This window comes from Serinus canaria, chromosome 1A (assembly GCF_022539315.1).
Source record: "Serinus canaria isolate serCan28SL12 chromosome 1A, serCan2020, whole genome shotgun sequence".
Classification (NCBI taxonomy): Eukaryota; Metazoa; Chordata; class Aves; order Passeriformes; family Fringillidae; genus Serinus; species Serinus canaria.
The window spans coordinates 21,233,683-21,731,056 of record NC_066314.1 but is presented as its reverse complement, the minus strand read 5'-3'; the positions used below and the strand labels follow the sequence as shown (position 1 = coordinate 21,731,056).

Genomic DNA, 497,374 nt, shown 5'->3' with positions numbered 1-497,374 from the left:
GATAACATAGTCCATCTGTTATGGAGTATGTTATCCATAACAGATGGATAACATCTATGTCGTCTCCTATGTTGCATGTTCTGCTTTGGCCACGAGCCAGCTCCTTAGAGCACTCTGCTCGAAAGTTGAGGGCTGTTTTCGAAGTCGCAGTGTAATTTGAAACGCTGGCTTGAAAACGTGTGGAAAGCATAAGCGCGAGCAAACTCGGGTTTCCAGAGCGAGCCTCCTTCAGCTTTTTACATTGGAAGTTACTTTCTGTATATGACTCCTTGTAAGTGAAGGGTCTCATTTCTGAGCCACCCCTGAATGTCCTAACTGCTGTGATGGTGGTTAAATTTTTTTTTAAGTTCCTGCTGTCTTTTGTGAGGCTAGGGACATGGTCTAGATACCAATGGGATCGACTCCTGTACATGAGTAGGAGAGGTTGATTCCTAATTATAGAGGATGCGTGGATATATGTTGGGCTGTTGCTCTGGTCAGCTCTGCAAAACTGTATTTTACAGAACAGTAGCTAAAAACTTTTTTTTGCCGCCAAACCATTTCACTTTCAATATATTTCTGTTTGCAAGAACGTTTAGAGATTCCTTCATGTGTATATAAAAGAGACTTCACTTTTGGCTAAAACTCTATATACACTACTTTGCTCAAAGTATATGCTGTGTCTTTTGAAATTATTGAGATTTGTACATTTTATTTTACTGATGCTTTTAGAATGTTCTTCTAGGGAAATGAAGTTCCAGGCTGGGCCAAAATAGTCAGCAAATCAAAGATCATCCTTCTTTAGTCACAGAGATATACTTGGTGACTCTGGCTTTATGCAGCAGCAAAAACCTGTGTGCAAGCAGGAAGAGCAGAACAAATAAGGATGTGACTGAGATACTGCCGAAATGCCATTTGGGGAGGTGATTTCTGCCACAGATTTGCCATCCCTCTGAATGGAGATTGAGAATTTTATCAGCACCCTGTGAACCCCTTCCTGCATCCAAAACAGACCAGGAGAATTGTCTTATATTTGAAGCATAATGCTTCAAAGAGAAAAAGGCAGCCTAAGCAGCCAGCACGGAGTCATGCTGTGACAATGTAAAGCCAGGTAAGGTGAATCCCACCTGCACTGTACTGTGTTCCAGATATGGAAGACTGAATGGCTTAAAAGGGGAAAAAAAAATAAATATCTGGAATTCTGACTTTACAAAACATGCTAATTGGAATTAGAGCTGTTTTCTGTAATAAATAACTTCTGGTCTGTGTGGATTGTGATTCCATTTGTCTGAAAAACCCTAATTATAAGTTCCAATTCTTACTCAGCTGGAATGCTTTTTACTCAGCACTGTGGGGGAAGTGCTGACTTCCATTATGGTAACAATAAACTCCCAGAACACATAGAGAGAGGTGGACTTCATAGATTTTGTTCTTAGACTGTCACATATAAATCTTGAATCTGTTGAAGTCAATGAAAACCTCACACCAGCTTCTGCTGGAATAGGGCTTCTCCCTAGGTCTCAAGTGAAAAAAGGATTTGGTGTTCTGAAAACATTATTGCAGTCTGTGTATCTACCTCTCAAACTCTTGTTTCTTCTTTAATTCTGGTTTTATACTGCAGAGATCAAGAAGTTCCAAGAAGCTTTCAGGCTTTCAGTCAGAATGAGGCTATTGAAAAACATGACCTTTTATTCAAAAGCCACTACCTGCAGTGGCTGTTGACTGCCACTGTGAATACTGACCTCCCAGCAGAGTGCTAGACATCACTGAACAGCACAGTGTTGTGTTCTCTACAATCACGTAGAGAGTGTATTTACATTCCTATTGCCCAGTGGGGAAAATTGCCTTCTCAGCATCCCCAAAGACCTTCTAATTTTAGTAACACCTTAGATGTAGAATATATGTGTTCTCAATCATAAACACTAGAACTCACAACAGCATCATTTATGTTCCTGTTCACTGTAAAACTTTGTTTTTTGCATTCACAGTGCATACTCAGACTGTTGCATCAAATTGAGATGCTTTTTTAAGCCATTCTCATAATCCGTAAGATGTCATGTAAGTATTTTTAAATGGCTCTGTAAATAAACCTAAACACAGAAGAAAATTACAGCCTGTGATGTCAGGTTAGTCAGAAAATTAGTGAATTGGCTGATTAGAAGACAAGTACCAGGTTCACTGCAAGAAACCACAGCAGGTCAGCTAAAATACCCTGACATACTTATATAAAAATCTTCATTTAATCTATTAATTAGAGTTACTGGTGCTCACACCAGTAGGGCATTCAAGTCAATAACAATCTACCATTAATTATGGATCCATGGAATGAATAAAATCAAAAGTGGGGCCTTGTTTTGAGAGAATCTGGGGTTACTGCTTGAAGAGTCTGTTAAAGCAATTATGCCATAGCTGCACTAAAAGTGCCAACCTGCTTCTTAGGCTCCTTCAGCAAACAATGGCTATCACTGCCCTAGCTCCTGCAAGTGAGGTTTGTCAGAAAGAGCTGAGCTTCTTCTGAAAAAAGACCACAACAAAACTCAACCTTTTTTTTCTATTTTTGATTAGAGTCCATATCAATTTGGTTGTAGGACCATTTGTATTGTTCACATTTTAAAGCTGATAAAAATGGCACAAAATTATAGTCCAGCCTATAATTCATATTCAAACCAGTGCCAGACCAGATGCTCAGGACTTCTTCAGTGACTTTTTTTGCAAGAGTTCTTGCTTCTTTATGGACTTTTAAAATCAGAGATATAAAAATTATTTTAACATAACCATGAAAATAGTAGGAAATCTATAAAATGTTTAGTGACAGGTTCTAGACCAGCAAAACTGTTTCTAAGGCATGAAATAGAACTGAGCTGTCTTAAAAAATTATCTATTTCTTTAATAATACTTCTCATTCTTTAGTACAAATCAGCAGACTTAACAGGAAGGTGTGTGCAGGCACAAAAACAAAGTTGTATAGGGATAGGAAGAATAAAAGGAGATATCTCCTTAAGCCACAACTCCTGATTTAAAAAAAAGCATGTCAGACTGCTGTCTCAGTATGGTCAGTTTTGATATCCATTGGGAAATACATGTTGGAGCAGGTCCTGAAACACAGGATGTAAGAAAAAAATTTACCAAGAACAACAACCAGATGTCCCAAAATAGATCCTCAATGTACTCCTTCATGCAATCAGAGCAACAGTATGTCCAAGGGCCAGCTGGCTTTCAAATCACTTCTAGGTAACTTTCTGGGTGTTCTGGAAGTGTTCTGACACCATTGATAACTCCAAACCAATATAAATTAGGGTGAGATAATCCTAATACTCATGTAAGTGTGACAAGGCTTGCATTGCCTTCCCATCAATGTATCTATACAGACTCCTTTCACTCCACCATCTGGAAGAGTGCAGTGGAGACAAAAAACAGCTTTCCACAGAGGGAATGTGAACTAGAACTAGACTAAAAACTGTAATGCCATGAAGATTTTCCTATCTTGTTAATCCACCTGCTTTACTATGTGAATTTTATCGCCCAGTTCCTTTTCCCTTGCAGTCAATTCCATCTGCCCAGGACCCTGAGGCAAAAACTGCTTCTTTTGTGTTACCCTTTAAAAATTACTTTTGTATGACAAAAATACATCATAAAACACACCATTAACTGAGGTACATTGTCTTCCTGTGTAATGTTCAATATTTAGATCTTTAATCTGTTGTGGTAGAAAACACTACAGAGAAAAGGATAGACCCACCACATGACTACATGTGAGCACATTTATATGCAGATATAACCACATTCATGTATACATACACAAGCTCAGTGTCTTCCTCTTCTTTGGGAAAACATTTAAACTACATCCAGTGGACACATTTGGACAATAAAAAATGTACTGAAAGCTGCCATGTCACTGAAGTTGTTTAATAAGAATGAAAGGATTAAAAACTTTATATTGTGTTTATGAAATCAAATCTTTGTGTCTTGGCCTTTTACATCCCTTATCATAAGATAACAAATGGACCATAGCAATTAAAGTCTACCATTAAACCATTACCTGCATTTCAATTCCTGAAATAGAATTCAATTCCTGAATAGAAAGAACAAAACAAAATAAAAAACAAAAGCAACAACAACAATGAAATTTTTTAAAAAGCACGAAAACCCCAAACCCAAACAAATACCATCCCACCAGCCCTTGAGGTCATAGCATGACTAAAATAGGTTGTTTCTGAGTAGCCCTTTAATGAGAATATGTAAATGCTTATCATTTTATCATTTAAAAGAAGGACATGAGAGTGAATCAAGGCTGCCTTTGAGTTCACAAATTAAATATTTTTTGTCTTTGAGTGATGTCAGCAATTTTTAGTGATTGGGGTACTGTTATAGCATAGATATAGAATTCAAATTACTAATGTGTATGGCTTTATTTGGTAAAATAGAAGAAAACACTCACTTATTAGGGAGATGAACATGGAGAACCACAGCAGGAATGACACTGACTGACTTGTAAGGAAATCTTTTTGCCACTAAAAGAGACTCTACTAAACAATCAAAATCAAGGTGCAGAATCCAACTCCACTTGTTAACGGGCAATAACAAAGTAAAAAATTCTCAGGAACCATTTTCTCTCTTTCTTTCAAATATTACAAACCAAACCACATTTCCAAAGAATTAAACAACAAACTTCACAATCCTTTTTAACAAGAGTGCATTGTTCTTCTGATGTAAGGACTTACAGCTTACATATTTGTTACTGTATGCATAAAAAATCTCCACACGCTTTCCTTACAGCAATACCCCTGGAGTCTTCAATCTGTAAGACACTGAAGGTGAGGATATATAAAAAATACACAGTTAAACATACTTCATATGAGCTCTTTGAAGCATTTAACCATGTCCCATCTGCTCCTTTTCCTGAAATACCTACAGATATATTATAGTTAGTCTCTCCTCCACAAACAACACTCAAAAATGCTTCAGTAAATTAGTGTATCAAGTAGAGTCATACTGTTCCCTTGAGATCCAAGGGACCCAATTCTCAATTATATCTGCATCCTTTTAACCACTTTGGAATGCAGTGGGCTTCTAAAACCCTTCAAATGTATAGAAACAGCCCCTCTGAAAATAACCTTTGTTTAAGGAGATTCTTTTCCTGATACACTGCTGCAATAGAGCTCCAGAGCAGCCCTCTCCCAGAGCCCTGTGCAAGGAGACAGAGCAGCAGGTGGGAAGGGGTGCAGGAGCACGACAGGGTCTTACATGGCATCTGGTGATCTAGAACTCTGCTCTGGTCTCCAGGCCTCATGCAGAGTGCTTTGTACATTTACAGAATGATCATGGAGAATTTGCTCATTTCTCCATAATGATCATGGAGGGGAATAAAAAAGAAAAAGCAGGAGCCAAACCTAATGGTGAGAAAGCATCAGTAACACCTGATGACAAGTATCAGTGTGTGACAAGCATCAGTGGGACCCTATCACTATGTACCAGAAGGGATGAAAAAATGGCATGACACGCTAGAGTTTGTTTTGTTTTCCAAAACAGTGTATAATATAATAAATAAAATAAAATAAATATAATTTTAAAATAAATAAATAAATAAAATTAAATTAAAAATAAAGATAATATAATATAATATAATATAATATAATATAATATAATATAATATAATCATAATATCATATAATATAATATAATATAATATAATATAATATAATATAATATAATATCATAGATATAATATACTATAATATAATATAATATACTATAATATAATATAATATAATATAATATAATATAATATAATATAATATAATATAATGTAATTTTGGTCTACATCTGAATATTGTAATGCTTTAGGAGAGTACTTTGCCAGACTTGAGAAACTGTGGAGAGTGGTTGTATTTGTAAACAGTGTGTGCACAGAGAGTGCATCTTCTGAATTTTATTAAAGTAACACAATCCACCAATTTTGCTTTCCTGAAGGAAATCATGGTAATTAAAAACAGAATCAAAGAATCATTTAGGTTGGAAAAGGTTCATGAGAATATATTATACTTTATGTGTGACAACTGACAAGAGTGGTCTTCCTGAATATAACAGAAAAAACATATTTTGCTGTGATAACTGTTCAGAAATAGAAGGGAAAAAAAAAAATTACCAAAGTGAAGGATTTTCCATTTTTTTTCCAATGTTTCTCAACAGAATAGTTCAAAGATTTTGATAATTCAATTTGAAATAATCTTTCTTCAGAAAAAATTAAACTTTATTTTGAATTATTATTACCGTTCCAAAATAAAATTACTTCATTTTATAATCAAAGGCGTCTATAGTAATAAATATCTAAATTTTTGGGTTTTAAAAAAATCTGGGATAGCCTTGGGAAAACTCAGTAAAAATAACACCAAATCTGAGTTATTCAGGTTAATCCAGATGTCTTAATATTGAAAAAGTAGTCTCCAGAGGGCAGGAAATGTATCGTTTAAGTGACAGGTCTCGGAAACCTCTGACTATGTTGAACTGAAGTTTATTCCATGCAATTCCTCCCTAACATAAAGCCAAGGAATTTAATTGACTTTCAGTGAACAAGCAGCTGAGGCAGTGTCAAGCATTACCAAGGGAAGGTATGCTCTGCCAATTCCAGTGTGAAAGCAGGGTACTCCAAGAAAAGTGGTAAAAGACAAAGGACCACTGCAAAAGAACTTGTCAGAGTGAGTTTCAATTCTATCAGGTTGTCCTGCCTTTAAGAAAAAAAAATTACTTGAGAAATTTAGAAATACAAAGGAATGTGACTTTTAATCCCTGCACATTGGAACAAATTCAATACATAGCATTGGCTGCTGCCTGGCTCTGGTGAAGAGCTCCCTCAAGGAGACCACTGTGCTCTGGAATGAGGATTTGGCAATAGGCAAAATTCTTGCCAGCAGCACACTGCTACATTCCTAGCTAGGTAATTACAGATAGTCTTTAGTGGCAGCCATAAATAGGATTTGTCAAAAACCAAGAAATGCTTTCCATGTGTAAGAGAGAAGGATGCTGGTTCTCAAAAGATGTTGACAGATGGGATTTCTTGTCAGTTTTCAACCAGGATATAATATGTTTGTTGGGGAAAACACTTCCATTGCAATAGTTGAAGGTGCTGGTATGTATAGCTAATAAAATCCGTGTGCTGCCACTTTGCCAGCTCTTCTCAGCAATACAGAATATTTCCACTTGATGGCACCAAATTTTTTTTAACCTTAGCTCAAAATAATTCTCTAATGAGATTTTGAATTCGGAGAAGATAATCTGGAAAAAGTATTTATTTTATGCTTTGTTCTGAGCACTTTTCTTTTCTAAAAATCTGGGCTTGTTTATAAAAATTGTAATAATTTCTGAGAGTGGCTTTGACTCTTCTATTTGACAATGACAGTCATTCAAACTACCTATTTTTTTTTTTTCCCCAGTGCTTAGAGAGTATCTTCTTTCAGTGAAGAAAATGTTATGTCATCATATTGTTATGAGCCAGCTTCTGAATGTGGATGAATAACATATTTTAAGATAAATTTTTTTTCTGGTCCAGTCCTGGAAGGTCCATAAGCATTTGTTTGTTTTAAGAAAGAAAGGCACCCATTCAGATCATAGCAAAATAACAGGCAATTCTTTAAGGGCTAAATGCCAACTTCAATTCTTACCCTAAATTGCCTCTTGCTTATTATTTTTAATTGCTGACTAGTGATTCTCCAATAGCCTTAAATACTTAAAAACTACTTTTAAACTCTGCTTAGTTGTTCTGTTTAGGCACTAGGAGTGGCAACAAACCAAAATGTCGTTTCAATAATTGTCCAGTTCTTGGGGATTTCACAAGCTTCAGGCAATGGTCAGAATCATGTACAATGTACCAGCTAACAATAGACAGTATCCTGGATAACCTTGGAATACAGCAAACATCCATTTCTTGTTTCTCATCTCCTCTTGCATCAGTAAGGTGGGTGAGGCAGGGCTGAGTCCTGTGTCTGTGCAACACCTTCAGGGGGAAGGGAGGATGATGTGGTTCATGACTAAAACTCCCAGGTGCTACAGTGGCATGAATGATGTACAGAACCACCCATTCAGGTTCTACAACTGCAAAGAAGCATTTTAGCCACATATAATTATATCTGTAATATTTCTGTCTATAAACCAGAGAATGTGGTACAGCATTGGGGTTTGGAAGGATGAAGGGCACAGTTCTCCCCAGGGAGAGAATTGGGAAGCAGGGGCAGAAAAGCTTTGTGAACAGCTTTTTTTTTTGTCCTCATCCAAAATTAGGGTACTAGGTAAAGGTCATTCCAGAGGCTGCATTTTTAGGCCTTGTAGGAGGAGACTCTGCAAGGCAGGTGTGCTCTGCACAGACATTGTGTATATGTGCAGCAGAAGAGCCCTTAGGATGTGCTGTATTTATTGCTCAGGTGCAAATTGACTGCTTACTGTGTAAAGCAGGGCTGACACTTCCCAGATACATCCCATTTACCAAGTGCCTGTGACAAAGCTTCTCTGTGCATACACAAGTATTGCTGTCACTTGGATGTTCAGATACACAGCATGATTGAAGCTCCTGTCACTGCCATAAACAGGCTGCCAGCTTTCCAAAGGTCTCGCTTAATTTGTAAGAGTACTTCTATGTAAAAGCCTAGGTAGAGGCTGCTTTCATCTACAAATCTCCCTTCCCTTCTGCTGCCTGCTCTCTTTTCCTGCTTTCAAGGTCCAGACTTCTCTGAGTTGACCTCTGAATTGCTCTTCTGAGCTATAAAATTTAAAAGATTATCTAATAAAACTTGATCATCTACTGCCAGTTCACAAATCTATAATGAGACATCTCCTATCTTCTTCAGAAGTATCTTTCACTTTTAATTCCCACATGATTTCTTTCTCTGCTGTGAGAAAGTAAGCCACTTGCCCAGTCCTGGATAAGATTTCCACACAATCTTACTTCCATTTGAGACCTGCTTTTGAAGTAAAAGTCCTCTCTTTGAGAATATGAATATTTCATCTAACTGGGTTCTTGGATCAGGAACTGAACCCAGTCACTAAAACAAATATCTGCCATGGTCTGATTTTCTTCCTTTTCATTCTAGGAAAATAGCATGGAAGAAAGCTCAGCCCTACAAGCATGTAAAGACAGCATTATTCATTAACATTCAGTTATTATTTTAAGCAAGTGGTCTTTTATAATTTCTGTCTAATAACAGAAATCAGTCATTTCAACGATAAAGAAACTCAAGCCTTTCACTTTTTCTTTTTACTTTATGCTCTTCTGTGTTTTCTTCCCTGCACATTACTGTTTTTCAATTACTACATGACTTTTCTGGTGTTTCATTTTCTGTTAGAACCTGAAAAAAATCATGAGGAAATCTAAGAGCCTGTGAAAAGAGCATGAGCCTTTTTTCTGTCTCTGGGAAATACTAATATCAACCATTATTAGCTAGACCTTTATTAGAGATGAAAAATAGCAGCTGTGAGCAATAGTTCTCTTTTCCTCACACAGAGGAAGAAAACTCCTGGCACCACAGCATCTTTCCAAGCCACTCCAGCTCTCTAGCATCCAGCTCAAAGCAGCTTCTCTGGGAGCAGAGATCCTGGCAGGGCACATCAGCCCCAGCACACACTCCAGTGCTGCCATTCTGATGAACTGTGTGTGTTTAACTGACTGATGTACTACCCCTAGGACAGAGGTCTGACAGCCAAACTCATTTTCCATCAGCTAATTAATCTCACTTACACCCTTCATTTCCCCTGGGTTTTAGGGACCAACCTTTGTTGGCCATGTTAGTCTTAATCCACAATTAAACCAGAAGTTATTAAGATCACATTAAAAAAAAGCAAACTTAAAATTACTTTTTTGCCTCCTATATTCAAACAACTACATTTGCCTGAGTAGTGTCCTGACAACATACTCATGATTTAGCTCTCATGTCTTAGCAATCATTTACTTCTACTCCATACAAATTCTGCATCACGTCATTTTTATTACTAAAAATCATTTTAAATTAGAAATGGAGTCATGGAGCAAAGAAAAAATTTGTATGCTGATGAAAAATAATGTTGCAAGTATCCTATGCATAGCCTCTCTTTTTGTCACACGTACTTTGTGTTTAATTGTTGTTGTGAAGTTACTAGGAAATTCTGTTTCTGCTTAGATTCTGTATTATTCTGGCATAAGACACTGCTTTGCTCACTTTTTATTAACAGCTATTTCTGATATTGTTTTAGTAACCACACTCAAATCTAGGTGCCAAATGCCAGTCTAAGTTTAGAGACATGGTCTGGGCCATTTTGCATCCATACTAACTATAGTGGAAAACTCAGTAATGACCAGGATACCCCTCATGTTTTACCTTTCTCAGATGGGAAGCTAGCTGACCCTGTCCAAGGCAAGTGTAGAAGATGCCCAACATGTGGACAGCAGGGTTAAGCTGAGACTTTGGGCTCCAGGAGGAGTTTAAGCTCTGAATTATGAACCCAGGTCTAAGAAAATGTGGTTTTAACTTTTGGACTCAGTGATCATACAGGTCTTTCCAACCTTATATGATATTCAAGTTTCTGATCATTCACAGGCCTTTCAGAGTATGTGTCTACAACTCCCCATTGCTCTAAGTGATCTCATCCAGATGTCATAGCATCATTAAAAAAAAACTAACTGACCATGAGTCTTGTGCAGACTGGTGCCAGCAATGTGTTCTTCAAGGACTTAAGAAAACAGAAGCTGCAGAGACATGAAGTGGAAAGAATTAATGATGTTAATCTGTGCAGGATCTGAAGCAGCTAAGTGGTCTGCAATCCAGGAAGCTGCTCATTTCTGAGGAGTGTTGGACAAAAAGACAGGGATATTGGCAGAGCAAAGAGCTCAAGTGGCAAGCTCACTGAAGCAGAGAGGGAAAAATCAGATAGGTTGTTTATGCCATTTGAGTTTTATTGTTTTGTCAAGAAAAGGGCCTTTCATACAAAGAAATGTGTTGTGTGAGAGAAACAGGAACCCACAGAGGCAGCTAGTGAGTGAGTAACCCAGTTATACCTACTAAAACCAAATATCTATTTCACTGATAAATGTGACAAGGTGATGATACAGATCACAGGAGAATGACACTCAAAAGAAATACAAAAGAAATCACTGTCATAAGGCAACTTCATATTAGAAAAAATAATTGTTGGAAAGCCATAAAAAGATATTCAGAAGAGCAGAGAGAAGAACTAGCACCAGTTGAATACATTGTATAAACAGAAAGGTCATACCTGCAAATAATTATGCAGACACAAAATGCAGCAGTGTGGCTCCAGACATTTTAATGTAGAAACAGAACCAAGTAGGAAGGGCAAAGACATTGCAGATTTTTTATCAGATGTGGGTTACATCATGCAGGAAAGAAACATACCATTAGGGAAGCTATGTACAAAGTGACACAAAGCAAAACATTTTACATTTGCACCCCTCACAGACAAACAGAAAAAAAGGGTCAAAAGCACTAGGAAGTGCTTTGTGGTAAAGCATATGCAAATATCTAAACAGATCTAGGGGGGGGAAAAAAGACATTTAAAATAGATGTTGAAATGAAAATAAGATGCATCTGTTGAGAAATAAGGTATATAAAGTTTAGGTCATGCCATGAGATTGTTATATTTTGTAAAGTTAGATTAAGAGGGTATACAACACAGAAGGCACAGAAAAAAAATTCTACTGAAGGAAATGTCTGGTTTTCCATACAGGAGGACATGCTTGCAAACAGATCACATAAAGGTTGATGTGTTTGCTAAAACACCTACTGGTAAAGGACATCTCACAGCTGGAAGAAAAAAAATTTAAAAGAGATGGTATTGCTGTTATTAGCAGGAATAATTAGTCATAGCATTCCTGAGTGTCATCTATTTTCTGAAGAATGCATAGCATGTGGGTGGAATTAGGTAACTGGTGCATGTCACCATCTTCCTACCACAAAGGCACAGGAAGGTGTTACTCAGCCAGGCTAGCACTGGGTTCTTTCAACTACATGCACATAACCCAAGTGATTATCACTGCTCCTTCTGTACACAATTACCAAAATAAAATAAAAAAAAAAGGCATGTCTAAAGCAAAGTTCATTAAATCAGTTTTAGAGGAGATGGATCATGCTCTGGAAATGTTTATTTCTCTTCAGTGACTTTAAAAGGAGTCTGGTCAATTAAACTGTGAACAGTATCTGTTAGGAAAGATTAATGTCAGACAAAGCACTGGAAGAAATGCTTTGAAATTATTTTCTGTATCTGTTAGACAAAATAGCACAAAAAACTAATGTATTTTGAAGTCTTGCTTGCAACACTTGTTTAGTTTGAATGTTTCTAAGTTATTTTCCCTTGATGCAAGTACTTTTACCCAAGACAGTATGCTAAGTCATGCCCATCACTTTTTATAGAATTAACTAAATGTGACACTTAAGTACTGAGAAGTGAAGAAGCTGAAAAATAAATATAACAACCTTCTAGAAGCTGCTTCAGGCCTGGATTATCACACCAGATAGCATCAAGAACATGGTCCTGTGTCTAACTGGACCATGTTGTTGATGTCCAAGCTACTTGCTGCTTCTTTAAATTTCCACCCAGTCTTCCCTTCAGCGCTCCTTGTTAAAATAGGGAGTGGACTGCAGCCTTGGGCATGCTCTATACACCCAGCACAGGATTTTTCCCTGCAGTTGTGCAATACATCCAACCCTTCCATAGAAACACCACCTAAATTGCATAAGCACACCTGTGCACACTGGCTGCCTCTATATTAGTGAATAAAACATGCACTGAACTCCTTTGCAAGCACTTCACCTAACTGGCAAGAAAACAACAAAAAACAACCTGTATTTAAATTATTACATTTTCTTGCTCTCCAAAAATAGAGTAGCTGCATCCAACCTGCCCAGTGGAAATGGTGTCTGATAAATATTAATCCTTAACTGTGTTTGGGAATTGTTTGTCTGGCCCTTATGCTAGTGACTGGACTAACAACTGAGTTTCAGAGCCCCAGAGGGTTCCCCCAGATCTGTGCAGCTATTTTGGTGCTAGCCATATTCACAGTTCTGTACACAAGCTGTACAGAGTTTGCTTTTTGCTAAAGAAGGGTCTTTGGCTGCATGACAGTGTTGTTTATGAACAGTTTCTGTTCTGATGCTGCATTGAGAAGGAGGGCTTCATGCAAACTGAGGGCTCATGTGTAGGAGTACCTGACAGAACCAGGGACTGGGGCTGGGTAGTGAGGGAGACAGGTCTCTACAGGAATGCACAAAGCTCCACACCAAGCATCCAGAAATGACTGTATGGCTACAGACTTGCATGAGTGTACACAAAGTACTTTTCTCCTCTACATGTTTGTGTGAGGGAGAAAGGGGGTGGTGAGTAAAAATTACCTCCTTATGTAAAGGGAAATTATGAGAAAAACAAGTTTTTAATCTTGGGTTTTTCCAAAAACCTCCTGCTAAATTTCCACTGTTTGCTTTCAATTACCAGCCACGGAAAACAATTGCTTAAATCTCTGCCCTTCACATCTAAATCAACAAGCAAAGGTTTAGTTCAATTGGATTTCACAGAGATGACAGGATCTGTCAGTAACTTTAACAATGAAGATTTTCTCCTCGGTCTAGTCTTACATGCCAAGTTTCTTTCTGCTTAGCTACAGTCTTAGCACGATCTGTGTAATTCCAGTGCAAAAGCCTAACACAGACTGTTCCTCCAAAGCAGGGAGGGGTCTGTTTTGTATTACAGTTTTATAGCTAGAACAGGTGTTCTAGTCCCCCAGCTCATCATCATGAGGAGCATGCTCCTCTTAATTAAGACAGTCTAGCATTCAGGGATATCTTGTTATGACCCACTTTTGTCTTTAATATGAACAAATAGAAAATGATAGCATTAGGGGTCAGAGTGGGATTTAAAAACAACACACAGTTTTGGATTCCATCTGTCTTCCTTGACAACAGGTTCCTTCACTGGTGTGATAAAGGTTCAGGTCAGAAGAAACCAATAACAAAATAGCTTCTCAACTCATAGATACTGAATTCTTGTATATTTTTGTATGTCAAAGACCAGGAAAATCTCCTGGCTTGGGAAAGCAAAGAAACAAAGCAAAAGGAAATTATACTCACCCCAAGGATCACATGCACACCAAAAAACTTGAATACTGAGGAATCTTTCAGCAGAAAGCTCAAAGATTACCTGAGTGAGATTCCTAAGGATCAACTCACATTTCAAACACTCCCTTTTACTGGATAATAGCACGTACAATGTGCCCCAAGAAAATTAGCAATTCCTTTACAGTGTAATTAGTGTTAATAGCTAATGAACTATAAAAGCAAGAGACAGTTGTGGAATTGGGATATTTTTTGCAATTTATTCACTCAATCTTAATTTGTTTCTGTTTCACTAAGAAGCTGCTACCCTATTCTGAGCTACAACTGTAGCAATTAGCAGCAGTATCCCACTGTGAGTATGAGGCTGATTGCATGGTACATCTGCAGTGGAATGACACTGCCCAGATATCTGTTGAAGAGATCAGACTGCTAACCCCAAAAATGAAGGATTAGACATAAATATTTATTTGGCAGCACATTCTGAAGTAGACTATATCATGTTAACATTTTATGGGTGGGAAACACTGTGTCCCTTACTTATTATACCCAGAGTTGTTGATGCCCATTTTAGCTCAGTTGGACACAGCACGGTGCTAATAGTGCCAAGGTTGTGGGTTCGATCAAAAGGACAATTCATTTAAGAGCCAGACCTGGTGCTCCTTGTCCAGCTCAAGTTATTCTGTGATTTTTACCAATATAAATAGAATATTCAGATTTTTGAAACACACTTTAATCTTTCTCTTTTTCTATCATTAGAGTGCTTATATTTGGATATTAACATAAAATCTTCCCAAAACTATTACATACCAAAGTGGATAATATTTCAGCATATCCATATTGTCATCTTTCCAATACCCATGTCTCACGCTGATTCAACAGAAGTTGGTGGCAAAATGTAAATTCCATGAAGCTTCTCTCTGAAGTTTTAAGTTATTTTATTTTAAAAATGCCCAGCAGTTTTCATTATCATATACAATTGTATACACAGGTATATACAATTTAAGAAGTGGATTTAAAAAAAACTGTATCTAAATTGTGAAGGTTTTCTGCTGCTCATTCTGAATAATTCATTTTGCAATAGCACAGAATACTGCAGTGTGTCACCAGATTTTTAGAAAGAGTAATAGTATAAAAGCTATAAGATACTTGGGAACATCCAGGTCAATTTGGATATGGTGTTCCTTACAACTTGGAAAGCCCTTTGGAAATGGAAAATTATTAGTCACAAACTGTGGTACCACAAACCATTTTTTACTTTTTTAGATTCCTGCTAACACAGGATAATTGTCTTCCAAAATTTTTTTTATCCAGCTAGTTGGGCTCAAAGGAGAGAAGGGTTGGGATTTTTTTTTTCATTCCATTTAATAGGATTTAAATTCCAATCTCAGGGGAAAAAAAAAATAAAAAACAAAACAAAAAAGAACTTCAACACAAAAAAAAGCCCTTTCCCAAGCCCCAGAAACCCTCAGTGGGATCAGCACAATCTAATTTTACGTTGCCTTTTCAGTAGCACAGCCTGGCAGAAGCCTCAGTGCTTGAGATGAAGGGTCTCCAAATACAGCTCTTCATTGCCAGGGCAGCACGCAGCCTACAAGTGCAGCTGCCACATTGAGGAGGTGTCAGATGACTTACAGGGAGTTTGCCCTGGCACATGGGCTGCCAGTTAATTCAGGTTCCTCAGTGCAGGGAAGAGACAAGAAAGCAGGAGTGTGTCTGCAGTCATCATCACCATCTCATCTGGCTCTCAGCTTCACATCTGATCAGCCCCAGCAGTCTTGAGATCACTGTGAGACTCCTCTTGTCTTCCCAGGGCTGGGTATAAGGAATATGGTGGCTCTCAAATTGATAGGTATCCAAGTGTGAAGAAGGTTCTCTGCACTTGTTGCAAATATTTCACACATAAAGAAAGAAGCATTCCCTTTTATGCAAATTCATAAAATCCAAAGTATCATATGTTGAGTGGGAAATATGGGGAAGTTTATAAAATTATATTTTCTTATGCTAGCCTTCACTGGGTAAGTACCTTCACTAGTAACAGTACTTATACTCTGGTACTGTTACTTTCAAATACTAATTTTTCATTAAAAGGTACAGGTATCCAAAAGAAATTCATCTCCCAGGAAAATACTTTTTTGAAAGCAAACCAAGAACAGGTTTCCTGATATCCCAAACAGCTGTAAAGTTTTAACAATTCAATAAAATCAAATTAATTTTGAGATGTATATTAAAGAGGTGAGAGAAGACTCCTATGCACTTAATTTTTCTGCACTGAAGAATCCAGAACTTTTCTCTTCCCTCCTGTTCTATCTATTAGAAATAACAACTGTTTTGACATTACCTGCAGCAGGTACAGCCCATCTGCCTGGGCTCGTTACTAGGCTGGAAACTCTTCACAGTAGAATACAGACACAACCATGGGCTCCAGAAAAAGTCATTCCAGCCTTCATTGATGGGAACTCAAGTTTTCTTAAAATCTACCTGGTGCAAGCAAAAATGGCATTTGGCAATGAAATCTAACAATTGTAAGAATTCAGCTCATCCAGCAGGAACACAGGATAGACTATACACAGATCCAAGGGAAAAGCTGAAAACAAGAAAGCCACACAATATTTTACATGACAGTATTTTTCCTCTCTCTAAAATGAGATACTGTGCAGCCAGGAATGCAAGACAAAGCTGCCAATGATTACACCACATACTCACTAGGCAGCAGGACTGGGATTTCACCCCTGCTTCCAAAGCTGCTTGAAAACTGTATGTGTGCTCCACAGCACTCAGCTAGAGCAGCAGCTCTGTTCCCTCTGATTGCCTGACCCAGGAGGGCAGGGGAAGGAGTCCTTTTTGCTCACTGTTCTGCCAGCCACATCAGTGTTCTCATGTCAGCTACAGAGCAAAGCTGGGAGGCTTGGAGAGTGCCTTCACTCCACATACTCCATGGCCAAAGGGCCAGGATGGTCTCCTACAATGCAGGTGTTGGTGCTGTGAGTCAGGAGTGCAAAGCCTCTGGCTGTGTGGGTAAGTAACCTTACCACCAAATTACTGTGCAAAAAGTGGTTGCTATCACCATGTGCTGGAATTTCATCTTGTTCACCCAGAAGACATCACAGAGAACGATGCTGCAGCAGCTGGATTGTTCCAGGAGGCTGCTAGAACTGCAGACTGTCTGCACTAAAGGTAGAATCTGATACAGCGGGGACTGAGTCTCTTTTTCGTGCTGCTAGAGGCACCTATGTATCTCCATTGATGGTATAGAAAACACATTTATGTTCATTTGCTTCCTGTTAAGATGCCCAAAGTCATAAGCATTGCCCAAAGTAGACAGGCTGGTTCAACTCAAACCTTGAACAAGATTTTTCTGAATTGAACTTTGCTAACAAGAAAAAAATCTGGAAAACAAAATTATTAATAACCTAATTACTCCATGTAGCATGAGGCAACCACTTGATTATAAAAAGTGGTGAGGGGTAAACTGTATCTAAACCTTGGATAAGACCATTTTCTGCATGCTCTTTAGGAAATGAAAACAAAAAAGGCAGAGAGATCTGCAAAAGAAGCAGATGGCTTGAACAAAGAACATGACCAAAAAAACTAGCTGGGAGAGCAGGAATGCTGGTTAGCAAATAATCTCATAATTCCAGAAATTGCCTTCATTTGTGCACTAGGGCAAAACCAAGCTCTTTCAAAAGTATTGCAGCCCCACTCTGAGTAAGCAACAGTTCTTTTCTGACACTTAAATCCCAGAATCAGGAATATCAAAAACCTGGGGACTGGGGAAGGCTCCTGAGATGTTTGACACCTGCATTAAATTAAATTATTCAAACCTGCCTATGAGTTCCTTAAGCATAGTAAGATAATTTTTAATTAATCCACTTCTAAAAAGGCATTTCTCTTACAATCTAGATACTCAACACCCGTCACAGAACCAATCACTTGCTCCAGATTTGGGACCCCCACCCACTGTCCAACTCCCTCCCTGATCTTACAAATTTTTGACATTCATGCAAAGAGAAGCAGTCCAAGGAAAGCAGGGATAGATACTCTGATTTAATAATAGGGGACAGGTGCTCCTGAAGTGCTCAAAAGAGAACCAGAAGGGGAGTTTGAATGTGAGCACTACCCCCACAGGCAAAAACCCAACCCAACAGTCTCTTCCTTGCCCTTAATCAGGTTATCTCTGGTTTGAAGAAAATCCCTCCCAACAGAGCAAGTTTTTGCATTTATGTTTTGTCATAATCTACTTGCAAACTTCTACAGCAATATATAAATGCTGATTTGTCAAAGAAATTTCTCCAAAAAATTATTTTTAAAAATCTTATAAAGTAACACCCTCTGTAATTAGTATAGAGAGAGATGTAAGTTAAATTTAGTAAATGCAAATTATCTGTGTTGTACTCCTTTGCTTGCAAGAAATAAAGTTCTTTACACACTATAGCTTTCACAAGTCAGTCTGCAGTGCAACAGCATTCAGCATCAGGTAGGATTTAGAACAATTGCTGACTGCTTTTTAAAGAAACATGAGTTTTGCATTGATGAGGACTTAGCTGCCTGTCTCGTGGCAGTTTTGTTTTGGGGTAACTCCGTTTCTGTTCTAGTTATGATCCTTATGTATTTCTACAAAGAAAATGTAACTGTACGCTGCATTTCTGAAGGTATGTGGGAATCAGCACACTCCACAGAACAGAAGAAACACTGTTGGTAGGAAAGGATGTCCCTGCTTCTTAGAACTCACAGATCAAAACAGTCCACAACTTAATTATAGGAAATCATAATAATTACATGTTGCCCACAAAAGTAATTAAGAATTTGTTTTGGTCTTTAGCTAAAGGTTCTAGCCAGTGCTACTGCATCTTTTCAAACTGGATAAATTTCAAATATATGCCATGAATTTGAAAACATCATCTAAATTAAATTCACTGTCTCTCTTGCACTGCTTCATGCCATGCAGTAGCATTACTGGACAGAAACAACCATTGGCCCTCAGCTTTTAGTATTCAGTTAAAGCAGCCAAAAGTGGTTTTAAAAAACCACATATTTTTGTTTATGATATGCAGATTAATGTATTTGCTGTCAAAAAAAAAAAAAAACAAATGCTTATGCGATTCCTGAATTCCTTATTTTAAGAGAAAATATATTGTTCTTTTTAAAATATACTGGGTTAAAAACTAAGATTTCCATTTCTTTCTTATTTTCTGGTGAACACAGGAAAAAAGCACAATTTATTGAGGTGTTTCTTATATAAAGGTAAATATTTTTCTAAATAAATTTTGGTTCAGATTTTGTTAACTTCTTCAGCAGACATTGCTTTACAAATTCTTGCTTGCTCAGAAAAAAAATCACTTGAAGTTATTTATCATTCAAGACTTTTTCATTATTTTTGTTTAGAAAGTTTTTGTTTAAGGTTATTTTTATAAAATCTGAGTTATAAAAGGTATTTTAAGTGAAGGTATACACTCTTCAGATATTTCATGGTAATATCAAGAGGTTAACAGGGAGTTTAGGAATATTTTGAAAAGGTTTCTTTTTGTGCCATCTGTTGTATTTAATCCCTATAAACTAAAGTACTGTGAATCAAAGTTTCTCTTTCATGTTGTGTCAGTCTGCAAATAAATCTCATAGTCTCCCATCCCTGAAAATAAAAACTTACCTGTATTGTGGCAGATAAGTTGCTCAGGCTTACATTTGCAAGGTATCACTCTTCCATTTGCTTCACAAAATAAAACATACTATGTGTAAATTTGTCATGTAATTATTCCAAAAAATCAGAAAAGCAACTACTCTATGTATTTTAATTCATTGGTAACTGAAGATGATTTTTTAGAATTCACATAATAATGGTGGTGAAATACTAACCATCTCAAACACAAAAAGGGAGGAGTTTTTTGTATTTCCATGGGCATGGTTATTGGATTTAATACCATGCCTAATCAAATAGGCAAGGATTTGACTACAACAGTGACTGAACAGTGAAGCCATTAAACAACTTCCATGGAAGTTTCAAAGGAGGACAAAAGACAGAGGCAGCTTGTGCTTCATAGTACGACGAGAAGTTGTAAAAAGAGAACTTTTGTGTTGTTTCAGGAGTTGCAGATTACTGAAGCAAGAGGACTTTCTGCAAACACACAGGACTGAGGGTGAGTACAGCCATGTGTTGCAGAGGGTCACAGTGTGCTGTGCAGCCCCTAAGTGGTCATCCAAAAGTCACCCTTGGGCCAGGAAGAGTAGGGGGACTCAGCATGGAGTGGAGCTGGAGCTACCACTGCTTTCATGGAAGATATGGGAATCACCATTAAGTAGTTACTACCACAGGTCCCACTACTGTAGTACTACACAATTCTCCCTCCATAAGGATGGTACCTAAGCAAACAGAGCGTGGATGGAAAGATTTACATAATTTACATAATTAAAGAGCTATAACTATCTGGTACTAACATGTCAAAACCCCAGGAGCAAATTAGGTCCCTTTTTCCTGTACCAAGCTCCAAAGAACAAAATGGTGACTGTCCCATTCTAAGTATGACAGAAGGGGTACAGAGCTAGGAGAGTTTTCTAATTGCCACTTCTCAAGCACCATCCAAATAAATTGTTCTGGTACTAAGCAGTGATACACATGCCTTCCTTTGAGATGGCTCTGGATGAATTTGTTAAATTTTGTTTAATCTCTCCGTCTTCACAACTGTATTTGTAAAGACTGGGAGCAAAAAGTGATTAAAAATAATAAAAATTATTTTTAAAATACTTCCTTGACTAAATACTGTGCAGTATTCATTTTGGGTACTTTGAGATATGCTGGATTTTTACATAATTTCCCATGAAGCAGAGAATGATTTTGGAAGCTATTAAAAAGCTGTGGATTTAGTTTACATTTTGGCATGCATGGATTTTTTGTAAAAACAAAAACATACAGTCACAGTCCTCTAACCCAAACCCCAACAAAAAAAACCCTACGCATTTTTACTAATATCTTTGTCCTTTTTTCTTTTTTTTGGGGGTGGGGGTGGGGGAGAATTTTTTTCTGCTGTTGAGAAATGTCTGATCATGAATAAAGCACTAGCAAAACAAAGTGTTTTTTGCTTCAATACCATCTCAGCTTCAGAAGGAACTTTGATGCTGTGAGAAGATCCTGCTGTGCTGTATTTTATTTCTACAACAATATACAACAGTTTTGGTAATTCTGGTAGCTTTTTCAGATACATAACACTTTCAGTATTGGCACATGTTAACAAAACTGCAGTATCTGACAAGCACAGAAGAAATTCAGTCCCATCTGAGAAATCCTGGGTGGGGATGAAGGCAGAGGGCAACAGCTCCTCCTCCACAAGGGCTTTCTGCTCCAGGCTCCCACCAGACTTGCCTGCCTTTCATTCAGCCCTGCAGTGAAGCTGCTGTGATTGGTGGGAGGTGTGCTACACTGGTGTCAGGATGCTAATGCTCAGCTCTGCAGCTCTGGGTTTGAGCAGATCCAGACACACCAAGGCTCTTCTCTCAGCATCCATGAGGGACTGGTAGAATGAGGCTGAGCAGTTGTCTCACAGAATACAGATCATATGGCAATGATGCTGATTGGCACTCAGAAATGGGAACATATAACGTTTCCTTTAGGTACAGATGGCTCCATTTCTCCTGTCAAAATTATTCACATTTTAAAAAAAAAATAAGTCTTGATTGTAGTAAGAAGAGCTGTTAATAGTTCTACACTTTGGATATACATAAAATTATAGCTTTTGCCTCTCAGGATGATTTCACCAGCTTTGAATTGCCTCTGACCATTAACTAGAAATTCACTTGACCTGAGATTAATCTTGAAGGAGAGGAAATGAAAGGTAATTTTGTACAGGCCTTCCAAGACATGAATTAATACCAGTCTTTGACACAAACATGGTTTTGTACGGTGAAATGACAAATGAGCTATACTCATCTCCCTGTGAAGTCCCACATCTGTAGTGTTTACTCTGAGATATCTAGGAAGAGAAATGCTTATCTGTGCTCATCAATGGCTTTCTGTGCTTCACCTTGGAATAAAGCTAGAGTGCCTCATTTCCACTCCATATCAAAACATGATCACCCCTGCATGTGTGTTCCTTAGCAAAATATTGTTCTTCACCAGAAGACATAGAAGAATCCAGATCATGCAGTGACTGCAGATCTTTTACAGCAGAAAAGTCAAAAAACCCAATTTTTTTATAAACATGCAAATGGTCTGTGGTCAAGCAACCCTGGAAATTCTTTCTCCTCTACAGATAAAAAAAGGGAGAAATTACAGCTTCTGCATGGGGAGGACTGAGCCCTCATTTCTCCTGGCATTTGGGAAATAATCTGAAGAAACAAAATTGAGCACAGACACCTGGGTAACCAGTGCTCATAATCTCCAGTAGTATCTTCAGGCTTCATGTATATGTTTTATGTGAAGCTGATGTTATGATCTCATCCCAAGGTAGACAGATTATACACTCCTTTTGTTTCACTATATATTTACATTCATATCCCTTTGTCATGATATAAAATACTTTTAGGAGTGATCCAATATTTCTACGATGCTTAAATAGTTTTGAACTGGTTTAAATATTTATAAAATTACGATATTTAGCAAGGCCAAGTATAGCTTCAGCACCTTGGACTATCACACTTGCTCAGCAATAAGAAAAGCAAGTTGGACTTCTGCGTAAATAAGAAAGCAAGCTGGGCTTTTTCTTTGAAACATTTCCTTCAAGCAGAGCTTCAGAGGAATGGCACACCCACACCAAATCAGTAGGATGTTTTGGACTCCTTGCCTTTCATTACATGTCACAAAAGTTTTCCTTTTAACTAGCAACATACTGCAGCCACATGATCTGGGAGAACTGTATCCGTGTGGTAGCCAGAATGATGCTCTTGTAGCCCCAGGATCCGAGCAGAGCTGAAGAGACCTGTCCATAGGACCCTTGCTCTATCGCCGCAGTGCTGCAGGAGCCCCTCCTCCTCGCCCTGCTTCGTCCCGGCTTCTAGTTTACCCGGGGTCACTTGAAGGCTGTCTCAATTCCCCTTCTTCCTGCCCCTGCTGCCGCAGTCCCCTGGGGAAATTGGGGAGCGGCTCTCGGTTTCCCCAAGGTCTCCGAAGGGGAGACGAGCAGGGGAAGGCCCACGCCGCTGCAGTCAGCGCTTGTCAGCGGCTGTACCGAGGACCCTCCATCCAAATCATGGGTCACTTCTTCCCTGGAGGGGGGGGAAAAGCGACGCCCCGTGGGCTGAGTCCTGCCGGGGTGTCGCAGGGTCTGCTTGCGCTGTGGATCTGACCTGTTGCTTTGCTTTTTACACGCAGTGCCTCCTGCTCAGGAGATTACCGCGGTAATCTGACACGTGTGAAAGGAGAGGGATGCGCTTCCCCTCTCAGCCGCTTCCAAAGGCGCACGGAGCCGCCTGCCCCAGCCTGAGGACCACACCTGCTGGTTGCGGGCACCCCCGGCGGGGCGTGCAAGGCGGTATCCCTCTCTTGGGTGTAACGCGTTAGCTACGATTGTCACCACGACGTCTCGCCCCTCGCCTAAAGCAGAAACCCTGGGAGAACTCTAGGCGTACAAGAGCTGGGCGACACCTGGGGTGTCACATCACCCGTTCCTGCAGGGCTCACTCTGGGCAGACCCGCCGGCGCTCCTGACAGGTCCCCGGAGGGGGGCAAATCCCCAGCGGCCGTGAGACACCCTCCGCTTCTCCCCGGACCGCCCCGCCTGGCCGCCCTCGGGCCCTACCCCTGAGTGAAGCACGGCCCGCTCCCCTGTCCGAAAATAACCCCCGAGCCTGAGGGGGGCTATGGGCACAGCCCTGAGAGGGCAGAGGGAGTTGATCGGGCCTGCCTGCCCTTCTCGGGGGGTAGCTCCCATCTTCCGTGCCTGGTTCGGTTACCCGGGAGCGGTATAACCCCAGAAACCCCCTCCCGCCGCTCCTCAGGCGGCCATCGACGGGCGGGCTTCGCTTTCAAGGCTCGGCTTGGCAGAGTCTGCTGAGCAGCTAATAACATAACAACCCTGCTTTGATCAATTCGAACTAATTACCCCTCTTAATTAAAGTCTTTAGCGGTTGCTTCAGTGTTTTGGCAAGGGCGAGGAGAGCTTTGCCATGCGGCAGCGCCAACGCCGTGCTCCCGCCCGCCCGTCCGCGCCGCAGCCCCCGCCGCCGCAGTCACTCCTTGGCAAAGGTTTATTTCCATCAGGTCAACGAATTCTTTTTTTTTTTTTTTTCTCTCCACGTGCAAGAATCAATGCGAAATTCAAATCCGTACATAGAGAACAGTTGTGTCCATATAGATACGATATTCAGGGGGAGAGGGAGAGGAGGGAACCAAGAAGGGTAGGATAACCAGCAGACAGCGGAGGCAGGGCAGGATCAGCACAAGGGGAATATATATACATCGAAATAATTAAAGTGGTGCAGCATTCCCGGCTCGAGTAATACAGTTTCCAAAATAAATACAGCAGAAATCGCCTTGGCGCTTTTTGTTTTTTGTTTTGTTTGTTTGGTTTTTTTAACCATCTCTCCACCTGAGATGCAACGACAACAACAAAAAAAAAGTAGTCTGTAAAGATCAAAGGAAAAAGTAAAAAAAAAAAAAAAATAGGAAACAACCAGTCCCATTAACGTTAGTGGCGATATAGAGCATAATACACAAAACCGCTTAACAGGTGCATGCAAAGAGGCTGTGGGGCTCGCAGCGGCGGGGCCGGCGGCCGCCCCTCACGGCTGCAGCGGCGGCGGGCCCTGCAGCAGCGCCCCGGGCGGGGGCGGCGGGTCCGGCCCCCCCAGCTCAGCGGGGGGCCGGGGCAGTCCCAGGGCGCTGTCATGCAGCTTACGGACGTGCTTCTTGAGGTCAAAGTTCCTGCAGAAGCCTTTGCCGCAGGTGGGGCAGGTGAAGGGCTTCTTGTCGTTGTGGGTGTGCATGTGGAAGGTCAGATTGTACACCTGGTGAAAAGCCTTGTTGCAGATATTGCACTTGAACTGCTTCTCCCCGCTGTGAGTCAGCTTGTGGTTTTTGTAATTGCCTGGGAATGAGAAAAGAAAGGCAAATGGACCTGGATTTGAAAGGCGGATAATGAAAAGACGAAAAAAATATTTAAAAAACCACCCAAACTCTGTCCCATCACCAGAGTTCGGCTTTAGGATGAAATGACCGCAAACCTCCCGCCTTCTCTCCATCTCCCCGCGGCTGTTACACTTAACAGACGACAAAGAAAGGATCGAATAAACCAAAATCACGACAATTGTGGAAATAAAACACCAGGGTTTAGACTTCACAGCAACCCGGAAAGAAAAAGTAGCTAAATTCTTGTACTTGGAGGGGGAAATAAGAGGAGAATTCGTTTGCCGAACCGCGCTGGAAGCTGCATGTTGCGGCGAAGGGAGAGCAGACACTTCCAGCGAAACGACTGCCCCGCCGTTCCCCCGGACAGAGACCTCTGCCCCGCTTCGAGGGGCTGGACATGTGTCGGTGCTAGCCAAACTTAAAATTAGCCTAAATATCTAATAATAAAACTTGAACACAAAATTAACTCCCCACCACCCTCCCTGACGCAAATTGTCCCGACACTTGACCTGGCTTGGGGAGGGGGAAGTGGGAGAAGAGAGAGGGTGATGGAGACTGGTACCTTTCTGGTGAAATCCTTTGCCACAAAATTCACAGACAAATGGTTTATAGCCGGCGTGTATTCGCGTGTGCGTGTTCAGGGTCGAGCTCCGGTTAAAAGCTTTGCCGCACTGGTTGCACTTGTGTGGCTTTTCCTGGAGGGAAACAAACACCAAGTCACGGCTTGTTGGCTGTCTTGAGGGGTCTGTGTTCTGTTTAGCGGGATTTTATGAGCTGATTAGTGGAGTTCTGTGTGTTCGACTGACGGCTCGCAGGTGCCGGTGCGGGGAACCCCGCCGTACCTTCCGCGCTTGGGGCAAACGAAATCTCCCCGCGGCTGCGGATTGACCGCCCCCCACGCCGCTGTTTCGGAGCGGCCGGACAAACGCCGAGCTCCCCGAAAAACGTGAGTGGAGACTCTTGGGCAGGGAGGAAGGGACAGGGCGGGCTCACCTGGGTGTGGATGATCTTGTGCCGGCAGAGCGTGCTCGCCTGTCTGAAGCCCTTCCCGCAAACTTTGCAAACAAAGGGTCTGGCTCCCGTGTGCACCGGCATATGGCGCGTTAAGTTATAATGTGCATTAAATACCTTGAAAGAGAAAGGAAACAATAAAATAAAATAAAATAAAATTATGATTAGAAGACGAGAGAGCCAAGTGGGGGCCGTCGTTTAAAAATCAAGCAAGCAAGCGACAGACAGCCGACGGGAAGACGGACAGGGACAGGAGGCTGGGGACAAGAGGTTGGGGAAGGGAGGCTGGGGAAGGGAGGCTGGCTACGGTGCTACTTGCCTTTCCACAAACTTCACACGTGAAAACTTTGGGCTTGCTGCTCGGGGAGCCGCGGCTGAACTCCGACGTTTTATAGGCGATTTTTTCCGAGAGGATCTGAGCACTTTCTTTCATGTAGTGCTGCAGCTGAGCCTGCGATAAGTCCTTGAAGGCCACCCCCGCCGGGTACTTGTCCACGGTCGGTAGCACCAGCTTGTTCCGCTCCGCCAGGTAAGCCTTGGGCTGCGGGTGCAAGGGAGAGCTGAGGAAATAAGAAGCCACCGGGTGGATGTTGACACTGGAGGACGGGTGACAGGGGCTGTCGCCTCGGTTGAAATAGCACAGGGCTCCCATGGCGTGGAAGGAGGAGTGATTGACCACTCGGGGTCTTACCAGTTTGTACTGCTGCAAGGGCAGGGCATCGCGGGGGAAATCTCCTTTCAAGCTCAGGGCACAGTTCAAGAGATCGCCGCAGCTAAAGGAGGGCGAGGAAGAGGAATCTAAGTGAGCCTTCCTGGGTTCCGTTCCAGCCACCGCTGCTTTGGGCAGGCTATCGTACGCCACGGGGACAAAGGGGATCATGCAGGGGATGGAGGAGTTGAGGTGCAGCGGATGCTTGGGGTCGCCTTTGGCCACGGAGCCATGGAGGAGCTGCGGGACGGGGATGGAGCGGGGCTCTGGAGTCCGCGCCATGATGCGCTCAATGGAGAAGGCGAGTGGCTTGGGCGTGCTGATCATGTTGCTCCTGGCAGACAGGCTTTCTCTGGACGGAGGAGTCGCTAGGATTTTGGTCGCCGTGTCGTTGCCACTATTGTCCATGGATGAACTGCATTTGTTCTCCCGGTTTGAGCCGCTCTGGTAGACGCCTCTTTTTTTTTTCTTTTTTTTTTCTTTTTTTTTTCTTTTTTTCTCCTCTCTCCCCTCTCTCTCTCTTTCACTTTCTCTGCCCCTTTTCTTGTTACTGATCTGCGAGGAGGGAGACCAGCATTGCCGCCGCCACCATCACCACAGCCTCCGCCGGCGGAACCAGCTTTCTCAGTCCAGTGGACTCATGCCAGCCCATCACAGTTTACTTTGGCGCACCAATGACTCGGGACAATCGCTACTTATTTCTATCAATAGAAAGTGTTGTGTCAATAACGCAGCCAAGATCTCGCCAATCGTTAACTTCCAAGAGGAGAAGGTAAACTAGATAATTGCTCAATTCGCTTCCAACAGTCAACAGGAAAAGTTTTTCCCCCCCAGCAAGCGGCTACTTTTCATTGGCGCCCGCGCCTCCCCCGCCCAGGGAAGGAGGTGGCCCTCCCTCCTTCTCGCCTCTCTCCCCTCTGCCTCCCTCCCTCTCTCTTTTTATTATTATTATTTGCAATCTGCTTAACCAGGCTTTAGAGGCCAAGCAAATCCGAGATCAATTTTCTTGTTTGGCTTTAAATGACATCATCTAAAATCATTGTCCAAGTGCTAAATAGGGATGTGAAACCCAATTCAAGGGCAAGCGCCAGGGTGTTTGTCAAACAAGGTGCTGCAGAAGAAGCGGCTGGAGGAGAAGCTGTTTGTTTCCTTGCCACTTTCCAGCCCGAGCTCTCTTTGTGCGTGCGTACGTGTGTGTGTGTCTGAGGGAGGGAGGGAAATGGCTGCTCTGCTCCTGGGACTGCTCACTGCTTTAAAGAACAAGGTCAGGTGGCGGTGAGCTTTTGGAAAACACGGTAGACAAATAAGCGGGGGACTTGAAACAAGCAGACGGCGAGACCAGCGCGTGGGGATGCAGGAAACTCCCGGGCCAAATGGAAAGAGTGCTTGGGAGCAAAAGGATGATTCAAAACCTGGGGCAGGGGAAGAGAAGAAAAAGGAGGTAGGAAGAAGGAGTGTCTTTTAAATCCGAAGCATTATTAATATTCTATATTTTGTGCTATATATTATATTTGTATATATATATATATATATATATATATATATACACAGATGTAGCCTGCACTAAATATAGCTTCTGTATCCTTACAGAATACACTCACAACACAAATACCGAAAACTCAGGGCTGGCACAGATACACGAAGAAATATACAGCTCACAAACTGTTTATAGATACATATGCACCTAAACAGATGCAATCCCCGTGTATTTAACAGAAGCTTGACGGCCCTGCTCTGGGCGGGCAGCGCCAGCGGGTGTTCGTCCTGTCAGCGAAGCGGGGTGGCTGGGGAGATGAGAGGGGCAGCAGTGGGTACGGGACTCTCCGTGTTCCCGCCCACCCCACCACCCGACAGTTCGGGCTCAGGACAAGTTCCTCCTCGGGCTCGTTCCTCCCGCCGGCCTGGGGTTTACTCGACTGGTGACTGAGAGACCGCTACCGAAATACTTCCCAGGAGGCACCAAGGGTCCCTCGGTCCCTGCCGCCCCGGCAGCGAGCGGCCAGGCCGCGTCCCTCAGCGGAGTGACCATGCAGCAATTTCTATATCAGAGGTCCAGCACTGTCCTTCTCAGGGACAGGGGAAGGGAGGCAGGAGGTTTCGGGTTTGCTAATGGAGAGAAGCCTCCAGCGAGGCAGGAAGGCCGACTCCACTGCTCGGATACCAGCCCAGGAGCAGGCAAATGGCAGTGTCTCCCCCCGCAGCTGCCGGCCCGGGACAACCGTCTTGCCAGGAAGTGAGAGCAGGGAGGAAGGGCTGGGGCCCAGAGAGAAAGAGGAGAGAGAGAGATGGGGAGACAGAAGGAGGGATGGAGGGAGGAATCCTTGCCCCCGGAGCTGTGACCTGGCGGTTGCGGCCTCAAGCCACCGCAGCTCCTTTTGAGGAGAGCAAGGCAGCGGCTGTTTTACGACGGTACCTCCGCAGCCGGGAGCTCCATGCGGGGCACGGAGGGAAAGAATGTCCTGCTGTCCCCAGGTCAGACATCGAACGACAGGCAGTGGCCCGGCCACCACTCCCTGCACACCCTGCGACCTCCGTGTCCGCCCCGTCCCTCCCGTGTCCCGGAGCTCAGGCGGGCGACAGGAGCCGGGGCTGGCCTGGGACGTGCCGGGATGGACACAGCCGTGCGGGCAAGCGTGAGGCGGAGGAAGGATGGGATCCGCGCCGGCCGCGATGCCTCGCTCCGGCCCTGCTCCCTGCTTTCCCCTGGCCTGGGGGCCGCTGACCGGGGCTGCACCGCTCACGTGCTTCTCCCCCGAAATTCCCCACGGCAGATGGGTCTGGGCGTTAAGACCGTAATTGCTGTCCCGGATCGGGTTGCTGCAGCAGCCCTCCTTTTGCCTGGAGGAAGGATCGTGAACTCGCGGGGGGACGCAGCCGGGCCCCCCCAGAGCCGTGAGGGGCAGCTGTCTCGGGCTGCCCGCTTCTCCGCAATGTCGGTGTTTCTCTCACACACTTTGTGTCTGCCAGACGAGAATTTCCTCCTTCAGAGCAATTTACATTTAATTCAATCTAGGCAAATTTCCTCTTGATTGGTGCTGAAGAAGGGAATTATTGTTGAGTGGGTTTTAGAGGCTTCAAATCTCATATACTTAATACGTTAACAGCTTGTTCTTAACTGGTCTTTTTGGGATTGACTTTTTGACAAGTGTTTGAAAGTAAAATATGTAGTGTCATTTGAGCAGGGTAAATATCCCAAAGCAGCAATTACAGCCCTGCCATCGCAATTATACTGGTCTACTCAATATTGAGATACACTTTTGAAGAAGCCATAGCTTTATTATTCAGTACTTTCTTACAAATATAACTCCCTTTCTTTCGGTACCTCTCACGATAATTCATGTAAATGCTTAATTTTCCGTAGCGATCTAAAAGCAAAATTTTTCGGGGGAAGAGGGGCGGGGGGAGGTCATCCTCTTCTGTCTCAGAAATGGAGGCTTGCTAAGTGTTGGTGTTGCCGGTAATATAGATAAAGTCACTAAAATCAGCCTCGACGTATCCTTTTAGTCCTGTCCTGACATTTGCCTTGCTCTCGGACCGCATCTCTTTTTTTAAGTTTTACATATCTGCCGAGTCGCAAATATCCTGTACTCGTGCTGGTGCAGCGTTGTTTTCCCCGAGGCTGAGATTTACAGCCTCTGGAAGAGGCAATAAGGAACCTCTCGGCCGGTTTCTATTGGGGGAGCACGGCGGGCCCGGGCTCCCTCCAGGCTGGCAGCACGCACCGAGTCCCAGTAGAAGGGGCCAGCGGGGGAAGGAGCCTGCCCGCCGGACTCCCGCAGTTACAAACCGCCGCAGAAATTAAGGGCAAAAGTTTTGCCTCGAGTTGATTTCGTGCTCTGCCCGGGAAAGCTGCTGTTCTCTTTTTCCCCGTAATCGGCTTTGTGTTTCATTCGTTCCTAAGGTATGTTCTTGATATTGCTCACTTGCATTATTATCATAACGTATCTCTACATGCACTCAAAATCCGAGTCACCGGCGAATTCATCTCGTCGTCAGGATTACTTCAATCCGATCCCAGAGGCGATTAGAGGGAGGTAAAATACCGCCTTAGAGCCTAATCTTTAATTTCTTCCTCCTTAATAAAATGAATAATTCCATTGCGTTTTTAAGTAAAAAATGAATTGAAAAGGATAATAACTCCGCTAACCTTCTGTTGCTTGTATTAATATTTTCCTGGGAGTGTTTTATCGCAACCCTCCTGCCCGAGGGGGCTGCTCCCTCCGTGCGCCCGGAGCCGGCTCCCCACGACCGGGTACGGGCGGGGACGGCAACATCCCTCCTGGTTCCGGGGCGCCTCTGGGCAACCCGATCGTGGAGGGAACTAGGGAGGTTACAAAACATCCTTCTGACCACGACATCTGCGGACTCGACGGCGTCTGGACAGACCCTGATAACTGTTATTACTGTTGTAATAGTGGTCATTAATAGTGACACTGTCGGGATCCGCTGCTAAAGCTTGGGATTTTTCTCGCTACGCATCAGTCCAAGACGTTCCCTCCCGAGCCGCCGGATTTTTGAAGAGGTGATTTACCCCGACACGAGGGACGCCGTGCTCCCCCAGCCGCAGCGCCGCCCGCCCGCCCGCAGACCCCGGAACGCGTTAACCCTGGCTTGTTACAATTCGGATCTAGCCCCTGGCTGCTGCGGTGCTGGAGGGCTCCTTGTTCATTCCTACTCAGAACTTGTCGTTTACTGTATTTTGAAGGGAAATAAAAATATGAACGGGAGAGTTACAGCCTAGGGAAGCCGACCAGCCGCCGTCACAGTTATCACCCGGTGCGGAGGGGGATCCCGACCGCCACCCTTTTCGGTGGGAATCTGCTGCTACCGCCACCCGCTCGACTGCTGGGGTGGTGGACGCGGATCCCTAGCCCACCCGGCCCCGGCCCCGGCTCCCGTTCTGCTCGGCTGAGGTCGGCTACAGAGCCCGAGAACACCTCTCAGCAGCCACGGGTCTGAGGTTTCTGGAACGTGGGCAAAGGCGCTTGGCCTTTCCCAGCTTTTAAGCTGTAACACTTCGGCGTTTTCTCCTCTGATGATTTCTTCAGTGGAAGAAAGTAATATAAATATGTTTGTGCGTGTGTGTATATACCTTCCGAGACTATGTGTAATCTTCCCATACAGTGAGGGCGTTTTGGCGTCCTTCTGTAGCAGTTCCACCGCAAGCAAAATAATAAAGTATTGCTATTTGTAACAGAATCCATCACAAAAGAAAAGCATTTAACGCTGACCCGCAATATACAAGTGCTCCCGGAGGTAAAACAAAGTTTGGCAGTACAGTGCATTTCGTACAGACCCCCCTAAATGGAAAACCAAACTGGTGCAAATTAAGCCTTTTCATGTATAAAGCCTTTAATCACATATAAACGAAATTACAAGTGACCCTCTAAAGCAGCGCTTCCGGCCCTCCCGTAATTCATGCGAGCGATTTGACTAAGTGTGCCAGCTCCGAACGTGGACTGCAGCTATCACGTCTAATCTAATCAGTCCGCCTGTGAGGGGACCCGGCGGTGTCATCAACTCCAAAGGGCCCTTGGTGGAAGTGGCTGGGAGAGGCCAGCGGCAGCTGGAGCCATGAATGACACTTTCTCATTTGTTCCTTTCCCAGTTCAACAAATGTTTAGTCCCGTTACTGCTAAATGAACACCTTGCTCTCTTTGGCTGGGGGAAGCTATTTATTTTTAAGATTCCTGAATAGGATCAGGAGCAATTAACTTATTTTTTGTTTCCATTTTCTGTCGGTGTGTTGGGAGGTAACCTGGAGCAAAGCGAAGAGCCGGTCGCCGTGTGGGCGCGTGTGTGTATTCCCGGCACCGGCATACGCTGGGCTTGCCATGGAGACAGGAAGGTGTCCGCCGGACACGGAGCGGGACAAAACCCCGCTCGTTTATGGCGGGACCCATTTCGATGTGCGCTGCTGAGAGAGGGGAGAAGCCAAGTGAGAAACGTGAAAATAAGAACGAAAGTAGGAGTCGTGCTCTGTCGCAGCGGACGGAGCTCGGCGCCCCTACCCGGGAACACACAGAGGACAACTGAGCCACCCTCGGAACGGAGGGGGCAGGAGGAGGAGGTGGGCGCGACACGACAGTGCACCTGCTAAGGCCGAAAACAAACTTTTTGTGTGTGCGCGATTGATTTTTCTGTTTAGCTGCATTTTTTCCCCAGTCGCTGTTAAAGTCCTGCCGGAGGGAGGCCGGCCGTGGTGTCTCTGCGGGTCTCAGAGGCGTCCCGGGTTCCGTCCCTTTCGCACATCGCTCCCCCCCTTGCTCCCCGACTGCCCCGCCGCTGCCGTGCGGCTCCGAGCTCCTGTGCTGACAGTCAAACATCTGACTCAACCCCCTTCGGAAGGTGCCTAAGGGGCAATCTCTGTGCAGGAACCCGCCTCACAGCCTTACACACTCGCTCCCCGGCCCCCCGCGCTCATCGCTATTATCCCTCGTGGAGCCGCACTTGCTGCCCACTCCGAAGTTGGCACTGGTGCCCCGCCCGCCCTCTGCGTCGGGGGTCTGGCGGGTCTCAGGAGGAGTTTCCCAAAACCTGGGAACATCCGGCAGCTGACCCAAGATTCCCCTGGAGCCCAGAAAGCGCTTTTGTGGGTGCCATGTCCACAGGGCCAAGGAGGGGGGGAGGCTGCTCCGCTGGGCGCCTTCGATGAGCACCGGTGCCCCGGGAGTCACTCTCCCTCTCACTCTGGCTCTTCCTCCAAAGTTGCGTCGGTTCCTGCGCCGGGGGCTGCCCTTCGCTCCGGGTCGTGTTTAAAGGGAGGGGCCACTCTATAAGCACCAGTCTCAGCGGCCGGACCCGCCGGTGCGGGCTCAAAGGGCTCGGCCTGAGCCGGCGGCTTTGCTTATCCGGAGCTGGGAGGCTCAGTGCCCCAACGTCGCCCTGCCGCCGCGGTGCTCCCCCAGCCGCTGCCTTGCCTTGCCTATGGCCTCCTTGTCTGGGGTAAGCGACAGCCGAGGGCAGCGAGCTCTTGGCTCCAGGCACCCTTTGCCCGGCGGCGGGAGAGCTGCGAGCATCGCTTTCCGGTCCCGGCCCCGAGCATCGCTCGCAGCGGCGGTGCGCACCTGGTCGTGGCTTCTGATTCGACTGCTAAAGCCCCGTTTATGCCACTGAGACTCAAGGGGAATGAATTAAACGAGACCCCTCCTGCCCCTTTCCTAAGGGCTCCCTGCACTCCGCGCCCGCTTAGGAAGAGTGGAGGTCCCCGCGGAGCCCCCAGAGAGCGCGGCGGGCGCGCCGCTGGCTGCCTCGCTCGAAAGCTCTCAGCGAGCGGTGATGCCGTCCGCTCGGGACGGGCACACAGCCTCGCTTAAACGCCTAAGTTAAGATTTAGAGGCGGTCCCTGCGTCCTCTCTCACCGGGCACTGCCCTGGCTGCTGGAGGGGACGGTGCCTAACGCTGGAGCTGTCACGCCGGTACTCACTGGCCTTCTCAAGCATCATGTTGGTTCACGGTTTCACAAATCTAGGTACAAAAAAAAAAAATTATTTGCATTTGGAAGAAATTAAAGGACATCTGAAGCACTGTCCTTTCTGTACCTGTCATCCGTTGATGTCTGCTGTGCTGTGTCTTTAACAATCCTGTACTTTGTGACTGAGTTAGTTTCTCTTTCCCAAACATCTTGAAATTTCTTCATACATATTCTGTGGGTTGTTTTTTTTTTTTAATTCTCATCATATTTGCTTTGGGTTTCTTGTTTGTTTGTTTAGCATTTCCTTACTCATCTCTATCTTGAAAGTACTGCAAGCAGAAAAAATTGCATAGCAAAGTGCATGACATATGGGGTGTCCATGTATAATGCTTTGTGTAACTCGGGCCCACTTCAAGCCACAAAAAGTCATAGTCATGTCTTGTTCAGGTGGATTTTTCCTCATTTTTAAGTTATGTCAGGATGTAGACAGGATTAACTGCTCCCTAGGGATAGGGAGCTGGGGGGGACTCTCCTGGCTGCCTGGACAAGGCCCCACCAGTCAGGGCCAGTCCCATCACACCCAGCCAGGGAGCAGGACAGGTGAAGAGGTAGTGGCAACTCAGAGACCAAATCATTAACATGTTTGTGATAGTCAGAAAGCTCTGAAGTCAATCTGTGGATCAGGTTCTAGACTAACAGGGCCCATAAACAAGCAGATGTGGGGCTGTAGCTGAGGTGAGAATCCAGCACTCCTCTTCCATCACTGGGGCAGAGGCTAGCAGCCCTGAACAGAGCTGAGATTGAGTCCCTGGACAGAGGCTGTGGCTGGGGATCACCAGTGAGGCCCATCAGGACCATAATGGCCTACAGTATCTGGAGGACCTGACAGGTGAAATTAATATAACCTACTCTGTAATTGTCCATATTGATAGGGAGAGTTGTTTGCCTCATCAGGAAATCCTTCTTGGCATGGGGGCAGCTTGGGATAGAGGAAAAGCCCCAAGGGGAGGTAAGTGCAAATCACTGTTTCCCCAGGGCCTTTGGATAGCAGGGCTGGGCAGAGGAGCTAGTGCTAGGTCACTCTGTGTTGAAGGAGACAGACCCATCACTTACTTCCTGGGTTGTGCTGGTGACAGGCACTTCTGTCCTGGTGTTTCTAGGTCCCACTCCAGCTCTATACTCTGTTAGTGGCTTGCTAAGGATAGTGTTCAGTTTGGGTATTGCTTCCTGCTCTTGTGTTACCTTGAAACTTTAAAAATCTAGTGCCTTCTGGTGAAAGGCTTGCACAGACCTGGCACAACTCTGCAGTGGGAGGCCTTGGCAAGCACTGCAGGGCCACTGAAGTGACACCTGCCTTTATGTCTTTACACCTGCCTTCTCCCCAGGTACCTCTGCAGGGTCTAAGGAATGTCAGCATGGGGAGAGGGGAAGCAGGGAGACTTTTGCAGAGATAAAACTCTCTCTGTGCCTGACTGGCACTGAACTCTCTGCTTCACTGGGTTTAGGAGATGGGTGTTACACTGGACAGCCTGGCTTCCTCTGCACCCTGCTGTCTGCCATGGACAGACTGGGGCTGAGGCTGCAGCTCCTGCCCAGGCAGGTTATCCCTCACCAAGGCTGGGTCTCAGCCAGAGCCCCACGTGGCCCTTCAAGCATCATCAGCTTCCACACACCCGCGCAACTAGGACAAATGGCAGGAAAGGAAAGGAATAGGCAATTATTTTAGTGCTATCAAAACCTGAATCAGCCATCTAGCAGCCTGGTAATAGGCAAAAATAATGCTTGGGCTCCCTGTGCCTCCTTCAGCCCAGCAGAGATGGTGATGAAAAGCTGAGCAGAATGGTCTACCTTACCAGCTCCCAGTTCTTCCTTGTAGCTGAATTCACCTCAGCTCATGGGATGATTAGGCTGGTTTGCACAGAAAATGTTGCCACTTAGGATTTCTCTGTAGACACCTAGGAGAAGTGTAACTTGCCCTCCCTGCTTGGCTGAGCTTCCAAATGTGCCGAAAGCCACTTTTCCCTGCAGCTCTCATTCTCAGTTCCTGCAGCCCTGCATGCTTGCAATAGACCCCTGAGATCCTACAGACTGTTCTTGCACAGAAAGCTCACATCAACCTTGAAAACCCACAACAGTTCCTCAGTAAAGTCCCTTAGGTATAATGCTATGGCTCAACAAGGACCTTGGCAATGTATCATTACTTCTCTGGGTGTCATCTGTGTTCTTTCTGATTCTGTGTACATAAACTCAGGAATTAGTCATGCTCTCACAAAACAAACATCAAAAAAAGGCTGCTGTGATTTTTGTAAGCTGTGTGAATTTTGACTGATGAAAATTTGAATTCTTTCTGAGGGCATCAAAAAGCAGGCAGTTGGCCCTGTCTGTTCATCTGCCACTGAGAGATTTTTGTTTGCTTTTTTCCTTTATCAATGCATTGTGTCCTTGGGTACTTGTTTGCTATATATATCTACTCTGTAAAAAAACCCCATATTTGCTATAAATTACTATGTGAATGAAATAATTCAAAAATCTCATTCTCACGAGGAATCATACAATGGTTCAAATTGTTTGAAATACTGAAAACATCTTTTAATTGTAGAATTCTATACAAACTTGGGTAGATACATAAATGGCCACAACAAAATGTGTTCTTATTGCCTGAAAATTTTCACAAAAATACAAACATAGATGGCAAGCTTACTGACATCCAACAGGATGAGATATCTTTAAACTTGCAAAATGAATAGACACGACACTCCTAAGCAGTTTGTATGTGTTTGACTGTCCTTGAAGTTCTTCTGCTTATATATCAACCTCAATATACAAAGAACCAAGATTCAAGTTTTTAATGCACATCACATAATAATGTAAAATTAAGCACAAAAAAAGGGGAACAAATTGTAATCCTGAAAATACACTATTTTTTTTTTACCTAGGGCATTGACTCATTCCAAGGATGATTTCCTGTATAGTTATGTTTTAAGTAAGACACACATCTTGTTTCTGCACAGGACATCAATATCAGATGGAGATACAAGAATGAACAGTAGCAAACATAAGGAAAAGAAATGTAATCACAAGTGGAACTCAAACTCCATGCCCAGTGTTCTTGCAGCCCTAAGCAAAGCTATACATAAAAATATGCTACAACCATTATTCTCAAAAAGTCCTTGGCACTTTTCCTCTGATAATCTTGCTTTCTTTTTTTGATGGAGCAAATTACATTTCTGCACCGATATCATAAGGCAAAACTATAAAAGCAATTACAAGGACAAGTTGCCAAAAAACCCCAAGGCAAAGATAAACCCCACCCTCAGACCATCACCCCCCAGCTCTGAATGCTTTGTGAAATAAAATCATCCCTCCTCCTCATCACTGTCTTTCATTGTAATGCCCTGAAGTCCTCCTGCATCCGTGACTGAGACTGTGGCTTCCTCTACAGTCAGCCGGCTGTGCACGGTGTCGTAGGTTTTGCTGTTCAGCGTCCCCTCCATCACGCCTTGCAACCTGAAGTCTCGGTAGGTTTTCTGTGGCAAAAGTAAAACATCCTGAATAGGACTCCAGCAAGTCTCAGTACTCTTTCACTAAACCCTGGCCATTTCTAGCATGCCAGTGGCACAGGTTTATTCCTCCTGCAGGTTAAGCACCTATCACCTTGATAACGATTTGGCGGTCTTAGTTTTTGGGCTGTGTGAGATTTCTACAAACTCTAGAGATTCTAATTTGATGGTCATTCCTTTAAGAGATTGTATTTTGTGCTGCAGCATACTCCGACTGCTGATTTCTCAGTAACTTCCATTTCGTTCATTTATTCAATCAGACACCAGCTGAGAATTTTTCTAAATACCTATTGAAATGTGAATCTAGCTACAAGTAGTTCAGTTCTGTCATTTCACAGAAAATGTAAATGCCTGCCTTTTCCCCCATAGTGTAATTTTATTTATATTTCTCTATACATTTATACACCAAATGTGGAAAAATAATGATTATATATTACATTATACTGTATACTCTAATAATGAATACAGATAATAATCTATACTACACAGTGTCAGAATTTCTGAGGTGACTACCTAGTTAATTTACATTCTAAGTCTCTACATCTTGATTTGCATCTACTTTTTTTTTCATTTCAGAAGATTTTGTTTCCCTGGTATTCATCCTTTCTTTCTTCTTTGTTTTCCCATCATGTAAGAATTCTGAGTGGAATTGTTTTATATTCATCAATGTTCAAGTAAGCACATGGAAAAATCACCTATGTACTTTATTTTTAAGTTGTAACACATTTGAAATAATCTTTACCGATGTTACCCTTAAAGGCTTAAAAAGGACAAGTTGATCTAGGCAGTTTCTTATTTTGTGTATGGTTTCACTACAAATTCTCAAAGTTCTGGAGGAGAATATGGGGAAAAGAAAATGGAAGATAATTAAGGGCTATCAGGCCCATTCCTTTGCCTGAGGAGGAGACCACATACAACCCTTGGAGAAAGAAAAGATTTCACTCGAAACTTCAGGGAACTGCAAAAGACCACTCTTAAAATGGGTAACATTCAGTTGGGAGATTTTTTTTCTGCCACTATGATGATTATTTAAACCTTGTTTGAATCACTGTGACGGAGATTTATTTGACTTTCACAGGTCAATGTCAGAGTCAATGGATGCAGCTTATGTTTTGCTCACACACTCCTGCGAGTACCCCGTCTGGTCTTTTTCAAGTGTCACCATTGCATTCCCTTTTTATAACACTGTGCATTCAATTTGCTTTGATGCTGTTAACAGGTTCTACAGCAATTTCCTTCACTTTTACATTGTATTCTTCCCATTCTCAGACCAGCACTCTGGGGTTCAGACATTGCTCTTCTCTTGACATAGTTTTGCAGGATAATAATGTTCACTTCCAAGCTTAATTTTTCATTTCTCCCCAACTTTCTTGGTCCTTGACCCTTCTTTAGTCACATCCCTCTGCACGTGTCTCAGACATCTAATGAAACCCTTATGCCATCATAAGCCTTTAAAGAGAATAAAGGGAACAATGTTTCTTCTTCTAGGCTTTCTTTATAAGGCCACTACTCTTGTTGCATCCAAATCCAAAAGAATTATATTTCTCTTATCCCGTGTCCTTCAAAAATGACCTCCTACTTATTTGGGGTTTTATTGGTTTTTTTTTTAATATTTTTGAAAGGTGACAGGAGCAATATAGCTTTTTTTTGCTTTGTTTTGTTTATTATTTTCCTAAAGCAAACACAAAAATGCCTTCATTCACTCTATTTTGGAGGAACTGTGCTTCCCCACATCTCTCTGCAGCTGGGCTGCAGCAGGAAAAGTTTCTTATGATACTCTTCTTGGACCACTGTTTTGTATTTCCCAGCAGACTCCTGTCTGCTAAGGTCCTGTTTTACCAGTTCTATCTTTACCCACCAAAATTTTCTGTTTTCCAGAACCAATATGATTGACATCATCTTCTTCAGTCTTTAATGTCCACAGAAGGTGCCATGGAATAACATGGTTGGAATTTACATGAGAGCAAACCAGAAAGGCCACTGCCAGAAGCAGTGTTCCCACCTCCAGCAGGAGCCTCCCCCTTTTGAACAAGGCTAACCAGTGTGCCAGGTGGCAGAGGGAAGGTAGGTTGGCAGTGCTGCTCATTCACCTGAAATTCAGTTTTGTAAGAGTTTCCTTTAATCTCCCTGGTGACATTTCTCTTGCACAATTTATCCTGCCCATTCTTAGATCTCATGGGGCACAGGTTGTAGATCCTCTAACACCTGTCTTCTTCCTCAGAAGTAGATGATAGCTACCTTTTTACAGGGGACTTTTTACAAGGGCATGGAGTGACAGAACAAGAGGGAATGGATTCAAACTGAGAGTAGGTTTAGATTAGATATTTGTAAAAGTCTTCTCTGTGAAGGTGGTGAGGCACTGGAACGGGCTGCCCAGAGAAGTTGTGGATGCCCCATCCCTGGAAATCTTCAAGGCCAGGCTGGGTAGAGCTTCGAGCAGCCTGGTCTAGTGAAAGGTGTCCCTGTCCATGGCAGAGGGGCTGGAACTAGATAATATTTAGGCACCCTTCCAACACAAACCATTTTATGATTCTGTGATTCATTTGTGAATATCTTTAAACTTTTCACAAGAGCCATTCATTTTAACAAGGAACAGCAAACTGCTTTTGCCATTTGGGCACACAATCAAGTGAAGAGCCAAATCCTGCTCCCAGAGAAATCAATTAAGGTCAAAACCAACAAAGCTATCATGGAGCTATCATTATTATGACTCTTTTCTTGCATTTCTCTCTGTTCCATTCCTTTTTGCTAGTGAATCCTGAAAGCTGCAATTGCAATTCTGGTGACCATGAATTAAAAGGCTTCTGACTTTATAGTCTTGCATGAACTTTATGAGAAAATTTTTTTTAAGAAATCAAGGTCACCACTGACAACAGGTGTTTCTTATTCCACATTTGTACAGATAACAAGAACGTCCGAAGTTAGACAAGACAGAATTAAAAGGAAAAAAAATCTGAAATGGTTTTCTGTCTCGTGCCTAAGGGTATCAACTCAGATCTGAAAGGGAGTTAGGAGCAAACTTTCTTTTATGGTAGGTTAATCCATAATTGCCTATTGCAAGGCATGTTGCACTCTGCTTGGAAGCTTTTGACATTGGCCACTGTAAATGACTGAGGACTGAAGAGAAGGGATTGGTATTTCTATTGATACTTAACCCTAAGTATGAAAGATTAGAAAATGTTATTTAACATATCGAATACTGTTTTCAGTTAAGCACAGTAATTACATGTGCACAAAAAAGAAACCAGTTCCTATTTTTAGGAGAAGGGGGAAAATGAAGAAGGAACACTATTGAAATTATTCAGGTAAAACAAATATCGGGAACAAGACAAATAATAATTTAGTGAGAATAATCACACAGCAATGCTGTACAGCTAGCTGCAAAATTCCTTGGAACTATCTTAATTGTCCCCAATATATAACAAATGCAAGTGCACTTATAATTAACATTAAGGGGTTCAATAAGTTATTTTACTCCTGGAATTTGCCATAACTGTGGGGGAAAAAAATCCCAACCTAAACCCACACATTTTTAAAGTTTTGGGTTGATCATCCATGTTATTACTTTATTAATTTTCTCTCCCTACTATGCAGTCTAATGCAAACATATTTTATTTACCTTCACTATCTTGATGAGAGTCTTCAGTTGGTAGATGTGAAGCTGAACATCTAATCTGTCAGCCAACCACATGCATATGACTTTCATGGAGTTGCTATACCATTGCTGAAAAGAAGGATAAAAAAAACCAACAACAAACACCACCAAATAACCCCTCAGCATTCATTTAACAGATTTGGTAATGAGAGGTAATGAAACACTTTGAAATGATCACAGATCAGCACTTGAAGTCAACAATGATATAATTTCCTGTTATGAGAATTGCATGGGTCAGTATGAAATCAAATAACTTGACCTAAACCATTCTTTACATGAATTAGCACCTGCCATTTTACCTTTTAGTTACAACATATTCAAGCAAAATAGTGTTATGCACTGTGTTATCTGTCAGTGAGAATGGATATTAAAGATACAATTACAGGAGAGAATTGACAGCTAAAACAGCCAGGATAGAATCAGGTAGCCTATCTTGAGAGAGAATTTACAATAACTAGATTTTTCAATCCAGGCAGGAAAACTGTACCAGAGAATACGAAACTTGTCTTATTTTCTTTCCTTTTTTTTTTTTTTTTTCTTTTTCTATCACTTCATCAGTAAGTAAAAAATATCAAAAATCCCTGGAAACTGTTTTTAAAGATGATCAAAACACCACTCCACCCTTCTCAAACTAACAATTATAAGGTTTGGTTTACATTAATTACTAATTATAATTACAGCCTACCTTACTTATTTCCTTTTTATGTCTTAGGCATGGGTATGTTTTCAGTCAACACTTCACAAAAGGATGAGTTAAAAATAAGCCCTCTGCTGTTGGAGTCAATGTTACTGTAAAAAAATGCTCAGTTCCAAATAGCTACTGTAATAGTTCTTTCACATTAACTGGATTAGAAGAGATTTTACTAAATATAGTTATGGCATTTTTTCCCCCTCCTGTAAAATCACAACCAGATGTCATTTAGTCAAACTGTAAAAAAGGAAGGGATTTTTTATTCATTTTAACAGCAAGAGATTAAAAGAGTTTGTGTCACTAGCTGTGTTTCTAGTCTCTTTTCCCACAGGAAAGAGGCTTAAATTCTTTTCTAATATAATTTCCAGTGTCTTTGCGAAATACAGAGACATGCAAGGAGAGGAAACCATGCATATTTAAAAATGCAGCATGTTAGGCAAGGTATATTTTGTGAGAGTAATTCAAAGGAAGTGTCTAACATGTCTCATTATCCACCTTCACATGAACAAATGAAATAAAATATATACTGAAAATATGAAGAAAAATTACTTGCTACTGAATGTAACAAAAGAAAGAAATTCTTCCATCAAAATGTAGCTCTCTGTTAAAAGCTTGAAATACATACAGTAAATAACTACAAATACCTTTTCCTTACAGGGAACAGTCTCATCACATTATAACTATCAGTTTTAGGAGAAGTTTGAAATAAGATAATAATATAATAATTATTCTGTTTATTTTTTTGTATGTCTTAAATTATATTTTAATTATAAATCACTGAAAAGAAATTACACTTACTTTTTAGAGTTTCTCCTAATAATGTACTATTTACAGACAGGAAAAAATGCACCACAAAAAAGGCAGGCAGCTACATATTTCATAAAAGTAGTCTGATTCACTAAATTGTGGGACTGATTAGATGTCCATAAAATATTGTTTTTAGATCATTGAATGACATTCTTATCCTATTTACATTATTTCATCCCTAACATGAATGCTGGTCTTGATTTCCTTTGTAAGTACCTGCAAAATATTTTTAATGTGACAGATTTGCTACTAAGTGGTAAATTATATGACAGGTGTTGTATGTATACAGATGTCTAGAAAATTAAATGCAATTGTGCTTATTAATTGGGGAACTCTACTGATCTAAATAAACATAAAAATTCCTACATGAAACATTCTACCCAAATTCAATAAGATAAGCCAAGAAATTATATTATCACTCAGACCCTACTGTTTTTGATTGTAAACACAATCCTGGTAAAGAGAAGTATTTTAGTAGGGGAGCTTTTTGAAAACTGATATTCTCCAGTAATGTATCCGTTATATATTTTATTTGTATCAAGTAGAATGCAGAATGGGCTCAAACTTGCTCAGACAAGCAATCTACAGACAGGATTGAAAATTCTGAGACTGGTTTTCCCATGCAACAATACTGAATGGTGACAGATTACTGACTATGGACTGTTCCAGTTTTCTGGCAAAATATTTTAAAGCCTAACCAGGAAACTGAAATTTAAGATGGATGCGATAAAACTTTGACTCTACATACCTGTGATATTCTTACATGCGCTGAAAACAAAGCTAAGATAAGAGAAAATTAATTCTCTACTCAACTTTATGAATGAAAGCAATATAATATGTTGTCCTGACCAGCTTCAAGGCATTAAACTTTCAGTACAAATGTTAAATTTGGTGATTGTGAAATAATGCTACAATACTTGCTCTTTACCTTGTTCAGAAAAAATATGACTGCTGATAAAAAAAAGTATTTTTATTTTTTAAACAGTATTTTTAATAAAAATCACATCCATTATATTTTTAGAATTCTCCCAGAAGTACTTGTGAGTAGGATTCTTGTTAATGACTGGTCTTGTATCCACTGGTTTTAAGGACTTAGTATAGGCTGAAGCCACATAAACTTAAATCTGCTGGACTCCATAACAAGAAAATAAAGATTTCCCTGTACCTTCATTTTGAGTCTGTGAAAAAGCACAGCACTGCAAATTCCTCTCAGAGAATCCAAGGCCACACATTTTGACAACCATAAGCATGTTAGAGAGGCAGGGAAGAATCTGTTGTGACTGATGGGAACCTATTGCATACCCCAAAACGTCAGTGATTGGATAATTGTCCTGAGATTACCCAGTTAAAACAAAAGCGACAACAACAACAACAACAATTGCTTTTCACCAGATGTAAGAAAAAGAAACTTTCCCATTAGTAACAATAGCAGTGAAAGGACAACGCATCTCTTGCAGATGTTCATTATTTGGTACTACTTCCACATTCTTTGCTGTTTTCTATGCAAGAGTAAAGCAGTAAGTGTTTATTATACATTTTTTCCAAATCAGCAGATAACAGCAGCCAACCACTTTAACAAAAATGTGTTCCTCGCTATTTCCTCCTCTCTCCTTATTCACAGCCCATCCAGCTCCTGTAAGGGCATGCATTACTCACTTCATTTTCCTGAGATACCTCTTTCAAACTAAAAAATAAGAGAAAAGGAAAGGCTAGGGTTGACTCTGTGAGACCCTTGTATTTATTCACACTTATTGTGCATGACTGTACACTGGTAAATCATATTAGCAGCCCGTCTCCCCATCAAGCTGCTACTTGCTTTCCAGCCCTGGGAAGGTTCAACAAATCAACAGGAGCACGGAAAACAGAACATCAGTCTAATCTAGTGTTTAAGGTGAAGTTTTCAAACCCAATCTAAGAAGATCTTTAGAGCAAGCAACAAGCTGAAGGGCTCAGAAGGTGGTATTGACAATGAAAGAGTGTTGAAATATTGAGAAGCGCAGCACTTGTGCATTTTTAATAACAAGAGGGTCAACAAGGACACAGCTCCCTCAGTGCCAATAGTTGCCACACCAGGGCTATAAACGCTCTCAGTTCATCAGATTTCTTAAACAGTTCATCAGCTTTCTTAAACACCCTAAACCCCCTCAGCAGACCTTTAGTCTTAAATTAACAAACTAAAGCAATGAAAGAGGGTGCAGCTTGAATGGCCAGCATTGATCCCCAACGGGGCTCGGCGCAGCTACAGGCACTGAAAAACTCGTTCCATTGTCAGGAGGAATTGACAAACCTCCTCGCCTAAATAGTCCAGCTCAGACGGGCTGGAGGCACGCAGCTGTAAAGGGCTCCCCTCGCCCCGCTCCCAGCGCTCACAATGCGCCAGGCATGAGCTCTTTGTCAGGCCCAGACTCTGCAATTTTCTAACAAGGATTAAAGTTGTTTCTCGGCAGGGCTAGTGAAAAGCGATTTAGCAACATACCGTGCTTTCTTCAGGCAAGTTAAAGAGAAGTAGTTAAGGAATTTCATTATTCTGCTGACCGGTGGAAATACAAAACAAATATAATAAATATTCACCACCATTCTGGGTGCCTGAGCTATAACATTCGCAGAATGGTTCAATTAAATATAACACTTATTGGCTGAAAGCAAGCACTTCAAATTTATTTTTGAAGATTTATAAAAAGGTGCAGCTGTTTGCCACCTGGAAGGAGGCTCAATACATAGCATTACACAATGGCTTAGTCCTTCTAGGGCTGGTATCCCTAACGCCTAAGCCACAAGACCCCGTTGAGTTTCTATACCTTGACTGCTCTTGATAAATGGGCATTGTCACAATGCTTTCTCCACTGAGTATGGCAGGGGAACAGCTTTTCTAGGAACTGCATTTTATGTTCCTGCGGAAGCCTTTATCGCACTATCGATCAGGAATTTAGTCGCTCACACAACAGGATGTTTCTACTTCCTTCAGCTTTACTTGCCCTACCAGAAACAGTAACAAAAAGTACACTTCTCACTAAAGACACTGTACACTAAATGCAGCATAAGTTAAAATGAGAAAATAATAATGAGCTAATATAGGACAAAACATGAACATGGTAAAATTGAAGTGCTAAAATGCCTAGGTTTTATTAAAGGTCAATGCCATTATATTGCTTCAAATTTATGACAGCAATACAAGTATACCATGAAACTTTTAGGACATTTAAAAAAATAAATTAATTATTTCTTAAAAACGCAAACAGCAAAAGCTGAAAAAAGTCTCACGCTGAGAAAAGCAGATTTAAGTCTCATAATTTATTTCCCTTTTTGCAAAATATGAGTAGTCATATTGGTTGCCTTTGTTGAATGTTAAAGGTAATGAGGGACACAAATGTCATTCATAGTGTTTTCAAGTTAGGTATAGATATCACCCACTTAAATGAGGATTTTTATCTCAGCAATGATGAGTTCATACACTCTTCTGAAAGCTAGGAAGTCATGGTAACTCTGAAAGCACCCCCCAAGTCAAGGAGGGATCTCCTGATGCCACCACATTTATTCCTCTTGCATCTTTTTTCGTCCTAGGAACTTCTATTTAAGATAAACTGAAAGAAATTAAACTAAGTATGAGTGAACAATCCATGGAGTTGGCCTAGTTGGAACCACAGGATTAGCAGGAAGGTAAATAAATGAAGCTTTTTCCTTATACAAAAAAAAAAAATCAGGTATTTAAAAGTTCTCTCTCTGGAAAATGCAAATTGATAAATCAATATTGTGTCAAATGCAATACCTCTATCTCTATTCCCTGGAGTCCCTTCCTACATTTTCATCCAAGGACTTGTCCAGAAGTCTTCCCATTGCTGTGTCACTTATTTCTGCTGAAATGCTCCTGTGTTTCCTCACGAGTTCCTCTTCTGCTCTGACACATTCCTCTTTCCCCTCACCAGTGTCTTACCCTCCTAATGCTTGGCACCATTTATCCAGGAACCTTCCTGGAAACATCTCAGGCTCACATCCAGCTTCCATGTTTTGCTTCCTCCTCTGGGCCTGGATCTAACTCATGTTTTGGCCTTTGTCTCAGGAATGTGCAAAAATGTTGACAGCCTAAATTACAGGTACATGCATCAGGAAAGGAGAGGTGAGAAAGGAATCAGACACCACTGTCTGCTTCAACACTCATACTTCTGATACAAGATTTAGTAAGTTTAGTGATTTGAAATTACAAACTCTGTTTGAGTACTCGCGCCCCCTTCCCCTTTTAATTTTTTCCCACCTTTCCCACCCTCCAATCCCCGCTTTTTGGTTTTGTTATTTTTTCTTTTTAGTCTGATTCTAGTAGATGTAAGAACTTGCTTCTTGCACACTACTTGTCCAAGGAAGAAAGTTTTTCTTTCTTCCTGTGGGATGTTTCCTTTGGCTTTCTTTTGCCTTTCTTTCTTTTTTTTTTTTTTTTTTTGTGTTATTACTCCAGCCTCCCAGGAAGCTCAGAAAGCATTTTGTTTTTCTTAATAACAAATACTTTAGTCTCTAGCCAGTCTCTTTTCTGCCTATTTGAATGAAGGATTCCCACTGCCACTCCCAAAGCAATCAAGGGAAAGGGAAAGGAGCTCAGCAGAAAAAGGGACCCAAACCTTGATGGAAAGACCTTTCAGAAATACTTTTGACAACAAACAGTGAAGAGTTCTTGGATGGGATATTTTGATGATAAAAGGAAACAAAATTAATTTTCAGAAATCAATAATGGGAAGAAAAGAAAAATCATGGCTCATTTAAAAGCATATTAAGCATCTTTGATATTCTTGATATATTGTGTATATATATATATATATATATATATATATATATATATATACACACTATACTATATACTATACTTGATATATATATATAGTATATAGGATATATGGTTCTGAAAAACCAAAGAACATTTAACATATGAAAAGCTCATCTTTTAGAAGGAAAGTAATTTTTTTATGTTTTTGGCTTCTAATTAGAAGATGGATAGCTGCTATAGAACTGCTGCCAGTTCACAAATAAATATCAACTTTTAATGCAAAATATGCAGTACTCATATTTGCCTGTATTTCATATTGGTGGTTTAACAGCAATTTACAATTTTTATGCTACTTTATAATGTTTGTGACCTTCATTTTTTTTTCCTGGCTTCTCTACATATGGCAGATAAGCTGAAAAACTGGAAGTTTGCAAAATTAGCCACACGTAACTTCCTTCCATATCTGGACATATGTAATGTTACTGTTCTGATTTTAAACAGTAGGTACTAGCATGATGCTCCTGACTGTGAGAGACTAACAGTATAAACAGTTTCTCTGCTCCACTCTGCATATGCACTGCATCTGTGAACAAAACTTCCATAGGTTATTCTGGTGCTAAACTCTGTGGAGCAAACACTGTCAGTCTTGCTGCACTCTGTTGTGTTGCAATTTGGGTATATCCACAAACATCCTCCAAGGCACAGAACAGAGAACATCACTTGAGTGACCCTGAAATGAAAGCCAGCTTGGATCCTCAAAATAAACAAATTAACATAATGCAAAATGACCAAGTTGTTACTCATTGTAACACTTGCCTCTTGCTATCAGGCTCTAGCTTCAAAAGCCCTACAAATGTATTCAGCTGTACCAATGCTAAGTAGTCTTCCTAAGTGAATGCCTAACATTATAGAATCATAGAATGGTTTGAGCTGGAAGGGACATGAAAGATAATTCAGTTCCAATCCTCCTGCCATGGGCAGGGATCCCACCTACCAGACCAAGTTGCTCAAGGTCCTATCCAACCTTATCTTCAACATGTTCAGGGATGGGGCATCTCCAACTCTCTGGGCAACTTGTTCCCATGCCTCACTACCCTCTGAGTAAGTACTTTCTTTCTAATGTCTAATCTAAACCTACAGTCTTCCAGTTTAAAACCACTGTCCCTTGTTGTGCCACTGCAAACCCCTATAAAAAGTCTCTCTCCCTCCTTTTCATAAGCCTCCTTATTGTACTGGAAGGCTGCTCTAAGGTCTCCCTGAAGCCTTCTCTTCTCCAGGCTGAACAACCCCAGCTGTCCCAGCCTGCCTTCACAGGAGAAGTGCTCCAGCCTTTGTATCATCTCTGTGGCCCTCAGTAAGGCTAAAGATCTGGGTTCACTCTGCCTGCAAGGTGTGCAATCAAGACACCCACCTCTCCTTTAGCCCACTCAGCCACAACTCCCTGGGGACTTTTCACTCCCTGGAGTGAGATATCATCAAAAGGACCACAGGAGACCTCCTGTTAGCTGCATTCCTCCTATAAAGTAAGAATATTCTTCATCTCAGTACCAAAAATGAAACAGGCTGAAACTGAGCCAGAATCTGTGCTGTAGCTCTTACACTCACTTTAGTACTTTTTGTCCTAGAATCTTCTACAATCTTCTACTTAGACTCCCTGCTCCCTGTGGAGTGAGGTCAAGTACATATTTTTATTACAGTATTTAAACCATCCTGAGCTCTTCTGAGTGATTATTTACAGGCAGCTCATTAATCTTGACTCACCCATTTAGTCTTTGTGTCATTGCAGGGCCGTGTGACAGAGCTGGATGTAGCTGTGGGGCTGACAGGGAGATGCTGCAGCTACTCCTCTCTTACACCACAGCAAATAGGCACTACAGTGGGCTGCTCTAATGTGGAGCAGAGGTCCAGCCTCCTGCCTCCTTCTTGCTTCTCTTTGAAATGTCCTTGGAGTGGGCAGGTGCCTGGTTTGCTCCTTTTCATCCTGGACCCTGTTGCCCATGAACACTCTTTCAGCTATGGAAATTTTACAGCTGTGTTGGGGTAGTTTTTTCAGCTGATTTTTCTCTGCATTATTTTTACTTTTTTTTCCTTGCTCTTTAAGTGCAGTATAATGCAAAAGAAAGTCACTGGAATGTAAATTTAGAAAATATACCTTGAAACACCTGAAAATTATTTAAAGAAAATCATCTCTGTACAGTTCAACACTTCTGCACATCTAAATCAGCACTAAAGCTTCGGTTTCCCATGACTGAAGAAGCTCTTTCCACTGACAAATCTGTGTCAGAGCACTCTGCAGCATCCTTATCTATTCTGATGTGTAACATAGCAACCTCTTCCTGTTATGCCTGACTTGTTATAGTAAAACCAGATTATTCTTACGGTTTCTGGCACTATTTTCCTTGTAATGTGATCAACAATGTGGTTGTCTGCCTATTTGTGAACACTTATGAAGAGTTTTGTTTTACTTTCCTTTTTCAACTAAGCTTGACCCAAGTATAAACATCAAACCTGCAAGTAAGGTTTGAGAAGCCACAAGGTTCTCCTGCTGTTTATACGTGTGTGAATTACAGTACATCAAGAAATCAATATTCCCTAGATGGTGCTTGTGCCTGGCACTTCATGGTGAACAAACATTAGGTAAGACAATACAAATGGTACAATCCTTATTGATTTCTCTTGACTGTGTAGAATGTGAAAGCTGCAGCCACAGTTAACACTTACTGACAGCCTCATCTAAAGTTTCAGTGCTATTTTATATTTTTGTAGTTGTCCATGCTCAATTGATTCTATTAAATTGCTAGACACATTTCAAGCCATCTAGGTAAGAAAAAGTGCAGTGCCTGGAATGAGATGCTGCTAGTTTATGCCTAAGCAGGATAAAAAGGTTAAAGGACTAAATAGGGCCTGGATGTTGGAAGGAGCTCTCTTTTATTAGATAGAATTGTTATTGTTTTTAGTGAATGGATATTGTGAGTGATGGATAGATCCATATAACTAAGTTAATAAAGGAATGAACAGTATATACCAGAAATGCATATGAGGAAACTGTATTGGAAGCTCCCAGTATTATAAACCCTCCCCAAACAAACAAGCAAAAACCCCTTGTGGTTCTATTTGATTGAAAAATTTCCCTCCGGGCAAAAAAAAATCAGATGGATTTTAAAATATTAGGTTTAGGATTTTCTTTTTTTTTCTCTCCTCCATTTTTCCTGTTGTGACTTGTAACACCCATTTAAAACTGCTTTTTAAGAGCAGTTTTTACATTGCTCTCTATTTTCTTTCTAAAAAAGTTAGCTTCTCACACAAGTCAGGGAACTTAGGGGGTAAGGCAGTATAAGGAATTCTGAATATCAGGCTATGAATTTTAGTGCCCTAAAAATAATCTTCTTTTTTCCTTTTATACCCAGAGAGCACTTTTAGCAAGATATCAGAATATCTATTTCATAGTTTCTTACTTCCCAGCTGGAAAAATTTAATATGATTGAATTGGTGTGAAAAAGGTGTCAGACATACATTCCATGAATACTAAATGAAGATTGGACTATGGGATATTTCATGTCTTGGGAAAATAATTTTTGTATCTTTTTGGGTTGTGTGGTACACAATAAAATGGAAATTCAGGAATTAAGAATGGCATAAAGAATGAAGACATGTGAAAGTGTATCATACCAAAGCCATATAAATACAGTCATATTATGTCATAGTGTTTCTCTAGAGAAAACACTATCAGCTGCAGTATAAAACAGCTTACAAAGTGCTGAATAGTCTGATCCTGAAGCAGGAAACTCTGAAGCACATGCTTTACTTTAAGTGTGTTGTGGTCTTGCTGATTTCAACAGTACTGAATTTTGCTGCAGTCACAGCAGCATAATCAACACCCTCTTCTTCTCAGCATAATCCAGAAAAAAAAAAATCAAAGAAAACTACACTATGAAACACTAAATGAACTTCTACACTAAATGAAAACATAGGGAGGTTACACATTTCAGACTTCAAATGAACTTTTTTTCTTTTACAGAGATTGCTACCTTGAAAAATGAGGCGAGTCTATTTGAAAACATCAGGAATAATTTAGTGAACTTTAAAAAGACTTTGAACAGTAAGTTTGCAAGATGTTGCTTCCATCTTGCAGAAGAGTTTCCTACATTTGAACATGTCTTATAACTTACTTTTTCAGTGACACTGCCTACAGTTGTCTTTAAAATTCTTTTACCAAAAAAGAAACAACTGTTTCAAAACGACAAAAAATTCTGTTAGATCATGAGACAACTATAGAGTGGTTTTCATATCACGAGCTTTCTATTTCCCCTATAAAGTAAGAGACGTAATTAAAGATGAGTTAAGACTTTGGTGAAAATCTAAAGAGCATCGGCAAATCTGAGCACTGCTCAGCTTTTCAATTGCTTTTCTACTTCTCGGTTCTTTTAAATGGTTTTCTATGGCAGGAACATTTTTCTTAATTAGTCACAGCTAATTACTGTTCTGGCATAGACAAGTAATCAGAAATGTCAGAGCTGCAAGGCTACATCTCCCTAATCCTTTGATAATAATTTAGCCTCCTGGGAGGGCCTCAAGCTGCGGTAAGTAGTGGCTGACAATAAGGCAAAATTAGGTGGGCAGCAGACCATTAGGATAGAAAAATAAAAAGCACTACCAAATCCTGCTGAGCACCATCAGGCAACTAACTACACTGCCAGATGAGGTGCCTGTTTAAGCCTGTGTTGTTAATTAGCTGATTCTACCAGACCTGCCACATATGTCCAGGTGCATCATGCAAAGATGCGTATTTCTGGGTTTGCGCCAAAGGACAATTTTGCACTGTGATCAAATTTCAAGAATCTGAGAAAGAAGCCCGCATATTTCTTGAAGATTACTCTGAGTTATCAAAGAAATAAGAAGATCAACAAGCTACAATCCATTTTTGTTGAGTATTTTTTTAAGTAATTAGGCACGGTCCTCTCATGTTTCTCAGAGGTTAATACAAACACAGCTTTTGATTCAAATGTGGCCTTTAACCAAGTAGACCTTTTGTCAAATCACACACTTGCAAATAATTACATAACAACTAAAGTGAAGATTACTTATTAAAATTAGCGTGACAGGAAGTAATTTGAGAATAAGGGAAAAAAAAATCCACAATTGAAATTTTCTAGAAAAACATTGCTGACTACTAAATACTACAAAAATATGCTTTTGAAGTAGACATGAGCAGCACAAGGAGTTGGTACTACTGAAAACTCAATTTAAATTAAGTGTTCCTCTTAGCTGTGTAACACCATAATTTGCACATTTTTAAACACATTTTGTAATAGGTCAGAAAATCTATAGAAATTGCTCAATTGAATAAAGCATTCGGCAAACAGAATGAATGGCAAACAGAAATTAGTCTGATGAGTACTTCATATCTTCATTTAGTCATTGAGCAGAGCACAAATCATAAAAACCTCAGAAGAATAATTAAGACCTCAAATAATCTCAAGTACATCATTGAACTTGAATTGTTCCACCCCTGCTACTAATGGAAAATGAAAATAATGGTTGGAATATGGGAACACCAAACATTCCAGGCAAAATACAAGCAGTTTTCTCAACAGAAAAAGAATATCCCATTACATATGAACCTTGAAATACAAAAGCCAAAACCAGCTATGTAAATCTGGAGTGCTTAAGCTTTTAAACTGGTTATGAAGACTCTCAGTCTTTCTGCACTCCAAAGACAGTTGTATAAGTTCCCTGCCATACACAACTCTTGCACAGCTTGTTGAATTGCTACCGTGCACAAGACCACAGCCTCCAGGAAGTCCTCCCCCATGGACAGTCCCTGCAAAGTCAGCAGGAATACTGCATCACACCACACCAGTCTAGCACCCAGAGGAGATGGGCAACATCTGCTCACAGGTGCCGTCTGGTACCAGATAACTATGGGCACCACTTTGCCAGTGCTCACCTTTCCAGGATGTGCACTCCAACTATTGTTTATGTGTTTATGGTACACTTGGGAAGAGGTTTCCCAGAAATTATAGCCTATACAAACTGGAAATCCTTTCAGTTGTATCAATGGCTGAACATTGATGCATTGAAGCTGTTCTCTGAAATCATTCTTTATTTCTCAGAGCAGCAATCACTTATTGCATAAAGATTTCATTGCACATACAGACTTCTTAAAACTGTAATCATACATCTGTTTACACCATCAGTTTTCCACAACAGACACAAATACAACCTGTTAGATAATGCTCTCAATGGCAAATACACCTAGAAGGAATCTGAAGCAAAAATGCTGGAATGACTCTTTTTGAATGTCCATACTTCACATGCAATTCACAGGTACAGGAAAGTGAGAATCTACCCAGGTGGCACTTAGGAACTAGACCTTACTACAGAAAGTAAGTATTGCATTGATCTTTTAACAGATCTGTATGCAAAATTTAAAAAATCCTTTTCCAAGGTGTTTGTCAAAAAAATCCTATTTTGTTTAAAGGAAATAGTTTTTAATTTACAAGTCTGATGTATGTTAAAATGCTCAGGAGTTCAAGATTTATTAGTTCCATCTTAAAAATTCTAGTAGAAATACGTATCTAAGTCTAGCCAATGGAATTAACCTGGCATGTTTATGGAGACAGCACTGCATTTATTAAAGTTAATGGCAAAAGGCCTATTGATTTTGAGAAGGTAGAACCAGATCCCATGGGAATTTTTAAAATCTGATATTTTTGTGATCGGACATACAGCACTGTTTTTTGATAGGCTGCCCAGATGCTCTTACCTTATCTATGAAATTGATTATCTTTATAAATAAGAGTGGTGTTAATAATATTTAGTAATATTTTCTTTTATTCTAGTTTTGTGCAATTATATTCTAAATCACCAACTTGATTTACTGTCTTTTCTGAAAACAAGTGCTTTTAACAGTATTTACAAAAAAATAAAACTAAAGTGATATACTGTTTCTAAAACATTAACCCAGAGCTACTGCAGAGCTCAATCATATGCAATAGATTATAAACATTTCAAGTGCTCTTTAAGAAATGTGATATTAAAAACAAATAAAAATTACTCTTCATCCCCCTTGTGCCCTCAACTATAGGTTGTTACTGCATGAGAGTAGTAGATAAATGTCCTGAATCCCTGTGACAGAAGGCATTTGACAAGCAAAATTCTCAGCTGATTTTAGGAAGAAGAGCATGTCCCATACTGCAAAGGAAGGCAAAAAATCCCATGTCTTTGATAAACTGACCAAGTGAAAAATCTTTGTGACTTCAAACCTGGTGACCAGTTTTGAGAACAGGAGGGCAGCACACTGACCTGGGAGAGACCAATGCTACCAGGAGCACCTGGACATATTACTCTGCCTGCTGTCTGTAGCCCTTCTGGAGGAGGTAATAATGAAATTTATCTAGAAGCTGAGTTTTTCAGTGGAAATGAAGGAAAAAATATTCCACCTTGGTTCTGCTGCATGATAAGCAGATTGTACTGAAGCAGATTGTACTGAAGCACAAGATTTAAATGGTTCTAAAATGGTGCAGAAAAAACTATCAGCCCAGTCTTTTTTCAAAGTCACTGGATATTTAAGGGTTTGTATCACAAGCTGAAGTTCAATTCTCCATATTTTCATATTTTTGTATAGCAGGGCACTGCTTTTATAGGCTTACCAAACACTGCCATGAAACACGACATATTTTTTTGCCTTCTCTCCAGTTTGAAACCACTCAGGTAGATTAAAAATGTTACAACTCCTAGCCTTAACATATTGTGACTCACTGTCCGGCATTTGTACTTGTATCAATATTATTTTAAAATTTAAATTATTTTTGTTATGCACACAACTTGTGTGATAGACATGCTGTTCACTTGGTCACCATAACAGCTGTTAGCACATAGCAGCCCTGGATCAAGTCAGTCATATCTGGACATAAATAGTTTCCAATTACACATTTTTGTGGGGTTAAAATAGTGTCTCAGGCCCGAAATTCTCTGTATTTATAACTAAGACCTCTAGCACACAGAAAAGTCAGGTTTTTTGTTATTCTAGATGAGGTATTTCCCTGGCTGAAGCACAAGAAAGTACTTTTCCTCTTTCACTATGCTGATGATTACTTAGCTGATATTAATTCAATGTATTTTAAGAGGAAAGCAACTGTGATCTACAGCTCTAGCCAGTCCAAAGGCTTCAAGTACATTTACATAAAAAAGTGAATATATTTTATTCTTTCTATTGAAATATAACTTGTTAGATTTGAATTTATAAAAAGAGTACCTAGGTTTTCTTAAATAATAATAATTACAACAAGAATTTAAAAAAACCTTTCAAAAATAATTTGTAAAATCTTGCTCAGTCATAATGTTCTAAATCTGAATTAATGTCAGGAAAGGCCAATTACCAGAGTAAGACTTTGTTTTACATTTCTGCATGCTATGAGCTTCTCTATTTGTTAATGCTTTTTAAATGCTGCATCTGTCCAGTCAATAATATCTCCCAGTGTGATGTTGCATAGAAATGTGATACCAGCATGTAGAAAGAAAAATAAAGACACAAATAGATATCTGATACAAAAAAACCCCCACATGGTATATATATATATTTTCTTTTCTTACAGATACAAGCATTGGTCACAGCAGCCTACAATGCATACTACTGAGTATAAGGGGATAGAAAATGATTTGCAAACTCAAGGGGAAGTGCTGTATCAGAACTTGTGTCCATACAGGAGATGTTTTCTTGTGCTGAAAAGCTTAATTGCTAAAATGAAATTCAGAAGAAATCCTGAACCCATATTAACCCAGCCCTACTGAAGCCCTGTGCTAGTGCTAAGCCAAAATCATGCCAGGAATTGTGCTGGTGACTTAACAGCGTGGAGGATCCCTTGACAGTTCTCAGATCTGTGCCCAGGCCTTGGCCAGTGCCCCACATCAACACAGTCTGAAAATCAGTCCCATCCCACTGCATCAAAAAAGTCACTGTGGTCTCTCCAGTGAGAGTTAGACTTGGCCTTAGGCAGATAATTTTATTAACATTCAGGAAATGACAACATCAGCAAAAATAACCCCAAAGAAAAACAAAAAAACAGAAACTTGAAAATGAAACATATGCTTGCAGATTCATTGCAAAAGCAAACTGAAGCAGAAGTTGCTAATATGGTTTTAGTACTTTGTGAAGGTGCCAGCTGGATGGATGATAATTTTTCTACCCCTGCAGGGCATCAAAGCTTTTATAAAATCATTCTTTTCACACATATTAGCACTTAGCTTATTAAAACAGATGATACTTTTTTTGTTGTTGTTGTTTTGTAAAGATGCCTGGGAGTGTCTGGAAATATAAAATCTGAGAGTTAAGTCTTATTTTGACCACCCAGCCTAACAAACAACAAACACTGACATGACATACCATGGCTGAGAGTCTGTTATGGGACCTTCTGTGACTGCCACAACTGCAGTGTCACAGTAAAGGCTGTGAATTGCTGTTATGAAAACATTTGCTGTACCTTGCATAATTAAATTAAACTGCCAGCAAAGCTTCCTAAAATACTTACGAGATGAAACAAATAAATACATTTTGAAGTCTATATTATGTTCCAGAATTAGTTTTGTAGTAAATTCCATTTCACAGTTCTAGAGATGACTTCTTTTCCTGTTCAAATTCCTATGTAATTGTGACTGAGATAATTGTCACATAAACTGATCCCAGGTTATAGTTAAATAGCTTTTATATTACATATATTTTACATGTGTAGGGCTTTAAATTTATACAGAAGGTACTATTTCAGCTGCCTACAGCTTCCCCTTCAGCCAATTAAGAAAAGGACATACTAGACATAAATTAGTAGTCAGAACTTGAATGAACTGAAATGTGATCATTTCTAACAAAAATAAGAGGAATCAGGGAAAAGGAATGAATGGAAGAAGGCTGCAGAAGTTATTATCAAAGCTGAAGAAAATTACTGCGTGCACCTTGAGGATGAAGATTACTCTGAACTTGCAGAAGTCAGATTAGAAATTTGAAAATGCGTTTGAAAATTCAATAAATGTTTATAAAATGTCAACTTTAAGACATTAGAAGTCTTAAACTGGAAATCCATAAAACAAAATTCTGAAAGTCATTCTGCAGAAGTACCAGATGTACCTGGCATCTGTGTACTCCTTCTGCACACAAGCAGCTAGGGACATGTAAACGTCCTTAATTTAGCAAAATTTGGTCTGCAATGGAATCCACAAACCACACCAATCCAATCTTCTCCATTAACAAACTGAAATTAAAAGATGGCATATAATTGGACTACTCACAGGGGGAAAATTACTGTTTCAAATAAAAATACTTTACTGATTTTATTTGTCTTCTAGCACTTAAAAGTTTCACACAGAAAATATTTAAAGAAAGGCCACCCTTGACAGCTGAAGCTTGTAAAGAATGAGCAAAAGAAAAAATTATCAACAGAGGAGAATATCTAAACAGCCTGCTGAACACCATCAAAGTCCAGCTTCTCCCTTCTGATGTAGTAGTGATCCCAGCACACTTTGCAGGGCTAGTTACTTACATCAAACAGCTTCTCTATGTACATTTCCTCATTGACCTTCTCTCGAAGGATATCCTGGTTTTGCCGAACAAACATAATGTAGGTGTCTGCTAGATCCATTCCTGGTTTCTGGAAGAAAAAAGTGAGGGGAGAAAGTAACGGGAGCAGAAAGACAAACCTCTCAACAACTGAGACTTAAAAGAAGTTAAGCACAATGAAAACAAATGTTACAGTGTTCATACGTGTACAAACTGTATTAACAATACCTGCTGGGAATTCTGGGTTAGTTAACATGTTCATGAGGTTTCACTATCAATGTAGCTTTACATGTATGAATTTATGGAAGCTCTGAGTCATAAATACACACTGCCATATGCAGTTGAATCAAGTCTTGGCTCTGGCAACATCAGTGCCAAACTCAGACATCTTCCCCTGTTTTTGATATGAGGCTTTTAGAGATAGCCACTCCAGCCTGAGTGTGGAGATCCAAATCCTGCTGTCACATTCAGGAAATGCTTAACAAAGCATTCAGTTATTTTTTCACTGCCTAAGATTTCTTCTCATTTACTTCCAGTGTAAAGCAGAATTTTGTGTTTGACGTTAGCTTCAACTAATTGCAATTCAAACTAAGCTCAAGCACATCCCTGACAGCAATGGCATAAAAAGGCAGTTTTGAGTGTAGTCCTGTATGTCTGTATTTTGTAAACTATTGCACTGCTGCAGTCAGCCAGAGGATGGCTAGGGGAGGAGCAAGGACCAAAATTTTTCCCTTCCTGTACCAATACATGTTCTGTATGAATAGCAGAGCAGGAATAATTTTTATACCACACCTCCTAGGACATGTGTCTATGTGGTACTACAGCTATACAGGCACAGTGGTGGCTGAAACTGCTCTCTCTGAATTGCTCCAGAATCCAGCTGTGATTTCTGGATCTCTGTAGTCATGGAAAGTTGTTCCACAATAACACTCCTAACAGCCTGCAACTTGCACTTTACTGGCAGTATATGCAGAGTAGCTAAGGAATTCACTTTTTTCTAACAGAACCAAGAACACATGCAGGCACTTTGGGAAGTCTTCTGCAAATGCCCTCTATATGAACAAGCTTGTTAAGCTTGTAAGCTATTCCTTACTCCCAAACAATAGTTTATAATGTTCCTGGCATGCAAAAGAATGCTAAGTTTTATGATACTTTATAGTATTAGTTTTATAGTATATAGTATAGTATTACAGTTTTAACACAGGCCTTAATAATTCTAAAGGATCCAGAATAAATAATAAGAATATAGAACACATAATAGTTCTAAGGAAGGAGGACAAAACCAGTTATACCCAGTCCCTGAATTCCCAAGCATATGACATGTCTGTTTCTCAGAAACTGTTATTGTCTGAAAATAGGATATGAACAACACAGTAAAATATTTAGCATATTTTAAAAGCTTGTATGCATGAACATACTCATATAGGTAAAATATTTACATTTCATTTTATATTAAGGCTTCCATTCTAGTCTGCCAGTGAGTATTCAACTTTAATTTTTTTATTTCTTATTACCTTGTATGTAATATTTTGTAATTTATATGAACAGGTCTGAGCATAAGAGGGAAGTAGAGGTGCAACTAAAACTTGTCCAGAAACTACTGTCACCCTATTACAGTAACAGGATGAGAGCACTCTTTCCTCAAAGCTGCAGTGAGTGAACCTCCTGGCTTATGAGGTTCAGCTCTTTTTACTCTGAATCTACCCCTGACATATAGAGGAATATGTTCCAGAGTATTGGAATATATATATATGTTCCAAAATAAAAGTATTTTATTTTTCATTTACACATGTGCATATATGGCATTTTCATTTTTGAAAAGTAACCATTAAATGTGGAATGATGGCCGGCTTTCATGCTTGTAGCACCTCCAAAACTCAGAGTGAAAAACTGAAATATCTCCTACATTTGGACTGGTCATTCCAGAGGCAATGAAAGCTCATTGCAAAAACTTATCCCATCTATTTATGCTTAGATGAAACTCTAAAGAACAAAGCAGGACCATTGATATTTATATCTGCATCACACACCTAAATCCTAAGCATAGATTAAAAAACCTAAGACTTCAATATGCAAAACATTTTCTGTTGGAGAACCTGATTGACAGAAATTAATAGATCTCCTTGATAAAAAAGTACCTTCACTAAAGTGTGTTAGAAATGTTTGAGACATGTCACAAAGGGAAGGAGATTTAAAACAGAAAACTCCATATTTTATCTTAGCGCACTCATTTGTTATGGCACAAGAGAATACAATCAGTGTTGAAACCTTAAGAACTTTCTAAAACCTGATACAGAATCTATAGGAATAAGACTAGAGTTAATTTGGAGGAACAATGGAAAAATATTCTGAAATATTTTAAAAATATTTGAATATTTTGAAATATATAGAGATGGGTGAAGGAGATAATCTAGGAAATGAAATGCTCTCTACAGCTCTTGAAGACATACATTCAAGTATATTAATGAATCTTCCACTGAATTCTAAAACCTAGTGGTTCTGCAATTAATACAAAATTTTCTTTTACTAACTTCAATAAAAAATGTTCATCTTGCAGACAGCCAAAGCAAGAAAAGTAACATTTCTCATCAGCATTACCTCCCTTATCTTTGAGATGTTTACCTAGTCTTGAAGCTGTGACATATGGGAATTTCACACCTAGTGAATATATTTTCATGTAGCTTGTGGCACAGGAGTATAATCATTAAAAGAATATACACAAGTAAGAGTAACTGCAACAGCTGGTGACATTTACCAATTAGAATTACAGTTCTTTTAAACACTTCATCCTTCTTAATGTGTGCAGGATAATTATCTTTGAAATTGCTGTGGAAAAAAAATTAATTTTCCTTTTAAACGGTGTCTGACTTCACTAGAAGTAAGTCTGGGAAAGGCAGATTATCAATACTCTGAAGAATGTCTGTTTTAAACCTCACCAAAACCACTGAAGGTTAATCATCTTTGCTCATGGTGAGCAAAGTACATTTTAAATAGTGAATGAACCCACAGTACATCAAATTCTTCAGTATCTCTTCATATTGCATGAATTGCAAGGATTTGTTTGTTTTCTCCAAATATGGGGAAAAGAAAATAAAACTATTAAAAGAATTAAAATAGCTTTAATGTTGTATATTTAATGTTTTAACTTCTTTTAATAGGGATTATGTAATATTTGGAAACCTTTGATAAACCTATTCTCTATTGATCTGTTTTAAATTATTAAGCATCAGAAAAAACCCAAGTTAATACAGAATTAAACAAACAAACAAGAAGAAGTTTCACATACCTTAGAAAACAAACAAATAGAAACTGAGATATATTTTAAATAACTGTCACAGGGGGCATTTAATAAAAAAGACTAAAGCATTCCAGTCTCCACATCCATACTCAATTAAAAAAAAAATCTCTGAATCTCTGGGAGCACATCTGCTGAAGTTAATGAGAGTTGTTCGCACATCTTTGGGAGAAAAATTTAACCTGGTACGTTATCCAGGTAAGTATAAAAAAAAATATTGTCTGAAAGTTTCCCCATGAAAAAGGTGGTTTTTTTATGATAGATAGAAATTTATTGTAAGTTTGTTTTATTCAGAACAGCAGACAAGCTGTTTTGCCTATCTGAAAATAATAGAGAACCAGACAAAGAGATGAATAGAGAAACTGGAAACACAAAGACATCAAATAAAATACCAGGAAATTAAGAGTTGTAAATAGGGTTACTTTGTGGCTGGTTACACAAGTAACTGAATACACTGGCGAGTGAATGAGTTTAAACAAGGGTGTAGGCTTCAGCACATTCTTTTTTAGGGTTAATCACTAGTTAACCTGGCAAGATGAACATGCTGTTTGGAGGGAAAAAAAATTTAAAATCCTTGTTAATTATATACTGCAAGTGCTCTTACTTCCTGCTGCTGCACCTAATCCCACAGGTGCAGGTTGTCTCTTACTATTCACTGGTAGGTGGGTCCTGACCGCCAGGCACTTTTTCATAGAAATAAATTCAGATAAAGAAGAAACAGCATTATTTTCCCCATTTGAACACGAAAACACTATCATGGTGTCTATTTAACAGGGAGGCAAATGTTAAAAGACATTATTTGTCTCCAAGATGTTGCAGAAGCTGTTTTATGATTGACGTGCATGGCTCCCACTGGCAATATTTGCCTGAAGCTCCTAGTGTAAAGTAATGCTGCATTGCCTTAATTTCCAGGCATTTAAATATTTTGCTGATGAAAGACTGCAGTGGGTTTAATGCTGCCACTAATATTAGGCATTTTCCTACAGGCAAGGTACACCTAAGTTTCTGAACAGCATTTTGCAATGCAACAGTTTGGCATAAACCTCAGTGAAAATCATGTACATCTGTAATATTTGAGCTATGTTTATTCTCACTTTGGAATTTGTCACAGAACATTTCTTAGCATCAGAGAGTTTTAAATGAACTTATATTACCAAAAAGCAAGAAACCAGCCTCAACCTACTACACTAGTTTTACTGAGTTGCTCTCCTGCCATGGCATTAGTGTTTCAAAGATGAGAACAGATGCTAGAGACTAACTATACAATAAAAAAATCCATCCAGTTTTGTGTTTGCTCTCCTCTCCACTTCTTTCCCTTCCCTTGCATCCCGGAGGGAGTCATTTTAACTACAGCATGCTTGTAACAATGCAATGAAAAGGAGAGATGAGCTGGAGGGGGCTATTGTGAGGAACACAGGAGCTCCTTATTCAGTGTCCACCACAAAAATGAAAGAGCAAGTTGGAAAATTTCACTGCCTGAAAGTTCTTCTCTAAATACTGCAAGGCTCATTCACTGGACTATGGAATTACAAAATTAAAATATCATTAAAATACTTCTGGAATAAAAACTACTTGTATCCATGGCTAGATCATCATCCCCATATTTTCTTAGAAAATTAAATACATAAGCCAGGGAGGAAGGTGCACCATTTGCATAATCAGTCTATTATAAAGGTAACATTTTAATTTCACATGGTTATAAAGAAATTGTTTTGTTTAAATGAAAAAAATGCAATGCATTTTCTCTCCCTTGAAAACCTCTTCTTTAAAAGAAACATCAACTTTGGCAAAGAGGAAATGTGTGTATTTTGAGAAGTCCCATGGAAAATTTGAACTGATTCTGCAAGCATTAAAACAAACACTTTTTCATGTACATACAGTTTCATTGCATTCATAGGGAAACACAGGCATGCAAATGTCTGCACCAGGATTTTGATTCTTAGTGCAAAAGATCTTCAAACCACTAAAGCCTCTATGACAAAATTTGGTATTAAAATATGGGTTTTTTTTCTCCATAAAGTTATATTTTACTATGCTGTATTAGCTTTCCTACTGATTAGTAGTCATCCTTTTGATTGCCATTTAAGAGGTATCTCAAAACCACTGCTTAAAACAGATGCTGTAGGGCTTTCCCTCCAATTCCACAATAGCTTGTTTTCACAGATTGGAAAACAGAAGGGCCAGTTCTCAGGTCTGGCTATACAGAGGAGGAGGAAGCCAGGAGAAGCCCTAAGTGTCAGGATAATACCCCTTCTTTTTAAAAAACAGTGTTCTAAAAGAAAATCCAGCTTAAAAATGACTAGCATCATATGGCCACACCTCAATAAACACTTATTTCTCTCAAAAAGATTTTTGCTTCTTAACATCAGCTAAATGAGGCCATGCAGTACAAGTGTGCTATCTGAAAATGAAGGTATCTGGAAGGTCCCCATGTGTGTCTGCCTGGTAGGAGGCAGAGTTCCTTCTCTGGCCTCTACAAGACCCCATAAGTCAAATGCTGGCACATGTGTGAGGCCCCTTTTCATACCTTTGATCCCCAGATAAAGGCAAGAGTGGAGAGAGAGGGCTGGCATTGTGTGAGCTGTGCACTGCTGTCAGCCCTGCCTCCTTCAAACGGCCCCTCTGCACTTGCTATGACAGGTGGCCCATAGGAAGAGAGGGAGGATTAGGTTCCTTCTGTGCCCTCTAAGTAACTGGCACAGATTACTGGCTCCTACAAAGGGATTTAAATGTACCTTTCTGAACAAAAAGCAGTATGTACATGAGCATGTAACTGGATGCTCAATTTGTATGAGTAATTGCTCTGGTTGTATTTGTCAATGCAGCAAACGGGTGTAGAAATGACCAGCCAAAGACACAATAATTTGTATGCAAAACTGACTTATATGATGAGAAATTGGACACAATGAAATGATCTACATGATTAAGGAACAATAATCGTTTGAGATTAACAACACACTTTTTTTTTAACCTCAATTTTACTGCACTCTTTCCCTTTTCTCATTAATTAACTGCGTTTGTGAACAGAATAATAAAAAAAGGAAATATATTAGGTTGTACTTCTACATCTCCTGTGGATTGCTTGGACTTTAGGAGAAACTAACAAAGGATTATAGTGGATTTAGATGAGTTGTGTATTCAAATCAGCTTCTGCATTCCCAGTTATCAAAACACAGCATGAAAAAGAGAACCTATGTCATCCTTCATGCACTACTAGTAACATTTGTGTTATTTTCCTCCAAACATTTGTTTTCTTCCACCTGCACAGCAGCAACATTTTTTTTCCAGTGCAGAGCTTTGTATGCTGCGACAATTACCAGTAAGGTGAGCTCAACAGCAACTAGATTTTTTCATTATTATTTTTAGGAAATCACAGGACATCATTGTTATTCTTCCTGGTCTGGGTAATTTTGCACTGTGGCTTTTATTTCTGCCGGGGTTTCAATCACCAAAACATAAGTAGTGTCCATACAGCCCCTATGCAGGGCTGGGGAAAGCAATGAGAGCTCCTTGGCACTGCCTATGTCCCACTTCCTGAAGGGCATTCTGAAAAATCGAGGCTTATGTTGCCTGTTTGTTTAAACAGTTAAAAAAACCCACAAAACCACTTTTTTTTTTGTCTTCACTTGGTTGTAACTAAACATAATTCTCCAGCAAGAATAATGAATAGAGGGGTAGACAGCAAGGGTAGGTAGCATCTTCACTAACCTATCTGCCAAATGAACCACAAATCTGTCTCTGTGTTTCCCACCCCAGTCCTGAGAAATTGACAGATGCTGTGTAGGGAGTGTGCATCTTTGTGTCCAACTATTTACTCTCTAAACCCTCTCTCAATATTAACAGAATTAACCTTTCCCTCAAAATGCCTAAAGATCATCTGGGAATGTCTTCATTTTGAATAATTTACTATTTTAATTTACTTTTATTTAACTTTTAAACTTGCCTCTTATCCTCCCTCTAAAACATTTTGCTCAGTACTACCTTAATTTTCTTCTAACCTCTTTTTTGCCTAGCTAGCTTCTTTTTATGTCAGTACAATCCAGCATATTTTTCACTGTTTGCCAAACCCTGGTAGTCAAAGATGAGAAACTCTGTCAAATCCACACACTCAAACAACCCCCCCAAACCCCTTGTCCCCCCAGCCCCCCTGCCTTCTCCCCTGGGTGCACCAAGTGATGTCCATCAGATGTCCCTGGGGCACAGGGGCAGGATGCCATTGTCTAACACATGCAAGCCTGCACATATTTGCAGCTGCATCAAAAGAAAGGGCTGGCTGTGGCCAATTGAAGTAACTTTCACCCATGCAGCTCCATGGTAGGGAAGGACAAGTAGAAATTTTACAATGTATTAGGTCAAAATAAAACCATTAGGCATTTAATTAGCTTCAGTGCAGGCTTGCTAGGTCACTGTCACACTACCAAGAGCTCAATGTACATTCCTCCCTGTGTGCTGCCCCTCCCTCCACTTGTCACTTCAGCTGTGAGCCCAGGTGACGACCTTGTGATGTGAGGACTTTCAGCCTCCTCCTACAGCTGGAATTTTTTGATTTGGCATCTGGAGATTTCAGGCCCTATTCAGACTGGACAGCTGCTGTCAGCTGTGACAGTAAGGGCTCTTGGCCTCAACTGCATCTTCTCAACAAAAGAGTATGAAGAAGCAAAACTAAACCCCAGCCTATGAAAACCTTTCAATCCAGGTAAATAGACCTCCAGAATTTGAAAATCTTTGCCTGGTCAGATCCACAGCTTCCCTGAAGCATGGTTTACATTTGTAGTTCACAGCTGTGGAACCACAGTCCAGTTGAAATGCTTGGCTGTGGGAAAGGTGTGTGAGAAAGCTGGGCAGTGAAGACATTGCAATAACACAAGGATCTTGAAAGCCTCTCAATAACCTGGTCCTTTCTTCAAGCCAAGCACCACCATTCAGTGAATGTGAGAAGGGCAGTGGGGCTCCAGCAACCATCTCCCTGCTCACCTCCCTCTTCCTCTGGAAGTGGGTGCATCCCTGGGGGACTGATTTGTAATATTCCCCACAGCTTGTGAAAAAGGTGTTTTTCAGTCTCATTTTTATTGTGAACTTCAACATCAGTGTATCCAGGCCACTGGCAAAAGACTTTGATGTCTCCTCCTCATAGATTTGTAATTTAGAGAGTTTTCCATATTACCTGAAAGAAACCAATGAATTTCTAGTTTGTCCACTAATTTTTTCTTTAGGCCTTTGGCTCTTAGGTGCCTCAACAAGGACCTTTTGTGGCAGCTACACAGCACAATGTATTAACAAAAGGTAAACTAAATTAACTGGATTTGATATGAGGTCACTCCTTTGAATGAAAGGCAGCCTACTTTTTTCTTGTTTATAAAACAAAAGAGCATTTACAAAGGTAAAAAACCCAGGCAAAAAATTTCAAAAAAGTCTGAAAACATCATCTGAAAATGACAGAAATGTTACAATTTATCTCATGAATAAAGCAAATATAAAGATGGCAAAATACCAACTTCTAGAAACAGAGATTTTTCCTTTTATTTAACACTCATGGACTGAAAAATAATTCAGTCAGAAAAAAAATATTATTTAAGCTTGCATTTTTCAGGAGAGGACTGCTGAGGGTTTTGCTGGCCACGCCTCAGTTTAGCACACCTGGCATTTATCTATATTTTAATTTAATATTTTTTATTTACATAATAATTGTCACTTACGTAGTAATTGTAACCTTTTTTTTGCTGTGCTTGGAAAACAAGATATTTTTTAGAACTGCATTAAAAAGGGATGAGAATGCAGACTTATAAGAGAACAAGTGATATTGACAGTGAAATGACAATATTGCTAACTTTCCTTATTTAAGGATATAATATTCTACTCTCATACTCTAATAAAAATAGATTAACAGCTGAATTTTGCCTTTATGTATAAAGGAGCTCCATTTCCCCCTTTTTTTTTTACTTATAGCACATAAACATTGCACAACCAGTGGTAAATCAAAGAGGCATTGGGCAAGCAAGGGGATAAACAGGCAGACGTGAGTCCTGAAGTAAAAAAATCAAGAAATAATGGATATTCAAGTATGATGCTTTTACTTGTTGCCTATACTACATATTTGAACAATTTATCCCCACAAAAGAGTATCCAAGTTACAATCCTCACTCTTCCACAACTGAAAAAGTGCATTGAGAATAACCTTTCCACAGTTTGCTTTGGGAGTTACTTATTGCACAAGGGAAATGAAACGTCCTCTTAGGGCTGGAGTGGCTGTTTAAATACTCCATGTAAAGCTGTAATGAATCTCTGTAGGAAAGCAAAATGTCAACAATAAAAAATGTGAGCTAAAGCCCCCTAATTTCTGAATTATTATGAGCAATAGAATAAATAAATACATCTCAAAGGGTTATACTTACCGGAACATCAACATATTTGGCAGCTGCTTTTACCTTTAGAAAATAAGGCACAAAACACACAGTAAGTACTTATTACTACAAATTGCACACAATTTCAGAATTATGCACAGAAAGAAGAACAGAACCTTTGAGGATCCAAACACTTACAGTGAATGAAACTAATGATGAGAAGAAAGTACCTTCATCATATCTTGACAATTTAGACAGCACACCTTCTAGCACTGAAACAACCTGGAGGAAAAGCACAGAGAAAAATCTAAATGAACAGTGTGAAAATTAAAAACTTGGAATGAGAATGTGACTGTTTCTTCCTCATATTTGTCTTGATCAGTGAGGCAACATGAAGTGTATATCTGATCCCTTTCTACACCTCACAAAGTGCTGAAATCAAGGATAACCTTCTTTCTGCAGCTTCACTTATTGATCAAACAGATGGAAACTGCTAAGCCACTGCAGAAATAGAAACCCAACCCAGAGTTTCTCCTGAGGTGGGCCTGCTTCCAACACAACACTGCTGCCTCTAGAATGTGGTTGAAGATAGGAGTGTGTGTACCCAGCATGTATTTTGGGTAGAAATCACATGTTATTTTCTAGGAGCACAGCTTCAAAGATGACAATGGAGCACAATTGCTAAAGGTGGTGATTGTGATACCAAGTTTCTTTTATTTTTGCTATTAAACAGAAAACCAGCTCTGATTTCAGCTGAAAGTGTAATGGCACTGGTTTTCTGTCAGCAGCATGAGCTGTTGAGCTGCTACTCCATGGACAAGAAGGTGGCAAGAAAATGTATGCCCAAAGTCTCTGGTATGATGTGATTTCTCTCCCCTGGATTTTCACCTGCTATTGTCCAAGTAGTGTGACTCCTCAGTAACAGGTATGAATAGGTGTTTTTGACAAAATTTTGTCCTGACCAAAAAAAAAAAAAAATCATAATAATTGCATTAATGACAGCTTTAATGTTTAAACTCTCCAAAATTTGCCTTAAAGCAAACAAATTCCCTTTTCACGTCCCTCTGTGATGTTATGTTGCTCAAATAATTCACAGTATATAACATATCTGTCAGCCATTGTATTCATGCACGTTTATTTTACACATATAAATTGCTTTCCAGTTTATATAAAGATTCTTCTAAAATTCATATTTTCTCCCAAAACAGTCATTCCCACAACCAAGAGTATCATTTTATGAGTGTGAGGACAGAACAAAATTCCATCTGGCATGCTGTTAATGGGCCCTGTAACAGTGTCACAACAGTGTCACCTCCAGAGGAACTGAGATCATCACTTTACAATAAGACCTGCTCTTAACAGTTCAAGGAGCAGGAGCAAGTGCAAACCTACATTTGTCATTTATCAATCTAACCTGTCATATTTACAGTGATTAATTAAGACACTGGTACATAGGTGCCAATCAAAGAATAAATCCACATCACAAGAGAGACTGGCAGTTGTTTCCTCACCCGCTTTATTAGACCAAATACCAGCTTTCTGCTTTGCAGTTGCATGCCTGTGAGAAGCTGCTGTTCATACTTTAACTCATTTTATCTGACTGACAAGGATTCTTTCTGCAGAAAAGTGTTCAACTTTATTGTGCAAAGATGGCTAAGGAAAAGGCTGATTTCATAAACAACGTGGTGTCCACAGTGCCAGCACACAAATCCAATACAAGTGGGACACAAAATAACAGAGAGCAAAACATTTCAGCATCTAGGATGTCTGTTTAAACAAAAGGCTTAGTTATGCAGCTGGAAAGGTTTTCTGAGATGTCAGTGTACAGACCTGTGAAACTGTAAAAGCATCTCTGCACATACCTCACTTTCTACCAACTGGTTACCCTGAGACACACTGTGATTTGCTTCACTGTTTTGTGCTATTCCTGTGAATTCTTGAATGCTTTAGACTGATGTGTCTTGTGTAGAAACTGCCCAGTACAGTTCTTAACAGGTAAACCCTCACTGAAGGAAAAGTATTACTTTCAGTTTCATAAGTGACTTGTGGCTTAAAACAGTGATTGAAACACCTATTCCACTGAGACACAAAGGAGGTAATAAAGAGGTAAAGGCTGGGAAATAGTGAAAACATAGTAGATGCAAAAGATGAATGCATATGGGTCATCATGCACACTGATTTTTTCTGGCCAAAACCAAGAGCTAAACCTCAGCCATCCTTTGTACCCTCAGAAGCTTTCTGCCTTGAACCAGAAGCAATCAGCATGTCACTGGTATTTCACATCTCAAGTGAGGAGACACTGGTTAAGCTTCCAGTGATCAGCCAATGACATGGAATATTTGCTTCCTGTTTTGAGATTTCAGCCTCTAGCATTACTGTGGTAACTAATAATGCAAATCCCGCTGTATTGACAGCAGTTCTCTAGAATTTCTTGTGCATATATCCAGAAGGAAAATGGCTATATTCCTCCTTTTTTATAATCTCAGATATAAGGAAAAAAAATCAACAAGTTTAACCCTTAATAGCATGATTTTTTCTGATCAAATTTCCCTTTCTTCCTCTTCCTTTTAAATAACACTAAAACCATAAACTGGAAGATTACTTGGGAACTATGATAGGCAACATGTAAAACTTGAAACTGTTAAATTGAACTGCTTATAATTATGTTTACAACAAAATTTCACTTTAGACCAAAAATCTGTGGCTTCTACACAGTGATCAAGAAGGGGACACATTTATTTTAAACTTCCATAATGATTCTAAAAAGCCTTCCTCTTCAAGTAGGTGTCAATCCAAAAAGCAGATTCCCATCCCCCATCCCCCTTCAGCAAGCTGTGACAAGCAAAAATAAAAGCATGGTGAAAATGTCACCAGAGTCTCACTTTTTGTCACTAACTCACAAATTGTGAATATATGGCTTATTTATCCTACTTTGAAAATCAGACATTTCTGGGTAGTTTGAAATGTATAGATAACAAAAACCTTTATAAAATCTTTCTTTTCTGTCATTATTTGCTGTTTTCTTTAAACTATTTGGGATGGAACCTTTTTTTTATATCAATCAATTAAAACTTTTACTGGAATAGAGGTGCTACAGAAAGACAAGACATTGTTTAAGTTTTCTTCACTTATTCTCCACTCCTTATATTGGGTCAAAACACATTTTATTTTTAAATATAAAATCCTAAAGACTCAATTTCAAAAACAAGAACTTATAAAATATTTTTAATTAAATGCTTTGTGGACCAAAATCTCATTAAAAAGTTAAATTGAAACTCTGGATATTGTCCACCTCCAAACACAAAATTTTAATACTAAAAGATAGGATGAAAGTTCTCATGTAAGAAATTCAACAAAAAAATAACACATGGCATTATGTAAGACAATATTGACAAAATTTAGCCCTAAAAGTTCTACCAGCTTCTAGCAATTCCTATTTACAGCAGAAACACAGAAAAAAAACTTATTTCAATAGCAGGCTGCACAGAAATTGTTCACTCAATTGTTATAAAATTTAATTTTGTAAATTCAGTATTAGTTGCACAGATAGTGTTTAAAAATCATGTTGTCCCCTAAAATTTTCCTGTGTAGAGAAAAACTGTGATATTTGAATACATCTCCAAATTCAACCATTTTCTGCTGTATTGTAAATGAAAATGGAAATAGTTTTACCTTTGAAACAAGAAGTGAAATAATTTCTTTAACAGTTTCTTCAACCAAGTCATCTATTTTTGAATGGTATTGTTGCTGTAATTCAAAAGATAAAAAAAGCATTAGCATGTATAGGAACACACACTTTTGTCATAAGTCATAAATGGTGCAAAGCTGATAACCCTGCCAGATCAGATTTACTTAAAATTATCATTTTGAACCTCAGAAGAACAAACCCTTGAAAATGATCCACCCAATCAACAGTGTCTTACATTCTGTGTTGAAAATTTTCCCATGTACACTGTTGAGTTAAGCAGCTAATGGGGTTATTATTTAGATGAATTGAGTTCTTATACTTATTCAGGCAAAGGAATGTGAAGGATAGTTTTTGTCTTCTCCTATATAATTAAGGTGGCCATGTATTTTTTTCTAAAGAGTTGGTTTAGCTGGAGAAGCGAAAAGACTAGAATAAGATTTAATTAATACAGCATTTCATGTCTGACAACTCTCATTCATAAGTTATTTTAAATGTCCTCTAGAAATAAAATGAGCTCCAATTGTTCATCCTGAAAGAGCCTTTCTGTTACCACAGGGAGCTTCAGTTTATACAAATCTTACAATATGCTCAAGCAAGGGCAAAATTAAAATTTCATCAACAAAGCAGAATAGATGGTAACAAATTAATAGGCCATAGAAGGCAAAATAAAACAGACTTCATTCTCCATAGACTTTTTCTTTTGATTTTTCATAAAGAAGGTGCCTTTAAGTAAATGCTTTTAAAATAAATCCGAAAGACTTTTTAGATAATCCTACCGAGCTCCCTTCTGAAATTAACGAGAACCAGGGATCCCATTCTGTCAAGGAGGCACATCAATTTAAACAGTAATTCTTCCTTTAGAAACATTTATCTGGCAGCAAAGATTGTCCCCAATAGCCACTTCACAGAAAATGTGACTTGTAAAGACTAACCCTATCTTCCTAGTTCAAGGCTACTTGGAACAGCTAGCAGCATAATGCTTGGAGTAAAAGAACTGAGGTCAGTGTAAACATCAGCCTAACTTAGCAGCTGCCAGCTGAATAGTTTTCAGAATTCTAAGTTTTAATGGCATTTTTCATCTGTTTCGGAGTCGCCATACAGATCAAAACATGAATTCTGATCTGCTGAGTATTTTTAGGAATGGTTTTCTAAAAAGCACAGATATTGAAGTTGTGTTAAATTAAGAGAGAATAAAACTGTGAGATGTGTTAGCCCACATACATGTGTCTGCTACAGGTACTAACACCAAACATCAATTTTTGCTTCTAATTTCATGTTTAAGAACACTTGAAAAATGTAAATACACAACTCAGACAAACAGCTGAGGCCGCACTGGAACAGTAAAAGAGCATATTAGAAATACATCAAAGAACTTTCTACATTTTCATATATTTATTACATTCCAACCATATTGATGTCTTGACCAATAAAATATTGTCTTGATCTGCTAAGGGGTCTAATCACCCCAAACAGTGTGTAATGTCTGTTGCTTACAAGCCTTCAGAAAGCAATGCTTTCTTACTCTCTGGAAACCATAAAGAATTACTCTCCCACTGATGAATGTCAAAACTATATATACTCCATAAAAAATCAGTTGTCCCTCCCAGAAAGTGTTGGCAACTTTATCTCCACAGTACATTAAATTAATGGATTTATGTATGTAAGATCAGTTCCTATTTTTTTTTTTTGTTGAGTTTTTTTCCCTTGTATTTTTTCTTCTTTCTTTTCTTTTTTCTTATTCTTTTTTCTCACCAGAAAGCAAATATAATTTTGTAGAAATGGCATATAAACACTAACTTCACTTCTCAACAAGGCAAAAAGAAGAACTGAATTAAGAGTTTAAAAAACCACAAGGTTCCAAAACCATGATATTTCTTTAGAAATAATTTTTAAATTACATTAATCTGATTTTTCTCATTATTTATTTTGAAAACCATGAGATCATAAATACTCTAACCCACTCCTCTTAAGTGCAGATTCCCACTAAAACAGTCACCCTCAGCAAAACAAAACTTCAGATCCTTGGGGAAGATGATTTGACTCTGGGATTTATGAAGATGGCTGAATTTTGGCTCCTAGTGACTGACAGTGCAGGAGGCAGAGCCCAGAGCAGGCAAGAGGAATGGCACACCCTGGAGAAGGGGCTATGCCACTGTCTGCAGGGCATTCCAGAGGTACTGGCACTGCCTGTCCCCAGGGCAGCCCGTGCTCGTGGCTGTCTGCAGGTTACTGCTCACACAGGAAGGCTGAAATGGCAGCATCAGCTCGGAGCAAGAGCTGACAGCTGTGGGTTACTCCAGATAAGCCTCACTGAGAGATGAAAGAACCCAAAACTGAGTCTGAAAAGCAGAAAAGTGAAGACTTCATCTGGAATCCCCTGAAGGATGAACAAGGAAAGAACTGAAAAGCTGATGATCAGTCTGTTGCACAGTCAGACTATGAAGGAATTCTAAAGGCCAAGTTAACAAATTAACATGAAAAGCAACATTACCATTTAAAATAAAAAGTGTCTGTTAATATTCAATGAAAAAAATGCAAATTAAAACCAATGAAAAGACACTTACCCATTGACTAGCAAACTGGTTCGTGTCACGGAGAACCAAAAGGAAAAATAAAGATGACAGGGTGGAACAGGAAAATGATGAATGTCTCATTGAATTAGGAAAAAAAAAGACAATTACATTGAATATGCTCACTTGAAAAGATCAGTCAATGAAATGAAGAACACAGTATAGAAATGCAAAAATCAACTGAAAAACATAAGTGCAAACAGTGTAATTGTGAAGGTGCCTAAAGCAGACATACATTTTTTGTTGCCAAATTCTGAAAAATGTTTTTACTGTCTCCTCAAAATCAAATCAAACAAATTACAAGCCAAATTACATGCTAATGCATTAGCACCAAAAGACCACTTTTAATTTTTGCTGGTGGTCTCACCAATCTACATAACATACTCTTTTCATTTCACAGATTAATCCTGCTGAGAGTGACAACGTGGGAGTGACGGAAGCCAGAGAAGTTTACATTTCCTTCAAAAGCACATCAGTGCTCCACTGTGGAGTACCTACAGTCCTGGCAGCAGACTACTGCCAAAACGGTCCCTGTCCCTGGAGACCAAATTAAAAAACCCCATTAAGTTGCCTGATTATTTCTTTCCTCTATTTTCAGCATATTTCTAGCAATGAATGCTGGGTCTATAATCCATTTAAATCCAAACCTTACTAAACTAAAACCTGTCTGCAAAGGACAATATTTTGGCTCTATTTTACAATTACAAAGGAGTCCTGAAGTGGGCTCTTTTTCTGTTGCAGCCCGAGGGAAATTCCTGGAGGGGCTGTGAGTCAAGAAATCTTCTGAATGTTCAAAAGACTCACAGGTCAAAGCAAACAAATTACAGAAGCACTCTGTGTGCTCTCTGGTGGAAGATGAGGGGTTGTGTCTTTGCATGATGCTGCTAGGATCAGCTGATGCACACTTCTGCACCAACTGAGCTATGCAATGCATCTCAGTTAGTCTGAAATTAATCCAAGGACAGTCTGCAGTGTGAGATGTTTCAGATCAACCAAACATAGGAATTAAACACACAAAGTTCCACTTACCTCTTGCCCCCCATCCAGTATGCAGAGTTTAGCTGTCTGTTTCTTGGCATCAACTAAGACATTAAACATTGTGCACAGGTAAGAAGGTATACGCAGGTCTGTTGATTTGTTTGTCTTTTGCAGCTTCAGCTCAAATGCAATTCTCGTTCTGTTTATTAAAACACAATTTGTAATATGAGTATCTCTGATAATTCTGAACGACCACAGTAAACAGGCAAAAAACCTACTGAACATGTTGGCTTAAAAATAGACACATGCATGAGAACATTTTAGAATTAAAATTCTGTGAACTTGGAATATCAAATTTTCCATAAAAAATTGCACTGATGGTAATCTCAAGGTTCTGTATTTCTTCAGTGAATTCAGTTGAACAATAAAAGTATTATCTTCTTGCTTTCTAGATAACAATATGTTTTCTTGTGTTTAATATAAAGCAATGAAAATACACCTTATTTTCAAGATTTTCTATGCTAAAATGCAGTTTATTGTATAAAAGGCTTGCTTCTAAGAAATATAATGAAAAATTCCTCTTCTAGCTTTCATAGAAAGAGTATTTTAATAAAGAAAATGAGTTCAATATTGAGAAAATACTAATATTTATATTGAAAATTACAACATTTCAGGAGATGCATAATATAAAATCCCTATTTTCTTCTCAAAACAATGTAAATAAGAAGCAATGTCACTGAAATGAACTGTAATTCAACATACCTAAAGATAAAATGTTTTATAGTCACCCTTATTTTTAAACGTGCGTACCAGAAATTCACACAATATTTTCAGAAGATGGGGACAGAGGAATCCTATTCCCATTTAAAATTTTTTTAAGATCATATTAATATCACAAGAAGAGTTATAATAGAAGAATTCCATCATTTTTTTCTGTGTTGCTACTGTAATCTTTATTACCTGAAATACAGTGTCTTTGACCACACAAAAACATAATTAGTGTATTAAGACTGGTATGTTATGAATTAAGTCTAAAATATTAATATATTTAATAGTCCTGTTGATAAGTCAGTAAAGGTTTTTTATTCTTTTTCCAGCTCAAAATCAAAATAATCCATGTATTAGTAGCACTGAATCTTTTTGCTACTCTATGTTTTTTTAGACTATGATTATATTAATAGTGTTGCAGTCCTTTAAGATTTCACAATTTTTTCAAGATTTTTTAGATAACTATAATTGACTGGGCTTCTGTGCCAAATTCTTTAGAACAGATGGATTGCTTTAATTCTCATGTTTCCTACCTTTCTTTGCTAGAGCTTTAACTTTTATTCCATTCCCTTTCATAATAAGATAGAAAAGTTCTTTTAAATGTTTCTGGTTTTTTAATCATGATTTCATCACTCCAGCTCTAGAACAGGTTCATATCCTTAGCCTGAGGTTCTACTTTTTCCTACTGTGTTTAGAGAAAATAATGCAATACTGTTTCATCTGTAAAGATTCTCTGCTTGGTTAGCCTTTCTTGTCAATATTGTACATTTCATTATTAATACAAATTATCTACAAAATTTATTTTCCCCATTCTATTATTTTTTAAAGAAACCTGTATTATTCTATGTCCAGATTAGGCTTTCTGTAGCACCTAATTGCAGATCTCTGGAAATTTTCTAGATATACACATATCTCTTCTAAACTCAGTGATATCTACTGAAAGCTATGGCAGAGGTCTTTTCAGATGACCTATAATCAATTTAAAAGTATATGCCAATAATGCAAAGATACAGCTCAAGGAAAAACAGCACTACATTTTCTGTAATTTTCAGACATTTAGCACTATAAAACTTAGTTGCAGGTAGATGACTACCAGCCAGCCTTCTTTTGTTTGTTGTATAAATGCAGAAATATTGCGCACTGCATGTTTGCAATATATTTCTTAGAGACAGTACCCTAAAATTGATTAATTAAATGGTACTATTAACTGAACATGAAGAATAATGTAGTAAAGGGAGAGGGAAATTTTGAGTTCTGTTAATATTTGCCACTAATATGGAATAGAAAAAAAAATCAGACTTGATTTATTCACTTCCAAGGGTCTATTCCCAACAGATAGAGAAATTCTCCTTGGTATTTCCTGGATGTTGCCAAATTGCTGATTGCCAGATACTGGAAATAAACAGAAGTCACGTTCTCTTTCGAACTGCCCTGATTCTGGTACAGATATACCTCTGCAAACCAGCATGAGCCCTCCTGTGATAATTTTCAAATCTCTCCCAATTTTTAGGTGATCATTTCAACTGTACCTTTTAACACAGGCTTCTATCATGTCAGTGGCCATGAGTTTGAGTCTCTGCTCTAAGTGGTGGGCAAATTCTGGTTCTGGCCAGTGAAGATCAAAAACAAACATCTGCAGAGCATCCAGTTTCCAGAAAAGGTCTTCTGATGTAGCTGATCCATTGCTATAAGAAACAAAACAAAACAAAACCCCCAAGAAACAGAAGATAAATGTATGGATGACTATCCCAGTTGCACATAATTAAGGTAATAAGATTTCCTTATCACACCACCTTCCTCCTTCATTTCTCTGTATCTTTTATCACAATAGCTTTTTATTTTAAAAATGTGAAAATGGTAGTGGGAAACTTAAAATATATCCCCTTAAGGTGAAAAAAGGGAATGATTTCTCATTTGTTAGCTAAGAAATATGGCTGGATAGGGAGGTAGATGGGATGTCGGGGAGCACGGAAAATGAAACAGCTCAAGTTTCAGATCAAGACAGGAAAAATATAAGGTACAGGAATAGTATGGATATTTTCAATATAGTGAAGATTTTGTGCATTTATGTTCTTGCCTTCATAACTCTGGTTGATAAGTCTACCAAAGAAATGATGATGATAGTAGTAATATTGTAAAAGACATAACCAGAAAAATAGCCCCTTGATAAATGCTCATGAATTCTAACTGAGGGAATAGAATCACATCGGGGTGGGGAAAAAAACAGAGAAGCTATTTAACAAAATTTGTGTACAAGGAAAACCAGCAGATTAATATTGCTCTGTGCCATCTCAGATTGCCTATAATGTTTTAAAGTTCTTCCACCCTGATTTGATGGCTAAATTTAAACACAATTGCTTGTGATAAAATGCAACAACTTAAACAAAGCAGTGAGTTCATTTACACTTCCACTGTCAATACAGATTAATTACATTTTCATGATGTGCTGTATTGCCTGCGTTACTATTTAAGATTAGAGGATACTATGCAACATTGAATTCCAGGATGTGAGTGACACAAGCAACCAAAACTCAGCCTGACAGTCCCAATTCAGATCCCAACAGTTTAAATACATCTCTACTACCATTTTGTTTCTTCTGCCTTATGACTAAGGAAGAGAATTATCGAAGCGTTAAGTGACCCCAGCTCTCGTAGAGAGAATCAGCGAGCACTGATGGTGCTCAGGACAGAGCAGGGTCAGACTCAGAATGAAACAAGAGGAAGGACCTCTAACATCTGCCCACCCAAGGCCCCCTCAGCCAGTGGCACCACCACTGGGTCGCACAGGGGCAGCGGGCAGGGAGGTGAATCACAGCCCAGCTCACCTTCAGGGCCCTGAAGGGCAGCAGGGATGCAGCAGGAGCACTGCTTCAGTCTCACACCTGTATCCATCACCTTCCAGTCACACCCACGTGCCCCTTGCTGCTCTGCTACCACAGCCAGCCCTGTCACCTGCAATGCTGCCTCAGTGCCCAGCGCAGCTCCGGGCCAGCCAGGCAGTGACACGCTGGCAGTGACAAGCAGGGGCTCCTGCCTAGGGGAAACGCTGCCTCTGAGCAACCAGCTCTGGTTTTAATGGTGCAGGTTTTGATTCCAGGATATTCCACAGTCCCAACACACTTTTTAGTTTAGGCTTTTTCGATGGTATGCATATTTTCCCCACTTGTGTCACACAGTAACTGTTAATTTTGCATTGTGTTGTGGTCCTGAAAGAAAACAGCAGAAACTGCAGAAAGGCCCATGGGACTTGCTAAGGTTACAACTTGCACAGGGCTTCTCCCTGCTGAGGGACCGCTTTGATACATCACTAAGTTTAATTAAGGGACAGAAAGAAAAACAACCAAAGCTTCTGGAAAATTTATAATCCCATTAGACTGTTTTTAAGTTATATGACAAGCAAATATTGAAGATACCATTGCATCTGCTGTGTACACTGGCAGTGAGCGAAGCTGTAGATGCTTTGTTTAGAGCTTACCTGATGCAAAAGTGACTAAATCAAGTTTTGAGATGATTGAGGTAAAAGAATAAGACAAATCATATGGGGACAGGAATGGATAACCTCAGTATTTATATAACTCCTGATAAAAGCACGTATTTTCTAGAAAATAAACCAAACTTTCTCTAGAAACAAAACTAATCATTTCCATCATCAGATCATAAAATTAACCATTTTTCATTCTCCCACAGTTGTTTCTTTTTCACCTGATGGAATTCCAAAGGAAATTCTTTAGGATTCAGGAGGACTAATGAATTCATAATAATATTAATGTATTCCTATGCACATTTACTACTTTGTTTACAACTACATTGTAGTAGCCACTTAATTTTGTTTAATTAGGCTACCAAATAAAATTTCACAACTATAATAAATGTAAAACCAGGCACAGGTTCATGGAAGAATTAATTCTTTGAGAAACACTAATTTTGAGTTTTCATCCTTCAATTTTTTATTCAGTATTGTCCAATGACATTTGAATTTGAATTACATCCTGTACTCATAAGATGAAGAGAGAAAACAAAGTGCCACAACAGAAATTGTTTGTTCCTGGTTCACACATCCTAACACAAATGTCTAATTTGTTTGCTAAATGCTGCAAAAAAGAGCTAAACTCAGACTTTACATCTTCCTGGCACAGGAGTAATTCTAGCATTCAAATCAAGACTGAATCTGTATCCATAATTTGAGAACCTTTTTTTTTTTGTGAATGGACAGGACACATTCTTGACTATTGAAAAGTTTTTATTTGAATGTGCATGGTAAAGCTACTTCAGTCTAAAGAAAGGAATAATATTGCTCTACCAGAAAACTGAACTGACATTTTTCTTTAAATATTATAATAGTTATCCATAGTTTTAAAGATAAGCACAAATTCTACTGCTTTGCTGGCCAAAACTGAACCTTTCAGGCACTGTCTAGTTGTCCATTCTTGTTAATCAGCTCATGGCAGAAAGAGAAGATTACCAGGGATTAAAAGAGGCAAACATTATGCACATCCTGTCATATTCAAATTTATATCAATGGGAATTTAACTTTGCAATTGGTCACACTTTGACTGGGAGAGCAAACCAGGTATCTCCAGAGGTCCCTTTTAAATTATTTTATGGCTTTGTGCCTTGCATCATACTGAACACAGCACAAAAATAAGATCCAAGACATAATGTTTCTCCAAAAACCTGCAGCATATCAAATCTAGGAGTTTCATGCAGCCTTAATTCACTTATCCACTGACAGCTGAAAGAGGCAGCTTCCCACTGGGCTTGCCAGGTACCTAAGCAGTAGCAATTAGTCAAACAGTACACTAATAAAGTACACTGGTTGCAAGATACTCCCACACATGACTCCAGAGTAGATGTAGAATGAATAATTTCTTGCTACATATGAAACTCCATAGGGTGGCATGGGATATGAAAATGTAAGTATTAAATATCTAAGAATATTATCAATCAACCCAAAGATTCAAAAGCAGCTGGTTTCATTTCTTCTATAATCTACCAAAGACAAGGATGGTCATTTTACCAATTATTGCAATTTTTTTTTAAGGTTACTGCTGAGATACTACCCACTAGGGTTTTGTGAGGACCATTTAGAAAACATGGCACAAGCACTACATCCATTGTGAGCCCCCAGCCTGTGAACTCCAGCTTCTCATTCTTTATGCTGCCTCAAAATACATGTTCAGGGCTCAAAAGTCAATTGAGAATTTCTTCAACAGAACAGGATTTTCAATAATTTCAGTGTCAGTTGCACTCAGCCCCATCTCCCTACTTTTCACCAGCAGATGAGGCAGAAGGATGGAACAGAACCTTTGCAAGCATCAGTTACTGCAAAGTCCCTCGAAGACATTGGGGACAGAGCTACCCCATGACTTCTCTTAGCTCAAGACTGAGGCAACCTAAGGATCAAGCAACCAAAACAAGTTTCTTGAGTCTTCTTTCTTACTGCATATTAATATTTTTGAAAGGAAAGAAATTTGCCCCGCAATATAAATTTGTCTTCCAGAGCGCTCGATAGGACCTAGCTATTCAAAACTCCTTATTGCACAGAGAGCAGATCAGCCAGATTTCCCCATGCCATCAGTCCAAGGGCTGTAGTTTTAAATCACCATCCTTAGCAATGCAGGCCATGGCCTCCTACCACTTTACTGGAGGTAAGCTCTATGACAGGAACGTGTGTGGCACTGCAGACACAGCCCCTCAGAACAGAGATGGCTCCTGACTCCCTCAGCACTCACAAGCACAGGAGCTCAGACATATTCTGACCAACTCCCTCTACATCACTGCTGGAGCACTGTGACTGCCCAGCCTTGTCTCTCTTACCACTCATTATAGCTGAGGATTAGCAGGAAGAATACAGATGACACATTTCCTTTGATGTTGCTTCTTCCGGATGGAAGACAGGACTATTCTCCTATAAGCACTTATCTTATTCCAGGTTTCCCCAGCCCTGAATTTTCCTGAAGCTGATGTTTTAGACTGGCAACAGATAGCAACAGACAACCTCAGGTGTGTATCTACAATATTTCTGGTTAGTGACACTGTGTTATGTCTGAACTGAAAAGAATAATCTATAAATTAAACCATAAACAATTAAAATCGCCCACATATCTAACTTAAAACTCAGGTCCAGTAGAGGCAAAAAAAAAAATTAAAATATGCAGAGCCATTTAAAATAGTATATTTGAATGAATTAATAAGTAAGGAAACTCCTCACTGTGGCTGATTAAAAGCTTTTACAGAACATTCAAACATTTTTGCTCTTTAAGATTATCTTCAGCCAAATGGAATAGGAATTCACAGAGCTCTGCATGTCTAGCCAATGTGTCCTCTGAGTTATCTTCCCCAGAGACCAATCAAGAAAAACAGACTTCAACTCATAACAATTTCCCCTTTTCATATTTTCATATCTCACTTTCCAATGCCCAAAAAGAGGCGGAAAAAAGGTAATGGTCTTTCTAAATGCGGTTATAAGTGGCATATATTTATTGCTCAAAAAAAATGATCAAGGACAAAAAAGGAAACAATTAATTAAAAAATATAAACAATCTTTGCTAGTAATGTTCAAGAGAATTGTAGCAACTTTGAAGTGAAAATAGGGAAAATCTATTTTCATCAATAAAGTACACAAATGGATGTCCAACTGTGAATATATTTTCACTTCTTTCTCTTCAGCAAAATTCTTAGGTAGGCACATAATAGCTCTATTGAATATGAATATACTTAAACATGAGCTTGAGAGCATGGACACAAACATTAGTAAAGTTTGGAGAATAATAAATCTTTCTATTACATCTAAAAGAGACACAGGACTTCAGCAAACCTTTGACACAGTTGGCTCACAGACTACTCATTCTCATTCTTTTTGGCTCTAGATTCTCCACTGTGTAATTCAAATTGATAATGATTAATTGGCCAAAATCATCACTTTCAAAGAGAAAGAGGAAATTCCTGCAGAACACTGTGATATACATAGTCATCTTCTTGCCAAACCATCAGTTTTGTGGGCAGGAGGAGGGAGCATAGTGAACTAGGAAAGAAAGACTTGGGGGAGGCAGTGGAGAGGAGTCCACTTGCATTCCTGAATTAGATGACTCTGCTGATTGTCTGTATAATTCAGTGTACCCCTCTAGTCCATCTAAGCTGGGGTGTTCATTGCACTGAAAAGGAAAACTGTCAGGAAGCTTTGGGTTGTGCTTAGCAGGTATTGGAGCCAAGTATTGGGTTACTCCTTGTTGAAGAGCTTAACTAGTAAGTGTATTTGTTCTTCCTGGAAAAGATGGGATGGGAGAAGAGGGAGCAAACAAAATCCTGCTTCTTTCTATTACATAATAGGGAAACTGACCCACTTCCTCTGCCAGAAATTGAGCCACCATTACCAGGAGGAAAAAGGAAACTCCTTAGTGTGGGAGGAGGGACAAGTGACTTGCAGTGCTTTTGCTTTTTTTTTTTTTTTTTTTTTTACCCAAATACACAACCATTCTGAGAATTTACTTGGCTCTTCAGTAGAATTAAGACAGGCTGATTCTTAAAATAATGCCTGGATACCAAAGTATTACAAAGGTAACTTAATGCTGCCTGCAATCGAGACTGTCAATTCATGCACATTTTATAAATATCAAATATCAAATATCTATGTTTTGGGGAAGCATATGAAGAGGTGCCTCCATCAGAGCCAGCACCATGGCAGATCTCTTCTAGAATGCTGTGTGGGGTGGCTGAAAGGAGATGATGGCCTTACAAAGGTCACAACCCCAGTAAGAGACACTGCTCACCCCACTTCTCTCGAAAAGCAGCAGAATGACAGCTACTTCTGACAAGTGTTTACAGCATGTCAACCTCACTGCTCACCAAAGGCTACAAAAACCTCACTGGTTGGTTTAGGATTTTATTCATGTGTCATATATACCATGAAACTAAATACAAGAACATATGCAAGGGGGATGAGCCCATGGCTGTATTTTACTATGCTTGCATGTGTTTTGACAACAGAGTCTAGACATATTGCTGCACAAACCCCCTCATTAAGGAAAGATCTACCACTATAATCTTCCAACCAGAATCTGTATTCATTATAAATTCAGTATTGAAAATATATGAAATTTCATCTACCCAATTTATTTTTACTGGATGGGGCTGCTAGAAAGCAGACTACAAGAGCACATCCAAGATTAGCAACTCTTAACTCTGAAAGCTATTCCTTAAAAAAAAGTGACCTTTGAAAACCTGGGGATAACAGAAAGGAATTTGAGTTCCAGAAGGCCAATTAGTTTGTATTCAAAGCTGAAATGACTTGCATAAGCACATCAGGAGAAACCTAGCATTACTATAGTAAACACAAAAGGTACCAAAGCCAAGGATTAAGAGGAATTCTGTCACTTTTTAGGGGAATTAACAGCAGAACAACAATGATAATACTCCCTTTTTTACACGGAGTCACATGAAAAAGACAAGGGATAATGGGTTCAAGTTACTTCTGGGGAGTTTCTGATTAGAAAGTAGAGGAAATTTTTCACAATGAAGACAATCAGCCATTGGAATAATCCCCCAAGAGGAAATGGTGGATTCCCCCACATTGTACATTTAAAAATTCATCTGGAAATGGCACTAGGCCATTCTAGACCATGGTTTGCCAAGAAAAGTTGATGAGATGATCTTTTTAACATGGTATTCTGTGATTGCATTAACTCTTACAGAAATAGATCTAATGCTCTTTAGGAGATTGTGATGAAATTGAAAAGACAACACTTGTCTTGAAATTATATTATCAACATATGTGTTTTGAATGTGTGTTTTTTGAAGTCTTTCACATCCATGCTTTCCTAATATAACTTTCGCTAAAATAAGGTTCATGAGCCTTTCTCTGACATATATTGCTGTGTCCTCAGACAGAAATCAGACCTATAACTATGGGAATATTTCCACAGAGCACCGAAATGTTGGGGAAAAATCAAAAATAAATATTTTTTTTTCAAGAAGACAAAGAAAGGGATGTACTTCTCCCCTTGGTACTTATTAACATTTTACTATTTTCCTGTAACACGGATATTTAATCTGATGAAAATATTTAAAATCATTGACTTTCTGAGCCCATATAAAATGAGTTAATCAAACCCATGCAAAAAATATAATGGGCTGCCTCATTTTACAAAACCACAATCTAAAATCAATCATCCAAAAGGTTCCCCACTGCTTATTAATTCAAAAGAGTCATTAGGTCGTTTAGAGCATGAAACATCATTCCTGCTAGGACAGGCCTTTGCAAAGTTGATTTTCTAAGTTACCAGGTTGAAGACTGCTACATTTTAATGCACTAGAAAGCGCAACTCGCTAACAGTCCATGCTGGGCTCACTCCCAAGAAACAACAATTTCCAACTAGGAGAGGATAAACACCATGCAATCCAAATACAGCTGCACAGAACACTAGCAAGGCCATGCAGAGCTGACATACAGTCAGAAAGTTAGTGAAGAATACACACGTGGAGTCATACAAAGAAGTCATCCAGGTTGGTGTAGTAAAGCTAGGTATTTGTGGAAGATTAACAGGCAAACTTGGAACTTTTGGAAGAGCTACATTAGGAAGACTGTTGGTGATGCTCCTGTGAAGAAATAATGTAGGAATACAATAAAAAATAGAATATTTAGAGGACAACAGGGGAGAACCCCTTATTAGACAGAAAGGTATAATCAGGTGCTTTGTTCAGGTTTTGTAAAATGCACTTACTTGACAGGTTGCCATGACTCTTGTTCAAGACCTCTGTGAATGGACTGAGCAATTGATGATTCCATGAGATCAATGTAGCGGACGACCATGGGGACAAAAATTTCTTGCAAGTGCTTGTGAAACTTTCCATTGCACAAAAGTGCTTTAAAAAACAAACAAGAGACAAAAATGTCAGACCTTTTGTTACAGGAAGAAGTGTATCTTAAAATGTTTTAGTACACAAAGGCATTGTAAGAATAAGATCTACCTTTGTAGGAAACACAGTTCAGAAAAGATAAATTAAGTGTTCCGTAAGGACACTGTAGTACATTTCAAACTGTCAGTGTAATGAAAAGTAGGTACATACTGAAATTCTTTACTGAACCAGAACCTTTTGCATCTCCTTAAAACTAATAATATGCTTTGCTGAGTCTAAACATTAGCAATTTGGTTCATGATTTCTATACCAAGACAGGACAAAAATATCTGAACAAAGAAAAAACCAAGTATTTGAATGCCATTTATAAGCAGCAGAATATTACCTACTTCACAGATGGGACTTACCACATGAAAAACTGCATACACATGCAAACTGAACATGCTCAAAATCTGAAAATTAGTTTGTCATCACCCCTGCTGGTTCCTGTATTTGCTGAAGTGCTCTCTCAGCAAATGCTAACGCTTAGCACACTAATGTCCTGTCCCACCAAGAGAATATATGTTTCATGTTTTGAATGTGTCTGTGTTCACCCTTTAATCCAGCCCTGTTATAAGAACCTATGAGAGTACTACCATGTGCATATGGAAAACATAGAAGCTCAGACACAGAGAAAAATTTTCATGACCTTGGCAACCTTTGTTTTCTCTTGTCCATGTTCTGTTGTTTTAAATTCTTTTGTGGGTTTCTCCTCCCACCTATTCCAGCATGCAGGTGTCTTGTATAATTGGATGGGCACCAAAACCACATTTTGAGGAGGCTTCCTCCTCTTCCTAAGAAGAAAAGCCTGGATCACAGGGCTCACCGTGGACACCATCATTTAAAATTACAATCCCTTTTGTTCTACTATCAATGCCACTCCATGTGTAACATGTCAAAATAATTTCTAAACTTCCAGAAACTACTTTGCCTTCCATTCCTGAAAGATGTCCAGCCCAAACTGAACATGGGAGAGATGCAGACTATGGGGAAAACATGCTGTCGAGTTTCTGTCCCCTATTGCTACTGCAAGGAAGTGCCCTTGTTGCTGAATTTCTGGACACCATTTTACTTTTTTACTTGAATAAAATGATCTGAAAACAAAAAATTATTTTCTTGAAAACATCCTTGTAGAGTAATAGGAAATGTTGTATCAATCACCATTACCTGAAAAAGCAATATTATGTGATCAGCTCTCTGGTTTTGTGTAATTGCCCATCTTGCTAAGAATTTTGAAACTTTCAGTGAATTTCCAACCACTTTAGACACAGGGGTGGAGATATCAGATACAGGAAGTTTTATAAAAACAGGCAGCTAGGCAGCAGGCAGAGATTATTAGGGTTTCCACTGAGAAAAAGGCAGAGGTGTAGGATCATCTCTTTATTAAACACCTGAGAATCCACCCTTGAGAGTACCTGTGAGTCCATTACAAACATGATCCATTATTCACACTGCTCTTTAAAATAATTGCTAACTAGTTAGTTCTGGCTTATTACTTATGTATCAGGAATTCAAAACAGTGTTATTTTCTCTATTTATAGTTGTCTTATATAGCTTAAAACTACAGCACCTTTCACCAGCAACAAAAATGACTGAGGAGGATTTGGATATTACAAAGGTTGCACAGCAAACAGCTGATGAGCACTGCCTTGAAGAAACAAAAGGTTACTGGTACCCATTTGCATATTAGACTGAGTTTTCAAGGCAACTCTGAGCTGAAAAATAACAGCAAGAATACAACTGTGCCAATTAAATCAATCTTGCTGGTTTATAGTGAACCAGTGAAGATCTGTAATTAATCAGGCAACCACAGTTACTTGAAGGGATAAACTCGTAGCTGAGTGGTTTCTGAGCACACCACAGAAATGCTCGGCTACAAGCACTGCTCTGGGAATTACAGTAATGAAGCCTCATGGGCAGGAAGGTGACTTGTTATTTTGAAGCCAGCATGAAATTTAAAGAAGTCACAGGCAATGAAGGTGTCCAACTTCAAAAGCTGAATCATTTTCCTAATATCATGACACCAGTCTTTACAGGGAAGTGAAATTTTCCAAAATTATGCCAAGACTTCACTTCCACAGAATTCCCTCTGTATGTGGGTACACACCCACAAGAGAACTGTCTTGGATCATCAGCTCCATGAGCATTCTGTTTTCCCAGGGTTCAGGACTTGGCAGCTCTGATTTACCCATCTGGAGATCTCCATCCAGGATTAATGCAGGGCAGGGAAAGAACTCAGAGCACAGAGATAAGTGATATAGCTGAGTATCATCCTCAGACTCATGGCACTCTACCCTATGATTAAAATTGATCTTGCCAAAAGGCACCACCTGTGCATCAAAGCAGATGGGAAACAAGAGGAAATGCCACGCTTCAGATCCTTCAACTACCACTTGTCTTCAAAGCTATGTAGATTAATTCTCCATTGTCTTTTAAATACAGACACCCCACACCCTCTTCATATGAGCCATCATATGAGCCTTGCATATTCACACAAGCAACAATGAAATGAAAGCCTGTGCCAGACCAAGGTAATGCACAGGCAATATTAAAGGAAAAACATATTATGGGAATAGAAACAGAGCCCCGAACTAGAAGTTCTTGAAAAATTGAAGTTGAAGAAGAAAATTATGGCAATGGCTTTCAAAAGGCTAGCACTCAACATGCTGCTTTTTCTAAATCAGCTTCATCAGACTCTGCCCTTTAGAGCAGACTGAGGCAGAGCTAGAGCAGGTGCACAGACCTTCCACTGAGTAGTACTTGAAGGAGAATGAAGATTATGAGTCACCTTTATAATACTCCTGGTTTTGACTGGTTCAGGCCAAGGTAGCAATGCAATAATGCTGAGCAATGGCACAGGACAAAGTGTCAGTGAGTGACACTTGCAGAGAAAACTTGGTAAGGAAATGATCACAATACTGAATGTAGAGTTGGAAAACCTCTATAACAAGCAAAATTTGTAGACACTTCATTTAACTAGGCATATGCCACTAAAAGATATCTCTCACACCACGTTAAATAAAGAGGAATTAATATGTCTGTCTTTTGGACACTGAAAACCAGATTAATCTGAATAATTAAGCAACTACAGAATGTAAAGTGCCCTCTACAGCAGGCCCCTTCAAACATTATTTATAGGCTCTGTGGAAAAAAAGTAACATGGTCATTACAGAAAACAAGGAACAATCCTGGAACAACTATGTTCTTCTTCCCTTTATGAATATCTAATTTTGGGAAAAATAATTTTGCTGTCCTAGAGAGATGTTGAGTACTGCTATTGCTGTACAGTCTGCACAGTTCTACAGAGTCAGGCATAATTGTGTGTGCACAATAGCAACTCTGGAGATCATTAAAATGTACACTATAAAAGCAGCTATGATTTTTTTTCAAATATTTACAATTTGAAAAAAACACAAGAAATTTATCTTCCATCTATTATTCATCTCCATAGTGAATATAATTTTTAATTCACTTTTTATAGTTAGCAGAGAGAAGTTAGATGTTGGCAGTTAGATGTTCTCATGAGAGCTGTTATCTCAAGAGAGCAGATGAAATATTTTACATGATGGGAAGATCATCCTCCTCCCTCCCTCCATTTTTTAAGTTTTTCAGTTAGACTAAATGGGAATGCAATCACTGATTTACTCTTCCTTGTGGAATAAGATCAGAAAACATGGAGAGTCTATAGGTGACACAAAATGGAGTCTTTCATGAAAGAAATGAGAAGCTTCAGCCAGGACTTCCCCATCCTCCCCTCTCTTCATAAAAAATAATACACCATATTGGAAAATGCATTTTTTTTCATTGCTAATTGAATGCTGACTTTGAAGTATTTGCCTTGAATCTTGTACAATGTTTTTTACACTGTGTAAAATAGCACCTTCACTATTACTTGAATATGAATTTTCATTATCTCAGAGTTTTTTTTATTACACTTTAGCTATGTAGTTATAAAAATAGTTTTACATGCAAGTTTTCTTTAATGCTGTAAATGTAAGATTGTTTCTTTATTGTTAGGAGTTCTCTCATGTCAGGTTTATGTGAAAACTGATTCATGCACCAAAGATTTAGAGCTCATTTAATGCTTTCAAGATAGAATAACATGCAGGTGTCAGTCCTCCAAATTTCAGTGAAGATTAACCTAATATGCAATATGGTGACCTAACTGTTCTTCATTTGAAAGAAGTCTGAAAAGTAATCTCTGATATAGCCAGAGAGTGAGAATAACCCAGTGGGATTTCCACCTCTTCATTTCCTAATGAGTTTTTTGATAATGAGAGGTGACTTTGCCAGTCACTGTGGGCTCTATTATGGCTAATTTACTCCACTTCACTCTCCTTGTTAATTATTAATACTAGCCTTTTTATCCTCATGAGACCACATTCCAGTTTTTCCCTTTTTAGATTTTTTTTTTCTAAATATATCTCTATGAAGGTGATAGTTTTCAGGAAAAGATTTTCACTTAGGGTAAAGTCACAATTATTTATTTTACCTTGGAAGGCTGTAAAATTTATTATATAAGCATGGGAAGCTCTTGCTAATGCTTTATAAGGTGAAAAGGCTGTTAATTAAAGAATAAGCACTGAGGTATGTTCCACTTGGGAATCACCTCTTGGTAGAATGGTCACTTGCCACTTGCTAACATGTCCACTGATTAACAGGTGACTAATTTCCATTTCTTTCCAGTAGTTTTGGAAAAAGAAAAAGTGTGTAATTTTCCAGATGGTTTTCACCTGCCAGAAACTGTAATTTAATATATCTGTTACCATTGGGGAATTACTGAAATTGGTATAGAGGTGTGATATTTCATACAACAGTTGTTTCATGTCCTTCAGTTAAAGTTTTACAATATTTGTAATAGTTGCTTTAACATGGATGTTTTCATAAAATGTCTTTCTTAAGCCTATTCCAGTAATTTAGCATTATTACCCATTTAATCTTTTAAGGAAAGAAAAATCAGCAGCCTATTGGCAATCTCTTGCATGTGAGGACAACCCTTGTTTGCTTCTAATGCTTCTCTCAGGCTGGAACCAAAGCTCAAAGGAACACAAATGACACAACAACAAAGTTAAAACTGGTGTCACAAATCCTTCTTATAAGAGTATCTTAAAACACCTACACAGTTTTCAGAAAGCAAAGAATTGTTTTGGAAACCAAAGAATTCTTACCAAAGAATTGTAACACCACAACTAGAGATGTGCTTCCTAAACTGAAAATGTATGATGGTAGGAAAACAGGCTGAACATCCCATCTGAACAGAGGCTTCAGATTTTTAATCTGGATTTTAGATGATTGGACACCACTTAAAGTAGTGCACAATCCACCTTTTGGGAGCCCAGCTCTTCTGAGATTGGCAGCAAGACTGAAAAATCCCTGCACCCTTTCCAGCAACCTTCTCAATTGCCATCTTGGTGATTTTAATAAGTTTCTGAAGTTGCAGTCTGCCCAACAAAGGATCCAAACAGAACATTTGTTGTGTGTATTTTATTCCATTCATGCTAACACTACTATACCTTCATAGACATAACTAGGGTGAAAGTATTTTAGAAGGCTTAGAAGGAAATAGAAACGACAACTTTATTTAAGCAATATAGATTAAATGCAAGCTATCAACACCTCTTACACTGCTTGTACACAATTGATTCAAAACTGAGTAATTTGTGAAGACCAAGTGGTTAATGCACTGCCAGAGTAAGGACTGAAATGGTGCAAGGATAGAGGGAAACTGCTCAGCTTGCAGCAAGAGGAACACCAGGACAGGTATCATAAAAACAGGCCCTGTCACTTTTATTTTGAGCATTATCCTGTTTAGAAACACATTTCTAAGGTGTGGATACATTGAAAAATCTTATGCTAATTGTATGCAAAAAAAAAAAATTAAGATCTTACTGTCATTTCTGAGGGCATTATTCAGCAGCTGGAAAAGTGGGAAGCTGTCCCAGGAGTCTTGTGGCTGTGCCTCAAGCGCTGAATCCATGTCAACAGAATATAGAGACAAAAACTTCTCTGCATGCTCAGCCAACAGTTCTGGCCACCAAGCAAATGCCTGCAAACATAACAAAATAGAATTAGTAAACATGAGCCAAAGCCAAGAGATGTGCTCTATCTGGGGCAGAGCACATCTGAGTATGTCATGTCAATTCCTGTCTCACTTGGGGAGGAAGAACGAGCCAAGTGAAAAATGTGAAAATGTTTTATAAAACTTTGCATCAAAAAAAAAAAAAAAGAAATAAAACAGATTATTGTGGGAAAGGTGATATGATCAGAATAAAAATATAACACCAAAAAGATAAAAAAAAGGAAAAAAAAAAGAAAAAAAAAAGAAAGAGAGTATAAATGCCTTTTTTCCAGAGAGCAAAGAAAAGCATGAAGGCCTTACCCTTGAAAAAATGACTGTATATGCTTCTTTTGATTTCATTAAATTCTAGAGCAGATGAACTTATTTTTAAAATAAATCTTTATTAATACATTTTGCATTCATTTGTAATCAAAAAGGATGGTTTATTGTGAAATTTTATTCCTTGAAGTCTGAGGGGTTTTTTTTAACAGCTAGAGAGTGATTTTAATTCCTATTTTTGCCTTAAAGATATCAACTTCTCCTGAGGAAGACACCCAGTTTTCCTTGTGCAAATGCTATAAATCTTTAGAAGTTCACTAATGTCTGTATTCATTTCCAGTAACTCAACTTCTTGGAACAGTTTTCTTTGTCAAAAATTTGTATTAGGCAATCCTTAAAGAACAGAACTGTGACAAATATCACCAGCAACTAAGCCCAGTTCCTCATTAAAGACATATAACTTTGTACCTTTTTACCAGCACATAAACCTAGGTTTTTAAACATCAGCATTGGAGCTGAGCACTGGATCAGGGGGAGCTCTGTGATCCTGGAGTTAGAGATGAAGGTGGAGGGAGTTTATGAATCAGGATGAACATTGAATCCTGCTGAGTGTTTTGCTCGGGGTGTATAAGAACATATCACAGTGAGAAATGCCTACACATGCAACACAGGACGATGGCATTGCTTTCAAACTTATGCCACTCATTTCAAATATATAATTTTGAATATTTTTGAGTTGCCAGCATGGAACATATGTAGCTTGATCTACACAAGAGCTGAGTTCCCCCAGCTTCAGATAAATTCATAGAAATCTTCACTTGCAGTTATGAAATGCAGGCCCTGGGTGGTGTAGCCTTATGTAGTTAGGTCTGAAAGGCATCAAATAAAAGACAACTTCTGTGAAGTGGTCTACAAATGTGTTTTTGCATCTTGGGCTTTCTGATGACTACCTGTAGTTCTTTCTGACATGGGGCAAATGGAGAAATGATGAATTGGCAAAAGTTTTAAAGAAATGCTGAGCATCTCCTGCTATTACTGAAAAGTACTTTTTGTCTTCCAGTGGCAGGACTGAAGGATGACAACTGGCACCATAGCGAGGAGGAGAGATGAGGCTTCAAAAACTTTGGCAAGAGATTGAAATGGAGTCTTTCAGTTTCATCAAACTGGAAGAAATTTCTTATTAATGAACCTGTTTAAGTAGGAGTCAATTAAAAGAAGAGACTCCTTGCCCTAGAAAATAACTACATGAAAATGAAAAATGTATATAGGCACCAGCAGGGGACCCTTCTAAGCAAGCAAAACTCTTTTCAGAAAATATTGCCTAAATTTCAAAACAAAGCAAAACCAAATCTAGAAAATGAGCACATTTTCTCTCCATTTTCTTCCTTGTTGTAAATGATACTTTGAACCCAGACAGAAATTCTCCTGAGTCTCTCTCAAGAGCTATGCATCATTACTTGGGCAGCAAGAGAGAAGACTAGAAAAGTTAAAGCTAAATGTAACAGCACGGTTGCTATGGATAATAACAGGCTAAAAGCAATTAGCAATTGATGGCACACATTCCAGGAGAACAGAAACACTGACTGGATTAAAGGAAGAATGGAGTTCTTAGATTTTGGAAGGCACATAAATGTGGCTATGGAACACCAGAAATCATCACAACAGTTTATGCTACATGTTCAATGCACAGTTCCATGCCATGAGCAGAGCAAACCAATGCTTAGGTCATCAGGAATCACATACCTCTCTTCCCTTTGGGAATCCCCGAAAATTGTAAATGTTATGAATTAAAAAAAGAAAGAAAAAAATCTAGTGTTAAAAATGTGATCTATTATTTTACAGATTACTGATCCTTTCTGTTAACTGTAGCACCAAACACTGAACATTTGCATAACACTATGATGTGAAGTCACCATACTGAATAATCTCTTTTGAGTAGGGAATGTATAATTTGGCAATCTTTTTCTCAGATATACTTTAATAGTGAAATTCTGTATGGCCTATAAATTTCAGTGAAATTGAACATGTATTACATGAGTGAAGGAAGGGGAAAATAACCTTAGCATTATCTTTTTTCTTTTCAAGGTACCTCAGATTAGATTGCAAACTTTTGCTGAATAAATTTTTCTGAAGGCACCTGCATTATACTTATCCTTCTGAAAAACACCACATCTCCGACTGCAAATAAGTAGTACAGAATGCAATCTTTGAACAGAGATGCCTAATCATTTTTGTATGATTTGATCTGAGTTTTGTTTCTGTGTTCTTTGCCACAGAAGTCCAATTTTCTTACAGTCATGCAGGTCCTCAGAAGGCAGAGACTACAAAAGATACATTTTATTAAGCAATCATTACACTGTAACACAGTGGCAACAGTAGTGTAGAACAGGACCTCCAGGGAATTAATTTCAAACCATCAAAACAGCTGTTTCTTCAGTATATGATAAAACATCTATAACAAGTTCACACATGACAGATGTAAGCTAAAAACCAGATTCCATGGTGTGATATAAAACCAGATGTTTTGAATGATCATATTTTATAATTATATATACTAGATAATGTTTATCCATTTGCATATTTTCCAAAAAAATATTTATTGAGTTTTTTGAGAACACTTTAAAAACAATGTTCTGGTATTTAATAATTAAATTTCAATAATATATACAGGTGTATCTGGGCATGTTAAGTTTTGTAACTGCTTGACATAAGAGGTGCTAGAATTCTAGCTATTATGGTTTCTGCATCATGAAGCAAAAGATGTGAAAGTAAGAAACATAAAATTGTTTTGTTTCATTTCTTCTACCTTATAATGCCATTTTTAAAAGTACAATTTTAAGAGCATACTTTTCCAATCAACACAAGAGCAATGGCAATGAGATTATTATACCTATCATTCTTTTTATATCCAGAATCTAGATCTACACAGCATGATGAAAACCTGCATTCAGTTATATTTTCTTTCTATTTTGAAAATCAGGTGAAAAGTTGGCTGGAAAAACTGTATGAGGCTATGAATGTTTTCCATACCATTTCAGCACCTCCAGCACAAAGATGCTTTCTCTTTTTTATGCTCTTTAGTTTTCGTTTCTAAACCTACAGTTCATTCAAGTGAATTGAAGTAGAGTTTTATCTCACTTCACTTTGCATAAGCTTCAAGTCTCTTATTCCTCTGTAAATGTGAACTGCCTTAAACATATGTCAGAAAGGAAAACTAAAATATTTCTTGACAGACTTGCTACGCATCAGAGGAGTGAAAATCCAGGAACAAACCATTCTCTACAGCAAATGCCATTTCAGCCTCACCTCTGAGTGATGCTCTTCATTTTGCTGCAATACTTCAATACAGAGCTCTGCAAGGTGAAGAACCTCTTCCAGCTTTCGTGCAGGTGTTGCTTGATTCATAGTTTCTATATGAATACAAAATGTAAACCCAAATTGTTTAGTTACAAATAGGATTTACAGTAAGAGACAATTATGTCAGAAACTAATGGGAATGCGGCAAACTGACAAATTTCTAAAGTGAAAGAAATTTCAAGTGTTAAGGATAATGATTTAATATACATAAACAGAGCCGAATGTCCAGAGTACTAAAAGGAGAATATAATTCACAAGAGCATCAGTGGTCACTGTAAACATTACCTGATTTAATATGTGAGAAATAACAGGTGCATCAGTGTATTAGATGCTCAACTTTTTCAATAAGCAAGTTCTGTTTCTCTTCAAGGTCATATATAAAAAGACAGCAGATAGTAGAGAACTTTTTTGTTCTTTTTAGTACAACGTCTTCTCACCAGTTGGCTCATTACTGTCATCAGCCAAATTCCTACCTTTTGCAGCAGTCAAAAACTCCAAATGCATAATCAAAAGAAGACATTCCATTTTAGGCATATTTAAAAATAAGAAAAATGCAAACCAAAATAATTCATACAACTAATTTTCTAGTAACTAATTATTCAAGTAACTAATTTTCCACCTGCTGTTCACCAGTAAAGGTGAATCTGAATTCTTTTCAATACCATAGTGAAAAGCAGCATTATGAAATAAGGATCTTGTAACACAAGCCTACTAAAAATTCCAACTAACAGAAGTACAAATGCAAAAGTTACAAATTACACAAGGCTCACTTATTCTACTCAAAAGACTTCAAAAAGCAAGGAAACAACAAAGGGAAACCAAATGTAACTAAAATACAGGGAAATGAAACAACAATTAGCTTGCAATTAAAAAAATCGTAGCACTAGATTTCAGGAAGAATCACAGGAAATAAGGGTAGAGTCCAACAGAATTTTTTACAAACATTTTAATCAGTAAAAGTAACTTGTCCAACTAAATAATCTGCATTGTTAGGAATAACTTCAGCATTCGCTATTAGAGCCTGTTTACTTAAAAAAGCTCTTGCTGCTAAGCATGAATGTATGGTCACATTAACCAGGTTTGCAGAGAACTTATAAAGCTGATAACAAGGTTAGTGAGGGTTTCAGGAATTCTATTCTCTCCCTTTTTGTTCAAATTCATGGATGACATGGATAGCAAATCATGGGAATACACATCATATGCAGAAAATTCTCTGACATTTCCTTCCCACTTTGCATTCATCACTACACAGACCATTAGCAGATTAATGAAACAATTCACACAATCTCCTTGGTCTTAGTAAGAATATCAACCTGCATGCAATAAATATTTTCAACACTTGACATTTCTAGCAAGTCAAAGCAACATTCCAGACATTTTAAAGGCAGGAGACCTTGTCCAGTTCTCCAGCACTAACACATTAGTGCATATTACAGCAATGAAATACAGAGCTTTGATGCAATTTTTGAAGAAACACTGGATTAGAATCTCCAGCAAACATCTACTCCAAAGTGACTAATACCCCACATTGTTTTCATGCAAAAACCAAGCAGAAAAACTAGTTGAAGCAACTAAAAAGAATTTTTTCAAATCTTATTAGAAGAGCCCACATAACCAGATATGTTGAAATACTTTTTTTTTCTAAAACCAGAATTTAGTTCAAGAAAGAGTTAGTGTAGGAAGATGGGTAAAGCACAAAGCACACACAAGGCACAAAAGCACATTCAGAATAACAAGATCACTGTTTTTAATGCTGTACTGTATTGCCTTTACAATTATACTGGGCAATGATTGTATGAATGTAACAACAAACATATTGAATCATGAGAGATTAGCAAGGATCAGCCAAGTGCCTCTTATTTAGGTTTTACATTATAAAGACTGCTATTGGATTCAGACTAAACCAGTAGTTTCTACACTTGTCCTGGACTGAAACTGCTCTTTTTCCTCCTGGTCAGTGTCCTCCCCTCCCTGAACACACAGCAAGTACAATTCATACAGATAATATACATCACTAGCAGTGTCACTGATGTTAATGAGTTTTAGGAATAAACCAGGGATATTAATAGAGAGCATGACTGGAACATCTGATTTCAGCATAAACAACTCATTTTATTGCAAACTCAGCCTGATCTTCATTACCTCACCACTAACCAAGTAAACAAAATAATTGCATGCATAATTGCATACATTCCTAATTAAGCTAAATAAGCTGTAAAGTATTCAGAAATTATATCCTATAAGGGCTCCTTTACATTATTAAGAAAGTAATTCTAATAATTATGTTGGATCTCATGTTGCATTTTTGCTCTGGAATAAATTCACTTATTCCACACTTGCAATTAGCTCTCCAAAGATGGCCTAAAAATGGCTGTTGAACAGATATCATTATCATTAGGGAGAGCAGGAGAAAAAAGATTCACCACATAACTGTGAGGTTATCTTGCTCCACCACTGTGATAAGATCACAGTGAAGAGAAATATGGTCTCAGGCAAATACCAATTACACTGAACAAGGCAATACAGTTCTGGTCCTCTGTGCTGAAGTGAAGGATTTTGATCAGAAAAGGAAAGGAGTTTATTTTTTGTTTTGTTTTGTTTGTCTGAAAGGCATCATAAGCCTAATAAAATGAAGGATGAAAGTGAGAATCAGAAATGTTCACAAACATGCAATGTAGGAATACAGTGTTCCCAAAGCAGAAACACTTGGGACGGAGAGGACCTACCTTTAATCAGGGATGATGCTGGCAGAAGAACAGACAAATGATTTAAACTAGACATTTTAAAGTTTTTAATCACTGTGGGACTAATGCTAAGGAACAGTTTTTCTCAATAGGATTAGCATTTTTAGGAGGAAAAAGAGTATGAAAACTGTAAATACACTTTTAAGTTGAGTATGGCAGGTTTCCAATTGATATTTCATGGCAAGGATGACTAAAAATGTGTGCTATACTAGACTGAATCAATTCCAATTTCACGTTTCCATAAAAATCACCATGCTATTTACTAGTTTACTCTGAAACTATTTATTACTAGCTAAATATATGTAAATTACCCTTAATGTTTCTAGCTTTTCACAAACTTTTAAAAATCATTATTTTCTTAGAAGATTTGTTTATAAGAAAAGATGGCAGGGAATTGTACTCAGTCTGTATCTTTGGAAAAATCTAATTTATTTTTGTTTACTTATTCACAGAATAAATGCTACTTCTTTTGCACAACATAGACTTCCCTACATTTCACTTAAGCTTCATGTAGAGCCTCCTTTTCTATATGTAAGTTACCACACCACCCAGCCATTTTTCTCTGTAACTAAACATCTTTCAGATTCCAGGGAATATGTCTTATGGATATCCAACAGTTAGATGTGTATACACATGAGGGGCTATGAAGCAATTTGAGAAATAACGATTTTTATTTTTTTTTAAGCCAAACAAGTAGTGTATATGAAATATGAGTAGCAATAGATTCTTATTTGGAAGTTTTAGAAGTCCAAAACACCTGAGCCAAATACTGTGCTTGTCTTTGTAAGCATAAAGGAATTAAAGGGATGGAAATCAGTGCTGTCAGTTTTCATTACATTTGTGATGTCTTTCTTCCCACAATTACTAAGGGTTGTTAAAATGTGTTTACACTGTTCAAACTAACAAGTTGCAGCAGGAGTCAAGTCAGTAAATATGCTGCTTGACATCTTTTAGAAAATAAACAGAAAAAGCCATCAATCATCTGTTTAGAGCTTCACATCCTGCCAAAATGAAAAAGCAAACCAGGCTTTGTAAATAATGGATGCTTTCTCAAGTATGCATTACCAGTGAGTCACATAGGTACCGAGCCATATTGGTAAATGAGCTGAGTTAACTGAGTGAAGCACTGCTGAAATGAAAAAGTGACTGCTTCATGAACCAACGGAGCCTCGGGCCACAAGGGACTGCCAGATCATCCAGTCTCACCTCCTGCATCACACAGGTCAGGGAACTTCTCCCCAGCCTCCTTTTCGAGACAATCAGGATGCCTAAAACCCAGTGTGTCTAAAACCCACCTCAAGCTTTCTTTCCACAAGAGAGTTGAAGGCATCCTTGAAGACAAATGCACAATTCACCTCTCTCATTTTCTCCCCAGCATGTAAGCTGTTAAACATGTGTGATTAATTTCTCATTGACATTTGTTGCACTCAGGAATCTGCTCATTAGAGAGGCATTTTTTTCTTGGTTGTGAATACAATGCAACAAGGAGACTCCTGACTCTGGCCTGCCAGTCTCCCCCTCAGTGACACAGCAAATATCCCTTACTGGCTTTCCCTGCCTCTTATTTCATCCTTCCCCCTTTTCTTCCAGCAAGCATGTCCAGAACCAGTGTCTCAGGAGAGCCAACCCATGTCCAGGCAGAGGTACTGGGAAAAAGGCAAGCATGCTGAGAAGCTCCCAGGTTCACAGCCCCAGTGGGCTTACAGTAGAGAGGACACAATGTGCTTGATAATACAGCCACAGTAGAATTTGAGCTTTATGGAGCCAACCCTGCTCCAGCAGGGCCCATTCCTTTGGTCCTTTTAACATGTGAAACCTGCAAGATTGCTTAAAGCTAGCATGTCACTAAACCTAAACTGACTCTGAAGAGTTAACCCAAAACTGGTATAATCTACCCACAGATCATTTAGATTTCACTGTGCTAAAATTTTGTGAAATTTCTCAAAGAATTTATTCTGAATGAAAAAGTAAGGAGGTAGATCTGGAAGGACATTCTATATTTTTCACATTAAAAAAAATAAAAATCCAGCCTTATACAAATAGTGGAATTTAGCTTTAATTATGAAGCTGAAACCAGTCTTTCTGTAATTGCTTTCTACAATTTCTATAGCATTTCAAATTCTAGGGGAAAAACATTAGAATTAATTACCATTATTAGCTAAATCAGAAGGATTGTGAGATTTGTGAAAACTTGGAGTTCACATCTCCTACTCCATGACCTATCATTTTATTAAGTATGTCATGCCACAATATTTTCTGGTTTTAAAAATTTATCATAGTATTCAATGGTATTGCCTTCATGAGGCAATCACATGTTTTTGTTTTGTTTTGTTTTGTTCTCTAAAGGGAATCTTGGCTCATCAAAAAGCATAAAAATAACAAAATCAAACAGGTAAAAGCAGAAGAAAAATCTCATTTTTTGCCAGCTGATCATCAAAGCATTTAATATAGGATGTTTTTGTTTTCTGATTTTGGCAACACAGATACAAGCAGTTGGTATTTTCCTTCTTTTTCTCACTTCTAATTTCACCTCAAAGGGGGTAAGAACTAATATTCTGAGCACTTCCTGATACTCTACAATAAAACTCAGAGATAACAAACATGCCAAACTGCAAGGCTTCATGAATAAAGAGAACTCAATAGATTAATAACTCACCTATCAGATGGAGAGAAAACTGGCACTTGAAAATGCAGACTTAGTAAAAAGTATTTTTAAAAAACCAGAATATTTTAAGATTTTAAATGCTGGAGCCTAACTGAAAAATGAAAACAAGAAATCTAAAGCTGGCAGGCAAGGAGAAGGGAAAAGAGATGTTGAAAATGATTAACTGAAACAAAATTTGAAGAATTACAAATTGAGGACATAAAATGAACAGAAAATAAAATAAAATATAACACAGATTTGCAAAGGTAGGCTGAACCAGACTTCTGCATTTCTAGGTAGGATATTTTTGTACAAAAGAAATTCAGTAGACCTTCTCTATTCTGACTTTAATGAAGCATTTGATACTGTGCCTCATGGGAAAACTACCAGTTAAGCTGAAGAAAATGAGGATTAAAAAAGAAACTGTGTGGGGTATAAAAAAGATGTCTCAAGTGAAAGGCAATAAGCAGTGCTGAGAAAGTGCAAAAAGAGGATTCTTGAGAGATTCCTTGAAGATTCATCTTAGCTTCCTTAATATTTTCACCAGGCACTTTAGAATAAATATTAGAAGCACAATGACAATGTGTAAAACATGGGAAACAGAAAGATGCAGTAACAAGAATTTGATAATTCCAAAGAATGGGAGAGAGAAACGTATCAAAATACCTTCAAGAGTTAAAGAAGGGACAATGCATTTTGACACATGAACAGCAATAAAAATTTCCTATAAACTGGGAATAGTTCAGCTCAAAATGATCAAAACTCTAAGACTGGGTAGAATTAACTTTTCACAGAAGGGTTGTGTGACACAAGCATGATACAGACATCAGAACCTTCCTATCCCAGACAAAATGTTTCTGCTATAACAGCACTGCTAATACTGTGCAAGGCATCTAATGGGGATGTCACCAATCTTCAAGAAGATGGAATTCAAACTTTACCAGAGAAAGACTCCTGAAATGATAGAAATGAAGAACAGGCAGCTACTGTGAGACAAGGTGATGAAAACCCAGATGGCATAAGTACTAAACCCTTGTCTAAAGATGCATCATAGGGCATGGAGGAACTGGAGATGACGAAATGCTAATGAGGGATGGAAGTATCCCCCTCATTTGGGATACAGGACGAGGTTGGCATGCCTAAGTTTGGGAACTAAATTAACTGTAAGGTGATGATACACCTGTACAGCACACAGGACCTGAAATGACCTGCCTGTGGGTGAAGCAGGGGACTGAAACAGGGAAGCACAGTGACAAAGACTGACTCAGCCCTACTGTTAAAGGAGGATGTAGGTATGTTTACAAAGGAGTATCAGGATGCAGTCTGGGGATTATTTTACAGGTCCAAAACTGAAATCAGGGATGTTTGCCCATATCCTCATTTCCATTTAGTTGCACAACAGAGACCAATACAGTGCTATGCTGCTGTGCAACCCACTTCTGTTTGTTCAGTGAAATGAACATGCATGGAGAGCTTTAATCAAGTCCTCTCCACGTACAATGACTCTCTCCACTTGCCTTCTCAGCTTCAATAATGTTTGTAGTGTTCTTCTTTTTTAAGCCAGACAGATCCTTCTGAGCCTTGAGGGCATTTACATACTACCCTTCCTGCAGAAACTTGTGAGTAATGAGTACGTTAATGACCGATGTCTTAAACCCCAGCAAACTTCTGAGTTTCTCCTGACCTTCTCTTGTATGGAGTTAACATTTATTCAGCCTTTGGCAGTCTTTCTGATAGAAACAAATTTTGGCATGACAACTGATTTGTCTTTGAACAATTCTAGACTCCAGAGTAACTATTTGCTCCAATTTGAATGGAATTTATTCTCATTTCTTTTATTCAAACTGTTTGGCAGAAGGAGCCCAGTATACTGAGTTACTATAGAATTTTAAAAACAGTGAGTTAAAAGACAACTGAACTTATAATTCAAATGTTTACATCTATTGCTTCAGAAATTAATATTCATGGTCAATGATAAATACTGCCCTGTTTGCTTTACAGAGATTTACCACTTTAATCCCTTTTATATCTGCACAGCAAAGTAATGCCCCTGTGCTGAAAAATGTATTTATGTGTAAGTTTCTGTCTTTTCTCAGGCAATAACAAAAGCAATAGCAGAATTAAGTAGTCCTCAGCCATTCAGATTTCTAATAAATTTTAGAGGGGAAACCATTAATTTATGAGAAGGAATAAATAATGCATTTTATTACTCTGTGTGTATGGATGTGTATAGAATATAAGTAAGAAGTAAGAAGTCTGTGAAAGGAAGTCCATCTTTTTTGAGGGAGAGAAAACAGGGGATGAAGCCATGCAAATTTCTATAGGCTCTTCACAGGAAGGATGCAAAATGCATCTGAAGAATGCTGTTTGTCTCTGGCCTCAGAATCTGGCAGGTCCATTTATGTTCATTATTATCTATAGGAAGAGTTAATGTAAATGAAATACTGAATAAGATAGGAATACATGCCATACACAAAATTATTTAAAAAGTACTTTCAGGTAGTGAAATCTCAAAGACAGCATATACTGAAAATGAAAATGGGTCATACTTAAACAGAGATTTTCATGTATTGATTCATATCCTTGACAAATTATAAACCCTTGCTGCAAACTACCAGGACATTATTTGAGAGTTCTTAGATATAGTTCAAAATTATAATAGTAGGTTTCCTGCTATTCTCTTCATAATGGTAATTACACTGACTGAGCAGATTGGCTACTGCCTGAGAAATTCAGCTGTACATGTAATAAGGAATGACATGCTGAACCCTGTATAATTGCCATGGCAAATGTAAGTTTTGTTAAAAAAATCTATTCTATATTCATAACAGTACAACGATGAGGGATGGTCAATAAAATGTCATCCTGCCTGTAAACAAATATTTTTGGTAGAAGTGCTGCTTATGCCACCATGTTTGCTATGAAGAAAGTAACCACTGTCTTTGGGAAAACATTCAGAGATTTGTGCAGCTGAGACTGTGAAAATGAGAGCACTTGGGGAATAGACCTGGGAACCTGGCAACCACACTGCCAAGAAAGGGTTCTCACAACAAGAAGAATTTGCATATTCACCTCTGCATTACCCAACAAGGACACTCCTGAAATTCAAGCTTCATTATCAGTATATAGTGCACAAGTTAAAGGGTAAATAACAGTTATCTGGACATAGTTTTTCTCATTTTCCACAAAAGTACAATATATGGTATCAGGACTAAGCATATTGTACATCAAGTTCATTATGAAATCTGTGGGAGTCCAGCTAGAGACAACAACAGGAGCAGGATTTGGCCCTAAAATGTCATCATGTTGGGATTCATCTCAGTGGCTTTGTCTTTTGGATCAGAGAAATGCTTCACAAAATTCCAGTGGATACAGCCTATCTACTCCTTTTGATAAAATGTTTTTTTTTCCTGAGTTTTTGAATAATTTTCAGTTGCATTTTTATTCAGAACTGGTATTTAATTAAGCAACTAAATTATAAATGCAGCCTATAAACCTCTAGCTTCAGCTAACTCAGTGAACTTACCCACTATATGTGATAGGCTTTCCTCTCATCCATTCTCTAATCTAGTTATTTGCCAGGTCACTTCAGGGACAGCTTTGCTATCCTGCGTTAAGAAGGGCGATGCTTTCTTTCAAAGCACGGAGAAACCGAATGTAAAATGATTAAAATCAGGTACAGCTATTTATTTATTTATTTGTTTGTTTGTTTATGTGTCTGCAACTATGTCATCTATGCTTAATGGTTTTGGGTTTCCCACAGAAAGAGCCTGAGAAAAACTAAGATTAGCAAATGTGTGGCACAAGGAAGATTTGCAGTGCATACATTGTATAAAAGTGCACAGGGGAGGTTTTGAAGTGCAAAGGTGAAAGGAAAAAAAATCTCTAAAATTTCCCGATTAATTTTCAATTAATTTCAATTCTTTGTTTCTGAATTTCAAATTTCAAGAGATATTTTCTTTAATACCTAGAGGCGTAAAAATATTAAACTGAATATTTGTGCTATCTAGCTTTAGGTATTTAACATAGAAGGGAAACTGGTTTCAGGGTGTTTTGCATTTGATGCTGTGAGATTGTCCTTGCACAGAGAAGTTGTTGAAGGACTTTCAGAGCACTTGGAGTCCCTGGCTTAAGGAACTTCTCCTGTTGATGGGAGGGGTCAGCAGACCATCTGAGCAATGTGGGCTCCCACCAACTCACCCTACCTGACTGTGGCATGAATTTCCATTCCATCAGTGCACTGCCTGCTCTCTTTAAAAATTCCAAAAGATCTCTTATTTACAAGACATTTAAAGCTTTTAAACAGAAAACAGCGGAAGTCTTGGAAATCAGTGGAATTTTTTTACTTCAGTTATGGACACAGTTGTTAAAAAAAGTAATCTTAATCATTTGCTAGTAATTTTCAAGCCCCTCATTGGCAAGGAGCTCCCCTTGGAACGACCTTCATGCAGCTTTGTTATCATCACACCAGTCTGTCTTTCCAGATGGAAAATTAGTTCATCACGAGAGTCCTACCAGCTGAATGCTCCTTCCCATACCTGTGTTTGACAGCGTTTGTGAAACCCCAGAAAGCAGCACAGTCAATCTTGCTTTGGGTGTGTATGTCAGGTAAGACAAAGCAGTGCACTGCTCTATTTCACAGACCAGATATGCAAAATCCCTCATATTTCTATGCAGCCAGTTTTACTCAGCTGCAAATACTCCTTCAGCTGTGCTCTTTGTATGATGATTTTTAAATATTGGGATATAAGAACTCAAAATCCTCTCCCTGTATGACTGGAGAATATCCACCATATCATCATGAAATTAGGGACACAAAGTATTACCTTCCATGTAACCCTCAGCAATACCTAGAAAAAGAAATGTATCACTAAACAAAGCCATATCAGAGAAATGCAAAACCAGTTGTACAAAATTAGTTTTCATAGCAATATCTTCATTAATAAATTGAGCGATTCTGTTACAAAACATACAATTTTTGCAGAGGACTATGAAATTACATTTCTCAAAATAGACAAACTGTTTTTGAATTTAACAAAATAAAAATTTTCTGCATCATTTAGTTAATACCCCTTTCACAGAAAATACAACTTCATCATATTCCAAAATAGAAAGCTAAACTGCTAATAAATAGGTACATCATAATTAAGTATCAGCGTTAACACATGGACTAAACTACACCAAAATTAATTTTAATATTCACAAATGTTCTGGTCAGTGTCTTGGTATTGTTCAAATCAAGAAAGATAATAACAACAGACACAACACACCACATCTGTAATACATGCAGACATGCACACAGATAGTAATCACCTGGGTCCTTTTCTGCTGTTGCTAAATAAGAAAAAACAGGGAAAGAAAAACATCATTACAGAAATAAAACTCATATAATTAGAGAAGAATAAATACCACATAAGGAGTTAATAGTTTCTTAACATCTTGAGTACATCACACAAGTGATGGGATTTTTCATGTGAGGGAGAAATGGTGCATATTTCTGAGTAATATATTAATACTAGATTATTAATTAATATTAATTAATTATTACTACTATTATTAATACTAGATCTATATAGTCTTTATTTCAAGCTCAGGCACTGACCTTGCATCATATTGTACATGGGAATTCAGAAACATATTTGAGAATACTATTTGTATTAGACCCTTCATTGTATTTCTACTTTTTAGGTATTTGCTATTGGTCTATAGCTGATATTGTCTTGTAATATTTACATTTTGACTGACTAATATGATGTTGTTCATTAAAGAAATAGTCAAAGAACAAAAATCTCCAAAAGATGTGTCAGCCACATTTGAGGACATCAGTAATATTATGAGGATAAGGACTTTGTGCTTTCTGTATGCAATTTGAGGAGTAAGCATTTAATGCAAACACCAACATAAATTACTTTCAAGAGAAGAATGTAACTTCAGTGCACAGATACAACAATGCTCCTATAAACCTAAAGGAGCAGAATGAAACCTATCGCAGAAAAATATTACATTTATATTGGTACAAAAGTAGGATGTTTGTAATGACCAGAGTATCAAAAGATATCAATACAGGTCTGATTGCCATTGAAATACAGTGCAGTGAATTTTCTGATGTTACTATGCTGGAGTCCTTCACTTTAACAGTACTTTATTCTCAGAAAAGTACTTCACCTGTCTCTCTTTATATATGCAATGATGTGTTGTGCTTTGAGTTTACAACTATGTGAGTGTAAAACTACTGAAAGAAATCTAGTTGTGTTCCAACCAAAAGGCAATACATCCAAAAAAGAAAACTGCAAGTTGAAATATGGGAGTCAGTTTCATGTGCTGTTCCAGCTTACCCAGTGTTAATTAACAGTGTGAATATCCTAAAGTGCAAACTTGCTACTCCAGGGGAAGTCCCACAATTCTCTAGGATACAGTAAAAAATCTTGGGAAAAGATTTATTTATATCATGACAAAAAACTTTCCAATCCATTTTATTTTCAGTGTTTTCAGGTATCTTTTGCAAGCTTTTTTCAAATTATAAAAATGTTTCTATTTTTATACTCGTTTCAACAGGTCTGGTACATGACTTAAATACTGAACATTAACATCATTTCCCTTTATGAATACAGAAATATAAAAAAAACTAAGGAAAACATTCTGTTTTTCCTTTTCATTTTCCAGAATAGATTTAATATTCATCCTTTTTTTTCTTTAACACAACATGATATCATAATTAATTATGATAAACTGGTTACTAGGATGGTTTCATGTTGTTACTTCCATGATATAATACTGGTTGCTATAGTGATGAGAGGGATCTTTTGTTAATCACTTGTGAGATCGGTTAACTCATGTTTTTCAGAGAATTTGAGCAGAGATAAAAAATGGGACAAAAAGTTGGCTTTATAATGCTGCTAAATATTTGAGGCTTCTTCAATTTGCTCCTAAGCTAGCTCTGTTTCTTCTGATGTATTGCTAGAAATACATGCTATTAAAAAAATTAATATGCATAATATTTGTATTTTTAAAAAAACAGAATTAATCCTACCATATTTTCCTGAGATTAACTCTAGCTCCAAAAATCCGGTGCATACAGCTTTCTGTTCTTGAATATATTTGGAAAGGAGTATCTCTAGCTTTTTGTACTTTATGGAGAATAAAAGTCTGTCTTAACAAGGCATTTGACTATTATGACTTCCTTTTTGCTCTACATGAGGTTTACAAATAGTAAAATGACATGTGCATCCTGGCCATTTTTTAAAGCAAAATTTTAGTTAGTTTCATGATATGCTTTATAGAACATACCAAACTTTCAGAAAAACTCCTGATTACCTTCAAACTTAGTATTTTGTCCCAATAATTCATTAAATCAGGATGTCATTAAGGTTTTAATAATCTGATAACAGAGCAGCAAAAATAAATAGCATTTATCTATTTGTCTGCCTTTTAAATACTTCAGAAAAGAATATATACACAGTTTTCAAATTTCAAGGCAATGACACTGCTGTTAAGGAAAGAATTTCCTGTCAGTAGTTTAATCACTAGAAATAGCTAGAGAAATAAAAAAATAGCCCATAAACAACCTCTTAAATTTATGAAGAACTCAAAAGTAAGAACAAAGGGCAACTTAAATTAGGAAGTCCTAGTCTTTTATTCAAACAGGGTCCCAGGAGGCATATTAAAGCAATGAATAGGAAAAAGCTCCACAGTTCACCAGCTGAGATTTTAATGAGACATTTCCCCTTGCTGTGGAAGGGGTTTGTTCTGGAAAGGGAAAAGGCTGCTCACGGAAAATGCAGTTAATGGGCATTGTTGGCTTTTACAGCCACCTCGGCAGTTGATTGCTGTACTAACCTTCTATTTTGGCATATTCTGTAAGTCGCGTGTAATTGATCAAGGCAGCCTTCTCCAGACATTTTCTAACCACTTTCTTCACCTCTTCTGCTGGTATAGGAGTGGCAATATCTTTCATTAAAACCTGTGTCAGAGACAATTATACCACTTCATTACAATTACCCAAACCCCACAGGAAAAGGTTAAAAGTGTCCTTAAGTTACTACAGATCTGATAACGATTAAAGGCAGAAGTCAAAAAGCAACTATTTCAGCTGGTGGATCTTTGTCTTTGAAGGTTTCTGTTCAGCCCTGATTTGACTGCCTGTGCAGTATTTATCCCTCCTGTTTGCCATCCTGCAGCATGCCAGTCAGTCTTTGGGTGACATCGAGACCAGAGGAACAGGAGCATTCCGTGGATGGGCTGGATCAGGGTTACCACTAAAGATGTGATTGTGGAAATTGGCTTGGTTCTCAGCTGTGGAAAAGCTTCCACCATTGCAGAGCCATGGACTCTTCAACAGGGTAAAGTTATTCAAATTCAACATATCCTTGCTGTGAAAAAAAATGTCATCTATATCGTGGGCAGGGAAAACTTTGAACCTCCAGCAGAATATTTTATTATGGCCAAATAGAAGAGAGTCCGATTAAATGTTTTCAAAACATGTGAGTTGTTACCTCACCTATTGCAAGTGAGGCAAATCAAGAATCCACACCTCTTTATATGAATGCAGCATAATATACTCTGGATTACTATGTTAAAAAAATATTGATAATTCACTTGCATTTTTAATTTAATTCTGCACTTCATTAACTTTCAGCAGGTAAGTGTAAACAAAACATGGTTTTATCACATTTTCATGTAAACAATAAAATTTCTGATAATTCCCAACCTTAAAAAAATGCTTCTCAAGCGGATCCCTAGACAAGCTATACCTTTGTATATCTAAAAGTTACTGTTGAAAGAAGGGAGCAAGGGATGCAGTCTAGGGAAGGATGTGGTGGAAAAGAAACAGGTTCAGCAACAGAGAAACCATTAGGAAGACTGCTGCAAAGCAGACTTCCAGAATACCTGCACACAAATCTGACTTCTCTATCTGTGTTTACTTGCTTTTTCAATTAATAACTTCTGAGTTATCAACAAGTGAATTTACAGCATTCAAAACCTTTTGTTCTTAGTCTGATTTTTTTTTCAAATTTTTCAAAAACGAGTAAAATAAGATGGTTCTAAGCTATTCTGCATTCACAAATATAGGAAAGCACATTTATTCCCAGTCAAGACTGACAGTGGTGCTGCTTGAGCACCAGTTAGAGCACCTTTACCATTCACAACAGCAGGAAAGGGGAGAGGAAATGGATGTTTCAAAAAGCACAAAGGAACCTACACAGCACTACAATCACTGAGATGGTGAGTGAAATGAAACATATACACCTAGACTCCCTAAGTGTTTTCTGAACATGGCAGAGGTTTTCTAAGAGAGATTCTCTCTCCATGAAGTGTTCTGCACTGCAGAATAACTAATAATTTTCAAGGACCAAACCTTTCAAATTTTGGCAAAGCAACACAGCCTGGGACCTAAGTTTTTTTTGAATTCATAACTTCATCAGACTCCTGCTGATATAATTCCTTTGGAATCTCTGCTGGAATTTAAAGTCCTTTTTACACAGAGATGACTGAGATGCTTTTATCATTATGAGATATTCTCCTTTCCAGTCAATACAAGAGGATTTGCTGGGCAGGACTTTACAATTATAGCTGCCCATGTCAGATTTGCTGTGTATAGCTTTTGCTTCTTAAATTGACTCAGATGATGCATTTATTGAATATTATTTTAATTACAGACAAGGTTTTTAATATTACATATGAGTACAGACAATATCAGCAGCATAGAAGGCATAAATAGCAGGAAATGGGGGCTGCAGAGTGGACTTGTACCACTTTAGGGGTAATGCTGGATAGGTGTTAAATAAAAAAGGATCAGAGTCACTGACTACAATTCAGTGGCTTGAAGTGAAAGTCCAGTAAATAAGTTTTGCAGAAAACAGCTATTGGCCTCTGGAAGACAATGAGAGAAAACCAAAAACAACCATCATTCCAGCAAGCAGTTAAAATCAGCAGTAAAATAATGAGTCTGCTTTCAGCAACCTGAATGCAAAAGAAAAATGCAGGCTCAGCAGAACTTAACGTATGTTCTCAAACTTACCCTTTCAAGTAATGAAAGTGTGGCTTTTAAAGCTCCTTCAGGACGTCCAAAAGGGAAACAGTATCTTAAAAAAAAAAAAGAGGAACATAAAATGATCAGAATTATAAAAGCTGCTTTATGAATTTACTTTAGGATGTATCTGCATACAACTTGCTTTATGTTAGCAGAAGACTCCCACACCTGAAGTACAAATAAAAGCAGAAAGCCTCTTCAGTAGTCTACCATGGAGTACACACATATAACAGCAGTATCAGCCTACCAGCATTTCATTTTAGGTCTACGTGCAGAAAAAACCCTAAAAGGCAGAAAGCATCACTTCTAAATTATCAGCTGTGAAGGATATTTAAAGGTCTCTGATGAGTTTAATTGTCATCTTCCTGGAAAGTGGTACTATTTCTCATGTAGCCATTACTGCTACTGGACCTGTTGGGCAGCATTCTGTATATTGTATTTTATTTTAAAATTGGATTAAGACAAGGATAAAATGTCAGATATTTTAATTTCTAGAGATATCAATGCTGGCAGATATTCTGTGTTTTTTTCTATTATATTAAAAATACCTTGTAAAAGCACTTATCTTAAATTTTATCAGCTACAACTTAAACCATGCCCACTCCTAAAATTATGTAAATTAAAAAGTGATTGCATTCATAGGTTTATTTTTTATTTTTGTCTGCTGAATGATGGAATATAGCATGTCAATGAGAATACAATGCTCAGGCAACTGTAACCTCTCTTAATCCTGTCTATAAAATCTTGCTGGGATATCCCCAATTGGAAAAAGGATTTTTTGCTTTGCTGAGATTATTTTTTTCTTATTATTACTCACTGAGAACAGTAGCCTCCTATTCTAATGTTTTCCACTAGTCAAATCTTTTCTAATGATAAAAGGATTCAGACCAGTGACTTTTAGATCTACATTTTGGTCAGCCAAAATAAAGACCTATAAAATGAGGTCAAACCAGGATTTCCTGCAGAGAGAATTCCAGTATTTACTTTTCTCTCTGTCAAGACTCCAGAGATAAAATTCACAGAGCCAGGCAAGAGGTTAAAGTTCAAGACCTTCATGATAGCTTTCTCAGAAATATTGTCTCCTCCACATTTGATGCCTGAGAGGCTGGCAGAGATCAGAAGTCCCAGTGGGTAGAGAAGGTGACAGAGAGGAAAGGTGCAAGTACCTTAAGAACTACTTTAGATGGCAGCCACTAGCACAGCATGGGCTGACTGCATGTTAATCATAATGGAACCAGGCTGATGGCAGTGAAAATGAAAATTAAAAAGGCCATAGGGAGGTTTTAAAACTGGAAGGTGCAGGTCAGTTGGCAGGCAAGGGAGAGCATCTTTTTCAGATGGGTGTGACCTACTCACTTAAGTGGGCACTGCAAATGTTCAGAGCTGCTCTGAAAAGGCAGGAAGAGACATGCACTCTTCAATTAAACTGTCCATGACAGCTGACCAGTGCACACAACACTAAGCAATGGAGAGAGGGCAAAGCTTAGAATAAGTATCAACATATTCCAGAGGGAAATAAAAAACCCCAGGCTGATGATCCTTGAAAGTCTGTACCACTCATCCCCTAGTTATAATGATCAGTGTGATTACAAAATGTTAAGTGGGATTAAGTGAATGAAATCTTGCAAATTCCAGATTTCAACTCTAGGCATATACACCTGACTGATATCTCATTAGGACAAAATATAATGACAATATTTTGGGACACAGGTTTGAATTGCTTCCTTGAACAGCTAATTTAAGACCCACAAAAAAGCATCTTATTCTGGATTCAGTCTCAAATGTGAAGAGGACATAGTCTGAGAGGTGCAGAGCAGAAGAGATGCTCTGTAGTAATAATCACAAGACAATACAATTTAATAATGTAGCAAAAGAGAACAGGCCAAAAAATTCAGTACATGTCCATTTAGTAAATGTATATACAATTTCAAGAATGGGATCTAGGAAGAAAATGAAGAACTTGAAAAACAAAAGGAAAAGATACAATCAAAAAAAGCAAGAAACCTACAGACAGCCTGAGGTAAAATTCAAAAAAGGAGGAGCCAAATGCATGCCACAATTAAAAAACCAAAGTGGTAGCACACAATCTGACACCCTCTCTGTGATTCCATGAGGAAGATAAAGAGGTTAGCATAGAGAATCTGGTGTTTAAAAATAATAAAACTTATCTGAGCATGGAAGGCATGAAAGCCTCTGAAATGTTCTAGGAAATGTAACAAATGAACAGCATGGATGGCCAAACTGACAGTAGAAAGGACAGTGGAAACAAGAAACCAGCCTGGGAGGTTCCTGATGGAATACAGGGCATTCAAGGACAGCAGGGCCAAAGAGAGAAATTCAGCCTACACTCTACATAAATCCTCACTGTTGAATGCATTTTTCCAAATATTCAGCATTTCACAGTTCTCATAACAAGTTTGAAGGACTGAAATATGGAGCTGTTTTAATAGCACGTTTTCCTGAGAAAGCAATCTGACAGCCAGGTTAATCTTTGTTAATCAACAGCGGTGATCATTATACATGTCTTGAGTCAAGGTTTTATTTAAAATATTACTTCCAAGGCTTTCTCAGGATGCCCTACATTGTGACTTTATGTGTTTTATAAATTCAGATTCTAAGGCACTATTTTTTTTCTTTCTTTCTTTCAGTATTATGCCAGTATCATTTAAATCCAGACATTTCACCTATTATTTTATTTCTAATATCTGTTCACAGTAAGAAATAGTAATTACTCCTCACCTGGCAGAGCACAGTTTGTCTGTATTGATTAAAATGTATTTTAAGGCAAACCTTAGAGTCCTCTGAAGGATGAAGTCATTCATATTTGAATAGCACATTTAATTGCTCTCAAGGAGGAATTTGTAATGCTCTTTAAATTTGGTCAAAATCCACCAAGACTGAAGCAGAAAGGTTCTATGGTCACTGCTGCAGCCCAAGCACATCAACATAACTCTAATGTGTAGGTTAGCAGACATGATGGGGATTTTTTTTTTTCCAACTCAAAAGATCATTTAGACTATTATAGATTTTTCTAATTAGTCTCAGGCGTGTGAAGGCCTGAAGGTGGGGAGCACTCTGTATCACTTCTCTTGCAAGAGCTCTTTGTTCCTGTAGATGGGAGGAAAGAGGAAAGGAAAGATTGCTGTTTTTCCCTGAAAGGAATACTCTCCAAGGAGAGCTCTAGCTCTCTTTAGTTTAATATGGATATGAAGTCCCAAGTGAAGGCTGCCATGTCCTCTATGCTCAAAAAAATCTCCAATGACCTATGATACCACTGAATACCAGATATTTACCTCATCAAACCAGAGAGGCATTCAACAGACTCACAGTCAACCCTGCCAAACAAAAGAACTATTTCAACTGTGGAACTGGTTGTTATGATGTGAGACAGAGACAAGAAAAATCTATACATATAGTCTGAAAGGATTAGAATGACAAAACAGTGGCTGATAGGTTGGCTTAGTGGGACAAAGTAACAGGTTTGGTGGTCTATCTGCAATTTTTGGACTAAGTTTCATACACCATCAATTGCTGCAAAACAGCAGGAAATCCCATGTTTCCTCTGTTTCTCATACTCCTTCTCTAAACGCCTTCTGCTGGAACTGACAGTCCTTCATGTGACAAACTCCTTATTGAGCATGGTGATCCTTAACTTAAGAAAGATTAGTATATCATGAAACCAAGAAAATTACATTAGACATCAAGAAAAGTTTTAGCTGCCATCTATTAAAGATGTTCTCTACTCAAATGATTTTCTTGATCCATAGTAATTGAAAAATAGTTATGGCACAGTCACTTTCATTCAGACCATTTTCTTGGTTAGAGTTACACAAAACTTGAGCTTTGAAAAAATCAACAAAATCAAGGCCTGTATTCTTGCACAATCTTTTCTATCATATCTATCAATTCACATATTACACAAATAAATTTCAAGTACAACCTTGTGTAAATAAATTATTCTATATTTAAGGTATTCCTTTGCAAGAAGACCATTTTATTTTCACTCCACTTGTTCAAGACCAAAATTAAACACCATGAGAAAACTCTTCCAGAAAAAATGTAGTATTAATTGAATGAATTACACACTCACCTGAAATGGCTTATTTGGTTTTCCAAAAGGGAGGAAAGTCTGTCCTTAATTTCCTCAAACCTTTCTTTCTCTTCCACAGATACCGTTCCAATTCCATCTGGCCTGTAATATTAAATGTTTAATAACCATTGATATCTCTTCATGCTGGTTTGCCTTTGGACAATGCTCTTTATTTCTAAAGTTTTCATTTAACATGAGTGTTTACTCCCCTTTCCTCTCTCTCATTGCCTCCAAGGATAAACAGTTACTTGTGAATATAGCTAAAGAACAGGCTAGAAAAAGAATTTCTCTTTTGAGTTGAACTTTTGAATTCAAGCCCTAAATTTCTAAATTTCTACATCACCTCAATATGAACATAAGTTAGCATATAATTCTCCCAAATCCTTTCAAATGACAGTATCTTTTCTCAAGAAAATTAGTACTATGGTCAGACTAGAGAGGTCTACTGAAATCTTGTTAAATTTCATCTCCTTGAATCTTCTGTTTATTTTCCTAGAGGCACAATACAGCTAGAAGTTGTTTTAAAGTTAAGGTGGGAGGGAAACTACAGTGAGAAAAGCCACAGCAGGCAGCACCGAGGAATCCTGCATAGTGAGGACAGAGTTTGATTCCCCATCCTGTACTGACAAATAGCATCATGTGATCAAGACTTCCACATAGGTGCAGCATTAAAGATGCAACTAAAAGCACTGGCATTTTTTAAACATCAAATTTAAGTCACAATAATTAAAAATAAGCCTATATTTAGTATGTTAAACATATACTTCAACTAAAGTCTTAGCCTAAAAGTTTTACTAATGTATTTTTATTTAAATTATGACAAAAATTAAATATATAGTTCCCAAATATTACTTTTGCCATGCAGTCACAACTTCTCCACATACAGCATACTTTAAAAAGAAGTATCTGAAATGTTCCTGTTACTTTCTTAACTTCCAGCTCCAAGGTATCAAATCAGCTGCTGCTTTTCACCATAGTTTCTGAACATAACATTATGTGTGGCTCTGTCCTGTACCTTCTCCAGAGCCTAAAAAACTATCTCAGTGTTTCTAGAACTGAGAAAATTATAGTAACATGACATAAAGAAAGATAACTTTTTTTTGGAACATTCTGAATGTTCCAAGAATCATTCTAGGATTCTATGAGCATCTTTTCCCTAAACTGTTACTTTAACTTTCTGCACTATACTTAAACCTAGAAGGGATAAGCTGCTACCTGGTCACGACATAAACAATTCTCACCTCTCACCATTTAAATCACTTATATTTGTGACCTGTCAAGTCAAGGTGGAAAGAATGCCTGATTTCCTTAAATTATTGTGAAGACAACAATAAAAAATCAGATATGGTGGGGATGGGAGTAGTGAGGCACATCAATGCACCATTGTATAAATTTGATGTGAAAGAGCAAAAAACTTATATCTTCTCTCTGTTGATGGATGCCAGGATACTTCACCTCAGCCTTCTGACAAATGGAATGAGCTCAAATTTAAGTAAATTGCACTGTCTGATTTCATTGTCAGGAGAGATTGTGCTCTGGACTGATAAAGTAAATAGTTCTGTCATATTAAGCCTCGCTGAGGCATGTCATATATATGTCAGGAAAGACCTAGGGGTCCAAAAAACAGTAAGTGAAAAAGGTGAGCCAGTAGGATGTCATATCTGTCACCCTGCACTAAGGCTGGGATCACCATGTACCAGGGACCTGTCACTTCACTGAGTTTGTTGTCAGAAGGAACCTTGTTGACAATAACTAAAATTTTCAGAACTGCTAAATATATGTTTGCATAGAAGCAGACATCCCAGAAAGAGGAGTACACAAAAAGGTTTTGGAAAGCAACCACCTATGGCACTGAAAAATTCATCTCTTGAATTTAGAAAATAGCACAAAGTCTAAACCACAATTTTGTCTCTTCTTCTTGCAATCTTCATTGCAACAATAATATAAAAATGCATTTTTTCAACACAGTCCTGAGACATATCATGCTGGTGATAATTCTTCTACTTTAGGAAATATATACCAACTACTGATTAGAAAAGAATCAATGGAAAAAAAGAAACTGTTTCTGAGATAAGCTGAAATATTAAAAATAGATAAATATTTCAATACTTCCACTCATTCAATCTTATGGATATTTTTTCTTTATTTACTTTGAAGACTGAATAAAATACATAGCATTGTTTTGATCTGGTTCCTTTTACTTATGATTACTGTGCCTGCAAGGAAAATCAGACCCACACAGTCATTTAGTCTTCAAAGATTTAGGCCATCCACAAACTATGCCAGAACTATTTTGCAATTAAAAGCAACAACAAATGTGTCTTTCCTGCTGTTTCAAATGTTATGGACTTGATTTTTTTTTCAATTCAAAACTAGTACTAAGTTTGATATTGCAGCCTGGGAACTCTCCTACAAGAACTCAGCCAAGAAAAGTGATGGACTGTCTTAAGAAGAGTTTTCATTTTAACATTATCTTCTCAGGAAGGTAATGGAGAGTGAATTTTCCTTTCCTCCAAACTCTTTTTCCTCCTTATTGTTCACAACAATTTTTAGAATTAGAGAACTAGGTGAAACAGTGAACAGTCAAAACCTGAGTAGCCTTCTCTCTCTCACTTATATTAGTTTACCATTTTTTGAGGACTGTCAATTGGATTTGGATTGGCTTGTCTTACCTGCTTAGATCACAGTCTGACTGGCACAGAAATAATGTCGTCTCTGGTCACAAGTCAAATTGCTTAATTCACTCAGACTTAAATATCAGAAGAGATTTGAAATAAATATCTCATGAACTAGAGCTAGTAAATTCAGGTGGAAAGCAGCTGTTTAACCATGAACCACTTAAATAATGAACCAAAAGTGAAGGTTGACCAGAATTTTAACACTTATTTTTTAGTGCAAAAATCTTGCAAGATTGTTGTCCTGACAGCAGTTACTCTAGAGAAGCTGACGGATTAGGCAGTGGATTTTGGTTTTCCTGTTGCAATGGACTGTTTTTCCTCACATTATATAATCCTTTTAGGCTTGGAGCATCATCTAGAATTATTTTGATCTCTAGAGGTCTTAAAACCGGCAATAATTTGCAGAGGTCACTTGATGAATTGTAGGATTAAATTATTTTGAAGACCTACAACAGGTAAAATAAAACTGTATTCCTGTTCCAACAAGAGTTAGAAATGGAAACTGGGTCGGCTGTGGATTGTTTCCAGCCCTCAACTTTGGGAACAGCTTCTCCTAGTGGCCTCTCAGAGAGAGAACTGTTACCTTATGCAAGGCTGCTTTGTTAAGACAGCCTTGGAAATACTAACTGAACATGCCTGACTTTCTTCCACTGGAACATCATTGATACTGGTGCTTTTTTGCATCTTTGCATGTTTTAAAAATTATAAAAGTATTTTCAACGTGACTTCCTCATTAAAAACAAAGACCATCCCTTTGGTGTGTCATGAAAAAAAAAAAAGAGTATGAGGAAAGTAATGTCCAGTTTGATATTCTAACATACACACAGGTATGAACAGTAAGGGTGACCAAAAAGAATTTGACATCTTGCTAGAGCAAGATGGGAAATTATTATGAAAAACAAAATTTTAAAAAAAACCCAAAACTTCAGCTAAGGTCTTTAAGACATTTCTGGAATAAACTACGTTTCAAGGACATAGAGAAAACAAAACCAAACTTAGAAGGCATCCTTTCTTCTAGAAACAAATTGTTTTAAAAGACTTCAGTGCTTTCTGAAAGCACATTTTTATATCCAGCAGGATGTACAAACAAATGAAAGCAGAGTGACAAGTTTCAAATTAGCAAGATAAACTGCTTGTTTGACTCCTTGTTTCTTAGAAAACCGAAGATTAAATTTTTTTAGACTTTGGTGTAGATTTTTCATTGCCTCTTTATAGGACTTTATATTCAAGAACTTAAATACACAAATTTCCCTTAAAATGCAGCTCTATTTAGGCTTTTTTAGAGTCCATGGTTTATGTTACAGAAATGTAAGAATGCTGATTTCCACTATCAGCTTATAAAGGACAGAGCAGATGTCTTTTTATCACAGAAAAAGAAGACAGTGCATTACTGAATGGCATTCAAACACTGCTTAACCAGCAGACACTCCAAGACTGAGCATTTTCTTGTTTATATTAACTATTCTTCGAATATTTCTGACATTACACTGGCATAATAGAGCCTTCTGCTGTATGCAGTTCTCAGGCTGTTCTGACATCTGCTTGCAGCTCATGCCCTTCTTTTTACAATGAAATGAAAAAGACCAATTTTGAAGGTCACTAAAAAAGATTAGGATCATACATCGGGTTGATTTTAATAATCTTTTACGCAGTTGTATTTTCTACTGAAAAGCAGAGTATGTATTAATATAATGTCATTTTAACCAACATATAGGGTTATGTAAAGGCAGTAATTAGTTGAAATTATTAACAAAATACTGCAAAATGTTTAGGGGTGGTAAGCCTTCCTCTGTGCTTCATATATCTTGGACATGATCAGCGTCCAAAAAAGAAGGATGAACTGGATGATGCAAGATGCTTAACACAGGGCCTAGTGAAAAATTTCTATTCTCAACACTGCCCAACAAGCCTCAGAAAAAAAAGAAAGATTATATTCACTTGGAAGAAGAGAGATGGTTTTTTATTGAGAGAATACTGCTTCTCCTTTAGCAGCACAAACTCACATAGCATATCAGTCCTAAAAGGTAATTTTCTCATTCCATTGTTCTGGCCAAATAGTGACTGATACCAAATGACTTCTGAACAAAACCAGGGGTTTAAGTATCAGAAATCCACTCTCACCATTTTCACTAGAAATGATTGACAGAAAAATGAGAACAACTGCAAAAACAACAGACTCTTGTGGCATCTCTAGATGCTGTACCAAGCATGAGAGAGACTAGCAGACTGATGCTACACACTTCCCTAAAAGATCCACACTGTAAGGGAACTCAGGCTCCTTCCTCCAGCAGCTGGACAGCCTTGGAACACATCTAGGATTAAAGCAGAAGGTCCAATTGCCAATAAAAACCAGTAGAAGTGGACCTTGCACCTGCTGTAATTACAACACAGACAGAACATGTAGGATTGAGAGTGGATAAGCAACACAGCAGAAAGAGGAAGCATTTTCAAGTCCTTAAAACCAAACTGTTCCACTAAATCATGTTAGCAACTTTTTTTTTTTTTTGGAAAACCATCTAAGAAACAGTCTACATGGTATTCAAATATTTTATAAATAAAGCTGAGCGTATATAAACATAACACTCTTGGGAAGAGATCAGCTGGACAAAATATTTCATGTCAGATGGTGACCATGCACAGATAAGTTGTGAAACTACTGACTTAAGATCTGGAATTTTATTTTAAGTCATATTCCAACAACACAAAACAAAGGAGAGCCTATCAAGATATAGACAACCTTACTTTGAAGTTAAGTTATTCAGGGAAGAAAACACCTATTCAGAAGCTCCAGAAAAAAAATAAGAAGAGATGGAACAATGTAATGATACTATTTCCTTTATTTTCATGAATTTTCTTGTCCCACATTTAAAAGGGATGATTTCTCTGAGCATTCTTTTATGATTTGACACAAAGTGTAAGATTGCAATAACATTTCTTACCACAAAACACAAAATATGAAAGGAAATATATGAATGCATAGCCCTCTCCAAAGTTTCCATAGTTTCACTTCTCTTGTGAAGTGAAACCCTTTATTCTACTTTATTTCCTCCAAGCATAACCAAAGCAAGAAGCCTATCAGAGTGTCTACATTGCCAAATGATGACAAGGACCTTAAAGTAGCTTTCAGAGAGGGCAAGGCTACTGCAGAAATAGAAAATTATTTTTTTGTCCTGGTGCATTATTATGAAGTAAGTCATTATAAAGAAGACTTCTATGCTGGAACCCTTCTTTGTCCATAGCAAAAGGACTCTTCATTTTCAGCATAATATGTTTTAAAAATGAAAGCAACTAAAAAAACCCCTTTATGGAACAAATGAGAAAGAACAGACAGCAGTAAATTGCCAGGACCACCTGGCAACCTGAATGGCCTGCAGGTATGTGAAAGTTCTCATCAAGAACTTCTGGGCAATGGGAGATCAGAATCAGAATGGGAGGATAAATATCAGAAAAAGTCTCCCAGCAGCCAAGGGAAATGCAGACCAGTAAATATTACATGCATCCCAGAACATCAGAAGGAACTACAACATAAGGATATTTCAGGATAAAAGTAAGGAAATTTGGTTAAATATTACCTATTGTCAAGTCTGTGTGGCTTTGAAGCCATAAGACAGAGAAATCTTACCTTCTGACCTTGGAATTGTCTGAAAGGATTGGAAACAGGTGGATGAGTGTGACCTGACTCCTATGAAATACCTGGATTTCCAAAGCTCTTTTGACAGTCCCTAATCAAAGGCTTTAAAGGCAATTAAACAGCATCTGAGTAAAAGCTCTCTATATTTACCACTAAAATGAGAGAGGTGAGTATCTGCTGTGAAGATATGGTATCATACCTTCTAAAATTTGCAGAGATTTGTGCTGAGACTTGAGCTATTTTACAGTATTTAGAAATTACCTGGCTAACAGCTGAGAACTGAGGTGACAGAAAATGTAATTTTAATGTTAGCTATGTAGCACAGTGTGGAATTTCATAAAGACCCCATGAAATCAGGTAGCAATGCAACAGAAAACAATGACAAACAATGTAAGGAAACCAGAGTTGTTATTCAGAATGGAGATCCTGGTTTTTTGATGGATAATTCCATGAAATTGTCCCTGTTCAGTACCAGTAAAAGGAGCAAATCAACACTGGGAAACACCAGAAAAGGATAAGCAACTAGAAGAAAACTTCCATCCAGTGCAATCATTGTATTTTTCACTTCTACTTCTTGAATTTTAAATAGCAAAGAGACAGAATAGGATTTTTCTTTTTTCTCCTTTACCTCTCCAATAGCAGCAGAGCATGAAATGAGATGTGTAGGAGTCAAGTTCAAAGCAATAGTTCTTCAAGCAAGAGGACGCTGAGTTGTGGAACTTGCTGCCAGAGGTGTTGAGGGTGAAAAGGGTTCAGGGGTGCAATGGACAAGTATCTGAAATAAAGGCTCACTCCAGGTTACCAAACAGGGCATATTCTGAGCTGCAAAGAGGAAATTTTGCACATGCTTGCTCTTCTTTTACTGCAAGCAGGTCAATGCTGGAGACAGACTGGCTTAGAAGAACCCTGACTCAATATGACTGTTCTTCTATAGAAACACACCTGGGCTGAAGCTTTTGCAATTAAGACAAAAACTCCCAACCTATTCATCTTCAGTTACATACTGATTTTTGTAGCCTTACTTTCACATTCACTTCTCATATCTGAACTTCCATTTCATCCGATATCTTTTTGAATAAGAAAAGTTATAACAAGGGAATATGCTTGAATTTTGAATTTTTCAATTCAGTCTGTAACTCAGCAGGTGGAAAGAAGTCACTTCACACTTCATGTGATACCCACCAGCATTCATTTCAGACAAGGGGGACTAAATAGAAGTCACAGCATGAAAAGTAGACAAGAGTGAACACGATGGGGAAGAAAACAATAGCTCCTACCTGGCCTGTTTAGACTGAAATGCCATCATTCAGGAATGTCCTATGGTTCTCTGTTCTGCCCATTTCACTTTCACCAGCAAAAAATTTATGCATAAGTGCAAAGCAAAAAGTGAACTATATTGATGAGGACTATATAGAATATTTCATGTGAATGACCATGGAAAATTTCAAAAGAAAATCGTGGTGATTAGAAGCCAAAGGAGATGGCACAGTAAATCCACATAGCATCAGAAGTACAGACAATGAAAGATGATTTTATTTACAGAAGAAAATAAATTAGTTGACTCAAAACAAAGGATGTATATTTGTTAAAACACAGCACAGCTATTTTTTTAGTGAAATATTTTCCTTGTTGGTTATTTAGGAAGAGAATGTCTTAAGAGTATCATCTACAAAAGCAGAAATACCTTTTCTACATGAGCAGTTTGTTAGCCCAGTTGTAATGGACTAACAAACGGGAAAGGAAAAGAACAAATAAGCTTTGAATTTCTCAGTCTAGGACTCAGCACATTGTGTTTGACCCTGAGTAAACATTTCTGCTCCTAAACCAACAACACTGGCATAAGACACACAAAATACAAGTATGCTTGATAAATCTGGCAGAAGTTGTTCTCTGTATCTTCATCTCAGGAAAGAATGAAAAGAAGTTGGAGACAGCTCTAGTCCTGAGATCAGGAGACAAGGTCTGCTGCATATGGCCTGCTCTGGAGCTCAGGTCTCATCTGTGCTCCAAATGTCCCTGGAGCTCTACAACAACAAAACTTCTACATGTGTACTCCAGGTGTCTGGAAATAAACCCACAGTACTGTGTTAAAATCTGCAAGATTACAGCCTGCAGCATGAAACATGTTTCACATCCCACTGTGCAGCAAAACAGCACAGGGGACACCTGAAGGTTCAAAAACATGTTGGAAGGATTTTGAAGGGTGGAAAGAGCCAAAGCTGATTCAGATTTAGATTCTCCTCACGAGAAACAAAGGTGAGAGGAACTTGTATCTGATTGTTTGAGTGATGTCACTAGATTGCCTGTTATTTTAAAATTCATACATAAAAGAAATGGACAATATGAACTACAGATGAAGCAGTGTTTCTACATGTCCCTCCATCACCTGACTTCAAGATCAATTTTGATGATCTTTCTCAGGCTTGGGGAGGGTCTAAGATCCCTCTGTGAAGCAAAGGTGACATATAAATTAAATACATCATGGCCAGAGTATAAAGCCCTTTGTTCTGTGGTCTTTTTGATTCCCAGACTGACTCACAAAACAAAAATGTGTAACGCCAGGGACCAGCCTAGAACTTTGGCCTGTCGTGCATTGTCTGTGAAATTCTCTTTTAGCTTTTACTATTTCTTAGTGCTGCAGTAAATGAATGAGTGGGTATATTATGTGCCCGTATATCTGTGTCTGTCATTCTCAGTGAGTGTGTCTGCCTCTGTCCTTGACTTACTTTTTTCCTTTCTTCATGTTTCTTTTTTCTTCCTTTTTACAATATCTCAGTTCTAGTCAGACCCTCTCTGTTCAACACTTCTTTTATTCCTAAAACACTCATAATGCTATTCAGAAAATATCTGTGCTGTAGGAATAGACAGAATACAGAGTGCTTACCACTGTGTAAATGATGTGCACTCTGAGGTATTTTCATGCACTGCGTGCATGGTTGTCCTTCACTCGAATTATCAAATAAAAAGAAATGTATCTACCTTTCTTTTGGATTCTTGAAATAAGTTTGAGCAATTATCACATATGTTTGTCTTCTTAGGTTGAATCCAATAATAAAAAGGAGAGAAACAACAAAGACTTGGACTCAATAGGAAATACGAATGTGTCAGGTTCTTGAGGGACTGACGAAGAAGCAGGCTTTTACAGAGAATAGGTTACCAAATAAAAGCCAGAAATCTCCTAACTTACTGGTATGAACGTTAAGATTCTTGACAGCATTTCAAGCACATTCAAAAACATTTCAATTTTGGATATTATTATCATGTATTATATATTGTTAGCCTACCACTATGAATTCGCTCAGGTCACAAATCCCCAACTCCAGATGAGGCTTTGTCTGAGCCAGTGAAGGAAACAATATCCTTCCTAAGGATTAGCTCTTCTTCTCTGGCTTGAGGACAAATGAAACAGCCTCTGTAGCTGACTGGTAGCAAAGCAACATAAGCACACATCTTGGACAGAAATCTTTCTTCCAATGCTAATCAAGATTCAGTTTGGAGACTTCCTGAGAGTAATTTCCTTTTGGGACTGTGATTTTTTTCCCCTAGTGGCAGGACTGGATCAGTTGGGAGGATCTATTTGGTTTCTCCTCTCTATTTTTGGACTTCTTAAACACATTCCATACAGGAGTCTCCAGCTCTAGTGCACAAAATAGACAAAAATGCATGTTCTCCTATAATTTGATAGATTGCCTGCCCCACTTCCCACTCAAATACAAAGAAGACAGGGAGCAAGTTGATTGAATTGCCACTGTGATGGTCAGACACCCGAGCACGTGCTCTGAGGTGAGGCTGAGGGAGCTGGGCTGGCTCAGCCTGGAGAATGGGAGGTGTTGGGGTGGCCTCTTTGACAGCCCTCTGGGTGTACTGGGCTATAGCCAGCAGCCAATCGATCTCACTACACTCAAATTAGACAGCTTCAAACAGGGCAAAGTCCTGACTGGAAAAAGCCCTGAGCAGCCTGGTCTGACCTCATATCTGACCCTGCTTCATGCAGGAGGTTTGGCTAGAGAACTGTGGTCTCTCCTGACCTGAGCTACCCAATGATCTGATCTGCAACTGGCATTCTCCAGCAGCAGAGCTTGTCCTCTCACAGTCTGGAATAAGACATAGATGAAGCAGTGCTCCTTTTAAAGAATGTGCAAAAATAGCAAAGCAACAACTTTTTTTTTTTCCCTAAGTCTTTCACTTGCAAGTGGAACGAAGATATCATTCCAAGACAATCACTGTGGCCAAAAGCTCCTGAAGTAGTCTACCTGTCTAGTGGAAAGGACTCCAGAAGTGTCCTAGCTCTTCCTAGCTGGGGCTTACAGCTAATTCTCAATATATGTTATTTCTCTCTGTGATAGCACAGACAGAAGAACACAGTATAGTATGATTAGTTGCCAAGCTACAGACTGCAGAAAAAGTAAAATTTTCCCTTAAACTGCATAATTGTTCAAAATATTTACTGAAAACACCATTTAGTACCACAGTATAAATGCAGAATGAAGAAGACTACCCTTTTAGCAGTTTTTTATCTTGAAAATATATTGCAATAAGACATGCTAAAAGGAGATTTCTTTTAACAGTAATTTGTATGGAACCTCCAGTACCCCTGAAGAAACTTTCAAGAACTGATTTCTGTTGTGTCCAGTTCCCTACTCGGTGAATGTAAGAGCCTTTAAATACTTTTATTCAGACTACGCATTTAAATACTATGGGTTAAAAAAGATATCATGAAATTACCTGTTACCATGAACATGAGAAGCACAAAATGCAAAGCTGTAGTGGAGCAAGGTGGGATCGATGACAGAGCCATTTTCTGAATATTCAATCAGCTCATCCAGGTAGCAGAGATGGCGGTGGCAGCCTCTCACCCCGTAGCGAGCGCAGTATTCATCCAGCACGAAGACCTGACCCGGGCTAAACCAGCCCTGAAAGGCAAAAAAACACACCACAGTTTGAGATTTATTTTCCCACTCTCAGCCTTAAATCAGACAAAGAATGGAAACAGAGATTTTTATGCCCATTACACAAACTTTTTATATTAGAAAGATTTCCATCTGACTAATGCTGATGGCACTGAAAGCTAGGTCCCACAATAGCCCTCTTACTGAAAGGATTAAATGTCAGGAAACTATTTGCATTTATGAGATTCCACTACTGTGAAATACCTTGTTTACAAAAAACATGCTAATACATCCAAAGTCTACAGATTAAGTTATATATCAAAACCTAAAATAAACTAACAGTTTACAATAATTTATTTTGTTTTAGCAATCAATTACAAGATAAAAACAAAAATCTGGGAAATGCTGAAGGACATTAACATGGACATTAAAGCACAGTTTCTGGATAGTCAGTTCTCTGTGGCTGCAACTTTAATATTCTTACCACAATTCAACTCTTTACCCATGTAACATGCATACACTTCTAACAACTTTAAAACAACTTTTACTAGTAAAGAGATGCAAAGCTAGGTAGTTTGTTAAAAGTCACCTGAGTAAGGTTTGACCTTAAATAATTATTAGATATTCTCAAGCTTACTGAGAGATTTCTTGTCAGAGTCTTGATCAGAACAGCTTAACCCTGACAAAACATGAGCAAAGTACAGACTCCTTCACATGATAAAAACATTCTTGAGTGAATCCAGAGTGTAAAAAATATCATTGAGTCTTGATGCAGAAATATGATAAGAAACAGCAGAGTGAGCTTCCAAAAGCAGCATGGAGAAAAACATAAACCTTGGAAAACTGCAAATACTGCACAGCTGTTCTATGCAAGCATTTTTCTTTGTTCTTGTTTTGATTATGGTGATATTTCCCTCTCATCATCTCTCATCATTCCATCTCATCAAATGGTTAAGAGAGATTGAAGAATATCTGAACTCAAATATACAAATAACTTGGATAAGCAAAATGATCTTTTTCTTGCAAAATAAAGAATTTATTAACATAAATATAGCAGCTGAAGAACAGTATTCCCCTAATGCTTGTGAATACTTCCTCAAGATCTGATGGGTAATATTTGTACAACATATCAGCAGAAATACTACTGAACAAAACTTGAAAATATATTCACATCAGTTTTAAAAAATCTGTGTTTTACCTTCACTAAAATACTTGTTTGAGACATGGATTCAAGCTTTATATTTCCCCCAAACTCTTCAATTGAACATAGTATCTGCAAACAGGAACGCCTCAATGGTATTTAATATTTAATAATTTTTACTCCTAATTAATTTCCTTGAAATCATCGTTTCCACTGCCTTTAAGGAGCTCCATCTCTTTCTAGAGAACACTTAGCTTTAGAAGGCAGAACAGTGCTCAGCATGCTAATCCAATATCTGACCATGCTGCAATGCCTCATACAGCTTACACAGAGTTTGATACAAAATATAGTATTCTACTGAAAGAAGAAAGAAAAGGTATTTTAACTGTATTTTTGCAATAATATGTGTGTTAGCCCTAGATATAATCAACAGTGGACATTGTGATCTATATTCTCCCAATATGTTGTCATTGTCACCGATCTCTCCCTATGTTTTTACGGAAAACACAACAAAATGTTGCATATCATTGCCTAGCAGCACAAAAGAAAACTATTAGAATTTCTGCTCATTCTTATAAGATATAATTGTGATAAGAATACAACATTTTAAAGAACTCATTAATTTAACTTCAGTCCCTCTTAAAAGATCTGTTTGTGTGGTTGCTTTTCATAAAAATGTGTGCTTTCCTTGCCCTTGTTCAATCCCACATCATGCACAAATCTCTCAAACATGTAACCATGTCCTACAAAGGACTGGTATTAAATAACCACATATTTTTAATTTTATAATTGAAAAAAACCCCAAAACCCCAAATCCCCCACCCCCTCTACACTCTCCCTATTCCAAGAAGAATGCAGAATTGAAGAAATTTAGGTTACATAATAATTAACAGATTAATTTTTAAAAAACAGAACTTTGAGTAATATTAATTCCGATGCTTTAATTTTTTTTTACAAGTCATATGTGTGCTTACACTGTATTTGTTGAAATAAGGGATGAATTGTTTCTAAAAGATTATGGGAAATGAGCTGTTAGAGAAAAGAGAAATCACATTTACATGTCCATGTATTCTGTTGTATCTTGACATTCCCAATTTTTTAAAAATAAAAAAATGTAGTTAAATATGCAATTAAAAAAAATATCACCAATTCCACTTACTTAAAGCTGAATTTAAAAAGAAAGGTAAGAAATACATCTGCTTTGTGGTTGCTATAGCACTGTGCATTTCACCTAACCTCTTCTAAAAGTTCCTGATTTCAAGGTTATATTAAGTGTCTTACTATATTATTATTATAAAAAAGAGTTTGACCCCAATGCGCTGGTAGAAAGCTAACCATTTTCTCTTTGAGTGCCAATTACTTTGTACAGATGTACCTTCAGGCCTCTTTGATACAGTGTGCAACCCACAGACAGAAAATGAGTCCTTTAACTTTTCTATACATATGTATCTGTCAGTATTTTTAAAGGAGAGGCAACTGTCATCAAATAATATTTTTCCCCTTTTTAACAACTGCAAACAATCTTAAAAATTCCAATTATTATCTTTGTATCACAAGACTAGTCAGAACAATGGAAAAAATAAGTAAAAATCCCCATTATCTTTTTGTTGCTGTTGGGACATTAAAGTGAAAAAAAAAAAATTATGTGCTGTGAGGCGTTTTAGATTCTTAGTGAGAGATCACTATTTCAGGCATAATATCAGGTGAAAAATAAAGCCTCAGGAATTTACAAGGTCTGCCCCATACAATGCTGTTTAACAAGTGTGTATAATCTGATGAACTTCCATGAGATTGTTGCTGGTTTTCTTCCCTAATAAAAACAGAACCTGAAGCAGCCCCATCCTCAACCAGTTCACAAAGCACAGAGCAGAAAAGGATTGTACAAAAAGGAAATTGCAGCAAACATCTTGCCTTTTATGAAGGTAATGATGGTATTTGAATGTGGAAAACATAAATTTTGATACAGAGGTCACATTCTATTTGCTTTTGTTGAATGATTATACTCTCCTTCGTTACTTGCAGTCCAGGTAACCCATATATGCCCACCTTTCTATATTGCTTATGGGTCTGCCCCCATTCTTGGGTGTTTTTCCTTCACACTGGAGTGGAATGAAGACTTATAAGACAGGTGAAAATGTCTGAGCTGAGGCAACTACATTTGGACCTTAAAATACCTGTACAGGCATCAGTAAATTCTACCACAGGAGTTCTTGCTACTGTCAAAACTTTCTGGTTTTTATTCCAACCTCCCTAGAGGACATGATAAATTTCAGCTGATAAAATTGAAGACAGTTTGTGTCTCTTTGCTTTCTATTGAGTGGCACAGCAGCCGCTTGCAAGTATGCAATTTTCAAATTTAAAACCAATCGATTGGACCCTTTATTCCACCTACAACTGCAGCTGTTGAATGAACGAGGAAGAAAGGACTACTTGGTAACAACTATTTCTCACTTCTTTACATCTATCTCCCAGCCAGTACTCACCAAACAAGAATAGGAGTCATTCAATCTGTGATCCAAGGTCTGTCTCTGAAGCAGTCTAAAGAGGGAAGCATGGTCAAATTTGCAGGGATTAGCAGAAATAAACTCATCCATGCCATGTTTCTGGCCACGGTCTGTATCTGTTATACAAAGAAAAAATGTGCAGAACAATACATGTGAGTGTGTGCTCACACTTACAAACACCAGTGCATGCATGCCATATAAGTCTCAACATCTAAGCTTTCTTGAAAGTACCTCAAAAAAATAACTCATGTAGAGGGGTGCTTGCAGGTGAATTATTATAGATTCTTGATCTTTTAATTTGAAAATAATATTACTGAATTATTTTTCTATCAATCACACCAATTTACAGAGCGTAACAATGAAGAAAAAAATTGCTACCCACTGACAGATAAACCAAAATTTAGAAAGGCTGACAGAAAACACAACATAGTACATGAAAAAAGTATTAAAGCTTTGTTTTCTAGTGGGCTCTGCAAATGTTTTAATTTAAAAACAATTTTATGAGTAGAGATGAAAAATAGTCTGTAATTTCCTGGGTTTGCAAGGCTTTCTTTCTAATTTCAGCAAAATAACCACAAAATATTAAAATAAAAAGGAAAAGAAAATGAAAAAAACCAAAAGAACCCCAAACAGGTTTATGCATTTATTTCTTCAGAAAAGAAAGAGCATCTTTACTGCAGTTCAAAGTACCACTTAATAGAAATATTCATCATGGCTTGAAGCCTACTTCTCAAATGGCAAACTGGAGCAGAAATGAACACACTGGCTTGAGCTAGGTCATTTCCAGCCTTCTTTTTGTACTCGGCTTTTAATGAGACAAACCTTAATGTAGTAATGGCAAAGAGCTCCTTCAACCTTCCAGCAAAGTGTACTGAAAAAGGGAGCAGCATTTTTGTGTAAATACATTGAGAAAGCATACCATCCCAAATGGCACTTCAATCAAAGGCCCAAATTTATTGTTCTTCACAGATTGCATTTTTCAACGCCTTTAAACCCCGCGGGTTTATCAAAGGAGAAGCTCTAGTGATTGCTTTCATTAATGTTATGTTTTGTCAAAGTCTTCAATGTGAATTATCTATCTAGTATGGACAGAAAAAGCCTTACAGTGCCCAAAAGGACTAGTTACGTATTAGCACATTAGCTGTCTTGGATTCTATAGACTGTACTGGGGTGAACAGTCCTATCAACTTAAAAATTGACTTCCCCTTTCAATAGGGTCTTAGCTCTTTGTTCCTTTAAATTCAAACCTAGGTCTTTTTATATTCGTTACCAGAAAAGTAGAGATCTAAGTGTATCCTAAATGCAATTTTGAAAACCTGCATAGTAGAAATCTAAAATTTCTAAAGAAAGGAGACAAAAGTTTATTGATTAAACCCAATTATAGAGTCAGGTTCATAATAAAACTCAATATTGATCTGTGGGCATGATGCTAACATAATCAGTCACATTTAGAAATTTAGCCCCAGATCATATTGATCCGTGTCAAGTCCAACTTTCAGCTGTATTTGTGGATGGGAGAATTATTTAATTCAAGCTGAAGGATCTGCAACATCAAATCCTAGAAAGATGCAGAAACTAATTCATATCACTTGGCTTTGCATTGTCAAAGCAAGAGTCACATCCATGTGACAGATTTCACCAAGGTGGATGTAGCAAATAAACAGTATGACAATATGTCGATGGTGTAAGGTATGAGACCATCACCCCAGAGAAGCTGCAGCATGTATTTTAAATGCTTGAAATATCTGTAGCATATGTTATTACAGAGATTAGCAGTATTTCAATGAGCATTAGACTAGCCTATCATTAATGGCAAACCTAGCTCGTATTTTTGACATAGGTACAGGAATTGCTCTCTCTTAATTAGTGCAATTTAACTGCTTTTAAACACATTAATTCAAAGATAAACAACTGACATCAACGTAACTCCATTACCAAAAGTACTGAACAACATATGAAGTTATCTGTAGCTTCCAAAATGTCCAAACACAGATAAAATTCTTTTCAAATCCATTATATTTAATGTGCAAGTGACTGATTTCAGCATTTCTTGTAAGTTTTCCTTCTTATATCAGGTTTATCATATACTAGAAACATTTTTCATAGTAAGACATATAACAAAAAAGAAGTACTAATATTTCTGTTTGCCATCATTTAGAAAATTATACAGAGCTGAATCATTCTTAAAATAACATTCTGGGTTTTTTCTCTGTTTTTTTCCTCTGGTTAACCACATCAATATTAAAAAAAAAATCCCCCTTTTTAAGAGAGAAGGTGTAAGCACAAGTAATTTAAGTATTTTCAAATCAAGAGATTGGATGTTGCAAATGAAACAGATCCAGCACACTGAGACAGTATCCAGGTGACCATAATGTGTCCTATTGAACACAATACAGCTTGTGAAAGCAGAATTTCCTATTACATATTCTGGGCAAAAGTATTGATTTAAAAGTATAAAATATTTGCTAGATTTAATTCTAAAAGAAAGATCCATGAGTGATCATCTTTTTGAGTGAATCAAGTAGCAAAAATAACATTGTCAAACAGTGACAGAAGATCTGTTACCAAATATTTTTAAGCAACAGAAAAACAACTAAAAACTTACCTTTGCCAGCTGTAGGCAGGCAGGAAATAACAGAAAAATAGATCTAGTGTAATACATTACATTTTTGTTTATTGCTATGATGTACAAACAAGATAACTGGCAAATATTTTGAAACAAAAATGAATTAAAAAAAAAATAAAGAATTTGAGCAAGGATCATAAGGAATTTGTATACAGTATATGACTGTGACTAAAAATTTACTCAAGATTCTACTTTAAAAATTGTTACAGTGATTGCTTTTTTCAAATTCTTACATAAATGAGCTTTAGATGACTTGTTCAAACAACACGCAAATGCAAAAGGCACATAAGGAGCTATATTGTCATAAAGAAAAAATACAAATTCATTTTTCAATACACTTTCTCAATCTTGGAAAATATTGGGAAGATATTTGGAGAGAGCATTGAAGCAGTAATATTTTTTTTTTTTTTTTGCTTTTTCACAATTAGTTTTTCTTCTCTTTTTAATCAAATTTCTTGCCATGCTTTCCATGCTGCCTTTAACTCAAAATCACTGGTGCTATGTTGCACTGCCTGTTTCAGGTTGTGTATTTCATCTTTTGGAAACTATCCCTTTTTTTTTATCAAGATAGGACAAATAAATATATTTTCAAGCAGTGTTAAAAACTAACAAAGGTTATTAGAGAAGTTTCAGCACATTCTTTGGGTGTTTTAGACAGAGGTATTCATTAGGGCAGAACAGCATTCTAAGTATGCCTTATGCCAACTTTGCAAGAAACTTAAAATTTCAGTCCAGCTGCAAAGGCTTTAAAATCATCACATCCTCAGTGACTCAGCTCATGCAGAGTTGACTGAATTAAGACTACCAAGATTTCCATGTTTATGGTGCACTCTCAGGTGGTTCTAGCATCCCTGTACAACATCTCTGCCCCGCTCCAGCCTAGAAGCAAATACACATTTCTTGCATCATCTGCTCTCTGCTAGGGTGAACTACAGGTACTGGCCTTGCTGAGTGGTGACCTAATCCTTTTTGTGCCTCTCAGTAACATCTCTGCTTGATTTTAAGCATTGTAAAAGCAATTTGAACTAGCTCAGGCAAGCAGGAAAGAAGAGAATGTCGAGACAAGCAATCTAGTATTGCAGGGATTAAAAAGATTTTAAAAGACTAGGACTGGTAGGGTAAGAACTATGACTCTGTTCCAGAAGGGGCTGGAACTGGTGGGAAAAGACAGTGGTAAGACATGCATTACATTCCTTCAAGTGCCACTCCAGACAGATGGTGACACCTTACACTGGGAACATTTTGACTCCTGATCATTGACCAGGACTCCAAAGTACTACACAGGCCAAAGAGACAATCTATGACCCCAGAACTTTATAATTTAGGTATCAGGCCATGAAATAACTTCTGCAGAGAAAGTGGCAGAGAATGAGAAAGCAGCTGGTCTGACTGTTGGGCTGGGGATACCATGCTGACTGACTGGCAGTATTTTGTTGAAGGGCAGACTTGAAGAGGATTGTAGATAGCTTTTACGTGTTCCTGACTAGTACAGAAGAGGGCACACAGGTGACTTACTGGCTGCCTAAGCTGGTGGAGGCTGGTGTAAGCATTTTCTTTCTAAAAGAAAGACAGGGATGGTTGGAGGCAAGCAGGAAATGTACAGAAGGGGAACAGGGAAACATGCAGGGAGGATGGAGTTACTAAAAGGGTATGGTGGACATAAAGCTGAGAAAACTATGTCAAATAAAAATACCTTTGACATGTTTGTTTCTAAAAATGTAATTAATTGCAAGAGATTGTCTCTTCCAATTCTTTGCCCCTCTGAACTCTATGCGGGTGTAGGTTCAGAATGATGTTTGGCTTTGTATTTCTTCATTAAGACATGACAATCCCCTCATGTGCTGCTTTTAACTCCTGGGTTATGAACAAGTTATTAGCAGAGCTAAGCACTCCAGCAGCCTTTTCAACTGTATGAATGTATCTCCTCATACATTGCTCATTAAAAACAGGATCACTTCCTGAACCTTTATGTGATTCAAATTAATCTGCTTTTCATTGGTGCTTTCCCTGAAACATTCATGTCCTTGGGAAACTTCTGGCTATTCTATAGTCATGCATCCTTAAAGATTCTATTCTTTCATTCAACATGCTCATGCAGAACAGTGGATCTGAAGGTCAGTCTCCTTTTCTTGATCACTGCTGACATTAGCCTGTCTTCACTTTTGTTTTGGAGTCACCTAATACCACAACACTGCAATACCAAATTACTTAGAGATGAAAAAATTGACCAGTTTACATTTTAGAAGTTGGACAAGTACAACAGTAGTTTGATTCTGTTAAATACCACTTTCAGATGTTTTTCATAACCCTCAAGAAAATTTCAGGATGAAAGAAGATATTTTTTAAGCACAATACAGAAAAATATTGAAACATTTCTCCTCAAGTCAACTTTTCTACATCCTGCAGTTTAAAGATATTTAATTTTCTCCAAGTTATGGAAAATTCTTTTGGAACATTTTATCAGGGTGAGCTGATTTTTCATCTTAGAGGATAAAGAAAATGGGGGCAGACTTTTGAGGTTTGAATGTTGTTAATTGACATTTGCTTCTCAAAGCCCAAGCTGGTTTTCTGCTTTCTGTAGGTGGAGATGCCATTGTCTGATATACTACAGCAACTAAAACAATGTGATCTTCTATTGGCTGGAAATGCTTAAATTTTACATCAATAGGAAACTAGAAATCATAAAAATAGTAACTGACAAATAATCTGTTCAAAACTGTATTTCCTAACACTAAAAATGTACCATAGTAGCGAAGAAAAAATTGGAAATGAATTTAATTTAATATATATGCCAGCTCTCAAGTACGTGCTGTTATCAATCTTGATTAAAAATAAAAGACACTTAGCTTCATGTAAACATTTTTCTAGGGGAAAAGAAAATGAACTTCTTGTGAAACTGAATCTATTTAAATGTGACAAAAGGTCAGCTATAGAGTCTTCTTAGGAGTAAAACTGTGCCTCAAGAAATTCAGCACAGTACATATTTAAAGGAAGTAGGACTCTTAGAAAATTATTTAAGGTTATATCTGAAAACTCCAGTTTTTGAAGTTTCTTAAAAATGGATTAATTTGATTATGCCCATTTCTACCTCATGTATAAGAGACTAAATAAAAAAATTTCCTCATGTAGAGATAACTGAGGTATTACACAAATCAGTCAAGCAATGGTTCTAAATATCAAATTAAATTAAATTCCACAAATTACTCTGTTGCAAAGAAATTTATGAATTATTATAAGTTATGAATGACTTTGTGAATTATTACAAAATATCAGCATTGAAGTATATTAAACCCAAAGGAAAATAATAATTTAAACACAGAATTTTGCTTTATATACAGTTCAGTCATATGAGTTTGTGTAAGCAGATACATAAGCATGACAGAAAAATACATGATAGTTTAGGCTTTTGAGCTTCCCCTAAAACATTTTTAAAATAATGCTTACTTTTTCTGTGGTTTCCACCTAAGAACTGTAGTACCTCTAAAATAATGTCTAAAATAATATCAAGACGTGACAATCTTGCTGTTTAATTCTTTAACATTATCAGTAATTTTATCTCTGAAAACACAGTTTCAGTATATCCAAACCTGTGATTGTTTTTCACACTTTTTTCTTTCTATAATTTTCATTGCCCTGTGATGAGAGTTTTCTAGTTTCACTTCCAGGTAAACACTGCATCCAAAACCAGGAGCAGGTCCTTGGCCACTGCTGTCAGTGATCACTTCTTTTGTACTTTCTAATTGATGCACATGAAGTAGGGACAGCAGGCAGGAACACAGCGAACTCCCACCACTGGGCACATATCCAGGGAACTGGGAGAAGGTGAGCAGAAGCACTTCTTGGCTGTTGCCCACCTTTGCTTTTGCAATGTAACTCCCATCCCACTTCACCTGAGTGGCCCCACAATGAAAGATTACTTCACAAAGTGTTTCAGATTAATGCCCTTCCAAATTGTTTGAGATGAAAAACAGATGTCAGTGCTTTTGTGAGATGAAACTTTTTTCAATAATCTTGACATTGAAAAGCTCAATGACATTGAGAGCTCCTCAGGATACCAGATAAATATTACTGAGTTTAACAAGCACATTTTACTGTTTTCTAAAAGCAAACTGATATAAGATGACAGGATAAACAGAAGTTTGTGAGACTGAGTGATAGCAGGACCGAGGCAAGAGAATGGGTTTGGATCAACCTGCTACAGACTTCAGACACTAAACCAAGTTTAGTCTAAAACATGTCACCCTTCTATCACTGGGCATGTACAGGTATATCATAATGAAGGATTATTGTATAATAATCAATGATCCAGAAATTTGATGGCTACTACAAAAGGTCATTGTATTGCACTCAGCCTCCAAAACAATATAAAAAAAAGCTTCCTTTGTGCAGATATCTACATGACAGAATAGTTCTAAAGAGATAATATGAATATTTAAAATATGTTTAATATATGCTATCTACCTCGATTTCTCTGAAACCATACTTTCCTCAAGGAAAGGTGATGAAAATTTAAATCTGACTAATTGAAAGAATTTTTATATGTAATTTAATATTACAGTATGTGCCAAAAAAATCCAGGAGCCCACCTATGGCCTTTCAACTCACAATGTACTGCAATGTGTGCACAGCAATTTTTTGGTAGCTAATACGTACAATGTATGATAGAGCTGACCTAAATCTATAAAAATTGTGAGAATAGATTGATGCTTTTCTATTCAGCACTAGACTGGCTGGCTAATGAAAAATATAATGCAAACCAAACACCGTCTCCATGGTAATATATGGGTCAATTGTAAGGAATATGAAGCTAATTGCTGTATTTTCATGGATTATAATAAAAATAATGACCTGCAAGTCAGGATTTCCCTTGTTGTTAATAATAATCTGAGTTAAAGAGCTTCTGGCTAACAATGAATGCCTAGACACATTTGCCTAGTGAATAAGTTCTGCTTAATTAAACTTCATTGAGGGAACTGCTACATATTTTACCAGCAAAAAACCAAAACCAAAGCCACAAAAGAAAAGAAAAGCCAACTTACAAAGTGGGGATATATCTGTGTTGGCATTGCCTCCCTTAAGATTCATCTTCTGAGCTTGACTTGCAGGAACAGGCTTGTAGGATTGACCTGTGGCTCTGTACATAGCTTGAACCCAGAGTATTCTATCCTGCTCATCATCACTGGCAAATATCACAGTATCACCCTCTTTAACAGCGTTGAAAAACATCCGACCACCCTGAAGACCTGAAGCAGTAAATCAGAAGGTAATCTTGATAAATACAAGTTACTTCTCAATCACCATCAATGTTTCTTACATTACTGGTTTTACTCAGAGTATGTGTGTGTGTGGAGGGGTGTGCTAAAACATTTCATTGGTATTGATGACCTAGAAATAAGATAAATCTAGAGCTGTAAGGATCAAATGGTAATACACAGAAGTAACACAAGTAGAATAAATACAGAAATCACAGGAGAAAATATTTACATGACTCCACTTTAATTTCAGCTCCAACTTATTTCTTATTCATCTTTCTGACATTTGCTATTTTGCTTTTTTTAAAACATATTCTCCTTCCTGGTATTATTTTATTAGCTGGAAGTCCCTGTCAACTTTATCTCTTATTGAACAGAGACAGCTCCATATCCTTTATCAGTGCTGCTCCTCCTTAGTCCTTTTTCTCATTTCAGTGTTTTTTTCTGAGAGCACGTAACAAGAACAGGACACAACAGTCAACATGGCTGTGCTGGGATTTCTTTATACAGAATTGTTTCACTTTTCCAAATACCTCCTGAGCATTTTTTGCCTTCTCAATTATTCTAAACATTGACACAACATTTTCAAAGATCAATCTTTAATGTCTCAGAATTCTCCTAATTTCGTAACCCTCCACTGCATAGGCAGAATTTTTTCTCTCTGCAGGTGATTTCCCTCTTCTACTTTAATATTAACTTGGGCAGATTTTTCTGGTATCTCCAAATTTATTTTTGATTACTATGAGTAACTTGTCTTTTACAGGCATTGTCATAATTTGTCTTCTTTTCTATATTATTTATTAATATACTTCACAGTATACTGCCACATGCCACCACCACCTAGCAGAGAAAAGGGGAAGACTAACTACAATTCACAATTTTCTCCTTGTATTATATGTGATCTTAAAATGTTTCAGGAAACTTTAGTGTAAAGTCTATTTTTCATTAGTCTTAAAACAAGCTAATTTCTAAAAGCACGATTTTTCACATCAGAATGTCCTAGTGGAATAATGGCCAAAGAATCTTGAGATTTTTTTCTGCCAAAGAACCTTGGGGGTTTTTGCTGCTAGATCAAAATGAGCAAATTGAAACAGCTATTTTAAACAAATAAATTGTGCTACTTCAAAATAATGGACAGTACCTGTGTGAGGAGCTGTGTAATCCACAGTGTATCCTTCCAGTTGCATCAGTTCTTGAGGCTCAGACTTCTTTTCTCTGTAACTGCACATTGCAAATGTGTACTGGCTAACCTGAATAAGAGAGGACTTCCTAATTAATGAATTGCATTTCAGAACTGTATAACAAATGTACCATGGTTTAAATTAGTTTTCACTTCCACTGAATAAATAAATCCTCTCTTCTTCTCCCTTTCCCAGAAGTATTTACAGTGTAAAATTTCTCCTCCTTTCCCTTTTCTGCTAAAATGAAGGAAAAAAAATTCCAAACAAATAACCCACAAACACACCTCTCTGCATTTTTCTGAAATACATTTTGGGCTGGTGCTTTATGAAAAAATGAAGAGAAGCCATTTAGATTCTGATAGTGAAAATACTTAGTACTGTGGTACTGACCAAATGACTCAGTATACTGTAAGAGGAAAAAAACACCTATATTCCAAGAAACTGAGAAGACAAGAACTTTTACGTATAAAAGTACTGTTTGCAGAACGACTGGCAAAATTACCATGAAACTGGAAAAAGGAACACATAATCTGGCCAATTCTAGCTAATGAAGGCAAGTATCAGAACCTTCAGTTTGATTTTATAGTCTGATTTCTGTGCCTTTTGCATCTGTGTTCTCACCTAGCCCTGTGCTGCTTGGCTCACTAGATAATGTATCCTGTAGGCCAAGCTGCTTGCAGCTGGCAAGGACAACATTAATCACCTGTCATCAAGTACAATTATCAAAAAACTTATGAAGCAATAAGAAGAGAATCTGTCACCAGGTGGTTTATGACTCTGTAAACAGAATAGAAAATTATAAGGATAGGTCAGGAAGAGCTGACTGGATAGATAAAAAATGATAAAGAAAGAAAATGTAATGTCTGTGAGGAGAAAAGCAATCACTGAAATAAACCCGAGGTGTTCCCAGTTTTACATGAAGAGCTGGGAGGATTATAGAGGATGGCCAGAAGAAAGAGCACATCAATCTGTGAGCACTTAAAACTAAAGAAACTGAATGTAAATGCACCTCTGACATTTTCATCTCCAAGGACTGTAGGATACCTAGCCAACAGACTTGCTTAAAACTGTCTGTGTTATGCTAGGATTTCCAGGTAAGAAGCTCATCTGATATATAATGGATCATTTTTATTTCGCCTGCTGATTGCTCAGCTAACTTATCTAAATTTATTGTTTTAGCTAAACTTCAGGAACCATCCTTTTTGAAGTAATATTTGGACAGCTGATTTCAACTTCCTTCATATATCTGCTGGTGCTGTACCTTTACTCTTTCTAAAAGATTGATGCTTTTTGAAAATAAGGATAGAATGTGTGATTATTAGCTGGGTAATGGTGTAAAAATATTTCATTATTTTATGTACTGGGCTTTTTTGAAACAGGACTATGCTATCTATAGTCCCACAGATATATGTGTGCAGTGCACGGTGACTGAACATCCCAGGCACAGCCTGCACAAGCAAAAGGAACAGGTGTAGCAGCTCTCTCTGTAAAATGGCCATCGGGCCTCCAGTGCCAAACTGGTGTGTCCAGAACCACAGCAGGACTCTGCAGGGGAGAGAAACTAAACATAGCTCTTCTGGTTTTAATTATTTCTTTAGTTAAGCAAGGACAGTTTTACAGAGATAAAAGAGACACTGAGAGAGACACTGAGAGACACTGTCAGGCAACCGAACCTGAGTGTCAGCTTTCCACATCAGATTTGGTACACTCACTCAAATGGGCACACCAAGACCACATCAAATATACATTAACACAAAGGGCAATCTAATCTACCCCAAAATTCAGATTTTCAGGCCAGAAAGGGACTTCTACAAGCAGCCAGTCCATCCTCCAGCATGACAGGCATAGCAGAATTGCACCTCACTATTTGTGCATGGAGCCCACAGTTTTGCTATCATTCACAGAATATTTTAGAAAATTACCATACTTTGGTTTGAATATTTTAAGATATCCCTGGGCTGACAGAGCAGGGCCTTGCAGACAGGGTCCAGCTGGAAGCAGGACAACCAGCCCCAGCCCTGGCCCAGGCCAAGGATGGACTGGGATGTGGGGAACTGGAGACCAGCCCTGCTGTGGCATTTCTGGGGCTGGGGACAACGGCCCCAGAAGGCTGAAATGGGAGTAAGGGCTGTGGGCAGAGACAGACAGGGCTGGTGGTCTCCTTTGGGAGGGGACCCTGACATGGGGCTCATCCCTAAGCTACACCCTTAGCTCTAGGCCTGGCAGCAGCATCACTTCTGTCACTGCTTGGGACTTCCCTGCTTTTTGTCCCACAACCATATTTGCCCTTGTGGACAAGCATGGAGGGAGCTGTTGGCTAGTCACACAACTCTAAATCCTTTGCAATTAGCATTATATTTAATGAGAGATTCCTCCTTTTTTTTTTTTTCTTTCTAAACTGAATCTACAATTTTAATTTTTGATACTTGGCACTGTAGTAAAAGAATGTTTCAATGTATTCCATTTGGTTGAATGAAATAAGCCTGCAAGGACCCACATTCATCTCTCACATTTGCATGTCAACAGTTCCACACAACCACACTGTAAAGGCAATCTGAGCCATCCAAAGGGAAGCTAGTAAGCACTAATCAAGGCAAAGCATAGGATGCTCACATTTTTCAGATTTCTTCAGCCACTGAATGTTTTTGAAGATAAACTTGTATACGATCTGGGCTATGTATTTTTATTCATTTTTAACCTTACCACTATAACAAGACAGACACTATAATGCTGCTGATTTTATTGAAAATATTTCAAATGTGTTCTCTTATTTTAAAGGAACAAGCAGTCACAATCAGCAACTTCATCTTTTTGTTGAAAATGAGGCAATTTGAAGTTCCTTCACCAAAGAAACAGACAGAAAAAATCAAGAAAATTTTGTTGGGGAAAAAAAGCCTCAACAAAACAAATAAAGAATTTGTCTCATTTTTTACCTTAAACCCTTTTCCTTACGGCCATCAGTGGCTGCTCTCAGTTACTACAAAAATAATTACCAGCACAGTCTGAAATAGGACTTTTATATATAGATCCACGACTGGGTTTAAGAGTACTATTAGTAGTAAATGGAGCTGTAATCAGCTTTGTCTAAGAATTCAGCAAATTAGCATAAGTACTTCATAGATACTCAAAAGTCAGGACTATGTACAATACAATCTCAGACAAAACCAGAATCAGTTTGTCCTCTTGAATGCTAATCTTGCCAGAAGAAGAGGTAATCCTCTTCCTACAACTGCATTTACTAGAATTTTGTGACTTTCCAGATGTGCAAACACCTGACTACCAGCTGTTCTACCTGTTTTGTAACAAAGGGGGAAACCAACAACCTATGCATTTATGACAGTCAGATGGGTACAGAAGTGTGACTGTGACTTATGAGGAATGTCACTAAGGGATGTCCCCACGGGGCACAAAGACTCTGTTTAATGTGCTGGGAGGAAGGGTCACTGCACACCTGGCAGCTGATTCTGTGGTGTCTGCTACAGGCCATCACCTGGCTGCCCACTCCAGGAGTGCATAAGCAAGAATTATCTCACGTGCTTTGTGTGTTTAGAAAAAATTATCCATGAAACAAATGACTGAATTTTCAAACATTTGACCAGGTGAAATTAAAAGGACATAAGTGGATCTGCATTCCAATTACTGGAGGAAGACATCAGACAGTAAATTAGGTAAAACACATCAGGTCTGACGGAGGCTTTTTACCAACCATGTTATGTCCCTGTCTTTTTCTGGTTTAAATTAATAGCCTTTTAGAGAAATGACTGGATACTAAAGGATAAAAATAAAATAAAATGAAGAGGTTAAAATTTCCAGGTACTGTAACCTTTCTATAACACTGACCTGTTCTTTGAGAAACCACTAAAAACTTGTAAAAGGTGCAGCAATAATGAAGGTACACATTAATCACACCACACTCTGAAAAAGTCAACATTATCCATCTAATGTCACAACTGAGTTAAATTTTCAGTGTGTGTAAACCATACTGGTAGCCTCTGCTCTAGCACTGAATTTCATGTCCTTGATGTTTTACTACTGTAAACTAAAAGTTAATATATAGAGGGAGACTTGTCAATATGTCAATGATGTATCAATACAACAGACTGGTCCATTACTAAATGCTTATTTCACAGGTATTGACTTCAGCTTACTGCCAGTGAATGTAACACAGCAGGACTATATCAATGAGCCAGAGCTGTCTGGACAGTAAATATTGATTTAATGTATTTTTTATATGGCTTTATTGAATTGATAGCTGTTTTAAAATGAAATAGGTGACTAAATCCCATCACAGTAGGAAAATTCCTGTAATGTTCTCCTCCAGTATTTCAATTTCAGCATAGAGAGGAGAAAATAGTTAAAATTAACTTGACTGGAATAAACCAGTCTCCCAGATGATGGGTCCATATTGTACACACATGAAGACTGTGTGTCTCTTAGATGAACAATTTAAAAATCAGATGACACCTGTGGCTCAGAGGAAAAGAACAAATTCATTCTTTCTGTGAAAGGAGTGACAAGTAGGATGAGTGTTGAAGTAAAGCATGAAGGACGAGGGAATGTGTAGCACTGTTTTTCTTTGCAACTTGAAATTATTTTCGGTTCACAGCCATGCCTTGACAGCTACCCTATATAGAGATCTTCTCAAAAAGAGTCACAAAATTTCCACATCTCTTCACACAGGACCTTGGTAAAATCAGAATCCAAATGAATTCTGTAAACTTAACAGAATCTCCTTCAAATACTCTTGGCTTTTAACATTAATAAAGAACTCGTTCAGTTTTGGGGTTTTTTTTCAACCTTATGATTTTAATCATTTAGAAGCATGAGGAGACCAGATGAGTGTGACTGATGGAGTGATAAGAAATCAGGCTTTCTGTAAATCAGTTTTAAAAGTTTGTGTTCTTAAAAAAGTCTCATTAACAGACTTCAGTCTTTGTATGACACCTATGGAGACTCAGAGTTTTCTGTCAATGAAACAAAGGAGAAAGAACAGCATTCTCTGAACTTACTGTGAAGAACATCAAATATAATCTGAAGACAAACACCAACAGAAAACAATTACTTTTTCCAAAGACTCCCTAAAATCATTAATTTCTCTCTTTTGACCACTCAGAATCTACTTTTCTATTTATCCCGAGTCAATATCACCATTCATTAGCATGTGAAAATACTAACAGTTCAGGTTTGGATAGAAAGTTATAAAATATGAGCACAGCACATTTTTGTGGCCAAGAACAACTACTGCACCATATTTTATGTAACAATTAAATAAATTTACCTGATTTAATGTTACAAGGAAGGAAAAAATAAGCATTATTTTAAAAAATCAGAAAAAGTTCTTAATATAAGTATTGTTGCTTTAATTTCAAAGATAGAAAATATTTGCTGAGATGATATAAATTAAACAGTAAGCACAATCCATTTTGTGAAATATAACTTTATTTCAAATTGACAGCTGGTAAAAAGCTGGTAAAAGGTCACAAAAATTTCATCCAGAAATTTATAGGTTTCAGTGGAAACATTGCTCAGTGTAGGGACTCTTTTATATAAATGTGTAAAACTTGATAACATTTCTGTTTACTAGGTATACAAACTTAAAAAAAAAAAAAAAGGTGGATGTCTGTGCTGCAAGAAGCTTGGAGTAGTACAGTATATGTTGCCTGAAGATACTAATTTACAAACTATTAAAGAAATCATACATAATTTACAGTCCAAGAATTATTTTATTGAAATTTCATGGCTAGCTACTAACCTGAACAAGGACAAAATAGCGTTTTTTCCACCGCTTCCAAACCTTCTGTCCTAGAGCATACAAGTACCTGCAAAGGAAATAATAAAGGCAGTGGTTTTCCATTAATAAGAGGCATGACATTAGAAGGACCAAACAAAAATCTGTGTATTAATTTACTCTGTCTACTGAGCTGCTTCTTCAGTGTGGTCATGAGTAAAATGTGATATTTCTTTTATTTACTCATATCATAAAAATAAAGAGACTCCTTTTCACTCAAAACAAGCCAAAAACCAGAAAAAATGATCATGTTTGCAAAGATTAACCAGCTTATCATATTTTATTTCATTAATTTTTTCTGAAAAAAAAGTAGCTAAAGTAGATACACAGAAATAATGTTATAGAAGTTAATGTTCCTGAGAGTTTTTATTTCATTTGGTTTCCACAGATTTGCTAGTGTTTATTTAGTTTGTGAGAAGTCAGTCCCAGAGATAGTGTGATAAAATGCTCACATAACACAATGTCAGCAGGCACACAAGATTAAATTTTTTTTAGAGTAAAGTAGAAACTAATTTTCCAAACAGAAGCACTTCACTATAAAGGCTCTGAGATTACAAAAACTCCTTGTCACTTTAGCAATTTCCAGGCTTTGAATCAGAAGACATAATCAGGAGTATCAACCAGTGAGAAGAGAAAACCACAGATTCTGATACTATTTGGTGGTAGAGAGAGCACACTCATTATCCAAGAATTTGGAGTGAATGTTCTGGCATTATAGTGACACTTTTTCTGTCACTGTGGTCATGTTGCACTGCTGGTAACAAAGACAGCAAGAAGAAAAGGATGAGCTGGGAGATTGTAAGCAAGAACCCATCAGTGGTAAGGATCTGCTGCTTAAAGGAGAGCAAAATATTACACATGAGATGTCCCTTCTGGCTGGCCAGCTCCTGTCAGGGACATCTGGTACAGCTCAGCTGGTCACAGCCAGAGCAATGACTGCGCAGACCCACGAATGGAATGCTGGCTTCAAAGGGCACTCCCAGGGGATGCCAGTACACACATCATGAAGTAGCTATAATAACTAGGATGGGAGATGGCCTGCTGCCCTCTAGCCACTCCTGTGCCTTTGCTGCCCACTAGTTTGCACCTCAGTCAAAAAACAGAGCAACAAACCAACATCTTATGTGAAATGAGTAAGCAAGATAAAGGCAAAAACTTTTTTATGTCTGTCCTGGGCATACTCTCAAGATTATTTTCTCCCACATTAGGCATCACAAAGGACGAATTTATGTCTAAAATAAATGTTCAGCGTACTGCTTACAATTGTTGCTTTCAGATTATGTAGTGGCTCCATTATTATTATGAAAACAGAAGAAAAGAAATTCTTCAACTTCTGCTACACCTGTATTGAAGGTCTACCTTACTTGGTTACTCTGCTTTTTATTTGTATGAAAAGGAAAAAACATTGCCTTTGTGTACACAATTACCAGTGGATGTGGCTTCTTGGAATAGTCCCGATCTTGCCATGGTCTTTTTAACCTCTTAATTCTTTGGCTATTACAAATTCAATGAAAATAAAGGAGTAAGGGTTATGTCAAAAATGGGACAAAAAAAGGATCTACTAGGGTTTATTTTAAAATGTGTAATTTTTTTAAACTAAGGAAGCATTTACCTCACAGACCTAGGGTCACACATTCTCCCACAAAATACAAACTGTTTTCCTTTTCATTTATGTTTTAGAGGATTAGGTTTCCCCAAAGCACACAACACTGCTATTGCCATGCTAATCTCTTTACTACTGTCAGAGGGTGGAGGGGAAATAAATTATGAATTTCACTTAACCTCGAAGCTTAATGACCTGAGGGAGAAAAGTAAAAAAAAGTCCACAGGTGGCCTTTGGTCTCTCTCAGTCCTAAGACTGCCCTGTTCTTCATGGTGATTCAACCTCTGCATCCCCCTGCACCCCCTGGAGTATCATGAAGGTTCTTTTGATATATGTGAGAAGGCAACTGCCCCATTTTGAAACTGTATTATGAAAACCCAGTTGAAAATGCACAGTCCTGCAAAGCTACAGTACAAAGATATCCTGACTACGTTCCCATCCTCTTGGCATGTCTTCAATGACTGTAAAGAAACCATAGATCAACAAAGACTTCTTGCCTCTTGCACATCAGAAAATGAGTAACCCAACCTTAGAATCTCACTCTATGCAGATTCTTTCTCATTATTAACTGATCCTGCTCCAGAAATGTGCTTTTAAAATAACAGGACTTTAAAGAACATTTTTTTATCAGAGAAAAAGTGATGTTTTTATATTACTTGGCTGCCTTTTAAATTGCTCTTCATGTAAGACACACCACCTATAGATCTGCAGTACAGGCAGAAATAATATAATATAATATAATTCAAAAGTATAAAGTAATAAAGCACAAAAAAAGAAATTAAATAGCAATGTGCACTTTTGTTCCTCCTATAAGTCACTTCTAAATAAGAGCTTCCTTGGGAAACAAAGGAGTGGAACATTAACTACCTAACTTTAAAATTCACAGATCTTACATAAAACCAGATAACAAAGAAAATAATATTCATGACACAAAGCTGGGATTTAGTATAGAAATGCAAAGACTTAGGTTGTCTGGTTTTACAAATCACTACAAACACACAGTTATGTTATTAATCCCTCTTCCAGTGCCATCTCTAATGGTACCAGTTTTTTCCTAAAGTTTCAGCCATTTACAAGGGATATATCCTGTGCTCATCTTAAGTGTGTTTGCTCCTGAAAGACAAAGAAATTAATTCTTAGTCAAGAGTCTAACATTTTTAGGTGGAAGGACCCACCTAGGCTTCTAGAGTCTTCTTTGAGCCTTTCTTTCTCATTCATTGGAAGGAAAAAAAAAGAAAAGGAAAAAAAAAAGGAAGCAGAGGACCTAAGAATCTTCAAGAACCTTCCTATATTTAGACAGTAACATTTAGGATCTGTAGAAACTGCAGTCGAGGTCTAGAACATAAAAAATCAACAATAGCCAGTTTTCACAATTAAATGACACTTAGGCTTCACAACTGGAGCAGAAGATTAACAGGCTAACAGATTCAGAAGTGAGCTAAGTCTTAGAGCTAAGTTGAAGAATGTTCTATTTTTAAGATGGGAAAATGTGTAACTTTTCATGAGTCTCAGGTAAAGGCCAGTGCTGCAAACCAGAAGAGAATCTCACAGTCACGAACTCCCAGAGCTGCAGCTTGCTGCTTCTCTACCCATAAGTGTATCTGCACTCACCCAGAAGCCACAGTCACTCTCTCCATCCAAAACAATGTACACAAAATGCACAGCATCAGTTGCTCAGACTATTTTAAACATCCTCAGCAGCAACAAGAAACACAGAACAGCCATTCATACTAACACTGTACCTTTAGGCAAAAGATTTTGTGCAATACAAACAAGAAACTGATATTCAGAAGTGCCAGTTCCATATCTCTAAACACTAAGCACACCATTTGCTTCAATTTTTCTTGCTCTCATTTGGGGCCCAAAGTTGGGATAATCTAAAATAATCCTTGGATTGTTAAAGTGCAGCCATATACAGGGAAAGAAGACACTGAAATACTTCCCCTGTATCTGAACACTGTAATAGTAACTGCTTAGATTTGTTTTGACTTCTCTTTAAGATCATGTTTTGAGAATGTTTAATAAATATTCTGACACGGAGAAAAGATTGGTGTTTTCATGTACATTGAAACATACATAGATGACAGACTTCTGTTCTGTAAAAATACATAATAAATGAGATATGTACACATAACATCTATGTCTGTACACATGCACATTAGAAAGTATATGTATAGTCACTATGCATGTGTGGTTGCCTTCTTCAGTTTTCTTATATTACTCACATAATTTCCAGTAACTTAGGACTAATATACCTGCTTTTACTAATCACATAGAAAAAATGTAAGTCATTAAAAGTATCACCCCAATATGAAGATTTTCTAACATGTTTTGTACTAACACGAAAATGCAAACAAATGTACAAACCATGCAATCATTTTTCTGAGACTTTTTTTTTTAAACAATCTTTTGCAATCTTCTTTTCTTCAATATTATTTAATAGTGCTTTTTTTCTCTTCACTCACTCCCAAATGAAAAAATAAAAATTGGATTTGTATGAAGTCACAGAATTACATGATTATACCTCACAATGCTTACAACACAGCACAAAACCCCCCTCCCATTTAATATTTAAAGTTAGTTTTCCTGGAAAACAAATAAAATTACAAGAAATTACATTTCCACTAAAAAACACAGAAACACCTGGATAAGAATGTTTTATATATCATCTTATCTCAGTCAGTATAATTTCCTTCTCCACAAACAGAACAAATAAAATGAGCAAACATTTTCTTGTAAAAGTCTGGGTATAATCACGTTGCAATTACACAGGGTTTGTATATCTCTCAAAGTGCATTTCCTTGTGCTACCAAAATGCAAACCCATGTTGCTAAATATTATAGTTCAGTTTCAGTTCTCTGATGACATACACAGGAAGGAAGATGGCAGCTTATTTGCTTTAAGTCCTCACCTCACTGCGAGAGTGCAGGGTTTCACTTTTTGATGAAAAAAATCAGCACTAATGAATAGCTGAAAAAGCATAATTGTGTGGGGAATACCGGAGCTATTCACTGAGAGAGAAATGAGAATGGACTTACTCCTTCTACAGAGATCATTTTTAGACCAGCCTTTTTATTCTAAGGAACGAAGCAATCTACCTACATTTTGAATGATAAATTCTCCGCTTGTAAAAGGCTTCATTTATCACAAACAATGAAAAAAATATAGAAAGAAAAATCAATACGTGTAGCAGTTTAGTCCAGCAAAGGCCTTTCTTAAAGAGAAACCTCAGTCAAGGTTGAAAGAGCAATTAATGCAGTCTCAAAAATCTGGGCCACTCTGATAGAGTTCGGTTAACATGTGGCAGAAGTAATCATCCACTTGTGAAAATGATTTTCAGTTCATTCTCAAACACCTTTCAGACACTCATGATCCCATTTAACTGACAACAATACAGGCTATCCGTGGGCATCACTGCACTCGCTGAGAGAGCCAATGGGGACCAAATGCCCACAGGCACTTTCAGTCATCCCCGCGCCTTGCATAAAAGGAATCTTCCTTGCACTGCATTCCTCCTTTTATTTAACCCTGCACGATTAAGAAATTTTTTTGTTTTCAGTTGAGGACGAGGAGAAAACTGATTCAAGACAACAATATGACCTGGGTCATAAGAAACCTTGCTGTAAACATTCTCAAATTCATTTTAGTCCTTTCTGTGCTCTTGAGAAAGAGAACTAAATAAGCCTTCAACAGATGGAATGAAAAACAATCACCATAAACTACTGTAATTATGCCTGCTAAGAAAAAAGAAACGCTGAAGAATGTCAAGTAATAAAAACATCACAGCCACAGAAAACAGTTCCATTTACTCAAATAAGCAAGATACTTGTAGCACGAACAGGAAAATGTGTGGCTTTTTTCCCTGCTAAACACTTTTCACTCACAGTCTAAATGGTTTTAAGACTGCTGAACGACCTGATATCCCTAGATTCTTAACAGTGATATCTTACTGCACTCCAGCGCTTCACCATTTGTGAATATGCATGCCAGTACTTATGGAACCTGAGAGGTAACTACAATGGGAACTCGAGAATTATTAATCTATGTCATATCATGAAACCTATTTGGCATGTAAATGGGAGTGTTTGTCAAGACAGAAAAACATTCTTTAGCCTTGAGAGAATTCCAAGCAATAAAAGAACGAAATCATTCAGGTGCAACATAAATGCAGAAAGCACTCTGATTCTAATGTAATCGAATTGCAATGTAAACAGGGAGTGCAGCACTGCTGGTGCTGAGGAGCTGACATCCACCCTCTGTGCTTTTTGAGGCAATTTACTTTGGACCAGCTCTGAACTGAACCCATGGACAAAACAGCCACCAGTGTTTTGCAGAATATATGGGTACACCCCTGAAGGTGATCTCTAGGTTTAATTTCATCTAAAAAGATAATAGACTGTGATGACACAAGCACAGAAAGCAGGAGCAAAGAGACTGGTTTTCAAAGGGAAAACCTAAATTTAACTTCTGATGTTGAAGTAGTAGAAAAAAATTCAATTGCACTGCTCTCCCCTAAGCTTTCACTTTGGCTGTGGAAACAATTCTTAACGCTGACAGACCTTAAAGAACTTGCAAGCATCTTGAGCACCCAGAAGCAGCTGGGTGTCCAGCCTAGACATCTCTCCATGCCACTGGAAGCACACGGCACTGCAATCAGATAGAAAAGACTGATGACCTTTTTTCCAGCCAGGCAGTGATATTTTTTGTGATCTAGAAAACCTAAATTGCTGGGAGCTTGTTTGCATGAAAAATTGACCTTTGTTTCTAGGTCATACACATCCACTGATGGAAACAGTCAGAAGGTGTTGAAAACTTTGGTGGTAGAAGATGGTAAGAGCAGAGAGCTCAGGAATGATAGTTGGCTTTGATTATCTCTGACTGGTTATGTACTCCTTTTCACTGCCATTTTGTATTAATATAATTTAAATTTCATAAAGAATACAGACCTCAGCAGAGTTATTTTTTTTAATAAAACATGTTAGAAGAATGAGATACCTACATTTTCATTCTAAAGACAGTAAATTTTAAGTATTTCCATAACATTTCTTGTAATTATCATGGATAAGTATTTTAAAGTACTTATGAATTAGTATAAAGTGCTATATCTAAGCAAGCAAAGGCATGAGAAGGCATGTTTAACTAGGTATCCCTATTTGTGATTTGAAAGGAAGGACAGAAATTATGATAATGAGCAAGTCTAGCACTTTCTTTTAATTTGTGCACACAGAAGATGCTTATTCAGAATGTTATATTTTTAAAAATTCTTGATAGCTGGATTTAAAAAAAAAAACAACTAAAGGAATTAAATTGAAACCACCACTTAAAAACATCACCAAAGCTTTGAAACAAATCAGTTTAGCAAGTTCTCACTTACATAGCATTATTCTCTTAATAAGAGCATTACTTGACACTTAGTCAAGTGCTTTATAAACCAAGCAATTACTCCTCACAACATGTCCAGTGCAGGAGGTTAGTATTTCCACATTAATTTCTGTTGGGAGAGAAACCGAAGTGGAAAAGAGCAAAACTGTTCAAAACTTGAGGTCCTAGTGCACCAGAAGGAACACTCAGGAAAGCCTTACAACAGCCCTTATCTTCCAGAAGTTGGAAAATGCATTTCAGAAGCTTGTAAAGCTGTTCAGCCTTTTAACTGTGTGTCAAAACATGCAACACACTTATGATTAAAAAAAAAAAAGGGAAAAGAAAATGTTCCAAATGGAAGCAGCAAATTAAATGTATTTGTCTTTGCAACTCCACTCCGCCACTTTCAGTGATCATGTTTCCTTTGTATTTTGTAGGGATCCAGTGTAAAGTGCTTGGGGTACATTTCCTCTTCAGAACTTTGAAGATTACCCTTTGGAAGCCCCCTTCTGTCTCCCTGGGCTCAGTGCAAAGACTCCTAACTTAGCTGTTGTAATTAGTTATGTGACAAGAGATGATATGAAGGAGGTTTTCTCTACCTAGGAATCATGGAAAGTCAACCATGTGGCATTAGTGGAAAATGTTTGTCATTTGCTGCCTGACAAAATTATTCATTTTAAAGCACAATTCAGAAAAATAAACCTGTTTGCTCTTTTCAGCCAATTCTAGGAGGTAAAACTTCTGTGGATTACCTAAAAATGAATAGAGATGACATTGACTACAGAGATTTCAAAATGTTTGGCACACTAGGCAGAAAACAATGCTTTTTAGTTGTGCAACTACAGAACTACCCAGAATGAAAAGAACTACAGTACAATTTAAGCAACAGTGGCCATTCATACACAATCTCTTAAATAGCAGTTTCTCCCCATGTTGCAGAAATAAAAAGCTTTTTATTGGGATCTATATGATTTTCTTCTGGATTGAAATTTTGACACTTCATGCTCTCATACACTGGAAACACTCTCACACACTTTTAACTTGGCAGACTTCATGCAAACATTGGATCCAGTGAATACCACTTTTCTTTCTACCCAGCACACAACAGCAAGAAAAGACAGTGCTGTTGTGTATCAGTGGTGTGGACTGTCTCCTTCATGTCTTGAGTACCTCTATGGAATGCAGGAACAGTGCCAGACACTAATTTCCACTCTTACACAGCAGTGCCACTGCTGAGGCTTGTTTCCATGAAGTCAAATCAGTTACATTTCATTGTGCATTTTAGGCATTCCTGGACAGGCTGTGAAAGAGAAATTTAATTCCAATGACTGCTTGCATGTGCCAAGAGTCATATCTGGCTCAGAAAGTCCTTTATCTGCAGATGGGTGGAGTATGAAAGAATACTGAAATTACTCTTATAAAAACTTTCCAAGTCAACTGATGCTGGCCATAGTGGAAGACAGGTTAGATGAACATTTGGTCCAAGAAGTAAGGCTAATCTAATATTCTCATAGAGTCATTATGCCTCAAAAAACCTACTGGTGCAGAATGACACCTGTAGGTGATCCTTTCATCAAAAACTAGATTCAAAAAACTACTTTTACACTCCTGGCCATCTTTTGATGACAATACAAGGGTAAAAACAAGGAAGAAGGCTTTCATAGTATGACCCAAGAAATCAGTTATCTGAAAAAATCAAGTTTTAAAAAACTTTCATATACAGAATACATTTAGAATTTTAAAGATGCCAGAGAAACAGACTTCTGACTCGATGTCACTTTGGAAGAAACTTCTCCAAAAGAACACAGAAGTGGACACTCAGAAGCACTTTCAGGCCTATGCCTTGTTCTCAACAGGACATGAAAGGAAGCATGCAGGTATATTTTCCCACAGATTCCTCCTATACTCACACTGATACTGTCCCTAGAAGCTTCTTCATCTAGAAATGGTCTCTGTGTCTCTGTGTTTGAAACTTTTGAATGGGTTTTTGCTATAATAATTTCTGTAATGATTTTCTCAACCATTTTAAACTTTTAAAATCTACACCCAGTAGCACAGTTCCACATCTCAACTAGCTGTGCCTGCAAGCAGCCTGTACAGTTCATACCAAAGCTGGCACCCACTAGTACTATTCATCAGTTGTCTTGTGGCACTGGAAGAGACAGACTTCCGTGTACAGGAATATGTTTTGGAATCATTAACACAATTGGATGTTTGTTCTTGGAAATGCCATACACAAGCAAACTGATTTCTGCAGGACTTTTACCAGAAAACAACAGAAATGCATCACTGAAAAATATATCCCCTTTAAGAAAGTTCCTTATGCATTTCTTCAGGTATTTAGGATTTTAAAAATTGATTGATATAATTAGGAAAAAAATTCCTAAGATGGTTTTGGTTTGGGTGATGGTTAGGGAAAAAAAAAAGAGCTATGCAAGAAAGACATAAGCCTATAAAAACAGCACGAATTTCCTCTTTGTCTGAAGTTCTTTGTCATAAAAAATATGTAGAAAACAAAACATTCAAATGCTGTTCTCCCACTGGAGTTACTAAACTGGAACTGATTTGTGACTGGAGCTGTAGGAGTTTAGGAATAAAGAGTACTGCCTGTGAGGGAGCATCAGAGCCATCTACTGGGGTCAGTCCATTGCTGCTGCACAGACTTGTCTGACAACTGTCTCCCCGAAACTTCAGTGATATTCACCTACAAAATTGCCATTAAATTATTTCTTTTTAAAATCCTTAAAATCTAAGAGAAAAGAGAAGTTGTGGTGCTGATGGATTGGATGTGAGTAGAGGTAAGAAGTAAAACTTCTCCTTACTTCAAGTTTTAGAGGTACTTTTTGAAAAATGGTATTTATTTGTAAATAACCCAAATGAATAAAATGTCTTCTATGGGTGTTTGGATGATCAATTAAAAAAAATTACAATGAATATTTTTAGTGTTACACATAATTATTGTTCAAATCTGAGATTGAGATTTTTTAATCTCTTTCCCCAAATAGAATTTTACATATGTGTGTGTGTGTATATGTGTGTTTATATATTTAGACATGTATACAAAAGGACTAATTTCCTGCTATAGCTCAGTCAAGTATTAGAGGATAGAGCAGTTACTGTGTCCTGTAAACATATAAGAATAGCTGCCTCCACTCTTCAAATATTTTATTTACCACAATATTATAACAGAATTAACTGGGATTTACAGAACTAAATTTTCAACGAGGCTTGAATAACTCCCACACTAAATAGTTTAAAACCTTCCAAAGTGGATCTTCTATATACAGAGAAAAACTTAATGTTTATAGGTACTAAGAAGCTACACTCTGCAACTTCTAAAATTAACATGCAGTTCCTTTACCTGTACTGGCCAGGAACACATGCACTTTTTTCAATTGGAAAGACTTTCACAAGACAATATAAACAATCAGAAGTGAGATTAATTTAGCTGCACTATGATCATACTCACATCTTCTTCCTTGATTTAACCATGCTGCCCTCCTGTGGATGTCGGACATGTAGAACATCACTAAAAAAGTCTGGTTCAAATCGATCTCTCTTACCTGGTTCTGACAGACTTGAAGAGAACAGAAAATGCTACTGTGTAATCACAAAAAGTGGTTGAATTAAACTTCAGGACAAGGAGTGTGAAACTTGTATTTCAAGTAGTTTTGAAATGAGTATTTTAAATCAGTAGAATTTCTTTTGTTCTACAAATCATGAATCTGTGGGAGCACAGTGTCATACATATTAATAATACATTTATTCTCAAATTAGGGGGAGAACATTCATTGCATAGTGATGAGTTACTTCATCTGCTGAAGTGCCAACACAGTTGAACACATACATCATAAAGATTATCCAACAACTCGAAAAGCATCAGTATTGGTAAACCAAAAAACACTAATTAGTTAAACTGTAATCTTTTTTTGCCTGGTACAGAGATACTACACACATCTTTAGAAAGTAAAAAATATGTTACATCTTCAATGAAAAATATAAAAGATGGTTTGGAACAGAAGAATCTAAAATTAGGAGAGGTCTATTATCAATTATTCAGAGAAATTCTCTCAGGCAAAAAAATTCTTTTTTTTATCACATTTACATAAAATCTCTGTTATTACAAGGTGTGTTAATAATCAATAGGAAATTAATATTATAATATTATGCACTAAAGTGCTTATATAATTTGAATTAATCAATCTCATCAATACTCAAGAATTGTTAGATTTGTTAAATCACTGGCTTAAAACAGAACAGTGCAAAATACATTCCTAAAATCCCAGAGTACAACTGCTGGAGTGGCTCAGGACTGTTGCTTTTTTCCAGACTAAATTTGTAAATGCTGACAAACTATGCCTAAAGTCTCAATGATAAAAAATCCTTAAATTAAGTTTCTCTCTGAAGAAAGGCTAAAAAGTTTTAAAAGCTACAGAATGTAGCATTATTTTCTGAAGCTAAAATACATTAGGAAGTAACCACTTTTTAAAAAAATCTTCTTTAACTCGGAAACAAAAATGAAAAGTGAAATGTTAAATTTAAATCAAGCCACTCTGTCAAAATATTTTTTATATTGTTGAAAAGACTGTGATATAAATAAAAAGTCTCAGAAATGTGGAAAAAATGTAAGAAATTCTTTTGGACCAAACTAGACAAGACAAGACAGTTTAGTCATATGCCATTTTGTGCCAATTAGCAAAGTTGCTGACATGCCATATCAATAAGAAAACAAATGACCTAAGCAGTGGGACTAATTAAATGAAATAAGGTAATTAAAAGCTTCTCAATATATAATAAAAATATGGCTGAAAATGTTCTATAATGTTGTCATTTTATTTTCCCATTATCTGCTTCTCTGCTGAGTTTTAATCAGTGTATCTATATGCATAAAACATAGTGTCCAGATGTTAATGTGTGGATGGCAAGAATCAGGTGTTCAATTAAAATATATTGAGTGTGCAAGGAAAAAAACCAAGCCTTCCATTAAGGAGACTATATACAGCTCAATTAAAAATGAATGCAACATTTGTGATTAAGTTGAACACTCGCATTCTATAATGACAATAAAGTTTTACATTACATGATTACTTTATTAACTTAATCACCCAATTCTAATCTAAGGATCACAGTTATTTTCTGTTTGAAAATGGATCCATTGTTCTCAATATACAAAACAATGGTAAAACTGTATTTACAGAAATTGTTGGTTTCCCTTCTCTGAAGCTTTTTTTTATTTTCATCAGTAATGAATAAAAACCCCCAATTGTAATGCATGTACTATTTGTAGAGATCTTAGCCTAGCAAGTGTTCCCAGCTACTGGCAATATTTGTAATATTTAATACTTGTCCCAGATGTGTTGCTTGCATAACTCCAATTTCATTTGGATCTGTAAAATGAGATCCCACGCCCAGCCTATTGCCCTTAACTTAAAAAGAATCATTCCATACTCTTAAATCTTCAGACCTTTGCTTCAGATCTTACCCTGCCCTTCAAAACTAAGACTTTAAACCAGATGAAAAAGTTTAGAAATCTACAGACATTCAGCTTTAGAAAAGAGAATTGCTGTCAGCTATCCAGCTTTGAGGGGAGTATATTTTTAGGCACACTTCTCTCCAGCAACACTACTAAAAACTGAGCCAAGTTTCTTACTCTCTTTCTCTTGGTCTATGACATAGTGCATTCTACTCAAGAACCTAAAATAATCTCAAAATTTAAATCAGCAGTCAAAATCCCAAATGTAATAAGCCATGATAAAAATGCTAACTTCTAAGCCACTGATTTACTGAGCAAGGGCAAACTAGTTGAGTATTTATGACAAGGTACATTTCTCTCATCACAGCCACATTGATTTTCATCTTTGGAAAAAACTTTGAAGGAAAGAAGATGATAGTTTTGGGCTGGCAATCTTCTAACATTATCAGAGAAGTTCTCCATGTGGAAGCAAAGGGGAGCTGGTCTGACCCCAATGGAGACTAAGCAGTGGAACTCAAGCCTACCCCTACCAGAACACTTCTCCTGCCAATTTGTCCCCAGATTAGTCCATACAAGCAGCAGCATGAAAAGCAGCTTAGAGATCTTTGCTGTCCATTGCTCCAAAGACAAACCATGCACAGGATTTAAAATACACGTGCAGGAATTAACATACATGCATTTGTCTTGAGACCCCACCCAGAGCACTGAGCCCAGCCCCTGGGCCACCAACACAAGGACAAGGACCTGCTGGAGTGAGTCCAGAGGAGGGTCACAAAGATGCTCAGAGGTATGGAGCACCACTGCTAAGAAGAAAGGCTGAGAGATTTGGGGTTGTTCAGCCTGGAGAAGAGAAGCCTTGAGAAGACCTTAGAGCAGCTTTCCAGAACCTAAAGGGAACCTGCAAGAGGAGAGGAGAGGGACTTTTTTCAAGGGCATGTAGTGATAGGACAAGAGGGCCAAAGGAGGGTAGTTTTAGATTAGATAGTAAGAAGAAATTCTTTCCTGTGAGAGTGGTGAGACACTGGAAAAGACTGCCAAGAGAAGTTGTGGATGCCCCATCCCTGGAGGCATTCAAGGCCAGATTAGATGGGGCTTTGAGCAACATTGCTGAGCAGGCACAAGATGGGATTAAATTGAAACAGGTTTGTAATGGTAAGCACACAAAAAAGACCATTTGTAGTGTGGGATAAGTTGTTCTTTATAGTTTTTATTTAAATAAAAAGACCAAGAGAGCTAATAGTGCATAACTCTGTATGCAAGCATCACTACACTGATGACATGACAGAAACTGTCAGCCTTCCAAGGTGATGCCTCTTTGGGGATGAGACATACTCAAGTCCCCTGACAAAGCAGTACAGTATTGATCTGCCATCACAATTGTGTAACAGGACATGGACTATTTAAAGGGAGCTAGCTATGACAAACACAATATTTGAACAAAACAAGAGTGGTACAGGACTATGGGGCTTTGCTATTATGAGAGAAATAAATGCACTACTTTAGTAATTGAAATTATACTACTCTGGAGAAAAAACAAAACCAACAAACCACTTAATTGAATTTACAAAAAGTGACCTCTGCCTTTACATTCAGTATTGCATTAGAATTATTTCTGCCCATAAAGAATAGTGTATTATGAATTGAAATCCACCCTCAGACCCATGGTAGCACAACTGACCCTACAGTTTCTGAGGCAGCATTCTGACACAGAGGGTGGATTAGACTGGTCACATACTTTTAGTTTCTGAAAATAATTTTGCAGCCATAAGTACCTCGGATTTTGTAAAGGCTTATATTCCAAAAGACAAAAATTGGGTGAATTTTACCTTCCTAGAAGTAACAGATGGGCAGCACAAGACAGAAGGACATAAGAGGTAGGTGGCATGTCCCCATCCTTGCAGTTAATAGGACTGGCACCTTCAGTATAGAAATAATGCCAGGCCAGGCCAGACCACATGCAGTGTCAATGTATGTCAGGTGAAAATAACTCTTAAATTTGATGTCACAGATGAATGTGTGGTATCAAGAAACAATTCAGATCACCTGATGAGAAAGGCTCATAAATAAACTGCATCTTTCACCTGCATGATATTTGTGACATACTTATTTGGAGTAGAATGAAGCAATATAAACAAAATCTGAAACAACTATTTAAATGATGATTGGTCCTGCAGGCTAGTAAAACAAGAATATTGCTTAGATGACTAAGTACAGCATAATGTTAGGAATATTGTAATCAGTTATGTCTCCATTACTACAGACTCATGCATGTAAGGGAAGTTTCTAGACAAGTTTCAAAAGAAAGTTACATGGCAAAAAGTTTAAAATTTTAATCTGAAATAAATACAAAGTATAATACAAAATAACACATAGAGTCTACCATATGTAATTCTGGAATAATTTATGAAGCAGGAATACCTGCATGTGATTTCATTCTAATGATACTGTCAGCATAATTTGGGTGCATTTACAGAGCAGCAAATTCAAGCAAAACTAAAAGTCAGATTTTGTTCTGAATGATGCTTTTCCAAAACTATGGGAACTGTGTAACAATAGCATGAGGAAATTTCAGCAGAAGCCAGCCTGAACTTTCCAGTCAGACCAGCGACTCCTCAAATACGCTGTAGAGTTACTGTGAAGTTCCTGATATCTGAATTTATTACTGCAAATTGTAGAACACTTCTGATATGATAAATTTCTTCATCATTTATTGTATTAAAAATAAGCAGTCTCCTCTATGCTTTCACTCTTGTAAGACCAGTGATGCACAGTCAAAAAAAAAAAAAAAGTCCTGCCTATATTTCACCTCACATCCATGAAATTACTCAGATCATCATCTTCCCTGTGAGGAGCTAATAAGGCATGCATTTTTTGCTACAGCATGACAACAACTAATTTTTTAATATTACCTTCAATCCACATAGCACTGACTGGTCAGCCCATCTAGTCTACTTGGTAGAAAAAAACCATGCAAATGAAATTTTAAAGTTATTACTGAGTGGTTTAGAAAAAAAATCCCAATTACAAATCAAAGTTTTTTCTCAATTCCTCCCCTAAAATTTAATGAACTTAAGGCCTATTTGCAGAAAAATATTAGTAGATCATTTCACCTTAAAAGTTACCAACAGCTTTGCTATTTTTAATGAAAATAGTAAAAAAACCCCCAATTTTTGCACATTAATAATTTTCCAAAGTTCTGATTTGAGCATTTCCAATAACAGGCAAAACTTCTTGGATTGAATTCTTTATATTTTTTGTCAAATCCAGTGAAGCAAATATTTACAAGCACAAATGCAAGATTTCAGACAGCATGTATTCATGTACTTCCAGGACTGAAGCCTTAATGGAACCCTTGACATGGGCATCAACAGAAGATGCTCCCCAGTTTGGCCCAGCCCCTTTCAGGTACTTAAATCAAGTACCTAAAGAAAAAAGGATTTATCTACATTGGTTAATTAGTCTGAGTAAGGAGTGTGCTTATGAAGAACACCCCCTCATTGCCCCAAAGTTGCAGCAGCTCACACAGCAGAATTGAGCCATGGCAGGTGAACTAGACTCCTCTTGCATTAAACAAAATCAGCTGTGGTGCTCAGCTAGTGCACCTCACATATTCCAGCCACTAAGGTGCTGTAAGACAAGGACAAGACAGGACAGAGATTGAACTACATCACCAGAAATGCATATCAGGTGATTATCAGATCCCCAGCAATCACTGAGTCTCTGTACAGATCTATTTGGGGACACTTCACACTTGGCTCCCTTTTTAGTCAAGAAGACAGATGCCAAACAGGTCTTCCAGATTTCCCATCTCTTTGCACTGGGCAACATAATTTTGGTAGCCATCAGTGGCTAAAAATCCTTCTTAGGTGCCTCAGACAAGCCAATTTACTGCTCTTTGAACAATTAATTCTTTAATTCTTCTCTCTCCATGGTTTATCACATGCAATTAGCCTTCCTGGTGCAGGGCTGAATCTCACCCCACTGTTGCAACAAGTGGCTGCTGCTAGAAGGTACTCAGTTGACCAGGCTCTCTCAGCAGTGATTCTGCATTCAAATTTGCCCACATGGAGAGGACATGAATTTGGAGTCAGTCCCATAAACTATGATGACAAGTCCTAAGTGATCCTGCAGCACAGCTCATCACCATCTTTATGGCCTTTATGGAAATGATCTCTTCTCTTTTGTGATGACCTGAGAATTGCTGCCAAAGGCTTTCTCACTAATTTTTTTCCTAACACATGCACACAGACCAAGAAGTTGAGATGGGAAGAGACTTAAAGTTAAGAACTGCAAACTAAAAATGGACAGTATAAACTAGAAATGTCCAGCTGTTCTGTGGGTCACTGAGATGTCTGGTCATATGTTCTGAGATATTACATAACAAGAGGAAAAGGAATTGGAATTTATAAGTGAATTCAAGGCACCAATAAGGTCAACCATAAGAGATAATCCATGGCAAAAGAAGACGAGTTTAGGACACGGTGAAAATATGAATAACTGCATTAAAAAAGGCTGAGAAGAGAACAAAGTACAAAACCCAGAATGCAGGAAATGGACAAGTACCAGCATGACCACTCACCCCAACTGCTTATTTTGTGAGGTTGAATAAAGACTTTAGCAAAGCTGAGCCAAAGAAGGATTTGACTCACATGCAGTACTGATCATGGGGATTTTCTATACCTAATCAATTATGCATACTCCTTCCTAGTGAAGGCATGGAGATATTGAACAAGTGTTGCTACAGTTATGATCTAAAGAATATACTTTTACAACTGAACCTGCATCACTGCCCATCAGAGCTGAAGGAAACCCATCTTAACATTTCAGAAGTATGGAGTTTTAAGGTGAAATATAAAAAAAGAAATACCCTATGTGAACAGTTGTAACAATTTCTTAATGTGAGGGTAGAATCACAATTTAACTATAAATTACATATTAATAAAACCAGATTATTTAATCTAATCTCAGTTATTTTACTTCATTTTTAAAGAAGTTGTGAGCAAAATCAAACCAAAATTTTTCATAGGAAAATAAATATTTTAAGTTTTACAATCAACCCTGCCTAACCCATAGATATTTTCCACATAAAGTCTGTTGTGATTAAGCTAAGTGAGTTTGGATCTAAATTTACATCTCAGCTTTTACAAATATTTCAGATTAATTTCTATGGAAGAAATGAAGAATGACACCGTAATTAGTAATGCTTTTCTTGGCAATTAGGATTCTCTTGGCTTCTTTCAGCAATTAAAGTGGCAGTGGCATATCATTAAGATCTTCAGATTCCCTGTGCCTCCTCAGAAGCAATTACTGTGTGAAGCACTGAAAATCAGGCTCATAGCTATAATCTGTTCTCTAAGGATCTAACAGCAGGATAAACACTTTTGCTTCTTCCTTCCATAGTAATTTTGCATTAACCCATTATCATTATCCAATCAATCATTAACGTAATTTTAATATGTCATTTTTCATGAAGTTCAATTTAATTTTTAAAAAGTAACTGATTATAGTAAATTGATTTTGCGAAAGTGTATAACAGTAAAATCATTTAAATGAAGACAGTTATCACATTAGCACTTTTCTCCATGGCAAGATGCTAACATTCATTTAGCACAATGAAATACCAGCATTAAGCACAAAGCAGCATAACAGAAAATACTCACATGAGACACCTTGGTATAATAATAGTAACACCTTCATACAGCACTAAAAGTGCAGCTTAGAACATTCATAGGAAATGTTCACCTTGATATATGCATGTTCCTTGATGAATGTTAAAATGAGGAAAGGAAAAGGAAAATTTACCTGAATTTAGCAAGATTAGACAATTACATCTACATGAAAGACATTTTTGACACTCTGACAAAATAAACAAAAAATATACACCACTGCTTTTGAATCCAGTTTGTTTATTAGTTATGAGCCAAAATTTGACCAATATTTCTGCAGAAACATAAATCCACTAGCTTAGTTTTTAAATTTTTTTTTACTTTCTCAGTAGTCTCATTCCAAATGTTGGGAGTCCTTGAAATACTTGGGTTTACTCTGTTCTGGGATTTATGAGTTTTATCTTGCAGAAAGGGATACTCACATGCTTGTCTGCAGGGTCTCAGCATCTTGGATCTTCAGAGTCAGCAACTGTCTGTGATTTGCTCTTGAAAAGAAAGGTTATCCCCTCTTCATAAGTTTTCTTGAAAAGCTCTCACAGTTTCAATGGAATCATGTTAACTTCATGCTGTAGTTTACTTGCAGATCAACCATGCCAGTCTTTTCCAGCAGATGAAGTATTATGAAGTATTATTCAAAGAAGTGTTCTGAAGTTTGCAGCCCGAATATTTTCATAGCAGTTTGTGATATATCCTTCTTCAGGATTTTTCACTGAGTAAAGAAAATATGCTCTACACAGATATTTGTGATGCTGGATGTTAGATGACACTTTGGCACACCTTGATGTAAAGCAAGGAGCAGGCATTCCTGAATATGCAGTGGTATTTGCTGTGCTGTACACTTCCGGTGTTGACTGCGTTTTTTTACCAGCCCCACATTTTTTCTTCAACAGTCCACTTTGAAATTCAAACAAAGCCTATTTCATCAGCCACACAACATATCTTCCATGAATGGTAAAAACCTTGCATTAACACAGTTTGCTTCAGCAAACAGAGCCACCTACAGCTACAGCGCTTGTCTTGATCACACCTGAGATTGTCATGCTAGGTCCAGACTGAACATGGAATGGGGAATGAAACTTTAGGTCACACCTCTTTTGTCTTTGAAGTCAAATAAACTTAGCTGAAAGTCTAATACTTCTTTATGCCTTCCTGTCAGAAATTACAATGAATCTTTGGCCCAGTGTCTCAAAAGTATACAGCAAGTAAATACACGGTCACATTGTGCATGCATTGAGTCTGAACATGAGCCAACTCTAACTCAAAAGTGTTGTGAACATGTCAGTGACCCCAAGAGCTCTGTAGTGCAGGTACTGGCATCACTGTGCCAATGCTTGGGTTTTGGCCAACTATTATGTCTCCATATCTCTGCTACCAAGACCCATGACCTCTTCAATTAGAGTAAAAGAAATCTCCACCTCCCTTTTGCTTCATAAACAAGTTTCTTTATGAAACAATTCCACTTGGAAATATACACTTTTGTTCATTTTCTGTATGCCAGACATTTCCATTACCTTATAGAGCACTCTTTGGAAAAGAGCTCCTCAGTGTGAGTAGATGAGAATGAGGTTCTTTGGATGACTTGGGCACTAGAGGCCAGCTAGACTGAGCAAACATTGTTGCATCCCATTTGCCAGTAACAGGACAGTCAAGAAAAACTGCACACAATATAAAATCATGGTGAGAGGGAGCAACTAAGTTTTACTTAGACCCAGTTGAGATGAATACACACAATTCTTGTGATGGGATCATCTTGCAGCAGGCTGCTGCATCCCACACTGCAGACTGCTCCAATCCACAGCAAGATTTCACAAGGCAACAACTTTGACAAAGAGGAATCAGGAATATTTTTGTTATTTGGTTAGTGAATCAAGAACACATCTTTACTTTGTGGTAATCGTCCCTTTCCTACAGATGAGGAAGACTGCCTGAGGATTATCTTTTCACAGAAGTTTCAAATGGCACAAAGCTAGTTGAAAAATTTCCCATTTGTATATGAATTGCTGGTCATCTCAAAAAAACGCTGGCAGTGGGCAATCTCTCAAGCATTTTTAGAAACATTTACCCTCTAAATTTATTTGAGACTAATTAGGAGTAATTGTAGTAGACATGACAAAGATACTAGCTACTGTTCTGAGTGCAATATATAGAGAGAAAAGTTTACCTTACTATCTCCAGTGCAACTTTTCTGTTTTTCAACTGCCAGTAATAAACCAACATGTCAAGGTACTCCACCCTACCTAGTAGCTGCTTTGAGAAAACTCAGAGAATGCTTACATAGCCTAAACACCTAAAGCTTTTGGCTGCTATAGTGAGGCCATATGATTTAATGACCAGAAAAGAATTGCAAACTATCTGATGTTACGTAAAGCTCGCAAAATTCAAACAAACTCAACAGCTTCCATCTGACTTTTCCTATGCTTCCTGGTCTTGAATTCACAAACAAAAAAAAAAGCATTCTACCAAAGGACAAAGGAGAACTTTGCCCTTTGAGGCAGTAGCTGAAGCCATTACTCTGCTACCCTTCTCTAAGAAGAAATGCAACAGCAGCAAACAGCAAGCTAGATGGTGCTACTACGCTGACTTTTATGATTACAACCAGATATGCAGCACACAAACTTGGAAAAATGAAATACCATTAAGGGATCCAGAAGAGTTTTCATATGTAGATGAAGACATGCTGCAATGAGGTAACTATTTGAGTATTTTAACACTTGATTCAGGAAATTAGGCTATATTGATAAGAAATGAAAAAGCGAAACTAATCTCGGATAATCCGCTCTTGCTTTTAAAGGAGAAAAACATTAAGGAGAAACATATTCTCAGTAACTGTTGAAAAGTAATATACAAAGTTTTATCTCACAGAATGTAGTACTAATTGAAGAAGTCTATGCTTCATATTACCATATAATACCAAGCATTAGTAAGGATGTTCTAAGATGTTGGAAAAGTCTTTAAGTATTATTAAGTTTCTAACACTTTCCTTCACTTTGAAGCAATTCTACACCTATTCATTTAAGAAAAATTAAACCTGAAGATTTAAATTAGCAAAAAATTCTTTCTATTTCATCTTTTTACTGTTGGTAAAACAACTTTTTTAGTTATTCTGACATATTTGTATGTTTTGGCTCAGAGACTAAGGACTGATGCATTTCAAATTATAAAGGCTTATCTGTGATAGGGATCTTGCAGCACTTGCTAAGAGAAGTGTGACTGTATTCCTGACATCTTTATCTGTACAAGTATCCCAGAGCTGCAATAGAGTAATTTCAATATATTCACATTGCATATTTTTCTGAAATAATGAAAGTGGGAGCAGATCTTATCTTCAGCTCAAACCCAGATTACACATCTTTAAGTTGCAAAGGTAATTCTCTTTCTCATCCCGCCCTTCTTTGCCAGGTGATCCCAGACAAACAGCCGTATGAGCTGGCACCACCCTCATTCTGGCTGGCTTCAGTGCCCCCGTGGCTCTTCTCAGCTGAGTTAGGAGCTCAGTAGCAGCAGTGACTGAGGTTTATCCAGGTGACAGGCACACACAACAGCCCCACCACTGAGAAGCCAGCAGACACCCAGTGCCATGCTCAGCTTTCACACCAAATTGCCCGTGACCTTGGGTATCTCTTTTTATTCCTGTGTTTCATTTCACTCAGCTGCAAACCAGATTATACTCATCTTCCTCTCTAAGGATGTGTGACAAATGTCATATATGACAGAGGAAAAAATTACTTATCCTCCAATTCTACATCTTAGAAGACTGCTAACCAGAGCATTTGTCTCACAGATTTCCTTTAGCTCTGAAACTGCAGCAGCAGGAGGAGAAATGTGACTCTTCAGTCACATTCAGGAATCAATAATTATATTTTGTTTACTGTTTATAAATGCTCTCCTAAGAATATCTCAGCCAATTTCAAGTGCAAAAGAGAAAAAAAAATTAAAACATTAGCAAATTAATGGTAATCTTTATATTCTCAAAATACAATAATAAACAAATCTTTATTATTATTATCTTTTATTATAAACAGATTCTTTATTATTATGGAGACTACAATTTTAAAGAAGTCACCAAAATGCTTTCTTTATAGATGAGAGGCAGAGAGAAAATTCTAAGTGCTTGTAGAATGTTTATTCCAAATACAAAAGTTTAAGAACTTAAATGTATATCAGTTCCATATGCAACCTGTCATAGCAGAAATCAGAACAGAACATAAAAGGATGAATTTTGCCCTTCAAATCTTGGAAAAAAGTTCAGGGCAAGAACGAGGCTGAAATGTTTTACTTTGGAAGTCAAACCCTAATAGTACCACTTAGTAATATTGTTCTGTTCAGGCTGTTTAGTTAGTAAGAGTTTCATTTAAATTTATTATTTATTTTCCTTCTTTTTTTTTCTTTCTTTTTTTTTTTTTTTGTGGTAAGAGCACTGAGCATTACTAATCCCTTTAAAACAAGCTTTAAAAAAACATCTCAGTATTCCTTATTTATTCCTAGATTGGAAGAAACAGAATAATACCTTTTAGTAACCACTAGGCTATGCTAAGATACAACTCAATCTACTTTTAAAAATAATGCATGATTTAAATGCACGCAGATGTGCAAAGGCACACCAAAAAACACCCATGCATTAGAGAAGATATTTAGAGTAACCCACATATCTTGAGTCAATTAACCTGTCCTGCTGGGGTTTTAAACCCTAATATAATTATGAATTAAAGAGATCCAACTGAGCCTTTCTGAAGCAAACAGTACCTACCTAATGCTGCTATTGTAACTCAACAGAAATAAACAGGCTTTTAGCATTTTATAGAGGAAGTTTTTACCTCAAATTTGACTTCTTTCCTCTGATGATTTGTTTTAGATTCAAGATTGCAGCAGAAAAAAATATAATAGAAATGTTAAAAAATCTTTTGTATGAATGTTTGCTTTACTAAGTAAAGGAGATTTTAAAAGTATCTGGTATGTGCTCATAATTATAGATAGGGGAAAGGTTACAACATCCTGTGAGAAAGTAAATACAATGGAAATTATGAGAAGGAATCTGGAATATCATGAATTGTCGATAATTGGAACTGTTCTACACATCCCCATTAATGAGTGATATTTACCTTGTCACGACTCAGATTAGCTGTGAATGCTTTGCCATGTAATGTATTGACAAGATTCAGATACAAAAGGATAATTATCTATCAGTCAAGTGAATTCCCACTTTGAGAGCCTTTCATGCAAAAATAAAAATGTAAAATGTAAAATAAGCAATAAGATTATGTTTATATGTAAGGTGTATAACATTCTTCCATTTTTTAAAGCATGTAAGAGATTACATCTAAAAAACATTAATTGTTTAATTAATAATATTTTAAAAGTCAAATTATTGGAGCAACACTAGATTGACTGTATGAATGAGTCCATAAAAATAAACCTCTTTTTTAGAAAAGTACAAATGAACTGCAATTGAGATTCTCAGTAGTGTTGAGTCATAAAGATTTTTATTTCTTGGTCTTAGAAAGGTTACAATTCATAATAAAAAATCCCAACTTTATAATCTAATTTAAAGTATAATTTTTGGTTATGACTATGGAAATCAAAGTGAGAACATGACTTGAAGGTGCTGCAGTCCAGAATACTATTTGTGTCTTGAGTACAATTTGTAGAATTGAATATTCTTGAAGCATAAATGCAAGACAAGTTTTGAAGTCTTCCAGCATATCCCCTATGTGTGTAAGTAAAGTCAGTCTTAAAAAGGAGAAAATTTTCTCAGGAGATGAAATTGAAAACAACCATTATATTGGGCCTGTGGGTTTTGCCAACCCTGCAGAACCTGAAGTATTTGGGAACAGTTCCCATATTTAAAAAACCTGTCCTTTACTGTAATTATCTTAGATAGAGTATTAATCTACTAAAAGCCATCCTTCTGCAATTGACTGTAGGATAACATTTGAATTCAACTCTGAATAAATTTTGAGATTCTCAACTGAAAAAACATCATGTGATGCCAAGAGATTGCCTTCTTTTCCTATGAGAGACAACAAATCTTGTATGATAGTTTGTTAACTCTGACATACAGAAATGTAAGTTGTCTAGTTCATACACTGGTTAAGGATAAGGCATAAGATGACTCTGAAAAATACAGTGAAGAATTAGAACTTAGCTGGGTTGAACACACTAACTGCACTAGAAGTCTGTTATAAGGTTGTAAAATTCTACTTGCTGATATGATGGAATTCCAGGAGAAAGGATGATTACATTCTGTCATCCTTTTATATCTGTTCCTTGAAAAGAAAAGAAAGAAAGAAAAGAAAAGAAAGAAAAGAAAGAAAAGAAAAGAAAAGAAAAAAGAAAAGAAAAAAAAAAAGAAAGAAAGAAAAGAAAAGAAAAAAAAGAAAAGAAAGAAAAGAAAGAAAAAAAAAAGAAAGAAAAGAAAGAAAAGAAAAGAAAAGAAAAGAAAAGAAAAGAAAAAAGAAAAGAAAAGAGATCCCTGTAATTTTCACTTTTCAGGATAGTAGCAGCTGCCTTTGAGCTCTTCAGCACTTTATCCTATGGCCTCCTTCATTATGTTTTACACAAACCCTGCTTTACAGAGAGACTTGAATTTCCATATTGTGCAGGTTTTCCAAGGAACTGCAGAACCTGGCACTGTTATTACCCTGCTCAGCAGAGCACAAGCCTTTGGCTGAGCAAAGTGACAGTGCTTCCACTCCTGCAGCTCCTCCAGAGGGTGGGAACCTTTTCTACCAGATGCTTCCCTAGATTCACCTTCATATGTGTATGATCCTGGGAGGTGGTACTGTTTTCCCTCGAAAACAGTACCCTCCTGAAAACAGAACAATTAAAATACTAAATGTTTTAGGCTTCAGATATTAATTTTTAGGATATTTGGACTTGAACAGCACAATGAATATTTAAAGCCCCATTTCCACTGACTTCAGCCAATAGCTGCTAGTGGGGTGCAGCTCTATGAAATCAGATTCCAGTTTATCAAACTGGACACAGGAAACAAATAACATACCATCAGTTACTACAGGTGGAATCATTTCAGTCTCTTACAAGGAAGTCCTTCTGTGCAGCACAAATAGGCATAAAAGCCAGTTTCTTTCAAGCAACCCTCAACTATTTTAACTGCAAAATATTCCTTTGCCTTTCTGATGACACTGCCCATCATCCATCATGTTTCCAGTCTCTTCACAAATGCAGATTTCCCTGATAACACAGCATCAGTTCAGAACCAGAGCAGCTTTAACATGCGTATTGAAGCAGATGGGAATCCCTCTTGAAAAAACAGCAAATGACCACTTCATACTTATCCTTACCCAGGAAGTCAAGAGAAGGCTGCAGGGAGTGCCTGGATGATGGCTCTTCATAACATTAATAGTTCCTGACTGTACACACTAACAATTCTGCTTGCAGGTGTTCTTTTCCCTGCATATAAATAACCTTTTCCTTCCTCTCACTGCAGCTCCAGTGTTTCCTACAGAATCTCATCACTCTCTTCAATGGTTATTGAAGGAATTATTAAGTTTTTATTTCATTTCACATATGTTAATAGGAGAGAAGTCCACACATCTGTTGGTGACCTAACTTTCCTTAACAAGTGTCTAGGTAATAATCATTATAGCTAATAGCTATAAAGAGAAGGAAATGATGACCTAGAGCATTTTTGGTGGGAAGAACTACAGTATCTGCCTGAAGAATAGTCACAGCAATGACTCTGAAGTAAAATGTAGAAGTAAATCACAGTGCCAGGAGATGAGTTTTCAAAATCAATCTGAGGAAGCAACCATCAGCAGCAGACAAAAGGGAAAATAGTTGAACTAAATTATTGACAACAATATTTGATAGGGCTCTTTAATGGTCAGACAAGACTGCTGATATACACCAGTATGGAAAACTGAATTGGGGAGGTTGGAAAGACCTCTGAAGACCCCAGAAGAACAGCTCCTTGCCAAGACAGCCTCTGGGGAAACACAGGAGCATGATGAGAGGAAACATTGGAGCTTTCTCCTTGTTGCTGGATCCAGTCGCACGTTATACTCTGACAGCATGACCCTAACATTACCAGTGACCTGATCAAAAATGGGAACTTCTCCCTATGCTTGGGATAGGTGCATGGCAGCACAACACCCCTGATGTGTTTAGGGTGGAAATTTGCAATTGAACCAGGTCATGTGCAGATGAACCTGTTGGACATCATTCTTTGCTGATGTGCTTCAAGTCAGCCTGCCTCCGTGGCTGCCTTTTGACAAGGCTGCTGAAGAGGGTGGGCAGCAAGCACCGTGCCCCCCTGCATCCTGCACTACTGCAGCAGCTGAACACCCTCCAGCAGCAGGAAACTGCATCCACACTGCTGGGCTGGATCTGGACAAAGATGCGCCACCAGCAGCAAACCATTTCACAGCTGTTTGGTGGGTGCAAATGAATGGGGCAGAAGGGGGGACTCACACAAGAGCATCATGCTTTAGTACAAACACTTATCTCTGCTCTCTACTCCAACTTATTCATGTCACCCAAGTCTTCCTGCTTTCTCCTGCTACATTATCCCATTTCCCTTATGAATTTGCTGCCCTGCTTTGAAGTCTTCTCATCTCAGCTCCAGTCTCCAAGCACAGTAGCTCCAGTCCCCCACTGACTCCATGACTGGTTTCCCTCCCTTTCCTCAGAGTTCCTGGTCACCAGCCACAGGTCTCCATGCAACAAATCCCATTGTTACAGTCCTAATCATTTGTGTCTAAGTTTCACCAAACCAAAATGAGGGATACCTGCGAAATTTGAGCCAAACTGATTAACACTCTGGTAAAACTTAAGTCAGTTTGGTTGCTTTTTTAAAGGAAGCATAATACATAGGAAACTTTGGCAATTACTGCCTGTGTACAATGGGCAGAATACAAACAGGAGGAGACTAAAAAGAAACCTATATAGCATGGACAGTACATTGATTCTTTTGATTGCTTTATAACAAAAGACACAAACTTGCTTACTGTCAGCAATACCACCTGTTTTTGCAGGTGGGCAGAGGAATAGTGGCAGCAGATGATTAAAGGAGCTATCTTTATGAATAATCTATTCCACATAGTTTCAGTGTTAGACAGAAAAACATCCTTGAACCAGCATTAATACATAAATTTTTTTCAAGAGAAAGACATACAGCAGACAGAGAAAGGAAGGGGAGATTATGCGGCAAATACCACTTTATTCAGGTTAAGAATTAATCCTATTTTAATGGAAAAATATGTTTCTCCTAAATATTTTTTTTAAAGTGCCATAAATTGTAACATTCAAAACCAGTATCTAAATGAGTCTGTACTCTTAGTTCTGCATTTCAGAGGTAGCTCGTCATCTGTATTACACATCACTGAACACCTGAAATGAACATCATTCCTGACTAGTCCAAACTTCTTGTATAAAATGAAGATATAACACAATACCATAGCATAGGAAATGTTTTAGATGTTTACAATGTTCTACAAACTTTATGATTTCAGATACTTTGTTAAATATTTTTAGATACTTTGTTAAAAAACAGGCACAGTGAGACAAAACAATAAAATAGCGACAGCCAGGAAATGGACACTCACCCACAGTGCTTCATGTGAGGTGGTTTATCCATTCTCACCGCCAGTTTAATTTTCAGGTCGCTGTCCTGGCTGTTTTTGGGAACTATCATTTTATGCAGATCAGGAGACTTTGGGCTATTGGACGTTGGATACAACACAACCTGCAAGTCATGAAAAGAAAAACTTCAGCAAGTTGATTAAAAAAGCAGCTTGTAGTCTTTAATGGAAACATCTAAGCAGTGAAGACTCTTGTTGCATCTCCTCCAGTACAAAAGATAACTAAAAAATATTTCCTAAATCTAATAAACGAGCTGACTCAATCTCATTGTAACAGACCAATTTCAAAATTTAACTCCTTCCCTCTCTTTCAAATGGGTATTTTCATATTATGAGTTAATAACATTTCCTCCTGTTAATACATTTTGAATTAACTTTTTTTTTTTTTTTAAAGGAACAGTTGGCATTTCAAAAGGGTCATGTACAATTAAATAGGAGCCTAAACTTTTACATTATTCAGTGCTCTGCTGGAAACCCTTTTGAAGCCATTTGCTGGAGTGTTATGCAACGAATCAGCCCTCAGTAGTGGCACTGCTTGAGAGAAGATAACCAAAGTGAATGTCTTGCTACTGTCTCCAATTTTTGATCAACAGCATTAATAAAAGTCAATTTTAGTAAAAAACCACAGAAATTGTAGATGAATTCCAAAGCACCTTTGCTGCAAATGGAATGTAATAGTGTAAGATACTATGACCAATTCATTTGTGATAAGACACAAACCTTTTGTGTAATCCACAGTAATAGACATAAAAACCCTCAAACCATTGAATTTTAAATATTTAATTTCTAGAAAATTTATATAAATTTCTTGAAACTTTTATTAACAAGTAATTTTAGATTAGTGTAAGTCACAATAAATAAAATATTATCAGTATAATAAAATATTATTATTATTGCTAATTATTTTTAATTATTAGTATTGTTAAATATTTATTTGCCATCCAAAAAGTGTATCCATTTATAGTCAGTACAATGAAAAATTACTGCTTCATTAAATTCTTACCCAAAGTTACCTGTTTAGCAGTTAAATGCAGCTGAAACATAATTTCCTTTCATTTTTATTATAAGCACTGCTTTTGAATCTGGACTCTGAAGTATTTTAAAATATTAGAATTTAGACTCTAAAGTATTCTAAACATACTGCTTGGGAGACTTTCATAACATTCAGTGAGTTGTGAATTACAACTACCATGAATTACCATTACTATTTTAAAAGTAACAACACTCTAAAAAGCATCATTCTTTACATCTTCCCTTTCTTGAAAAATAAAATGAAACATTATGTTAACCATGAAGTTAATTTCCTACACTCAGTACTTGTGTCAAATATAAAAAATGCAATATATTGTCCTCTGTGTTACTACGAAGGATAAATTAAGGATTTGAGCAAAACTGTCCAAGCAAGTATAAATCTAACAGATGTTATTAGCCAAAAATATTACAACAGTGTCATTCAGATCTAATCATCTGAAAGATGGTGTAAGTAGAAGGCCTTCAGTTCCTCATCTCAATATTTTGCAGAAGCACATTCTGTTAAGATCGGAGCTCCAGTCAAGCAGGGGAACGTGATGCATCACTCCTATTCAAATATGCAACCTTTGTAAAACCAGTGGAAGAATTAACCTGTCAGAGCTACTGAGTACATTCAGTACCTTTTAAAGCCATAGCAGAAGAATCAGTACATTCTGATTTTAGCAAACCACGTTACTTTTTTTTCTTTTTTTGCAAATACACAGAAACCACTACTTATAACAGAGTTATTCCTTCTTTCTGTTTTTTATTCTGAGTAAAAGGCATTCCTTAAATAACATTTAAAAACATAACGAGCATGGAAATCTTTCCATTCTGATGTATCAAGGGGGAAATTAGTTTATTTATCCCTTTAACTGCAAGATTATATAAGCAGAATTATTATACATTCCTTGCATTTAATTACTAGGCATTCACACAGTACTGTAGGTGATGCTAAGAATTTTTCCTTTTCTACAGTCTGCAGCTCCTGTTGTCCTGTAAGAGCTTATTCCAGCTCATGCATCTCAAGTGACATTTTTCATCCTGTCAACTTCCTGAGTTTTTAGAATGCTGATGAAAATAAAAGTAGACAAGAGTATGATTAATTTATATCTGTGGTAGTGACAATTCCTTTTCTGAATTTTAAAAGGAGTATTATGGAGCTTCAATTTCAAAGCTCTCACAAAGAACAAGTATCTGTCAGACTATTTGAGTATGCACTGTGCTGGGTTTGTATTATATTTTGTCATGCCTTCCAGCTTTAAACAACAAGAGCTTGAAAGAACTTTGTAATCAAACTTTTGTTACACAAAAACACACACAAAGCATTTGACAAGCATTAATTATCTTTGCAAAAACCTTCATACTAATATGGCCCTCAAGGGCATTGAGAGCTACTGTGTACCACAGCATCAGGTGGCTGCAAGATGCAAGCTCCCACAAAATCACTGAAACCAAAACACTTGGATAGTTCTCCTCGATAAGAAAAATAAAAAATTGCTGAAATTTCTATTAAAAGCGTTCTCTCCACTATGGAACACTGTAGTTTAAGGTCATTGCCATTGTCCGTGGAGAAATTTCCCAAGGTTATTCTGTCTCAGATTTCCTTAAGGATTTAAATCTTCTGGTTTTTTCATAATCTACTTTAAAAAATGAAATGGTATCAACTCAAATGTCTTCTCTGGCAGATATAAGAATCACCTAGAGGATACCCTCACTGTGCCTGGAACTTTTATAAACTTAATAGAATTCCTACTGAATCATGTATTTCTGTACTACACCATGTATTTCTGAAGTTTATTTTATTTTATTTTGATTTATTTTATTGCTCATATACCTGTGGATATCACCATGGTAGTTTATTCAGCAGCAGCACAGAGCATTATGAGTTTTTAGTATAGGAAAGTGTTTACCATAATATACTAATTATACTATATACTAATTATACTAATAGGTAATCAACATTAAAAAGTATAACGAACTATTAATGACTACAAAGCTACATAGCAAACATAGCTGCTGTGCATTGCATTGCTTCAACTCATTTAAGGCAAATTAATAGTATCAGAACAGCGTGGGTTGAGATAATTCAGTAAATTTAATCATCTCATAATCATTAAAAAAACACTTGACCACGTGTTCCAATTATATCTAGCATTACATTTCCTCAGAAGACACTGTAACTGAAAAAGGGCCAAGTTCACTTTGTAGCCCTCCTCATCTGGATGAAAAATAAACACAAAAATTTTAAATATTATAGAGCATCACTTTTAGGCATTTGTGCAAAGTGATATTCTCAAAATATTGTTTCTTAGCTGTAAATGACCAGAAGTGTTTCTCTCTTGACCTTAAAAGTTGACAGGTAGAAAGACATTGAAGCTAATATCACTTGACAACTAAACCACCATTTTGTGATACCATTATTTATTTAGGTCCCCAGCTGGATTACAATAAAAGAATTTAATTTAAGTACACCTGAGCCAAACAGTCAATCCAGACAAGCAACTATTAATTTTATTTTTGGCACATTGATCATATGTTCTTTTAAAGGTATGAAAGAAAGGTTGAATTGTCCAAAGTACTCTAAAAGCTTAAACAAACAAAACTGTGGGCATTCCTGCTTTCTCAGAGAAGATAACTGAGCAAAAGATTCAGAGTCAAAAGCACTGTGCTGAAGTATCTCCTACTGGTACTCCCATGTTGAGATAAAGATATCAAGGTAACCATTCCTGGATGCAGTTGTCCTGTTGTCAAAAAAATATGCAGCCTTCAAAAGGGACTCACAAAGGCAAGAGGCAAACAGAATAGCAAGACCTCGAGAAAAATCAAGAGTCAAGATATTCTCCACATTGTCCCCCAGCTGACTGACACCTGTGGCTGCGTGTCAGCCAACTTCTGTCCGCACGTTCTGGATGCTCCAACTCCCCTACTTCCACCAAATCCCATGATATCCAACAGCTGAACCCAGGTGATGGAGTTACCCACACTTCTGACCCAAGTATTTGAGATGAGAAAGACTTTTCAGGTAGGGATGATCTAAGACACAGTTTGAGATCTTAGACTCTGGGCACCAGACCTTGGTAATCATGGTAATTCTGAGCCGACCATGCTGAGTTTTGGCTCACTGTCACAAGCAAAAGAGTTGAAAGTGAAGAAGATCTGCATCTCAATGCCCTGGCTGAAGAGGCAGGTGATGTTTAGCATGCTAGTGCAGAAAATCGTTATCTTGCCTTCAGCAGAGACAGAACTGTAAAGAAAAGAAAGAGGCAGCCTTCCACAGTCTTCTCTTCATAAAGCAGCTTGGGTCATCGACAGAAAGCAAACCAAACCTCAGCCTAGCCCCATCCCCAGGGATGCTACTGATGCATGGGGCTGCCCTGGTGTCTCCCAACCCTGCCCTGTGCCCTGATACCCCATAGAGCTGCTCCTGCTTCTGGCATCCAGCTTCCTAGCCTTTCTTCAAACTCCATAGTCTCCAACAGGAAAGCCAGAAAATTTTCTGAGACAAAAGCTCTCATGCCTGAAGAGCTCCTTCAGAACAGAAATGGCCCCAGCCTCATTTACAGGACATCTGGTTTTGAAAGAAAAGTCTACTGACTCTTCTCAAGATATCTTCTGTCCTTACTTGGAAGTTTGGAGCTGTTCTGGGCTGTCAGCCCCTTTCCCAAAGACTGGCTCATGTCAGAAAGCCAGAAGCTTCTGTCAGTGTGACAGGAAGCTCAGTCGAATGCCCCAGCAGCAGCCTGCCAAGCACAGCACTGCACTCACTTTCCCTGAGCATTAAGTCATGACACCCTGCTGCCAGGAGGATGAAGAAAAAGAAGATAAAGAAGAGACTCAAAACTAGAGGTAAAAAAGGGAAAAGGAGATGTCTCCCTTCAGAGTAATTCCCTTACAAAATTTATCACCTTGGGAACCCCTAAGGAATGGGTTAATAAGAGCTCGATCTGGAGGGAGTTTATAAGGTTTCTATGGAAGCTCCATCATCTCACCTATTGAGTGATCTCTTGCTTTTTGGCTATGATTGCATTATGGCTGAAACACCAAGACAAGGCTTTGGGTAACAGGTGGTTAAAAAGAAACAAAAAACAACAGAGAAATTGAACAGGCACGCGGTGAGAGAGCTATCTAGAATAATGATGATGAAAAAGAACTGGGTAGACTTCACAATTTATACAATCAAGCTCTGTTGATGGTGCTGGCTGAACACTAACCCTAACAGGCCTTAGCAATTGATGAAAATAGTCTTTGAGTCCTTCCCAAAGAGCCTCTCCCCCACATCTAAGAGAGACAAGGCCTGAATGCAAAGTATCTCAAGCATTTTCAATGAGAGACACCCTCAAAGAAGCTACTGAGAACTTCCCTGTTAGAATGGAAACAATAACACTCAGACATCACAGAGTGCTGACAGGCAAACTGCTTGGGGAGCAAGAGACAAAGCAGGAGTGGAAGCAATCTCTTATAATTTTCCAAACTTAAAAAAGAAAGAACTCAGGCCTGAGAAACTGCAGCAATTTCAAAGTGCGATGGAGAAACACAATCCCCAGCATGGCAGGCTTTAAATTAACAGTCACAGAATGAAACTGTCTCTGCTCAGGGGCTCTTTGAATGTGGCACAGATGATAAACAACATGCCCACTGCAGTCCACATTCAGAAACCCATCAATCCTGTGAGTAAAGGTACCTAGCCAGTACTGCTATTTCATAATTTTAAATCAAACACAGAGTAACACCACTAAAGGAAAGAAAACCAAAAAGCATAGCTGCACAGATAATTATTGCTGGTTGCAGCTGACTGTGACAAGCAGGCTGTGAGACAATAGTTCTCTTTTAATTGAATAGTCAGAGCAACAAGGCTGAAATATTCTTATATTTAAAAAGCATCAGCGATCAAACACCACCTGCTGCTCTCACATTGTATCCACGTGTGTGCTAAGCACGCACAAGGGCTGTCACTTTGAATTACTTACTAGGTCTGAACATCTTTATACACAAGGTTCTGAACAAGCAAAAGTGGTGTCAGATCCCTGTGTTTCAGAAAACACCAGGCTGATTTTTTCAGAAGTAGTTACACCAAACTCTGAAGGTTTCTTCACACTTTCTCAGCTGTTGCTCATACAAATGCAAACATCAATTCCACCTTCCATATGCACCTACAAAAATTATTCAAGCGGCCAGATCAGTATCAGTCACATAAAATCTGTACCACAAATTTCAAAGATATTTGACTAAAGTAAATTCTTAACATTTCCTCATTAGAATAAGTTGAGCTTCAAAGATGCAGCCTGCTTCCCGTTCTAGAATTTAAAGTCAGGGGTTCAATTCACTGTATATAGAGGTCTGCACAAACAGACACACCACTCCAAAAGCTCATGCTCTGCAGAACCCAAATCCAAATATCATCCTTTCCACTTTCGTGCAGCACACATCTCTGTTTTCAATTTCAGTGAAAAACTGAATTTGTACAACTGTTCTCCAGTTTATGGAGAACAGAGAATAAAGGTCAAGTTTTATTTTTGTTTGAAAGTGGTCAGCAGGAAACCAGAAGAATATCCTGCAGCAAGCAAAATATTCTCTTGGGATTAACAACTGGATTTATTGGTATTTTTGGAGGAAGACAGCCATATCAGACAAGGGACATAGGAATTATTACTTCCTTTCAGTTAACCACATCTTAAACGCTTTGAAGGGAAAAGATGTTAAGCACAGACATCGGCCCTTCTATCACTTGTGCTGACCTGGTGGCTTCCACAGCAGAGGTTGTAAGGCTGAGTTTTCAAACATGGAGTATAAAAAGCTGCAAGTATGCTCTGTCCTCTCCACTGGAAGCACTGGCCTGCATCCCCTCTGCTCCCCCATGAGCTAATTACTCCTGGAAACAAGCGGTGTCTTCTCCGCAAATGAGGGGCCTGCTGATATCAGGGTCTGCATCTTAAGTTGATAAGAGACATCACCATCCACTGGTGGGTTCAGTGGAAACACCTTCTCCTCTGCAGCACTGGGGACACCTTTGCTGGCTCCATATTTCATACCTTAGATCTCTTTTCCTAAAAAAATGACCCCTTGGTGGCAGAAGAAACCCTTCGGTATGTGATGGAAGTTCAAAATTCAAATCATGTAACTTGATGCTGCCTTCTATTTCTAATTATAGATTAAACAGAACAAAACCTTCAGGATAACTGCAAGGTATTGGAAATGCAAGCTGCACTAATGTAGAAAAGCGGTATCAGGTCAAGACATGCACTTTTAAGAAAGTATTTGACAGATGAAAATTAATGTCCACAGTAAGCCTACCTCAGAAGGGGTAGGTTTGAGTTGAATTATTAAGTACAGGAAAAATACCAGCAGGAAATATCTTCAGACTTTTTCCAAGGATAAGAAACCTAGCTGGATCAGATGGGACTCCTGCAAGTCACTGCATAGTAATGATCATGCATAAAGTTGCCAAACTTTATAAAAATTAACCTTATCCAGTGGGATCCCGCGTATTTTCAAATGCTACTTAAATTTAAACCTCTCAGACCTGAAAACAAAGACATCACCAACAAAAGAAGAGCTTAAAAGCTAAAATGTGTACCACAAGAGTACATAGTACTGCAAATTATTTTGTAAAAATTCTGTCAAATCTTCTCCCAGTCTCCCCTGAAGCTAGCAACCACCTCTCACAAATACTCAGGTTAAACCAGAGAAGTAAGTTGGAAGATTTATTTTTTCTCCTGAATTAAGAATCTAACCCCATGAGCTGGAAGTTGTCTGACAGCAATCACAGGTTTTACTGGACCTGGGAGGCGCAGAAGGACAGACACCCAAACAGGCTACTGCACAGCCAACATGCCCTTTTTGTGTTATTTTTCACTGCTATGGACCATGGGCAGGTACACAGGCATTGAGGGAGGTTTAGCTTTTACTGACTTATCTTTCTCAGAAGGTGTTCTTTGGCAAGGATGTGGATATTTTTGGTAAATCAGGAGTGTATTATAAAATAGAAAACCAGTATCCAGGCATCCCTTGGATACTCCTTTTTTGCTATTCCCAATCTCAGCACAAGCTTTAATAAAAGGGGGAAAAAGGTGATGGCCTTTATACTTTTTCACAAGAGGCGAAAAAAAACAGCAAAAAGAAATTATTTTAATAGGCTTATTCTGGTACAAACTGCAAAATCTCAGAGCATCTGATAACAGCAAGCAAGAGAATACCAGGAAAGTAAGAATCAGAAACAGATGATTGCTTTTCCCTGCCTCATCTTTTAGAGATCTTGCTTTGTCTCTGGGAAATCTGGGTCAGACTCCAAAAACAGGGCACTGAGGTCACTGTCCCCTCTCAATTACCTGGTTTTTTTTTTTTTTTTTCTCTTTTCCCTCACCCCTCCCAACAAAGACACTTTCTTTAAACTGCTTTGACCAGCTGACAAACATAGATGTATCAGAAGGCAGCCAGGAGTGTGCAGGGAGAGGAAAGAGTAAAAAACCTGCAAACCAATCATCTGTGGCCACAGGACACAAGTAAGGAAAAAGCTATTCAATATTTTACATTTGAAATTTATTTATTCTTTAAAATTAAATTTTAAATCTTTTTAATTTCCTGTCCTAGAAACTTAGAAAAGCTGCAGTGTAAGAAAGCAGGCCAAGGCTGGTACCTGAACTTTGGCTATTTGAGGTTGCAGAAACAGAGAATTTTGCTAAAACCTGTGATACATAGCCTCTTTATACTGATGATGCTTCTTTTCTTCTCCTTGGCAATGAGTATGCTGGCTACTGTTCACAGTGACCACACAGCCCCTCCTCCCCTGTTCTTCACCTTGGCACTTGACTTCCCTTTTGTTTCTTTGAAAGGATTGTGCAAGAGACAAAACTTCTCTGTGTTTAGTAACACCATGCAGCTCCTGCAATTTCACCCTTTCAGTGTCTCCTTTATTGTTCTGCATCCAGACATTGGTGACTGGTTTGCTCAGCTGCACACCTGTGGCACCTCTGTGCCCATCACACTGCCTGCCTGGCTCTTGCCAGGCTGTTACCCCCACGAGAACCTTCCCCATGCAGATCCCACCTACACCTTGACCAAGTGACCTTGGAAGCCCCTTAGAAGGACATGAGATGAGACAAGAGGTAATTCTGAAGATACAGCCCTGACCTTAACAAGTGACACAATGCATGGGACATGTCTTAGCATAACTACCTGTGCTCAGAGGACACAAGTGTAGAAGAGCCCTGCTCCTTCCAAAAAAATTGTGCTTGCTTGAATGAGAAACAGCCAGGACTCTGACTGTAGAACTAAACATTAAAATGTGAGCTATATTACATGTGCTATGTGTCAGAGGGGAAAATTTCAATAGAAGAGGGGGAGATTTGCAGACCCTCTATGCCTCATTCACCCTACCCTCTTCTTTCTATGATACATTGCACCCTCTGGCTCTTGATTTTGGCCTAAGAAGGATAAATTTCCAGAATTTGCAGAGTAGTCTGAGCTGGAAGGGACCCAGAAGAATCATTGAAGCCAGCTATTAAGTGGATGGCCCATATGGTGATTGAACCCACGACCTTGGCATTATCAGCACCGTCCTCTGGCTAACTGAGCCAATATCAGATTATCCTGCCAAGACAGGGAAAACACAAAAACAGAGGAAAAGCTCACGGAGTACAAGAATAAGCTCTTACTTTACTCTCACATATTATCTCTCTCCCATTCTGCTCCATCCTTCTACCACTTAAGTCCTCCCTTTCCTTACCCCCATTGTTTGCTGCATTTATTACATGCCAAGTCTTACCTTTCTCCCTTTCACTCCTAATTTGAACTGTTAAAAGCACCGATATGTCACGTAGAAATTAATGCTTTAAATAAGACCAAGAGAACCACCATGGATGCCTGATGTAAGTTTCTGAAAGGTAATTAAGTCAACCTACCACGTTTTGAACACTGGTAAAAGCCACCCTTATATTAAAAAACCACTTTTTGATAGAGCCACAGCAGAACAGGCTGGTAATGAAGGCCTTATACCATTTTATGGCACATTTTATCAATAGTCACACTTCTACCCATCATTTCTCACATTTTTCTCTTCTCTGCACATAATACTCACTCTTCCCAGTTCTTTATCTTCAAGTGCCAGCACCCCGGTGCTTTCTGTAAAGAGTTTTACTTTGACAACAGGCCGAGGGTGAGTAGTGGTGAAATCCCCTTGGGTTCCCCATCTGCAACAAAAAACCAACAAAACTTAACTGGGCCTGAGTACAGGCTTGAGAGTGACAGGACTTTAAATCTTTTTGTAGAATATTTATCAATGCACTCTTAGAATTTAATTTTTAAGCTTTAGTAGGAGGAGGGTGGGAAAGAAAAGGGAGGTACATTTTTGAACATCCAAGATCAAATATCTACATAGAAAAAATGGCTTTTCTCTGTGATAAAACAAGTCAGAGCTTTTCTGTATGACTTTTGTCATAAAATATCAATCCAAAAATTTTTAATGGCAAAATTCAAAGAACAGAAATGATATCTTCATAGAGAAAAAAGAACCAAGCAAGAAGGCAAATAAAGAGACATCTATTTTCTATGAAACATTTTCACTATCTTCTGCACACCAGTCAAATTAATTTAGCAAAGAACCATGTCTCAATTCACTTCAGGCAACCACAGTGTGAATAAATTAGGAGACTTAGGTAGAGAAAGCCTTATATTTTATATTATGTATTTTACAACTTAGAATGTAGGAAAACGTAAACACAAATGCAAATAATAAGAAAAAAATATTATCACAGTGACTATGGCTCTGCAAAATAATTACTGCCACAAGGCTCTGTGCTTTTAGAGAACCTTAATTAGGCAGACAGACTTCCAGTCGTTAATCTCTTATCTCAGTTAAGACATTTGGTTCCCCCCCTCCTCCCTGTGTGTCAGTGGTACAAAAAACAAAAGTTACACAAATAAGGTTCAATGATCTATTCCATTATCCTGGGCAACCACATGGAGCTCATTGCATTAAGTGATTAAACTGATTGTGGTTATGCTGGTAGGTATAAACAAAATGCAAAAAGTAAGCACAGCTCCAGTTTCTCCTGCTTTTGTCCACTGTGTGTGATATTACAATTATCAGAAACTAATAAAATAAAGAAAACAGATGACCTTAAGAGTATGCTCTATAAAAGGATGTATTACACAAGCCAAAATCTTAGGTCCTCATTTAGGAAAAGCAACAATTTTCATTTACATTCAAGAATACACAATCTCTCCAGTATTGCAATGTGAACATAGAATAGCAATTTTCCAGCAAAGGGACCTATTAGGCAAAAGAAAATGCTTCAATTAGCATGAGTTACAGACTTCAAGACAAAGTCTAGAAATAACATGTAATCAAAATTAAAAAAGCTTTAAGGAAGCAGCAGTTCTGTATAAACCAGTCCTACAGGTGGCTGAACATGCCTGACTCTGAAAGTGAGGTTCACCACAAATTAACTGAATTTTGCACTAAATTCTGTCTTCCTCACTCTGACTAGGTTAGATAGATGCTTAATCTGTCTGTGGTGTGCATAGCTTTAGCCTCAGCAAAGCTATGCACACCACATAGTGGTAATAGAAATAGGAACTCTGACAAATTACCTTCCTGAGTGAGAGAAAACCTGCTTATGATCTGATGATGGATGTGGCAGCTTCAGAATAAGACAATGCCTAGCACTACTGCTTGTGCCTAGCACTACTACTTTGCCAGTGGTGGTGCCAGGGGTAGTTTTTGTCACAATACAGAAATGAAATTTCCAAGGAGAAAGCACCTTTATAAAAGATGACATAGCTGTATTTTTAGTTTAGCCTCCAGACCGCAGTATTCAGGAAGCATGCTGCCTTGAATTTGGAAACACAGTCCAAGCACTTTGATAGCTGCACCCTCTCTCTCAGCTGTTAGGTTTGTTTGTCCCTGAGCTTCCAGAGGCATTAAACTGTGCATGCCATATTGGACAGCACCACACAAAAAACCCAAGAGAGACTCCCATTAAAATAACAAAACAAACCCAAACCCTCTCTACAAAAGTCTAGTGCCAGCACCAATTCATGAGAAGAGAAGAGAAGAGAAGAGAAGAGAAGAGAAGAGAAGAGAAGAGAAGAGAAGAGAATAGAAGAGAAGAGAAGAGAAGAGAAGAGAAGAGAAGAGAAGAGAAGAGAAGAGAAGAGAAGAGAAGATAAGAGACTAGAACACTCCGCTCCTATACATCGACGAGCCGCTACAGATAAGCAGAAGAGAAGAGAAGAGAAGAGAAGAGAAAGAGGCCATGCTGACTGAAGGGAACAGCCCCAGCCCATTCAAGGAAGAGAACGCCACCTGCAGCAACTCAGTTGCTGCAAGCTGAGCAGCAGGTATGGGCTTCATCACTTGCTGGGGTTTGAGCACCCTGGCATCAAGTTCAAAGAACTTCCTGGAAAGTGGTGCAGCTTTCTTTGGAGACCCAGGCTCCATCTCTGCAGGACATGGCTGGCAGGAATGGAGCACACATGAGCCTTGCCCAGGGAGCCTGAGAGAATTTGCTCCTTCTCCAATTTAGAGGCACAGTGAGAGACTGATGAGAATGGGAGCAACATGGGGTCATCCATCTGTTCTTGGCACTTATGTAGTACTAGAAATCACCTTTACCACTGAATCTGATCACCAGCCCTGACTGACATCCTTCTCTCATCCCATGTTCCATCTGCAGCAGTAAGTAAAAATCTTGGGCTGAAAAAGAATGGTCTGAATCAATTCCTAAAGCTAAATGTTCATAGAAGAGATATTCCATGCACTGATCTGCATGCTCCTGGACAATAGGGACTTCAGCAGACTCCCATAACTTCTCATGAACATTTCTTTGGAAATGAATTATCTGTCAGAGCTGATGATCACAGAATTTACTGACTGGGTCTTAATACTATTCCTCATGAAAGAGCTCATGAGAAATCATGTTCTGTTACAAAAGGCAAATCCAAGATTGCATCCCTTACACACTTACCTGTGGGCATCTGATGTTCCCATCAGTTGCCAATATAACAGCAAAGTACATTTAGATCATCCTTTTGTTCCTTGAGTATTACTAGAACACAAGTCCTGTTTCTTTGAAGGTTCATGTTCTTGCAGAGGTATGAATTCATACAATTTGAAATCAGCAGCCAAAAGAGTGGTATCATGTTGATTTTAGTTTGCTCCTTCCAAGAAATAACATAAGACACCCAATACTCCAAGCTAACTGACTTTATCTAGATAGATTGAGTTCATCTACATGCTGTACATTTAAAAGCACATTATTATGTTATTATGCATACTCTTAATACATCAGGCAACAATTAAAGCAGAAGTCAGAAATGACATCCTAATCCAAACTCCCAGCTTGTGGTCTAACTTGCATGAATGCTCATGTTAAAAACGACTTGCAATTTGCATTTTTTTGTTTTGTCGGTATGAAACGAGGTGTAGCAATAAGAATGGCCTTCCTGGCTGTAGTTTGCACTGTCAACACCTCCTAATAAACTTCAGTTCTGTTAGAAATAAAATTCTGATCTGTAAAGATTGTGCCATGAACATAACAAGATACCAGGAACTCAGTATTTATTAAGGATGACCCAAAATAAAGGAAAGACTGAGTAAAGCATGCAGGTGTACATAAGCTTGCCTATTTTGAAATACTCTTTACTGTTCTGAAATTATATAGGTGTTCAAGATCTGTCAGATTTCAACTTTATTTTCTCCCCTGGTTACTTCTTTTATGACAGCTGGCCAGACTCCAGCCAACAATTTGTTTACTCTTCTTGTTTATGAATAATAGTTCATTTTAACCGAATTCCATTTAAATGGATATCACACTTTCAGCTTCTATATCTGACAGTAAAAAAATGATATCAGATTTTCAGCATACAGATCAACTCAAAATTCATTACAACATACAGGCAAACAATAACTTTGAATAAGGTACTGTCCTATCACCAGCTGGGACTAAGAACTGTGTAATTAAATTGCATCAATCTTACCTGTAATGCCAAGATTGTAAATACAGTATTCCTAGACAATAAATAAGATTTTACTGAATCACTTGTTATTTCCACTGCAAAATTCCATCCATTTTCACCATTCTTTTGGATATTTATTCTAGATCCATATATCTGGTTCAAGGAGCCAGTGAGTTTAATGGTGGAAAGAGGTTAGGAGAATACCTAATAATTAATGAAATCAATACCTGATTGGTTTCATGATGAAAATGATGAAAATCTTGATGAAAATCTTGATCACCGTTACTGTGATTTCTTGTTTCAACTATTAGATTTTATGTGCTAGGATAATTGCATCCACTTGATTTCTCAAAAATTTAATTCTTTTCTTCCAAAACAACTTTGTTGCCTGCAAAACGCATTTTTTGACCCCTATTAAAGCATTAATATTTCTGGTTCTGGCATTTCTTAATCTCTTGGGAAAGAACATCTCCTTTAAATTTAAAAGCTAAGCTGCTATGTATAGGTCAGACAAATCAATGCCAAGTTAGGGTTTGCACCCTGATATTTCTCCTAAAAAAAAAAATACAGTAATTCCAAGAAAGATTTTTTTCTGAACCACAGATACTGAAGTCAACCACCATACAAAACATTGTTCACATTACTCACAAGACAAAAACTTTTAAATTGTTTAATTGAACTACTTTCTGTATTAAATAGGAACTAACAATGTGGTCTCCAGAATCCAAATGCTGAATAATAAAAAGCTGCTCTTCTTTATGTTTTAACTTTCAACATCAATAACTGAAATCTTTTCTGCCTCAAAATAAATCTTACAGCTGACTTTTACTTTACCAGTGAACCTGTAGGTTGAAACCTGGCTTTCTGTGAAAAGAGAAGCAATTCCTTTGTGCCATTTTTGATCTTGTTTGAGTAAAAGTATTTTGCAGATAATTTACTTACAGCTTGCTCTGCTGTGGAGCTCCTGAAGGAGAGATGGAAGAAAGGATGCAAGATCAAGCAAATTAATTCATCTATCTTATGAAATTGGTATTTGCAAACAGTGTACCTTTAGTAAATCTCAACTGCAAATTAAAATGCAATGCTTTGTGTTTGTAATAGCATAAGTTTTAGCTAGCAAATGTATGCAAATGATGGAAACAAAAAACCAACCACCTCCACACCTTTGGAGGAGCCATAGATTTTTTAGTACTGGTCCAATGATTCTTGTTAATGTGAACATTTTTGGTGCTCAAAGTGTTTAGATGGGAAGTGCAAAATTTTAGAAAAAACAAGTATAGATCTCATGCAATATTTATATTCAATAACTACCATTAGAGTATGGTTGCTTTTTGTTTGTTTAAATACTGCTAGATAAACTGTTGAAAGTAACAATAATGTCAACACTAACTACTGCAGTGAGCTCACAGTACTTTTAGCTGCAGCCCATGTAGCATACTGGATACCTCTCAAAGTACCAACTTTAAGTCTAAAAAAACCTTAATTCTGCCTCTTCAGGCTCTCATTTTACCATATAATTTTCCTCTGTTTAAACAATTTTTCTGCTTTTACCTACTCACTCTCTTTACTATAGCAACTGCAGTGATTTGATGTTAGATCATCTTTAACCATAAGCCACAGTCTTTTCACCATATTTCTCTGCTGCTGAGAGAGGTACATGGGTTGATATAGTAATTAGAGACAAAATATATTGCCAAAGTTTATTCCCTTCACTGCAAAAAGTACTTACTGCCAGCAAGAAGGTGAATGTTTATTTCAGCTGAAGATTTATCACTGTGTCACAGAAACCCCTCTAAGGGAATTTATTCTTCTACTTCAGTTTGGAACACATTTCAAACACTGCAAACAGCAGCAAATTTATCTCTCAAGTTTTCCATTTAACTCATGGTCTCTGTTAGTCAAAACTTTTTTTATGAGATCATGGGGGTGAATGTAATAAAATTTATTATTCTAAACAAAGATATAGAAATTTTATTTTAGCCCTATTTATTAGAATACTTTATTTCTGATAAAATACCAACTCTACAGAATTTTTACACCATTTTTTGTCTGAAGAAATATGGAAATCTCATTTTTAAAACCAGTATCAGAGTGTACTGGTCTCCTTGGTGCCATCTTTTGCATCTTTCTGGGTCTGATTTTGGATTTAAGTCTTCTACATAACCTCAACGTGTTTCTCAATTATTAATTAAATTACCTTAAGAGGCCTTCTGGAAGAGTTTTCTTATTTGCTATCAAACAGGGATGTGGACAGAGCTGGAATGAGCAGCAAGACCCACCCAAGCCAGTTTGCTAAGCACCTTACTGCTCCACAGGAGTAAGAGATTTACCAGCCCTTCACCTTTGCACATCTTGGAGCCAGACTGGAAACAGGATGGTGAGGTCTCTGCAATATGTTTGTGTTTCAGCTATGTCAAGAACCTAAACCAACTCTGCTGTTTCTGCTTTCCTTAGAAACAAGCTAAAGCCTGTTAAACTTGTCAAACTGTATAAAACCAGGTATCTTAACCCTCAGGTTAGAAATCACATTTACAGTGCAAGTTGGATGAAGTACCAGGAAACTAAAGGACAGAGGAGGCTCAGCACCTCCTGACACATCCAAGTACAGTGAAACATTGAAGCACTTCAAATCCAGGTCTGAAAAACCTTCTGTTGTTAGTGAAGGATTGTGTGAATGTGGAATTTATGAAGTGTTGCATATTACTATGTCCAACTGCACAGATACAGAGAGGGAAAATGTGAGAGCGTGAGCCAGGCGCTGCACCAGCAGTGCAAGTCACCCCACAGCAATGTGACAATAAATCTATAATTTGATGAGGAGGCTCCACTCACACAAATAAAAATAGAGTTAAATCCATACTTATCTGATTTTGGTGTTTTTACTGAGACTCCTAAAGAGAGTATTAGTTGGTGCTAATTGCTACTTGTTCTTCCCCGCTGATACTTGGAAAAATATCACAAGCATTTCATTTTCTCCTCTGAGCACAAAATTACTCATCCATTTGTTAATGACTGACACCAGGATGCTACACTAGAAATCATAGATTTAACTCTAACAGCTGTCTCATACAGCCTGAAAGCATGCTTATTTTTTGTTATGACTACCATACAAAATAATATGAACACTGAAGCTTCTCCCTTTGAAAAAGGATAATGAAGAGTACTGCACATGCAACAGAAGTTTATTGTGCACCACTAAGGATTTAATAGGTAAAGACCATTCCTTATATGCAACATTACAACCACTCCTTTTATTTATTTAGTTATTTAGTTAGTTATTTAGGTATGCATTCTCCAGTACATCAGTGAGATCTGGAATTAATGCTGGAACCTCAAGGGAAAGAGCTTGTAGTTCTATAATGCTTAGAATGCGATTTAGATTGTGAATGTTTTCCCTGGAAAAATGTTTTTTCTTTTTCTCTATTTTAAAATTACTCATTTATTATAATGGAAAAACAAGGAGCATAATTTGCTCTCTCAGAGCAAGCACATTGAACTACAGCTGAAAAGCAAGGCATAAAGAAAGTTCTAAACAAATCATAAAACCTTTCACAGTAGAAGCACAGACAAGCTCCAGGCTCAGGCAAACTGAACCATGAAGTAGCCATGTGTCTGGCCTTTCATTACCTACCTTACCTAATCTTCTGTGACTCTGCTCTTCCCTGTGTTACTCTGACTTCACTATTTTAAGCACAAATCTTGAGGAGAACTACAGATTCATTGTTTTACAAACCCTATTGAAGAAACACTGACAGTTTGCATAAATGCTTGCTCTATTTAGCTGCTACCTCATGGACTGTCAGCTCAGAATGACAATGGTAATGGTTTTAACCCTGAGGTTCCAATCAAAGTGTTCCTAAAGCTACAAAATGTAGATAGGAGAAAAATAAATTTTTCTACAGAGGTGAATGACAGGAGAAAGGGAAAGTACAGTGAAAAGGGAAGTCCTGGTATAAGCATGGAAAGTCCCACAATTACTTTTAAAGGTCACCTTTGATTCCACCTGAGCAGAGGCTACACCACTGTCTTTTACCCTTTATCATTTATTTCTGTCTATATGGGAACTTTTGACCCAGCACACTCATAGTTGGAAATGCAGACTAACAAACCATCTCTTCAGCACTTCCCTTCCAGAAAATTTGTTTCCAGCACCTGCAGCTGCACACACTAAGCAGCCCATTGCTTAATTTCTGAATGCATTGTTGAGTTATTACCTAGGGTAGTCACTCAAAAAAAAGGTAAATGTTTGGGTAATTTTTCCTTTTTCTGTGGATTCAGCAGCAAAATTAAGGGGTTTTAGGGTGATTGTTACAAAACACTGGGAATCTCTTCTTGGAACTTTTATCTCAAGGAACAGAAAGATTCAAATTGTAATTTCAGCAACAGCAAGGATGAAGTGTTTTGATGGATATGCTATATTATAATGCTCCTTTATACAACTAGACTGAAATGAAAGGAAAAAAAGAATAATCTGTTTGTATGCAGATTGGTTTTTTCAGGATCTGTTTTAGGTAAATCAACAACTGTTTTAAATAAAGGAATTAACAGAGCTCAAAACTACTGTTTATCTGAGAGCTAATGATGATCTACACACAATGATGTATTTATTTTTAAGCATAAAATTTATTAATATACTAAATAATTACTTGTAAAAAGTCACAAGAAAACTGTGTCTAGATTTTTTTTTTTTCCAAATTAAAAAGTATTTAATAGAAACCAGAAGAGGGGTCCCGTGCATAATAAGCAATTATTAAAAACACTCATTTAGGCTTCCTACACTGAATGGAAGAAAAGTGCACTCTAACAGTACAGAATGCTATTATGACAAGTATTGTCATTACAAACATAAAACAGTATGAATAAATTATTAGTCTTGCTTTCCCATCTCACTTTCAATACAGGCAACCAAGACACAAGCCAGGATGAAAATTTTCATGGGTATGTGACTGACTGACACACTGCCAGGCTCTGGAAAGCACTGGTACATATTAAGTGAACAACTCATAAGAGGCATTACCTACTGTTTCCCACCAAGGTTCAAACCCACCTAGAGACTGATGATAGGCACAAGGGCAAGACATGGTGATTTATGCTCTTGGATTTTCTATATGCATATTTATTTCACTTTTTCCTTGAAAGAGATAGTTATGAGTCCGTCATGGTACTGTTAGAAGTTGCAACTCTTATTTACTTCATGCTACTTTGTATTTCTGTGATGCTTTAAACCTACAAAATCTTGTACCAACATTGATAAACTCCCAGTACTTTGATGAAGCAGGTAGATGCTGTCATGCCAGTCTAAAGATGTGGGAAAACAAATCCCAAACTAGGCTGACCTACCTGGGCCTGCAGAGTCTACCCAGAAAGAGCCAGGAATAAAATCAGAAAATGTCAGTGTTCCAGTTGGCATAAGACCAATTGGTGTGTTTTATTCTGAAACCCCTTTTACTGCTCTTTCTGACTCATACTGCTCTTATCAGCTGTCCACACTACCCTGCCTTTGTTTTTGCTGTCCTCCTACTCTCAATCCACTGATCTTGCTTTCAAACAGGCCCATTAACCTGCAGAATCACACCTTAAATTATGTATAGTCATTAAGAAATTTCAGGATCTATAAATACATTTTCTTTATCTGTTCAGTGAACTATTCTGTATTCTAGAAGTACTGGACCTCTCGAAACCTCTGAGGATCAATGCACACACTAACACAGTGACAGCAAAGAAGGGTCTGCCCATAGTGGGGTGAAAAACAGTTTTCTGAATGTCATGAGCATTTGAGATGTATAAAATATTCTTAGCCTGAACAGGATCCAAAAGTAGAAACTTGTCTCTTTCAAATCTTTTTTCTCAAGATTTCTCTTTACCCAAAACAACATCCCTAAACTAAATTAAGCTCTTTCAAATCCTTTTTCTCAAGATTTCTCTTTACCCAAAACAACATCCCTAAACTAAATTAGGCTGTAAAATGTGTTCCAATTAAAACTCTATATCTAGTAAAATATTTTCTAATTAATTTGAATGTACCCGTGTCATACTTACAAGACATATAAGCAAATTTTTGAAAGGTCTCTCCAAATCAAGATACAAGAAAAGAATATTTTTAAAAATAATAAAAATATTTTATTCTTCCTAAATTTTTATATGACCTAAGTGTCCTAGTAAAATAGGACATTTAGGTCATATAAAAAATTTAGGAAGAATCCAAAGGAATTGTTTTCCTGTCAGCTATTGCCCACAAACAACAACGGAACTTTTCCAAGATATGACAGGTGCAGACCACTCTGAAACACAAATTTCAAATTCACTCTACTGAAGTATTGCAAGAGGAGAAGGGAGGTGAAAATTTGAGGTAATCCTTCTCCCCCACCCTTTTCTTTGACAGACCACATCCCACTAGAAGATACTTTACAGGCTGCCCTTGCCTTCAGCTTGACCCAGCCAGAGACCAGGTAGATAAATTAGAATAAGGCTTATCCTCATCAAAACCATTTTGCTAATAAGCAAGGTTTAATTAGCTTTGGCTTCACCATGCTATTCATAGCCAAAGGCCTTCCAGTTTTAAGCTGTATCACACATCTGCATATGCTTTAGTATGATGGCATAGAAAGCTTGTACCTGTCTGCAAAATATTACTTGCATTTGTTGTGGATCAGGTGGGAATGAAAATGGAAATAGGTAAAACTTGTGCATTAAGAGTGTGTAAACAGCCTTCCTCCAAGCCCTGATTGTTACAGTGAAAGGCAAGGGTGGGACATGCATCTTCAAACCCAAAGATTTCCAAAATGCACTCTGAAATGAAACTGGTATCAGTCTTGCAAGAGACATGTAACACAATATTACATTTTAAAAGAAGACAGATACATAGCTATTATTTCCAGTGGTGCCTCTGCATGAGGAGGGTTAATACTCTCAATATATGCTACATGTATTATATAGGGTATATATATTATATACCCTAATATATGCCTTGGTGACATAAGGATTATGTTTGTTGTTAACTATACAATAGAGCAGGGAATAAAACTAACATTAATTATCTCCTTTCATCCCAATTTTTTCCATGCTATGCTTCTTTATCTGAAAACAGAATACTCCCTTCTAACAGTAGTGGCTTTCACAAGTCCCTTAGATAGAACAGACAGACTATTTTGGGAGTTAATCATAGAATCACCATAAAATTTAGGTTGAAAGGAACCTCTGGAGGTCACCTAGGTCAAACCCTGTGCAGAGCAAGAACAGTTAAATTAGGTTGCTCAGATTATTATCCAGTGGCGTTTCAAATTTCTTTTAATATTAAGTGTCTGCATATAATTCATACTTCTCTGCAATAAGAGAGATGAAAAATTTCTTCTAGAATGTGAAACAGTAATCAATGACAGCTCATAAAACCAAGGCACCAAGTGAAACTTGGTGAAACTCTTTTTTGTGAAACTTTTCCATCATTAATCCAGAAAACACATTGGGATAAATGTGTATTCTTTTCCTTCTCCATCATTTCCTTTGCAGAACCAATGAAACACAATTGGATAATTTCCTATTGTTAATTTCTTTTTTTCCCTCTTAACAGCTGGATAACAAACATAAACAGTATCTAATCAATGCACTCACTCACACAAAATACAGTTTCTTCACTGTATTTTGTGACTTGCTCCAAAAAGAAACACATACTGATATATGACAAGATGAACACAATGATGTGTTAGAGATTTAGAGATATAAAGGGAAATTTTAGAGAAAATGTTAGCAATCCTTACACAACTCAGTCAAGCCTAGTTTAAGAAAGCAGACAGACTTTGTTTCCTGTCATGATGCCCACCAGTACCCTTAAAATTCCAAAATGCTATTAAAGGGTCATGCTAATCTTACCAAGTTTTCAGCATTGATTACATCAGCATAATTATGTCTCTCAAGCCTGTGAAATGATATTACTAAAAATACACAGACATTCTCTAACATATAACTTCATTTTGTAAATGTTGCTTAAAATGTATTTACGACTTAAAGAAAATAACTCTGTATGCCAAAATTAGGATGAACTACTTTGTAGTTAAACTGTGAGATCAACACTGCATTTTGCAGCACCTAGCTGCAAGCAGAAATCTTTCAGAGGCAATAAACAGCCAAAAGAACAGGTGAAAGTAAAAAACCCTGATCAAGAAGCTAACTTCTAAAGAAAATTTATCCTCAGAAGATACAATAGGAAGCATATGAACAGAAAGCTAAGCACATTAATATCAGGTACTATGAAAATGCAGTCCTATTAGTCCACGTAGAAAATCCCATGCTCAAATATAATTTTTAATATATATATATATATATATATATATATATATAGTTTCAATAAAAAGGCACTGTAAGGAGAGTTAGTCAGCTTGCCAGCCACAGAAGAGTCTGATTACTGCCTCTCTGATCAGCCATAACTTGTGTTTCTGTCCCACCTTTCTTCCTATGTATATTCTCTCATTTTCTATTTAAAATCCAAGCAATATGAGGCAAGTAAAACTTCTGCATTTTACCTTTTCTCTCATGCAAAAGCAAGAACATGAATTCCTACACATGAAAACAATATGAGGAATGACTGCAGAAAGCTAACAGTACAATTAAATTATTACTGAATGAAATAAACTTCATTTATGCCCATGTATCAGACAGAGAGCAGCAGCATGTGGGAAAAGAGGAGTAGGTGGGCTTTCTCTTTCCTTACACACTGGATATCTGTGTTGTCAACCACAAGCTAGGTGACAGCCTAAAGTGTTATTGCCCCCTTGTTTCCCTTAATCAAAAATAAAAAACTATAAAGATGCAGGGACTTCAATGAAGATGAAGGAAGAAAACTTCCTGATATTTGGAACACGATTGTCCAACATTATAAGTGTTATTTGTCCTTTTTCACTTCAGAAATGTTGTCTAAGGCCACATTCTCAAAACATATTAAAAAAAGTATTTTTATATGAGGAAACATGTCACTTAAGAAAGTCTGAAATTTTATAAATTAGGCCTTTTTTCTCCATTTTTTAAACTGCTCTATGGAAGGTTTTCTATGCAGTCTTTAGCTAATGTATGCACAAGTTCTCATACTTCAAATACTTTATGGAATTAATGATGGTAAAATATGGCATAAAAATAATATGTGAGCAGCATTTACTTTATTTGTGCAGTACTGACTGAGGTTCCCTGCCTCCTCTAGTCAGATTTAATCATGCATTCTTCACATACTTCTAACATATAATAGCTCTTTTAATAAGACTCTACAATCACTGGCAGTAAAATATGATCATCCTATTTGTCTTGTTCACATGAAGAATAAATATCCTGTCTCTATTAAAATTTTCTCGTCATCAAGATATGATCTTTTCTGATTGCATAAGTATGTGACAAGAAGATGTCATTGTAGTACTAAATGATAGCATGTTCCCATTTTTTTATTTTTAGGCATGATTTTACATACCTAAAACACGACACTTTCAATAAATCACATTATTTACTATTCAGAATGAATAAAAATCAAGAATAAGAATGAAATGTGGATACCAGACTCCACAAGACTAAAAACAAGACGACTTCAATAGCGTTTGAAAAATGAAATTAGCACTGGATTTCTGCAGATGACCCCCTGTGGCATCACAGCAACAAAGTTATGCAAAGCTTCACACAACTAAAAGGGCCCTCTGAGGGCTCTGCTTACTGATCTCTGGTAGAAAAGGTCACAGGCTAGCTTGGAGGGATTTTCAGCAGGGCTAAAAGGCAGGAAACAGTTGGAAGGAATGAGGAAATATTTCACAGGCAGTTATAAAAATTTCATTGGGCTTGCATGTGAAGCTGTGTAACTGATCTGCTTGTAAAGCTGTCCAAGACATAAGCTCAGTAAAACTACGTCATTCTACAGCATTTGTATTTCAGAATGACCATTAGTTACTCAGTAAGACACATGTAGTTACTAAAGATACTCAGTACTTCATTTGGGTTGCTAAAGAAGAAAATGAAGCACTTAAACATAAACTTACAAAGTTATTATTCAAAGAGAGACAAAGCAGGAGTTGACTGCATTAAAAAACCAGAAAATATTTACTACTGATGAAAACTGAAAGCCCCTTCCAGGGACTTTAATAAGGCATCTTCCCTTTAAGAATGAATATTGTTTCTAGGTTTTGTATTACTCTTAATATGGCACTCAGGGATTTAGAGGAACACTTAGATACATATATAAAAATACCCGAGAAAATATTCAGCATTTGGAATAGCGGATAAATTGTGAATTAAGTTTGCACTTGACTCATGTTTCCATTAATCTCTCCTCTAAGATCACACTGGCTTGCAGTGGCATTTTGAAACATCCATCTGAGTATCTTATTTTCTCCTTTTCACTGTGAAAGCTTTTGAATTGTCTGAGTAGTAGCATTGCACTGCATATATTGCTATATGCAGTGCAATACTACTACACAGACAATTCAAAGATGAAAAAATAGGCATAGATAATTCTTTATACTGTTTTTTTTGTCATAAATGTAGCTACCAGTCCAAAACAACAAACTGACTGCAGAAAAATGTCTCCTGCCAGCAGTCCCCACAGCAGGCTGGTGGTAATCATTCACTTTTAATCACTGTCTCATTCTATGCTTAGTCTGAGAGCTTTGGTACCCTTTTCTAGCTGCACATCCTACTTACAGTTACGATCTCCTCCAGCCTCACTGATACTTTTCCTTCATATCAGAAAGACAGTACTGAAAATTATACCAGTAAAAGCCAGCTCCAGCAGCAGGCAAAGCAAGCAGGCAGTAGCCTCAGGCACCTGACAGCTGTTTTTTCTGTATCAGGAAAGAGAAGGTCTGGCTGTGCTTGCTCACCAGTGCCCTTCCACCAGTGTAATTTCTGATTAAACTCTGCTAAGCCCTCTTGGTTGCCTCCACCACCAATCAATAAAAGCAATATTGCTACTGCCAAAAAAACCTGATTTGGATCTAACAGAAAAGCTAAACTATGGAAGTAAGCATGTCCCTTTCCATAGGCAGCTTCCTCCATCTTCTTACTGGCTGCTCGTAATTTGCTAATTTCATGCTTGTCTAATTTAATATCCTCCCCCATTGCCTCAAACGAGGTCTCTTTCTGTGCTCAAAAGCTAAGTCTCTAAATACTCATAATCATACAGCATGCCAATGTCTCCTAATCACTCTTGCCAGAAATGGAAAAGAGCACAACTCAGAGAAGCACAAGAACTAGATACTTTTCAGAGCTCTATAATCCTTGCCCATTTAAGTTACACTGTTCTACAGGTTAGCAGGTCAACAGCACCACCAACTCCTATTTCTGTGCTTCCAGACTGCAGTTCAGGGCATTTCTCAAAAATTCATCTTCTAAAACTGCATAATTTTTTGCAAACAAATCCATATGACTTTGGTTTGTACGACATCACTTAGATGGAATAGCCCATAATCTGTCTTTCTCCCATATTCAATCAACTCATACCTTTTGAGCCTGAAGTTCATTAAATCAGTTTACAAGGTTGGAGCAGGTCCTAACATATCAGCTTTTCCTAGAAACACTTCAGTTGTTCTTGAATTGACTCCATCTTTTGTGGAACTTCCTTTTTACAAAGCTTCCACTTTTACAAGTAGGAAAATCAATTAATCTCTTGGAAATTTTTACTTGATGCATCTATATACATTGATTGATTTTACAACCTTTACCTTAACCTGCAGTATGAAATAAGTAAGGCATTAACTAATTGTGAGCCATCCCTAGCATGTTCTGTTCACCATATCTGGAAATAGCTAGAGAAAACAAAACCCTTAACATCCTCAGACTGTTTTCTGAAAGGAAGATAAACATGTCCAAAATGCAAAAACTTGTGTAATCTTAAAAACTCATGCCAATGACATGAGTGGCTAACCAAGCATTTAAAACAGACCTGAACAAGTTCAGGGGTGAGGAAAAAGAGCAATACACCATGAGAAGAAACAGGAACCTTGGCTGTGTCAGCAGGCAAAGGCTGTAGGCACAAGCTGCAAGGAACCATATGAGAGCAACTGCAAAACAGTTTGGAGATGTGCCCTCCATAAAAAACTCCAGTGGGTCTCATGGGACCCTCAACCACCAGAAAACACTCCAGAAGGTCAAAAAATAAGCAGGTGATGTTGAATGCCCATTTACGACCTTGCTTCAATGTGTACATCTGTGTGTCTTTTTTATAATCGCTCCTTTTAGAAGGCCCTCACAGTACATGGGAATGATAAGAATAAGCATTCCAATACCCTGGAGAAGGAACACAGCCAGGGACTGTGACAAATGAATTTTACATCTTGTCCCACATACTTAGTGTTCTGCAAAGCTGTTTGAATATGCTGCTGGCTTATTTGCCTAGGAACATTGCCACAGCTAGAATTAAGTCCACCAAATTAGATCTCCTTCTACACCCAACTGTAGAAGAGACAGATAAAATTGTGCTTCTAATTTTGCCAAAAAAAAATTTCTGTCATTGAGGTCCCAATGAAATAGAAACTACCATCCCAATTCCATAGAAGATGTTTTTATCAGATATTGTAACAACTGCAATTTTTAAATTGTCTTTCACACGGCACACCATGGTGCCAGTAAAACCCCAACATACTGTCTGGAAAGTTATCTACAAAAGATTCCAAATGACATTTTAACAGAGCGAAAAGTGTCTGAAGACAGTGTGCAGGTCAAACACATCAACCAATTTAATTTCTTACTCTCTGCTACACTAACTGGTTCAACTACAGATGGCATGATGTTATCCCCCTCCAAGTCAGTTTGCTGACTGGCTCCATCAAAAATTAATTGAAAGAACTGGATCCTATAATTTGAAATGAAATAGGCTCAGCAGGTGAGCAAGCTTTGTCAAGATTGATTACTGAGTATTGATTTCCCTCCAATTGTACAAGTTACACTCCACAAGGCCACCTGCACATTAACCTAGAATACATAAAATCACCTCAGGCTAACATCTATCAAGAGGTTTGTATTTTTGGAGGATGCAGTCTCTAGTTCTTTTTCTCACGGGTACAGTCAATGGCTTTCATTTGGACAGCATCCACACTTTGAACTTACCTCACCCTAAAAAAAGTATTATCTGCATTTTAACTTCTCAGAAAGAATTTGAGAAAACTACTCAGGGGAAAAAACCATATAACCTAGCTCTAAGCTAATTGTAAAAATTGTAAAGAAAACCAGACAAGCTCTCCCATGACAGAAAGGAGATACTGATGCAGCAACAGCAGAGTGGCTTACTGTGGCCTGGAAGCTTCTGCTTGGTCTGTCTGAAGCTTTTCACCCCCTTCCACTTCCATGGTGCAGTAGACAATCCGATTGGGAGCCACTGACTTTAAACCTTGTACTTCCATTATGACAATCTGAGGAAAAGAGAGCAAACAGTTGATCCTTCAGAAAAAATTACACAGCACAGTTACTGCAGTACTAAGCTCTGTGAAGATACAGAAAATAATAAAAATCCCCAAAATCCCAAAGTCCACTCACTTAAATCTTAAGACAGAGTTTTGATTTTATCTCCCTTTTTCCACTTTCAACAACATCTAAAAGGAATTGAAATTTTTGCTCTGTTTCTACTTGGGCAGTGACCAAAAACTCACTCCAATCATAATTTAAATGCCAATAGCATAATTTGAGACTCATGTCTGAACATAATTCTATCTTTATACATGAGAAACTGTATCTTTTAATCAGTCATCTAAGTGAATATTTATAGAACAAAGAGGTTACTAAGTCTGACAGTAAACAAGTAACTGCATTGATCATATCTAGACATGTAAATTATGGTGCTGTGTCCCTGGAGGTTGCAACCCTTGAACCTCAGAAGGGATTTGGTGTTGTGCTGAGCAAGAGGCAGGTCAGAGCACTGGTTTCAGCTCCTGGAAGTTTTTTCCCCACTATGCACATCCTTTCCTTCTCCCAGTGCAGTACTTGCAGGCAGGTTCAGTATGCATATGGGGAAGAGGGAGAAGAGAACCAGAAAAAGCCACCACTACCAGCTGTGCCCTGCAAGTTTTCCTCACCAGGCAAATTTTCAGCTTGGCAGATCCTGTAGATTTTCACCTCCTCTAGACTACTCTACACTAGCTCAGAAAAGCCAAATAAGCTCTACTTTAAATGCTCTCTGCCTTTTATAGATCTTGTCACAGTGTGAAATTATTGCAATTTTTGCATTTCAGATGTTTCTAATTCAGAAGGTTTGAGAACACAGTCAGGTTCCCCTGGTTTCTTTGGAAAAGCTTCTTTTCTTGCCAGTTCCCTTTGGGCCCATGCAAAGAAACTGGGAAAAATGTACTCCATCAACAGAAGCTGCCCTCAACTGATCCTTACATGTAAACCAACATTTGTTTAATTTGTTTTAAAGTTACCAGAAGTGATGACTACTTTTGGTCTCATTACAGGCAATAGGCTTCTTAGGTCATGAAGCAACTACTAAAATATGTTGCTACTAAACTTCTTTGCACGTGTGCCACTTTGTTCCAATTCCAGTAAATTAAACCAGACTTCACACCCAGCTATAAATCCGTTTTTTTTTTTCAAATTAATAGTAGATATATATCTTGCAAAATTGCTAGTTTTTAAATATTACAGTGAGAAAACAGTCACTGATCATTTAGACCATTTTAATGCTACCAATAAATATTCAATACTGCCAATTATGGTTCATAAATAATAACAGCAATCCAGAAAGAATGATAAATTCATCCCTCTTTTCCATCTATTGTTCAGGAATCAAGCAGTTAGACAGCACTAAAGATCCTTCTAGGTAATACGACCTAGATGGTCTTTCCACACAGCAAATATATGTCCTTGCTGAATACTGACTTCATGTTTACTCATTTCTATGTTGATACTTCTTTTCCTGAGTTTCCAACTTAACTGCACAGTACACTTTTCTTTGGTAACAATTCTGGATTCCAGAACTGGAAAAAAGTTGCATTTCATTCCTTCCAAAGGAAACTGCCACTAATGGATGTATCAGCTCATTACCTGATAAACAACTTCCTAAATGCTTGTCTACTTTAGAAACTGTCTAACAGCTGAAGAATATAAATAAGTCTTCTCCTACTACTATGTTGTGGTTTTTTAAAACTTTTTTTTTCAAAATTTCTACAAACAGGATATTTCATGAAATATTCAAACTGTAAAAACAGGGGCTGTTGCTTGCAGTGAGGCTCAGGAATATCTCTGACCTTAGTCAGTAAGGTCAACTCCCACTGGAACACTGTTAGTACTACTAGCAAGTTCTACTGCTTATAATAACAGAGCACAGTGACAGCAGGAACTCTGCCCACTTTGCCCCACATCGAGAAATTTTGGGGTTCTTCCACTCTGTCCTACATGTTGTAGATTTCCTATTAATTCATGGGCTAGTTCAGCAGCCCTCAATGGGGATTCTGCTGTTACCCTACAAATGAGTCCCCACACAGGATGTAACATAGATATGTTTATGTGTTTTTCAAAACATGTGAAATCGTGTACATTTGACCTCACATTTTCAGAGAAGGAAGTACTCTGTCTTCTAGGAAATGCAATCAGCATTTCTTTTTTGGCCATTTGCATAGAAAAAGATCACATCTTTCATTAATATCAATTCAACTGTTTCCTTCTGCCCTTATGCCTTCTGAGATTTTGCTTCTCAAGAGCAAAAGATGCACACACTGTTTGGCAAGAGAGTCAACTTACGTGGTTACTATCATGTCTAAAATGAAAATCTGCCCTACTAAAAACGATCTCATGTGGAGTAATTAATTCTTTGCCTTGCATGGGATGAACTGTGGATTAGCCATCTTGCAGCAAATCTCTTCATTGCTAGTGGGGGAAAAGGAAAAAAACTTAGTTCACCAGACCTGATAGCCTACATATCTGGTGGAAAAGCAGAAGGGCTATAAACAAAGTAAAGCTGCTATAAATTAACTAGAAATTTTATCTCCTGTCATTTTTCATTTCATGATTGTTTCAAACTATTACTGTGCTTTTGCCCTAAATACCTCATCATTTTAAGTACATACCAGTTCTCTCTAGAGGGACAGAGAAGGCTTTTCTTCCTCTTACATCAATCACCAAGCACACTTTCTTAAAGACCAGAAATATTATTGCCAAAATTTTTATGGTACTTCTTAGATTATTCAAACTACTTTTGTAAATGCTATTTATGGACCATTCCAGACTTGGTATTCCCCTTAAGGCAGACATGGCACATGTGATGGAGGCACACAGGATTCAGCACAGGAGTTATAAATACTTCATCTTCTCATATCCTTCAACACTAAAGACTGCACTGCAGTTTTACATGCTTGATGAACTAAAACTTTTTGGCATATGGAATGATGGATCTTACTTCTCTCTGAAAGCTGATTGTTGGGCTTTTACATTATTATTTAGCAATACTAAAATTGCACATAGTGGGATAAGTAAATTCTCTTTTGTACAAAGAATTGAAACTTCTTAATTGCCCATATTTGATGTTTTTTATTCTGTATCTTTAATGATGACATAGGAAAAAATTATCTGACTTTTCATTACATGAAAAAAACCAGATGTTCGCTTCACTTGAGAAAAAAATATTTAAAAGATAAATGATTTTTATTTCTTTTGAACTCTAACAATTGAAATATTTATTGTGTAACATTACTTGCTGTCTTAAACAAACTAGAGGCACTTCAAGTGCAGAACACAAGTATGGCATCTTCTGACTAACAAATACACAATGCACACTGTGGTAATGTTTGGATTCTACTAATATTGAAAGCAAGAAAAGCATTTCTTGGTATGCTCATTTGCAGGATGGGAGCTGAGTTATGAGGGCAGGCTGAAGGAGGCTTTAATCCATCACATCTAGTGGAAGGTGACCATGGCACGGGCATTGAAACTAGATCATCTTTAGGTCACTTCCAACCCAAACCATTCTATGATTCTATTCTGTCATCAGAATTGTTTAATAACCAAATGTATTAGTGGCTTCCTCCTGAAGTAAATTTAAATCTGTACAGATTAGGACTGCATCCCTACAGGCCAGACTTCCTGCATAATCTCAGAAAAAACAAGAGATTCTTGAGGAAAATGCAGAAATTTATCAAAAACAGCTATGATCACCAGTAAAGAAAAATCACTGTCTTTTATCTAAATGCTTCTAGTGAGAAAACTTTATTCATGTATAAAATTCCAGGAAGGCATTCCTGATAATAACAGTGTTTCATTTTAACATTTAAAATTATACTTAGCTATTCAATAAACTGGAATTCATTTAAAGTTACATTTGTGTGGGAGATTCAACTTCCCACACTACTATGTGGGCCCAAATGCAACTACGGCTGCAAGAGGAAAATGCTCATCCAGCTGTATTCTAAATCCTAATTACCAAAGACACAGAGCATAATTAACTTCTTTTAACACAACATTTCAAAATTACCAATAAAGGGCTAATAAAAAAAGAATATCAAGACAGATATTCTAGCAATTTAAACCATCAACAAGTTTTCTGTGAAATTTGAAATTACCTCTAACGTGAAGGAGAGAACCACATCAGACTTTGACAGCTGAACTTCATTTTCATCTCCTATGTCCAAGAATGCAGAGTTCTGTGATCGTTTTAACTTCTGCAGTTTGAATTCTGGCCCACCTTTAGACACTGGCAGACTTTCCAAATTTGCCATCAGCAAATTCACTGAAGACCTCAGCTCTTCTATATACATGTTCTCCATTTCCCTTGTTACAAATTTTGGGAATTTTCTTTCCTTGAAAAATAAATTTTAAAAGTTAAGGTGAAAAAAAAATTCCCACATTATAGATCATATTAATTTAATGACTTGCTTTCAGTTAAGAGACAATAAATAAGAATTTAAGTCATAATTTCAGTGTCTATCTATTTTTATGTCTTCAAAACAGCAATGAAAAGGTGAATCCTCTCCCATAAATACAGTACAGTCAGTTTTTGAAAGAAGAAATAAAGTAAAAATGGACCCTTGCACATCTCCCTGAATCATTTAACCATTAATCCAAGCTGAAGAACCACACATTAGCTATTTCTACTTACAGGAATTTTAAGCATAGAAATTAATAATAGGTCTTTAATGTTACCATCAAAATTTTAAAAAATGACATTTATAAAAGGACCTATCCACTAGCAGTTTTTTTACTTCACCTATTTCCCATGCTACCAATAATAAGTCAATCACATTCACACTTCTAATATAAAGCTAATAAACTACAACCATGACAAAAAATTCCTATCATTGTTTATCATTATTTTTAATAATGGGCCATTCATTCTGAAAGTAATGTTTACTTACAATGCACTGGTTTATTTTAAATAATATTCTCTCTCTTAAACATTAGACATAACTTAATAATAATTTTTTTCCTCTGCAGAAGTTAGAAAACAGTATTTAAATATTGTGTTTATAACAATAAACACAAAGATAAAACATGTACTCGTGTAGTGCATATATGAACTCATACAGAGCCACTTTTAAGGACAGTTTCTCCAAATATTGAATACTTAATGCTTAGAAGAGTGTCAGTCAAGATTAAACAAATAATACAGATTATTCTATAATATATGTTTTACATATAAATGAGAAACAAACACCAATCCCAATACATTGTTTGCAAAGACAGGCACCTTGCTCCTAAACTGGACAATTTTTATTGTTATTTGTTATAAGGCCCATCATAAGATTTTTTTATATTAAAGCCTTTAGAGTTGATTTTGTTTCAATAACAGAGACCAAGCAAGTCAACTGTGACCAAAAAGTCCTGCAGCAACTTGTGTGGACTGGCTCATCACACCATGACAGAGCCAGTAAATGAAATATTAAAAAACCCTAAAAATAAAAACAAGTAATTTACAGTTAGAGACTAAAAACACAGGCCAAGGCTCAGGGTTGCCTAGCAAAAAAACCCAAACCCTTAGTAGTGTTTTTCAAACTGTACTATATCCTGTGAGGATCATTCAGATAATAACATGCCCCCACAGAAGACAAATAAAACAGACTTTTATTGTGTTCTTAAAAGATCTTTCCTCTTGCTAAGATGCTTTTCCCATCCAATGTAAAAAAATAAGGAAAGTTGGACTTGCTGTTGAAGGAAATGTTGGATCACACAGGATATGTCTTTCCAAAACCAGGTTTTGCTTTCTCCCTAGCCCAGTTGCCAGACATTCTTGAGAGCAGAAAGAAATGCATCTGCCAGACTGTTTTCAAACAATCTTCTGCTTAATTTTAGAATAAGAAACAGGAAACACAATTTAAGGATCCTCCCACTCAATCTCATGTGGAGATATGTTTTTGGTGCAGGAAAGCAATCACTTACCCTTGCCATTTGTTCTGCCAGTTGCAGTCGTCCATCTAGTTCACGTCTTATCTGGGCTGCTTGCTCATCTCCATTATCCAGCTTGGAAAGAGAACAAAAATAAATCCAACTGTGAGAAACACTCTGTATTTTAAATTCATAGCAAGCCAGGTGGCTAAAAAACAAGAGAAATTAATTTTCATCTTAAAATCAGTGAAACACTAAGCAAATGTGTAGCTTTGAGGCTCACCAAATAAAAGAAATATAATGGCCACCACATAGTCAGAGGTTTCCTGAAGGGTAACCAGTGCTCCCTTGCATTTTTAATACTCAGGCTATACAGAAGAGGTGTTATTTCTTCATAAAAATAGCAGCTAAAACTATTTCTCCATTAATCAGAAAACTGGAATGGCAGACTGGCTTAGAAAATGTTTGCAAGGAAATTGACCCTTTGGTGCCAAGAGTTCCTGTATAGGCATATATAGGTATATGGAATAAAACTGTGTGACTGTGACTCCTAAGAATGGTATTATTTCACTCACAAAGCTCCTTTCTCCCAGTATTGCCCAACTGCTCACACCAAGGCACATCCAATTTGTGAACTTCCAATATTTTCCTACCTACAGAATAGTCAGAACTAAATGTCTGACTTCTGTCAGGGAGGCAAATGGGAAGGACACATCTCTTCACCTCAACAGAACAGCTGGGTCCCAACAGGAACGAGACTGCCCGACTCATTTTTAACCTGTTGACTTTTTAAGGGCAGTGGAGGGGAGGGGAGGTGAAGTGGGGCTTCAGCTCCATGCATGGACCTGCACAGCTGGTCAAGAGGAAAAAAGAGTGCTAGATCTTGCCATCTCACCTGAATAACTGCCAAACAAGGACAAAGTTGCTACAGAGGGCTCTCTCTCTCCCTGGGGCTACACACAGACATGTGGCATGTTGAAACAACCCTAGTGCATTTAGTAGATAGCTAAGGTTTAAGGATACCTGAATCACTCCTGACTAAAAGAAAACTTAGAATGATTAGTGATGCAAATTGGCATAAACTGGTCCTTTAATTAAATCAGATCTCCAGCTAATGAACATACAGTTAGTTTGGCAAATTATTTATTACATTCAACTAAGGTTTTTCAGTGTTTTTCTCACTAAGACTGCTACTCTGAGTGTATCATCCAAATTTGTAACACCACCTCCTTTACAATGCTCCTCAGTTAAATCCAATGCTTCTTAAACCAAAGCATTCTGGAAAATTGGGCTTCCAATTAAAAAAATAGAAAGAAAACTAACAAGTAAAAATGCAGAATCTAGTGCTTACAGGTCAATGTGCTTAATGCAAATCTGACCATATTTAGAAACAGGATGAAAAGTGTTTTCCTGCTAGTACCAAAGTGATAATGGAACATGGAATCTGTCACCTGTGCAATCTGGCATCTTACAAAATCCTTGCAGAAACTCAGCCAGGCTACCAGAAAGAAAGAGAACAAAAGCTGATGGCATCCCCAAAAGAGGCTCAAGTTTATACCAGAGAGTAGAAGATGGATCATGTCCTGGGCTGGAAGGGTTCTCCCACTAAGCCTGTCAATAAATCTCCTCCTAAATTGACTGTGAGAATAAACAGCAAAATTGTTCTTCATGAAAGAAAATGTTTTAAGTTTTCAGAATACAGTTATGGTATTAAAAAAAAAAAATTCCAAGTTTCTATTCTTCCATTTCTCAAAAGAAGAGACTCACTGAACTTGTCACTGAGAATATTTTTATTTTCCTTGGTATTATAACCACATAATTTTGGAATTTTTTTTTTATCACGATGAAATCCTGCCCAATAAGAAAAACTATTTTGTTTTTCTTTTTTGGCTAAGAGAAGGTCAGAATTATTTTATTAATATATGCCATGATAGGCAATTGCTTGAAAATATCTGCTTGAAAGTAATTTCAATGACTGAATTTTGATTTCTGCAAAAAGCGTGTAGGAGAATGGAACAAAGCTAAAACCTTTTGCTGTGTCAATACACAACTTAAATGACTGCCTCTGTTCTTAATTCATTTGAAGAAGTAAGAGATTTCCCTTAAAGACTGATATTTAGCTATTTTCATTTTAAAAAATGATTAATCAAGTTAATGAATATGTAAGCTAATCTTGAAAATCTTAGCATTTTTTCCTTAACTCTGCATTGCTTTTCATCATCTCTTTGTACTTGAGTGCTTAAAAATGTGATTTCCCTACTTACTTATTTTAAAACTTCAGTCTTCTTCCCAAAATACTGATAAATTTTAATGAGTTTGCTGTTTGTATGTAATGATGTTTTGTAAAGTATGGAAAGAAGCTGAAGAGGTGAAAAGCAAAGGAGGTTGCTTTACTTGCAGAAAAGAACCAAGGTAATAATGACTGGTAGGTCATTCACATCTGTCCCAGTAAGAAGTAAAGCTGTTGATTTTATTATTTTTGCAGTATGCAAAATGAAGTGATAATCAGAAAAACAGTAACCTTGATATCGCATTCCATGCAAGACCATTTTACCTGTTTTTATTCTAAACTCAAAAAACTGCATGAAAAGACAACTTTACAAGCAATGCACTGGAGTAATTTTGAATTTGTACTCAATCATAATTTATTTACCTACTGAATATGAAGTGAAAACAGCAGTAAGACGGAGATAATTCTGGAAATGTAAGAATTTGGAATTTCTGAGTTGTGTCCACTTTTTTACATAGGGAGACACTTGATAGGACCCATAACATGAGTGAGAGAAGTGACAACCATTAACAAGTGTACCCTTTTCCTTAATTCCTTATTTGAGGATCAGATCCATACCCAAGACATCTCTGGATACCAAGCTATGACAACCACTGGAGTAATTTTCAAACTGTTAAATAACAACTTGAAAAGCATGACACTGCATAGAAATTAATATAAATGCAACAGTGCAGAACAGCTACTCAGATTCTTCTCAGTACTGCAATTGAAATTTGGTTAAAAGAAACCACTGATCTGAAAGGATTTATAATAGAGGCTTTGTAAAAAGGTTTTGATTTTTTTTTAAGAACAATTCACATTTACAAGGGCATCACACATAATGCTTCCCACTCTTAAATATAAAGTCATGTTTTTTAAAAATTGCAGCGTTAGAGATTATTGAAAAAGAGGGCATACAGAAATCTCATTTAACAAAGAACTTTTCAGCTTTCTGCAACAGTAATTGTACCATACCACAGCTATTCATTGATTTCATCAACACTAGAGATGTTTCCCATGTCACTTAAACCTCACATAACCAGTTTGTATTTTAGCAGCAGGGGACCTCACTACAGAACACTCAAGAGACTGAAGAGACTGGTTTTCAGTAAATCAGACACATTAGAAGTCCTGACCAAACAAACCAATGTTTGCCCTAAATGCCATCCATACGGCGTAGAAAACTGTAAAACCGAGGCAAAGACATTGACTCCCCTTTTGAGGGCTAGTTATATCAGCTGGAACATTCCCAGCTGAGCAAAAACATCAGTAAGACAGGTCTTCTTTCTCCCAAGATGATTGTGATTTTTAAAGCTTCATCAGAAAAATCAGTACTTATGAGTGACAACACTTGGGTGCATAAAAAGTTACTTTGAAAAAAAAGACAGATCATCATCTCTTTTCCCCAATGCTGTTATATTAAAACCGCTTTCTAAAATAAACTTACCACCATCAGAAATCAAGCTATCAATTCAAAAATATTTTTATTCTTTAATGCTTGAAGTTGCTTTTATTTTTTCTCACTCTGAAAAGGACAATCGTCTTTGGAGACAGAGTGGGAGCATCCTCAAAACGCCAGTTGCCCAACAATTCTTATTAAGAGGATTTCAGCTGCTTATGTAAGTGCCCACTTCTGGAAGACAGACTGAAGTTTTCTACTCCAAATTTCTGCTGAAAGGATTTCAGACAAAACACTCCCTTGCATCTGAAGAGACCATGCTAGACAACAGACAATACAGCGCTTTATCTGTCATAAGAGAAGTGGTGACCATCTTGCCAAAGAGTTCAAGCAATATCTTGCTTTGAAGTGAGGACCTGACATTTGACAGGATCCCAACTGTGAAAATCAGCTCAACTCTGATCACATTACGAACCTTTGAAAAATCACTTTTGCAGTAGTCCAGCTACAAACAGCCACTAGCAGAGGCTAAATCAAACTGCATTCAGACACATCTTCAGGTCGTGCTGCCCTCTGTCTTGAATCTGCATGAAGTCAACGCTCCTCAGTTTATCTGGTCGTTTAAGACTGTAAACTTATCAGATTTAAAAATTACTGTTCAGAAACATCATGCTATCTTACTTGAAAAACTGTTGCTTAATTTGTATGCCTGAACAGCACAGAACAGAAATACATCTGTTATAAATACATCTGAATAAATGAATGTTTTTATATTTTAACAGGTTAGAAAAAGACAGCATACTTTGTGATTCCTATTCAAATATTTTTTTTCTCTTTAAAATTACTTACAAGGCTGTAATGTAGCAGTGTATTTTGGTCCAAAAGAAAAAAAAAATGTACACTGGAAAAAATCTGGTTAATGTGCAACTTAAGGTAAAAAAGGTACTAATGCTGCCAGGAGGTGCTGTGCTACAGCCCCCAGCACACACCTACACTACTCTACACACAAAGTCAGATACCCTGTGCCCAAGAAACAAGATCAGCTTGTGTACAGATGAATACAAAACTGCTGCAAGGTATTGTTCTTTGCCTTCACAATGCTCAAGCCAATAGTTCCTCCATGTGACTATTTTATTATTGCTGTGTTAGCTTCCCTGCAGCTTTCTGATTCACAGTAACATCAACATGAAACTACATACATATGCCCATAGTATTATAAATTTCTCTACATTTAATGACTAAAATGATGCTACACATATCTAAGTACTTGCTCTTCTTTCTGCAACATGAAATCCAAAGTATTTTTTCATTCTGTGTGACAGCAATGCTTGTTTTTCCTTTTCAGCTACCTTTTGTCACACATAACCAAGCCTGAGCCTGCTGAGCTGAAAGGTTGTTTGCAGATGCCCCTGTGAGGTAACCTGCAGGGTCCATCCCTGACTACTGACAGTCAGGCAAGGTAAAAACTTTCAACATAAACCAAATGGAATAAAGGACTTGGATCAAAATTGTTGAGATAATACAGTAATGAAAAAAAAATGGTTCTCTGGAAGCAACTAATGGCATCCAGGATCAAGGCTCGAAGAGGACATGGAAGTCCTAGCACTCAACTTTGGCATCAATCAAGAAAGCAGCAGGCTGGAAATGGGTGTAGTAGATGCAAAGACTGGCAGTTTCCAAATCACTGTCCTTGCTACTCTTATCTCTGACTCTAAAAAAAGGAGTTTTGCTTCAGACAGACCTGGCGCCTCTCAGGCCTGCAGGATTTGTTTATGTGCTTATCTTTACACAGGCAGAGGTGCTGGAAAGGAGCAGACTGGGAAAAGAATAAAGGTGTCTGCAGTGCTAGGGAGCCACTATGCACTGAACATAAACAGCCTGCAGAGATTCCCAAAGTTTCCCAGGCTGGTGAACCAAGATTAGTAACTAAATATGGGAAAGTGAGAGAATCAGCAAATTTCAATTCAGGCCAAAACAGAAGAGCCATACCCAGTTCATGACTGAAATCACTTCTGGACATCAATTCAACAGGACTGTACTTATGAAGGATAAGACTGTGATGGAAGCAAATTCCTTCCACATCATACAGGAGGCAAAAACCAGATTTAAAGGGCAGGATGTGTGGAGTTTCTTAAGCTACTGCTGGACCTTTTGATAAACCTCCTGCCTCCGGCTTCACAGCAAGAAAGACACAGCTGTAAAAGTAAAGAAAATGTCATCCTTTATTTCAGCGGAGGCTGTGCCATTTGGCTTTAGTTTTCTCTTCCTTGTCCATAGATTACACAGAGGATTAATTAAGATTCATAAAAAAGATCAATAAAATGATATTTTAAAACTCTCACATTCTCTGCATGCTGTAAAATCCCTATCATGAATCATGCAAATGACTTTGCTGACAGATGACCCTGACTGTGGTAGTGAAATCCTTTGGCTTTCCCACAGAACTCTGCGCACCACAAATTTTAAAAACTATTTCCTATATCTTGCTCTTCCCAACTCAGTCCTTTTTCCAGTCAACATACACAAATCCCTCAAAAATCACTAGTTTTGGCAAATATACAGAGAATTTGGTTTTGGAGTATGTGCAACAAAAAATCTAGTGAAACATAAGGGAAAGGGTGTCAAGAGAAAGAAAATGTGAATAGTTAAAATAAAGAGGAAGAAAAGGCACCAACTTTTGAAATTATTTCTCTTGTAAAATGCAGTAGACATTTTCAAAAAATTTTTTGACAAAACTCAGCTACCACTGAAATAATTTTTGCTTTCAATTTGTCTGCAGTAAGTAGACTTATAAAAGCTGCACAGGTCCAAAAGCCATATTAGGTGCTCAAACAACTTCTCCCAATGCACCATCAGGCCTCTCAGGCTTTTTGTATTGATTTTGCTCTAGTAGAGCACAAGGTTGCCTCTCAGACAACTGGCCAAGCTGATCACTCAGTTTTCTGGCAACACAGTGCCCACAAAAAGCTCAAACACCTGCTTAAATTAGCTTTAGTCAAAAGTCTTACTGACTGCTAATTTTTTTAAAAGTTTTTTTGGGGGGTATGGTAAGCAGCAGTTTTATAATCATATAAATATTAAAATTAGGATGGAAGTTCTTTAGATGAGCAGAGAAAGCAATTAGCATATCCCTCTCTGTAGTGTGATATGCTAATCACATTCTGTGATATACAGCACATCACTCTCTGTAGTGTGTCAATATTGGTAAAAACAAATAATAATAAAGGTAAAGAGCAAGGCCAGTCAACAGTCAAATACTCTACACTGGCTTCAGCTGAATAAAAAAAAAATAATCCAATCAAATCAATGTTTTCAAAAACTGTGCCTGAGTACCTTCAATGTGTACATATGTACAATGTATACAGGACCTCACAAAAAATTTTACAATCTTTGTACTAACTAAAAAGCTCTAAAAAATCATGTACAATCTCAGACAGATACTTTGTTCTCTGAAATATTTTTATGAAGTCCTGAACCTGTTTGATTCCAGTATTGATTTGTAAGATATCACTTATACTAACTGCTTGTACTCATTAATTAAACTTACTATATATTGATACATAAAATATGGTTATCATAAAAATTTTAAAACCTCAAAATCTAGAGTCATGATTACATTACGTAATTTAATTAATTTTAAAAAGAATTCAAACTTGCTAAAAACACCACTGAAAACTATAAAATTTTAAAATACAGACTTTTTTTTAATCAACCAGTGGATGGGCCCTTAGACAATTTCCAAAATAATCAAAGCTGAGAATTTAATATGGCCTTTCCTTACATTCAAGTTTGGAAAATAAAGTATATGCAGTTTTGATTTTTCAGCACTGGTTAAAATGTCTCCCATAATTAATTTTTTTCAGGGATTTCCAAAACCAAAATCCCAAGTAAAACCTACAAAAAGACTTGAAAATGAACAGGAAAGGAAGTACATACAATATTCAAGCTAGTCAGAACGTACACAAGGGGGAGAGCTAACATAAATCCACTCCTTTCAGTACATGTACATAGGTCAAACTTTCACTGTACATTGCCAATTCTGTAAATGGTAAGACATTTGAAGAAATAAATACACAACATGTATTAATGAGGAAATCCCTATCAAGAAAGAGTTTAATACTGTGATGTGAAGCTGTATAATGCAACTTCAGTCAATGACTGCTTCCCTACCAATCATTTTTCCTACTTGACTGCTATTAACCTTTCAGAGAAACTGAAAGAAGTGGAAAATCTTTTATTAACAGTGAACTTGATTAACCTTGCCAGACAACCTTGGCCTTTATTGTATGTCCCAAATGTCATGTGACAAGCATCTTCTACTTAATATTACTATTACTGAAGAAAATGAAAAAATAAATTAACAGTTCAAAATTTATTCTAGACCAAATGAAAATGTATTCTTCAATATTTTATTGCATATTCTCATCTACAGAGTTGAACTAATATTTTGTGAACAGGACACTCGGAAAAGTGATGCAAATGTCCTTGCACAGTTAAGAATGAGGTTTTTGTTGGTCTATTTGGAGTTGAACAGAACCCCAGCACCATTTTGTCAATGAGAGCTGAAAAGAAACTAGAGCTTCCCAACCAGGATTTTCACTAATTTATAGGCATGGTGCTCTCCACAACACAGTCATATAGTTGCCCTGCATTTATTGCCCAAATAAATAATGTATTTTATAGGACTGTTGGTGTTCTGAATTGGTGGTCTAAATTCCAAGAGAGAATGAGATTGGTTCCTTGCCTTGAAAAAATCATGGCAAGTAGTATGTAAACAAATAAAGAGAAATCAATAATGCACACATATCACTATTTTGCCTAAATATTGGGATAACACCATTTGAAGAAAGTCTGCTAAGATGTCATATTTATAGAGAAAATCACTACCTCCATACTGAGTCTGCTACTAGTTTAAACTCTGACTTGATGCAAAGATAAAAGTTGATGGTTTATTTGGTTCACAGAAGCTGTTAATTATGCAATGTGAGCATTCAGTGATAAAGATACTCTGACCTAGATACAGATATTTTAAATATTTATTTATTCACAGCAGTCTGTTTAGGCAACAAGGAGAGAAAAATGAGACAGCATGTACTTAGACATCTAATGGTCTTTAGCTAGAGTGTCAGTAGATATTACAAACTCTTTACTTAGCCTTGGAATCATAATACTTGGACATTACTATCAGCACATTCTGAAAGGAGGAAAAAAACCCAAATAAAAAACAAATTTGAAAAAGAAAATGACAACATTAAACTCCCCCGGAATTTGGCCAATATAGACCAGAACTGTGGGTGTGAAAGGGAGAGCAGAAGAGATTATTTGGGCAAAATGCTGAGGCCTGGCTGCTCTCCAAAGCAAAAATCCATAATGATAGTTGTGAAGCCTGAGGGAATGTGTGGCATGTTATAAGGTACACCCAGGCAAAATCCTGTTAATGTCAAATTATGGACCTGCTCCCCAGCAACTTGTCCACACCTTTCTGAACCTCTGCTCTCATCACTCCCCATGACAGAAGGTTTGGGAAGTTTTCCAAAAGTTGTATATGGAAGCATTGCTCCCAGTTTCTGGTGGTGTGGTATTTATTGAGTGCAGGTACATATTCACTTTACCCACTACCTTCATAACTCTGTAAAATTCAACCACACTCCTCCCTGTCAACCTTCTCAGCTGCAGACTGAAGTGTTTCAGCCTTCTCAGTCTCTCTGCAAAAGGCTGCTGTTCCATGATTTTCAGTGCCAAACTCCAGTCCTCACTGACCTCCCCTATATCCTTCAGAGAGGGTGAAAAAAGCTGCACACAATGCTGGATGTAAAGGCATAAGGTTATATACAGCAGGAAAATGATGGCACTGTGGTATAAAGAACTAATGATTTCACCACAGGGAAACCAAAGTGCCTTTCTGAGTTGCAATTGCCCATGCTCAGTCAGCATCTTCTGGACATGCACTGGTTTCTTCTTCCTCTGATGCAGCACCTTAGCTTAGCTACATTAGAGCTACATGAAATCACATCTTGTCTTTGTGAGATCCTCCTGGGCCTCCCTGCAGCTCAAGCAACATCAGAGTAGACAAAACATTTTTATCTCCTCTGTGAAGTCAGAGATTTCTCTTACACTGCCTTTTCCAGGACACAATATATTGAATAAACATGCAACAATTCTCCTAAACAGGAGTGAACCAGATAGAAAAAACGCTTAAACTTCACAAGAACCAATCAGAAGGAAAACATAAGAAACCTTTATCCAAAACCTCCTTTGAAAACATCAAGACTGTACCATAAGAATACTGCTACTTAGACTTGGATGTTTACCACAGAGTTTGTCATTCAGAAAAAAAGTGTCATGGGCTGATGAGGAGTCAGACCACTGGGTGTCTAGAGCAGCACTGTTTTTAATATAACAAATATAAATATTAAACTGCACAATTAGATGCAATTAGAATCACGTTAGGATTCAAATTACTGAATCAGTAGGGTATTAGAGAGGAGAAAAAATATGTCAGCACAGGTCAGAAGGGCCACTGAAAACAAATGAATTTTCTGCCTCTCTTTCTCCTGGCATTTGCAATGCAAGAGATCAGTTGACAAAACCCAGGTTTGCCCTTCTTACTGGCTGAAACGACAAAGTTTGGCCACCACTGCTAGACAGGATGAAAACACAAGGAAAGCACATTATGCTGTGACAGAAGGAAGGATAATAATGACAAGCTCTTACTATTAACAGATTTAGTCACAATAAACACTAAGAACACATCCTTCAGATAAATCTAGGACATGGATTCAAAACATCATTTTTTTCTTAATAGAAATGTAAAATAAGTCTGTAATATACCATGCTGTAAACATTTTTAATCTAACTATATCTTGGTTTTCACATCTGCTTATTGGAGTTCAGGGATACCATTAAGACAGACCTTTCACACTCATCACAGTGCTGTCTTCCACACTGTACAGGTCAAACTCTTCAGTTGTTGCTAACTATGAAAATGCCTTCCACCCCAACTTTGCCACCAAAATTATGAATATCCACACACAAAATAGCTTAAATTTTACTTTTTTTTTTCACTCAAGTCTTTGTCTTATTTGTATGAGTGTTCTTCCTACACCTAGGCAGAGCAAAAAGCTTCAGAGCTATTTGCAGAGCCTATTGAACCATCTAAAGAAAGTATCTTTTAAGTCAGAAACGTAGGATGCCTAGGTATTCAATGGAGAGATGGAAAAGCCCCCAGAGTTATTTAAAGTGCTCAAGCAGTTATCTGCACGCCTACCATGAACACTGTGGAAGTCCCAGCTGCACTGGTAATCTCTGGTGAGTAAGAGGATCAAAGAAATGGGCGTTGTTATTCTCTCTCTCACCTTCCCCCAGACCCTGCTGAAATAGATACTGGCTGTCACCTTAAACACAACTTAGTCTCAGGTTCTGCCTAGGGAATACCCTCCCACACCCACCCTAGGCAGGAAGTGATGGGCCTTAAATGAGTTATGACTCATGTCCTGATCCTCCTTAGAAAAAGTATTCCACCCTCCTCCTCTCCCACCACCTGCACAGAGATTACCATATCCAAGACAACCAAAAGATTAGCATGCAAACCTTGTTGGTATATGCATATTTATGTCCTAAAGTGGCTCACAGTGTTTTCTATTTTCCTCAAGTCATCCTTGCTTCATAAGGAAATCCCTTCTCCTTCTGCTTACCCTACTCACTCTCCAAAAATATAATGCAAAATGCTTTCTTGCCTTACTAATCACTGGTAAGAATTTCTTTGGGGTGCTGACACCAAAGGGAATGTATTCAATTAGGGCAATAAATGTTAATGAGAATTGCATAAAGTAAGCAAAAGCACCTTGAATGTCATGTCAATGTTTTTTCCAAATAATTAAATATTGCTGACTTTATTAGACAGACTTCAAGCTGACAACTTTCTGTAAATATGATGTGGAGAAGCTAGATGATAGCAGAAATGGAATCCAATTCCCCCTCTTTCTGTTCCATTCTATAGCATAAGCTGGAGAACGTTCTGTATTTCCACCTGTTTCTAGGGGTCAGTGCTGGTGGGATGTATAGATACCTATCCACAAAATAAAAAATCCCAAATAGTTGAGTAAGGACTGAATAGATTGAATCCAGAGGTCATTGTATGAAAAAGGCAAACTTCAGATTTGTGTTGCACCATGAGAATTTGACTTTGTTATCTATAAAGGTTCTGACCTGTGGAGTGAGGCCCAAAAGACAACAGTTTAGGGCTCATCAGTCTAGTTTAAAATCCTCCATGTTAGCTTAGCAATCCTGTCCACAATCATGTCTTTGCTTTCTTGCCACATTGCATGTGTCATCCTGGGCCATCTTTGCTGTCAGAGTCTTCCAGTCACCTCTGATGTCAAGGTCATGTCCCCGATGCTCGCACAGATTAAGGGGCAGTTGCTGGAAGGCTAAAAGGGCCTTGGGAATCTTGGAACCCTCTCAGATGCAGGCCAGAAGCAAGTATAAAGGTTTGGCCAGCAGATAGGAGCCTTTGTCCAGAACAGGGTGAACTCAACCAACAACACTTTGCTTTGTATTTTTTCTGATCCCACCCCATGACCTGAAGTGTCCAACATGTACTCTTTCCTCAACAGAACTTACTCATGCACTTCTGCAGCCAGGGTCCTGAACCAATTTTCTAGAACAACTGCAGAGAGACAGGAAAGTTTTTCCTGCTGCTAGAAGTTATTAACTTCCAGCTTCTATTCTCCTGGAAACATGGGAGATTGCTAACACCAAACGTGTGTAAACACCAGTTTTCACAGAAAGTCTGCTATCCATCTTTAAGGCAAAGTACTCCAGTATGGTAAACATGGAATATCATTCAGTAAAGCTTCCCAAAGGAGACAGAGGTGTTACAGGCAAGATTCTGCTGTCTCCAGCCCCCTGAGAAAAGACACAGTACAGTGAGAAGACTGTGCCAGATTGACTGGAACATGAGTTTACAGTGCTCCTAGGAATAAAACAAAGCTTCCCCAGAAATTGTGTATACCTTGGAAGCTCTCTCAGGCATGGCTCAGTACTATTTTCCATTTACAGGAAGTTTAGTGTTCCTACATTAAAAACAACCTTGGCACTGCATGACCAGATAGGAAGACAGCTTGTTCAGAGGTGATGGCAGAAGTGACTCTTCCCTTTCATCATTTGCAAGGGGTATTTCCCCTGCCATAGCCCCAGAGTGCTTACCATATAACACCTCCTTTTAACATCAGCTAGAAGTTGACATTTCAACTAAATATATAGCCTCAATATTATTACAGAATTTTCCTGTCTGAAGCTAAAATGTCTGGAAGTCAATTTATTTATTCATTATCTCAAGAAACAGATTCCTATAAGGAAAAAGTACAGATGAATCCTATTTTTACTCTTCTCTTATGCTTTCTCAGTAGGCTGTAAACTTTGAGTCTGAGGGTTACTTTTTTTTACCCCATATCTACTCATGTTACTGACCAAGGTAATTTTAGCTGACCTGAGAATTTTTATATAATGTCTATAGCACTAAAATGAACATAATTCACCTACCTACAGAAGACCTAGAGAGAGAAACAGGCACATCCTTGTAAACATTTCAGAAGTTGGACATTATGAACATCTGATCACAAATCAGACAGTTTTGGCACAGACACTAGACTGAATCTGAACAACTACCCTTGAGGCTTGTAATACAAAGTATGGGAATAAATGAAAGGACAAGCAGCATCTCCCTGAATAAATGAAAGGACAAGCAGCATCTCCCTGCGTGATGGTGAGAATCAATCTGCTTTCAAGGTGAGAAGGTATCTGGGATGGACAGCCTGAAAGCTTAGAGATTGAGAGATTAGATCCTACAGATCAGGACAGCCTCAGCAGAGGAGACAGCTGAAAAGGTGTCCTGGCAGCTCTCTCATTTTTAGGACAGGCACAGAAAAACCCTCCTAGAGGAGAAAAATAAACACATGAATTATTCCTCATTCAAAGAGAGCTGTAGATTTCTCAGCTGTTTTACATAAACAAATTACTCTTGCACAGGGCAGTCCATCCTGTATTTTGGAGGTGCTGTAACATTTCTATTTAAAATATCACAGAATCACAGAATAGGAGGGGTTGGAGGGGACCTCTGTAATACATCTAGTCCAGCCTCCCTGCCAAGGCAGGGTCAAACTGAACATGTCCAGATGGGACCTCCCTGAGCAGCCTTTTCAGATGGTCTGCCACTCTCAACATAAAGAAGTTTATCCTGATAATGGGTTTGGTCAAAATATGTATCTATCATATATATATATATATATATATATATATATATATATGATAGATACATATTTTGACTGGGGTGCAGGAATCCCTAAGGATCTTGTCCTAGAAGTTATTTTGTAAAGAAACTTCCTCTCAAGAAGGAAGAGCTAAGAAGGTTCTCCCTCAAAAACTCAAAAAATGAGGGGAAAAAAGCAGCTGAACTTCAGAACAAAAAATTCACTACCAGTGAGCCAGAGAGATACAGAAACAGGGTCATTCTTCTCCTGTGGCTTTTCCACAGGAGTAGCCTCACAGTGGCTGCTGAAGACACCTCAGGATGAAAAATGCTGCAGAGAAACAAGTGATTGTCTAAGCAAAACTTCTTTACTTCAAATTGATAAAGACAAAATCTAAAATACTATCATGCCATAAGAAGAACAGGTATCACACTCGTGCTAAGGGTCATTAACTTACTCAGCTTGCTCACAGGGATTCATTCAAATGCACATATAAGCTAGCAGTCAGACACATTAATAAACTTAATCATCAGTCTGGAAATGTGGCTGTAAAAATGATTTGTTCTGTATTCACCTACCTGAAAACACAGAATCTCTCTTTAAAAAAGATTAAAAAATAAATTAATAATACAACAGCCTTTGGTAGAAAAGATTTATTTTTATTCCTTAATACTTAAGTAGACAAATTTTATTCTCATCTGGTAATATAAAACATGATGAGTCAAATGCACAGGTGATTTTAATGTAAGTGCAAGTTAAATGCCGGATATATTTGGCTTTGAGTGTTCAGGCAAGCTTAACTCCCTTGGATCTAGAACTCAAGTGAATGTCAAAACACCATTAATTACCTCATTAAAGCTCCAAAAGAGTATTTAGGAGAAGAGACACTGGCAAGGTAAAATTAAAAGCTTAGAGGATCTCCTTTTATAAAGTCCAGAACAACTTCCCTATTTCTTTGTGCTAACACAGCCATTCTACTGCTGTTCCTTCACTCACTGGATGCCAAAGACAGTCTTAGAAAATAAAGCAGCTTGAAAGAAAGATCTGCAGCCAAAATCCCAGTGTCCATGATTTCCATCCTCAGAGAAGGCATAAGACAGAGCAGGGTAGATGGGTGATGGATTCTCAGCTTCTCCCTGCTGATTCCCAGCCAGGCCTCTCATGACAACAGAGGTGATGCACAGAACAGGACAATGAGGATGCCAACTCAGAAAACACAAATAAATCCACCTGTAAATCCACCAGTAAATCCACTAGTCTATGAGTGTTGATACTCTCTCAGTCTCCTAGAGACCCTAAATGTCCAACTCCCTCATGCAGATGCAAAACAGAAGCCACATATGCATAAAGAGCTCTATGACAGAAAAATCCTCATGTAAATTTCATCTTAAATTAAAAGTGCAAAAACTATCCTTCAGAGTTTTTTCCTAATGCTTATACTGGAAAAATAAAGCTTTGCATAGTTTCATGGTTTTCAGAAGATCCACTTGTTTTTCTTTTAAATGTGTATGTCAAAGCCAATTTTCCTCATGCAATAGCTGCATATGAAGGATACTGCAATACATCAAATACTGAGAAATGTATTAATGCTGCCAACATACCATTTCTCCCTGGTATTTTCCCAGTACTGCTTTAGCTACAAACAAAAATAATTCAAAGTATTTCATTATGTAGCTTGCATGGCTTCTAAACATTGTTCAGAGTCAGATAGTTAAGCATGGTAAAAAGGTAACTTGTTTTTCTGAGAATGTTTTAATATTCTTTCCATCACTCTTCTATCATTAGAGTAAATGAGAATGAATCAACAACCTTTGGGCCAATCAGAGAGTTTTTTTCCCAAAGTAAACTCTGTCATTATAGAAAAAAAATTTGTTTACAGGAGCTAAAACACTCTCTCTCCAGCCAATTTAAATAACATCACTGCATGCTAACAGAACTGAAGCACCTGGGGTTACAGGACTTCCTTTTTCTTCAGAACTCATGCTATTAAGTTGAAAATCCAAACACCATTCATTTTAGCTCTGAATTTCTCACAAACACCATTCATTTTAGCTCTGAATTTCTCACAAGAGGACTACAGAAGTAATCTGGGGAGGAAAAGTTGAGGTTGCAGCACCATTTCCCAAAGCACTGAATTTTTTTGTCTTGAGCAAAACCTTTCCAAACCTTTGAACAAAAGCACAGTACCAATGAAGTACCTCATTAAGAAAATATAACTACAGAAATAACTTCATATTAAAATCCTATATGCATGTAATCAAGAGTGACATCTCATGAATAAAAAGCAATATCCAAAATCCTGTAGGAAATGAAAGTTTATTTCTTCATTGAAATATTTTGTTTGAATTATTCTGCTCAAGAACAGGCAGTGGCAGATCTTTCTTCCCCTTGAAGAGGGTAAAATCAATCAAAAAGCAAACTTCTTTTTTTTGGGAGGACAGCATGAAGGAAGATCTATTCTGGCATTTACAGGTACTAGAAACTAAATGCAGATGTGTGAATAAGCCTGAAGTGTGGTTATTTGAATTTTTCTGCTATAAAAGGCATGAAACACTTTTCAGGTTGACACATAGGACAATTTTAAAGGACTGACCTGTTCTGTAAGGAAGGACATGACTATTATCCCATGACAACTTTCTAGCCTCACATTTAGCATTCCAAAATCCAGTCAACACTTGAATACTAAGTGTAACTCTACAACAGCCTCCCACATTCCCACAAAATCACTGATTTTCTTCTTCCCAGATATCTCTCATACCACTGCAGTCCTTTCTGACCACCAAGAGGCCTGACAGCTTCTACCCTCACTCCTGCCCTGTCTGCATCCACTCTGCACTGTCTGCAAAAATGTCTTTTATCCAGACAGCAAAAACCTCTTCCCCATGCTGGAGCTGTGCATCAGCCACCCAGCAGAAAACTCTTGGCAGGTAAGGCCAGAAAGTAGCAGATCTCCCATATAAAGCAGGTGATGAGAACAAGACTGTGGTATGGGATTTGTTTTTTTAAAGGGCAATAAGAATATCTTGGGCAAGGTGAAAGGACATTTTGAGCTCTGTGGGATGTTTAAGACATCAGTGGATGTCTTAGCTAAGACCTGATGTTACCTTGAAAATACAGCAATGGACTTTGCCAATCTTTTTCACAGGTTACTTTGTGAAAAGGTAAAACTGTGCATGAAGTAAGGAATGACAGTCCTTGGTGACCACCAGAAATACAATGGCTTAAGAGAAGCTCTGGTCTGTTACTAAAACCCCTTCAGATATATCTGTTTATGTGTTCTAGAATATACAGCCCAAACCATTTTTTTCCTGTGCCAGGTCTCAACTTAAAGAATTAATGATTCTGTTTAAATTTTGGTCTAAAAACTAAACTGAATCTTAGTACCTGTTTAACTACTCCAAGAAGAAGATAACCAACACTACACTGAAACTTTCTGTACAGAGATACCATTAATCTTTGTGCTTCATAAACTCACACTTGTCCTCATAACTCATAAAGGGTATTAAAGTTTCTACAGAAAATACCCAGAAGTATGGGAAATTCTGTGATCTGTGAAATAACTCTACTATTTCTCACCATTTTACCAAGGAAAGGATCAGAACTAAAAACATGCAAAAGTCACAAAGTCCTTGCTGCAAATTAAACTGCCCTTAATCTGACTTATTTCCAAAACTACATTATTAACTGGACTTCAGAAAAGTGCTGGGTGAAAGACTGCAATTGTAGCACTAAAGGCAGACTTCAGTCAGAAGAAATTCTTGACAGAAACTACTCTTAGAATTAAAAATATTTATTATGGAATAGAGAATATCATCCATCATTCTCAATATTAGACACTTAGACAAAAAGTTGTATCTTACAAAAGCTAAATATAATCAAGAATCAGACACAATACAAGTATTTTAAGCAGATAATTATATCTTGTAGCAAAGTACCATCTAAAGCTGTTTTCAAAAGAATTAGTTTGTGGCTGATTACCAAAACTGTCAAGGCTAAAGCACTTAGCAAATAATTCTTCTTAGAAACTGTTACGTTATACTAAAAATTATTTATTGCTTGTTAGAAAACAGAATGTAATTTGCATTCTTTCATCATGAAAAATATTGTTCTCTCCTCTGGGCACCCAAGACAAAAAAAGGAAAAAAGTGTCATATTTGATCTCGGTAAATCAAAGTAATTGAAAGAGTTTCACCAAGCACCTCAAACAAAAGTCAGGGAGTTCATTAAGTCCCAAATAACTATCATTTCTTTATCATGTAACACAGCTTGAGGCAACACAATGTAAATAAAAATCAGGTCAAAGTCTTAACATTTACAAAATTGAACCTTTTAATCTCAGAGAGATGTGGGTGGTTAACAGCAGTTGCTGACCATTCTCTAAATTGTGAAGTCAACAAGATCACAGAAGTCTTCAACATCCTAATGTGAACATCTTGTCAATGCTCACTAGCTAAGTATGAGCTTAGGCATTTAGTGTATGCTAGAAGATTGTGAAAAAAGTTCTTTGAAGAAAATGCATTAAATTCTCATAGCTATGTGGACTCTGTTTGACAGTGTCAGAGAGCTGATCTATCAGTATTCACTTTATTTCTGGTTAGGTTTTTCTGCTGGTTGAATGAACACTGGTTCTCACTGCTATCACACGAGGGATGGAGGATGACAGCCAGCGTGGATGGGCAGGAGCCCACACCCAGCAGAACAGTCTGCTGGGCTGAGATACCAAGATAGCAATGGCTTAGGAGTGGAAGGGAATGCTCCATTTAGAACAGGCTGGGGACCAGAAGCCACTGAAATCCAATAAAAAGTTCTAAATGCTGAGGAAGTCACAAGGAGGAGGCTGGCAGACAATACCTCCTACAGTTATACAGAGCACCCTTGTCTCTTAGCAGCCCTGTAGGAGCAGGATAATTTACTCTTATCATCAACATTGTAAGACATTTTTCTGTTTCCTATTTCCAAAGGACTGGAAGGTATAAAAAAGGAGGGAAAGAAAAAAGAGTTTTCAGCACAAATTATAACTGCACAGATTTGCTTTTAAGGGCAGCTGTTTCTCAGAGCTGGAAAATATACAGAATTTCATATATCTGATTCTCTGCTAGAAGCACAGGCTAGAAGCCAAACTAATCAAACCTCTATCAAAAATACAATTTTAACATCTATTTGGACTTGGACTTATCTCACTGCTCCCAGACACTATTGATTATCATTATCTGCATGTCTCTAGTATTCTAAACAGCAGCAGCAAAGGGAAATGAAAGTGAGCATTTCCATACAAAGACAGATAGAGGCTTCTAGGGCAGAATGAAAACTGCTGGTGCTGACTGAAAATAGAGCCTAACTTCATCTCAACTTCTATAAATGCACTGCCAATAGAAAGGAACAAGATACAGTCTAAACTAAAATATTATTAAAACCAGAATGAGAAATAAGGGATTTCACCAAAGGAGAGAAGGTATTACATTATCAGAGACTGGCTGCTGTCTACACTGCACCGCTTGGCAAGGTTAGGTATGATTGTTGTCTTTTTCTTTGCAACAGACTTCTCCTCATAAATTTGGTCTATTATGTGCTTGACTGGGCCACAGGAACAGGATATGAAAATTGTTGTTGGTAGCAACTCTGTTGGAGTACACAAGGAAAGTTTTTGCTTTAGCAAAGTAACCTCATCCTTGCCTCAGAAAACTAAAATCTGAAGAAAGCTAGAACCCCAAACAAGGGTATAGTCTTGAAGCTTTTCCCTCTACATTTTTTCCAGCTTGAAGTACATAGGTGCTCATATATCTGCTCCTGAAGAAGCAGATTTTCATTACTTCCCATCCTCCAACACTTACATGAATGCAGGGTAAACACTCTGTACTTCAGAGACCTGCACAGGAGATTTTACAGACTTCAGACCCTAAAAGCAGGAAGAGCAAGACAAGTGCCTTCCCTTAATCCCATTGAGTCCTCTCTGCACACGTCAGGGTGGTCAATCTTTCCCCCTTCTTACCCACAATAAGGTTATTTTCTCTTTAATTTGCAAGTAAAACATAAGAAAAGACAGCCATTTCATGCTCACAATTCTACCATGTTAGAAGACAAAAATTAGCCACAGGGATGTTTCAGTCTCTCCACGGGTTATGGACCAAGAATTATACAGAGAATTGTTGATAACTGCCAAACAGTTTTGGTCCCTCCTATTTTATACAGATATGAACCAAAACAAAGAGGCCTTCAAGTATACAGACACAATAACCTAGTGCATGTATCACCAAAATCACTACTAGACTAAGGGAACAATTTTCTTTTTTAATTGTTCAAAGTTCTGCAGGTCACACTTTTTTGTGTTCCTCTAGCCCAATGCAGACTAACAGCAGATTTTGACCATCCACAGCCCTCAGACACCTAGTCTGTCCTACAGCTGACCCTGCTCTGAGCAGGAAGCTGGACTGAATGACCTCTGCAGGACTTATCCAAACTGCCTCCCACGCCTCCATGTTCTATTGTACATAAAACCCTCCCAAAATTAAGCAGAATTATTCCCCTTGATGTCAATGCTTCTTCATCCTATTACCAACCCACACATCCCAGAGGTTTAGTGATTTACCTGATAATTTAGAGGCAAAAGGAAAAAAGAGGGGATCAATAGGAAAAAAAGAAGGAACACTTTCTATTTCTTTAAATTCAAAACACTGCTCATAATTTGAGGCAGCAGAAGTATTACATCCTGCAGATCTTTCAATCATGTAACAGATACATGATTTCATGCTACACTAACATATATAATTTATTCCTATAAAGATGGCCTATAACTACAAACCAGCCCTCAATATAATATACGAAAAACATTTTAGCTGTAATCTGGTTGACTATTTTTATAGACAGTGTAAGAAGCTGTATGGTCTCAGTTTAAATGCTTCATCTATGCTGCTTGGTTGTGAGACTAGCAAAAATATCTTCCTCATCTTCAGGTTTTTCCTCCTTAAGTAAATGTTAATTTACACTTCCATCACTATACATACTGGTTAATAAAATACTTTTACATACCAAATATATTACTGGTTAGGAAGAGCTTTTACACATAAATCTAAATATGACTGTTGAATGGACTGTCTTGGCCTCAGTAATTTACAGGAAAAATCATTTATCCAACAAAACAACAATGCAGAAATGTGAAAATTAGCTTTGCAGAGGATGCTTGAATTTAAGCACATTTAGTTCTAACACTCAAATCTTCTAGACACTGGATGTCCAACAGGAGCCTGAATCACCTGTCATCTATTTATGGCAGCAAATTTCTTTTAAAGACTGACACACAGGCTCAGAAATATATGTGCATGCATATGTAATTTATCAGAGGGTATGCAGATGTAGAGATCATGGCACATTCCTCAGAATCACTCAAACTGTGTGAGCTGTGACATTCTGAAAGGAGACCCCTGCAGCATAAGTACCACACTCTCTGCATACCCTTTATCCAGCTGCTCAGCAGCAATCAGATCATGCTAAGATTCCTTGCTGAGCAGTCTCATCTCCTTGGACTGCAGAAATGTACCTAAAATGGAATGATTCCACACACAGGGAGGAAGCACTGGACCAGCTGGCAGAGGAGAGATATTCTGGACACAACAAAACCAAATGACACCAATACTTACTTGGCAGGCATTATAAATCAACTGGTGTTCCAATTTTTTGATCCCTAGAATCTGCTGAAACATTTCATAAAGCTGTTCCTTGCTCAGAATCAGCTCTGATACAGCACTTAAGGCCATTCTATTTGGCTGTTTGCAAAAGTCCTCTTCTCCCCTGTATATGGCATCGTATTTGGCCAGCCAAGAACTTAACACTGTCTCTTTGCTTAATCCATCGATTTCCGGCAAACTTCGGACTCTCTTCTCTATGTTTTTCTTGAAAACATCTCTAAAGTCACTTGCAGAGCATCCTCCACTGTGGACCATTCTTGCAACCCGGTCACTCTTGAGAAATACCTTTTAAAGTAAAAGAAGAGGGGAAAAAAAAAAGAAACAAAACCAGTTAGGCATGAACACAAATACAAAACGACCCCTCTGTAAGGGTATACAAGATAGTATTTTGCTACTACACAAGATGGCTTTATATGAGAGAGTTATTCAGTTTGTTATGGGTTTTTTTACAAGTATTTATGCATAAACTTAAAATAGCTAGACTGGATGAACTCTGAATTAACAGCAGCTAATTTAAAATTGACCCCACTATGAGACAGAAATCCAGGAGGAAAAAAGGAAAAAACCAGCCAAACAAGAACAAAAAAATTCCCAAAAAACTAAAGAAACACCACAATCAACATGAACAATTGAGAAGACAGACGTAAAGACACAGAGCTACTACTGTAGATACAATACTGGAGATACAGTATGGGATCCTCCACATAAAGTCACCAAAAATCAACATAAAAATGCCCCTCCCAACTACTCATACTCGAAGACATGACAAGTAAAATTAAAACAACAAACTAATTGAATCAGTTCCAGCATTCTGTAAAAACTTCCCAGTGTTCAAGAATGGTTGTTTTCATTTCTTCTCTTAGAAGGGCCTTGGCAAGGTCAATCTTTCCAGACACTGTAAGTGACCTGCACACAGCTCATTTATAGTACCAAGTCTCACAAAACTGTTTCTCTACAAGATGCAACCAACAAAGAGCTCACAGTGCAGCACAACCACCTGTGTAAACAAGGTGCCTTGGGCAGGGACTAAACTACATCATGCCATTGAAAGGATAACTCAGGAAGAACTGCCTGGATTCTGTAGAAGAGGGAGATGAATCAAGACCCTCCACTCTGCATGGTTCAGCTGTCTAGGTGCCACACCAACATGCCAAGCACAGCTGAAATGCAAGGAACAGACGAGAAACCACAAAGCTGAAACAGAACCATCACCTTTCTGTCTGCTCTCTTCAGTCAGACATATGAACTGGGAATTGAGCATGCATTTTCACACAGTCATTACAGTCACCAAGAGCTATGAAATCATGTATGATTTTGTGAATGGGAGATGATGGCACAGTATAGCTCTGACTCCAGGTCATGTCAGAAGATGGTGTACCTAACAACCAACCTAAACCAACCTACTGTGCTTCACTTTCAAAATTCAGAAAATATGGAGTAAGAGAGGAGCTGAAAAGCTGAGCAGATGAATACACAGATGCAAGCAAGAAAAATTAATTCTAAAATTTTAATGCTTGTCAATGCATGTTCTCTTGTAGCATATTTTAGAATGGAGTTACTCATAAAATGTACTTTTAAACAGATATCCTAATTGATATTGTACAGAAATACTGCAGATTAAACCTAAAAGTATTTGCCCAGAGACATTATTTAAAAAAAATCCATCACCAATATATGCTAATCACAGGCTATGCTCTATGTGTACCATGATACATTTCCTTTTATGCAAACATGAGCATCTAAGGTTAAATTCTTACCCATAATGGGACCTAACATAGTTACTGTCAACTAATGCTTACATTAATTTCCTCAAAAGACTACACAAATATCCAATCTCATTTCAAAACAGTAGTCAGGAATTCCATTCAGCAAAAAAATGCACTCACACAAAAAGGTACAAGGATATTAAGTCTTGCCTTGTTTTAACAGTCTGCAATTACAAATGATTCATTCCTCTAACAGCTCCACTGGTAAAAAAAGATTACTTCAAACTTATTTCAGCTACTTTACACTGTTCATAAAAAATATTTAATCTTCCATCACATTAGCCTGCATACCAAAGAGAGAAAGCAGATGCAGAATACAGTGAGAAATTAAGACTATTTATAGACACTTCCCACCCAAAATCTCATATTCATGCAAGATTACACAAACTGTTGTATTGCCAATATAACTGGGCCAGTCTTGTAAAAACAAAACAAAACAAAACAAATGAAACCAAACCAAACAAAGAAAACCCACCCCACCAAAAAAAACCAGAAAACCCCCACCCCCAAACAACCAAAAAATACCCCCAAAACCGAAAAACCCCAACTCCAAACCTGCAAAATAAACCTGCAAGAACATCAGTATATCATTCACCTTGCATTGCCTTCTTTCGAAACAATTAATCCTGAATGAAAGGGCTGTAAAGCTGCAAGCACTCTCCTTCATTTATAAGCCATACTAACTCAAAATTTATTTGTGATTCTGAAGGTAGATTTTTCAAGAGACTTCTTCCCAGGAAAAACCCATTCAATTTTTTTTGACCACTTAACCATGGAAGGGAATCACTATTGCAACACTTGGTGCATGTAATAATCACAAAATAATGGCATGTTTATGTTGGACAAAGCAACAGGTATGTGCAAAAAGAAAGTGCACCATGTATATGCCCCTTCTGATGTGTTTTGGGTCACAAACTGTATTTTTATTAAATTTCCAAAAATTATTCCCAGGTAATTATTTTTCAAGATACAATGCATATAGAAGGAAATTACTCAAGATATAAACTCAAGGTGTGAATAACAGGGTATAAAAAAAATTGGTCTGTTCTGCAAAGGAATCCACTGGACCTAAAGCTCTTACAGTATTACTACTATTTGAGTGGAAATTTACAACTTTTTTCCTGAGGAGTGAAAAAAATTGACATCATCTTTAAAATGAAGTACTTGCATTTAAGATAATTAAAAAGCAGTAATAACATTTTAGCAAAACTATTTCATATTCAAGGACTTATTTGTAACAGAAAACCATGAGAGAATAGAAATTCTATTAGGATTGTATAAAATGTGTCACAAATTTAAAACACTAAGATGCATTAAAAAGCTATTAAGCGTCTCATTAATCCTGTTCCTGAAAGACATATGGTACATTTCATGTTGAATGTAAAATCCTTTGCTTCAGTTAGACTTGATTTTCATCTCCTTGGTTTCAGAGCTTTCAGACATTGTAGGAGCAGCACAATCATGCCCATGAAGGAAAATATTTTTATTGATATTTATATTTAAAGCAAAAGGCTAATTAAGTACATTCACTAAATCTCTGGTTCTTACTGCCTTCATTCATGTATTTCAATTGATCATTAGACTTAGTTCTAATTAAATAATTATTCAAAAACTTACAATGTAAAATGTTATCTCAAGTCTCAACACTGGGGGGGAACTGGAGACGAAAAACATTAAGAGGTTTGAGTGTGAAATATAAAATATCAGAAAAAGTTATTGTGGGTTATTACAAAGAAATGTAATTCTGCATGAAACTAGACTTGGCAGATCAGCCACAATCTTTTGGAAATCCACACATTATTCAGAAATAATTTGAAAGACTCAAAGTTTTAATGAAGCATTTTAGGTTACTACCAACGTTTTCTAGACTTCCTCGAAGACATCCTGGATTGACACTGTTGCTATTCAGCATCTGAATGCCTAGTTTCATTACTAATCAACATCAACTGTCCATGTTATTCACTGCTAACAAATTATCAAACACCAAAAAGGAATGCTCCATTAGCAAAGTGCATTCTGGAGAAAACAGATCGTTCAAATACAGCTTTCCATGCACCACATATATCCACTTTGAGGAACTTTTTCAATTAATGTTATTTAGAGTCCTCCTAAATACTTTTGGAATGAACCACACCTTCAGTTTCTGATGGAAAAAGTTCAAGTCATTCAAAGGTGAGATAACATGTTTTTAAAAAAACCTAGTAACAATTGTAATCTACTGAAGCACTGTTTAAATCCACTTTTTTCCAATCATTACACACATGCAATTTCATCTACTGCAAATGCTAGTAAAAAACCTTAATTCGAAATAGTCTTTAGCACTAGATAATTACCTTAAAATTAATTTTTTGTTTAAAGATGAAAAATCATTATTTACCAATGATTTCTTTACAATACCAATTTCACAACTTAAGAAAATGTTAGAAATATTATGAAAAGAACTGATTTTCACTTCTAGAACATACTCCTTAAAAAACTTTTCTATTTATTGGACATCATACCAAATTTAACTAATTATACAATTAGGCAACACAAACATGATTATCTTATTCTCTACCGTAAAGCTTAGGAAAAGGAAAATTCAAGCAAAAAGCAGTAGGATAGGTGGACCACAAGAATGATTTCTCAACCTCTGAAAACTTCTTGCTCATCTGACCTCTGTACACCTTCTAGTAGTGCAAAAGCACCAACATTCTCCTTCTCTTTAAGCATTGCAGCACTTGGAGCTTCATTTGCCATCTTCCACAAGAGCCACTAGAGATTTTTCTTCATTTTTGATGGTCATTTCTATTCCTGTAGCTTTGAGGAGATCACATTCACCCTTTAGACATGTCCTATGTCTTAAAAGTCAGGGCTCAATGCATCACCATTCATGGAAAATACTGTGGCAGCTCAAAATGCATACTACATCTCTGGGACAGCAAACTGCTAGACATACTAAACACCACCTGAATCAGTTATTACCTTTCTTACAATACCAATTTCACACTGCATAACAGCTTTTTGCACTTCTGCTAAATTCTGGATGCAAACTCTTGGGCTCCATGCCCACTGAAGCAGAGTAAGAGCTGTGTGATGGGTGCACTCAGCCACATGACCAAACTGGCAGCAGTTTGGTACAGGCTCCAGTGGAGGTCATGGCCTGGGCCATAGCGTGGCCAAGAACTCCTCTAGCTCCCATGTGTTCCCTGAAAACCCACAAAGGAGCAGAGGGACCCAAGTGAGCACTGGTGCACGTGACCTTGGAACACTGATCAGGCGATTCAGGCATGAACAGCAGGTGGTTTTCCAAGACCCGTTTATTGAGGAACAAAGCAGACTGTGTTTACAAGAAACCTCACAAATACCTCTCCCACTGCATGTGATTTCACTGAAAGCCAACATGTATATCCTATATATGGAACTGTGCTCCCTGTATGTGACAGACTAAGTGAGGTGGTTTTTTGAGTTTTCCCAGCTAAACAGCCTGGCTGCATAGCTGTGATCTTCCCTTGAGCCTCTCAAGGCTGAGACCCTTTACAATGGCAGATCTTTGGTAAGCAACTGATCTGCCATTGTAAAGGGATGACCTGTGTGTAACCTTTGGTATGATAACTTTGACTTGTGCCTTGGTAGCTTCACTTATGCCTTTGTAGTTTTGAATCATGTTCAAACAACTGTGCTGCAGAGTAAGGGAGTGAACGTTGGCATTGAACCTTGTTAAATCGCACTTTCACAACACCATATTCAAAATGCTTTTGCTAATATCTTTCACAAGGCTTCTTTAAGAAATTTAATCACACATTTGTGACAAGGTGGAATAAAAACCTCAGCCATTGCACACAGGGCCTCTAAATAACAGGTAACCCAGGAGTTCTGATACTTTCTTCCTTCTATTACTATGATTACTTCTGAATTAAGCATAAACAATCCTTTCTTCCAGACTACCAACCAAAGCTGTAACAGGAATCTCTGCGCTGATGCAGATCATAGGAAAACCTTCATTACCTCCACTTGAGCATTCAAAAGTGATTGCATCAGCTGTTCCAAGGGATGTTGTACATTATTTTACCTGTTAAATTACATGACGTCCTTCTGATGTCTAGGACTATGCAGGTCTCTGTTGGCCTCCAGAAGCTTGCTGAGGAGCTGCAAGAACTACAGTGTGGCCACTGGGCCAGCCCCAGCAACACAAAAACATTCTGTAATGGTGAAATTCTTCCAAAGACTCCACCAGAATCAGAGGCTGACACAACTGTAAGGGTACTGCTGCAGAGGGACCAAGCTCTGCCCTCCTACAGCAGCACAATGACTGATGAACCAGAGAACTACCCAGACCTCCAGTGTGTTTATTCAGGACAATGTACTGATATTGGGGCATCCTTAAAACATGCTAATGCTAAAACAACCTTTTCATATTACTTAGAAAAAGAACTGTCATGTAAGGCCTAAAGATATTTCTCTTTGGAGATTTTTTCAGAAGTACACTATCACCCAGACACACAGCTATGGAGAGCTACATTTTGTTCTTACAGAATGTGTTCTTGTTTTAAAGGAATTTTCTTCTCCTTTAAGCTTACCAGAAGCAAAGCTGGAACCATATTCAGATTATTGGCAACTTTGTCATATCAGAAATTGTCAATTAAAAAATAAAAATGAACAGAAGTATCTCTTTGATAAAGACAGAACAAAGGCAAAAAGGACTTTGATAGAAGTCCAAGGAATATTCAAGTCTGTGAAAGATTTTTAGGTTTCTGATATACTTTTCTGATGTGTTCTGTACTCAAGTTCCTGCTGTGCTTTGTACAATTACCATAACTCTTGAGTTTATGAATTACAGAATATCTTTTTTGAAAAAGACAGCAATTTTCAGGGCTAAATTGAGCATTAAATTTTCTGGAAAAGACAGTAATTCTTGTCCTGCAAACTAAAAGGAATTGAAATAAGTTTTTTACTTAAAAACCGGATGTGACATGCATCATCATGTTGTGCTAGGAGCCTTACTTTAGGCAAAACAAAGCGTAAGACATTTACTGTGCAATAATAAATAGCCCCTAAGCAGCTCTTCAAAGGCACTGTCAAGAGATCTCACCAACCTACAACCCTTCCTGCTCCACAGGAATAAAAATTATTCCAATTTCAGTCATCAGTGTGAGCAATGTTCTGTGGGACCAGCTCTCACACTGCTCAGCAGTTCCACTCTAGACTGAAACCCCACAATGTACCACATCAAGAGCTGGGGCTAGTTTGATGAAGGTGCAAAAACTTCTGATAGTTTGGAGAACAGCTTCCACAGCTATACATTTGAAGAATAAAGGTTTACTCCTAGTAGCAATAAACTTATATAATGACCAGCGCTGTCTGCTGCTATACCTTGGAGCTGCTGAAAAAATCATTGTTTCAGATATGATGTTCTCACTGCACTTACAACAGTCTTGAAAGAAAGGAAAAAAAACCACACCAAAAGTTATTAAATTGATGTTTAGATTAGTTCAACTAAGCACATTACAACAACAAGATCATTTTGGGTCAAAAATAAATAGTTAATGTAGTAGCATCATAAATCCAAGAGTAATATAATTATTTTTATGCTCCCTGAATAAAATTATTGCACAGGCTACTGAAATAGCATTTATATCAAAGAAGACATTAGTAGTTATCAATGCATTTTAGTAGCTACTTCTAATAACTCCTGGCTGCTGAACATGAGTGGAAATTGAGGTAGTTAATGAGATTTGTTCAGTATTTTGAAATCAGAAGCACTTTTCACATTTTTAGAAAGAAAATAAATTAGGCATCGCTTGCAGGTACTATTCCTCCCCTGTTCTCTTTTATACCCTAGAAATATTCTCCAGGCATTATTTTGATTTTTTTACAGTGAAATGATCAGAGTTAAAGTATGCTATTTTTAAATCTATGTAAGTCAGAACAGAGTCCTCACCTTCAGGTAAAAGCAAAATATTTTAAGAAATCACACCTGTAAACTCTGATTACTCTGCTTCAGAATTTTCATGATTATTTTATTAATGAAAGGTTACTTCTCTTAGTACTATACTTCATTGTACAGTTTTCCTTAATTTTGAGGGGGTGAGAAATCTTTTTCTGTAAAAAATAAGAATGTTTAATTTTGGCTAACAATGAGGTCATGAGTTATTGTTTGTTTTAAAAACCTCTTTAAAGTAGCACATTACATTAAGGTGAAAAAAGGAAACAAAACTTAAACTAGTAAACCATCATCATCCAAAGAGGCATAATCATTCAATATTTTCTTTCTTTTTTTTTTTTTAATGTACTTCTACCCTTCCTGAGCACATTAAGCTATGATTTCTTCTTATTAAGATTAATGGTTCAGAAACCATCACAAGCTGAAACCTTCAGGTGATGTACTTTGCTTTCTTCAGCTCTTTTGGGCACAACAGCAGCACACTGGACATTTACCACAGCTTAGCAACCAGCTATCTGTAAAAAAAACCACCAAAACTCAAACTCTTGAAAATTAAAATGTCTGCTACAGCTCCAGGGGTACATGCTTATAGGCATACTACACAACACTGTGCACTGGGATTTGTTCTTTTCCAGCTTTTTCAAAATGCACAAGCAATTGCCAATGTCTGCCCAAATCGCTGTTCCTGATGGCAACACATTTCACAGAGTCATGCACTGCAAAGTTCGTGCCTTGGGCATAAGAACAAAGAGAGGTAGAGTGACAATCACCATAAAAAATCCAGAAAACTGTTTCACCCAGAAGCAGTGTTTTCTCCTGGGTTAATTTATTACAGTTAACCAGCTACCCTTCTGAAACAAGCACATTTGCTCTCCTTTCCCAGCTGATAACAGCAGCAGTAGATTTTGCACCCTGGTGAGACACAGCCTATAGACTGCTGCCTACATGAGCATGGGTGTGGGCTGCTTTTGCTGTGCCTCCTCTTGGAGCAGGCATGGTGATCCTCCCTTTAACAGCACAGTTTCCCTTTGACCAAGCCCCATTGCTCAGGCTACAAGAGAGCTAACAGCTTGCTCTCCAGTGTGCTGATTCTGCCTGGCCAGAACTCCTCCCTTTGGTCATCACTGGAAAGTTCCAGGCTATGAGAATTCCAAAGGCTCTGTTTTAGACAGCATAACACTGAGAAAGGCTGTTAAACTGAATGTGTAACACAGCATGCCTTGGTGAGGCCACTGTACAAAAGGCTTACTCTCACCTCACAATTGTTCCCTGTTTTCCAGCAAATTCCATAAGGAAGGTGTCCAACCCTGACTATAAGGGAAGAAGACAAAGGACAACAAAAGCTGAAAAAAAATAATAAAGCAGAAAGAAGAAACAAAAGATTGAAAAAAAAAAAAAAAAAAGACTTCAAACAGATATTTACACTGAAATAATGAGTAGCAAACAGAATCTTGCTAAAAAGCATTAGGAAAAAAATATTTACTTAGCATATTTATCTATTTCACAATGAACAGATGATGACTAGTTTATACAAAACTACCTCTGGTACCTGCAAACTTGAGAAAAACACACCTGCTTAAAATCAGTAACTCATAATTTCATTTGCCTTGCTAAGAAACTCCTCAATTCTCTGACTTTTTGGTGTTTACTTAGTGCTGTACAAAACACAAGAAGCCCCAGCACCTGATCTCTTATGATAGTGCCACCTCTTAGGATACAATGTTTCTAAATATAAAATCCAATTTCTTGCATTAACTGTGAGAAAAATTGAAGTAAATGGGCAGGTACAATAAAGAAGGGAAAGTAGTCCTTCAGTTCTTTAAATTTTCTTCTGCAGTCACTTATGGTTCTAGTTTTTATTCCACTTGACTGAAAGTGGAAGTTATGTGACAGTTTTCATCATTGGTATTGCACTGGGTTCATTTTGTCAGAGATGAAAAGAACTGGCTATTTTACTTCCCTATTACCATTAATATGCTTCTGCATTAACCATTTTCACCTGAGTATAAGTTAATAGCTTTTAGTTCAAATGAGCATACTACTGTGTCTCTATTTTTGAATATAATACCAGGCACTCTACAGTCAGACCAGGTCTGCTGAGACCCTTTCAGTCCCTATCACCCATCACCACACTAAATACCTTCATGCAAAGTGAGGACACCGTTTCAGAACATGTATTTTTACTGATCAATGCCACTTTTTCATTTTCAGTTTATATATTCTGCCACTGCAGCTGAATGCACAAAAAGGACATGAGCAAACAGAAATTGGGCCGAAGCCACCTGAAATGTTGTCTCATAACATTATTTTTTTTCTGCTTTAGCAACTGAAAAAGTGCCAGCAAACTGACAACTTAAGCAAATAACCTGCCACTTTCTTTCCCAGTACTAATTTGTTTCAGTGGCTTATTTTTCCAGTGGAGTATAAAAGGCATTGTTGGGTGAGGAGAAAAGTTAAAGCTCTGACTTCAGACTGTGGCCTAAGGAAACTGGTAAAGAGCTGACACATGGCAAATACTGCAAAACTTGGGTACTCACTGGGGAACAAGGACAAGAGTGGACCCTCTAAAGCCTTTGAAGGCTTACTGATGATGTCTTATCTACCAATATGGCACCTTTCTCCTACTGTGATCCCCAGGATTTAGGGGAAATAGACACATGGGAAAATGCAGACACTTTCCATTTAAGAAAAAACTTCTTTTGCACCCCATGAAGGGTGACAAAGTTTTAACAGTATTCTTGAGAAATGGATGTAGTGTACAGAAGTGGCAGAGAAACAGATCTATGAGAAAGAACCACAGCTGTGTACTTTGCATCCCAAAGCAAAACAGAAAAGGCTGCTTGCACCTTTTGCTTCCTGCATGACCCAAGAGCTGCTAGGACAGTTTACTACAACTGCTTAAAAAATAATTCCATCATTTCTAAAATATGGGAAGACGAAAGAGGAGAAAATGAGGTGACAACTGCCAGAGGTATCTGGAACTGCCTGACTGGAGTCAAGTAAATAAAGAGATGCAATGTAGAAGATGACAGGAGTACAAACTGTCCTGCTACCCGTGTTAGGTATGCAATGCACCCATTTCAGACCCCTTTCCGAATGCTGGGCAAGGGCACACTGCTCCAGAGAACAACCCAGAGCTCCTAATGCAGGCTCGGCTTTGAAGCACTCCCTGGTCAAAGCTTTCTTGCCACAGTGAGGACAGAGAAGCTTGCAAAGATTCACTGTCCAGTGTTCTTTCTACAAACCATCCCAAAGCAAGTGGGGCGAGTGCCTTCCACGAGTTCTAAGCAGTCACAACAGAAGACTTTGAATCATCTGGGGAGAAACAGGGTGGAACAACACAGTTGAGTTTAATTGCAAGCTGATGTGATAGATAACACTAGTTTTGTGATGAGAATGCATTTGGTGTTACAAAAACTGCTTCCTTGCCTCTCCCAAAGGACAATCTGTACTTCAAAGTGTTTCTGTTCTAAGAGGAAGATAAGAACAATGGAATATAAGGGCAAATGCAGGCAGGGACAATACATCATGAAAATGGGAGTGCTTGGGGAATTTTTTTTTATGTCTTTGCACTTAGAATGCATTATTATTTGTGTGGACATTTCTCAGCTGCAACACCATCTCATCACTCCTTAGAATGCATTTCTATTTCAGAAAGTTACAAAGGATATTCAGGGCTGGCAGACACTAAGCCATTGGCATGTCAGATTTAGCTGCTAACTGTATTCTTACAAATATTTTTATTCCAATACCACTTTCCTAAAAAAGCAGCCTTTTATCATAAATATATTCTTTCTCTCCATCTTCATTAAGTGTAATCTTTGAGTTTTAAAAACCAACAATACATTTTCCTTGATTAATATTTCAAAAGGGTGATCAATTCACGGTGTTGGCAGGAAAGTTATAATACACAAAAAGAGCTTCAGAATGCATTCTAAATCTTAAATCCTTCCTTAGATTTAATAATCACCCAGCTGGCTGCACTTCAGAAAGCAATGCTTCAATGAGAAGATTAATGAACAGTTGGTCTGCTGCTTAATCCCTCTAGATTTTAGCATGCAGAATGCAAACTTTTACAAGTTGACTATTTTTATGCATTCCAATTATAAGCCAAGGACCAAACAGCTTTATTGGTAACTTTGAGGTTTCTTAGTCATGGTTTACTCTTTCTTTAGAGTATTTAAGTTTTAGAAAATATTAATTCACTATACTTCAACATTCTCTAGACCAATTTAAAGATTACCTTTCAAGAGATCATCTCATTTCAGAAACACCTTCAATTTCTTATTTATTTATTTATTTATAAATAATTTTACATAATCATCAACTATTTTGCCTTGCTAGCAGTATTCTATGGCAAAGATTTAAATTTATTTTGTTTTTTAAATTAAATTAAGACACAAAAAAGGTAAGTTCTTCTCTACAGCCACACCAGCCAGTTATTGCCTCAACCTCTAAGAGAAACAACTGCTGCCTGTCAAGTTCCTGCTGTCCCTGACCTCCATGGCATCCATACTGCTCAGGTAATGCCTGAAGTCCAAAGGAATGGTAAGGTGAGGTTAGAAAATTTGCACCCAGCCTGCAACAATGGAGAAGACACTGTCCCTATGCCTTTATCTTCCTCCCTCAGCATTTCCACAACCATGCCTTTCTTTCCTGGGCTTCCAGAGGGAGGTGCTGATAATAGCAGAACAAAACAACAGATGAAACTTTGTTTGCAATTAATGGGGCAGTCTGAAATTAGTAAAGTCACAGGAAGCTCTTGCCTAGAGATAACTATGGTTGTGTACCAAGGGACAAACCCTAGTTACCTATCCAGTGTAATCACAGATCCTACAGAGTTTTGTTGCACAGTTACACAGAGAAACAGGAAAAAAATTTCTTCACAGAGCTCTTACAATTGAGGGCCCTTCCCAAAAAAACTCCCAAAGTCCTGAAATTTTTTGCTTCACAGCTCCCAGCAACAAGTCCAGTGTGGAGAGCTGGGGATGGAAAAATAAATTAAAACAATACCACCATGATGCTGAAAAGTTCTCCTTCTCCAGTGTGTGCCTAGTCTGGTTTCAAATTCACCCTAACAAGACTTCACCTTTTTCTCTTTTCTCCAATTATAGGCTCCAGTTTCAATAAACTAGAAATGTACAGGACAGTATGCTTATTTTTAAGCTTTGTCTCTTAAATGACAGTAGCACCTATATTCCAAAACGTTTTCAAGCTAAGCCAGTCAAGAGCTTTGACAAGAAATGCAAATGGTTTGCAAGTCAAATGTAATAAGCAAACAAACATTACCCTCCTGCTGGAAAACCAGCTCTACTTACACCAAGGTAAAGCTTAAGTTATTTGGTTATTGTGACTAGCCTATCAGTCAACATCATAATGCACTTTTAATGCCCAGAGAGAAGACCACGAATCTCTTGTCACCCACAGGGCCAAAACCTGAACACTGCAAAGCCAAAGTCTGATCACAAATTCTCCTAATTTTAGTCTTTGTACTGTCATTCCCCTAAATTTCTATTCATAATTCCCCTAATGCATAAGATTTTTCAATTTTATTACAGCTTCTTTTAGACTATTCTCAAAACATATTTCCCACTTATCTAAGCAGCAGACTTACACTGATCTAAGTAGTTTTTATAAAAAAGTAACTCAATTTTGCGTCAGGCTATTTGGAAACATTTGCACTATTCATCTGCCAACTTCTGAAACATATTACTCATACCAAGAGCCTTCTGTCATCTTCTAACACAGATTTTCTAATTTGATGGTCTGAAGAGCCCAGAATAATCCCTAAAGGTTTTTTATTTTAATCATAAATTTTATGACAGCCAGAAACAACCTCCTTATCATGGCCACTTCTACAAATAATTGCACCTTTCAACATACTTATTATTACTGACAGGTTAATTTACTGTAGAATTTCCATATTTATCATGATCACTATTTAAATACTGAAAAAAATCTGTTACAATAGAAGCAGCAACCACGTACTTAGAATTTGCATTGTGGTGTCATTTCAGAATTCATGGCTCTATTCAGTGAAATAATTCAGATTATTTCACCTTCATACTGGGAATTTAGCCCATAAATCATGAAACAGGCAAAAAGCTAGAAAATTTGAACATGTAAGGGGAAAAGATTAAGAAAAGGAAAAAAACTATAACAAGAAAGACACTATTGGAAGTTAAGTCTAATACTTGCTGCAGTCAAAAAGTCAGTACGCATCTGCCCAAGACCAAGAAAGTGAACTCTATTTTCAAGTCAAGGAGAAAAAAGTTTTTACAAGACTGTCAGATTTGAACTGCAAAGCCTGGCACACTGGAGCAAAGCTGTGCAGCAGCTGTGTCCCAGAGCACGTGCTCATGGAGCAGCCACAGCTAGGAAGACGCTCACATCTACGAGACGTACGGAAGCTACAGCAAATACCAGAATGCTGCCTTGGCGTTACCGGGAGCTGCCCTCTTCTTGCCCAGCACATCCAATTGGTTTTGGCAGGCACTTCTTCACATGCTGACAGAGCCAAGCTCAACATCTCAAGTTGCTATACATTTTGGCGGGCTGCATTTGTAATCTGCCTGCATTAAATCATACCAATAACTCGGGAGCTTCCAGGCAGGCAGCAAAGTTCAGCTTCAGCCGTGCAGTCCGGAAGAAATCAGAGCTGCAATGTCATCAAGTAAGAAACTGGCAGTGGAATCATCATAGAGGCAGGTTCATAAACACATTGTCAAAAGGCAGGAAAACTTTACTGTCATGCACAAGCTTTGATCTTTTGGGACGCAAAGAACGACTGACATCAAGAATGAAAAAACACCAAGCTAAGCATCCACTTCTAGATTTGAAAAAGCCTAAATTAAAACTTCAGAAAAGGCAGTTAGGTCTCAATTCCAGCAACAGAAACAGATTTACACTGAAATCTAACCATATTTTAGCTTTACTTGAAATAAGGGTTCATGCTAGCTAGCAACATTTCTCAGTCCTTAATTAAAAGCAAGATGCCACCTTTTTAACCCTTACTTTTCCTCTCTATAGCCTGTACGACTGGGAATACTCCCTGCTGGAGTATTCCAAGGAGATATCCAAGAAGATACCAGAAGATATCTTCCACTCATCCAAGGTCTCCCCTGACTCCATGTGCAGCAGCCACTGAATCATGGCCCAGGCCCCTCTCTCATGGCTACCCAGACATACTCAGAACTAACACTGAACTGAGCAAAGGTGTTAAACTGGACACACTGTTTTCTTCATCAAACAAACGCTCCATGCACTGTTTTCCTCATCAGAAACACTGTTTATGAACAGCACCCATTTTTCAACATTATGCCCACTGAGTTAACAGGTAAGGAAGTCACATTGTGAGGGAAAAAAAGACAGTTTTGTTACATACATATAAATACATATATATGGCATGGTTCCAGCCCAGAAGTAACTTAGGAATCCTAATTTGCTAGCACTTTCTGGATATTATGCTACACTTCATTTAGTGGTTTTTGGTCGGTTGGTTTTAGTTTTAGAGTAAACCTGAAGCTGGACTTCCATTCTGCAGAAAATTTATTTAGAGCAGAAAAAGCTGAAGGATTGGAGACAGCTCCAAAATACTCCGTAATACCACAGAGACTTTGCATAAATGCTACATAAATTATATGAAGTTCTGACTCTAACACAGTCATAGAGATCAATGTTGTCAATCTAAAACCCAATGGAACTATTACTGACTTCCTCATCTTTTTAGGTACCATCTTCTGATACTTCAGTTGGGATCAGAAGACAACAGTTGAGTTTTTCTCATTTTATCTAGTTGAGAACTCTGGGAAAATGTCAAAAAAAGTTACGTGTTCTAATTTGTGCAAATGCGACTAGAAAAGAAATGTACCACAGATGTGTACCCCAGCCACACAGAGGTGGCTTCTCTCCTGATTGATCCTATTTTACTCCTGCAGGTGTTTAATTGGGTGCACTTCACTTTGTGTTTTTATGTAACAATTATGAGCCACACACTACATGAAGAAAATGCTATTAAAGCTTCTTCACATGTCACAACAGAATTGTGATTATACATATCTAAAAGTGAAAAAGTATGGAGAGGGCTTGGAGGGGGTCAGCATCTTATAGCAAAAAAGAAAATTGCTATCTGGGGACAAAGTTTTAATCTGCTACAGAATGCTGGAAGAAAGCTGAAGAAGCATTGTCAAATTATATTCAATATTACCAATAAAGTTCTTTCATTGATGAAATTTGAATTATTGTGTGTGCATTAACAGCAGCTCTGTCACCTAAATAATGACATCTAACAAGGTCAACAATGCTATCATTCAATTTCCCCTGCAAATTATTAAAATGCTGGGAAAAAGAAGTGGCCTTGAGCAAAAATGCTTATGACAATCAGAGACTGGCAGCCACCCAAAGGCAGCCAACACCTCCTGCCCGAATTTCTCATCAGTGTTTAGTGGCTATCTGGCAGCTGACTCAAACCTGCTGATTATCTCAATTCCATGACTCATTCATATAAATCAAGGAGCTGATCCAGCTGAAAATTAACAATAATTGATAATTGAAACAACCTGCTCTATCTCTCTATGAGTATGCAAACCTGGGTCACAGCTTGGCTGTGCAGTTGGGTCACTGAGATGAGGGGAAAAAATCCTCCCACAGGCACTTTTCATTACAGTCTCCTTAAAGGAATTCCCAAACCACTGTATTTGAAAGCATTTACATGCACATCCTAAAAACCATTTCACTCTTTCCATTTATTTAAACCATCAATTATTTAAGTAGTTGTGGCATACAGACATCAGAAGCCCTTTATAATGCAAGCAGCTGGGAAAACTCAGGGACAGACCTCAGAAGGACCCTGCAGCTCTGATGGTGGGAATTTACCATGCAGCGGAAATTCCGTGCCTAGGTGCCTCCACATGCTAAAAGCATTGTACCAGAAGGTTTGGCACAACATTACAGGGTGCACAGATGTCTAAACGCAGACAAAAGGGATGATATCTAAAGATCCTGTATCTCTCCAGAGCTCCACTGTCAAGCATCAAGCTGGCTGACCTAACTTGCCTCACAGTCCTGGAGAGAAATGGATAACAAAAATAACTGAGACACAGGCAAGAAGCCACTTCCTTCACAGTGCAAGGCTGGGAGAATGAAAACCATATCTCCTGTTCTCTAAAGAACAAGTTCTCCATCAATGAGGAGACTGGCTTTCCTCAGTCAAGGAGCCTTCTCCATCTTCCTAACACAGCTGAAACATGAGAAGCTGGCTCTCGGGATTAATGTAAATTACAACATTCACCTGGGAGGAAGCAGTCTTTATTCTTAGTTCCTCCTCTAAGGCATGGTAATCTGTTTTAACCAGCAACAAATTAATTTAAAATACATAAACACAAGCTTGAACAAATCACTGGGGAGAAGCCTCAAAGAAGATGAAATGCCAATAGAGTAGACAGAAAAACAGATAAAAGCTCTGGAGAAGCTATGTCTGTTGTAGCTCCTAAAGTCAGAAACTGCTCACAAGCTTAACATGACCTTATTTACATCTTTAGAAAACAAATACTTAACTTTCTGAGCAAGGAATCTGACTCAGCTACCATATGTGAAGTCTGATCAGGGAAATTTAGCTTATATTTAACTATTATATCAAGGCTGTAGCTATTCTGATCTTAAAGGTTCCAAGCAACCACCTCAAATGAAGATCTACCCAAAGAGGTAATGGCTGCCATATTAATTACTGGGATAGTATTTTTCCTCATGATAACAAGACATATAGCTAAAATTGTGTCTCCTTTTGCCAGACTGAAACTAGTTTAATAGAAGTTGTAGCTACAGCGTAGAAAAGATGCTGAGTAACACCCTTGTCATTTTAATTTATAAAACTCTTTTTTTTTTCTTTAATGAACTACAAGAAGTGCTGAATCAGAGGCAGAGAGCATGCATCTTTGTCTTGGTAACTACAGAACTTCTCTTCTCTGCTGCCCCCTATGAATATTTCTCTTATCAACCCCCTACATTTAATATATTTTCTGTTATACTGATTGTTACCAGTTACAGATGTTTTACACTCAGTTTAATTGCAGGCTCACCTTCCTCGTGGCTGTGGTTGCTTTTATCCAACACATTTGCAACTACAGTTAGTAGGCAATCAACTCTTATTAAACTGCTCCTAATTTTCCACATCCATTTTCCCCCTCCCACCCAGTGAATCTTAACAGTTTCTTAAGCTAAAGGAACTTTACCAATTTTTTGTGTTTTAGAAACAGTGAGAGTAGTTGCATTTACTCCAGAAGCCTTGCTGAAAAGTCTTTATAATCTGCACTCTGGTTTACAAATAAATAAAAAATATATGCACATAAATATACAAATATATATATATATACACACACACACCCATACACACATATGATGTTCTTTTACTTCTGCTATATCCCTTTCTGGAGATGGAACAAATGTATCAACAGACAGCAATTAAAGTCATTACAAATCATTACAGTTTGACACCCTGGAGTGCATTGGAAGAGTGTGGCCAGCAGGCTGAAGGAGGTGATCCTGCCCCTCTCCTCAGCCCCAGTGAGGCCACACCTGGAGGGCTGGCTCCAGTTCTGGGCTCCTCAGTACAGGAAAGACAAGGAACTGCCAGAGCAGGTCCTGCAGAGGCCACAAAGATGATCTGGGGACTGGAGCATCTCTCCTATCAGGAAAGACTTGGAGCAGGGCTTGTGTAGTCTTTTTACCAGTGCCCAGTGACACGAGGAGCAAAGGCCATAAGCTAAAACACAAATTCCACCTCGACATGAAATGTCACACTGTGGATAACAGAGCACTGGAACAGTGCTGCTCAGGGAAGTCATGGAGTCTCCCTGTCTGGAGACATCCAAAATCCACCTGTACCTCTGTCACCTGCTATAAGGGACTCCACCTTGGCAGGAGGCTTGGACTAGATGATCTCCAGAGGTCCCTTCCAACCCTAACTGTTGTGTGATTCGTGCAGAATAAGTATGGGTTTGTTTTCTTTCTTGAGTGGTCTTCCTTCTGCAGAGTTCTCACTTGCTCTCTACAGATCATAGTTGTGCTTCCTGCCATCTGAAAATATGCTGCACCTGAAGATATCTGCCCCCTTCAAATGAGAACCATTTGTACAACTACTCACTTGGATTACTGGAAACTATTTCCAGCTTTTAATATATCAGCTCTGCTTAACTGACATTTCTTTAAATTGCTTTTTCCTATTTACTGGGGTTTTTTACAGACTTTTTTCCTATTTTGTCTAAGATAGGATGTTATGATTTCATTTACAAACAATGCATTATCTTGAAGTTATTGCTTTCTCCTATATTTGGTTTTTAAAAATCTGGTACAATCTTTTTCCAATTTCCATTGACCCAGTCCGTTTATGGCTTAGATAATGCCCATCTTTTTCATACAGCCCTCTGGCTGTCTAAACTTTAGCTAGTTCTTAACAAACCTCCTCCTCCTCACAACATTTTCCTCAAGAACATACTGAAATGCTCCCAGCACAAGGCACAGGGCCAGCTAAACAGGCAGGATGAGCTTCAGAATGCTGCCATGGAAATTCTACTCTTTAAGACCTATTTTTACATGACCCAAAAGATATTCCTTAGAAGTCCTATATGAAAAATCATTGCAAGAAGCCCTAAAAAGATCTGATGGTATTTTACAACCAGCTACATGAAATCTCCAATCAAAGCCACCTAAAAATAATTTTTCCTTAACTTTCCTCTCCTTACAACAGAAATTAAGAAACAAGTTTCTCCCACTCTCAAACATAAATCAGCAGACAGCATAATTTCTTCTCTTCTACTTCTAAAGCTAATTTTTCTGTATTTCTTACCTTTAATACTGCTGCTTTCATCATGGCCACAAGACATATATGATTAGAACTATTTTAACACAATTAACACTTTTTTAATTTTAGGATATTTGAGGTAAATGTTTTGGCAGGCAAGGCTGTTTGCTCTTTACATGTTTTCTTTCAGGCTGGATACATCCTTTCCTTCTCTACACTTGGTTATCCTGTTTGTCAGTGGGTGCAGTACTGTCCACACTGGCCTCACCAAAGTTTCTCTTCCAGAAGTGTGGCTCAGGACGCTGCTGGCAGACAGAGGAGCCCTGGGAAGCAGCACTGGGTGCTTTGCTCATGGCTGCAGTCTCAGACCAGCTGTGGAGCTCACAGCCCAGCCAGCAGCATCCCAGATGGTCAGCACTCTTCACCCCATGCAGGTGAACAGTGCAGCCATCCAGCATGGCATGGAGATGCAGTAACAGGACAACTGGAGATCTCAGAGAAAAAAAAAACAGGAGGAGTAAGAATTATTGTAGCTCTGGGCATGGCTGTAGCAGTCAGGCAGAAGCTGCAGAAGCACAGCCATGGAATGAAACGAGTGGCAATACCAACACACTCAGCTGAAACTGATTTCTGAGGCCTCCTGACAGACTGCTCCATCTGCCCTCCTGAAAGATAATTTTTTAATGTGGCTTAAGTGTCCCCAGTACCCAAATGCTGTAACAATAATTTTCCTCTGCTGTAACCAATTTGTTTTCCTGCTTTTAGCTTTCAGCTTTCCTAATAAGCTGTCAATTAGTTATGCAAATTTGAAAAACAAACATTCAGCTCAGCTTATGGCAACCTCTTGCTTGCTGCCATCCAAGTTCACTGGGTCTGTATTACAGATGATGAATTTGATTATCAAGCCCAGCCCCCACAGAAAGCAAGGCAGCACCAGCAGTTTCTTTTTAAAACACAGACTTAAATGCTAGACCTGTAAATAACTGTGTGCAGTTTTGGGTGATATTAGAAAGATATTAGCTATTGGAGAGCATCCAAAGGACAACAATGAAGATAGTGAAGGGCTTTGAGGGGAAATCCTGTGAGGAACAGCTGAGGTCACTTGGTCTGTTCAGCCTGGAGAAGAGGAAAATGAGCAGAGACCTCACTGCAGTTTTAACTTCCTCACGAGGGGAAAGGAAGGGCAGGCACTGATCTCTTCTCTGTAGTGACCAGAGAGAGAGGACTTGGAAGCAATGGCCTGAAGTCGCGTTTGGAAGGTTTAGGCTGGATATTAGAAAGTTTCTTCATCCAGAGGATGTTTGGGCACTGAACAGACTCCCCAAGGCAATGGTCACAGCACCAGCCTGACAGAATTCCAGAAGCATTTGGACAATGCTCTCAGCACATGGTGTGACCCCTGGGGATGGTGCTGTGCAGGGCAGGAGTTGCACTTGATGATCCATGTGGTTCCCTTCCAATTTTACGCACACAGAATTCCCACCGAATTTTGGTCCATTATTCACCCTTCATCTGAACAGATAACCACTGGAAAAATCTGGTTTAATTCCTGCTTTTTAAAAGACCCTGTCTCCGTATTTTTCAGGAACTCCACACAAATTTCAACCAACTTCAATGTAAGGCAGAAAGCTGGTTTTTGGGTTTGGACTGGACGTGCTGAAACTTGGCACAGATGGAAAAAAAGGAGGGGGATTTCTAATTGAAACAGACCTGTCAATCCAAATGTAAGCACCAGAACCTCTGCATTTCTACAACATGTAGTCTGATATGCTGCTCTAGTCCAGAGTAAATAAATTTCTGAAGGCTGTAATGTGATGAGTCCCTTGCTGAAGCTGTATTAATTAGCTAAATGTGTGCTGAACTTTGAATGTAAACAGCCTTCTTTGTAGTTGTTTCTCAGGAAAGCATTTTATTTCACTAATGGGCCATGCTTAGGCCGTCTGTCTGTCCCATGACCAGGCTGACAGGTAGCAGATGGATCTCATCACACAGCAACATGTGAATTACAAGCACCAAGAACATTTTGCAGAAATCACCTTAAGAAGTGTAATTTTGTGACTTTTTCTGACTTCTGTTTTAAGCTTCTCTATACTCTTGACCCACTGCACCTTCTTTCACCTCAAAGCTTTCTCAATTAATGAACAAAGTAAAGAGAAACCCCCCCCCCCAAAATCCAACACACCTCTGCACACACACTCTCACCCCCTACATAGCAGGTTAGGTCTTCTGTCCTCATTCTGAATCTCTGAATTGCAGCAGGCTCATGTCTCCAGAACAGCATGTCTCTGATTGCAACCAGAACAGCAACTGTTTCATGATCACAGATTTGAAAAATTTAGAGATGTGTTTCAAAGGTAAATAAATAAATGTTTTAAAGAATCACCAAAGACTGAGCTAAATGCTTCCATTAGTTCAAATAGTCTAATAAATATCATTCAGTATTTACACTGGTATCCAGCAAAAGAATGCTGGACACTGAGCTCCTGGGCATCTCCTCAAACAAAGCAATGGACTTGAACAAGCAGCTGGTGCAGGAGACCTTTCTGCTACTCTGCTCTATGCAGAGAACAAGGAGATAAAAATGTAGCAAGGCTGCTTTATCAGGAGTATCAAGGGTGTTTTGGTGCTGAAGGTAACAAACTCCAACTCAGACTGCCATAGCTGAGACAATACTTTGACAGGAAAAGTAGACTTCCTTTTCAAATCAACAACTCCTGTGTCAAAGTCAGCTTGGCAGAAAAGGAACAAAAGATGTTAACATATCCGCACTGCTGTTTAACCATAACCTTTTCTGACAGTTCAACAGCATGAACCTAACATTCATTAACATCTCTTCTAACTTAGGCAAACAAGCAAATTAGACCATTGACAAAAATTAAATTTGCAGACCATAATAAGGAACATTTTCTACATTGTTAACCTCAGTACATTTAAAGAGCTTTCAGTAAAAAAGGTTCCCCCCCTCTCTAAACAAACAGTAATAAGAAGAACATCTTATTACTGCTTACACTGCACACAGCTTTCAGCCTAGACCTGCTCATGCTTCGCAGACTCCCCTGCCATCAGTATTCACTATTATTTTTCAAAGGATCAGGTCTGCCTTCTCAGACACACACAGGGTTTATCTACTTCTAAATGAAATGTCTCATTCCTCGACTAGTTCAGTTAATCTAGTCCCTGTACCACGTTTTATTTACCTGCACATTTTTTCAGTCCTTCAGGATTACTCATTCAACTTTGTTATGATTAAACATGAACATTTTGGAAGCAGCTTTTGCCTCCTGTCTGACTCCAGGAAAAGACAGACACACCTTTTCTTTCAGTAGATGAAATCAGGTTTAAAGAAATAATTAGTGTGAAGTCTACAGCCCCTGCAAATCTTCAAACTTAAGTCAGGAGAAATTACTATGGATATTTAGATCAGGAGCTATAAAACAATGCTATGGCTGAAGACATCCACAGTGATCAATGTGATTCTCTGATTCTGAAGTGATGCACAGTGGCAGGACATTCCTCCCCCCTTCCCTTCTCTACCAACACATTCAGCTGTTGTATATGGATGAGATAACCTGACAGGGGGTTATCTCTGGCACCAAGAGGGCTGGGACCCCCAGCTGAAAATAAACATCTTGGTCTGGAGAGCAGATGTAGACAGAGAGAAAATTTAAATAGCATTGACTGCAAGTCACTGCTTTACACTATAAAAGCTACACAAATATCAGAGACCGAAGCCTCCTACACACTCCCTGGAAATGTGCAGGCCTTCTTCCACAAAAGTTTGGATGCATCTCCCTGGATACTTTTCTGGAAATTGAGAGGAAGGATCATCTGTATCTCCCATCAGCAACTGGATGATAAAATACATAGAATCCTAATCCATACTACCTTTTCACTAGCTGTAACACAGGCACCTCAGTTGGGCTGTATTGTTTATCTACTGGCAGTGTTTGTTTATCCTGTGTAGTAAGTTATCTGTTAAAGTCTTATGTCTGTTAAATTTGTGTGTATCAAATAAATAATTCATTTTGTAATAGGTCTAATTTGCCATTATTAAGAACTTGCAGCCAGAGTGGGTTTTGGGGTGTTAGCCACCTCAGTAAAGTTATTCTCTACTACCAGAGGCCTGGGCAAAGACCAAAGTTTGTTTAAAACTACCCTTTCCATTCATAACATACACACAGTTCTTCTCAGAGTTAATGGTAGAACAGGAATCTGCATTTCATAAGCTAAATAATTCTTCCCCTCAAACTGCTTGGAAATTTCTCAGTGACTCTGTTCAAGGAGGCCTTATCTTTGTTCAACAGGCAGTCTTAAAATAGTTATAGCATCTCTCACATGTAAATTTTTCTTTTCTTGCTGCCATTTTTTGGTTATAGAAGTCTGACCTCTGCATCATCAAACTGTCTTATAATGCTGGCAGACAATTCAGTCTCTGTGGGCTTACAGAATGCAGTCAGATGCAAACTGCACACCTGTTGGGTCATGATGATCAGGCTGGCACACTGGAAGGATGCAGCCCACCTGCAGTTCTCAGACCCATCTCTGCAATATTGCCAAGGAAACAAAAGCTGCATACTCTGTCTGGGCTCATCCTCAAATGAGCTCTCCTTGCTCAGTATCAGAACATGGCATATTTCTAGGAGAATACTTTTCAAGTGGATCATGGGGTGACATCTCAACTTTTTTTGTTTCAGAGGTGTCCAAAGAAAGGACTTTGGCATCCATACATATCTGGGCCCATGGCCACTACCATGAGTCAGTGTGTTTAAAGCTCACTCCTCAAACAGTGAGAAATTTATTACTCACATGAGGGTTTTGGTCTTTTATTTCTCTTGGTCTTTTGTTCATCTTCTCTTCAGGGCCTGTGATGGTTTGGACTTGGATCTATCCTTCCTTTCAATCTCAGCTTTGAAGTTCAACACCAGTGTTGAACACAATGAACTGTAAGTACATTTTAGAGCAGCATAATGGCAGCATCAGGAGAACCCAAGTAGGGAAGAAGGACATTTTACCTTTTCCTTTCTGATCAGTTCACCATCAGCTGAAATTTACTTTCTGAAGCAGTACTCACTGCTAGTTGGATTAGAAAGTGGTAAATCTCTTTCATGTGGAAGGATGAAAGCCTTAGCTTACTTCCCAGTGAGCCTTGATGGTTGTGCTCAGTAGTCCAAGGGGGAAAAAGAGCTAAAAGCATCACAGTGAGCTGCACTGCCATGGTGAGGCTGTGGATTCCCAGCACATTTGAGACACACTCCTTCTTCTTCCCCTCTGAGCCCCTTGCCAGAATTAAGGCACAGAAGACTTATCAGCTCAAAGCATGCAGTGAAACAGAGGGAGATAAATGAAATGCATCACTTCCTTTTGTTCCCTTGTTTCATTTTCTCAATTGTATTTGCAGCATATCTGAAGCACAATCAGAAGGCTGAGAGCTGGAATAAGGCAACAGAGATCATTTACAATTAATCACTGATTACTGCTGTAAGCCTCAGATCAGAATTGGTGTTTCAAATGAACTTTTTTTCTCCAGTTACACAACTTATATCAGTTACTGGAGTCCCAAGGACCAGCTTACTTGGTCTTTCCACAAACATCTGTAAAATTTTTAGGACAGTATGCCAGTGTCAGAAGAAATGTCTGTATTTTAAGAAATAAAATATTTTAAGAATACATACTTCTCTAAGTCTATTACTCCCTCCTAACACAAGCATAGAAAGAATGGTCAGACAGCAACTAAAACCACCTTTACTACATTGGAGGAATTGATTGTGGAGGGAGATTAGACAACAGGCCTTCTAAAACATCACCCATATGTCTTCCCAAATACAAACTTCTGAGAAATGAGAAAAAGTAACATTTTAACAACTGATGCTAGGCTCATTTTTCAGACACAGAAGTGGCTGCAAGGAACACAAATACAGTAACCACAAGCTCTTCCTGTTGTTGAAAGACAAAACTGAAGACCTGGTTAACTGCTTTATGCTGTTACCATTGACAGAAATGTGGACAGGCAGAAATTTCCCTGAGCCCTGATGACTAGAATTGAAGAAGACACTCCTGGAAATCCTTGCATGAGCCTCCCTGCCCTGGAATTTTTTCTTCAGGAATCTCCTTTGATTAGGCACCATAGAATCACAGAATCACAGAATTTCTAGGTTGGAAGGGACCTTTAAGATCATCGAGTCCAACCCATGTTCTAACAGTTCAACTAGGTCATGGCACTAAGTGCCACATTCAGTCTTTTTTTGAACACATCCAGGGATGGTGACTCCACCACCTCCCTGGGCAGATGGTTCCAGTATTTGATCACTCTTTCTGTGAAAAATTTTCTCCTTAATTCTAGCCGATATCTCCCTTGGCACAGCTTGAGACTGTGTCCTCTTGTTCTGTCTGTTGTGGCCCGGAGAAAGAGACCGACCCCCAGCTCACCACAGCCACCCTTCAGGAAGGTGAAGAGAATGATAAGGTCACCTCTGAGTCTCCTTTTCTCCAGGCTGAACAACCCCAGCTCCCTCAGTCATTCTTCATACAGCTTGTGTTCCAAGCCCCTCACCAGCCTCGTTGCTCACCTTTGGACACGCTCAAGCATCTCAATGTCCCTCCTAAACTGAGGGGCCCAGAACTGGACACAGCACTCCAGGTGTGGCCTCACCAGTGCCGAGTACAGGGGAAGAATGACCTCCCTGCTCCTGCTGGCCACACTATTCCTGATACTGGCCAGGATGCCATTGGCCTTCTTGGCCACCTGGGCACACTGGTGGCTCATGTTCAGACATCTGACAAAGGATTCTGAGTATCTTGAATTTTGATCTGACACAATATTGCTACTTGAATGTTACTAAGTTTGCTCATTGCCTTTTTTTTAAATCAAGTTTTTAAAATTATTTGGCTGTTTTGTTTTGGGTTTTTTTTCCTAGCTTTCTGCTAAGTTTTATTGAGCTAAAAATGATCAAAAGCCAAGGAAAAAAGGTAACCTGCTTTCCATTATGAAAGATTAAACTTTAAAATTACAAAATTACTTATCTGTAGGCAAACATTAAGGATATTTTCTAATTGGCAGATTTATCTCAAATAAAAGACTTCTGCACTACTGCCCTGGAGGAAGGTATAAGAGATGTCAAGAGAGTAAAGCCAAAGAGGCTTCAGTGGGCATTTCAGTACTACTGATTACACTACATGTGTCATGGCTCATTACTACACTGCAAAAACAGTACAGAAATAGACACTTAGATCTGCTTTGTTTCCTTTGCCTCCATGTAATTTAACTACTTATAAAGGAAACACTCTTGAAAGCATTAAAAACTGAATTGCATTCAGAGACAACCAGTAGAACAGTGAAGGGGTAGCATTTGGATATGGATTCTTCTATTTGTCCACAGATTTCTACCACAGCATTCCAGATTGTCTGGACATAAACAAACCAAGGAGAACAATTAAAAGAGAAAGAAATAGACAAGCTGTAATTTAACAGATAAACTGACAAAGGTGTACTCCTTTTATTGTTAATGTTCCAAAGAAAGATTACAGAAGACTTGCAAGTGAACAGACTCAAAAAAGGGAGAAAAGTGTTTGTGACTAATCTTATGCTGATCAGGAATAAAGATTTGAGAAAAGTTTGGATTTCCTTGAAATGGAAAATTCATCTCTGACTAATATACTTCTTACTCTTAGACTTGGAAGGCTCTGCTGCAGGAGAACCCACATCCAAGGAGCAGAATAACATATTATTCATGAAGCATATTTATCACAGAAAATTACAGAGAAACAAACACATGGAAACAAAGGATGCCTGCTGCTCTCAAAGGAAAACCTTCCTAGTTTACAAAAAGTACACCAAGAATAGAAAACTTAAATAAAACAAAAATATCAAGGTCTCATTCCCCAGGAGATTATTCATTTTCTCTTGCTGGGCTGCCAACCAGCATGTTGACATTCGAGCTGAGGGGAAATGCTGAAAGTAATTGATGTTGTTGGGATAGGGACAGAATGAATGACTTTAGTCATTAGAAGGTGAAACAGAATCTGTTTATTAGGAAGAAGTTGTGACTTTTATAGTCTGATTTCTTAAGCTGATACTTGATTGGTCTCAAAGTGAAAACTTCTCACACTATTGGTGAACTGTGAATAGCACACTTTGGAGAACTATATCTATAAACAATGATTACAGAAAGAGAGAGAATCATTGTTTGAATTCTTTCCTCTAAGTTTCTCACAGCTTTCACACAGCTTCCCAGGATTTTCCTGGGAGAACCATGTCTCTATTCAGAGGATATGTGATTACACAAGTAATGTGATGCTCATAAACTCCAAGCACCAGTTACAGCTTTCTAGCTGGGCAGTGCTGCACCAGTAGCATGGTGAGCATCTTAGCAGTTACTCTGGCAACAGTTCTTAAGATATCAGCAAGCACAAGGATGTCCAGAGAAATCAAGTCATATGCACATCTAGGACCATGTGGATCCAAGTACAGATGCAGAACTGCATCTTTTGACTATTTCATAAGAAAAAAATAATCAACTAGCAGGATGGTCTTCAATCAACTTGCCAGTCACTGGCAAGTGAGCAAGCAGGCAGGCTGTGTGAGACTCGGCTCTGAATGCTGGAGCACATCTCTGTGACCACATGCTGGCAAGCAGACAGACAGAAGCCAGCTCTGGACAAGCTAACTCAGATACAGGCAGGGAAGCTCAGAGACCAGCTGCCCTAAACACGTGCTCAAAACACCTCTTTACATTATTCTTCTTCCTTTACATTATTCTTCCTTACATTATATTTACATTTGAATCCCTTCTGATCACTCACTTCTGTAAGGACCATCACTACCTGGGTGAGAGGAATTACAGAGTAAAATACAAAGCAGTACAAGCCATCAGAACCACACCAGGATTTGGGGCTGTGTTTGCAATCCTAAGAAATAAGAAAGTGAAAAATCCGAAGAGGGACCATAACAAATGCCTGATATAAAATTATATACTACAGATTAAGAATATGTAATTTGCTCAGTATTTTTGTTTTGCTAGGGAGGCATAAGACAGACACATTTATATAAACTGATAATTCAATAAAAGAAGGAATTGTACACTTCACATTTAAAACAAAGCAACCTAAGCAATGACCTTAAATTAATGCAACAAGTTTAAGCTAATAGGAAAATCTGAATGAGGAAATTAGGAGAAATGGTTTAATGGCAAGGCCTAGTGGAAAGAAAGTTTCCTTAATGAGGTAGTTACTGTTCACTACCAATGCTTGAAGAAGGCGTTCAGTAACTAGAAAAGACTCAGTAATCTGTTTCTCCTAGAATGCTCTGTTTAAGATAATGTTGTTTATTGTTGAGAATCTTGGGTGGATAGAAACTTTATGCCTGCATTTAACTTTGAAGAAACCTCTTGCTTGCTTGGTGAGGATAGCTTTTTAAAGGCAACATGAAATAGAAAAAACATCTCTACAGTACTTAAGGAAATAAAAGCTTGAGAAGAATCTTGTTTTCCAATACAACTTTTCAGAAATACCCCATGGTGGGAAAAGTAAATCAAGCAATACTTGAAAAAAAAATCAATAAGAAAATATTTGCATCATCACTGTCTATGTTCTGCCTTTATATTTCTCAGGATATAAGAATTTGTTCTGGGCTTTTGAAATCAGTATCAGAACAGATTTGAAATGGAGTTGAGAGAGATCAGTGAGAATTTAAAGCCTCACTTCTCATTTACTGATTTCTGGATTTCAACCATGCATTTGCTGACTTTTTTAGCCCTTATTTCCATGCCTTCTCCAGCTTGGTTTACTTAGAGATTAAGAATTTACTATTACCAGGACTTTTTCAAGATATTACTTTTATGTTTAAAAGATTTTGACAAGTCACACAGCTCTAAGGATTTAATGGGTAAAGCTTTCTAACACAAAGTAAAATAGTGACAGACAGCTTCAATTAAATCATGCAAACTGAAGTTATTTATCCCACCATCTAGAAATCCAAGAGTAAGCAAAACAATATACAAAGTACCAGTCCTAAAAATTCAGTCTGATGTTGCAGGAAAACAAGAGATTTTCTCCCTTACTGCTTGTTTGTTGAATGGGTTGGGTTTTGGGTGTTTGGTTGATTGGTTTGGTTTGAGGTTTTTTCTGTGGGTTTTGGGTTTCAATTCAGTGAAATGATTGATTAGATGAATACAGCAATTTTGTGCAGTGGATTGCTAATCAAAACTCGAAGCCTAAAGAAATTACACGAGAAAATTCTAGAACCTAAAGAGTCATGAGACAGAGAGACCCTGATTGGACTGACTTTGGCTTAAATGGAGTCCATAAGCATCTTATAAGAATCCTCACTTGTACTGAGATACTTCAAGTGTACTATTAAGGTGAAACTAGACACGTCTCCCTGGTCACAGAGAGAGAAATTCAGTCATGGCTGAGTATCTGTTTGACTGCTAAAAGGAGGGAGAAAGTGGCCTGCTGTTCCACAATGATTTGGAGATTCCCTGAGATATTGTTGAATGGAATTGTGTCACACAGATGTCACGATATAAAGGCACAAAAGAAAATTCATTGGCATTAACTTAACGCTAATGAAATATTTTGTGATATTATTTCCACATCCAGAGGACTTTGGGGACTCTGTGCTGAGACCTGAAGAAGGTAGCAGGAAGGATAACTTAAAAATATGAAGAGTTATCATCCTTTCATCATGAAGTGAAAGAAAAATTCTTCCATAGTTTTCAAATTTAAAAAAACCTGACAGAATAAAATGTTGGTATCTCCTGCAAGATTTTGGCAGATGGGATGTTAAACTGTCACATTTTTTCCCAATATCAGGCTAGCTGAAAAAATCCCCACTGCCTTTAGTTGCCCAAAGACAGCATCAACAAAAACATGTATAGTTCATGTCTCAGCGCAACATGCTGTTAATTGCAAAACCAACGTCCAGATAAGTTTTGTTTTCCTCTGAGACTCAGTAAAACAGAACTGAGATTAGGGAAAAAAACAATTAAGAAAAGCAGACCAAATTCACTGTTGTGTAACAGTGTGAGCCATTGCTGGCTTTCTAATTGGTTTGCTCAGATTAACAGACATTCAGAATCTAATAAACAAGTAGCTAACATCACATAATGCTTACTACAGTAGAGACATACCTCACTACCCAACACTAATTACCTCTGCAGTGTAGTGTCAGACCTACAAGGCATCCTTCTTTTCCTTTCACGGAACAACAGTCACCAAATGAACAAAAATGAACAAAAATACCATTTCTAGAATTTTTTTAAATCTACATCCATTCCTTTCTGTCTTGCTACCAGCACATCCAAATCAAAGGACTGGTATAAGTAATGCACTAAACTCTATCTATCAACCACCTACCTAATTTAAAAGTTTCAAATACAGGTCTTTTACAACCATGATGATATGGAAACCTCATGGCATCCTCAAAAGAATAGTGATCATCCACAAATATCAGTGTGCAGAGAGACTGGACAAACACAGTTTCAATGGTAGCTGTACATTTCTGTGCAGATGGTAGCTGTATATTTCTGTGCAGATTTCTGTGCCTCTCTGACACCATACAGGTGAGAGTGAAAAGGGGAGTTCCAGCCTGAAAACACAGAGAATAGTTACACCTAGGTATGTGTGAAGCGAAGGACTTTGTGGATTTCAGCACTGATCCACTTTCCATGCAGCAGCAATGCCAAGAGCACTCTCAAGAGAAAGCTGCACACCACAAGCCCTGCAGTCAAACTCTATCAGGTCTCTCCTTAGCAGGGAAGAGGTCCAGATCATGCAAAGCACGTTTTAATTTGTTGTATCTTTTCTCCCCCTCACTTCTTTCAGGAAAATAATTAGACTGCTAACAGTGAGACAATCTCCATGACATGCCAAATTGTGGCTGGTGATCACTGAGGGCATTAGAGCTTCTTTAACAAAGCGGGTGACCTAAATAAACCTGTCTGATGCATCTTTCCTGGGGGTGCCCTAAAATTTCTAAGAAGCTTTTCAAAGACCTGGCCTACACCAGTCCTAACAGCCAAAATAGCAGAACCCATAGAATATAACACTTACCTTAAATCTGACCATGTTTTCAAGCTACTGGAAGGAAACTGTGGAAGTGCTAACACGCTGCAAGGACAAATGTATCTGGTGTCAAAAGGCATCCTCACAAGGCAAACTACAAGATTATCCTAAAGTTAATATAGAAAACCATCCTTTAGAGACAGCTTCTCCAAATTAGACTGTACTAACCACAAATCCCATGCTGGTGTAGTACTCAGATTTTTGAAGAGAACCTGAACAGAGCAAAAATCCCATATCCTTAAATACCTGTGTCTGCCAATTATGACTTTTTAAAAAAATGAAAGCAGACACCAGTGAATTTATACTCTGAAACTGTTATCTTCTACACTTATAAGCTTGATGCATTTAAATAAATGGTTAAATTACTGATTCCATTATTTTATTTCAATAATATAAAAACAGAATGTTCCAACATTTAATTACTATTTATTTTGTGTGTACTATGTTTTGATTCTAATGAATGCTTTCTGTTTCCTTCAGGTGTCATCTTCATCTCTGAAACATTCATCAGGATCAATTATGCCTTTTGTTGCCTTGAATAAAAATGGTGTGCCTAAAATAGCTGATAGTGAAATTAAAATTGCAAAAGCAACCAAAGCACTACTTAGAGCAGAAAGCTAGTTCCTTTTTCTCATTTCACCAGTGAGATCCTTCTGCCCCCACATCATGCAAAAAAATTTTCAGATCAAGTTTTCCACAATCACAGGTAGAAATAGCATTGTTTCACTCCTTTCTCTATAGAAATACCTTAACTTTTCTTAAAGAGTAACAAATCATTAAAGGTCTTCATATAAAAAAAGCTCTCAAGAACACAATTCATCCTTTTCTAAGGATAAGTGCAAGGACTTGCATTAGCAGTTCAGGATTTGGTACCAAAGGAGCTTGGTAATTGTAGGACACTTGGCTCACTTCCTGTAGAAGATGAAAAGTGCCACCTATGCATACTGGTATGAAGGAAGGGAAAGGCTTTCTTTTAGCATTTATAAAGCTGTTAAGGGTAGATTTGGGTTGGATGTAAGGAAGAAATTTTTATAAATGGGGTAGTAAAATACAGGGACAGATTGTCCAGAGAATTTTTAGATGCCCCATTGCTGGAAGCCCTCAAAGTCAGGTTGGATGGGACTTTGAGCAACTGGTCTAGTGAAAGGTGTCCCTGCCTGTGGCAGGCAGATTGGACTACATGATCTTTAGTCTCTTCCCACTCAAATCATTCTATGACTCTATGATATGGGTCCTCTTCTTTTTCTTACTTTAATTTAATTTGTTTTCTAATTTTAGTTCACTTTTGGCAGCCTGGCAGTGCCAAACTAACACCTAGGTTTGTGTACACAAATCCCCACAATTTAAACAGAAAGTATGTTCAATATGATCTTTGTATCACAGGCAAACTGGTACAGTCGAACAAAGTCTGATTTTAAATTATCAAACACCCCACAGTACTAAGTGTTACAGATCCTGCATTTAACATTCAGATTTAAGCAGCATGAAGTAATCATGGCTTGGAACCACCTATTTAAAATGGAACAGCAAGAAAAACAGGAAAAACACCAGTATGGAGTATTTCTTGCAGCTCTGCTTTAAGCAGAGTTGAAAACCTGAGAACTTGCAATCATTACAATATTGGAAAGGTTTTCACAGTATTTCAAATATTCATTAGTTCTTTCCACCCATTTTACTGATCCCTAAGACTGCATACATTCAAGAATGAAGGAGTAGCACCGTGAGTTTAGCCCAAGGTATATTCATACCTATTAGAGGTAAGTATATTAAAGGTGGAGAATAAACCTCTCATTTTCCAACTTCAGTGAAAGAGCATGCAAGAACTGATGAATGGAAGATCACCTAATATTTCACAAACAAGTTTTTAAAATACAGGGGTGAATTAAACAAAAAAAGGATTTCATTTCATAAGTTACTTTCTCACTTAATTTTATACTTAGCAGTGTGTCCAATGTAATTACTCATAAAAAATTGCCAGATGATTGAATTTTTCTCTTTATCTGAAAAGCAGCACTAGCATCTGATGTTCTACTGATTAGAATCTGACTCAATGTCTGTAATGGAATTTTCCACACACAAAAAATAAAATCCTATGTTAATTCTGAGAGAAGGGTTTCAGAAAGAGTAAACATTTCCATATCTTCTCCACACTGAGATCAAAGAAAAAAACAAGATAATCATACTTTCATGTATACAAAAAAGAAACATGCTAAATTTCAGTGAGACTTTCAGAAAATGTGGTGGGATTCTAGGGGGAAGATTACACATAACATGAAAATAACCTTTTCTGAAGAGTTAAAGAAGAATTTATGTAACTTTTCCCATGAATATGAATTTTTTTTCTACTACATATTTAAGATAAATGAAAATTGATGCCAGATTATTCATATATAATCTTAAAAACCACAGCAGCATTGGAAAAGACATAGTGGAGGAAATAAGGCAAAAAGCTTCACTAGTGTAAACTTCCCAAGTGATTCTGACACAGGAGCATGACTTACAGCTGACTGAAATTAATACTGAAATTCATATTTATTTATTTAGCAAAAAAATTGTTCTTTCTGCAAACATTTATAAAAAAGTAAATCAAAGACTTAGCAATAATAAGTTCCTAAATCCTTGGAGCTTTTTCTTAAGATTCTTAAGAGAAACAGTCTAAACAAACTCATTAACTACAGATTGCAGTGAAAACACCTGCAACTACTGATACAGAATTTATGTCACATCCCCAAAACAGACCTTCTCTTCCACATTCAAAGTTAAAGTAGAAAATCAACTACAGTAATATATACACTCTGGATTTGCAAACAATATTATAACAACTCTCAAACCATGTCCACTGCATAGGATTAAAGGCAAGTTAATAACTTTCAGAATAAAATAATTACGGGGCAGACCATAACTTTCTTTCCTGCCTTATCAGATAAAATTAAACTGTAGGTGAGCAGCTAAAGTATAAGGAAATTAACACAGAAGTTTTTAAGATGTTGTATAATAGAAACAAGGAGGATGCCCATAATTCAAAGTATTAAGAAACATCCCCACATGGAAGATGTGAAGGATATATGTGGTAGACACAGGGAGGAGAAAGCACCAAAGCCCAGCATCAACAGAGCACACAAAGAAGTAAAAGAGACCAACATTTTCAAGCAATGGGTAGCAAAGAAAAGGAAAAAGGCACAAGAGACACATGTAAGTAAAGATGAGAATATGTGATCAGATGCATAAAATTTGATTAAAATGCATTAAAGAGGAGCAGTAACTTGAACTAAGCCTCCAGCTGGATTCCACCACTGCACTGGTCCTTAAATCTACTGGTAACTATCTACTACAACCTGAAAAGAAATTAAAATCACTAGCAAATGCTGACTCAAACTGCACAGCTGGAAAGGGCTGTGCAAGTCTGGAAGGAAATCTGTGGAAAGAATGTAAAATGGAATTGGAAGGCTGGGATATAGAAATAAAAACAGACTGAAATTACAGCTGGTATATCAGCTCATGGTATACTAACACAGGATGAAGCCTTTGGTGTCATTATATCCTTGACAGTAATGTTGAGAGTTTTGGAATTCTCTGTTTGAAACCAGACACCCAAAACACATAATTCAAAATGGTAAATGTCTGAAAATAGCTGGAAATTTGAGCTTTTCATTTTACAAGGCTATCTTAGATTATTATGCACAGCCTCTCACTGCAAGAGCAGATATGCTAAAAATCACTTCTCAACGTGTCTAAAAGAATCCATTAAAAAAGCCATGAAGCAAATCTTAACAGAACAGTAATTGTTTAGACATTTATTTTCAAATAATTTTTATGCACTATCACATCCTTTCTAAAGAGCAGACTACTTCCTCTAACACATCAAGCTTTTTACACAGTGTGCTGTGTAAAAGAATGAATCTTTAAGTCCTTTTCACTTCTACCCTGGGTTCAATGTCCTGAGACATCCCCCTACTCTGAAACCTATTGCTGGGCCACTAACCAGCTCAGCCTTGCCCTGCACCATCTTCCAAACTGTCCTTCCTCCCAGCCTCAAATTCTTCATTGCCTATACAAAAAAATGGATTACTCTCTAACCACTTCTGTCATGTTGTCACACACCTAAAATAGCACCTTGAGAATGTTCATGTTCCAGTTTCACCTGCAGACCTATTCCCATCTTTTCACAAGTGTTTTTGTGAGAATTTCATTTCTTTTAAATGCCACAGCACCGATTAGGCCATAATATGGGAAAACACACTGAGTTTGATGGTTCTATACAACTTTCTATTTCTACACACTGAGTCCATGATTTCAGCACAAAAGGAAAACCATTTGCCAATCCCTCTCTTTTTTCTCGTGCAGTATGATTTATTGTAGATAAAATCCAAGCTAGGACATAAATCACATATTTTTCTGCCTGAGGAAAAACTTATTCACTAGCAAAGAGTAGCTGACAGGAAAAATGAACACATAATATACAAAAAGTAAAGCTAAATTTTGAAAAGAAAAAAAAGTGGTAGGCTGAAATATGAGGGAAGATTTCTCAAAAGGCATATAAGTTTAACAGGCAGCCTTTTTGATTCTTTGAGCAAGTTAGATGCAGCAAAATGAAAACACAGTAACATTCAGTAGGAGTAAGAAGTTAATTCACTACCCCTACGCTGAGGATGGACAGGGAACTGTCCTCCTGTTTGGAACTGGACCTGTCCCTTAGGCAATTAAAACTTCACCTACAGATCTGCACTGGGGCTGTAGGCAGTGAACATGCCTGGGAGGTCACAGCAGATTGTGAGAGCTGGCTCATCTGCATGGAAACCTTCTGTTCCTTGGAAGGCAACAGGCAGGTCTTCACCAAAACCTTCGGCATGGTAACTAAAAATCTGAAGACATATTTCTCAGGATGGTAACTTACAAAGTGCTGATTAAAAGAGCTACCTTGGACATATGGAGATAAAGACAGCAGTGCCTAGTTGTATCAAGTGCTGCCAGGAAGATTTTTAGCACCAGGGGTTTTTCATTTCATCTTCTCTTCTATTTTTTTTTTTCCCTTCTTGAAAAAGGGTGGATATTTTCCAGTTCAGTTTCTCTCTTGTGCTCAGGCAGTAGATTTTAACTTCTAAAACAGCAAAGCTGGTTTAGGAGGAAATAGTTTCTAGAAGGTTCAGCAATGCACAGCCTTTGAAACTTAAAATTGCTTTCCTTGTACCTGCATTAAAAGGCCTACTATGAGGACAGGAGAGAGAACAAAGCACACAGCTCACCTCGTAGTAGCTCCGCACAGCATTGCAAAATGCTTCATCCGCTACGATTTGCGTCTCCCCGTTCAGAAAGGCCTGGAAACGCTCCTTCAGCACCTGCAGCTGCTGCTTGTTGAGCTGTGCAAGAGACAAACAAGGAGAGGGGACAGAACAAAAATAAATGCAGTTAGTCTCCAAAAGTACTCAGCACTGCACACTCTTGGAACCTGTGAGGAGGAAAAAGAAGACAGGGGCTCCCTGGCCACCTGGCTCCCTGGAGAGTGGAGCTCTTCGGAGTCCCAGCTGGACAAGCCACACTCTGGGAGCCAGACATGCACGCAGGCAGCATGCAAGGAAACTTCTGCTCTTCCCCTGGCATCCTTGGGATGGCAGGGGTAGGTCTGCATGGATACTTCTGTGCAGTATTTCATATGCATATGCTGAATATAATGGTTGATCTTCTCCATGGCAGCAGCAGCTAATAAAACTCAGCTCTTAGCTTGTCTTCGAATACATCATTTTCTTTTCAGCCCTCAAATAACTGAACACAAACAACTGAGATGGCTCCATTTTTTGGAGTAAACCAAGCACTACCATTGGAGTGTTTCAACAAGCATGTGCACTGTGAAGAAAATGGAGTTCTAGCCTCCGATGCTATGACACTATGAATGACATGAAATAACTGGATCTAAGGGAAGGGTTGACCATGGCTCCAAGACTGACACCCAATAACACTTGGTGGACTTCACATCAAAGTTGAGTACATTTTGAAAACAAACTCCTAAAAGAGCACATTAGACAATTAAACCTTGCAATCAACCCATTTTTATCAAAGCATAATTTTAAGGGAAAAAGCAAAGTTCGGAAGCTCTGCAGGGATCTGAGATCCAGGTCTTTTGCCAAAATTTCTATCCAGTCTTGAATTATTTAGTAGAATATTTCTCCTTATCAAATCTGTGAGAAGTCTGAATACCACATCATAGTCTTGAACTTTAGCACTAAAAAAAATTTCAAATACAACTGACAGAAAGGTTTCTCATCCCTCCTGTGTTTAGCTTAAGTAAAACAAACAAACAGATAAATGTATAGCCAGAAAATGTAAATATTTTTCCAGAGGGGAGAAAGTGATATTTGTAACGGCTAGCTTGCAGCAAATAAGATTGCCCCCAATGGCATAATAATTTCTTATTGAAGAATTTTTTGGCATCTACAGTAAATATGGTGGCCTTAGGCTTTCAGGTCTCTTACGTCAACACTTTTAAGTTATTTAAGCACAACACTGTTATCAAATTTGCAAAATCTCTGCAATCCTGACAATGGGCCTACTGTGGACAGCTTCTATTTCCTTAATATCACAGGAAGATTATCATTCACATGAAGTTTGCTAAGTGTGCAAACTCATGTGGTTCTTTGAAAAATCTAAGGAAACAACAGTATAGATGCCATCTATATACTGGGTATCAGAAATCCTCTAAAAAAAAAAAGTGAGCAGTAGTGATGCAAAGCCAAAAACCTATGCCTCTGAAAAAAAAAAATTCAAGCTATTTAAAAATACATGATAATTCTCTTCCTCATCTTAACAGAACAATTAACGACACAGAACAAGCCCCAGGAGATCCCTATGGAAAAAAGGCTTCCTGTAGAGGCGAGCAAACTTCAACAGAGGTTGCTATGACTTGGACAAATTTCCTGGATGAACTCCTGAGAGCAGCAGCCTGACACTGACACTCCATCCTGTACCACTGCTAATTAAAAATCAATGGGAGAACTATTCATATTGTGTCTGCACATCCACCAAAATAGCACCTATCCACCTGCCTGCCAAAAATCCACTCCTTGCACAGAATCTTCACAACACTTGATAGCTGCTTCTAACAGAAATCACACCTCATTCCACTGATTTGCTTCCTCTTATTCTTCTCTCATTTTTTAAGAATTTTGGACAAGTTGAGATACCAGAAAATGCAAATCACTATGGATGGTTTGAGGGGTTTTTATCCAGCACATACATGTTCTTTTGGGGGACTTAAAAAAGAGATGAGCACTCACATGGACAGCTCCTTTATCCCATGGAATATTCACAGCTCTGCTACGAGAGCATGCAGGCTTCCTGCCAAGGCAATTATGAAAATGCGTTTTCATGCTTGCAGACTTCATTCTTTAGGTGATTTGCTTCTCTATTACCCCCATACCAAACAAAAACCTTATGAATAAGGCAATGAAATATAAATTGAATTCTGACTTTCTTATTTCTAACCATCATAGTTTGGCAAACTGAAATGCCTTTAAAATATTTAATATTTGGCTTCCATATTCACTACTTTAGGTAGTAAGAATTTCCAAGGTTTGAGTGGCATTCTAGGATTACTGTATCTTTCTTAAATTACTTTTATTTCTGTCCAAAATCTGGATGTACAGAATAAAGCTCTCCTTTCAATGCTAAAAAATAATAGTATTTCCAATGGAAAGATGAAAAGCTACAACTTGCACTAAGGATGATCTGAAGTCTGTTTAACATGCCCCAAGTACTGTCATATATAGAAATGCAGTTAACTGTCAAGATACAGAGTAATTTATAGTAGTCTACTGCAGCATACAGCTCCTCTGGTTTTTTTTACTTGTCAGAATATTGAGTGTACACTGAATTCTCTCTCATCTCTTTTTTTATCTTGGTCATTTTTAATGAATTCATTAACACTCTTCAATTTGAAGGAGATTTTAAGTCCTTCATTTTAAGTCCTTCAATTTGAAGGACTTAAAAATGAAACAAAGCTAACAGTAATAGCTTGGAAATGTGGAGAGAAAATGAAAGACTAACTGTATTGGAATGCTGTAGTAGCAAAAGCAGAGAAACAGGTGTTTGTACAGGACATTAGCTCTTGGATACTGACAAGCAGCTCAACTTGTCAAAGTCTGAGCCACCTCTGAAGTTGGTCAGCATGGAAAAAGAGAAGACATCATGTATAACCAGAGTCCCAAGAGAAATGCCTAAACTTAAGGGCAGCAATCCTGGGCAGATTCCCTCTGTTAGGAGCTCCCATAAGGGAGCAGAAATCCTTCGCAGCAGCACTTCCTTCCAATGGCACAAGCCTTTCCTCTGCTCTGTGCAAGATCCTCAAACATCAGACCTTCACTTCCACTCCACTCTCATCTGCACTGCCAGTGCCTCTGTTTCCATGTTTTAATTTTAATAGGAAGAACCACAAACAGGAAATTTAAAATTAAAGAAACACATTACTATATGTACCTCCAAATGTAAACTAAACTCTGAATAACACCAAAAGTACACAGCAAAGCCTCGTTTTTTCTGCTGCTTTCCATTAACCTGCTTGGGTTTTGTACTGCTTCTTTGGATTTTGCATTCTCAGTGGTATAGAATCTGTTGTCCTAACTCTGTGTGATATTTCATAAGCAGCTACTGCTGCTTCATGGGAGAATGTGTATTATAACTAAATTCCAGTGACTCAGAATATCAGATCTGAGTGCATTCTGCAAAATGACTGAAGATAAGTTAAGACAAATTTAAGGGAAAACAAGATTAACTGCCCTCAGATTTGTTTTTCTTTATTGCAGTCACACAACAGATCAGTTTTCTTCCCTTCCATACCTATGTCTTTCAAAAAAGGTAACTTTTCTTTTTTGGCTTTACATTTGCTAGCCTTAGTAAGCTATCAAACAATGGAAACATTTAAGAGTGAACTTCTTAAAGAGATATTTAATTAAAGTAAGAATAACTTTTTCAAGTTGCAGTAGCAATTTAACCAGAGTCATATAAAAGCATGAAAGAGCCTCAGGCATTTAACCACTAAAAAACTTTCTCACCTTGTATTTAACATTTCAAAGAAGTCATATATCCAGATATATTCCTCTCTGAGCATTAATTTAAAAATTTGCTTTTTCCCTTCTAAAGTGAAAGTTGGGTATGAAAACCCAGAGGCACTTCTGATTTAGCTCCACTTATACCTTTAAACAATTTCAATAAATGGTTTCTACACAGAATTTAAAATTCCATTTTTATAAGAAGGCACATTTCAAATAGATGTCAAAGTTTAGGGAGTTATTCCAATGTCACAAGTTTTGCTTCTTTAAATAATAAACTCCAATGAAGGAAAAACAAAACATTTTTAACAGTAATATGATTTTTGTATACTCTTTTTGATATTTCGTATTGTATATACATGACAATCGTAAAAAACGATTTTTAAGAGTCTTACTGCTTTTTTTTTTGGAAAGACAGAAGGAAAAAACCAAAACTGTAGCTTCACTGGGCTTGATGCTTCATCAAGAGCATCTTCATCTGCTTCTCACTGCCTCAGTACAGAGCACTCACTCCTGCCCTGATCCCATGCAGCCAACAGCAGCGGGCAGAGACAAAATAACTCACAGAGACAAAATAACTCTGTGACCAGCGCCCCCAGAAAGCTTTAGAAAGGAACAGGAACCGGTTTAACAGGTGCTTGACAGTGCGTGTGCCCCAGCCAGGCTGGCACCGCCGCTGTCCCCGCGGAGCAGCGGGCAGGGCATGGGGACACTCGGAGCCGTCAGTGGCACTCGGAGCCACCGCGGGGACACTCGGAGCCGTCAGTGGCACTCGGAGCCAGCGCCACCTTGCGGCGGGCGCGGGACACGGCGGGCAGCGGCTCGGCCCGGCCCGGGACGGCAGCCCCGGAGCATCCCCAAGCCTGACGGCACACCAGCAACAGCACTGCCCATCCTCTGCTCCCTCCCGCACTGTAGTGCGCAACAACCCCTTCCAGACCGTATCTGTATTTTAGGGAAATAGCAGGAGGCGGTGACTGCAACTATAGACCGAGCAAGATAAAATATTTCTTACACAGCCTGCAAAAACACAGGGGTAGGGAGGAGCTAGCCGTGGAGCCGCCTCCTGAACCCTCGATGCTGCAATGTGTATTGTTTGTAGCACCAAACCGAAGTCCCCTAACACTTCCAAGAAATAAGAAGCATTTTTTTTTCCAAATGATGCCATTTTGTATAATGTCTTTGATTGCAGCAGTTGTTTTGGAAAAACTTTAGTCAAAGGTGTAATTTTTGAGAGCAGAGTGGGAAAAGAGCCTGATGAGGGCTCCCTCAAACAGCCGTCCCTCTCTTTCAATTCAGTCAGGAGATCAATTTTCGCCTGGCGATTTAAGAGAACTGAAGGTACAAATAAATCTTTTTCCAGTCAAGTTCTCACACATCTCTCAACATAACTTTGTTTCTTGTCCTGACAACCTCTTTGTCAAGGGAAAAGCCAAAAAACCCCAAAAAGCAAGATGAAATTCTGCCAAGGACTAATTCATCCCACTGCCACAGCAGCATGCTAAAGGATGCTGCGCTCAGTGACTCCCTCCCTCCGTGTGTCTCCTCTGCAGGGTCTCCCAAAGCAGCTGGGAGGCAATACTGATGGTCAGCCCATCACAGCAGCTCTCCTCCTCCCAAATCAGCCTTAGCATTCGAATGGCAGGACTGCATCTAACGACACCCGAAAAAGCTCTCACTCTGCTGCTGAGACTCAAGAGCCACCCCAGCCTTCACCACTCTGCTGCAGAGCTTCCCACCACCCTCCATGGTGGTGGGGAGGGCTTTATCCACAGGGCCAGACTGGAAAGCCACACAAAACTCCTCTGTGAGAGCCAAGAACAAGGCATGGAGCCTTAGGCTGAACCCACCATTATCCTCTCTTTCCAGAAAAACGTAACACTTGTGCCACATCCTTGTCTCTTAGTGAGCTTCTTCTCACACTGGTAATGAGAATTAGCCTGCAAAGTAAATGGCCTGTTATAAACAGTGATTCTTGCTCTGTTTTCTCTCTCTCTCCCATCTTGCCTCCTCTTCCAGTATCTGTCTACAAAAGGATAATACTTGTATTTTGCAGCAGAGATAGAGAGTATTCATTCATAATGGATTATTTTCTTCTGAGGAAGAAGACTAAATAAACAGTATTAGAAAATATCAGTACTAAGACAGAGGTGATAGCTGTGGTTATTGTGCTGAATTATGCAGGTCCTAATTATGTGCAATAATGGTCCTATACAGCATGTGGGTGGCACACAATATATGCTGTCCCCTACTCCTCACTGCATAAACCGGTTTGATTTTCTAAAAAAAGGATAAATATTTTGCTGTCACTTAGCAACCTCGGCTGTTCTTTGATTTTCTTAAAGTTGACGTTACTCCAAGTAAAACAGTGTCTGTAAGGATTCTGTTGGCTGTCACTCCATGCACACTACTCTGAGTACACAATCCTAGTGTAACAATTCAGTGCCTTCAGAAGCATCAAGTATTAGCTTACCAAAATGAGCCAATTCATTTACCAAACGCATTTATCCTTCTTTATCCCCTAAAAAGCACAACATCACATTTACCTTTCACTGGCTTGTTTAAAAACTGGAAACTTTACCATTACCATAATGGTCAGTCAATTTCACTTACAGGGTGTTTTAGTTATAAATATTTTATGCATCATTAAGTCTGAAATTTTAAATACTTTCATTGCCCAGAGGAGCATATTCAAGATTCTTTGGAAGAATTGTAAAATATCTCACAAGGACCAGAGGGTTTGGGGGTTAGTCTTCTTCAGGGAGAATAGGTGATGGCACAAAAATCCCAGGCAGTAAGCATAGCCTGATTTATGTGAAGGCATTCAAGTATATCTCATTGACCCCCAAAACACAGAACTAGAGATAGATTCCTGCAAGGTCAGATTGGCACCTGAGAGGAAAAGGAAAATAGGTATTTTGATAATGAAGAGGAACAAGTATTTTGTGGGGGAAAAGAAGAAATAAAAATCAGACTTTCCTAATTTTTTGGCAGAAGAGTGAAAATATATTAATAAATACAGGATAATTTAACTGCTTAGAACACATTCATAGCAATGTTTCTTTCTTGTTGCAAAAAAAAGTCAAACTTTTACAGACTATGCCATGCTAGAAAAGAAAGAATCTGCTATGTGTTCTTCCTAAAGACAGTAAATAACACACCCCAATAAAAGCTATCTCCACTGAGATGAGGTTGTCAGTACAGTTGCAATCATTTTCTTTGTACCTACTCCTACTACCTGAGATTTGCTGTAGAATTTAACTGACAATCATCAGCTGGATTTATAATACTGTATTTGTTTCCACTGTGCTGTGCTTCACCAGTCTCCTCTTAGTCTGGAGCAGCTGCCAAAACTCTACAGCTAGGGCAGCTATGTTCTGCTGTCCCTTGTGACAGCCCCCTGGAGACCATGTCCCATGCAGGGTACACAGGGGCACTGCAGCCTTATTTCCTTGAGATGGCCAGAGAACAAGGAGAACAGCCATGCCTGAAAAGCTATGCAAACAAAGCTTCCAGCCAAGAAAACTGATCAGGACTCAGGCAGTGACCATGAAAATCATGCCTAGTAGGAATAGACAGTGATATGTGGCCACAGGGGGAACCTCAGCCACCAGTGTCTTTCATAGCAGTCAGGCCTTCAGGATCACCCCCTGCACTGAGGGAAGCAAACCTTCCACTAGAGCCCTGGCTGGCTAGGTACACAGGTTTTCTGATCGATTAACAAACAGAAGAAATTAAAGAAACAGAGGTAAAGTCTGGCCTGTAAGGTCATTAACAGTTAAGCAATCACATCACATGGACATACATACTTTACACAACCCAATTTCACTATGGTATGGTAGAACTAGGGTGCTCAAAGACCCTTAATATTAGAGACTACATGAAAAAAGTAAATACTGTGCTAAGCCAAGTGACCTTCAGTTTTGTCAAGCAAGGACACCTCTGCCTGTGAAAGAGGACTTCAGCTCTGAAGGAGCTGTCCAGGTATCATCTCACCTTGTACACTTCTATTTGTAATATACTCTTCTACCTTGGAAACCTGCAGTGGGAAAATTTTCTACTTTGAAATCCTTTCCCAGCCTCACAAGATGAGCCTTCAAACCTTCTCATCTCCTACTTTTCTAGGAGCCTCAGGAATACATTTATAGGAAAACAAAATATAGAGACTACCTGAACAATAAACACAAACATCTGCATAGCCATCACAATAAACATCCTCCATGAGAGTCACATCCAGGCCCCTGAATACATTTATTTCTCAGCATGCAATATGAATTAGAACTAGCACAGCAGATAATCTCATGAAAACTACAGGTATGAAACTAAGCAACTGCACATGGCAACAAATCTGCACTTAAAAGTTCCTTCACTGCAAAGAGAGCACTTGCCATGAAAGTGCTCCTCCATTTCTGACTTCTCAGCCCTATCTCCCAGTCCTCTCTCTGGAAACTTTTCATTAACCTAGAGGATTGCAGTACTCATGAACCCATGAGAGTTTAGTTTTGTGTTGCATTAAAAGATTCTACCAGAGAAATGCCCAATAAATAAGCACAAGTTTTATCATGTCCCCTGCCAATGCTCTGTACACCTTCCACAAACAACTACCTATCCTCTAACGTAAGTAACTCTGAAACTATTTGCTTTTGCCATTTTAATAGCAAAAAGATTTTAATATCTCAAACACCAATACCCTTTTGTTTCCCTACCTCCCCCAGTCATAAAAACTAATCTAATAGAAGGCATTTATTTTTCCCCACAAATCTAGTTCTTAAATCAAAGAGCCATGATTGCTACAGGATCATTCAACACTGGCAGTCAATCTAATACACTCAAATGGGAATTCTTAATACACCACTAGGCTTGTTCATCAAGATATGCAGGAGACTCTCTACCATTTAAAGACTTAAGTATAAAGGAACATCTCCCTGAACCAAATATTCCAGCAGAGAGAAAGGATTTGAAAAAAGGAACAGGATTTATTTACATGCATACACTTAGGAAGTCAGATGAGATCATCGGAGTCCTTCCAGTCAGTTTGCAGAAAGTTCTCAAGGCTTAATTTACACGGCTGAAACTACTGGGGAGAGCAATACAGACCTTGCAGCTTGATTGCAGCTTTAAGCAGTACTCCACTTGGTTTTGAATTCTCAAGCTAAGATTAGTTTAGAATTATCAAGCAGAAAAAACCCAAAACTTTCCAAAAGGGATACAGAGGTAACATTCAATCCTTTAGCATTACAATCAATTTTTTTCTCAGATGTCTGGGTACTCAAGACATCCTTCCCATATCAAAATACATAGACATACTATCCAAAGTATATATTTAGTCATACTGAACCATGCATTTGAAACACAAGATGGAGCATTCCACAGACCACTTCATTTGTTTGTATGTACATATACCATACGTGACTATATTATCCCCTTCCATCCAAGTGTTATTATTATTTTAGTCTATGAAAAGTTTAAAGCAGCACTCAAACATCTGTAAATATTTTTTCCACAGCAGACTTAATTATGGGTAAATTCATTAATTCTTGAAAAATCACTCACCTCTCTGGAAAAATGAGCTTGTCTCAGAATTGTATGCTATAACATTTAAATGTAGAAGGAAAACACGGTACATAAATCTAAAAGTACAGTTTTCACACTCAAAAGAAATCTGTCAGACTTCACACAAGAGACTGGTACAATAATGCTATCCAAGGCTATATTTTACCAGGCAAGCTTTGTGCAATTAAGAGCCTCAAGAAGACACCTTATTAAAATTCCCCTAAAAGGAGAAATGCACAAACACCCTCCCATCCTGAGTACCACAAAAACCTTATGTTTCAGAGATCTCATGCAACAGGATCCTCAATGGTTAAATAAGAACTTACAAGAGTAGCTAACAGATGTTATTGTCAGGCTTTTCCTGATAGTGATTCAGAACCTTCTCCTTTTCTGATGCCTTTTAGCCCTATTTCAAGTGCTGTCTTTTGTTATGATAAGTGATTTCCTCTGCATGGTATGTATTCAGATCATCCAAACAATTTAGAATTTACTTCTGTTTATTGGAACATTTTTCCCATCTCGTCCTTGTTCCTGTGCAGTTTTCTCAGAGGGTGGAAGCAGTTTCATACTTTAAAAAGAAACCATTTGCTGCCTTTTTTCTTTCATAATCAAGACTCTGGATTCATTTTCCTTTTCTACTTAATTAAATAGTTCCCTCTTCTTAACCATTTGAAATGAGCTCACAGTATTTGCTATCATACCACCTACTAATTATAACCTACAAATTTCATTCCTAGTGTTATTTCTGTCTTCCCTTCTGAAAATGCTCCTTGGTTCTCACCAAGTCTTTCTGCAACCTGATATGCACAATTCAGGCCACTACAATTTTCATAACTGATAAGCTTTAATTAGGTCTGCAACACAGATGTGCTTGCACAAGAGAGAACTTCAATAATGGACAATATCAGTATTTTAACCTTTCTGAGTAAAATAACTGTTTATCCCCTCTGCTGTATAGTGTGCTGGCTGAGTGTGAGATCAGCCCCTTCACTGCAGAGTTGTGGTGAAGGGCAGCAGACAGGTCCTGAGCCTCTTACCTTGGGAGTCGCTTTTCTCTGGCCCCCGTGGTGCCTACAAGGCTTCAGCACCACATCTCCCACCTCCCTGATCCTCAGCCTGAACATCACCCACTCACCCACAGGCCAGTTTCCCTGGCTTGGTCTTCAACCTGCCTCATCACCACAGCTTCACAGAGGACCACTGGAGAGAGGCTGACCTTGACCAGTGTCTCCAAACATGATCATGACTCTGGCCCCCATCAGCATCCCAGCCTGGCTTCCTCAGGGGTCAGTCTGCCCCTACTGCTCTCTCTGATGCCCCCTTCATTTCTATTTATCACCCTCAAACCCATCCCTTTCCTAGCATTGCCCTAGGGTCTTCACATCTTTTCTCCCCTCCTTCCTTACTTCTGCTTCCATCAGTGATCACAGAGCTTTTAGCATGCTGCTTCCTATGTTCCCTCTCCTCCTGCTCCTGTCAGGTATGCTCCAGCAGAAAGGCAGAACAACACCCTTAAAAACAATCAACCCTAAGCTCCATGAATAAAAAGGTACTTTTAACATTTGAACACAGATTACTCAAACAGAAGCAGAAACAACATAATTCATGACATCTCCATGTAGATCTCCACATCCACAGTGCATAAATTGTATAAGCTATTCCCTGATGCTATCAGAATAGCTTTCATCAAGATTTACAATAATTTACTTTCAAATACAAACCATCTTGTATCTTTGTCTTCTCCATTTCTCTATGGTTTTCAAAATTTTGAGTCTTTCAGGTTTCACAAATTTTCTCTTTATGTGTCTTCTTTCCTCACAAATGCTTCAGAGAGAATCCTAAAGATTTCATCTTTGTATTCATTGCAGCTCACATGCATAAGTGGATCTAATTCAACAGGCTTACCTAAGCAGGTCCCTTTGCTTTTTCCCTCCTCTCAGGTTTAACCTGGAAAAAGGGTCTGGAGTCATTCTGGTAACTCTCCCATGGTGCCCAGGTGTCACCTTGGGTCCAGTGCCCCTCCTCAGACAGTCACAGTGCTGTCCATGTTCAGCTCCCTTCCTTCCTTCTCTCACTGCTGATGGAGAGACACTGCAATCCTCGATCAGGACTAGAAATGGAAATCATCTTCAGCCCAGGCCTCCTTCCAGGCAGAATTTTTGCTTCTCCCTACAGAATTTCTGTGATCCAAATTTTCCTACATTCAAGCAGCTCAAGCTGCTTATGCTTGAGCTATTTTCTCAATTTCTACCTAAGCCCAGTATCACTATCTTCCAAAGACATAATTATTCACCACTGCAAATATCTGCTCCTTTCTTTGCCATGAAAAGAAGGTAGACAGTTAAGCTATAATTCAGTCATGTCACCAGTTTTACATAGATGCATTTTTCTAAATCAATAATGGAGAAATTTTGGGGTTTAGGTTTCTAATATACTTATATTAGATTTTTTTAAATTAAGTGTTCAATACAGTGTTTGACTAAAGACTTTATGTCCTTTAGAGTTGTATCCCAGTACCTCATTTCTCATCAGCCCTTCAATGCAAGCATCAGGAACCATCAGATACATTGCAATGCACAATACAGTACTGAGATAAATTTAATTCTGTGAAAATAGAGCATAAAAGTCTGCAGAAGTCTGGCCTTAACCTTATCACTTATCCTACTTAAAAATAAGTAGGAATAAAATCATAGAGAATTCTGCTACCCACAAGAAATAGTACTGAAAGAAACCACCTTCCAATTGAAATTTCAATTAAAAAAATAAATCTCATCTCCAATTATAAATCAGAGGCTAGATTAACAGAAGATTTCAATATCAGTAATGCAGTCTTACAGGAAACAAAAAAAAAGAAGACAAGGTTAATTAAGGAGTTTTCCACTCAGCAATAATGTTAGTACTAATTAAAAAAGTTATTAAGCTGCACTTATTTCCATAGGAAGTTATTGGCAAAATGTATTTCTTTTATTGTAGTCTCTGATGCCTTGAGGGAGCAGAGTTAAATGGCTGAGTCAGTCAGTAAAACAGAAACCAATTCCCTTGCATCACATTCTGCTCCATGCTCTGAATACTGATCAGGACAGAGTATTGAAAACAAAAGCTGAGTGTCTGCCAGCTGAAACGTGACTCTGTACCATGCCTGATGTATTGATAACTTGCTCCCTCTTCAATGAATAAACCAAATGAATCACAACAAACAATGAGGCTGTACAGTAAAATACTACAGATTTGTTTACTCTGTACATGCATATTCAACTCAACAGTAAATAAAGGTTGTTACTAAAACTTACTCTACAGGAAAGCTTTGGGGTTTTTTTAATTTGCAAAATAACAAAGAAAATCCCATGGCAATGTTACCTTTAAGATCCTCGCTCTTACTCTGCACGTTAATTATTATTAATGCACAATAATATGTATTATTTCTCTCCTCTTTTTTTACAGCCTCTATTAGTGAAATAATGAGGAACAAAGGTTTCAAGATAGTCTCCAAAAAAATCAATCCAAATAGTCACATTACACAAGAAGTTACTTTAAACAAAATATTTCCATTACAAAAACGTGAATCTGAAAGTCTACCTATGATCAATTTTTTATAGACATTCCTTTTTATATTCATGGTAAGGTTCACAGGTTTTTGCCAAACCAGCCCATGCCAGTGAAACCTCACTATTCCTGTCTTAAATCAAGAGTCCATGCTTCCCTGCTAGGAAATAAAAGTGCAGTACACTGTGGGAATGCATCTGGCAAGAGAAGAGTGGCAGAAAATTTGAGAGTTTTATACCATTGATTTAGACTGCAATAACTTCCAGGGCACATTCTGGAATCAGGTTTGATAAAACACAAGAGATCAGAAGGAAAAGGCAGCAGCATCAGATGCAGCCTGGGTGGAGCAGGGACAGGTGGCCAGAGATCTAAGTGAGGGAGCCAAGTTTGAGCCAAGTTCAGAAACTTGTCACTAGTATTCCAATAGAGGGAAAAATGGTCCTTTGACTTGATAAAGTAACCCAAAAGTGGAAATCATGGTAGAGTAACAATATTTTGCTGACCCCCAGCTCAACCCAGGGAACCAGGCAAAAAGCAATCATGTTCCTTTCCTCTCTTCAAATGTTTGCTAGAGATTAAATCACTGAAACCAGTGCCAAGGCTCTTTCTAGAATTGCAGGACACAGGAAAAGATAAATTCCATTTTTACCACCTCCAAATTTTAACCCAAACAAGATCACTTCTATGTTCAGAGGACAACACAGCATCTAATACCTTTTTTCAGGTAAGTATATCACTAAGTCTGGAATTGTTATAAATATCCCTAATTAACTTGTCACAGACTGTTCATTAAGGTTTGAAAGGGAACTGACATAGTATTTTGGGATACATGCATTTATTAAACTCAGTGCAGTGTGAAAAAAAAAATCAGATTAAGATTAAAAAAATATTCTAGAAGTCTTACAATTCTGATTAGGAGCTAGCTAAAAAAAAAGAGGGGAAAAAATAGGAAATGTACCACACAGCTACAGGGAATCTACTTGTGAGAAACATTATTAAAATTCAACAAACTTTTATTTACAAAACAGAATTCAAGGGAACAGAGTTTAGAAAAAGAATACCATAAATAGAGTTTGGTAACTACTTGGATAATAAACTGTTTGGATTTTTTGTACACACAATAAACAACTCTAAAGGAACAACTGGTTTTAAAACTTGGTCTGAGGATATGAATGAGAGGAAGGAGTCTGCCAAACAGTTTCTACACTTCATGAAATCCCTGCATTACTGACATCCTAACACAAGATAATATAACTTCTTTATCAGATATTGTGCTTAGTTTCTACTCACACTAGAACAATTTATGTTATAATGTTAAGAAACAGATGGGAAAAGAGACATACACAAATCAAACTGGTTAGCCATGAGTGAACAGCCCAAGTCTGAAGCATCAGATTCACCAGGGTTTCTGGGATTGGAACTGGCCAGCTGCAATTCAAGGACAAAGCTCAGTGTGACACCAGCACCAAGAGGCAATGTCCTGTGCCAGACTTTACTAGAAGTGTGCAGTAAAGAAGTAAAGAGGGAGCAAAGAGCTGTACGAAAAAACCCTGAGTACAAGAGCAACCAGCAAGAGTGGACCTCAGAGTGAGATGGGCTGCAGATAAGTGAGTGAAGATGAGGTTCCCTATTATTTACTGCTGGATGCACATTAAAAATCCACTGGGAACACTTTCATTTCATCCTCTTGAAATCAATTCCCAAATTAGGAAGTACAGAAAAAACAGTAAACTTTTCTCAATTCACCTTTTCTTCTACACTGACAAGTGTTTGCAGTTGGTGTGTTTGCTTAACATTTCACAAGTTAAGGTTCCAAGAGTTCTTCCACTCCCTCAAGCTGCTACTATCCTCCCATATAAAAATTAGGTGTCCAAGTAATATAGGAAGATAAGTAAGAAAGTACAAATCATACAGCCATCATCCCTCTTTATTCCTAAAGTCCAAACACTCAATCACAAAGAGTGAAAAAGGAATTCCATACACATTTTATTGCCCTGATCTTCTACAAATCTTCCTATTTTGCCACCCTCACAAGGAGTACTTTTCCCATTGACAAAGGGGAGTAGGAGGGGGAAGAATGAAATAACAATGTTAACTGTTTTCTCTCCAGTTAAAAGAGCAGAGAGAGATTATGAAAACAAGCAAGCACAGACATACTGAAATTGCATAGGCGACTATGAACAGCTAAAATGGCTGGTTAAACTAAACACTGTTTTTGCCCCCCAAACACTAGGCTAACAGGCAAAAACTTAGGCCTTCAAGGGTTTTTTAAATATCATAAAGAAACCAACCCATGATCTATCTCAGCTCTTCCAGAGGCATAGCTTTTGCTCTATCCTTTCAGAATATTTTCTAAAAGGATGCCCAAAACCCATGTAGTCTCCCATACGGTTACAATTACTTCACATGAAGCAAATATGGTATATTTAAATGAAAATATATAGTAATTAGGTTAAATTGCACCCAGTGAATTTAATGGATTAATACACAAGGAAAAGCAGTGATTAACTAGGGAGAGTAGTCTGACATTACCACAAGTCAACTCTGCCACCATGAGATGAGCACCTCTCACAGTACAGGAGATTTCCAACACCATTTCCAGAATTAGCATCACATGTGCAACTCCAGCTGTGCCAAGAGCCCGTATGCTCCAGCACGCTGGTGTGTGGCATTGCTGCAGTCAGCTCACACCTCTAAACCATGTCACAAAGCAAGCTTCCCCAACTCTCCCTGAGCATAGTTCTTTCTACAATTTTCCTAACAGTTTCTTAATTTTGGGCAGTGTCACCAAAGCTCAGTGTGCCCCATGCCTTTGAGACATGTCTGTTTTCCTTCCATGTGTGAATACACCATACAGCTGGTACACATACGCCCAAATAAACCAATCCAAAATTTCTTGGAAGAATCAAGCACGTTATGAAAGTACACATCGTTTGTGCACTTCTCATGCACAAAAATCAAAGAAAAATGTAGGGTGGCTGGGATATGTAGAGAACACACAGTCCAAACTCCTATTCAAAGCAGAGTCAGCAATCAAAGTTGCTGTATTGCAGCTACGACAGTGCTCAGGGCCTCAGCCAGTCCAGGCCTGCCCACCTGCAGTAATACAAATTCTGCAAAACTTCTGAGCAACTTCTTCCAGTGCTTAAGCACATTCACCATCAGTACAGAATTTCCTGGTATCTGGCTGGAGTCCTTTGCTGCAATTCACAACTTCTGCATCTTAGCCTTTTGCTGTCCATCTGTCAGAAGAATCTCCATTTCTTCTATTCCACTGACCCCATCTCTTCAAACGCTGCCAGGAAACTGCTTTTGAGACCTTTTCATTATTTCTGCACATATCAATAGCAAAGTTACTCATTTAAAAAAAAAAAAAAAAGATTAATACCAGAAGATGTCTGAGTGATTGGTAAAAAAAGGAACATTTGCCTAAGCAAAAAAACCCAAACAATAGTAGCACCCTTAAGTACTTAGTTGTCTGAGAGAAATATAGCACATTTTTCTGGGTAGCTTACCTTGCAAACATCTCTACATTCTTTAAAAGTTCCTTCATCTCCAGAACATGCTACTAACAGCAGAAAATGTGGAAGTCACATTCAAGGCATCACAGAGAGAAGATCCTGTGCTAAGGTCCTTGAAAGTCCATACATCGATTCTGCAATCTCATCTTTCCTGCCTGTACCAGAAAATGAATTCTGATACTGAGCTTCTCTGTGCAAAGTAGTTTAACAAGATTTTTGAAACTAGAAAGAGTCACAGTGCACTGAAATTATATGTGCCAGGACAGTCTTTAGTTTACAGACTGCGGTCACCCTCCAGAACTGTCCCTTAGAAATAGCTCAAATTCAGAGTTATTAATGCTGAAATCTAAACCTAAGACTAAAAGGAAGAAATATATGCAAGGTATTTAAACACAGCTAGTTATTCCTTCAGAGTAACCCAGAGAAGAAGGAAATTCATAAAACATGATGAATCTCCTATATCTGCTAGAGTCAGAGCAAATTCACCAGGGGGCACATGTCAAAGCATGTCTGAAAACACCAGTTATTGCCTGATCTGCAGCACAACAAGATAATGGCTCTACAGATGACTTCACTGTGTTTCTGAGAGTTACTAATCCAATTCAACTTTATAGCACTGGGTTTTTTTCCAAAAGGGAACAAACCAGCAATATTTTGTGAATACTTTAGAAATAATTTTCTGACTGACAAGTTATAGTCTTTACCATATGTATGGGATGTAGCTATGGAGGACTTATTATTTCTTGCAAGAGCTGTTCTGCTTGGGGGACAACGTGGGGGTGATGATGTTTCAGAAGAGCTGCCTGCTCTTCTGAAGTTATTCTGAAGTGTGAGTTACCTGGATTGGTAAAGATGAAGTTGCCAGGTTTCAGTGGAATTCCTAGAATATTCCTATTTATTTTAATAATTTTATTAATTTCTTATTTTTAGTCATAATTAGTTACATGCAAACTGAAAAGGAACTGAAGGAAAGGCTCCCCAATGATTAAGATGGGTGTAAAGACCCAACCTTACATAATACATCTCTATCACTAGACATGATCGCATTAAGTGTTAAATTTTTACTTATTTTTGAAGAATTTAAGTTTCATATTCTGCTTCTATGGGCCAGATAAACAGGTAGATATATTTTTTTCCAGTATTTTTGAGCATCAGTTTCCTTAAAAATCTTTATATGGACTTTTTCACTGACAACAGAGCATAGTTTAGTTGATACTGTGTATACACAACTGAAATTTATCATCCTGACCAGAGAAACTGAGTATGTTCACAAACACAAATTACTTTTAGTCATACATCTGCTGCACAGTTAGCTATGTCCACTATGGTAAGAAATGTCTGCCAAGGCTCTGTATACTGATTTTTTTTTTTTCTGGTTCATCAATATGTAACTCCTTATTGCCTTCTCCACTTGTTCTGCAAGAAAGTGTAGGAAGAAGGACTATGAGTTCTTGAATGGTATTTTCCAAGTGAATTTTAACTCAGAGGCTGAGTGCAACAGGACAGCAGGCAAGCTTCTTATGAAGCAATTGGATCTTCCAGCTGTGCTGAAGAAGATATTAAAAGAGTACTGATGAGAATCTTCTATTTCCCTTGAAATGACTTTCCACCCTAAAATGATCCTTCCCACTCCCTTCAGTCCCTATCAGATTTCTGCCTCATGACATTTGTCTTTATTCTGTTCCACTGCACTCCTATTGAGTTTCTCCCTGACTTCAAAGGTCAAACATCCATCTATCCACTGTGAACAAGGCTTTCCAGCAACTAACAGCAGAGTATATCCCACATATTTCAACACTAGCAGAATTTATCCATGAAAGAAGAGAAGGAGGAAAGTGTTTCCTCACCCAAGTCCAGCCAGGTCTGTGCCAGCACAATGGACACTAATTTCTACAGAAGAACAAAGGTGAGTAGTAAAAAGACTGCAGTGATATGGAGAGCAGAAATAGCCCTCATACAAAATGGTATATTTTTGTGTTTTATTAAAACACTGTCTCAGCTACTTAAGCCTCATCAGCACGACAGCAGTGTGTCCAGAAGGTGACCAGGTGACAGCACTGGCTTCTGCTGCCTTGCCAGAGAGAAAGCAAGTGACAGAGGCAGCAATACTTGTCTCTGAAAGGCCCTCGGAGCTCAGCAATGCACATGAGCATGAAACACCCAATTCATAACAAACCTGCTGAAAGAAGGAAGACAAAAAGAAAAAGCACCAGCAAGATCCTACAGCCACTTACCAGCTGAAAGCTGTTTATCAGTAACTACCACTTCCATACCAATATCAACCCCAAAAGCAACAATTTGAATACCAATGAGGAAAAGAAGTCTCAAAGTTCAGGGCATTGCTTAACTTTGGCTTGGAGAGCGAAGCTAGACAAAGAGGTACCATTATTTGGAAGTGCATACACAGGGTTTTAGTTTGGTGTGCTGGTTTTGTTAAGAGCTTTGTGTTATTTTCCCCCACTTTTCTGTTTTTCTCCTCAGCATCTGATATTTTTCACTGGAAAGGAAAGAAAGAAAAAAAACCCCACATTGCACTAGATCAAGTGATTGAGTATTTCTATGATTTTTAGCCAAAATGCTCTCCAATAAAGCTGAATTACACCTATTTTAAGCACTCTCACTTTGGGAAAAAAACCCTGATGCCCACTAGCTAGATTCTAAGCTGTCAGGATTCCAGGATTTAGCTCTTTTCATAAAATAACATATCCAATTTAGCTTTGTCTCATTTCAGTAAATATTTGCTACTCCTACAAATCAGTAAAGAAGCTGGTAATGATCTGTAATTTTCACTGCCTAAAATTCAGTTCTCCTAGATAAGATGCATGCAGTATCCCATAGAAGCTCTAAATCTTGACCTCATTTGCAGTAAATCCTGGAGGTTAAATCAACACCCAAGACTTATTTTGTGCTGTCCCTGCAGCTTTGTTTAGATTCACAGATCTGTCTATCTATCTGAAAGTCTCCTGGTTTCCCATGTTAAAAGTAAAAAAGTGTCTGTATCAAGAAGTTTGACTGTACAGAGGTTTGACTGTGTTGACAAGTACAGTCAATATATTAATACCACTGCCAGCCCATCTCTCCTGTACTAACAGACACTTGCAGGAAGTTCATAAAATCTTCTCAAGAACATGAATTCTTGTTCTGAGGTTTAAAATGGAGTGACAATGGAATATGCATTTATTAGTTAAACGATAATGGACTGTATACTCGAGTTGTGCTTAAATTACCCTTTCAACTGGCAAAAACCAAGAACTCAAAAGAAACCAGAATTCAAGTCCCCACCTTAACTTGCCTCCCATATACCTAGACACATCAGTGTCAGGCTGCCTGATGTCACAGAAATCATCACCAAGTATTTTTCTCATATGACATTCATCTTTATAAACAGCACATACACAGAGCAGGCACATTTGCCCTCCCTGCATGGCAGGTAACCCTCCAGAAGACAGTTTCCACCCTGAGGTACCCCCACTGCCCCAGTGACAAATTCAGCTGTTGACTGCAGACAATTAAACTGCTTGATTAAAAGCTGAACAAATTAGTATGAAAGTAGCAGATAGTTTAATTAGGTCAGGGAAAATCCAATCAATAGACACAACTCTAGTTCTACAGACAGAACACTTGTTGAGACAGAGGGTTGACAGTCCCAAAATCCTATTACCTCAGTGGGGATGAGGTTCAGAATGCTCATTGTATACCACTTGTTGCTGTAAAACCAGGCAGCTAAATAACTGGTGGAAACCCAAACTTCACACTTGGCTGCTATGAGGTGATCTCATTTACACAGATAAAGCTGAATCTCAAGAGAAAAGCTTGAAAAAATAAGCAATCGTGGAAAAGAACTGAACCAAGAAGTTGAACCATGTATGTTCAGATCTGTCTTATTAACCAAAACACTTCAATTAAATCTATTATGCAAGACTGCTTCACAGATTTCTTGGCAGGAAATTCAGGGGGGAAATAGGATAATTAGTATTCTAATTAATGAAAGGAAAGGATGATGGTTAATAAATTTGGTCAAGCACATTAACTCTAAAAGGATAGATATTAGTGTTGAAAAAAGCAGAACAACAAGTTAACAAACTCCCTACATCCTAACAGTCCATAGGGAACAAGAAATCAACCCAGGTGACAAATTCTAAATCTTAGAAACTTGGTTTAGAGTTCAGATTTAAAACAGCAACAGATGTTAATAACAACTGGGAAAAAACTGCTTTTGTTTTAAAGTAATCAAATTGTCTTTTCTAAACCTATATGAAGCATCAATTCCAAACACATTTGAACAAACTAATTACTGAATCTGCAATCATACATGCAATCAGTCACGTTTGCAGTCCTGGAACTTGAAATTTGAAATATCAGTTGAATCTAATCATGTAACCACCCGCTGTTCCAACATAATCATAGAGAATTTAAGGTTGGCAGGAATGCCTGGAAGTCATTTAGTGTAAACCCAGAATCAGAACAGAGCTAATTTTATATAAATCAAGCTGCCTAGAGCACTAACAGGGACATGGTTATCAAAGACAATCTAGAAATCCTTCATTTTAAAGTACCATGTTGATGAACTGGTACAAAAATGTTTAAAAAAAATTCCACAAATTACTTCAAAGTTATCAAAAGAAATGAAACTTCTTCTGTCTTGTGAGTAATCTTAGACTGCATTTCCCAGAGGGGTTGTGGATTCTCCCTCTCTGGTGATACTCAAAACTGTCTGGACACAATTCTGAGTGATGGGCTGCAGAGGATCCTCCTTAAGCAGGGAGGCTGGACTAGGCTGTCTCCAGGGCTCTCTTCCAACTTTACCTGTTCTGTGATAGTTAAAGGTCTCCTGAGATATCCAAACTGAGCCAGTATTTGCCATCACAGATGAGTCCCAAGACACTGTCTTTGCACTGTCCTAATTTGTCAAATGCACTGGAATAATGGTATTTAGCAGCTTGGTGCTTTCATAGCCTTTACTGTACAACATGGTAAACACAGAATTGCCTGTTTTGCACACTAACATAAACTGGTCCCCTTTACCATCCCCTTCTTCCTTAGACACTGAAAAATTGGGACAAATCAGCTGATCATATTTTATTAATTAAAATTGGGAAATGCTTAAGGAAACAGTTCTTCCTACATCCTTTCTTCCACCCCTGCCTCCCCAAAAGAAAAACACAAACAAAAAATGTTGGGAAAAAAAGTTTAATCTTACAGCTAAAACAAATGAAACTCTTAGATTTGGGAGTTCAGCTATTGAGTCAATATGAACTTTCCAAAATCCAAAATCCAACATATACCAGCAATTGTAATCAAATTGTAAGTTCCCTAATATTTTCCCCAGGCTTTTTTGGAAAATCTCAGTCTATACATTCCTTCTAAGACTTCATGGAAGCATTTAGGGCAGAGATATGGTGAAGGAAAAGGCAGGAAGACAGCTACAGAAACCACACAAGAGTACATGCAGGTGAAAGAGGTGAAACAATCAGCTGTGCTTTGAAAGCAGACAAAACTGAGAGCTAAAATCAAAAGGTGTAGCTACAGAACTCACACCCTACCAGTAACAAACATGAATTATATAAATATGGGTCACTTCTCCCTGTTTCTCATGGGGACCAGACCAGGATTCAATTAATTATTTTTTCTTTATTAACAGAGGTGGGGCATCTGCTGTTTCGATTTGCCTAGAGAGAAACAGCTTTGAAACATAGTGAGGGGGAAACAAAAAAATAGCTTCATAGTTTTTAAGCCTTAGTGTTATCATCAGCACAAATAATTCTCAGTTTTATTCACCTTTGCACGGGAATGATTCACTGAACCCAAATTTAAGATTTGCCATCTTCTCCCATCTTATTAACACAGTGCATAGAAGGATTAGTCTCTATTCCAGCTTCTACCTCTCATTTTATTCCTACAGCAGGGTAGCAGTATTATGAAAGACCCTAAAAAGTGCTCTGTGAAGAGAGACTTTCTCCAGCAATTCAGAATGCTGATCAAAATACCACAGCTCCTGGGAAAAATTCAGACTCCTTAGTCACTGAAGAGACATTTCCTGAGATGGAGAAATCAGTTTTAATAGATCTGTTGTAGTGGAAAGAGCTTCTTTCCAAAAGCATCTTTCTTCTAGAAGACAACTTACAAATGAGAAGCTGCATAATTTCCCAGGCAAGATGTATAAGCAACACAGAGAGAACAAAAAGTGATAGGCTCTTTCTTCACTGCAATAGAGTGAACTGAACAATGATTATCCAGCTCCAGGCTGCAGCAGGAACAGACCACAGTCAGGAACAGGAGAAAATCCAAGCAACCAAGTATCAAAAATCTTGGGTTTACTTCTTTGTTAACAGTACAAAGGCTGGAAAGTTACAGTGCAAGCACAGCCAAAATAAAAGGCTGGTATGATTACTATTTTGATTTGAGATTAATCATAAATTCCTATCAGTATGACAAAAACAATGAAACTGAAAAAGCAAGACAATGAAGCAGAGGTAATAGACACAGTGCATAACTCTCCTGCCACTTCAGAGGGAGTTGGGAAGAACCTTACACAATTAGCATGAGTTCAGTCAGAGTGGCCCAGTACATAAAAATTATGATTTTCCTGATCAGTGTCATACTTTTCCACTTACAAGTTTTTTTTCTCACAAAGATATGCAGAGTGGGCTCTCAGAAATGTTTTTTTTTTTCCTTTACATTGCTAATACAGATTAAAAGTTAGCATATTTCTGAACATTATAATAACAGCAGAGCCTAGTGCTAAATCTTTTCTCAAGAATCCTTTATACTGATGATTTCTGCCCTTTGAAAAAAGGATTTTATGCTCTCACTTGAAAATATATCCTACACAAGCAGGAATATATGTATCAACAAAGGGGACTGCAAAACATTTTTTGAATGAGTGCATTTTATAGCTATTACACTAGATACAAATAGTATTTCTCTTTTTTTTTCCTTTTTAAAGATTTGCAGGACCACATTTTACATGCATGCACATGTGCTAATGGTAATATGAAAGGTTTTAATATAGTGTATCATGTTAGCAGATGGCCCTTTGGTGCTGTGTTTTACTAGTTTGCTTTGCCCAAGAAATACTTGGCTACAGAACTCCAGCATGTCATTGATTTTATTATGTTAGTGAATAATCTCAGAGTCTCGTAGTACAAACTGCTCAGGCAGTTATTAATTTAATTTATGTTTTGTTATTGCTGAAGAAACCTCTTTGTTATTCCCCACTGCTATCACTGTCTTTGCATCAATCCCAACTCAGGGTTTTCAACACGTATCCTTCTTTCCATCAGCTCATTTTCCTTGTTTCCTATCCTTTTGTTGCCCTGGGTGGATTCAGCATCCAGCTGAGCTCCCCTTTCAGCCTGTGCCCTGGCTGTCCCTTCCTTGGGCCAGCTCTGGTGACAGACTCCCTGCCAGCTCTGGGACAGGTGCCAGCCTGGCCGTCCCTTTGCTCGCAGGCTCCGGTGCTGCCCCAGCTCGCCGTGTGGCACCGGGCTCGCGGAGGCACACGGAGGGCAGGAGGGGAGTGCTGCTGTGAGACCTTCCCTCACTCCTCACAGAGGCACCTGGCAGCCCTTCCAGCCCTTCTGTCTGCTGCCAAGAGCACAGAGCAAACCTCCCTGCTCTGGGAAAACAAACACCACCAACACAAAGCTCACCATGCTGTCGTGCACAAAGCCGAGTGTGACACGTTTACTTCTAAATACCACTTATTCTAAACACTTTCAACAGCTGAACCAAAATAATTACAGTGGCTAAAGAAATAAAGGCTACTTTTCAGCCATATGTAGGTCATCCAGTGTTGGAACTCAGAACTCTCAGATCCACAACACAGTTGATAGGAATGACTGGAGGGGAAGCAGCATGTAGAGCAGCCCATATGGGCAACATATGCTCCACCAGGAAACCACTAACTTTGTGACAGCAGCAGAATATTCAGGATAAGAGATGTTTATACATGGCTCCAGGAACAAGAGTGCAGTCTAAAGATGGTAGGCAACAGATCCAACGATAAAATATCCCATTACAGTCATCTGTGGGAAAATTACAGGTATAATCTCCTGCTACAATATTAAACAGCAAAACGGGCTACCATGCACAGGCACCTAATACAGCCAAGGGTTTCTAGCATGAATTCAGTCTAGAGGCAATGCACTACAGCAACTTCTGTCTAAAAGACCACACAAATTAAAAAAGATAATAACTAAAAAAAGGCATGGCACTTTTAAGAAATATTAGCCAATTAGCCAGAATTTGTGTATTACTATATACAATGTAAAGCTTTATACATCCTTTCCAGGAAGGCTGAAAAGCAGAAAATTCTGAGCCATCAGCACAGAAAGTGCTCAAAATCACCAGCCAAGAAAAGATCCAGTGAGCTTGGGGAAATTGACTGTTTAGGTGAGAGGAGTTCTAGTAATCTATTCTTCTCTTGAAAGGTGATAAATCCTACTTGCGTCACATTTAAATATGCACAACCTTGGAATAGAAAAAAAAATATTAAAATTCAGTTTTCACAAATTCTTCAGGACCTTAAAAAAAAAACAAAAAGGAAAGCAGGGTAACACTGCTAGTGTCTGTCCTAGTTCAGATAGGAACTAATTAATAAAAACAAAGCAAAAAAACGCTAGCAGGCAGAAAAATGTGAACTACTGCAACAGCCAAAGCTGTTTGTCATCTGTAGGTAAAGATTGACTGGTGACTATTAAATCCAAATATGAATCATAAATTTTGAGTCTGCCACCAGTTTTCATTTGATGTTCAGAAAGGTCTGCAGAAGTCGCCTCACTTCCTACGTGGGATAATCACTGTAAGTAACAGAGATATTTATTTCTGAATTCTATTCAGAGCTCAGCTTGAAGCCATGTGCAAACTTACAACTTTCAACTGTAAAATGGGTGACTAACAGCTGCATCCCACAAGATAATAATACAAAAAAATCTTTAACAGTTCTGAAAGCGTCTAAAATCCAAGAAGTACAGCTATGGTGATTGAATGAGCTGTGTTGTTTTGAGCAGATAAAATAACTTTTTTTTATTTTTTGTATTCTGCTTTGACTAGACATTCAAAGTTTTTCACGGAGGCCTATAATTTTTTATGAGCAAAAATTAAAACTGAAGTTAGAATCTTTGAGGCAGGGAGAATCAGAAATATTCTAAGGCAGCAATTTATTATTTCTTTCATATTTCTGAATGGCCTGAATTGAAAGACTATCAACAACATGAGAAACTCATGATCTCCCAGTATGCAGATGATTCCCCAGAGACAGAGGACAGTGTGTGATTATCTTCTCTTCTTACACTCCTATTTTGTCTCCTCTTTTTCCCCCTTACATCTCTTGTAAAACCACATGCTTCATAGCAGAGTTCCAGTAGTGTATATTAATATTTTATAAAATGTACACTTTTTTAACTATTCAGAGCTACACCCTTTGCCATCTCATTCCTACATATAAAGCTACACTTTCACTGTATGTGTCAAACATATTTACGTTGCTGAGGTGACTCCACAAGTGCATTAAGTGGATAAAACAGTCATTTCCCCACTCCTTTGCTTATTCTTACAACGTGCACTTCAAGGGTGCCCATCTAGCTAAGGTCTAATCTAAATGTTAACATACTGGAAAAGCAGAGGAAACAGAGGAAGGGAAACCCCAGCAATCTGCTAAATGCTATCTTACTTAAAAAATGCATTCTCTGTGTATATATTCACAGTCTCACAGAACACTGTTCTCTGTTTTATAGACCAGAGAGGACAGAGGTTAATTATCCCATAAAATTCTTGCATGCCAGTAGAAGAGATTTTGGTTTGAACTTCAGGGTATGCAGTGAATGCTTTATGGAAGAAAAGGGTATCAGAGAATCAGCACAACACTATCAATTTATTTTCCTTTCCCCCTCACATATCTCAGTAGTAAGCAGTTATAAACCCTTAAAGGAAAATGCTACCTAATTATGTCTTTATCAGCATTTCTTCATATTCTAGCTGCACAAAAGACCAAAGTCATAATTTAAATGCAAATTAATAAAGATAAGCCAAATACTCAGAATTTTTAGGAAAAACCACTTTCTAAAGAAAGAGAACCACAAAAGAAGTTTAAGTATTAAGAAGCATAGGATAATTAACTTTGTTTTCAAACAAACAGATCTCAATTCAGAATTATGTAGTATTCCACTTTTTGACAAGAACTTGTGATTGCAAGTCATCAGTTAATTAGACAGCAACTTGTCTGGCAATAAAATCCCTGCGACAGAAATCTTAAAGCTCAAAGACAATTTCCAGGGACAATTTCCCTCCACAGATTCAAGAGCATATGTTATGTCAAGACACAGATTTCTGAGTTTATAAAGTCCTGGAAGAGCTTTCAGGGATTCAAACACATCCTACATTGTACAAAGTTTCTGGGCTCAGCCTTTTAATTTGAACTAGAAAAGCAGGAGAAAAATGTAATATATTGATGTTGAACTGAACAAATAAAGGAGCTCAGTTAAATTCACAAGTAGAAACCCTCTGACCCACTTAAGTAAAGCAAAATAAGGCAAGTCATTGACAGGAAAAGGAGACAGCAACAAGTGTTTAAATTGGTGAGTTTAAAAGTGTTATTAGTCTTTTTTAGATTGCAGAAAGATTTTGTATACTTTTACCAGCATTGTAGAAAAAATAATTGTAACAGGGCAAATGCATTAACAGAAACATTTTATGACAAATTAGGAGCACAAAAATCATTACTAACAAGATACTACTTTTTCAGTAAATGTGGCCTAAGCTCCCACAACAAAAACCCCAAAAGACCCTGGTCCTGTCAGTATTGGATAGTGGCAGGCTCCTTCTGCTTTGTATCCTCACATGAGGTGTCTTTGAATACCGATTATGTATAAAATATTATTTATTTATTATATATAAAATATATATTTATGCTGGCAGGTGATCCATCAGCTTAGGCCCCCTTCCAGACAGGCAGAGCAGCAGGCACAGCACAATCCTAAAGCAAATAGCGAGAGATGAGACCCTGCAGCCTGGAACAGGCTGTACCTGTGCTGGCAATGCCAAGTGACTGCAGGACACGGCCAGACACTGCCACTGGCCAGGCTCTTCTCAGGGGTGCCAAGCAACAGGACAAGAGGCAGTGAGCAGAAACTTCCAGGTGCACAGGAATTCCACCTGAACAGGAGGAAGAACTTCTTCACTATGCTGGTGACCAGGCACTGGAACAGCCTGCCCAGAGAGGCTGTGGAGTCTCCCTCACTGGAATTGTCTGGACACAGTCCTGTGCCATGTGCTCTGGGATGGCCCTGCTTTACCAGGGAGGGTGGATTTATGATTCACTGTGGTCCCTTCCAACCTGAGCCATTCTGTGATTCTGTGGCTCTGTGATGAATTCCACTTGTTCTGACATATAGGGTAGAGTTCCTTCATCCTTGCCATAACTACTGAAACTTTAAAATGAAAAGAAGCAAACGTAATTTCTACATAAAAAAATCCTCCTGCTCACAAACTATCAGGAATTAATTAAAAACTATTTTGCTTAACAAGGCCATTAAAAATAGCCATACTGTTAGTATCAAATAAAGTCTTACCCAAGCTATAAAGTGCACTTTTACCCATATATTGAAAAACGGTACAACTGAAATTAGTGCATTCAAAAAGGAATCTGATATCATTCACATCAGTGAGCAATAATGGAAATATGATTCAACTCCTGATTTAGAAAGACAAACCTAATTTAACGGGGTATTTTTGGTTAAAATTAATCAACAATTATAACTTAAAGTCAAGCTGAACTATTCTATGAATTTGGATGCTACTCAGATTTTAGCTATAGGCTACTATATTAGTGTGTTTCTTCCTGCATTTCCTTGGTTTCCTGATTCTTCCTGAAGAAGTTTTACCATGTCTTACAGATGCTTCTCACAGATAATTTTTTCCTTTATTTTTTTGTATTTCAAGTGATCACCTACACTAGAAAAGTCAATGTGACTTCTCCAGCAAGAACTATATAAACTCAGTTCATGCACCTATGCATTCCCTAGCACAGTTAAAGCCCAAGAGCTTCTGAATAGTAGTAAGGGGTTACCAGGAGGGGTTACTGCTGGAAAGTATTAAGTCCTGTGCTTCCACATCACATGAATTCTTAAGTCCTCTCAACTAGGCACATACATACAGTAACTACAGTTTAACTTGCCAAAAGATTTTGGCATTTGTAGGATTTGTGGTTTTATTCTACAAACCTCAAGCATTTGGACTCAATAATACGAACTAAGTTACAATAATTCTTAAGATGTGTATTGTTCCAGAACAAGATCTCTCCATGCTTAAAAGTGAGCTATTAAGAGACAATAAAACTGACTTTAGAGCAAAATTACATGTACGTCAGTATAGATTTTCTTTCAAGCATACCAACAGTCCAAAGTCAACTGAACTACTCAAATAACAGTGTAAAACATTTATTCCATCCATTCCTTGTCATCCTTTCAGCATGATTTTCATCAAAGAAATTTAATTCCTCTTTTGTGCAGGAAAGGATAAGAATATTTGTAAATGTGAACAGAATTACGCTCACATGCAAATATTTCTGTACACTTGAATAACAAACTATTGGATACACCTAGATGTTCTTCTCTGCTATACTGAACAATAAAGAAGTGTCCTGAAACCCAGAAACACAGCCTAGTTGCCAATATACCAAATGACAGTTGTGGGATCTAGGACTTCATGCTGCTTTTACCTTGTAAAAGTAACACTTTGGTTAGCCCTCCGTCTTTCCCTAATTCTCTGTTCCAGCTCAAAACTAAACATTTCTTCAAGTGCATCAGGTGGGAGAGGGAAGAACAGTAAAAGCAAGTATTTCTGCTGTGAGATAAAATGCAAAAGCTTCTGCAAAGGGGTCTGGTCCCCTGTTCTTCCTTCCTTGGCACATTAAAAGCTAGGAGGGATGAAAGTCAATCTCTGATCTTCAACAGTGGTATAGGGTCACCTCTAGAGACAGGGTGCATCAACACAGCTCTTATTTCCTTCCTGGAACAGATCAAAGCCACAATGGGCAGAAACCTCTATATTCAAGTTTTCTTTGTCTCCTTCAAGTAATAGATAAAACCTGAGAGAGAAAAAAAGAGAAAATAAATAAGCCTCCCAAGACACTTCCAACTAAAACAGCTGTTTCATGTTCCTGAAATCCAGTTTGGGCCTGAATACATGTGGCAAAAATTCTGCAACATTAAAAAAAACCCACCAATGCCATTGGTGTGCAAAGGCTGCTTAGCACCTCTGAGAGTCCACCCTCACACATAGGGAGGCCAAGCTTGACTTGCCTTCCCTCTCGCTTTTTAAAGACAAATTGCAGGGAACAGCAATAATCACCATGAACCAGTAACATTTAATACAAGGGGGTTTAAGTGACTCCCACATGTCCTTTTATCGCTAGAGAGAACAGAAATGAAGTGTTTGTAAAGTCAAATGTTTTCTCCTCCTGCATTGCTTAAACCAATTGTTTTGTTTTAAATAAAAAGGAGCACTGACAATGGACTGTGCAGCTCTTGATTCAAGACTATTCCTTCTTTGGTTGCTATGGCAGATAAAAAGAGCATAATATCCAGTCCACCTAGACCTAAAAAAAAAAAAAAAAGAAAAAAGAAGTCAATTATAATTTTTCAAAAGTAAAGGGGCATGGAAGACAGATTTAAATGGTACCAGAAGAAAGTAATCAAGATTATTATTCTACTAGAAAATATCCCAAATGCATAAAGAACAAACCCCACAAATAAAGAAGCAATCACTGTGTTGTGCAAACACACAGATCACTTCTAAATAAATCTTGCTCATCCTATGCATGATTTAACATACTTAGATAGATGCTTTGCTTCAGTGAGCAAGATTGACAGCACTCAACTGGAAACCTCTTAATTGGTTTTCACAGCACAAATTTCAGTTTTAAGCTGTAACTTTGTTTTTATGCACCTGCAGTGATTTCACCACAGCCCACCTCACTGCCCCACTACCCCAGGCAATGACCATGGTGACCAGCACAGGGGTGTAACTTGAAAAAGGTTCTGGAAACACCTCTGTAGGCAGAGGATTCCAAAGCATACAAAAGAATGTTCCCTGTGTCCAGAAAAGGCATTTTGCCATCTACAGAGGAACAACCTCTTGTTTTAGACAAGTTACTGCACGGGGTGTCCCTGCCCAGGCACTGACCAGGAGAGAGTGCAGGGGTGGCCAGGGCTGCCCTGGGATGGACACAGCCAGTGCCACAGCTCCAACTGGGCACGGCTGAACCCCTCGGGCACCGTGACAGCACCTCTGGGAAAAGACACTCGAGAAAGGACAAAACGTTGCAGTAAGGAGGGAGGAAAAAAGTGTGAGAACCAGTCCCGTGGCACTCAGGTGAGAGAAGGGCAGGAGGTGCTTCAGGCCCCAAGCAGAGAGACCAAGGTGGAGCAGCTGTGCCCCAACAGCCCATGGAGACCACTCTGGAGCACGTGGTATTTTCTGAAGGACTGCAGAGCCTGGGGAAGACCCATGCTTGGACCAGGGAAAAGTGTGAGGAGCAAAGAGCAGCAGGGAGAAGCTGTCCTGTACTGATCACAGCCCCCATTACCCTTCCCACTGCGCCATTCAGTATGGGGGGGAAAGAGGTAAATGAGCTGGAAAAAAATAAGTGGTAACAAGCCTGGGAAAAAGATGAAGTGCAGTGGGAGTTGAAGACATCTTAGTTTTGACTACTGTTTCTTGCCATCCAACTCTTGAGATGGACCATAAATTAAATTAATTCTCCCCACCTCAAGTCTGTTTTGCCTGTGATGGCAACTGTTAACTGTCTACCTTGACAAACAAACTTTTCCATCTATTTTCTTCTCCTGTCCTATTGACAAAGGGAATGAGAGAGCAGCTGGTTGTGTGTTTGGCAGCTGGCCAAGGTCAACCCAGCAGAGCTATAAAACTAATTTCTGTCTAGTCAATCAAGTCTTCTGCAGCTGTGTACTCTGAAAAACCTCCAGAAGCTAAAACCTCCCTCTGCAGCCAAAACCCCACAAGGTGCTGGCCTGCCCTCTGACACAGCTAACAAGCAAACTGAGGTTACAAAAGAAAACTACAGAGAGCCATGCTGCCTTTGCCAGTGTAGTCATGATGTGTGTTTCCCTCCAAATCAATGAGACCATCCTACCCAGCTTAGGGTGTCACAGAATAGTAGAATAGTTTGGACTGGAAGTGACCTTAAAGATGATCTAGTTCCACCCCCCTGCCATGGGCAGCAAACCAGGCTTCTCAAAGCCCCTGCCAACCTGGCCTTGAACACCTCCAGGGAGGGGAAGTCCAAAACTTCTCTGGGCAATCTGTTCAAATGCCTCATAAACCTCACAGTGAAGAATTTCTTCCTAATGTCTAATGTAAATCTACTCCTTCAGGTTAAGATCACTGCCCCTTGTACATGCCCTTGTAAAAAGTCCCTCTCCAGCCTTCCTGTAAGCACCCAGTAGGTGCTGGACACTGGATATGCAGAGATGGTAAAACAGAAGGTGATCTGATGAATGATGAAAGCGAGTGAGAGGGTGGAAGATGAAAACTGGGAAAAACAGGAAACCAGAGCTGGGTCAGGTTGCACAAGGCTGGGACAAGATCTGGAGGTAGCACAGGGAAATGGAAGAAGGCAAGTGCAAGGAGACAGGACTTACAGGAGAGCTCTCATACAGGATGACTTTTGGTAGAAAAGAAAAATTGGTTAGGAAAATGAGCAAGAACTGGGTGGAAATGTCCTCACAAGTCAATTTGGTGAAATAAGCAGGGCTACTGTCTGTGCAATAGCTGCCCCTATGGTGGCATATCCTTCAACATGTCCAGGAAAAGCAACAAGACTGTCCACCATGGCTAAACCAAAGTCAAATCCCAGCCTGTCCTCACTGGCAGCAAATTCCTCCCTCCCACATGGGCAGTTAGGATGTTTTGCACAGTGCTCTTACTACTGTTAAATGCCCTCTGACAGGGAGTGACCAGGTAAGGGGCAGAGAGGGGCCCAGCAGGCGATGGAGCAGCCTCAGAGCACGGCAGCCTGGCTGACACTTCCCCCAGCTCTGCAGCACATGGCACACGGTGCTCCTGCATGGCACTGCACGGAGGGCACATCTGCCAGAAATGTCCTCTTCTTAGCTGCAACCCTTCCTGATGTTTCTCATCTGCTTTTTCACTGGCATTCAGGCCTGATACAAGCCTGGACTTCAAGAAATATTTAGTTCTTCCTCCACCAAGCTTTCTACATCATCTGAAGTGCTTCAGACCACTGTATTACAAGAAGTAATTACTTGAAAGATTACATCTCAACAATACTTTTGTTTATCCCTCTGAAACAGTTCGTTCTTCTCATCCCCTATCAAAGTGAACTCTGATAGCAAAGAGTGTGCAGAGCAGACTACCAGGCAGCTTGCTGAAAGCATTTCTACCTTGGAGAAACAAGCAGCTGCACGGAAGGGAGAAGGAGCTCCTACGCATTCTCAAGTGCCAGGTCTAGAAGGATGTTACACTTGAACACAGACGTGCAGTAAACAAAAAGAGAAATCAATACAAATGCTACATTATGCCCACAGCACTCTTGTTCATACTTGTAAGAATCTTCTCTAAGTAACTGCATCTCTATACTCAAGTTCATATTCCAGCTAAACAGAAGCCAACAAAAGGCTCCAAAAAAACCATGAAGGAATAGCTTTTAAATCTAAAACCAAAACTGCTTTTCCTCACAGTCAAGACAATAGGATAAAATCCTAAACAAAACTAGCTTTTGCCCAAAAAGATCTGTGGGAAGCATCAGGGTTTTGCTTTGATGACCCAAATGATGACCCATGAATAGGTTTTAAGACTACACAAACGTAGACTTAAAGTTCTGACTTTTACATTCTATTTTTTAGAGAAAAGCTTTATACTTTGGCTCCAAAATAAGCTCATCAAGCTAATCAACTCGCAACAACAGTGGTAGAAAAAGAAACACACAGGGATTTAAAAAAAGCAATCAACCAAACCAAAAATCCTGCTGTGTAATGTAAATTACAAAAGCTCCATGATCTCAGGTATAGTTAGATTCTACAATGGAAGACAGTCTTCAATCAACACAGGAAGAAGTTAGTCCAGAACTCAATACTGAAACTTTCCAGAGCCTTTCTGACCAGAAATTTCAGCACCAGAATGGTGCAAAGCTATTACAGTGTCCCACGGGTGACACAAGTGAGCACAGTTCCCAGGGAAAAGAGAGGTTGTCAACTCCAGGGCAACACAAAGATAACAGAACCCAAGTGGCCATTGAAGGAGCTATCAGAAGCACAAAGGATACTGAACGTATATTCTATTATTTTTTTGATCTTGCAAATTTAGCTCTTGACCTCTTAAAGGCAACACATTACCTAACTTTGTATTTTAATTTTCATGTTGCTTAGATACTTCTTATGTACCTTAAGCCACATTAAATAATTCACATTTACAGATGTGCTGCTCTCAACAGTTTGAAACTTCTTGGTACTCCAACCTGGTTTTACAAGCTAGCCAGCTGAAAACAAAGGAAGCAAAAACCACCCAAAATGACTAAGTCTCAAATGACAATTCTGCTCTAAATTTACTAACACACAGAAATCCCATATCATGATCTTCCGTGATATTAGAATTCACCGCAATCTGCGTGTCTGCTACTTTGAAAGGAACACTGATTCCCCAAGGCACTGTCTCTGATCTAAAAGAAGTCAAAGCTTGCAAGGAAGCAAAGCACTCTCATGAAGGCACTAATTTTTCCTTCGAAAAAACCTTGAAACTTGAAGGTTTAAATTTTGAAAGCCCATATGCCAAGAAACTTTGCTTTTAGAAACAGCAAAAAGGAGGTAGAACTTCTGTTCTTTTTTTAAAGACAAACCTAAGATAGCATGTTGGGAAGCATGAAGTTACTATGAAAGGCTTCAGAGGCAGCAAGCTACCTTGAAAGACTGAAAATAAGATTAAAACTCTTGAGAAAGGAGAAAGCAAACAAATTGTATAAACCATAAGATTCTATTCTTCAAATTACCATAGGCAGAACAAGCGCTGTCATCTCCTGAGATCTAACTTCATAAAGTTAAGAAGTAGACAGTCCAATACCTAATGCCAAAGCTGAAACAGCACAAGCAAGGAAAATATTGTTGCTTGAGTCCTACTCAGTTTGATGAATTCTGGTCTGAAGGAAGCAACTCCATGCAAAACATGATGTGGTAACAATGCAGCACAGCAGAAAAACAAATGCAATACCCACATTAAACCCTAGATACAGTCTATGTTGTAAACAGTTTGGCAACACTTCAGGATGCAGGATGTATTTTCTTATAAGAGTCACACATTCCTTACCACAACCTGAGTGACACCCCAGGTCAGCACTGCCCACTAGCCAGAGACCCAGGCAGCTGTGTCCCACCCACACTGCCTACAGCTGGAGAACTCAACTCATGGGCAATTCTTCTCTAGACTTACAGAAATTTTTTTACCCTTGTAACAGTAGTCAAACCCCTGAACAGATATTCAGAAAGGTCAGAGTCTTCACTGTTGAAGATGTTCAAATTCCTCCATGTGCTCAGTGGAGATCTCACCCATGCAGTCAGTGTACCCAGCCAAGCAAGTCACTTGTCACTCTCCAGCACACGCCTTATAAATATCCCAGATGAGTGGATGTCCTGCTGAATGAACTGATACACACATCTCTGCTGACCAAATAACCCCTAACTAAATGGAAGTCCAGACAAGAGTGCCCAAATTTACACACTGCCTTCCCCAGCCTGTCTTCTTGCATGTGCAAACTCATCTCTTCAGTTAAATACAGAACTGAAAATTAGCTAACTCATTTCTGAGTCACTGATTGCATCCACGACAATACTGCCACTCTGACATTACAGCATTTGAGAATAAAGCCTCTTTGTGCATGAAGTGAGGGAAACAATGCTACTGTGTGGAAGATTTTTAAACTTACAATAAACAGTACACTCCCTGCTAACTTTCCGTTCTTCTATTTGATAAATATATGAAGAGTGGTTGCAGTGCATGACAGTGTAAAGCACACAGACTCATTTATTGCATGTAGGACACAAAAATTGTACAATCACTAAAGAGGCAGACACAAAACTTTACATCTCTCAGTTTCCAACCGGATACAGCATCACACATTAAGAAATACTCTGAAAGTGAAACATTTTATTACCCAAAAATAACAATGTTTCTGACACCATGACAAGACAGCAGCATGCTCACAACATCCACAATAATCCAAAATTTGTGGAAAACCCACACTTAAAGGGAGCTAACACTTAAGGAACAACTCTTCTCTTACTTTGGAAAATAAGGCTCTGGGTAAGCAAAAAAAAAAACCAACAACCCTTTTTCATAATAATAGATAATCAATTATTTAATCACAAATAGTATTGAACAACAGAAAAATAAGGAAAATAAATCAGTATTCTGCGAGCCTTTTGTAAACACTGCCTCATCTTTTGACAAGGAATTTTCCTCCAGGATTTGATCTCCATTTCTGCTAAATTCTAGAGGCATGCAAATAATGCAAATGCAGCCCAAATTTCTAACTTCTAACAACAAGGACTTTCAGGCACATTAACACAAATCATATTGCTTCTACAAACAACTGTTACAGAGTTATCTAAAATAAATACCAAAAAAAATGGATGACTGTGTTGGTTATATACAGTGAAATCCCAGAGACACATGTTAAAGAATAAATTCACATTCTTCACGAGCCATCTGGTTTAAAGCCAAGTATTCTCCTCCACCCAGAAATCTTGTATAAACACAAGAATAGAACGTTATTTTTCCTTCAAAATGAACACACCTAGCAAAAATCCACAATTCCTTCTAACGCAGATTCACAAACACGTCCCTTTCTGAACAGGAGGCTGAAAGAAATATCAAAAAAAGAAGATATTTTACAATCTGGCTGTGGGCTGTTATTGCCACACAAATATAATTTTCAGTGCAGTAGTACCCATTCATATTGGTATGTCTTCACTCAAAAAACACTGAAGTCCTTTCAGCACCTCCAGGTTCTCCTAAGTTACAGACCAATTAGGAATTGCTAAGCTGAGCTGCTATTAGCTCAACAGGCATTTTAAAGTCAAATAACAGCAGATTTGCCTCACACAAGTAATGTTTGATACCACTGTATAAATCACCCAAGTCTTTCAGATGCTTGCCTCTTCTATAACAATGGATTTTATTTTTACACTCGTAAACAGCAGGCTCCCAGCCACCAACAGTTTTGTAATTCCTATTCATTTTACTAAATTAGTATCTTGAAAGAAGAAGAGCTAAAAGAGTGAAGAGCTTGAGGGGTTCCTTTTATTCACATCTGACCTCTGGCGGCACCGTTGTCAGGTAAAACAACAGGTAAAACCATATAAAATAATTTTGGAAAAAATACCAATTATTAGGAAACACTATACTACCCAAACTAAAAGTATGCTTAGTTCTGAAAAATTTTGCCAAAAAAGAGTTTTCCTTTGTAAATACTTCTAAAGTTTTCTTCAAACTCAAAACATTCAAGCAAGGGTGTTCATCACAATCAGGAAGGGAAACTCGAGACTCTCTCCCCTAGAACAAATTATTCCCCCTCTCATCTGCCTATCCTTACACCATGTATTGACTCCTCTGCCAATACTTAAGACTCCTGAAAAAGAGTTATAAAAATGACAGTATTGAGATTACATGATCTCGAGTATTTCATTAAAAAACAGCAGTGAGGATGGGAGTTGTACTTCTGCAAAGCATGTCAGGAAACTTCTTCAGTTGCAGCTGCATTCCATGGTCTCACTTTCAAGAGAACTGTAAAGAGAGTTGTAAAGGTAAGAAAAGACAAGGGACACATACACTTCTATCAGAAGTGTTTCCCACATTCATCAGTAGGTCTTTAAAAAGTACTACTTCCAGGGAGAAGGAAACTACTGAAACAAAGGGGAATGTGGAAATCTCTCAGTTTAGAAACAAACCCAGAACCATAGACGCAACAGCTGACTAGAAACAGTCATAAACTGGCAAGTTTTCATATCACAATAGTCCATGCTCAAATTTACCTATTTGAATACAGTGTTTGGCTCCATGGCCATACCATGTTATGTCCCTCTGGAAAACTTGGTGGAGCTAGCATTTAACATTTGCACACTCCTAAAGACAGAAACCCATAGTGAAAGGGGACACAACACTATTTAGACATTATTCAGATCTGTGTATATTAGGAAAAACCATATAACTACATATTTTTTAATTCTGCACCAACTATGATTTAATTTCTTGATTTCTGCTTGAAGGAAATGGCCAAGAAAATTTTCTCACTCTTCCTGATACTGGCACACCTATTCAAGAAGGAGGTATTTAGATTTAAATGTTAAAGTTTACCAGCCTATTCTTTTTTTCCAATTCCTACTGCCCTATCATTGCAGAGTGGTATGATTTTTCTCAAAGTCTACCACTTAAAAGGAACAATCTCAGAAATGTTTATTTCAAAGTGTTGCATAATGTCATTATTAGCATTTTATTTCAAACCATGACTCATGGACATTCACTCTGAAAAGCTACAAAATAAAAGCACTAGGAAGCATGCAGTGAGAGACCAGGACAATAATGAAAATGAGAATGGAAATCAATAAAGAGAAAAGAACTAAAGCAATGGGACCTGGACCATATCACAGACCATAATTCACTGGTGACTAACTTATACTGAATGCTAACAACTGAATGCTGGCAGGAAAGCATTTGATCAAACCTACCTGACAGAGCACAGAGCTCAAAAGGCAAATCAAGCTGGTCTCTCCAAAGCTACTCTAATTAGAGCTTAGCAGCGTGACCATTTTTTTGTTCCCTTCTTAAAGATAAAAAGAAAAAGAAAAAAAAAAGGATAAAATAGTCTTAAAGCTATTTTACTCTCCATAAATGCTTAGTTACAACTTCACAATATATTCACAGAGCGTCTGCTTGTGCAAAATGCCACTGAACAACAGAAGTTTCCCTGCTCAAGTCCCCTGAAGGCCAGGATCTGAGCAGGGCACAGCACACAGGCAAAGGGGAAAAGGTTAAGTGGCTCCAGGACAGCACACACATTTAATAACATGATGGCAGACCAGATAACATCAGATGTTTGAAGGAAACAATGAAAGGAAGTTGGCTGAAAGCCTCCCAGCCTTCCCAGTTTAAGTCAGGAAGAAATTCTTATCTTCAATCCTGCAAAAGCTGCCTAAGAAAACTTTGGTATACACTGTACTTGCAGTTTATGTATCTAACCAAAAGGCAAGAGGATTCTTGATCTCCATCTCTCTCACTGTCACAGAAAAAAAAATGGCACAGGGATTATGTACATGTCAGAGGAACTGAGCTGACACCTACACCATGGCTCTTCCACTGTCAGCTAGGGGGTAGTCTGATATTCCAGAGATGTAATTTCCTCTCTAAACTTCAGATAGATCCCAACTTTTAGTATTTCTATTATTTTCAAAGTTACAGTAGAGGAACAACACTTTGATATTCTTCCTGTTATGCATAGAAAGCATAATGATGAAGGATTTAAGTATACAAAAAGCAGAGCTTCCAGAGAGAGAACTTATTCCTTCCTCTAATTCCCAGTTCTCCCCTCTTCTACTGAGACTACCAACTTAATTTGACAGGATGCCTCTTTTCCCCTTTCTAAAGCTTTTCTTCCTTCTGCTGCAAAGGACCAGACAACACAAGCCTAAACCAAAAGACATACATGCCATTCCATAAAATCCAGTAGAGTTGAGGAGTGGGAGAAGTGGAAGAGCTGTGGTGAATGAGGTTTGCTTAACTTTGTGCAGTTAAACCTCACAGGAACAAAAACAAGATTTTCAAAGTGATTCACTTGGTCCCCAGCACAAGCACCATTCTCAAGAAGCACAGAAAAAATGACCGACCTTCAGAAAAATGCACAGTATATACTTTGTAACAGCTTTTCCCAAAATTATTACTTAGGAGTGCTGAGTAGGAGTAAGGCAGATAGGCCAAGGTTCTTCCAACTTCCAGTGCTGGGAGATGCCTGAATTACCACACTACAGGCAGAATAAAAGATGACACAGGGCCATAAGTAACTCACTCTTGTGCTCTATTCAATCACAAACTTAGGAGGTTAGGAATTTAGGAAGGAAGCACCAGTCTATGTTTTCTGTTGCACAGAGATCTCGTGTATACACATGCCAATGGGCTGCAAAACAAAAACACTGGCTCAGTATTTTAGAGGGAAGGATTAACTCTAAATGCTGCTGTTATACATGTTATTCATGCTTTAAATGACTGCTACAAGCATTCAAGTCATATGCAAAAGGATAGTGAAAATTCACAAGTCTGGACAGACTCTACAGAGAAATCAGTATGTCCTAACCATTTAACCTCCTTTGGTCAACAAAACACTTGACCTAACAGATGTTTTGTAAACTCTGCTCTGCTGTGTGCCAAATGTGGCCAGGGCAGAATGCCAGGAACAGCCTTTTTAGAACCTTACTGGACAACCAGGAACTCAAGACTATTGATGGCAGTTGGGCTAAAAACAAATTAGAACACAGCAACACTGCAAGTGAATTCATACAAATTTTGCCACTGAACACATTTTGTTCTTTATCGCCACAGCACTTAATTATTTTGAGAGCTTGCTGATAGGCATGGTTATTGAACACAAATCTGGGATCAGCAGTTTGCATTTTGTCAGGAAGATCTCTTTAGCCTGGAAACCAAGAAGTGGTAATTTATTCTCTATGTCAAGGAATTAAAAGGAGTTAGTCAATTCAGTCATCTGAAGAGTTGAGAGACCTGAATGAGACAGTGTGCAAACTCTTGTAAAGAGTCTGAAAGCTGTCCAGCACTGAACAAAATATCCTCCTTCCCAAAAGAGGGCAGCAGGTCTCTATATGCAGAGAAACACAGACTCCACAGGACAAGGATATAAAAATAAGGTTAGAATCAGGGTAAGGGTAATGGAGTAATAGCTGATCCAGAATAGGAAGGATTAAAAAGTTACTGATCTACCACAATAATTTAAAAGAGTATAAAAATCAAGTAGAAGTAATCTGTTTTCTTTTTACTCTTGATTTCTGGCTGTAGATCTTATCTAGACAACAGTTACACAGTGGAGATACTGCCACAAAGGGAAAAGACTCCAAAAAATGTGAAGGTAATTGTTAAAGGAGAAATAGAAGGAAAGGCAGCTGAAAACTGACTTTCATTTTATTATGACAGAGAGAACAAATATTCTACATCTGAAGACTGATATTGGCATTTGGGGCTGAGATGCACTAGCACACAGAGTGGATTAAAAAAACGTGTTGGATTAAAAGATGTACTGGAAAACAGCTACCACAGGAGCTGTGGTAACAGAAATGGGGTGAAATTTAGCATCCCAAACCTCAGGCCAGGACTCACAACAATTTCTGCAATATTTTTGCTCTCCTTGGCTGCTCTGAGCTGAAGGCTCAGACACACTGCCTTTGCACACTGCAGGCACCGTGTTCATGTGACATGAGAACAAGGGGGCATTAATTCTAGCTGCAAAACCTACAGATAAAGGCAGCTAGGACAGTCAAAGAAGAGAGACTGCCTGAGGGGTGGCTCAGACCTTGGATTGTTTCATACAGCAGAATGAGACACCACCCTGTACTAAATCCTTCAGGAAGGAAAAGCTGTTATTACAGCTGAAGGGCAGAGTGACAGAATAGGAAGTGGGTACGAACCAAACCTGCAAATGCATTTGTCTGGGAAACAAAAGTCTCACAGCTATCAAAGTAAGGAAAACATAGCCATACCTACTAAGTGAAATTTCACCTGCTCCTAAAAGAGACAAGAAGTCTTATTTTTGGACATGAGACTGACTCAACCCAGGAGGTCCCTTCCCACTTGCAGTTCAAGTATGATACACAGTAACTTGTCTGTGTGTTGAATACATTCATCAGCTTTGCAATAATTTTGCAAAGCTTTCCATCATCTTTCCATCCCACAGCAAATCCCAAATTTCATTCAGCCATGAAATTTGCCAGCACGTTTACTTGGTGTACCTGAGGCCCAGCAGCTTTGTTAGCCTGGCTTATTACATGTTCTGTCAAAGGCACAAATACAGTAGCTGAGCTGTCTGGCAGCAGATGTGTCCCCTGGTAACTATCTGGTGATTCAAAAAGAATTCTGTGAACTGGCAGGGGGATAAAATACCTCTTTTCACACAATACATTGAGGGAAAATCTACAGCTCTCCTATTTGTGCCACCTTTCAAAAAAAGCCCTTATTTTGGTTCCTAAGTTGTACGAACACAAGATGCAAATACAGACATTAAACAGTTTAAAAGCTACTGCATCAGAAATGGTGTCCCTAACTCAGACAATCAAATCCTCCTCAAAACAGGACTAGTTTAGTCCATCTTGATCCTTCTCACTCTTCTGCATTGATTGCAAAAATTTACTTCCAACAGAAAAAAAAAAAACAAACAAAACAAAACAAACAACCCAACATATTATTTCAATGCTTTATTTGGCTTAAAATGATTGGGCCCAAAATTAGAAAGCAACTTACAAGTATTTGAGACGGTTTTCAATTCTGGTAACTTAAGTACTGTTTTTTTCTTACTTATTCATATGAATGGCTGTGGTGAGTACATGCTATCTGACACCTGTCTTAGACACACAAAAGCACATCCTTTCCAAGGATGGGTTCACCCCATTGACAAAATGACTGATTTTCTCCCTGAATCCTTCAGCCTTTCAGAAAGGAAAGGTTAGAGGCTACCTATCTTATTCTGCTGTTATTATGCAATTCTGTCCATTTTCCAGGCTCTCCAGAGCTATAGACTGAAATGGATTTGCATCACTGACCATCTGTATTGCTCAGAGCTGCAGCTCCTCACACCTCTTCACTCAATCTTTGAGCAGACACATTACTCCAGCTATTACAGTCAATAGGCATTACCCCATTTATCTTATTAGCACCGACTGAGGCAGGGTTAGTCTGACCACCGATATGAAGCAGCTGTTCCAGCCTAACCACATCACTACTAAAAATAAAATAGATCAATTTCTTTTTTTTTTTCCTTTAAAAAGTGACTTATGATGGCTGTGTTGGCTGCTCTGTAGCCTCACTAAAGTCAGGCTGAGTAAAAGGTAGGTACTATCTTACAGTTGTGCAGTGCAGGAGAATTTCTTCTTACTGTTTTTTTAAACCACATAATTGAGATAGCTGTTTTTCTGTTGGACTCATTATTTTTCCACTAAAGGAAAAAACTCAAAAATCCAATCAAATTAGGAAAACAAATTATCCTTCACACTGAGAACAGGCATGCTTGCAAAGCAAATGTCTGCAGCCAAGGTACAAATCCATCCTAAATATAAAATCAAGCAAGATATTTAAGTCCTATGCCTGTAAAACTTAAAGAGCAGAAACAGAATACTAGAAACTCAGAGTATTCATTTCAACAGAATGAACTCTGACCTAGCCCTAAGGAATCAGATCAATTCTAAAAGCTCAATATTAATAAAAAAATAAAATCTTTACTTTAAACACAATTCATATTAAACATCTTTGCTTCCTTACTACAAGGTTTAGGAGTTTTGTCTTTGGAAAAGCTACAAAAGCCAAGGCAGAAATACAGATCTGCAGGGTTTGGGATGTTGGATTTGTTTGCTTGGTTTGGGGGGTTGGGAGCGTGTGATGTTTGTTTTTAAAGAAATTAAATGGCAATTTAAGAGTTCTACTACAATAAACAGAACAAATAGGACATTGCTGAAAAAGCAGTAGTATTAAGTAACTTCTATTTCAGTATTTTATGCTTCTTCATAACTTTAAAACCAATGAGATCATAATGTGCAGTGCAGCACTCATTCTAATCCCCCTCCATGGTACCTATGGCTTTCTTCCCTGCTTGCCTCTGCCATGGATCGTGGTCTCACCTGGAGCCCACAGGAGCCAATTGTGCTCACACCTTCCTCCAGGATGTGAACACACTCAGGATTACAGCATACAGCCTTATGGGACCAAAGAGATTTAATCAAGTCATTGCAGCACAACCTTGTGGGACCAAGGACATCCTGATCAATCTGTTGAAGCTCAGAACAACTAAAGACACTCCAAAGGACATGGGTATTTTGGTTCTGGGTTTGGCCCCTCTGTGAACATGAATCCTACATCAAGAGGGGCTCTCTGACTAAAATGATCACAGATCAATCATTGAGAATCAAATGTCATGTTTGTCTTAGACATCACACAGCAGTGGGTTGATTGCCAGCCTAACTGCTTCAAGAGCCATGTCCCCTTCATGTGCACCCCTCCCCAGCACTCTGGGGTACCTGCAGCCTCCCAGCTCAGCCTCCAGCAGAGACTTAGAACCAGTATAGGAAATTGCTCCTAGGGTTTAATGCCTCCAAACATTTATTTTTATTTATTCCTAATCTAAATTTCTATATATGTGCCAATGTAATTGAGGATTAAGGCTACTAAAAACAGTTCAAATTAATAAATTACGGAGTGCCAATTAGGTGGGAATACCTAAATGGATGCCTGGATAAAACTTTATCCCTGATTATCCCCTTTAAAGAACTACTATGGATAAAAAAGCCTTATTAATTGAGCTTGAGACAAAGATAAATCTTTAAACTTTCAATTTTTATTCTGTCAGCTGTAATTTCCATATTTCTGTTTTTTCAAGAACATCAAAAAATCCCAGTCCATTTGGTGGCCCATTCACTTGACAGCCAACAGTGGCTACAGACACACATGCTACTAATCAACAAAGGGGATGCCACCCAGAGGGGCTCTGCAAGCACAGAGACCTCAGCTCTGTGAGCAGGGGACCACTGCAAAGCCAACTATTGAAACAGAATGCACTCTGCCAGAGTGTTTCATAAGCAGGTTCTGTTAAAGTCATACATCAAAAAAACAGTTGAAGAGAGCATTTGATATTGAAATGGAAATACCATTCCTATTTTACCTGTCATTCTGCCCCTATTAGTCCCTGCCTCAGCACTAGAAAGCATAAGCACAGCAAACTTGCAAGTCAGTTTTCAGGTCTATCTGCAGGATTAGATTCAGTGGATGGCTCGGGGCGTCACAATATTTTCCAAGGGCACATTATTTGCTCTCTGAAGATACTCTTGAAAATGATTTCTTAGTCATTAATTATTCATTCTATTTCATATAATCAGTTCTTTTAATTAGTATCCCAGGCAGCTTTGCTGAGAAGCCCACACTTTCAGTAATTAGGGGCAGTTTGTTGCCCCTAATTAACTTCAGACATAGCAAGACTCTTATTACTTTGTTATTTCAGCTGTTTTTATGTTTGCATTCCATATGCTGTCCTGCTTTAATGGCTCAGAAAGGAGACTCTTGTGTCCCTGTTGTGCTATTTATCTCATTTAGGTTCCATCTCTCTTTCTTGACTCTGTATTAATTGCTGTATATTAAATCTCTCTGCCTCTCTGAAGTCACGTCTACACTGGCAAGCAGTGTGACACCAGAAAAGGGCATCTGTACACTGAAAGAGAAACTATCAGCCCATACAGTCTCCCACCCTTTTGTGCTGCTTTCTATAGTTAAGTGCACTTGTAACAGACACAGCTTGTAATACAGCAAGAGGGTCATGTATGGAGGCTTTACCCAGTTTGCTGATTTTATCATGCCTCTGTGGTCTCTTGAAGGCCATTCTGGACCGAGTTCTGACCAAATGTTGTTAGCAATCCATGGGTTAATAAACCATTAGAGTTTAAATATCCAGAAAACATAAAACAGCTAGAGGTTTAGCAGTAATCTGAATAATTTTGTTATTTTAAATAAATAATACTTCTCTTTGTTACACAGGGTTTTTCATCTACAGACAGTAAGGTATTTTAAAGCAGCAGAAAGACTGGTGTAATCCAGTTGCTCCAATTAAAGTTTGAGGAAGAGTCAAGCAAAGACACCACAGCTCTGCTCACAGCATGCCACTGACCTTCCAGGTGATTCACCAAGGAAAGAGGTTTTAAAAATTCCCCAGCCCAGGCTATGGGTAGTGGGGGCAAAGAGGAGACAAATTTTCATCTGGCTCTAGCAGAAGTCCTGTAAGGTACATCCTACACTCAGGGTGTCTGAGAGAGAGAGAGCCACACACAAAAATACTCACACAGCCTGGTATCAGTGGGTCTGTGATCTGCAGAACAAACTGATTCGCTTTACATTACACAGCTAAGAACAACACTTCCTTTTCAGCAACACATGAGCAAAATGCATCAATATGTATGCACACACAGCTGGGTCTTGTAATTTCCAGCTTTCCATTGTAGGACATTTGGGTTTTTATATTCCAGGTGATAAAACAGAAGGCTTAAATTCACAAAACATAGCTAGTCTTATAATAGCATTATATACCACTTATATAATTTTATAACATTTATTATCACAGAAAAAGCCCAGGGAACATGAAGTTATTAAGTACCTAAACATAAAGTACCTAAAAGCTTTGGATGGCAGAAAAAGACTTTAAAAGCTGTCCTTAATCTCAAGTAGTGTTTTTAAAGTAAATTAATTTGGGAGACAAAGTATGGTGAAAAGAACCCAAAGTCATATAAGCAAGATTTTCAGAACTTGTTTCACAGAATATTTAAGCTAAAACACATTTAGGTACTTCATAACCATGCACCAAAATGCTCAGAATCTCTACTGTGTGTAGCACATGTGGCTATGAGAATGAGAACTGCATTTGGAGTTAAGTCACTGCAAGCAGAATCTAAGTGTCCATTCAGGCAAATAGTCCAACAGCTAGCTGAATATTACTACAAAAAGAAAAATTCTAATGGAGTTTGTTAACTTCCATCTCAACATATTACCACTATTTACTCTTAAATCCCCACTGGTAAAAGACTGAAAAATCCTCTGCCTATTAATGACACTGCAGGAAGGAAGAGAAAGTGAAAGAAGAACTGATTTCTATAATTTAATATCAGATCAATACCAAAAATCTCTTCCTTTTTTTATTTCTTCTCTTTGCCTATGCTCCATCCATAAGGAGGTCAAAACAATAAAAAAACCCTAAATTGCCAATATTAATACTTTGGTAAAATATGTATGTAGTGTATTAAATAGGTGGAGTGGAGAAACATTAGAAGAACACTTCTGAATAAGAAATAACATTGCCACAAGGCCTCAGAATACATAATTTACAGATAAATCAAGGGATTTATGAGCAATAGGCACAAACTGGGGATGTTTCCCAGCAAAATAAACATTCAGCGTAGACTGCCTGAAGGTGAGTTTTTTCTTAGAAAAACAAAACTCATGAATTCACCATTAGGAAAGCCTAAACATATAAAACAACTCAAACTTTTTGCAGAAAAAAAACCTAGTTTTCCCCAGTGCACTATATGCTCCTGCTTTGATTTTCATGCAGTCCAACTTCTGCATACCATTTTTCTCACCAGTTCTTTGCCCTAGTGATTCTTTATTACACTAGCATGGGTTTTGAGACTATTCCCTTATTTACCAGTTTAATCATTATCCTTTTTTTCTAGACCAATCTCTTTTTTGCAAACTCACTCCCCAAGATATTCCTCCTTCATTTCTGTTTAATTCTTAAAAGCATAACTCTCATGACCAATGGATTTCTCTGCTACAAATTCATTCCTCTTTAACTTTGTCATTGTCCTTGCTGAACAGTTACTCTACTCCAAAATTAATTTGGTTCCATACCATACTCCATATGGTTCCATACTTTCTCAACATCTCCAACTTAGTCCATGAAACTCCCCATCACTGGTGGCTATTTCTCCTCTAATCATTGTAGATGTTCACCATCTCTTCAGAAGTCTCATTTATGCCCTGTGTATTTGTCCTTCCTTCCACATCCTTGTCTACAGCCCAAACAAGTCTACTCAAGGTATTATCCTAAGGATTCTTTTTGTGTCTATCACTCAGAGTATCCCTCCAGCACTCTCATTACACAGAAGCTGCCAGCCTTTATTTCTAAAACCCCACAGACAAGACAATTGAACATAAATGAATAATTAATGGCTGAGAGAAAAATGGAAACACAGTTGCAGAAAAATTCTTGAATAATCACCTTCTCTTTTTCTAATTTTGATTCACCAGGTCACATATTTAAAGAAGTACTCACTGTAGCTCTGTTCATTCTTCACAATGCTATTAATTAATGTTTTTCCCCTTCCTGACAGGAAAACCACTCAAGAACATGCTTGAACTCATGCATACAAGCAGCCACACTTGAAGAGAAGCATATGCTTTATCTCTACACTGCAAAATAAATAAGAACCAGAAATAAATTCTACTGAGAGAGTACCATCAACTTCTAGGGAGTTTTAAATACAAAATGAAAAGCTTCCAATGCTTATGGCTGAGAAAATAACCTTCAAAATGCAAGCTTAAGCTGATGCAGCCTGGTACTGACATGCAAACACTCTATCTCTCCTGCTGCTCAGAGTTTCCCACACACAGCAACAAACTGAAAACTGCCTTTTCACAGCTGCTATTCTGAAACCTGGGGGAATCAGCTGCAATGCACAAGAACTGGGCTGCTTTCAATTCAGTGGAGCTCTTCTAGGCAGAAATGGGCCCTGGAGACAGGCAGTAGGCAAATGAGAAGGACTCGAGCAGACTAGACTGTCCCTCACCCTGCCTCCCATCCCGAATGGCAAGAGCCAGAAGTCCCGGAGAGCCTGAGTGCCAGACCTGAGCATGCCACTGCCACCAGCTGGCAGCAGGAGGAGTAACTTGGAAATACAGGAGGCATGTTTGCAGCTAATGTGCCAAAAATTCCAATATGAAAACTGACTTCAGGATTAAACGCTTAAAAGCCTTAGAGACTGGCACCTGGTTCAGAGAGAGTAACATACAAACTGGGGCTCAGTACAACTCAATAGAGAACCAGAGTCAAGGCATAAAGACAAACACCCCAAAACACCCCTCAATGAGCAGAGACAAGGTGGAGAGCCAAGCACTTTCCTAGCAGACCACAAACACATCATCCCATCTTACTCTAAGGATACCTCTCTGGTCAATAAAGCAAGTCTTGTCGCTGAGCTATTTATTAGCTCTCCACTTGCAGCAAGGCCAGCAGCAGGAGGCAGGTATATGTTAAGCTAGCAAAGTAAGGGACATCTACACACAAGGTAAAAACAAGGATAAGGGGAGAGTAGAACACAAATACAAGGGTACATTAAAAAAACAAACCAATACATACTGAAAGCAACTTCAGGATGACATTCACCAGGATTAAAAAGAAATGGTACAAAGCCAGAAAGAGAAAAAACTACTCTAATAACCAGCATGAAAATGAAAAGGCAATCAGTAAATAGTGTCCCCAAGCATGAACTGGTGACAACAGGTTTGCATGGGGAAGCAAGGGGGGGAAAAATGAAATTTTCTATTATGGAAATACATTGCTCAATAAATAGTAAACTAGCAACCATACAGTATTTTCTGTTCTGGCAATAGTGTACAGTTAAAGACAGCAGGTAATAATTGATATTTTGATATATTGCACCTCAGGCAGGTAAAGGAGTGTGGATCAAGGGGAAGAAAAGGGCTTTGTCCAGCTTTGTTATTCCACAGCACCAGTGAGTGTATTTCACAGATGATGTCTGAGAAAGTATTAAAGACAAGATGAGCTGATTTGGTATTTCTTCCTCTCAATCACCAATTACAGAACTTCAGATACACAAAATGCAATGTGAGAATAACCACTGCAAAGGGCTTAGAAATGCAAGGCAGCCCAGCCAGACAATTCCCCTGTACAGTCCCTGAAGAGAGGGTGGCAATCAACTGATCCTTCCAACTTTCCTCCTGTCAGCTCCCCTGTAGAAAAAAACCCTAATAACTAGTTTTCCACAGGCACTTCAAATGGGGTATTTGCCCACAGAGTTAACACATTTGTCAAACTCTGTGGGTGACAGAAAAAAAGAACCTCAGGTCATGCATTCAGAAAACAAAAAATAAAATTGTCCCATCCAATAATAATACCTACTCCAATTTCAAAGGCAAGTACAGGTAAAATAGGCAATGAAAACAAAACAACAACAACAACAACAAAAAAAAAAAAAGCAGGCAAAAGAAGAGAGTGATAAATTTTTCATCGTAGTAGAGCAGGTTTGCAGACTGTCCAAACATGTTCACTTCATTACCCAGCTGTTTACCAACATGTGGTTTTCCCTGCACACTGCCAGCTTCTGGCCAAGCCACACTGATCCATTGATCAGTGCTGAGCTGCTAGGCCAGAAGAAGAATTTAAGATTAAAACAAAACTCTGATGGGCTGTCATTTCTAAGTGGCACTTGCTACTAGGAGGCTTTGCTTCTCTCATCACCCCTCTGTACTTCTTCAGCCATGGCTGATTCAATTGCCCATGGAGAGCAACATTCCTACTGCAGGCAAAAACCAACTTCTTCCCCAAACAGCTGGTTCTCACAGGGGGAGAAAGATCTATTTGTGAATAACCTTGTCTCCACATGTAGACAGTTCTGCAGGCTACCATATTATGGGTTTTGACAGGATTTACCAGAACTCTCTATACTCATCTGACTAAAAATAAAAATTATACACAGCTTAGAGCATGATGACAAGGTGTTATAGAGAAAAAATAAGGAAATAAACTTGATTTAAAATTACTTTCAATAACACCACAAAAAGAACTGAAATTTGTTAAGGAAGCAATGAAGGTAAAATTGGAAGACACGTTCCTAGAAAGATCTTTAGCAGAATTTTGACCAGATGAACAAGTTTTATAGCTATGTTTTTTCTCTGAAATGTGTCTAGAGTTTCCAAAAACAGTGGTTTTGGCTGTATTCTTCTTGCTACCTTGGCAATGCAGAAAGTAACATCTAATGAAGTATGTTCAGAGGCCAGAAGACAATTTTTCTTTCCCAAAACATGCTTAGCCAATAAATAAGCAAATACACATCACAAGCTCAAAAGCAAGGAGATACAGGGCTTGAGAGAGAAGAAAGACAAACACTGGGGATAAAATTGAAGTCCAGAGAATGAAGTCTATCCCCAGAAGCAGTATTTCCTGACAGTGTTATGTAGTTAACACACATAATTATAAACCTCTCCTTTACAGATTAAGTCCAAGAAACAAGAAAGAATGAATGAACAAAATTCAGATGAAAATAAATTACTGATTACTGCTCCTACTTTCGAGAATTAGCTAGAAGTCAATGCTTTTGATTTACTCATGATTTAGTAGCTGGATGGGAGAGAAGGAATGGAAGGAAAATAGGTCATCAAGTATTCAGGAAGTAAACTCAGTTATGAATTCTACATGGCCAGATCAATTACTTCTAATACCTATCACCTATGAAAGCAAGACTTGAATTAGCAGCTTTGATGCACTAAGCCTTTCATACATTAAAAAATCTTGTTTAGCCTAGGAGCGCTACTTCTCCCTTAGTCTTGGATTTCTGTGTGGCTACTTGATTACTAAAGGTAATTTTATATTGTTGAGAAAGAAAAACACAGGAAAAACAGAAAACACACTTTTTTTTTTTTCCTCTGTGAGTTAATTGTAGCACTTTGCTGCCCCTTCCTTCCCCAGGAACTTTAACTCTGATTCACCTCCCATATACAGAACCTGCCTTTGGTTCTGTACACTCACTGAGTACAACTGGGTGGGTACATATGGGTGTACAACTGATTAGTATAGACAGCAGCTACCAGGGTTATCATCTAATCACTGACTCAGTACATACATACTCATACATATATGTTCATAAATACCACCTTCCCCTGATGGAAGACAGTCACAAGTCAATTTCTTTCATTAAACCTCATTCTATGGACAAATTCAATCTGGTGGTTTGAGATTCAGTTTGGCTGGGGTAGGAGAATGGAAGAAAGACGAATGGGCTTAGTTAACAATTGTCTTCTCTTTTGTTGGGACTAGAAACAAGGAGGAGTGAGAAGGCAGAAGAAAAAATTGGTGAAATATGTTTGAGGGGACTCATTAAAAAGTGGTAGCTACAAAAAAGTGACAGTCTCTTTAAACCAGGGACAGGCAAAATTTGCTTTATAAAAGAATAATATGTAATGATGCATCAATATTTCTCTGCAAGGTGGAAAATACACAACTAAATGTTCAGAAACATCTTTTGAAAACATGTTACTAAATACATACTAGCCCTTCTCTGTAGAGCTAGCTCCATCTTCAACAGGATATGCTACCTCACCATGCTACAAACACCATGCTTCAGTTCCACACCTCCAATATTTGATTATTCTCCCTTCTCTATCAAAAATCTACCAGCAACCAAAGTAAGGTAGGATGTAACAGCAGGTCATCAACTAACTCTGAACAGTTAAACAACTGTTAGTCAACAACTAACTAACAGTTAAAAAAAATATTTCTATCACATATGCATCCTAGAGACTAATAAAAAACCAAAGAGCCATATTATAAAAGTATGTGATTCAGCAAACCCTGGGCTAAATTATGTTGAATTTATCATTAAAAGCAAGATAGAAGAATTGATGGACTCTGGCCAATTATGCTAGTTCTTGTTTTTTCTTAAAGTTTGATTTTCTTTTTTAGTTAACCTTATCTACCACAATACAGCAGAGCTAATTTTACTTAGCAAGAAGAAAGGAGAAAGAAGAAAGGACAACAGAGGAGTGAAATGCTGCCTGCATTCAAAATTCTTTAATTAGTATAACAAAGTCGTTAAGTATGGTGGTTTAAAGATATCATACAGTATATTTTAATCTGATACTAAAGCAAGAACATAAGAAGCCAGCCAGACTGTAACCCATTTCCTTACTGATATTATAACGCAGTTGAAGATACTTGATATATGAATTCCATCTCATTCCCTTACTGGATAATATGTTCCACATTAAAAAGGAAACAAACTGCATTCCTCAATATTTGCTCAGCAATATGCCAAATGAACTGGCAGAAAGAACAAATTACTTCTGCTCTCAAGCAGGGTGGATACTATTATTAGGCTCTTGAAAGACTGCTGGTGCAAAAGCACTACAAGGAGTTCACAAGCTGAAACGACAGAGCATCACAGGTTCTCATTCCAAACCGTGCCTTGGATGACCCATGATGGACAGGGCATGCTGCAGCTACAGCTCTAGTGACATAGCACAGGTAGGGAACCTCAGGCCAGCTTCCAGTGGACTGCCAGCCACATGCTGTCACACAAATCAGAACTGAAGCAAAAGAGCAAGAGATCAAGTCCATATCCATATCCTGTCTTAGCAGATAGAAAATTAATTCAGGAAATCAGACAGAATTTTTATCCCATAGAATATGAGTCACAGAATCACATAATGGGTAAGGTTGGAAGGGGCAACAGTGGGTCATCTGGTCCAACCTGGCTGTTTAAGCAGGGTCATCCCAGAGCACATGGCACAGGATTGCATCCAGATGGTTCTTGAATATCTCCAGTCAGGGAGACTCCACAGCCTCTCTGGGCAATCTGTTCCTGTGTGCAATCATCTGCACAGAAAAGAAGCTCTTCCTCATACTCCAGTAAAGAACTTCTTTCTCATATTCAGATGCAACTTCTGTGCATCAGTTTCTGCCTGCTGTCTCTTCTCTTACTACTTTGCACCATGAAGAAGAACATCCTCTTGACATCCTCCCTTCAGATACTTAGACACCTTGACAAGGTCCCCTCTCAGTCATCTCCAGACCACCTGACACACCTCCCAAAGTGTCTTCCTTCAGGACATGGTTTAAGACAGGTGGTTGTACTCTCATTCCCAAGGCTGACATGAGGCCATGGTGCAGCACAGAGAACAGAAGTTAGACATGAAAGAGGGCTCCTTCAGACAGCTCTTGGCAATCCCAAACTATCAAAGCAGGTTCTCTGTATTCTCAAAACTCTTGACCAGTTCTATTACCCTACATGCAACAATTTACTGGGTAATATATACAAAATTGTCAAATAAGAGGAAAGACGGTTATGTGCATTTCATTAGGTCTAGAGAGACGTGCAACTCCTCAGAAGACTTATTTTTTGTGTTATGTCTTATTTAAAGACACTATTTCCTGATCAGGAAAAGACAAGTCATCCTTGTTCTGCAGCTAAATTCCTAACTATGACAAAAGTAGCTTTGTACGTACAGACATTTATGCAAAATCCAGAGTTCAAGTAAAAATAGTAATTAGTAAGAGCAATATTTAATTGTAGGTATCAAGTCAATTTTGTCAGTCTGTGCACTGCTCATAGTTAAATCTACAACAGTTTTATTTCTGCATTTGCTGCACATCAGTAATCTCTTTTCATACATTTTATTAATAAAACTAATTAATACAGTAGTTATTTTTAAAACAGTTCCTATACTTAGTGACTTAGATCAGTGAGAACTTCTAAATGCTCAGTATCTTCTGCAACTGATGGCCACAAACTGCAACTTGGAAGCTGATTAGGAAAATTTAATCAAGAGAAGGGCAATGGAGCAGTAGAGCAGGTCACACAGACAGGTTGTGAGATCTCATCCCTGGAGGCTTCTGAGCCCCCTGCTTAAACCTAGATTGATATCAACTCTACATCAAGTCTGCTTTGGCTTTGTCCAGTGAGAAGTCACACTTAGAGGCATCCAGATATCTCTTCAAAATATAATTTCTATGATGGTTTTGTGTTTGGGTAGGAAATTTCCAGTGGGTTGAAAATTATTATTTCAGATGTTCTTTGGCTTTCTGCCTAAAAAATGTCTCTAGAATTTAAGTACCTAACACTTAATAAAAACAAAATAATCTTCCAGAAACAATCTTATTATTATTACTACCATGTTGCCACATTAACTTGTCTGAGAATTCACTAAACACAAATACCAACAGAAGCCGTACTTCAGATACCCCTAAACATTTAGCACTGGATTTTGCAAACCCTTAGACATATGGAAGTATCAAAATTATAAAAGCCAAGTAGAATTAAATAATTATTGTGTCTTATCACTATCCTTCTAGAAAGTGATGTAGAATGAGGTTTTTGTTTGTTTCTTTTGTTTTGGATGAGTTTGTTTGTTTATAGAACTGAAAGTAAAAACACAGCTTTTTAGACCAAGCATTTCAAGAAGGGAGCTTTTAAGTAGTTACCTGGAAATGTAATGCCTTAATCCAAAACTTTAAGTATTCTACTCATTCAATGGCTCAAAATAAGAGAGAATAAACATAAATACCCACACGCACCTGCTAGTTCTCAAAGTTTGTCTTTCACGTACACGACACAGAGAACAACTTAGGTCAACCTTCATTAGAAGGTCATTCTCACCACAAGCATGCATGTTGATTGTTTCTGTGTATAAGAGAGCACACTCAGTAATTCATGAAACAAAATAGTTTTCTCCTTCACCTGTGTTTCATGGCTTAAATTGCTCGGGTTGGGTACAGACGGTCAGAACGCGACTGGCAGGAGGCACCTCTGGAAGGTTTAATTCCACCCATCAGGCACGCCGAGAAGCAGGAATATATCCTCCACCGCAGAACGGCCCCAGCGCGCCCGCTCCCTGCGCTCCTGTGCCCTTCGCACGGCGACTTCGAGCGCAACTCTAAAAACTTAAACGACTTCACCCCCGGTGACTGACGGGTTTCTAAATAAAGGGTGTGCTTCGGGCAAGGCGCGCTGACACCCAGCCCTGCAGCAGCCGCTCCGGCAGCGCCGCGGGCGCTCCCCGCGCCGCGCCCGGCCCCGCTCAACCTGTTGCGGGCCGGAGCGCCCCGGCGGCGGCGGCGGCGGAGCGGCACCGGCGGGCGGGACGGACGGCGCGGGATGGCCCGCGGGGGACGAGCGCACACGGCGGGGCAGGGGAGCGGGGAGGCGGGGGCTCACCTTCTGCTGCCGGCGGGCCATGTCCGTGGGCTGCTTGGCGTTGAAGGGGTGCGCGATGCACCTCGCGATGAACACGTAGAGCTGCAGCCGGAGCCGCTTCTCCCGCTCCTCTCGTTGCAGGCGCTCCTGCTCATCCCGGCCCTCGCTCAGCACCGAAGGGCTGGGGCTGGCTGCCCGTGCCGCCCCGGCCTCCCTGCCCCGCGAGTCCCGGGGCGGCTGCGGCAGCGAGCGCGGCGAGCCGCCGCCCGCCGCCACCAGCACGTCCCGCCGCTCCTCTTCCAGCAGCTCATCGGACTCCTCCTCGCTGGAGGAAGGGTCCAGCATCGCTCTCGGCGGGCGCGCCCCTCGGCCGGGCACGGAGCGAGGCGGGGAGCGGCGCGCACCTTTCCGGACACGTCGAGTTTACACACGGACTGTTTCCGACCCGCGGCGGCCGCCGGGCGGGAGCGGCGGGGCGGGGAGCAGAGGCGGGGTTTGGGAAGGGGGTCGAGCCTGGGTTGCCGTGGGAATTGCTCCGAGCGGCTCCCGGCGGAGGCAGAGGCGGGACTGGGGCCGGGCTAACATCTCCTCCCGCCCCGCCGAGCGCTGCGGCCCGCGAGTGTCCGGGACGGGGTCGGGCCGGCTGCGCTGGGACTGCCGTAACACCGCAGCTGCCAACGCAGCCCAGCGCAGGGCTCGGCTCGGCTCGGTTCGGCTCGGTTCGGTTCGGCTGCCCCGCTCCCTTTGCCAGGGAGCCCGCAGCAGCGCTGCTCCGCTCGGGCCCTGCCGGCCCTGGCAAAGGCTGGCTCCTTGCCCCGCGTCCCGGGCAGCCTGGGAATCGCGACCGCCGCTCGCCAGCCGGCTCGGGCTCACGGCGGGACTCCCCGCTGGACGGGCAGAGCCGACGCTGTGCTCGCCGTCGACCCCGATCCTCGCTGGCATCTTCTGCCAAGTGCTGGTGGGGAATGAGAGGCATCTCAAATGGCCCCAGAATAGGAAGCCACCGAAGCCGTGCATTTCTGAGGCAGTGGTCTGATGCCGAAGTGTACATTGTTCTCACAGGTTACTTCTGTTGACAGCTTGCAGCCACAAATAGGTGTTTCACATCTGTCTGAAATCGTTTTTTTAGGCTATCTAGATCCAGATAGGTGCATAGTCTCAGTGGTTGTTGTCACAGTTAAGGCTGTGAAAAACATACAAAAGCCTACCACTAGAACTTGCTAAAATTAAACCAAAAAGGCTTCACCATGTGAGAGTCAAATTTATGGAGTCTGATCAGGGCCTCCTGGGAAGGCAGACTGGGGGAGGAAAGGGACATCAGATTTTGTGTGGATCAAGTCCTTCTCTCACTCCCCACATAACCCACAGGTGATGGTGCTGGTACCAGGGAAGACAAGGGAACTACTGTGCAAGGAAGTATTAGGGGCTAGGAGGACAAAGGCTAGAGGGATGGACTGGCACACAGAAAGGCCATGCAGCTCTGAAACGATAGCAGCTGAGGCTGTGTCCACACTGCTCCAGGTCCTGCTCATTAGCAGTGGCAAGTTTTCAAAGCCCTGTATGAAAACTCAACAAACTCAGGCAGCCAACCTGATTCTCACTGTATGAACAGACTTGGGTTTAGAGAGGTGAAGGACTCTAGTCGGTTATCAATATTTTGAAGTGCCCAGTACTGCAAATTTGGGAAGGATCTTTAAAGATGTCAGTTACCTCCCTAGTGAACCAGCTCTCAGAAGGTGGAATTTCTCCTGCTGTGAGCAGCAACTATTAGCTAGATGGCAGCATTAAGCATTAAGAGTCTGAGTTCTTGTGCCTCTGGATCTGTACCAGGGGAATGAGGGGAACACTGAGGGATAGTTGTGCTAACAAACACTCTGGATTTCTTCACACTTTGGGTGCAAAATGTAGCAGTTGAACAGAAATAGGTGGGGCTATTTTTATAAGTGGCTTCTGTCCTGAACATTAACTAACGGTAGTAAGCAAAGTCTGCGAAATGCAGAAAGGTAGTCGGGGAAAAACATAGATGTCAACCTATTGAACATCTCTGGTCACATTTCCTCAGTGCAGTAATTGGTAAAGCCACTTTTTGTGGGACCACCATCATCAATCACATGCCAGTGTTTGTGTCTCCATGGCAAGTAGTGCTTGTCCTATAGTAGATAAGGGGTAGTTCCATAAAAATTATAGTTACTGTCAATTACTTTTTCACTAAGAGGAATACAATTTTCACTCAGATTTGCAGATGCCTTTTGCAAAAACTTGTTCTCATTCTAATAGCAAATAAAAAAAAAGTAGCACAACAAAAATCTTGCCACTCAAGATATGCAAAGCACAAATTGGGATGTGAATTCTGTGAAACTTTAAAGCAGTCAGGTCCCAAACAATTTTAAATGTAATGGCTCAATCCAGCAGTCTCATCTCTGAACTACTGCTGCATTAAGGCCAGGATAATCATGTTATCATACATAAGATTACATGACTCTTCTTTTTAGAAAATATTATGGTTGCTCCACTAGCTGCCTGAACCCTTACGGAGGGGAGATGTCTCTCTTACTTTCTCTCACACTTTGTATCAGAATCAGAATTGTTAAGATGGAAATGAACTTTCTTAGCTTGTCTAGTCCAACTGGCAGAGTAGGGTCACTTTAAGCAGATTTCCCAGATGGAAAATCTGGGTCCAATCAGGTTTTGAACATCTACAAGGATAAGACTCCACAATCTCCCTGGGCAATTCATGGCCATGTTTGACCACTCTCACAGTAAAAAAAAGCTTTGTCCTTTGTCTAAACAGAATTAATTTTCTGTATTTCATTTTGTGCCCATTACTTCTTATCCTTCCTAGGGCATCACTGAGAAGAGCCATCTGTCTCTGTGTTCTTTATTCCCCTCCATCAGGTATTTATAAATTGATAAGATTCCCATGAGCCTCCTCTTTTCCAGTTTGAACTGTCCCAGCTTTCTCAGCCTCTCCACGCTCCAAATCATTGATCACCTTCCTGACCTTTTTCTTGCTTCAGCACATCCACTTTCTTCTTGCATCATGGAGACCAGCACTCCTCCAGTGCAGAGGAGAGGAGAAGGATCTGCTGGTGGCACTCATTCCAATGCAGCCCAGGATGCTGTTGGCCTTCATTGCTGCAAGGGTGCATTTCTGGCTCCTGTTCAGCACGGTGTCCAGCAAAACTTCAATCTTTCTGAAAAGCTGCTTTCAGAAGCCAGCTCCTAGCCTGCACTGATGCATGGAAGTTTTCATCTTCTAGGTGCAGGACTTCACAGTTTCCTTTGCTGAGTTCTTGAGATTCCTGTTTGCTATTTTCTCCAGCTTGTTGAGACACACAACAGTCACAGGATCATGTGGTGTATCAACTACTCCTCCCAAGTCCACAGTGCTGTCAGAGGGTGTGCTCGGTCCCATTGTCCAGAGATGTTAAATGGCATTGGTCACAGTATCAGTCCCTGGGTACAGCACAACTGGTGGGCTATCAGTGATCTTTGTGTCAGTGATCACAAACCTTTAGTCCAGGCAGCTTAGTGTTCCCACCTAGCCAGCCTGCCCTTCATCAGTTTGTCTATGAGACTGCTGTGGGAGAGAGGCACTGTTGAAAGCCTGGTTGAAGTCAAGGTAAACAACATCCACTGCTCTCTGCTCATCCACCAAGTGAATTGCTCAGTCATGAAAACCTATCAGGCTGCTTAAGCATAATTTCTCCTCCATAGACCCATGTGGGCTATCCCACCAGTTTTCTGCTTTGAATATGTTTGGAAACAGTTTCCAGAGTTACTTGCTCCATCATTTTCACAGGAATTAAAGTGAGGCTGACTGTTTTGTAGTTCTTTTATTCTTTACTCTTTTCTTCTAGTCTTTACTGAAGATAGTGCTATTTGCTTTCTTCCACTACTTAAAACAGCCATGTCTTCCCTAGAGCTGCATGCAAAGAACCTCTAGCAAGTCAGCAAAAGTCTCATGCATTGCTTTTAGGCCTCAGCTTTTTTCCCCGTATCTCCTTTTTTGGAGAAAAAGATGAATTTTAGAAACAATTTAGATTTTGTTTTCCATCAGACCAGGCTCAAAATAGAATGTTCTCAGCTTGGAATTGGGTACATTGATAAAATAAATTGGCAATAACTATCAGCATATCTACCAGCTTAGGATGAGCACCCTTACCTTCTGCTGCTATTTGTATCACAACCTTTTATTTGATCTTGTGTACTTCTTAAAGCTACTCTGATGTTTCTGCAGAGCACAAAAGCTACTTTTCTGGAGCTCTTTTTGTACTTCCCTGATAATGCTACCCTCAAATAATGGTGGTATCAGTCTTATAGGAATCAGTCAGAATGCAGTCCCTGAGTTTCTCAGATGCTTGTGTTCAAATGCTCACCCAGTTAAGTGCACAAATGTCAATGGATTATATTTATATTCAAATACATATAAGCTTAAAAAAAATTCCAACCACAACAATGAAAAGTCAATAATTAGTTCCCTTTAAGAAAATTTAATTAAAACCATTTTATTTATATTTACTCTTCAATTTGTCCAACCTCAGCTCAGATTTATATACAATTGCACTCATTTGACTGCATTTTTTTCTGCCTAGGTATTATATTCTGCCTTACTTAGTTTGTAGAATATATTAATCTAAACAAAATGGTGTTAAGAACTGGACTGTTCTTTTTTATATGGCAATGAAATGAGGATATTGTTGTTAAGGTTAGCTTTTTAGGGGATACAAGAAACAATAAAATAGCTAGTCATGAAAAGATCAGTTTTGAACTGAATCAAGATTTTTTTTCCCAAGATATAAAAATTGTAGCTATGTTTTCAAATCCTTCATTTGAGAAAATATGAGGCCAAAATTAAGGCATATAAGAACTTATTTATGCTCAGTAAAAGATTTCCTAGTAGAGAATCAGTGTCTTGTAATTCACCTGTAACTGTCTTTTGGTCATAAAATTCATTTTTTTTTTTGAGGCTCAGTAATGAGTTTTAGCTTCATGCATAGCACTGTCATTTTAGACACTTCTTGTACTATTTTTCTCTAATGTTTTGGATTACAAAATTGTGTGATTAAGCATGAATCTCACCTTATGTTATTTGTAAGCTGGTCATAGCCAAAGCCAGACATGACAATGATGTTTCTAGGGCGCTTTGTAATTGTTTTTTCATGAGACTATACCACACTAGGCAGCACTTAGTGGTGGGTGAAGTACTGCTTCACCCTTCCCCTTACCCACTGTGACCTCCTTTGTTTGTATACCATGAACTTGTGGATAAAAACTTCAAAGCAGGACAGAATACTTCCTCAAAAGTACAAAACCTAAATGTAAAGTAGAAAAACATATTTTTCATTTAAAAAATTTAGTGGATTTCTTTTTTTTTTCATAAAAGATGGTTGAGTATGTATTGCTTTTGTGGTCTTGCTTACTGCTTCTGGAGGCATTTGTTGACACTGTTGTCCATTTGTATGTATGAGCTTTTGCCTAGGCAAAAACACATAATAAAAATGCTCTAGGAGCCTATGGTATTGTTAATGTGTATTTACAATCTGCTTGGAAGAATATAAGTTTGAAAGTTCAAAAGAACTTACATTCTTTTCCTGATGATTTCCTGATGATTTGTGTACAATAGATCTTCAGAAAAACTAATTTATCAGCATTTGTGTACTGCTATCACTGTAGTGCTCACCTCTACAGTATGAGAAGTTTGTGCATAGCTAATACATTTTCCAGTCCCCAGTTTTTCCATAGAAGATTAATTTCATCCTTTGTGAAGAGTTTGCAGGAGGTGGATAAAATTTCTGCCAGTTTAATTTCTAAAATATAGTATAAATTCATTTCATTTCAGGAATGCATCTCTCCCAGAGGCATGTCATTTGGTACCTCTCTATTCCTTTCAGGTGTTCTGCACAGATTCAAGTATTTGGATGGGAATTTGTAAAAAGAAATCACTGGACATTGTGATCAACAGCACACATAAAATGGGTAGTAGTAATAACTGACTTCCAAAGAACAGAGCTCTTCAGCTTGTGTTGATAAAATAGAGCTTTCCTTGAAAACCAGGCTTGCCACCGATTTTCTTCATAGTGGGTCTCAGTATAGGACAATACAGGTTGTGGGACTCTGAATAAATGTTCAGACAGCTTCTTTCTGTCTTTGTCTGAAAAGATGGGATTTGTTTTTTTTTGGTCCTCTCAACCAGACAAGCAAGTGGCAGAGCATTCACAGGCTTAGAAGATGGAGAGGTTGCACTCTTTCAGCCAGCCTCACACTGTTCCTCTGCTTCAAAGTCTTTCTTGTTCATTGCTACTTGCATTTGTAGACAATGTGTAATATATTCTTCTCCTATGTAAACACCTTTGTTCCACTGATGTATACAGAATTGCAGAGTTTGGGACAGCATTCCTCCCACACGATTCCATTTGATCTGACTCTCTATGAGTAATCATTAAACAAAATGGCTTTTATGTCCTGATAGTTCTTTTTGGCAAGCCAGAGCTTGATGCTGGTGTTCATGAATTAGATAAATCTCAGACAAGAGCATAGGGAGGATCAAAGAGCATCCACATTGTTGATTCCTGACTAGCTTTCCTAGCCCTTAAGAGAAATTCCCATTGTCTTTTCAGATCACGGAATCACAGAATATGCCGAGTTTGACGGGACCCACAAGGATCATACAGCTCCTGGACCTGCATAGCACCACCCCAGCGCCACACCAAGAGCCTGAGAGCCTTCAAAGGTTTCCTGAACTCTGTCAGGCTGGTGCTGTGACCACTTCCCTGGGGAGCCCATCCCAGCATCCAACACCTTCATGTGAAGAATCTTTTTGTACTATCTAACCCAAAACTCCACAGTTGAGTCCTCAGAGGCAGCTGACCAGCATAAGGGATGGCAGGAGCTGATTCATATAAAGACATAAACCTGGGTTTGATCCAATCATTTCCACACTTAGGTCCCAGTTTTGTAGCTCATGTTTAATTTGTACATATGTATGTAAATATACAGAAATATATGAGAAAATGCTAATCATATGTCCTGCTCTGACATTTTGGCTGCACTGCATTGCTCACAAGCTGTGCAGCAGCTGTGTAAAGAGTAGGTTATCACTAAGAGGACGTATTAAAATTTGTGTCACATGATGACTTAGTACTAAAAGCTATACTATAAAATGGATATTTTTGAATTAATTTGTTTCAGGATAGCCTTGTGTCTGAAAGGTAGTGTTCTCTACACCTTAAGCTCAAATACTTGAGGCAATTTCATTTTCACATGTGGGGTTGAAAAAGTAACACAAATATCTATTTTGAAATCCTAAAGAAATATCCACATTTGTTTTTTTAAAGGAATGCTTCTATCCACAAGAAACCTCCCTACTTCACAACCTGTCTTTATTGGCAAGGATGTTAGGACCATGTACACCACAGAGTCTATTGTCCTGTTGGCTTAATAATGCCAGTGAAATTCTTAAAATTAGCCTTGTTATAGGTTAGTGAACTTCTGAATTAGCAACATCAAGGAATGTACAGAGCCACTATGGCATAGCCACAATACATTAATACTTTCATGTGGCTGTTATCATTAACGCACAGGTAGCATGACCAGGGACTGTTATTACTTTTTAAAATACCTGGTTTCTTAGCAAGCCCAGATGACAGGATTCACTGTTGTGAGTGGTGTGTGGAGTCTTTCCAGCGATACAGTGGAATGGTATCCTTTATAGGACATGCTGCACAAGATACTGCCAGACACAGCTAGTGAGCTCCATGGAATCCTCTGGAATCTCCAGAGGAGTGTGCTTGCTTAAGCCCCATTCAGTTCTAAGAGCTGATAGCCCCACTCAGTTCTAAGAGTTCTAATAGAAAGTAGACTTGGGAAGGAACTTAAGAAGTTACTGGGATTGTATTTCTGCTCCAAAATAAGATCTGCTACACCTAAGTAATTTTTGACTGACGCTTGTGTAATCTTTTCTTAGTGCCTTCTAGTATTTAATCTTCCTAGGCAAATAGTTCCAACATTGGACCTTTTCAATTCAGAGAGCTTGCCTTAACATAACCCCAAGCCTCTCATTTTCAAAATTTGTGCCATGCAGCCTAGCCTGTGTTATTGATTTTCCAAAGATCTCAACCTCTGTCCCTCCTCACCCTGCACTGTGTTTACTCAATTCCTGGGCATGTGGGAGGACAGAAACACTTTGGCTCCACTCCCTTTCCTATTGGAGCTGTTCGGCTCAGTCAAGACAAGGGTGGACCTTCAGAACTCTCCCTGTGTAGGAGGGGAATACCTGAGAGGAACTTGTCTGGTGCAAAGTGGGCTCATCTGGAAAAATTCAACATGGTGTCCATCTTTTTATGCTGAAGGGAGCAGGTACTGTCAAAGGGATCATGACCTGGTTCTCCACTTGATACCTGGCCAAGGAGAATGAAACATAGGGTGCATTTTCAGGGAGGCAAGTCATCCAGGCCCCTTCCCCTTTCCAGGAAGCACTGCAGGGCATGATCCTGCTGAGAACTTGGGGCACTTTTTGGGCCTGAGCAGAGGAAATCAAGTACCTCATTTTTCTTTTCCCTTCAGCATTGCCTTCGAGCTTGGTTCTAGTCCTGCAAAGAGGACAACAGCAACAAGAGGGGGCAATGACTGGGAGACACTGTGAGCAAAAGCAAGAGCAGGAGTTTTCAGCCTCTTGCCAGTAATGGGCTCAGAGCCACTAAAATCTACACCATTTCTATGAGTGATTTAAACATATTAGTCTCACCTGTCGGCAACAAACATGGAAAATCATTTATTTTTTTTGTCCCTAGTTATAAAAGGAGTTTTTTTGATAAAAATGAATTATCTTCCTCCTGCTCAGCTTTCTGTGGGCTAAATGATCCCTCATTCTTCCTGCACAGGCAATGGATACATTCAAAGTACACTTTCCCCAAATTGGCACTGTCAGAGGTAAGCCAGTTTTACCACATGATGCTGAACAGATAAAATTTATGAGCTTACATATGATTGTCCCTTTAATATTTCCAATGGCAGAGCTGCCTCATTTTCCTAACACTATGAACTGAACAGCCACCAATATCATTCTGTCAGAAATGTGGCCCCACTCCAGTCAAAGCAGGGGTTTGGTGCAGTGATATTGCCAGTGGCAACAGCTCTGTGATTGTGAAAGGAGTAGAGGTGAGGAGGGGAGAAGGGATAACAGGGATGCCAAAAGGGCTCAGCCTTTCTAATTCTTTCTACTCTCACTATGCAAGTCTGCAGTTTTGCATATCATCTACTTAAAAATATTTTGAGGGTATTATAAGTTTGAGAGTATTATTATCCTGTTGATTTTGTTTCCTGGGTGAGCTCGGGTCCCTGGCAGTGCACATAATTAATCAAAATTGTCCAAAACTGCAGTTTGTTTAGACTCTTACCAGGAACTGGGCCTATAACTGAATATCATGATGGGTGACTGCCTTCATTGTTCAGGAGAGTTATTTCTTGTTTGTTCTGAACTCTGGAATTCAGTCTCGGTCTAGTTACTTAAAACGAATTTGTCTTCCTCTAAGGTGGGTGTTGGAATTCAGGTGGACTGACAATGTCCTTTTCATATCTTCCATTCCATTTGTTATGGAAATGACCTGCCATTTAACAGGGTCCTTTTCTGCACTGCACTGACCAACGAGTTGAGAATCATCCTTCTGGAAAAGAAAATAGATTGACTTTAAACAATCATGCCCTAATGTTTAGAACAACAGTCAGAGTCAATGTTTGTTTTGTCAGATTGTGGGTAATGAAATAAATGGTACAGAGGATCATTAACTCAGTGATTCATGTAAAGAAAATACTTCTAGATGGCAAAGCAAGACTAACTGTTTAATCAAACCATTCTAAAATGATAATGAGACTGTATGGAAATTTCTTCAAGAGTTTGAAGTTATATCAAGGGAACCTTTTGATTCTGACCACATCTTTCCACTGCATGTTAGGAAACCATCTTGATTCAAACCCTTAGGGAGTGATGAATGTGGTCATTTTCTGTTTGGTGATGGAAAAAGTGTTCAAACGCATTGTCAGACCTTTCACAGCATATGGTCAAAACAGAAAGAATCCCTCTTCTCAGGGTTGAAATCTGCATTTTGAGTACTCAGTCATAATCTGCTCAGATGGCTTTGTATGAGTTTGAATTTGATATATCTCCCAGAAGAAATCCTTGCAAACAACTTATATATTTTATTGCACAGAAAAATGTTGCAGAGAATGCAGATAGAGGCAGCTGTACCAAGCATACCCAAGGGCTGTGCTCTGGAAAGGGCAAAAATCTTGTCACTGTGATTATGCCTCTTGGAAAAGTCTTCTGATCATACCAGTTGTCCATGTTTTGAATGTTAATCTTGACAAGCTAGTGCTCAATTCAAAGTCCATTGCTGACAGAAATAGACCCTTTTTTCTCTTCAGTGGACTTTAGCCATTTGCTTTCCAAAGGCTCCTAAATTCTGCCCAGCCTTTGAACTTTAGGGAAGTTGCTAGTTGGATGTGCCAGAATAGAATAATTTTTAATCCAGGCATAAAAGAAGTCTTGTTAGTGTCTGGATTTATCCTTTAGAAGACCTTCTTACTGCCTTTCTGAAGGAGAATATCTTTAGACCTAGCAAACTGGAAACATTTGTTAATCACTTCTTTTAAAATTACTATTCTGTGGCTAGACTTGGATAAAATATTTCTTTATTTTGAACCAGCATAATTAATAATAACTAATAATTGGTTTAATAATTTAAACCAGTAAGTGGAAGTGACAGGGCACTCTTTTCTCTCCATCCCCATTTGAAAATTTTCTGCTTTCTCATGCTGTCAGCCTCTTTGTCTTCTAACTGAATGCCTTGGGTTAGCTGAAGATGTGATTTCAATATAGTTGTTTTAGTACAGTTTTAGTTAAATTTTAATACAGTTCAAGTCATTCCTCTCCCAGGTGACCTTATGATCCTTTTTCCAGGAAATGTTTGGTCAAAACATGAAGTTGCATTGTTCATGTAATTTGCTACAATCTTAGGAGCATCTTTAAATTCATCACCTCTAGTTAGTATATTGAGAATTCAGCTTTCATATTTCCCCTGCCAAAACCCCCTGTCCTTCTTCCTGTGGAGAGAAGTTGAAGTGGTTGTGCTCTAATGCCTTGTCATAGTTAAAGAGAGTGGAATGTGGGTCGGGCTTTGCCCAGATCTGGTGGGTCCAAAGGCAATATTACCATTTGGGATGTGGGACTCCCAAGTACTTGAGCTTGGTACTGCTGCCTTTGGCTGTATGCATCTTTTCATAATGTCACATTGGCTCTTCAGCCTTTTATCATCTTCTGTCATACGGTGACTCTTTCAGGGAGGCTGTCATAAAATCATTAAAAAATCAGGACATTGATTTTTTTTTTTTTTTTAAGACTTTGATTTGATTTGAATGAAGCCCTGACATGATTTTTCTGAAATTACCAAATTTCTGCCTGGCAGTAAGCTGAAAGCAGTGCTGGAAACCTTTGCCAGATAAGTAATTCCTGCATTTGCTTCTAAAGTAGGAACATATTTATAGAATCATAGAGTATGCTGAGTTGGAAGGGACCTGTCAGGATCATCAGTCCAACTCCTGGCCCTGCACAGGACACCCCATGGGCAATACTAATTGCCCATGGGGTGGGCAATTAGTATTGCCCATATATTGAAAAATATTTTTTCATGTTTTCATGTATCTAATAGATATTTTAAGTAACTTTACTAAGTATGTTTTGCTAAAATGTAATTTTTAAATTTTAATTAATCTTTAAAAATTAATTCTGGTTTTTTTTTGTTTAATTCTATTTTTTTCCACAAAAAACTATTTGCAGACAGTAGAGTCCTAGATGAAAACATGTGCTTCAATGCAAGTTAATTGAAACATGGTTGTCCCCACAATAGATATACAAGTCAAAAGTGACACTTTCTTCATACAGAATGTGTTTAAATATTTGTGCTAAGCTAATTCCAAAGGCAAACAAGAAATACAAATATAATTTCTATTTGCTGTCCTGCATCTTGCCATCAGTTCTTTGGAATACAACCTTTGGGGAATGGTTGCTGAATAATGGCATGAGATCAGTGTTAAAGAGAAAGTTAACAAAATGAATGGCAGAGGTTGTGCCAAATTCACCTGCCACTCATTGCTACTGAGTTTTGCACCAGGGTTTTTGATCTGCAGCAGCCCCTGCCTGATCTTTTGATTACAAAGATCCTACAGGTGAAGATGTGATCATACTGCTTCAATGTGAGCCCCAGCACTGTTATCAGGATATTGCACTGGCCGTCCCTTGGTTTCTAGAGGAGTTAAAGACATTTATTGTAAATCAGTAAAACTATAAAAGGCCTTGGGTAGAACAGTTTGGGAGAAGGCAGCAACATACTCTTAATGACCTAAGACAAAGAAAACCTTTCTCCTTCACCCCTTGGTGGTGACATTTCAGGAAGGTGGCAAACATACAGTCTGATGGGATTTTTGAAACCTGTGCTTCCGTGTGAAACAAGATCCCAGACATGAGTTATTCTAGAAATCAATTAATGCTTCAAAGCCCCGAGGACTTCACTGTATGCACTATATTGTTGCAGGGTACCTATAATTTTAGATTGTATTTTAGATAACAGTCATGTAATTGAAAATATTTGTGTACAATACACACACATCCATCCATCCGTCAATCCTACTGACATTTTTTCTACCATTCAGGAGGGTGCTTCATTTTATCTGCAAATTTAACACTAGTCAAGCAAGTGCCTACAAAACTTTAAGACTGTTGAGTTTGATGAGACTAAAACCTGTATTTATGGTTAAACACATACTTACACAAGCTCCAAAAAAGGTGGAGTTTTATTGAAGGTTGTTCTTTTTAAGTGGTAATATGTTTTTTTCTTATAATCAGATCTGAATTAGTTGAGAGAATCAGGGTTTGTGTAGTCAGTCACTGATAATGAGTTGAAGCATTCAGTGGTTCAATGCTTAATTGAATACTTTAAAAACCAAAGCAATAAACTCAGCTAATGCTTTTCTTGCTAAGTGACAAATGGCAAAAATACATTTAATTAGTTTAGTTTTTTTTTTTTTTTTTGCAATGCTGATGAAAGGAAAAAAAAATTAAGGTCTGGCTTTTACTTTCACAAAAGATTCTATTTGACATTTATGACTAAGAATGCATGAAATGACAGTGAACATTTACACCTCCTTTAATTAAATGATCTCTTAAATAGTGGGCTGTTAAATTGGAAAACAGAATTGCTGGTTCTTGCTATTTGAGTGTGCTTTGGTTTTGTTCTGTTGGGTTTTTTTCTGGAGTTTCTGGAATCATCAAAATAGGAATGAATTTAAACTTTCAAGGAAAGAAAACTTACTGAGATAGTTGTTATTATTTAAAATTGAGCTAAAAATAATCTTGAAAATTTGATCCTACTTCATATGAATGGCCCTGAAACAAAGAGAAAAATAAAATGAGATTTAAATGTGCGTGTTATTAACTTGCTTAAGAAATTAACAGCAAGTATTTTGATATCTCTTGCATGAAATTTTAGTACTTGTTGAAATCTGTGATACTACAGTAGTGGGAATACTTGGCATCCTGAGCACAGACTTGGTATTTAAAATAAGGTTTGAGAAAGTGTGTCAGAACAATATCCTTTCTGCTTTCCAGAGCTCATTCTGGCTTTTCTCATGTACAAAATGTGCAGCAATGGATAGTTCTGCCCTGCTATATTTTGTTTGCAAAGAAACATTTAGCTAGCAGATAACCAGCTGTACTCATTAATCCATAAAGAAATATCCATAAGATGGTGCTGTATCTTAAATCTGACCAGAGTAATTTGCATTGAAAAATAAAAATTATGCTGCAATTGTAGCTTAGAGCTCTTGTTGTAAGCTGTGTTGGTAACAATTTCTTTGGCAAACATATTGCAAATGTTAGTTTCCAGTCACTCCAATATGTTAATTTACATGTATTGAAATATTAGTCACAGAATTTTTGTTCAAGCCTGGAAAGTGTAAAACCAGCTGAAAGGTTTATCAGTCGTGCTCAGGCTGTGAGTGGTCAGTACCTTGCTTTCACAGCTGAGTTTCACTCCCTCCTTTTTTGCTAAAGGCAAGTGACGGTGCAAGAACTCCTCTAGACATTACTTTAATTGGAAAAAAACTAAGAAAAAAACCAATGCACTGGGGTGTCTACTTAAAGGGGTATGTTGGCTATTAAAGATAATGGCCAAATCTGTCCAGCAGATTAAGACTGTGGGAGAAATGAACCTGAGAGATTACAGCTACCCAGAGATCTGATGTGCAGCCAACGCGTAGTTTTGTGGGATTTTGGTGATAACACTGGTGTCAATGGGAGGACTGGCTGGAGAGCACAGTTACAGCATTATGTAGTTTTGTGGGATTTTGGTGATAACACTGGTGTCAATGGGAGGACTGGCTGGAGAGCACAGTTACAGCGTTATGCCCCTGGAGCCTGGGCAGTGTATAGTAATAGCCTTTCACCACATCTTGTGGCTGCAGCAGTGCAGAGCCAGGGCTGAGCTGCCAGGCCAGCCAAGCTGCTGACAGGAGGAGGGAAAAGAGGTTGTCAGAGGCTGTCACATCTCCCAGCCCATGCAATTCCATGTGTGGTTCAGGTGGGACGCTGCTATACTTCAATGACCTTGTTGCACTGGGAATTTTACCTTCTGCAGTCATCCAGGTGTGCCCATACATTTTTCTCCCTGTTTGTTTTTCTGAAAAGGTGCAATGACAAGAGCCAGTGATCAGTTGATAAATCTCTGTTTTTCTGTACAGTGTCTTTCAGTTACTCATTTACTTCTGGAGTTACTTGTACAAAATCTGAGTCAGTTTTTCTATATGAAAACAAGAATCAGGGAAGAAACAACATGAAAAATATCTAACACAGAAGTAGAGGAAGAAGGAAAGAAGGTTCAGTACAGCATAATGCTGTGGGCAGTAAGAGAAAAAGGAAATGGTGAATGATTGTTTTAGTGGTCAAGACAGAGAGCACTTAGTTTCAGCAGTGTACCTGAGCTGATCCAGTATGGTCTAGGAGATGAAATATGCCAAGAAGAGACTCATAGCATCTTCCCTCTGTTTCAGAGGGATTTGAATGATAATATCTGCAGACTGCATCCTCCTTTGCCTTTTTGGATAAACCTGTCACCCTGTTGATTCCAGATCTGGTGAAACTCCAATTACCTCATTAGGTAATGAAGATAAGAAGGACTAAGTAAAGAAGGTTAGAAACTTTTTTTCAGATGGGTAATGGATTTAATTCACATGTAAATGTTATGGAGAAAAACCTGTGTTCTTATACTCCTGACTAAGTCCCTAGATTAAAAAAAAAAAATCAGTATTTTGGTGAAAGGTTCAATACAAACTGGAAAGATATTTTTCAGCTTTTTCTCCTTGTTATTTAGCTGTTGATCAAACCTGAAATATCAACTCTTAATAGTATATGGTGTTATGATAACACCTCTCTGCAGGTAAATTGGTTCTTGAACCAGTTCAGAGGATCAGGAAAGAAAAGAGGGAAGCATAAGCTTCTTTAATGAAGCTAATATAAAATGAAGGCTAAAAAATGCATATATAAAGCAAATGTAGTGTATGCCCAATTCTTCATGGGATGCTTTAGGACTGGTTTCAAAAGATTACATGACAATATAAGGCTGGAACTTCTACCTTGTATTATGTAACAGATGTCAGTATATTCTGGTTTAATTTAATTCTGCGAACTCTTGTTAAAGATGCTTCAGAATTTTTTTCTTCCTTTCTACAGTGCCATGTTTCAAGCAGCTTTTTGATTGCTTTCTGGTGTAATGATGCAAGACCTGATCACAGAGACAGCTAACTCTGCTGATGTGCTGTGTTATTATAATGCCACCTGATACCTCATTCGTTTGATACATTAGGTAGCATCCCACATCAACAAAGCAAAGTGCTCACATCATTTCTCAAAAGATGGAATGTTTCAGTGGCAAGCATGAATTCAGGGTAAAAGTTATAGATATGAAGCAGTGGCAAAATGCCCCTTGGCTTTGTCTTTTTCACTTTATGAAACTTGCAAGATAATTCAAGACCAAGAAGACCTATTAAAAAAATATGAACTCATGGACTCATCCATTATAATCCTGACATGACAGAATTCTTGGTTTATTTTGTATATATATACTATCATCAAAATAAGAAAATGAAAAAAGTAAAGTGTTTCTGGAACCTACTTATTTTATGGATTTATAAAGCAGCTATCTCCAGGAGATCTGATGACTAAATACCGTAGGTATTTCAGGAGGTATATAAATGACATACAAAAAAAAGTAACTTCTAAAATAAATTCTAATATAAGTCATAAAAGCCACAGATGCTTGCAGTCAACAGTCTTTGTGACAGGTAAAGACGTCAGAGTGCCTCATGAGGAATAGGTTCCTTGAGCAAAGGTACCTCCTGAGAGACTAAATCCCATGAAACAGCAACAGCACAAACAAATCACTTCTCTGAACTCTGGTTCTGTGACAGAGCGTGAAAGGGAGGTGAGGAATCAAGGAACCAGGTTCCATACCATTAAAAATATAGAGATGCTGTCCCCTATTTCTGATGTAGGGATTCTTGAGGGCATCCCAGGCTGGAATACAGCCTGCATCTAGTTTACACACTTTGACAGTGCCTCTGTAAATCCCTGGATATCTACAGTGACCACAGCTGGAAGACCCGTCTCAGAGTTTCCGTGAGGTTCCATCATCTGCACGTTCCCCACCTGGACTGCAGAGCTGTGTCTATGCCTGGCCCTGCCCCAAGGAGAGACTGCATCTGCCTGTGGGACAAGGAGGGAGCAAGCTCCATTGCTGCAGGTTCATTGCTGTGGCTCTGCAATCCCTGGGCCAGACTGCAGCTCTGGTGGGTGCCCTGAGCAGCAGACAGCGGGTGCCTGGGAGAGGTGAGACACTCTCATAACTGAGGTGCACACTCTGTGTCTGCAGGTACTCAACACACCTTTCACAGACCATTACTTCTTTTTCCCTGCAGGTTCCTGGTTCACATTTGTTATTCATTATGTCCTGGCTTACTGATCAAGTTTGTCCAACCATGCCTTCAGTGGGCCCCAGGGATTTGGTGCCTGCTGCTCCCTGTTTGGCCTCCTTAGCAGGCTGCTTGTAGAAAGCAGTCTTGGAGCTGGTAATGATGTATGTTCTTGGACTCCCATTCTGTCTGGAAGTGGACTGAGGGCTGAAATTGGGACATCCTTTACAGCACCCCTTCCATGCACGTATATGTGAGTACTCTGTTGCAGTCCTTCTGGGACAGGTAATTTTGGAGGTACATTTGTTTCCTCTGCAATGGAGAATTGTTGTTCATGGTCTGACCATGGGCCTTCTCCATTATTTTTTTCACATGTCCCTACCATCCCATCCAGTTGCAGTGCTTTCCCTGCCAGGTCATTGTTGGACCCCTAGGTGACATTTGTGGTCCAGTTCCCTGAACCTGCTTTCTAAGAGGCACTTTTTCCATTTGGATGGAAACTTCCTGTCACTGTCATCTCCAAGGAGCCCTCTGGGCAAGCAACAGGATGAACAGCCCTGAGCATTCTCTCCTTTCCCTCATGCTTTCATGCCTGAGTGTTCCTGGTGTGTTTGTCAGGTGGTTACATAGTGAGGCTGATGATGGAATTTACCTTTCAAATGGTAACTGAGTGGCACCAACAAATGTGAATGCAGCTTTGAGATAAAGTCCTTCTACTCTGAGTTAAAGCCATCCAGCAGAAGTGGCTGCTGATCTGCTTATCACTGTAACCTTATCAGTCAGGGCTGCTCAGACTGGAAAACTTCTTGTTATTCCCAACCAACAGCAGAGGAGATGAATCTCTGTCTCTAAAATACTTTGTCTTTTGTGCCCATTGTTATGTGAGGTCTTCAGATTTTAAAGGCTTTTTCCAGCCTAAATGATTCTGTGCAATCCTCAACTGAGATAAGGCCTATATCCTATTTCTAAATCAAAATCTGCCAGAACAAGATTTACAGAACACTTGGTAGGCAGGCTTTGCACTATGATTGCAGTACAGAATCTCAAAATCTCTTCAGCAGATTCAGTGCTGTGGAGGTTCTGTGAGATTCAGCGTGGGCCTGGGACGCTACAGAAGGACTCTTCCAGGCAAGGGTACAACAGGCCAAGGGAGACACATCTCCAAGGAGAAAATTCTGGTTTGGGCAGTGGTCAAAATGTTCTTGTTCCATCTGTTTCAGTGTCACAGCCAATAAGTGTTAAAGCATGGCTAGTGCTGAGAGGCTCAGAGGGGTTTAGTGTGCAGAAAGGAAGTGCTGAGGACAGCACTGGGCTGGGAACAAGTCTGGAAGCTTCTCTTCAAATGGTTTCAAATTTTTAATATGATGACCCCAGGTGAGAACTAATTTGCACAGATTTTAGCCTTACAAGGGAAAGATCCAGTGCAAAGCAGATTTTGTGAATTGCTGCTTAGAGAGCATACTTGAGCAGAACTTACTGGGCTCGTTTGTCAGCTAATTCATGAGGGTTCACATCTCACTGTCTGTCAGGGTGCTTGGCTGTGTTCTGTAATGGCATTTTTTTCCACTGCTGAACAGCAATTTTGCAATCGCTGCATCAATTATTACAATGTAAAATATTTGATATGCTATTAGATGAAAAGTAAATTTATCTTGTGCCAGGAACTGCATCAGAATGTGATAAATGCACTTGATGCTCATTGGGCTTTACAGAGAGAGGCACTCGAAAGAGCAGATTGTCTGGAATGAAACTACCATCTGGAGATTTTGTCTGAAGCCTGATTACAATTAGGGTTTAAAGGGCCATTTTAAAAAACATGCTCCTTTGAAGGAAATCTATTTGTATGGGTAATTAAAAATCCTAACTAAATTTCAACAAATTTTGATGAGGTGAAGGTGTAAATAAACCAATATTTCATTTCTATGTCTTGCATAGCTAATGTTCAGCAGTGCTAAACAAGTTTAAGAAATGCTCCACAGTGTCTCTGATAACTGTACTGGGCATGTAAAGAACAGTGATCTAGGCTATTTGAAGATTTTTACTTGTGATAGCAAGAGATATTCTTTGTATGTTTTCAGGGGGGTTGGTTTTTTTTCTCGAAAAAAACCTGTGCAAATTAGGTTCTTCAAAAATATAGTCATAATCTTCCTGAAAAGCTTGAGTAAATTTGGTTTACAAATAAACAAGGTGGAAAGATTAAAGCAATTATGTGATGTGCTGTTACTTAGGAGCCAAGGTCTGTCACAAATGTGTGTTTTCTCATTATGGGATTTTAACAGAAAAATGTGAGTCACAGCCAAGCTCTCCCAGTTATTTTGGCAGTAATTCTTTAAATGACCCAAATGGCCAAAATTATATCTGGTTCATTCTCTTCATCTCTTCTCCAAGGAGGAGAATTGTGTGAAGGGTAGTACTTGGCTTTGATGGACTCATTGTATAAGAGTACATTTTTTAAATTTAATTCTTATTAAGTTAGCTGTTTGTATTTTAAAAGCTGTTTTTATTTTTGAAGCTGTTTTCTTTGAAGTTGAAGCAAGAGGGTGAAGTTTGCAGCTGAGCTTACTGCCTATGCACATTCATATCACATTTTCACGTGCCTGAAAAATCAGAGTTCTCTGTAATAATTTAGAAATAAAATGATTTTGTTCCTGATGTATAAACTGTGATATTCACCCTGAATTTTCCAGCTGGTTTTGGCCTGTACCATGGGGCACCTTTAAGAAAAGCTTGGCGCCTGTGGACATGAACGATACTCTGTGGGAAATCTGTGTGCACATGTATGCAGTGGTGCTCCACAGCACATCAGGTTGTTGGAGGGATGGGCAAGGGCACTTTTGCTGCTCACCTGAGTGCTTTGTGCTGGGGCAGGTCGCTGCAGCTCAGCAGAGACCCTGGGAAGGTGTGCAAAAAGGAGGCAGCTGCTGCTCGCCAGGATGAAGCGGGGTCTCCCAGGCAACTGAAACTGTTTGGAGATGCTGGCTGTGAGAGTTTAGTGGCATGGAGAGATGAGAGAGCAGGCCTTAGCAACAGGCTCAATTGGCTGTAATGAATATGTACCTCTAACCACAGATGACTGCGCAGAAAATCCTTCAGAGTAATTTCATCTACCTGCTAACATTGTCCTCCCTTACCTGGACTCAGAGCCAACCTCCTGGTCCTTATGTGGGAGAGAATACACCTGAGCATGAAGCAGTTCACTGACACTGACATGATCAAACATTTTGAAGGACAGCCAGAGCTGTGTGTGATCTGCATAGCAGTGCCATGCACGCAGTGCCATCGCCCACCTGCTGCCAGCATGGAGGAGCTGAATTGCACTCTCAGTAAGCATCATTTCCAACTGCATCAATAGGCCTCACTGGGGATAGGAAACAGGTCACAGGAAAATGTAGAAGACAGACTAAATGGGAAGATGTTCACAGGACTGGCTTCAAGAAAATCTCTAATAGGAGTTCTTCATCCTACTGTTATCACCTAGAAATTAGTCAAGGCTCATCTGTAGTGTGTGTAGTACCGACACCATCAGTTCAGTTTGCAACAAAGTTCAGATGCTTTACAAAGAGGGACTACTTTAAAAAAAATTAGGAGATTTTTTTCAATCAGTCTTGTGCATATCTGTTCTAATTATTCTCTGAAAATAGTACCATTCTCTCTTTCCTGTATTTAATTATTCTTGTCATCTAAATTATTCTCTTCATCTATCACTGAGCTCTTATTTTTCTACATTGGATTTTGTGGGGATAGAGAGTCTAGAGCCAGATGCATCATTCAGTCAGTTCAGAGAATGGCACTATTATACTTTTGCTATTACTTTCCCTCCTGCTCCTTTTAAATTCTAGCAATTTGCTTGCTTCTTAACTACATTCACAGAGAGATCAGAGATTTGATGATACCTAAGTCCATTTTCTGAGTGGCTAAAGTCAATTTAGAACCAAGTAGTGTGGCTGGTTCAAATTGCTCCTTCCACTGCTCATTAACCTCACATTTATCAACTTCTAAGAAAAGCTGAATGCTTTTACCTTTCTTAATTAGATTACATGAGCATAAGAATGAAGGAAATGTATACATTTATATCATTTTAAGAAAGAAGGCATTGAAAACTCAAGTTTAAGTGAATCCTCTATCGAATCAACATGAAACCCTGGTACTTACTCTGTGAAAGCCAATTACTTCTGTTCATCAGCCTTCAGAAGGTCTTAGCCACCAAAAAAAAAAAAAAGATTATCAGGTTAACTTCCAGAGACTATTTGTCTAGCCCTGGAGAAAGCTGACAAAGAGTCATACATTCAAAATGTAATGTCCAAGTTAAGTACAAATATTCTTGAGGTAATATATTTAATTGGGGTCATATTCCCTAATGACTGTCTCTACTTCCCAAGATCAATGTGCTTTCAGATTTCTTTTACCTGCTTCACATCCCAAATTCTTCTCTCCTTCACTGTTAAAATTCCTGCCCAAGGCAAATTAGTTGTTCACCCTTGCTCTATCTCTCCACATCAACATAACCAAAAGGGTGCTCCAAAATTAATCTTTATCACCAGTTTCTCTAGTCACATCATTCCTAAATTACTGTATTTTCTCTTATTATACAAAGCTGAACTTTTCCTTTGGACCCCTACACAAATTTTGTCCCAAGATATCCAAAGCTATTGCTTATGCTGCGAGTGATCTCCTGTCTTTTCTGCTCCTGACACTCTTCTAAAACACTGCAGCTGCACAGGCATAAGTAAAGTAGAATCTGACCTGCAGAAACATTGCTACCAAGAAAAATGGCTGGAAGAAATAAAAGGGATCATAGTGCAATTCCCAATTTACTCTTAATTTTTCAGGGGCAGTCTGTAAAAGAATATGTAATGTTGATGCTGTCATATTGCAAAATTATTTTCACCAGCATAAAATGATGTATAAAAACATATTTAGCTGGGTTAGCTGTGTGAGCTTTCCATACCTAATCTTTATTTATTTGGTCTGACTTATCCATTTGATTTGAGTGGATTCTTACAGACTGCATTAGACTTCTTTGATTTCCTAGGAATACAAAAGCTGTCATGAAAACTATGTCATCATTACTTCAGTAGACTCTGCTACTAAGATGATAATATAAAAAAATTATTGAAAAATCTGTGCTTCCAGGGCTAACAAAAGTTTTGCCAATTTTTCCAAAAGTTTTATGCATGGAAAGAAAAAAAAAACAAACCTAGTTTAAATTACAATAATACAGGAAGGAAATGGTGAATATTTTTATTTGTTAAAGTTTCTTTATATTTGTAAATGTAAAAATGTCTTAGTTTGACACATAGGGTATTCTTGATATATCACCTGTTATATTCTCCACTGGTAGATATTAATTAAAATCATTGACTCTGGCAGGTCAGCATTTTTTCATCTTAGTTGTATAACTTACCCAGAGGAAAAACATGAATGTAGAAGAAGAAAGACAATTTTTAAAATTACTTTTTTTAATTTTTATTTTTATTTTTATTTTTATTTTTATTTTTATTTTTATTTTTATTTTTATTTTTATTTTTATTTTTATTTTTATTTTTATTTTTTATTTTTATTTTTATTTTTTATTTTTACTACTACTACTACTGTTTTGATATATCTGTTAACTTATGAGCCAAACAGTAGCTGTGAGCCATGGAGGGAAGGTAGAGCCTTCAGAGCCTCTGTTCTTTGGAAAGGTAAACCTGGATACTATTGTTTTATGTAAATTCTGGATTCCCATTGCACCAGCTGCAGCAGTGGCATTAACCCAGTGAGAGTGTTGCAGGCTTTCCATGTGAGATACTGAGCTGTTTTCTGTGAATTTACATATCTTCCCTAGAAATTCTCCTGAAGTCTCTGTAGCTTTTGAGGTGAGCCCTCAGTAGGATGTCACTGAGCAAGAGGGCTTTGGAGGGTAACAGAGGGTAGTGGAGCTCAGTTCAGAAAAGGAAACACTGCTATGGACATATTTGCTGTCCTGCAGGGAAGGCTCAGATGTCCATATTTTCTAAGGACTGGAGCAGTATTCAACTGAGTGCTTTTTCTTTCAATAAATCACTCAGCTCATTATTTTCCTGGAAGGATTAGGAAAAAGTCTTCCCCAGGAAACCTCACAGGTTTTGTTTTCCTAACCTCTTCTTTATTCATATAGGCTTTCCCCTAAGTAAGAATAGAGACTGTAAACCTCCCTGCAGATCTGTCCTTAAAGTAAACAAATAAAATGAACAATATTGTTAAACAGGCATCTAGGAATTGGACAGTTGATACTGGAATTACCTAACAGCCATCTGGCTCTGAAAGGAGGAATTGGCTGGTGGTTCAGGTCTGAAAGAAATGAACTACACTGATTATGTCTCCCTAACCTTTTAGCTTTTATTTGTAGACAGAGAAAAAAAAGTTGTATATGGTGGCTATATTGAAGGAACATGTCTTTCCCAATATTTCAAGGAAATAAATGACCACAAAAATTCAGGCTGAGATCCATCCTGTTTTATTTGTAATTTTTTTAAATGACTGTGAGGTAAACAAGCCTCTTTCTATTATTTAACTTTGATGTGCTCTCAGGCCAGCACTGTCCCTTTCTTCCCAGGAAAGTGGATGAAAATCACTGTAAGATTCTCCTCTCGTAGAGGAAAAGTCCCAGTTTTTCTGTGTGGAGCAAGCAGCCCTGCAGAGCTGTGGCTGTACTGCCCATTGTGGTAGCTGGCCTTGGCCACTGGTGCCCATCAGGCTGGCTCTGAGCTGTGCTGTCTGTGGGCTGAGAACCTGTTCTTCTGTTTTCCCATTGGTGGTTCTGGACAAACCTGGCATTTGAGAAACAATCCAAACTCTGTATCCACCTTTTACCATCATACACTGGGCTCACACAGTGGCCTTCAGACCTTGGCCTTATTCAGGGATTGAAGAAGCCTGAATCTTTTTTACTGACTTCACTGGCTGGGCTCCTTGCTTTGCTTAAAAGGACTCCAGATGAAATGTGGAAGTGATAAGGCCTTCAGTGCCATATGTGATAATTTCTCCTTCTTTGTGTGTGGCATCTTTTCATTGATGCTTTTCTATTTTCCCAACCTACATGTCACTTAGATTGCTTGAAGCCATTACACTTGATGATTTCTTTGCAAAATGAAGTGGAAAAACATATTCAATCAAGACTGGCCCCTGAAGAAACCCATTGTTTGCAGTGATTCAATTTAATTTCAAACATATCACATCAGTTTCTATTGTTAAGTTTAGCATTTCAGCACTATGGAACCTGATGAGACAAAATTGCATTTTCACTGTAAAATCAGATTTAGCTTTTTGAATGATGAACTGGTGAGTGAGTGTATTTCATTATGCATATTGCAAAGATAAGAACATGCTCTGCCACACAATCATAACTTATATGCAGCCATTTTTGGGCTTAGTTTTTTGGTGGTTTTGCTTGTTCTTTTATTATATGTTTGTGTGTGAGAGGTATTTGGGTCAGAAATTGCCAGGACCTCTAAGTTTTAAGACCCCAAGCTTTGCCAGTGTGGGTGAATCTACAAATTTTTTAGGATATTCCTTTAAAGTGTAATGTTGTTTCCATAGCCTTGGACTTTCTGACACTGTGCAGCTGAGTATTGTTGTTTGCTTAAGTGCAGTGTGATTACCTGTCCTTGAAAATATCATCTGTGGCAGTTTGATCGTGTAGCAAAATGCCAGGAGCCAAAGGACGTAAGAATATCCTCTACCCTCACCAGATATGCTTACACAATCTGCAGCAGGCTTATTATTTTAGGGTTTGATTTGGGAAAATATTCCTAGGAAAGACAACTGAGAAAGGTCTATCTAGTTAAAAGACACTGCCCTGAGGAGATCTATGAGTCTCTATCTTGGCATTTGCAGAAAATGATGTTTAAGTGTGTATATTTTCCAGAGTCATGGCCTTAGATTTATTCCCTCTGGAGTACATCAACTGAACCAATGTTAGACACTTTACTTGGAAGGCCCAGTAATCCCTTTAACAATTTGAGTCTGCCCTTTAATTATGTTTGCAAACTCCTTGAAATGTGGTGTGACTTTAAAACTGCAGAATCCTCAGAGTTTCCAAAATGAACACACTTTCAGTTTAAAAAGAGATAGGAATTTATTTGTTTACATACAATTTAAAAATTTACTATTTTAAATGCAGAAGATGCTTTTCTATAGGTAAAACATCTGAAGGGTTGATACATTTTTTGCTCTACATGGAATCCATATTTTAAATTTTTTAAAAATGCAATTACATGAGTCAGAAAATCTATTCAGATATTAACAAAATGGCTCTTCTGTGATATTACTGCTTTTCTATTTGCAAGAATTTAAAGAAGTTCAGTGCAGCCTTGAAGAAGTCTGTCTTTTGATCTGATGGGTAAAAATTACCTGTGGAAAGTTCATGCAGTGTAAAACTGGTCAAACTAGCAATTACTTTTTGTGCTCCTACTTCAAATTTTTGGGAGGATTTTTTTTATCTTAAAATTGCCAGAAAGTCATTAAAGACTGTAGACTGAGAGTCAGAAAGCAATTCTGGCAATTGTAGACTGAGAGTCAGAAAGCTTTCTCAGGTGAATGAAATTGAATGCTACAGATTTATGGCTGTTTTCCTTAGGCTAATCTAGTAGCAAGTTTGTAAAATATAATTCTGTTAAGTAGACTGAGAAATTTACAGCTTGAAAGTCTGTTTGAGAACACCATGAAGTCTAACAGCTACGTGCACTGTCAAGCCAGCTGGTTTGGCTTGATTTACTCCTCCTTTCCCTCCTCTACCTGTGAGTCTCTGGATTTTTGTTAACACCCAACTCTGCACAGTTATTTAAGTACATTGCAACATACCATGGGCAAAAGTGTAAGTTAATAGAACACCTTGATTTGAGCACCTCCTCATTTTGCACAACTTGTATCATCACAGAAGCAGAAAAGAACTTGGAAAATCTGCTGCCAGGTATAACCTGCTTTCTGCATGGTCCATTCCTCTGCTTCAGCATCTACCCAATCTGTCCCAAAGTCTTGAGATTGAAGTTTGTATCATCCCATCATCATCAGGACAGAGGAGTTGTTTTATTTCATGTTTTTGCCATAGTATATAGCACATAACTGGTTTGATTTGCATGTAAAGAGCATAATCTTCTCTCTCTGCAGCCAGGAACTGAACTCACTCAGTTTTGATGCAAACTTCTTTTTTTCCTCAAGCACCTTTGAGCAACAAACTGACCAAATGGCAGGCTGTCAGGACATTTGATTTATAAGTTTTGACTAGTTATATAAACCTATGCCATGACTTTTAACCCAATTGTTTTGGTTTTACCAGATTTCCTGTCCTTATATTGATTGCTGCTGCTCTGCTTTTCATTCTTCTTTGTTTCTCCTCAGCAGCATTTTCTACACTGTAATGATACTCCTCAGAGCTGAAAAAAAGCATATGTGGAGAAACTCATCATTCAAATATTGACAAATATCAAATCAAATAAATAGACTGCATTTTCATTCATAGGATTCCCATGCTTATTAGCTAGGGATGTTACTCAAAATGGTAAAATTTAATCAGAAAAGGCAGGCAGGTGTCTTATCTGAGGCTGTATGTCTAACTTTCTCATCTGGACTGTCATTTTGTTCTATACATTTGTGATACAATTCATGTATTACACAGGCACAAAGTGATGTTGACAGGTACAACTGCTACTTGACAACTTGTCCCAGACATTAATTTCCTTCTGCATTAAAAAAACCCTGCCACCTGAATATCCTCAGGACTTGCTCTTGTAAAGATTAATGTTTATAGTGGTTGGTCTGGAGAAATCATGCCAATCAATCATGGTTCTTAAAATAGTTTAATATAGAAGGCATTTAACAAAAAGTCTTTCATCCAAGACCGGTTTCTAATCCTCACCCAAATGGCATTCCTTAAGGAACAGCTTTGAGGCAATAAAGTGATCATGTTCAGGAATGAATATTCACTGGAAGAGCAGAAAAACAATTATGAAAAATTGAAAAGTGACCACAAGCAAAGAGGATGTCCTGTAGAACTATAATTTGAGATATGGTTATTTAATGTATTTCCTAAGTATGACTGCACACTATTTTATTTCAGGAAACCAAGGGCTTCTCAAGCCTGATTTTTCCAAGCAGGGCTTTTTCTGCTAGCTGTTCTTACTCCTGTATTGCAGCATTTTACATATCTGATGGTTTCTATATTTGTCACACCGTTTGCAAGCAGCTGTACTTTTTGCACCATGACTTTGAGTTAGCTAAAGAGTCAGAGACAACTTTAACACAGGATTGCTGTGCAAAAAAAAAAAAAAAAAAAAAAAAAAGACCAGATATGGTTATTATTAAGCAATTACAGGCCTGGATGTCTCAGCAAATCACCATGATCACAACCCTGTTCTGTCTATTGGTGGCAATCATGCTACCTCATGCTGTGATCTTGTTAGAGCTCATAAGAAAAGCAGAGTGGGGCTGGTAAGGCAGCAAGATGGATTTGCTCAGAAATAAAGCAGAAAAAATAACTCAAAATGAATTGGTAATTGAAGAGATAGAATCTCATACAGTCAGCATTGCCACTATACAGAATTTTATCCTAAAGCTTCAGGAATTTTTATTGCCTTCTGATTTTCTAGGCTTCTAAGGAAAAATAGGTTTAAATTTAATTAAGCAGATTCTAGATAGAAAAATAGATTTGAAAGATATCCCATGTGTACATGGTAAGATTGTGAATGCCTTCCTATGTTGCTCTTTTAAATACTCTCACATTCCTGATGTTTGGCTTGCAATCTTTGAATACCTGGGCAGAAATGGAGCACTCCACAGCAGTACCCTTACGATGAGACACAGCTCCACAGACCTCACCCCTTTGTGGCAGTTGTACTGCTGACCTTAGAACCCCCACCTCTGCCAGGAGTGAAACACCTGACCATCCTGTGCTTCTGGGAGACCCTGGGCAACAGGCTCTCTGTGCTGAGTAAGTCAAAGGCTGTCTTTTTCCACCATATCAATTCTTTCTAAAATATCCATGAAAATATACAATATTTTCATTGCCATAGGAAAAGCTATCCTTACACTGTTTCCCATGCCTGCTGCTTCTTATCCTCACATCATTAGTTCCCTTTGCACTAAGTCAACCTCCTGTGGCTGCACAACAAAGGATTTAAGATCTGAAGTGGGTTAGAACACATCCCATTTGGGGGGAAAAAATGGAGACAAAAAAAATCATAATTAAAAAGAAGATAAATTAATTTAAAACAGTTGAATAATTCCAGAAACCTTATGGATTTTAAAAATCATCCTCAAAAACTTCTTAAACAGTGATAACAAGAATGACTTCTTAACTGAAGCTATGTATAACAGACTTGCAATGAAAGAAAAAAAAAAAAAATCAATAACTGAATGTTCCTTGGAACACCCAGGAGTGACCCATCATCTAACTGGGTCTGACATGTGGGATCAGAGACTGACAAAGAGGTTGCTCTGCACAAATTGAGTGTGCACCAGCCGGGAGGCAGTGGGAGTGGGTTGCCTGCTTTACCCGTGCCAGACCTGATGGGTCTGCTGAGAAATGCTTTGCTCTCAGGCAAAGGGCTGGAAGGGTTCTATCAATTTTATTGAATTTATTTTAAAGGTCTTTGAGACATAATTTCTCTCTCTTTTCTGCGAGGCAATTCATTCTGTGGTTGATTGTGAGCACAGCTGAATAGTTTACATTAGGCCTACAGCAATATTAGGGCAAAGGTTTGTCAAAGAACAATGTAGCTACTAGAAATTGAAGGTGCCTTATTGTAAATGCTGCAGGCAAAAGAAGTCCCAAAGCAAAAGATTTGGTGAACTAGACAAATCTTTTGTCTCTTAGCAGTCTGTAGCATTCTTTCTTGTAGTAGGAAAAAAAACTTCAGAAATCTGGGTAAATACAAGACATGAAACCCTCTCCCACAGTTTTGGCTTTTCTATTCCAGATTAAAAGATTGAAGTGTTGGAATGATCACATAAAACTTTTCTGTTTGGCATGTGGCAGATTATCCCTTTGCCAAACATAAATACATAAAGATCTCTGCAAAGACTTCATCACAGCTTGGCAGTAAAGGAAAGCTGAGTCTTTGAGGTGAGAGATATACGAGATTATTTCATGGAGTTACAGAAGCAAATCAGGAAAGGATGTGCTACTTATCAAGATCTTCAGTACTTTCCCTTTGTAATCTAAATTACATTAGGTCTTCTCCAGCCCTTGGGGAGATAAACTCTGTAAAGAAATAAAGATGTCAAGCACAGACCTTAACTTTGCAAAAAGCTGCAATGATTTAAGAAGTTCTTAACCCAGAGGTGTCTCTTGGAACCTTTTTTCTGGGGATACTGGCTTCCCAAGCTCTTCTGCTGAACAGATGGGACCACAGAAGCATTCTCTTTGGAGCATTTAAAGAGGTGATCTGAGTAAATTTGCCTTATTTTGCCTGAATTGGATGATGAAAAATTCACCCCTTGTTCCACCGGAGCTGAAAAACCTCTCAGCTCCAGCTGGTACCTCCGTGCAGGCCTGAGGCTCCAGCTGGCTCTGCAGGGGCAGGTCAGCTCTGAGTCTTGAAGTACAGCTCACAGATTCACCCTAGGTCATTAGCAAATTAGAATAAAACCCTGATTTTGTTAATCAGAGATCATTATCTTGGTTCAAACACTGCACTGAAATAAAAGATCATCATTTAACTGTTAGCAGTTTTGTCCTTTGGGTCTGTCCCTTGAGTTCCTCTCTTTCACACATGCAATTATTTCCCATACATATAATTGGTTTTGAATCTGCTCAAATGACATTGAATATTGCTTTCCTCTTAGACATCAGTCATACTAAAATTAGCTCGCCTTAAAACCATTGAAACTCACCTGAAAAATATGTTTTTAATATAACTGTCATTGCTCACTGCAGCTTGATTTTAACTGGGGGTCTGTAATGATTAAAGCATTTAGCTAATAAGACCATGTCAGAAATTACCAGAGAAATGTAACATGAAATGCCTGATTATGCATTTTTAATGCTTAGGGTTTTTTCAATATCCTTACAATAAATAAGAAGAAGAGAATAAAAATATTTCCCTCGTACAAAAAGATACTAAGATTGCCTTTTCTTTCCTTTCTGTTCATTCTGATTACAAAAGGTTCACCAGCCAGGCCTTTGGTGTTTCAGCAGCCAAGCCCAGGAGTTTCTGTTTCAGCTGTGCCAAGCAGAACAGTGCCATCTAGTCGTCTGCGAGGTGGTGACTCCCAGTGCTGCTCTGTGACCTGCCCAGGGGTGGGCTGCACTTCTCCAACAGGGCAGGTCATTGCTGCTATGACTTGGCTTTAAGGAGGACTTTTCCTGAACTGCTCCTATATCAGCAGCAATGAGGTTGTTTAGGACTAAGTCTTTCTGGTTGTTTGTTTTTTTTTTTTTTTTTTTTTCAGTGTTTGTGGGATACCCTGAATACAAAGGAAATAGAGCTGAAAAATGGTTCACAGTTTTAAACAGGTGATTTGAGTTATAATCAAGAATCATCGTGGCCCTGCCATCTGATAACACGAACTAGATTTGCTCCTATGAGCTTATATAAAATCTATTTTTTTTTCACCTTATTGGGTAAATTACATTCCTTTAGTTAGCAGTCCCCTACAGAGCAACTTACCCTAGCATAAAAATTAGGAATACATAGGGAAGTATAGAGCACTAAGTGAACCTAATTGGTAACTGTGTAAGGCTGGAGTAGAAGTTTCTTTGAGAATGCCCAAAAGCTGGAATCACTCATGTTGACACGAGTAGAGATATTTATTTTCAATTTTGGAAGGTGCAATACATCATAACAAAATTTTATCTATCATTTGTAGTACGGAAGGGACCCTGTGATTAAGTGGCAACACTTCATTCTTTTGTCAATTAGAGATGGACATGGTAGGAAATAAATGGCTCTTGCATGCTGCAAAATAATATTCAGATTGGAACTCTCTGTAGAGATTAATATAAAACCTACAGTGCACAAAGTGATTTCTGCTCTCCTTTTATCTGGTTTAATTTCAGAGAGTCTACTGGGACCATCAGGTTCAGCAACAACGGAGTTAGGACTCAGATCCAGAAGCATTTATGTTGCTTCCACCATCACGGTGCCCAGGAGCCTGAAGCCTTGGTTCAGACTTGTTTATCTCAGCAAACATTACATAAGAAAGAGCAGAATTGACACAAGGTAGGGCAGTGCTGAGTGCCACTGCTGGAGATGTCCAAGGAGTCTTGTGGGGAGGCAACCCAAAGGCATCCTTGGAATTAGAAAGTACAGAGTGGAAGATGGAACTATGGGAACAGGAGCTGTGAGGTAACTCTGGACACTGACTAAGAGGTTCAGGTGGGATAGACAGAGTCTGCAAGGAGCCCAAAACACACGGTGTGTAGCTGGAGACCAAAAAAAGGAGATTCTATGGAGAGACAGAGAGAGCTGCTATAGCCACAGGCCAAGAGGGTGCTCCTTGAATAAAAATTTTGATAGGCACAATTGGGCAAGAAGACACGTCAGAAACAGCAAAAAAATTGTAATAGCAATCAGATGCTGAATCAAAAAAATCTGGACAAATATTTACCTGTAAGATAGTAAGAAATATCAGAACTTAGAAATATAATTTAGAAAAACTGTTGGTGATTTGGAGTTATTGCCAAAGTGCCAGCTGTGCTGCAGACTTGACTGACAGGCTGGATGGAAGCAGTTTCCATGGTCGTGACCAAAGGTGCAGGAGACATAAACACAGACAGGAGCAACTGCACACAAGCAAATTAAAGGGCAGGCAGAGCGGGAGGGAATCAAGAGCTGATGGGAAGTCAGGCTCACAGATTTAAAGTCACAGAGAGGTAGAAAAAGTTGGTAGAGCCCGGGACAGGCAGGGACCCTGAGTTGATGTGGGTGATGGAGAAGAATCTGGTCATGAGGGGTCAGTCCCTGAGAACAGCAGATGTGTGGCTTCCATTGCAGCTGAGGAAATTGTAATTAAAGGCATGAGCTGAGTGGGCAGTTCTACACATAATTCTATCCAGCTAATTTGGGCACAAATTGTTAGAGCGAGTAGGGTGACATCAGACTGGTGACCTGCCACTAATGGGGTTCTGCAGGGCTGCATCCTTGGCCTTGTGCTCTTCAACATCTTCATAAATGAACTGGATGCAGGGCAGAAAGGGATACTGAGAAAATTTGCAGAAATTTGCAAAAACAAAACTGGGAGGAGCTGTTGACTCCCTCAAAGGCAGGGAGGCAGAGAGGGAGACCTCGACAAATGAGAGAACAGGGCAATCACCAACTGTATGAAGTGCAACATTGGAAAATGCTGGATTCTGCACCGGGGATGGGGCAACCCTGGATGTACAGACAGACTGGGGAATGAGATACTGGAAAGCAGTGCCATGGAAAGGGACCTGGGGGTCCTGGCAAGTTGAACATGAGTCAGCAGTGCCCTGGCAACCAAGAGTGTCCTGGGGGGCATCAGGCAAAGCATTTCCAGCTGGGCAAGGGAGGGGATTGTCCTGCTCTGCTCTGAGCTAGGGCAGCCTCACCTCAAGTGCTGGGGACTGGTGTGGGTGTCACAATATAAGAAAGACATTAAATTATTAGAGGGCATCCTATTGAGGACAACAAAAATGGTGAAGGGCCTTGAGGGGAAATCCTATGAGGAACAGCTGAGGTCACTTGGTCTGTTCAGCCTGGAGGAGACTGAGGGGAAGCCCCATCACAGTTTAAAACTTCCTCACGAGGGGAAGAGAAGAGGCAGGCAGTGATCTATTCTCTGCAGTGACCAGTGTCAGGGCCCAGGTGAGCAGGCTGAAGTCCTTTCAGGGAGCTTTAGGTTGGATATTAGAAAAAGGTTCTTCACCCAGAGGGTGAAGCACTGGAGCAGGCTCCTCAGGGCAGTGATCACAGCACCAAACCTGCTGGAGTTCCAGAAGCACTTGGATAATGCTCTCAGGCAGGTGGTGTGACTCTTGGGGATGGTGCTGTGCAGGGCCAGGAGTCAGACTTGATGATGCTTGGGAGTCCCTTCCAATTCTCCATAGTCTGTGATTCTGTGATATTATATCACAGAATTATATCTGAGATTATGCAGTCCTGTGCTTGTAAGGGACCAAATCATCAGCTAGCGCAACTCAATATCCATCAAGCAACATATAATTACATGCAGAGTGTATGAATCTTGTTCTCAGCTTTTTGCTGCTCATTTTGAGGTGAGGAATCTATTCTTTTCAGCAGGGACTATAATTTCATTCAGAAAAACAAGTAAAGAAAGGTACAGATAAGTCACTAATATTAATGGAAACTGCCTGTGTGGATTCACCGTTCATAAAACACTCCCACTCTTTAACTCAGTAATATTTATTTTGTAATCCTTTACATTGTGTTCTCTCAAAGTATTTTTTAGAACAAACAGGGTTTTTTTGCATAATTGTTCTAAGCCATAACAACACAAATATGTTACATTCATAATTATGTTTTGCATTCAATCAGAAGTTCATTTGTTTCATCTTGGTTGCCTTACACGGGGGGAAAAATCAAAAATTATATTTTCAGGCAGATAGTTATTTTCTTCTAGTATGTACTTTTGCAGATGGTGAAAATATTTCTCACAAAGATTTAGTAACACAAAGAAATTAAATACATTTCTAGTTCTGAGATGGGCCAAGCATAATAAAAAGTCAGAAAAAATGGTGATCTGAGACTTTGCAGCCATGTGTTACTGTAAGGCTGTAGTGTGGTAGCCACACCTACTCTGGCCACCTGCAGATTTTTTTATATAAGGGCAAACCTTATACAAAAATATATAAAAAGAGTGAAACACATCACTTCAGTGCACTCTGGTTTCCTTGGAAAGGAATGGGAGTGACCAGTCAGAGCTCTCCAGAGGCTCCTTCAATCTTATCCTCTAGGTAGCTGTGTAACAAGGACCTGTGTGGAGAGTTCATTGGAGAGTTCAACTGTCCAGCAGGAGATTGAATTCACCAGTAACCTGCCAGTATCCCTTCCTCTCACAAACCTGTGGCCATCAGTCTAATTAGGTAGTGCTTCTTGCTCTGCTCTGTAAAAGCAAGTGGTCTCTTAGTCAGACTATATCTATGATATATTTTATTGATTTGTTTTCTTGCTGCTGTATTATTTATGGTCATGATCTTACTAGATACAGTAAATTCAAATGGAAAAATTTAAGGACCACAGATTTGATAGAGGAAAAAGTACTAAAAATTTCATGAGAAACCATATTCTGTACTGAACCAGTGCCCTGTCATGGGCTTGCCTCCTGGAAAAGTTGCCTCTTCAATTATAGATTAAGCTGAAGGTTTACTGCTTACAAGAACAGTGCTGTACAAACCTTCTCTGATTAAGTCTGAAAGCATCTGTATGCCTTTGATCCCAGATATGTAGACTTAAAGGTGAGGATTGCTCTTGTGCTAAGAATTGGGGGAAAAGCAGACAGTCCTGGTTTCATTTCCTGCCTGTGCCTCAGACTTCCTATGTAACTCAAGATAAGCCACTAAGCTCTTTGTTCATTATTTCATGCTCTGTAAAACTGGGATACTAATACTTCCTTTTCCTTTATATGCTGTTTTTCTTGCCTAATAAAGTAGTTATTATATTACACACCTTCTTGCTGAATGTAGCTGGTGTTTCATTTGTGTGTCAAGTAAACAGGTACATGAACACAGAACTCCCTTTTTTCATATCTATGCATATTCAGGACTTGCTCATAAATGCAAATTTGTCTTGAATGTAAGTACTTGCACATTCTGCCTTGTATATTCAAGTCTGTGTACTTATCCAGAGTAGTTTCCAACTGGACTTGATAAATAAGGTATCAGTTTTCAGAACCTAAGAGTCCAATCAGAATTAAGCTAGGTTTTTTCTTTGTATAGTGTTTGTTATCAAGTCATGAGGAAGGTTCATTTTGCCAGATACTTCTATTACTAAGGATATTTTGTTGGAATCCTTAGAATCTATTTCTTCTAGATTTCTAGTGCATTATACTGGAGATTCAATACCTTTGTAAATCTAGAGGTTATTCCTCTCTCCTCTTTTTCCTGGGAACTTTTAGTTAATAAATTTTAATGTGACTGACAATCAACTTGGAATTCTTAACTGGTATTTTCATGACAAACTATACCAGCTGTGAATGGCCAGGCTGCCCTTTATGATTTTTCTCAATTTTCTTACAGCCTTGGAATGCTGAATAAAATATTTATGGACTGTGTGAGTAGAAAACTCATAACAAATATAATTATCAGTTAATGAATAGAAATAGATTTGGATCTAAGGCTGATGATGGGGCTAAGCTGAGAAATCAAGCAATGTTATTTACATCTCTTTAAAAAAACAACAGGAATGAAGATCTTTATCATGTATCCTGATTAATCCAAACTTGAGTAAATACATTTATTCTCTCCCCAAAGTCTTCCTGCAGTCTCAGTGGCTATGACTTTATTTTTTGTGTGCTTTATTCCTGAATAGCCATGTAGATGTTCATTTGTACTAAACTATGCTGTATCTTAGAACTCAGCTGTAGAGAGAGGGATTGATCTCTGATGCAAAGCGTTGCCATTAGGGTAAATCATACCTATCAGCTGTGTCAATGACAAACTATCAGCTTGTGCCAAAGAGCGTGAGAGAAACGGGGTTGTGCAATCCCATCGTAGATTTATTTCGGAACAAAAAGGTTCTTCTTGTCTCTGGTCATTAAAACAATGAAAATTTTTCCTATGGTTAAGAGTGATGACATATTGGTCTATAAAAAATGCAGTATGCTGCACTTTTATTAAGCATAGGCCTAATCTGTTGGTGGAATATTCTAAAAATAAAAATGTCTAAATTTCTTGGCTCTTGAACCTAAGAAATTAAATCAGTAGCTGTTGATCTTCTGTATATCTTGTCTTTAAGGTTTCTATATTGGATTCTTATCATTTTATTTACTTGGATGTTTTAAGGCTTTGTTAATACCTATTTTCTTTTTTTGGCAGATACTAAGTAGAAACTAGAGTCATGGAGGCTACTAGTAAAGCTTAGTTCAAAATGATTACTTTGTGCTGTAGGAACTGTTAAAAATTCCCAAGTCCAAAGTGCAATTCTTGTGATTTTACATGTAATAGCACTGCAATTCGATTTGCTTCAGATTGACGTAGCTTTATTGTATTTTGTTGTGAAAGCCATAATCTCTGTGTCCTGTTCTTCATCACATTTAGAGCCTTAGTCCATGAAAGCTGCCAGTAAAGGTTTAGATGTCTAGATACTGTTGTTTTCAGTTTTCTATAGTGCAGGTAACCTGCCTGAACTTAGGTGCCTCTAACATCAGAACTGTGGTGGGGAGGAGGCAAAGGGCACATCTCTAAGACACTACAAACATTGTCCTCCCTCTTGATGCAAAAATGCACCACACCAAGGGAATGAGATTATGCTACAGCAGCTTTTGGATTGGGCTGACTCTGTGACAAATGGTTTATGAGGGCCAGCACTTAAGATATTGGGTAATGAAAACTGGTGATCATCAGATGCTTGATGGGAACCAAAACAGACAGACAATACTCAAAATAGCAAAATAGTCCTTTTCCTCTCAAGTGACAGCCTTGATACAGCAATGAAATAATCCGGGAAATCTCCAAGAAGCCCTTTTTAAGAAAATTAAAACCAGCTTTTTTCATGAGAGTATTTTTTGGGAAGTTGTTTCATTGTTTTTTGGGGTTTTATGATTTTTTGGGGTTTTTTTGTTTGGTTGGTTGGTTTTTTAGGGGTGGGAGGTTTTGTTTGTTTTTGTTTGGGTTGTTGTTTTTTTTTCCTGAGGGTGTAGTAGTATTCCTTCCCGCGTTTAAAGCAAAATCATGTCTTTCTGTAGAAAGTGGGAGACTTCTAGACTACCCCTCAGAACTCTGTATCTCCCCTACTCCCTCTAAGTCCACTTTGGTCTTTGGAGCCTGCTCATTTTGAAATTACTCATGATATCTGTATTCTGGATGAGGAATTGGCGTTATACTGTCAGAAATGCTATTTAACTTTGCTGTGATGTCCTTTCTGGTAGCCTTACCATCTGCAGGTATATAAAAGTAACACCTGTTCAGTGAATTCAGAATAAAGACAGTTTATGGAGGCAGCCACACAGAACATTACAGAAACTATCTAGTTGCCTGGAATATTAAAAAGAACATCAAGAGATAAAATACTAATCTTATTACAAACTCCTACAGCACTGAGAAGCAGACAATAGCACTCAGGGTTTAGGAAAAAGATTGATCTTTCTGACAAAGGACAGACATCATGACAAATGCTAGAAGTTTGGGCCAGCTCCACTGAAATTTAGGGTATTTCTTTGAGTTTGCACAGACAAAAGTGAAGAAAGAAATAAGCCATCAGTTTCTAATTTTTTAAAAATATTTTGGTAAATGGATGCCTGCTCCCTTCTTCTTTATCAGACAGCTTTCTATTTAGCTCACATTTCATTTCTTAATGAATCAGGTTCTTCTTGAAGAGACAGAGCTTTACCTTCTGCTATCCTTTGATTCACTTTGCTGGAATTAAATGTTTAGGCTTCACTTGCCCATTAATATGGTATTCTAAGATACAGTATTTTATGCATTCTAATTCCTTAGGCTTGTATGGGCTCACATGCTGAAACTTGCTACTCTAGTGTGAGTCTATAAACAGTCCCCATGTATTCTTCTAAGACTTCTTTCCCCCCTTAGTTTTTAATACTTTTTAATGCACTAATTATTAAAAGTTTTCATTTTCTGAAGACCTTTGCTGCATGGATGCATTACATATGGACAGGCACAGGTCTCCATTTACCATGGTCAAGCAGGTCAAATGAATCAGGATGTAGATAAGTGTTTCCTAACAGACATTATGTTAAGCAGGACAAACTTTGTTGACTGTGTTTTGTCATACTAAAGCCTTATAAACATTATACATAAATAGAGTCTTTGATCATTTAGCCGACTAATAGCTGTATTATTTTGTTTTTGGGGTATAATTCAACTAAAGGAAGGCTATAGTTCCTCTGCCACTGTTTTTTACCACTCTTTTCTGCAACATGACAATTTTTCTAGTGCAGGACTGGACAAGACACAGAGACCAGACTCCATGCAGCATTCAGGGGACCTCCTCTGCTGGAGTCGTTACGATTCTCACATTCCTTGTGTTACTCATCTCAGCCTTGAAAAGTTCCATTTCCAGCTTAGGAACAGGGTGTGGAAGAAACTTCTCAGTTTGCTTTAAAAGATGCTGCCCCTCTCTGTGTTGGCTGATCTGTATCCCTGGACCTTGGCTGTAGGCATGACAATTTAAAATAGAGGGCATGATTAATTTCACACTAATGCCACTGTAAAAGGCAGCCACAGGAAATGGAGATAGAGTGGTGTAAGACTCAGATTGGTTTCAGGCTTCTGTTGTACTGCTGGGGCTGGGCTTAAAATATTGGCCAAGTCTTTTTATTCTCTCTTGAAAAGTGTGTATTTAACCACTTGGGGAATAGTGGCAGAGCAGCTTAAAATTAGCTACAGCCTTGGTCTTGGGCAATGATCACAGAGCCATTGAGTAATTCAGCTTGGCAGGGATTTGAGAGGTCATCTAGTCCTACAGTACAGTTGCAGAAAAACAAAGCACAATTCAGTTATGCTGCTTTAGTACTGCTGCCTGAGTCAATTAAAAAAAATAAAAAAGAAATATTTAGAAGTTTTTATCTAAAAGGAATGATTTCTGTAATTTTAGTTTAAAGTACTAATAATTTGTAAGTACATTTTCTCTGTATGCTTTGTGTTTGTTGTAAAAATATGTAGCAACAAATCACGGTGACATGGTTAGTGGAAGAAATTAAAAACAGGAGCAATTTCTGACATTTAATTATTTCATTTTCTACATGACTGTTGGTTTTTGTGATAAAAGCACAGTCTATAAAAGGAAGATATCCCCAAAGATTTCTCCATTTTAAAAGTCATGCACATTTAATTATTATATTATGAAACACAATTATGGTACCCTCAGGAATTTTCCATCATCTTTACAAACAACCTGACAAGAAGTAAAAAATGGCAGGAAATAATCCAGTAAAAATATTTGCATCTGGTTTATCTCACTATATAAATTTAAATACAAATCTCTTAAATATAATTGTAATGCTCTTACAACAAATTATTTTAGAATGTGCTCCTTAAGTCTACATGTAATAATAAAAGCGTTATTCCTCCCTAGGTAGGTGGTCCTCTAAAGACAGAGAGATCATAGAGCTATCTAGTACAACTCCAAATTTTGTTGCTTGGAAATAGTGTTTCTGAAGCTCATATTTTTTAGATATATAAAGTAAGGAGTGCTTATTTTCATCACATCTCTTAGTTTACCTACACTGAATTTCCTCTGCCATTTTTCTCATCTTAGACCATAAAGTGTCTCTGCATCTCTTTACGGTGGTAGTTTTCTGTGTAATTGTCCTGTACAGTAATCTTTTGTATCCTCTTTATCTCCACACTTATCATTGTCATGTATGGATCCCTTTACAAAAAGACATGTATGGGTGTATGGGATGATATAATGCATGCATATTGAAGGACCTGTATAGGAGGCAAAAAGAACTGTGCTCAACATCTGCAGAAATAGAGTTCTTACTTGGTGGACCTGGGAAATGGAAAGATCCTCTCTCTCTTGTGCCTTTCCCCTGTCCTGATGTGAAGTTACACTGGATCACCTGGATTGAGCTGGGTTTGGACAAATTCCACTGCAGTGTGAGTGCAGATAAAGAGGTGGGGGCACATGCACACAGGTGTGATTCTTGGCTGCACTGAACCCAGCTGCTGGGCTGTGCTGATCTGTGTGAGATCTTTGAGGGAAAGGCTGTGCTTGAGCCTCCTGTGGTCCGTGTGCTTCTGCAATGAGTGCTGAGTGTACACAAGCAGATGCTGTAGCCTAAGAGCCAGATCTTTCTCTTGACTTCCTCAGCAATAAGGCCACAGTGAATGTAAGGAAGAGACTTTATTACCTACAGCAACCTCATGGATTTGTGGGCAAGTGCACATCTCTGGAGTGGTGCAGGAGCAATGTTTCATAGGGTCTTCGTGTTGCTCATGATACTGGAGATGAAGAAGGACAGGAAGAGGAGATCTTGAGGGGTGCACATCCTGTGCTAGGGCCATTAGTTGATGCAGCTGAGTGCCCTAAGCAGCTAGAACATGTGCATTGATAAGGTGGGGAGAATGACCCAGCATCATCCTATTTCTTTCTGCCCCACACAACCTTCATAGATGTGTGTAATTGTTTATTCATGAGAGCACTTCTCACCATGTTTCAGTAAAAATCACTTCTACTGCAAAGACTGCTGATGGCTAATCAGAGCACATACCTTGCTTTATGTTGCCTTGTCTATTGCAGGTCTCCAAATACTGCTGTTACTGGTACAGGCACTGTGTGAGCTCATTCAGAAAGCATCCTGGGACCCAAAGTGATGAACAAGGGTCTTGTTACTAACAGGGCAAACCAAAAGTTCATTCCCACAAACTTGTGCTCATTCTTGCCTTAATCCACCAAAGCCTGTAAGCATGTGCTTATTTTGAAGAGCATCAAGTACTGTTGAGTTTCTGTCAGACTACTCACATGGTTGCAATTGAACTTAGCTTTAAATGTTTTGCTGAATTGGGGTCAGAAGACACTCATAGGGACTGAACCCATAATGCCCATCCCTGGTTAGCTGTCCCAGAAGTGACAATATCAAATATTGCACAGTTAAACAAGAACAGCCTTGTTCAACAGTTCAAGCTGAAACATGAGGTGACCTGCAGGTGGATCACCCATGTGAGAAGTGTGTCATTTTGCCAGGACAGTGAAACCTTCCACGAATGACACTTCTCATCTTCAGATTACAGTCAAATTACCACTTTAGCAAAATTAAGGGCTGAGCCACCATGCTTGTCCAGCTGAAAAGATTACTTCATCCTCTAAGGGTGTCATGCAAGCTGCTTTAGCGATGGGCTAATTTAAATTTCTTATGCTTTTGCTAAGATTAGTTCATCTAGTGACATTTAAATTTCATTTGCTTGCAGTAATTTTGTTGTGCAGAATGTTGCAGATAACAGAAATGGCAGATTATGTAAATAGCAATTTATAAACAGAAGCTTTTTTCAAGCCATTGTTCTGAACATCCTACCCAAATTGCCTTGTACATGTCCCTCATTTTAAATATGTGTCTGTGACAAGACACTTTGCTTCAACAAACTTTTATAAATTTCACCTGTCTCCCAAAGAGTACATTAGTTAAATTAAAATTGCTTTTGAAAGCCAGTTATTTCATCAAACAACAATAGCAAAAACATTCCTGTGCAAAGGGCAAAAGATTTAACCCAGCCATCTGCTACAGTCAGCAGCAACAAAATCACCAAGTGTAAGTACTTGAAGTGAGATTGCCAAACAATTCACAGAAAACCACACACACACCTTTATTTTTTATTATGATATTTGGAACTCTTTTCTAATTATAGAAATGAGGGCTTCAGACATATATTTAAGCTGAATATTCATACAAATCCTAGCACTCTGCATTTTTCCACATGTCTCTGATTCATGCAAGGACAGTGCTGTCAGCAGTAAGCAGTGCTGCTCAGGAGGGACTTTGTAGGGGTGGCATAAGCACTTGCAGCCAAGCACGGGGCTTTGCAAGTCCTCCTTGAAAGAAGAACCCAAGGAGGAATTGCTAAGTATGATTTCTGTTTAACAACTAAGATTTGAAGAGAGAAGCTTAAAAATAAAAAAAGAGAAAGCAAAGGAGAGGATGGATTTGCTGAAAAGAGATGACAAAAGCTGAAGGCCAAACATAAATCATAGTGCTAAATGTCAGAGGGAAAACATGAAGAAAAGCAACATTTCCAGTTGCATTACTAAGGGTAGATAAGGGATTGAATGAAGCCCTGCTTCTCCAGTGGTGGTGAGGGTGTCTTAAGCTGATGTGTGGCTTGTATGAAAGCTTGATGGTTGCCTCCCAGCAGCTGCAGGTCACACCAGCCCTTCCAGGCACACTTCCCAGCACGGCATTTTACCAGCCCTGCTTCCCTCCACGAGCTACAACCACAGGTTGTGCCAGTGGGTGGGGCTTTTGCAAAACTCTCCATTCTCTGTACTGCTTCTCTCTGGGTCTCCCCTTTCTGTATTTGTGAGTGATTTTCAGAAATACCAAGATTCAAACAGGAGCTAGAAGGAAATAATTTTTATGTGAGTGGGGATCTGCTGGCCTTTTTGAGGTCAATTAATAATATTCAGCTTGGCTTTAGTTTTTCTGGATGGGGTCTTTCAATGTCTGACCTAGAGGGAATCAAATGAAAAATATTTGAAAAGTGCAGAGAAGTAGATGAAAAGTGTTGTGGAAATTTCATAAATGATAGAAAGTATATATTGCATAACTAATGGTAGAAAAAGGAAGACAAAGTTGCATGGAGGCAATAAGCAGTGAAGTCATTTAAACCCAGTGGTCACTGATGAATATAGAAGTATATGCACAAACAACAAAAGCCTTTAATTGTGTAATGATTATCAGTAGCTATTATTGAAGTATCTCTATTTATTATAATCAGACTGTTTAATTTATTAATAACTACTAACTTAAAAATTACTATAATTTAAGTATATGTTTATCCCCTTTTTCAAGATAATATCTGCTATGTGCTTTCATTACTGCTCAAATATAAACAAATGATTTCTAGGACATGTACTAAATAGTGCATAACTACTCAAATAAATTCTTTTATATTTATGTTTGAGGTAACAGAATTGCATAATACTTTAATGGCAGATGCAGGACAACAAATTCAACTATGAATAAAATTGTAAAACTGTATAATATACAGCTACATACATAAGTCAGACCAGTTAAGGGGTAATAGCATTTTTAGGGGGTAGGGCAGGGGGTAGAAGAAAAAAACATGCTGTAAACTATAACCTGTGACTATGCACTTTACATGGATCTGACAAGCAGAACCAAAGAAGAAAGCATGAACATGGAGAGAGAGGGATGGAAAGAGTTAGTTTGAGAGGCATTTAATTTCCCCTGAGGTCCATTGAGATAAGGATGTGAATGGAGTACACTCCACAGAAGAGAGCAATTCAACAGCAGCACTAGAGGCTGTGTCCATCCTGCATTCAGTATGAAAACTGGGCTTTCTACCACTGTGACTGTGAGTCATGGCTGTTTGAAAACCTTGGCAGCCCTGTGGAAAGTCTTGGTCAAGTCCTGGGGCCAGCAAAAGCTCTCAGCACAAATCTCAGGAGCTGTTTGGAGGCTGCAGCCATTGAAGATAAAGCACAGGGGAGGCTGCCAGTCCCACAGTCTGCCCTTGCAAGTGGGATAAACACACAATGGGGAACCTGCCAGGGATGGTTTCTGGTTTCTGTCCCTCCAGCCAGGGAGAGCAGATTGTCTTTTTGCCTCAGACAGTCAGAAGACTTGAGTGGACTGACACAAGGATGATGTTTTTTGTTGGCACATCTGGTCAAAGTGGGCTAGCAAGGACTAGCAAAAAGGCACTGCATAATAAGGAGGGTGGTCTTCTCCCTCTCTCACCCATCAGAAGGAGATACAAGGATGTTTCAGATACTGTCTAGCTCTCAGTAGGACAAATGTATCTTGAGGGACTGAAGAGAGGGATGAAGTCCCAGATGAAGGGGGGATAGCTGGTGGCAAAGGAAAAAACCCAATTTTTGAGAAATTGAAGGAGGCAATAACAAGGCTCATATGCTGTGCCTGCAGCTTTTGTGCTGCTCACTGTCTGGACCTCCCCAGATCATTGAGAGGACAATGTCCATCCTGTTTTAGAGGAGAACATGTAAACAGGGGCCTGCTTTGGACTTCTTTAGAGTGACCAAAGAATGTCAGCCAGTGACAGGTGTGATTGGGTGGCTGATTCCTATGTTGAAGTTATCAACTACCATTCATTACAGCCAAAAGATGGCTTTGACTTTGAGCTGCTTTCAGTGTAATAACTAGCTCCTAGTTTGGATCTCATAGGTCCCTACTTTCCTAATATCATTTCCAAGAAGATATTTATCATACAATTTCAGAAAAATGTATACTTCATTATGAATTCTATTCAGCTAGCTAGACCATTTAAATAAATTTCCACTATCATGCCATTTCTTACTGTAATTTTCAGAAAAATATAAAACAAAGTTCAAAATGTTTTTTTAAAGTAAGCAGAAATACTTAATCATATTTATTTTAAAAACTTTTCAAAACCTGGGTAGTCTGGGATGAGCTATTTTATGTAAATTGCATGATATTTTCTCTCTTTTGATAGAATTTGGAAGAAAAGGGCTGAAGTTGAAAGCTGTATTCAATACCAGAAGCATATTCTGGTACTGAATAATAATATTCTATATTCAGTGTTAACTTTGGAGAGGCTGTCTGCATTCCACACACATTCCTGAGATTTTGTTAGATTGTTAGATAAATAATTGTACATATATATATATATATATATATATATGCACACACCTTTTAAAGGTATTTTGCAATCAAGTCCTCTATAGCTCCATTCAAACATATCTATGGTCTTCAAAATTTGATTTTTTCCCTCTTTGAGGTTAAGTACAAAACTGGTTCCTGCTTGTCTGAAAAACTGCAGAAAATCTCTTTCCTGGCTTGCCTCAACACTTCTTTAATCTTCCTCTCCCCACTTCTTTCTCAAGTCTCTTTCAAAAGGTATTTTTTTCATCTTCTCAACATGATAGGAATACAAAACTCCATTTGGGGATCTAAATTAGAAGTTGTTAGTCTAGGTGCCTCACCAAGAGAAAACAGCAGGGAACTCCAGAGAATAATGCAGTTCTCTAAATAAGGCTGTAAATTAGTTGGTTAACTTAATTAGTTAGCCTAAGTCTAAGTTATTTCTGTAAGTGCTCTACCCTGGCTACTTCTGGATGAATAAAAAATTTTATGAATACTTATGGAGCAAACTTTGAACCACACTATCCCTTTTGATGCTTGTGATTTAAAGTTTACAGGCATGTTTTTATTCACATCCTGTGCACAATAGGAGGTATATGAAAATAACTGGGAGCATTGTGCAATTCAGGACTTAAAACCTCTTGATCAGAACTAAAATGAGTAAAATCTTTAAATATTACTGTTACTTAATTTTCTGCTGTCTGCATTATTTTACCCACTTTACCTTCACCAAATTAAATTGTTTTCTCTTTTCTAAGTTCCTATGTTATTATTTATTGGAAAGATGAGATCTGAAGTTCAGTATCAGAGTACTTTCAAAGTAGAATTTATTATTAGTGAAATAACTATATTAATAATTTGCAACCCTTTTGTCTGTAGTCTGTGTATATCACTAACATCACTAAGCTTGGTTAGCAATTTATAGATTTTCAATTGGAGAGAGATATGGTAATCAAGTAATTTAACCACTTGACTTTCTAGAGTCTAAAAATTCAGAAAGTAATTTTGGCTAACTTAATCAGTTATTTTCTTTTTAAGCTACAGTGTCTCTTTTTGAATGATAATTCTAATGTAAAGAGATCAAATAATGGAAAATCCACTACAATAACTTCATGGGCTGCATCACTGCTTCTTTCTTACCACAGTGATTTTCTGAAATGGACCCTCTGAAAGCATAATTTAATGATTGCTGGGAAAACTTGCATTTGCTTTCAGGTAATTGTATATGCTTTCTTTCCAAAGTTAAGGTTACTTAAATAACTACACTTATATAGTGTATAATTCCAACCAATTCCCAACCATTGCTGTTGTAGCTAATTCTAATTCTATTTAAGTGAACCTGTTACTCTTACACTATTTTAAGAGACCACCAGCATAAGTCTGGCAGTCATATCAGTTCCCAAGACAGAGGAGTGTCATAAGTTTCAGTAAAAAAATATTAAAGAGGTAGTTACTTGATAGTTTGGGGACAGCATTAATTAGCTCTATAAACCTATAACAAGTCTTTGAAAGTTAAAAACTCATTCAAAGTAGTAGATGTTGACTGCAGCTGCATGAGCTTGGAGCCTGCTCTCCCATTTTGCACTGACACTGGGAAGCATCCCACCACTGCACTTGGGATGAGGAAGGGTGTCCCCTGCACTGGTGGGCTGGGGTTTTTCAGCAGAGTATGAAAAACTCTGCTGGCACAGGCTGAGTGCCAGCTACAGCTGAGACACCTTGGCTCCCAGTTACCCCCTAAGCATGTGGCCCAGGACCAGCCACTGGGATGCAGATGTCACTTCCACAATGCCATTATCTGCAGCTGATGCTGGAAGTCACAGCGTGCCAGGTATGCCAAAGCAGCTGCCATCCTTGAAGTTTATTAGGTATAATTGACAAATTTTCTAATTCTTTCTATTCTGAGGGTGCTAAACTCTCTATTCTTTCAAGTAACCACTGAAGCAATGACACAGGGGCAATGTCTTTGTGAACCAAAACAGCACTTTCTATGTGCAATGCATCTTACTTCTGCATCTCAAGGTCTATTGTTTCCACTTTATGTTTCAGTAAAAATACATTTTCTGCTAGTTGAATCTAGTGGTGAATTTTACTGATGCACAAGCCAAAGTGAACTTACATCTCTCCTATTTTATCTATATCCTCTATCAGGCTGTCTATAAAAGCTCTTTGCCTGTATGGTCCCTGACAATGCTGTCAGCAGAAAAAATTGAAGGCAGAATTTCTTTTACTCTTGGGAACTATAATATAGTATAATTCAGAAGTCACAATAAAACCTTACGGATGTTCTCTGAAATGTGCTGGTGGTTTATTGCTGTCTAAAGAATGTCAGTTTTCTCCTGTCTCCTGAGTAAGCAAATGGGACTGAATACTGAAAGAAATGAATTATTTAGATTTAAAGGAGACTATAGTGAATAAGAGGGTATTACAGCACAGCTTGGTAGAGCTCCATGCTAAAGGGAAGGGAGAATGTGGTTGTCCTATGAGTATTTCTGACCTATACTGCCCCTTAGGCAGTGCTAACAGGGAGGAAAATGGGCACAGCTCTCTTTTTTCACCCTTTTCAGAATAAGAAATGCAAAGGCAGTTCAGCATAACCGTGACAAAGCCTCGATGGTGGTTACAGAGGCAGAGGACAGAAATCCAGGACTGGCTTATCTAATCTAACCTCATGGTATCTGCTGCTGTGAATGTTTTACAGTGGTAAAACTACAGTGACTCCCTTTCCCCTCAGCCTCATTATTGTTTGAGAGATGTGGTGGGAAGAAATGAGAACAGAGGAAACCTTGTTTTCATGTTTCTGACTTGATATAAGTGCTGTTCCACAAGGTCTGGCTGGTGGAAAGATTGTCATTGTCTTTAAATGACAGTTCTCATCTCTTAAATCAGAGGGCAGGGTTTTTTTCTCTCTCATTTTCTGTCATTAGTAATTTCAGAATTGATTTGCCACAGAAGTTACAGTCCAGGGAGCCTCCCTACCTTTTGATATCATCTTCAGGATCATTCCTTAGATATGCCTTTTGTTATGGTAATCTACATATTAGATCAGCTAGCTGCTTTTGCTGTGGTTTAATGACAGAAGGAAAAAGCAGCCTCTGTTTTCTGCTGGGGATGTGCTGTGGTGTCTCTTGACATGCAGATCCTGCCAGCAACCCCACAGGGCTGCCCAGCAAATCCTCTCCAGCTAAACTGAGGAGCCTGAAAAACATCCAATAGAGAAGGCTGAGCCTGTTTTTCAGGCAGGAGCACCCCAGGGTTTCACTCTGTCACAGAGCTGGGGCATAGTTGGTGTGTGCCAGGAGCTCCTGGGCTCTCTGCTCTGGGTGAGGTCAAGAAGCCTGTGATAGATGAGTGATTGTCACTTCAAAGACAGTGAAAACTGAGAGGATTTTGAGTGTGTATTTCTCTACCCATTTTTTCTTTTAAACTTTGATTTTAAATGATTAATTTATATTGCATAACATGACACATTCTCTTTTTTAGTGCAAGGTTAGACCATCTGATTATCAAGCTTATTGCTATGTGGGACTCTAGATCCCCGAGGGTCTTTGTCTGCCAATAACCTTAATTGCAATTCACTGTAATTGACATCTTATCTATTTTCTCTACTTCTTTCCACTTAGAAAATTCAAAATGCTGGCAAGTTAGCTCTAGTGTTTGTGAATGTAATAATTAAGAAGAAATTGGCAGCCACTTAATTGTCAAACTTTTTTTAATTAAAACTGCAGTTAATCTTTTGATGAGGCACAAAAATAAAACTTAACCATAACCAGATCTAGAGTGGAAGACTTTGGTTTAGTTTTTGTGCTGAACCAGCAGCTTTTGAGAGACAGGCCATGGAGAGGAGCTCCTGCTCTCAACCTCTTATCCCCTTTCTGTCATATGCCACCCTGGTAAACCTTCTGTCACAAACAAATATTTGTCTTCTTTCTAAACTCTGTAGTCTAGAAGAAAAACATGAATAACACTTAATTCTCCTGTGAATTTTAGTTGATCTAACACTTAAATTAACAACATCTTGGTTGTGCCAGCCTCTGCTCTGTTGAACCTTTGTGCCAATCCTTTGGAGCTGCAGGCTGGCTATGATTTAATGCTTCTCTTTTCTTCACTGTGAATTCACACGTGGTAGCACTGAACATATAGTCCAAAAATGATGCACTCAGAACTTGTGTGATAGAGCTATGTATGAGGTCAAACAAAAGCACAGGGGTTCATGCCATACCTAATTAGACCAGAACTCCTTACTCTGTTTGAAAAGGGTTCAAAATGAGTGTGTGCTGGCTCATGGTAGAAAAGCTCAGGAAGAGTTATTAGACATTGGGAAGTTGCCTTTAATGAACTGCAGAAAATTTCCCTTCTCTCTCATGAAATTTGGAGGGGTTTTCTGCTATATGCTTTTTCCTAGGCTTTTTCTTTCAGGAACTCTTGCAGGTTCCTCAAGCCCAGTTCATTCCCTGTGGAGATAGAAAGAGTCCAGAAGAAAATAAGGAAGAAGACTGGGAAAGAGTATTCTGTTGAAGGATGTTTTTACAAGAAGTCATGCACCAAACTAACTTAGAAGTTTTATGTGGTAATTTTCACTAATGTTGCAGCAACAGATAATCCCACACATGACTGAAGGAGAGGAATGCAGATGAGGAATACACTGGTTGGGACAGGGGAATAAAGAAGAAGCTGACTCAGAATCAGCCATATTCTGATGTTATTCTGAGAATGGGTGGGCTTTGCTTCTTTTCTGAGAAGGGAGGGTTGTCTTTCTTCATAGAGCCACAGAGAAGAGAAAAAAAATTAATATTTCAAGAGGATGTTAAGGCAATTTTAGGCAATTGTAAACTTGTGCTTAAGGGAAGCTTAAGCTTAATCTATGAGCATGTGCTATTACTGTGGAATGGTTGGGGTGAGAAAAGGGATCTGTGCTGCCTCATGGTAGTTTGTGCAGTAGAGGGGGGTGTGTGTGTGATTGCTTATTTGCATATATTAATTATCTACTGTGACAGCATTTGCATATATATATATATATGTTTGTGTATGCATTGTATTGCACTTAACATACAAAATCAAATGCCATGAGGAAATATCCAAGCTGGACTGGATCTGAGGTGAAGCCTGGTGGCTCATCCCTGACATGAGCCATGCAACAGGCTTGAGAGAGAGACCAAGGCACATAGTGTTGGCAGGAAGAGGATCATGTCCCTGCCATCGTGCCAAGGCCTGTCTGATCTGTGGAAAAATAGAGACTGCATAAGCCTTCAGAGATAAAGTTTACCATTCCTTTTTACATTTCCATTTCTTAGTGATGCTATATCTTGGTATTATTGCAAATAATGCCTACAGTGTATTTAAGAGCTTTGTCCTAGAGTCTGATCGGGAGATGTTTTCAGTGCAGGGCTTGACAAGACTGGCAAAATGAGAATAACCTGTCCTTGATAAGGGAGGGCAGAGAGATAGGGCACAACAGTCTTGTAAAATGGAAAATTCTTGCTGGTTTCTACAGATGAAAAACACTGGCTCTGTAACCATAGAAACATGATGGGCCAAGGATGATGTTGAACTTCTGATGAATTTCTTTTGTTTAGAACAAAATGCTGTTTGGAGGAAGAGATATTGTGTAGATAAGGTGAAGAAATAACAGTATTTTTCTTTCTGTACTTCCTTCCCTCTTAGGTTCTGGAATGCTTTATATAGCTCCTATTATTCCACTTTACAGGACAGGAAAGACATAACCAGGGAAGCAAAGATCAGCTGCCTGAAGTCACAGTGCAGAAATAGGAATAAATTCCATCTCTTCTCAGGTTAATCAGGGATGAATTAATAGAAATTCCTAAAGTGCTTGCAAACAGCTTTTTGAGGTAAAATTTTTTTGAGATGTGACACGATATCCTGCCAGAAAGACAATATACTCAGCCTTGCTTTTTGGCTATGTGTGTACAGCTGGAGATGTGTTACATGCCTCTGAACTACCAGCTCTAATGTAGCCAAACTCTGGGCAACTGCTTGGATATCTTGCCAAAGCTAAAGGCTTCACTTTCTACTTCTCTTGCTTGTTATGTCCCACCTATATAGATACATTTGGGCTAGTTTGATGTCTTTAGCCTGCTTCAGTCACACCACTAATAGCATAGAGATATAGCTTGAATCTTTCACTCTGTCCATGACAAAAAAAGACATGCTATAAAATTCAAGCATGCAACTTTTCAACTTGCTACTTTTTTGGGTAGCAAGTCCTGAATACTCCCTGAAGATTTAGGATAATATTCTGCTCTCCCATAAAAATAATAAAGTCTATTTACTTGGGGGCTTTTTGATATAAATGAGGAAAAGAGTTTTCAGTAGAAAAGTGACAAGATAACAAGAACACACTGAGTTAGTCTGAGCAAGAAGGGGACATTTGTAGAAACTTGGCCAGTCTTGTTAAATGTCAGTTGTCCTACATGTTGATGTGAAGCAAAAGTCTCCCCTTCATGAAAAAATAGATGTTATCCTTAGTGAACACTGGAGATCATATACTGCAATTGCCAAAAATAAATGGAACACAAATGTGTTGCTTGGAATTCATTTGCCAGGAATTTGATCTATACCCAGTTTCTGAAAATATCAGCAGTGCAAAGGCATTTTCTTTCTAAAGCCATAGTAAGTGCACTTAAGCTGTGTAAGAAATTATTTCTGTGAAAGAAAATGTTGTTCAATGTAAGACTGTCAACAGCCCTCCTTCCAAGAAGAAAGAATACGTGCATATGCAGGAATATTAAGGGTACTCACCAAGCATCCACAGGTATGACATAGGATGTGATAGCAATTAATGATATGGCAATTGCAGAAGTAAACAACAAGCTTAAATCCCACAGTAAGTAGCCTTTTAGTTAGTGAAGGAACTAGTTTTTTGTGCATCCAGGCTAAGAGGGAGACCTTTTCTGTGGGAGTCATGCCTACTTGAAAGACTCACAGTGGATAGTAATTTGTGCTCCTGACAAGTGGAGGCACCCTCTTGGACCTTGGCTCTGGGAAGGCAGCAGACCTCTCCTGACTGCAGGGGAGTCACCTGAGAGTCACCCATGCAAGCACTCCCTGAGATAAGGGTCGGGGGCCAAAGCAGGAGAACTTTCAGAGCCAAAAGAGAAGGTTATGGTGAATTTTAGATTCAGTGGCAGCTCACTTTGGATCATTTGATCTTTAGTACTGGATTGTGCTTTATGGACATTTTTATCACTGTCCTGCCGAGGTGTGGGGTTTTTATACCATACTTAACCTCTGTGGTTTTGTTAATGCTTTGTCAGATTCTCTTGAGGTATTAAAGTTATTGAAATGATTAATAGTTAAAGAGCCAAATGAAATTTCAAACATTTTTTCATGTCCAGTCTTTCAGTAGAGATCAGGGGTGCCAGGCCATTTGGATTATATGCAGTACACTCTGCTTTTTTCATCCTAGCCTCAAAAAGCTGGGTTCTGCATCTGGGAAGAAATAGATTTATTATTTTTTTTAAACTACATATGCCCATCACACTCTCTTTAAACTTCTAATGGCAATAGAACTGAGAATTCATTTTCTATTCTAATAGAAAATGATTAAATTTGTCTACCTTTACCCCTCTTCAGCCTCTGTTTGAGTTGTCCAGTAGCCATGATGCTTTGGCAATGAAATATGATTTTGGAGGAGACATCTGCTCTTGGGGGAGTTTTCCTTTGTACAGACATACACGTGAGTCTTCATGTAGTAAAAAGAGTTAGTTCTGAGTACTGCATGTAGCAAAGAGGCTGCTTAATTCTTTTGTGATAAAAGAGTTAAACTTCTGTAAATAAAATGTTGTTTATTTTCTTTCAGGCACGAAAATATCACTCTGTCATTTCTTTATCAGGTCTGTGAATATGTATTTCTCAGTGTACATCAGATGTCCACTCTGACCCAGCATCTTGGCTCACAGGTGATTTTTGCTCAAGATACTGAAACTTTTCTGCTGTTTTTTAAGAGACTTTCCTTGCTTTTGCATAGTGCCCAGAGTTTTGGCAGCAGTTCTTAAAAACAAATTCTTTATTTTTTATGAGGAACATAGGTAGTTGATGCCAAATTTCAAACAGAATATCAAAAAATAATCTGTTCATAGGAATATGAATGAGTTTCACCTAGGGAATATCATGTAAGACAATTTAAATTCTGAGCTTAACTGGAGAACTGGACTTTGAATTGTGCCAGAGGAGGGAATTCCCCTTCCTGTGGAGACACTGCAAGGGTAAAAACAGAACTTGCTGGAAAAACTAAGTGTCTTTCAATAATAAGAGTAACTGCCCCTTGAAAATGTAAAATAATTTAAGATAGTTGCTATGAGCTTAGAAATGATCAGCAACAAGATGTGTATGTGTCAGTGTATATGTGTAGGAGGCAGGTAGAAAGGGGGAAATGAGGTGTAATTCACTCTCAGAAATGTGTGTCTGGAGGGGACCAGTCATACTAATGAGTCTGACTCTGCCCCATCTTACTTCATCTTAATAAGTACAAGCACAAAAAAAAAATCTTAAAATCTATAAAAAATTTAAGGCTTTTAATATAAAAGATATGAAATATCAAAATTTTAACTGTGCCAAGGAAAGAGCTCAGGGAAGCTCAAGTAGGCTTCCAGTGTCATGCCTCCCATCATCTCTGTGTACTTGGTATATATCTGTCAGAAATATGAGGAAATACAGTTTAAGGATGAGGGGAATTTGAAAATGATCTGTGTTGAAGTATAGGTCAGTAAGCATTTCTATACATCCCGAAGATCAACATCTACAAAAACCCATGTTTTATTTGGAAGTTTATAGATTTAATCTCAGCTGTGGCACTGATAATTTTCTACAGAAAATTTCTGCAGAAAGTCTTTTGGCCTGATGACTTATTTTGCATGAATTTTCAGATGCTTGAAATTTCTGTTCAGTTGTTTCTCCTTGCACTTTGCAAACATACAAAGTATTTTGTCTGGATTATTCAGTATCTGATGCATCATGCTTCCTCCAGTGCTTTCATTTTCCAGTGCATTGGCTAGTTTCACATGTTTCCCACTAAAAGGAAAACCCATTAAAAATGGTTTTATTAATTGCAGCAGACTGTCTTACCTAATTGCATCACCCTTGTTAATCCTCTCTACTTTATTAACCCCATCAGGCTGTGGCCATTTTTCTTCTTCTCTTTCCTGTTTACTCCTCTTAACTGTAACTATGATTAAGGAGAGTGTATTTAGTTGGTTCAGTTTTGCTCTGAAATTTTTGAACCCCTTTGTTATAACTATCTGTTTTAACTCTCCTCTTGATTTCAGATCTTGGCATTTAGAATCAATTTGATGTTTAATGCTCTTAAAAAGAGCAGGATTGCTTTCAAAAAGAACAGTATTATGAAGCAAGGCAATGGCTTCAAAGCCATTATGACTGCATCCACAATCCAGAGGCAATTTCAGTTTGCTTATATTGGGAGCACTTTAGTACATAGGAAGTTGTAATGAAACTCTTTCATTTGTGAATGATCATACCTACAGCTACAAGAAGATCTAATAATTTCTGCAGAGATGAGTAGACACAGCTGTGTTTAACCAGCACCATGGGTTAAGCAAGTACATAAGAGGGACGCTTTGAACCATCATAACAACTGGGGAAAGATACTGTCATCTTGGCCATATCTATTCTCAAAATAAAACAAACACACTGGAGGAATTGTCTGGTTTTACTTAGGTGACCAAGCGTTAGACTTCTAATTCCAAGCTGGATATCCTCCCCTGCCTTAATAATCTGCATGACAAATATACAACCAGAGCAATTCAGTGTATTCTGAGATACATCTCTAGCATAAACCTGAAAAACCATCAACAGGACGTGTGTCTTTTAATCCCTTAATTAGAAACAGAGCACAACATTGGTAAAGGCCTAGGCATTTAATGTAGACACGTGACAAATAAATGAAATAAACTTCAGCCCTATTGAACAGATTTATGGAAATTGCTTTTTCCATCTAGGTCTCTGATATACAGTACATCCTCCAAATCTAAATCTTCTAAGGGTCTTCTGAAGATCAGTGAGGAAATTCCCCTTTAGTATCTTAGTCTATGGATGCTTTAAATCGCCATCTATCAGAGTATATGCCTTTAAATTTAGAACCAATGAAGTCTTAAATTGTAAAGGCATTAGTGCTTTGTCTGGCATTCCTATTCCTAGTCTGTTTGTCCATTGTCTTGTTTTTGAGAAAAAGTACTGCCAGGATTTTCTTGCAAATTTTCTGAGAAGTAAGCTTTTTCATCCAAAAATGGTTTTATGCAATTAATTTCTTTTCCAAGCTTAGGGTAAATATTTGTCTTTTTGAATGTTTTTGGCACAATAATGATGATGTATTTTTATTTGTTAGTTTGTCTGCATCATTCAAGGTGTACTGTTCCAATTGACTTTAAATGGTTTTACATATTAGATAATTTTTAACATCTGTCTCATTATCTTAAATTATGATGCTAAATATAATTTCGAACTGGGAAACCATAATTTCTGGTTTTATATAAGAAATTGGATCCAAAAGGGTCAATACTGTTCCTCTTCTATGTGTCAATTTCAATAAATTGTTATTTTTTTAAGAATAAAGGACATAATTCCCAAAATACCCAGCCAGTTTCACTGAATATCTTATTTTCCAGTACACAGGTGTGTGACATCCATTTCTGAGCCAGGGATAATAAGAAAGATCTGTCCGACTGCCCTGTCTTTGACATTCCAAACAAAGGCTGTTTGACAGGAACAGACATCATCTATTTTTGTGACATAATGTATCCTGTGAGGATGTACTCCTGGTAATGAGGGCAGAAAGGAAAAATAAGCAAGAGTACAGCAACAGTAAAAGTTTTCACTGGATGCAGAAATGGAATCAAACAGCAGAAATGTGCAGAGATCAAGGATCTTACAATTATATGGACAGAAAATTTTGCTTTCATAACTACAGGTTATTGCTTCTCCCATAATCAAACAGGCAGATATATAAAAGAGGCTTGGAGTAGTCATACATAAAGAACAAATCTAAACAAATCTAGCTAGGCTTAATTATGTAAACAAGGAGACAGATGTTCTTAAAGTCTTGGTTTTCCCAAGATTTTTATAAGCAAAAGCTACATGGGCAGTAACTTGCACTCATGGCATTGGTAGCCATGGACTAAATTGTGGTCTCATGGATATCCAGAATGCATTTTAATGGCCTTACTCTTGTACCTCACTGTACAACCTTCAGTTATCTAAAAGCCCAACCCGTAAAGAGAAATTAATTTGATCCTTTATATACTTCTCTGGGGGAACTTTGTAAGAAGTTTAGCAAAACATAGTGATAAAACCTTATAAATGAATTTAGAGTTATATAGATTAGATGGACTGGATTTAACTTTAGCTGAGGCAATAAAAGATTTTCAAGGATTGAAATAATATTTGTTAAGCAGTATCTGTGATCACGCTTGCTGGGAGAAAAAGGATCAAGACATGACAGGGAGAATATTCTGTGAATACTCTGAACAGTCAAACAGCCATAAGTGACTCTGAACAGTCAAAGTGAAGGTCATGCCCCATGTCTTTGGGGTGATGAGTAGGTGATATAAACCTTGGGAAACCAGGCACCTACCCAAAAGTGAGCTTGGTGCATTCCGGCTCAGATCTCATTTCAGGGTGAGTATCATTTGGGGAAAAATCTTCTGAACACAAATATCTCTTGCTAGTATTTCACAGGGGAACAAAATCTTCTTTAGCTCAGTAATTTGGTAATTTCCTCCCTCTTATCGCCTTGCAAATTTTAGAAGAGCAAAAACTGTAAAGAACCTGTAAAACTCCCAAAACGAAACTCCTTTGCTACTTGTTTCTTGGCTTGCACGAATTCTGTGGTTTGTTAATCATTAGCAAAGGTTAAGTATGCTTTTGTTACCTAGCAACCATGATTGGTTTTTAAAAGTTTTCTGTCAAAATTTATCTTGTATTTATCCATGGTTTTGTCTGCTCCTTTTCTCCTCTCTTTAATTCCAACTCAAGAACGTTTTAATGCAGCAAGACATCTGGACTCACGATCTTTGCTCCTACCTGCATGCAATAAACATGAAAAAATGAGAACCAAAATGCAAACCAGAGCAAGAGAGGCATTTCTCTCCAATCTACATGGGGACCTTAGCTGGCTACCAATTTGCACTTTGAGGGCTTTCAAAAATTATTTTCCTTTTCAGTGTTTTGGTTGTGGTTGAGCTTTGTGCTTTATCAGTTTTCAACCCAAAAATGGAAGCCTAAATTTAGTTCTGAAAAGTGTGAATAATTTGAGTACTAGTTAAAATATAAGCCCTGCTGTATTTAGAGTATATTCATGTACATTTTAACTTCAAATGAATATTTAAGCCAGTGTAATATGAATATAAAGCTTGTAAGCCCAAAGGCTTACCTGTTTTTTTCCAGCTATGTCAGTTACTGCAATAAAAGATGTTACTTGTCTCTAAAACCTTTGCTTTGCTTCACCATTTTGTCATATTAAGTTAATATCCTAACTTAGCTAAAATCAAGGGGAACTTTCCTATTGAGTTTTCTAGGGGCAAAATTTCACTCTGTAAGTGAAAAAACAAAGACAGTTGTAAAAAAGAAAAAAATCATAGCCTGAAGATATGAAATGCTAAAGCAGCCAGCTATCACAGCTGCTAAGCTCTTGTTTCTCCCTGGGAGCTGTGGAGCAGAGCGTGCATGTGAACTGAAACTGCGGAGGCCTCTGGCTGCTCAGGAGCTCCATTCTTGGGAGCTGGTAGAGCAGAAGTTACCTGGGGGTCTCTGGCAGCCAACAGAAAGGTGGATTCCAGTTATCAGGGCAAACAAACCAGCCTGTTTCAGCTCTCTGCAGAGATGTGCATGCCCCACCTGTGTGCTCTTGAAGACCAACTACTGTCCTGCATCTCTTCTCAAAGCCTGGGGAGCTTCAGGCAAGTCCAGTCTTCTCATTCCTCCATGAATGGGACTTTACCTCCAGGAAAACAGAGACATGTCTGAGGAAAGTTATTGCTTAATTCCAGGAGTATTCTGCAGATATATCTTCAGATGGGAACAGCATAAGCCCCTCCTATTTGTCCATCAATGTTTTTAAACCAGTACTGATTGCATGGTCTTTGGACTATTCAGCCTTATCAAGATGACTTCATCCTTCTAATGTGCTTGTGTTTTTCTATACAAAAAATAACATTTTCTAGATTTGAACACCAGGTTAAGTGCATTTCAGAGACTTCCCCAAATTTACTTTCAGAAACAGAAACTGGTATTTCCTTAAAAAAATAATAAGAAGGGAGGAGAAAGAAAACCATCCCTGAGCTGACAGAATGCAGCAGTAGGAGGCAAGCATTCAGCTGGCAGTTACTTACTTCCTGGCATGCAATTTTAATTAAGGAGTCAGCATGTCTGCTACACAAGCCCACAGGAGGCAGTAACTAAAAATGACTGGGAAAACGTCCACAGATAAAAAGGTAGGAGAATTAAATAACGACACTGTATTATAGAAAGCCAATTGAATATGTTCATCCCTACTTTTTTCTAGATAAGACCTATTACCAAAGGAAAAGCAAGCACAAATTGCTGTATCACAGTATGCACAGTAATACCTATTTTACAGTGTTTCATTAGAGATTCACTGTTGATCTAAGAAAATCAAAGACAAAATATTTTTTTTTTTCTGTTCAGAAGTTGTGTTCTGAGATACCAATTCATATTTTTAAACTGGGCCAGAAATCTTTCTTTCCCTAGACCAAAGCTGTAGCGATTACCTAGCTAAGTAAATCAGCAAGTAGATTGCTTTAAATCACTTTATAAATACCTTTTTTCCCCTGGTATGGTGATGTTTTCTTTTTCTCACAGAGCCAATCATTAGGACATAGAGGCTGATTCATATCCTGTACTTTTGACAACCATTATTAATCATCTTTCCAAAGGAGTGCTGGGAAATCCTGCATTGAAATTTCATTGTTAGCTCTTACTTTCTCTACTAGTAAATATTCAAATGGAATGCTAAGGAATAATAAGGAGGAAGCTCATGCATCTGCCTTGTTTTATATCTGTACAGATCAAGCTGAAAGAGCTGGGATTAAAAATAAATTGTGAAAGAAAAACAAACCACTTAGGACTTAAAATTAGAATTATGTGTTCTGCAGAGAAAAGAACTGGTCAGCTAATCTCAGTCTTTCTATCTTTCTGTCACTTGCACTTATTAAGAGCTCTCCAGTGAGCAGGCTCATAGTTTATGCTTACGGCTAAATAAATTGCTGGAAGAGAATTACAGAATACAATTAAGTCAGATGACAGAATAAAAAATATTTCAAACATTTATTTTTAATTTTTATAAGTGCCATTTGATGGGCTCATAGAATCGTAGAATCATAGAATGGTTTGAACTGGAAGGCAAATTAAAAGTCATGCAGTTCCAATCCCCCTGCTGTGGGCAGGGATGCCACCCACTAGATCAGGTTGGCCTGGTCCCCATCCAAACTGGTTTTGAATGCTTCCAGGGATGGGACATGCACAGCTTCTCCTGGCAGCCTGGTGCAGTGTCTCATCACACTCACAGTGAACAATTTCTTCCTTATGTTCAATCCAAATCTACCTCCTTCAGATAAAACTGTTGCCCCTTGTTGCCCTCTCTCACTACAGACCTTGGTAAAAAGTTTCTCTCCATCTTTCACATCAGCTCTTTTTATACTGAAATGCCACAACTTCTCAAGTGCAATGGGTGGTATCTTAGCCACCTTCTCTGCCTGTTCCCTCAGAACTCATGGATGCATGGGTTCATGTCATCAGGTCTCATGAACTTGCATGCCTTCAGATTCCTTAGATGGTTTCAGATCTGATCGAATACAGTAGAAATTTCTACATTTTCCTAGTCCCTGCTTTTACCTTCTGTGACTTGGGCAACATACTGGAGCATTTGCCAACAAAGACTGAAGCAAAAACTTTGAGTACTTAAGCCTTTTCTGTATCCCAGGTAAATCAGTTTCCCATTTCCTTCTGGAGAGGACCTTTACTTTCCCTAGTCTTCACTTAGTCACCAACGTGCCTACAGAACCTTTTCTTGTTGCTCTTGCCATCCATGCTACCCTGGATGGAGCATCCAGGGTAGGGAGCTTGCTGTGCAAACTCCCTGCTCTCCTAAGTATCTTAGGATGGACTTCTGCTGTTTCAGTCTCTGCAACCCAGGCTGCCCTTGATCTTCACATTCTCCACCAGCCCCTCCCTCCATGCTGGTGGGAAAAAGGTCCAGCATAGCACCTCTCCTTGTAGGCTCCTCTAGCACTTGAAAAAGGATTGGTTATGTCCCACTGTGTTGTCCCTTCAAGAGCTATTGTTAAAGTCCCCCATGGAGACCAGGGCTTGTGAATGTGGCGCCACTCTTACCTGTCCATAGAGATCCTCATCCACTCAGCCTTCCTGGTCAAGCTATAGCAGACTCTCCTACAATATCACTGGTCCCTGCTCTCCCTTGATCCTCACTCACAAACTCTCAGTCATCTCTTCCATTCCATGTGGAGCTCAAGGCCCTCCAGCTGCTCATTGATGTAGAAGACACCTCAATCCACTCATTACCCCCACCTGTCCTTCCTAAAAAGCTGGATCCTTCCATTCCAACACTACAGTCAGAGGAGTCATCCCAGCACATCTTCATGGTGCCAGTAATGTTATAGCCCTGCAATGGTTTTAAAGCTTGTTTCTCAGAGAATGTAACTTGAGATGAAACACTGAACCATCAGTAATGACTTTAGGACTCCTTCAGTTAGACTGCCTATGTGAATCAGCGTTGATAGTGTTTGGAGCAAGCTGAGTGAGACCTTGGTGTCAGTAGTATGATGCCATACACATCTCTGTTTCTCCACAGTCCTGGAGACCATATCTAAAAGATTCTAACATCAATAATTAAGATTTTGTTGTCTTTCTCATATGAACAAAATTAATGAGAAATTTGGTTTTGTTTTATTACTTTTCTTTTTTTGTCTTAGCCTAATTTACAGGGAAATTTTTCCTTTTCTTTTGCTGAGCAGAGGAGAAAAATAGCTTTGTTTTTTTTTTCCCCATAACCTGAGATATCCAGATACTGGCAGTATAGTCTAAAGATTTCTGTAATTTAAACCAGCTGACAATGATCATTTCAGGAGCCAAGAACTCCCTGAAAATTGCCATAGTTTACTGACTGTCAGTTGCTTCTTCTACCTGTCTTGAGGTAGAAATTGCACTAAAAGAATTGCCAAAAGGCATTAATAAAGACCCAGCAATAAGCTCTGTATCACTGTGGCGTTCCAAGCAGAGTACTTAGAGCAATTTAGTACTTAGCAACTTTTATTGTCATCTCCAATAAAATGGAGAAGACAATAACCAGTAGATGTACAGCTAAATTTTGCTCCCAGACAACAGCCATATCTGATGGTATTGAAGGGTCGGGGTCTGCACTGCACAGACATCCTCTGTACCTGCCAGCAGCTGTGGAGAACCTGGACTTTTACCACCAGGTTTAATCAGCTGATGTTTTTTGGATGTGTTTGATAAATATCCTGAGACAATTGTTTGGAGTAGGCTAAACTTTTAGCTTTTTTACTGTTAAACATCTTGTCCAAAGCATCCTTGAGTAGGTGTCTCTCCCTTGCCTCTAGAAGTAGTCATTTCAGAGGGCAGAAGCTGTGCTTTGTAGGACAGCTGCCAAGTCAAATGATTCTTCTTCTAGGGGCATCTCTCTCTCTCTCCCTTGCAACTAGAAAGGAGCTCCAGGAAAGAGGATTAATTGAAAGACCACTACTGTAGTTGGCTAAAATGTAGGGCAAAGAATTTCATGCAGAGAAAAGTATCTCTCTGTTTCAAACACAGCATTTTAAATGTCTCAGCTCCTATTTAGGCCTGTACTTTAGCTTGGTGAAACTCAGATTTTAATTTAGTTTGAGCAGCAGCTCTGGATTTAAAAATGAATTATTTACTTTGTGTATGTAAAGAAGGGGCCAATGTCCAAATGATGTTACAAATTTGCTTTAAATAAACTCAGTTAAAACCAGTAGCATGCCTAGAGTCTCCCTCTACCATTTTATAGGAAGACGTGAAAAAGTTATTTAGATGAAATAAAGCTGCCTTCAGGCAGTTTTAATTTTCAACAGAACTGATTTGACTGATCACTATATTGCAGACAGCATGGCTCCTGGCTGCACAGCAGGGATAACATTTTTATATAGATGAGCTGTTCTTGATTAATTTATTTGTGATAGAAAGCTCAGGTGGACCTCTGTAACATCAGAGTGTGGTCACTGCAATGGTTTAAATATGTACTCACATATCTGTTTGCTTATTATGTTAAATTGGGAGCAGCCCATGGAGAATATTTCCTCCTGCCCATGCAAAAGCTGAGTGATCTCTCCAAGGCCACGTTAAGAGTCTAGGGAAGCCTGGGAGCAGGAAGGCTGTCCCACCAAATGCATCACTGCAGATGGACATTCAGCAGGACTTGGAGATGATTTCCCAGTTGCCTGCATGCATTATTTTTTTCTTTAAGGCATATCACAAGTATTAATGCAATTGTAAGGAAAATACTCCTTGGCAAACATTAATGGTCTTTTGGACTTTTCTAATAGAAAAGCAGTCTTAACTTTTAAATTTATAAAATTTAAATTTAGTTTGCTAGAGCTATTGGTTTCTATTGCAATTCTGGTATCATCTTTACCTCCAGCTTGGCTCTGCTACAACATCCTTTTCAAGGATATTTCATGATATTACACAGACTTCCCTGTTTATTTAAAATTTATCTCTCAAACTCCCTACCATGAAATGTATTGTTTTGGGGGTTATGTAGCAGAAATTAATGTGTGTCTCTGGATCCAGGTCATTAAATATTTAAATATCAGTTCAGGCTAATTTCGGTTCCATGAATTGTTTGCATGAAGCGTGTAAGCAGCTCAGGGGCTGGCCAAGCAAAAAAAAAAAAAACAAAAAAAACCAAAAAAAACCAAAAAAACAAAAAACATATGAGGGATAGGAATCAAAGAAAAGGGAAATCAGGATTGCCTTTGGCATAATTTTACAGTTTTGAGATAAGATTTGAAAAAGTATTACCTCACTTTTCTTCTCATTTATGTAACCACACTCTCCATGATCATGAAAAAAAGCAGAAAACAACTCCAAACCCCAATAAGTTAGATGGTCTTAGAGCATAAAAACATCATCACTACTACTGAAAGAGAATATATCTTTTTACAGATATTTAGGCTTGTAATTTTTAAAGCACTGGTCCTGTCAGGCAGCTGGATCCCCTACAGGACAAGTGGAATTTAAAGAAAAAAATATCATGGTGTTCAGAGTAAATCTATTTATGACAGAGAGGAAGAAAAACACTTGGATAGGTTCCCAAATGTGATCAACAAATTAAGATACTCTTGGGTATGTCCAACAGATGTTATCTGTAAATTTTGTCTATACAAAAGCAATATTAAAAGCACAATGGACTTTATCTTGCCTGGTATCATTGGCCACTACCCAGCAAAGCACTCACATATTGGTAATTTTAAGGACAGGGTGTCCTGGTTTCAAGCCAGAATACCCAGCAGCATAGTGGAACAAGACAGTGATAAGCAGTTTGACAATCCTATCCTGCTGCTTCTCAAAGATACCTGTCTGCAGTTGATTCCAACGTATTATTTTACCAATATGTATTGAAGATACACATAGATTATACTTTTTCCCCATTTTTTTCAGTGCTAAACAAATAGCAAAATTGTTGTGCTCTCTACACAGTCTAACAGCCAGATAAATAATAATTCACTTCTGAATATGTATTTGATAAAGAGAACAGAACAAAAGAAAGAAAGATGCTGATGTGCATTTCTGTTAAGGCAATTTTTCATGGCCATAATTTTACAGAATAGGATTCCTGGAGATGCCGTCTGTGAATATATCTTTAGCTCTTCCATCTTGTTAGGAATGCATCATTAGATTTTCACATCTCTCATTTGCTTACCATAAATGCCAGCAGCTACTATTTTTTCCCCTTACCTTTTATGAAGTGAAAGGATGCTTTTCCCATCCCAAAGGATGCTTTTCCCAGCTTCATCCCAAACAACGAGGATAACAACAAGAATGCACCCTACCATTCCCAGCAAAACTCACATTTTAGGGTATCTTCCATTGGGTGAACAGAGGACAATGAAAGAGCCATGATCTTTCCAACCAGCATAGAGCCCATGGATAGTTAGAGTTATAGGTCTTAAATGTATTAAAGGGCAAATTCATATGCCTAGAATCTTTAAGGGCCAGCAAGACAGATTGTTGGATCAGATTGTTGAAGTCACCTTTAGACTTAAAGTTCTGTAAGTCACATCAATAGTTCTTGTATTTAATGACTAGCAAATAGCACAGTCTGAAATTCCCAGGGAGCAGTAACTCTTCCTTTGGTAAAAAGACATTGATTTGTCAAAAAACCAGGACTATTAAATTAAACTACATTCTGTGAACAAAGTGTATTTATTTACATCTATCTTAGTTTGCTGCATGTGAGCCTATTAGATGTTTATTTTTACAATGGCCAGGTTCTCTCAGTGCTCTATCTTCAAGGGATGTTTCAAGAAGGAGTGTCTTACATAAGTCTTAACTCTTTCTTTCAATCTCTGCATGCTAGCACTCCTGGAGGGGGGGGTAGGGGGGTTGGGATTTATCCTGATGCCAGCTGGAAAAGGGAAAGCAACATTAACCAAGCAGTTATTAGGGTTATTGGAAATTTGGAATTTATTAATATGTGGCAATTTGGTACAATAGAACTTTCCTATTGTTTTGTGGACATCTGTGCAAGGTCAGCCAAAACCTAATCTAGTCTCCTGAGGGCTCTCCAGACAATTGCCACCTCTTTGTGCATATGCTTGAACTTTTCCTTCTGGATAAAAGGAGAGTGACAAAACAGAAGAAGATTGTTTTTGTAAAAAGTATCTGGAAACTCAATGAGTAACGGAAGAAAGCCACCCATTAGGGAAGCTTACTGGATTCCTTACTTCAGATGCTAAAAAGGATTTGATGTTTTCTGTAACTGTTTCAGGTTTTCTTTAACTTCTTTAGCTTTAAACCATGAGGTCTAGGGATCATGTTTGTTTTCACTGTGCTCTACTGTCTCAGGAAGAGGCTCCTTCATCTACAGCTATTTCTCAGTCTGGGAAACAATTAACCTTATTTGACTTTGCTATTGGTACACTAGGAAATAGTTGGTATTATGACATCATCTTCAACTTGAGTATGCATAGTTTTAATAAAAGAATATGGTGAAAATGTCAGCATATTTTCTCTGTTTTGTCACCTTGCTCCAATAAAACTATTAATTCTATCTTGGATAATATTGAGAATCTTCTTTTGAATGTCAGCAATCTCCTAGAAAATTTTAAGGGTGTTTTTGTTCCATATCTTCAATAGTATTGGTTAAAAAAAAGCACATGAAAGTTGAGCTACTGTTTAGAATGAAGCCTCAGAAAAACAGTGAAGAGAAGCCCATGGCCCCTATCTCATGGTCCTCTCTTACACACTGCACTGAAATTCTATACACAAACTCTTTCCTAGTGAGACTTGAGTGGTGATTCTTATGTTGCTACATGATTATCAGTTAGTATTTTTTCACAGATCCATGGAAAGCCTCTGATGCAAATATTTTTATAGTTTAATATGTAATGTTGCATATTAGCTTCACTTAGCTGTAATTAGCTGAGGCAATGCCAATTAAAACTGAAACTGCAGAAAGTCTTTCTATGATTATTTAGTATTATTTATCTTGTGTTTTTCTACCTGCTATGTGTAGTCTAATTAGTGGCATAGGCCATTAATAAATTCAAGGCCAAATCATGTTACCTATCTTAAAAATAATAAGGAAATCACTAAGAGGAATTGGAAATATCAGCAGGCAAAGCTCAAGGACCCTAATAGATTTAGTGACCTTTATCCTTGAGATAGGTTAGTATTCATTATGGTGCTATGATTGTTTCCTTAAATATTTTACATGCCATCATTTGCTTCTTGGAGGCACTTCAGCAAGGTTCTATGAAGTCAGAAAAACCTGGATACATACAGGTGCTTCTCAGAAATAAAGCACAAAACTGCTTCTCCATTATATCCTACATAGATGCCTTAAATTTTATGCTCAGATTTTTAAAGAATTTCCAACATGCTCCTGAATATTTAGTTCAATAATGTTGTACATCCTGAAGCACAAACACATGGAGTGCCAGAAAGCCCATTTATGTGTCTCTTCACACTGAGAAGATTTCTTCTATTTCTATTTTACCCAGATTTCTTTATCATGGGTGACCCAATAAGAAAGAAATCAAGTAAAGAAAAGCTATAACTTAAACCATGTGGCTGCCATATTTGAAGTAAAAACAAAAGCATTGAACTTAATGTAAAATATTAAACATTAAATAATCTGGAGAATAATTTATATTTTCTCAGCTGAATTGAATGTAAGTACCTTCTGTCTGCCTTAAAGAATTAGTGACAAATCACATCCATTCCACTTCTGAGCACCTTTGTGGAACAGACACATAAAGGGTACAAGATCTGAGCTCCCATGACTTTTGCAATTACAGAGTGCCAACATTCAGCTGTCTATAATGTGCACAGTTCTGCTGCCTGGCACGCACAAGGACACCAGGCTGAGCAGGAGCCATGAACTAGGACTGCCTAATGGTCGCTGCTTATTGGTTCTTGTCTTTCCAGAACCCTCCACAGCCAGTATTCAAAATGTGTTCCTAGAAGCAAGGAACATAAAAGATAAAACAGAATATTGTTTAACAAACAACTTGGAAGGAGTATAAAGTCTAGGCCACAGTTTATGGGGTAAGAGGTGTAATCAGGATGTCACCAAGAAGAGAAAATCTTCTGACCTTTTACTTCTGTTTCAATTTTCATACAAAAGTCAGTTGTAACCAAATGCTCAATAAATGGGAATTATAAAGGGCATGGGAAACAATCCAGAATAGAAAAAGAACAGGTGAAGGACATTTGAACAGACATGATGTACTCATACCAGGGATAATTTATTGAATTATGCTCTTGAATATTTCAGGAATGTACATGAAACGATTTCTGAATAATCACTTTGTGAGAAGATAGCACACAGCAAGGTCTGACATGAGTAAATAATGAGCAACCAAATGTGTCAGGCTCACTTGGATACACAGAATGCTATTTTAGCAATCAAATAACCAATTTTAAATATTTAGATGATAATAACTTGGTAAGAAACAGCCAGCACTAGTTTGTCAAAAGCCAGTCATGCCAGAAAAAGCAACATCTTCTCTGCCTATGCAGCAAGACTGGTCTAGTAAATTAAGAAGCAATAAAAGTAATGTATCTTGGGTTTAGTAAGGGTTTTGTTTCACTGCATTCTCCTAAGTATTTAGAGTGATAGGGCCTACAAGGAAGTTACATAGTGTAGGTATAACACAAATATAGTGTGTTCATAATCTGGGCTGAAAAAACCAGGGACATTTGCCAAAAACAGTGGAGGCATATCTCTTGTAGATTTATATCCTTGAGAAAATTTTGGTTCTGGGTTCCTGTATCATTAGTTTAATCAGTGATTTAGATAATATGTTAGGGACTGATATAATAAAACCTACAGGTAACAGAAATGTTTTGTGGTTATGGAATGTTTGGAGACAGATTTAGAATTCAAAACTGTGTAGCTAAATTGAGTAAATATCTTGAAATACAATCAAAGCCCCAACCAGCTTGATCTTGAAAATTTCTAGGGATGAGACATCCACAGCTTCTCTGCACAGCTTCAGTGGCCCAGCACCCTCTTCACAAAGAATTTCTTCCTTATATCCAATGTAAGTCTCTCCTCCTTCAGTTGAAACCATTGCCCTTTGCCAGCAAGTTTGCTCTAAATCCATTCATCCCCCAGTTTGTATTGATATTGGGATTTGCTCCAATCCGGGTGCAGCACCTCGCTCTTGGCCTTGTTGAACTTGGTGAGGATAAAGATTTCCTGATGGTTCTTCATGAAGGATTCCAATGAAATTAACTTAATGAAGTTAAGGACTTCTTACCTGGACAGAAGTAGGATTGAAAAAGTCCAGAGTCTGTAGTGGCTCATAAGCAGAGAAATATGCTTCTCCAAAAGGAATTCAAAAATGGCATAAACTGCATTTTAGGATGAAGAAAAGCAGTGTGGGTTACCAAACTCAGAGCTGATGATCTAGATTTATCAGAAATGCCTGCCTATATATGATTGAACCCTAAAAGGCTTTCACCTCTGTGGCACCTGGGTTTAGAAGAGATGTGAATATAGTACAAACTATCCTGAAAAGCACAAACAAATGAACAAAATTTTGAAAAGCAATATTTACAAAATATTCAAGTGATTTAGAAATTGAAAACTGTCTAATGATGAAGAACCCACTAGGCACATATTCCATTGAAAACTTTCCTCTGTCAGATAAATATTTACACTTTGCTTAAAACATACAAAACTTTTTGAACATAAGACCTTCTCCTTACCTAATTTTGTCAATATTCTGGGCATCTGGTAAGTGAGGATACTGAACTTCACAGAGTAAATGCTGCTTCTATATACAGATAAGTAACACCTATCAGGCTCATCTACCAGGTAAAGTATAAGTTGTCTCTGTGCTGATCTACCCACGACTGGCCACTGGCATCATGCTCAGGAACTTAAAGAAACATCTTAGTTGTTTCAGTCTGGAGACCTAAAGTCTGAGTAAGTGACAGAATGGCAGCTAGAGTGTCAAACACAGACACAAAATAAACCATTACAGGGAACACTGATCAATTGGTCACCATGTTCTCTGGTTCCAGCTGAGACATGGCTCTAATTTTTGTGAGAAAAATTTAAATGATATGTCACGGATTGAAATCTGTATTATACAACTTCCTGTGCTAGCAGAGTCTTCTTTCTTGAAACTCAAGTAGATGAACATGATATTCATTTGAATGAGTTCTCTTTTCTCACTAGCTTTTTTTGTGAATTTTTTCCAGCTGGAGCAGTACCTCCTGAAGTTAATAGCAACATTATCACCTGCAAATACTAATATGTTAACCAAATTAAAAATGTTTAATTATTTTGCCATGCTTCTTGCATTTACAAGAAGTGTTAATATGAATTCATTACTTGTATTAACAATACAAGTATCTTGGCTATAATCAAAATTGCACAGACTATTTATTGTATTAATAAGTACCTACAAAAACATTTTGCTATTGCTATGCTTTGAGGTATTAGTAGACACAGGAAAATATGGAAAAATGCCCAAACCAGTTTCACATTACAACTGATATTTAGTTACTTTCACAATTAAGATAGAAGGCAATATAATGCTAGCAATTTATTGCTTGGTCCTGCTGAAAGTCATTATTTTATCCTAAGGGAACATGTATCTTGGGAAACAGTTCTATTTAATTTGCAACCATAATCAAGAGATGTGATTTTATTTATGTATGAATTTTATTTACAAATGGATTTCAGCAGGATGTGGCTCACAGCCTTGGGTAATCACATTGCAAGGGCTTGCAGCTATTCTTAAAAGTAAAATGAGTGGGATTTTCTATAGTTCTGATCTACATAGCTCAAACCTTTCATTAATGTTGTCTGTCACCAGTCTCTGAAAATGTTTTTTACTTTCATTTGCTTTGTTAGCCTAAAAGAACACTCATAATTTTGCTAGATCCCTACACAATACAGTAGTTTGCAGTAATTAGTACTATTGTTTTCTTTTAGTATTTTTTTGGTTTTCTGCTAACACTACTTACTTTTCAGGGAAACAGCTCAATGGCTTCAAATCAGAGACAGCTTCACATTTCCCAGATGTGGACAAGGAAGAAGACCCAAGATGTGCTGAGGGGATATGCATTCTGCAGGGTGTTGTAGAAACTGAACCAAGTTGAGGATGCCTCATTGGACTGTAAGCTTTTTGAATGGGTCTCTAGTGTCAGAAGAACAATCCCAGGAACTGTGCTCCCAGGTGACAGTGCAAGGCAAAATCCATGGGAGGAGTTTGGATTAGGGTCCAACTAACATTTAGGTGCCTTTGGTTGTTACCCAGTTTGAGGGAGCACTATAGAAACAAAACCTGTGTGGCTGGACCAAGTTCAGCTGTTTACTACTGTACTTTTCCACCTTTGAAGGGGAATAAGAGCAGATGGAAGTTTCTATCTTGGATTAGCTAGGAGGAGATTTAGATTTCCTGTGATTTAGTCCAATCACAGCTGTGAAGCAGAAGCAGAAAACTCCTAAGCTCCTGGAAGCTTCATATAATAACCTTTATTGACCGTGTCAACATCATCTATACCACAACCTGTTTTCTCTTTGTGATCTGTCAAATCTTACTGTAACTGCAGTACAACTTAAGAGTTGGTAGGTGGCTGCAAGAGGGCACTGGGAGTTCAGCTTTAGTTATAAGGCTTCAGGCTTATTTCACTCTTACATAAAGAGGTTTCCACACTTAAGAATTTCAAGAGTGGAGTTCAAAAATGTCACCCATGAGGTACTGCCTAAGCCATGTATTTAATAGTTGCTACACTGAAAATATGGAGTGTAACTAGGAAAGGGTTAAAGGCTTATTGAATTGAAGGATTGTTCTTAATGGGTGCAAAACTCCATCTGCTTTCACAGTGAGAATAGGAAAAATTACAGTACTATCTATGCCATCCATTTCCTTCTCCTCTAATGCATTATAATAACATCTAAAGAAAGAACTAGCCACCACATGGTTTTCTATATTATCCAAACTGAACTTTTCAAATCCATGAAGAATGTCAGGAGAAGCTGTCAGTCTTGTACATGGATCATTACCAGTTTTGAAAGGTGAGACTCAGAACTGCAGATTGTAGGTTAGCTTCTCTCTCTCTCTCCCTCTCTCTTCCTTCCTCTTCTTATTCATGGATTTGCTCCCATGCTCTTCTCAGTTATTTTCTTTTCTTCATTTCTTCCTTTTATTTCTTTGCAATAAGAGACAGAATTTTTCAAGATAACTTAAGGGGGAAATTGTTCAGAGAAATCATCTAGGAGAGCAGAAAATGCTTTTTCCATTTGTTATGTATTCAAGCAAGTACCACAAAATACAAGAGATTTAAAAGTTGTTTACTTCTGCTGAGACAAGTTGTAAAAACTATAAATGCTTATGGCTTAGTTATTTCAGACTTAGGCTAGGATGCTAATGTTTTTTAGCTTTAGTACATGTGCTTTCTTTGTTATTGATGCTCATGATAAGCACAGGTGAAGATGGACGTCATATAGCATAAACTAAAATGTTCAGGATGAAGAAAACCTTACCTCATGGTGCTCTGTGTACCACAAAGGTCTTGTCTCTTGGTCTGTTGAATTATATTGTTGTAGATCCCACTTATAATAAAAAGACTTTCATTTTTAAAGTAAACACCTGGCCTGGAAAACCAGATGTCTTTATTTTAGGCTTTAAAACTCTTTTTTTTTTTTTTTTTTTTTTTTTATGATTACTTACCTAAAGAGTTATATTCAAAGAAAAATTCTGTGAATCTGCCTGCCTGCTTAGTCCTGGAAATATTGAACTACTCTCTTATATTTTTCAAACTGATTCCTAATTTAGACATCTATGAATGTCACTGTGCCTGTATCTCTCTGTGGTGTATGAGACCAGAATCCAGCTACAGCAAAACATTCTTATCCTCAGGGTGAGAATCTCTCCCTGTACCTTGGAGGGGGCACCAGTGTGAGAGAGCAGAGGTGTGACTGTGGCCCCAACCACCAGAGCTTCCCCTCACAGCTCATTGCCCAGGCTATTCACTTAAAACTCTATTTTTGGGGATCAGGAATTTTTCTCTGCTGGCTCTAAGGTCTGTCAGAAGAAGGCTGATCCTGGTACCACTGGTCTGTCTTGAGATGTAAAAGATGTGGCTTCAAATTAGTCAGCATTTGAGGAAGGGTCACAAAAAGTTTTCATGCTTCCTGTGTTGTTAAAGGATGATGGAGGATGAAACTGAAAATCTTTATGGGAAGGAAGCAAGGTGCACAAAAATGCCCTGCAGCATTCTTGGACTGATGCCTGACAACAAGAGTTTCAGGAACCATGCTTTTAACTCGAATTTCATTTTGGATAGTTTTGGGGTGCATCAATTTGCTGCTTCTTTAGACTTCTTGTGAACCTTTTCTCCTACATCTTGTACAGATATTTTGCAAACTTAGGTCAGCAATCTGAAAGTTTCCCGCAAGTTTCCACATTTGCTACAACTGAAGATGGCAGAATCTGAGGCCCTCCACTGAAAGATGACCGAATGAAATGCTTGGAAGCGACTCTTCCAGCTGTCCTTGTGGCTCTGCTCCAACATCCTGACCTAAAATGGTTATTCCTGAATCAGAAACCAGGTGCTAAAGAGCTGTTTTTCATAGGTATATGCCTTGCTTTTCAACCTTCTAATTTCTTATTAATCCCAAAACTGTTTGAGACTGTGATGTATTAATTCTGTGTTTGTAGAGGAACCTGGCAGAGAGCAGATTTTTTTACAACAGCTTTTCAAAGCTGAAAGATCTCTTTAAAAAACTATTTTAAAAGTGTAATTTTTCAATATCCAGTAAATTTAAATTATTCTCAGGAAGTATTTTTCTCTGCCATGTGTATGAAGAGTTGGGCTATAACAATAAAAAAGGTTTAAGAAATCTCAGGCACTTTTATTGACAAATAACTTTTCTTTGCAGATCTCCACTTCAGCTCTTGTTAGTGATAAACATGTTGGACTGTACAGCATTCAGAAAATATTTATTTTAAAAGTAGTAGATTTGTATTATAAAGGAAAATTGTGCAGAAATTGAACATTGTGCAGGTAAAATACATGAACTTCCAAACACAAAAGACAAAAGTATTAGGGAATAGCACTGACAAGAACTCAGTTCAAGTGATTGGTAAAACCATAAACCATCCAATGAAGTTTGCAGAGACAAAGAAGTAAGCTGATAACTGAAGTTATAATTTCTGACTAACAGCTGCAAAGTGATCTGATAGAGGTGCAGGCCTGATCTCAGGGGATGTACTCAGGTGCTCTGGGGCAGCAGGGTGCCACCAGCAGAGAAAGTGGCATCCTGCTGTGGGCTGCCAAGGGCAGAGCAGGAGAGAAGGCTGGACTAAACTTCTGGACATCTAAGGGCTCACTAGAAGCCTTCCAGTCCTGCCAGCAGCTGCACATAACATGCAAGAGTATTTTTGTTGTTGCTGGTTTTCGTTGTTGTTGCTACGTGGTTTAGTATCCACACCTAATCAAAGAGTTGTTAAAATCCAGGGTTTTTTTGCTACACTCTTCCTGAGCTGCTGTGCTGCACTGCTCTTCAGTGAGCCCTTGAGCTATAGGCTGGATGATTTTAAAGCAGGTAGACCCTGGCAGTAAATGAACACAGTCATTTCATTTTAAAAGCACATAAAGAGATTTATGCTGCGAGATTGATCTGATTGCCTGAGTGTAAAATAGAAAAGTCAAGAAGGTATTTCCAGGGTACACATGGTTTGTGGTTTCTGCTAATGTTAATGCACATCTTTCAAAATAAAGTGAAAATACACTAAATAGAGCATAACCATAGAAAAGGAGAACAAAGCTTGGGCACATATCCCCAGTGAAGTACATAGCACAAGCTCCTTCTAATTCATCAGGAATGGGATCACAAATAAATAGTAAGTCATAAATATTACTTGTGTACTATTACAGTCAGCTAATTAGACTCATCTGATTAAAAAACCAAAAAAACACCTTTTATATGGAAATTATGAACAAAGCAATTTACAAATAGTTCATGTCATCATATATTAATCAACTTTAAAAATAATTATAGGTGCATTCCCACCATTTGTCCTGATACAAATTCTGGTCAAAGCAAGGAATATGATAGCAACATATGAAGTGTGTGTTTCTGCTGGTGATCAGCATAGTGATCTGTGCCTGCAGTCTAAGCTAAATCCACTCCTTGGGTACCCAGATCACCACACTTTGAATTTCTTTTTCTTCCATTTCAATGCTCTCAGGTGGGGAATATAATATCAATATTAATCCCTGCAATGCAGGTTGTTAATTTTTACTTAAAACATTCCTAAAAGCTTTAAAAATAAGTTAGTAATAATAACAAATAATCGCAAATGTTGAGTCTGACCCATTCTCTAAACTTCTGGCAAAACAAGTTAATAATCCTTCTGAGAATCTACATTGCCAGTACTACCAACCTGATTGTTCATAACTGCCTTACTTGCAAGATAAAGTCTCCAAAACAAACATGCTTAATCATTTACTTTTGTCATTAACTTAGCACATTATGACACAATTAAGATGCTGGTTGCTGAAAGTCAGTTTATATATAATTCTGTGTTTCATTTCAACAAATTACAAAAACATGAGGGTCAAGAGATGACCAGCTTTACAAATCTCTCCTTTGTCTCTTTGTAAATTATCCAATGCATATACCAATTGTAGTGAAAATAGTTTTTAAAAATGCATCTTTCATGAAACAATTTTACTATTTTTGCTTGTTTACTAAGATCCTTACCCATAATTTCTTCGCCGAAAAAATAATTTAGGGAAATTCTGCGGTCTGAATTACGAGGGTTCAGACATGACAGGCCTTTGTTGTCATACTGATTTTATGAATAAGCCAGAAAATAAAGAAAATGAACAGCTGAAAATTGACTGGCACAAACAGCTTCAGCTTTACTGAAAACTGCATCACTTGGTATGGCTGACATCTTCTCAAGAGTTCTCTTAACTGATGCAAAATGGTTGTTTTTTTCCATGAAGATAGACAACTTGAAGAGAGAATACAGGTGTCAAAGCCTGATTTAAAGGAGAAGTGCATTCATGGACCTGTAGACCTCATTGTCATATTCAAGGCTAAGGTTATAACCAATTATAGCCAATTCTGTTTTGGGAAAGTTGGTAAAAGTCAGGGGCAGCTCAGAAGCAGTTAACAGATTTCCTTTGGCTAACAGGAGTTGCCACATGATTGTGAGGCTTTGCAGATCAGACCTGTGGAGATTAAAAATACCACATCCAATGGGAGTGGTGAACATAAGGCCACAAAGAGGACTGTCTTCCCCTTTTCATGGTTCATTAAAAAGTGAATAAACCCCAGTTTTAAAAAAAGAAAATATCTATCCCAAACAAAAGGGAGAATAATGAGTCAGTTAACCTGAAATGCATTTGTTTGCTCATTTGTTTAAGGGTAAAATATTTCACCACAAGGCCAGTAAAGCACTGAGAACATTTGTCAGGGAAATTGTGCATGTTGGGTTTCATGCTGGAGAGTTTCAAGATGACTAGACTAATCCCTGAGCAACCTCATCTGAACAGAGTAATAACCTTGATTTGAGCAAGACTGGATGCTTCTGAGATCCTTTCCACTTGAAATGCTGTGAGTCACTCTTTCCACTGCTCTTGAATAATTGGGAAATAACTGACAAAACTGGAAAGTGATACCTTAAAGTAAGTCAGAGCACTCTTTGCTGGTCTTCCTCTCCGTGCCTTCAGGAGAGCTGAACAAGCCACAAGCTCCTGTTTTGCACATGCTTAAGGGAAAATACCATATGATGTAATCCAGGATTTGCATCTTGGATTAGTTTCTTGTATCAGCATTTCCCTTGGGTACCTGACTTCCTTTTAGCCAAGTGTTCTATGTCTGTAATGAAAAGCATTACTACGGGGGATCAATAAACATTATTTGTATAGTGGCAGCTCCCAATTGCCCCAGTGATGGTCACAGCCCTATTTTGCCACTGTATAAAAAAATTGTGGTAGCAGCCTCAATCAGACTTTAAAAGCATGGTGTCATGCACCAATACTTACTTCAATACCTACACAGAATCATTAATAAAAAGTGCTTCTTTTATAATTTGCTGCAGCTGAACTGCAACTAATAGCTACAGGTAACAAGCTACATATACAACATCATACACTGCATTCTGGCATTACAGAAGTCATGACTGACATCTCTAAATATGCAGTACCAAAAACAAATGTAAACCATTAATCAAAAACCAACAGTGTTTTTGGTTGTTGTTGTTGTTGTTAGGAAAAATGGACACTATCTTTAAAAGACAGAATGATGTTTACAACTATCATATGGATGTCCCAAGGCATGATCCAATCTAAATACATGCAGCTTTCATTCGGACTACATGCTCTTTACAAGTTATCACAGCTCTTCACAACAAGTAAAGCTATAATCTTTACAGTGAAAAATGTGTAACAACCAAACAGAACATCATTATTTGTGGATATTTTTGAACTCCAGCTTACATTCTGACCACATTACACTATTTTGTTTAAAACATTACAATATTAACACCGTCTAAGTAACCTTAAGCTGCCACCTGTCCTGCAGATATCATGAACCTTCTGGTGAAGATTCTCTTGGTTGACAGATTGACTGTTAAATCTTCAGCACTTTCCTATGGTTTCATTCCTCAAGGAGATATATCTACTTTTGGCAGAGAGGTGTGATGATAACTTGTACAGATCAACTCAGATCAATCAATATATGTCTATCCAGAGAAGTATATATATTTTTTCTTTTACAAGAGCAACAACATATTTTGGTGAGGTTCTGGGAGGACAAAGCATAAACATATGCTTAAGTATGCATTCTCCTTCCAGGTTACAAGGTGCTTAATAGATAAAGTGCTGTGTAAGTGGCCATGCTGCTCTTCTCCATTTTTTGTGCATTTTTGACTGCTCTGTAAACTATGGGTTCAAGACATTCCCCTTCCTGATGTTTTGTTTGTGATCAACACTGTTTCAAACAGAGCTTGAATCTAGAAAACAGAAAAACAACACGCTCTCTGACAACCCCCAAAAAAGTAATAACAAGGATTTTTATTTGAAATAATAAAATCTAAATTTCATTATTCTGCTACCCTGAGAATGGGGGCAAATTGCCCGTGATAATGACTATGCACTTTTTCTTTTTCCTTCATAACATGAAGATATAAAAATTCAGACTAGCTGAACTAGATTAGAAACCTGATCTAACTATGATCTTTAGAAAGTCTAGCACTCTTCCTGATTAGACTCTCAGACTGGATCATCAGTCTCTAGGACTGTGAAATACAGCATTTATAGTAATGTAGATCCTTATCATTGTGGTGTCTGAAAGCATTTTAAGTGACTCACCACATGTGAGAAAATAAAAGGAAACTTTTTTTTTTACAGCAGCCCAGTGCCATTTGTTGATTGGATATTGGATGCCCAACTTGGGTAAGTATAGAGATCAAATATAGGCACTATCCATGTCAGAATCCCAAGCATAACTACAGCAACTCCAATGATGTTAATGCCCAAACCAGCTTTCACCTAAAGAAAAGGAAAAAGAAAGCATAAACATGCATTAAGACAATGAAGAAAAATTTTTAAATGCCAAAAATCCCCTTTAAGGACTTTTTCTTAAAACTCACCATGTCCATAATAGTTAAATGACCATATGAAAACACGATGGCATTGGCTGGGTTTGCTACAGGAAGCAGGAATGCAAAGGAAGTGCACAAGGTAGCAGGTATCAAAATGAAAAGTGGGTTCACATGAATGGCTTCAGCCTACCAAAAAATGAAAGAGAGTACAGCTGTCAAGGGATGCATTTGCCAAATTAAATACAGAAATACAAGCTTCCTATAGTAACACAAGTGAAATGTGAATGGAACTGCCAGTTTAAACAATAAGAAAACACCTTTTTTGGTAAATAATTTTTTAAAGAACATTGCACAGGCACGAATAGCAAAAACACTGCAAGAAAGATGATAAAGCTGAATTTGTATATCATACATTACTGATGATCTGGATGAAGGGATTGCATGTACTCTCAGTAAAGTTGTGAATGACACTACACTGGGGGGTGTTGATCTGCTGGAGAGTAGGAAGGCTCTGCAGAGGGATCTGCACAGGCTGGATTAATAAGGTTTAACAAGACTAAATGCTAGGTCCTGCCCTAGGGTCACAATTGCAGGCAGCGCCACAGGCTGGGGGCATACAGGCAGCAAAGATGCCTGGTGGAAAAAGACCTGGCTGTGTTGGTTGATGGGACCTGAACATGATCCAGTGTGTGCTCAGGTGGCCAGGAAGACCATTGCCATCCTGGCCTGTATCAGCAATAGTGTGGCCAGCAGGAGCAGGCAGTGTTGGTCCCCCTGTACTCAGCACTGTTGTGGTCACACTTGGAGTGCTTTGTCCAGCTCTGGACCTCTCACTACAAGAAAGACATTGAGGGGCTGGAGCATGTCCAGAGGAAGGCAATGGAGCTGGGGAAGGGTTGGGAGCACAAGCCCTTATAAAGAGCAGCTGAAGGGCCTGGGGATGGTCAGCCTGGGGAAAGGCATCTCAGGAAAGACCTTATCACTCTCTACAACTCCCTGGAAGGAGGGTGGTGGGTGTCAGTCTCTTCTCCTAGACAACCAGAAATAGGAAAAGAGGAAATGGCCTCAAAATGCCCCACGGAAGGTTCAGGTTGGACATGAGGAAGAATTTCATTAGTGAAAGGATTGTTGGAATAGACTCCCCATGGAGGTGGTGGAGTCATCATCTGCGGAAGTGTCCAAAAAACAATTGGATGGAACACTTAGTGTCGTGGCTATTTGGCAAAGTGGTCATCAGTCAAAGATTGGACATGATGATCTCACAAATCTTTTCCAACTTAATTGATTCTTTAATTCTGTGAAAAGAGGAGTAACATTTCTTTGAAAGAAAGAGGAAAGGCATTAGTATGTGTCAAGACTGGCCAGAAGGAAAAGCTACAGAAGAGAAGACAAGTTTTGAAGAAGAAAGAATCAGATGTTTTGATAAAGATGATGAAAAGAAAGAACATGATTGATCTAAGGACAGAAGAAATGTGAATTACATACAAAGCACATCTATTAGCCCTCTCTTCTCTTTGTGACAAACTTGAATGTTAACCACTTTTGCTGAAGATGCAGTCTGGAAGAAACCCTAAGAGAATTGTCCTTTTAAGAGTTTCAAATATTCACAAATAGTAATGACAGCATCAATTTCCACATGTTGAACTGTCCTAGAGTTTTCTGAGGTAATTTTCTTCACAGTAGCTTGTATGTTTTGGATTTGTGCTGAACACAGTGTTGACATTATAGGGTTTCTTTATGAGCTGTACTTACACCGAGCAAAGGCCTTTCCTATTTTGTCACTGCCAGAGTGATGAGAGGCTGGGGTGGAATTGGCAGGAGGCATGGTCAGGGCAGCTGACCCCAGCTGACCGAGGGATATTCCATACCATATGGCATCATGCTCAGTATGTAAAGCAGGGGGAGTTTGGTGTGGTGGCATTTCTTACCTCGAGTACCTGTCATGAGTGATGGGGCCCTGCTCTCCTGGAGATGGCTGAACAGCAGCCTGCCCAGGGGAAGCAGTGAAGTAATTACTTCCTTTCCTTTGCTTACACATGGGGCTTTTTCTTTCGTTTTTAAATTCTCTTCATTTGAACTCATGAGTTTTCTAGCTTTTCCCCTTCTAATTCTGTCCAGGACCCCTCTGGTGTGAGAGTGAGTGAGCAGCTCCCTGTGGCTTGATTGCCATCTGGGTTTAAATCATAAAATGAACTTTTATCTAATTTTACTAATTTTTCAGCATCTCTCGTTAGAAACAGCTAAAGCAACCAAATATCCCATGCACAATACAGGACAGCAAAAAAACCTGCATGAAGTACTTTATTGAGAATTTTAAAACTGCTTCTTTGAGCAGCTGCATTACTACATAGGTGATAGAGTTGATTCTTATTAAAAATAAGCTTGTTATACTCACCAAAGGAGACAGTATAGGCAAGAAGATCGTAATGGTAGCTGGATTGCTGGCTACTTCTGTTACTGAAGTGACAATAAGGCAGGATATCAGGATAATCAGCCACAAGGGTAATGATCCTAGAGGGGTCAATTTACTTGCTACCCACTCAGAAAGTTTTGAAACCTGCATAAGGAACATGAGAACATGATTATGTTTAGCAAGGAACATTTTAGAAAGGAACATTTAGAAAGGAACATTTTTAAAATGGTATATAAACAGAACTTATCTGCTAATAGTGAAGTATTTAGGTAAAAGAGAAAAATTTGAAATGTTTTCCAAATTTTTACCACGTGTTTTTAAGACCAATTTTCTAATTCAAAGGTGCCCTATAGGAGCCCATGCAAACTATATTCCATTTATTTGTGTGTGCATCTCTGAGAGGGTTAGAGGAGTCTTAATCAGAAAATGGTAATAAGAGTATATTAGGCTTCATAACCAGAGTCTAGGTCCAAAGCTGCTTGATTTACTGGAGTTGCCATCAGGCTCCACATGGGAATTATCTCAGTGACATTTAGATTTAGGAAACTGTGTTGTCACAACCCCTGCCCCCATTAGATGTAAATTAAATAAGAAACAGTAGTCATCACTGTGCATGGTCTTGGAAGACATAGGAAACTTCTTTTTCTCTAAACCTGCTTTCTGAACATCTTGAATATTCATCACATTTCTCCTGTTCAATGTTGCTACAGAATAACTTGCTAAAACAAGAGAGTAACTGTGAATTCCCTGCATGTCTGAATTGCTCTTGATTGGGTCACGTTATTTGTTCAGTATCTTCTATAAATTGCATTACCTCGCAGCCGTCTGCCAGTGCAAACCCGCCACCAACAAGAATAGCTATTTCCCAGGGCATGCATGACTGAAATTCCTTCCAAGTAATCAGTGGAATGTAACCAGAAACAGCTAGAGAGAAAAAAAAAAATTAAAAAATGTATATAGCCCCTCAACCAACATTTAAGAACATAGTGACAAGCTCTTGAAATAAACGCCCTGAGGAAGTACTTGGGAAAAATTCAAAGACAAAAAGCTCTTCATTTCATCATTGTAACACAAACAAGGTCTCTGACAGAAACAACCTGCACTTCCTGGGACAGATCTTCAACTGGGGAAAACTGTCATGGCTTGGAGACATTAGAGCTGTGATGGTTTCCACCAGAGGAGCACTGGCCCCTTTCCCCTCCTTCCCTATATGGAAGGCAGCTGTAGGATACCAATGAGTTTCATTTACTCAGTAAAACTGTGCTATCCAGGCAGACTACTGAACAAATGCTGTTTCACATAGACTCATTTAGGTTCTGACCTTCCATTCTCTGTGAACTCCTAGATCTCATTGTTTTCAGCTGAATGCACAAAGAGGATAAGCCAGAGGTGTACTTTAAACAAAAAATCAATTTTGAAGAGGAAAAAATTACATGAAAATGAATTAATGTACAATTTTGGGTTTTATAGGGTACCGTAATCAAGCAGTAACATTTTCAAAACATAAGCCAAGCCCTGCTCCATGCAGCCCATTTCAAAGCTCACTGCAGTGGATGGGCAGGTGTTTTCCATTGGTGTCCATGGGTGTAGGTAGCAGCTTCCTGCACAGCACCAGCTCCTGCTGCTCACGTTGTATAATTGTTGGCACTCACTTCCAAGCGAGGGATGCTTTACACCCCAGTGCTTTATACCCTCTAGTAAGACTTCAGCATTAGTATCTACCAACATTCCTCTAACCAGTGCAATAAGTTACATTGACAGTAGCGTCTCAGACACCTTATTGTAGTAAAATCGACATCAAAATATACTCAACTGTTTTCTCCATTCGATGTCCTAGGCAATGGTTTTGCTGGAATAATAAAGAACAGGAGGCCTATCACTAAGGCAGCTGTTGAATCCGTAATATAGCTTTTATATCTATGGAGAAGTCAACAAGAAAAAAACCACATAAATATATATAGTCAGGAGAAGGAGGGGAGGTGAGAGGAAGAGGATAGAGCAGCAAGAAAGTCCACAGTCTGCTATGGACTGACCATAACCCTCTATTCCTCATCCCTTGCACCATCAGGTGTGGTGGAAAGAGGTAGAGGAATAAGGAATGGAGTCAGGTTGAGCCTGGAAAAAAGAGGATGAGGGGAAAGTGCTTTAGTTTTTGTCTTTGTTTCTCACCATCCAACTCTATTTTTCATTTGCAGTTAAATTAATTTTTCCCAGATCAGGTCTGCCCATAATGGTAACTGATAAGCAATCAGTTATCCCTGCCTTTATCCTGACCCAAAAGCTTTTTGACCGTGTTATATCCCCTGTCCTGTTGAGGACAGGCAGTGATAAAGCCACTGGCTGGGTACCTGGCAGACAATCAAGGTCAGCTCCTCAGATCTAGAGAAATTTTTGGTGCAGGCCTTACAAATTCATAAATAAAGCTCTTGATTAAGCATGTGTTTTTTTGCCACACAGATACAAGCTGGCGGAGGGGCATATTCAGGAGTAGCTGATGCTTAGATAACTAGTTTTCACAGTTAATGATAAATTTAATAATTTTAATATGCTCTGCAATAGATTCAGTTAAAGAGGCCTTAAAGAACACAGTGCATACACACAAAGGGCATTTTCTAGCTGAGGAAAGGCAGCAGAACTTTATTATCATCCTCCTATGGCTGTTATTACTAGGGTCACAGTCACAAGGGTCATGTTTGTTTTGGTCATTTCCAGTACCTAAGAACTGTTTGCACTACTGTGTCTTAAACTGCTTCAATGTCCTTCTGACTTGTAAAGAGTAGCCCCAAGATCAGGCAAGGTGCCAAGCTGAGCTGTAAGGCCATTTTAACACATCCAAGCCTGTTAATCAATGCTAGCTGATGACATATCCCAGTCTGTCTTATTTCAGTCAAGATGTTCATTAAAATGAATAGAAATTTTACTGAAGAAAGCTAAGCAAACATTTTTTTAACCTTGTTATTTTTTTCTATTTTCTGCAAGTTCTTCTGTAAGATTTTCTGAACCAACACACCAATATATTTGTTCTCTCAGCCTCAGACCATATGCTTTCTAAATATTCAGCTACAGTAGGTCCAATAATAACTTCTCATCAGATCTTCCCAGCAGCTTAATGTTTTGTACTGAACCAGAGCTTCTCACTGAAAGCAAAAACCAATTCTCTCAGTTATATGCTACAAATACCTAATCCTTTCCTTTGTTAGGTGAAATTCAAGCAAAACCTTAATATGCATACCTGACTTACACCACAACCAGCATAATTTTAGCTAACACTGTCACAAAATGAAGATGCCCTAGAAGTTGAAGTGATTCTCTAATATTTTCTTTCTCCAGCTTCCTAGTCTCTGCCTGCATAGAAAATACATTTTGAAAAATAATGTTACTATATTTTTCTGGTTTCTAAAGGCAGGAGGTTCTGCCTGTATATCATCTTTAGCCTAGGACCAGATGCACCAGGTCTAGAGATACAAAATCTCTTCCTCTTGGATCCTATCCTACATTCTTCTAAGGCTTGCTAGAAGTTTTGAAGGAAGGTGAGATCTAGATACAGAAACAATCCATGCTGTCACTTTCCTCTAGGCAGCTCCATTTTCATGTAATGGTTGAGTTTGAAAGGGGCCTCAGGAGGTTTTCTGGTCCAACCCCCTCTGCTCAGGCAGAGTCCCTCAGAGCCAGGACTATGTTCAGACAGTTTTTTAATATCTCCAAGGATGGAAAATCAATAACCTCTCTGGGTCACCATCACAGCTAAAAAACATCTCCTGATGTTCAGGAGGCAACCTGTAAGTTTAGTTTTGTGCCCATTGTCTCTCATCCTGTCACTGAGCCCCACTAAGAAGAGTGTGACTCTCTCCTCTTTGCTCTCTCTCATGTAGTTTGAAACATTGTCAAGGGGACCCTGCAGCCCCCTTCCTGCAGGAATTGTTCCTCCCCAGGTGCAGGACTTTGCACTTACTCTAGTTGCACTAGGGAGTGCAACTCTTTGCTCACAAACTCAGTATTCCTGATGCAAAACACCATTCAAAAAAAACCTGCTCGGGACACACACAACATCCTACCACCAGTCAAACTATTATGGGGACACGCACAGGGTGCCATTCCAAACAGAAGCTTTACAATAATTATCAAATTTTGAGATAAATATTTTTAAAGCCTATTTATCCAAGTTGTAATACAACCACATATACAACATCTACCTGCTTATAAGACTGCAAATCTGATTGTACTACGAGGAAGGAAAAATCCTGTTAATTCAAGAGATTTCAAAATGACTCCAACTGAGATCATTGTAGAGAAGATGGCTGCGGACAAAAAGACACAGTGGTCTTGTATTAGAAGTAAAGAAAGCAATAAATAGTGAAGAAAAAACCACAGTACATCCAGGCAATGATCTGTGGAACAGCGAGGGACGCCTACCTTGCCTGCATCAGCTGTAATCAGCTGCAGCTCAGTGTTGAACTTTCTGTTTCTTATGAGGCTCATAAACCCAAAGGCCAAAGGCCAACCTGGAACTCCTCTAATTGAAGCTAATACCCGACAGCCTGGAATCAGACCAGGACATGGAAGGAAACTGCTGTAGCAGAAATGATGTGTGATCATGTGCTGTCAACAGATGGGGAGGAAACAGGCATTTTTACCCTGTGCTGCTCTCTGTAGTGTTATACAATATTTATTAAAACATCCTGCCGCCTGCTCACAGAAGCAGGACCACAGCAAAGGAATTATAAGTCTTTAATAAATATACTTTTTTTTTTTTTCCTTAAGAAAAATAAACTATTAGAGGTAATGTATTTTTGAAAGACATCTGATTAAGCTGGAAATAATGGGCTCTACTCAACACTGCTACAGCAGAAATGTGGATTAAGAACTTGCTGACAGTACAGAAAGTAGCTCTTAAGAAGTATGAAGGTAGCATAAATAAATAGGGGTATTTCTGCTGGGATTTCAAAAATATCAGTGTTCACATTTTAGAGGGGTGCTCAGTAATGGGAGGATGCACACAGGGTCTGATAACATGAACATGGGTGGTGACAGTGATGGGAAGTTTTGTTTGAAACAAAGATTTAAGCATTTAATTTAGTCTGTCAAGATTTGCAAAGCTTATAAGGTGATATAATCACAAGATACGTATACTTTTAAAGCACCAAAGAGTTTTTCAGTCCAACAGAGAAAGACAAAAACAGATATCTGGAAGCATATTCCGACAGAAGGCAATATGTTTGTCTTTTTCAGTTTGACAACAGACATGACTATCAAGGAAATTAGCAAATTCCAAAATCTGAGGAACCTGGGCTTTGCCACCCTAACATCAAGCCTGGTTTCTTTCTGGAAATTCAGGTTCTGATAAAGTAAATTCATACTAGGTTTAACACACAGAACAGTGTAACTCTTTTGATCTTCAGCATGCTGGAATAAAGGATCAGACAGCCCTTTCTGGTTTAAGGCCCTGGGGGTGCTGCAATTCCCACCTAATAGGACACTCTCACTAGTCTCGGAGCAACATTGTGGCTTTTCATAAGATAAAAGCTCTTTGAGGCGGCAGAACTTCCCCTAGGCCTTCCTGAGACTGGGATAAAACCCTGTGGAAAGCAAGTGCTATCAGATTTTGTAAGGGTGGAGAATATTTCCTTATAGGTGTTTCCTTTACCATAAACTTAAAGAAGTTATGCACTTCCCTACCTCTGTACTTAAGTCCAAAACACTGAGAAATTTTATATGCAGAGGCTTTAGGGAGCAAGTGTGTGAGAGATGTAGTCTGCAGTTCAGTGCACTGCTACAAGCCTCTTGGACATCACAGTGTCAGAAACACAGTTTCTAAGATCTGAGGGGTGTTTTTCCCTCAGATTTCTTTGTTGTTGCTCTTGTTTGGTTTGGGTTTTACTTCTAAGAATAGGACTTGCCCACAGCTTTACCTGTGCTAACTCCTTTATTTTCCCTGAGATTTTGTTGCTCAGAATGTATTAGCCTAATTTACTGGGTTTGTGCCTGTTAATATAATTGATTGATAAATTAAAGTTATCTAGAAATAGTCAGGGTATGAATAGTAAGAAATGCTTTCTTTCTTCTTAAAGTGCATAAGGAAAGCTATGTTTCTCTTCAGGTTACCTCACCCAAATTCCAACATAATTTGGCCTAATGTGCTATGACATGCTTGCAGTTCCTTCCAAGGGCAACAGTAGAGGGTATCCACAAAGTAACACCCCTGTGCAGAACCCGTAACCCTGCTCATTTTGGGGAATGTTCTGTTTTTCTCTACCAATGAATAAAATCCTCGGACAATGATAACCAGCTTCAAATAGGAATATGTAGCTCTCTGGATGAAAAAAAAGTCATTTGAACCCTAAGTCCTCTATTTGAAAGGATTTTTACAGTGCCTGTATTTCAGTTTAATGTGTAGCTCTTTAAACAATTCTGGGTGAGCACTGGGTGTTAATAGGAAGCAGGAAGAGAAGCCAACCCAACCTGATTGCTTAGCTAGCTGATCGTTCAATTAGGTCACCCCTCCAAAACCCTTCCAAGAGTAGAGTGTTTCATATGAGACAGTGATCATCAGCTCTGCTGTTATAGGGGAAAAACAAGTGTTCTTTTTCAATTTTTTCCTGATGATTTAAAGTAAATAATTTAAAAACAATTTTAAATACTCTTTTATAATGGTATTTAGCACACTTTTTAAATACAAAAAAAATTTGTGTTACACTTTAAATCTTTAAAGTGCTACAATTATTCCTTGTGACACTCCCTCCCAGACTTTCTGGAAGAGCACTGGGAAGGTGTGTAAGTGGTGGAAATATACTTAAAGAGAGAAGACATGAGGTATGTGCGTTCACATGTCATTTATCACAACCACACAGGAAAACAAAGTGGAAAATTACCCTTCTAGTCTAGAAGTGGCCTTTGGGATATCCAGTAATAAATGCTAAACCCATAAGGACCCAAACAGCATTAAGTCCCACTTGTCCCAATCCTGCAACTACCTCCCACCACTCGAGAGCAAAACTTGAAACTTTATCACAGAAAAACAGAACTGAAATTACAGTAATTGCAGCAAGAGAAAAGGAGATATCACAGTAATATAGGTTCCTGTAAGACTCACTGATTACTTAGGGAAAGAAATCCAGATGATCCTGGAAAAACTGCAGCAGAAGGCAAAAAAACCCCTACCAGAGTTCTTAACTTTATGGTGTTCAGTTAAACTGTGACTTTAAGGGAGTTATGTGTGAATGGACAGTAATTTATATCATTAATTTCAGCTGTCAAAGCAGGGGATGTTGGTCTGTTTGCATATAAGTGTGCTGTCACTAAGGACAGTAGATCGAAAAATCCTAACCCGATTTATTCTTTATTTTCACACTTGATGAGGAAGTGGGGTACTTTGGCATCAATTGTTATGCATTCTCCCTCACCATTATAAGCCAAAAATCTAGTAATAATCCCTCTTAGGAGGTACTTTATTTTATCTTATAACAGGTTTTACATATTTCAGCTATTGCTCACATATATATGTGAAATTACTGGAGTTTTTCTTCTGTATACACTACAAAGGTTTGCAACAAGTTTGGCCTGGCATATTTCTGAAATATTGAAAGCATTTTAACTTTTGAAAATTGGTAAGAAAAGAAGATATATAGTTAAGGCACAGTACAGTTCTTTTTGGTTTATTAAAAGAGATCACTTACTTTGGGAAAAGTGAAGACCATCCTGGGATGAAGCCAGGATCTCTGGTGAACCACAGGAGGGTCATTAGAATGAACAGGACAAGTGTAACAGTTTCTGGGCAGCTATAGCAGAAGTAGAATGAATTATAAATTTTCCTGAATTGACATTTAGATTTACCTGCTCTTGTTTGCAGATTTATAGTTTGAAATACCTAATTGGTCCAAGTTTCTTGTACTCCTCCTGAACCACCTGTGATGAGGCTTCTTCTCTAGCTGTTTTCTTCTTGCCACACTTGAACATGTTTTTTAAACTGGAATGTAAAGCAGCAATATTGAATGATGAGATAGTAGCGTATACAGAAAAAAGTGTCCCACCTTTCCAGTTACTAATAGCAGTTGACAAATGTATATTTGTCACTTTACAATGCAGTATCTTCCATTTCATCATCACACACCAAGCATATTGGAATTCATTGACAATGCCCAGTGGGAAACTGACAGAGGCAGCAACAAAATGCGTCCTGTTATTGACCAACTCATTTGGCCAGGAAGGATGAAACTTTAACCATGTGAACTAAGCAAAAGAATCAAATATATAGCTCGCTCTAATGAGAGTCTCTTTAAATCTATGGCTTTGCTTTACTTTGTTTTTGAATGAAAAAGTTTTTCTCACACGAGCAGCTTGCGTATTGATCTGTAGGGTATTTGCTACAAGCCAGGTTTTCATTCTTGGATAAGTCTCTTATACAATGTTAAAAAGAACATTATCAAAACAATAAAGAAAAATTAAACTATAAATGTTCACATAGAGAGTGGTGAGCATGGGATGATTCTGTCTGCTTAAAACTAGTCTCACTTTTCATATCTTGCACCACAAGTAGCCATGTAATTTTGGAATACTGGTGTCCCACCTATCTCTCCAGATGTTAGTGAACTCATGGAGAAAAATGCTTTGAAGAACCATCCCAAAAGATGCACTGTCCTCTCCAAAACCATAGAAACCCAAGCTGTGTGGAGAAACAGCAACCCTACCATACAACCACATATAGATTTAGGAAAAGCAGAAGTTTCTTACCTCACATTTACAAATACAGTCATCCAGTTTATAACAGACATTGTTCAAGTATTCAAACCAATGCCTCACTCCAATAAAGGATGTATTCCTATAACTCTTCTAGTAAAAAATAATGTATATGATGTCAGTATGCTTTTGTCTTGCACACATGCACTGATTAATGATGATGTGTGTATATTATAAAGGAGTGAGTATACCCATTTGTGGTATGGATTTTTCACACTGGGCTGAATAGTCTGGGAATCTTATTTTAGAAAATTCTTGTCCATCCAGAGATTGAGCCATACTAATCAAGGTTACAAAATCACTGTTGCTGCATTTTCTTCCTATTGAGTCTATTAAACTAAGATGCAATATTTATTCCTGGTACAAATAATCTTTCAAATCAATAACCTTTAGTTTTATTGATTGTACTGTTCACTTACTCAAACCCAAGGAAAAGCCACTGTAGCCAGAGCCAGGAGAGCAGCAGAATAATAACTGCAATGGGGATGGAAAGGATAAACCAGTTTCCAAAATTGATGCACTGGCAATCTGGGTAGCGTCTGGATGAAAGCAAAAAAAAAAAAAAAAAAAGTTTGGTTCACCTTTGCAAAGAAATGAAGACTTGTGAGAATTACCAGAAAGCACTTCTGTGGGAGAATATTTCTGGCTGGCAGCAGGCTTCAACCTAAGGTGGCCTGTGGTAGCCTCTTGCCCCACCATCCCATCCTCTTCCTGGTCATCATGACCACTACAGAAATCGGCTGTGCCAGTTATTTGGGCAACGGGTCAGCAACAGGTCTGGGGAGCTGACACTGACTGAGGTGTGTCCAAAGTGAGTCCAGCAAGTGAGGGAGGGCCATGCACAGCCTAAGGGCTGTTAGGACTATAAAGAAACAGAACTTTAAAGAAAGGAATTTTTTAAGATGAGAATTTAGCACAAGAAAATATATTCAAATGAAAAAGGTCCAATGAATGTAGAAGACAGCAGTGGAAGCAACACTGAAACTTCTATTGTTTAGTTTTGTACTTGTACTGTTTGAGTTTGTACAGGGACGAATATTTGCGTAAGTCTTTCTACTATTCTGAATATTGAAGTTAGGTATTCTTCATCTCCAGAGCAAATATTCCTCAGGTAGAATGGATGGTCAGTTTAAATGTTTTTAAAAAATAATCTATCGCATAGTTCTGGTTGGATTATCTGCTATTGTTGGATTATCTACTACAGGTCTTGCTTTAAGCAAGGATGGACAGGACACACTGATTTATTTTCTAGACCTATTTCCTCTGGAAAACATACAAGTGTGATTGATTCTAACAACCCTCTTTCTACAGCAATTTAGTACCAATAACAGTAAACTCTTTGCAGGCAAACTCTACAAATGGTATCAATAACTAGTCTTCAACAATTTTGTCACGTGCAATACAAAACAGTGGATGGAGGTCAAAAAAGGATTTTGCTTTATTCTGTTTTATTTCAGAACTCGAGTAGGACTACTACTGACAATGGTAGTTTGCAGAAGAAAAAAAATGATCAGCAAGAACTACTAGATTCCAAGGGGTTTAGAATGAAATTTGCCAATTTTCTTTTCAAAGCAGTTCTACTTAAGAAAGAAAATAAATATCAGAAAATGCTTTGGAAATCTTAAAACATTGTTCCATTGAATGTGAAGTTTCAGACTGCCTTGAAATTATCTGCTTTTTTTTGTTGATTAATGGACCCAGAATTCTCATTTCAACAGTGCTTAGCCTCTTGAAAGTCTCCTGATGCTCCTTGCTAAGCAGACTAAACTTATTTCCTGCTGTATTTAAAAATTAATAACAGATCTTTAGATAATAATTGTTCTGTTCATGCCAAGTATTGCTTTCCTTTCCTTTTTCCATTCAGCTACTGAAATAGTAAAGTACTATTTAACCAGACAATGGTTATCTTGTTGCATGTGTTGGCAGATCACTTGCAGACTTTCCCCGTGTAAGGTAAATACAAATATCCAATTTCATTTTATCTCAGTAAAAGAAAATTAGGGAAAGCAATAGAAAGAAATAATATCAAATCAAAGGGCAAGATTTCTGATGTGTTTTAGGGGAGCCATGTGAGAGCTCAAGAAAGAAAGTTAAACTTCTGGACTAAGAAGAATACAAATAATATAATATAGTCTCTTACGAATTGAAGTGCTCATTAAAAATCAGATTAGTCGAAGTTCCTGTGATTGTGGTCAGTCCTCCAATGGTAGCAGAGTAAGCCACACATAAACACATCACTTTGAAAATCCCACTGTATTTGTCCTTTCTGCTTTTTCTCTCTGCTTCAGCAGGTGGTAGGTTCTGCTTAGAAAATATATACACTAATTAATGTATAAGAAGGGCTCATTATCAGGCACAAAAATAGAATTTGAGGAGATCTCAGGAGACACTGGCAATATAGTTGTCTGCAGTGTGGCTTGGCTTCACAGTTACACTGGTAACGCAATTATTCATGTAAGGGAAAAGGAGGCAGAGTCAAATCATGAAGTCTCTTCCCTGATCTTAGTCTTTACAGAACTGCCTCTGTACAGATTGATACAGACAATGATGTAATGACACCTGATATAGAGTTTGTACTCTGGTGAGGTTGCTCTAACTTGTGTAATGAAATAGCTATACAAGCAAAGTGTGTACATGTGTCTGACTATATTTCTTATTCACATGTAACCAGCTTCATTGCAACCTGTGCCATTTTAGGTGTGGCATAGAAGTGCAATTTAGGTTAAAACTAAGTTTCACTACATAATAAGAAGACACTTTAAGTACCTGTGCATTTTCTTTTTCATTTTCCTTTTCAACTGTGCATACGGTACTACCCACGTTGTTGTTATATCTGGAAAAACAAAGGCATGTATTGTAGCAAACAGATATTCTATTTATATGAATTCTTAGAACAGAATTTACTAAATTAATAAAAGTTACCCATTAACTGTTTTTTCTTTCTCTTTCCCATCTGGGTTTTCATATTCTCCTATATTTTCTGTAAGACAGTGATACAAAGACAGAAAAGCATTTAAGGGAGTAAAACTGGAAAGGCTCCATCAACATCTCATCCCATGCACTTACTTCACATCATCCCAGCAATAAATTTGCAAGCAGCAATCTCAGAAACAGTTGATTTGTGCCCTACTCCTTCATGACTCCTGCTCCTCAGAATCTGAATCTTTTCATGAGGAGAAATACTTCTAATTTACAATCTAGCTATGAAGGTAATCAGTTTAGATTCAGTTGTTCTTCCGACATTACCCTATAGCTTAAAGAGCTCTTTTCCTGTGCTAACATTTAAGCCTTAGTGTATCTGTAGCCTGGAGTCATATTTCCTTCCAGCCATCTTATAAGGCTGATAAGAGAGGCTGATATGCCAGCCCCTTCCCATCTCCCCTCCTCTCATCCAGCTGCCACCTTCTGCACCTGTTCAGTTTTGATGAATCTTTGTGATCATGAGAGAGCTCACACACAGCGATCCAAGAGACGTCTCACAGTGAAGCACGAGATGATGCCAGTGCTTCTCTGGCATCTGACTGTACTTGCTGTGTTCCTTCCTGCCCAGTGAGGGTGGCAAAGCCAGAAGTGCAGCATGCCTACCGTCCAGCTCCAGGCCTGGGTTGATGGAGCCATTAGAGCAGGACATCTCCAGCTCATCAGCTTCTGCTTCAGCTCTGATGATCTGCTGAGCTACAGCTTCTACGATTGGCATCACCATGGCAGCAGCAGAGGTGTTGCTGAGCCACATTGACAAGAAAGCACAGCTAACCATGAAACCCAGCATAAGCCTGGAATAGGAGAGAAGAGTCTGTGACTGCTACAGTAACACCTCCTATCATCAAGTCTATTTAATATAAATGAGAACTTTGTCAACAGAAAAGTTGGAACACTGAAAATTTTAAGCTTGTAATTCTGAGAACATTTTTGAATTAATATTTTCTTGATCTAAGACACTGAAATTATCATATTTTAGAGATCCAAATATGTTTTAAAGTGAAGCAGAAGCAATAATATTTATTTACAGAATTATACTGTATTTGAACTATCTTTAAAGAAAGAGCACCATGCATGTAACGAATTCAAATGAGAGTTAAAATGGCTACATGGCTGATGCTATTAATCTCATATTGTACAGTCTGGTCAAAACCCTGGAGTTCTCACTTAGACAGTTAAGTTCTCTAGATATACCAGTTCAGTTGTTACAGGAAGAAATAGTAAAAATGCAGAAAGAGGTACAAAACTTAGTTCTTATTCAGAGCACCAAGTATGGGCATTACTTGGGCTTCAATAAATGTCATCTTTGATATTAAATGGGAAAGGGAAGGGTCATTACAACTCCTCAATCTGGCCTTGGCTCAACTTTTTGTAAGTTTACTACAAATAGTAATGCAATACACTGAATTGCATCAATTACTGAAAAAATAAAACATTCCATGTCATATCTGGTGAAGTTGGATTGTAAATTTAGAATACTAGTCACAATGTTGTTTTTAATGCATTTCACGGAGTTGGAAATGTGAACAGTCCTCCTAAATCTCTGATCCAAGGTGCTATCACTGGCATTAAACACCTGCCATACATCATCACAGCAAGATAACTTAGTGGAGGGATGATGGTGTTGCACCTTTCCATCAGAAGACTTCTGTGCAATATGTAAAATTCTTTGTACAGCCTTAATCAGAAGCTTCACAAAAAAGTCAGTTTTACTTGGTACATGAAGCCAATGTAGATATTATATAAAAATCATGTAAACATTATTAGATGATGCAAAAATACCATCAAAATGTCTCTTATAGCCTTTCATTTCAGCTAATGGCAACAACATTTCAAACTGGATTTTTTCTCAGTAGGGGAACCTTGTCTTTCCCAGTGCACTTTTATCTGCAGTGATGAAATGATCTGTAGACCAGCAAGTCACAGACCTGACTCAACACAAATTGTCATCAGTAGTGTAAAACCCATTAATTCAGGCAGTTTTGGGTTAGGTCCGCAGACAGAAGTTGAGGAAGAATTGTTTCTTATGCAGAAAATGTGGGTCAGAATAAGCACACTGAATATGCATTTTCCATTTAAATGGAAAATGCCATTTTAGTAGAACTGCAAGAGGATTTAAAAATAAAAGCAAATTAAGACATTCACTAATGCATTCCAAAACTATTCATCATAAATTTCCAGCGTGAGAAGGATTCAATGACAGGTATAGTGTATGGTCAGGTGATCATTCCATACAATGTGATGGGCTCTACTGAGGAACTCTAAAAATTATTGCAAAATAATAAAATATATCCTATTCTGTTCAGGCACAGTTTTTCTGCATTATTTGCTCTGTGCCATTGTTAAAAAATATTATGCATAAAATCTTGGATAGTTATTTCATTATATCCAACTACAAAGTCACTCTTTGCTTTTGTAGTGCAAAAAATCAGTATTTTATTACCCTTGCAGGTTGTACAGACATATTCACCTTTCTCTGCCAGTCTGCACACTTTACTGCATAGCTCAAATGACAGAAAGCTTTTACAGGATCACAAAAAATCTGGGCTATGAAAACCCATTAGGATCATCAAGCCCAACCATGAACATAACAGTGCCAGCTCCACCATTAAACTGTGTTCTGAAGTGCCACGTCTTCACATCTTCAAGTATCTCCACGGATGATGACTCAATCACTTCCCTTGCCATCCAGTTCCAAAGCCTGACCAACCACTCACTGAAGGAATTTTTCCTATCATCCAATCTAATCCTCCTCTGGCCCAACTTGAAGCTATTTTCTCTTGTCCTTTTCACCTGGGAGAAGAGGTGGGACCTTCCCTTGGCAACAGCCTCCTTTCAAGGGAGTTGTAGACAGTGATAAGGTCTGAGAAGCTTTTTCTCCAGACTAGACAACTCCATCTCCCTCAGCTGCTCCTCATAAGACTTGTGCTTCAGACCTTTCACCAGCTTCATTGTCCTTCTCTGAACTTGCACCAGCACCTCAATGTCTTTCTTATAGTGAAGGGTCCAGAACTGAGCACAGGATTTGAGCTACAGCCCCACTGGCATCAAGTACTGGGAGACCATCCCTGTCCTGATCCTGCTGGCCACATATTTCTTTTACACACCAGTTTCTCCAGAAGAATACATAATGGAAAATCCAAATTTTCCTTTCAGTGCTGCACCCTTTATGACCTGTAATGCAGAGGCCTCGTGCAGTGATATCTCTGCCTTGGCTGGATGAGGCTGCAGTGTGCACAGGCTGCCTGAGCAGCTGAGGAGGGAGTGCACACAGAGCGGCACCGTGCCTGCCGTGGGCACAGCTGGTGAGCAGCAGATGCTGAGAGGTGGGTAGCTCACAGATCTACCTTCACAGATCATTTCATCCTTCACAGATCATTTCATCATAATCTTATCATCCCTTTGTCATGACCAGGAAATGTGATAGATAAGAAGGATGCTTCCTCAGGGTTACAACTCTGGAGTTGCTTTAGGTATCCTCAGATGCTGGCTTCAGGTTTGACTGTTCACAGCAAGTTCTCCAGCAATGTTCAGCTTAGCACAGCACACCATCCACTTGTGTTCTCCCTTTCAACATTTCAGCTAAAAGATGAGAATTTAGGAGTGTTCAAAAGAGAAGTCAAAATAACTAAACCTGCATAGTACAAGAATACAGCTTAGGATAATGGGAGGCAGTAGAACAAGAATGTAAGGAGAATTTTTTCCAAACAGAAAGCTACCAGCTATCAAAAGAGGTAGAAGTAAATCAAATATATTTTTCATATTTAAAATTAGGTCAGTCAAATTACTGATGAATATAAACAATCCAGCATTCTTATGAAGTGTCATTATTTAAATCACTTAAGAGGCATCTTAATTTTTAGGCCTGGTGTTTCTGGTTTTTTGATCATTTGCTTCCTTTCTGCTTCCTGGCAAGGTGTCAAGAGCATGATGTATTCTGGGAAGCTAAATTTGCTCCCTAGATCTTATGAGCAGCCTTACCTGAATGCTGACAGATGCCTCTGTCAGCCTAAACCCCTTCTGCAAGTTTGTAAAGCAAGCAAAGCAAGATTTTTCACTTCCAAAAATATATGTTGATAGTGAGTAAACAGAGAGTGTGATTTCTTTTACCTTATCACCTCATCCAGCTGAGGAAGTACCTATCCTTTGGTTTTTGTTTTTTTTTTCATATGTAGACAAAGGAAGACACCTTAAGTAAAGACATTGTGTTAATGTGTTTTTCCTTCCCTACCACCTGCTTAGTTGTATGATTTTTTTCTCCCCCCCTCATAGTGTATTTGAACTATTTTTGTATTTTTGGGAATGTCCAAAATTTTGAAAACACTACTGAAGTTAAAAAAAAAACAAACCTGCATGAACAAATTTTATGTTGTAGGCATTGGGTGGTAATGTTCCAACGACCATCAAGAAATGGGACCCCTATATATTCACAATCTAATCATACGTTTTGTTCAGAAGGATCCTTATTAGGAATAGAAGCACTGCAGGAAACTTTCAATTAGGATTTCAGCAAAATATTAAAGTGTCACCTACAAACCATTCATATCAATTTAAATATCTGCTTTGAGTAAAAAAGAAAGGCTGGATTTCTACTGTAGAAAAAGCAGTAGGAAATTATTTCTGGAATACAGAGCTTTCCACAAGTATTATTATCCTTTAAGAGACTGTTTAGCACATACCATGCAGGGTTGACACCCACCAGCATCACCATTTTTAAAGCCACTCTTTTGTGAAGATTCCATTTTTCTATTGACGTTGCCAAACAAATTACTCCAATCAGCAGCAGATGAAAGTCTTTAAAATAAGCAGATGCTACCTGAAACAAAATTTAAAAAAACCCCAAAAACAAAAAAGGAAAATAAACCCATTTTTAAAAATTAAATTGTGAATTTCTTTCAGTCTTTGGTAAAACCAATTTAATGGAAAAAATCAGAAAGATTATATTATGAAATAAATAAAGATACTCTTTTTTTTTTTTTTAAATTAGGTCATTGGAACTATTAAATACATTTAACCAAATGATTCAAGGATAAATGCACTAAAGTGCATATGGTTAAAACAAAAAATAAAACTTTGGATAGAACAATTCAAAATTGTCTGTCACATCTCACATGCATACTAAATCAGCAATTAAATGTTGTTTTTGTGACTTTTTATCTATCCAACAGGTAAAATAACAATTTTAAGCATAGATTTAGATTAGGATTAGCTGTGATTTCATCTCTTTGGCACGAAGGTGTATAGTCAGCAGTTTGCACCTGGTGTAATTATTGTGGCATTTTGCCTCTGTAATATTAAGGACATTTCATAACTACCTAGTATTTTCTCATCAACTGGCATCTAAACACTGAGCCACTATCCAGAAGAAATTATTGAAGAAATTATTAAAAAAATGTGAACAAGTCCTGATGACAAAGCTTGTAAGCCAGTCTTGAGGCAGAACTCTTGTGATTGGCACTCAGCAAATCCATGCATTTGCCTGACAGGGTTCACCATTACATGTTTCATCTTTTGGAGTTTTGATTCCTGATATGCAGAGTATAAAACAGAGAAAAATAAAGGTTACCTGCTTGGATCCCATGATACCAAACAACGGGAACATAAAGGCAGGGAGCAACGCTGAAACAGCCAGTGGCAAAGCTTCTGTGAGCCAAAAGATGGCAACTACAAACAACGTGTATGCACATTCTGCTTCCTAGAATACAAAAGATACCCATAACAACACGAGTTGATCATCCAGGGGGAAAAAAATCACAATTCAAAAAGTACAGCTCAATCAGTGGAGAGATTCCCCACAGCTGGAAAAAGTATGAGTCAAAGGACCTGCATTTAGGGTAGTTATTGTGTGCTAATGACAATCCTGCTGAGATCTCAAACACAGTTGGTAAAATAGGTGTGGAGAATTTTTTCTAAGAGATAGTAAAATTATTTCAATTCTATCACTCAGGAACAGTGGGAAAAAAGTCAGCTGCCTATTCCTTCAAGGACAATTAATCCCCTTCTAGGTCATTCTGGAGCATTCTCAGGCCATGAATTCCTATGAATCAAAAGCATTTCGCCTCTGTAAGCAAACCTTTAAGACTCCAGGAGTACTCGCAGTCAATAATTGGTCAAAGTTTTTTCTCTCCTGAAGTTCTGTCATCAGTAGCAATAAGGCAAGGATATCATCTAACAAAAAAAGGTATCATGCAATACTGACAAGAAACATAGTTATTGTTTTTCAGGCTTGTAATTTTAGCATGTCTTTTGCTTCAACTCCTTAAAACCAGCAGGTTTTTTCTTTTTCTTTTTTTATCTTTTTTTTCCTCCCAGGAGAATAATTTTCAATACTGTCTGTAAGATGCAGCCCCAGACAAATATAATGAAGTGAATTAAATCTAGTTGCTTCCAGAGTATTAGAAATCTCTTTTGTGTAATTTTTAATTTATATTTCTGCTCTTAAGGAAAATGGTTTGGAACTCTTAGTGCCCCTGGTTAGGGTATGAAATAACTCAACAACAGCAGAGATGTTTTGTACTGGGAAAGGAGTAGCTTAATGATGTAGCCCTTGGAACCTTTGACTGGAAAACATCAATATTAAACCTAAGTCAGTCAGCTGTGGCTATCATTCATTTTGGGTTTTGTATGAAACAATTTGAAAATATCCATTCACCTAGCAAATGTTCATCTCACTTAAGTCCTATCACATGAAGAATTTTCCATGAGTTTTGTCTCAGAAAGGAAACTGAAATATTGGAGCTGTGATGTGAGAGTGTGAAGCACATTGCTCTGTAACCACCATCTAACCATGATGCAAAGACTTCTGAACCAAATTTTCATGTATTTTCATACATGGTATGCAGAACACACACATGATAACACATCACAGAATTACATTTCAATCGCCTGGCATCAGAGCTGTACCAAATAGAGTCACTAATGACATTATTAGACAGCTGTTTCATCAGCTTATAGTTGTTGCAAGAGTTAGTGAATGCCAGAATTTATTTCTAAATTAATTCTAAACTATAGATTTTGCTATATTTAGGGACCAGAGAGAATTTGTCAGATCACTGAATTCAGTAATTTCCTATCAGACAACACAAAATGTGATTAACTTAAAATCCTTTATTAAACAAAAAGTAATTGCAGCTCTTTTCCTGACAATTTATCTCTACTGTCAATCATACAGAGCTGTTTAAAAGAATCCAAAAAATAATAATGATAACAATATTTTCACTGTAGTCCAGGTGTTAGCAAACAAATATGTGATTCTGAGCTTCCTGCATCCAGTACAGAATTTTATGTTGAAGCTGTCTTCTCTACATTTCTGTGAAAATACACTGAGTTGACAGAAAAATAATCACAATGCAAATATAATAATTCATTCAGGGTCCTTTCCAACTCAAACTATTTGTGATTCTGTTAATCTGAAAAGGCCTGGGAATCTCAATCTTTACTTAGAGGTGCAAAAGAATTATCTCTCCAAGCAGGTCACTTACTTTGGTTTTGATGATAAGTGGAAGTGGAAGTAAAAGCAGTGGGGTGAGGACAATGAGCAGGAACCTTCGGTAAACCAGGAGGTAGCTAAGAATCTTCATGGTTGATGGCTGTTGAACTTTCCTGAAGAAACTGCCAAAAAACATGTCTGACTTTAAATAGCTGACTCTGATTAATATTTTTCCAAGCTATCACCTTTAGCCATTGCTAAAGCAGGCCAGTAAAGCTAGTTAAAATTAAATCTGTTTTAGTGAGTTTATTAACAGTAGGTTGATAAGATAAGTGTCCACCTTAAACCAAGGCTAGATGTCAACCCTCTCGGGACTTTCTCTCCCTGCTCTTCCTCATAACAAGTTTATGTAATTACAACAGGTTCTAGACAGTCAGAAAAATAAAAACTTCTGGTGCTCTGCCAGGCACTGCTGACTTCCGCAGGAAGTCGAAACTTATACATAAAACATATGCTACATAAAAACCAGTTGGGGCATTTGTGTGCAATCATGAGCAAGATAATTTTATTGAACAGAATTAAAATTCTTCATGGTCTTCTCCATCTGTGGAGATATTCAAAACTTCATAGGATAAGATCCTGAGCAACCTGCCATGAACTTTGTTCTGCTTTCAGTAAAAGGTTGGACTAGATGACTTGCAGAAGTTTCTTCCAGCCTCAGCCTTTCTGTTGCTTTTATCTGTCTAGAATCTACAGTATATGAGAAAAACAAGGTCTTTTTTTCTGTCTTGCCAAGCGGGGAATAGCTCATTTTCTCTTCTCATGCAGAAAAAGGATAAATTCTTTTTTATGTACATAATATAAAGTTTTGAGGAAGTCTAAGAGCAGGAGACTTTTTTGAGATAAAAGTCAAAAATAAAGAAATCCTTTTGCCTGAATTTTCCCCTTTTTCAATAAAAAGAACTCTTGGCACTGTCTTTGTAATACAACAAAACAGCATCACATAAAGAACAGGAAAAGAGAGGAAAGAAGCTTGTACACTATCTATGGGTGAAGATTAAAAGGAGGAAGAACATATTGTTTTGTGCTCGGAATCTTACATGAAGCAGAAAATTAGAAGGGGAGACAGATGAAGAGTTGAGCTGCCATCAGAACCACCAAGAAAGGTGGTTTTGCTATCCATATAACCTTTTGATTATAGGAGTCCCATGTGTCAAGGTGCAGGAAAAGCAAGGGATTAGATTGTCAGCGTTGAGTACACACTTCTGGTTTCAGGAAGGTAGGTCTTTGGCCATGGGAAAGCAGTATCTCATATCTAACTGTCAGAAAGCAATTGACTGAAAATCCAAAGGTGGGAAATAAACTGGAAAAAGTAAAATGAAATAACAGCCTTGCTACTGGGGAATTGGGAAAACATCTTTGACACAACCTAGGGAGATGAGACTGAGACTTCATGGGAAGATGATGTAAGGAATTAAAGATGTTCAAGCAAACTGCTAACTTTAGAAAGGGGCTGTTCCAAATATATAAAGAAAAACTTGTTTAAAGAATTCAGAGACAGAATTAGGAAACCTTCAAATATCCAAAAATCCAAAGAGATTTTTGTGAGAGATCTGGAAAAACCTGTGCTATAAAGGAAAAACAAGCATTTAGACTGATAAATTCAGAAGCATTGTGATATGAAATATATTTCAGTTAGAGAAGTCGCAGAAAATTTCTCTTAAGGTATCATAACTAAAAGGAAATTACAGGAGAGTAATTTAGTAAGCAAAAGGGAAGACAAACTGCAGACAGTGCTAGAGTATTCAACATTTTCTTTACTTGAGTCTTTACAAAGGTAAATGGAAGTCAAATTAATTTTAATATGAAAACTGGAACACACTGTGGGGACAGTGATGGTGAGAGTGGTGAATATTTAGATTTAATATATGTATTCAAGTCAACAGTTCCAGAGGAAATTCACACAAAATTCATGGGTGATAATTCATACAGTAATCTGAGAACTATTTTAGAATATATTTGAATATATTTTTTTATGGCAAATACTTGAAAAACTTTAGAGTATTACAAATTTCTAGAAGACTGATCAGTCAGAACTGGAAATTAAAGATGTCACATGAACTCAATTTAGTTTTCTTTTTTCTTCAAGAAATTCACTTATTGACCAAATATGTAAATTTTATGAATTTCATTTTACTTCAATGAACTTTTTAGATAAACCAAGAGCAAGTCAGAGGTAAGCATAGAAGAAATATTCTAGGGGAAATTATGCCTGTTGGTACAAATTATTTTTTTAAATTTCTTCTTGAAGAGCAGTTGAAATTGTTATACATTCAAACTTTGAAGATATTTCAAATGGCATCCTTAAGAGGTCTATTCTTCTTAGTTTTTTGTTAATGTTTTTGAATCATAAACTCATTATCAGCAGGAAAATGATAAGACCTTCTAGCTGACACTAAACCATAAAATCTGCCTTTTCAGCACTCTTAGATAATCACTGCTATAGCAAAATGTTGCATGGAGATAGAAGTCCAGAACAAATGAGAAAAGACACTTCCAATACTGATTCAAATAAAATATTGCTGACAAAGAGTAGAAATTGTCCTGCATAATTAACATTGACATTCTCAAACCTGTCTGCAGGTCCCTGGTCAGCTATCAGAGATGGTCAGGGGAGAGCAAGGCGTTGCACTGAGGAGGTTTCCTTCCAAACTGAGATGGTTCTGGACAGTCAAGCTTCTACAGGTAACCTGAGAATAGATAGACAGATAGATGCTTAAGGAGGCAATGAGGGTGCAGTGGACTAAGTCTAATGGTGGAGAGCTGGAGGCTTTCTGAAAGAATGGGATTTGGGACAAAACTTTCCTTACAGTCGGGAAGAAGGAAAAAGGGAGGATATGCAATCCTGCTTAAGAACTTTAAACATACAGCTCTGCATGTAAAGACAAAAGTGGTCTTAATGTGATTTGAGGTGTTACTGAATGATTATGAAAAAAACAATCAATTTGAAACATAAACAAGGATGTATTGGCAACACTGGAAACAAAGTTTAAAAGAGGCAGAGTTTCTAAGGATAAAGAATATTTCTAGTTGTGCTACCCATTGTTAGCTGATCTGGGTCAGCATTGATCTCTTAATCCCTAGCCTTCTTGGAAAGCTTAATTTATTTTTGTTATGTCTTGAGTTAACTGTGGACATCCCTTGTGTGTTTTCTCAGTAGTTGAACTCTCTGGTTCATTTTTTCAGAAAAGCCTGTAGGAATGGTCCTTTTATGCTGAAGCTTTGTGTAGATAGCTGTATTTGCAGCTTGGCTGGGGACTGCTATTTCTCTTTAATACTTGAAGAAGGCCTTGTATGCTCCAAAACTTGGCTGTGTGGGACAGCAAAGAAGTGTTTGAGAAAGAGAAAAGAAAAATTCTCATTGTTCCAAAAGCTGATTTTTCAATAAAACAAAGGAAGATGAGAGATCCAGTCATGGGGAATGAGATGGCAAGAGGGTCATCATCACACTCCAGTAGATACAATGGGACAGAATCATATCCCCACTGGTTAGCAGACAAAAAGAAATAAACTTTCCTAGGCACTATGAGTTTCTGTCGAATGCATATTGCAGGACAATTGTGAGTTCTTTCTCTTGAGTGATCCAAGAGAACTGATCTGACTGAAGTCCTGAGCAACAAACCTTGCACAGATCAAGCAGCATATAGTTCATGCAGTCCCCATGGGCCACTCCAGGCAGGACCAGATGAGAGAAATGCCCTCTATGCCACTGCCAGGAAGTGTTACTCCATTGGAGTCTCTGGCACAAGGCACCTGCAGACACCCAAGGTCAGCAGGGTAGGGGGTGGTGGAGCCGGGGCTGTACGGCAAGTTGCTCAAAGACCTGGATACAACTCATTGACAATGTGGAAGAATGGGGATATCTGCTGAATGTCCCATGCTCATTAAACCCTGGGGGGAAATAAAATGTGATTTGATTTCCATATTCTAGGAAGCACTTTGTCAAGGATCACCTGAAGCAATGGAGAACAAGCCTTGCAAGAAGACAGGCAAGCACTGCGATGACCCAACACGAGACAACAGTTTAACCAATCTCTCCTGTCCTGAGCAACCACCACAACACATGAAGGCCACGCCATGCATCACACAACTCAATGGACATTTTATGGATGTTTTACAGGGGTGATCCATACACTATGAGAATAATTTCTGGATATATATGTATCACAGGGCAGCAAAGAGAGTGGTGCGTAGTAAGGTTGTATTGGATAGTGTAAGACTTGAGCGTGGCATACATTGCGTGGACCAAGGGTAGAGGATGAGTGGGTTGGATGGATTTTGTTCATGACAGTCTGTCATGGTGCTGGTTTGGACCATGTGATGTTTTGAAATGCGACTAAAAATGTGGCTAACACACCTTTGCTTTAGTTATTGCTGAGAAGTCCTCCCATGGCATTCAGATATTCCCACTCTGCCTCCCAGTGAGTAGGCTGAAGGTGTGCAAGAAGTTAGGAGGACACAACAAAGGTAGCTGACACAAACTGATTAAACAGGATATTTTCTGCCATATAAAAGCAGATTTAGCAATAAAAACTAGGGACAGAGGGGGCAAGTATTTTGGGATGAGAGACACTGCTCAGAGGCTGGCTGGGCATTGGCCTATTTTCAGGAGGTGCTCACTGTTTACTTTTGCATTAATTTTTTATTCCATTTTATTATTCCTCTTCATTTTGCTTATTAAATGTTTTTAACCTACAGGTTTTCTCACCTTTGCTCTTCCTATTGTCACCCCTGTCCTGCTGTAGTCAGAACAGCTGAGCAGCTGTGTGGTGCTTGGCTGGTGACCCGAGTCAACCCACCACACCTTGCCAATGGCCTTGGAAATTACAGTACCACTCTCCATCTTAACATGAACTTAAAAACCTTTGAACCATCACAGACAGTGGGACAATATTACCAGACCAAGGAAAACATTTTGGTTAAGCACACTTCCTGAAAACTTCAAAGCATGCAGAATCTAGTACAACATGCAGCAAGGCAGGATCCATAGAAATGTGAAGGAGGAAAAGAAAAATCAATATCTCCTTGTCAAAGGTTGATCATTCAGGATTAGCAGGATAGGTTTATAGGATGAGATAAGTACTATATTAGAGCAGCATGCTAAGCTAGAAGGAAAGTTCTTTTACACCAATATATGACTAATTATAGTAACAGAAATACCAGCTATCACAACAAGGACTGTAAGATGAATAACGTATTACTCAACAGGAATAAAAACAAGGCAAAGGAATGTAATAAAAGAATATTCTCAAAGAAATATTCTCAAAGGATTTGTGCTTCTACAAAATAGTATTAATTATTTTCAAAATTATTGATAACAAAAATGAGAAGCATTACCAAAAATGTTAACATTTTTATATAGAAAAACTTGAATTCTGAAGTTACTAAGTTCTACCCTGTCAGGGAAAGAGAAGAAAGCTCCAGAAGTGGCCTGGGTAAGCACTGTTGTTCAATTTACTTATGATTTTACATTTCTATGTCTAAATTGGTCACTAGAACCTCTGTCTCACAATCTTCAGATAGATGGAAGTACTCCCACCCTGCTCAGCTGAAGTGCTTTAACCAGGCTGAGGAGAATTACAGGGTGTTTCTCTTCACTGACTACAAAACCTTATTCAAGGCATCTAACTTTCAGGTGTCTGTGGTAGGACAGACTTGTTTTAGCCTCTGCTTGTTTGGGAAAAAAATCTTGAAAGCTCTCTGGAGTCAAGAGCAGCTACAAGAGACCTCGAGCATTGAGCAAAGAAACAATCTTCTTTCCTTTGGTCTTAGGTTTTAAGTAAATGGATATAGCATGTACTCATAATAAAACATGATTTTATCAGTATTTTAAATTTCATTATTATTGTTGAATAATTAGCTTTCACTCCTTATCATTGAAAAAAAAATTGGAAACCATCTCTAATTTTATTTGTGTATTAATTTGCCAGTGTCTGGGATCAAAGGGGTTCATTTATTTCCAGAGAAAAATTAAATGTCTTTTGTACCCCATACTGATCTCCACCTTTAGAAAGATTGAGAATAAATTTTCACTAAATAGAAAACATGAAAATTTAGTCAAAAGCACTAATTCCCCAAGAACTTGCAGGTTCTGCAAAGCTTTTAACAAGAACAGGAAATTTTGCCTGGCTGTTTCCCATTGTTGCTGCTCATTATTTTTCTTCAAAAACACAAAAGCTTTTGGAACTGAAAATTCTATTAAGATGCCCATACAGCAAAAAGAGTGAATTAAACACTCCTTCTCTTTCCCTTTTTCTTATTACAGAAGTGAAAGCAGAGCTGCACTGATTGCAGTTCCACTGTGGTGGAATTGGATGTGTGGTCTCATGTCCCATCCTGAAGTTTTCCAGTTCCTAAGAAAATATCCAAGATGATAACAGACAACTGCTCCAATAACTCTAAATGCTCTAAAAACTAGGTTAGTAAATCTTTATGGAACTGTAATTGTATTTTAAACTGTGTGTTTTCTTTTTTCAAATAATCTCCTAAGGAACAGATTCTTCTAAGCTTAGCAGAATGCTGCCAGGGACAATAAGATTTGCATGGAAAAGGAGCTAAAGAATCAAAACAAAAGTACCTTTTGGGAATTTCAGTAGCATAAAATTCTGAATAATATGTGATATTTATTTGCAGATTGAAGATGGAGACTTTGGAGGCTTCTGAAATTATTTGGGTGTTGTATTCCTATAATTTTGGCCTGACAAACAAAACAGCAATGGTAAAAGAAAACTAAACCCCATTTATTTTCATGATATTCCTTGCATTTCTTTTTGTACACTACAGAATATCTGAGAAAGTTCTCTTTGAAAGAGATCATTGACACTTTTTGGAGAAGCAGTTCACCAAAGCCAGATAAAATCAATTTTCATCATATTGTGAGAGGAGAAACACATTTTATACCTACATTCAGTCTGTATTTCTGAATGGAAATAATCTGACACGTTGAATACACTTTCACATTCCTTACTGCATTAAAGCAAACAAACTGAAAAGAAATCAAATCCAATTACTCAACACTGAAAATTTTAATGAGCAAGAAGTTCACTATTCATTGTAAACATGTTCCTTCTCACCTTGAATAGAAACCCACTAAAGTGGGTACCTAAAGTACTTTAGTATGGTGATTTTTCAGGATGACCTCTACTTAGAGTCATTTTCTTGGAATCAGTTCAAGTTCTTCAGTTCAAGTGCTTCAGAAATCACTATATATTCTTCCAAGTTTCTGAAGCAAATGACTCTCTTTCAATGATGCTAGATAGCACAGAGGCTCTCCCATATTCTCATTTATTCTGGGTACTTCATTCCCATTGGAATCACTGCCTAGTGACACAAAGGAGAATTTCCAAGACATAAATTACATGTAAACTTCCTGTTCATGAAAAAAAGTAAGAGACAAAGAAACAATGAGGATTTTAAAACAATAAAGGGCCTATAGATGGGTGTCCCATATTTGAAGCATACCTTGAGAGCTTAAGAAGCCTTAGATTCATTACAGAAGCTGACTCTACACCAATCTGCTTCTCTCAAACAGCTCCTTGACAATGCTTCTCTTCACCTCTGAAGCAGCTGTAAGCAGTTTGACTTCAGAGCTGAAAGCAATTTAGCTTCATCAATGAGATATTGTACCTACAGCAGACAAATTCTGCTGAGAGTTTATCCTGGCTGGAGCGTGACATTAACCAGGTGAGTTGAATTCCACATACTCAGAACCCATCCTGGAAACTTGTCAGGCAAGCCTGTAACTCATTTTCCACAGCATGCTATTTTCTTGGCCAGGACCTCTCTGTAAGTTCAGTTCTCGGGATGAAGGAGCTGCCATGCTTCCAGTTTGCCCAATGATTTTCTCCACCCTCACTCCAGAGGCTTCACCGAATGCCTCAGACTCCTGTACATGGTGTCCAATGTGCTCCTTTTAAGGACAACAGACACATGCCTTTTGGAAACTGACACCTGTCAGTTCTGGCAAACTTCCCTTGCCAATAATCAGTATGGGATGGGAAAACCCTGAAGCCTTCATAAGCTTTTCATCTTCCTGCATATTCTGCTCATCCACTGAACAGGCAATAATACCATTCTGTAAACACATGTCTGAGCTGTTGTCATGTGCCCCTGGTAAAAAATCAGAACACAAACCTTGTAGTATTTATAGGCCTAATTTATCATTTAACAATTTTTTGCCTCTTTAATATACAGCTCCATGTTTATTCTTGTTGAATGACGTGAAGTTGGTGCTGTGTGAACCCAGAGTTTACCCTGCAGTGGATCTGCATGGACAAGTCTTCTTACTAGAAGTGACACACTCACAGCCTGGGAGAGTTCGAGTGCACATTGGAGCAGCTATAGAGGCAGAAGTGTTGGTCTTGCACCAATAGCCCAGATATTTATAGCCCAGATATTTTCAGACCTCATCCCACTGAAATGTGCACATTCCTCATGAAAGGCTAGAGATTGTGGTAGAGTTAACACAGATTTGTTAGACTTCGTTTCATGAAGTGCTAATAATATTCCTCATACTTACAAAACACTGGCTTGGTGATGAATTTCAAGGAATATGTCTGAAAATAGTCCACAATTATCAGCAAACGATCTGAGCTGCAAATAAACTAGGTGTGCTCTGATAAAACACCATCCTATACTTTTGATTTTTATCATTTTGGAGGAGGAATTTTGTTTTAAAATTAGTTGCATGATATAACTCCCAGGTAAGAGTTTTAATTTTTGTAAGTCTATACATTCAGGGCCAGCTTGGATGAACTTTGATCAACCTGGTCTAGTAAAAAAAGTCCCTGACCTCAGCAGCAAGAGATGTGCTTGATGTTCTTTAAAGGCCCTTTCCAACCCAAACTATTCTCTGTTTGCTTTTATACAGAATGCAAAAGCAGCAGGAAAAAATTCTGCCTACACTGGCAGTATAAAAGGCGTCTTTCTTTGCATGGGATTTCCCTTCATGACAGCAAAATCTTTTATGTGGACTTTAATCAAATAAAATGTGAGTCAGTAATACCATAATGATGTCTGTTGAGACACAACATGAGAAAGAAAAATATTTAAATCCTTTCCCCAATCATTTGCTAGCTTTTTCACTTTTAATTATTCCAGGTGATGACAGATAATTGGAAATGCTAGAGTTATGCTTCTCATAATTGATGTTGTCTGTGTGATGATGGCATGCTAATGTCATCAACCACGCTGGCTTTTATCTAAGATGTTTGATCAGTTGTGTTATTGTTGAGGAAAGATGATAATCAGTCAAAACCATTAACTATTATGCTTGACTTAGAGCAAAGTTCAAATTCATTTCCTTGGATAAATTTATTCTGGTGAAACACAAAATTGAATAGTTTGTCAAAATTATGCAGAAAATTTTAATTGATAGATGTAACTATATGCAATTTTTCAGTGGCAGAATTATTCTAAACAGATCATTCCTAGATTTAATCTTAATTTTTCTTCTTTTATTAAATTACTAATGATTTTAACGGTTTGCTTCCTTTCAGTAAAAGACATTTCTATTTCCATTTTATTAATACACTTTGTAAGTTCTCACTTTTTTCCCCCAGGTGATATTTGTTAATCAGGTTTCTACATAATTTTATTTTATCTTTTGGAGATTTTTAGAATTCATTAATAGGTCTTCTTCCACCTTGACCCAAAACTTCACATTAAAACTTTGTTCTTCTGAATAAATCTATTTGTCATAAATCTACACATGTAAAAAAACCCATGTGAATAAATGCATCTTATAATGTGTAAATGTATGACTTCATAGTTTGACTTTTGAGTTCAGGGGAAAATCTTTTCTGTCAGTCTTCTTATGAACTCTTTTTTTAATAAAGTTTATCAAACTGCTAGATGACCACATCCACATTTTTCTCATTGACAGTAATATATTTAGCCAAACTTAGTTCTGTTTTCCTTGTTCCTTTCTTAAATTTTCAGTCACTCTGTGTCTCTCTTGGAACTTTCAGTGATCAGTTTATCATCAAAAATAAAATTGTTTCAGTAATTTATTTCTGTAAGGTCCTGAGAATAGTTCATAGCCAAATCAAAGCTGGGCTCATGTCTTATTCAAAACATTATTTCCTAATCTTACCCTTATTTTGGACAATAAAGGTACAAATGTATTTACTCAGGGATTCTTTGTAATCTTAACTTTTTCATAAAAAACTTCTATGACGTCTATCACCAAAACAAACCACACATGTACTCCCATTGCCCTTTGCTGCTGCAAACAAACTCAAATTGCAATAAAACTGACTTGTGAAGCCTTGGAGTTCACTGTACATATTCCTCTTTTTCCTCATTCTGTCAATCCCTATCAAACACTCTCCAAACCTGGGCTGGCAGAGTGTCTCCTACACTGCCAGGACACCAAGCACTTCCCTGGCAGTGAGTGTGGGCTCCTAACATGCCCCAAGCCAGGCAGGACAAGGAAAATGGGCCAGGCTCAAGCTTCTACTGGAATAAGAAGTTAAGGTACTAGTACACATTTCACATCTCCAGCCCCATTCAGCAGGGCTGAAGCAATTTCCTGTTAACAAAGTTAAATTTCAGGCTGAAACTGCAGCAATGAGAGGAGTCTGCAGCCAAATAACTTCCACCAGAGTGGAGTAGAAGTGGTGAAGACAGTCTCTGCTCTCCTCTTCATGCCTATATCCATGTGTGTGTGTTTTACTACCTACAGAAATTAATCATAGAATACTAGGGTAGCTCTGTCATAAATAGCATGTCTTAAGAGCAGTTGTAAATTCAGAAGCAGTGCTGGGATGTTTCTATGTGCATCTGCATTGTCCCACAGCTTACATTGCCCATGCCAAAAGCCTACTGTCACCTTAAGAAAGCTCAACTCTGAAGAGTACATTCTGCTTGATAATCATGTATTTCCATAGATTACTTCTTTTCACAGGAATTCTCTGAGGGAGTACTGCAGAGGCAGGAAAAAATCACCCAAAAAATTATTTTTGAAAAGTTCATGAGGTGAAAACTGACCAAGTGCAAATTCTCTCGTATCCACAGAATTAATCTGCACAAATTAGTATGCATGCTTCTTAATTTGGATAAGGAGGTTTCATTGAGCTGGGGAGCAATCCCCTTAATGTCTCATGATTTGGGCAACATGAGACTTCTATGCCATGTTGCAATTGGGTTTTTTTCTTACAAAACTGATTTCTTGTAGGATGCAAGATCAGCTTCCTAAGAAGAGAGCATATAGGTATCTGTCATGTAATAAACAGTAAAGGAAAATATCTATTTCAAGGAAAACATATTCTAGAGAATAAAGACTAAAATTCAGATGTGAAATCACACTAAAAATCCCACTTCGGTTTCTGTATGTGTTTATTAAACTAATACAGAAGAGAAAAATATTAATCAGTAATTTCTTAACCATAATACTTTATTTTAAAATAGATCAAGCTCAGAGATCAGGTCAAGAGTTGCACTGAACCATATTTTAAGGCTCTACTAATTTGTTTCATTTGAATTTGATTCAGTCTTATATTCTAACAGCATGAAAGATCAGGGAACACTAATCATGAGGTTTGACTTGCACCATCCCCTTCTCCTTCATTCTGAAATAATTACCTCTTTCAGGTTCAAAGACAGCTCTAAATTAATATTGTATGGCCATGCCATTTTTGTGGAAAGAATCAGATTTCTTAATTGAACTTAAGAGGATATATTTAAAAATGCATAAAGATGCTATTACTTCATTATTAGATGTAATTCTGAGCCTCCTACATAACCCTGGAGCAGGCTGGTTCCAAGCCAGCCAGCTCAGTCCCTGGGGCTGAGCCCCAGCCTCCAGGGTTAATGGGCTCATGCAGTGGTGGGCAAGGGCTCTTCAACAAGGGCTTCCAAGAGAAATTTAGGAGATGGATTTGCAACACATCAGCTATTAGCCTCGTGTGGCAGACATGAAGCAGGAATAAATGACCTTGGATTCTTTCATAGCAGCGACAGCAATGCATAGAAACTTGTTCAGATGGCCAGGCTACGTTCCCAGCAGCTGCTCCCAAAGCCTATATCAGCTGAACAATTCAATTTTGGAAACACCTCATGCCTTTGAAATAAGTGTTCCTCCTCTTAATTTTCTAACATGCAAGAAATTTTTGCTTTTAATCTAGTTTTGATATTAAACTAGATTAAAATGTCTAGTTTGTATATTAACAGCTCCTGTGGGCTGGAAACACAGAGCCTTTGCCAGCCCTACTGACCCACTTGCCTGATGGATCTGCTTACATCTGGGAAGTAAAATCTCCAGATCCACTGGGTGTAAATCAAGAAGAAAGTGAAAAGAACATACACTGGGTCAAAAAAACCTGAAACATCTTTTATGTCTAACAAATTAACAGTGTATTTTTTAATTCTATGAAAGGCATCATTAGCTGTATATTTCCAAGTCCCAGAAAAATGAGGACAGAGATACAACAGCACAGACATGTAAAGTATGGCAATCTGGAATTCCCTACTGGAGTTAGTTATGGAGAGACATCAATCACTGTCCCCTCTAACCTAGCTTCAGGTCACTACCTCTATTCTTAATCTTTGCAAAGATTAACAATCAGCCAATTTACATATATATAGCTCTGTAAAAGATTTACAGGTTCAAATGGTAGGAATGAGTTTCAGATATCCTGGCAAACTTCCTACCTTCACAGCTCTTCCAAAGCAAATTCCAGTATATGTTCTCTTCCCCACAATAAAATGAAATTCATCCAACATTAGTGGAACAGTACCTAAAAATACCACAAAAAATTTCTATCTTATCCTGACTTTTTCAGAACAGGGTCACTTTTTTCTAAAACACATCCTGCATGATAATAACTTTACTTATGAAGAAGACAGAATTATATAGTTCAGGATAAGAGATGTTTTTGTGTACTGCTGAGTAGCAGGGCACAGCAGCACTGGGCTCCCAAGGGCTGCATTCTTAACAGAGCAAACTGAACAGCAGTAGCTCAAATTAGCTTCTCAGCCAACTCTTGGATACACTTTAAACAAATTGCCTGCATTTCAACAAAATCATCCTTTCCTCTACTTTCCTGATGTGTGACACAGTAACTTTCATGTCAAAAAAACAACCCTAACACTTTTGGTCAACTTCCTTTATGCTATGAAAACTGTTTTCTACTGGATTAATAGTTTAAGCTCTCAGTAGAACTCAGGTTTTTATCAATACAAAGGAAATACATATTGAAAACAACTTATATTCCTAGCTATGTTACTCAGGGCCAAATTGATACAGAACCAGCTGTTTGGGCTTTCTACTTTAACTCCTGATGAGGGCAATCCAACTCCCTTTTTCTGTCTCCAGTAATAAGACAGGCACAACTCAATGCTGGCTCATCCCAATCAGCTTTCCCTCTAGGACCACCTCACCAGGCTCCTTGCTTTTCCCTGAGAAGAGGCAGCTGCTAGCTAATAGCAATCATTGGCAAGCAGGCACATTCCTCCTGCCTGCCCAGAGGTGCCCGTGGGGAGCAGAGGCCAGCTCTGCAGCCCTGGTCCAGAGCAGGGCTGATAGCTTGACCTTCAAAACCAGTCTCTTCTGGCTGCTGAGGTCAAGACAGTTTGGAATAGAGATTTCTGCTGTGTTGACAGCCCATCAAGGGGCTCCCATTTCACTTTGGGTCCTTGTGCACTAGCTATGTGCAGATAGTAAGTGCTGTGAACCCACTGCAGCCAAGCATGCAGAGTGGTCATGATGTCTTTTAAAAGATAAATATGTTGTGTGGCTATGCAGATAAAGACCACTTTCCCCAGGTATTCTGAACAACGACAGTGGGAGGTTAATGGGAGTTTCTGTCAGATTCTGAAAACTCTCCTGGCTACTCAAGCAGTCTGCAAATTCCTCTGTCACAAGGTTCAATGTCTCCACATTCCTTTGCAGAGTGTCAGGGTGATCTAACAACAGGAAACCTGCTGCTGCTGGTTGCAGAGCAACCAAGGAGAGAAATAAACTGTATTAAAACAATTTGGTCTTCAACCAGGCTCAAGTTAGTACTGGTGGGGCCAGGCAATAGCTGATCACAGCAGGGTGATGAGACTGCTAGCTTCCCACAGTGTTGGAGTGGCCTCTGTAATCCACTCTCTTATATGTCTACTCAAAGGCAACTGAGGGGCTTGAAAGCTTTAAAAAACAAACAAACAAACTACTCCCTAAAATAAATAGGCTTTATCATAACATAAAGTGAATCAGCTAACATTTTAAATAGAAAATAATCAACTACTTGATATGCTAGGAAAATTAAATAAATAAATATTACCTTTTTTTACACGGACCACTCCATCTCCAAAACAGTCCTTTATTCTGATGCTGGTTTAGCTAGTTTTGTGGCTTCCTGGCCAGAGCAAATTCTGCACAGCCCTCTGACGTGGACAGTTTTCCCTCTGTCCCTGTCAGGGCTGGCCAGCTGCTCTGTGTTCCTTGAAGCAGTTCCCATCTCGGAGCCAAAGGTTCCCATCTCTGTGCCCTGATCCTTTGCTACCCCTTCCTGCCAGCTCTTGAACCTGCCCAGTCCCTCAGCACTCTCCCTCAAGAGCAAGTTCCCTCATCCTGCCTTCTTTCCAGATGGCTGAGCCAATTAAGTTTCTATTTAAGTGATCAGCATGAGTACATCTGTAGCAACAAATCAAGTGTTAAAACTGCCTGGCTCAAAATTTCTCAGCTGTGTAGACCAACTGGCTTTTTGCTGGCCAGCACTAACTAGCATTAGTTAAGCCCTGCTGCTCAGCCTTGGAGGCAAAGGGAACTGTGCTGCCCACAGCCTTATTAAAAGCCATTAACTCTGTTAATATCTTCCTTACCTGTCTTGTCTCTTGACAGACCACACAGCAAATTCAGCAAACTCAGACACTTGCACAAAAAGACCTGGCAGTGTCACCAGGGCTGTGCTGTTACTGCCACATTTGCGTCTCCTCAGCAGTGTGCTTTGCACCCTGGCTGCCTTCTCCAAGACACAGGTGACTCATGTCAGCCCTGTTCCCTGAAAACAGACTGCAAAAGAGCTGGTGGTGTCCCCTGAATCTGAGTGGCATCATCAAACTTTGAGAGAGGCGCACGCACACTTGTGCAGCAAGTCAGAGGTATTGTGGAAAGGGCCTTTGCAATTAAGGCCCATCTCTTATTAAAAAAAAAAAAGAAAGAGGAAAAAACCAACAAAAACAAAACAACAACCCAATTAAAAGTCACAATCAGAGTAGACTAAGCTGCAAAACAACATTCTTGTTAAGTCCATGCCCACTGTTATCGATACTGCTGGCAGTGGGACTATAAATATAATAATTAGTGAGGGAACTCCTTTCCTAATGCAATTTAACATTGACTAATCTCTGTAGCTGAACATACTTGGTTTACAGCTAGTGACTGATGTGGTGCAAACTGTGGCTGTGTCAGATTCTGGCAGTAGGGTGAGTTATAGCTGAGTATAACCCAGAACACACATTGCACTCTTCTGCTGAGTTTTAGAAGTCTGTATACAAGATTCCCTAATTTCCCTAATTCACTGAATTCTAACTCATTATGCATTTACATTATTTTTGGCAATGTTTCTTCTTGCAGTGGTTCTCCATGGTTTGCTATAGTATGATTTGACAAAAGTTTCTCACAGAAAACAGGCTATTAATATATTGCAGTAGAACTGTATTTTATAGAATGCACATGAAGTATTTGTAACATGTGTGCCAAATTCAAACTTACAACAAAGCAACAAGAGCAACTATTTTTAATACTCAAAGTTTCTCATAAGCTCTGCTGTTGCAATGGTCAGTAGAATTCTAAATGTAGTAAACTTTCAAACTTTTATAAGTATAGAAGATCACTTAGGGAAGATTTGCTAGGATTATTTAGGGGCTGCACAGTGCACTGTTAGTACATAAAAGGAAAGATTTCTTTGTTAAAAATTCTCAGTGATCCTCACTAACATATATTTTTGTGTGTCTTATCACACCCCAAAGGAAAGAAAGAAGAAGGATTTATGGGGTTTTTTTTTTGGGGGGGAATGGTGTGCAGGGGAAGTACTTCATGTTTGTTTACAACTCTTTTGCTAAAGATTCTGCATTATTCATACTATATTGTTAAAGCTCCTATGTATATCCAAGGAGTTTACATCAATCAATTGTTAGCCACTGTTTACCACATGTTCACTAGAATATCTACCAAAATCAAACAAAAAAGAGCACATAAATACAATAAAAGCAAATCCATTTAGTATGTGAATGACTATTCATGGTATTCATCCAGCTGTAATTATTACATATATTCAGCTTTCCTGTCTCTGGACAATGGAGCTGAGCCTTTTTTGCAGTACCAGAAGCAACTTTTTCACAGGAAGAATGGAGTATTCCTGTGTTTCCTTTTTCATCTCATTTTCAGCATGCCCTGTCATTTCTGTCTCTCTGCTCTCTTTCTTTTCTCAGCTCCTCAGTGGACTTGCTGGCAGGCTAAACTACAGAAAAGTTCTGGCAGACTAAACTACAAAAAAAATTTAATTAAAAATGGTTCCTTTCCCTACTTAACAGGACAGAATCCTCACAATTCATTTAACCACAGTGAGAATTTTGTCACATTCAGGCAAACAATATTACTTCAGGAGAAATGGAAAGGTTTTCAGCTCTGGCTTTTCAAAGGACTCTACTTTCACTAACTTGTTGAAAATATCCAGGCTTCACAAAAATTGAATGCTCTGTCATTTGTCTCTAATCTAACAATAAAAATTCTAATAACTTTCATTCATTCTTCAGATAATGAAATATAACCCTTAATATTGTGGTCCTGAGATTCTAATGCTGACCAGGCTTGAGGGATTACTTTTTTAAAGGGTGAAGGAGAAGGACAAACTTCTCCTGCAGAAACAGCAAGGGATTAAATATGTGTGACCTTTTCCACTCTGACCATTCAAAAAAATTTTTGAATACAGGACTGTTTACAGAGATTCTCCTAATTTTTTTTCAGTTCATATACAATAAAAGTGTTAGAATTTTTCATCTCAGCAAATTGTGTAAGGGAAAAATATGTATTAGGCATCTAAGGATCTGATTTTCTTAGTGCCAAGAAAAATCCCAGTGAAAGAATTGAAGAACATAAAATTTTCTGAATGTGTGGAATTATGAAAATTGTTCCTAACACCAAAACTAAGGAGATACTAGAGCAGATATTCAGGGACGTTCATGGGAGTGCTACATGGGGAAGCCAGGTCTGAGGACAGACTAAGTGATGATAAGATTCCTTGCAAGTGATGATGACACCTGGAGCTTTTGCTGTGCCTCTGTGTGTCTAAGTGCAGCAACAGCAAAGCAGAGATGCTGTTCTCTGTCTGAGCAACAACAAGGTGTGTGGGTGGGAGCTCCTCCTGAATATGAGGAAGATTTTCTTTACTCTACAGTGACTGAGCACTGGAACAGGTTGTGCAGAAAGGCTGTGGAGTCTCCCTCCTGGAGATATTCAAGAACGATCTGGACACAATCCTGTGCCGTGTGCTCTGGGATGACCCTGCTTGAGCAGGGAGCTTGGACCAGATACCCACTGGGGTCCCTTCCAACCTGAGCCACTCTGTGAGGTATATAGATGCAGAGATGGATAGATGGATAGCCACCTAGCTAGCTAGAATATTTCCTGTTGTTTGCTGAGCTGGTGGCTTCCATAGCAGCCTTTGGTTTGCCAAAAATTTCTGTTATGAGGTCTACATATTTAACTGAAAGAATATAATTGAGGAAGCAGTTTTCAAGGAGACCTTGTTTTCAGGCCAAAATCAAGGATTTTATGCAGCTACCTTATGTCTAAGTAGTTCTTAATAGGACTACACCAGTATTGTGGGGTTTCTGCTCTAAAACTGGATTCCTTTTTAGCTCTCAAAATTACCTGCATTGAAAAAATGCCACATCACCTGAAAGCATGAACAACAAGAGATTATGAATTTGGTACTTTATGTTCTTACAGTCTTGATGTAATCATTAGGCAAAATAGGATGCAATGATAAAATAAGAGGGTAAAATTTCACTCTTTGCCCATAATTTGAAACTCAGGACACTTGTCCTTCCCAGATGCTTTTTAGGAATATTGGACTCAAACACCCATGAGCAAAAGCAGAAAGAACTATAATTTTGTGAAGATCTATCAAGGCTTGCTCTGTTTCTCAAGAACCAGTTAAAAAACCTGGGGCAGAGGACAACAAAAAGACTGCATCAACCATGTTTCCTCACTTCCAACTACTTTCATATTCTTTCATATTCAATCACAAACATGGATGTAACTTGCTACAGATTCCTTTGACTTCTTCATAGAAAAACTCCAGTAGCATTGAACTCGGCCATACTTTCCAAATGTTGCTCCCCCTTAAATACAATTATCATTGCAAGGCAGTTGGCAGATTGTGTGGGCAGAGGAGGGAAGGGGGCACCACACTGTGCTGGCAGATCCCCAGCCATTACAAAAACAAGGGATGCCTGACAACTGAAAGAGATCAATGCCAGTTTGCTCATAAATGGTTAGCAGAATAGCCACTACTTCACTGATTAAATCATATGCTAGCTAACAGGTAAAATTCAAAAATTAATGGAAATTTCATATTGCTGCTGTGTAAAATTATCTCCATTCTCTTTTCAAGCTGCTGTGTGTTCTGATGAAGACCTGCTTTGTCTCTAAGAGCCTGTTGCCATGGAAGTGACTGAAATATCCTTAGTTAAGCAATAGCCTCTATTTTCAAAACAAACAAGCAGCTTTCTTCTGCAGAGGCTGTAAGTGGGCCTTGTGCTACTCTCAGGTGTGCATTGCACTTGTCAAATGCTTTTAAGCACAGAGGTCATCTTTAAGCAAGCAGGTCACCTAACAGGAAGGACCAGCTAGAAGGTGTTGCCTTGTGTGGGCAGAAGGGACCTCAAGTTTCACACCTGACAGTATTTCCAAACCAGATCAGGTCAACCCTCACTTCTGCTGCTTACTGCCTAAGGAGGCTCGTTGCAAACACTGAGAAGTGGAGAAACAATGTAAGTTTCAACTCAGGCCAAGCTTAAAGCCAGAAGTCCAGGTGAATGGCAATGCCCCATGAACAAAAATGATGAACCAAAAGCAAGTGCAATATTGAAATGCCAAACCACTTTTGTCTGTGTGATGGGGGAGTGATAATACTTTGTCTGTTTGGAGAAGACAGGGAAGGACCACCATACTGCAGAGGAGGAAGAAGTAATTCTGCACAATCTTCACAAACCCCTCAGGTTTTGGGGGAGAACTGCTAATTTTATGGTCCTGGACAAACCACATGGACTACACAACCAGGTTATCTCAGGCATTAGCTGTAGCTGATTCATGCTTATATATGGCAATATACAGTAGCATGCCAGGAAAGAGAGGCTGTATTCTGACAAAAAGCTTCAGTTTTAATGTATACTTGAACTGTTTTCCATTAATACATCAAGATTTGGAGACCTTTTCTGTATCAGAAGCTTGTATTAGTGTCTGGTATGAAATGACTACCACCACTGCACCACCAGCAGAGTGAAGATACAAGGTTCCTTAAAAGAATTATCTAATATCAAATTGTTTAACATTGGCCTTAGTGTTTAAAGGGGTAAAACCATCCTCCTCCCAAATGCAGTAAAACAATAATATATAGTGACAACAATGAAATTATTTCACTTAGAACACAAATAGCAGGCATTATGTCCCCTGTTGCAAATGTCCTTCAGGATGCAAAGTGCTAGAGCCCAGATTCTGTTGCAGTTGAACTGTGCTGACACTTTGAGACAGGAGGCACTATATATTACACTGTCAGAGAAGCACACCAGCTATAATTTTGATCACTGTGTAACTTCCAGATACAACAGAAAGAGCTTCTGGAGTGAGAGTCCCATTGCAGAGCACCTGAATCCGACCCTGGGTTTGCAGAAGATGCATACACTCCTGATTAGACAATGGGCAGATTTACCTCAGGAGTAACATGCAACCTTACTGAACCTTTGCAGTGAAACCAGCAGCTATGCAGATGAGAACAGTGACTCTGCTGAAGGAGGCCCTCACCTTTCTGATACAGCTGGCAAAAGTAACTAGATCAAGTGTTAACCAAGAGTTTCATAACAAACAGAAGACAGAAATTAATTAGGCAAAAATCTATATCCTTCTTGATTCTTAGACACCAGTTTTATAGAGAGTTTCAGCTATTACAATTCAGAAAAGTCATCATTGATATTTAGCTCATTTACCCATTGCCAGAAGCATCCTTAGCCCCATAAACCCTTTCTTCCCCCTTGAACTTCACAATTGCTACAAAAGCAATTACAGAAGAAATGGGTTCAAATTATGTCAAAACATGAGTGGACTATAAATTCCCTGATCTATCCTGTAAAGAATTTTTTGTGCTATTTAAGAAAAAAAAAAAAAAAAAACAAATGAAACTCCCACCATACTAATTTATCTCCCTTTAGGTATCTATTAATCCCTGTTAGACCACAGAAATTGGTAGCAGTAAGCCATTAAGGTGTAAATTCTGATGTCAAAATGAATGAGTACACTGGCAAAAAACTCCTGGGAAAATCTAAATCAATAAAAACTGATGGAACCAGTCCACTCTTGCAGTGTAAGAAAGCTCTACAAGCAAAAGCAGACTGTTTATTTCTGTATTGTAATATTAATTAGTTATAAAAAGGCAGATGAAACCTCATATTTTTCTACTCAGCTTTCTGTTTCAAACACTCTGGGGTCTAATTCTGATGCTTCATGCTGGTGGTAAGATAAATGTGATATAGCTGCACGGTACCCTCCTTACACTCCCTTTCAGCTACCCCAGAATTTCTGGAGGGCAGCCAAAGCAGTGACTTCTGCCTTAGTTTGCAGACAGCCCCAAAGAGTGGTTCTGGGAGAGAAAGCTGAAGATTTGAACAATGTTCCAAGACAGCCCAGCATCACACAGGTGTGCATACTTCTACTGAAAGTGGCTGGGTCCTTTGTTTTCAGTCTTGCTTTTCCAGGCAAGGACTTGGGAAACCTCCCAGAAGGGCAAAGATTCTCACTGTGGAGGAAGAGGTGATGATCTGTTCTGCCCTTCCCCTTCCACATTTGTTTTTCTTCTTTTTCACTAGAGAGAAGAGTTGAGACTTGTTGGGGGCCTGGGCCATCCCTGTTCAGTTGCAGTCCGAAGACACAGAATGAGAGAAGGTGTCCACAGCTGGATCTTGATGCTCTCTAACCATCTTCTGCCAGAGACAGCCTTTAGGGGTCTCCATAGCAGGACACAAGGCAGAGCACTCCCGACCTTGCCCTGATACCGGTATTAGCTGAAGGGTGTTGAGGCATGTGGAGACAATAAACACATTCCCTGAGCCGGAGCTGGTCCTGCTCTCAGGCTGTCAGTAATGTTGATCCTGCCAAGGCGTTTGGCTATTTGCATCCTTTATATTTCCCCTTTTGACAGCTATAGCAGAGACCTTTCCTCAGTATTGCTACACACGAGTGTTTGCAGCTGTCTGCCTTGCTCCTCTGCCAGGATTTTATCACTCAGCAGCAGGAACAGCAGACCCAGACAGGAACCTGCATCTCTGCTACTCTAGTGCACAGCCTGATACATTACACCGTGGTGCACCAAGAGAGCACAGCAGTGAGGTCTTATCAGGCAGCTGAGGCACAGACACACATGAATGAAAGGCAGGGTAGGTAGGGACAGCAATATCTTACATCATGCCAGCACACTTCAGTGAAAGATATCTGTTAAATAACTAAACTGATCACTCTGCTATCCATATGCATTCATATTTACCCAAAGTAAATTGGATACACAAAGTTATAATTCAAACATTACATCAGAAAGCCCTTAACTTATCCACCTTCCTAAATTACTTTTATAAAAGCATTTGTTAGGGTTCTTTTTTACATTACAAACATTATTTTTGCAGTTTTCATAAACGAAAGTTAGTTGCATATGATGTCCTGCTGACTGTAAACCATTCATTTTATGTTACTTTTACACAACTAGCTAAAGAAATACTAAGGAAGAATAAAAAAGGGGTTTCTCAGACTTCCACTGGACACTTACACTTCTTTCTGCAAAGCAGAAAGCATACAATCACTCAGTAAACGATCTTCTATTATAGCAATAATGAATGACATAAAAGACAGTCTAAAATGAAGCCCAACTATAATAATTCAAGCACATACCAGCTCCAGGGGTTATACAGAAATCCAGATAATCTGGAGCAGGGAACCTGTGTTTCCACAGGAGGTATACAAAAAGTTGTGGTGGAGAGAAGGAAGCCACTTCATTTGTGGGACATCAGTAGCAGCTGATTTGCTCTTGGGCTCAGTCACTGCTGTAAGTCTCCTTCCCACCTACACAAGCAAGAAGATTAAGAAAGACACTGGCCTGCATTCTGGTGAGGACAGACTACTTGTTTAAGGAACCACCCCTGTAGATTTTTTTTTTTTTTTTTTTTCCCTTGCCCCACCCCCCTGTACTTCAAACATTTTTAAGCCTTTAGAAATCTCAGTTCTGAATAAACTGTTTTTCCTCCTTTATTTTATTTTTAATAGATAATGAACAAACCTGAGAACACAACCTTTAATAGCAAACTGAAGATCAGGGGTTTTTACTGAAGGTATTAGACACCATGGGATTTTTTGGCTATTGTTGAGACTGAAGGCATTGCTTTAGCTTTTGCTTTGGTTTCTTACTTCCCAACCTATTTTAATTGGCAATAAATTAATGTTCCTTAAATCTTTTTAGCCCATAGTGCTAACTGCTAAATGGTATCACTGTCTTTATCTTGACCCTCAAGATTCTCCATCATATTTTCTTACCTTGTCCTGTTGAGGAGGAGGAGGGAGAGAGTAGCCAAGTGGGCATCTGGCAGCCAAGCAAGGTCAACCCATCACAGAACGCAAGATTAAAACACAGCCTTCAGGAAAAGGAGTCCCCTGTCCCCCCTTGTGTGCATTGTCTCTTCCTCTTGTTCCCTGTAATGATAAGATTGTCACTACCTGCCCTGAAAATCATCACCACCACTATGTTTTTTGCCAGCAGTGACCAGTATCCAACATTCAGACTTCTTCTTGTGTCTCTGATTATCTTTAAGAATTAGCTTATCAAGGTCATTCCTTGTTTTGAGCCTCTATAGCTTCTCCTGTTTGACCTCAGTTTATGCTGAAATAATTACAGAACCCTTTAATGCCTGGGAACTGCCCAATAATTCAGCTGATTTAGATTTGCTTATTATTTATGAGTCACACAAAAAGAAAGGTGGAGCTTCATTGAGTTTTCCCCTGCAGATAAAATAACCTGTCTTCCTTTATTGTCTCCATAAAAATACTATTCTTGGACTATTTCTAATATAATTCTGTGTCATTATAAGTCATTGATGGGTTTCTGTAGGATTTGTGAAATGAGTTATTTCACAGGCAAAGAAACCAACAGATCAGGACACAAATCAGGAGGTTCAGATTCCAGCTCCATCTCAGCTATTCCTTTTAACAAATCATTATTGCTGCCTTTTGTGATGAAACACCTTATTTCTTCAGGACTTCTGTGTTTAGTTTTGGGGTTCCTCTGGTTTAACTCTTGATTCTTTAGAGTTAAATTGATTTTTTTTTAGTTTTGCTACAGTATTATGAAGTTCCTGATTTTTTTTTCCACAAAATTTAATTTATATATATATATAAATGAAAAAAAAAGCTTTTACTTTTCTAACTCATACTCTAATCCATCACCCCCTTCATCTTTCCTGTATATTTTTAGATTGGTAGAGAAATGAGCTAGCACACAGAGAAGTCACTACTTTTGATAAATTCAGCAAAGTCTAGTAGAAGTCCTAAAGGCTCACATTTTTTCAGACAGAGCTAATATTCTGTCTGGAACAGCTCCCAAAGCAGGCATGTTTAAACAAGTACCTTTACGACTAAGCTGAATTGTGAAATCAGAAGTACGTAGAACTGGAAGGCTCCTGACAGGGATTCAACTTTATTCAGAAAGGGAAACAAACACAGACAGGTGCAAAATCCTCCTGGAATTTTCTGAGGCACAGTCCTATTTACAAAGAAGGAAGCCAGCCCTGCTGAACAAAGTGATCGGTTTTCCTTGTCTCCATCCACAGGGAGTGTGATGGGCATGGGGTTTCCGAGGGTATGGGCACTCCAGCAGCCTGCATATTCCTCTGAGGTGGGGTTTTGGATGTCTGTGTCCAGGTGTTGTCAGCAGGGGTGGCCAGAGCAGCAGGGTGGGCATTTGCCAGCCAGCCAAGGTGAACCCATTCCACGTGGGCAGAGAGCAGCTCCTTTCCATGACAGACAGGCCATGGTCCCCAGAGCCCAGTTCACCTGGCCACAGGACAGCTAGAGCTGTAGATAGTTCCTTTCTTTTCCTGATGTGTTTTCCAGCACAGACATCACCTGGGATAAGCCTGTGGTTTGGTCTTTTCATTACAAAGACATCCCAGGTCACTATACAAACCGACTACTTGCCCCCACAGGCCCTCCTTGTCGAAGAATGGTATCCTTGCTGTGAGAGAAGGGGGGAAGAAAAAGCTTCTCTCCATTAAAAATGCCTTCACCTTCACCTTGGAATGTGTAATACCAAACACATCAAACAGCTCTTCTGAAAGAGGCCTGTCTTTTCCTCATGGTACAGTCAATATGAGACTGTTTCCCCACCCTCTTCTCCAGAGTCCGTCCTAGGCAAGCAAGAGAGGACATAAGCATTCCCAGTGCCATACCATAATGAGGACACTGTGAGCTGTATGAGAGCCCACAGGCTTCAGAGCAGGCTGGACAAATTTATGGGCTACAGCTATACCCAGTTATTAAATACAAAGGCAGCACTTCTTGTTGTGGAAGTGCCTGAGCTAAATGGTGGAGAATGGAGAACATCTGCAGGGAGCACTAAGAGATGCTCTCCATACTCATACCACTGCTGGAGAGAGAATCCTAAGCTAGATGGCCTGGTAAAGCTCTTCTTCTATTGCCACTGTTCAACAAAATCTTTTCCAAATTTTACTGAAGCTAGATAAAAATCCTAGGAAAGCAGTTTTCTATGAATCAAGTCCTTTGCATAGCTGTTCCCTCTTCTAGCAATAGTTACATGACTATTATGTCAATTTTCCATTGTCACACTCATACTTACTTCAAAGGGAGAATTAATAGAACAAGTCCAGCTGTCTCATGGCAACTAATTTGTGCAAAGAAAATATGCCTTTCTAACACAGAGGTTCTATGTAGATCAAATGCATTTTTTTGAGGTCCTGAAAGCATTTGGGAAAAATATTACAGCACAGGAGACATCTCTGCTAGTTATATGACACTTTCCTTTTGTTTTACAGGTCAGGATTGAATGATTCAGCAGGAATAGCTTCAGACAACATTTAATCTACTTTTTGGACTGCATAATAAAAATGTGACACCCAGAAATGATGGATAAAAACTACTGTCTGTCTAGTTAAATAGTTGATTCTAACTGTCCTTCCTCTGTATCATTGTAGTATGACATGGATCAAGATCAGAAAAGTTAGAATTTTTCTCATTTCACAAATGTAATTTTGTCAAAATGATATTTTTGGGGGTTTTAACTACTAATTGAACATGCACAGTCATAAAAACATTCCAGAGGAAAGAATAAAAGTCTCATTTTACCATTTTACTATTGCTCTTTTACTATTTCCTGGTTCTACATAAAATTCAGTAATCCACTCCATAAACAGATTACCCAATTAGAAGATGTAGTGTTTCTATTAATTGCAGAAGAATATAGAACACTGTGAATGTTTTGAGGCTTCTAGAAGCATTGAGATGACCATAAAATGCTCAGACTTAAACAGTACATTGACACAGTGCTTCTAATGATTTTATAGAATATTTTTTTCCTTTTTTTTTTGTGAATTTCATAACTTTTCCAAAGATGCCTGGAAAATGGAAGAGGCTAAGGAAACTACTTTATCTCTGTTAAGATGCTGTCTGAACCAGCACATTGAATTATAACAGGTTCTCAACTTGAAAATTTGTATTAATTGCCATGACATCAAATCTAATTTTGTGATCAGTCTGGACAAGGACCTATCTGCCACTGACTGCCCTCCCATCAGCTGTCCATTGCTAAAGCAAACTCAAGTCAGCATTACTCAACACAATTCTCACAAGTGTAAGATGAGAGTAGATGGAAGCTAAACCTTCATCTACCCACTCTCCTTTGTGATACCCCACCTGAACAAAGTGATGTATTTTGAAAAGACTCCTCAGGACCATTTAGTTAGTGGCTTATACTTTATTAGTTCTGCACATTTCTGAATGTTTACTCAAGAGAAAAAATTTCAAAACACAGTTAAAATTTCTTAAGACGTAGCATCCTCATGACACTAAAGAGCCTTTAGAGAGACCAATATTTTTACTATATGATTTCTCATCAAATATTTTATCCTTCCAAATTACCTGTGTTTTGGTATGTTTTAGTTGCCAATGGAAGTTAATCTGAAGGACCTTTTTAATGGTCTTTCTAATAGCCAGAGAGAGTAATCTATAGTCTCACTTCAGAACCTCAACACAAAAAGCTGTTAACAAATTATCATAATAACAGATAGAATTATTATCATTGCCAAGCACTAGGATCATTTTTATATTTAGTTTCATTATCTGGTTTCCCTATGATATCTTTTTAAGTTAAACATATTTTGAAGTAAAAGGTTATAAAAATCATAAACACCAGACCGGGAAAAGCCACAGCAGCATTAATTCAATCCATGGCTATTCTGTCTGAGGAACTGATAGAGCTGGACCTTTGGGATCATCAAATCTGCTGTTTGTTGTGAGCTGCATGATCATATGGATGCCATAGGTCAGGATCCACAGTAAAATTACAGATGTCACCAAGCCCATCCAAATTCCAGGAGTGAAGAAACCCGTACAGTCACTTGCATAGGAAAACTGGTTGTTTATGATGTTGAAGCCTTGAATCTGAAAATGAGGAAAGAAGAGTGCAATTAAGCATCGTCCTTACTTTCAGGATATACGTGGTAATTACAAAGCCCCACAGTTTTTAACTATCAGTCATACTCTCTGCCCATTAAAAAAAGAGTGAGAACAAAATTTTCTGCAAAACAATTTTCCATATCTCCTTTCAACCAATAAAATTAAAGATGTAGAATCCATTTCTTTGGTGAGCAGTAGGTTCTCCACTTCAGAAATTTGTATCTCTTATAGAAGTAAAGTCCCAGAGGGGACATGTGGTCAGTATTCTGCATCCACTGCATTCTGATCAGTATTCTGTAGTCATATAACCAGTATTATCAGTATTCACTGATCATCAGCTCTATGACCACTTCAGAGCCAGGAAACTCAAAGCACTCAAAGGCATGAGAGTTAAGGCTCCTCAGATCCTCAAATCTCCTCATGAGATTTGTTGAAATAGTCTGAGAGTTTAAGCTAATAGCTCCTTGACAGAGCAGATAGACAAAATTCCTAGAACCTACTTCAAAACACATCTAATAAAGATGATCTTTTTTGGCTGAGTTTTAGTGAGAGTTCAAGGAGAAAACAGTTGTGAAATCTTTATTCCTCCCTCCTTTGTATTTCAAAGACTCAAAACAGAAGGAAAGGCATGCTTTATTGAGGGATGGGATATGTGTTGTCTATTAACTTATAAAACCTATATGAACTTTTTCAGCAGTTAGAAAAGTTTGTAATATCTCTGATTTGACTGAGTTCACAATGTCTACCACTGACTGTCCTCTGACCATATTATTTTCCTTAGAAAAATCAACTGATTTGGAGATATATTCTCTGTCTAGATCCCAATTGCACAAAAATATCAACAAACTGAATGCCTTTGAGACCAGTGACTTCCTAGAAATTTTGTTCAAACCAATAAAAGGATTAGAAAATTATGAAGAAAGGGAAGCAATCTCCCCTCTAGAAGCATGCACATAATGGCATAGGCACTGATTCCTTTAGAAGGAAGGAAACAAAACTTGTGGAAGAAGAGGAAGGAAAGAATTAATCTGATTCATTTTGATTCATTCTTAAATATTTTTATAAAAATTAGGGATGGGATTCTTATAATTTACAGAATCTTTGAAATGGGTGTGTAATGAAAGCACCAAATATCATAAACCCACTGGTAAAGAAATGACATGTTAAAAATTACTATTTTCCTTAAAATACTATCAAATAAAATTTTTAAAGTATTATTTTATTTAAATAACTTCTCTCACCCAGCAATAAGCAAGAAAGCAGAAGATCATGGATTTCTACTTTTATGTGTTCCCACACCCTTATTATTCTATGATGTGCAATAAAATAAATGGAAAGCTTGAGTTTATGTGTAGTAATAAAAGAGTTTGTACTTCCTAGGAAAGGTGTTGGTACAAACCAAACAAATCTACCAGGCAACAAAGACACCAGTAAAAACTCTGGGTTTGTATTCAGGCATGGCTTGGGTCCCTAAAGTTAATGTTCATGTAATATCTGTGTTATGAGCAATGACCTTCCAGAATGGTGATTAATAAAACTGATATAATGTGAGGAACTAAAGGCTCTTTAGATAACGTGGAGGTGAAGACAATTTTACAAATTCAACCTTTTAGAAGAATCTTTCCAAGTCAAATCACGGTAGCTAACTCGCAAAGACTGTCTGCTTTCACCCAAGGCACTCAGACTTCTGATTAAAGCAGGATTAGTGAACATAAGCTGCAGGGCTGGACAACTATTTGCTCAGCTTTGGAGGATACATGACTGCAAAAGCCTTTGCTTGTTAAGCCACTGCTTTGACCACAAGTGAGAATGTGAATAGGAGTTGTGAAGTGTAGCCTGAAAGACTTATTGCCAATAAAAATGGACAGAAGGTGATGATTTATGTCATTTGTGTTCAAAAAAATGGATTGACATTCTGGAAAACAATACATATTTCCTACCACATTTACAAGGACTCTCTGAAATACTTAACAGGTATATTCAGTTTTGAAGGGCTTTGCCATTCCTGATTTAGAGCCAGAAACACTGAAATTTATTATTTCAATTCTAGTGGTCTTATATATTTGTAAAACTGCATTATGCTTATTGAACCATCTAGGTGAAAGATTCAATTGTACATTCCTAAAATGCTATGTCTACTTTCAGGAAAGCAAGAAAGAATATGCTGGGTTATTTTATTGTTTTTCTGAAGCTTTATCATTTCTGTGGGGGTGTTAGATACCAGGCAAAAAAATGAGAATTTCAGCAGCATATATAGAAAAGTTAAAAATACTTACATGTAGTTCTCTAATATTTATGAATGCAAAAGTCTTTTGTATACAGGCCTTTGTCCAGTAGAAGTTTTGATTTTGGTGTTTAGACCAGACATTTGTCTTGATTATACATGTCTGTATTTACTGTTAATTTTAAAATATTTTTGAATGTAGATTTCTCATCATATGGCCTATGACAAAAACTTCAAGTAAAATATGCTGGGTTTATGGATCTTAAGTGCACACCAAACTTCTAATTTTTGAACTTTGAGATATTTTAGCTGCAAAGAATCAAAATATCCTTGATTTTGAAGTTTTTGGTGGTTTTTCATGGGTTTCAAAGTACTTCTGAACCATACATTCTAAAGAAAAGCAGTGTTTTTGCTGGCAGCCTCCTCCTCAAGTTCATTGACAAATATGAGATCCTCAAAACCACAAAAGGTATCATGGTAGAAGAACCATTCCTGAACAACCAAACCCAGAGCAGTTCAGGTGCTCTCCAGAGGTCTGGTGACACCCTAGGCTGTGACCGTGTCTAGCCAGCATCCCACAGAGCTTCTTTTAGATGGCAGTGAGTGAGGCAGCTCCAGAACTGAAGTTAAAGGCTACACCTGTTCAACCTTGCCCAGGAACAAGCTGTGCAAGGCTTCCCTGTGCAGCTGCCATTGTCCCTCTGTTCCTGTGATGCAGCTTCCAGGACCCAGCCTTGCAAAGTGCAACTGTGCCAGTTTGATTGGCATTGGATCCTGGTTTCTAACGCATTGCAAAAATTGACATGAAAATCATGTTTCTCAGTTTCAGGAACAAGATTTTGTGCTGGCTGCAACTACTGAGCACATCCCACATGCTTTTTACACCATGCAATAGAGTTTGGGGGTTTCTAAACCTTATGCAATAACAAAGACTGATACCGAGATCACCTTTCAGTATGTATCAGTGGAAGATACCTGGAAAAGCATGATCTAGGTCAGATAGAACTTGGACATGAGCCCAGAATGGTGACCTTCTGTTTTCTCACACCACAGAAGAGTATCAGACTGGGAGTTTTCGGGTTGTGTTCTATGTTTAGGATTTGATCAGAGAAAAAGCCCTTTCTCAAGAGGAACTGGAGTTTCTGTTGTCTGAAAGTGGAAGCACCTGAGGTTCCAAATCAATAAGGAAGGTGAGAAACCACAACTTCTGCTCTTGGTTAAGACCACAGTGAATGGATGCCTGCTAAGGTTGGAGCAAGGCCTATTGAAGCTTTAAGAAGGCAATAATATCAGTGCATATAGAAACTGACAGGAAAGATAGGTGGCAAGTATACACTTTGTAATTTCATAGGTCATGTCCTTTCATGTCTTAGTGATGTGAAAGACTAACTCCAGATTTTACAAGGCAAAGTACAGTTGCATGAACTATGGTATTTACAGACCTTTACAGAAAAATAACTTCATAAAGAACCTTCACAACATTGGTATGTATTACAACACTGTTTCTCAAAAAATGGCGAGACACAATACTGGAATTTGTGGAAAATAAATCTAAGCACCAATGCTCTTTCTTTGAGATTTCCATTGCTTAAGCAGAAGTGTCAAGTCTGGAGTCAGACCATTGAGATTTGGTTTGTTATAAAAATTATAAATACAATTATATCAGCACTTGTATCCAGTTATTGAGGGGTTAGCTCATGTTTGACAAATAGAGTACAGTTTGGAATTATTCCTATTATTTTAATGATCTCTTCCATCAAAGAGATCCCTTAGAGAAATATTGTTTTAAGATATAAATGTTGTTATGCTTCTCTCAAATCAAGAGCAAAGCTCAAAGTAGTAAAAGTGTAATCATCTATACCTCACAGATGTAGTCTTAACTACTACTAAAGAAGCAGAAAAGCTATGTGTCATTCAAAAAAAGCCATCTGCTTTCCTTCTGGGTCATGCAGGAAATAGTACCATTCCTGATGGAAGTCCGTGGCAAACCTCCCATTAAAGCTAGTTGCACTGGGCTTTGTTTCTACCTGCAGGAGTTCAGATAGTCCATGTCAGCCAAAACAGCAGCCACACTAAGCTGTACTTTCCTAGGTAAACAAAGCACCGAGAAATCAAATAAAAACAAAGTAAGCAGCATAAAGCCACCCACCTAAGAGGCCCCTGTTTCCAAGAGCAGCCCAATTCATTAAACAGGCATCAGGACTTAGCCATTCTTTGCCTGATTAGGCACATTTGGTTTAATTGGGTTTTCTTTCTGTGGACAACTTCATAGTTCTGTTTTTCAAAGCTGCGCTTTCATGTTTTCCTTGTTCAGCAACTGGCGTCTTGTTTACCCCTCTACTGAATAGCTCACCTAGGGGAACAGCTTTTCCTTTATGTTTTCCCTCTGGCTGGAATGAAAGCAAGGGCGTTATGAATGTGTGTCATTCACCACCTACCATAGCAAGTAATAGTACTTGGAGTTATCTCTGAAATGGCAAAGCATACTCACTTGCAACTTGGAAATGAAAACATCCCAATTTTTTGCCTCATTGTTGGATGGATCTCTATCCAGCCTTGCAGGATAGAGATTGCTTGTTCCCACCAGCTGACAATGAAATGAATACTCTGCAGGGGCAGAGATGCCAGAAACATTAAATTTAGCTAACTTTTCTCCATCTTGTACAATCTCAACTGAATCTAAAGTGGACCATCTTCTAGCCGAGACTTCATAGAACTTGTTGGTCATTAAAAACCTAGGAACACAACAGAGGACAAAAAGAAAAAAGTCAACAGGTTAGAAGAAAAAAATTAATATACTTTTGATAAAGTAACAGATAAAGGCTCACTATTGCTGGCTGAAAACATCACAGTTGATGATGGCATGGGCTTCCATGTCATTAGGATTGTTTCAAGTGAAGGAGTTCTGTGAATGTGTTTACAACTTACAGTTTCACCTCACAAGCACAGCTTTCTATAACTGTGGCAGGCAAGAAGCAAATGCAGTTTCATTCTTCAAGGGCCTCTGCCAGTGCTGTATTTCATCAGTTACCAACAGTTTATAATAAATGAGAAGCTGAGAAAGTGTCAGTGGCTCTGAATAAACATTTTATGGGATTTTTGGAAAATTGCTTTTCTGATAGGTATAGGCATGACAGTCATTCTAATTTATCATTGCAATTCTTTCTTGGCTCAAATGCCGAAATGGCAATTTCCTTTGCAAAGGTCTGAATTTGGTGTAGAAGACAGAGCTTTCTCTCACTGGTGGGTCAGGAAGGATTGTCAGATCTAGTTTCACAATTTGAAGTAGGCTATGCACAAAAAACTATTTTATAATTTTGAAAGCATCTGTGTACGTGTAGTATTGCAGCAGTTTATAATCATGGAATTTGTGTTACTACCAATGCAGTCTGAGCAGCTCCCAGCAGACACAACCGAGAACATCCAGACATCCAGAAGTACATTCTGCTCCTGTACAGATCAGGACTATGAGCTACTCTTTAGCAGATTTTATACCATTACTTTTAGGCATTCAGGCTATTTCATAAGGAAATTATAAGCACATACCCTTAGTGTACATTGTTTGATACTTTAACCCCACTTGGTCTATGCATGTGTATCTCTACACAGTTTGCTGATGATTTCTTTTGATTATTGGTAACCACAAAAGATTAAGAAATCTATTTATCAATAAGACTTGCTACAAAATGAAATATTCTAATATGTCTGTCCACAATGGGTGATGCTGTATGTTCACTTCAAAATTTGAAGTAATAACTTAGATGAAATTATGTTTGGTTCAAAAAAAAAGTATATTAATCTTAATTGAGGCGCAATACATACTATTTTATGTTCTGTAGCGTATATGAATGTAGAGAAAATATTCTCTCTGTAGAATATTGCTTGTTTGTTGAAATTACTTACTTTCAATACTGTGTCATGCACACAGCATAGAATCTAACCACAAATGATGCCTTTAAAAAAAATATTTATTAATAATCAGTGGCTTTTGATTCAGGTAAGTTCAGAAATGTCAAGAGTTTCAAAATGCTCAGAAGGAACTCCAGAACACAGTGTCACTGAAGTTAGAAAAGGATGTTTTGTCTTATGGAATTCTTTATGTTTTAAGCCTGAACATAAAACATTGAGCTGCAAGAATCAGTGAAAAAGAAAAAAAACCCAAAAAACTAATTCAATCCAGTCCACATTTACACATATATATAGAAAATATTCTATTCTTATATGGTTACAAAATTAAAACCTTGATATTATTGCTAGCAGAAAGGAACCTTTTCCTGATGTACAGTAAAATCTGGACCGAATTTCCATGGTGCCCCAGTAGCAATGCTAGAGGCATTAGCTGAAAGCCAGTTATAAACACAGAGAAGATTACTTAAATGTTTATGACAACCACAAAGGCTGGGTATGGTCTGTACTTTTGCTGATAAGATGAGAAAAGTGGTAAAAAAGGAAATTTCTTTTAAACTGACCTTATGAACAAAAAGTTTTATAAGGCCATGTATGTGAGTACAGGTCTAAAATGAGTTTGAAGGGAATGCTGTCTCTTCATATTACACCAAAGACTAAAATGTTGTGCTACTTGCAGACTTATGAGAATTAACACTCTAATTGGTTAACTAGTTGATCACAGTTAGCTTAGTAATGAAGGCTGTTATCCTTGGCATTTTTCCAAACAACTAACAGTGAATAGCCTCCAACAGGCACGCTTAACTGATAATGGATGTAAATAGAGTTCAATAAACTGCAAGAAAAAAAGGCATTCAAACAACAAAAATCTATAGAATTACTTAATTTAGTTTAACATTTTCTCAAATGAGTAGACAGCAAATAGAGCACATTATAGCAAATTAATGATACAGAGCAGAGAGAGAACAAAGGTTTTATCTGCAGAACTGAAAGTACCTTGGCTTCTTAAGGAAATGTTACATTCATGTTAAACATTAGAGACAATTATGTACATTGGAGACATTATGTACTTTATGTATGGCAGCACAAAAAATTCCTGGCCATGGGCCAGGCTGCCTTTGTGTGCCAGATAACTGTATGAACTCTGATTGCCACCACCACTGATCGTGTCTCATGTGGCTAATCATTACAAGCAGAGGTATTTCTGAAGAGGAAGGTAGCTAGAATTACTGTTTCAAATATTCAAAGAGAAACACAACTGTTAAGCAAAAGACTTTAAAACACGTTTTTTTGGGTCAGCTCTGTTCTGTTCTGACAGCAGCAGCCAAGTATGTATCAATGTAAATTTGGAATACTAATGTTGTGAACTCCCATTCACTTTGACACTTTTTCCCAGAGAAAATGACAGACAAGTGCTTGAACAGCTGGATCAGGTCATGAGAGAACTGAGATGGTGTTTCTTCCAGCAAAGGACGACTGCCCACTGCTCCCACTCCTGCTGCAGCAGCAGCTTGCTTTCCTAACACTATCACAACACTCCACAACCACTCCCTTACAGCTCATCTCCCAGTGCAAGTGCAGGAGGATGTGAGACTGTGGCTCTTGCTAGAGAGAGTGAGAGGGAGGTGCCAGCAGTGTGTGTGCCCAGGATGAAGCAGCAGTTGCAGCTGTCAGTGGAGGTGGGATGTGACCAGCTGCTCTGTACGTGGGCATAGACTGGTGTTGGTAAGGGGGGCAGCCTCTGGATCCTGCTCATGCTGCTGAATTTAGAACCTACTTTACTGAAGAATAAACTGAGCTACTTGAATGAACATGGTCCTCTCTGGAGTCATTTTCAAGATATGCCATCCTACACTTAAGTAAAAGGCCTTTACAAAGGCAAAAAGTGCAGTCATGGCTCTGAGCTCTCTTCCTTCCTCCTCTCTGCCTGGCTTGTGTCCTGTTTGTTAAGGCAGACCATGATTTTAGTAAAGTGTAATCTTGAAAAAGAAATCAAAATAAAATTGAACCAGAGGGGAAAACAGAGGTTGCAACATTTCTCTATGGATTTTAGAAGCTCTGACAAGAGACGTGCTGAGATACACAAGGTGAATAAAGTGTTAGTGAATCATGAAAAAAGTCAATGGCTTGTTCTGGTTCTGTTCCATGTATCTCATTATTTGCAATACATAGCATGCACTGCTATATTGTGGTAGCTAACAGAGGACTAAAATGAAGGCATTGTCCCACCAAGTGACAATCCAACAGGAAACTAAAAATAATCAAGTGAGTCTTTAGAACTATTGTTAATTTGTAAAGTGAGGTGCTATGGGTTGATACCAGCCAGCAGCCAAGCACACATTTAGCTGCTTGCTCACTCCCCATGTGCAACAGGACAGAAGGGAGAATAGAAAGAGCAAAAATGAGGAAACTTGTAGGTCAAGATGGAAACAGCTTAATAAGTTAAGGGGAGAGGGGAGAAAAGCAGTGCAGAGACAGTCAGTCCCCATCTCCCACATACAGGCCAAGGCATAGTGAAGGTCCAAGAAATGGTTACCCTGGAAGCTACTCCCTCCATTCTTCCTCTATTGCATTTTATATTTCTAAGCACCTGTGTCATAAATAAAAATACCAATTTTTATTGATCACAATTAAATTGATCACAATTTAGATATATTTGTGTTTATTTGCACCAAAGGTCTATCAAAAACCTGGATCACACATGGCCAATGGAATAAAACAAATTCTCCTGCAAAACACAGCCAGGCAATGCTACTCCTATTTGCTTGGCATGAAAACATCCAGGACCTTACCTGAGCTATCTTTTCAAGTCCTCACCTATTGTGGAGCCTGAGTTTCTTATTCCAGCTTCAAGGGCTGTTTATGCATTTTGTATTTAGCTATAATGTGTTCAAGTAGAGGCACAGGTCAAGAAAGACTTTGTGAATATTTCTGCCTCTACTACAACAGGCTCAAAGGATATAATTTTTTTTCCTGAAAAAGAAAGAAAACATGAACCATTCACCTTTTGTACTGGCATTTTCATTTAAATTACAGTTTGTCTGCAGAGTTCCTTCAAATTTCTTCTCTCCAGATGCAACTCAGATTCACGACCACATTAATTTTTTCATCCAATAATTAATTAAAATTATAAGTTTTTGACAAACAGGTTACTAAAGAGAATTCTAAATAATCTCCACTAAATCCATGTGCGCACTAACATCACATTTGATCTTCTGCCAGATGCAAAAAACAAAATCTAAGATAAATGTTTCAACTGCCAAAGAATTTTGTTTCTATAGTACTGTCTCAAGGTTTTCAATTTGCCATTGTACAGTTAAGTGAAGCCTGTTGACTACTAAAGGAAACAACACCTTTAAGATCTAGCTGTGAACTCGTTTTGAAGCACAGTGTCAGGCTCCAGAGGATGCTTTGTGATTTGTACTATTTTTTTGGAACTGTAATTTTACAAAAAAAATGATATTATGCTGAGCATAATTGCATTCAGGACAAATGTAGGAAACAACCACAGTCATTCATACAGAAAGGGATTACAGCAGAGCAGCTAAGACTTGGCTAGGATGTGCAAAGATGAAGAATGAGAATCAGAGCAGTGTTTTGGAGGGCTTGTCTCTATGAGAGTGGGATAGGAGCATAAAGCGCAGACAGAAGAGCATCAGGACAGCACCAGAGAAGGTGGTATTTTGGGACTTGTAGTAAAAGGAAAAATACAACTTGGGTCGAGTCTTGGTTTGAGATCAGTATATTCTAAATGAGATCCAAGGAAATATTTTCTTAATTCCCCATAGCGTTTAGGGAAATACATGTCTCTTTGATAATTTACATGACTGAGACCAAGGCATGCTTGACACTATCACCAAGGACAAGTCCCAGGGATCCTATACACAGCTAACTTCAAAAAAGCTGAAGTTTAAAGTCAAAAAAGGAAAGATACTGTACTAACAGCAATCTTATCTGTACAGTATGTTCTCTTGCAAAGCTCTAGCTGGTTGAGGGAGAAAGGAGATGTATGTCTGTTTTTTGCCACCTGTCATCATCTCTGATACTGAATACAAGGGTCTCTATGCACTCTGAATACCACTCCAAACACATTGCTGACTCTCCTCAAGACAAGTTCTTCTGGGATCCTTTTACCTTAACACAGAATGTCCTTCTGTCTCAGTGTAAATAATGGTATCTATTCATTTGAGCATTCATCTGGGCAGGCTGGATTGATGTGCCAGGGCAAATGGTATGAGGATCAACAATGCCAAGTCCTACACTTGGGTCATAACAACCCCAGGCAGCACCACAGGCTGGGCACAGAATGGCTGCAAAGATGCCTGGTGGAAAAGGACCTGGAGGTGCTGGTCAACAGCAGCTGAACACCACCCTGCCTGTGCCCAGGTGGCCAAGAAGGCTGATGCCATCCTGGCCAGTATCAGCAATAGTGTGGCCAGGCAGTGACTGTCCCCCTGTACTCAGCACTGGTGAGGTCACACCTTGAACCTGGTGTTCAGTTCTGGACCCCTCACCCACAGAGAGACATTGAGGTACCAGAGCGTGTCCAGGGAAGGGCAGCAATCCTGCTGAAGGGGCTGGAGCACAAGTCCTGTCCACAAGGAGTAGCTGAGGGAGATGGAGGTATTTAGCCTGGAGGTGAGGAAGCTCAGGGGGGACCTTATCACTCTCTACAACAACGTGACAGGAGGTTTTAGTGAGGTGGGGTTTAGTTTCCTCTTCCTAGTAAGAAAACAACAAGAGAAAATGGACTTTTCAATTGCACCAGGGAGGTTTAGGTTGGATATTAGGAGAAATTTATTCAGTTAAAGGGTTTCCAGGCCTTGGAAGAGGTTCCCCAGGCAAGTGGCTGAGTCTCCATCCTTAAAGATATTTAGAAGATGTTGCACTTAGGACACAGTATAGTGGTGGACTTGTCAGGTCTGGGTTAAAGATTGGATTCAATGACCACAGAGATATTTTTCAATGTAAACAATTCTATGATTCTCCCTATGATTTTTCTTCCCATGTCTTCCAATTCCCTAGCTATTCTTCCCTCTTGCCATGGTAGGAGAATGATGGTCTTGACACCATCCATGGAGCAGTAAAGACTAAAACTGTTTGCACCCCTCGTTAACCACAAGCTAGCACTAACAGAGTGCACTGGCAACCCACAGTAGGGCTCAATAGAGCCCTGGCCATGCAGGCAGACTTCAACCCCTGAAAGTTGTTACAAATCTTTTTGTATTTAGATTTACCTGAGAGAACTGTAGAACAATCCTATTAGTAAAACAGGAAGCTGCATATACCAGTACCTTTCAGTATGGATGTTTGCTTACAATATTTTTTCAGAACTTTACCTCAGAATAATAATATATTTCCTGTATAAAGACTGTACTGTTGTTTTCCTGCATCATGACTCCTCAGAAGAGAAAGCAAATAATAAATTAAAAAATATTTTCATTTAACTTCTCCCCTATTTTTGTTCCTAGTTCTTTAACAGACATTGTAAACCACAAAAGATCTATTTAAATAAATCATAAGTTACCTTATCTCTAGGCTGCTGATTCCATTCACTGGTCTTGTATATTTTAATGACAGTCTAAGAATAAGAAAAAGATTTTTAATGTTAGAGTAGTCAGCTTTAATTAGATCATTGTGACATTTCAATTTGAGGGATATATTGTAAATCAGTAGGCAATTACAAAAGTCATATAGCAAAGGTTCAGTACATAGAAAAATATGACTAAATATTTCTAGGGTTTTATTCACCCGAGGGCAGGTGCTTCAGAGCAAAGGAAAACAGAGATCATGTTTCATTAATGTACTTCTAGCTGAGTTACTACCTCGTAACTGACAATACTCCCCTTTAAGGGAATGAAATTATGGTCTCATTAACGCCAGTGGACATTTTTGTGATTGTGAGATCAGGCACAGGGAAACCTGTTTGGACCAAATGCAAACAAACAAGGAAGCAGGGAACATAAGATGAAAAAAATTGTGAAAATAACAGGCCTCAACTGAACAGTTTTTGTGGTCTTGACTTTACTTCTTTCTTCTAAGAATACATTTTTTTAAAATTTTGGATGCTTTAGAAGAAGACAATTAAAATAGCACTGATTTTACATATTATTTCTGAAATTTTTTGGAATTAAATGTATTATGATATGAAATTTCTTATGCTACTCACGTTGTGTTGCTGTCAGAGCACTCAGAGGCAGAAGTATCCACATTCTGTGTTAAAAATGTTGCATTTGTCAAATCTATTAAAACTGAACTGTTGGCTTTGAGGCTGAAATTACTAGCATAAAAAAGGATGCATGTATCATTTCCAATGGTTACATTCAGAGGAGGATATGATGAACTTTCTTCTTCCTCAGCAGCCATTAATTGTCGTCTTAATTCCGCCACCACATCAGTTTTTCTAGAAATCTGGAACAACAACACATTAACAATTCATCCCTTTGTAAGAGTTATTTCAGCTGAAAACAGACCTTCACCACTCTGTACCCTGAGCACCTGTTCTTAAACCCTCACTCAACCCCAATAGTTGTTACTGTCTGTCTATTTAACTGGTGGTGTGGAGCCTAATGAGGCTCCCAAGGCCAGCTGTCCACATGTGAAAATAAGCACCACTGATACTAGGCAAACGAATGTAAAACAGTGTTGGTAGTGTTGCCTTGAGATAGTAGCATTCATTTGTGCTGGCAGGTAGAAGAATTTTTTTTTCCCCAGAAGAAAATACTAAAAGAAATTAGCTCCTTTTTTTTCTGCAATAATATCATGAGAAAATTTCATCTTGCTACTTCAGGGACACTCTCCCCTTAAGCAGCAGTAACTGTTTTTGCAGTCTTCATTTTAACAAGCATGAGAGCAGTCTACTTAGCTACAGCAAGCTTATTTTTAGACTCTTCTGGTGGCTTCTGGAAAAAGAAGACCTTCACTCATTTGGCTGATGTAGTGAACATCAGCCTACAAGAGACACATCTGCTTTTAAGATATTTCCAGGAATTTAGGATTTTTGCATGAATATTTTGGATATCTCCAGGAATTCCACTTAGTAGGTAATGCTTTTAAAAAATTCAGGTAAAGCAGCCCCACAGATATCAACACTTAAAGCAACCTTACCTTACCACACAACAAATTTATTATTCTGTTCTTATCTTACTCCTCGCTTCTTACCCTATTCATATCTGGAATATTCCACCTCTTTTTGATTCCCATGTCAGCTTTACAACCTTGTATGCTACAAGTGGCTTCTACTCTTGTATATCTTTAGGGTACAAGAAATGAAAGGCATCACAAAGGGTACAAGGATTACTAGAACTGTAATGATGTGGAGCTATTGCCTGGAACTACCTTTCATGGGTTTAAAGACTGTCAATGTTGTAACCAGTATAAAATGACAGGCTTAATGACAGTCAGTAATTTCCAGTAAAAACCAGTATAAAATGACAGGTTTAATGACAGTCAGTCTGAAACACAGACTATAACATCACTCTATCACCTGCCTGTGGAGAGGAGCCCCAGAAGATTTTGTCACCTGATCGGCTGCTCTGTAAACACTACTGGCCATCTGTTATTTACAGCTTGTCTTTGCAGGTACCTCATTCTATCAATTAAGCAGAATGGGCTGCACAAAAACCCTCTGACTAAATGCTCTAGTGAAGAATGCAGTCTTCCCCTCCCATATGTGCATACTTTATGAATTTCTTTTTAATTCAGAGTAGTGCCTTTTCAAATACATCAGAACAAGCATTATTTTAAATGAATACCATGTTCTTTAAAAGAAGAGGGTACAACAAAAGAAAATATGCAACTTTTGATATAAAACTTTAGATCTTTCCTTAGACTTTCCTGAAATGTAATCATTTTATTTCAAACAAAGAGGAAAAGCTGAAGTCTAAATTATATCCTGTCCAACTATTGACTTTACTATGTGGGCCCCATGTATCATCTAAAGAGGGCTTTAAAAACCACCTGCTAAGAGCTGAAAACAATGCTACATTGGATACTGTGACTGGGATAACTTTGGGGATTAGGTCGAAGAACCTTAAAACAAAAAGAAAGCTATTAAAATATAATCATACTACAGTTTTATTTCTATTGCTTTCTGAGCAGTACTTTGCCATGAGGCTCTTACATACACATTTCCTTGCCTCTCTCAGAAAGCATACGAACCAAAAGAGTGTAAACCTGGAAATAAGGGCTTTCAGAGGAAAAGAAATTCACTAGTTTGATAGGCATAAGCAGATCCATCAGGTCAATGCATGGCTCCAAGGTCGGCCTCAATGGAAAAATTTTGCATTTGTTGACCATGGGATAATCTACTCAACATGTGCTCCAGTGACACCTGACAGGATGCACCTGTTTCAGAGGGCAAGAAGAGCTCTAGACCAGGGGGCTTGATGACAAAGCTTTAAATGAGCTTGGAAGGGGGAAAGGAACAAAACCTGGCTGTCCAGTGATGAGCAATGAGATGGTGCCAAAACTTGGGGAAATGAGCATTAATGGGATCCCTCGATCTGCTTCCAACTCAGATATTCTGTGAATTAGGCATGCTTGAAATCAGAGAGAGATATTTAAAAATTTAGTCTACAGGCTGGAAGGGGATCTCTGAAACAGCCCAGCCTGGGACCCACTGGAGACCTGAGAACAGCAATTGCTCCTTCCAGGAAGCTGAGAGCTTCCCCACTATGTCCCTGTTTCTCTGTTTTAGGAACATTTTCTTTTTCTTTTGTTGCTGCACAAACATGAGCTTACTGAATCAAAATCATTCTCCAATGTCATATATTTCATGTTAAGCTATAAATTACAGGACACTTCCTTGACAAATGGATTATATTTACACTAAATTACTGTAAATCAAATTAAATTATTTAGGAACAATGTATCGTGGAAGTGTTGCCAATCATTACACCATATTTAATTCTGTCATTCGGTTTGCTCTTCTCCTTCAGGTAATCTGAACTGAGGGATGTGTGAATCGCTGTCTTATTCTCTGAATTTATCAATGGCATTTTTGATCTCAGTCATGCAGTGAACAACAGCTAGACCTGATTAAATAACGTACAGAAAAGAAAAACAAAGAACTTATATTTTCCTAGACCACAATGGAATGTTGCAATTACTAACTGAACCTGCAATAGAGGTAGCCTGAAAAATTTCTTCCCTTTGATCTGTTTTTCAAGCCTCCCAATTCAGAATCATTTCTCTAGAAAACAAGAAAGGAAGCAGGTCTGGGAACATTTTGATACACCAACATACAAATCTTTTTCTAAGCAAACAGACCTTACATCCAAAATTACTTGTTTTGTTGTTGTTGCCACAATTTTGTTGGCTCTTCCACACAGAGTGGCTAGAGACAAGAAAAAAGATTTGGGGCCATTTTATACATTTGAAATGACACTTGAAAACAAATATAAATCAAACAGTTGTAAACACATATGAAAATCATACAAAATACTGTGAAAATGAAACTTTCATTTGCTGAAATGATGAATGGTAATTAAGAACAGAAAGAGATATTTCACACTGGTTACAACATGGGATTTTTGAATACCAGTTCAACAGACACTTGTGTCTTCTGTTTCAATCTTTTGGTTTTTGACTTCTTATTGCTGCATTAAAGTGTGTACATCAAGAAAAAGAAAACTATTCTGGTGGTGCTTGCTGCTCCTTTTCATTTCCAAGAGCATAGATTTATGACCACATCCTCTCTAGAGGTGGGATTGCTGCTCCTATTGAAAAGGTATTTCTGTACTTTCAAGGAGGGAGATGAGTAGGCAGAAGGGTCCATTCCCTTTCTATTCTTAGGCTAAATCTTAGTTTAGTCCATACATCCATACTATTTTGTGCACTACAGTGTCTTCTCTGTATATACCTGACTTGGTTGGCAAATGGCAATTTTTCCAATTTTAGCCATTACCTGATTAAGCCAGTTGTTAGTATTGCAAAACTACATAGGAATCCTAGCTTCTACTAAGAAAAAACCAAAAATGTGCAGTATTAGAGCCAGATTTTGCTTATTAGCATTGCACAGCATGGCACAAATGAAGAAAAGAACCTGAAAATATTTCGGGAATACATGTAGAGACAAGTTCAAAATACATAGTAAAAATGAGGACAAATAATCTTTTTGGATCACAGATGATGCCCTAAATCATGAAGGGCCCAAGGAAGGAAGGGCAAGTGCTGCAACTGCTACAATAATACCACAAAGACAAACACCTTTTATCTGAACTGGATTTGGGGTTTGGTAGATGGAGCTGCATCTACATGTCATGTACCAACTGTAATTCTTTCCACCAAAGAACTGTATGCTTGCATTTTCTCCATTTGCTTTAACAGGGACCAACAAAATTTATTTTTTGCAAGATGTCCTTTAAAAAAATGACACTAGGAGGCTGCCATGTGCTCACTGGAGGGGTACTGCAAAATGGCAGATCATGCTTCTCTTTAGGGTTTGGCTGTGGCATACCAGAAGCCACTCAGCATTCACATCCCAGCCAAGTATCAGCACATATCAAATGTGCTTTTTCTGAAATTATCATTTCAATATTCCTTCCCAAACCAATCAGTTTTCCTCCATGCTTTCTATCTGATATGGCCTCATGGTCTCACTATGGATAGCATCACCACCACTTCTGCTAATACATAATTTTCCTGAAGGATAGTGTATCACGAATCTGTGATGAGGCAATCTCACTGCTAAAGGTCAGCAATTTCAAAGGCACGCATTAGAATTTGGTATAACTGTAAAAATGTTCTTTATGGTGTCAAGTTTACAAAATCACACATGCAGCAAACAGAAATATATTTGATTGAACTTCATTCTTTCACCTGTCAGTAGAAGACTGCAGCATAACAGTGTTTTAATCTGTCAAAATTTAGAACATTAGGCAGTTACCAATTATCTCTATTTCTGAAAGTTTTAACTGTCTACATTTTTATGATTTCTAACATTTGGGGATTTTGTTGCTTAATTCCCCTCTAGGCTGACCTGTGGCTGCCTCAGACCTGGAAGTGTTTAAGGCCAGGTTGGACGGGGCTTAGAGCAACCTGGTCTACTTGGAGGTGTCTCTGCTCATGGTATGGGGATTGGAACTGGATGATCTTTAGGATCCCTTCCAACCCTCTTTTACATATTTGTACTGTAAGCCTAAACAAGACATCAGCATTAATTTCAATAGCAAATTGATATTTTTCCCAGAGGAATCCTTGACCTCTATTTCCCATCTCTATTATTACTCTGATGAAGCAGGTAAAAAAGAATGCACAGAAATGTGCATTCATTTATTAACAGTGATTACAATTATTGTAGTGCCTTGCATATATGACCAACCTGACTGTCTCACATTAGGATATGATGGCTTCCCTCTTGAACCATGCACACTTCTAGCAGCAAGCCAAATGGCTTGGCAATCATGACACTCAGCTTGTGCGTGCATCACTCAGAGTTTTTCACAAAAACAAGGCCGGGACACGAATGTTAAAAGTCAAAATGCATGTCTTACAGTAAGAGATAATGATCTCAGTGTAGAACATAATATTCTCTTTTATAATTAATAGAACGGCTGTGACTTGTGGAGATTACCCAAGGCATGAGCAAGCACTTCACGACCTTCTGTGAGAAGAGACAACAAAACCACGGTTTTTACTACGCTGCTCAGTTCAGTGGCCACACCCAGCCATGCATAAACACGACCTGCAGCACCAGCTCACATATTCATGGCTAGATCTGCTTCTTCACAGGCCTGTCCTGTAGCAGCACTGGGATGGATAAAAGATCTCTTGACTGTCATTTACAGGGAATGGAACTACTCTGTGCCACCAATACTGCAGAGACAAGAGTGAGCAGGAACCACGTAAGCAATGGAGCCCAGAGCAGAGCAAGGTTGGGATGCAGCACTTATGAAAACTTCAATTCAATTCCACTTGAAAGGCTTTAAAATCAGACAACGATGCAGTCCCCATTTACTGAAGAAATGTATATTTCCTGTTATTTTCTTGCTACAGTTTTCATTGGATTTTTATGCCAAACTTTCTCATCTACCCTAAGAAATTGTCATTTTTTACAAAAATATCCTGATTTTAGAAAGAACAACAGAACATGTACAAGCTGGAATAGCAGCTGGAAGGAGCTACTACATTTGTCACCTTAAATTTCAGTTAGGACAAATAACCCAAACACAATTACTTCAATGAAAACAATGTATTGGTCATCTTCAAAAGCGTTAGAACTTACTTACTCCTTTTTAGTGATCATATTTCGCAAGCAATATACAAAAGAGAGAAAAAATATATTGAGAACTTGCCTTGTAAAACAAAATTATTCCTGAAAGGAATCTACCAGATGTATCATTCAAGAACTATTTGCTGATGCCAATGTCCCCAGGCTGAGCATTAGATTTTGGGCCCTGTTTCAGGCAATTCTGCCATAGAGATAAAAGAAGCTACAGATTTTGCATAATTTTTAGACTGCTAGGGGAATACCCACTTCCAACTGGTTGCCTTCCCCCCTTTCTTACGTCCATATGTAAAATTCAAGTTGCTATGGGAGATGTGAAAAAGGATGGAGGAGCGTCTGCTGCAATAAAATGGAACAAATATGCAGAGAGAGTTGGACAGAGGTTACACAGGGGTCTGGTGGGTTACTTAATTGAAAAATGCAGACAGGAGCCAAAGTGTGTTACTCACAGAGCTGGGAGAATTGCCAGCACTGTTTGTCCCAGATGTAGGCTAGTCACAGGGAAATTAAAAATCTGAAGAACCTTAAAATGTTCCCTTTCTCTACTTAATATTTGGATCCTGCAGGACTTTGGAGGACTAATCTGCAAAACTGGCCAATAAATCTAGCAAATTGGATCTTTTGACAGGGAAGTTAAAACAAACATTTTTTCACAGAAAATCTATTAAAAGGTTTTTAATTTCTACTCTGCTTTCTTGCAGTTAATATGCATATAATTTTTCTGACAGTAAGATATGGAAGCTGGAAGGTATATATATATATATATATAAATGAAATCCACATCAGAAAGTCTAGACAAAGCTAATCTTAGAAATAATACCCATGCTTTTTTTAAGATTTCCATGCTTTTCTCTTGACAAACCTTTCTTCCTCTTCCGAGTTTTTTCTCAAAACAGACGTGTTTCCACCAAAACCTAGTTAAATATTGCAGCCAATGTCATCAACCACAATTTCATAATGTCCTTTATCTCCCACCAGTCTCTAGCCCATCAAATAAACCAAAATGAGACCAAAGCATGCAATCTTTCCCAGCAGTTATGTGGAACTACCATCTCTGTGTCTGCTAGTTATGGATCCTTGTCAGGATGCTTTGATATAAAACTTTGGAAAATGGAAATTTATAAGGTGAGGCCCATTAGAAAACAAAGAGCAACTTCCTTCCACCATTCTTGTGGGATTGCTTTAGCAGCTTGATGCCTATTGCAGTTCTTACACCATATCCAGGATTCAATGCCAGGTAATGGCAAGCCTGGCCAGGGATTTGTTCAACCACAGTCAGTTACTCCTTCTGGAAGTTCAGATCCTGAGAACTGAGGATCAGGAACAAGGAATATTTTTAGGTTCATAAGGAAATGTATTGGGGAGAAGGAAGGAGTTTTTAACAGCAATAAAGCACAGCGGAATCCGACATTGACCTTCCAATAGTTCTGCTCAACATAAGGCAAGAAACACTCTGTTCTGTTGCAGAATTTTCCAAGTGATTTGGCTGATTCCAAGTGATTTGGCTGAAAGTCCCAAAAGAAGAGAAATGAGGCTGTTAAAATAACTGAGGTTTAACTTCCATACCATAGTGCACTAAAAAGTAGAATGTGCTTCTTCTGATTCATTAAATATCAGCCTAGGAAATCACTCAATCACTTTGTCTAAATAAAAAATCAAATCACAGAATAATAGCTGCAGTGTTTCAATAAAATTGTAAACATTGGGGTTTTCATAAAACAGAAAAGACAGAACAAGAACAAAATATGCCATGTAATATCAAATTCGATGTCAGGCGTCACTTTATGTACAGCTTTCAAAGTAATTCTTCCATCAACAAATTAAAAATATGTCTGTGACATTTTTTCAGCTAAGGGATTAGTTTCTTGCCTTTTTTTCTGGTCTACCAGTGCCACTAAGGACATATGCAACGCAGCAGCTCAATTCCAGAGACTCTGGTGTGAGGCTGGAGGGAGTTGCAGGCCTGCACGGGTCAGAATAGTGCTGTGATATTAGGTGGAATCCCAGATGAAGCAATGTCTTGTCAACCTCATGCAGGGAATATTTGCCTCTTCTCTTCCAGCATCCACAGTAAACAGTCCAGGGAAACACTGGCAAGTCCCAGAGCTCTCCCAACCCTCCCTCCAGCTCTGCTGTGCTTTCAATGCTGCTAGCACAGCTGACTGTACAGGGGTCTGACCATGCAGAACTATTTCCTAAAAGGATACCACACCTTTTTTTAATCAGTCTATTTTCTAATTAGACAGCTGTGTAAAAAGAAAGATATAATGTATTAGAAGACTGAAATCGGTTTCAATTTAAAGTTGTCATCTAGCAGGAATGTGTAATACAGTCCCCAGAAACAAATGAGCTCTTTGTTTCAATACTAAAACACTGCATTAACATTCTTTTAACCTTTTATTAACACCCTGGCTATTCCTTAGCTTTGTAGGCTTAGCACTCTAATGTACAAACTTTGAAAAGAGACTTGCATGCAATTCCAGGTTGGAGATTTTTATGGAAAAGCCTTTAGGATTTAATAAAAGTAACTTTTAGAGAGAACATTTCAATACCCATCCCTAAAGGGAAGATATATTCCTCTGCTAAAATCATAAATATGTTTGAAAAATTCATTAAGAAATTATCATTCTTTATCCTAACTTTAGAGAAATGCATGCTGCACTTTGGAGTTTAAGTGGCTGCATAGTTTGGCAGTTGGACTCAGTGATCTTAGAGGTCTCTTCCAACCTTAATGATTCTATTGTTTTGTATACACAGTGACTATGTATGAATAATGATGGCCCCTCTTTACCTTTCCAAATGGCAGAAAATCACTAGTTGATGGCTTTGAACAGTCTAATACTTCAGGGAATAACATTCAGGGTAAGAGTTCAAAATTAGAGAAAAACACAGCTGCTGCAGGCACAAATATAGCAGATCCAGAACTTCACAATAAAATGTCTTCCTACCACAAAACACTGACTTCCAAAATCAAAACTTTCTGTGGCACTACACATAGAAAATATTTTTTTTTCAGAAATTTTTATAAAGTGAAAAGAAAGACAGAATAAGAAATTTCACTTGAAACTAAAATTAAATAATCCAGGTTTCTTCTAACTAGTCCTAACTGTATTACGGACTGGATGCATTGAAACTTAGGTCTTTGTTATTCTGCCATCAGATCTCACACTTCCCAGAACATGTGATCTGCATTTTACTGATTAAGAGCAAATTTTTATGTTCTTGATAGTAAAGTGTATCTTTGTTCCTGTAACAGCTACTTCTCTAGCATAGACAACAGAGGCTGCAGTACTAAAACAAATGATACAGGATGCAAATGTTTTTTTCAGTGCACAGGGCACTCCTATGACTGCACCAGTTTTTCTTTTACAAGCTTTAGTTTAATTTCCTATGGAGGGAAGGAAGACAAGAAATATTGCAGGCAGATATTTAGGGTAAGACTTGCTCTGATCACATGCAGAGGTCACTCAACCATACAGCCACACATCTCTCAGCTCCTGGCTCTTCAGCCCCAGGTGTCTCATGGTGGGATTCACATATGTGGTCATCCTCTGGGTAGAAGTAATCCTTTCCCACTTCTAACCCTGTGCTTCCCTGAAATGGGAACATGTATGGAGATACATGTGAAAAAGATCATCATGCCAACGGGCTCTGGGGTCAGGAGAAGGCATTGAAGACACAAGTCTCTGTGCTCACCAGTAGCAATGAACAGGGAAAAGATTCAGAGCTCCCAGAAGCAATTTGCTTAATCACAAGGATCTTGAGAATCCAGTCTGTATCACGTTACTGAAAGTAGGGAAGACTGCACCAAGCCTGAGCTGCCACCTAGCCGATTTTCAGCTGACACAGTCACTTCTCCTTATGGATTTCCTGGTTGACAGCAGAACAATTATTTACATGCAGTAGGCTTTTTTTTTTTTTTTATGATGTGGCAATTATTTTCATTTTCAGAAGTGGCAGTTCTACAACACCCTAATAGGCGAGCATGAGGAGGAAAGTCCATGAGCTTCTTATAGTGGAGCTTTGCTTATTCTCTTGGCTGCCTCTTCTGGCTCTTGGCCTTTAGTTAAATAAGTTACATATTACTTTTCACACTCCTGTTCCAGAGAAATGCTGTGTCAATATCCCAAGCGTCCACTGCCAAGACATGAGACCAGCTAAACTGTGCGAGGGCAAACGTCCACCTAGCTCACAGCCAGAGCTCCTGGTAGTAACTGGCAGCTGAGAGGAGGAAAGGGTAAATAAAAACAATACTTGTCCTAGGCTGCCCTCTTTGAGTTCTGCAATCTTTGGGTTAGAAATCTTCAGGGCTGAAGATTGTATTTAAATGAATACATGTAAATAGGACCTTCTTTCCACCCATCCTTCCTATCTTTCTTCCATTAATTTATGTAATCACTGAAATCTGTGAGCTTTTGTCATCCAAAAAATAGTTCACTTTTTCTACTTAAAGGGCATTGGTGCCCCTGAATTCCATGTTACAATCTGTGAGGTGATTGTCATAAATATTTTTCAGAGACCAGTAATATTTCCTGTTCAGCCTGTCCACACAACTGGTAGTTTTATTTATTATTTCCCTCTTGAATTGCCCTCACTTTTCCTAGCTGAAATATTTTAATCCTGTAGTTTTACTGCACCCTTTGGAGATGGGGTGGCCAGAACCACATGCACTATTCCACTGGCAGACTTGTACTCCGTAAGGGCTCAGTGAACTGAGGCTGCTTTGCCCTCCTCCTTTCCAACACTCTGCCTGCGATTCATCCTACTGCTGCCTGCTGGGACGTTCCAAGAGATCTACCCACGTTTGTACTGCAATTCCTCTTCTGAGAAATAGCAGCCACTCACTACAGTGTAATATGCACATTTAATGTTTTCCTACATTTTACTTTTCTTCAGACTGGATTGTAACTGTCTTTTTACCATCAGTAATGCAGTGCTGTCAGTGGTTCCTCCAACCTGTCAGTACAGCAACAAACTTTGGCACCTTTGGATTTCAGCCCCCTTTCCATACTAATGACTCTGCTGAACAGCACAGGCATCAACATCAATCCCCACAGAGTTCCACTGGCAAATACTCCCCACTGAGAACATGAATCCTTTCTTTTTATCCTTTGTTTCCTACCTTTAAAGATTTTACTTCTGCTAACCTCTAAGGATTTTACTTTTTTACTCTTTTTATTTTAGCAACAAAGTCACTTTTACTTACACATCCCATGCCTCTTAGAGAACACCGAAACCACACTGTATTTTCTTCATAGATCCACATATTTATGACTATAGTTTCAACCATTTTTGTCAGTATGGAAGGTGGGTTTCCTGGAAGTATTTCTCCAGACATACGGAGCCTCTTTTCAAGCACCATGTCGCACTTGCCATGAAGGCTGAACTATTTTTTAGTTTTCATATACATTATTAAAATTGTAATTCAAAAATGGTAAATTAGAAATCATGGTGACAGTTTGGCAGTTTCTTATTCTAGTTTAAACTTAGGTGAATAATGTATAGCCTTGATGATATGACACAATTAATTTTATTTATTTATTCTGAAATCTCTTCTATTGCTAACAGAGTAGCAGCAAAATGTTTTGAGGTTCAATGACTATTGAAAACGTGTTTGAAGTGAGAACTTCTTTACATTCTACCACAGCAATGATCAACACAAAGGCCATTTGGCTTTGCATTATTGCTCATTTTTCTGAACTCTTCTTTTTTATCAGATCCAGTATTCTCTGAAAGAATTCCTGTCCAATGTGTTTTTATGAATAGTTTTTGGGTGCACATTATTCCTCTGAATCTCTTTAGGTCTGCCATGTGATGCTGCACTAAATTTGGAAGAATATATATTTCTTTTAATTTTCTGTATCATACAGAAGTGTGACTATTACTTTTAATAGCTTCACCTCTTTCAGTCTGTTAATTATGACACAGTTTGGGATGTTTCCAGGTAGGGAGGGGAATTAGGGGAAAAATGCTTTTTTTGACATATAATCTGACCTTTTAATATGTTGTGTTGAAGCAGTTTGTGTTCCAGATATAAGCAGTGTCAATCAACATAATTAATGGAGATTATTGGGCAATTTATCAAATCACAGATAGATGGATTATTTTAATTCTTATTTTAAAGACTGTCCTAGGGTGACGTTAGGATTTATGCTGGATATTATGTTCTGTGCCTTCAAGACTGGCTCTGCAGAGTGAAAGTTTTGTTTTGGTCTCTTATCAGCCACTCCCCCACAGCCAGCAGGACACAGAAACGGGACAGTACATAGTGCTGGTTTTGCTTTTTGCCCTGCTTTTCGCTTTGCTTTTGCTTCTGCTTTGCTTTTGCTTGCTCTTGCTTTCTGCTTCTTCTCATTAGTTAGTTTAGTTAAACAGTCCAAATTTCTTCCTGGACTGTTTCTCCTTTCCTTTTTGGATCTACCCGGGACTGGGACCTGGGAAACACCAAGAGTTTGCACCCTGTGACTGCAGCAGCTACCCCAGTGCTGGAGGGACTGATAACAGAGTGACCACCCCAGGAGAGACTTTCTGAATTTGTCATCTCTTTCAGAGCAGTAAAAGAGTGGTGTCATCCGGTATTGTTCATTTTGTGTGCTGGGGGTGCTGTGCCTGTTAAATAAACAGGTTCTTTCCACCTCTCTCCGAGGAATCCTTCCTGAACCAGTTGGGGGAAGGGGGCATGTGGGTTTGCTCTCTGGAGGGCCCCCCTTTCTGGGGATTCTGTCCCAGTTTTGCCCTAAACCAGGACAAGGACATTTCACTTGGATATTGCATTCAACCTCGGTCTTCAAAGACTGTTCTTAGAATAGGTCTCCAGGATTCTCAAAATATTTATCTTTGTCTCCTGGAATCCAAAATTACTTTAAGACACAGCATCAGTCCTTTACAGCTCTATTCTGTCACTCCAATACATTTTTACCTAGGCATTCTCCTTCCAGAAAGTGTTTAGTATGCCTACCAACATATCTTGTAAATATGCTTGTTTACAGTTACACATTCCATTTAATCTATCCTATTTTACCCTTATACCTTAATTTCATTCTGCATTATTATGTATATGACTCCTGCTTATATATAACTGTGTCTTTTAGAATACTCATTGCAATTCTTATGCCTGCATTTTACCAATTTATGGTAAATTTTAGTCCTAAGACACAATTCATCCTTACATGTGTCCTTCTCCACCATGCCTTCTCCACCCCAGTTGTCTTGGTCCTTAGTTTTAAAAGCAAAATAAATTCAACTTTCTGATTTGATCTATAGGGAACATCCATACAGGTTTCATCTATGCCTTAAAACATAGCACCTGAAAATAAAAAAAAACTGTTCTGATCAGATAAAAATAATACCTTAGTTCCATGCTGCCCGTCATTTAGCAGTGAAGTGCATAAACATATATATATATATATATATATATATATATATATAATATAAAATTTAAGCTAAAGTTGTAAAAATCTTTAAAGTAAGTTAATCAACTTGCTCTGTTGCAAAGTCTAGAGTTAAAGGCAAAACACTACTTATTTTCTCTGAATTCCCCACTAACACATCGAATGAATCATACAGAATTGCTAACAAGAATCTCTCACATTTTCATCACTCATTTTTGAAACTAATTTGGCTAAATGTTTGTTCATCTAGAGTGACAACTAACTGGCTTCAACCTGCCTCAAGCAGTTCTTTTGTAGTTATTTGAAAATACTCTACCTCCGTCAGAAAAAAAAAATCTCAAACCTGAGTTTGCTAGAAAATAATCAAATGTACCTTCTTCACCCACAAGTTTGTGTTTTATTATAATGGAATTCATTAAGTGAGGAGAGGACCAAAGGATAAGGAATTCCTTTTTCTTCTTCTTCTTTTAGGCTGGAAACACCAATGCTTTATTATACTGTGCCAAACTACAGTTGCTCCTTCAAATGTAAAAATAGAAAACTAAATGAATAAGGCAATTCCTGTATTCAAGGATATGTGAGAATATTTAATCTACACCCCAGCTCCTCAAATGGCATTACAGGCATCTTTCTAATGTTTATTCATGGGAAAGCTCATGTTATGTAATGTTTGAGTATATTAAATGGCCAAAAGCATTCCATTAGCCAGAAGCTGTGAAGTCAGTGGGGTGGCTGTTGCAGCATTTAGTCTCCTCAGAGTGGTAAACTGAATAGTCAACAAAACAGGGGGAGCTGGATGTAAGTGGAAGGTGCAGCAGAGCAAAATATGATGCATTTTAAAATGTGTTAGATGGAAGGCAAAAACAAAGAAAACATAACCACAAGCACTTGTCAAAGCAGATGAAAACTTATCAGATTCCTTTCAGCTGCAGTGCACAACAATAGCACCTGAAGATATCTCCAAGAGACACTTTTTAAGTGTCAAAAGTAACCACTTGTGTGACAGATTCCAATGCTACTTCTGACTGTAAAAAGTTTCTGTAACTCTTGCTTGGCTCTGAGTGGTATCAAAGACTCAACACACAGAAACACCAGCTAGAGCAGACAGCTGGCAGAATGGAGTCCAAAGCTGATGGTAACCGAAGCTCTCTGAAAATGTGGAGGCAGTACAGAAAATTTAAACAGCATTTCACAATGCATCTGTAAAAAGTGGAGTCAACAAAATGAGTATCAGCTGGAATGTAGCCATAACTTTCCTTTTAGCAGTATGTGGTCCCTCAGCATTCAATCTCACTGAGAAAAGATAACAACTATAAAACTGTCTTGCAGTTTCAGATGAAAACTAGTAAAATGTTACAGGGACACCTATGAGTATCAGAAGGATGGGGAACTTGATAAGATTTATGATTTGAAGCACATCTGTCTTTAAATCATTGCATCCTTTTTAACCTCTCCAATTACAGCAGCAAGGTAAAATTATGCATTACAACCATAAGCCAAAAAGCTAACCAGAAGAAAGCAAAGTAGAGAGGTGACCATGATCAAACTCCTCAAGAACACAGAAATTCATATATGCATGAGAACTCCTGATGAAAAAGTAGAACAAAGATTGCAGAGGGGTTTGGTTCTCATGAAGAAAAAAAAGATACCAAATTATTTTCAAAGGGAAAGAAAGTCTTGGCTAGACAGTCCTCATACTTGAGATAATTTTCTGGTTTTTAATGGAAAAAAAAAAGAGAAGTACTGAGTGAGGGTTGTCTGACTATATGTACATGTGTACATGTCAAGATCTAACCTAAGCATGATGGCTGCCTTTAAGGGTGAGTTCCATCTCATCCTGCAGCCGTCTCCTACAAAACAGTCCAAAGGATCATAACCTAAAACCCTTGATTGCAAAGAGAACCCTGGTTAATGACTTCGGATATAGACATAGACCTCACTTGCCCAGAATTAGGTGATAGAAATCACTCAGCCAGAGAGATCCCAACTCATCCCAACTCAGCCAGACCTACAAGGCAAAGCATTTCAAAACATGAGCCACAAGATAGCAGCTGCCTTCTTGGAGGAAGGCAGCTCCTTTATGGTGGGAGGAATCATCAACTGGTTAGTGAAACCATTTCAAATAGGTCACCAAGTGGTGTCTCTTTCAGTGTCTTAATTCCGTCTTCGAGCTTCAAATCATAGAATGACTTCAATTAAAAGGCACATTAAAGATCATCTACTTCCAAGCTCCTTGCAGGGACACCTTCCTCTAGAGCAGGCCTCACCCAGCCTGGCCTTGAACACTTCCAGGGATGGGGCACTGGCCTGTTTCTGGGCCTCACCACCCTCACAGTAAAGAATTTCTTGCTAATATTGAATCTAAACCTACTCTCTTCCAGTTTAAAACCATTCCCCTTTTTCCTATAACTACACACTCTTGTAAGAAAGCCTCTCTCCAGCTTTCCTGTAGGCTCCCTTCAGGTACTGGAAAGCCTGCAATTAGCTCACCTTGAAGCTTTCTCTTGCCCAGGCTGAGCAATCCTGATTCCCTTAGCCCTTCCTCATAGAAGAGGTGCTCTAGACCTCCAATCAGCTGAAACTGGAACAGCACAAGAACCAGTCTGAGCAAATCTCCATCCTGCACTGGGGTAATGAACTGATAATTATAATAGCCTAAAGGCATCTGTGTCTGCACTGACTAAACCAAATAGCTCTTACTCATCAAATCAGAAAAGATGCTCAATCATAGGTGAGCTCTGCTCGTTAATTCACTGGTGAAGCCAACACCAGTCTGGAACCTTTTCTAATATATGCATTCCTCACATATACTTTTTTCTGCCTGAGGCAGTGGAAGAACAAACGAATATGACACAGTGGTGTTATTAAGCCATAAAACAGCCCAAGAGCAAGGAGGTAGAGCTTTCAGAAGAGAAGCATCACAAAACCACCTTTTTTGGGAGCTTTATTGTATAAAATTAATTTACCTAAATAGAAGGAGATTATCTTTTCTTTTTAAAGTGTAATACCTAAAGCTAATTTCCTTCATCACTGAGAATAAGGCCACTAGTGAATACAAAATCTTCCAGAGTGAATGAAAGCTACACAGTTTACATAGTGCATCTGAAAATCACTCTCACTGTGATTAAAGCCTTCTACTTCTTATATATATTGATCTTGGCTACAACTGGGGAGTGATCCTGTAACTTCTACAACATGAACTATAGTCTTTATAGTTTAAGCAAAGGGAGTCAGTATTTTCATGTACAGTTACCAAACAGTTCATACCTTCTGCAGTTCAAGCACAGCAAAAGATATGTATTACATACCAAGGAGAGGTTATATGCAAATACACAGAGTGATGAACCCTCAAAAGTACATTCTGCTTTGGCTTTTCTTGCTCTGTGCAGAAGCTGATAACCTTGAATGCACTGAAATAACTTATTGTGAGGGGCCAAAAAATGCTTCAAATGGTTTTATAAAGTATTTAATTTTTAAAATTGAGAAAAGTTTAAATTGTTTTTATTTTAAAAATTTAGAATATCTTAAAATACATTGTTTTAATTATTTGAAAGTGCTTCAGCTGCTCAAACTTAGTTACTTTAATTTGGAAAGCCTGTTGAAATATGCATAGGTTTAAAATCTTTTTAAAATTGATCAAAAAATTCCTTAATTCCAATTTTTCATTAGGTAAAAATATTTTTCATTCCAATTGTTCTAAATGCAATTTTCAGCTAAGAATGCCCATGTGCCTTTGATTTCAAACAGTAAAGAGCCACAATAACAAAGTAAATTTTATTTTTATTTTGGATAATTGTTGAAAAAAGAAACAGAAGAAAAGGCAGATCACAATTCTGGACTAATATTCTCTCCTTTGCCACAAATACACACAGTACACAGAATATCAATGTGAGCTTGCCTCCTCATACTACTGGGTTTTTTTCTAAGTCTCTGGAATTTAATTTCCCAGGGTGAATTTTTGAAGAAAGTCCCTGCTTTTCTTCAGTAGAATTAGCCTTTGCCCCAGAGCCTGCAGAAACCTCGCTGCATTAGTCAGAGGTTCAAGATCCTACCCCCATGCAAAACCCCATATTATTTTTGAATGAACACAGAACACCTTTGAGGGGCTCCTCCACTTAAAGAACATTTATAGGTCCATTTAAGTGGCCTCTTACTTTCTCTTGGATAAGATAAAGGGGCTTCCCTCCACACGCACTGAACACAGGTTTTCTAGGTTTTATTCTGTAATAAGAATAGCAGTGCAGTTTTCATTGTGCTGCCTCCTGAAAACCTTCCAGCCTCTCAAGATCTGTTGGCACTTCTCATGCTAGATCTAGACAATCACACAAATGTCTTTCATTTGCCTAAACCAAGGAAAAGCAGGTGAAATATTTTATAAACAACTGGCTGATGTTTCATGATTGCTAGCCCTTGTTCTTGTGGGAGACTTTAACCTGCCAGATGTCTGCTGGAAACAACACTGTGAAGAGGCAGTCCTGGAGATTCCTGGAGCACGAGGAAGATAAATTCCTGCCACACTTGGTGACAGAGCCTACCAGGGACAGGGCCCTGCTAGACCTGCTGTTTGTGAACAGAGAAGGGCTGGTGGGAGATGTGGCAGTCAGAGGCTGCCTTGGGCATAACAACCCCAAAATGGTAGTCTGCATATCCTGGTGAAGTGAGGAAGGGGGTCAGTCCTGAATAACAAAGGAGTCCAGGAGAGCTAGACACACTTTAAGGAGGAAATCTTAAAAGCCCAGAAACAGGCCATCCCCAGGTAGAAGACCTGCCTGGCTGAACAGGGAGCTCTCACTGGAAATCAGAGGAAAAAAAAAAAAAATTTATGACCTTTCCAAGAAGGGGCAAGCAACTCAGGGAGAGTAGAAGGGTGTTGCTAGGCCATGTAGAGAGAAAATTAGAAAGCTGAAAACTCAGCTAGAGCTCAATCTGACAACCGCTGTGAGAGATAATAAAAAGTGTTTTTATAAATAAATTAACAACAAAAGGAGAGCTAAGTAAATTCTCTATCCTTGGATGAGGGGAAGGGGGAAACATCGTAACCAAGTACCAGGAAAAGGCTGAGGTACTTGTACTTTCTTTGCCTCAGTCTTTACCAGCAAGAGTGGTTATCCTCAGGGCAACGTGCTGAGCTGTTAGAAGGGTCAGGGAGCAGAAGAGAAGCCCTGCAATCCAAGAGGAAGCAGCTAGAGACCCACTGTGCCACTTGGACACTCAGGAGTCCATGTGAGCACAAAGGACGTGGCTGTGTTGGTGGACAGCAGCTGAACGTGATGCAGTGAGTGCCCAGGTGGCCAGGAAGGCCATTGCCATGATGATTCTCGGAGTCCATTACCATATTAGGAGCTCAGATTGTGTTACATCTGAAACAGACATGTTTCTTTCAAGTTGCATTTTTTAAGGTTCAGCCCATCCTTCAAATGTTTCTCTTCTTAATGGGAACATGGGAACTCTTTTTTTTTTTTTTTCCTCAAGGCAAGACTGTCTTCCATTTATTCACATTAAAGATAAAAATTTAATATTTTTCAATTGCAACCTGTATGTCATACAAAAAGATAACTCTTCATAAATAACTATCCTGCATTGTTACTTAATGTGATATGATGTGATCTAAAAATTATATTCTGACTATCAGCAAGGGTGAAAACTTAACGTTGCAGTTGTAAATACCAAGTATTGCTTAAAAGAAATTAAAACAATTAATTTTAAAATGGATACTTTAGTAGCCTTCAGTTATTAAATTGCACTCTGCCTACACTAACCAGCCACACTAGGAAGTTTGATAACATTCCACATAGAACTCACTGCAAAACCACTAGAGTTAAACTGAAAAAAAAAAGAATTAACTTACAGCTCTTAAAAATAGTAACAAGTTCTATGGACAAAGGCAAATTTATAGCCTCCCAGAACAGTAAAACTTCAATAGTTATGTGATACAGCTATCATATATGAAAATTCATGCAATCATTTCTAGTCAAAACCTCATACAATATAGATTGCTTGTCTGTATAATTTTGAAAATCATCTTCAGACTTCTCCTGTAAACATTAAGCTATTGGATGATACAGATCTGACAGCTGTAGGCACTGACGATTACTCACCCTTGAAGGTCTCACTGCAGTATAAATGACTGAAAAATGAATCCCTCGTTGCTGCAGATCCTTGGTCACTCTTCCAATTATTTTGTCTGCAAATAGAAAGATGTATAATTCAACAAACTTGGTAAGCTGAGAAAGCTAAAATCCCACAGTAGTTGAAGAAGTAAAGATCTAGATGCTTAAGCTAATTCAGTTAGTTTAAGCAACTTAAATGCTCATTCTATCTAGGTACAAATGGGGTAGGACACTCTCAGTGTCTTGAAAAATGCACAATTTCAGTGAGATGATTTAAAAAGAAAATACAACTGTTCAGAAAAAGGGGTGATTTTGAAACTGAAAATAAAACCTTGGAAAATATACCCAAAAGTTTGAACTTTGGGCAATTAAAAGCAGGAGCAGGAGAAATCACTTCAGAGATTTCTTTTCTTTCTTTAAGAAGAGTATATGCAGGATGCATATACTGTTAGTCAAGTGATCAGTTAATAAATAAATAATAAAAGGTAAGTGGTATTGTTCTGTGAATTACAAAATACACGTAACTATCACTGAGAAACAACACTCAAACCATGGTGTTCAGTGTGGGGCATGATATGTACAATACTAGTAGCAACATTTGTTTTGCCTTCTGTGGATTTAAAGCCTGCTCCTGCACCCACAACAGGACACAGAAAATTTTCCTGTTCCTTACATTGGAGGCCAAAGGAGAAATGCAGTGGGGTGTTTCTGAAAAAGGAAGGAGAAGTCAAGTAAGGAAGAGCGGGTCTTTCAAAGAGGTCCAAAGAAGCCTCTACAAAAGATCCTCTTCTAGTTCTGAAACCACAGGCAGTTGCAATAAATGCTTACAACTGATAAATGTTTTCAATATTTGTGCAGAAACACGAACATCTGCTTATAAGGAGCACAACAGTTGTGACTCATGAGCCATTATTAGTGTTGTTATTGGGACTGCTTGAGAAGTAAGCAAGCAGACTCATATTTACTATTTCAGTGCCTTCCTACTTCTCATTCATCTACCAGTCTGGTGGATGGAGAGTTTATAACCTGGACATACAAACTACTCAGATTTTGAGGTGATACTTTACAGAAATTGTTTTATTAGCATTTGCTGAAATTAGGAGTTTATATTATTATTATCCTCTTTAACCCCTTCTATTTACTATAATTATGGTGTCCTGGCTGAGTAAAATATTTGGCTTTTGTAAGAATTCAAGCATTGATTTTTTTTCTGTAGGGTTTCAGCTGAACTGATTTCCTCCTAACAGTCAAGAATCATAGCTATGTGAATTTTCCTTCTCAAAATTATTCCTAAGTGAATCTACTATAAGAAATGTACTTACTCAGAGAAACAACTGCCTAAAAACTACTGCCATAATTACACTGGTTGTGGAGATCCAAGACATTATATAACATTGATTTTGTAATCTGAATTCACAGATTTTGGAAATTCTCTTCAGCCTTAGCAAAAATTTGCAGAAAAAAAAATAATAATATGTATAGAAATGCAGAGATTGGCTTTGGGTTTTCTTTCATTAAAGCAACCAGTAGCTTTCTGATATAACATGTTATTTGCATTTCCCTTCAGAAGGGAGATACATGTAACTATAGTTACCAGTAACATCTATAACTCCTGCCTGCAGGAAGATTCTAGAGGTAACTCCTTCATCCAAAGAAGCTTCTGTGAACATCCTTATGACAACAGGCTTGATATAGATCTCTTGCTTGCCTGTGATCAGAACTACACCTTTCTTATGAAGTATTTTCAAATTCTCCAAAGAAAAGAGCTCAGACTGTCCACCATGTTTTAGAGCACCTAAATTAGGTGCCTACTTGGGAACAAGAGTGCAGATTCTGTACTTGGCCAAGCAAAGTGGCACATTTCCCAAATCTGTATACCTTCTTCCCGATTAAAATCTACTTGATACCAATCAAAAAGTTGGCATAGTCTTTTCTTCCATCCTCCCACAGATCACCTCTTAACTTTGCTTTCCCAAAACCAAGTGGCCTGGGACAGCAGCTGCTTGAGACTACAGTGTGTCCTGGCAGCCAGGAGGGCCAGCCCTGTCCTGGGGTGCATCAGGCACAGCATCACCAGCCAGGCAAGGGAGGGGATTGTCCTGCTCTGCTCTGAGCTGGGGCAGCCTCACCTTCTGTGCTGGGGCAGTTCTGGGTGCCACAATGTAAGAAGGATAAAAAGCTATGAGGGTGCCCAAAGGAGGCCAGTGAGGATGGTGAAGGGTGAAGGGGGAAGGGAGCCTTATGAGGAATGGCTGAGGTCACTTGGTCTGTTCAGGCTGGAGAAGAGGAGGCTGAGGGGAAACCTCACTGCAGTCACAGCTTCCTCAGGAGGGGAAGAGAAGGGGCGGACACTGCTGATCTCACCACTCGTGACCAGTGACAGGACTGAAGGAAATAGCATGCAACTGAGTCAGTGGAGGGTTAGGGTGGATATCAGGAAAAGGTTTTCTACTCAGAGCACTGCAATAGAGCTCCCTGGAGAAGTGGCAGAGGGCCAAACCTGACAGAGCTCAAGAAGCATTTGGAGAGCGCTGTCAGGCTCATGTCAGGCTCTTGGGGTGTGCTGTGCAGGGCTAGGACGGACTCAGTGATCCCAGCTGGTCCCTTCCAACTCAGCATATTCCATGATACTATGATTCTAGGCCTTGGGAAGTTCATTCTTGAATCCATGCAGCTGATGAAAGAAATGTTCCATAAAGACTAAGCCACTATTTATCCAAGACCAACATTAAGCCAAAGCTCAGCTACCCAGTATGCTCTGGGGACAAGAAAATAGAACAAATACCTCCTCTGCAATTCAGAGATGAAAACCCAACTGCTTGTTTTAGTATAAAACCCACTCATTTTGGACTAGAACAAAAACAAACAGAAAAGGATACATGACTAAGGTATTTCCCCCCGATTTTCAAATCTGCTGCTGATTTTACAACCCCAGTTCTGAGCAGAAACAGTCATGGCCACTAAGAACACTGTTTCATTACTACACTGTAAACCTCCAAAACTATCACTTCAGTGATTTGCACACATTACAATTTGATTTCTCATTTAGAGTAGGAAGTGAAAGCTCTGCACTGAGATGCCTCTCAGTGCCATTTTCATGTATGGCACCTCTTTTTCAACCAGATGCTAGGCAAGAAACTTTTTTTATAGTATTATATTGAGAGATTCAACTTTACAAGTAATGTTTAATACACTGCAAAACCAATAAAAAACTGATATCAAAGGCAAAGAAGGCCACCAGTACTGTTTTATAAAGATTAGAAAAACATTTCCTATTCATGCAGACACCCTTTGTTGAAACCAAAGCCTTGGAATTGCCTGGCAATTCCAAGATGAGCCTGGCACCTCCAGCTGCCAGTGTGCAAGGTGAGATGGAAGGAGGCAGCTCAAGCTGCATAGACATGCAGGGCTTGGGCTCAGAAAATGAGCAAAGCAGACATGAATTTATCAAGCTCACATTTCATGGCACAGAGACTTAGTGTCTGATTAAAACTAAGACAACCAGAGCTTATAAATACTGTAGAAGGGGAGTGGGATAAAAGCCTTTAAATGGTAGCAGCAAAGCAAAGCCTGTGAGCTAGAGAATGCTACCTGCTCAGGTGAAATCACAAATGATGAAATGTTAGTTATGTCTAGGTACTATTACTTACCATTTTCAGAAATTGCTTCCAGGGTGGAAATGTCTTTTAAATCACTAGAGAAAAAGAGGGAAGAGAAATAATTAAAAATCTTTCCTAGGCAAGAATGATGTGAATCAGAAATGTATGAAGATACTGACTGATAAAAGGATTACTGTCAGTCCCTCTGTTTTTCTTTCATCTCCTCCTAATGACCCTTTTCTTCTGCAAAGCCATTAAAAATGTAAGGATGACATCTTCAGCTGATTCTTAAACCCCTCAAATTTCCTAGGCAGCAGAGAAGCCATACTACTGACAGCATTTTGGTCAGCCTCTGAGGAGCTTTTTTTCTTTTGGTGTTGGTCCCTTGTTTAACATTTGTTCAGGAGCTCTTTAAAATTGTAATCATGCCTCTTTTTGTGTAGTGATGTGACAGCTAGAATTGCATTTGTTTAGGACACGTTGCTATCTGTACCTTACACCAACATGTACAAATACCCAAGTAACAAGCTGGGAAGAGTAAGCAGAAGGAGCTCAGCAACCATGCCTTGTATTTTCTAAATATACATTCACCTGAAGGAACAGTTTCTCCCTTTCTCTGTTAGATCACAGCCCTCATGGAGCTGGAAACATGAAGAATTATAACCCTCCCCTTCCTTCCATTGCAATGGAAAAGGAGGCTGTTTATTAGCTTCAGGTTTGTCTGTATGTTTATTTGCTTGCTAATTTATCCTGCCAGTATTTTTGACCCCTAGAATGCCTCTAGCAATTAATTCTGCAGGTAAATCGTGTGTCGAGTAAAATAATTGAGCCTTTCTGCTAAAAAGTGTGTTGCCATTTAGTTTTATTAGCTGCTCCTTTGTTCTCCTATAATGAGGCAGACAAAATAGGAATGCCTGACTGCCTTTCTCAACATAATTCATCTATTACACCTGGTAAGCTCATCAGGGGACTTTGAGAAACACTGAATTTATCTTTGTAAGAGAAACAATTTTGACAGCCCTACAAGCTTGCACTCTATTATTTTTAAATTTCCTGAATACAACTGACATTTCCAAAAGCTCTAAAAATCATGCACACACGTGGGTCAGCTCTGTGGGTGATAAGCCCCTACCTGGCAAGTGGTTGCAGCTGAACCACCAGTAAGTTTGGGTTGGAGGCATTCACTTCCAGCTGAGAGACACTGAGATTAGTTACATTTGTTAATTTCCAATCTCCTGATTCTTGAAGAACATTCAGGAGATACTTGGTAGCCTCGCAGTCAACAGCTGGCAAAACTAAAGATGAAGGAGAAGACTGAAGAAATTCCTGTAAGAAATTTATGAGACGTTTATTTACCTGCCTAATATTCAGTTGCTTTATAATTAACACAACATTTTTTATAATGTATCCTTAATTTTACATTCAAGATGAGGGACCTCCACAGTAACCAGCCTGTGAATTCTCATCAGTTTGATTGATGATGGCTTGCAGGCTGCTCCTGAACTTTCTTGCAGCAAGCTTAAAGCACTCAGTAACACCAAATTTTTTCTGTCTTTTTCAGATGTATGGAAGAGGAGAGCTAGATGATGTAGAAGTTCTCAAGCTAAGAGTGTAGCTGTTATGAGCACTGCCAGAAGCAAAGCTCAAATGACTCTAACTAAATCCCCTTGGATGTGAGAAAGATCAGTGTCAGACACCTCCAGTTCCAGCAGCTCCATTCAGTTAAGTCACACTTTGCATAAAAAACATCCTGCATTTGTGTACATCCTGGTGGTACAGCACATGGTACAGAAAAATGTCTAATTTGTAATTGTTAATTTAAAAAAGCTGCAGATTTCAGGATCTACAGAGCCTCCAGACACATACAAACAAAATTAATGTCGTACTTTCCACCTTTTTACTCAAAGTACAAATTATAAAGCTCAGGCTGAACTGGTTCAGATAAAGCATCAGGGTATCATCTACTTTATTTATAAATCTGATAGCTGAGTTCCTGATACAGATACTTGAATAAAGTTAATTGAAAAACATTCTCATTCTTTAATTTGAAACCTGCATAGTCAAAAAACATCTTTCCAAGATTTTTTCTTGATAAAAAAATTAACCCGAAATATTTGGGGAAACAAAATGCAAGATGAAGATTTGAAAATTATCAAAATTAATGGAGCCCATATTTAATGTTGGGGTGGGTTAACCCTGGCCTGATGCAGGTACCAACCAAAGCTGCTCTATCATTTCCCTCTTCAACTATACGAAGCAGAGAAAATAAAAGGTTCATGGGCCAGGGAGAGTTCACTAATCAATTACACAAAAACCCCAGCCTTGACTTGGGAAAGTTAATTAAACTTATTAACAATCAAATCAGAGTATGATAATAGAGGTAAAACAAGAAACCACCTTCCACCCACCCCTCTCTTCCAGGCACAACATTACCCAGGATTCTCTATCTCCTGCCCTGCAGTGGAGAAGGGGGACAGGGAATGGGGTCTGTGGTCAGTTCATCACACATTGTCTCTGCTGCCTCTTCCTACTTGGGGGGAGGACTCCTCATACTCTTCCCTTGCTCCCAATGGGGTCCCTCCCATGGGAATCAGTCCTCCATGGACTTCTCCAAGGAGAGTCCTTCCCACAGGCTGCAGTTCATGAACTGCTCCAGCGTGGGTCCCTCCCATGGGGTGCAACACATCAGGAACTGACTGCTCCAGCCTGGGCTCCTCTCTCCACAGGTCCTGCCAAGAGCCTTCCAACAGGGTCACAGCTTCCTTCAGGCAGCCAGCTCTCCTGGCACTGGGTGCTCCATGGGCTGCAGGTGGATCTCTGCGCCCCTGTGTGCCTCCACGGGCTGCAGAGGCACAGCTGTCCCACCATGGGCTGCAGGTGGATCTGTGCTCCCCTGTGTGCCTCCACGGGCTGCAGAGGCACAGCTGTCCCACCATGGGCTGCGCCACGGGCTGCAGGTGAATCTCTGCCTGCTCTGCTGCCCGGAGCACCCCCTCCCACCCCTCCTGTGCTGACCTTGGTGATGCTTTCCCATAAGTTCTCATTTCTCTCTTCTCGAAGCACAACTGCTTCTGTGCAGTAACTTCACCTTTTTAAACATGCTGCCACTGTCTCTGATGGGCTTGGCCCTGGCCAGTGGCAGGTCCCTCTTGGAGCATTGACACTTTTGGACACGGGGGAAGCTTCTGGCAGCTTCCCAAAAAAGCCACCCCTGTAGCCGACCCACTGCCAAAGTCTTGCCACAGAAACCCAGTACAAATATGAATACTAGAAGATTTTTCATTGAGTCCGAGTTTACAGCTTGTTAACTTTGCTTTTTTATTTTCTACATTTAATTCCAGATTAAGTCTGTCGCTTGATCCAACACTGAGATCTTCAAGCTGTTACAGACTCTGTGTCTCCCTCCCATGCAAGTGTTGTGGTGTTCCTAACACTTTTCTCCTACTATTCATTTTTTCCTTTTTGTCTGTGCTTTGACTGCTCTTCTGACCTGCTCTCTAATCCTTTCTAATTGCTCACATCTTCCTTCCTAGGCAAAGGCTATAGGTACTTTCATATTTCTATAGATGCTCATAAGGTAGGATTATGTGGCATTGTCTGATTTACCTAATCAGACTAAGAGAAAAGTAACTGCAGAAATTAATCAGAGCAGAAAGCACTGATCTTGTGTATGGGTCTTTGAGTAGTGCTTTTTGCACCTCCTGGAAAAAAAAGATGAAACATTTCATTTTGATTTATTTACAGGTTTGAATTTAGAACTCAAATTCTGAGCAATTCAATGATTTTGTTTTATTTTCAATATTTTAATCCCTTGTCCCATAGCAGCATTCAGAATGGTAACAGCCATTTCAACCAAGGATATTAAGCAGATTACTCATTTAATGTAGAATAAGATATAAAATGTATCATTACTGAGTAATATCTTAATTGTGCCTGCTCCTAACCAGTGCTGCACTGCCATCTGTCTCAACTTTCAGCCACTGGTATTCAGCTGCTTTTCATCTGAAGGGTAGACACAGCTGGATATCAACTCAACAGCCTCAGGTAGGCAATCTGATCCCATGCCTCTTTGTCCTTCTTGCCATTTGGCAATTGTGCACTTTTCTTTACAATACCCATATGTTGCTTTGCACATTTTAGGATTTCAGCTACCATGCTTGTTCAAAACACGAAAACTCCAAAAGGGGTTGGAGAATGAAGAGGATATTGAGAAACACCTGATTTTGCATTCTGCTAAAGAAAACCACACAGTAGCCAGGAATAGGAGAGGGACAAGGAAAGAGAGGAAGGGGAAAAGAAGAAGAAGGGGAAGGTTTAATTTTAACTTTCCAATTATTATCTATCCCACAAACTTTTACACTGTAGCCATTCCCTTCAAACGTCTGCATAAACCTGTAAGTTATAATTTTAATGAAAATTGATCTGATGCACTTTATGTGATAAAGTGTGTTGCAGCTACAGGAAGTATTGTTGAAAAAAACCCCATGCTGTACTGTTTAGTGGGAAACATGACACCAATTATTTTTTTCTGAGGGTTATAGGCAGATCCAAGTGACTGTCAAGAAGAAAACCTGAAGTCAAAGCATGGGAGGAAGCATTCCAAAGAATAAAACACAGACTACAACAATAACTAAAAGATTGATGTGGCCTTCCCAAACAAGTTTTGCCTGACAGTTCTGCTGAAGATATCTGAAGGAGTCAATGGGCATCCAGGAAGCTCTGGATGTACAGTCTACTTGGACCCACACAAGGCATTTGGCAGTCTTGAAGCAAGGACTACCAAAGAAACTGAGCTGCTTTGGAGAGAGAGGCAGTCTTCACATGAAGGTAGCTAAAGAATAGCTAAAGATTTAGCAAGCAAGGGTATTAAAAATACCTGTTACTGCACTAGGGTCTCTTCTGTTCCATATGTTTCTAAACTATCTGATAAAAAGAGAAATATTGAGCTAATGAAACTTGCTCATTATGATAATTTTTTCAGGTTAGTAAAGGCAGTGGCTGACTGATGAACTACAGAAGCAGCTTCTGGCACAGCCTCTTGGTCAATTGAGTAACTGATAAGATTGAATGCGAATTGATTTTAGCATAGTACAGGGTGATAGAAAAACAAACCTAATTTTACATACACAATAATAGGTCTTAGACTAAGAACTAAGTGTTACCCTCCTGTAATGAAATCTTGAGAGTTGCAGCAGCTCTTTGAAAATGGTAATTCAGAGACTGATAGTAATCAGGATGGAAAAAAAAATCGAATATTAATAATATTTTAGAAAAGGCTAGAGAACAAAACATCATCATGTCACTGAATACCTCTATGATGAACTTTTATCTTGATTATTATGCAGTTCTGTGCAGGTTCCCTTGTCAAAAATAATATAATAGAACTAGAAGAAATAAAATAAAGACAGCCAAAATTTTATTATAACCTCTGTATCACACGTGACTAAATAGTACTGCTCAGTCTATGACCACTGAGTGAGGATAGGATGGAGTTATCAGACTACATGTGGCAATGACTTATAATAATCATAATTATGTAGATGCACAGCTGGCCACTAATTGGAGTGTGTGAATATACACTGCTGTTCTAAGGAGCTGAGTATTGTCTAGGGAAAGGCAAAGATAATATTAAAGAAAAATAGTCTGTAGGGTAGGTGACTTCTTGAGAAAGAAGTTCCCCAAATGCTAATCTCTGTATTTTATTATTTAATTTAGAAGTTGTTTGAAAGGTCAAGATAAATTATCTACCTATAAGATTCCCTTTGTATTACTGGAATAAGATTCTTTTATTGCATGCAAACCCATTGATACTGAAATCTCAGAACAGCTGCTAATGCAGCTGAACAAATCAAATATCTGCAAATGTTTCTGGGGTTTACAAGTCTATAACTCTTTTTCAAATAACACTTTCTTCTTGTAGAACACATGCTGTTACATGCTCTTATACATTCTAAATGAAATCTCCAGCTTAGGTTTATGAATAAGTTTGCATTTCTGAGGTTCATAAAGGAGGATTCTTGAGAGCAATGGAACATTTATTATAGCTTCACTGATCCCTTGTATAATATAGCCTGTGTAGGTAAAAACCTTCTGATTATGGAACACCAAGGATTCTAATTTCTCCAGTGAGAAAATTCAGACCCAACCTTCACTTATGTCCTGTGTTGTGTGAGTATTATTGCAATCTTTCATAGCAGGATTAAGAATTGATTTCTTACCCAAAGTATCTCAAGTGGAGTTCAAGTAATACGATAGCAACCCAGCAAATTTTTGTAGCCTCTGTTATGCCCAATATGGATGACTATAAAGTTCCTTTTCTGGCCCTGAGAACTAAACCTTATGCAATAGATATTGACAAACTCTCTCTGTGGGCACCCCAGTGAAAAGGAAGCATGCAGTTTACACATCTCATTTGCTTTCACTCACGTGAAAGAAAATGAGATGTATAAACTCACTCACCTCACCTCCATCAAACTACACTGGAAAAGCATTAAGATTGCCAAATCCAACTGAACAAATGTAGGAAGTGCTGGAGTTAAGGTGAGCAATTTGTAAAAAAAAACTTTCCAGTTTTAAAGAAACCATAGTACGGAAAAAATTTCTCAGCTCCAAGACAGAGAGGGAACAGAGGCAAAGTCAGAAAAAAATCAGTTGCTGACATTTATTCAGATTGTTCAATACCTGGGTATAAGTTGTTTGACCTGCCAGATACAGACAAAGATTTACTTAAACATGACCTTTTGTTTAGAGGAGGAACTCTTTCCCAGCCCTCACTAGGTCCCAATCCCCTTGTATACCACCTGATTTCTGAACCCATCAGTCTCTGACCTTATCTCTAGACTTTAAAGCCTTTAATCTCTATCTACAGTGCTGATGGAGTCCTGATTACAAGGCAAAGAAGAATGTTTTAAGTACTTTGATATGCCTCTTAAACGTGGAGGGCCTACTTAAATAAGACCCACCACATTATTAGGAACTTTCAAAGTCATGCATTGCAATGCATGTCAAACAGCTAATTTAACCAGTTTTGTAGTCAGACAGCAACAAAAATTTCCTCTGGACACAGCCTTGCAGAGATGTTAAACCCTGAGAAGGCAAGACATAGCAGAGAAGAACCAGTGCATCTGCCTGCAGACACAGCCACTGATCCTCACAGTACAGATGATTATGAGTCCCATTTTTTCCTCAGAAAACCCATGTAGATTCTCTGAATAATTGTTTCTCTTCCAGCATCAGTGTTAAAATGCTGTTACATGACAAAGAGATCAATATCTCCAGTTCCACTTATACAAGGAAGATGTGAGGTTCTTAGATGTAGAGACAAGTATTATCTGAATATTTATGTATTTAATTACATATAGTGTTTGCTGTGTGGTGCTGGGGAATTTACATTTCCTTGTGTGCTCTGATACCATTTACATTACTAATAGCTCTGTTCATCCTGCACTGCCTCCAGGAATGTCTTTATGACTTCCACAAGTGAACATTTTGTCTAATTACATTTCAATAAACTGTCATGTAAGTACAACCATAGATGCTCTGCACAAAATCTATAAACCTTCCCAGTGAACTTGAAGCTGCTGACTGACTCAGAATATTCCATCTTAAATTCTGTGCCTAGAGTTTATTTCAAGTTAATCAGCTAGCATTATTTTTCCATGAAGATTAAGGCAACATAGCACCAAGTGATATATTAACTTAATATAAAAGAGTTAACTTCCAGAATAAGCTTCAATTTCTGTAAAACCAAAATAAGTGTTGAATTCTGAAAAGAAGAAAAAAAATTATTGGTTCCTATAAGTCCTTTTCTTCCTATGGCTTCAAAACAGAATTTTGATGTGTTGGTCTGGAACTTTATATTGTTTTTTACAATAGAAAATTGCAGCATATTTAAAAGCAATTTTGTCAGTTATGATGAATTGGGAAAACTCAGTCATTAAAAATATAATAGCTACAAAGCATGTATCTGCAAACTCAGTTTATTTCCTTTAACACATCTGCTCAAAATTGAATAATCTCAATATTTTAAACAGGAAAATTTCTGCTACTCAGTGCCCTTTTCCCAGTTATTTTTTCTATGCATCGTTCTTACATCTTTCCTTTTCTTTTTAAATACTGCACATAAATAAATGAGATAAATGCTTGCCTGAACATTTTGAAATGGATTCTTGTTGCCATAGGATTCACTGAAGTATGTGAAGTCATCTATGCTAAGCTGAAAAACAAAGAGAGTAGGTTAGTGAGAAGGAGCCAAGGCATCTCATTTAGGTACAGACTTGTGTTCAGTATTGGTGAGGAAAAAAATTGTTTACATACCCTATCTTGCAGGAACAAGACAAGATTTCTGGAGTTCTGGGTAAAAAGAGGTTGCAAGAGTGCTGTCAGCTCCTGTGCTGAGACAACTTGTCCTTCATGCACGGCAACGTCTGGATCCCACTGTGATCTACAAAGGAATAATTCCTTTTTCTGTAGAATTTTCTGCCAGTGATGACACCTTTATTTAAATATGCAGCAGCAGATAATGAAATCATCATCTTGGAGGTAATAAAATCATCATGTTTAAGATCAACTTTGCAGTTCAGTTTACTTTCATTCTACTCAAGAGAAAAAGACTTTGCTCATTTATGCCTGTATCAAATTGACTGTATTAGAGTAAGAATGAATAGGGGTAATGTCTCTCTCTATTTTCTTGTTTGTGTACACCAGCAGAGTTGCATCTTTCCATAAAAAGTTACTTACTAAGTACAATGAAGAAGAATATGTTGAAAACATTCAGAGAGAATTCCCAGATGGCATCCCAACTCCCAAAACACTTTGCAGTGCTGACAGATGGAGGTCAGGAGGAGTAGAACTCAGACTAGATCACAAGTTGTCTTAAACTAGTTTTTTTTAATAGAACTTTTGTTAGTAGAAGTGTCACAGGTTCTTTCCTAAGGTTTTCATGATGAAGGCACCATTCTACAGAAGCCTGTCAAAAAAGCCACCTTTCCAGCAGCAGGAGCTCTTCTGAATTGAATGATTCAAAGCACCCAGCTTACAACTCTTTTGCCAACCTGTCACTATGAGGACTGGACAGAGAAATAACTCATCTATTTTAGTTCTGCTGCTACAAGAGGTGGCATTATTCTTTCAACACCTCATTGGGATTTTAACAGCATGCATCCCTATGGGTCTTTAGGAATGAAACTTTTTATGAACATTTTTATCCTAGGTGTTTTGACTAATGAAAATTGTCTTTGGAAAAACAAATTGAACTTGATGCATAACCTTCCATCTTTGCCCAGGTACACATTAACTGCTAAAACCTGAGAAAACAGGTTTCAGCAATTGATGACACTCTAACTGGTTCTAATTACAATGAGTCGAATATAGGCAATTGTTGTCTGCTCTAACATCATTTATTATTGATTGCAATTTGATCAAGTTGAGATAAAAGTCACATTTTCTAACCCAAAGCAATTTGCAAATGACCATTGCACAGCAAGCTTTTATGAATGAGAACAACCTCTGCAGTCCTTTAAGACGGAGGCAGAACAGGGTAAATGAACACATATGTGGGGTTAAATGCTGTTTTTTTGGATAAGAAAATCTAAATTGCACTCCAAGTCCTCCCTGTAATTCCAATGAAGATTGCTGAAAGTGAATTGAAAGTGTCAAATTGCACCCATGGCAGAGGTCAAACCAGCAGAGTCCAGCAGCACCAGGTGATCCCCATCTCGCTTCAGACTCCGGGGTTTGGGAAAGCACGAGAGCAAACTCTGTATGTGGAAGACTCCTTCAGGACAACGTGCTGGAGATGTGAAAATTAAATTCCAGTAGAGCTTTTGCCCATCACTTAACAAGCTTTAGAAATAAATCTTGCTGGGATGAAGGAAATGGTTTTTTGTTGGTTGAAATTATCTGATTTTTTTAGTTTTACTCAGCATCTTCACTTTGGTAATTTGTGTTTGGAAATCCACATTAACGTAAGCAACTGAGAAATTGCAACAGGCATGCCTCAACTTTTCAGAGAAGACAAACCTTTTAATTAAAAAAAAAAAAAAGTATTATCTTTTAAATGAATATATTTGAAAACAAAGAAAGTCCCAAAGATTCTGAATGACTCTTCAGGAACTGACTTTCATATTGACTTTGTGCCTCGCATGGCCACATCAAAATACTAATGATATTAGAGAAAAAGCAGATAGAACAAATTAGGAGATGATAAAAAATGGCTTGTGTGAAAGAAAATGACATTGAATATCTTGGTATATTTATTTAAAAAAAAAACCCTAAATAAATCCATTTCATACTTAATCTTAGAAAAAAAGAAATGAAGCTTTTGAGAACTTTGGGGACTTGCAATTAAGACTAAAAGGTAACAAAAGCACATCAAACAAAATGAAATTATTTGCAGCAGCACAAGGATAAAGACTTTTGCTGTGAACTCAAAACCTCAGAAGTTTAATGATCCTTTTTTAAAGCATACTTGCTTCTAAGAAATTCCCTGTTCCTTGAAGCAGTTCTTGTTAGCTATCTAACCTTGAAAACACCTTTTGTGACACTTTTTAACTTTCAAGCAGTCAACTTTAGTAACTTCATCATCATAAAAAAAATCTACATCAGTTGATTAATAATTCTATTAAAATGCAGCATTTGCCTAATATTTTATATTTTATTCATGCATTTATTTTGCTGCTTTCTAACAGTTTGCTGAGCAGTATGTAAGGCAGTAGGGAAGGCTACATCCTCCACTGAGGGAGCTGTTGCTGTCTGCTTGGTGCAACAATATTCTCAGTGTGGTTCAGACAGGAAATACAACCTCAGAGACATTTAGGCTGGAAAAGGCCTCTACAATCAGCAAGTCCAGCTGTCAACCCAGCACTGCCATGTCCATCACTAAACCATGTGCCTAAGTGCAACATCCACGTGGTTTTAAGAACATTTCCAGCTGACTGAACCACTTCCCTGTTCCAATCCCTGACCACACTTGCAGTGAAGAAATTTTTCCTAATATCCAACCCAAACTTCCCCTGGTGCAACTTGAGGCTGTTTCCTTTTATCCAATCACTTGCTAGCTGGGAGAAGAGACCAACGCCCACCTGGCTACAGCCTCCTTTTGGAGAGTTGCAGAGAGCAATAAGGTCTCCCCTCAGCCCCCTTTTCTGCAGGCTAAACACCCCAGGTCCCTCAGCCACTCTGGGCAAGACTTGTGCCCCAGCCCCCACCAGCCTCCTTGCCTGGCCAGGACATTACTGGGTGCTTTACTGGGAGCTGCAGGGTGAATCAGAGATCTGTGAGTGCCAGGGGCTCCTGGATACACCCAGGATGAGCTTCCCTGAACACAGCCAGGCAGCTCATCCCACTGAACCTCAGAGACTGATGCTGCTGTGGAACCAGCAGCAGGCCAGCACACATTGATTGCTCTTGTTGACTGCTCCCACAAGCTCTTGTGCCCAGAGACACACAGCCTCCTACAGCCATCCACATGCCAAGCACAGAGGAGTCCCACCACATCACCAGCAGGGCTCCAAATGACAAGCATCTCTGCTAAAGTACGTGTGCAGGAGCACACAGCTTTAAGGAATCCTAAGGAACCTTTAAGTTTGGGGAAACTTAAAACTCAACTGCTCCCACTTCCCTCCAACAGTCAAACAATGCCCTAAAGAAAGTGGGGAAAGCAAGCTTAGCTTGATATTTTGCTTCTTTCTTATACCTCACTGCTCTGACATGACAACACTATGGTCTTTCTTGAACAGTATTCTTTCTGGAATTTGAGCAATTAGGTTGATGGAAGCAAAGATTTCAAGATTTCCTGTATCTGGACCCACCAGAAGGGCTGATGGGAAGATAACAAGGCTTCTAGCAGTCTAACTCATGATTACATTTTTGCTTTGTAGCTGGCTTCAGAATTCTTTCCTACACATTATTCTTGTCAGTTGTCTCTATCAGTCACCTTGTGATTACTGTGTAAGAAATCATGTTTTCCCCTGCTCAGGAGAGGTAAAATAGCTTTCATGCTGGCACACAGTGTCTCCATAGGCGTCCAATAAAATTGTAGCTAAAAAAAATGTTCCTTTCTATGTTACACCTTCTTTCAGTAGATTTATAAGTAAAGTCCCTGTAGTTTAGGAAACAGTGCAAATGTACCAATTGGCATTAAGACCTTCTCAAAGTCACTTATAACCTGGGTTTGCCAGAAAAAGATTATTTTCCCTATATAAGCATAGCATAAAAAAGGAAGTAATACATTTTAAAAGACTGTAGGCAAAAATCATTCCTAAAACAAATGCATGAGGGTACAATACAAAAGCTAATTTAAATGAATTTATTTGCTCAAAATCCTTCTCTTTATCTGTGGAGGGAAAGAAATTCTTCTGAATATTAGTTCAAAATGGCTAAATCAAATTTTTTCAGTGTATCATATGCAAGAAGAGCCTCTCAACCTTAGCTGCTTCAAAAACCCAACCAGGGAATATTAGTTTAAAGGCTGATTTAAAATAAAGGTCAAATTTTCCACACCAAAGCTATTTGAAGAACATCCAGTGATATATTCTTTTTTGAAAAAGAGGACAGTGTGATATACTGAGTTATTCCCTAGTTGAATTGAGAAAGAATGTTGTTTTAAAAAAAACCACTTTTCTCCAAATAGGGATCTGCATTTTACTTTCTAGAGGAAAGAGGTATTTGATTTACAAATGTCTCTGTGAGAATTGGTATCATACTTCCTGATGCTTTGTGCACTCCATGTGTTTATCAGCTGTAGGTTTTACCTCTATCTGGCATCTAACATAATCTTTATTAGCATGAATACAGTATAGTAATAATGCATAAAAGAGACTGTCACATTCTCTGATACAGCTGTCCTGAGACATGGCTTGGCAAACACTGGCTAGCTCTAAATTAGAACAAAATGTAGTACCCTTGAATTATTCAGTATCAAATCCTAACAGATAACCTGGGAAAGAGTGGAATAGATCAGTGAATCACAACTCCTGTTGATTAATGAATCGCTCAACTTTTATACTGGTGGGACATGTTCCTAGAGCATTAATAGATATCCACAGATATCCATAATTACTGCAATTCTGCAGTTACCTTTCCTAAGTCTCTTAATAGTAATTTCCAAATTTCATAGGCCTGTGGATGACACACTGCAAACCTCGAATCACTGGGAAGTACCAAACGTAAAGCACAGAGTTGGGGGTTAGCAACAGGAAGTTGCTGTTAGTGTTACTTTGTTTTATAAAATAACGAAAAACTTCTTTTCAGTTGCTTCATAGACCTTCACCAGAACTAATTTTGGCCCCATGAGAACTTTACCTTTCAAAATGCAAATATCATGGTTGGAGGAACACTTCTTCTACAAAAGGCTGTGTTCCTGAGACACGAAATTGTTTAGCCAGTCCAGTATCCTAATTTTCTGCTCTGGATTTGTGTAAACCAGAAAAATCTGCAGCAGAACAAGCTGCTAATTGCATCTTGATGGAAAGTTTGCTTTTATGACCACATGGGATTAGGTGATAAGATCTTGTTTATATATACAGCAGGTATGTTTTTTATATAAACCAGGAAGTAGGACAAAGGAAGCACTGATCTTTTCTTAGATGTTTCAAAGCACTTTTAACCTAAAAACAGTGCTATCCAACATTTACTTGGCTTTTAAATACAGGGGTATTACACAGGGGTAGTGCACTCATATGAATGCCTGTCTTACATAGTGGTGAATCTCGAAGTATTTTGAATATAAAATTGCCTTGATATTGAAATGTTTTGGTTTTTTTTTTTAGGGGGAGAAACCAAAGCGAAAGCTACAAAATCAAACTTTTTCAAAACAGGCAGTCTTCCATATGCAGAGTTTCCAATTTTGGAAATCCGTAAAAGATGAGTAAACATAGAGCAAAGGTGGTTAATAAGTGGTTAATAAATTTTTCTGACAACTTTACATATTCAGTAACCACCTGAAACTACTGAATTGCCCAACCTGCCATATTTCTGGCAATCCAAAGTAATGGTACTAATCCTTAAGTAATCATGAATAAAATTCCTGGTTAGAAAGAAAGAGGTCTATCCCTGGTTCTTTCAAAACAGCTTCAGAGTCCTATTTTATAAGTATATGCAAACCCCTGAATTTCATGTCTCTGGATCTGTCAAGACTGCAGTTGTTTCTAACATCAGATGCATATACATACAGCAATGTACTTATGAACTAGTATTTAAATGAACATTAAAGTGAAAAGTCAGGGTTCAGAAGTTAGGAAATCTAAGGCTTAAAAAACTACAACAGAGTTTTTGGTCAGCTCCTTTTTGTGTCACTGCCTTATGTTGTGAATTTAAGCCATAACATCTCTAACAGTAGAGTTCAAAGATGCTTTAGAGTGAATAAAGTACAATTTATTTACTTCTTGCTCAGCTCAGAACACTAAAATTATAAATAAAAACGGGTAAAACAATCTGTTGGCTTGTTTGATGGCCGAGGTGCAAATTTATTTATTGGATAATTTTACTGCCCAGAGCTGATTTACCATATTCGACGGCACACTATATTCTGTGCAGACACACACAGAGCAGGAGCATAAGCAGGGGGCTACACTTCGATTCGATCTCTTACCTCCGAGTAGACCAAAGCAGCATCGGCACATGATGCACGGCCAGAGCTGTCTGGAGCAGCAGGGCAAGGGAGCCCAGGAGCAGGGCTGGAGCAGCGGGGCACAGCCGTGCCATGGCTCCGGCACAGGGAAGGTCCGAGCGTGTGCACAGCCGCACTTCCCGCTCGGGCTGCTGCAGCCGGATCCCGCCGCGCTCTGGGCTGGCGCTGCTCTCCAGCAGCACGGGGAATTTCAGAACATGAACTTCCTTCGCTTGAACTTGGGAGTTACTCATATTTCTAATGCTTGCAGGTTTGTGATTTAAACAGCTCGTAAAACACTGCAGCGAAAGCATTGTCAGTTTCCTCTAACCTTCAAGTGCAAGGGAGAGTCGTGAAGTCCAAACTCCTGTCCCATGCAGGCTGATAACTGTTGTGTAACTTCAAAATGGAGTTTACAGAAAAGTTTTCTGTACCGCACAAAATATATTCTGCAGAACTTCTATGTTCTTCCCCTGCTACATATTATCATGTCCCTCAGCTTAGTTTTTCTACATGTATTGAGATCTGGCGCCACACATTTGGGTGTTGACAGGTTTGAAATCCGCAACAAACTGCAGATTCCAGCAAGAAGGAAGAGAGAGAAAATGGCACATTCAGAGCCACTGAAACACAGAATTGTTAAGCCATCTTTTGCACGGTGCCATGCTGCCCCAGAAATCAAAAATATCTTAAGTCAGGGGCAAATTATAATCACTTCAGAATGTGACAGGACCTCAGTATTTCACAAGACTCATGCAAGAACAAAATAGTCTTAGAGAATTCCTTCATGCCCGGAAGCAAATTGCTCTGGGATGCTTTTTTCTGCCTGCCAAACACTGAGCAGTTTCTACACCTTGTGACTACATTAGGCAGCAGCAGCCTGGGCACATGTTTGGCTCTGGGCACAAATGCCTCCTCACCATCAGAACAGGATGTTAGAGATCATACACAAAAGAAGTTATGAGCTATGTTAAAATGAGTTGAGTTAAGGGAAAAATAAGGAAGCACAATGAAAACTGTACAAGATAACAAAAATACAGGTCAGAAGACATGCATGTCTAAAGCTGAGCACATGCAGCCAGATCAGTTAAAACCATTTGCCTTGAATAACAGTATATTGTTATAGTGTATTTGCCTAATATAAGGCATTTTGTTAATCAACTCAATCTGAAAGCTGATTTCTCAGAAAAAAAATAATTTTAAGGGTAGCAATAAAACATTGTCATGTTCCTTTTCTTCTCCATGTTACCTTTACATAACGCAGAATTTAACTGTTCTTTTTCCTCTTAACCTCAGAGATATATTAGAAATCCCATCGGTTCCCTTTAACAAGCCAGTGTGTGTTTGTCTGTTTAAGGGTGTGTACAGGTAAGACAGCAAACCAGACCTCAAAGACAGAGGTAGAAACAGAAGCACCTAGACAGAATAAAGGAATTGCAGAATTTTCAACAGAACTCAATTTTGCAGAAGGACAATATTTGACACACTAACCAATTCACACACTGTTACCCTAGGACCTACGTCAGATGCACAAATAGTCTGCAAGTCTGATAACATTCATAAGAGCCAGCTGGGTTCACAAATCCATGGTTTATTGAATGTAGCTTCTTTGGGATTGCTGGTGACAAAAGCAGCTGCTGCAGAATATATTGCATTAACAATATGACTGCAATCACACATTTAATTTCCTGTGTCAATACTCAGCATAACTGACAATCCAAGACTCACCAAAAGGCATTCTTTTTGTGGAGGGCAAGAAAGGCAAGCCTGTCAATCCGTCCCTTAAAATTTTGTGTCAAATTCTCAACCCCCGCTGAGGTACAAAATTGAGGTACATTTTATACCTTATTAACCACCACTGCGCAAAGCACTGTTGGTGGGACTGTGGTCCAACCTTCCACTCTGTGCAGTTGCATTTTATGGAATATTTGCTGGTAGGAGGTGTGCTTGGTTTGTACAAAACATTTCTGGGCAATAAGTGGAACACAGCCACATGGTTTCTACCCTCACTTCCTGTTCCTCCCCATGGCCCTGGCAACACAAACCACAGGACTCCGCCCGGGTTCCGGACCTGCTCCGATCGCTGTTGGCCCCGTCCTCGCATCCTGAGCTTTGCCCTCTCTTCACTGCTGTGTGCTTCCAACACACACCAGTGAGATGCACAGTTGGTGGGTATACTCTGTATTCTGCCTTACAGAAACGGTCTTAAAACTTCTTGAAACATAACCAGAGTGTTTTCTCTCAAATTACCATATCACTTATGAACAAACTTTTAACTGAAAGCAAACTGACTTTTCCTTTTTAATATTTCACCACAAGCCACAGTTTGGGAACAACTGAAGTGAAAAAAGTTTTGGAAAAAAGGAACGAGAAGAGCCTATTGAGTGGGATTTTAATTTGCTTCACTAAGTAAATTTAGCTCACAAATATATCTGCATATATTTTCTCCTTTTTTCTTCACTCCTAAAAATAGTGGGTTTTTTGGACACTGATTTGAAGGATGACATTAGTTAGAAGACGCTTATTTTGTGGAAAAGCATGTTCCAAATATTAGTCAAGATCTAACTCACTGTACTTCCAGCACAAATTTTTAACTATTTACACAAAAGTTTTCACAGTGTGACTAAATGGCACTGCCAGGCAAGAGTTAATGGTGGTGGTGAATGGAGTTGACATTGATCTGGTGCACAGTCACCAGTGTTCTCCAGGGCTCAGTACTGGGGCCAGTCCTGACTGATGTCTCTACCAAGGATCTGGAGGAGGGATCTGTTGCCTAAGGATGATGAAAAAGGA

At 38.4% G+C, this 497,374-nt stretch overlaps 4 protein-coding genes and 1 long non-coding RNA gene across 7 annotated transcripts; 1 reads left to right on the top strand and 4 right to left on the bottom strand.

The window, feature by feature from the left end:
• Positions 1-24,767: 24,767 nt before the first annotated feature.
• On the bottom strand, positions 24,768-27,732 carry FEZF1 (FEZ family zinc finger 1). Its single transcript, XM_009087025.3, has 4 exons — positions 26,444-27,732; positions 26,107-26,241; positions 25,676-25,808; positions 24,768-25,072 (listed from the first exon to the last, which is right to left on the bottom strand). The coding sequence occupies exons 1-4, from the start codon at positions 27,239-27,241 to the stop codon at positions 24,768-24,770; spliced, it is 1,371 nt and encodes a 456-aa protein (XP_009085273.2). The 5' UTR covers positions 27,242-27,732.
• Positions 27,733-37,077: 9,345 nt separating this feature from the next.
• Positions 37,078-319,616, bottom strand: CADPS2 (calcium dependent secretion activator 2). Of its 3 annotated transcripts, XM_030238173.2 has the most exons (28): positions 319,203-319,616; positions 264,011-264,124; positions 227,174-227,506; positions 205,676-205,756; positions 203,863-204,099; positions 199,604-199,725; positions 182,475-182,586; positions 172,352-172,491; positions 144,650-144,716; positions 138,858-138,966; positions 137,504-137,707; positions 129,818-129,954; positions 126,030-126,217; positions 114,996-115,097; positions 110,894-110,957; positions 108,712-108,835; positions 95,437-95,540; positions 91,683-91,839; positions 85,619-85,760; positions 77,429-77,584; positions 75,183-75,330; positions 74,148-74,162; positions 71,568-71,642; positions 68,094-68,177; positions 67,947-67,979; positions 58,243-58,350; positions 41,427-41,531; positions 37,078-37,774 (listed from the first exon to the last, which is right to left on the bottom strand). In XM_030238173.2, exons 1-28 carry the CDS (start codon positions 319,524-319,526, stop codon positions 37,604-37,606), a joined length of 3,756 nt encoding a protein of 1,251 aa, XP_030094033.1. In that variant the 5' UTR covers positions 319,527-319,616; the 3' UTR covers positions 37,078-37,603. The 3 variants fall into 3 exon arrangements, with proteins under 3 accessions (XP_030094033.1, XP_050825669.1, XP_050825670.1); XM_050969712.1 differs by lacking the exon at positions 41,427-41,531; XM_050969713.1 differs by lacking the exons at positions 37,078-37,774; positions 41,427-41,531; positions 58,243-58,350; ... (1 more) ...; positions 68,094-68,177; positions 71,568-71,642 and having other exon boundaries at positions 74,148-74,232.
• A 75,099-nt stretch (positions 319,617-394,715) lies between these two features.
• Positions 394,716-439,922, bottom strand: SLC13A1 (solute carrier family 13 member 1). Its single transcript, XM_030238646.2, has 17 exons — positions 439,727-439,922; positions 420,156-420,272; positions 417,575-417,704; positions 415,660-415,788; positions 414,773-414,909; positions 410,700-410,887; positions 410,037-410,094; positions 409,881-409,947; positions 409,255-409,415; positions 407,534-407,653; positions 406,246-406,344; positions 406,055-406,156; positions 400,195-400,298; positions 399,196-399,305; positions 398,364-398,525; positions 396,017-396,154; positions 394,716-395,915 (listed from the first exon to the last, which is right to left on the bottom strand). Exons 3-17 carry the CDS (start codon positions 417,671-417,673, stop codon positions 395,769-395,771), a joined length of 1,821 nt encoding a protein of 606 aa, XP_030094506.1. The 5' UTR covers positions 417,674-417,704; positions 420,156-420,272; positions 439,727-439,922; the 3' UTR covers positions 394,716-395,768.
• Positions 439,923-443,722: 3,800 nt separating this feature from the next.
• ATP6AP1 (ATPase H+ transporting accessory protein 1) lies at positions 443,723-494,809 on the bottom strand. The gene is made up of 10 exons (XM_009086784.4): positions 494,564-494,809; positions 488,290-488,416; positions 488,120-488,188; positions 481,106-481,299; positions 480,025-480,068; positions 476,363-476,448; positions 456,814-457,055; positions 456,172-456,225; positions 449,230-449,473; positions 443,723-444,499 (listed from the first exon to the last, which is right to left on the bottom strand). The coding sequence occupies exons 1-10, from the start codon at positions 494,674-494,676 to the stop codon at positions 444,290-444,292; spliced, it is 1,383 nt and encodes a 460-aa protein (XP_009085032.4). The 5' UTR covers positions 494,677-494,809; the 3' UTR covers positions 443,723-444,289.
• LOC127059123 (uncharacterized) lies at positions 480,596-484,926 on the top strand. Its single transcript, XR_007776591.1, has 3 exons — positions 480,596-480,688; positions 481,535-482,850; positions 482,931-484,926. It is a non-coding gene; the product is annotated as an uncharacterized LOC127059123 (long non-coding RNA).
• Positions 494,810-497,374: the final 2,565 nt, after the last annotated feature.

Bases quoted from the DNA above. Each gene is read 5' to 3' on its own strand.
- SLC13A1 (XM_030238646.2), bottom strand. From the start codon at position 417,673: ATGAAGATTCTTAGCTACCTCCTGGTTTACCGAAGGTTCCTGCTCATT. The intron at 410,888-414,772 runs GTATGTGCTAAA...CTCCTATTCCAG, and splicing joins GTGGGTGTCAACCCTGCATG to GCTTATGCTGGGTTTCATGG. The intron at 399,306-400,194 runs GTTGAGTATATT...TTTTCTCTCTAG, and splicing joins GACATCGAATGGAGAAAACA to CTGTTTCTGGTTACATTCCA.
- FEZF1 (XM_009087025.3), bottom strand. From the start codon at position 27,241: ATGGACAATAGTGGCAACGACACGGCGACCAAAATCCTAGCGACTCCT. The intron at 26,242-26,443 runs GCAAGTAGCACC...TTCTCTTTCAAG, and splicing joins CGTGTGAAGTTTGTGGAAAG to GTATTTAATGCACATTATAA. The intron at 25,073-25,675 runs GTACCAGTCTCC...TCTCATTCCCAG, and splicing joins CAAAGGATTTCACCAGAAAG to GCAATTACAAAAACCACAAG.
- ATP6AP1 (XM_009086784.4), bottom strand. From the start codon at position 494,676: ATGGCACGGCTGTGCCCCGCTGCTCCAGCCCTGCTCCTGGGCTCCCTT. The intron at 488,417-494,563 runs GTAAGAGATCGA...ATTCCTTTGTAG, and splicing joins CTGCTTTGGTCTACTCGGAG to ATCACAGTGGGATCCAGACG. The intron at 476,449-480,024 runs GTAAGTAATAGT...TTCTATTTGCAG, and splicing joins GGAAGCAATTTCTGAAAATG to ACAAAATAATTGGAAGAGTG.
- CADPS2 (XM_030238173.2), bottom strand. From the start codon at position 319,526: ATGCTGGACCCTTCCTCCAGCGAGGAGGAGTCCGATGAGCTGCTGGAA. The intron at 126,218-129,817 runs GTGAGTACTGGC...TTTGCCTTTCAG, and splicing joins ATGACTCCTATTCTTGTTTG to GGCTGGTTTAGCCCGGGTCA. The intron at 67,980-68,093 runs GTAAGTGTTTGG...TATTTTCTAAAG, and splicing joins CATCATTAGTTTCATTCACT to GTAAAAGCAGCTGCCAAATA.